The sequence below is a fragment of the Anomaloglossus baeobatrachus genome, chromosome 3, assembly GCF_048569485.1.
Source record: "Anomaloglossus baeobatrachus isolate aAnoBae1 chromosome 3, aAnoBae1.hap1, whole genome shotgun sequence".
Lineage (NCBI taxonomy): Eukaryota > Metazoa > Chordata > Amphibia > Anura > Aromobatidae > Anomaloglossus > Anomaloglossus baeobatrachus.
The window spans coordinates 672837604-673349212 of NC_134355.1; the positions used below are offsets into that span (position 1 = coordinate 672837604).

Below are 511609 nucleotides of genomic sequence, written 5' to 3' on the forward strand. Positions count from 1 at the left end.
GTAAAGCCAGGAGACCCCTTTAGAGTACAGATCGGGGAGCCATCGCTTCCATGTTTGGCCGAGATTCTCTGCAGAGTCTACATGTCCTACTACATGCAGATGGGTTTGGTATAGCGGCAGCGGTCCCATCCCACCCAAACAATGCCAGGCAGTCATACCCAGCATATTAGAGAACTTATTGGAGTATACCAGCCAAGGAGCCAAGTGCTCAGGCAAGGAGCCCTCAAGGAGCCCTCAAGGAGCCCTCAAGGAGCCCTCAAGGAGCCCTCAAGGAGCCCTCAAGGAGCCCTCAAGGAGCCCTCAAGGAGCCCTCAAGGAGCCCTCAAGGAGCCCTCAAGGAGCCCTCAAGGAGCCCTCAAGGAGCCCTCAAGGAGCCCTCAAGGAGCCCTCAAGGAGCCCTCAAGGAGCCCTCAAGGAGCCCTCAAGGAGCCCTCAAGGAGCCCTCAAGGAGCCCTCAAGGAGCCCTCAAGGAGCCCTCAAGGAGCCCTCAAGGAGCCCTCAAGGAGCCCTCAAGGAGCCCTCAAGGAGCCCTCAAGGAGCCCTCAAGGAGCCCTCAAGGAGCCCTCAAGGAGCCAAGTGCTCAGGCAAGGAGCCCCTGTGGAATGGGTACGTTTGGCTCCCATGCTGCACACTCCTTGGTCCCCAGTCCCAAGAGTTATACACGGATTGCACCAGAGAAAATTGTAGTGCATGCACAACAGATAGTGTAAACATGTAGCCCAGTCCGGGGCGGGGGAGAGGTGGACGATGCACAGTTGTGGGGGAGCGGGGTTGGTCAAGGGAATGTTCACATTAAGGGGTCTCCAGCATCCCATCTTCTGTCTCCAGCTCGGATAGCTGCCTCCTTAATGCATTGACCCGGACCTGTAGGTCCTTGTTGTATTCTATGATGTGGATCATCTCCTCGTAGGCGTCCTCCAGGAACTTAGATGATCTGTTCCAGCGCAGGAAAACCCCTGAGGATTAGAGCAAAGTGTCAAAACATATGATAGAGAGCAGACAGGAGATAGTGAGCAAAGGAAGGACAGAGAGCAAACCGTAGATGGTGAGCATATGAAGGACAGAGAGCAGACCGTAGATGGTGAGCATATGAAGGACAGAGAGCAGACCGTAGATGGTGAGCATATGAAGGACAGAGAGCAGACCGTAGATGGTGGGCATATGAAGGACAGAGAGCAGACAGTAGATGGTGGGCATATGAAGGACAGAGAGCAGACAGTAGATGGTGGGCATATGAAGGACAGAGAGCAGACAGTAGATGGTGGGCATATGAAGGACAGAGAGCAGACCGTAGATGGTGAGCATATGAAGGACAGAGAGCAGACAGTAGATGATGGGCATATGAAGGACAGAGAGCAGACAGTAGATGGTGGGCATATGAAGGACAGAGCAGACCGTAGATGGTGGGCATATAAAGGACAGAGCAGACCGTAGATGGTGGGCATATGAAGGACAGAGAGGGGACAGTAGATGGTGGACATATGAAGGACAGAGAGCAGACAGTAGATGGTGGGCATATGAAGGACAGAGAGGGAACAGTAGATGGTCGGCATATGAAGGACAGAGAGCAGACAGTAGATGGTCGGCATATGAAGGACAGAGAGCAGACAGTAGATGGTGGACATACGAGGGACAAAAAGCAGACAGTAGATGGTGGACATATGAAGGACGGAGAGCGGACAGTAGATGGTGGGCATATGAAGGACAGAGAAGACAGTAGATGGTGGGCATATGAAGGACAGAGAAGACAGTAGATGGTGGGCATATGAAGGACGGAGAGCGGACAGTAGATGGTGGACATATGAAGGACAGAGAAGACAGTAGATGGTGGGCATATGAAGGACGGAGAGCAGACCGTAGATGGTGGACATATGAAGGACAGAGCAGACAGTAGATGGTGGGCATATGAAGGACAGAGCAGACAGTAGATGGTGGGCATATGAAGGACAGAGCAGACAGTAGATGGTGGGCATATGAAGGACAGAGCAGACAGTAGATGGTGGGCATATGAAGGACAGAGAGGGGACAGTAGATGGTGGGCATACGAGGGACAAAAAGCAGACAGTAGATAGTGGGCATATGAAGGACAGACCGAACAGTAGATGGTAGACATATGAAGGTCGGAGAGCAGACAGTAGATGGTGGACATATGAAGGACAGAGCAGACAGTAGATGGTGGACATATGAAGGACGGAGAGCAGACCGTAGATGGTGGGCATATGAAGGACAGAGAAGACAGTAGATGGTGGGCATATGAAGGACGGAGAGCAGACCGTAGATGGTGGACATATGAAGGACAGAGCAGACAGTAGATGGTGGACATAGGAAGGACAGAGAGCGGACAGTAGATGGTGGGCATATGAAGGACGGAGAGCGGACAGTAGATGGTGGACATATGAAGGACGGAGAGCGGACAGTAGATGGTGGGCATATGAAGGACAGAGAGCGGACAGTAGATGGTGGGCATATGAAGGACAGAGAGCGGACAGTAGATGGTGGGCATATGAAGGACAGAGAGCAGACAGTAGATGGTAGACATATGAAGGTCGGAGAGCGGACAGTAGATGGTGGGCATATGAAGGACGGAGAGCAGACAGTAGATGGTGGGCATATGAAGGACGGAGAGCAGACAGTAGATGGTGGGCATATGAAGGACGGAGAGCAGACAGTAGATGGTGGGCATATGAAGGACGGAGAGCAGACAGTAGATGGTGGACATAGGAAGGACGGAGAGCAGAGAGTAGATGGTGGACATAGGAAGGACGGAGAGCAGACAGTAGATGGTGGGCATATGAAGGACGGAGAGCGGACAGTAGATGGTGGGCATATGAAGGACGGAGAGCGGACAGTAGATGGTGGGCATATGAAGGGCGGAGAGCAGACAGTAGATGGTGGGCATATGAAGGACGGAGAGCAGACAGTAGATGGTGGGCATATGAAGGACGGAGAGCAGACAGTAGATGGTGGGCATATGAAGGACGGAGAGCGGACAGTAGATGGTGGACATATGAAGGGCGGAGAGCAGACAGTAGATGGTGGACATATGAAGGACAGAGAAGACAGTAGATGGTGGGCATATGAAGGACGGAGAGCAGACAGTAGATGGTGGACATAGGAAGGACGGAGAGCAGACAGTAGATGGTGGACATAGGAAGGACGGAGAGCGGACAGTAGATGGTGGACATAGGAAGGACGGAGAGCGGACAGTAGATGGTGGGCATATGAAGGACGGAGAGCGGACAGTAGATGGTGGGCATATGAAGGACGGAGAGCGGACAGTAGATGGTGGGCATATGAAGGACGGAGAGCGGACAGTAGATGGTGGGCATATGAAGGACGGAGAGCGGACAGTAGGAGATGCACATACAACCACAGTAGAGAAGTAGTTGACAGATTCACCTTCCCACAGCAGCAGACTCTGGGGGGCCACGGAGGGCCAGATGACCAGACCATTGGCTTCATATAAGGGGTTGGTAAACCTGTGGAGCTCGTTGGGTTGGTTCACCCAGGACCAGAGGGACAGCGTCTTCTGCTTTAGCTTCAGCTTATTCCTACAGAGATGATAGGATTGATACATCCAGTGACACATTTACTTTGACAATCTTTTCTGCCTGGGGGCGGCCATATTGGAAGCTTTCACTTTCTTCCCGTATGGTCTTAGTTTTATTTTCAATACAAATAATGGAAGTTAGTGGCCAGAAAAGTGACCATAGACAAAATATTTCCAACCAAGGACCCCTCTAGTAATTTTAGCAGGGTGTTGCTCGCTGTACCCCACAGGATGGCATCGCACTAACCTCTCAAACTCGTTGTTGCCCAGAAAGGTACCGAACTGAGAGGCGTAGGCGTGCTCAAACAGCGTGACCAGGAACCGCTCATTAAACTCAAAGGAGCAGGGGAACTGGCGCAGGATCTGCCACACACAGTCCAGGAACAGCAGGAACGTCGGGGCCTCCCACCTCTGCTTGCTGTTGGAGTAGGCGGACTGAGCACAGCGGTGCTGAAATGGATGACCTGCCTGGGAACAGAATAGATTTCAGTCTGCAGCAGCCATGACACCAAACATTACAGCACGGAATCACAGGCGATTCATCCTGTGAGGTAAAACATTTCCATGCCTGTTTTTTTTTTTTTTTAAAAATGTTTTACCTCAAAGGAAGAATAAATTTGTGATTCTGTGCTGTAATATCTGTATACTCTCTTTTGCTTCCTCCTCGGCCCAGGAGCTGTGGTATGATTAGACCATGTCCCTATATAGTCAGACACAGCCATTACACAGTACACAGCAGGGACACATATATAAGATTATCTCAGCACAGGAACATTTTTTTTAATCACATTAAATTATGGAACTTACTATTATTCCAAGATCTATTGATCCTAATGAACTTTGTGAGAATCCCCTTTAAAATGGCCAAACCGGTTCAAGATCATAATATCAAACTGAGGGCTCGATTCACTGTGTGTGTGTGTGTGTGTGGTGTGTGTGGTGTGTGTGGTGTGTGTGGTGTGTGTGGTGTGTGTGGTGTGTGTGTGTGTGTGTGTGTGTGTGGTGTGTGTGGTGTGTGTGTGTGTGTGTGTGTGTGGTGTGTGTGGTGTGTGTGTGTGTGTGTGGTGTGTGTGTGTGGTGTGTGTGTGTGTGTGTGTTTGTGCGCGTGTGTGTGTGTGGTGTGTGTGGTGTGGTGTGTGTGGTGTGTGTGTGGTAAACATCACTTAAATATTACTTTAAATAAGAGCGCAGGCCGCTGCGAGAACATAAAAAACACTTTATAATACTTACCCAACGGTCGCACTGTGGCACATATGGGCTTCTCTGTTCTCCGGTGCCTCCTCTTTCGGCCATCTTTGTGCTCCTTCTCTAGCCGCGGTGCATGACGCATCCGACATCATACACACTCGCCGGCATTCAGGTCCTGCGCAGGCGCACTTTGATCAAAGTATTGTAGTGCGCCTGTGCAGGACCGGCGAGTGTGTATGACGTAGCAGCGTCATGCACCCACGCTTCAGAAAGAGGACAAAGATGGCCGAAAGAGGAGGCGCCGGCACCAAAGAACGGAGACGCGCATATGGCCAACCGCACGACCGTTAGGTGAGTATTATAAAGTGTTTTTTATGTTCTCACAGTGGCCTGGGCTCTTATATACAGCATGTTAGAATGCTGTATATAAGAGCCCACTGGTGGTGGCCACAGCTTATAGGCCAAAAAAGTGGTGACAGGTTCCCTTTAAGCAGTTTTGTTTTTTTTTTGCGGGATGAATTTCAGCTTTGAATGACACCATTATATGCTGAGAAACGGGGGGAATAAAAAATCTTGAATGTGAAAAGAAAAACATTTTTTGGTCCCAATTTGTTAAAGGGAACCTATCACCAGGTTTTTCCCTTATGAGCTGCGGCCACCACCAGTGGGCTCTTATATAGAGCACTCCAGAATACTGTATATAAGTGCCCAGGCCGCTCTGTAGAATGTAAAAATCACCTTAATTATTCTCACCTAGGGGGCGGTCCGGTCCAATGGGTGTTGCTGCTCTCAGTCTGGCGCCTCCTCCGTCTTGTGTGATCGCTGTCCTCCTGCCTAGCCCCATGTGCATGACGTGCCCTGCATCATTCAAGCAGAGGTCTCTATTGTGCTCCTGCGCATGCGCACTGTGATCTGCTCGGCTGTGGGCAGAGCAAAGTACTGTAATGCGCAGGAGCGAGGAAAGGTCAAAGAATGCCTGCGCATGCGCACTACAGTAGTTTGATCTGCCTTCAGCTGGGCAGATCGCAGTGCGCATGCGCAGGAGAGCAATGGAGGCCTCTCTGTGAATGAGGTCATGCACAGGGGCTGGGCAAGAGGACGGTGATCCCACAAGATGGAGGAAGTGCCGGACGAGACAAGCGACAACCATGAGACCGGCCGCCTCTAAGGGGAGTATAATAAAGGTGTTTTTTACATTCTACAGAGTGGCCTGGGCTCTTATATACAGTATTCTGGAACGCTGTATATAAGAGCTCACTGGTGGTGGCCACAGCTCATAAGGGAAAAACCTGGTGACAGGTTCCCTTTAAGACTGTTGTTTTGCACATAAGTCTTAAAGGGAACCTATCAGGTGCAATATCCACCGAGGACCACGAGCAGTTCTGGGTGCATATTAGTGATTCCTGCCTAACCATCCCTGTATCTAGTAGCATAGATAAAGAGATCTTTAGAAAAAGTATTTCTAAAGATCCTTCATTATATGCTAATGAGCACAGAGACTAGTCACAAGTGCGTTACTTCCCTTGGCTAGTCAGCCCCCTTCTCATGTAAGCACCTCCCTGTGGGTGTACTAACATGCTTATGAATGCATAGCATCACAGGATGATCTCACCTCTCCGCTACCATCGCGTCTGACGCTGGATTTCGGCTCAGTGTGTATGACCCCGAACTTTTGGTCATCGCACTACGTGAGTTTGAAGCCAGGACACGTGCACCCGGCTTCATAGTGCACATGACCAAAAGTCCGGGGTCATGCAAACTGAGCCAAAATCCAGGAGTTGGAAGCGATGGCAGCAGAGAGGTAAGCGTGACCATTCTCTGACGCTGCACATTCATTGCATGTTAACACACCCACAAGGGCGTACTGACACGTTAAGGGGGCTGACTAGCCAGGGGAAGTAACGCCCTTATGACTAGTCCCTGTGCTCATTAGCATATCATAAAGGCTCTTTAGAAATACTTTTTCTAAAAATCTCTTTATCTATGGTAGTGCATACATGGATGGTTAGGCAGGGATTAGCATTATGCACCCAGAACTGCTCGTGGTACTGAGTGCGTAGGGGACCTGACAGGATCCCTTTAATAAAGCCAGTGCTGGAGAGGGCTGCAGTGAATTCATTAGGAAAAATCATGTTTTCATCTTGCAAGGGAATTGGTGCATCTTATAAATGCCGTGCACCAACGCAAACGATGTTACTCCAGTCAGGGGCTGGCGTCCATTTCTGATATAATTTATACCCCTTTCGTGGTCTATATGATCAGAAATTTGTGGGACGGGCGTGATCACGTCCTATCCCAACCCTCTTCCAAAAACTTGATCAGGACTTATGTAAAGTCGCAAAATTACAGCGCAATTTCATAATTGTGATGTAAACTAACAAATGAAATAGGGGTCTTTTACCATATATTTTACCATATTATACGGAAAAATTAATGTTTTGGGGCTTTTTTTTTTTTTTTGCATTTTTCAGTAAAGATTTGGCAACCTATAACAATTGCAATTCTGACATTTTTTATTTTGCTTTACCGAATAGGTTACGTTTTATGTTGTGACAAAACGGAATTTTATGCGCTTGGCGATACAAAATAGGTTTCATTTTATTGGGGAAAAAAGCTGTAAATCTAATTCTCATTTTTTGATTTTTTTTTTTTAATTTTCACAAATATTTTTGAATTTTACCACTTTATATACTAAACTATACTATAATATAATAAGAATTCCTACTGGGGTGCAAGCAAAAAAAAAAAAATTTTCTTTACCATTGTTTATAAATAAAAAATTTAAAAAAAAAACCAATCAAACCCAGACAGTACAAAAATCTGTTAAACTTGACCCCTTTATACATATCTATTGGGGGGCTGACAGACTCCATATGCAGATACAATTCCAAGTAATTGTCTTTCCCCCCCCCCCTAGCATGTAAGGCTAGGTTCACATTTCCGTTGTTTTGCATCAGTCACAATCCGTCGCCTAGAGGAATTACGGTATCCTGCAAAATATTTTGCAGGAATCCTGTTTTTCCCCATAGACTTCTATTAGTGACGGATTGCCACTGATGATGCTGCGTTGCATCTGCTGCGTCGCGGTGAGTCGTTTTTTAATTGACCGCCGGGCGGGAGCAACACAGCCTGTAACGTTTTTTGAGCAGCGCGATCCGTAGGATTTTGCTGCGCATGCGCTCTCTAGCTCCCCGCCCCCGTAACCAGGATAAACATCGGGTAACCAAGCAATGCGCTGTGGTTAGTTACCCGATATTTACAGTGGTTACGGGTGCAGGGAGCTCGCGCTAAGCGGTGTATGCTGGTAACCAAGATAAATATCGGGTAACCAAGCAAAAAGTGCTTTGCTTTTAGTTACCCGATATTTACCCTGGATACGTGTGCAAGGAGGCCGACACTTCACTCGGCTCTGCCCCCTCCCGCACTCCGCATGTGTACACACACACACACACACACACACACACACACACACACACACACACACACACACTTGTCCCCAGCCCTGCAGTCCCCACGGCACTGATGTCCTCAGCTCCACGGCCCCGCCCCCTCCCGCACTCCACATGTACACACGCATGTAGAGACACACACACACGCGTCCCCAGCCATGCAGACCGCGGCACTGACATCCTCAGCTCCGCCCCCCGAACTCCGCCCCCCGCACACAACGGAGTCCGACAATGAAATTTTTTTCTTTGTCATCCATTGTACAACGCATCAGTCACATGCGTCAAGCAACGCATGTGACTGATGCAAAACAACGGAAATGTGAACCTAGCCTAAGTGTGTACATTTTAGAAATATTAAGAAAGAAGGTAAAGAAGAATGATGAGCACACCAACAGAGAAACTACCTCCCACAGCCCCCAAGAAGGGACCAAAGGGTGGGAGCAAAAATTAAAAAAAAAAAAAAAAAAAAAAAAAAAAAAATCTAAAAAATTTCTAAAAAAAAAAAAAAATAGAAAAATGTGGCTTTTTGGTGGCATTTTCAGAGAGCAGTTTGCCTGGCACGCTGTTTTTATTGGAACATAAGACATAAATCATCACTTTTTTTATTGCATTTTTTGGGGCAGAGTCGGTGACTCTAAAATGACAATTATGGCGTTATATTTTTTTTTTTTTTTGCTATTTACCATACAAGTTAAATAGTGTAATATTTTCATAGATTGGACTTTTACATTCATGACAATATCAAATTTATTTTTTTAATATATTTTATTAAACTTCTATATTTATGAAATGTTTGCAAAAACTTTTTTTATTATTATATTTTTAAGTTTAGGCCCCCTTAAACGATTACTAGCAGCCATTAAGTGGTTAATAAAGGTTTCCCAGTTTGAGGTGTATGGTCACGGTAAACGTCGTCAGGAAGGGTTATGGGAGGAGTGACCTGTGTCGATGGCGGGATATATACTCACTTGTAGCCACTCCTTCTCCACCAGCGCCTCAAACCCGCGGATGGTTCTGCTCTTGGGCTCCAGGATGATTTGCGCCAGCGAGGTCACTTGTAAGGTGGAATCCATGCCCTCCGATCCGTGCACCAAGACGGACGCCCCCTCCCTAGGTGAGAGGGATATGCATTAACCCTTCATTATTTTACATCACGAACACCCCTCAATGAAAAGCAGCACAGGCTGGACTCTCTACCGCCCCCTTCTTGCAAACCAGGAGAATTCCATCAACAGGCAAAAGAAGAGGGGTGTGGACAATAACCTATCCCAGTGCAGACTCCTCAGCACAAAGAAGAAACCTTAAAGGGGTTGTCCACTTTTAGGAAAAGAGGACTCCAAACAGTCTAAAATAGCAAACTTAGTAGGTAGTCCCTCCCCCCCGCCCCGGTCCAGCGCTGGCTCTGGTCTCAGTGTTTTGTTGGCAGAGGTGCCGTCATGTGAATAGCAGGAGTGACCATTTTAACCATTCGCTGATCTTAGCGTCGCACGTCGTCACCGTGGCGGAGCCCAGTGATTGGCCAAAGCACTGATGTGATGTCATCAAAGTTGTGGGGCGGAGCCAGAGAGGGTGGAGCATCTGCTGTTTTTATTATTTTAAGTATTTTACAAAGTTTTGGCCAACTTTGGTGAAAGTGGACAACCCCTTTAAGCCTCATGCACACAGTGAAAATACAATATTGAGGGGGGGTGTACATAAAACGCCCCATTATATAGACCCATTCTGAATACAACCATATTCTCAGCAGTGAGAATGATTCTCTCTATATGTTTCAAACAAAGAATGCTCCCATTCACTGACAGCAAGCAGAGACTCTCGAACCCGGCAGAGAACTGAGGTAGGAATGTTTTTATAGCGCAGTTCTCAAAAAGTCATAACATGGGCATAAGCGGGTACTAGAGAAATAGGTGACGCCGATCTCCTCGGATGATCAGTCGGGTCTACCCTACTCGGTGCTCACCGGTCGATGCACTGGGCGGCGAGGCAGGCGGTGGTCAGGATCTCCTTGATGTGGCTCAGCCAGTTGGAGGCCTCCAGTTTGCTGAGCCAGCGGTCCATGTTGTGGGACTGATCGTTACAGGCCTCCACCAGCTTTATCAGACTCTCCTGCAGAATGTTAAACCTGCAAAACCAGAACAACATTTGGGAGGGTTTTTTGGATTTGTTTTTACGGTGTTCATTGTGCGGTAACAACGACCCAGTAATAGGATTCTTCAGGTTCGTATGATTAAGAGGAGACAGTCATTTTTTTTTTCTGAACATGTTTACCCCCGGGCGATTTTTATTTTTACTTTATTTTTTTATTTATTTTTTTTTTTTTGTTTTTTCCTCCCCTTCTTCTGAGATCTGTAACTTTTTTTACTTTACCATCAATCTTGCTATATGAAGGCTTGTTTTTTTGCGGAACAAGTTATACTTTTAAATAAAACCATTAGTTTTACCATATAGTGTACTGGAAAATGATAAAAAAATCAAAGTGCAGAAAAATTGCCAAAAAAGTGTGATTGCATGATAGTTTTTGGGATATTTTTCTCACTGTGTTCACTATATGGTAAAACTGATGTGTGGGTGTGATGCCTCAGGTTGGTATAAGTTCGTAGACACCAAACATGTATAGGTTTACTTCTATCTAAGGCTAGTTTCACACTTGCATTGAACGGTATCCGTTGCGTTGCGTGACGGATGCAACGGATGTGTTACATATAGTGACACAACGGATGCTGCAAAACAATGGAATCTGTTTTTTTTTTGTTTTTTTTTACAGTTTTACCGACGGCAGACTATTGTGAACGATCAGCTGATCACTCACAGCAGCCGGCCGCCGGGTGGTCAGCTGATCGCTCACAGCAGCCGGCCGCCGGGTGATCAGCTGATCGCTCGGCCGCTGAGAATGTGTGCGGGGTGGGTGGAGCCGAGCGGGACCATGGCCCTGAGGACATCAGTGCCGTGGGGACTGCATGGCTGGGGACAGGTGTGTGTGTGTGTGTGTGTGTGTACATGCAGAGTGAGGGAGGGGGCGGAGCCGAGCAGGGAAGTGTCGGGCTCCCTGCACACGTAGCCATGGTAAATATCGGGTAACTAAGCAAAGCACTTTGCTTGGTTACCCGATATTTACCTTGGTTACCAGCTTACACCGCTTAGCGCTGGCTCCTTGCACACGTAGCCAGGGTAAATATTGGGTAACCAAGCAAAGTGCATTACTTAGTAACCCAATGTGTATCCTGGTTACGTGTGCAGGGAGCCAGAGAGAGCATGCACAGTGAAATCCTCAGGATTCTGCTGCGCAAAAAACGTTACATGCTGCGTTCCTCCCGCCCGGCGGAAGCAACGGAGCGTCGGTCAGCGGAAGCAACGCAGGTACTTTTGGCACAATCCGTCACCCATACAAGTCTATGGGAAACAACGGAATCCGTTAACGGATTCCGCTGTTTTCCAAAGGGGCGGATTGTGACAGAAGGAAAATAATGCAAGTGTGAAAGTACCCCAAGAGGTTAAAAAAAATTCACAAGTTTGTCCAAAAAGCGACTTTTTTTGCGCCATTTTCCACGACCCGTAGCATTCTCACTTTTCGGGATCTTTGGCTCGGTGACGGCTTATTTTTTGCGGCGTGAAGTAATGTTTTAAATGGTACCATTTTTGCGCAGATTCTACCTTTTGATCGCCTGTTATTGCATTTTGCGCAAAATTTGCGACAACCAAAAAACTTAATTTTTGGCATTTGGAATTTTCTTGCAGCTACGCCGTTTACCGATCAGATTAATTGGTTTTATATTTTGATAGCGCGGGCGTTTCTGAACGTGGCGATACCAAATGCGTGTATATTTTTTCTTTTTTTTAACAGCTTAATTGTAATGAGGGGTAATTTGAACTTTTAGGGGTTTTTTAAACTTTTTTTTTTTTTTTTAATTTTGCTAGTCCTTCAGGGAACTATAAGGATCAGCAGTCTGATCGCTGCTTCATTTCTGTTGATCAGAGCTGCACAGCTGTGTCCCCATGATAACTCCTCCATGTCACAGTATTACACATTTGTACCTCTATGTGCTCTCGCTGAGTGAGTACCTCAATAGTACAGCCTGTGGAGGGTGCTATGAGTGAATCTGGGTCACAAACCTATCTCTATAATATATTATCACTAGTGATGGGCGAGCACAGAGCACCCGAGCATAGTAGTGCCCGCTCATCACTAGTTACGAGTACTGAGCACCCGAGCATGGCAGTGCTCGCTCATCACTAGTTACGAGTACCGAGCACCCGAGCATGGTAGTGCCCGCTCATCACTAGTTACGAGTACTGAGCACCCGAGCATGGCAGTGCTCGCTCATCACTAGTTACGAGTACCGAGCACCCGAGCATGGTAGTGCTCACTCATCACTAGTTACGAGTACTGAGCACCCGAGCATGGTAGTGCCCGCTCATCACTAGTTACGAGTACTGAGCACCCGAGCATGGTAGTGCCCGCTCATCACTAGTTACGAGTACTGAGCACCCGAGCATGGTAGTGCCCGCTCATCACTAGTTACGAGTACTGAGCACCCGAGCATGGTAGTGCCCGCTCATCACTAGTTACGAGTACTGAGCACCTCAGCATGGTAGTTTCCGCTCATCACTAGTTACTAGTACAGAGCACCCGAGCATGGTAGTGCCCGCTCATCACTAGTTACGAGTACTGAGCACCCGAGCATGGCAGTGCCCGCTCATCACTAGTTATAAGTACAGAGCACCCGAGCATGGTAGTGTCCGCTCAACACTAATTACGAGTACTGAGCACCCGAGCATGGTAGTGCCCGCTCATCACTAGTTACGAGTACTGAGCACCCGAGCATGGTAGTTTCCGCTCATCACTAGTTACTAGTACTGAGCACCCGAGCATGGTAGTGCCCGCTCATCACTAGTTACAAGTACTGAGCACCCGAGCATGGTAGTGCCCGCTCATCACTAGTTACAAGTACTGAGCACCCGAGCATGGTAGTGCCCGCTCATCACTAGTTACAAGTACTGAGCACCCGAGCATGGTAGTGCCCGCTCATCACTAGTTACGAGTACCGAGCACCCGAGCATGTAGTGCCCGCTCATCACTAGTTACCAGTACAGAGCACCCGAGCATGGTAGTGCCCGCTCATCACTAGTTACCAGTACTGAGCACCCGAGCATGGTAGTGCCCGCTCATCACTAGTTACGAGTACAGAGCACCCGAGCATGGTAGTGCCCGCTCATCACTAGTTATGAGTACAGAGCACCCGAGCATGGTAGTGCCCGCTCATCACTAGTTATAAGTACAGAGCACCCGAGCATGGTAGTGCCCGCTCATCACTAGTTACAAGTACTGAGCACCTGAGCATGGTAGTGTCCGCTCATCACTAGTTACAAGTACAGAGCACCCGAGCATGGTAGTGTCCGCTCATCACTAGTTACGAGTACTGAGCACCCGAGCATGGTAGTGCCCGCTCATCACTAGTTACGAGTACAGAGCACCCGAGCATGGTAGTGTCCGCTCATCACCAGTTACCAGTACTGAGCACCTGAGCATGGTAGTGTCCGCTCATCACTAGTTACGAGTACTGAGCACCCGAGCATGGTAGTGTCCGCTCATCACTAGTTACGAGTACAGAGCACCCGAGCATGGTAGTGTCCGCTCATCACTAGTTACGAGTACTGAGCACTCGAGCATGGTAGTGCCCGCTCATCACTAGTTACGAGTACTGAGCACTCGAGCATGGTAGTGCCCACTCATCACTAGTTACGAGTACTGAGCACCCGAGCATGGTAGTGCCCGCTCATCACAATTGTCACCCCAGCACCGTCTTCTGTACGAGATCCCATCCAGTTACCGTTCGATGGTCTTGTGGATCCTCCTCCACTGGGGGTAGTACGCCTCCTGCTCAAAGCCGCCTCCCCTGGCCCTCGCCTGCTGGGCCACATTCAGCGAGCGGGTGTCTATGATGTATCCTCGTTTCCCGGGTCGTAACGTGGCGTTAATGAGCTTCTCGTCCTCCTTACAGCGCCGGCCATTAGTGCTGGTGAGCGGCTGACTGCTGCGCATCATCACCTGCAACACAAGACACACAATGCTGACCTGCGGAGCTGACGATCTAAGCAGGAGAAGCCTGTGACACAGTGCATGTACTGGGACACTGCTCCAATTACATCCAAAGCTGCATTTATCATAAAGTCGAGATCCGATAATGTACAGTGATAGTATATTAACCCCCTAGTGCCACTCATATGGCTGCAGTGTGCACAGTTAGTACAATTGGCACCAGAGAGTCACTGCTGCGACAGGCGAGAGTTGTGCGAGAAAACGCAGCTCTGGATGTGACTAGAGTAGAATCACATTTCTGCATGGGGTTTTTGTTTAGGGAGATCTGTTCCCAGGAAAGCTGGGTGACCACTAATATGCAGTCGAGAGAAAATCTGCAATAAATTAGTAAAAGTAATGTAAAATCTCAATCCACCGTGAAATGATTTGGCCGAGCGGCCGCCCACACAGGCATCGAGGGTCCGGCCATTATCTAGTGAGGGAGAACGCAGAAAATGGCCGCCGTGCAGCAGAGCTGACAGCGCGGCGCGGGCGGGGACAGTGATTGATGATCTGATTTGCGCTGCGGGGAGAGTTCACTCCACAATCAATGCATTTACAATGAGCCCGGCTGACAACCGCTGCGGGGGAGGGGATGGCTGCACTTGTGGGGAGGGGGGGGGGGTCACATTTATCTACATGGGCCATTATATAAATGCTCACATTACAATTACAGAGCAGGACGAGGATATCATTTGGGTGATGGAGAAGATTTTATATTACAAAGGGATAGAGGGTCCTGAAGAACTGTCATAGGGGCGTGAGGAGCTTCACATACAATCAGCAGAGGATCCCCCTCATTCCATGCCCCGTCCTCACATCATAAGAGGATTGACCTATAATATCAGCACACCTCTCCTGAAATACTCTGTGCTGCTGGAAAGCTCTAATTCTTCCACTTCTCATATCATGATGCACTCACAGCCCCATCCTCATCATCATCATCATTAGATGACAGGTCACTGCCTCCTTCTCCTGAAATACTCTGGGCTGCTGGGGGAATCTTTCCACTTATATCATACAGCCCTAGTCCTCATTAACATCATCCCATTGCAGGACACACCACTAATTCTGCTGAAATACTCTGTGCTGCTGTGACTGCCCACCAGACGGGCGCTCTCCTCTGCTGTAATACTCTTGTGCTGCTGTCACTGCCCAACAGACGGGCACTCTCCTCTGCTGTAATACTCTGTGCTGCTGTGACTGCCCACCAGACGGGTGCACTCCTCTGCTGTAATACTCTGTGCTGCTGTGACTGCCCACCAGACGGGTGCTCTCCTCTGCTGTAACACTCTGTGCTGCTGTGACTCTCAACCAGACAGGTGCACTCCTCTGCAGTAATACTCTGTGCTGCTGTGACTGCACACTAGTCCGCTGCACTCCTCTGCTGTAATACTCTGTGCTGCTGTGATTCCCCAACACACGAGTGCAGTCCTCTGCTGTAATACTCTGTGCTGCTGTGACTGCACACTAGACGGCGCTCTCCTCTGCTGTAATACTCTGTGCTGCTGTGTCTCCTCTGCTGTAATACTCTGTGCTGCTGTGACTGCCCACCAGGCGGGTGCTCTCCTCTGCTGTAATACTCTATGCTGCTGGGGACCGTGCTATTTACACTCTCTGTAGCCTGGGATTAGTTTCATCCCAGATAATCAGATGATGCGGAGCAGCAGATAATCTTGCAGTAGTTTCCCTTTTCTAATATTTTATGACCTGGGGGCCGGATGGGTCAGATTCCACCTTGTTTGGAGCGGACGGCCTGCGTTGTCTGCCTCACCTTCATCACGTTCTGTAATTCCCACTCATTAGACTGGGGACACATACAACTCAAGAAGATTGTCAGAAGAGATACATGTGCTGCACAGCACAAGAGATGTCTGCACGGCACAGCACTGCACAGCACTGCACAACACTGCACAACACTGCACAACACTGCACAACACTGCACTGCACAGCACGGCGTCATACTGACCGGGCGACATTCTCCAGACCTCTAATTACATGGTGCAAGTATAAAATGTCACTGATTGACAGGATCAGTAATGTAATGTATGTGCACAGTGACTGCACCAGCAGAATAGTGAGTGCAGCTCTGGAGTATAATACAGGAGGTGACTCAGGATCAGTAATGTAATGTATGTGCACAGTGACTGCACCAGCAGAATAGTGAGTGCAGCTCTGGAGTATAATACAGGAGGTGACTCAGGATCAGTAATGTAATGTATGTGCACAGTGACTGCACCAGCAGAATAGTGAGTGCAGCTCTGGAGTATAATACAGGAGGTAACTCAGGATCAGAAATGTAATGTATGTGCACAGTGACTGCACCAGCAGAATAGTGAGTGCAGCTCTGGAGTATAATACAGGAGGTAACTCAGGATCAGTAATGTAATGTATGTACACAGTGACTGCACCAGCAGAATAGTGAGTGCAGCTCTGGAGTATAATACAGGATGTAACTCAGGATCAGTAATGTAATGTATGTACACAGTGACTGCACCAGCAGAATAGTGAGTGCAGCTCTGGAGTATAATACAGGAGGTAACTCAGGATCAGTAATGTATTGTATGTGCACAGTGACTGCACCAGCAGAATAGTGAGTGCAGCTCTGGAGTATAATACAGGAGGTGACTCAGGATCAGTAATGTAATGTATGTGCACAGTGACTGCACCAGCAGAATAGTGAGTGCAGCTCTGGAGTATAATACAGGAGGTAACTCAGGATCAGAAATGTAATGTATGTGCACAGTGACTGCACCAGCAGAATAGTGAGTGCAGCTCTGGAGTATAATACAGGAGGTAACTCAGGATCAGTAATGTAATGTATGTACACAGTGACTGCACCAGCAGAATAGTGAGTGCAGCTCTGGAGTATAATACAGGATGTAACTCAGGATCAGTAATGTAATGTATGTACACAGTGACTGCACCAGCAGAATAGTGAGTGCAGCTCTGGAGTATAATACAGGAGGTGACTCAGGATCAGTAATGTAATGTATGTGCACAGTGACTGCACCAGCAGAATAGTGAGTGCAGCTCTGGAGTATAATACAGGAGGTAACTCAGGATCAGAAATGTAATGTATGTGCACAGTGACTGCACCAGCAGAATAGTGAGTGCAGCTCTGGAGTATAATACAGGAGGTAACTCAGGATCAGTAATGTAATGTATGTACACAGTGACTGCACCAGCAGAATAGTGAGTGCAGCTCTGGAGTATAATACAGGATGTAACTCAGGATCAGTAATGTAATGTATGTACACAGTGACTGCACCAGCAGAATAGTGAGTGCAGCTCTGGAGTATAATACAGGATGTAACTCAGGATCAGTAATGTAATGTATGTACACAGTGACTGCACCAGCAGAATAGTGAGTGCAGCTCTGGAGTATAATACAGGAGGTAACTCAGGATCAGTAATGTATGTACACAGTGACTGCACCAGCAGAATAGTGAGTGCAGCTCTGGAGTAACATTACAGGCAGGAATGATATGCTCTGCTGTACTCACCATCCCATTCTTCCGGTGATAGTAGCTCAGCACTGGGAATCTTCCCCCCTGACGGAACGTCGCCACCTTACGCAGAGACTCATCGTCAATGGACTTGGGTACAATGACGACAGGGGGGTAGGACTGACAGATGGAAAAGTCTTGGTTCACGTCGCTCAGTCTCCAATCTTCAGTCTGGTGGAAGAATGTGACATGAAAGAGAAGGGAAAGAAATACAGTGAAGAAACAGAAGACGCCCCCCCATGGTGCTACATACACAGAGCGCTCCCCCATCAATCACGCTCAACGAATTTCTCAGTTATAGCTTTTTTTATTTTTTTTTTGTGAAATATCAAATGGCTCATCTTTCCTAAAGATGTGAAATGTTCCTCATAATGTCACCGCAACATATAGACAGGGCTGTAATCTGTCCCCTTTATACCATATAGATTGTAAGCTCCTGTGGTCAGGACTGTCACGCATGCAGTGTCAGCCCGAATATCGCTGACGGCTGCAATATGTGTTTCCTTCCATCATTTCCTTTATAACTAATCGCCTGACTGCAGTACACACATACACTGTGTGTATATGTGTATGTATATATGTACATATATATATATATATATGTACGTACAGTATATTCGGCCCCTTGAATTTTTCAACCTTTTCCCACATTTCAGGCTTCAAACAAAGATAAAAATGTTAATGTTCTGGTGAAGAATCGACAACAAGTGGACACAATTGTGAAGATGAATGATATTTATTGCTTATTTTAAATTTTTTAAAAAAATAAAATAACTGAAAATTGGGGCGTGCAATATTATTCATCCCCTTTACTTTCAGTGCAGCAAACTCACTCCAGGAGTTCATTGAGGATCTCTGAATGATCCAATGTTGTCCTAAATGACTGATGATGATAAATATAAGCCCCCTGTGTGTAATCAAGTCTCCGTATAAATGCCCCTGCTCTGTGATAGTCTCAGGGGTCTGTATAAAGCGCAGAGACCATCATGAAGACCAAGGAACACAACAGGCAGGTCCGTGATACTGTTGTGGAGAAGTTTAAGCTGGATTTGGTTACAAAAAGATTTCCACAACCTTAAACATCCCAAGGAGCACTGTGCAAGCGATCATACTGAAATGGAAGGAGTATCATACCACTGCAAATCTACCAAGACCCGGCCGTCCATCCAAACTGTCATCTCACACAAGGAGAAGACTGATCAGAGATGCAGCCAAGAGGCCCATGATCACTCTGGATGATCTGCAGAGATCTACAGCTGAGGTGGGAGAGTCTGTCCATAGCACAACAATCAGTCATACACTGCACAAATCTGGCCTTTATAGAAGAGTGGCAAGAAGAAAGCCATTTCTCAAAGATATCCATAAAAAGTGTTTTTAAAGTTTGCCACAAGCCCATGGGAGACACCAAACATGTGGAAGAAGGTGCTCTGCTCACATGAAACCATGAAACCAAAATCAAACTTTTTGGGCACAATTCCAAATGATATGTTTGGCGTAAAAGCAACACAGCTCATCACCCTGACCACACCATCCCCACTGTCAAACATGGTGGTGGCAGCATCATGGTTTGGGCCTGCTTTTCTTCAGCAGGGACAGGGAAGATGGTTAAAATTGATGGGAAGATGGATGGAGCCAAATACAGGACCATTTTTGAAAAAAACCTGTTGGAGTCTGCAAAAGACCTGAGACTGGGACGGAGATTTGTCTTCCAACAAGACAATGATCCCAAACATAAAGCAAAATCTACAATGGAATGGTTCACAAATAAACATATCCAGGTGTTAGAATGGCCAAGTCACAGTCCAGACCTGAACCCAATCGAGAATCTGTGGAAAGAGCTGAAAACTGCTGTTCAAACGCCTCCATCCAACCTCACTCAGCTCCAGCTGTTTACAAAGGAAGAATGGGCAAGAATTCCAGTCTCTCAATGTGCAAAACTGATAGGCACATACCCCAAGAGACTGCAGCTGTAATCGCAGCAAAAGGGGGTGCTACAAAGTATTAACTTAAAGGGGATGAATAATATTGCACGCCACAATTTTCAGTTTATTATTTTTTTTTATAAAACCTTAAAATAAGCAATAAATATTTTTCACCTTCACAATTGTGTCCACTTGTTGTTGATTCTTCACCAGAACATTAAAATTTGTTATCTTTATATTTGAAGACTGAAATGTGGGAAAAGGTTGAAAAATTCAAGGGGGCTGAATACTTTTGCAAGGCACTGAAATATATACGAATATATATATTTTATAAACCACATTTTTTCCCCATAAAATTGTTCCTTTCGCTCCAAATTTTGCATTTTCACAAGCAATTTGTTGTGCAATTTCTCCTGAGTACGCTTATATCTCATACATGGTGGAAATCTACTGTTTGGGCGCACGGCAGGGCACGGAAGAGAAGGAGCGCCATTTGACTTTTTTACCAAAAAAATTACCTGGAAACGTTAGTGTATGCCTTGCTGCGTTTGGAGACCCCCTGATGTGCCTAAACAGTGGAAACCCCCCACGTGACCCCATTTTAGAAAATAGTCCCCTCAAAGAATATATCTAGATGTTTGGTGAGCACCTTCAACCCCCAGATGTTTCACAGAATTTTAGAATGCTGAACCATGGAAAAAAAAAAAAAATACATTTTTTTCCCAAAAATATATTGCTTTGCCCCAAATTTTTAATTTTCACAAGGTTAAAAATGGTTCAATTTGATGTGCAATTTCTCAAGCGTATGCAGATACCCCATATGTAGTAGAAACTACTGTTTGGGCACATGGCAGGGCTCAAAAGGAAAGGAGCGCCATACTGGAGTGTAGATTTAGTTGGAATAGCTTGCAAGTGGCGATGTCATATTGGCAGAGCCCCTGACTTGCCAGAACAGCAGAAATCCCCCACAAGTGACTCCATTCTACAAATTGCACCCCTCAATGAACTCATGTCAAGGTGCAGTGAGCATATTGACATCACAGATATGTCACCAGATCTTATACTATTGGGCGGTAAAGAAAAAAATAGTTACATTTTTAACAAAATGTTGTTTTAACCTCAGATTTGCAATTTGCAGAAGGAGAATTAGTAAAAATGGCCTCATAATGTGTTACACAATTTCTTCTGAAAGTGGCAATGTCCCAAATGTGACCGTAGAGTACTTTATTGCGGTACCACAGGGCTTGGAAGGGAAGGAGCGCCATTAGACTTTTGGAGCACACATTTTCCTAGAATAGTTTGTAGACTCAATTTGCAGAACCCCTAAGAGCTAGAACAACAGAAACCCCCTCAAGTGACCAACTTTTGGAAATTACACCCCTCAAGGAGTTCATCTACGGGTGTAGTTTGCAATTTAGTCTCTAGAAAATACCCATGGAGTCAAACGCAATGAATGTTGCATAATCAAAAATTGCAAATAATCTCTTGTAGTGCCCAGTACATTGTAGTGCCCGTACATTGTGCCCTGATTGTGAATCCTGAAGTCCGTAAATTAAGCAGGCTCTCTCCACTACAACAATGCCAAACATGTGGACGCTAATTGTGATTTAGGCAGATTGTGGGGGTCAGAAGGGAGGGAGGGCATTTGGATTTTGGAGGGCAGATTTTGCCGGATTTCTTTTTAGAGGGGGCCATGGTATTTTTTCACAGCCTTTGTGCTACTAGTAAAACGTTTCCGATGATGGACCTGAGTGGGGACTTGTGTTTTTGTGGATTGAGTTGAAAGCTATGTGGGTACAGAACAATTTCCCATTTATCCTGTGCTCTATGCTGAGCGCTTACATCTATATCTCCGAAATATGTGATTCGGATGAAACCCACAATGGATCCTTTCACTATAATGAGGCAGCAGAGTTACTTCGGACTCCATTTGGCCTCTGTTCAGTGGTGTCCTTTTCAATGGTGAACAAAAGTGTTGTTGACAGCACTTTTAGGCACGCCAAAAAAGAGGCATAAAAAGATGGACACCACCAGATCACAAGCCAGACATGAGGTCAAAGTGACTCCCCGTGCCTCATTGCAATGACTTTCCCATTGGGAACTTTGACGGAATCACATTTTTCACAGATTTACATGCAATCCCTGATGTAAGCGCTCAGCGAAGAGTGCAGGATAAATATGAGCCGCGCCGTACTGCGATCTTTGGGAGGAAAAAATTAACAAAATCAACAGCAGGTGAAGAATTGGCTTTATTTTTTACACCATTCATCCTGCGGTATAAGTCATTAGGCGGCTTTATTCCTTAAGTCAGTACGATTACAGCAATACCAGGTTTATATTTTTTTTGTTTTTTCTTTGTTTTTTTAAAGGTTTGGTTACTATCATTCTAAAATCCAGGGCTGTGGAGTCGGAGTCGTGGAGTCGGAGTCGGAGTCGGAGCTCATTTTGGTGGAGTCGGAGTCGGTATAAAATGCACTGACTCCGACTCCTAAAATATATAATAAATTGGGGACAGGAGTGCAATGCAGAATGTGCTGAATATTTTACTAAATAATAATATTTAGTATAATGCTTATATTTAAGTGAAAAATTTATTGTAGTACAATGTGAACATCAGACATTTAATTGTTTTTATGATACAATAATCAAGATATTTGGATAGAACATAAAATATTTATTGGAATACAACTTTAGAACACAAAAAACTAATAAATTGTAAATATGTAAAATATATATATATATATATATATATATATATATATATATATATATATATATATATATATATATACAGTGTATATACACACACAAGATATATATGTAATCTACTGTATATTACATAGTGTATTACATATTTACAATTTATTACAGTTTTTTGTGTTCTAAAGTTGTATTCCAATAAATATATTTTATGTTCTATCCAAATATCTTGATTATTGTATCATAAAAATTATTAAATGTCTGATGTTCACATACACATATTCATGTACTACAATAAATTTTTCACCTAACTATAAGCAATATATGTAGGAGTCGGAGTCGGAGCCGGAGTCGGAGTCGGAGCCGGAGCAAGAGAATTTGAGGAGTCGGAGTCGAAGGTTTGGCTTACCGACTCCACAGCCCTGCTAAAATCTTTTTTTTTTTTTTTTTTACCCAAAATAAAGTTTTTTTGCAAAGGCTACAGTTTTTTTATTATTCTGCCGATAATCAAGTGAGCGCTTATTTTTTACGGAATGACTTAGAGTTTTTATTGGTACCATTCTGGGCCACATAATATTTTTTGATCAATTTCTATTCCGCTTTTTGTGAGGCAGAATCAAGAAGAAACAGCAATAAGGAAATTTATTTTTTTAACGCCGTTCACTGTGTCATAAAAGTGATAAGAACACTTTATTCTTTGGGTCAGTGTGATTACAGCAATACCAAAGTTATATAGGGGTTTTTTTTATGTTTTGCCGCTTTTTTCCACCATAAAAACTCTTATATAAAAAAAAAAAAAAAAAAATGTTTTTGCATTGCTGTATTCTTAGAACTATAGCATTTTATTTTTTCGCTAATGGAGCTGTATGGCGGCTTGTTTTTTGCGAGACAAGATGATGTTTCCAGCTATACCATTTGTATTTCCATGTGACTTTTTGATCGCGTTTTATTCCACTTTTTTCAGGTGATATGAGAAAGCATAGTTTTTTGCACCTTCTTTGTGTTTGTTTGTTTTACGGTGTTCACTGAAGGGGTTAAACTAGTGTTCAAGTTTTATAGATCGGATCATTCCGGATGCGGGGATACCAAATACGTGAACTTTTTTTGGTTATTTTTACATAAATATACATATTTATTGCTTTAATTTTTTTTTGTTTTCATTTTTTTTTGCTTTTTATTTTGGGATTCATTATTTTTTTTTTTATATTTTTACAATTTATTTCTTTTACTTAGTTCCTATATGGTACATTAACTTTTAGTACTTTGAGCGTTGTTAAAATCCATTGCAATGGATTATCACTGTCAGTTTTCGGCGGTGTGTGTTTTTTGGTGCAGATTGGGGCCCAAATCTGCATGTCTACCTTTATGCCAGCAAAGTCAATGAGAATTCTGAAGTGCTGTGAGCAAGTTACTTATTTTTTCCTTGCAGATTTGGTGCAGAAAATACTGTATTTTTTGGTTTATAAGACGCACTGGATTATAAGACACACCCCAAATTTGGAGAGATAAAAAAAAAAAAAAAAAAGAAGGGGCCAGTCTTATAATTTGGGGTACTGGGGAGAGGGAGTGAGTGCAGCAGTGGAAGTGCAGCAGGGTCACAGGAGGCAGGGGCGGTGGTGGAGTAGGGCAACCTTCGGGTGGTGCGGCGGGTGTCCCAGATGCTCGCTGCGGGCGCTGTGAGGCAGGAACATCCAGAAACTGTTGGCGGAGAGGGCTTAAAAAAAAAAAAAAAAAAAAAAAAAAAAAAAAAAATGGCACTCGGAGTCGATTGAGCTATCAGCTTAATGACAAGCCAAGATCTCATCTGCGCACGCGCCACCTCCGGGCGCCATTTTCCTTAAGTCCACTGCTGAGAGATCAATGGGCTGGAAATGGTGCATGCACAGATGAGATCTTGAGCTAAATCTGCGCACGCACCGACTCCAGACGCCATTATTTGAAGTCCGCACCACCAATATTTTCAGGATGGCCCCATCCTTACCGCTTGCAGTGAGCCCCAGGACCCGCCCGCAGCATTGCCCCTGCCTCCTGTGATCATTCTTCACCCCCCCCCCCCGGTAAGCTACATTCGGATTATAAGACGCACTCCTCATTTTTTGCCCAAATTTTTGGGTGGAAACGTACGTTTTATAATCCAAAAATACGGTAATCTGTAGCATGTCAGAGGCTTTTTTTACTGCCATGAGAACAATTTTTCGCTGCAGAATGAAAATTGTGTATGAACAGAACCTAATACTTCTCACAGCTGATGGTGCCACGCTGCTGGTACAAGAAATTACCAAGCGAATGGCGAAAGGGACGGGAAACCTCTTGGAAAGGGAATATGGTGACCCCTGACCAAACCTACTGCAGGACCCTGGGGTCCGTCACCACCCTAGATAGGTGCGGAACCTATGTGCCGAGCCGAAAACCTGACCCTAAGTATCCCTAGTGCTGGATCCTAAATAGGGAACGGATGGGATGAGCTCTTAATCAACCCCACTAACACTATAGAAGACACAAGGAAAACACACATGCGGGAAAAGCATGAACTACACATCATTGGATGAATCAGGTAGATGTTCAGCAAAGTTTTCAGCAACAATACCACAGAGGAGTACAAGCCACCTGCTTGCAACCAAGGTTTGAATGAACTGAAAATATCACCAGCATTAGTCCAAGGAAGGAAGAAGTATATCAGCACCAAGAGAATACTGATGATCAGTAACAGGGTGGAAGGCGAGCTCCTGCTGGGTCCAGAAGGGGGAGATGAATCCAGCAAAAAAGATCCTATACCAATGAATACTGACAGCAGGAACAATGGAAAGGCAGGAAGCATTCTGTGCAGCCAGATGCTATGACCTTCTATTGTCAGAAACCACATGACTGTCACCGGGGATAGATGGTTGATCTAATTGTTTACAGCCTAAACATGAGCTAAAGAACCTAGACTTTAGACAAGATAGTCATTTTAGGGTCCTGGATACAAAGCCTCAGCTGGGAGAAATGTTACTCTTACAGTTTTCGGCTTTTGCAGGTTCTTATTCACAGACAACAAGCAGAGACCTTGAAAATAAGAACAGAAATAAAGGAGAGAGGAAACGTCACCTCTGAAGTGAGGAGCTCGAACTCCTGCTCCGGACGGAAAGAGCTCCATCCGTCCTCCGTCACCTCGAACATCGGACGGTAGAAGAAGGGGTACATCAGCGTGATGGAGTCCAGTGTGGATAAGGCCTGAGGAGAGAAGAGGCAACAAATAACATCCACCAGGAGCCGCGACATCAGAGGGACATATCTGTGTCCATAGAATGAGAAGATCCAGGACTTACAGGGGAACCCACCACCGAGATATAGTTACACCCCATCGTGATTTATTCCATTCCAAAATATAGTTTCATGCTTAGATTTGTCCTCCCTTCCCCCCTCCCGGGCGCAAGGAGCGGCCATAATGCTGAGCAACTTTCCGATTTCCCGACACTGACCAGAACCTACCCCCAAATGCACCGCCCCAGTCACAGCCTTCCCCCGCCGCAGCCTTCCCCCCCATCGCACTATGCCTCCTCCCCACCGCATCGTCCCGTCCGCAGCCTCTTCCCCACCGCACCGTCCGCAGCCTCCTCCCCACCGCACCGTCCACAGCCTCCTCCCCACCGCACCGTCCACAGCCTCCTCCCCACCGCACCGTCCACAGCCTCCTCCCCACCGCACCGTCCCGTCCCGTCCACAGCCTCCTCCCCACCGCACCGTCCCATCCCGTCCGCAGCCTTCCCCCCACCGCACCGTCCCGTCCGCAGCCTCCTCCCCACCGCACCGTCCCGTCCGCAGCCTTCTCCCCACCGCACCGTCCCGTCCGCAGCCTCCTCCCCACCGCACCGTCCCGTCCGCAGCCTCCTCCCCACCGCACCGTCCCGTCCGCAGCCTCCTCCCCACCGCACCGTCCCGTCCCGTCCGCAGCCTTCCCCCCACCGCACCGTCCCATCCCGTCCCGTCCGCAGCCTTCCCCCCCACCGCAGCGGTTGCAGCCTTCCTCTCACCACACTGCTCCAGCCACAGCCTTCTCCCCACCACACCCTCCTGTCTGCAGCCTTCCCTCCCACCGCACCGGCTGCAGCCTTGCCCCCGAAGCACACTGTGCCAGCCGCAGCTGCTAATGTTTGTGAACTGATGACTATGGACGGGTATCGCCCATTGATGAGTGTTACAATATTGTGGAAGGAGCGAGGACTCACCTCTATGGAGCTGGCAACATTCAGGCTCTCGTCCATGCCCGTGATCTCCAGCTGGATTATACGCAGGTCCTTACATTTTATAGTAATGGTGCCAGAAGACCCCAAAAACCTGAGAATGGGAAGAAAAAATAAAAATTAGCATTTTACTATACGGTATGGGGATGATAGGGGATAAGGTGATTAGCACCAGCCCCTGTCCTGTGCGTACAACCCTCAGTCTATAGGACCTCAGCATGGACGCACAAGTGCTGCGGAGTATTTACTAATAACATCATCATCTTTATGTCTATAGCGCCAACATATTCCGCAGCGCTCTACAATACAATACAATACAATACAATAATTCATAAGTAACAGTTATAGAAAATAAAACAATTAAAGCAAAAATAAAGCCACCCTGTAAGAGCTGACGATCTACAGTGGGTGGGGGGGGCAGAAGTCATCAGGGAACCGGAGTGTCCCAGAAAATCAAACATCTCAGGGAATGAATATTCTCCATTACACAGCGGTGACGAGCCGCCAACACATAATGTACATCATCATGTATAATGCTGCAGTGTCTCTAAACTTATAAGGATAGACAGACGGACAGACTGGAGGATGGGCAAACAGATAGGCAGATGGACAAGACGGATTGGTGGATAGTTGGACGGACGGGGGGCTAAGCTGGGTGGATGGACAGATGGACAAATAGGCAGATGGACGGGCGGATAGAGAGATGGGTAGGTGGACGGACGGGTAGTCGGGCAGACGGACGGGTAGGCGGGCGGGCGGACGGACGGGCAAGCGGGTGGACGGACGGGCAGGCGGACTGACGGGCAGACAGACGGATGGGTGGACGGGCGGACGGACGGACGGGTAGGCGGACGGAGGGGCGGGATGATGGGTAGGCAGGTGGGCGGACGGACAGGTAGGCAGGTGGAAAGACAGACGGGTAGGCGGGCGAGAGGACTGGTAGGCGGGCAGACGGATGGGTAGGCAGACAGGTAGGCGGGCGGATAGACAGGCGGATGGGTAGGCGGGCGAGCGGACTGGTAGGCGGGCAGACGGACGCATGGGTAGGCAGACAGGTAGGCGGATGGATGGACAGGCGGATGGGTAGGCGGGCGGATAGACAGGCGGATAGGTAGGCGGGCGGATAGACAGGCGGATGGGTAGGCGGGCGGACAGGACTGCACCTTTTCTCTATGGAGTCGATGTTGGAGTGCAGCAGCCACAGCTCCTCACTGTTGTCCTGCCTGGAGCTCAGGATCAGGTGGTGACCCGTCAGACACAGGGTACCGCCCACTGTCGGGTGGAAGGGTCTGTGAAGCAGCACCTTATCCACCCTGGGCGTCTTGATAAGCTCAGCGAACTCCATCCTGCAGGCAGAGCCGGTCTCCCCCTTATAACCCGGCCATTCTCTTCATTCCTGTGCGCAGGACCAGGCCACAGCCTCAGCTGTCAGCGTCTACTCGTCTTTCCTTCCCTGTCCCCTTACTGCGCATGCGCGCCCCATCTCCTCAGTAGTTACATTGTATCACGCTGCACTGCGCGTGCGCACGTCCATTACAGCGCTCGGACCTGGACCGCGCATGCGTTGTAGATATACGCTGTATGACGTTCTGTTTGTTTTCTCCAGGATCCGTCTCCTACCAGCAGGTGGCGCTACTTATTGGCCAATGTACGAGCAGAGCGGCGCTGTGTGTACGAAACGCTCCGTGTCCTGAATTATCAATATACTGTAATCTTATTTCATTTTAAAGTTAATAACGCTGACAATTTTACTTACATTTTGTTTCTTGTCTTCCTCCAGGAAATATATTATTATTATTATTATTATTATTATTATTATTATTATTAATAAATAATTACATTTTATCATATAATGTTTGGGGAAAATACGAGTAACACAATTCCATGAGAAGTGAAATACAAACAATCCCCCCTTCTTTTTTGGGAAGGTTTGACTTTGTTAAAAAGAAAAAAAAATGATATTATGATTTTTTTTTATTTTTTTTTTTCATTTTTTTAGTGGTTAAAATTTTTTAAAAAAAATTGTCAAAAAGCAAAAGACTATTTATTGTTCCGGAGATAGAGCTGCGTTAGGGCGTTTTTTTTTTGGCTCTAGCTGGGCTGTCATTTTATCGATACCATTTCTGGGTAGAAATGACATTTTTATCACTTTTCTTATATTTTTTTGGATGGGGTGGGGGGAGGGGGGGATGCAGTAACTAAAATTTTTTTAAGATAATTTACTGTTTGGATTTATTAATTTGACATTTTTATAGTATGGACTATAGTGTGTGTGTGTGTGCGTGTGTGTGTGTGCGTGTGTGTGCGTGCGTGTGTGCGTGCGTGTGCGTGTGTGTGTGTGTGTGTGTGTGTGTGTGTGTTTTCCCCATAGAATTGCATTACTTGTGTAAAAACTGCAGGTATAAAACGCAATCAATCTGCACATGACTGTATCAGTAAAGTTTTATCAAATACATGGAAATATCAAAAACCTGGCCCTTTCCTGTAATAACATTCCCTGTCCTGTGACCCTTCTTGTAGTAATAATGTCTGACATTCTTGACCCTTTTTGTAATAATGTCACCCAACCCTGGCCCCTTCCAAATAATAATGTCCCCATACTCGGCCCTTGTTGTAATAATGTCCCCCATCTTAGATCCATGCTGTGATAAAGTCTTCGATCCTGGGTCCCTTCCAGTAATAATGACCCCATTCTAGGCCCTTTCCAGTAATAATGTCACCCGTCCTGGGCCTTCGTTCTAATCATGTCTCCATACTGGACCTTTGCTGTACAAGGTCCTCCATCCTGGGTCCTTGCTGTAATAATGTCCCCATTCTAGGTCCTTGCTGTTATAATGTCCCTGTCCTGGGCCTTTGCTGTAATAAGGTCCTCTATCCTTGACCCTTGTTGTAATAATGACCCTCATCCTGGGTCCTTCTTGTAATAATGTATCCATCCTGGGCCCTTGCTTTTATAATTTCCCTGACCTGGGCCTTTGCTGTAATAAGGTCCTCTATCCTTGACCCTTGCTGTCATAATGTCCTTGGTCCTGGGAATTTGCTGTAATAATTTCCCTGTCCTTGACACTTGCTGTAATAATGTCCTCCATCCTGAGCCCTTGTTGTAAAAATGTCCCCCATCCTGGGCCTTTCTTGTAATAATGTCCCCCGTCCTTGGCCCTTGCGGTAATAATGTCCCCCATCCTGGGCCTTTGTTGTAATAATGCCCCCATCCTAGACCCTTGCTGTAATACGGTCTACCATCCTGGGCCCATGCTGTAATAATGTCCCCATAATAGGCCTCATCCAGTAGTAATGTCTCCATTCTGGACCTTCGCTGTAATAAGGTCCTCCATCCTTTGCCCTTGTTGTAATAATGTCCCAGATCTTGAGTCCATGCTGTGATAAAGTCTTCCATACCAGGTACCTTCCAGTATTAATGTCCTTAGCCTGGGCCCTTGCTGTAATAATGTCCCCATTCTAAGCCCTTTCCAGTAATAATATCTTCCATCCTGGGCCCCTTCCAGTAATGTCTCCATTCTGAACCTTTGCTGTAATAAGATCCGCCATCCTTGGCTCTTGGTGTAATAAGGTCCCCCATCTTGAGCCCTTGCTGTAATAAGGTCCTCAATCCTGAGCCTTTGCTTTAATAATGACCCATATCCTGGGCTCTTGCTGTAATAATGTCCCCATTCTAGGCCTTTTTCATTAATAATGCCCCCACCCTGAGTCCCTTCCAGTAATAATGTCTCTATCCGGAACCTTTGCTGTAATAAGGTCCTCCATCCTGGGCCCTTTTTGTATTAATGTCCCCCATCCTGAGCCCTTACTGTAGTATGTCCCCCATCCTGAGCCCTTGCTGTAATACTATCCTTGGTCCTGGGCCTTTGCTGTAATAATTTCCCCAGCTTTGGCCCTTGCTCTAATACTGTCTCCCATCCTGGACCTTTCTTGTAATAATGTCCTCTTCCTTGGCCCTTCTTTTAATAGTGTCACCCAGCCTGAGACCCTTCCAATAATAATATCCCCATCCTGGGCTCATGATGTAATAATGTCCCCCTTCTTGGGTCCTTGCTGAACTATCTGTCTGGCCTAATTAAGGACACTTCACCCCCCTCACACACACAAGTGGCCAGATGCTGAGTTCTCACAGGAGGTATTATACCTTTCTATAGATGCAAACAGGCTTTGAGCTTAGGCACAAAAATTAAAAAATATCCCAACACTTGCCTTCCTCCCTCTCTTCTCAATATAGACGCCAATGGATGTAGATAAATATGTATTGTGCTTCTATCAGCCCGCGCCCCAGTACAGGCCTCATAGCCCCATTTATCAGAGCGCACGTCTCACTGGTAAGTAGGAAGGTTCGTCCCCGGAGAAAAAAGTACAATTGCATGATCCTTTTTGAGATATTTTATTCACTGTGTTCACTATATGGTAAAATTGATGTGTGGGTATGATTCCTCAGGTGGGTACGAGTTCGTAGACACCAAACACGTATAGGTTTCATTTTATCTTAGGGATTAAAACAAATTCAGAAATGTGTCCAAAAAAAGTGGCGCATATTCTGCGCCATTTTCCATGACCCGTAGAGATCTCATTTTTTGGATCTATGGCTCAGTGATGGCTGACCAAAAAACGTAATTTTAGCGCTTGAAATTTTTTTGATGCTACACCGTTTACTGATCATATTAATTGATTTTATATTTTGATAGATCGGGCATTTCTGAAAGCAGCGATACCAAGTGTATGTATATTTTTTATTTTTTAACCCTTTAATTTTCAATGGAGCGAAAGGGGGGTGATTTGAACTTTTAAAGTTTTTTTATTTTTTTATAACTTTTTATTTACTTTTTTTTTTATTTTACTAGTCCCCCTAGGGAACTATAAGGATCAGCAGTCTGATCGCTTGTTCATTTCTGTTTATCACAGTTACATAGCTGAGATCACCAGAAATACTCACCTCTTGTTAGTGGCAGCACTCGGCCGGGTGAAACAGGAAGTGAGTCATGTGAGCTACAGGAGTCATCACATGAGCCTGTGCTACCATGTAACCACTGGCTCTCAGAGCCACTGATGGAGCCGAGTCAGTAAAGATTTATCTCGAGGGGCATTTAAATTGTGCTGTCACATTTTGACAGCACGGGGTTAACAGGTGTAAGTGGATCGACGATCAACCCGTGCCTGTGAGGCACCCATGTCAGATGTTGAAATCAGCTGATATATGTGTGGATCACCGCCAGCTGCCCACAGCAGCCGCAGGTGATTATACCTATATGCCTTAGGACGTAATGTTACGGGGTTAACTACTGTCTGGAACTTACAGGCAGCAGGTAGCAAACTCTCCTGCATCCATGACTTTTTTCTTTCAAATTTCCCTAACCTCCTGGCTTTTACTGAGACTTGGATCCAGCAGTTGGACACCACCGCCGATGCTCCACTTTTGTATGGTGGCCTAAAATTTTCACATACCAGCAGACCAGGTGGAGGTATTGGCCTGTTCCTTTAAAAAAAGCATGCTTTTCAGGTTACCCCTCCTGCACTCTTATTTATCTTCCCATCTTTTGAGGTCCACATTGCCAGCCTTTTCCAGACTTTTGGTTGTGTGTCACCCTTCAGGCCCCCCCATTAGTTCCTCAATCACTTTTCCACCTAGCTTCCACACTTTCTAGCCTGTGACATTCTCACTCAGATTATGGGGGATTATAACATCCCTATAGATGATCCCCTCTCCCTATCTGCCGCTTATCTTTTATCTCTAAGCCAGGGCCTAGGCACGTGTAGCACCCCTGAGCCACTCAGGGCACTACTAGGAACTGCATCCTCACAGGCATGCAGGGCCTACCCACAGGGACCTGGAACACCAGTTCCAGCAACACCTAGACACACCAAAATCCTAGTTACCACTCCACACCAGGGGTAATTGGCTAGTCGGACACAAGGGGATGGCCACCCAGAGGGCAGAGCCAGACCAGACCAGGGAACAACAAGCAGTCAGTAGTAGTGAGTGAAAGTGGAAAGACGTGCCTAGAGCTGGGTCGTGTAACGGTGGCCTTGAGGCACAGGAGAGTGCTCGCCAGAGCAGGTACACCCAAGTACCACTCGGACCAGAGCACCAACGGGGCACAGGGTCCTAGGTCAGGTAACAGTTCCAGACGGCCTGGCAAATACCTGCATGGTGAGGGGACCTTCAGGGACCTCACTGACCCACAGATCTAGGGGCATCAGCAGTAAAGCAAGGATCAGGGTTCAAGACCACGGACTGGCCCTACAAGTTCCACACTGCCCACCGTACGGAGATGGAGACTGCCACAAAAAGGGACAGTCGGGCCCCAAACCGCTCCACGCTACGGGGACCCAACTACACTGAGAGTGGCGGGAACAGAGCAACCGAGTCATCAACTGGCACTGGAACTACAGGGACCTGAACAAGCCGTCCGAGGGTCAATAGTGAGTAGAGACTGTTAACTACAACCCACGGTGTGGCCTCCCTCATCAACAGCGAACGTCTCCACCATACATCTCCCCGGGCTCAGCCCTACTTGCGAAGGGCCTACCACCACAGCTGCAATCACCACCAGCCCTAGGGGAAACCAATTCAGCAGCGGCGGTTTCACATATTAACTGCAACCCGCAGGTGGCGTCACACCAATGACTTTAATCTCCCCTGTAAATACTCCCCATTAAAAAGCACCCAGGGCACGGAACCGGGCAACGGCCACCAAAGTGACATTTCTCCAGTTATACACTGCCCGATCTCGAGTACTCCATTCCCTGGCCGACACACATGTGATTGGCAAGGAGGGGAAGGACTAGTATAGGGATGGTAGGGAGTGCAGGAACAGCTGTGGTGGAGGGCACGGGACAGGCAGTGGTAGTAGTCGTGGTTGCAGGGGTCAGCAGACCGCAGTGCAGCCATCTGTAACCCCTCGCCTCCCCATCGCTGAACCACACACAGGAGAACTCCACAACAGTCCAGGCGACACCATTGTCTCTCTCAGTAAATAAAGTACAGGCAGCTTTTCTTCTAAATACATAAACTTTATTGTTCTTCCACTTCTTCCTTACTCCGGCCCGGTATCAGTACACATCCCATAGGGGTTCCTTCTACTTCTACATGTCATATACAATTTAGCAGCTGTCCGTGTTCCAGGCACCTGGGTTGTGTCTGACGCCTCTCATTCCTCCACTCAACTTCACGCTGGTACCGACCGGGTCATTAAGTCCGTTGGGCCACTTCACCCAACCCACAGGGGACACTGATGCATACGAGGGACCACAATTGACAGGGCTCTCTCATCCATGCCCAGGCCAGGATCCAGCCATACCCTACTCCTTGAGGGCGCACTGACCTTCAGTTAGGTGAGGAAATCTTTGAGTTTTCCGAGCCAGTCAATACGGACACCAGATCTCCGACCGTCAGACTATACCCCTGTATGGAGTACATAGTTAGTCAGTCCAACGAGGATCCTACGTGTCACGGCCGCAGGGGTGACCCTTAGGGTCAGAGTCTTGATAGGGGTCATTATCACTAGTTCTCCACGGGGACTCTATATCACCCTTTTATATATCCTGCTCTCCTCCTCTTCCTTAACTCTTTCTCTGCTCACCCAGGTGCCAGGACAGCTATACTACTACACTGCCACCTGGTGGCCATTTACAAATTACACAATATACATATGTCGCGGGCGGGGAGGAGGATGGCAACGCTGCGCTCACCCCCTGCTCGGGTCCGGCCGCTGCTGCGGCTGCTGCTCGGCGGTGGCTCGAGCGGTGGGCCGGATCCCGGGGTCTCGAGCGGCGTTCCTCGCCCGTGAGTGAAAAGGGGGTGGTTTTGGTTTTGGGAATATTGTCCGTGATGCCACCCACGGTTGTGGTGATTTTTGGTGACACCACCGCTGCTCCGGATGGGGATCCCGGGGACGGTGATAGGGAGCAGCTTGGGTTGTTATTCTCCCCTCCGTGGGAAGGGGGTTTGTTGTCCCGGGGCCCCGGTGATGGGGTAGGGATGGATGGCAGGCGGGTTGCGGGGCCTGATGAGGTGCAGGGTCGCAGGGGCAGCGCTGTGCCGCACGGCACGGAGGTACTCACTCAGCCCAATGATGATGACACAGTTCACGGTAAAACAAGCGGCTGGTTGGACGGGTCCCTCGGACGGCTGCGGTGCTGTTGTTCCCTGCAAGTTAGCGGTGACTGTCTCTTCCCTGCACCTTGTGTAATGTTGGTATCGATGGGTTCCCACCGGTAACCCGCTCCCCGACTTGGATATGGGCCGGAGGAGCCCCTTTTTGCCCGCAGGCGCTGGCCCTGAGGAACTGGTGCCTTGGCGGTGTCCCTCTCACTCGGTCGGACTGTTGCCTTCAATCGGGACTTAGTTGTTTGGAAACCCAGGAGGTCCCCTTCACTGACGGATTTGGCAAATTCACGGCGACTCCAAGCCTTGCCGGGGTCCGAAAGGCCCCTGCCACTGGTGCTGGCTTCTCTTTGTGTACCGGTCCGGTACCGCCGGGCCACCACCCGTCCGCGGTCCTTACGGTAGACTCCAATCGGCCACTCCTGCAGATCGTCACCGCCGTCTGCCAACCTTGCTGTCTCGCTCGGGGCACACACCCGGACGCTCTTCAGGCTCTTTTGCTGTCACTTTTCTCCTTCTACTTCCACTACTCAAACTGCTCTCTTTCCCTTCCAAACTCTATCTGCTGGTTTTCCCGCCTCCAGGACTGTGAACTCCTCGGTGGGTGGAGACCAACCGCCTGGCTCCACCCCCTGGTGTGGACATCAGCCCCTGAAGGAAGGCAACAAGGGTTTTGTGTCTGACCTTAATGTGCCTGCAGGGAGCATGGTGTGTGTTGTGGTGTTGTTCTCTGTGGCCCCTGGCTTGTCCAGGGCGACACACATACATATTATAACATTACACAGCATTACACGTTATATGTGGCCCTACAGTTTACTACTTCAAGCAGGGTTGGGTGTAACCCTAACCCCCCTACACAGCCTCATGTGAGTGCAGGAGGTAACTCTGCTCCGCTCTCCTCAGCACCAGAACCCACCATTGTATCGTGTTCCCGATGTACCCTGTGTGTTGCGGCGCTCGTTTGTGGGCTCCGTTGTTCCAGGCGGAACCCAAGTAGTCACTGCATCACTGCATGAGATGTGGCTAATTATTAAAAGCTGACCATATCCAGCAACAAATTTTCTCAGCACGCATTCTCTTCCCTCCTGCACTTCTTCTACCTCATTTTTGTCGGTGGATTGGGCGCTGTACTGGTGTTGACTTGTTACTCTTCAGATGGCACCCCAGATCTCCTGATCTCACAGTATGATACATCTTCCTTTTGGGGTACAACGAAGGCATTGTTTACGTGCTGCCATTACCAGCATGGATGAGCGCCAGGACCACATTACCGCCACTCTAATGACCATCGACGGGGACATGCTGCAGCATGTTTGGATCCAACTGGATGCCTGCATAGATGTGTGTCAAATGATAAAAGGAGGACACATACAACATTTGTGAACAGTATGTGCTAAACTTGGAGAGTTTATGTTTGTTATCATATGCCATTCACTATTGTGCATTAAATATACCGCTTTGAAACCCCATGCATCTTTTAGAATCACTCTGTATAACTACTAAAATACTGCTCCTTATGTGCAGAGATTTGTTTGAGAACATTGGAGATCAAACATCATCATAAAAACCAAGGAACTCACCAACACAGGTCAGGGATAAAGTTGTGGTCAGGAGTAAAGTAGGGTTAGGTTATAAAATAAAGTAACCCAAGCCCTGAACATCTCATGGAGCACACTGCTCAATACATCATCCAAAAATGGAAGTAGTATGACAGAACTGCAAACCTATCAAGCCATGGTCGTCCACCGAAACTGACATCCCAGAAGGAGAGCACTAATTAGAGAAACAGCCGAGAGGCCCATGGTCACTGGAGGAGCAATAGAGATCACAGCACCCTGCACAACTCCCTGTTAAACACCACCCCCACTGTCACACATGGTGGTGGCAGCATCCTGCTGTGGGGAGACTTTTCTGCAGCAGAGGCGGGGAAGCTGGTTAGAGGTGATATGAAGATGGATGGAGCTAAATACAGGGCAATCCTGGAGGAAAACTAACACTACACATCACCCAGAAAACAGCATCCCCACCGTCACACATGGTGGAGGCAGCATTCTGCTGTGGGGACGTTTTTCTTCAGCAGGAGAAAAGGAGAAAATTTCAGCTCGCCTAATTAAGTGTATTCCAGGGCTTAAAGGGGTGCACGCGGTCCGCTGGGCAGGCCAGTCTGGGATGAAGACTGAAGGGGAAGAAGGGGGAGGGTGGATCCAGCACCAATTCCAAATGATAAAATCCCAAATTTTTATTAAATAATTTCTTTAAAAAATAGAAAAATGAACAGGCTTCATAACGCAAGCATGGAAAACTTGACGCGTTTCGGACCTTACATTAAAAACAGAGTCCTTAATCATAAGTGATTTTGGATTTTATCATTTGGAATTGGTGCTGGATCCACACTCCCCTTTCTTCCCCTGCTTTTATTCAGCAGGGGCAGAGAAGCTGGTTAGAGGTGATGGGAAGATGGATGGAGAGAAATATAGGACAATCCTGGAGGAAAACTAACACTGCACATCACCTAGAAAACACCATCCCCATTGTCGCATTTTATCAGATAGCACTCATCCGATTTATATGGTTGTTTGCATGAGCCTTTACGCGTATGCTCCCCAAATCGGGTCTTTATGGAAGACTGGCAAGAAGAAAGCCATTTTTGAAAGCAAGAAGCCATTGGAAGACTTGTTTGCAGTTTACATAAAAACATGTACTGGACACAGCGAGCATGTGGAAGAAGGTGTTCTGGTCAGATGAGACCAAAGTAAAACACTTAGGGCTAAATACAAAACGCTATGTGTGGAGGAAAACTAACACTGCTGATCACCCAGAAAACACCATCCCCACCGTTACACATGGTGGAGGCAGCATTCTGCTGTGGGGAGGCTTTTCTTCAGCAGAGGCAGGGAAGCTGGTCAGAGGTGATGAGAAGATGGATGGAGATAAATACAGTGCAATCCTGGAGGAAAACTAACACTGCACATCACCCAGAAAACACCATCCCCACCGTTACACATGGTGGAGGCAGCATTCTGCTGTGGGGAGGCTTTTCTTCAGCAGAGGCAGGGAAGCTGGTCAGAGGTGATGGGAAGATGGATGGAGATAAATACAGTGCAATCCTGGAGGAAAACTAACACTGCACATCACCCAGAACACACCATCCCCACCGTTACACATGGTGGAGGCAGCATTCTGCTGTGGGGAGGCTTTTCTTCAGCAGAGGCAGGGAAGCTGGTCAGAGGTGATGGGAAGATGGATGGAGATAAATACAGTGCAATCCTGGAGGAAAACTAACACTGCACATCACCCAGAAAACACCATCCCCACCGTTACACATGGTGGAGGCAGCATTCTGCTGTGGGGAGGTTTTCTTCAGCAGAGGCAGGGAAGCTGGTCAGAGGTGATGGGAAGATGGATAGAGATTAATACAGGGCAATCCTGGAGGAAAACTAACACTGCATATCACCCAGAAAACACCATCCCCACCGTCACACATGATGGAGGCAGGATCCTGAGGTGGGGAGGCTTTTCTTCAGCAGGGGCAGGGAAGCTGCTTAGAGGTAATGGGAAGATAGATGGAGCTAAAAGCCCAATAAGCTCACGTGCACATGTTGAGTATTTGTTAAGTTTTTTATTTCAGTATTTTTAAACCAAAACCAGAGGTGGAACATTCAGAGGAAAAGTATAATAGAAACACGGGCACCTCTCCTGCGCTTTTTACCCACTCCTGGTTTTAGCTTACAAATATTGAGAGAAAAAAAATCACAAAATGCTCAACTTATGCAAGTGACCTAACATGAAAAAATGTGGAAAAGATCACGGGGTATGAAAACTTTTACAAGGCAGTGTATTTATTCAGGTTAATTGTTTTGTGTCTTTTTGCATTGATAGTGAAATCTCCTTCTGTGAAGCAGTTCAGGGACTCGAGTGGGCATGTAATGAATCAGTCAGACGCTGGTGAGTCTGTCAGCTAGATTATCGCAGGCAGTTCGCCCAGAACGCAGGCAGGAGAGCCGCGGGGTCACATGAGCTGCAAGAGGCGCATCGCGTCTCATAAAACACAAGTGCTCATCTTCAGCTGAAGTCACGTAAATACAGAAGAGGCGGCAGAAGATTTGTACTTTATTATTATAACAAGCCTTTACCTATCCTCGGAGGAATAGAGACCCCCCAAGAAAGGCTCAAGAAAACATCAAGTAAATACGTTTACAAACCACTTCAGAAAACACCCGAAAAAGGCACAAAAGGAGGCTATAAGAAGAAAAAAAAATCAGCATTTCTTGAAGCAGTTGTCACTTGAGAACTTTTACAGTTTTGCTCACCTGAAAAAAAAAAGTTGTGTGTGTAGCGCCCCTGAGACCCCCAGGGCACTACAAGGAACTGCATCCTCTTGGGGATGCAGGACCTACCCCCCTGGGATCTGGAGTACCAGTGCCGATTCCACCTACACACAATCTAAATCTTAGTTCTCGTCTCCACACCGGGCATAGAAGGTTAACAATGTGAGGGGATGGTCGCCATGTGTACGAGCCCCTGGATATAGCCAACCTGGTGGGAGGGGTCAGCGGTCAGTCAGGAGAAGGGAGCACACAGGAGAGGTGTGCGGACGTGCCTGAGCTGGGTCCGTGTAAGGATGACCCCGGGGGCACAGGAGAGAGGTCGCCAGGACGGGTACCGAGATACTGCTGGGACCGGAGCACGAACGGGGCACAGGGCCCTTGGTCAAGCGCAAGTTTCAGACTGTTTGGCAAATACCTGCCCGGTGAGGACACCTTCACGGACTTCACCAAACCAAATAATCCGGGGGCATCAGCAGTAAACTAGGATCGGGGTTCGGACACTTACCTCCCCGCAAGGTACACACTACCCGCCATACGAAGAAGGAGACTGTACCCCAAAAGGGGTTCCCAAACGCTCCACGCAACGGGGACTCAATCTACAGAGAGTGCCGGGGACAGAGCAACCTGGGTCACTATATTGGCACTGGTCTTCCTGGGACCTGAACCAGCAACTCCTGGGTCCACAGTGAGTAGGGACTATTAAAGACAACCTGGTGTGGTCTCCATTATTACCCTGTAACATCTCCCAGGCACAGCCCTACCTGCGGAGGGCCTACCATCACAGCTGCCACTACCATCAGCTCTGGGAGTACCCACATTCAGCAGTGGCGGTTCTCCAACCCTAAGCACAACCCGCAGGTGGCGTCACATGACAAAAACTATTATCTCCCCTGTAAATACTCCCCATTAACAAAAAGGGGTCCAGGGCACGGGATCGGGCAACGGCCACCAGAGGGACATTCCTATTTGTTACCGCCCGGGACCGAGTGCCCCCTTCTCTGGGCGCTACATGTGCACATTTCCTGAAGAGCCCTAATGGGGTGATGTTATGTCAAGACTCGGAGAAAACCCCTTTGCAGACACTAAACAGAGGGAAATTTGGGAGAGTTCAGCTGAAAAGTATGAAATTTGTTAATTCTGCTCATGACTAATTCAGGGGAAGATATTCTGCAGAGATTCTTCACCTGTGAAACTGATGGGGCGATGCATCACCTACTGCTGGGGTTACTGACTTTGGGGTTATTTTGCAGAGAACCTTATTAAAAGTGGACTTTCTCTGTGCAGCAGGAGTAACGGATATGCTCTATACGACCAGAAGGGTAATCTTTTAAGAATAATGGGCATACTCAATATAGTAGGAGGGTGGAGTCTCTGAATAATGGGCATGCTCTGTACAGTATAAGGGTGGAGTCTCTGAATAATGGGCATGCTCTGCATAGTCAGAGGGTGGAGTTTCTGAATATTGGGCATGCTCTACATAGTAGGAGAGTGGAGTCTCTGAATAATGGGCATGCTCTGTATAGTGAGAGGGTGGAGTCTCTGAATAATGGGCATGCTCTACATAGGAGGGTGGAGTCTCTGAATAATGGGCATGCTCTGTATAGTGAGAGGGTGGAGTCTCTGAATAATGGGCATGCTCTACATAGTAGGAGGGTGGAGTCTCTGAATAATGGGCATGCTCAGTATAGTAGGAGGGTGGACGCTCTGAATAATGGGCATGCTCTGTATGGTAGGAGGGTGGAGTCTCTGAATAATGGCCATGCTCTGTATAGTAGGAGGGTGGACGCTCTGATTAATGGGCATGCTTTGTATAGTAGAAGGGTGGAGTCTGTGAATAATGGCCATGCTCTGTATAGTAGGAGGGTGGACTCTAAATTATGGGCATGCTCTGTATGATAGGAGGGTGGACGCTCTTATTATTGGGTATGCTCTGTATAGTAGGAGGGTGGAGTCTCTGATTAATGGACATGCTCAATATAGTAGGAGGGTGGAGTTTGTGAATAATGGGCATGATCTACATAGTAGGAGGATGGACTCTCTGAATAATTGGCATGCTCTGTATAGTAGGAGGGTGGAGTCTCTGAATAATGGGCATGCTCTATATAGTAGGAGGGTGGAGTCTATGAATAATGGGCATGCTCTACATAGTAGGAGGGTGGACGCTCTTAATAATGGGCATGCTCTGCATAGTGGGAGGGTGGAGTCTATGAATAATGGGCATGCTCTACATAGTAGGAGGGTGGAGTCTCTGAATAATGGGCATTTTCCTTGTTTAGTAGATGGGTGGAGTCTGTGAATAATGGGCATGCTCTGTATAGTAGGAAGGTGGACTCTAAATTATGGGCATGCTTTATATGGTAGGAGGGTGGAGTCTCTAAATAATGGGAATGCTCAGTATAGTAGGAGGGTGGACTGTTATGATTAAGTGACCGAGGAGGATCAGAAAAAAGGACAAAAACCTGGGAAACCCAGAATGTTACCAGAGTGGTTGGAATCTTAGCAGACTGCAGACCTCATGCTGACACTCAACTAGAAGTAGCCGTGGGACGTGCCTACGATGACCTGGTCACCTCGACACAGCCAGAGAACTAATTATTCCTACAGAGAGAAATACAAGAAAAGCTAATCTGCCTCGGAGCAGTCCCCCAAAGATATAGACAGCCCCCCACATATAAAGATTATGGTGATGTAGGAAAACACAATACACAGGAAGAAGACAGATTCAGCAAAGATGAGGCCCAAACTATCTAAATAGATAAGGATAGAAAAGAGCACTGTCTGCAGCCGTAAAAACCCTAGAAAATACCAACACGCCTAATATAGAAAAATACTGAGTCGAAACGGACTCTGCCCCCACTATATCAGTACTCTGGTGTTACTGGGATCCAAGCAAAACACTAATATAGAGGAGGGACTGAAAACAGTACCAGGCATGACAAAACAAAATATACTGCAGAAAATGAAGCAAGGTACACAGACATTCCCAGCAGGGAATGATCCAACTCCACCCAGACTCCACACAAGCAAAATCAGAAAATAAGCCTTTGTACCTAAACAGAAAACAACAAGTAAAATTGGAAGCAGCCAGCAGGGTACAAATACAAGACTTATCTGTAATGAGTCCAGGTAGATAAGTGTCAGAAATATACCAGAAATGAAATGTAATTCTATGGCCTAACTCTCCATGGTCCCCATTCATCTCTGATTCTGACAATCCATCTGTCTCATTCACAGGTATGACCGTCCAGTTGTTCTATGCATCTGAATTTCCTGACTTGACTTTAATCTCCTCACCTGCATACACATTTAAAGTCCCTTTGCTTTTGGTATGACCGTCCAGTTGTTCTATGCATCTGAATTTCCTGACTTGACTTTAATCTCCTCACCTGCATACACATTTAAAGTCCCTTTGCTTTTGGTATGACCGTCCAGTTGTTCTATGCATCTGAATTTCCTGACTTGACTTTAATCTCCTCACCTGCATACACATTTAAAGTCCCTTTGCTTTTGGTATGCTAACCTGCTGTTTTACTGTTGTATAATTAGTTAAATCCTGTCTGTTTGTTTTTTTTTTTTCTCTTCTTTGAGTGCTTCCTACCTGTTTGTAATTCTTTCATGTGCCTCACCCCTGCTGGTCAGCTGATGTTCATCTGGGTCAATGAGACATGTATATAAGTACTGCACTAGGTCTATGACCGTGGTCTGTGTGCGTGCCTCTGGATAAGTGCCTCATAAGTGTCAGAAATATACCAGAAATGAAATGTAATTCTATGGCCTAACTCTCTATGGTCCCCATTCATCTCTGATTCTGACAATCCATCTGTCTCATTCACAGGTATGACCGTCCAGTTGTTCTATGCATCTGAATTTCCTGACTTGACTTTAATCTCCTCACCTGCATACACATTTAAAGTCCCTTTGCTTTTGGTATGACCGTCCAGTTGTTCTATGCATCTGAATTTCCTGACTTGACTTTAATCTCCTCACCTGCATACACATTTAAAGTCCCTTTGTGTCAGGTTTCCAGGTTTTCCAGTTCTCTTTTGAATGAGCTTGCCCTCAGTTAACATGGAGTTTAAGGTTCTGTTGCCCTACTTCCTGTCCAGCTGCTTAAAAGGCCGCCTCTCAGCCCAGTCCAGTGCCTGAGTATACTGCTTGCTGTGTGCTCCTGCTTTGCTGTTTCTACTTCCTGATTGCCTTGGATTCTCCTGAAACTCTACCGACCGACTCTGGACCATACCCGGTTTTCTTCAAGCTGTGCCCGGACTCCGTCTGCCGTCTTGATCAGCACTCTGCCCGGTTCGTAACCACTCTGGACAATCATCCCGTACGGACACTCCTGGACTATACCACTTGCCCCTTGTGTACCGGCTGCCGCACATTTAGGCCTTCCGGGGTTGATTGCCGGACAGTCCCTGTACAGGGGTTCGCTCTGGTGGTCTCCCTGGGGGAGTCCGGTGCGTGGCCCCGGGAATCCCCTTCGCTCCGTTTTGTGTGTTGTTTTACTGTGTTTATTCCCGTTGTGTATCTACCGTGGTGACATATTATATAACATCTTGTACCAAGAACTCGTCTCTGTTGTCATTGCCCTAACGCAATCGAAATCCCCAGAACATACAGTAGTATTACATTATACTCAGGCCATAAGAGGATTTCGCTGGGGCAATGACTGAGACACGAGTAGATCAGCTCTTTTCCATGATCAACTCCTTGCAGCAGGAGATGGAGGTGGTGCAAACTAAACTCAGAGATGTGGAGGCACAGCTGGGCCATGATCACCAGGTACTGGGTCCGGCTATACAGGACTTGCAAGTCAGAGTGGAGGCTCAGGAAGCCGGCCCCACTACGTCCGTATCAGCTGCCGGTATGCCTAGGTTACCCCCATTCCGTTTCAATGGTGATCGTAGTCAGTTTCGTGGATTTGTGAACCAATGTATACTGTTTTTTGATGTACATGCTGATTATTACCGTTCTGACCGGTCCAAAGTGTTATGTATAATCATGTTATTAACCTCACGAGCACTGGCTTGGGCTAATCCTATGATAGAGAATCGGGACATCCGTTTAAATCACCTGGATGACTTTCTGAACGCAATGGCGCAAATGTTTGATGATCCGAATCGCCGTGCTACCGCTGAATCGGCTCTCCTTTCCTTACGTCAGGGAAAGCGTTCTGTCGTTGAATACGCCACTGAGTTCAAGAAGTTAGTGGTAGACACCGACTGGGGAAACAATGCATTATTGTCTGTATTCAGAAAAGGTTTGTCCGGTACCATCAAGGACGAGTTAGCTCGTTCCGAATCTCCAGGGGATTTTGAACTGTTTCTCCAGCACTGTGTGCGTATTGATACCCGCTTGACGGAGCGTAGACAGGAAAAATGGGCAGCTGTAAACCGTGTAAACAACTTTGCATTTCCTTCTAGAGAACCCGCTCTCAGGACACCACGGGAGGCCGAGGACGTTCCTATGCAAGTGGACTCTCTGCAAAAGCGAGAGACCAACGAACGTCGCGAACACCGGCTCCGTGAGCGTTTGTGTTTCTATTGCGGTCAATCGGATCATTTCTTGATCGACTGCCCGAAACGTCCGAATCGCCCAAATAAGGTATTGGCAGCCATGGCAGAGTGTGACAACACGGACGCAGAGTCCGATATCTCTGAGGCAAGTGGGCACTTGGATGCGGTATTTCCCTTGACTGTAATGTCAACCTCACCGAAGGACTCAGAAGGGAAATATACCCATTGCTCGCTCCCCATTCAGATCCGGTGGGAGGGGCATCTAATACCTACCTCTGCAATGATAGATTCTGGGGCAGGGGGAAATTTCATGGACTCCTCTTTTGCCAGGAAACACGGTATCCGTACTCAGCAAAGATCCTCACCGGTTACCATGGAGACGGTAGACGGATCTCCGTTAAGCTCTGGACCAGTGGATCGGGAAACAGTACCGCTAGAATGCGTGATGAAGCCAGGTCAGCAGGAGACCCTTGTTTTCATGATAATTTCTTCTCCTCATTTTCCGATTATTTTAGGTATTCCGTGGCTACGGTCTACGAATCCGGTCATCGATTGGGAAACTAAGGAAATAACCTTCCCACCGCAGAGTGGTCCGACCATTAGTCCAACTGTTCCGGTTCCAGTAACACCGAATGCGGAGGGCACTGTACAGGTACCTGTTCTACCCCCGGTTTATGATGACTTTGCTGACATATGCGACAAAAGAAAAGCCGATCGGCTTCCCCCGCATAGACCGTATGATTGCCCCATAGACTTACTTCCAGGGGCGGAGATTCCGTTTGGCCATGTCTACCCGTTGGCGGCACCTGAGCTAGAAGCACTAAAAGAATACATTGATGAGAGCCTAGCCAAGGGATTTATTCGCCCGTCTACCTCACCAGCAGGGGCACCCATCTTTTTCGTGAAAAAGAAAGAGGGGACTCTGAGACCCTGTATTGACTACCGGGAACTGAATAAAATAACCATCCGGAACCGGTATCCGTTACCGTTGATTTTTGAGCTATTGGAGAGGGTCCAACAGGCAAAAATATTCACCAAATTGGATCTCCGTGGGGCATATAATCTACTTCGCATACGTCCCGGAGACGAGTGGAAGACCGCGTTCCGATGTCGGTATGGACATTTTGAGTACCTAGTGATGCCTTTTGGACTTTGTAACGCTCCCGCGGCTTTCCAACATCTAGTTAACGATATTTTTAGGGATATCATGGACCAATTCATGGTGATTTATCTGGACGATATCCTAATCTTTTCTGATTCCTTACAGGAACACCAGGAGCACGTCAAGACCGTACTTACCCGGCTGAGGGAAAATCACCTGTACATTAAACTGGAGAAATGCGAATTCCATTGCTCACAGATACAATTCTTAGGGTATGTCATCTCTCCTCAGGGACTGAACATGGAGTCTGGCAAGATACAAGCAATTCTGGACTGGCCGGAACCGGGTAACGTCAAAGAGGTACAACGCTTTGTCGGTTTTGCCAACTTTTACCGACGTTTTATCCGTAATTTTTCAGAAATCGTTCGTCCCATCACTCTGTTAACCAAGAAAGGACAGAAGTTTGTGTGGTCCGCCCAGGCCCAGGAAGCCTTCCATCGTCTCAAGGTTTGTTTTACCTCAGCGCCTATATTGGTACATCCGAATCCCGCACTTCCCTTTATCGTGGAAGTCGACGCTTCCGACTACGCATTAGGGGCCATCCTTTCTCAAAGGACTGGGGACAAGAGTCTCTTACATCCGTGTGCTTTCTTTTCCCGCCGGTTGTCCCCTGCAGAAAGGAACTATGACATTGCGGACAAGGAATTGTTAGCGATTATTTCCGCTTTCAAGGAATGGAGACACCACTTACAGGGAGCCGCGCAGCAAGTGATAGTACTCACAGATCATCGTAATCTGGAATTTCTTAAGTCTGCCAGGTGCCTGTCTCCACGGCAAGCCCGTTGGAGCCTATTTCTTAACCAATTCAATTTTGTCGTTACATACCGTCCAGGTTCACGTAATGGGAAAGCCGATGCCTTGTCCCGAATCCACGCCGTGGACTCCGTGCCTGGAACCCCGTCTCAGACCGTGTTATCGGATGCCAATTTCGTTGGAGTAATCCAGGACCAGGACTTGTGGAAGGACATCAAGCTGGCCTATGATGGTGACGTATTTCTTGCTGCCCCCCCGAATGATGTAACTCTTGTTCTTCGGAATGGTGTGTGGTTGAGAGAGCGACGCATTTATGTCCCGGAGGCCGTAAGACTTCGGGTTCTCAAGTTGGTCCATGACTCCGTGTTGGCTGGTCATAGGGGGGTACAGAAGACGCAGGAATTTCTGAGCCGTTTTTTCTGGTGGCCTACCTGTCTAAAGGATGTAAAGGACTATGTCCACTCATGCGTGGTTTGTGCCCGGTGCAAGGTCCCTCGTGTGGCTCCTACGGGACTCCTCCAACCGTTACCCGTGCCATCTCGCCCTTGGGGGTCTATCTCCATGGATTTTATTGTGGAGTTACCAGTCTTAGGCGGGCACAATACCATCTTAGTGGTGGTGGATCGATTGACTAAAGCTGCTCACTTCATTCCGTGTACCGGTCTTCCCTCAGCCGCAGAGACAGTGGATTTGGTTATCCAGAACGTATTCCGATTGCATGGGGTACCAGACGAGATCATCTCTGACCGGGGCGTGCAGTTCACGTCTAGGTTCTGGAAGGGCTTTTGTACGGCACTCCAGATTGATGTCTGTTTGTCTTCTGCATACCATCCTCAGACAAATGGGCAAACCGAACGGACGAATCAAACCCTGGAACAATACCTTCGATGTTATGTCAGCCATCTCCAAGACGATTGGTTGAAGATGCTTCCGTTGGCGGAGTTCTCCTATAACAACACTCAGAGCAGCTCCACTAAGGTAACGCCCTTTTTTGCTAACTTGGGTTATCATCCGAATGTTTTGCCTAGGTCACCGGTTGCGGTTTCGGTGCCGGCGGTGGAGGACAGATTGACAGAGCTTCGACAGAATCTGGAGGTTCTAAAGGACACTGTGGCTACGGCCCAGGAGCGTTACAAGAGGTCGGCAGACACTCACCGGAAACCGGCACCCATGTACAAGGTAGGGGACTCTGTATGGTTATCCACCAAAAACCTGAGATTGGGTGTTCCTTCGCAGAAGCTGGGACAAAAATTCATCGGTCCGTTTAAGATCACCGGGATCGTGAGCCCTGTGGCCTGTCGGCTACGGTTGCCGCACCATCTAAAGGTACACCCGGTCTTTCATGTGTCTCTCCTCAAACCTGTCTCCCCTAATACGTTTCGTGGTCGTGTTGTGCCTCCTCCTCCGCCTGTGATGGTCGACGGCGAGGAGCAGTTCGTGGTTGAGGACATTATTGACTCCCGGCTCCATCGTCGTCGGCTTCAATATCTGGTACGTTGGCAGGGGTACGCCCCCGAGGACGATTCCTGGGAACCGGTGGGTAACATTCGGGCACCCCGGAAGATCGCTCAGTTTCATCGACGGTTCCCGGACAAGCCGGGCCCTGATCCGTCCTGAGGCCGTCTCTGGGGGGGGAGTAATGTCAGGTTTCCAGGTTTTCCAGTTCTCTTTTGAATGAGCTTGCCCTCAGTTAACATGGAGTTTAAGGTTCTGTTGCCCTACTTCCTGTCCAGCTGCTTAAAAGGCCGCCTCTCAGCCCAGTCCAGTGCCTGAGTATACTGCTTGCTGTGTGCTCCTGCTTTGCTGTTTCTACTTCCTGATTGCCTTGGATTCTCCTGAAACTCTACCGACCGACTCTGGACCATACCCGGTTTTCTTCAAGCTGTGCCCGGACTCCGTCTGCCGTCTTGATCAGCACTCTGCCCGGTTCGTAACCACTCTGGACAATCATCCCGTACGGACACTCCTGGACTATACCACTTGCCCCTTGTGTACCGGCTGCCGCACATTTAGGCCTTCCGGGGTTGATTGCCGGACAGTCCCTGTACAGGGGTTCGCTCTGGTGGTCTCCCTGGGGGAGTCCGGTGCGTGGCCCCGGGAATCCCCTTCGCTCCGTTTTGTGTGTTGTTTTACTGTGTTTATTCCCGTTGTGTATCTACCGTGGTGACATATTATATAACATCTTGTACCAAGAACTCGTCTCTGTTGTCATTGCCCTAACGCAATCGAAATCCCCAGAACATACAGTAGTATTACACTTTGCTTTTGGTATGACCGTCCAGTTGTTCTATGCATCTGAATTTCCTGACTTGACTTTAATCTCCTCACCTGCATACACATTTAAAGTCCCTTTGCTTTTGGTATGACCGTCCAGTTGTTCTATGCATCTGAATTTCCTGACTTGACTTTAATCTCCTCACCTGCATACACATTTAAAGTCCCTTTGCTTTTGGTATGACCGTCCAGTTGTTCTATGCATCTGAATTTCCTGACTTGACTTTAATCTCCTCACCTGCATACACATTTAAAGTCCCTTTGCTTTTGGTATGCTAACCTGCTGTTTTACTGTTGTATAATTAGTTAAATCCTGTCTGTTTGTTTTTTTTTTTTCTCTTCTTTGAGTGCTTCCTACCTGTTTGTAATTCTTTCATGTGCCTCACCCCTGCTGGTCAGCTGATGTTCATCTGGGTCAATGAGACATGTATATAAGTACTGCACTAGGTCTATGACCGTGGTCTGTGTGCGTGCCTCTGGATAAGTGCCTCATAAGTGTCAGAAATATACCAGAAATGAAATGTAATTCTATGGCCTAACTCTCCATGGTCCCCATTCATCTCTGATTCTGACAATCCATCTGTCTCATTCACAGGTATGACCGTCCAGTTGTTCTATGCATCTGAATTTCCTGACTTGACTTTAATCTCCTCACCTGCATACACATTTAAAGTCCCTTTGCTTTTGGTATGACCGTCCAGTTGTTCTATGCATCTGAATTTCCTGACTTGACTTTAATCTCCTCACCTGCATACACATTTAAAGTCCCTTTGCTTTTGGTATGCTAACCTGCTGTTTTACTGTTGTATAATTAGTTAAATCCTGTCTGTTTGGTTTTTTTTTTCTCTTCTTTGAGTGCTTCCTACCTGTTTGTAATTCTTTCATGTGCCTCACCCCTGCTGGTCAGCTGATGTTCATCTGGGTCAATGAGACATGTATATAAGTACTGCACTAGGTCTATGACCGTGGTCTGTGTGCGTGCCTCTGGATAAGTGCCTCATAAGTGTCAGAAATATACCAGAAATGAAATGTAATTCTATGGCCTAACTCTCCATGGTCCCCATTCATCTCTGATTCTGACAATCCATCTGTCTCATTCACAGGTATGACCGTCCAGTTGTTCTATGCATCTGAATTTCCTGACTTGACTTTAATCTCCTCACCTGCATACACATTTAAAGTCCCTTTGCTTTTGGTATGACCGTCCAGTTGTTCTATGCATCTGAATTTCCTGACTTGACTTTAATCTCCTCACCTGCATACACATTTAAAGTCCCTTTGCTTTTGGTATGCTAACCTGCTGTTTTACTGTTGTATAATTAGTTAAATCCTGTCTGTTTGTTTTTTTTTTTTCTCTTCTTTGAGTGCTTCCTACCTGTTTGTAATTCTTTCATGTGCCTCACCCCTGCTGGTCAGCTGATGTTCATCTGGGTCAATGAGACATGTATATAAGTACTGCACTAGGTCTATGACCGTGGTCTGTGTGCGTGCCTCTGGATAAGTGCCTCATAAGTGTCAGAAATATACCAGAAATGAAATGTAATTCTATGGCCTAACTCTCCATGGTCCCCATTCATCTCTGATTCTGACAATCCATCTGTCTCATTCACAGGTATGACCGTCCAGTTGTTCTATGCATCTGAATTTCCTGACTTGACTTTAATCTCCTCACCTGCATACACATTTAAAGTCCCTTTGCTTTTGGTATGACCGTCCAGTTGTTCTATGCATCTGAATTTCCTGACTTGACTTTAATCTCCTCACCTGCATACACATTTAAAGTCCCTTTGCTTTTGGTATGCTAACCTGCTGTTTTACTGTTGTATAATTAGTTAAATCCTGTCTGTTTGTTTTTTTTTTTCTCTTCTTTGAGTGCTTCCTACCTGTTTGTAATTCTTTCATGTGCCTCACCCCTGCTGGTCAGCTGATGTTCATCTGGGTCAATGAGACATGTATATAAGTACTGCACTAGGTCTATGACCGTGGTCTGTGTGCGTGCCTCTGGATAAGTGCCTCATAAGTGTCAGAAATATACCAGAAATGAAATGTAATTCTATGGCCTAACTCTCTATGGTCCCCATTCATCTCTGATTCTGACAATCCATCTGTCTCATTCACAGGTATGACCGTCCAGTTGTTCTATGCATCTGAATTTCCTGACTTGACTTTAATCTCCTCACCTGCATACACATTTAAAGTCCCTTTGCTTTTGGTATGACCGTCCAGTTGTTCTATGCATCTGAATTTCCTGACTTGACTTTAATCTCCTCACCTGCATACACATTTAAAGTCCCTTTGCTTTTGGTATGCTAACCTGCTGTTTTACTGTTGTATAATTAGTTAAATCCTGTCTGTTTGGTTTTTTTTTTCTCTTCTTTGAGTGCTTCCTACCTGTTTGTAATTCTTTCATGTGCCTCACCCCTGCTGGTCAGCTGATGTTCATCTGGGTCAATGAGACATGTATATAAGTACTGCACTAGGTCTATGACCGTGGTCTGTGTGCGTGCCTCTGGATAAGTGCCTCATAAGTGTCAGAAATATACCAGAAATGAAATGTAATTCTATGGCCTAACTCTCCATGGTCCCCATTCATCTCTGATTCTGACAATCCATCTGTCTCATTCACAGGTATGACCGTCCAGTTGTTCTATGCATCTGAATTTCCTGACTTGACTTTAATCTCCTCACCTGCATACACATTTAAAGTCCCTTTGCTTTTGGTATGACCGTCCAGTTGTTCTATGCATCTGAATTTCCTGACTTGACTTTAATCTCCTCACCTGCATACACATTTAAAGTCCCTTTGCTTTTGGTATGCTAACCTGCTGTTTTACTGTTGTATAATTAGTTAAATCCTGTCTGTTTGGTTTTTTTTTTTCTCTTCTTTGAGTGCTTCCTACCTGTTTGTAATTCTTTCATGTGCCTCACCCCTGCTGGTCAGCTGATGTTCATCTGGGTCAATGAGACATGTATATAAGTACTGCACTAGGTCTATGACCGTGGTCTGTGTGCGTGCCTCTGGATAAGTGCCTCATAAGTGTCAGAAATATACCAGAAATGAAATGTAATTCTATGGCCTAACTCTCCATGGTCCCCATTCATCTCTGATTCTGACAATCCATCTGTCTCATTCACAGGTATGACCGTCCAGTTGTTCTATGCATCTGAATTTCCTGACTTGACTTTAATCTCCTCACCTGCATACACATTTAAAGTCCCTTTGCTTTTGGTATGACCGTCCAGTTGTTCTATGCATCTGAATTTCCTGACTTGACTTTAATCTCCTCACCTGCATACACATTTAAAGTCCCTTTGTTTTTGGTATGCTAACCTGCTGTTTTACTGTTGTATAATTAGTTAAATCCTGTCTGTTTGTTTTTTTTTTTTCTCTTCTTTGAGTGCTTCCTACCTGTTTGTAATTCTTTCATGTGCCTCACCCCTGCTGGTCAGCTGATGTTCATCTGGGTCAATGAGACATGTATATAAGTACTGCACTAGGTCTATGACCGTGGTCTGTGTGCGTGCCTCTGGATAACTGCCTCATAAGTGTCAGAAATATACCAGAAATGAAATGTAATTCTATGGCCTAACTCTCCATGGTCCCCATTCATCTCTGATTCTGACAATCCATCTGTCTCATTCACAGGTATGACCGTCCAGTTGTTCTATGCATCTGAATTTCCTGACTTGACTTTAATCTCCTCACCTGCATACACATTTAAAGTCCCTTTGCTTTTGGTATGACCGTCCAGTTGTTCTATGCATCTGAATTTCCTGACTTGACTTTAATCTCCTCACCTGCATACACATTTAAAGTCCCTTTGCTTTTGGTATGCTAACCTGCTGTTTTACTGTTGTATAATTAGTTAAATCCTGTCTGTTTGGTTTTTTTTTTTCTCTTCTTTGAGTGCTTCCTACCTGTTTGTAATTCTTTCATGTGCCTCACCCCTGCTGGTCAGCTGATGTTCATCTGGGTCAATGAGACATGTATATAAGTACTGCACTAGGTCTATGACCGTGGTCTGTGTGCGTGCCTCTGGATAAGTGCCTCATAAGTGTCAGAAATATACCAGAAATGAAATGTAATTCTATGGCCTAACTCTCCATGGTCCCCATTCATCTCTGATTCTGACAATCCATCTGTCTCATTCACAGGTATGACCGTCCAGTTGTTCTATGCATCTGAATTTCCTGACTTGACTTTAATCTCCTCACCTGCATACACATTTAAAGTCCCTTTGCTTTTGGTATGACCGTCCAGTTGTTCTATGCATCTGAATTTCCTGACTTGACTTTAATCTCCTCACCTGCATACACATTTAAAGTCCCTTTGCTTTTGGTATGACCATCCAGTTGTTCTATGCATCTGAATTTCCTGACTTGACTTTAATCTCCTCACCTGCATACACATTTAAAGTCCCTTTGCTTTTGGTATGCTAACCTGCTGTTTTACTGTTGTATAATTAGTTAAATCCTGTCTGTTTGTTGTTTTTTTTTCTCTTCTTTGAGTGCTTCCTACCTGTTTGTAATTCTTTCATGTGCCTCACCCCTGCTGGTCAGCTGATGTTCATCTGGGTCAATGAGACATGTATATAAGTACTGCACTAGGTCTATGACCGTGGTCTGTGTGCGTGCCTCTGGATAAGTGCCTCATAAGTGTCAGAAATATACCAGAAATGAAATGTAATTCTATGGCCTAACTCTCCATGGTCCCCATTCATCTCTGATTCTGACAATCCATCTGTCTCATTCACAGGTATGACCGTCCAGTTGTTCTATGCATCTGAATTTCCTGACTTGACTTTAATCTCCTCACCTGCATACACATTTAAAGTCCCTTTGCTTTTGGTATGACCGTCCAGTTGTTCTATGCATCTGAATTTCCTGCTTTGACTTTAATCTCCTCACCTGCATACACATTTAAAGTCCCTTTGCTTTTGGTATGCTAACCTGCTGTTTTACTGTTGTATAATTAGTTAAATCCTGTCTGTTTGTTTTTTTTTTTTCTCTTCTTTGAGTGCTTCCTACCTGTTTGTAATTCTTTCATGTGCCTCACCCCTGCTGGTCAGCTGATGTTCATCTGGGTCAATGAGACATGTATATAAGTACTGCACTAGGTCTATGACCGTGGTCTGTGTGCGTGCCTCTGGATAAGTGCCTCATAAGTGTCAGAAATATACCAGAAATGAAATGTAATTCTATGGCCTAACTCTCCATGGTCCCCATTCATCTCTGATTCTGACAATCCATCTGTCTCATTCACAGGTATGACCGTCCAGTTGTTCTATGCATCTGAATTTCCTGACTTGACTTTAATCTCCTCACCTGCATACACATTTAAAGTCCCTTTGCTTTTGGTATGACCGTCCAGTTGTTGTATGCATCTGAATTTCCTGACTTGACTTTAATCTCCTCACCTGCATACACATTTAAAGTCCCTTTGCTTTTGGTATGACCGTCCAGTTGTTCTATGCATCTGAATTTCCTGACTTGACTTTAATCTCCTCACCTGCATACACATTTAAAGTCCCTTTGCTTTTGGTATGACCGTCCAGTTGTTCTATGCATCTGAATTTCCTGACTTGACTTTAATCTCCTCACCTGCATACACATTTAAAGTCCCTTTGCTTTTGGTATGACCGTCCAGTTGTTCTATGCATCTGAATTTCCTGACTTGACTTTAATCTCCTCACCTGCATACACATTTAAAGTCCCTTTGCTTTTGGTATGCTAACCTGCTGTTTTACTGTTGTATAATTAGTTAAATGCTGTCTGTTTGGTTTTTTTTTTTCTCTTCTTTGAGTGCTTCCTACCTGTTTGTAATTCTTTCATGTGCCTCACCCCTGCTGGTCAGCTGATGTTCATCTGGGTCAATGAGACATGTATATAAGTACTGCACTAGGTCTATGACCGTGGTCTGTGTGCGTGCCTCTGGATAAGTGCCTCATAAGTGTCAGAAATATACCAGAAATGAAATGTAATTCTATGGCCTAACTCTCCATGGTCCCCATTCATCTCTGATTCTGACAATCCATCTGTCTCATTCACAGGTATGACCGTCCAGTTGTTCTATGCATCTGAATTTCCTGACTTGACTTTAATCTCCTCATCTGCATACACATTTAAAGTCCCTTTGCTTTTGGTATGACCGTCCAGTTGTTCTATGCATCTGAATTTCCTGCTTTGAGTTTAATCTCCTCACCTGCATACACATTTAAAGTCCCTTTGCTTTTGGTATGACCGTCCAGTTGTTCTATGCATCTGAATTTCCTGACTTGACTTTAATCTCCTCACCTGCATACACATTTAAAGTCCCTTTGCTTTTGGTATGCTAACCTGCTGTTTTACTGTTGTATAATTAGTTAAATCCTGTCTGTTTGTTTTTTTTTTTTCTCTTCTTTGAGTGCTTCCTACCTGTTTGTAATTCTTTCATGTGCCTCACCCCTGCTGGTCAGCTGATGTTCATCTGGGTCAATGAGACATGTATATAAGTACTGCACTAGGTCTATGACCGTGGTCTGTGTGCGTGCCTCTGGATAAGTGCCTCATAAGTGTCAGAAATATACCAGAAATGAAATGTAATTCTATGGCCTAACTCTCCATGGTCCCCATTCATCTCTGATTCTGACAATCCATCTGTCTCATTCACAGGTATGACCGTCCAGTTGTTCTATGCATCTGAATTTCCTGACTTGACTTTAATCTCCCCACCTGCATACACATTTAAAGTCCCTTTGCTTTTGGTATGACCGTCCAGTTGTTCTATGCATCTGAATTTCCTGACTTGACTTTAATCTCCTCACCTGCATACACATTTAAAGTCCCTTTGCTTTTGGTATGCTAACCTGCTGTTTTACTGTTGTATAATTAGTTAAATCCTGTCTGTTTGGTTTTTTTTTTTCTCTTCTTTGAGTGCTTCCTACCTGTTTGTAATTCTTTCATGTGCCTCACCCCTGCTGGTCAGCTGATGTTCATCTGGGTCAATGAGACATGTATATAAGTACTGCACTAGGTCTATGACCGTGGTCTGTGTGCGTGCCTCTGGATAAGTGCCTCATAAGTGTCAGAAATATACCAGAAATGAAATGTAATTCTATGGCCTAACTCTCCATGGTCCCCATTCATCTCTGATTCTGACAATCCATCTGTCTCATTCACAGGTATGACCGTCCAGTTGTTCTATGCATCTGAATTTCCTGACTTGACTTTAATCTCCTCACCTGCATACACATTTAAAGTCCCTTTGCTTTTGGTATGACCGTCCAGTTGTTCTATGCATCTGAATTTCCTGACTTGACTTTAATCTCCTCACCTGCATACACATTTAAAGTCCCTTTGCTTTTGGTATGCTAACCTGCTGTTTTACTGTTGTATAATTAGTTAAATCCTGTCTGTTTGTTTTTTTTTTTTCTCTTCTTTGAGTGCTTCCTACCTGTTTGTAATTCTTTCATGTGCCTCACCCCTGCTGGTCAGCTGATGTTCATCTGGGTCAATGAGACATGTATATAAGTACTGCACTAGGTCTATGACCGTGGTCTGTGTGCGTGCCTCTGGATAAGTGCCTCATAAGTGTCAGAAATATACCAGAAATGAAATGTAATTCTATGGCCTAACTCTCCATGGTCCCCATTCATCTCTGATTCTGACAATCCATCTGTCTCATTCACAGGTATGACCGTCCAGTTGTTCTATGCATCTGAATTTCCTGACTTGACTTTAATCTCCTCACCTGCATACACATTTAAAGTCCCTTTGCTTTTGGTATGCTAACCTGCTGTTTTACTGTTGTATAATTAGTTAAATCCTGTCTGTTTGTTTTTTTTTTTTCTCTTCTTTGAGTGCTTCCTACCTGTTTGTAATTCTTTCATGTGCCTCACCCCTGCTGGTCAGCTGATGTTCATCTGGGTCAATGAGACATGTATATAAGTACTGCACTAGGTCTATGACCGTGGTCTGTGTGCGTGCCTCTGGATAAGTGCCTCATAAGTGTCAGAAATATACCAGAAATGAAATGTAATTCTATGGCCTAACTCTCCATGGTCCCCATTCATCTCTGATTCTGACAATCCATCTGTCTCATTCACAGGTATGACCGTCCAGTTGTTCTATGCATCTGAATTTCCTGACTTGACTTTAATCTCCTCACCTGCATACACATTTAAAGTCCCTTTGCTTTTGGTATGCTAACCTGCTGTTTTACTGTTGTATAATTAGTTAAATCCTGTCTGTTTGTTTTTTTTTTTTCTCTTCTTTGAGTGCTTCCTACCTGTTTGTAATTCTTTCATGTGCCTCACCCCTGCTGGTCAGCTGATGTTCATCTGGGTCAATGAGACATGTATATAAGTACTGCACTAGGTCTATGACCGTGGTCTGTGTGCGTGCCTCTGGATAAGTGCCTCATAAGTGTCAGAAATATACCAGAAATGAAATGTAATTCTATGGCCTAACTCTCCATGGTCCCCATTCATCTCTGATTCTGACAATCCATCTGTCTCATTCACAGGTATGACCGTCCAGTTGTTCTATGCATCTGAATTTCCTGACTTGACTTTAATCTCCTCACCTGCATACACATTTAAAGTCCCTTTGCTTTTGGTATGCTAACCTGCTGTTTTACTGTTGTATAATTAGTTAAATCCTGTCTGTTTGTTTTTTTTTTTCTCTTCTTTGAGTGCTTCCTACCTGTTTGTAATTCTTTCATGTGCCTCACCCCTGCTGGTCAGCTGATGTTCATCTGGGTCAATGAGACATGTATATAAGTACTGCACTAGGTCTATGACCGTGGTCTGTGTGCGTGCCTCTGGATAAGTGCCTCATAAGTGTCAGAAATATACCAGAAATGAAATGTAATTCTATGGCCTAACTCTCCATGGTCCCCATTCATCTCTGATTCTGACAATCCATCTGTCTCATTCACAGGTATGACCGTCCAGTTGTTCTATGCATCTGAATTTCCTGACTTGACTTTAATCTCCTCACCTGCATACACATTTAAAGTCCCTTTGCTTTTGGTATGACCGTCCAGTTGTTCTATGCATCTGAATTTCCTGACTTGACTTTAATCTCCTCACCTGCATACACATTTAAAGTCCCTTTGCTTTTGGTATGCTAACCTGCTGTTTTACTGTTGTATAATTAGTTAAATCCTGTCTGTTTGTTTTTTTTTTTTCTCTTCTTTGAGTGCTTCCTACCTGTTTGTAATTCTTTCATGTGCCTCACCCCTGCTGGTCAGCTGATGTTCATCTGGGTCAATGAGACATGTATATAAGTACTGCACTAGGTCTATGACCGTGGTCTGTGTGCGTGCCTCTGGATAAGTGCCTCATAAGTGTCAGAAATATACCAGAAATGAAATGTAATTCTATGGCCTAACTCTCCATGGTCCCCATTCATCTCTGATTCTGACAATCCATCTGTCTCATTCACAGGTATGACCGTCCAGTTGTTCTATGCATCTGAATTTCCTGACTTGACTTTAATCTCCTCACCTGCATACACATTTAAAGTCCCTTTGCTTTTGGTATGACCGTCCAGTTGTTCTATGCATCTGAATTTCCTGACTTGACTTTAATCTCCTCACCTGCATACACATTTAAAGTCCCTTTGCTTTTGGTATGCTAACCTGCTGTTTTACTGTTGTATAATTAGTTAAATCCTGTCTGTTTGTTTTTTTTTTTTCTCTTCTTTGAGTGCTTCCTACCTGTTTGTAATTCTTTCATGTGCCTCACCCCTGCTGGTCAGCTGATGTTCATCTGGGTCAATGAGACATGTATATAAGTACTGCACTAGGTCTATGACCGTGGTCTGTGTGCGTGCCTCTGGATAAGTGCCTCATAAGTGTCAGAAATATACCAGAAATGAAATGTAATTCTATGGCCTAACTCTCCATGGTCCCCATTCATCTCTGATTCTGACAATCCATCTGTCTCATTCACAGGTATGACCGTCCAGTTGTTCTATGCATCTGAATTTCCTGACTTGACTTTAATCTCCTCACCTGCATACACATTTAAAGTCCCTTTGCTTTTGGTATGCTAACCTGCTGTTTTACTGTTGTATAATTAGTTAAATCCTGTCTGTTTGTTTTTTTTTTTTCTCTTCTTTGAGTGCTTCCTACCTGTTTGTAATTCTTTCATGTGCCTCACCCCTGCTGGTCAGCTGATGTTCATCTGGGTCAATGAGACATGTATATAAGTACTGCACTAGGTCTATGACCGTGGTCTGTGTGCGTGCCTCTGGATAAGTGCCTCATAAGTGTCAGAAATATACCAGAAATGAAATGTAATTCTATGGCCTAACTCTCCATGGTCCCCATTCATCTCTGATTCTGACAATCCATCTGTCTCATTCACAGGTATGACCGTCCAGTTGTTCTATGCATCTGAATTTCCTGACTTGACTTTAATCTCCTCACCTGCATACACATTTAAAGTCCCTTTGCTTTTGGTATGCTAACCTGCTGTTTTACTGTTGTATAATTAGTTAAATCCTGTCTGTTTGTTTTTTTTTTTTCTCTTCTTTGAGTGCTTCCTACCTGTTTGTAATTCTTTCATGTGCCTCACCCCTGCTGGTCAGCTGATGTTCATCTGGGTCAATGAGACATGTATATAAGTACTGCACTAGGTCTATGACCGTGGTCTGTGTGCGTGCCTCTGGATAAGTGCCTCATAAGTGTCAGAAATATACCAGAAATGAAATGTAATTCTATGGCCTAACTCTCCATGGTCCCCATTCATCTCTGATTCTGACAATCCATCTGTCTCATTCACAGGTATGACCGTCCAGTTGTTCTATGCATCTGAATTTCCTGACTTGACTTTAATCTCCTCACCTGCATACACATTTAAAGTCCCTTTGCTTTTGGTATGACCGTCCAGTTGTTCTATGCATCTGAATTTCCTGACTTGACTTTAATCTCCTCACCTGCATACACATTTAAAGTCCCTTTGCTTTTGGTATGCTAACCTGCTGTTTTACTGTTGTATAATTAGTTAAATCCTGTCTGTTTGTTTTTTTTTTTTCTCTTCTTTGAGTGCTTCCTACCTGTTTGTAATTCTTTCATGTGCCTCACCCCTGCTGGTCAGCTGATGTTCATCTGGGTCAATGAGACATGTATATAAGTACTGCACTAGGTCTATGACCGTGGTCTGTGTGCGTGCCTCTGGATAAGTGCCTCATAAGTGTCAGAAATATACCAGAAATGAAATGTAATTCTATGGCCTAACTCTCCATGGTCCCCATTCATCTCTGATTCTGACAATCCATCTGTCTCATTCACAGGTATGACCGTCCAGTTGTTCTATGCATCTGAATTTCCTGACTTGACTTTAATCTCCTCACCTGCATACACATTTAAAGTCCCTTTGCTTTTGGTATGCTAACCTGCTGTTTTACTGTTGTATAATTAGTTAAATCCTGTCTGTTTGTTTTTTTTTTTTCTCTTCTTTGAGTGCTTCCTACCTGTTTGTAATTCTTTCATGTGCCTCACCCCTGCTGGTCAGCTGATGTTCATCTGGGTCAATGAGACATGTATATAAGTACTGCACTAGGTCTATGACCGTGGTCTGTGTGCGTGCCTCTGGATAAGTGCCTCATAAGTGTCAGAAATATACCAGAAATGAAATGTAATTCTATGGCCTAACTCTCCATGGTCCCCATTCATCTCTGATTCTGACAATCCATCTGTCTCATTCACAGGTATGACCGTCCAGTTGTTCTATGCATCTGAATTTCCTGACTTGACTTTAATCTCCTCACCTGCATACACATTTAAAGTCCCTTTGCTTTTGGTATGCTAACCTGCTGTTTTACTGTTGTATAATTAGTTAAATCCTGTCTGTTTGTTTTTTTTTTTTCTCTTCTTTGAGTGCTTCCTACCTGTTTGTAATTCTTTCATGTGCCTCACCCCTGCTGGTCAGCTGATGTTCATCTGGGTCAATGAGACATGTATATAAGTACTGCACTAGGTCTATGACCGTGGTCTGTGTGCGTGCCTCTGGATAAGTGCCTCATAAGTGTCAGAAATATACCAGAAATGAAATGTAATTCTATGGCCTAACTCTCCATGGTCCCCATTCATCTCTGATTCTGACAATCCATCTGTCTCATTCACAGGTATGACCGTCCAGTTGTTCTATGCATCTGAATTTCCTGACTTTACTTTAATCTCCTCACCTGCATACACATTTAAAGTCCCTTTGCTTTTGGTATGCTAACCTGCTGTTTTACTGTTGTATAATTAGTTAAATCCTGTCTGTTTGTTTTTTTTTTTCTCTTCTTTGAGTGCTTCCTACCTGTTTGTAATTCTTTCATGTGCCTCACCCCTGCTGGTCAGCTGATGTTCATCTGGGTCAATGAGACATGTATATAAGTACTGCACTAGGTCTATGACCGTGGTCTGTGTGCGTGCCTCTGGATAAGTGCCTCATAAGTGTCAGAAATATACCAGAAATGAAATGTAATTCTATGGCCTAACTCTCCATGGTCCCCATTCATCTCTGATTCTGACAATCCATCTGTCTCATTCACAGGTATGACCGTCCAGTTGTTCTATGCATCTGAATTTCCTGACTTGACTTTAATCTCCTCACCTGCATACACATTTAAAGTCCCTTTGCTTTTGGTATGACCGTCCAGTTGTTCTATGCATCTGAATTTCCTGACTTGACTTTAATCTCCTCACCTGCATACACATTTAAAGTCCCTTTGCTTTTGGTATGCTAACCTGCTGTTTTACTGTTGTATAATTAGTTAAATCCTGTCTGTTTGTTTTTTTTTTTTCTCTTCTTTGAGTGCTTCCTACCTGTTTGTAATTCTTTCATGTGCCTCACCCCTGCTGGTCAGCTGATGTTCATCTGGGTCAATGAGACATGTATATAAGTACTGCACTAGGTCTATGACCGTGGTCTGTGTGCGTGCCTCTGGATAAGTGCCTCATAAGTGTCAGAAATATACCAGAAATGAAATGTAATTCTATGGCCTAACTCTCCATGGTCCCCATTCATCTCTGATTCTGACAATCCATCTGTCTCATTCACAGGTATGACCGTCCAGTTGTTCTATGCATCTGAATTTCCTGACTTGACTTTAATCTCCTCACCTGCATACACATTTAAAGTCCCTTTGCTTTTGGTATGACCGTCCAGTTGTTCTATGCATCTGAATTTCCTGACTTGACTTTAATCTCCTCACCTGCATACACATTTAAAGTCCCTTTGCTTTTGGTATGACCGTCCAGTTGTTCTATGCATCTGAATTTCCTGACTTGACTTTATTCTCCTCACCTGCATACACATTTAAAGTCCCTTTGCTTTTGGTATGCTAACCTGCTGTTTTACTGTTGTATAATTAGTTAAATCCTGTCTGTTTGTTTTTTTTTTTTCTCTTCTTTGAGTGCTTCCTACCTGTTTGTAATTCTTTCATGTGCCTCACCCCTGCTGGTCAGCTGATGTTCATCTGGGTCAATGAGACATGTATATAAGTACTGCACTAGGTCTATGACCGTGGTCTGTGTGCGTGCCTCTGGATAAGTGCCTCATAAGTGTCAGAAATATACCAGAAATGAAATGTAATTCTATGGCCTAACTCTCCATGGTCCCCATTCATCTCTGATTCTGACAATCCATCTGTCTCATTCACAGGTATGACCGTCCAGTTGTTCTATGCATCTGAATTTCCTGACTTGACTTTAATCTCCTCACCTGCATACACATTTAAAGTCCCTTTGCTTTTGGTATGACCGTCCAGTTGTTCTATGCATCTGAATTTCCTGACTTGACTTTAATCTCCTCACCTGCATACACATTTAAAGTCCCTTTGCTTTTGGTATGCTAACCTGCTGTTTTACTGTTGTATAATTAGTTAAATCCTGTCTGTTTGGTTTTTTTTTTTCTCTTCTTTGAGTGCTTCCTACCTGTTTGTAATTCTTTCATGTGCCTCACCCCTGCTGGTCAGCTGATGTTCATCTGGGTCAATGAGACATGTATATAAGTACTGCACTAGGTCTATGACCGTGGTCTGTGTGCGTGCCTCTGGATAAGTGCCTCATAAGTGTCAGAAATATACCAGAAATGAAATGTAATTCTATGGCCTAACTCTCCATGGTCCCCATTCATCTCTGATTCTGACAATCCATCTGTCTCATTCACAGGTATGACCGTCCAGTTGTTCTATGCATCTGAATTTCCTGACTTGACTTTAATCTCCTCACCTGCATACACATTTAAAGTCCCTTTGCTTTTGGTATGCTAACCTGCTGTTTTACTGTTGTATAATTAGTTAAATCCTGTCTGTTTGTTTTTTTTTTTTCTCTTCTTTGAGTGCTTCCTACCTGTTTGTAATTCTTTCATGTGCCTCACCCCTGCTGGTCAGCTGATGTTCATCTGGGTCAATGAGACATGTATATAAGTACTGCACTAGGTCTATGACCGTGGTCTGTGTGCGTGCCTCTGGATAAGTGCCTCATAAGTGTCAGAAATATACCAGAAATGAAATGTAATTCTATGGCCTAACTCTCCATGGTCCCCATTCATCTCTGATTCTGACAATCCATCTGTCTCATTCACAGGTATGACCGTCCAGTTGTTCTATGCATCTGAATTTCCTGACTTGACTTTAATCTCCTCACCTGCATACACATTTAAAGTCCCTTTGCTTTTGGTATGACCGTCCAGTTGTTCTATGCATCTGAATTTCCTGACTTGACTTTAATCTCCTCACCTGCATACACATTTAAAGTCCCTTTGCTTTTGGTATGCTAACCTGCTGTTTTACTGTTGTATAATTAGTTAAATCCTGTCTGTTTGTTTTTTTTTTTTCTCTTCTTTGAGTGCTTCCTACCTGTTTGTAATTCTTTCATGTGCCTCACCCCTGCTGGTCAGCTGATGTTCATCTGGGTCAATGAGACATGTATATAAGTACTGCACTAGGTCTATGACCGTGGTCTGTGTGCGTGCCTCTGGATAAGTGCCTCATAAGTGTCAGAAATATACCAGAAATGAAATGTAATTCTATGGCCTAACTCTCCATGGTCCCCATTCATCTCTGATTCTGACAATCCATCTGTCTCATTCACAGGTATGACCGTCCAGTTGTTCTATGCATCTGAATTTCCTGACTTGACTTTAATCTCCTCACCTGCATACACATTTAAAGTCCCTTTGCTTTTGGTATGACCGTCCAGTTGTTCTATGCATCTGAATTTCCTGACTTGACTTTAATCTCCTCACCTGCATACACATTTAAAGTCCCTTTGCTTTTGGTATGCTAACCTGCTGTTTTACTGTTGTATAATTAGTTAAATCCTGTCTGTTTGTTTTTTTTTTTTCTCTTCTTTGAGTGCTTCCTACCTGTTTGTAATTCTTTCATGTGCCTCACCCCTGCTGGTCAGCTGATGTTCATCTGGGTCAATGAGACATGTATATAAGTACTGCACTAGGTCTATGACCGTGGTCTGTGTGCGTGCCTCTGGATAAGTGCCTCATAAGTGTCAGAAATATACCAGAAATGAAATGTAATTCTATGGCCTAACTCTCCATGGTCCCCATTCATCTCTGATTCTGACAATCCATCTGTCTCATTCACAGGTATGACCGTCCAGTTGTTCTATGCATCTGAATTTCCTGACTTGACTTTAATCTCCTCACCTGCATACACATTTAAAGTCCCTTTGCTTTTGGTATGACCGTCCAGTTGTTCTATGCATCTGAATTTCCTGACTTGACTTTAATCTCCTCACCTGCATACACATTTAAAGTCCCTTTGCTTTTGGTATGCTAACCTGCTGTTTTACTGTTGTATAATTAGTTAAATCCTGTCTGTTTGTTTTTTTTTTTTCTCTTCTTTGAGTGCTTCCTACCTGTTTGTAATTCTTTCATGTGCCTCACCCCTGCTGGTCAGCTGATGTTCATCTGGGTCAATGAGACATGTATATAAGTACTGCACTAGGTCTATGACCGTGGTCTGTGTGCGTGCCTCTGGATAAGTGCCTCATAAGTGTCAGAAATATACCAGAAATGAAATGTAATTCTATGGCCTAACTCTCCATGGTCCCCATTCATCTCTGATTCTGACAATCCATCTGTCTCATTCACAGGTATGACCGTCCAGTTGTTCTATGCATCTGAATTTCCTGACTTGACTTTAATCTCCTCACCTGCATACACATTTAAAGTCCCTTTGCTTTTGGTATGACCGTCCAGTTGTTCTATGCATCTGAATTTCCTGACTTGACTTTAATCTCCTCACCTGCATACACATTTAAAGTCCCTTTGCTTTTGGTATGCTAACCTGCTGTTTTACTGTTGTATAATTAGTTAAATCCTGTCTGTTTGTTTTTTTTTTTTCTCTTCTTTGAGTGCTTCCTACCTGTTTGTAATTCTTTCATGTGCCTCACCCCTGCTGGTCAGCTGATGTTCATCTGGGTCAATGAGACATGTATATAAGTACTGCACTAGGTCTATGACCGTGGTCTGTGTGCGTGCCTCTGGATAAGTGCCTCATAAGTGTCAGAAATATACCAGAAATGAAATGTAATTCTATGGCCTAACTCTCCATGGTCCCCATTCATCTCTGATTCTGACAATCCATCTGTCTCATTCACAGGTATGACCGTCCAGTTGTTCTATGCATCTGAATTTCCTGACTTGACTTTAATCTCCTCACCTGCATACACATTTAAAGTCCCTTTGCTTTTGGTATGACCGTCCAGTTGTTCTATGCATCTGAATTTCCTGACTTGACTTTAATCTCCTCACCTGCATACACATTTAAAGTCCCTTTGCTTTTGGTATGACCGTCCAGTTGTTCTATGCATCTGAATTTCCTGACTTGACTTTATTCTCCTCACCTGCATACACATTTAAAGTCCCTTTGCTTTTGGTATGCTAACCTGCTGTTTTACTGTTGTATAATTAGTTAAATCCTGTCTGTTTGTTTTTTTTTTTTCTCTTCTTTGAGTGCTTCCTACCTGTTTGTAATTCTTTCATGTGCCTCACCCCTGCTGGTCAGCTGATGTTCATCTGGGTCAATGAGACATGTATATAAGTACTGCACTAGGTCTATGACCGTGGTCTGTGTGCGTGCCTCTGGATAAGTGCCTCATAAGTGTCAGAAATATACCAGAAATGAAATGTAATTCTATGGCCTAACTCTCCATGGTCCCCATTCATCTCTGATTCTGACAATCCATCTGTCTCATTCACAGGTATGACCGTCCAGTTGTTCTATGCATCTGAATTTCCTGACTTGACTTTAATCTCCTCACCTGCATACACATTTAAAGTCCCTTTGCTTTTGGTATGACCGTCCAGTTGTTCTATGCATCTGAATTTCCTGACTTGACTTTAATCTCCTCACCTGCATACACATTTAAAGTCCCTTTGCTTTTGGTATGCTAACCTGCTGTTTTACTGTTGTATAATTAGTTAAATCCTGTCTGTTTGGTTTTTTTTTTTCTCTTCTTTGAGTGCTTCCTACCTGTTTGTAATTCTTTCATGTGCCTCACCCCTGCTGGTCAGCTGATGTTCATCTGGGTCAATGAGACATGTATATAAGTACTGCACTAGGTCTATGACCGTGGTCTGTGTGCGTGCCTCTGGATAAGTGCCTCATAAGTGTCAGAAATATACCAGAAATGAAATGTAATTCTATGGCCTAACTCTCCATGGTCCCCATTCATCTCTGATTCTGACAATCCATCTGTCTCATTCACAGGTATGACCGTCCAGTTGTTCTATGCATCTGAATTTCCTGACTTGACTTTAATCTCCTCACCTGCATACACATTTAAAGTCCCTTTGCTTTTGGTATGACCGTCCAGTTGTTCTATGCATCTGAATTTCCTGACTTGACTTTAATCTCCTCACCTGCATACACATTTAAAGTCCCTTTGTTTTTGGTATGCTAACCTGCTGTTTTACTGTTGTATAATTAGTTAAATCCTGTCTGTTTGTTTTTTTTTTTTCTCTTCTTTGAGTGCTTCCTACCTGTTTGTAATTCTTTCATGTGCCTCACCCCTGCTGGTCAGCTGATGTTCATCTGGGTCAATGAGACATGTATATAAGTACTGCACTAGGTCTATGACCGTGGTCTGTGTGCGTGCCTCTGGATAACTGCCTCATAAGTGTCAGAAATATACCAGAAATGAAATGTAATTCTATGGCCTAACTCTCCATGGTCCCCATTCATCTCTGATTCTGACAATCCATCTGTCTCATTCACAGGTATGACCGTCCAGTTGTTCTATGCATCTGAATTTCCTGACTTGACTTTAATCTCCTCACCTGCATACACATTTAAAGTCCCTTTGCTTTTGGTATGACCGTCCAGTTGTTCTATGCATCTGAATTTCCTGACTTGACTTTAATCTCCTCACCTGCATACACATTTAAAGTCCCTTTGCTTTTGGTATGCTAACCTGCTGTTTTACTGTTGTATAATTAGTTAAATCCTGTCTGTTTGGTTTTTTTTTTTCTCTTCTTTGAGTGCTTCCTACCTGTTTGTAATTCTTTCATGTGCCTCACCCCTGCTGGTCAGCTGATGTTCATCTGGGTCAATGAGACATGTATATAAGTACTGCACTAGGTCTATGACCGTGGTCTGTGTGCGTGCCTCTGGATAAGTGCCTCATAAGTGTCAGAAATATACCAGAAATGAAATGTAATTCTATGGCCTAACTCTCCATGGTCCCCATTCATCTCTGATTCTGACAATCCATCTGTCTCATTCACAGGTATGACCGTCCAGTTGTTCTATGCATCTGAATTTCCTGACTTGACTTTAATCTCCTCACCTGCATACACATTTAAAGTCCCTTTGCTTTTGGTATGACCGTCCAGTTGTTCTATGCATCTGAATTTCCTGACTTGACTTTAATCTCCCCACCTGCATACACATTTAAAGTCCCTTTGCTTTTGGTATGACCGTCCAGTTGTTCTATGCATCTGAATTTCCTGACTTGACTTTAATCTCCTCACCTGCATACACATTTAAAGTCCCTTTGCTTTTGGTATGCTAACCTGCTGTTTTACTGTTGTATAATTAGTTAAATCCTGTCTGTTTGTTTTTTTTTTTTCTCTTCTTTGAGTGCTTCCTACCTGTTTGTAATTCTTTCATGTGCCTCACCCCTGCTGGTCAGCTGATGTTCATCTGGGTCAATGAGACATGTATATAAGTACTGCACTAGGTCTATGACCGTGGTCTGTGTGCGTGCCTCTGGATAAGTGCCTCATAAGTGTCAGAAATATACCAGAAATGAAATGTAATTCTATGGCCTAACTCTCCATGGTCCCCATTCATCTCTGATTCTGACAATCCATCTGTCTCATTCACAGGTATGACCGTCCAGTTGTTCTATGCATCTGAATTTCCTGACTTGACTTTAATCTCCTCACCTGCATACACATTTAAAGTCCCTTTGCTTTTGGTATGACCGTCCAGTTGTTCTATGCATCTGAATTTCCTGACTTGACTTTAATCTCCTCACCTGCATACACATTTAAAGTCCCTTTGCTTTTGGTATGACCATCCAGTTGTTCTATGCATCTGAATTTCCTGACTTGACTTTAATCTCCTCACCTGCATACACATTTAAAGTCCCTTTGCTTTTGGTATGCTAACCTGCTGTTTTACTGTTGTATAATTAGTTAAATCCTGTCTGTTTGTTGTTTTTTTTTCTCTTCTTTGAGTGCTTCCTACCTGTTTGTAATTCTTTCATGTGCCTCACCCCTGCTGGTCAGCTGATGTTCATCTGGGTCAATGAGACATGTATATAAGTACTGCACTAGGTCTATGACCGTGGTCTGTGTGCGTGCCTCTGGATAAGTGCCTCATAAGTGTCAGAAATATACCAGAAATGAAATGTAATTCTATGGCCTAACTCTCCATGGTCCCCATTCATCTCTGATTCTGACAATCCATCTGTCTCATTCACAGGTATGACCGTCCAGTTGTTCTATGCATCTGAATTTCCTGACTTGACTTTAATCTCCTCACCTGCATACACATTTAAAGTCCCTTTGCTTTTGGTATGACCGTCCAGTTGTTCTATGCATCTGAATTTCCTGACTTGACTTTAATCTCCTCACCTGCATACACATTTAAAGTCCCTTTGCTTTTGGTATGCTAACCTGCTGTTTTACTGTTGTATAATTAGTTAAATCCTGTCTGTTTGGTTTTTTTTTTTCTCTTCTTTGAGTGCTTCCTACCTGTTTGTAATTCTTTCATGTGCCTCACCCCTGCTGGTCAGCTGATGTTCATCTGGGTCAATGAGACATGTATATAAGTACTGCACTAGGTCTATGACCGTGGTCTGTGTGCGTGCCTCTGGATAAGTGCCTCATAAGTGTCAGAAATATACCAGAAATGAAATGTAATTCTATGGCCTAACTCTCCATGGTCCCCATTCATCTCTGATTCTGACAATCCATCTGTCTCATTCACAGGTATGACCGTCCAGTTGTTCTATGCATCTGAATTTCCTGACTTGACTTTAATCTCCTCACCTGCATACACATTTAAAGTCCCTTTGCTTTTGGTATGACCGTCCAGTTGTTCTATGCATCTGAATTTCCTGACTTGACTTTAATCTCCTCACCTGCATACACATTTAAAGTCCCTTTGCTTTTGGTATGACCGTCCAGTTGTTCTATGCATCTGAATTTCCTGACTTGACTTTAATCTCCTCACCTGCATACACATTTAAAGTCCCTTTGCTTTTGGTATGACCGTCCAGTTGTTCTATGCATCTGAATTTCCTGACTTGACTTTAATCTCCTCACCTGCATACACATTTAAAGTCCCTTTGCTTTTGGTATGACCGTCCAGTTGTTCTATGCATCTGAATTTCCTGACTTGACTTTAATCTCCTCACCTGCATACACATTTAAAGTCCCTTTGCTTTTGGTATGACCGTCCAGTTGTTCTATGCATCTGAATTTCCTGCTTTGAGTTTAATCTCCTCACCTGCATATACATTTAAAGTCCCTTTGCTTTTGGTATGCTAACCTGCTGTTTTACTGTTGTATAATTAGTTAAATCCTGTCTGTTTGTTTTTTTTTTTTCTCTTCTTTGAGTGCTTCCTACCTGTTTGTAATTCTTTCATGTGCCTCACCCCTGCTGGTCAGCTGATGTTCATCTGGGTCAATGAGACATGTATATAAGTACTGCACTAGGTCTATGACCGTGGTCTGTGTGCGTGCCTCTGGATAAGTGCCTCATAAGTGTCAGAAATATACCAGAAATGAAATGTAATTCTATGGCCTAACTCTCCATGGTCCCCATTCATCTCTGATTCTGACAATCCATCTGTCTCATTCACAGGTATGACCGTCCAGTTGTTCTATGCATCTGAATTTCCTGACTTGACTTTAATCTCCCCACCTGCATACACATTTAAAGTCCCTTTGCTTTTGGTATGACCGTCCAGTTGTTGTATGCATCTGAATTTCCTGCTTTGAGTTTAATCTCCTCACCTGCATATACATTTAAAGTCCCTTTGCTTTTGGTATGCTAACCTGCTGTTTTACTGTTGTATAATTAGTTAAATGCTGTCTGTTTGGTTTTTTTTTTTCTCTTCTTTGAGTGCTTCCTACCTGTTTGTAATTCTTTCATGTGCCTCACCCCTGCTGGTCAGCTGATGTTCATCTGGGTCAATGAGACATGTATATAAGTACTGCACTAGGTCTATGACCGTGGTCTGTGTGCGTGCCTCTGGATAAGTGCCTCATAAGTGTCAGAAATATACCAGAAATGAAATGTAATTCTATGGCCTAACTCTCCATGGTCCCCATTCATCTCTGATTCTGACAATCCATCTGTCTCATTCACAGGTATGACCGTCCAGTTGTTCTATGCATCTGAATTTCCTGACTTGACTTTAATCTCCTCACCTGCATACACATTTAAAGTCCCTTTGCTTTTGGTATGACCGTCCAGTTGTTCTATGCATCTGAATTTCCTGCTTTGAGTTTAATCTCCTCACCTGCATACACATTTAAAGTCCCTTTGCTTTTGGTATGACCGTCCAGTTGTTCTATGCATCTGAATTTCCTGACTTGACTTTAATCTCCTCACCTGCATACACATTTAAAGTCCCTTTGCTTTTGGTATGCTAACCTGCTGTTTTACTGTTGTATAATTAGTTAAATCCTGTCTGTTTGTTTTTTTTTTTTCTCTTCTTTGAGTGCTTCCTACCTGTTTGTAATTCTTTCATGTGCCTCACCCCTGCTGGTCAGCTGATGTTCATCTGGGTCAATGAGACATGTATATAAGTACTGCACTAGGTCTATGACCGTGGTCTGTGTGCGTGCCTCTGGATAACTGCCTCATAAGTGTCAGAAATATACCAGAAATGAAATGTAATTCTATGGCCTAACTCTCCATGGTCCCCATTCATCTCTGATTCTGACAATCCATCTGTCTCATTCACAGGTATGACCGTCCAGTTGTTCTATGCATCTGAATTTCCTGACTTGACTTTAATCTCCTCACCTGCATACACATTTAAAGTCCCTTTGCTTTTGGTATGACCGTCCAGTTGTTCTATGCATCTGAATTTCCTGACTTGACTTTAATCTCCTCACCTGCATACACATTTAAAGTCCCTTTGCTTTTGGTATGCTAACCTGCTGTTTTACTGTTGTATAATTAGTTAAATCCTGTCTGTTTGGTTTTTTTTTTTCTCTTCTTTGAGTGCTTCCTACCTGTTTGTAATTCTTTCATGTGCCTCACCCCTGCTGGTCAGCTGATGTTCATCTGGGTCAATGAGACATGTATATAAGTACTGCACTAGGTCTATGACCGTGGTCTGTGTGCGTGCCTCTGGATAAGTGCCTCATAAGTGTCAGAAATATACCAGAAATGAAATGTAATTCTATGGCCTAACTCTCCATGGTCCCCATTCATCTCTGATTCTGACAATCCATCTGTCTCATTCACAGGTATGACCGTCCAGTTGTTCTATGCATCTGAATTTCCTGACTTGACTTTAATCTCCTCACCTGCATACACATTTAAAGTCCCTTTGCTTTTGGTATGACCGTCCAGTTGTTCTATGCATCTGAATTTCCTGACTTGACTTTAATCTCCCCACCTGCATACACATTTAAAGTCCCTTTGCTTTTGGTATGACCGTCCAGTTGTTCTATGCATCTGAATTTCCTGACTTGACTTTAATCTCCTCACCTGCATACACATTTAAAGTCCCTTTGCTTTTGGTATGCTAACCTGCTGTTTTACTGTTGTATAATTAGTTAAATCCTGTCTGTTTGTTTTTTTTTTTTCTCTTCTTTGAGTGCTTCCTACCTGTTTGTAATTCTTTCATGTGCCTCACCCCTGCTGGTCAGCTGATGTTCATCTGGGTCAATGAGACATGTATATAAGTACTGCACTAGGTCTATGACCGTGGTCTGTGTGCGTGCCTCTGGATAAGTGCCTCATAAGTGTCAGAAATATACCAGAAATGAAATGTAATTCTATGGCCTAACTCTCCATGGTCCCCATTCATCTCTGATTCTGACAATCCATCTGTCTCATTCACAGGTATGACCGTCCAGTTGTTCTATGCATCTGAATTTCCTGACTTGACTTTAATCTCCTCACCTGCATACACATTTAAAGTCCCTTTGCTTTTGGTATGACCGTCCAGTTGTTCTATGCATCTGAATTTCCTGACTTGACTTTAATCTCCTCACCTGCATACACATTTAAAGTCCCTTTGCTTTTGGTATGACCATCCAGTTGTTCTATGCATCTGAATTTCCTGACTTGACTTTAATCTCCTCACCTGCATACACATTTAAAGTCCCTTTGCTTTTGGTATGCTAACCTGCTGTTTTACTGTTGTATAATTAGTTAAATCCTGTCTGTTTGTTGTTTTTTTTTCTCTTCTTTGAGTGCTTCCTACCTGTTTGTAATTCTTTCATGTGCCTCACCCCTGCTGGTCAGCTGATGTTCATCTGGGTCAATGAGACATGTATATAAGTACTGCACTAGGTCTATGACCGTGGTCTGTGTGCGTGCCTCTGGATAAGTGCCTCATAAGTGTCAGAAATATACCAGAAATGAAATGTAATTCTATGGCCTAACTCTCCATGGTCCCCATTCATCTCTGATTCTGACAATCCATCTGTCTCATTCACAGGTATGACCGTCCAGTTGTTCTATGCATCTGAATTTCCTGACTTGACTTTAATCTCCTCACCTGCATACACATTTAAAGTCCCTTTGCTTTTGGTATGACCGTCCAGTTGTTCTATGCATCTGAATTTCCTGACTTGACTTTAATCTCCTCACCTGCATACACATTTAAAGTCCCTTTGCTTTTGGTATGCTAACCTGCTGTTTTACTGTTGTATAATTAGTTAAATCCTGTCTGTTTGGTTTTTTTTTTTCTCTTCTTTGAGTGCTTCCTACCTGTTTGTAATTCTTTCATGTGCCTCACCCCTGCTGGTCAGCTGATGTTCATCTGGGTCAATGAGACATGTATATAAGTACTGCACTAGGTCTATGACCGTGGTCTGTGTGCGTGCCTCTGGATAAGTGCCTCATAAGTGTCAGAAATATACCAGAAATGAAATGTAATTCTATGGCCTAACTCTCCATGGTCCCCATTCATCTCTGATTCTGACAATCCATCTGTCTCATTCACAGGTATGACCGTCCAGTTGTTCTATGCATCTGAATTTCCTGACTTGACTTTAATCTCCTCACCTGCATACACATTTAAAGTCCCTTTGCTTTTGGTATGACCGTCCAGTTGTTCTATGCATCTGAATTTCCTGACTTGACTTTAATCTCCTCACCTGCATACACATTTAAAGTCCCTTTGCTTTTGGTATGACCGTCCAGTTGTTCTATGCATCTGAATTTCCTGACTTGACTTTAATCTCCTCACCTGCATACACATTTAAAGTCCCTTTGCTTTTGGTATGACCGTCCAGTTGTTCTATGCATCTGAATTTCCTGACTTGACTTTAATCTCCTCACCTGCATACACATTTAAAGTCCCTTTGCTTTTGGTATGACCGTCCAGTTGTTCTATGCATCTGAATTTCCTGACTTGACTTTAATCTCCTCACCTGCATACACATTTAAAGTCCCTTTGCTTTTGGTATGACCGTCCAGTTGTTCTATGCATCTGAATTTCCTGCTTTGAGTTTAATCTCCTCACCTGCATATACATTTAAAGTCCCTTTGCTTTTGGTATGCTAACCTGCTGTTTTACTGTTGTATAATTAGTTAAATCCTGTCTGTTTGTTTTTTTTTTTTCTCTTCTTTGAGTGCTTCCTACCTGTTTGTAATTCTTTCATGTGCCTCACCCCTGCTGGTCAGCTGATGTTCATCTGGGTCAATGAGACATGTATATAAGTACTGCACTAGGTCTATGACCGTGGTCTGTGTGCGTGCCTCTGGATAAGTGCCTCATAAGTGTCAGAAATATACCAGAAATGAAATGTAATTCTATGGCCTAACTCTCCATGGTCCCCATTCATCTCTGATTCTGACAATCCATCTGTCTCATTCACAGGTATGACCGTCCAGTTGTTCTATGCATCTGAATTTCCTGACTTGACTTTAATCTCCCCACCTGCATACACATTTAAAGTCCCTTTGCTTTTGGTATGACCGTCCAGTTGTTGTATGCATCTGAATTTCCTGCTTTGAGTTTAATCTCCTCACCTGCATATACATTTAAAGTCCCTTTGCTTTTGGTATGCTAACCTGCTGTTTTACTGTTGTATAATTAGTTAAATGCTGTCTGTTTGGTTTTTTTTTTTCTCTTCTTTGAGTGCTTCCTACCTGTTTGTAATTCTTTCATGTGCCTCACCCCTGCTGGTCAGCTGATGTTCATCTGGGTCAATGAGACATGTATATAAGTACTGCACTAGGTCTATGACCGTGGTCTGTGTGCGTGCCTCTGGATAAGTGCCTCATAAGTGTCAGAAATATACCAGAAATGAAATGTAATTCTATGGCCTAACTCTCCATGGTCCCCATTCATCTCTGATTCTGACAATCCATCTGTCTCATTCACAGGTATGACCGTCCAGTTGTTCTATGCATCTGAATTTCCTGACTTGACTTTAATCTCCTCACCTGCATACACATTTAAAGTCCCTTTGCTTTTGGTATGACCGTCCAGTTGTTCTATGCATCTGAATTTCCTGCTTTGAGTTTAATCTCCTCACCTGCATACACATTTAAAGTCCCTTTGCTTTTGGTATGACCGTCCAGTTGTTCTATGCATCTGAATTTCCTGACTTGACTTTAATCTCCTCACCTGCATACACATTTAAAGTCCCTTTGCTTTTGGTATGCTAACCTGCTGTTTTACTGTTGTATAATTAGTTAAATCCTGTCTGTTTGTTTTTTTTTTTTCTCTTCTTTGAGTGCTTCCTACCTGTTTGTAATTCTTTCATGTGCCTCACCCCTGCTGGTCAGCTGATGTTCATCTGGGTCAATGAGACATGTATATAAGTACTGCACTAGGTCTGTGACCGTGGTCTGTGTGCGTGCCTCTGGATAAGTGCCTCATAAGTGTCAGAAATATACCAGAAATGAAATGTAATTCTATGGCCTAACTCTCCATGGTCCCCATTCATCTCTGATTCTGACAATCCATCTGTCTCATTCACAGGTATGACCGTCCAGTTGTTCTATGCATCTGAATTTCCTGACTTGACTTTAATCTCCCCACCTGCATACACATTTAAAGTCCCTTTGCTTTTGGTATGACCGTCCAGTTGTTCTATGCATCTGAATTTCCTGACTTGACTTTAATCTCCTCACCTGCATACACATTTAAAGTCCCTTTGCTTTTGGTATGCTAACCTGCTGTTTTACTGTTGTATAATTAGTTAAATCCTGTCTGTTTGGTTTTTTTTTTTCTCTTCTTTGAGTGCTTCCTACCTGTTTGTAATTCTTTCATGTGCCTCACCCCTGCTGGTCAGCTGATGTTCATCTGGGTCAATGAGACATGTATATAAGTACTGCACTAGGTCTATGACCGTGGTCTGTGTGCGTGCCTCTGGATAAGTGCCTCATAAGTGTCAGAAATATACCAGAAATGAAATGTAATTCTATGGCCTAACGCTCCATGGTCCCCATTCATCTCTGATTCTGACAATCCATCTGTCTCATTCACAGGTATGACCGTCCAGTTGTTCTATGCATCTGAATTTCCTGACTTGACTTTAATCTCCTCACCTGCATACACATTTAAAGTCCCTTTGCTTTTGGTATGACCGTCCAGTTGTTCTATGCATCTGAATTTCCTGACTTGACTTTAATCTCCTCACCTGCATACACATTTAAAGTCCCTTTGCTTTTGGTATGCTAACCTGCTGTTTTACTGTTGTATAATTAGTTAAATCCTGTCTGTTTGTTTTTTTTTTTCTCTTCTTTGAGTGCTTCCTACCTGTTTGTAATTCTTTCATGTGCCTCACCCCTGCTGGTCAGCTGATGTTCATCTGGGTCAATGAGACATGTATATAAGTACTGCACTAGGTCTATGACCGTGGTCTGTGTGCGTGCCTCTGGATAAGTGCCTCATAAGTGTCAGAAATATACCAGAAATGAAATGTAATTCTATGGCCTAACTCTCCATGGTCCCCATTCATCTCTGATTCTGACAATCCATCTGTCTCATTCACAGGTATGACCGTCCAGTTGTTCTATGCATCTGAATTTCCTGACTTGACTTTAATCTCCTCACCTGCATACACATTTAAAGTCCCTTTGCTTTTGGTATGCTAACCTGCTGTTTTACTGTTGTATAATTAGTTAAATCCTGTCTGTTTGTTTTTTTTTTTTCTCTTCTTTGAGTGCTTCCTACCTGTTTGTAATTCTTTCATGTGCCTCACCCCTGCTGGTCAGCTGATGTTCATCTGGGTCAATGAGACATGTATATAAGTACTGCACTAGGTCTATGACCGTGGTCTGTGTGCGTGCCTCTGGATAAGTGCCTCATAAGTGTCAGAAATATACCAGAAATGAAATGTAATTCTATGGCCTAACTCTCCATGGTCCCCATTCATCTCTGATTCTGACAATCCATCTGTCTCATTCACAGGTATGACCGTCCAGTTGTTCTATGCATCTGAATTTCCTGACTTGACTTTAATCTCCTCACCTGCATACACATTTAAAGTCCCTTTGCTTTTGGTATGACCGTCCAGTTGTTCTATGCATCTGAATTTCCTGACTTGACTTTAATCTCCTCACCTGCATACACATTTAAAGTCCCTTTGCTTTTGGTATGCTAACCTGCTGTTTTACTGTTGTATAATTAGTTAAATCCTGTCTGTTTGTTTTTTTTTTTTCTCTTCTTTGAGTGCTTCCTACCTGTTTGTAATTCTTTCATGTGCCTCACCCCTGCTGGTCAGCTGATGTTCATCTGGGTCAATGAGACATGTATATAAGTACTGCACTAGGTCTATGACCGTGGTCTGTGTGCGTGCCTCTGGATAAGTGCCTCATAAGTGTCAGAAATATACCAGAAATGAAATGTAATTCTATGGCCTAACTCTCCATGGTCCCCATTCATCTCTGATTCTGACAATCCATCTGTCTCATTCACAGGTATGACCGTCCAGTTGTTCTATGCATCTGAATTTCCTGACTTGACTTTAATCTCCTCACCTGCATACACATTTAAAGTCCCTTTGCTTTTGGTATGACCGTCCAGTTGTTCTATGCATCTGAATTTCCTGACTTGACTTTAATCTCCTCACCTGCATACACATTTAAAGTCCCTTTGCTTTTGGTATGCTAACCTGCTGTTTTACTGTTGTATAATTAGTTAAATCCTGTCTGTTTGTTTTTTTTTTTTCTCTTCTTTGAGTGCTTCCTACCTGTTTGTAATTCTTTCATGTGCCTCACCCCTGCTGGTCAGCTGATGTTCATCTGGGTCAATGAGACATGTATATAAGTACTGCACTAGGTCTATGACCGTGGTCTGTGTGCGTGCCTCTGGATAAGTGCCTCATAAGTGTCAGAAATATACCAGAAATGAAATGTAATTCTATGGCCTAACTCTCCATGGTCCCCATTCATCTCTGATTCTGACAATCCATCTGTCTCATTCACAGGTATGACCGTCCAGTTGTTCTATGCATCTGAATTTCCTGACTTGACTTTAATCTCCTCACCTGCATACACATTTAAAGTCCCTTTGCTTTTGGTATGCTAACCTGCTGTTTTACTGTTGTATAATTAGTTAAATCCTGTCTGTTTGTTTTTTTTTTTTCTCTTCTTTGAGTGCTTCCTACCTGTTTGTAATTCTTTCATGTGCCTCACCCCTGCTGGTCAGCTGATGTTCATCTGGGTCAATGAGACATGTATATAAGTACTGCACTAGGTCTATGACCGTGGTCTGTGTGCGTGCCTCTGGATAAGTGCCTCATAAGTGTCAGAAATATACCAGAAATGAAATGTAATTCTATGGCCTAACTCTCCATGGTCCCCATTCATCTCTGATTCTGACAATCCATCTGTCTCATTCACAGGTATGACCGTCCAGTTGTTCTATGCATCTGAATTTCCTGACTTGACTTTAATCTCCTCACCTGCATACACATTTAAAGTCCCTTTGCTTTTGGTATGCTAACCTGCTGTTTTACTGTTGTATAATTAGTTAAATCCTGTCTGTTTGTTTTTTTTTTTTCTCTTCTTTGAGTGCTTCCTACCTGTTTGTAATTCTTTCATGTGCCTCACCCCTGCTGGTCAGCTGATGTTCATCTGGGTCAATGAGACATGTATATAAGTACTGCACTAGGTCTATGACCGTGGTCTGTGTGCGTGCCTCTGGATAAGTGCCTCATAAGTGTCAGAAATATACCAGAAATGAAATGTAATTCTATGGCCTAACTCTCCATGGTCCCCATTCATCTCTGATTCTGACAATCCATCTGTCTCATTCACAGGTATGACCGTCCAGTTGTTCTATGCATCTGAATTTCCTGACTTGACTTTAATCTCCTCACCTGCATACACATTTAAAGTCCCTTTGCTTTTGGTATGCTAACCTGCTGTTTTACTGTTGTATAATTAGTTAAATCCTGTCTGTTTGTTTTTTTTTTTTCTCTTCTTTGAGTGCTTCCTACCTGTTTGTAATTCTTTCATGTGCCTCACCCCTGCTGGTCAGCTGATGTTCATCTGGGTCAATGAGACATGTATATAAGTACTGCACTAGGTCTATGACCGTGGTCTGTGTGCGTGCCTCTGGATAAGTGCCTCATAAGTGTCAGAAATATACCAGAAATGAAATGTAATTCTATGGCCTAACTCTCCATGGTCCCCATTCATCTCTGATTCTGACAATCCATCTGTCTCATTCACAGGTATGACCGTCCAGTTGTTCTATGCATCTGAATTTCCTGACTTGACTTTAATCTCCTCACCTGCATACACATTTAAAGTCCCTTTGCTTTTGGTATGACCGTCCAGTTGTTCTATGCATCTGAATTTCCTGACTTGACTTTAATCTCCTCACCTGCATACACATTTAAAGTCCCTTTGCTTTTGGTATGCTAACCTGCTGTTTTACTGTTGTATAATTAGTTAAATCCTGTCTGTTTGTTTTTTTTTTTTCTCTTCTTTGAGTGCTTCCTACCTGTTTGTAATTCTTTCATGTGCCTCACCCCTGCTGGTCAGCTGATGTTCATCTGGGTCAATGAGACATGTATATAAGTACTGCACTAGGTCTATGACCGTGGTCTGTGTGCGTGCCTCTGGATAAGTGCCTCATAAGTGTCAGAAATATACCAGAAATGAAATGTAATTCTATGGCCTAACTCTCCATGGTCCCCATTCATCTCTGATTCTGACAATCCATCTGTCTCATTCACAGGTATGACCGTCCAGTTGTTCTATGCATCTGAATTTCCTGACTTGACTTTAATCTCCTCACCTGCATACACATTTAAAGTCCCTTTGCTTTTGGTATGACCGTCCAGTTGTTCTATGCATCTGAATTTCCTGACTTGACTTTAATCTCCTCACCTGCATACACATTTAAAGTCCCTTTGCTTTTGGTATGCTAACCTGCTGTTTTACTGTTGTATAATTAGTTAAATCCTGTCTGTTTGTTTTTTTTTTTTCTCTTCTTTGAGTGCTTCCTACCTGTTTGTAATTCTTTCATGTGCCTCACCCCTGCTGGTCAGCTGATGTTCATCTGGGTCAATGAGACATGTATATAAGTACTGCACTAGGTCTATGACCGTGGTCTGTGTGCGTGCCTCTGGATAAGTGCCTCATAAGTGTCAGAAATATACCAGAAATGAAATGTAATTCTATGGCCTAACTCTCCATGGTCCCCATTCATCTCTGATTCTGACAATCCATCTGTCTCATTCACAGGTATGACCGTCCAGTTGTTCTATGCATCTGAATTTCCTGACTTGACTTTAATCTCCTCACCTGCATACACATTTAAAGTCCCTTTGCTTTTGGTATGACCGTCCAGTTGTTCTATGCATCTGAATTTCCTGACTTGACTTTAATCTCCTCACCTGCATACACATTTAAAGTCCCTTTGCTTTTGGTATGCTAACCTGCTGTTTTACTGTTGTATAATTAGTTAAATCCTGTCTGTTTGTTTTTTTTTTTTCTCTTCTTTGAGTGCTTCCTACCTGTTTGTAATTCTTTCATGTGCCTCACCCCTGCTGGTCAGCTGATGTTCATCTGGGTCAATGAGACATGTATATAAGTACTGCACTAGGTCTATGACCGTGGTCTGTGTGCGTGCCTCTGGATAAGTGCCTCATAAGTGTCAGAAATATACCAGAAATGAAATGTAATTCTATGGCCTAACTCTCCATGGTCCCCATTCATCTCTGATTCTGACAATCCATCTGTCTCATTCACAGGTATGACCGTCCAGTTGTTCTATGCATCTGAATTTCCTGACTTGACTTTAATCTCCTCACCTGCATACACATTTAAAGTCCCTTTGCTTTTGGTATGACCGTCCAGTTGTTCTATGCATCTGAATTTCCTGCTTTGAGTTTAATCTCCTCACCTGCATACACATTTAAAGTCCCTTTGCTTTTGGTATGCTAACCTGCTGTTTTACTGTTGTATAATTAGTTAAATCCTGTCTGTTTGTTTTTTTTTTTTCTCTTCTTTGAGTGCTTCCTACCTGTTTGTAATTCTTTCATGTGCCTCACCCCTGCTGGTCAGCTGATGTTCATCTGGGTCAATGAGACATGTATATAAGTACTGCACTAGGTCTATGACCGTGGTCTGTGTGCGTGCCTCTGGATAAGTGCCTCATAAGTGTCAGAAATATACCAGAAATGAAATGTAATTCTATGGCCTAACTCTCCATGGTCCCCATTCATCTCTGATTCTGACAATCCATCTGTCTCATTCACAGGTATGACCGTCCAGTTGTTCTATGCATCTGAATTTCCTGACTTGACTTTAATCTCCTCACCTGCATACACATTTAAAGTCCCTTTGCTTTTGGTATGACCGTCCAGTTGTTCTATGCATCTGAATTTCCTGACTTGACTTTAATCTCCTCACCTGCATACACATTTAAAGTCCCTTTGCTTTTGGTATGCTAACCTGCTGTTTTACTGTTGTATAATTAGTTAAATCCTGTCTGTTTGTTTTTTTTTTTTCTCTTCTTTGAGTGCTTCCTACCTGTTTGTAATTCTTTCATGTGCCTCACCCCTGCTGGTCAGCTGATGTTCATCTGGGTCAATGAGACATGTATATAAGTACTGCACTAGGTCTATGACCGTGGTCTGTGTGCGTGCCTCTGGATAAGTGCCTCATAAGTGTCAGAAATATACCAGAAATGAAATGTAATTCTATGGCCTAACTCTCCATGGTCCCCATTCATCTCTGATTCTGACAATCCATCTGTCTCATTCACAGGTATGACCGTCCAGTTGTTCTATGCATCTGAATTTCCTGACTTGACTTTAATCTCCTCACCTGCATACACATTTAAAGTCCCTTTGCTTTTGGTATGACCGTCCAGTTGTTCTATGCATCTGAATTTCCTGACTTGACTTTAATCTCCTCACCTGCATACACATTTAAAGTCCCTTTGCTTTTGGTATGCTAACCTGCTGTTTTACTGTTGTATAATTAGTTAAATCCTGTCTGTTTGTTTTTTTTTTTTCTCTTCTTTGAGTGCTTCCTACCTGTTTGTAATTCTTTCATGTGCCTCACCCCTGCTGGTCAGCTGATGTTCATCTGGGTCAATGAGACATGTATATAAGTACTGCACTAGGTCTATGACCGTGGTCTGTGTGCGTGCCTCTGGATAAGTGCCTCATAAGTGTCAGAAATATACCAGAAATGAACCAGACATGACCAGAAGGTAAACTTCATCTCTTTCTAACCAAGTTGTCCACTGACACAACTTACCTGTTAAATCATATACTTACCACACTACCCCCACCATGTTCACCTATGCCCTCACAGTCTTTGCCCCTCTCCTCCTCACTCTCCTTCACTATCCGCACACCCCAGCTCCCTCTAAACAAATATTCATCTCCCCCTCCCTCCTGCCTTCTCATCTGTCCTCATCTGCTGACCTACTCCTGAACCTCAGATCGCTCCTAATATCGCGCAGACCATGCCGTCCACTCTCCTTCTCCCACCTGCTCTCCCTTTCTCTACTCCTTCTCACTGCTGGTGACATAGCCCCCAATCCTGGCCCCCCGTGGATGGTACACCCCTCTTTATCACCCACCCACCACTCTCCACATAATAGTAACTACCGCAATCTATCCAACATAAAAACTATTCCCCTCTCACCCACTCTGCCGCCCCCTCTCTCAGGAGCGCTCTGGAATGCCCGTTCAGTGTGTAATAAACTGCACATCATTCATGATCTCTTTACCTCCAGCAATCTATCCTTTCTAGGCATCACCGAAACATGGCTGACACCATCCAACTCTGCCTCCCCAGCTGCACTATGCTACGGTGGCCTGCACTTCTCCCACACTCCTCGCCCTGGCAATAGACAGGGTGGAGGAGTGGGCCTCCTTCTTTCTAACAACTACAACTTCACCACAATCCCACCTCTACCCTCCCTCGACCTGCCTTCCTTTGAAGTGCACTCTGTCCGAATCTATTCTCCCTCCAACCTCCAAGTGGCTGTCATATACAGACCCCCGGGCGCAACCACTGCCTTCCTCGACCACTTCTCTGCCTGGCTTCTACACTTTCTCTCTGCTGACATTCCCACCATCATCATGGGTGACTTCAACATCCCCACTGACACTCGCCAACAAGCTGCTTCCAAACTCCTCTCCCTTGCTTCGTCTTTTGGCTTAACTCAGTGGTCCACCTCTGCCACCCACAAAGATGGAAACACACTAGACCTCATCTTCACCCGCCTCTGTCCCCTTTCTGACTTCACAACTTCCCCCCTCCCCCTATCTGACCACCATCTTCTGACCTTTTCAGCCCTGTCCTCCTCACCTACCCCCCCTGTCCAGCACCTAGCACATCCCCGCAGAAACCTTGCACACCTCAACATGCACACCCTCGCCGACTCTATCCTCCCACTGTCCTCCATATCGTCCCTCCACGACACAGACAGCGCCACCACTTTCTACAACACCACCCTCACATCAGCCATTGATTCAGTCGCTCCCCTTGTGCATGGCAGAGTGAGACGAATCAATAGACAGCCCTGGCACAACAGCCTCACTAAAAAACTTAGGCAAAGGTCTAGGGCTGCAGAGCGGCGGTGGAAGAAAACGCACTCCCAGGAAGACTTCACCACATTCAAAAATGCAATTCACACATTTCGTTCAGTCCTCACCTCCGCTAAACACGATTACTTCAGAAACCTCATATCCTCTCTAACACACAACCCCAAACAGTTATTCAACACTTTCAACTCCCTCCTTCGCCCACCACTGCCCCCTCCAACCTCCCTCATTTCTGCAGAAGACTTTGCCACCTATTTCCAAGAAAAAATCGACCTAATAAGGCAAGTCTTCTCTGCTCAGCCACCACAACCCCTTCATGTAGCTGACCACTGCCCCTCCCCCATAAACTTCCTCCCCACCATCACCGAAGGAGAGCTTGCACGTCTGCTCTCAAAAGCGCACCTCACCACCTGCGCACTTGACCCCATGCCATCCCACCTCCTTCCCAACCTCACCAACATCCTTATTCCAGCCTTAACCCATCTCTTCAACCTATCTTTAACGACTGGAACCTTCCCCTCTGCCTTTAAACATGCAACAGTCACACCTATCCTAAAGAAACCTTCCCTCGATCCAACCTCTACTACCAGCTACCGCCCCATATCACTACTCCCACTTGCCTCAAAACTCCTGGAACAGCATGTCCATGCTGAACTTTCCTCCCACCTCTCCTCTAACGCTCTCTTTGACAACCTACAGTCCGGCTTCCGTCCACATCACTCCACCGAAACTGTCCTGACTAAAATCACAAATGACTTGCTTACTGCCAAAGCGAACAAGCACTTCTCTATACTCCTACTCCTAGACCTGTCCTCAGCCTTCGATACCGTTGACCACTCCCTCCTATTACAGACCCTCTCTTCCCTTGGTGTCAGAGATCTTGCCCTCTCTTGGATCTCTTCATACCTCTCAAATCGCACTTTTAGTGTCTCCCACTCCCACACAACCTCTTCATCCCACCATCTCTCTGTTGGCGTCCCTCAAGGCTCTGTCCTAGGACCCCTACTTTTCTCTATCTACACATTTGGCCTGGGACAACTCATAAAGTCCCATGGCTTCCAATACCACCTATATGCCGACGACACCCAGATCTACCTCTCTGGCCCAGATGCCACATCTCTGCTGTCCAAAATCCCGAAATGTCTATCTGCTATATCCTCCTTCTTCTCCTCTCGCTTCCTAAAGCTCAATGTGGCCAAAACTGAACTAATCATCTTTCCTCCGTCTCACCTACACTCTCCACCTAATCTATCTATTACAATAAATAACACCACGCTCTCGCCAGTACCCAAAGTTCGCTGCCTCGGAGTGACCTTTGACTCTGCCTTATCCTTCATACCACACATCCAATCCCTCACCACCTCCTGCCGTCTTCAACTCAAAAATATTTCCAGAATCCGCCCTTTCCTCAATTTGCAATCAACTAAAATGCTAGTGCATGCCCTCATAATCTCCCGCCTCGACTACTGTAACATCCTCCTCTGTGGCCTCCCTGCCAACACGCTTGCCCCTCTCCAGTCCATCCTTAACTCTGCTGCCCGACTTATCCACCTCTCTCCTCAATACCACCCCGCTTCTCCTCTCTGCATGTCCCTCCACTGGCTTCCAATCTTCCACCGTATCCAATTCAAACTTCTAACACTGACCTACAAAGCTGTGCATAATCTTTCCCCTCCGTACATCTCCGAACTACTCTCCCACTACACTCCAACACGTCACCTCCGGTCCTCCCAAGATCTCCTCCTCTCCTCCTCTCTCATTCGCTCCTCACACAACCGACTCCAAGACTTCTCCCGAGCATCCCCAGTCTCCTGGAACTCGCTGCCTCAACACGTCAGACTATCCCCTACCCTTGCAAACTTCAAACGGAACCTGAAAACGCACCTGTTCCGAAATGCCTACAATCTACAATGAACTCGCTGCCGCCCGACCACCGTGCGGAGCTGCCGCCCGACCACCGTGCGGAGCTGCCGCCCGACCACCGTGCGGAGCTGCCGCCCGACCACCGTGCGGAGCTGCCGCCCGACCACCGTGCGGAGCTGCCGCCCGACCACCGTGCGGAGCTGCCGCCTGACCTACACCCCACCTATTGTCTCCTCCCCATAATCCTATAGAATGTAAGCCCGCAAGGGTAGGGCCCTCTTCCCTCTGTACTAGTCTGTCTACTGTAACTTGTATACGTATTTTGTATGTAACCCCCTTCTCATGTACAGCACCATGGAATTAATGGTGCTCTATAAATAAATAATAATAATAATAATAATAAAAGGTAGAAACAGAAGGTTAGGCTGGCTTCAGGATGTCCTAGAAGACAGGAGGAAACATTGAGCACCGGCCAGGAACAAGAAAACACTACACAGTTATATAGGCCAGTCAGAAAAACCTGATTTCCAATCCTCATCAGCTGTCTGGCTTCCATTAAGCAGACCATCTCCACTACCAGCATTGGCCACATGAGGGAGCCCAAAACTGGAACCCAGTCCAAATGTGTTCACAACAGTGGACGCTCTGAATAATGGGCATGCTCTGTATACTAGGAGGATGAAGTTTCTAAATAATGGACATGCTCTGCATAGTAGGAGAGTGGTCTCTGAATAATGGGCATGCTCTGTATAGTAGGAGGGTGGAGTCTCTGAATAATGGGCATGCTCTGCGTAGTAGGAGGGAGAAGTCTGAATAATGGACATGCGCTGCATAGTAGGAGGGAGGAGATTGAATAATGGGCATGCTCTGTATAGTAGGAAGGTGGACTCTGAATTATGGGCATGCTCTGCATAGTAGAAGGGTGGAGTTTCTGAATTATGAGCATGCTCTCTATGGTAGGAGGGTGGAGTTTTTGAATAATGGGCATGCTAAGTATAGTAGGAGGGAGGAGTCTGAACAATGGGTATGCTCTGTATAGTAGAAGGGAGGAGTCTGAATAATGGGCATGCTCTATATAGTAGGAGGGTGGAGTCTCTGAATAATGGGCATGCTCAGTATAGTGAGAGGGTGGAGTCTGTGAATAATGGGCATGCTCTACATAGTAGGAGGGTGGACTCTCTGAATAATGGGCATGCTCTGTATAGTAGGAGGGTGGAGTCTGAATAATGGGCATGCTCTGTATAGTAGGAGGGTGGAGTCTCTGAATAATGGGCATGCTCTGTATAGTAGGAGGGTGGGGTCTCTGAATAATGGGCATGCTCTGTATAGTAGGAGGGTGGACTCTCTGAATAATGGGCATGCTCTGTATAGTAGGAGGGTGGAGTCTCTGAATAATGTCTCTTGTCCCGGGTGGTTGGGGGTGAAGTGATGTTACCCTGCACCAGAAAGGGGTCCTAGCTCCTTATATTAACCCATAACAGGTGGGTGGACACTTCCTAATTATTACTTTTGGGTCCCGCAATCCCTCACTTTGCCCTATAGAACTTTGAAAATCCCTATTTTTGGTCCCTATTTTAACATCTTATCTCAGAAAACATCAATTTACTGCTTAGAATCTCTTTGTCTATATTTTTTTCTCGGCAGAGTCGTGTTTCTCACATCTCCGAAGCTCCGCTCCTTCCACTCGTTACTGGAAATCACCGCCAGGGCCCACCAGCTGTCGTTCTGCTAAATATAACTTATTAAACATGTCACTGTCCTCATTTCACTTTTGTCTCTTTGATATGAAAACTAGGAAGCCAATTAAAAGCCATCGCAGTGATTGTTCCAACTAATAATGAGGCTGTCATACCTGTGAATGACCACTAGATGGCGCCAGACAGCACACCAGATTAATTCCAAAGGTGTTTTATTGTTACTAGAAGGGAAATGGGATTTAATGGATTGGCAGAGAAAGGGTGTGTGAGGGGGGAAACATCTGCTTTGCGGCGTTTTTATGATATGTTGCCTACAGCAATACTGGATATATATTTATGCTTGACAGGTGGGAAGCCGGCTCACAATTTATGGATACAAGTAAGTGAACCTGGAGAAGCAGAGGATGTGTTCACCAAGCCTGACCCAAAAAATGGTGGAGACGATGTATTTCTCTATTATAGGACAAAGTGACTATGTCTAATAGTCTTATATATACAGTTGTTCTCAAAAGTTTACACACCCCGGCAGATTTTTGCTTTCTTGGCCTTGTCACAGAGAATATGATTGATAACACAATCTTTTTTTCCACTCATGGTTAGTGGTTGGGTGAAGCCATTTATTGGATTTTCTCTTTTTAAATCATAATGACAACCAAAAACATCCAAATGACCCGGATCAAAAGTTCACACACCCTGGTAATTTTGGCCACAAATGGGTTTGAATGGCTAATAAAGGTGACATCCTCACCTGTGACCTGTTTGCTTGTAATCAGTGTGTGCATAAAAGCTGAGTGACTTTCTGGGATCCAGACAGACTCCAGTATCTGTCATCCAGCCATTGACGGTTCTGGATTGCGAGTCATGGGGAAAGCAAAAGAATTGTCAACGGATCTACGGGAAAAGATAGTTGAACTGTATAAAACAGGAAAGGGATACCAAAAGATATCCAAGGAATTGATAATGCCAGTCAGCCGTGTTCAAACTGTGATTAACAAATGGAAAATCAGGGATTCTGTAAAAACCAAACCACGATCGGGTAGACCAACAAAAAATTTTGTCACAACTGCCAGGAAAATTGTTCGGGATGCAAAAAACCCCCACAAATAACATCAGCTGAAATACAGGAGTCACTGAAAACTCGTAGTGTGGCTGTTTCAAGATGCACAATAAGGAGGCACATGAAGAAAAATGGGCTGCATGGTTGAGTCACCAGAAGGAAGCCACAGTATCTCACCTACAATATACCACACAGCACAGAGACAAGCCTCTAAACTTCTGGAACAAGGTAATGTGGAGTGATGAGAACAAAATCCAACTTTTTGCCCACAACCATAAATGTTACATTTGGAGAGGTGTCAACAAGGCTAATGATGAAAAGTACACCTTTCCTACTGTAAAGCATGAAGGGGGATCACTGATGATGTGGGGATGTGTAAGGTACAAAAGCACAGGAAGCTTAGACAAAGTTGAAGGAAAGATGAATGCAGCACGTTATTAACAAATACTGGAGGCAAATTTGCACTCGTCAGCCCGGAAGCTGCACATGGGAAGTACTTGGATGTTCCAACATGACAACAATCCAAAACACAAGGCCAAGATGACCTGTCATTGGCTACACCAGAACAAAGTGAAGGTTCTGGAGTGGCTATCTCAGTCTCCTGACCTCAATATCATTGAACCGCTCTGGGGAAAACTCAAGCGGGCAGTTCATGCAAGAAAGCCCAGGAATTTACAGGAACTTCAAGCTCCAAGAAGAATGGGCGGCTTAACCATCTGACCAAGAAGAATGGGCAGCTTTACCATCTGACCAAAAAGAATGGGCAGCTTTACCATCTGACCAAGAAGATTGGGCAACTTTACCATCTGACCAAGAAGAATGGGCAGCTTTACCATCTGACCAAGAAGAATGGGCAGCTTTACCATCTAACCAAGAAGAATGGGCAGCTTTACCATCTGACCAAGAAGAATGGGCAGCTTTACCATCTGACCAAGAAGAATCGGCGGCTTTACCATGTGAGAAAATAAAGAGTCTCATCTACAACTACCACAAAAGACTTCAAGCTGTCATTCATGTTAGAGGGGGCAATACACGGTATTAAGAATTGGGGGATGGGAACTTTTCATCAGGGTCATTTGGATGTTTTTCATTGTCATTATGATTTAAAAAGAGAAAACTTAGTAGTTTGACAATAAATGGTTTCACCCAACCACTAACCATGAGTGGAAAAAAAATTTTGTATTGTCATTCATATTCCCTGAAAAATGGCCTAAAGCAACAAAACTGCCAGGGTATGTAAACTTTTGAGCACAAATGTATAAGAGGACAAAGTTAAACACACGTATATGAGGCAGAGGAAATAAATAAATTAAGGTCACCTATAGATCAAGGATCTTTAGCCAACATAGGACAGTATAAATGTAGACATACAGTTAGGTCCAGAAATATTTGGACAGTGACACAATTTTCGCGAGTTGGGCTCTGCATGCCACCACATTGGATTTGAAATGAAACCTCTACAACAGAATTCAAGTGCAGATTGTAACGTTTAATTTGAAGGTTTGAACAAAAATATCTGATAGAAATTGTAGGAATTGTCACATTTCTTTACAAACACTCCACATTTTAGGAGGTCAAAAGTAATTGGACAAATAAACCAAACCCAAACAAAATATTTTTATTTTCAATATTTTGTTGCGAGTCCTTTGGAGGCAATCACTGCCTTAAGTCTGGAACCCATGGACATCACCAAACGCTGGGTTTCCTCCTTCCTAATGCTTTGCCAGGCCTTTACAGCCGCAGCCTTCAGGTCTTGCTTGTTTGTGGGTCTTTCCGTCTTAAGTCTGGATTTGAGCAAGTGAAATGCATGCTAAATTGGGTTAAGATCTGGTGATTGACTTGCCCATTGCAGAATGTTCCACTTTTTTGCACTCATGAACTCCTGGGTAGCTTTGGCTGTATGCTTGGGGTCATTGTCCATCTGTACAATGAAGCGCCGTCCGATCAACTTTGCGGCATTTGGCTGAATCTGGGCTGAAAGTATATCCCGGTACACTTCAGAATTCATCCGGCTACTCTTGTCTGCTGTTATGTCATCAATAAACACAAGTGACCCAGTGCCATTGAAAGCCATGCATGCCCATGCCATCACGTTGCCTCCACCATGTTTTACAGAGGATGTGGTGTGCCTTGGATCATGTGCCGTTCCCTTTCTTCTCCAAACTTTTTTCTTCCCATCATTCTGGTACAGGTTGATCTTGGTCTCATCTGTCCATAGAATACTTTTCCAGAACTGAGCTGGCTTCATGAGGTGTTTTTCAGCAAATGTAACTCTGGCCTGTCTATTTTTGGAATTGATGAATGGTTTGCATCTAGATGTGAACATTTTGTATTTACTTTCATGGAGTCTTCTCTTTACTGTTGACTTAGAGACAGATACACCTACTTCACTGAGAGTGTTCTGGACTTCAGTTGATGTTGTGAACGGGTTCTTCTTCACCAAAGAAAGTATGCGGCGATCATCCACCACTGTTGTCATCCGTGGACGCTCAGGCCTTTTTGAGTTCCCAAGCTCACCAGTCAATTCCTTTTTTCTCAGAATGTACCCGACTGTTGATTTTGCTACTCCAAGCATGTCTGCTATCTCTCTGATGGATTTTTTCTTTTTTTTCAGCCTCAGGATGTTCTGCTTTACGTCAATTGAGAGTTCCATAGACCGCATGTTGTCTGGTCACAGCAACAGCTTCCAAATGCAAAACCACACACCTGTAATCAACCCCAGACCTTTTAACTACTTCATTGATTACAGGTTAATGAGGGAGACGCCTTCAGAGTTAATTGCAGCCCTTAGAGTCCCTTGTCCAATTACTTTTGGTCCCTTGAAAAAGAGGAGGCTATGCATTACAGAGCTATGATTCCTAAACCCTTTCTACGATTTGGATGTGAAAACTCTCATATTGCAGCTCGGAGTGTGCACTTTCAGCCCATATTATATATAGAATTGTATTTCTGAACATGTTTTTGTAAACAGCTAAAATAACAAAACTTGTGTCACTGTCCAAATATTTCTGGCCCTGACTGTATGTGACCACATCTATAAAAGCCAAAGTTTTGGCAATTTGCTGGTCTGAAGCATACAGGCGTGCTGATTTTAATCTTTTTTACACATACACTCCCCCAAAGAAGGCTTCATTTTATTTTCTCTGGCCATAAATTCCATTCCAAAATAAATCCAGAGCCCAGATCAGACCTCTAAAGAAATAGACTACAGACCGTTGACAAGACCCCCAAATATAGAGCCCCCTTAGTAAATCAGACCAGACCCCTTAAATAAATATAGACACAGATAAGGCTCCCTAAATGCACACTGACCCCCGCATCGGCCCACAAAACAAATGTTAAGCCTAGATGATACTCTTTAAGCACATATAGACCCCCAGACCAGAGCCCATAAATAGAGATCCAGACTAGACCTTAGAACTCTAAGTTGGACCACATTAGGATGCCCAAAATAAATTCCGACCCAGACAGGACAGCATAAAGTAAAACAGCAGTAATGTGGCAAGCGGGCGATGGGTGGGGCAGAGGGGGCGATAGCTGGGGCAGAGGGGGCGACTGACCAGGTTCACTCACATGGTGCCATGATGTGACTGTAGGATAGCAAAGGACCCAGGCTTCTAAACTATCCCTAACCTCTGGATTGCCCCTGATGGTGGAGATGCCGGAGTGCTGTGCCTGGCTACACTCCTGACTAGAGTTAATATGTTTTCCCCTCAGGGAAGGAAGGGGCAAGAGTGTGATGGCAACACAGATGAAGATTTACAGAGAAAAAAACAACTCAGACACACTGCAAACTCACAGGAAGAAACAGTGAGAAACTAAGGAGAAAAGCAAGAGAAGTAAGGCAGCAGCAAAAGAACTACAACTGCTGACGGCAATGAAGTTCTACAACTCCCAGTAAGTTTGGATCACAACACCTCACTAGACCAGTATAGATAAGCTATAGCTGGCATTAATGGAAGTCTCCAGCCAGCATATATAGGAGGGGAGCAAATGTGACTGGCTCACCCACAGCATGTGATCAAAGGAGAGTAACAAGCAGCCCAGCAGAGATTAACTTTTGCTACCCTGTGTGTGAACTACAAGTCTGTTGGTCAATGCCTGAGTCTACCTGAACTGATCACAGACATCAGAGAAGTTAGCAGGCAGAGTGAAAAATCTGTAGTTTCCAAAGATCCGGGTGCCACCATGACAGTTGGTGTTGTTTGTAAAAAATTCCATGAGACACATAGAGAGGCGAACTGCGCATTGCTATCTAGAGTTTAAGGAGCACAGTAGTCAGATCATCAGCGGCTGCTGCACTCTTCAAACACTGAACTCTTTACAGAGGCTTTAATGCCTCTTAACCTTCAACTGTACAAAGCACAGCAGCCAGTGACAAAGCTGAGCTGACTGTCATGGTTCGGCCGGGGCCACACGGGGATTACTGCAATCCCCTTGCATGACACTCGGATCACGCTTTCAGTACAGCAGAGCCGAGTGTCATGCGAGTGTCCTTGCAACTGAGGTCCGATCGTGTGAGTGGACCTCAGCGGCAGGGGGGAGGGCCGACACTGAGGAGGGGAGGGCCGGCGCTGTGGAGGGGTGGGCCAGCTCTGAGAAAGGGCGGGACAGTGCTGCGGAGGGGAGGGCCGGCGCTGTGGAGGGGTGGGCCGGCTCTGAGGAAGGGCGGGCCGGTGCTGCGGAGGGGAGGGCCGGCGCTGTGGAGGGGTGGGCCGGCTCGGAGGAAGGGCGGGCCGGTGCTGTGGAGGGGAGGGCCGGCGCTGTGGAGGGGTGGGCCGGCGGCTCTGAGGAAGGGCGGGCCGGTTCTGCGGAGGGGAGGGCCGGCGCTGTGGAGGGGTGGGCCGGCTCTGAGGAAGGGCGGGCCGGTGATGCGGAGGGGAGGGCTGGCGCTGTGGAGGGGTGGGCCGGCTCTGAGGAAGGGCGGGCCGGTGCTGCAGGGGGAGGGCCGGCGCTGTGGAGGGGTGGGCCGGCTCTGAGGAAGGGCGGGCCGGTGCTGCGGAGGGGAGGGCCGCTGCTGTGGAGGGGAGGGATTTCTCTCCCTCTCTCCTCTGTAGCCGGCTATTGCCATTCTCGCCCTGCACTCGCAGAACACCGGTGTACTGTGAGTGCAGTGCGATTTTCTCTCGCCCCATAGACTTAAATGGGTGCGAGAGAAACAATGATCGCATTACACCCGCAGCATGCTGCGACTGTTTTCTCGGTCCAATTAGGGCTGAGAAAATATTCGCTCATGTGCGCTGACACACAGGCTAATATTAGTCCGGGTGGAATGTGATTTTTTTTTTATCGCATTCCACTCGCACCGATTTTCATGCCGTGTGTCTTAGGCCTTACCCTGTTCGGAGCGTTTTGCATTTGAAAATGCTCTGTTATGTGTCTTGTGCATTTGCTCACAGGTTGTCTTTCAGTACTAGGGTCAAAGCTGGAAAAAAAAATAACCTATAGTGAAAATGAGTATAATAAGGACAGGGGAACATCAGAACAGATACCTATTAATGATATAAGCCTCAGGTAAGAATAGCAACCAAAAAAATCACCATGAAGACAAAACAGAATAAGTAAACAGGACAATGAGAGTCATGAGAATAAAGGATTCCCAGGCTTATAAACTGTGGTCTCCGCTGGGAGAAAAACAATGATGGCGGTAACTGAATGCCACACAAGCAGAATCTTTCCCAAATAGGGACACCAAGATGGCGTTAGATGACCGGTTACAAAATAGATAGGGAACACCAAAACAGAATACCTATGGGATATAGGATAGGTGTGAAGTCAGATAAAAATGACAACTAGGGCGTCAAAGAAGTACCCCTACGCGCGTTTCGCGTGATGCTTCTTCCAGGGGATTTACGCTTATCTCCCATAGGTATTCTGTTTTGATGTTCCCTATCTATTTTGTAACGCCATCTTGGTGTCCCAATTTAGGAAAGATTCTGCTTGTGTGGCACTAATACCCTGACCGCCGGACACAGAGTGAGAGAGCTTTGCAGGAAAACTAGTAGTCACGCGACACAGTTCCTCTCCAGCCCACTAAGCTGACAACGCTCTGATGGGCAAGCAGGACAGACAGCAGCTTCACTTGGCCTCTGCGCATAGACTGACCACCAATCATCGGTAACTACCACCCCCCAAGAAAAGGAAATGGAGGGGTAGGAAGGAAAGAGGGACTTTTGGTAGGGTCTGCCTTACCTGTCCTGAAGAGCCAGATTTGTCTATTGTATGCTCCATTCAGACGTGGGGCGGCGGAGAAGAGAAAATTGGCTTACAGACCTCCGCCGCTCTACTCTACCACCGATGGTGTAATGGTACAAATGGTCTGGCCACACCAACGCGAGAGGAAGTGGACTGAACAATTACAGCCTGTACCTACGTGGTTGAAACAGGGAGCACAATTACACTTTCTTACCCATAAGATATTCATCTGAAAGACACAAAGCAAAAGAAAGCTTAGCACCGATCCTAAGACAGGTCCAACTGACACTACTAGAAAGTGAGGAACCCTGACTCCAGCAGCCGGGGAAAAGTCCATTTTATTTAGATGCAATACTAGTGCCAGTCTTCAGGTGGCAGCAGAGTAGCCCATGGTTTTGTTTCCCATTGTTCTGTGACCCCCAATAAGACGGACAAGAAACTAATTTTAAATGGGTTCTGGTTTTGGAAAGCCCTGTCCCCAGGTTGCAGTTTGTTTTACAAAAAAACCTCCAAAAAATGATGTTCTACTCACCCTACACAGGTCCGGAACTGAGTCTCCGTCACTGCTCTCCACATCTGTTATTATCTGCAGCGCTGATGCTATGTTGTCAGCATTGCAGCCAATCAGTGAGCTCAGAGACTCTGCCCGAGTTGACAACACAATCGGCTCAATGATTGGCTGCAGCGCTGCAGACATGAAATTACCGCCGCAGACAATAACAGACACCAGGAGCAGTGGTGGAAACTCAGAACTGGATAAAGCTCAGTTTGTTTATAAAACAGGTGTGTGATGCTTGACACTAAGTGGCGAAGTGTGATGCTAGTCACTAGGTGGTGCTAGATACTACTGGCGTGCAATGTGAACGGAGGGGTTGTCAAACAAACGGGGATCAGGAACCAGGAGGACACAACAGGACACAGGGAGCAGGCAGAGACGATATCAAGATACAGGCCGAGGATCAGGATTCCAGGAAAGTACGTGTAGGATACAGGGAGCAGGAAGAGACGTGGTCAGGAGAAAGTCCGAAGTCAGAAGCCAGGAGGTAAAACGACAGGACACAGCAAGCAGGCAGAGACGATATCCAGATAAAGACCGAGGATCATGATCCCTTGAGAGTACGTACAAGATACAGGGAGCAGGAAGAGACGTGATCAGGAGCAGGTTCAAGGTCAGAAGCCAGGAGGTAAACGACAGGACACAGGGAGCAGGCAGAGACGATATCAAGATAAAGGCCGAGGATCAGGATTCCGGGAGAGTACGTACAAGATACAGGGAGCAGCAGGAGACTTGATCAGGAGCAGGTTCGAGGTCAGAAGCCAGGAGGTAAACGACAGGACACAGGGAGCAGGCAGAGACGATATCCAGATAAAGACCGAGGATCATGATCCCTTGAGAGTACATACAAGATACAGGGAGCAGGAAGAGACGTGATCAGGAGCAGGTTCAAGGTCAGAAGCCAGGAGGTAAACGACAGGACACAGGGAGCAGGCAGAGACGATATCAAGATAAAGGCCGAGGATCAGGATTCCAGGAGAGTACGTAGTAGTTACAGGGAGCAGCAGGAGACTTGATCAGGAGCAGGTTCGAGGTTAGAAGCCAGGAGGTAAACGACAGGACACAGGGAGCAGGCAGAGACGATATCAAGATAAAGACCGAGGATCATGATCCCTTGAGAGTACGTATAAGATACAAGGAGAAAGAGGAGACGTGGTCAGGAGCAGTTCTGAGGTCAGAAGCCAGGAGGTAAACGACAGGACACAGGGAGCAGGCAGAGACGATATCAAGATAACGACCGAAGATCATGATCCCTTGAGAGTACGTATAAGATACAGGGAGGAAGAGGAGATGTGGTCAGGAGCAGGTCCGAGGTCAGAAGCCAGGAGGCAAACGACAGGACACAGGGAGCAGGCAAAGACGATATCAAGATAAAGGTCGAGGATCAGGATTCCGGGAGAGTACATATAACATACAGGGAGCAGGAGGAGACGTGGTCAGGAGCAGGTCTGAGGTCAGAAGCCAGGGGGTAAACGACAAAGTCAGGGGGGCGGGCAGGCAGAGCAGAGTCAACTACAGTCCAGGATCGAGAAGCTGAGATCAGATAACTGTACACAAACAGGAACCAGGAAATACGATTGGAGACGTTCCGGGTGACCATGCTCCCTAATGAAGCAGAGCAATCAAGCAGAACGAGGAGCATTTGGGAAAGCCCCTTCCAGCACCAGCGTAGGACCCAGTGCTGAGAAACAACCTGTCCACCGGAGCTCAATACAAACAGCAGAGCATCTAAACCTGCAAAACACTCAAGTACCGGCTCTGCAGGAGAGCATGGCAGAACATAACAGAGCACAAGATGCTCCGCACATCGGAACCGTGACAAGGGGTTTACCGAAACTGGAAAATACCTTTAAGAGTCTTAGCGAATGAAAAAAAAAAATGGATGAGGTCTTAACAAAGTGCAAATTTGGGAACATAAATGGAAGATGCCCAGAGGCCCAAATCGAGTAGTTTCCCCCCTTTTACCGTATAATGATGTCATATCTAATTACAACTATAGTAATTGGTTAATTCCAGCTCAATTCATTCGCGGCTGAGTCTGAAAATGTGATAAGGACGGCGCAGGAGAACCTGGCATTTCAGCAGCGCCGCTCTCGAGTCTGTCCTGGACAATGTGCCAAGTCAGATTGGTTCGGCGCTAGATAATCAGTTGTATTCAGAGGAATTAAAATTCAGCGTATCGCCTGGTTGGCATCGCTGGAAACTCATCCACATAACAGCAAACAACACGAGACAGTCCTACAAACGGCTGCCTAATGAGCGAGCGGCTGCTGCTTCTCCTCCGCAGAAATATTTGAACAAATTAGTTGCGTGTGAAGACTAAACACATATGTCTACAAATATGTCTGCGACTGACGGCGAACGAGACACTCATGTGACTGCGGGGGTCGTCTGATAATTACTGTGAGCCGCACAGCATGGCTACAGAATACACTCAGCTCAGCACTGCTCCCTATAGATGTATACGAGACCCCCCGATGCCAGATGGTGGTGGTACAAATACTCCCTCAGCCGCACCATCCTCATTATCGGCTCCTCCTTCCTTTTACCTTCCTGCACCAAAGGGTGTAAAACAGACAAAAAAGGGGCCCTATAGCAAAATTTGAAATAGTGACCCATACAAGTGTCCTTGTTGTATTAGGGGCCCTATTGAAGATCTCCGGGTACTTGTCATGTTAGGTACGGGAAGTACCAAGCAAGCGGTGAAACGTAAGGGAAAGGGAAGATGGGGTCCCCTGACCAAACCTACTGCTGGTCCATGGGGTCCCTCACCACCCTAGATAGGTTCCGCACCTATGCGCCGAGCCGGTCTCCCTAGTGCTGGGCCCTAAATAGAGAACGGGTGGGATGAGCTCTTCATCAACCCCACTAAATACTAAAGGAAGACACAGGGGGAAAAGCATGAACTACTTATTCACACATGACTCAGGTAGAAGTTCATCAAAGCTTCAGCAACAATACCACAGATGAGTGCAAGCCACCTGCTTGCAACCAAAGCTAGAATGAAACCATGCATCTAGGGAAGGGGGAGATAGTGACCTCTGACCAAATTACCGCTGGTCCTTGGGGTTCCTCAACACCCTAGACAGGTTCTGCCCCTATGTGCCGAGTCAGATACCTGACCCTAGGTATCCCTAGTGCTGGGCTCTAAATAGGGGATGATTGGGATGAGCTCTTTGTCAACCGCACAAAACACTAAAGGAAGACACAGGATGAAAAGCATGAACTACTTATTCACACATGACTCAGGTAGAAGTTCATTAAAGCTTCAGCAACAATACCACAGATGAGTGCAAGCCACCTGCTTGCAACCAGAGCTAGAATTAACCCATGCATCTAGGGAAGGGGAAGATAGTGACCCCTGACCAAACCTACTGCTGGTCCTTGGGGTCCCTCAACACCCTAGACAGGTTCCACACCTATGTGCCGAGCCGGATACCTGACCCTAGGTATCCCTAGTGCTGGGATCTAAATAGGTAATGGATGGGATGAGCTCTCCATCAACCCCAATAAACGCTAAAGGAAGACACAAGGAGGACACACAGGGAAAAAGCATGAAGTACTTATCCACAGATGACACAGGCAGGAGTTCAGCAAAACTTGAGCAACGATACTACAGATGAGAGCAAGCCACCTGCTTGTAACCAGAGCTTGAATAAACTGAATAATATCACCAGCACCAGTCCAAGGAAGATGGGAGCACCAAGAGAACACTGGTAATCAGTGGATGCTGAGCTCCTGCTGGGTCTAAAAGGGGGAGAGTTGAAAATCCAGAAGGAAAGGCACCTATACCAATGAATACTGACAGCAGGAACATAGAAAGTCAAGGAGTATTTTGAGCAGCCAAAAGCTGTGACCTTCTATCGCCAGAAACCACATGACGGTCTATCACCCGTGACAGTACTATGGTGGGCTGATTTGATCGGGTGTTCCCCGAAGCAGGACTATCCATGTAGTAACTATATTGTATCTGTAAAGCCTCTAGTTATAATCTGCAGATAAAGATACCTTGAATATGTATTCATATTTCATGAACTTTTCCACAGTTTTTCACGTTACACCCACAAACTTGTATGTATTTTATTGGGATTTTATATAATATACCAACAGTTTTCTTTTCTTTTAACAGCCTTCAGCTCGATCTCTAGCCTTGGTAACTTGATGGATGAATGCTCTGTAGGAAGATCGATCCTGTGCAGTCTAGATGAGTCCTCCAGGATCTTCTCCACCTACATAGGTCCACCAGGGTTTTCTCCGCCTAGATAGGTCCACCAGGCTCTTCTCCACCTAGATAGATCCATCAGGGTCTTCTACACCTAGAAGAGTCCAGCAGGGTCTTCCCTGCCAAGATAGGTCCACCATGGTCTTCTTTGCCTAGATAGGTCCACCAGGATCCTTTCCGCGTAGATAGGTCCATCAAGGTCTTCTCCGCCGAGATAGGTTCACCAGGGTCTTCTCCGCCTAGATAGGTCCACCAGGGTCTTCTGCACCTAGATAGGCCCACCAGGGTCTTCTCCGCCTAGATAGGTCCACCAGGGTCTTCTCCACCTAGATACATCCACCAGGCTCTTCTCTTCCTAGATAGGTCCCCCAGGATCTTCTCCACCGTTATCTTGATTGTATTAATGTCACGGGTGTGTCACGGGTGACAGGCAGTCATGTGGTTTCTGGCAATAGAAGGTCACAGCATTTGGCTGCGCAATATGCTCCCTGATTTTCTATTGTTCGTGATTTTAGTATTGATTGGTATAGGTAACTTTCCTGCTGGATTCATCTCTCCCCTTTTGGACCCAGGAGGAGCTCACCTTCCACCCAGCTGCTGATCATCAGTATTCTCTTGGTGCTTCAATACCCCCATTTTCCCTGAACTAGTGCTGGTGATATTATTCAGTTCATTCTAGCTCTGGTTGCAACCAGGTGGCTTGCTCTCATATGTAATATCGTTGCTGAAGCTTTGCTGATGCTGAACTCCTGCATGTGTCATCTGTGGATAAGTAGTTCATGCATTTTCCCCTGTGTGTCCTCCTTGTGCCTACCTTTAGCGTTCAGTGGGGTTGACGAAGAGCTCATCCCACCCACTCAGTATTTATGGTCCAGCACTAGTGATATGTGGAGCCCAGCCCAGGTCTGCATTACCTTCAGGGTCTTCAGGGACTCCACGTGGAGGGACAGTCTGGTCACAGGTAAGTTGATTTGTATTGGGATTCGTGATGCCACTCTCGGTATTGCGGTCAGGGGGACCGCCACTGCATATTAGGGGACGCCTGGGGCTGATGTTGGATGCAGCTATATGTAGTAGCCTCCCGAGAGTGAGGCTAGCCCCAGGGCCCAGTTTGGATGTGTAGAACCACAGGTCGCAGAATGACTCACATGCACAACCAGAGTGTCTTTCAGGGTTTTTACTCACGTCAGGTGGCAGGGTGAGTAACCCGGGCGTAGCTGTGATGTACCAGTAGGGAACCAGGAATTCCTTCAGGCTCACTGGTGAGGGTGACTACCGACTCGCCTTCCTAGCCCTTGTGTTTTTGGGGTGACCCCGACTTGTAGTCCTGCTGGGGTCACCCAGGGAAGTTGCTGCTGCCTGTTCTCCCATTTTTCAGCCTGTCTGCTTGTAGCCTGGACTAGGTCACTCCGGCTGCTTGCCTCTTGTGAGCTATGGGCCCTCACTTTGCTACGTGGCTGCGGACTTTGTGGTGTTTGGTGGAGGGTATGAAGTACCCCCACCTGCAGGTTGAACAGGCCAACTGAATGGGCCCCTGCTCTGGGAACCTGTAACCTGTGCGGGCCTGGTACCTCCCTGGCAGTCCCCGTACTCAGCCACCCCTTTGCACTCTAGCCTTAGGTGGATTTCGTGCGGCACTCCCAGGTGACCGTTCTCTTCTGTCAGTAGCCACTGCACGTGCGTTGTCTGACTAGTGGGTCCTCCACGTCTGCACACTGCGCTCTCCACTTCAGACTGACTCACTACTCCCTCCCCTCTGTGCCTGTCTACGCAACTTAGCAACCAGGCTCTCTACCACACTCCTTGAGTGGAGATGGAGGCCTCGCACCCTCCTGGATTCCCCAGGGGTCCATTCAAAGGTCCATGTGGGAGACCTGATTACTATGCGCCTGTGTAACCACACCCCGGTCAGCCTTCTGGATTACCTGTATTGTACTGACCCCAGCATGGGTGCAGTACTCAGTGGTGCCTGACCAGGTCAGGGGCGCCACAGATACCTAGGGTCAGGTATCCGGCTAAGCACATAGGTGCAGAATAGGGATGTTCGAATATCATAAATATTCGGCAATATTCGGCTTCGCGAATTTTCGACAAATAGGTCACCGCTATGCAAATAGTCGATGCGCAATGTAAAGGGGGCTTTACACGGTAGCGATATCGCTAGCAATTTGTAGCGATAGTGAGTGTGTAAGTACCCGCCCCCGTCGCGTATGCGATTGTTTGTGATCGCTGCCGTAGCGAACATTATCGCTACGCAGCGTCACACATACTTACCTGGTCGGCGTCGTCGCTGTGACTGCTGAACAATCCCTCCTTCAAGGGGGAGGGACGTTCGGCATCACAGCGACGTCACCGCAACGTCACACAGCGGCCGGCCAATCAAAGCGGAGGGGCGGAGCTGAGCGTGATGTAAACATCCCGCCCACCTCTTCCTTCTGCATTGTGGCCGGCGGCAGGTAAGGAGACGTTCCTCGCTCCTGCGGTGTGACACATAGCGATGTGTGCTGCCGCATGAGCAATGAACCACAACGCTAAACAACCATTACCGATTTTTGACTTTGGGACGACCTCTCCATGGTGAACGATTTTCACCATTTTTGAGGTCGCCTAAGGTCGCTGGTCAGTGTCACACGCTGCGATATCGTTAATGACGCCGGATGTGCGTCACTAACAACTTGACCCCGGCGACCAAACATTAACGATATCGTAGCGTGTAAAGCCCCCTTAAGTCTATGGGGAGCCCGAATAGTTACTATTCGGCAACTATTCGGATTTCCCATAGACTTACATTGCGCATCGAATATTCGCAAATAGTGCAATAGCGACGACCTATTCGTCGAATATGGGCGTAGCCGAATATTTGAAGTATTCGATCATCCCTAGTCCAGAACCTATCTAATGTGATGAGGGACCCCAGGGGACCAGCAGTGGGGTTTGCTCATGGGTCACCAGCTCTCCCTTCCCTAGACGCATGGGTCCCCTTCACTTCAGTTTCGCAACTCGCGGAGTACTTCCCCATGCCTAGTGTGAAAATCAAGCCATCGAGTTGCTGGTCTTCCTCTTCGCCTTTGTCCTTCTATTTTTCTGACCATGATGTCCTTCGCCAGTGATTGCTCTTTTCATATAATATGTCCAAATTAGGCAAGTCGTAGGTTGATGATCCTTGCTTCCGTGACATGTCAGGCTTGATTTGGTCAAACACTAAGTACAAGTATTTATGAAGTGTAATGGAAATGATTCCTGGTTTTCTAAATATTTCAAAATATAAGTCTGAAAATCGTGACGTTCATTTGTATTCAGCCCCTGAGTCAGTACTATGTAGGACCACCTCTCTCTGTCTTATGGGGTCAGTCTAGAGGTGACATTTTCCCCTTCTTCTTTGCTCTCGGTCAGTGAGATTGGATGGAGACGTCTGTGATCAGTGATTTTCCCGTCTTGTCACAGATTCTCGGTGGATTTGGGTCTGGACTGTGACTCGGCCGCTCACACACAGGAATATGCTCTGATCTAAACCCTCCATTGTAACTCTGGCCGGATGTTTAGGGTCGTTGACCTGCTGGAAGCTGAACCTAGGCTCCAGGATTAATATCAAAGTTGTGTATGACCATTGTAATGGAGTAGTGATTGGTTTTGACTGTGGGTCACTAATCATGTACATGTATGTCACAAAAGTGAGTACACCCCCTCACATTTTTGTAAATATTTTATATCTTTTCCTAGGACAGGACTGAGAATCTGACCCTGTGTCACGCTCTCCGGGTCCCCTGCTCTGCTCCCCGGCTCACCTGCCACGCTCCCCGGCTTCCCTGCTTCTCTCCCTGGTCTCCAGCCTCCATTGCCTGCGGTCTCCAGGCGGCCCGGTCCCCGCTCCCGGCGCCCGTCGGCTACTCAGCCCCAGCCCGGCTCTCCTGCTTCCTGCTCACCGCTCCCTGCCCTGGCTTCTGGCACCCGGGCCTCGCGCATGCGTATTAGGGCGCGCGCGCGGTCATTGACCCTTTCTTAAAGGGCCAGCGTCCACTGACAGGAAATTGAACACACAGGTACAGGGTATAAAGGGGTTTAGTGTCCAAGTGGGCGGGGCCTGTTCTTCGTGTTTCCTAAGCTAGGAGTCAGGTCTCCTTGTGCCTCTGTGCCATACTTACCTATCTCTCTTCTAGAGCCGCTCCTGCCTCGCCATCCGGTCCTGCCGATTCCCGAACGCTGACTATCTGCCGTCCCGTCAGTCCGTTCCATCTCTGATCCCTGTGGTGACCCGTCCTCTCGCTCCATCGGTTCCGGACTCTGCCTGACAACATCTCGGCCTCCGAACCTGAGCTCTGTCACCCGGACTACCATCAGTGACTCCGTGGTCCCAGGGACTTCTCCATTCCACTCTTGTACACGGACTGTCCTGCTACCCGTAGTGCTCCGGCTACCGGACCCCTTGCCTTCATCAAGGAGTTCGGCCCAGTGGATCCACCTCCTGGGTCTGCCCGTCCACCTGGCCCTAACAGTAAGAACAGGCCATGGATCCCGCCCAAGCACTAGCGGCCTTGCAGGAGGAACTCACACGCCAGCGTGAGACCCAGACCCGCATGCTGAACTTCATGACTTCTGTGGACGCCCGCCTGAACACGCTGCAAGCGTCGGTCACATCTTCGGCATCTCGAGCTTCCACTGGACAATCCACGGCCACAGCTCCCGTGGCAGCCTCCTCGGATGCTTCCAGACTTCGTTTGGCCTCACCACCCCAGTACGTCGGAGATCCCAAGACCTGCAGGGGATTCATAAACCAATGCTCCCTCCATTTCAAGCAGCTGCCGCACTTGTTTGCCTCCGACCAAGCCAAGGTCGCGTTCATGATGTCCCATCTAGAGGGTGAGGCGCTGGCCTGGATGAACCCGTTGTGGGAGAAAGAGGATCCGGTGACCACCAACATCCAGGAGTTCCTGCAGGCATTTCGTGGCACCTTTGACGAGCCCGGACGCGCCTCCGCGTCTGCCTCATCTCTCCTCCGGCTACGTCAGGGGACTCTGACGGTGGGTCAATATGCCATCCGTTTTCGCACCTTAGCTTCTGAACTCGGGTGGAACAATGAGGCTCTAACCGCCGCCTTCTGGGAAGGTCTCTCGGGTCGAATTAAAGATGAGCTGGCTGGTCGTGACGTGCCGTCCACCCTGGATGCCCCGATTGCCCTAGCGACTCGAGTGGATCTTCGTTTTCAGGAACGATCCAAAGAGGTGTCCCGTGAGAGACGTCCGATACGGCATTCCTCTCCTCCGCAGAAGCCCGCCGTACTTCAGTCAACGTCATCTGGTGTCTCGGTCCACGAGCCCATGCAGATCAACCGTTTGCGGCAGTCTGAACAACGCCGAGCAGAACGGCTCGCCAAGGGCCTCTGCTTCTACTGCGGAGAGGGCACACACCTTCTACGCTCCTGTCCAGAGAGGCCGGGAAACTCCAAAGCCTAGGGTTGGTAGGAGAGGCCACCCTAGGTGCTGGGACTCTCTCAGACCCGGTTACGTGGACAGTTCAAGTGACAACGGGAGAGACGCGGTTCACGGCCGAGGCATACCTCGATTCCGGGGCAGCAGGCAATTTCATCCAGCAGGCCACGGTGGACAAGTACCAGGTGCCTGTTACTCCACTCGACAAACCCCTAGTGATTGCCTCTGTGGATGGGAGACCCCTCTCTGACACCATCTCGTGGATCACCAAGCCGGTGGAACTACGTATCGGTGCCCTGCACACCGAGAACATCGCTCTCTACGTCCTCCCACGCATGTCTCATCAAATCCTGCTGGGACTCCCCTGGTTACGGACACACGAACCCTCAGTCAGCTGGGATACTGGTGAAATCACCCGATGGGGCTCCTCTTGCCACGAGAACTGTCTGAAGACTATTCAACCCATCCGACGACCTCCAGTTCCAGAGTCCCTACCGGGACTGCACTTGGCCTATTGGTCCTTCGCGGACGTCTTTGATAAAAAGGAGTCAGAGGTACTGCCGCCATATCGTCCTTACGATTGTGCCATCGACCTGCTCCCGGGAACTACACCACCTCGAGGACGGATATATCCGCTGTCTCCTGCCGAAACAAGGGCCATGTCTACCTACATCACGGAGAACCTGGCAAGGGGATTCATTCGGAGATCCTCCTCTCCTGCTGGAGCAGGCTTCTTCTTCGTTAAGAAGAAAGAGGGCGACCTACGCCCATGCATTGACTACCGGGGATTGAACCAAATCACCGTGAAAAATAAATACCCCCTGCCGCTCATCCCGGAATTGTTTGATCGGCTTAGAGGAGCTCGTGTGTTTACCAAGTTGGATCTTCGGGGTGCCTACAACTTGGTCCGCATCCGCTCTGGGGACGAATGGAAGACCGCGTTCAATACCCGTGATGGGCACTATGAATACTGTGTGATGCCCTTCGGCCTGTGTAACGCACCAGCAGTCTTTCAGGAATTGGTGAACGACGTGTTCCGGGACCTTCTCTACATCTGTGTGGTGGTGTATCTTGATGACATCCTGGTCTTTTCTCCGGACCTCCAGACCCACAGAGAGAACGTGCAGCTGGTACTACAACGACTGAGGGACAATCGTCTGTACGCCAAGTACGAGAAGTGTGTCTTCGAGCAGTCTTCTCTTCCCTTCCTGGGTTACGTAATCTCCGATACCGGACTGCAGATGGATCCGAAGAAGGTCTCTTCCATTCTCAACTGGCCCCCTCCTTCTGGTCTGAAGGCAATCCAACGCTTTCTGGGATTCGCAAACTATTACCGCCAGTTCATCCCTCACTTCTCGGCTCTGACTGCTCCTCTCTCCGCCTTGACCAAGAAGGGGGCTAATCCAAAGGACTGGTCACCTGCGGCCGACGCCGCGTTTGGCTCTCTGAAGCGGGCGTTTGCCTCCTCCCCTGTGCTCCACCGTCCGGAGTTAAACCGACAGTTCACCTTGGAGGTGGATGCCTCCTCCTCGGGAGCCGGAGCAGTGCTCATGCAGAAGTCCTCCTCCGGGAAGATGGTGACTTGCGGTTTCTTCTCCAAGAGCTTCTCAGCGCCTGAACGCAACTACACCATCGGTGACCGAGAGCTATTGGCAGTCAAACTGGCTCTGGAGGAATGGCGCTACCTTCTAGAGGGAGCAGTGTACCCCGTGATCATTTACACGGACCACAAGAACCTGGAATACCTGCGGTCCGCTCAGCGACTGAACCCACGGCAAACCAGGTGGTCCTTGTTCTTTGCCAGGTTCGATTTCCAGCTCCATTTCCGACCTGCGGACAAGAATGTACGCGCAGATGCCTTGTCCAGGTCATTCCTGCCCATGGAACAGGAGGAGGAGACATCCCAGCCCATCATCTGCCCTAGTAAAATCATTCCGGTGGCTCCTGTCACCCTGGCCCAGATACCGCCTGGGAAGACCTATATCTCTGAGACTGACAGGCAAAAAGTGTTGCACTGGGGCCATGCCTCGAAAACAGCCGGCCATGCTGGTCAGAAGAGAACATGGAGTATGATTGTACGTCATTACTGGTGGCCATCCCTTCGCACGGACGTCGCTTCTTTTGTCTCAGCCTGCTCCTCTTGTGCCAGGAACAAGACGCCTAAACATCTGCCATATGGCCGTCTTCTGCCTCTGCCTATACCCTCAGTACCGTGGCAACACATTGCAATGGACTTTATTACGGACTTGCCCCTGTCTTCCGGACACACAGTCATATGGGTCGTGGTGGATCGGTTCTCCAAAATGGCTCATTTCGTCCCTATGGCTGGACTGCCCTCTGCCCAGGAACTCGCTGACGCCTACATACAGCACATCTTCCGGTTGCATGGCTTTCCATCACACATTGTGTCCGACAGAGGAACTCAGTTCACCTCCCGCTTCTGGAGGGCCCTCTGCAAACATCTGGGAGTGACTCTGGACTTTTCTTCAGCCTACCATCCTCAGTCGAATGGCCAAGTGGAACGAGTCAATCAGATCTTGACCTCCTTCTTACGTCACTACGTTAACGCCCATCACGACGACTGGTCCACGCTTCTTCCTTGGGCTGAATTCTCCCATAACCACCACGTCAGTGAGTCCTCCTCCAGCTCTCCCTTCCATGTCGTTTACGGACTTCAGCCTTCCGTCCCATTGCCTGTATCCTCTTCCTCGGAGGTCCCTGCTGCTGATGCTGTAGCCCGTGACTTTGCAACAATTTGGGACTCTGTCAAGGCGTCCCTTGGACGTGCTTCCCTGTGGATGAAGAGACACGCAGACAAGAGGCGTCTGGACCCTCCGTGTTTCTCTCCAGGAGATCTCGTCTGGCTTGCTTCCAAGTACGTCCGATTGAAGCTACCATCCTACAAGCTGGGTCCTCGCTACATCGGGCCGTTTAAAGTCCTCAGCAAGATCAATGAGGTCTCCTACAAACTGCAGCTCCCGGCCACGATGAGGATACCCAACTCCTTCCACGTCTCCCTGCTCAAGCCGGTTGTCCTTGGTACCTTCTCCGCTGCTGCCAGTTCGGCTCCTCCTCCTATTGCCGATGATGACATCTATGCGGTAAGGGATATCGTGGCCATGAAAACCGTACGGGGCCGACAGTTCTTCCTGGTAGACTGGGCAGGGTATGGCCCTGAGGATAGGTCCTGGGAGCCCCGGGAGAATGTGGGTACTCCTCTGATCCGTGCCTTCCTGTCCCGGTTGCGGGGAGGGGGGCGTGGGGGGGGGGGGGTACTGTCACGCTCTCCGGGTCCCCTGCTCTGCTCCCCGGCTCACCTGCCACGCTCCCCGGCTTCCCTGCTTCTCTCCCCGGTCTCCAGCCTCCATTGCCTGCGGTCTCCAGGCGGCCCGGTCCCCGCTCCCGGCGCCCGTCGGCTACTCAGCCCCAGCCCGGCTCTCCTGCTTCCTGCTCACCGCTCCCTGCCCTGGCTTCTGGCACCCGGGCCTCGCGCATGCGTATTAGGGCGCGCGCGCGGTCATTGACCCTTTCTTAAAGGGCCAGCGTCCACTGACAGGAAATTGAACACACAGGTACAGGGTATAAAGGGGTTTAGTGTCCAAGTGGGCGGGGCCTGTTCTTCGTGTTTCCTAAGCTAGGAGTCAGGTCTCCTTGTGCCTCTGTGCCATACTTACCTATCTCTCTTCTAGAGGAGCCGCTCCTGCCTCGCCATCCGGTCCTGCCGATTCCCGAACGCTGACTATCTGCCGTCCCGTCAGTCCGTTCCATCTCTGATCCCTGTGGTGACCCGTCCTCTCGCTCCATCGGTTCCGAACTCTGCCTGACAACATCTCGGCCTCCGAACCTGAGCTCCGTCACCCGGACTACCATCAGTGACTCTGTGGTCCCAGGGACTTCTCCATTCCACTCTTGTGCACGGACTGTCCTGCTACCCGTAGTGCTCCGGCTACCGGACCCCTTGCCTTCATCAAGGAGTTCGGCCCAGTGGATCCACCTCCTGGGTCTGCCCGTCCACCTGGCCCTAACACCCTGTGATACAATGCACAGTGTCAGTGTGCAGCTCGTATATTAACAGTGTAAATGTGGTGTCCTCTAAATAACTCAACACACAGCCATTAATGTCTAAACCACTGGTAACAAAATTGAATACATTATGAATTGAAAATAGACAGGTTGTACCCTTGGTGTGAATATTTTGTGTCGCCACCATTATTTTCCAGCACAGCCTTAACTTTCTTGGACATGGAGGTCACTAGAGCTTCACAGGAGCCGCTGGATCTTTTTCCCTCCTCCATGACGACATCACGGAGCTGGTAAATGTTAGAGTTCTTGCTCTCCTCCACCTTCCATTTGTGGAGGCCCCACAGATGCTCCATAGGGATTAGGTCTGGAGACGCTTGGCCGGTCCAGCACCTTTACCCTCAGTTCCTATAGCAAGGCAGTGGTGGTCTTGGAGGTGTAAACATGTTGGAATATGAAGGGAGGGGATAATGCTTTGCTTCGTTATGTCACAGTAAATGTTGGCATTCATGCCTCCCTGAAAGAACTGTAGCCCGTACACCTGGCAGCACTCCTGCAGCCTCAAACCATGAACCTTCACCACCATGCCTGACTGTAGGCAGGACACACTTGTCTTTGTCCTCCTCACCTGGCTGTCGCCACACACACTGACACCATCTGAAACAAATAAGTTTATCTTGGTCTCATCAGATGACAGGACAGTTCCAGTAATCCATGTCCTTAGTCTGCTTGTCTTCAGCAAAATGTTTGCCACTTCATCTTTAAAAGAGGCTTTGTTCTGGGGTGACAGCCATGCAGAGCACTGTGATGCAGTGTGCAGCTTATGGTCTGAGCACTGACAGACAGACTCCCCACCCCTGTAATCTCTGCAGTGTGCGATGCATAGTCTGAGCACTGACAGACGGGCCCCCCTACCCCTGTAACCCCTGCAGTGTGCGGTGTATGGTCTGAGCACTGACAAGCGGACCTCCCCACCCCTGTAACCTCTGCAGTGTGTGGCATATGGTCTGAGCACTGACAGGCGGACCCCCCACCCCTGTAACCTCTGCTGTGTGTGACGTATGGTCTGAGCACTGCCAGGCGCCCCCCCCCCCCAACCCCTCTAACTTCTGCATTGTGTGGTGTATGGTCTGAGCACTGACAGGTGGACCGCCAGCCCTGTAACCTCTGCAGTGAGTGGCGTATGGTCTGAGCACTGCCAGGCGGACCCCCCCAACCCCTGCATTGTGCGGTGTATGGTCAGAGCACTGACAGGAGGACCCCCCACCCCTTTAACCTCTGCAGTGAGTGGCGTATGGTCTGGGCACTGCCAGGCGGATCCCCCCCAACCCCTGTAACCTCTGCATTGTGCGGTGTATGGTTTGAGCACTGACAGGAGGACCCCCCACCCCTGTAACCTCTGCAGCAATGCTGGCAGCATTCATACGTCTATTTTGAAAAGTCATCCTCTGGATATGATGCTAAGCTCGTGCACTCAACTTCTGTGGTCGGCCATGGTGAGGCCTGTACTGAGTGGATCCTCTCTTGTTATCCACTGTATGGTCTTGGCCACTGTGCTGCAGCTCAGTCTCATTGTGCTGGCAATCCTCTTATAGCCTCGACCATCTTTATGTAGAGCAACAATTCTATTTTTCAGATCCTCAGACATTTTTTTTGCCTTGAGGAGCCATGCTGAACGTCCAGTGACCAGTATGAGAGAGTATGTTTGAGATATAACACCAAACGTAACACCCTTGCCCCCATTCACACCTGAGACTTTGTAACAATGACGCCGGGGAGGGCGTAATTTGGCCGTCTTCACTTAGGGGTGTTCTTACTTTTGTTACCAGTGGTTTAGACATTAATGGCTGTGTGATGAGTTATTTAGAAGACACCACATTTACACTGTTATACAAGCTGCACACTGACACTGCACATTGTATCACAGGGTCAGGTCCTCAGTGTTGTCCCATGAAAAGATATGATAAAATATTTACACAAATATGAGGGGCGTGCTCACTTTGGTGATTAGCGCATCTGCTGATCGTGACCCTGGTGGCAGAGATAGGTTGTTAGCCTGTGGCGCGGTTCTCCTGGTTCCGCCATGTTAGAAGTCTTTGGTTTGCACCCGGTTTGTTCCCTTTGGCAGCTGAGCAGACATCTGCTTCTCCTTTGTCACCATCGCGATACATCTACAATCTGCGAGCCTTCTCTTTACCTACAAAGCATTCCACATCAATCGGAGGATATCACAGAGCCGTAGCGGATCTGAGCTCCGGATCACATTCATACGGCGCGCCTCACTCTTTCACACTTCATCAAACAATCACCCGCTGCAAAACATTTCAGCATCTTGTTTCTTTCGGCAGATGATGTGATGATAAGTAAGTGAATTAGCATTGTTTCTCTACAATCTCCGCCTGTCTGAGCTCCGTGTACGATACAGTCAAGACATGTTAACCTTCTACGTCAAGGCCCGGGAAGCCTTCATGTATTATTCACTCTCCGGCTCAACCACAGTATGTGCTGGAGTTCACTCATTCATCAAGGTGGGACCGGAATAGGAGGGAGATCCAGACTCAGGACACCCCAATGATCTTACACCCCTTTCAGCCATGGGCTATGTTTTTTGTCTTTTCTTCTTCTTAAAGCAAAAACATATTTATTTCCTGGGCAGAATTTTTATGCAATTGGTATTTTTGATGGTAATATATAGTAATATGGCCGCCCTTCTCCTCAGTGTGATATAGTAATATATATAGTAATATGGCCGCCCTTCTCCTCAGTGTGATATAGTAATATATATAGTAATATGGCCGCCCTTCTCCTCAGTGTGATATAGTAATATATATAGTAATATGGCCGCCCTTCTCCTCAGTGTGATATAGTAATATATAGTAATATGGTCGCCCTTCTCCTCAGTGTGATATAATAATATATATATGACCTCACTGCCCCACCACCGTGCGGAGCTGCCGCCCCACCACCGTGCGGAGCTGCCGCCCCACCACCGTGCGGAGCTGCCGCCCCACCACCGTGCGGAGCTGCCGCCCCACCTACACCCCACCTACTGTGTCCTCCCCATAATCCTATAGAATGTAAGCCTGCAAGGGCAGGGCCCTCTTCCCTCTGTACTAGTCTGTCTACTGTAACTTGTATATGTATTTTGTATATAACCCCCTTCTCATGTAAAGCACCATGGAATCAATGGTGCTCTATAAATAAATAATAATAATAATAATAATAATAATATATAGTAATATGGTCGCCTTTCTCCTCAGTGTGATATAGTAATATATATAGTGATATGGCTGCCCTTCTCCTCAGTGTGATATAGTAATATATATAGTGATATGGCTGCCCTTCTCCTCAGTGTAATATAGTAATATATATATAGTAATATGGCCGCCCTTCTCCTCAGTGTGATGTAGAAATATATATAGTAATATGGCTGCCCTTCTCCTCAGTGTAATATAGTAATATATATATAGTAATATGGCCGCCCTTCTCCTCAGTGTGATGTAGAAATATATATAGTAATATGGCTGCCCTTCTCCTCAGTGTAATATAGTAATATATATATAGTAATATGGCCGCCCTTCTCCTCAGTGTAATATAGTAATATATATATAGTAATATGGCCGCCCTTCTCCTCAGTGTGATGTAGAAATATATATAGTAATATGGCTGCCCTTCTCCTCAGTGTAATATAGTAATATATATATAGTAATATGGCCGCCCTTCTCCTCAGTGTAATATAGTAATATATATATAGTAATATGGCCGCCCTTCTCCTCAGTGTAATATAGTAATATATATATATAGTAATATGGCCGCCCTTCTCCTCAGTGTGATGTAGAAATATATATAGTAATATGGCTGCCCTTCTCCTCAGTGTAATATAGTAATATATATATAGTAATATGGCCGCCCTTCTCCTCAGTGTGATGTAGAAATATATATAGTAATATGGCCGCCCTTCTCCTCAGTGTGATATAGTAATATATATAGTAATATGGCTGCCCTTCTCCTCAGTGTAATATAGTAATATATATATAGTAATATGGCCGCCCTTCTCCTCAGTGTGATGTAGAAATATATATAGTAATATGGCTGCCCTTCTCCTCAGTGTAATATAGTAATATATATATAGTAATATGGCCGCCCTTCTCCTCAGTGTGATGTAGAAATATATATAGTAATATGGCCGCCCTTCTCCTCAGTGTGATATAGTAATATATATAGTAATATGGCTGCCCTTCTCCTCAGTGTAATATAGTAATATATATATAGTAATATGGCCGCCCTTCTCCTCAGTGTGATATAGTAATATATATATAGTAATATGGCCGCCCTTCTCCTCAGTGTAATATAGTAATATATATAGTAATATGGCTGCCCTTCTCCTCACTGTGATATAGTAATATATATAGTAATATGGCTGCCCTTCTCCTCAGTGTGATATAGTAATATATAATAATATGGTCGCTCTTCTCCTCAGTGTGATATAGTAATATATATATAGTAATATGGCCGCCCTTCTCCTCAGTGTGATATAGTAATATATATAGTAATATGGCTGCCCTTCTCCTCAGTGTAATATAGTAATATATATATAGTAATATGGCCGCCCTTCTCCTCAGTGTGATATAGTAATATATATAGTGATATGGCCGCTCTTCTCCTCAGTGTGATATAGTAATATATATACAGTAATATGGCCACCCTTCTCCTCAGTGTGATATAGTAATATATATAGTAATATGGCCGCCCTTCTCCTCAGTGTGATGTAGAAATATATATAGTAATATGGCCGCCCTTCTCCTCAGTGTGATATAGTAATATATATAGTAATATGGCCGCCCTTCTCCTCAGTGTGATGTAGAAATATATACAGTTAGGTCCAGAAATATTTGGACAGTGACACAATTTTGGCGAGTTGGGCTCTGCATGCCACCACATTGGATTTGAAATGAAACCTCTACAACAGAATTCAAGTGCAGATTGTAACGTTTAATTTGAAGGTTTGAACAAAAATATCTGATAGAAATTGTAGGAATTGTCACATTTCTTTACAAACACTCCACATTTTAGGAGGTCAAAAGTAATTGGACAAATAAACGAAACCCAAAAAAAAAATTTTTATTTTCAATATTTTGTTGCGAATCCTTTGGAGGCAATCACTGCCTTAAGTCTGGAACCCATGGACATCACCAAACGCTGGGTTTCCTCCTTCTTAATGCTTTGCCAGGCCTTTACAGCCGCAGCCTTCAGGTCTTGCTTGTTTGTGGGTCTTTCCGTCTTAAGTCTGGATTTGAGCAAGTGAAATGCATGCTCAATTGGGTTAAGATCTGGTGATTGACTTGGCCATTGCAGAATGTTCCACTTTTTTGCACTCATGAACTCCTGGGTAGCTTTGGCTGTATGCTTGGGGTCATTGTCCATCTGTACTATGAAGCGCCGTCCGATCAACTTTGCGGCATTTGGCTGAATCTGGGCTGAAAGTATATCCCGGTACACTTCAGAATTCATCCGGCTACTCTTGTCTGCTGTTATGTCATCAATAAACACAAGTGACCCAGTGCCATTGAAAGCCATGCATGCCCATGCCATCACGTGTCCTCCACCATGTTTTACAGAGGATGTGGTGTGCCTTGGATCATGTGCCGTTCCCTTTCTTCTCCAAACTTTTTTCTTCCCATCATTCTGGTACAGGTTGATCTTTGTCTCATCTGTCCATAGAATACTTTTTCAGAACTGAGCTGGCTTCATGAGGTGTTTTTCAGCAAACTTAACTCTGGTCTGTCTATTTTTGGAATTGATGAATGGTTTGCATCTAGATGTGAACCCTTTGTATTTACTTTCATGGAGTCTTCTCTTTACTGTTGACTTAGAGACAGATACACCTACTTCACTGAGAGTGTTCTGGACTTCAGTTGATGTTGTGAACGGGTTCTTCTTCACCAAAGAAAGTATGCGGCGATCATCCACCACTGTTGTCATCCGTGGACGCCCAGGCCTTTTTGAGTTCCCAAGTTCACCAGTCAATTCCTTTTTTCTCAGAATGTACCCGACTGTTGATTTTGCTACTCCAAGCATGTCTGCTATCTCTCTGATGGATTTTTTCTTTTTTTTCAGCCTCAGGATGTTCTGCTTCACCTCAATTGAGAGTTCCTTAGACCGCATGTTGTCTGGTCACAGCAACAGCTTCCAAATGCAAAACCACACACCTGTAATCAACCCCAGACCTTTTAACTACTTCATTGATTACAGGTTAACGAGGGAGACGCCTTCAGAATTAATTGCAGCCCTTAGAGTCCCTTGTCCAATTACTTTTGGTCCCTTGAAAAAGAGGAGGCTATGCATTACGGAGCTATGATTCCTAAAGCCTTTCTCCTATTTGGATGTGAAAACTCTCATATTGCAGCTGGGAGTGTGCACTTTCAGCCCATATTATATATATAATTGTATTTCTGAACATGTTTTTGTAAACAGCTAAAATAACAAAACTTGTGTCACTGTCCAAATATTTCTGGACCTAACTGTATAGTAATATGGCCGCCCTTCTCCTCAGGGTGATATAGTAATATATACAGTGCCTACAAGTAGTATTCAACCCCCTGCAGATTTTGGAAGTTTGATATGATGCAAATAAGTTAGAGCCTGCAAACGTCAAACAAGAGCAGGATTTATTAACAGATGCATAAATCTTACAAACCAACAAGTTATGTTGCTCAGTTAAATTTTAATACATTTTCAACATAAAGTGTGGGTCAATTATTATTCAACCCCTAGGTTTAATATTTTGTGGAATAACCCTTGTTTGCAATTACAGCTAATAATCGTCTTTTATAAGACCTGATCAGGCCGGCACAGGTCTCTGGAGTTATCTTGGCCCACTCCTCCATGCAGATCTTCTCCAAGTTATCTAGGTTCTTTCGGTGTCTCATGTGGACTTTAATCTTGAGCTCCTTCCACAAGTTTTCAATTGGGTTAAGGTCAGGAGACTGACTAGGCCACTGCAACACCTTGATTTTTTCCCTCTTGAACCAGGCCTTGGTTTTCTTGGCTGTGTGCTTTGGGTCGTTGTCTTGTTGGAAGATGAAATGACGACCCATCTTAAGATCCTTGATGGAGGAGCGGAGGTTCTTGGCCAAAATCTTCAGGTAGGCCATGTTATCCATCTTCCCATGGATGCGGACCAGATGGCCAGGCCCCTTGGCTGAGAAACAGCCCCACAGCATGATGCTGCCACCACCATGCTTGACTGTAGGGATGGTATTCTTGGGGTCGTATGCAGTGCCATCCAGTCTCCAAACGTCACGTGTGTGGTTGGCACCAAAGATCTCGATCTTGGTCTCATCAGACCAGAGAACCTTGAACCAGTCTGTCTCAGAGTCCTCCAAGTGATCATGAGCAAACTGTAGACGAGCCTTGACATGACGCTTTGAAAGTAAAGGTACCTTACGGGCTCGTCTGGAACGGAGACCATTGCGGTGGAGTACGTTACTTATGGTATTGACTGAAACCAATGTCCCCACTGCCATGAGATCTTCCCGGAGCTCCTTCCTTGTTGTCCTTGGGTTAGCCTTGACTCTTCGGATAAGCCTGGCCTCGGCACGGGTGGAAACTTTCAAAGGCTGTCCAGGCCGTGGAAGGCTAGCAGTAGTTCCATAAGCCTTCCACTTCCGGATGATGCTCCCAACAGTGGAGACAGGTAGGCCCAACTCCTTGGATAGGGTTTTGTACCCCTTGCCAGCCTTGTGACCCTCCACGATCTTGTCTCTGATGGCCTTGGAATGCTCCTTTGTCTTTCCCATGATGACCAAGTATGAGTGCTGTTCACAAGTTTGGGGAGGGTCTTAATTAGTCAGAAAAGGCTGGAAAAAGAGATAAGTAATCCAAACATGTGAAGCTCATTGTTCTTTGTGCCTGAAATACTTCTTAATACTTTAGGGGAACCAAACAGAATTCTTGTGGTTTTAGGGGTTGAATAATAAATGACCCTCTGAATAAACTTTTCACAATTTAAAAAAAAAATAAAAAAGAAATAACATTCTTTTTTGCTGCAGAGCATTTCACACTTCCAGGCTGATCTACAGTCCAAATGTCAAAATGCCAAGTTAATTCCGAATGTGTAAACCTGCTAAATTTGCAGGGGGTTGAATACTACTTGTAGGCACTGTATAGCAATATGAACGCCCTTCTCCTCAGTGTGATGTAGTAATATCTATAGTAATATGGCCTCCCTTCTCCTCAGTATGATATAGTAATATATATAGTAATATGGCCGCCCTTCTCCTCAGTGTAATATAGTAATATATATATAGTAATATGGCCGCCCTTCTCCTCAGTGTGATATAGTAATATATATAGTAATATGGTTGCCCTTCTCCTTAGTGTGATATAGTAATATATATAGTAATATGGCCGCCCTTCTCCTCACTGTGATATAGTATTATATAGTAATATGGCCGCCCTTCTCCTCAGTGTGATATAGTAATTTATATAGTAATATGGCCGCCCTTCTCCTCAGTGTGATGTAGTAATATATATAGTAATATGGCCGACCTTCTCCTCAGTGTGATATAGTAATATATATATATATATATAGTGTTATGGCCGCCCTTCTCCTCAGTGTGATATAGTAATATATATAGTAATATGGCCGCCCTTCTCCTCAGTGTGATATAGTAATATATATAGTAATATGGCCGCCCTTCTCCTCAGTGTGATATAGTAATATATATAGTAATATGGCCGCCCTTCTCCTCAGTGTGATGTAGTAATATATATAGCAATATGGCCGCCCTTCTCCTCAGTGTGAAATAGTAATATATATAGTAATATGGCCGCCCTTCTCCTCAGTGTGATATAGTAATATATATAGTAATATGGCCGCCCTTCTCCTCAGTGTAATATAGTAATATATATAGTAATATGGCCGTCCTTCTCTTCAGTGTAATATAGTAATATATATAGTAATATGGCCGCTCTTCTCCTCAGTGTAATATAGTAATATATATAGCAATATGGCCGCCCTTCTCCTCAGTGTGATATAGCAATATATATAGTAATATGGCTGCCCTTCTCCTCAGTGTGATATAGTAATATATATAGTAATATGGCTGCCCTTCTCCTCAGTGTGATATAGTAATATATATAGTAATATGGCCGCCCTTCTCCTCAGTGTGATATAGTAATATATATAGTAATATGGCCGCCCTTCTCCTCAGTGTGATATAGTAATATATATAGTAATATGGCCGCCCTTCTCCTCAGTGTGATATAGTAATATATATAGTAATATGGCCGCTCTTCTCCTCAGTGTGATATAGCAATATATATAGTAATATGGCTGCCCTTCTCCTCAGTGTGATATAGTAATATATATAGTAATATGGCCGCCCTTCTCCTCAGTGTGATATAGTAATATATATAGTAATATGGCCGCCCTTCTCCTCAGTGTGAAATAGTAATATATATAGTAATATATATATAGTAATATGGCCGCCCTTCTCCTCAGTGTGATATAGTAATATATATAGTAATATGGCCGCCCTGCTCCTCAGTGTAATATAGTAATATATATAGTAATATGGCCATCCTTCTCCTCAGTGTAATATAGTAATATATATAGTAATATGGCCGCTCTTCTCCTCAGAGTGATATAGTAATATATATAGTAATATGTCCGCCCTTCTCCGCAGTGTGATGTAGTAATATATATATATAGTAATATGGTCGCCCTTCTCCTCAGTGTGATATAGTAATATATATAGTAATATGGCCGCTCTTCTCCTCAGTGTGAAATAGTAATATATATAGTAATATGGCCGCCCTTCTCCTCAGTGTAATATAGTAATATATATAGTAATATGGCTGCCCTTCTCCTCAGGGTGTAATAGTAATATATATAGTAATCTGGCCGCCCTTCTCCTCAGTGTGATATAGTAATATATATAGTAATATGGCCGCCCTGCTCCTCAGTGTAATATAGTAATATATATAGTAATATGGCCGCCCTGCTCCTCAGTGTAATATAGTAATATATATAGTAATATGGCCGCCCTGCTCCTCAGTGTAATATAGTAATATATATAGTAATATGGCCATCCTTCTCCTCAGTGTAATATAGTAATATATATAGTAATATGGCCGCTCTTCTCCTCAGGCTTGAAACACACATCCGTGAAACACGTGCGTGTTTGGTCCGTTTCCGTGTATACTGGAGACACGGCCAAACGTGCACCAATGTTACTATATCTCTGCGGTTACAATTACGTTTTTGGTTATGTCCGTGAGTCCGTCTCCGTGATGCGTTTTGTGGGCCGTGTCTCACGCCAGCATGTCCGTTTTATTCACGCAACACGCAGCACGGACCCAATGAAAGTCAATGGGTCTGTGCGCACGTCCGAGTGACACGGACGCATCTCTGTTTGTTCCCTGTATGTTTTGTGCTTTTTTCATGTGATGTCAGTCTTTTTTCTTTTTATGTTTCGTTCTCTCCCTCAGTCCGTCGGTCGGTCTCTATGTCTGTCTGTCCCTCTAGCTGTCTGTCGGTCAGTTCCCCCCTCTCTCATACTTACCATTCCCCGATCTCCGGCGCGGCGCTGCACGGCTGTTTTAAAAACTCCGGCGGCTTTTCCTCTTTTGAAAAAGCCGGCCGCCCATTAATCAATCTCGTATTCCCTGCTTTACCCGCCCACCGGCGGCTGTGATTGGTTGCAGTGAGACACGCCCACCACGCTGAGTGACAGCTGTCACACTGCACCCAATCACAGCAGCCGGTGGGCGTGTCTATACTGTGCAGTAAAATAAATAAATAAATAATTAAAAAAACCGGCGTGCGGTCCCCCCCAATTTTAATACCAGCCAGATAAAGCCATACGGCTGAAGGCTGGTATTCTCAGGATGGGGAGCCCCACGTTATGGGGGGCCCCCCACCCTAACAATATCAGTCAGCAGCCGCCCAGAATTGCCGCATACATTATATGCGACAGTTCTGGGGCTGTACCCGGCTCTTCCCGATTTACCCTGGTGCGTTGGCAAATCGGGGTAATAAGGAGTTATTGGCAGCCCATAGCTGCCAATAAGTCCTAGATTAATCATGTCAGGCGTCTATGAGACACCCTCCATGATTAATCTGTAAGTTACAGTAAAAAAACACACACACCCGAAAAAAATCCTTTATTAGAAATAAAAAACACAAACAAATTCCCTCATTACCAATTTATTAACCCCGACAAACCCTCCATGTCCGGCGTACTCCACGGTCCTCCAGCGTCGCGTCCAGCTCTGCTGCATGGAGGTGACAGGAGCTGCAGAAGACACCGCCGCTCCGGTCACCTCCACACAGCAACTGAAGACACCGCCGCTCCGGTCACCTCCACGCAGCTAATGAGATGAGTAGCGCGATCAGCTGCTGTCACTGAGGTTAATCGCGGCACCGCTGGATCCAGCGGTGGCCGCGAGTTACCTGACTGACAGCAGCTGATCGCGCTACTCATCTCATTAGCTGCGTGGAGGTGACCGGAGCGGCGGTGTCTTCAGTTGCTGTGTGGAGGTGACCGGAGCGGCGGTGTCTTCTGCAGCTCCTGTCACCTCCATGCAGCAGAGCTGGACGCGACGCTGGAGGACCGTGGAGTACGCCGGACATGGAGGGTTTGTCGGGGTTAATAAATTGGTAATGAGGGAATTTGTTTGTGTTTTTTATTTCTAATAAAGGATTTTTTTCGGGTGTGTGTGTGTTTTTTTACTGTAATTTACAGATTAATCATGGAAGGTGTCTCATAGACGCCTGACATGATTAATCTAGGACTTATTGGCAGCTATGGGCTGCCAATAACTCCTTATTACCCCGATTTGCCAACGCACCAGGGTAAATCGGGAAGAGCCGGGTACAGCCCCAGAACTGTCGCATATAATGTATGCGGCAATTCTGGGCGGCTGCTGACTGATATTGTTAGGGTGGGGGGCCCCCCATAACGTGGGGCTCCCCATCCTGAGAATACCAGCCTTCAGCCGTATGGCTTTATCTGGCTGGTATTAAAATTGGGGGGACCGCACGCCGGTTTTTTTAATTATTTATTTATTTATTTTACTGCACAGTATAGACACGCCCACCGGCTGCTGTGATTGGGTGCAGTGTGACAGCTGTCACTCAGCGTGGTGGGCGTGTCTCACTGCAACCAATCACAGCCGCCGGTGGGCGGGTAAAGCAGGGAATACGAGATTGATTAATGGGCGGCCGGCTTTTTCAAATTAGAAAAAGCCGCCGGAACAGTGTGAACGCCGTGCAGCGCCGGTGATCGGGGATCGGTGAGTATGAGAGAGGGGGGGACACTTCAGTCACTCTGGGGATTAGTGGTCACTGGTGAATCCTTCACAGGTGACCGCTAATCAGTACACGGCACAAAGACAGAGCCGCAGCATGACTATGAAGTCGGGTGAAGTTCACCCGAGTTCATTCTCATCCCGCTACTCTGTCTTCCGACATGTAGTAACGACATTTTGCATCACACACGTACATTTCACACGGACAACACATACACATGTCAGTTATTTCACTCACGCACACACGGACATTCCACACGCACATACGGCTAGCATACGGGATACACACGCAGGCCACACATACCATAAAAACGGACCTAAAAAACGGAAAACGGACCCGAAAAACGGCCCGTTTTACACGGACGTGGTTTTCACGGATGTGTGGCGGAGCCCTCAGTGTAATATAGTAATATATATAGTAATATGGCCGCCCTTCTCCTCAGGGTGATATAGTAATATATATAGTAATATGTCCGCCCTTCTCCGCAGTGTGATGTAGTAATATATATATAGTAATATGGTCGCCCTTCTCCTCAGTGTGATATAGTAATATATATAGTAATATGGCCGCCCTTCTCCGCAGTGTGATGTAGTAATATATATATAGTAATATGGTCGCCCTTCTCCTCAGTGTGATATAGTAATATATATAGTAATATGACCGCCCTTCTCCGCAGTGTGATGTAGTAATACAGTTAGGTCCAGAAATATTTGGACAGTGACACAAGTTTTGTTATTTTAGCTGTTTACAAAAACATGTTCAGAAATACAATTATATATATAATATGGGCTGAAAGTGCACACTCCCAGCTGCAATATGAGAGTTTTCACATCCAAATCGGAGAAAGGGTTTAGGAATCATAGCTCTGTAATGCATAGCCTCCTCTTTTTAAAGGGACCAAAAGTAATTGGACAAGGGACTCTAAGGGCTGCAATTAACTCTGAAGGCGTCTCCCTCGTTAACCTGTAATCAATGAAGTAGTTAAAAGGTCTGGGGTTGATTACAGGTGTGTGGTTTTGCATTTGGAAGCTGTTGCTGTGACCAGACAACATGCGGTCTAAGGAACTCTCAATTGAGGTGAAGCAGAACATCCTGAGGCTGAAAAAAAAGAAAAAATCCATCAGAGAGATAGCAGACATGCTTGGAGTAGCAAAATCAACAGTCGGGTACATTCTGAGAAAAAAGGAATTGACTGGTGAGCTTGGGAACTCAAAAAGGCCTGGGCGTCCACGGATGACAACAGTGGTGGATAATCGCCGCATACTTTCTTTGGTGAAGAAGAACCCGTTCACAACATCAACTGAAGTCCAGAACACTCTCAGTGAAGTAGGTGTATCTGTCTCTAAGTCAACAGTAAAGAGAAGACTCCATGAAAGTAAATACAAAGGGTTCACATCTAGATGCAAACCATTCATCAATTCCAAAAATAGACAGGCCAGAGTTAAATTTGCTGAAAAACACCTCATGAAGCCAGCTCAGTTCTGGAAAAGTATTCTATGGACAGATGAGACAAAGATCAACCTGTACCAGAATGATGGGAAGAAAAAAGTTTGGAGAAGAAAGGGAACGGCACATGATCCAAGGCACACCACATCCTCTGTAAAACATGGTGGAGGCAACGTGATGGCATGGGCATGCATGGCTTTCAATGGCACTGGGTCACTTGTGTTTATTGATGACATAACAGCAGACAAGAGTAGCCGGATGAATTCTGAAGTGTACCGGGATATACTTTCAGCCCAGATTCAGCCAAATGCCGCAAAGTTGATCGGACGGCGCTTCATAGTACAGATGGACAATGACCCCAAGCATACAGCCAAAGCTACCCAGGAGTTCATGAGTGAAAAAAAGTGGAACATTCTGCAATGGCCAAGTCAATCACCAGATCTTAACCCAATTGAGCATGCATTTCACTTGCTCAAATCCAGACTTAAGACGGAAAGACCCACAAACAAGCAAGACCTGAAGGCTGCGGCTGTAAAGGCCTGGCAAAGCATTAAGAAGGAGGAAACCCAGCGTTTGGTGATGTCCATGGGTTCCAGACTTAAGGCAGTGATTGCCTCCAAAGGATTCGCAACAAAATATTGAAAATAAAAATATTTTGTTTGGGTTTGGTTTATTTGTCCAATTACTTTTGACCTCCTAAAATGTGGAGTGTTTGTAAAGAAATGTGTACAATTCCTACAATTTCTATCAGATATTTTTGTTCAAACCTTCAAATTAAACGTTACAATCTGCACTTGAATTCTGTTGTAGAGGTTTCATTTCAAATCCAATGTGGTGGCATGCAGAGCCCAACTCGCGAAAATTGTGTCACTGTCCAAATATTTCTGGACCTAACTGTATAGTAATATGGCCGCCCTTCTCCTCAGTGTGATATAGTAATATATATAGTAATATGGCCGCCCTTCTCCTCAGTGTGATATAGTAATATATATAGTAATATGGCCGCCCTTCTCCTCAGTGTGATATAGTAATATATATAGTAATATGGCCGCCCTTCTCCTCAGTGTGATATAGTAATATATATAGTAATATGGCCGCCCTTCTCCTCAGTGTGATATAGTAATATATATAGTAATATGGCCGCCCTTCTCCTCAGTGTGATATAGTAATATATATATATATAGTAATATGGCCGCCCTTCTCCTCAGTGTGATATAGTAATATATATAGTAATATGGCCGCCGTTCTCCTCAGTGTGATATAGTATTATATAGTAATATGGCCGCCCTTCTCCTCAGTGTGATATAGTAATATATATATATAGTAATATGGCCGCCCTTCTCCTCAGTGTGATATAGTAATATATATAGTAATATGGCTGCCCTTCTCCTCAGTGTGATATAGTAATATATATATATAGTAATATGGCCGCCCTTCTCCTCAGTGTGATATAGTAATATATATAGTAATATGGCCGCCCTTCTCCTCAGTGTGATATAGTATTATATAGTAATATGGCCGCCCTTCTCCTCAGTGTGATATAGTATTATATAGTAATATATATATAGTAATATGGCCGCCCTTCTCCTCAGTGTAAATATAAAGTGTTGGTGTGCACTCAGTAGGTAACAAATGTCCTGTGGGGTGCTAGTGTGGGGGTTGAAGCACCAATACATATACTATAGAAAACACTGCACTCTCAGTGGAAAAAATGAAATGCAATAAAGGGGATTTTTCTTTGCAAAATCTGTGATATTTTATTTACAGGCAACAGAAGATTTGTAAGACGTTTCGGCCTAAATGGCCTTTGTCATGTACAGTCACTCCACATAAGGAATATGTCAGAAAGAAGGAAAATTGAAGCAAGATGGAGGAAGGGCCACCAAGGAGAACAACGAAAGTGATCCCTGAGGTCTTAGATAAGTTTGCATCATAATAAGGTCCAGTGCTTTTTTTGTAAAAAAATATATATTTGCTAGTACGCATGTCTGAGGCGAGGAGTGTGGGGGGGTGCTGTCGTGCTGTCGTGCTGTTGGGCGGCCGGGAGATCCTGTGCACAGTTTACCTGTTGAGGCTCTGGGCTCCCAGCCTGGACCCCATGCTGGTATATGGGCCCCCAGCCTTGGTATACATGTCCCCTGTTGTGCGTTTTACTAAAAAAAAAAAATATATATATATACTCACTTGCTCCATCAGGTTCCAAGTTTTCCTAAAGGTGTGCCGCCCCCGCAACAGCCGACGGGCTGCTCGGACCCGGATCCGCAGTGGCTCGAGGGGTCTCCGGATCCGAGGCGGCGTTGCGCGGCTTCCTCAGAAATAAAAAGGGGGAGTTGGTGGTTTTGGGACAATGTTCGTGATGCCACCCACGGTGTGTGGTAACGTGAGGGACCACCGCTACTGGTTTGGGGGGAGCCCGGGACGCTGGTGTGTGGCAGCTTGAGTTGTTAACCCCTCCGTGGGCAGGGGGAGTGGTGTCCCGGGGTCCGGTGATGGATGGAGTGGGGAACCCGTTGGGTGCAAGGGGATAACGTGTACTCACACAGTCCAAAGTCACTGACGCTGACACCAGGTAAACCACACTCTCGAGTATTCTGCTTTTCTTGGGCGAGCACGCTGTGTCCGTGCCCTTTTGGTGTTGTTTGTTGACCTGAAGCCCTGTCCCTTGGCACTGTGTGTCCTACGTGTGGATCCCTTACACTTGAAGCGTTTAGGGTCCCGCTCACCTGCGTGGCTAGCAGGGTGAGCTTGCTCTCAGGGTTCACGCTTGGAATTTTCTGGACTGTTGTGGGAAGTCCTATCCCCCTCGTTGCGCTAGTAACCCGATTCTGGAGCGGGTGGGGAACGGTTCCTGAAGATTCCGTTCCCGTCGGGGGAATTACTGGGCTGCGTGAAGCTACTTCCCAGCCTAGGGTCCATGTACCCCGTCGTGCCCTGGTCCCTGCCCGGTTGTAGCACAAGGCAGCCGGCCTGCTCTCTGTAGTAGCACCATGCCCCCTGTCACTACCCCCTGCGACCAGGGTTCCAGCTCCTTCTGGCCAGGCCTATTTCTGGCACCTGGGACAGGTACAGGAGCCCAGCTCCACAGCGTGACCTGTCTTGTCACCGCTGTCTTGCTCTTCAATACTCTCCACTACTACTACTGACTACTCACTGACTGAAACTTCTGCCCTCCTTCTACCAGCCCTCCATCTGGGTGGCCCTATTGCCCTCAGGCTGCCCAATGGGTGGTTGGTGGGTGTGGTGCAGAGTGTTCCTCAGGATTTGTGTACACCTGTTGGTAGCAACACCAAATTGACAGGACCCGTAACCAAGGAGGAGTGGCTACCATGCAGAAGGGCAGATTGCACGGCACCCTTGTGACGACCTGATAGGCCAGGGCATCACAGTACCGCCGCAAAAAAAGCACTGATATGGTCTCTGGGGAGACATCCTGATTGGCAAGGTGCAATGAAAGGATGAATCCTCTTAGGTGTACCTTTTGTGTATTCCCAAAAAACGTGTAAGTCTATAGATGGGAATGGGAGGATGTATAAATAGGCACCATCTGTTGGTAGCTCCTTCAGACCTCTATCTAAGGGATAAGGGGTTCCTATGCATAGGTGAAGTGGATTCTGTTCATCTGTGAGCCGCCTTCCCAGGGTGTGGCCCTCAGTGTGATATAGTAATATGACCACCCTTCTCCTCAGTGTAATATAGTAATATATAGTAATATGGCCGCCCTTCTCCTCAATGTGATATAGTAATATATATAGTAATATGGCCGCCCTTCTCCTCAGTGTGATATAGTAATATATATAGTAATATGGCTGCCTTTCTCCTCAGTGTGATATAGTAATATATATAGTAATATGGCCACCCTTCTCCTCAGTGTGATATAGTAATATATATAGTAATATGGCTGCCTTTCTCCTCAGTGTGATATAGTAATATATATAGTAATATAGCCGCCCTTCTCCTCAGTGTAATATAGTAATATATATAGTAATATGGCCGCCTTTCTCCTCAGTGTGATATAGTAATATATATATAGTAATATGGCCACCCTTCTCCTCAGTGTGATATAGTAATATATATAGTAATATGGCCGCCCTTCTCCTCAGTGTGATATAGTAATATATAATAATATGGTCGCTCTTCTCCTCAGTGTGATATAGTAATATATATATAGTAATATGGCCACCCTTCTCCTCAGTGTGATATAGTAATATATAGTAATAAGGCCGCCGGTCTCCTCAGTGTGATATAGTAATATATAGTAATAAGTCCGCCCTTCTCCTCAGTGTGAAATAGTAATATATATACCGTAGTAATAAGGCCGCCCTTCTCCTCAGTGTGATATAGTAATATATGTAGTAATATGGCCGCCCTTCTCCTCAGTGTGATATAGTAATATATATAGTAATATGGCCGCCCTTCTCCTCAGTGTGATATAGTAATAATTATAGTAATATGGCTGCCCTTCTCCTCAGTGTGATATAGTAATATATATAGTAATATAGCCGCCCTTCTCCTCAGTGTGATATAGTAATATATATAGTAATATGGCCGCCCTTCTCCTCAGTGTGATATAGTAATACATATATAGTAATATGGCCGCCCTTCTTCTCAGTGTGATATAGTAATAATTATAGTAATATGGTCGCCCTTCTTCTCAGTGTGATATAGTAATATATATAGTAATATGGCCGCCCTTCTCCTCAGTGTGATATAGTAATATATATAGTAATATGGCCGCCCTTCTCCTTAGTGTGATATAGTGATATATATATAGTAATATGGCCGCCCTTCTCCTCAGTGTGATATAGTAATATATATAGTAATATGGCCGCCCTTCTCCTCAGTGTGATATAGTAATATATATAGTAATATGGCCGCCCTTCTCCTCAGTGTGATATAGTAATATATATAGTAATATGGCCGCCCTTCTCCTCAGTGTGATATAGTAATATATATATAGTAATATGGCCGCCCTTCTTCTCAGTGTGATATAGTAATATATATAGTAATATGGCCGCCCTTCTCCTCAGTGTGATATAGTAATATATATAGTAATATGGCCGCCCTTCTCCTCAGTGTGATATAGTAATATATATAGTAATATGGCCGCCCTTCTCCTCAGTGTGATATAGTAATATATATATAGTAATATGGCCGCCCTTCTTCTCAGTGTGATATAGTAATATATATAGTAATATGGCCGCCCTTCTCCTTAGTGTGATATAGTGATATATACAGTTAGGTCCAGAAATATTTGGACAGTGACACAATTTTCGCGAGTTGGGATCTGCATGCCACCACATTGGATTTGAAATGAAACCTCTACAACAGAATTCAAGTGCAGATTGTAACGTTTAATTTGAAGGTTTGAATAAAAATATCTGATAGAAATTGTAGGAATTGTCACATTTCTTTACAAACACTCCACATTTTAGGAGGTCAAAAGTAATTGGACAAATAAACCAAACCCAAACAAAATATTTTTATTTTCAATATTTTGTTGCGAATCCTTTGGAGGCAATCACTGCCTTAAGTCTGGAACCCATGGACATCACCAAACGCTGGGTTTCCTCCTTCTTAATGCTTTGCCAGGCCTTTACAGCCGCAGCCTTCAGGTCTTGCTTGTTTGTGGGTCTTTCGGTCTTAAGTCTGGATTTGAGCAAGTGAAATGCATGCTCAATTGGGTTAAGATCTGGTGATTGACTTGGCCATTGCAGAATGTTCCACTTTTTTGCACTCATGAACTCCTGGGTAGCTTTGGCTGTATGCTTGGGGTCATTGTCCATCTGTACTATGAAGCGCCGTCCGATCAACTTTGCAGCATTTGGCTGAATCTGGGCTGAAAGTATATCCCGGTACACTTCAGAATTCATCCGGCTACTCTTGTCTGCTGTTATGTCATCAATAAACACAAGTGACCCAGTGCCATTGAAAGCCATGCATGCCCATGCCATCACGTTGCCTCCACCATGTTTTACAGAGGATGTGGTGTGCCTTGGATCATGTGCCGTTCCCTTTCTTCTCCAAACTTTTTTCTTCCCATCATTCTGGTACAGGTTGATCTTTGTCTCATCTGTCCATAGAATACTTTTCCAGAACTGAGCTGGCTTCATGAGGTGTTTTTCAGCAAATTTAACTCTGGCCTGTCTATTTTTGGAATTGATGAATGGTTTGCATCTAGATGTGAAGCCTTTGTATTTACTTTCATGGAGTCTTCTCTTTACTGTTGACTTAGAGACAGATACACCTACTTCACTGAGAGTGTTCTGGACTTCAGTTGATGTTGTGAACGGGTTCTTCTTCACCAAAGAAAGTATGCGGCGATCATCCACCACTGTTGTCATCCGTGGACGCCCAGGCCTTTTTGAGTTCCCAAGCTCACCAGTCAATTCCTTTTTTCTCAGAATGTACCCGACTGTTGATTTTGCTACTCCAAGCATGTCTGCTATCTCTCTGATGGATTTTTTCTTTTTTTTCAGCCTCAGGATGTTCTGCTTCACCTCAATTGAGAGTTCCTTAGACCACATGTTGTCTGGTCACAGCAACAGCTTCCAAATGCAAAACCACTCACCTGTAATCAACCCCAGACCTTTTAACTACTTCATTGATTACAGGTTAACGAGGGAGACGCCTTCAGAGTTAATTGCAGCCCTTAGAGTCCCTTGTCCAATTACTTTTGGTCCCTTGAAAAAGAGGAGGCTATGCATTACAGAGCTATGATTCCTAAACCCTTTCTCCGATTTGGATGTGAAAACTCTCATATTGCAGCTGGGAGTGTGCACTTTCAGCCCATATTATATATATAATTGTATTCCTGAACATGTTTTTGTAAACAGCTAAAAAAACAAAACTTGTGTCACTGTCCAAATATTTCTGGACCTAACTGTATATAGTAATATGGCCGCCCTTCTCCTCAGTGTGATATAGTAATATATATAGTAATATGGCTGCCCTTCTCCTCAGTGTGATATAGTAATAATTATAGTAATATGGCCGCCCTTCTCCTCAGTGTGATATAGTAATATATATAGTAATATGGCCGCCCTTCTCCTCAGTGTGATATAGTAATATATATATAGTAATATGGCCGCCCTTCTCCTCAGTGTGATATAGTAATATATATAGTAATATGGCCGCCCTTCTCCTCAGTGTGATATAGTAATATATATAGTAATAAGGCCGCCCTTCTCCTCAGTGTGATATAGTAATATATATAGTAATATGGCCGTCCTTCTCCTCAGTGTGATATAGTAATATATATAGTAATATGGCCGGCCTTCTCCTCAGTGTGATATAGTAATATATATAGTAATATGGCCGCCCTTCTCCTCAGTGTGATATAGTAATATATATAGTAATATGGCCGCCCTTCTCCTCAGTGTGATATAGTAATATATATAGTAATAAGGCCGCCCTTCTCCTCAGTGTGATATAGTAATATATATAGTAATATGGCCGTCCTTCTCCTCAGTGTGATATAGTAATATATATAGTAATATGGCCGCTCTTCTCCTCAGTGTGATATAGTAATATATATAGTAATATGGCCGCCCTTCTCCTCAGTGTGATATAGTAATATATATAGTAATATGGCCGCCCTTCTCCTCAGTGTGATATAGTAATATATATAGTAATATGGCCGCCCTTCTCCTCAGTGTGATATAGTAATATATATAGTAATATGGCCGCCCTTCTCCTCAGTGTGATATAGTAATATATATAGTAATATGGCCGCCCTTCTCCTCAGTGTGCTATAGTAATAATTATAGTAATATGGCCGCCCTTCTTAGTAACAGCCATATGCTCCATCCATGGAGTCTGTCAGTTTCTTTATCTTTTTGGCGCACCAACCACAGCCACAGCCACTGATCAGAGGGAACTGTTCTTCTTCACCGTAAAACTCCAGTGTAAGGAGGTCCACAATTTCTCAGTAGGGTTCAAATCCGGTGAGGACGGGGCCAGGACATCATTCTTCATCTTTAAGGCCTGTACTGGCTCTGAGCAGTGGAGATTTTGATGCTGTGATGGAGACTGGTCCGTGAGAACAATCAGGGCTTTCTAGAAAGCTGCAGACATTTTCAGGTATCACTGCTGGAAGAAAGTGTCTTTTAAAAACTGGCATGACCAGCTGAGGGAGGATTCTCCGGTCATGATGTCTGTGTAACCAAACCCCCTTATCCTCTAAAATTAAACACACGGACTGCATGCGACTTGGTTCAAATGGCCACAGCAGCCTTTTTATTGCCTATTGTTTTACAGACTAGTACCTTAGGGACGCCGTCCAACGGGCGACCCAAAACAACCACATAACGGTAACAATAGACAATAACATTTACAATACCCCCCGGGGTAGGCCCAGTCCACTACTACTACTCCCCCTGTCCCCGGCCGCAACACACCGACCCAGAGACGAGGTGCCAATCACCCACGGATTGACCCCCACACTTTGGCAGAACCCCGTGCCTGCCACATCCCGGAAACCGAGAGCCACCATACCAAGACAATGACTCCCGGTCCAGCCACCAATCACTTCCAAACCTCTGGACCAGACCTACCCCCACCGCTACTGTGACAAAAGGTATCCCAACTACCCAAAAACATCTCCCACATGACAACACAAAGGGAGGGTGGGCGGGGATCGTTCAGCGTCCGGAAACAGAAGAGGAGGTAACTCCTTCCTCTCCCAGCTAACCCTTTCCCTGCTCCTCCTCTTCCTCCCCGGCTAAAACCATCCCCCAAAGCCATATTAGGCATATACCACTGTCCCTATTAACCCATCACTCCCTACCTCCCCCTTGGTCATGTCGCCCCTCCCCCCAAGTGGGTCCGTGGCTTTCTTGACCAGCTGAGGGAGGATTCTCCGGTCATGATGTCTGTGTAACCAAACCCCCTTATCCTCTAAAATTAAACACACGGACTGCATGCGACTTGGTTCAAATGGCCACAGCAGCCTTTTTATTGCCTATTGTTTTACAGACTAGTACCTTAGGGACGCCGTCCAACGGGCGACCCAAAACAACCACATAACGGTAACAATAGACAATAACATTTACAATACCCCCCGGGGTAGGCCCAGTCCACTACTACTACTCCCCCTGTCCCCGGCCGCAACACACCGACCCAGAGACGAGGTGCCAATCACCCACGGATTGACCCCCACACTTTGGCAGAACCCCGTGCCTGCCACATCCCGGAAACCGAGAGCCACCATACCAAGACAATGACTCCCGGTCCAGCCACCAATCACTTCCAAACCTCTGGACCAGACCTACCCCCACCGCCACAGGACAGACCACGTGACACCTTACGTGGCCTGGACCCGCCACACACCAAAAGCACGCTCCACACCATCCTGCAGACCCAACGCCCATAAATCCAGACCGACCTCGTTGAGGTGCACACCATCACCCCTCCGAAATCGCCAATCAGCCGGCTCCAAATCCCTGTGCCGTACCACAATCCCACCATTCCTGGTCACAAACCTAGCCACTACCCTATTCACCTGGGCCCTGGCCTTATTAACCTTCTCCACCGACCGAGCCCCTCTCCATGCCAACCTGGTCACTATGTCAGACCATACGACCAGCAAACCAGGATACCGCTTCCACAACTGCAGTAAATCAATCTTTATGTCTCGGATCAAATCCCGCGACGCCCTGGCACCAAGATCATTACCCCCCACATGCAATACCAGCACATCCGGGGGGCGCTCAACTTTACAATGGAAACGAAATTCCGGGACCACCCTGCCCCACTCCATGCCCCGAACTCCGATCCATCGAACAGTCGCCTGCGCACGATCCAAACCCAGCTGTCGACCATTCGGGCGGACCTCCGCCCGACGGGCACCCCAAAATACGAAGGAGTGCCCCAAGATCCAGATCAGGCACTTCCCTATAACAAATAAAACAAAACGAAAATATCAAAACCAATAACAGCACAACCACCAACATATCAAAAAACACCCCTTTCCTCAAACCTTCCGCACGTAACCAAAGTCCCATGATGCTACAACAACTGCGGTCTCACATACCGCCGAAAACAAGAAGATTCCCATCTACCAATACGCTTTACCACCTCATCTCCAAGCCCCCAACGGGCTGCCTCCGTTGCTGCACCAATTCGGAATGAATGCGACCCGAATTCCTCCGGGCGCTCCCCCGCGTTACGTAGACTTAGCCGCAGCACCGCCACAAACTGAAACCTCGACAAAAACGACCCATTCAAATGCCGCAACAACGGGCCAGGTAAGCCTCCCCTCACGGCCATAAATCTCTCGACTAAACGCACAGGGCACAATTCCTCTCCTGGAACCGCATATAACACCACCAATCTACCACGGCCCAGCTGATCCATTTTTGACCGGCGAATCCGGCACTCCACCTGACTACTGCTCACTTGCACGTCCTCAAACATCAAACCACCACCCGTCACCCTGGACGGGCTCACCAGCTCGCCTATCCGGAACGCCCCATAAAAAGCGAGACCGAAAGCCGTTGTAAATAGAACCGTCTCGTACACAGACTCACAAATGCCGCTCAGGCCACCCACCATCCGTCTCAACAAACCAAACGATACAGGGCGCCTCTTGTCCCTCTCCCGTACGCCACGGCGAAAGCCCCGCAAAGCCTGACGAACCCGAAAATCCTGTGAAACATCACGCTCCCCTCTCATTTTTAACCAAAATGCCACTGCCGACACCCGAGGTGCCACAGCCGATGCCGATCGCCCGGCTGAAAAATCCGTACTCACCAATGACAACAAAGCCACCAAGTAATCCACGCTTTCCCCACCAAACATCAGACGCAACAACTCCTCCCATTCAGCCCACACCTTAGCATACCGGCACCAAGTCACCTCGGTCACCGAGTTCCGAATCAAGTCTGAGATCACCGCCTCACCAGATGCCACAAATCCTCGGGGCACTCCACTCCAACTTCGTCCGCCCACGGCAACAGCGCCCGAAACCTGCTGAACTGAAAACGAGACAAAGCATCAGCCACCTCGTTGTCAACACCCGGAACGTGCCTTGCCACTACCTGCACATTCAACTGCAGACATCTCAACACTAAATGCCGCAAATACACCACCACCGGCTCCGACTTAGCAGACAAGTTGTTAATCGCGTGCACCACCGCCTGGTTATCACAATGAAAACACACTTTCCTTCCGGCAAAGTGCGACCCCCATAGCTCCACTGCCACTACAATGGGGAATAGCTCTAACAGAGCCAAATTCCTAACCAACCCGCTCTCCCGCCACGCCTGTGGCCACTGCCCGACACACCAATGACCTCTGAAGACAGCCCCAAACCCGGCCGACCCCGCCGCATCCGTAAACAGCTGCAACGCCCCGTTAGACGCCACCCTCTCCATCACCAGCGTCCGGCCGTTGAAATGCTGCAAAAATTGATCCCATACTTCCAAATCGTCCCTGATCGCCTTTGTGATCCGCACAAAATGCGCCGGCAACCGTACCCCGGCCGTCGCCGTCGCCAAACGCCTCGCAAACACTCTCCCCATTGGCACAATTCTGCAAGCAAAATTCAATTTTCCAAGCAAAGACTGCACCGCCTTAAGCCGCACCTTCTTCGCCGCTTTTACCCCTGACACTGCGGACCTCAAATCACGGACCTTCTCCGCCGGCAACCTGCATTCCATAGCAATGGTGTCAATTTCAATTCCCAGAAAACACATCACCGGCGCCGGGCCTTCCGTCTTATCCGGCGCCAAAGGAATCCCGAAACTGGCCGCAACTTTTTGCAACGCAAATAGCAAACCCGCACAAACCATCGAACCCGCCGGCCCGACACACAGGAAATCATCCAAGTAATGAATGATGGACGTAAGCCCGGACACGTCCCGAACCACCCACTCAACAAACGAACTAAATGCCTCAAAGTACGAACACGAAATGGAACAGCCCATTGGCAAACAACGATCAACATAATAACTGCCATCCCACCAGCAACCCAACAAATGCTGACTATCTGGATGAACCGGTAACAACCGAAACGCTGCTTCCACATCCGCCTTTGCCATCAATGCACCCCGCCCCGCCGCCCTAACCAGGTCCAACGCCTTATCGAACGACACATAATATACCGCCGACAACTCCGGCGCAATGCCATCATTCACCGATAACCCTTCCGGGTAAGACAAATGATGAATCAGCCGAAATTTATTCCGCTCCTTCTTTGGTACCACCCCCAACGGTGACACCACCAAATTCCCGCACGGCGGGGCGACATAAGGGCCGCCCATCCTGCCCAAAGCCACCTCCCTTTCCAGCTTCTCATCCACCACTTCCGGGTGATCCCGAGCGGAACGCAAATTACGATACGGCGGAACCGATGCATTAACAACCGACGGAATATGAAAACCATCCGAAAAACCAGAACTTAACAACGCCGCCGCCTCCTTGTCCGGATACCTATTTAAAAACGGAACCATCACTTCTACCTTCACCGGCGTCGTCCCTCTTACCAGCCCCATCACCAGCCTTTCCTTTTCCTTTTTTAAAACATTTGGACAAGCTATGTCCCCCCCCACATCCGGAGCATTCATGCTTAAAACGGCACGCCGCTCCAAACCTGCACTGCCCTTCATTGTACTGCCAACACAAACCTTTCTTGAAACTTGCCGGGGACCCGGCCCCCCCCGAACCCCCGGCGCCCCCCCGAAAGGGCTGAGCCGGTGCCGACATCAATCGCATCCATAAGGAAATATCCTTATGGTCCCAACGCATATCTGGCCGCAATGCCTTCCGCTGCCTAAATTGCTCGTCGTAGCGCAGCCACGCCAGTCCGCCATAAACTCGATAAGCCTCCCCTATCGCATCCATGTAGCCGAACAAAGCCGAACAATGCTCCGGCTCCTTCTCCCCGACCACGCTCGCCAAAATCGCAAATGCCTGTAGCCAGTTGGCAAAAGTCCGAGGAATAAGCCTATAACGGCGCTTTTCCTCCTCGTCCTTCTCCTTTTTGGAATCACTCGGCTTAACCCTATCCAAATTAAATTTCTCCAGGGGAAGCAGAGAAAATATCTCCACATATTCCCCTTTCCAAATTTTTTCCCGCACCTCCTTCTTTAAATGGGCCCCCAGCGGGCCCTCAAAACAAACATAAACTTCGCTTTTAGCCCTATCATCTAAGCGCACCACCTCATCCTCCTTCTCCTTTTCCTTCTCCTTTTCCTTCTCCTTTTCCTTCTCCTTTCCCCCCCCCGTCTCACTCCCCCCTTCGCCCCCCCCTCTACTCGCACCCGCTCCGTCACCCCCCGTCGCCGCCGAGGCCCCTAAACCGGCTGCACCCACCCACGCCGCCACCGGCGCCTGGGCCCCCTCCCCCCCCCGCTCCCGAAGCCGCCGCCAGCCCCTGCAACAGCCCCAACAATTGACTCCACACTGCGAAACCAGCGGGCGCTGCCGTAGCCGCAGCCGCCCCCCCCCCGAAGCCCCCCGCCAGCGCAGCCCCTGCCGCCTCCGCGGCCGTCTCACCCGACCGCCGCTCGGCGTCTCCCGAGACCGCCGCCTCGCTGTCCTCCGTCTGTCGTCCATCCGACTCCTCCGAACCGAAAGCCTCTTCCCCCTCCTCGCCACTGGCCTCATCTTCCATCCGACATCCGGGGGGCGCCGCCGCAGCACCCCCCCCACCACGGCCGCCAGACAGGGCCGCCGCGTGGGCAGAGTCATCCCCGCTCCATCTCTTGCCCCGGGGTGACAACCCAGGAGACCGTCCTGTCCCCCGCGCCGGCACCCCGGGCCTCGACCTCTTGCGCCCGCCCCCCTGCCGACTGCAAGGGGCCTCTGGGCGCGGACGACCAGACGCCCGGCTCCGGATCTCAGCCGTCGTCGCCTCTGGCCCTCCTGGGCTATTGCAGGCCTCCATCCGCCGAGTCCTCCCGCTCCCACGGGAGACTGCCACATCCGGGGGCTGCACAGCGGTACTGAGTGACCCGGCGGTTGCCGCAGGGCTCCCGCCGTCACTCCTTCTCTCAGCCGCACCGGGGTCAGGCACCGCAGACCCCCCCCCGGCGCCGGACCTACCGCCACGTGCAGCCCCGCGGTCCCCCCGCCGACTGCAGGGGGATCTGCTGGCCTCTCTCCTGCGCCGAGCGCGCTCCCGGCCTGGAGCCGCTGCAGTCTCAGTAACTCCAGCCCGGAGGCCGGGACCGGAAGCAGGCCCCGTGCTGGCCACTCCCACCTCCCGACCGCCGCGGCTGGAACGAAGATTCCTCCCGCCGGCCTCTGCAGCAGCCAGACGCTGCTGCTGCGCTGCACTTTGCGGAGGGTCCCTGGAGGGGCTCTTACATCTCCTCCTCGCCCCCCCCGCGCCCGGGGAATACCTGCGGGGGGGCCGCGACTGGCGCCCGCCGCTGCTGGGGGGACGAGGGGCAAGCGCCGACGGGTTAACCCCGGCAGCCCTGATGTGGGTCTGCACTGCCAGGGGCCCGTGCGCTGCGACCGCTGCCTGAATCAGACGCTGGAGCTCCTGAAGATCTGCCATGGAGGTGCACGTGCAGATCGTTCAGCGTCCGGAAACAGAAGAGGAGGTAACTCCTTCCTCTCCCAGCTAACCCTTTCCCTGCTCCTCCTCTTCCTCCCCGGCTAAAACCATCCCCCAAAGCCATATTAGGCATATACCACTGTCCCTATTAACCCATCACTCCCTACCTCCCCCTTGGTCATGTCGCCCCTCCCCCCAAGTGGGTCCGTGGCTTTCTGGAGATGTTGGAGATGATTTTGATCCATTTTCAACCTGAAAAGGTCAAACTAGCTCCTCGGTAATAATCCCGGCCCATAGCCGGACCCTTCCTCCACCTCGCTGGGGTCTGAGAGGAAGTAGAGGTCTGTGCATGATACTGATTCAGCCATGGCCCAACCATCTGTTCTGTCAAGAATCGCCCTCATCTCATAAGTCCATAAAACCTGTGAACAATCTGTCTTTAGATACTTTTTGGCCCAGTCTTGACATTTTCACTCCTGTGTGTTGCTCAGTGGTGGTCGGGTTTAGCCTCCTACACTTGGACGTGTCTCAAACACTAATGACCTTGTACCTCTGTATTTTGCTCAGTGGTGGTCGGGTTCAGCCTCATCACCTCATCCCTTTGTTTCATCACTGAACACTTTGTACTTCTGTGTCTTGCTCAGTGGTGGTCGGGTTCAGCCTCATCACCTCATCCCTGTGTTTCATCACTGAACACTTTGTACTTCTGTGTCTTGCTCAGTGGTGGTCGGGTTCAGCCTCATCACCTCATCCCTGTGTTTCATCACTGAACACTTTGTACTTCTGTGTCTTGCTCAGTGGTGGTCGGGTTCAGCCTCATCATCTCATCCCTGTGTTTCATCACTGAACACTTTGTACTTCTGTGTCTTGCTCAGTGGTGGTCAGGTTCAGTCTCCTCCTTTCGGCCGTGTCTCTGAGCACTGAACACCTTGTACTTCTGTGTCTTGTTCTGTAGCAGGGAGGTGGTTGTACATATTGTATCTATTACATACTGTATACAGTGGAACCTTGGTTAACGAGAACAATCCGTTCTGGGACTGCGCTTGTTAACCAAGTTACTCATTCAGCAAAGCAAAATTTCCCATAGGAAATCATTGCAATGCAGACAATTCCTTCCACAACGTGTTAAATGTCCCATCCTGGTCCCCTATTCTGTCATTCCACAAACGCACAAACATGCACAAACACACAAAAACATGCACAAACATGCACAAACATGCACAAACACGCACAAACACGCACAAACACGCACAAACACACTCAAACACGCACAAACACGCACAAACACGCACAAACACGCACAAACACGCACAAACACACTCAAACACGCACAAACACGCACAAACACGCACAAACACGCTCAAACACGCTCAAACACGCACAAACACGCACAAACACGCACAAACACGCACAAACACACTCAAACACGCACAAACAGGCACAAACACGCACAAACACGCACAAACACGCACAAACACGCACAAACACGCACAAACACACACAAACATGCACAAACACACTCAAACACGCACAAACACGCACAAACACGCACAAACACGCACAAACACGCACAAACACGCACAAACACACACAAACACGCACAAACACGCACAAACACACTAAAACACGCACAAACACACTAAAACACGCACAAACACGCACAAACACACACAAACACGCACAAACACACACAAACACACACAAACACGCACAAACACGCACAAACACGCACAAACACGCACAAACACGCTCAAACACGCACAAACACACTCAAACACGCACAAACATGCACAAACACACTCAAACACACTCAAACACGCACAAACACGCACAAACACACTCAAACACGCACAAACACACACAAACACGCACAAACACGCACAAACACACTTAAACACGCACAAACACACTCAAACACGCACAAACACACTCAAACACACACAAACATGCACAAACACGCACAAACATGCACAAACACGCACAAACACACACAAACACACTCAAACATGCACAAACACACTCAAACACACTCAAACACACTCAAACACGCACAAACATGCACAAACACGCACAGACACGCACAAACACACACAAACACACTCAAACACGCACAAACACACTCAAACACGCACAAACACGCACAAACACACACAAACACGCACAAACACACTCAAACACGCACAAACACGCACAAACACACTCAAACACACTCAAACACACTCAAACACGCACAAACATGCACAAACACGCACAGACACGCACAAACACACACAAACACACTCAAACACGCTCAAACACACTCAAACACACTCAAACACGCACAAACACACTCAAACATGCACAAACACACACAAACACACTCAAACACGCACAAACACACTCAAACACACTCAAACACACTCAAACACGCACAAACATGCACAAACACGCACAGACACGCACAAACACACACAAACACACTCAAACACGCACAAACACGCACAAACACACACAAACACGCACAAACACACTCAAACACGCACAAACACGCTCAAACACGCACAAATACGCTCAAACACGCACAAACATGCACAAACAAGCACGCACAAACACACACAAACACACTCAAACACGCACAAACACGCACAAACACGCACAAACACGCACAAACACACTCAAACACGCACAAACACGCACAAACATGTACGCACACACACATATTATGCTCACCTTACCTTCCGTTGTATCGCCGGTCTCCTGGAACTTGCAGTTCGCCGCTACAGTATGTGGATGTGTATCGGGTAACCATCGTGATGAGGGAGGAACTTCCGCTGCCAGAGTGTTGACGTCAAAGGCAAGAGCCGCTTGCCTCTGATGGCCAGTGCGCTGCCTTTGAGTAGCGGCTGACAGCGGAGGAACCATCATCGCGATGGTTGCCGATACACATCCTGTAGCGGCGAATTAGAAGTAATGGAAGGTAAGGTGAGCATAATATGTGTGTGCGTGTTTTGTGCATGCTTGTGTGGACTGCAAGAGCGGGTCAGAGCGCGGTGAAAGTACGGAACCGGAAGTGTGTGCGGTGAGTATTTGCTCGTACAGCAAAGCTTGCTCGTAAACCGAGTTACAAATTTACAGCAAGTGTTGCTCGTTAGGCAAAATACTCGCTAACTGGGTTACTCGTTAAGCTAGGTTCCACTGTGCGTGTGTGTATATATCTAAAGCTGAATGTGTGTGTGTGTGTATGTCCGGGATTGGCATCTGCACCGTCGCAGCTACAGCCACAAAATTTTGCACACTCACACGTCTGGACCTCGAGAGAGCGTCATAGGCTATGTTGTGAGGCGAAATTTTAACTCCGCGCGTTCCAATTTACCAATCAATTTTTCCCCTATCTACATAATGGGGAAAAAGTGAAACGAAAAGTGTATCCGCACCGTTGCATTTACAATCACGAAATTTTGCACAGACGCCTCATGTGACCCAGGGAACATCATAGACTATGTTTTGACAGGAAAATGTAACCCCGCGCTTTACAGTTACTCTCCAAAAAACATGGCTCCATTAAAGTAAATAGTGCCTGGAACTACAGGTTATTAGTAGGAGCTGTGATTGATTGCTATAGGAACAAAAGACATTCATAGTATAAGAAGCTTATATGTGAGGTAATAAGATGTCGGTGGGGAGACGGATATAGAGAGACAGAGAGACAGACAGAGAGAAAGACAGGGAAAGAGACAGAGAGATAGAGACAGACAGGGAAAGAGACAGACAGAGACAGACGGTGAAAGAGACAGACGGTGAAAGAGACAGACCTGCAAAGAGACAGATGGGGAAAAAGACAGATGGGGAAAGAGACAAAAAGACATGCAGACAGGGACAGAGACAGACAGGAGGAGACAGCCAGAGAGACAGACAAAGATAGATGGGGAAAGACACAGACCTTGATAGAGACAGACGGGGAAAGAGACAGAGAAATAGAGACAGACAAGGAAAGAGACAGACAGAGAAAGGCAGACAGGGAAAGAGACAGACAGGAAAAGACAAAGACAAAGAGACGGGGAGACAGACGGGGAAAGAGGCAGACCTAGGAAGAGACAGATGGGGAAAGAAACAGAGAGATAGAGACAGACACAAAAAAAGAGACAGACAGAGACAGACAGACGGGGAAAGAGACAGACGGGGAAAGAGATAGACGGGGAAAGAGACAGACGGAGCACATTATTATCTATTTGTTTTGTGGTTTTTGTGTGCAGAATACATTTTTGTTAATACATTCTATTTTGTTAACAACAGTTATTAACCCGGGTGAGGCCGGGTAGTACAGCTAGTATATATATATATATACAGTTAGGTCCAGAAATATTTGGAGAGTGACACAAGTTTTGTTATTTTAGCTGTTTACAAAAACATATTCAGAAATACAATTATATATATAATATGGGCTGAAAGTGCACACTCCCAGCTGCAATATGAGACTTTTCACATCCAAATCGGAGAAAGGGTTTAGGAATCATAGCTCTGTAATGCATAGCCTCCTCTTTTTCAAGGGACCAAAAGTAATTGGACAAGGGACTCTAAGGGCTGCAATTAACTCTGAAGGCGTCTCCCTCGTTAACCTGTAATCAATGAAGTACTTAAAAGGTCTGGGGTTGATTACAGGTGTGTGGTTTTGCATTTGGAAGCTGTTGCTGTGACCAGACAACATGCAGTCTAAGGAACTCTCAATTGAGGTGAAGCAGAACATCCTGAGGCTGAAAAAAAAGAAAAAATCCATCAGAGAGATAGCAGACATGCTTGGAGTAGCAAAATCAACAGTCGGGTACATTCTGAGAAAAAAGGAAATGACTGGTGAGCTTGGGAACTCAAAAAGGCCTGGGCGTCCACGGATGACAACAGTGGTGGATGATCGCCGCATACTTTCTTTGGTGAAGAAGAACCCGTTCACAACATCAACTGAAGTCCAGAACACTCTCAGTGAAGTAGGTGTATCTGTCTCTAAGTCACCAGTAAAGAGAAGACTCCATGAAAGTAAATACAAAGGGTTCACATCTAGATGCAAACCATTCATCAATTCCAAAAATAGACAGGCCAGAGTTAAATTTGCTGAAAAACACCTCATGAAGCCAGCTCAGTTCTGGAAAAGTATTCTATGGACAGATGAGACCAAGATCAACCTGTACCAGAATGATGGGAAGAAAAAAGTTTGGAGAAGAAAGGGAACGGCACATGATCCAAGGCACACCACATCCTCTGTAAAACATGGTGGAGGCAACGTGATGGCATGGGCATGCATGGCTTTCAATGGCACTGGGTCACTTGTGTTTATTGATGACATAACAGCAGACAAGAGTAGCCGGATGAATTCTGAAGTGTACCGGGATATACTTTCAGCCCAGATTCAGCCAAATGCCGCAAAGTTGATCGGACGGTGCTTCATAGTACAGATGGACAATGACCCCAAGCATACAGCCAAAGCTACCCAAGAGTTCATGAGTGCAAAAAAGTGGAACATTCTGCAATGGCCAAGTCAATCACCAGATCTTAACCCAATTGAGCATGCATTTCACTTGCTCAAATCCAGACTTAAGACGGAAAGACCCACAAACAAACAAGACCTGAAGGCTGCGGCTGTAAAGGCCTGGCAAAGCATTAAGAAGGAGGAAACCCAGCGTTTGGTGATGTCTATGGGTTCCAGACTTAAGGCAGTGATTGCCTCCAAAGGATTCGCAACAAAATATTGAAAAAAAAAATATTTTTTTGGGGTTTGGTTTATTTGTCCAATTACTTTTGACCTCCTAAAATGTGGAGTGTTTGTAAAGAAATGTGACAATTCCTACAATTTCTATCAGATATTTTTGTTCAAACCTTCAAAGTAAACGTTACAATCTGCACTTGAATTCTGTTGTAGAGGTTTCATTTCAAATCCAATGCGGTGGCATGCAGAGCCCAACTCGCGAAAATTGTGTCACTGTCCAAATATTTCTGGACCTAACTGTATATATATATATATACATATATATATATATAATCTATATGTGCCGCCCCCACGCCAGCAGCCGGTGTTGCTCGGATCCGGATCTACGGCTCGAGAGGTGCTCCGGACCCGGGGGTCGTGCGGACACTTTGAATAAAAGGGGGGACGTAATTGTATGGGATTGGTTGTAAACTGTCTTTGACGCCACCCACGGTGAGTTTTAGCACCACCGCTGCTGTTATGGGATACCCGGGGGAGATGTGATGGCAGCTGGATGTTAACCCCTCCGTGGGTAGGGATGGATGCCCCGAGGCCTAGTGTTGTGCAGGGTTGCAGGGATCTGCACACTTACAGTTCGGTTGTCGTGGTGCTGGATGAGGTTGCACTCGTGTAGAGTCAATAGACACAACGTTCTTTTGGTAAACCAAAGTGATGGTGGCTGGCCTCCGCAGACGGGTGTATCTGGTCCCACACCCGGGCTGGTGATCAATGTCTCTTTCCTCTGCACTTTGTGTTTCTCAAATAGACTTCCCAGTGTGTAACACAGGAGTCCGCTCACAGTCCTTTTTCTTGGGAGCCGTGCCCGTCTGAAGCTGACCCGTGGGATCTACCGGGCCCCGGCAGATGCCCTATCCCTCTCGGTGGGTGGTTGTCTACTTTTCAGGACTTAGGTAGGGACAGGACCTATAATCCTGCCCTCAATTGGTTAATTAGCTATTCCGTTGGTGCTGGTCCTGGCTTCAGGATCCAAGTGCCCCCTTGTGCACGGTGTCCGGGTCGGTTGGTGGAGCCCACCAATAGCGGTCGCCCCAGGGATTTCACTCCACCCGCAGGGACGCCACCGGGTCTTCACTTGTGGGATCTTTTGGCAACAGGTATGTAGTTCTATGTGTAACGTGACGCCACTCACGGTTTGTGGTCAGGCTTATGGATGACCACCGCTGCTGGTTTAACGAGCTTCTGGAGCTGATGGGGTTAGCATCTGGATGTTGTGGCCTCCCGTGAGTGAGGCAGACCCAAGAGGCTCTGGTGCATGGAACAGGTCCCAGAATAACTCAGTCTCAGTCCAAATTGTCTTTCAATTGTTTTACTCACTTTTGGTGGTTTTGTGAGGTGCCCGGGCAATGTTGCGATGAACCAGGTGGAACCAGGTATCCTTTCAGGTTGGTGTAAGGGTAACTGTCAGCTTGCCATCCTAGCCCTTCTTGTTTCGGATAACCAATGACTTGAAGTACCGTGGGGTACATCCAGGGAAGTCGCAACTACCCTTTCTCCCCTTTCTGGCCCGTTTGCCGGCAGCGTGGACCAAGGTAAGATTGCTCCAGGCTCGATCCCCTTTATGGGCCCCCTCGTTGCTGCTGAGGCTCGGACTCTGTGTAGGTTGGTGAGGCACTTTCAGTACCCTCACCGGCAAGTTTAACAGCTCGAATAAATGAATTTCTGCTCTAGGGACCTGTTTTCCCCGTGCGGGCCTGGTCACCGGCAGCCCCCGTACTCGACCACCTCTTCTCTAGGCATCTTTCAGACTGACTACTGGGTAACTGTTCTCCCCCGCCAACAGCTACCTCACGTGCAGGGTCTGTCTAGTGTCTCCACACGACTGCTCTCTTGGCAACTCTGTGTTCCACTCCAGACTGGCTCACTACTCCCTCCCCTCTGTGCCTGCCTCTGCCACCTTAGCTTCCAAAACCTCCCCTACACCCCTTGAATGAGATGTGGAGGCACGCACCCTCTTGGGTCTGCCTAAGGGTCCCCTCTTAAGGTGTGGGAGACCTGGTCACTATGTGTCTGTGCGTACACATCCTATTCCAGCCTTTAGGATTACCTGAAAGCACTGACCCAGCATGGGTGCAGTACTCAGTGGTGCCTGACCAGGTCAGGGGCGCCACAGGTTCTCCGGTGTCGGTACCGGCGGGCTACAACCCTGTCCCGGTCCACCTCGGATCTCCGGCAGCCGTCTTCCCGTCTCCTACACACTGACCACCGTCTGCCACCTAGCCAAGGCACCAGGGCTCCAACCCTGGCGCGTGTCAGCTTGAGCTTCAGTCCTTGACTCTGACTGATCTCAACTTGAACTAAGACTTCACTCTACCTCCACTAAACGCCAACTGACTTGTCTCCCGCCCCGGGTTCTCCAGACTCCTAGGTGAGCGTTCTCCATCCGCCTGGTCCCGCCCACTGGTGTGTCTGTCCTACCCTGAGTGGGGTGGCTAGGATTTCAGGTCGGCTGCTTTAACCCCGTGTGGGAAGGTGTTGTGCGGGGGCCTAAACTGTGTGACTACCTGGTTTTGCCAGGGCGTCACATATATACAAGGTGGCCATAAAATAACCGAAGGTGTTTGGAGCCATGTACAGACTGACCCAATGGACAGAATTGGCGAAAAATTGGTATGTATACTATTCAAGGCATGGGGAAAGGGAAGGCATGTTTTAAAAAATGTTATTCCAAATCTCCCACCAGGTGAAAAGTGGCGCTGTACAGTGAGCGAGCGGCCTAAAAACCATGTGCCGATAATTGGAGATGTCACAATTGTTCCACAGACTAGCATAACTGTTCAATATGGCCGCCATCATGCATGGTGATCATGTTCATCCTATGCAGAACATGCTCGACACTTGTAACATGTCTGGTGGGATGCTGCGGTCTTTGAGGTCAGCCAGGGTGTCGACATTTCCTCAACAATAAACACGCTCTTTCACGTGTCCCCAAAACCAGAAATCACAAGTATTGAGATCGGGGGAACGCGGTGGCCATGCGTTAAGGAACGGCTCAACATCATGTCATCGGGAAAATGTGCACGCAGACCGTTCACACGATTTGCGATTTAAGGAGGTCTCCATCATGCATGAAGGTGGTCGTCTGGAGACGCTGCCGCTATTGGAGATGCGGAATGACCACTGTTTCCAGCATTGTCTGGGATCTCGCTGCTGACACGAAACAGGTAGCAACCCCAGTTGGCCTCATGTCTTCGTAAAAGAATGGTCTGAGGATGAATGAGATGAAACCACACCAAACAGTTACCTTTGGCGAAGGCAGCGGAACCCCCTCGACCGCATGCGGATTTTTGGTAGCCCATAAACGACAGTTATGTGTTCAGCGTTCCATGCGTCACCCCACAGAACATTCCATGGCCAATTGCCATCCACTTCCACTGTCACCAGAAACATGAATGCAAATGTCATGCGGGTATCATTGTCACGAGGAAGAAGTTGTTGACGATGGCTAATTTTGTACGGGTATGCCCGCAAGACCTTCCGGAGAACTTTCCACACTGTGCTGTGCGGGAGCCCCAATTGCCTGAATACTGCGTGCACTGCTGTTCCCGGAAGGGTTGTTCGTGCCCTGTTCCACGACAGCAGTGGCAATGTGTGCCGCCCCCGTGCCAGCAGCCGAGCTGCTCGCATCCGGGTTCTCAGTGGCTTGAGGGTCTCCGGACCCAGGGGTCGTGCAGCCACTCAAAATGAAGGGGGTTATTTACAAAGTATTTTATAGAGTTCGTGACGCCACCCGTGGTTTGTGGTAATTAGGAGTACCACCGCTGCAGTTGGGAGTACCCGGGGGGTGATGGAATGGGGTAGCCAGGTGTTAGACCCCACCATGGGTAGGGGGGATACCCCGGGACTCAGTGTTTGGAGGGGAAAGCCGTTGGGTGCAGGGGGTCACACTGGTACTCACTCAGTCCATTAAGCAGACACCGACAACTGGTAAACCAAGTCTCTGGACACCGCTGCCGCTGAGGGGAGCTAGTTCGGGTCCCGTCCCCAATGGTGCTGCCTGGTGATCCGTGACCTGCCTCCTGGCACTAAGTTTACTTCTTTGGTGGTCCCGGTAGTGTGATACTTGCCAGGTTCCACTCCCCACTATGGCTAAGTAAAACTGTAATGATTGATGATTTCTTTTCCTGAGGAAGGAGACGGATGTCTCTGAAACGCGTAGGAACTGTCCAATAAAAAGGAAATCTTTTAATTTACACGCATCAGTGGTTTTTAGCGCGGCATAAACCCGGTCTTCTCTTCTACCTGTGTGATACTATGGCTAAGTGTGGGAGCTTGCTCTCAGGGCTCACGCTTGGCATTTTCTGGAACGTTTTGGATTGGAAAGTCCTATCCCTCTCGTTGCGCTAATGCCCTAATTCTGGAGCGGGTAGGGAATGGATCTTGAAGTCTCCATTCTCCGCGGGTAAATTATTGGGTTGCCTGAAGCTACTCCCCGACCTAGGGTGCATGTACCCGGTCGTGCCTCGGTCCCGGACCGGTGATGGTGCAAGGCCGCCGGCTGTCCTCCTCGACAGATCCGTGCCACTTGCCTCGATCCCCTGCGACCGGGGGTCCGACTCCTCTAGGCCCAGACCACTGTCTGCCACCTAGATAGTTTTCCAGGAGCCCAGCTCCCGACCTCCTCTCACTTTCACTACTCAGTCTACTCTCTCTTCTTGACACTCCTGACCTCCCCTCCCTGACCCCCCAGGTGGGCGACTCTATTCCACTCAAGCCGTCCACTGGTGTGTCTGGTGGGTGTGGTACAGGGTGTATCTAGGGTTTGATTAGCTGATGTAGGCGATGTAGGCAACGCCATATGGTTAGGGACCCAAAACCAAGAAGGAGGTGGATATTGCACGGGAGCGCAATAGCCTGTGACGACCCGATAGTCCAGGGGCGTCACAAATATCCTCCACAACCTCTCTGCTTACCGATCGGCGCCTGCGCCCTGGATGAACACTCAGTAATCCCGTTGCCTCAAAACGTGTCATCACCTGTCTCAGCGAATTGACAGCCATTGGACCGCTACGTGTGTGAAAGTCTTTCAAACAATGAAAGGCTCTCAGTGCAGCTGTAGCATTCCTACTATTCTCATAAAATAACCGCACTAAGGCCCCTTTCACACATCAGTTTTTTGCCATCAGTCACAATCCGTCGAATTTTGAAAAAAACGGATTTGGCAACTGATACCGCTGGATCCGTTTTTTTTCTCATCTACTTGTATTAAAAATGTTCGTTTGTCGAAGGGAGACGACGGCCACAGAAACGTTTTTTGTGTACGTCGATCCATCGCCGTCCGTCGTTTGGGAAAATGGAAGCCTATGGGCGCAGGAACCGTCGTAATCCGTCCTTTTTTTAACTGAGTAAGCTCTAATTTATTATTTAGCCCCCAACTAGTCGGATTCGTCGAAAAACGGAGCCGTTGCATCAGTTTAGCCACAATCTGTGACGGATCCATCGAGAAAACGGATTGTGACTGATGGCAAAATACTGATGTGTGAAAGGGGCCTAACAGCGAACAATCCTGCAAAGAGAGGCATCTGGCAGACTGAGATGCAAGGCGCGCTCACTGTACAGCGCCACTTTTTCACCTGGAGGGGAGTTTTGGGATAAAAAAATGTCAAGATGTTCCCTATTTAGGGTCCAGCACTCGCGATACCTATGGTCAGGTATCCGTCTCGGTGCATAAGTGCAGAACCTATCTAGGGTGGTGAGGGACCCCAGGGAGCAGTAGTAGGTTCGTTCAGGAGTCACCATCTCCCCCTTCGCTAGACACAGGGGTCCTCTTCCCTTTCGCCGTTCGCTTGGTACTTCCCTGTACCTAGTGTGACACCTAGCGTGTTTACAGAAGTTTCTTTATCCTCACAGACAGGACTACACTGACAGATAAAACCACTATATGATACCTGATAACACAGGACCCACCACACCACTCACAATATGCAATGTCACAGCTGACACTCCTCCTCCTCCCTTCATAATAATTTTTGCACATGCTTAGCAGTGTCACAGGTCCGCTATGCAGAGCATTTGGAATGCTTTTGCCACAGCTCCGCTGTGCAGAGCATTTTGCATGTGAAAATGCTCTGCTATGTGTCTTCTGCACTTGCTGACAGGTTGTTTTTCAGCACTAGGGTCCACAATGGCTTTAAGAGTTGCCTTCACAGATGCACCCCATTCCTGGTGATTGCTCTGTTTCTTTACTGGGCTTGCTCTGTCTGAACTTCAACAGTCGTACTTCCTGTTTGCTCTTTATGTTCTTGGCTCCTGTTTGGTGTAAGTGTTCTGATCTTGGCTTCTGACCTTGGACCTCTTTCTGATCACGTCTCTCTCTGCTCCCTGAAACTTATACATTACCTCCTGGCTTCTGACCTCGGACCTTCTCCTGACCACATCTCTGTCTGGTCCCTGAAGCTTATACGTTACCTCCTGGCTTCTGACCTCAGACCTCTTCCTGATCATGTCTCTGTTTGCTCCTTCCCTATATGTTACCTCCGGGCTTCTGACCTCGGACCTCTTCCTGATCACATCTCTGTCTGGTCTCTGAACCTTATACGTTACCTTCCGGCTTCTGACCTCGGATCTCTTCCTGACCATTTCCATGTCTGCCCCCTGGACCTTATATGTTACCTCCCAGCTTGTGACCTCGGACCTCTTCCTGATCATGTCTCTGTTTGCTCCCTCAACCTTATATGTTACCTCCCGGCTTCTGACCTCGGACATCTTCCTGATGACATCTCTGTCTAAGGTTCAGAGAGCATACGTTAACTTCCGGCTTCTGACCTCGGATCTCTTCCTGACCATGTCCATGTCTGCCCCCTGAACCTTATATGTTACCTCCTGGCTTCTGACCTTGGACCTCTTCCTGATCACATGTCTGTCTGCTCCCTCAACCTTATATGTTACCTCCCGGCTTCTGAACTCGGACATCTTCCTGATGACATCTCTGTATGCTCTCTGAAACTTATACGTTAACTTCTGGCTTCTGACCTCAGATCTCTTCCTGACAATGTCCATGTCTGCCCCCTGAACCCTATGTGTTACCTCACGGCTTCTGACCTCAGACCCCTTCCTGATCACATCTCTGTCTGCTCCCTCAACCTTATATGTTACCTCCCAGCTTCTGACCTCGGACCTCTTCCTGACCATGTTTCTGTCTGCTCTCTGAACCTTATATGTTACCTCTCGGCTTCTGACCTCGGACCTCTTCCTGACAATGTCCATGTCTGCCCCCTGAACCCTATGTGTTACCTCCCAGCTTCTGACCTCGGACCTCTTCCTGACCATGTTTCTGTCTGCTCTCTGAACCTTATATGTTACCTCTCGGCTTCTGACCTCGGACCTCTTCCTGACTATTTCCATGTCTGCATCCTGAACCTTATACGTTACCTCCCAGCTTCTGACTTCAGACCTCTTCCTGATCACGTCTCTGTCTGCTCCCTCAACCTTATATATTACCTCCTGGCTTCTGACCTCGGACCTCTTCCTGACCATGTCTCTGCTCCCTAAAACTTATATGTTACCTCCCGGCTTCTGACCTCGGACCTCTTCCTGACCACATCTCTGTGTGCTCCTTGAATCCTTTACGTTACCTCCTGGCTTATGATCCCGGCTTGTCTGACTACCCTTTTATTCATACTGCTCGTAGTGTTTAGCATCACAAGTAGCTTTAATAAAGAGGATACTGTCAAGTGCTCCTAATGTTCATGTGCATTTCCTGAAACAGGACATTAGAGTCTAAAAATGCCCTAGTGGCCGATATGAAAATGACAAGATTTCTAATTTTTAATTTTTAAGACAATTTTTTTTTACAACCCTTTTAACCCAAATGTGTCACTTCCTTACGACTCCTTCCCTTTAAGGTAAGACCCCAAAACTCTCTAAATCTCTCAAAAATAGTGATATGGTATTGAGGTACCAAAATCCAAAAAGATGTGCACGTTCCTCAGCGCTGGCCGCGCCTCCTGTTCTCCCATTAAATACAAACCGTTTTTCAAAGACATTTACCGATAAGGAAAAAAAAAAATAAAAATCCCAGAAATATTAATTAGTTTCTTGTCAACTTCCTCTGAAGACTTCCACTTCTTTACTTCTTGTGATTTTCAAACCTCGGAGGTTAATTAGTTTTCGCATTGTCAATTGTGACTATTTGGTTTCCGCAGAATGTATCTCGGTTGGAAACGTTCCGGTAAGACAATGCGGAGCGCTATCTCTACCTTTCTGTTCCGAGCTTCAAAAATGATTCATATTGTGAGATTGTAACGTTAACTGTATCCGCGCAGAGCGCCGCTCTTCAGCAGTACCCGGCCTCATTATTTCCCGCGTTCTGCCGCCGCGTGATTGTGCGGTTCGCAGATGAAAAAAGCTTCGCGTGTTTCAATAGATACAGGATTCTTTTGGCATCAATACTAGAAGAAAATCCAAAAAAGTTCCGAAAAACATCAAGTCGGCTTCATCTTTCCGTCATGGGCTTTGGTGCCAATAGCGGTCTGAACTGTATTACAGTAAGGGGAGGTCGGTGCGTAATCCAGTCCTTCAGATTATATTCCCCGACACGGAGATGCTGCAGGGGCTCCCGAGGCAAAGCTTCAAAAAGATCGAGGGGAAACCCAACCAGAGACTTCTTCTCCAGGAAATCCCATGCAATCCGCAGTAATAAGTGGCAGCTCGGTGTCAGGCGGTGACAGTGCACGGCTTGTGGAGTGCGGCTGTATCTGCTCATTACACTCACTGCTGCTGGGCTGAATAATGTGCCAAGGCTGGGTATGCATACATCTACAGAGGCTGAGAGATATGCACCAGCAGCAGAATAGTGAGCGCAGCTCTGGAGTATAATACAGGATGTAACTAAGTAATGTAATGTATGTACACAGTGACTGCACCAGCAGAATAGTGAGTGCAGCTCTGGAGTATAATACAGGAGGTAACTCAGGATCAGTAATGTATGTACACATTGACTGCACCAGCAGAATAGTGAGTGCAGCTCTGGAGTATAATACAGGAGGTAACTCAGGATCAGTAATGTAATGTATGTACACAGGGACTGCACCAGCAGAATAGTGAGTGCAGCTCTGGGGTATAATACAGGAGGTAACTCAGGATCAGTAATGTAATGTATGTACACAGTGACTGCACCAGCAGAATAGTGAGTCCAGCTCTGAAGTATAATACAGGAGGTAACTCAGGATCAGTACAGGATCAGTAATGTATGTACACAGTGACTGCACCAGCAGAATAATGAGTGCAGCTCTGGAGAATTATACAGGAGATAACTCAGGATCAGTACAGGATAAGTAATGTATGTACACAGTGACTGCACCAGCAGAATAATGAGTGCAGCTCTGGAGTATAATACAGGAGGTAACTCAGGATCAGTAATTTATTGTACATACACAGTGACTGCACCAGCAGAATAATGAATGAAGCTCTGGAGTATAATACAGGAGGTAACTAAGGATCAGTACAGGATTAGTAATGTAATGTATGTACACAGCGACTGCACCAGCAGAATAGTGAGTGCAGCTCTGTGGTATAATACAGGAGGTAATTCAGGAACAGTACAGGATCAGTAATGTAATGTATGTACACAGTGACTGCACCAGCAGAATAGTGAGTGCAGCTCTGGAGTATAATACAGGAGGTAACTCAGGATTAGTAATGTATGTACACAGTGACTGCACCAGCAGAATAGTGAGTGCAGCTCTGGAGTATAATACAGGATGTAACTCAGGATCAGTAATGTAATGTATGTACACAGTGACTGCACCAGCAGAATAGTGAGTGCAGCTCTGGAGTATAATACAGGAGGTAACTCAGGATCAGTAATGTATGTACACAGTGACTGCACCAGCAGAATAATGAGTGCAGCTCTGGAGTATAATACAGGATGTAACTCAGGATCAGTAATGTAATGTATGTACACAGTGACTGCACCAGCAGAATAGTGAGTGCAGCTCTGGAGTATAATACAGAGGATATAACTCAGGATCAGTACAGGATCAGTAATGTAATGTATGTACACAGTGACTGCACCAGCAGAATAGTGAGTGCAGCTCTGGAGTATAATACAGGAGGTAACTCAGGATCAGTAATGTAATATATATACACAGTGACTGCACCAGCAGCAGAATAGTGAGTGCAGCTCTGGAGTATAATACAGGTGGTATCTCAGGATCAGTACAGGATCAGTAATGTATGTGCACAGTGACTGCACCAGCAGAATAGTGAGTGCAGCTCTGGAGTACAATACTGGATGTAACTCAGGATCAGTACAGGATAAGTAATGTAATGTATGTACACAGTGACTGCACCAGCAGAATAGTGAGTGCAGCTCTGGAGTACAATACTGGATGTAACTCAGGATCAGTACAGGATAAGTAATGTAATGTATGCACACAGTGACTGCACCAGCAGAATAGTGAGTGCAGCTCTGGAGTATAATACAGGATGTAACTCAGGATCAGTACAGGATCAGTAATGTATGTACACAGTGACTGCACCAGCAGAATAGTGAGTGCAGCTCTGGAGTACAATACTGGATGTAACTCAGGATCAGTACAGGATAAGTAATGTAATGTATGTACACAGTGACTGCACCAGCAGAATAGTGAGTGCAGCTCTGGAGTACAATACTGGATGTAACTCAGGATCAGTACAGGATAAGTAATGTAATGTATGCACACAGTGACTGCACCAGCAGAATAGTGAGTGCAGCTCTGGAGTATAATACAGGATGTAACTCAGGATCAGTAATGTAATGTATGTACACAGTGACTGCACCAGCAGAATAGTGAGTGCAGCTCTGGAGAGCCCCTCCAGTATTGTAGGGAGGTTGGTGTTGTGAGATTCCCCCCTACTCTCTGGCTGCAGTGTTTGGTGCTGGTAGTCATTTGCTGGTAGGGACTGAGCATTTTGTCTCCATTTACTTAGCCCTGTATATAGACTATCTAATATAAAACAGGCATAGAAATAGGCAGGCATGCACAAGCAGGCAGCGGACCCCAGTAGAGGCTCTAACCTTGTGTCTTTATTATGTGCACTTCATCCCATGCACAAAACAGTCCTAAATTCATTGCTTTTGGCTGGATCAGAAATTACCTAAAGTATATGGGGCCTCCAGCTCTCTAAACACCAGATGTCATGGAAGGGAAAGATCAGGCATAACAGCTTTCAACATGCACAATCAGAGGCATAATGATCACAGTCGCTTTTGGTGAAACCACAACAAGTAGTGCAAAGACATATTTTTCAGCCCTCACCTGTCATTATGCTGCAGGGAAAGGAAGGAGAATTTTGCTGATTTTTCGACTTTTGTTCAAAGGTGAATTGAGTTTTTAAATAACAATCTGATTATTTTGGAAAGGGTCAAAAAGGGGCACTATAATTGTATTGGGGCGCAAAGAGGGACATTACAAAACAGACAGTACTCCTACATGGAAGCAAAAAGGGGGCACTATAGCTGTATGGGGGCATAAAGGGGAACATTACAAAGTGGACAATAATCCTACATGGAGGCAAAAAGGGGGCACTATAGCTGTATGGGGGCGTAGAGGGAGACATTGCAAAGTAAACAATAATCCTATATGGAGGTAAAAAGGGGGCACTATAGCTGTATGGGGGCGTAAAGGGGGACATTGCAAAGGGACAATAATCCTATATGGAGGTAAAAAGGGGTACTATAAGTGTATGGGGGCGTAAAGGGAGACATTCCAAAGTTGACATTAATCCCACATGGAGGCAAAAAGGGGGCACTGTAATTGTATGGGGGCGTAAAGGGGGACATTGCAAAGGGACAATAATCCTATATGGAGGTAAAAAGGGGGCACTATAATTGTATGGAGCACAGAGAGGGACATTGAAAAGCGGACAAGACTCCCTCATGGAGGCAAAAATGGGGTAATATAATTGTATTGGGGCACAAAGAGGGATATTGAAAATCGGACAGTAATCTTACATGGAGGCAAAAGGAGGCCCTATAATTGTATGGGGATGCAAAGAGGGACATTGCAAAGCGGACAAGACTCCTACATGGAGCCAGGATGACCCCAAACACATAGGACCAACCCTGGCAATATCAGTGGCTTGTGCAGACCTTAGTCTACGGTGTAGGGGACCTTCGGGGTAAGTGCACTAATTTTGGGGGCTGAGCTGTACCTGAGCGTAACGCATTATGTCCACACTAATTACACTTTCCTTGAGAACCTCCCGCTCTTGAGGACGGATTTGGAGACTCCTGAAGAAGCCGCCAGTACGAGGCATCCTGCACACGAGCAGCTGGCGGCTTTTATCATTGTTTGCCTGAATTCTGAAGCATGATATAGGAGTGTGAATGATTTTAATGAGGACTCTCCAGGGACCCTCAGTGACGTCCTGCAGAAAAGCAGGCTTCAAAGGAAACGTGGATCTGTAGAAAATGCTGAATCATTAAGAGACCTGAGCTGGACCCCGGCAGATTCCCCTACCATACACACAATCCAGAGAACACGGCTGTACAGTCTACTTACTGACACATGTCAGCAAATAACAAAACTAAGGAAACATTGATTGTATACAGTTTACTGTATTCATGTATCTCATTATACTCCAGAGCTGCACTCACTATTCTGCTGGTGCAGTCACTGTGTACATACATTACATTGCTGATCCTGAGTTACATCCTGTATTATACTCCAGAGCTGCACTCACTATTCTGCTGGTGCAGTCACTGTGTACATACATTACATTACTGATCCTGTACTGATCCTGAGTTACATCCTGTATTATACTCCAGAGCTGCACTCACTATTGTGCTGGTGCAGTCACTGTGTACATACATTACATTACTGATCCTGAGTTACATCCTGTATTATACTCCATAGCTGCACTCACTATTCTGCTGGTGCAGTCACTGTGTACATACATTACATTACTGATTCTGAGTTACATCCTGTATTATACTCCAGAGCTGCACTCACTATTCTGCTGGTGCAGTCACTGTGTACATACATTACATTACTGATCCTGAGTTACATCCTGTATTATACCCCAGAGCTGCACTCATTATTCTGCTGGTGCTGTCACTGTATACAGTCATGGCCAAAAGTTTTGAGAATGACACCAAAATGCTATTTTCACATGATCTGTTGCCCTCTGGTGTTTAATTGTGTTTGTCTGATGTTTACATCACATACAGAAATATAATTGCAATCATATTATGAGACCAGAAGGTTCTATTCACAGAATGAGTTAATGCAGCAAGTCAATATTTGCAGTGTTGACCCTTCTTCTTCAGGACCTCTGCAATTCTCCCTGGCATGCTCTCAATCAACTTCTGGATCAAATCCTGACTGATAGCTGTCCATTCTTGTATAAGCAATGCTTGCATTTTGCCAGAATTTGTTGGTTTTTGTTTGTCCACCCGTCTTTTGATGATTGCCCACAAGTTCTCAATGGGATTAAGATCTGGGGAGTTTCCAGGCCATGGACCCAAAATCTCTATGTGTTGTTCCATGAGCCATTTAGTGATCACCTTTGCTTTATGGCAAGGTGCTCCATCATGCTGGAAAAGGCATTGTTGGGCGCCAAACTGCTCTTGGACAGTTGGGAGAAGTTGCTCTTGGAGGACATTCTGGTACCATTCTTTATTCATGGCTGTGTTTTTAGGCAAGACTGTGAGTGGTGCGATTCCCTTGGCTGAGAAGCAACCCCACACATGAATGGTTTCAGGATGCTTCACAGTTGGCATGAGACAAGACTGGTGGTAGCGCTCACCTCTTCTTCTCCTAATAAGCTGTTTTCCAGATGTCCCAAACAATCGAAAAGGGGATTCATCTGAGACAATGACTTTACCCCAGTCCTCAGCAGTCACTCCCTGTACCTTTTGCAGAATATCAGTCTGTCCCTGATGTTTTTTCTGGAGGGAAGTGGCTTCTTTGCCGCCCTCCTTGAAACCAGGCCTTGCTCAAGCAGTCTCCGCCTCACAGTGCGTGCAGAAGCACTCACACCAGCCTGCTGCCATTGCTGAGCTAGCTCGGCACTGCTGGTAGTCCCATCCCGCAGCTGAAACAGTTTTAAGATACGGTCCTGGCGTTTGCTGGTCCTTCTTGGGCGCCCTGGAGCCTTTTGGCAACAATGGAAGCTCTCTCCTTGAAGTTCTTGATGATGCGATAGATTGTTGACTGAGGTGCAATCTTTGTAGCTGCGATACTCTTCCCTGTTAGGCCATTTTTGTGCAGAGCAATGATGGCTGCACGTGTTTCTTTAGAGATAACCATGGTTAACTGAAGAGAAACAATGATACCAAGCACCAGCCTCCTTTTAAAGTGTCCAGTGGTGTCATTCTTACTTAATCATGACTGATTGATCGCCAGCCCTGTCCTCATCAACACCCACACCTGTGTTACTGGAACAATCACTAAAACAATGTTAGCTGCTCCTTTTAAGGCAGGAATGCAATGATGTTGAAATGTGTTTTGGGGGTTAAAGTTCATTTTCTTAGCCAATATTGACTTTGCAAGTAATTGCTGTTAAGCTGATCACTCTTTATGACATTCTGGAGAATATGCAAATTGCCATTAGAAAAACTGAAGCAGTAGACTTTGTAACAATTAATATTTGTAGCATTCTCAAAACTTTTGGCCATGACTGTACATACATTACATGACTGATCCTGAGTCACCTCCTGTATTATACTCCAGAGCTGCACTCACTATTCTGCTGGTGGAGACACTGTGTACATACATTACATTACTGATCCTGAGTTACATCCTGTCTTATACTCCAGAGCTGCACTCACTATTCTGCTGGTGCAGTCACTGTGTACATACATTACATTACTGATCCTGAGTTACCTCCTGTATTATACTCCAGAGCTGCACTCACTATTCTGCTGGTGCAGTCACTGTGTACATACATTACATGACTGATCCTGAGTCACCTCCTGTATTATACTCCAGAGCTGCACTCACTATTCTGCTGGTGCAGTCACTGTGTACATACATTACATTACTGATCCTGTACTGATCCTGAGTTACCTCCTGTATTATACTCCAGAGCTGCACTCACAATTCTGCTGGTGGAGACACTGTGTACATACATTACATTACTGATCCTGAGTTACATCCTGTCTTATACTCCAGAGCTGCACTCACTATTCTGCTGGTGCAGTCACTGTGTACATACATTACTGATCCTGAGTTACCTCCTGTATTATACTCCAGAGCTGCACTCACTATTCTGCTGGTGCAGTCACTGTGTACATACATTACATGACTGATCCTGAGTCACCTCCTGTATTATACTCCAGAGCTGCACTCACTATTCTGCTGGTGCAGTCACTGTGTACATACATTACATTACTGATCCTGAGTCACCTCCTGTATTATACTCCAGAGCTGCACTCACTATTCTGCTGGTGCAGTCACTGTGTACATACATTACATTACTGATCCTGAGTTACATCCTGTATTATACTCCAGAGCTGCACTCACTATTCTGCTGGTGCAGTCACTGTGTACATACATTACATTACTGATCCTGAGTTATATCCTGTATATACTCCAGAGCTGCACTCACTATTCTGCTGGTGCAGTCTCTGTGTATATACATTACATTATTGATCCTGAGTCACCTCCTGTATTATACTCCAGAGCTGCACTCACTATTCTGCTGGTGCAGTCACTGTGTACATACAATACATTACTGATCCTGAGTTACATTCTGCATTATACCTCAGAGCTGAACTCACTATTCTGCAGGTCTAAACCTAAAAGGCCTTGTCCCACTATGTAGTACCGCCCACTGGACTCTTAAAATGAACCCAGTTGGACCCCACATTGACTTTCAGTTTCCCATTTCTGGTTTCTCGATTTCCCCTTTAAATTTTAAGCAGATTTGGAAATTTTGAAGCAAATTTTCTTCCTTTGTTCGGTTTTATTCTGACTTAACCAAGACATTGAATAGGAAAGTAGTAATTACACTAACGATGTTTCCGATAATTAGAGGGGGATAATACAATCACTGCTCCGCTCTTGTGTGGATGCAGCGCGCCGCGCAGTCACAGGCAGAGCTATGCTAATCCTGCGTGATCGGAAATGTGTCATCTCCGTCCCAACACACGCGGCCTAAAAGTATGTGACCCCCCCCCCCCCACACACTCCTTGTGATTGGTGCGTTCCTTCATTTCTGCCAAGTGCATTGCTAATCTCGGGACATCTGGACCGGACAATGTTTCCATTTCTAGGGGCCACATCATCCCCCTGCCAAGGAGCACAACCACTCAGTGCCCCCATAAGAATATCAGCCACACAGTGTCCCCATAATAGTATCAGCCACACAGTGACCCCATAATTGTATCAGCCACACAGTGTCCCCATAATTGTATCAGCCACACAGTGTCCCCATAACAGTATCAGCCACACAGTGCCCCCATAAGAGTATCAACCACACAGTGCCCTCATAACAGTATCAGCCACACAGTGCCCCCATAAGAGTATCAACCACACAGTGCCCTCATAACAGTATCAGCCACACAGTGCCCCCATAAGAGTATCAACCACACAGTGCCCTCATAAGAGTATCAACCACACAGTGCCCCCATAAGAGTATCAACCACACAGTGCCCCCATAAGAGTATCAACCACACAGTGCCCCCATAAGAATATCAGCCACACAGTGTCCCCATAATAGTATCAGCACACAGTGTCCCCATAATTGTATCAGCCACACAGTGTCCCCATAACAGTATCAGCCACACAGTGCCCCCATAAGAGTATCAACCACACAGTGCCCTCATAACAGTATCAGCCACACAGTGCCCCCATAAGAGTATCAACCACACAGTGCCCTCATAACAGTATCAGCCACACAGTGCCCCCATAAGAGTATCAACCACACAGTGCCCTCATAACAGTATCAGCCACACAGTGCCCCCATAAGAGTATCAACCACACAGTGCCCTCATAATAGTATCAACCACACAGTGCCCCCATAATAGTATCAGCCACACAGTGCCCTCATAAGAGTATCAACCACACAGTGCCCCCATAATAGTATCAGCCACACAGTGCCCTCATAATAGTATCAACCACACAGTGCCCCATAACAGTATCAGCCACACAGTGTCCTCATAAGAGTATCAACCACAAAGTGATCCCATAAGAGTATCAGCCACACAGTGTCCTCATAATAATATCAGCCACACAGTGCCCCCATAATAGTATCAGCCACACAGTACTCCCATAATAGTATCAGCCACACAGTGCCCTCATAAGAGTATCAGCTACACAGTGTCCCCATAACAGTATCAGCCACACAGTGTCCCCATTGGAGTATCAACCACACAGTGCCCTCATAATAATATCAGCCACACAGTGCCCCCATAATAGTATCAGCCACACAGTACTCCCATAATAGTATCAGCCACACAGTGCCCTCATAAGAGTATCAGCTACACAGTGTCCCCATAACAGTATCAGCCACACAGTGTCCCCATAAGAGTATCAACCACGCAGTGTCCCTGTAATAGTATCAGCCACACAGTGCTCCCATAAGAGTATCAACCACACAGTGCCCTCATAACAGTATCAGCCACACAGTGCCCCATAAGAATATCAGCCACACAGTGCCCCCATTGGAGTATCAACCACACAGTGCCCTCATAATAATATCAGCCACACAGTGCCCCCATAATAGTATCAGCCACACAGTGTCCCCATAACAGTATCAGCCACACAGTGTCCCCATAAGAGTATCAACCACGCAGTGCCCCCATAATAGTATCAGCCACACAGTGTCCCCATAACAGTATCAACCACACAGTGTCCCTGTAATAGTATCAGCCACACAGTGCTCCCATAAGAGTATCAACCACACAGTGCCCTCATAACAGTATCAGCCACACAGTGCCCCATAAGAATATCAGCCACACAGTGCTCCCATAAGAGTATCAACCACACAGTGCCCTCATAACAGTATCAGCCACAGTGTCCCCGTAAGAGTATCAACCACACAGTGCCCCATAACAGTATCAGCCACACAGGGTCCCCATAATAGTATCAGCCACAAAGTGTCCCCATAACAGTATCAGCCACACAGTGTCCCCATAAGAGTATCAACCACAAAGTGATCCCATAAGAGTATCAGCCACACAGTGTCCCCATTAGAGTATCAACCACACAGTGCCCTCATAATAATATCAGCCACACAGTGCCCCCATAATAGTATCAGCCACACAGTACTCCTATAATAGTATCAGCCACACAGTGCCCCCATAAGAGTATCAGCTACACAGTGTCCCCATAACAGTATCAGCCACACAGTGTCCCCATAAGAGTATCAACCACGCAGTGCCCCCATAATAGTATCAGTCACACAGTGCCCCCATAATAGTATCAGCCACACAGTGTCCCCATAATAGAATCAGCCACAACGTGCCCCCATGAGTATTAGCCACACAGTGCCCCCATAATAGTATCAGCCACACAGTGCTCCCATAATAATATCAGCCACACAGTACTCCCATAATAGTATCAACCACGCAGTGCCCCCATAATAGTATCAGCCACACAGTGCCCTCATAAGAGTATCAGCTACACAGTGTCCCCATAACAGTATCAGCCACACAGTGTCCCCATTGGAGTATCAACCACACAGTGTCCTCATAATAATATCAGCCACACAGTGCCCCCATAATAGTATCAGCCACACAGTACTCCCATAATAGTATCAGCCACACAGTGCCCTCATAAGAGTATCAGCTACACAGTGTCCCCATAACAGTATCAGCCACACAGTGTCCCCATTGGAGTATCAACCACACAGTGCCCTCATAATAATATCAGCCACACAGTGCCCCCATAATAGTATCAGCCACACAGTACTCCCATAATAGTATCAGCCACACAGTGCCCTCATAAGAGTATCAGCTACACAGTGTCCCCATAACAGTATCAGCCACACAGTGTCCCCATAAGAGTATCAACCACGCAGTGTCCCTGTAATAGTATCAGCCACACAGTGCTCCCATAAGAGTATCAACCACACAGTGCCCTCATAACAGTATCAGCCACACAGTGCCCCATAAGAATATCAGCCACACAGTGCCCCCATTGGAGTATCAACCACACAGTGCCCTCATAATAATATCAGCCACACAGTGCCCCCATAATAGTATCAGCCACACAGTGTCCCCATAACAGTATCAGCCACACAGTGTCCCCATAAGAGTATCAACCACGCAGTGCCCCCATAATAGTATCAGCCACACAGTGTCCCCATAACAGTATCAACCACACAGTGTCCCTGTAATAGTATCAGCCACACAGTGCTCCCATAAGAGTATCAACCACACAGTGCCCTCATAACAGTATCAGCCACACAGTGCCCCATAAGAATATCAGCCACACAGTGCTCCCATAAGAGTATCAACCACACAGTGCCCTCATAACAGTATCAGCCACAGTGTCCCCGTAAGAGTATCAACCACACAGTGCCCCATAACAGTATCAGCCACACAGGGTCCCCATAATAGTATCAGCCACAAAGTGTCCCCATAACAGTATCAGCCACACAGTGTCCCCATAAGAGTATCAACCACAAAGTGATCCCATAAGAGTATCAGCCACACAGTGTCCCCATTAGAGTATCAACCACACAGTGCCCTCATAATAATATCAGCCACACAGTGCCCCCATAATAGTATCAGCCACACAGTACTCCTATAATAGTATCAGCCACACAGTGCCCCCATAAGAGTATCAGCTACACAGTGTCCCCATAACAGTATCAGCCACACAGTGTCCCCATAAGAGTATCAACCACGCAGTGCCCCCATAATAGTATCAGTCACACAGTGCCCCCATAATAGTATCAGCCACACAGTGTCCCCATAATAGAATCAGCCACAACGTGCCCCCATGAGTATTAGCCACACAGTGCCCCCATAATAGTATCAGCCACACAGTGCTCCCATAATAATATCAGCCACACAGTACTCCCATAATAGTATCAACCACGCAGTGCCCCCATAATAGTATCAGTCACACAGTGCCCCCATAATAGTATCAGCCACATAGTGTCCCCATAATAGAATCAGCCACAACGTGCCCCCATGAGTATTAGCCACACAGTGCCCCCATAATAGTATCAGCCACACAGTGCTCCCATAATAATATCAGCCACACAGTGCCCCCATAAGAGTATCAGCCACACAGTACCCTCATAATAGTATCAGCCACACAGTGCTCCCATAATAGTATCAGCCACACAGTGCCCCCATAACACTATCAGCCACACAGTGCCCCCATAAGAGTATCAGCCACACAGTGCCCCCATAATAGTATCAGCCACTCAGTGTCCCCATAAGAGTATCAGCCACACAGTGCCCCCATAATAGTATCAGCCACAACGTGCCCCCATAAGAGTATCAGCCACACAGTGCTCCCATAATAATATCAGCCACACAGTGCCCCCATAAGAGTATCAGCCACACAGTGCCCCCATAATAGTATCAGTCACACAGTGATCCCATAATAGTATCAGTCACACAGTGATCCCATAACAGTATCAGCCACACGGTGTCCCCATAAGAGTATCAGCCACACGGTGTCCCCATAAGAGTATCAGCCACACGGTGTCCCCATAAGAGTATCAGCCACACAGTGTCCCCATAAGAGTATCAGCCACACAGTGTCCCCATAACAGTATCAGTCACAAAGTGTCCCCATAATAGTATCAGCCACAAAGTGTCCCCATAAGACTATCAGCCACACAGTGTCCCCATAAGTGTATCAGCCACGCAGTGTCCCCATAATAGTATCAGCCACACAGTGTCCCCATAACAGTATCAGCCACACAGTGTCCCTGTAATAGTATCAGCCACACAGTGTCCCCATAATAGTATCAGCCACATAGTATCCCTGTAATAGTATCAGCCACACAGTGTCCCCATAATAGTATCAGCCACACAGTGTCCCCATAACAGTATCAGTCACAAAGTGTCCCCATAATAGTATCAGCCACAAAGTGTCCCCATAAGAGTATCAGCCACACAGTGTCCCCATAAGTGTATCAGCCACGCAGTGTCCCCATAATAGTATCAGCCACACAGTGTCCCCATAACAGTATCAGCCACACAGTGTCCCTGTAATAGTATCAGCCACACAGTGTCCCCATAATAGTATCAGGCACATAGTATCCCTGTAATAGTATCAGCCACACAGTGTCCCCATAATAGTATCAGCCACACAGTGTCCCCATAATAGTATCAACACAGTGTCTCCATAAAAGTATCAGATACGCAGTGTCCCCATAAGAGTATCAGCCCCAAAGTGTTTCCATAAGAGTATCAGCCACACAGTGTCCCCATAATAGTATCACCATCACAGTGTCCTTATAACAGTGTTCATGTGACAGTATCAGCCATACAGTGTCCCCATAACAGTATCAGCCATACAGTGTCCCCATAACAGTATCAGCCATACAGTGTCCCCATAACAGTATCAGCCATACAGTGTCCCCATAACAGTATCAGCCATACAGTGTCCCCATAACAGTATCAGCCATACAGTGTCCCTATAAACTGTCTTAAACATCAGGACAGGAAGCGCTGTGGATTGTGGTGCTGGAGAAGCTGCACAATGCCAGGTGTCAGGCACAGGGATGTAAAGCCAAAACCGCTGCACTATCATCACAGGATAATTGTGGTTTTCATTTTGATTTGTGAAAAAACAGTGACATGAAAATAAGCAACATAATAAATCTTATCAGATAATTCTTCTTCTTTGTCCCCTTGAGCTGATCCTTCATTCTCAATTCCAAGGTAAAATCTGTGTTCAGTCTTTCCCAGTCTTATCTAAATATTTTAGACAATTGTGAGGTGCATTTGTATTCAACCCCCTGTAGTCTGATGGCTCTAAGTATAATCCTGAGGGACCAATTGTCTCCAGATACCACCGAATTCCCCCTGGGTGTAATGTCTTTTCAGTATACCTACAGTGAAGGCCTCAGAGGATAAAATCATTAGGGATAAAAGAGCATCATGAAAACCAAGGAACACACCAGACAGGTCAGGGATAAAGAGGAGAACAGGAAAGTAGGGTTAGGTTATAAAAAATAGGCCAAGATGTGAACATCTCCGTGAGCACTGTTCAGTCCATCATCCAAAAATGGGAGAAGTAAGGCACCACTTCAATTCTACCACGGCCCTCCACGGAAACTGAAATCTCAAGAAGGATAGAACTCATGTAAGAAGAAGTCAAAAGGCCCATGGTCACTGGAGGAGCCACAGAGATCACAGCTTACTGCACATCACCCTGAAAACACCATACCCAGCATCACGCATGGTGGAGGCAGTATCCTGCTGTGGAGAGGCTTTTCTTCAGGAGTGGCAGGGAAGATGGTCAGAGGTGATGAGAAGATGGATGGAGCTAAATACAGGGCAATCCTGGAGGAAAACTAACACTACACATCACCCTGAAAACACCATCCCCACCATCACACATGGTGGTGACACTATCCTGCTGTGGAGAGGCTTTTCTTCAGCAGGGGCAGGGAAGATGGTCAGAGGTGATGAGAAGATGGATGGCGCTAAATAAAGGGGAATCCTGAAGGAAAACTAACACTACAGACCACCCTAAAAAACACCATCCCCACCGTCACACATGGCGGTGACAGTATCCTGTTGTAGGGGCGCTTTATATCAGTAGGGGCAGGGAAGACGGTCAGAGGTGATGGGAACATTGATGGAGCTAAATACAGGGCAATCCTGGAGGAAAACTAACACTACACATCATCCTGAAAACACCATTCCCACCATCACACAGGGTGGAGGCAGCATCCTTCTATGGGGAGGCTTTTCTTCAGCAGGGGCAGGGAAGCTCGTCAGAGGGGATGGGAAGATAGATGGAGCTAAATACAGTGCAATCTTGGAGGAAAACTAACACTGCACATCACCCAGAAAACACCATCCCCACCGTCACAAATGGTGGAGACAGCATTCTGCTGTGGGGAGGCTTTTCTTCAGCAGGGGCAGGGAAGCTGCTTAGAGGTAATGGGAAGATGGATGGAGCTATATACAGGGCAATCCTGGAGGAAAACTAACCCTGCACATCACCCTGAAAACACCATCCCCACCGTCACACACGGTGGTGGCAACATCCTGCTGTGGGCACGCCATTCTTCAGCAGGGGCAGGGAAGCTGGTCAGAGGTGCTGAGAAGATGGATGGAGATAAATACAGGGCAATCCTGGAGGAAAACTAACCCTGCACATCACCATGAAAACACCATTCCCACCGTCACATATGGTGGAGGCAGCATTCTGCTGTGGGGAGGCTTTTCTTCAGCAGGGACAGGGAAGCTGGTCAGAGGTGATGAGAAGATGGATTAAGATAAATACAGGGCAGTCCCGGAGGAAAAATAACACTGCACATCACTCACACATCTTATTAATCTGATTGTGTGAAACTCCAATTCCTCATGAGTTTATACATCTGTGTGCACACAACTCTGCTGGCTGTCAGTGAATGGCAGTAACATTTTATTTTGGGAGATTATATGTCAGCATCTGGAAACATTTGAAGGTACAGGAGTGCAATGATTGGGGTTAGAGCCAATGATGTATCCAGGTGCATGCAACTACAAGTCCCAGCAATAATCTTTATGTCAATTTACATCAGCATGCCAGCCTGTAACCAGGAGGAGCTACCAGAGGGTTCCAGCTCCAATGCAAAGCTTTAAATGGAGTTTCATATTTAAAGGGGGCTTCCAGTTTTATGGCTTGAAGTCTGACTAGTGATGATCTCTGCAGCTTTCTTCATTCATTATCACATCTCTGCTTGCTGTCAGTGAACGGTAATGCAAATCATCATGTAAAGACATTGTGGGGGGCTGTATGCGGGGGTACAGTAACGTGGGGGCATATGCAGACAGGGGAGTGCAATGATGGGGTTGTAGCACCTCCAATACAGCAGATATCTAGGTACAGAGTAACTACAAGTCCCAGCAAGACCTCTAATGTCAGGCGCCATCAACACAATTTATGTCCTTATGAACATTAATAAAGCCTGTAACCAGGAGGAACTGCCAGAGGGTTCCAGCTGTAGAGCAACTATAAATCCCAGCAATTCTCCTCACTGACAATAGACTATAACCAGGAGGAGCTACCAGAGGGTTCCAGCTCTAGAGCAACTATAAATCCCAGCAATTCTCACTGACAATAGCCTGTAACCAGGAGGAGCTACCAGAGGCTTCTAGCTGTAGAACAACTATAAATCCCAGCAATTCTCACTGACAATAGCCTGTAACCAGGAGGAGCTACCAGAGGGTTCTAGCTCTAGAGCAACTATAAATTCCAGCAATTCTCGTCACTGACAGTAGCCTGTAACCAAGAGGAACTACCAGAGGGTTCCAGCTGTAGAACAACTATAAATCCCAGCAATTCTCACTGACAATAGCTTGTAACCAGGAGGAGCTACCAGAGGGTTGCAGCTGTAGAACAACTATAAATCCCAGCAATTCTCACTGACAATAGCCTGTAACCAGGAGGAGCTACCAGAGGGTTCCAGCTGTAGAGCAACTATAAATCCCAGCAATTATCCTCACTGACAATAGACTATAACCAGGAGGAGCTACCAGAGGGTTCCAGCTGTAGAGCAACTAACTATAAATCCCCGCAATTCTCTTCACTGACAGTAGACTATAACCAGGAGGAGCTACCAGAGGGTTCCAGCTGTACAGCAACTATAAATCCCAGCAATTCTCCTCACTGACAATAGCCTGTAACCAGGAGGACCTACCAGAGGGATTCAGCTGTAGAGAAACTAAAAATCCCAGCAATTTGCCTCACTGACAATAGCCTATAACCAGGAGGAGCTTCCAGAGTGTTCCAGCTCTAGAACAACTATAAATCCCAGCAATTCTCACAGACAATAGCCATTAACCAGGAGGAGCTACCAGAGGCTTCCAGCTGTAGAACAACTATAAATCCCAGCAATTCTCACTGACAATAGCCTGTAACCAGGAGGAGCTACCAGAGGGATCCAGCTTTAGAGCAACTATAAATCCCAGTAATTCGCATCATGTCAGTCTCTCATAATAGACTGTAACCAGGAGGAGTTACCAGAGGGTTCCAGCTCTAGAGCAACTATAAATCCCAGCAATTCTCATCACTGACAATAGCCTGTAACCAGGAGGAGCTACCAGAGGGTTTCAGCTGTGGAGAAACTATAAATCCCAGCAATTTGCCTCGCTGACAGTAGCCTATAACCAGGAGGAGTTACCAGAGGGTTCCAGCTGTAGAGAACCTATAAATCCCAGCAATTTGTCTCACTGACAATAGACTATAACCAGGAGGAGCTACCAGAGGCTTCTAGCTGTAGAACAACTATAAATCCCAGCAATTCTCACTGACAATAGCCTGTAACCAGGAGGAGCTACCAGAGGGTTCTAGCTCTAGAGCAACTATAAATCCCAGCAATTCTCACTGACAATAGCCTGTAACCAGAAGGAGCTACTGGAGGGTTCCAGCTCTAGAGCAACTATAAATCCCAGTAATTTGCGTCATGTCAGTCTCTGACAATAGACTGTAACCAGGAGGAGCTATCAGAGGTCTCCACCTGTAGAGCAACTATAACTCCCAGCCATTTGCCTCATGTTAGCCTCTGACAATAGCCTGTAACCAGGAGGAGCTACCAGAGGCTTCTAGCTGTAGAACAACTATAAATCCCAGCAATTCTCACTGACAATAGCCTGTAACCAGAAGGAGCTACGGGAGGGTTCCAGCTCTAGAGCAAATATACATCCCAGTAATTCGCGTCATGTCAGCCTCTGACAATAGACTCTAACCAGGAGGAGCTATCAGAGGGCTCCAGTGCAACTACAAACCCTATAAAGCCGTGATTTAAATAATTTTCGGTACTTCAATCTAGAATTTGAATCTCTGAAAAGTTTAATCATGAACATCTCTGCTTGCTGTCAGTGAGCGGTAACACGAGATACCCTGCACTGTGGGGAATTATATGTAGGGTAGGGTGGTATTGGGAGCAATGCTGGGGGTTGTAGTGCCTCCCCTGAAGCAGATCATGTATCGAATGGTCTCCAGAGGCCGCACAACTACTCTATATCAATAGGAACAAAGCCCTTATTAACCTGCAACCAGGAGGAACTACCTGAGGGCTCCAGGTCTAATGCATGTCCCAGCTGTAATTGGACAAGAACCTATGCAAATTCCGAATGTCCTTTATACACCTCTCCGCTTGCTGTCAGTGAACGATAGCACAAGATATCCTTTGCTAATGGAGACTATATGGCGGTATCTGACATGCAGAGGAAGTACAGCCGTGCGGGGAGTAAAGAGCAATGCTGGGGGTTGTAGTGCTTCTAGTAAAGCAGATTGTGTATAAAACAAACTCAGCAACTACAAATCCCAGAAATCTACCTCATATTATTCTCTACCAGCAGCCTGTAACCAGGAGGCGCTACCTGAGGGTTCAAGGTGTAGAACAACTACAAATCCCAGCAATCTACCTCATATCAATCTCTATCAGTAGCCTGTAACCAGGAGGAGCTGCCTGAGGGTTTCAGCTGTGAAACAACTACAAATCCCAGCAATCTACCTCATATCAATCTCTATCAGTAGCCTGTAACCAGGAGGAGCTGCCTGAGGGTTCCAGCTGTGAAACAACTACAAATCCCAGCAATTTACCCCATATCAACCTCTATCAGTAGCCTGTAACCAGGAGGAGCTACCCGAGGGTTCCACCTCTAGAACTACGAATCCCAGCAATCTACAACATACCAGTCTCTAGCAGTAGCCTGTAACCAGGAGGAGCTACCTTAGGGTTCCGCCTCTAGAACAACTACAAATCCCAGTAATCTATCTCATATCAGTCTTTATCAGTAGCCAGTGACCAGGAGGAGCTACCTGAGGGTTCCGCCTCTAGAACTACAAATCCCAGCAATCTACCCCATATCAGTCTTTATCAGTAGCCAGTGACCAGGAGGAGCTACCCAAGAGTTCCACCTCTAGAACTACGAATCCCAGCAATCTACCACATATCGGTCTTTATCAGCAGCCTGTGACCAGGAGGAGCTACCTGTGGGTTCCAGCTCTGAAGCAACTACAAATCCCAGCAATTTGCCTAATGTCAGTCTCTACCAGTGGGCTGTAACCTGGAGGAGCTATCTGAGGATTCCAGCTCTAGAACTACAAATCCCAGCAATGTACCCTGTATCAGTCTTTATCAGTAGTTTGTGACCAGGAGGAGCTACCTGAGGGTTCCAGTTCTAGAACTACAAATCCCTGCAATCTACACCATACCAGTCTCTATCAGTAGCCTGTAACCAGGAAGAGCTACCTGAGGGTTCCACATCTAGAACTACAAATACCAGCAATCTACCCCATATCAGTCTTTATCAGTAGCCTGTGACCAGGAGGAGCTACCTGAGAGTTCCAGCTCTAAAGCAACTACAAATCCCAGCAATTTGCCTAATGTCAGTCTCTATCAGTAGCCTGTAACCTAGAGGAGCTACCTGAGGGTTCCAGCTCTAGAACTTCAAATCTCAGCAATCTACCCCATATTAGTCTCTACCAGTAGCCTGTAACCAGGAGGAGCTACCTGAGGGTTCCACCTCTAGAACTACAAATCCCAGCAATCTGCCCCATATCAGTCTTTATCAGTAGCCAGTGACCAGGAGGAGCTACCCAAGGGTTCCACCTCTAGAACTACAAATCCCAGCAATCTACCCCATATCAGTCTTTATCAGCAGCCTGTGACCAGGAGGAGCTACCTGAGGGTTCCAGCTCTGAAGCAACTACAAATCCCAGCAATTTGCCTGTCAGTCTCTACCAGTGGGCTGTAACCTGGGGGATCTACCTGAGGGTTCCACCTCTAGAACTACAAATCCCAGCAATCTACCCCTTATCAGTCTTTATCAGCAGCCTGTGACCAGGAGGAGCAACCTGAGGGTTCCACCTCTAGAACTTCAAATCCCAGTAATCCACCCAATATCAGTCTTTATCAGTAGCCTGTAACCAGGAGGAACTACCTGAGGGTTCCAACTCTAGAACTACAAATCCCAGCAATCTACCCCATATCAGTCTCTACCAGTAGCCTGTAACCAGGAGGAGCTACCTGAGGGTTCCACTTCTAGAACTACAAATCCCAGCAATCTACCTCATATCAATCGTTATCAGTAGTTTATAACCAAGAGGAGCTACCGGAGGGTTCCATCTCTAGAACAACTAGAAATCTCAGCAATCTACCGTGTATCAGTCTCTATCAGTAGTCTGTAACCAGCAGGAGCTACCTGATGGTTCCACCGCTAGAACTACAAATCCCAGCAATCCGTGTATCAGTCTCTATCAGTAGTCTGTGACCAGGAGGAGCTACCTGAGTTTTCCACCTCTAGAACTACAAATCCCAGCAATCCGTGTATCAGTCTCTATCAGTAGCCTGTAACCAGCAGGAGCTACCTGAGGGTTCCACCGCTAGAACTACAAATCCCACCAATCTACCATGTATCAGTCTGTCAGTTGCCTGTGACCAGGAGGAGCTACCTGAGGGTTCCAGCTCTAGAACTACAAATCCCATCAATCTACCCCATATCAGTCTCCACCAGTAGCCTGTAACCAGGAGGAGCTGCCTGAGGGTTCCAGCTGTGAAACAACTACAAATCCCAGCAATTTACCCCATATCAACCTCTATCAGTAGCCTGTAACCAGGAGGAGCTACCTGAGGGTTCCGCCTCTAGAACTACAAATCCCAGCAATCTACCCCATATCAGTCTTTATCAGTAGCCAGTGACCAGGAGGAGCTACCTGAGGATTCCACCTCTAGAACTACAAATCCCAGCAATCTACCCCATATCAGTCTTTATCAGTAGCCTGTGACCAGGAGGAGCTACCTGAGGGTTCCACCTCTAGAACTACAAATCCTAGCAATCAACCCCATATCAGTCTTTATCAGTAGCCAGTGACCAGGAGGAGCTACCCAAGAATTCCACCTCTAGAACTACGAATCCCAGCAATCAACCCCATATCAGTCTTTATCAGCAGCCTGTGACCAGGAGGAGCTACCTGTGGGTTCCAGCTCTGAAGCAACTACAAATCCCAGCAATTTGCCTAATGTCAGTCTCTACCAGTGGGCTGTAACCTGGAGGAGCTATCTGAGGATTCCAGCTCTAGAACTACAAATCCCAGCAATGTACCCTGTATCAGTCTTTATCAGTAGTTTGTGACCAGGAGGAGCTACCTGAGGGTTCCAGTTCTAGAACTACAAATCCCAGCAATCTACACCATACCAGTCTCTATCAGTAGCCTGTAACCAGGAAGAGCTACCTGAGGGTTCCACATCTAGAACTACAAATACCAGCAATCTACCCCATATCAGTCTTTATCAGTAGCCTGTGACCAGGAGGAGCTACCTGAGAGTTCCAGATCTAAAGCAACTACAAATCCCAGCAATTTGCCTAATGTCAGTCTCTATCAGTAGCCTGTAACCTAGAGGAGCTACCTGAGGGTTCCAGCTCTAGAACTTCAAATCACAGCAATCTACCCCATATCAGTCTCTACCAGTAGCCTGTAACCAGGAGGAGCTACCTGAGGGTTCCACCTCTAGAACTACAAATCCCAGCAATCTACCCCATATCAGTCTTTATCAGCAGCCTGTGACCAGGAGGAGCTACCTGAGGGTTCCAGCTCTGAAGCAACTACAAATCCCAGCAATTTGCCTGTCAGTCTCTACCAGTGGGCTGTAACCTGGGGGATCTACCTGAGGGTTCCACCTCTAGAACTACAAATCTCAGCAATCTACCCCTTATCAGTGTCTACCAGTAGCCTGTGACCAGGAGGAGCAACCTGAGAGTTCCACCTCTAGAACTTCAAATCCCAGTAACCCACCCATTATCAGTCTTTATCAGTAGCCTGTAACCAGGAGGAACTACCTGAGGGTTCCAACTCTAGAACTACAAATCCCAGCAATCTACCCCATATCAGTCTCTACCAGTAGCCTGTAACCAGGAGGAGCTACCTGAGGGTTCCACTTCTAGAACTACAAATCCAAGCAATCTACCTCATATCAATCGTTATCAGTAGTTTATAACCAAGAGGAGCTACCGGAGGGTTCCATCTTTAGAGCAACTAGAAATCTCAGCAATCTACCGTGTATCAGTCTCTATCAGTAGAATGTGACCAGCAGGAGCTACCTGATGGTTCCACCGCTAGAATTACAAATCCCAGCAATCCGTGTATCAGTCTCTATCAGTAGCCTGTGACCAGGAGGAGCTAACTGAGTTTTCCACCTCTAGAACTACAAATCCCAGCAATCCGTGTATCAGTCTCTATCAGTAGCCTGTAACCAGGAGGAGCTACTGGAGGGTTCCATTTCTAAAGCAACTAGAAATCCCAGCAATCTACCGTGTATCAGTCTCTATAAGTAGTCTGTAACCAGCAGGAGCTACCTGAGGGTTCCACCGCTAGAACTACAAATCCCACCAATCTACCATGTATCAGTCTGTCAGTTGCCTGTGACCAGGAGGAGCTACCTGAGGGTTCCAGCTCTAGAACTACAAATCCCAGCAATCTACCCCATATCAGTCTTTATCAGTAGCCAGTGACCAGGAGGAGCTACCCAAGGGTTCCACCTCTAGAACTACGAATCCCAGCAATCTACCACATATCAGTCTTGATCAGCAGCCTGTGACCAGGAGGAGCTACCTGAGGGTTTCAGCTCTGAAGCAACTACAAATCCCAGCAATTTGCCTGTCAGTCTCTACCAGTGGGCTGTAACCTGGGGATCTACCTGAGGGTTCCTCCTCTAGAACTACAAATCCCAGCAATCTACCCCTTATCAGTCTTTATCAGCAGCCAGTGACCAGGAGGAGCTACCTGAGGGTTCCAACTCTAGAACTACAAATCCCAGCAATCTACCTCATATCAATCGTTATCAGTAGTTTATAACCAAGAGGAGCTACCGGAGGGTTCCATCTCTAGAACAACTAGAAATCTCAGCAATCTACCGTGTATCAGTCTCTATCAGTAGTCTGTAACCAGCAGGAGCTACCTGATGGTTCCACCGCTAGAACTACAAATCCCAGCAATCCGTGTATCAGTCTCTATCAGTAGTCTGTGACCAGGAGGAGCTAACTGAGTTTTCCACCTCTAGAACTACAAATCCCAGCAATCCGTGTATCAGTCTCTATCAGTAGCCTGTAACCAGGAGGAGCTACTGGAGGGTTCCATTTCTAAAGCAACTAGAAATCCCAGCAATCTACCGTGTATCAGTCTCTATAAGTAGTCTGTAACCAGCAGGAGCTACCTGAGGGTTCCACCGCTAGAACTACAAAACCCACCAATCTACCATGTATCAGTCTGTCAGTTGCCTGTGACCAGGAGGAGCTACCTGAGGGTTCCAGCTCTAGAACTACAAATCCCATCAATCTACCCCATATCAGTCTCTACCAGTAGCCTGTAACCAGGAGGAGCTGCCTGAGGGTTCCAGCTGTGAAACAACTACAAATCCCAGCAATTTACCCCATATCAACCTCTATCAGTAGCAAGTAACCAGGAGGAGCTACCCGAGGGTTCCACCTCTAGAACTACGAATCCCAGCAATCTACCCCATATCAGTCTCTACCAGTAGCCTGTAACCAGGAGGAGCTACCTGAGGAGTCCACTTCTAGAACTACAAATCCCAGCAATCTACCTCATATCAATCGTTATCAGTAGTTTATAACCAAGAGGAGCTACCGGAGGGTTCCATCTCTAGAACAACTAGAAATCTCAGCAATCTACCGTGTATCAGTCTCTATCAGTAGTCTGTAACCAGGAGGAGCTACCTGAGGGTTCCACCGCTAGAACTACAAATCCCAGCAATCTACCGTGTATCAGTCTCTATCAGTAGTCTGTAACCAGGAGGAGCTACCTGATGGTTCCACCGCTAGAATTACAAATCCCAGCAACCCGTGTATCAGTCTCTATCAGTAGTCTGTGACCAGGAGGAGCTACCTGAGTTTTCCACCTCTAGAACTACAAATCCCAGCAATCCGTGTATCAGTCTCTATCAGTAGCCTGTAACCAGGAGGAGCTACTGGAGGGTTCCATTTCTAAAGCAACTAGAAATCCCAGCAATCTACTGTGTATCAGTCTCTATAAGTAGTCTGTAACCAGCAGGAGCTACCTGAGGGTTCCACCGCTAGAACTACAAATCCCACCAATCTACCATGTATCAGTCTGTCAGTTGCCTGTGACCAGGAGGAGCTACCTGAGGGTTCCAGCTCTAGAACTACAAATCCCATCAATCTACCCCATATCAGTCTCTACCAGTAGCCTGTAACCAGGAGGAGCTGCCTGAGGGTTCCAGCTGTGAAACAACTACAAATCCCAGCAATTTACCCCATATCAACCTCTATCAGTAGCCTGTAACCAGGAGGAGCTACCCGAGGGTTCCACCTCTAGAACTACGAATCCCAGCAATCTACACCATACCAGTCTCTAGCAGTAGCCTGTAACCAGGAGGAGCTACCTTAGGGTTCCAGCTCTAGAACAACTACATATCCCAGTAATCTATCTCATATCAGTCTTTATCAGTAGCCAGTGACCAGGAGGAGCTACCTGAGGGTTCCGCCTCTAGAACTACAAATCCCAGCAATCTACCCCATATCAGTCTTTATCAGTAGCCAGTGACCAGGAGGAGCTACCTGAGGGTTCCACCTCTAGAACTACAAATCCCAGCAATCAACCCCATATCAGTCTTTATCAGTAGCCAGTGACCAGGAGGAGCTACCCAAGGGTTTCACCTCTAGAACTACGAATCCCAGCAATCTACCACATATCAGCCTTTATCAGCAGCCTGTGACCAGGAGGAGCTACCTGTGGGTTCCAGCTCTGAAGCAACTACAAATCCCAGCAATTTGCCTAATGTCAGTCTCTACCAGTGGGCTGTAACCTGGAGGAGCTATCTGACGATTCCAGCTCTAGAACTACAAATCCCAGCAATGTACCCTGTATCAGTCTTTATCAGTAGTTTGTGACCAGGAGGAGCTACCTGAGGGTTCCAGTTCTAGAACTACAAATCCCAGCAATCTACACCATACCAGTCTCTATCAGTAGCCTCTAACCAGGAAGAGCTACCTGAGGGTTCCACATCTAGAACTACAAATACCAGCAATCTACCCCATATCAGTCTTTATCAGTAGCCTGTGACCAGGAGGAGCTACCTGAGAGTTCCAGCTCTAAAGCAACTACAAATCCCAGCAATTTGCCTAATGTCAGTCTCTATCAGTAGCCTGTAACCTAGAGGAGCTACCTGAGGGTTCCAGCTCTAGAACTTCAAATCTCAGCAATCTACCCCATATTAGTCTCTACCAGTAGCCTGTAACCAGGAGGAGCTACCTGAGGGTTCCACCTCTAGAACTACGAATCCCAGCAATCTACCACATATCAGTCTTTATCAGCAGCCTGTGACCAGGAGGAGCTACCTGAGGGTTTCAGCTCTGAAGCAACTACAAATCCCAGCAATTTGCCTGTCAGTCTCTACCAGTGGGCTGTAACCTGGGGGATCTACCTGAGGGTTCCACCTCTAGAACTACAAATCCCAGCAATCTACCCCTTATCAGTCTTTATCAGCAGCCTGTGACCAAGAGGAGCAACCTGAGGGTTCCACCTCTAGAACTTCAAATCCCAGTAATCCAACCAAAATCAGTTTTTATCAGTAGCCTGTAACCAGGAGGAACTACCTGAGGGTTCCAACTCTAGAACTACAAATCCCAGCAATCTACCCCATATCAGTCTCTACCAGTAGCCTGTAACCAGGAGGAGCTACCTGAGGGTTCCACTTCTAGAACTACAAATCCCAGCAATCTACCTCATATCAATCGTTATCAGTAGTTTATAACCAAGAGGAGCTACCGGAGGGTTCCATCTCTAGAACAACTAGAAATCTCAGCAATCTACCGTGTATCAGTCTCTATCAGTAGAATGTGACCAGCAGGAGCTACCTGATGGTTCCACCGCTAGAACTACAAATCCCAGCAATCCGTGTATCAGTCTCTATCAGTAGTCTGTGACCAGGAGGAGCTACCTGAGTTTTCCACCTCTAGAACTACAAATCCCAGCAATCCGTGTATCAGTCTCTATCAGTAGCCTGTAACCAGGAGGAGCTACTGGAGGGTTCCATTTCTAAAGCAACTAGAAATCACAGCAATCTACCGTGTATCAGTCTCTATTAGTAGTCTGTAACCAGCAGGAGCTACCTGAGGGTTCCACCGCTAGAACTACAAATCCCACCAATCTACCATGTATCAGTCTGTCAGTTGCCTGTGACCAGGAGGAGCTACCTGAAGGTTCCAGCTCTAGAACTACAAATCCCATCAATCTACCCCATATCAGTCTCTACCAGTAGCCTGTAACCAGGAGGAGCTGCCTGAGGGTTCCAGCTGTGAAACAACTACAAATCCCAGCAATTTACCCCATATCAACCTCTATCAGTAGCCTGTAACCAGGAGGAGCTACCCGAGGGTTCCACCTTTAGAACTACGAATCCCAGCAATCTACACCATACCAGTCTCTAGCAGTAGCCTGTAACCAGGAGGAGCTACCTTAGGGTTCCAGCTCTAGAACAACTACAAATCCCAGTAATCTATCTCATATCAGTCTTTATCAGTAGCCAGTGACCAGGAGGAGCTACCTGAGGGTTCCGCCTCTAGAACTACAAATCCCAGCAATCTACCCCATATCAGTCTTTATCAGTAGCCTGTGACCAGGAGGAGCTACCTGAGGGTTCCACCTCTAGAACTACAAATCCTAGCAATCAACCCCATATCAGTCTTTATCAGTAGCCAGTGACCAGGAGGAGCTACCCAAGAGTTCCACCTCTAGAACTACGAATCCCAGCAATCTACCACATATCAGTCTTTATCAGCAGCCTGTGACCAAGAGGAGCTACCTGTGGGTTCCAGCTCTGAAGCAACTACAAATCCCAGCAATTTGCCTAATGTCAGTCTCTACCAGTGGGCTGTAACCTGGAGGAGCTATCTGAGGATTCCAGCTCTAGAACTACAAATCCCAGCAATGTACCCTGTATCAGTCTTTATCAGTAGTTTGTGACCAGGAGGAGCTACCTGAGGGTTCCAGTTCTAGAACTACAAATACCAGCAATCTACCCCATATCAGTCTTTATCAGTAGCCTGTGACCAGGAGGAGCTACCTGAGAGTTCCAGCTCTAAAGCAACTACAAATCCCAGCAATTTGCCTAATGTCAGTCTCTATCAGAAGCCTGTAACCTAGAGGAGCTACCTGAGGGTTCCAGCTCTAGAACTTCAAATCCCAGCAATCTACCCCATATCAGTCTCTACCAGTAGCCTGTAACCAGGAGGAGCTACCTGAGGGTTCCACCTCTAGAACTACAAATCCCAGCAATCTACCCCATATCAGTCTTTATCAGTAGCCAGTGACCAGGAGGAGCTACCCAAGGGTTCCACCTCTAGAACTACGAATCCCAGCAATCTACCACATATCAGTCTTTATCAGCAGCCTGTGACCAGGAGGAGCAACCTGAGGGTTCCACCTCTAGAACTTCAAATCCCAGTAATCCACCCAATATCAGTCTTTATCAGTAGCCTGTAACCAGGAGGAACTACCTGAGGGTTCCAACTCTAGAACTACAAATCCCAGCAATCTACCCCATATCAGTCTCTACCAGTAGCCTGTAACCAGGAGGAGCTACCTGAGGGTTCCACTTCTAGAACTACAAATCCCAGCAATCTACCTCATATCAATCGTTATCAGTAGTTTATAACCAAGAGGAGCTACCGGAGGGTTCCATCTCTAGAGCAACTAGAAATCTCAGCAATCTACCGTGTATCAGTCTCTATCAGTAGTCTGTAACCAGCAGGAGCTACCTGATGGTTCCACCGCTAGAACTACAAATCCCAGCAATCCGTGTATCAGTCTCTATCAGTAGTCTGTGACCAGGAGGACCTACCTGAGTTTTCCACCTCTAGAACTACAAATCCCAGCAATCCGTGTATCAGTCTCTATCAGTAGCCTGTAACCAGGAGGAGCTACTGGAGGGTTCCATTTCTAAAGCAACTAGAAATCCCAGCAATCTACCGTGTATCAGTCTCTATAAGTAGTCTGTAACCAGCAGGAGCTACCTGAGGGTTCCACCGCTAGAACTACAAATCCCACCAATCTACCATGTATCAGTCTGTCAGTTGCCTGTGACCAGGAGGAGCTACCTGAGGGTTCCAGCTCTAGAGCTACAAATCCCATCAATCAGTAGCCTGTAACCAGGAGGAGCTACCCGAGGGTTCCAGCTCTAGAACTACAAATCACAGCAATCTACCCCATATCAGTCTCTACCAGTAGCCTGTAACCAGGAGGAGCTACCTGAGGGTTCCACCGCTAGAACTACAAACCCCAGCAATCTACCGTGTATCAGTATGTCAGTAGCCTGTGACCAGGAGGAGCTACCTGAGGGTTCCAACTCTAGAACTACAAATCCCAGCAATCTACCCCTTATCAGTGTCTACCAGTAGCCTGTGACCAGGAGGAGCAACCTGAGGGTTCCACCTCTAGAACTTCAAATCCCAGCAATCCACCCAATATCAGTCTTTATCAGAAGCCTGTAACCAGGAGGAACTACCTGAGGGTTCCAACTCTAGAACTATAAATCCCAGCAATCTACCCCATATCAGTCTCTACCAGTAGCCTGTAACCAGGAGGAGCTACGTGAGGGTTCCACCTCTAGAACTACAAATCCCAGCAATCTACCTCATATCAATCGTTATCAGTAGTTTATAACCAAGAGGAGCTACCGGAGGGTTCCATCTCTAGAGCAACTAGAAATCTCAGCAATCTACCGTGTATCAGTCTCTATCAGTAGAATGTGACCAGCAGGAGCTACCTGATGGTTCCACCTCTAGAACTACAAATCCCAGCAATCTACCCTGTATCATGCTCTACCAGTAGCCTGTGACCAGGAGGAGCTACCTGAGGGTTCCAGCTCTAGAACTACAAATCCCAGCAATCTACCCTGTATCATACTCTACCAGTAGCCTGTGACCAGGAGGAGCTACCTGAGGGTTCCACCACTAGAACTAGAAATCCCAGTAATCTACCGTGTATCAGTCTGTCATTTGCCTGTGACCAGGAGGAGCTACCTGAGGGTTCCACCACTAGAACTACAAATCCCAGAAATCTACCACATATCAGTCTCTACCAGCGGCCTGTGACCAGGAGGAGCTACCTGAGGGTTCCAGCTATAGAACTATAACTGCTAGCAATCAACCCTGTGTCAGTCTTTATCAGTAGCCTGTAACCAGGAGGAGCTACCTGAGGGTTCCAGCTCTAGAACTACAAATCCCAGCAATCTACCCAATATCAGTCTTTATCAGTAGCCTGTAACCAAGAGGAGCTACCGGAGGGTTCCATTTCTAAAGCAACTATAAATCCCAGCAATCTACCGTGTATCAGTCTCTACCAGTAGCCTGTGACCAGGAGGAGCTACCTGAGGGTTCCAGCTCTAGCATTACAAATCCCAGCAATCTACCACATATCAGTCTCTACTAGCAGCCTGTGACCAGGAGGAGCTACCTGAGAGTTCCAGCTCTAGAACTACAAATCCCAGCAATCTACCGTGTATCAGTCTCTATCAGTAGCCTGTGACCAGGAGGAGCTACCTGAGGGTTCCAGCTCTAGAACTACAAATCCCAGCAATCTACCCCATATCAATCTTTATCAGTAGTTTATAACCAAGAGGAGCTACTGGAGGGTTCCATCTTTAGAGCAACTAGAAATCCCAGCAATCTACCGTGTATCAATCTCTATTAGTAGTCTGTAACCAGGAGGAGCTACCTGAGGGTTCCAGCTCTAGAACTACAAATCCCAGCAATCTACCCCATATCAGTCTCTACCAGTAGCCTGTGACCAGGGAGAGCTACCTGAGGGTTTGAGCTATAGAACTACAAATCCCAGTAATCTACCCTGTATCAGTCTCTACCAGTAGCCTGTGACCAGGAGGTACTACCTGAGGGTTCCAGCTCTAGAACTACAAATCCCAGCAATCTACCGCATATCAGTCTCTATCAGTAACCTGTAACCAGGAGGAGCTACTTGAGGGTTCCAGGTCTAGAACAACTACAAATCCCAGTAATCTACCCTATATCAGTCTTTATCAGTAACCTGTGACCAGGAGGAGCTACCTGAGTGTTCCAGCTCTAAAACTACAAATCCCAGCAATCTACCCCATATCAGTCTCTACCAGCAGCCTGTGACCAGGAGGAGCTACCTGAGGGTTTCAGCTCTAGAACTATAACTGCCAGCAATCCACCCTGTGTCAGTCTTTATCAGTAGCCTGTAACCAGGAGGAGCTACCTGAGTGTTCCAGCTCTAGAACTATAAATCCCAGCAATCTACCTTGTATTAGTCTCTACCAGTAGCCTGTAACCAGGAGGAGCTACCTGAGGGTTCCAGCTCTAGAACTATAATTCCCAGCAATCTACCCTCTATCAGTCTCTACCAGCAGCCTGTGACCAGGAGGAGCTACCTGAGGGTTCCAGCTCTAGAGCTACAAATCCCAGCAATCCACCGTGTATTAGTCTGTCAGCAGGCTGTGACCAGGAGGAGCTACTTGAGGGTCCTATGAAGCTGTGATTGGATAGGGCCTGTCCCAGTGTCAGGCAGCTGTGCCCCCCAGTCCTCCCCGGCCTCTGCTTGCTGTCAGTGACTGTCTGGGACTCTTCACACCTTCCCTAAAGACTGTGCAAGGTAAAGTCTAAGTGACCCCCCCCAATCAAGGAGGGGTCACATGACCCCAGGTTGGAGGCCATTTTGAACCCCCACCAAAAAAGGTGTCCAGGAGTCAGGGAGGGGGCGGAAGTGACGTCACCAGGGGCGGAAGCAGAAGGATCCCCCCCCCCGGTTGGTTTTGGAGAGAAGGAAGATGGCGGCGAAGTCGGACGGCGTGTTGGGGGTCGGCTCCGGTTTCGCCCAGCTGCATAACCTGGACGAGGCGGCAGCGGCGGCGGTGGGGGACGGGCGGGCGGCGGACGGGGACCCCGGGGAGAGCAGCTCCATCCACATCTGCCACTGCTGTAACACGTCGTCCTGCTACTGGGGCTGCCGCTCGGCCTGCCTGCGCGCCCTGCTGCGGCGGGTGAGGGGGCCGCCCGGGGCCGCGCACGGGGACCGCGCCTGGCTGGACTGCCTGTGGATCGTGCTGGCCCTGCTCGTCTTCTTCTGGGACGTGGGCACCGACGTGTGGCTGGCGGCGGACTACTACTCCCAGCGGGACTACGTGTGCTTCTGGCTGACGCTGGGCTTCGTGCTGGTGCCCTCCGTGCTGGTGCAGATCCTCAGCTTCAGGTGGTTCGCCCAGGACTACACCGGCGGCGGGCTGGGGGCGGTGGAGGGGCTGAGCAGCCGGGGACCCCCCATGATGGGCAACACTCACCACCACTACTACCACCGCCATCACCCCTACAGCACCACCAGCCCCGGGGCCCACGGCCTCTGCCGCCTGTCTGTGTGGATCTGGCAGTCCGTCATCCATGTGCTGCAGATGGGGCAAGTCTGGAGGTAAGAGAGCGCCGCGGAAGGGGAAAGCATGGTGGACAGTGCGCTGCCACTGGGGGGAGTGATGTCAGGTGCCCGGGATGACTGCTGGGGCGCAGCTCTGGTGGCCTGGCAGTGTGAGGGGCGTTGGATTAATACTGGGGCGCTGGATTGATGCTCTGGGGGGGCTCTGGTTTGGCGCTCTTTTGGAAGGGTGCTGGATTGATGCTTTGGAGGGGGCTCTGGGTTTGGTGCCCCTCTTGGAGGGGGCTCTGGGTTTGGTGCCCCTCTTGGAGGGGGCTCTGGGTTTGGTGCCCCTCTTGGAGGGGGCTCTGGGTTTGGTGCCCCTCTTTGAGGGGGCTCTGGGTTTTTCTCCCCTTTTGGATGTGGGACCTGGCCTTGGCACCCTCTTGGAGGGGGTGTTGGGCTTTGCCCCCCCCCCCCTTGGAGGGGGCGCTGGGCTTTGGCGCCCTCTTGGAGGGGACAATGGGCTTTGGCGCCGTCTTGGAGGGGGCGCTGTGCTTTGACGCCCTCTTGGAGGGGTTGTTGGGCTTTGGCGCCCTCTTGGAGGGGGCGCTGGGCTTTGACGCCCTCTTGGAGGGGTTGTTGGGCTTTGGCGCCCTCTTGGAGGGGGCGCTGGGCTTTGACGCCCTCTTGGAGGGAGCGCTGGGCTTTGACGCCCTCTTGGAGAGGGGGAAGGCTTTGACGCCCTCTTGGAGGGGGCGCTGGGCTTTGGCGCCCTCTTGGAGGGGGTGCAGGCTTTGACGCCCTCTTGGAGGGGGCGCTGGGCTTTAGTGCCCTCTTGGAGGGGGTGCAGGCTTTGACGCCCTCTTGGAGGGGGCGCTGGGCTTTGGCGCCCTCTTGGAGGGGGCGTTGGGCTTTGGCGCCCTCTTGGAGGGGGCGCTGGGCTTTGGCGCCCTCTTGGAGGGGGCGCTGGGCTTTGGCGCCCTCTTGGAGGGGGCGCTGGGCTTTGGCGCCCTCTTGGAGGGGGGCGCTGGGCTTTGGCGCCCTCTTGGAAGGGTTCTGGCTTGGTGCTCTCTTGGAGTGGGCTCTGGGTTTTGCTCCCCTTTTGGATGGGGGACCTGGCCTTGGCACCCTCTTGGAGGGGGTGTTGGGCTTTGCCCCCCCCCTCGGAGGCGGCGCTGGGCTTTGGCGCCCTCTTAGGGGGTGCAGGTTTTGGCGCCCCTTTGCCACACTCTTATTGGGAGCTTCCAGGGATGAGGGCTGGTCCGGTGCCAGCTGTGCTGGTGATGTGAGGACACTGTACGAGGCGCAGGAGCTGCTGCACTTACAATAATGGGTTAATGCTCGGATTTGGAGGGAGACGCGCTATCGTACTCTCACAATCTGGGGGGGTTTATCCTCTTACCCGATGATGATACTGCCGGGAAGAAGGGGGTACGAGGAGACGGACACAGAGGGCTGTGCGGAGACGTGTGATCAGGGGACATAGTGGATACGGGGGGCCGCGGGGTGGGATTCCTTGTGTTGGGGGTATGCTCTTGCATATACAGTGATTCACAGTTCTGGCTGATGCTCATTTTGGGGGGCACAGGACGGTTTCTGGTGTTAGTGTGAATGGTGCCCTCTTCCGGGAGATGAAATGACGCTGGTGCTATGGGGGATGGAGCATAATCTCCGGAGTGATGGCTGCTTATACATCAATTATTGGGGGGCCCTACATGTGGGGGGCAGGGATCCTGTACAGTGCTGATGATTCAGGGCTCGGCGGATGTGTAATACAGATGATATTCCTCCAGCGCTGCTGCTGTCTGGAGAACGCTCCATTAACCTTCATCCAGGAGAGATACGGCCCTGGCCGGCGTGTAGGCTCCTGTGAATAACCTTCCTGCCATTCTGCATGGTGGAGATCACACGGCAGCCTCACACCCGGCAGCTACACCCAGGGGTGCCTCCGGTGTGTATACATCATCACAGACACTGGGGGGGCCGCTCCCCGACATCGCAGGGGGCACCGGAGCTGCTGGAACCATGTGAATGTGATGGAAATTGGTGCAATGTCAGCAGCGATGCTGGGAGTGTTTGTCAGGCAGGTCAGGTATTGTGTGGGCGCTGAGAGCCGGCCCCGGCCCCTGTGCGGAGCTGCAGACTCCAGACTGGGAGCGGGCGCTAAACCACAGACCCTTACTAGGAGCAATGCAGGGCTCAACCATAGACCTATACTGGGAGCTGTCCAGTGCTGTACCATAGGCCTATACTGGGAGCTGTCCAGTGCTGATCCATAGGCCTATACTGGGAGCTGTCCAGTGCTGATCCATAGACCTATACTGGGAGCTGTCCAGTGCTGATCCATAGGCCTATACTGGGAGCTGTCCAGTGCTGTACCATAGGCCTATACTGGGAGCTGTCCAGTGCTGTACCATAGACCTATACTGGGTGCTGTCCAGTGCTGATCCATAGACCTATACTGGGAGCTGTCCAGTGCTGATCCATAGGCCTATACTGGGAGCTGTCCAGTGCTGATCCATAGGCCTATACTGGGAGCTGTCCAGTGCTGATCCATAGACCTATACTGGGAGCTGTCCAGTGCTGATCCATAGACCTATACTGGGAGCTGTCCAGTGCTGAACCATAGACCTTTACTGGGAACAGGGGCAGAACCGACCACCTTTTCTGGGAGCGGGGGCAGAACCGACCACCTTTACTGGGAGCGGGGGCAGAACCGACCACCTTTACTGGGAGCGGGGGCAGAACCGACCACCTTTACTGGGAGCGGGGGCAGAACCGACCACCTTTACTGGGAGCGGGGGCAGAACCGACCACCTTTACTGGGAGCGGGGGCAGAACCGACCACCTTTACTGGGAGCGGGGGCAGAACCGACCACCTTTACTGGGAGCGGGGGCAGAACCGACCACCTTTACTGGGAGCGGGGGCAGAACCGACCACCTTTACTGGGAGCGGGGGCAGAACCGACCACCTTTACTGGGAAGTGTCCATAGTCCAGTGCTGAACCGCAGGTCTATACTGGAAGTAGGGGCAGAACCGCACACCTATACTGGGAGCTGTCCATACTCCATTGCTGAATCACAGACCTATACTGGGAACGTGTGCTGAATTGTACACCTCTACTGGGAGCTGAACCACAGATCTATACTGGGAGCGGGGGTAGAGCCACTCAGATATACTGGGAGCATGGGCAGAGCCGCCCACCTATACTGGGAGCAGGGGCAGAAGGGCACACCTATATTGGGAGTGGTCCATAGTCCAGTGCTGAACCTCGCCTCCCCTTGGGTTTCCTTGCCGGCCCCTCGCCTCCCCTTGGGTTTCCTTGCCGGCCCCTCGCCTCCCCTTGGGTTTCCTTGCCGGCCCCTCGCCTCCCCTTGGGTTTCCTTGCCGGCCCCTCGCCTCCCCTTGGGTTTCCTTGCCGGCCCCTCGCCTCCCCTTGGGTTTCCTTGCCGGCCCCTCGCCTCCCCTTGGGTTTCCTTGCCGGCCCCTCGCCTCCCCTTGGGTTTCCTTGCCGGCCCCTCGCCTCCCCTTGGGTTTCCTTGCCGGCCCCTCGCCTCCCCTTGGGTTTCCTTGCCGGCCCCTCGCCTCCCCTTGGGTTTCCTTGCCGGCCCCTCGCCTCCCCTTGGGTTTCCTTGCCGGCCCCTCGCCTCCCCTTGGGTTTCCTTGCCGGCCCCTCGCCTCCCCTTGGGTTTCCTTGCCGGCCCCTCGCCTCCCCTTGGGTTTCCTTGCCGGCCCCTCGCCTCCCCTTGGGTTTCCTTGCCGGCCCCTCGCCTCCCCTTGGGTTTCCTTGCCGGCCCCTCGCCTCCCCTTGGGTTTCCTTGCCGGCCCCTCGCCTCCCCTTGGGTTTCCTTGCCGGCCCCTCGCCTCCCCTTGGGTTTCCTTGCCGGCCCCTCGCCTCCCCTTGGGTTTCCTTGCCGGCCCCTCGCCTCCCCTTGGGTTTCCTTGCCGGCCCCTCGCCTCCCCTTGGGTTTCCTTGCCGGCCCCTCGCCTCCCCTTGGGTTTCCTTGCCGGCCCCTCGCCTCCACTTGGGTTTCCTTGCCGGCCCCTCGCCTCCCCTTGGGTTTCCTTGCCGGCCCCTCGCCTCCCCTTGGGTTTCCTTGCCGGCCCCTCGCCTCCCCTTGGGTTTCCTTGCCGGCCCCTCGCCTCCCCTTGGGTTTCCTTGCCGGCCCCTCGCCTCCCCTTGGGTTTCCTTGCCGGCCCCTCGCCTCCCCTTGGGTTTCCTTGCCGGCCCCTCGCCTCCCCTTGGGTTTCCTTGCCGGCCCCTCGCCTCCCCTTGGGTTTCCTTGCCGGCCCCTCGCCTCCCCTTGGGTTTCCTTGCCGGCCCCTCGCCTCCCCTTGGGTTTCCTTGCCGGCCCCTCGCCTCCCCTTGGGTTTCCTTGCCGGCCCCTCGCCTCCCCTTGGGTTTCCTTGCCGGCCCCTCGCCTCCCCTTGGGTTTCCTTGCCGGCCCCTCGCCTCCCCTTGGGTTTCCTTGCCGGCCCCTCGCCTCCCCTTGGGTTTCCTTGCCGGCCCCTCGCCTCCCCTTGGGTTTCCTTGCCGGCCCCTCGCCTCCCCTTGGGTTTCCTTGCCGGCCCCTCGCCTCCCCTTGGGTTTCCTTGCCGGCCCCTCGCCTCCCCTTGGGTTTCCTTGCCGGCCCCTCGCCTCCCCTTGGGTTTCCTTGCCGGCCCCTCGCCTCCCCTTGGGTTTCCTTGCCGGCCCCTCGCCTCCCCTTGGGTTTCCTTGCCGGCCCCTCGCCTCCCCTTGGGTTTCCTTGCCGGCCCCTCGCCTCCCCTTGGGTTTCCTTGCCGGCCCCTCGCCTCCCCTTGGGTTTCCTTGCCGGCCCCTCGCCTCCCCTTGGGTTTCCTTGCCGGCCCCTCGCCTCCCCTTGGGTTTCCTTGCCGGCCCCTCGCCTCCCCTTGGGTTTCCTTGCCGGCCCCTCGCCTCCCCTTGGGTTTCCTTGCCGGCCCCTCGCCTCCCCTTGGGTTTCCTTGCCGGCCCCTCGCCTCCCCTTGGGTTTCCTTGCCGGCCCCTCGCCTCCCCTTGGGTTTCCTTGCCGGCCCCTCGCCTCCCCTTGGGTTTCCTTGCCGGCCCCTCGCCTCCCCTTGGGTTTCCTTGCCGGCCCCTCGCCTCCCCTTGGGTTTCCTTGCCGGCCCCTCGCCTCCCCTTGGGTTTCCTTGCCGGCCCCTCGCCTCCCCTTGGGTTTCTTTGCCGGCCCCTCGCCTCCCCTTGGGTTTCCTTGCCGGCCCCTCGCCTCCCCTTGGGTTTCCTTGCCGGCCCCTCGCCTCCCCTTGGGTTTCCTTGCCGGCCCCTCGCCTCCCCTTGGGTTTCCTTGCCGGCCCCTCGCCTCCCCTTGGGTTTCCTTGCCGGCCCCTCGCCTCCCCTTGGGTTTCCTTGCCGGCCCCTCGCCTCCCCTTGGGTTTCCTTGCCGGCCCCTCGCCTCCCCTTGGGTTTCCTTGCCGGCCCCTCGCCTCCCCTTGGGTTTCCTTGCCGGCCCCTCGCCTCCCCTTGGGTTTCCTTGCCGGCCCCTCGCCTCCCCTTGGGTTTCCTTGCCGGCCCCTCGCCTCCCCTTGGGTTTCCTTGCCGGCCCCTCGCCTCCCCTTGGGTTTCCTTGCCGGCCCCTCGCCTCCCCTTGGGTTTCCTTGCCGGCCCCTCGCCTCCCCTTGGGTTTCCTTGCCGGCCCCTCGCCTCCCCTTGGGTTTCCTTGCCGGCCCCTCGCCTCCCCTTGGGTTTCCTTGCCGGCCCCTCGCCTCCCCTTGGGTTTCCTTGCCGGCCCCTCGCCTCCCCTTGGGTTTCCTTGCCGGCCCCTCGCCTCCCCTTGGGTTTCCTTGCCGGCCCCTCGCCTCCCCTTGGGTTTCCTTGCCGGCCCCTCGCCTCCCCTTGGGTTTCCTTGCCGGCCCCTCGCCTCCCCTTGGGTTTCCTTGCCGGCCCCTCGCCTCCCCTTGGGTTTCCTTGCCGGCCCCTCGCCTCCCCTTGGGTTTCCTTGCCGGCCCCTCGCCTCCCCTTGGGTTTCCTTGCCGGCCCCTCGCCTCCCCTTGGGTTTCCTTGCCGGCCCCTCGCCTCCCCTTGGGTTTCCTTGCCGGCCCCTCGCCCCCCCTTGGGTTTCCTTGCCGGCCCCTCGCCCCCCCTTGGGTTTCCTTGCCGGCCCCTCGCCCCCCCTTGGGTTTCCTTGCCGGCCCCTCGCCTCCCCTTGGGTTTCCTTGCCGGCCCCTCGCCCCCCCTTGGGTTTCCTTGCCGGCCCCTCGCCCCCCCTTGGGTTTCCTTGCCGGCCCCTCGCCCCCCCTTGGGTTTCCTTGCCGGCCCCTCGCCCCCCCTTGGGTTTCCTTGCCGGCCCTCGCCCCTCGGCAATAGATGTCAGGCCTGCCTGTGGGTTATTCCTATCCGATGGCCGGCGTTGTGAGTTATTCCTATCCGATGGCCGGCGTTGTGGGTTATTCCTACCCGATGGCCGGCGTTGTGGGTTATTCCTATCCGATGGCCGGCGTTGTGGGTTATTCCTATCCGATGGCCGGCGTTGTGGGTTATTCCTATCCGATGGCCGGCGTTGTGGGTTATTCCTATCTGATGGCCGGTGTTGTGGGTTATTCCTATCCGATGGCCGGTGTTGTGGGTCTGCTTCTGGGGGACGGTAATGGCCGGAATCTCTAGTGTAGGATTCTATGAGCAGCTACATTGTTGCGTTCCCCGGTTCTATCGTTGGCTCGTCTGTAGCAGGCTGCAGCTGAGGAGCGCGCGTGTGTGCAGATGAGGAGCGCGTGTGTGTGTTTGTGTGTGGGGGAGGTTAAAACCCGTGAAGGTGGGAGCTGCCGCGACTCATCACACCCCCCCCCCCCCCCCCCTCTCGTGCCTTTTACGTTCACAGATTTTTCTTTTTTCATTTGTGCTGGGAACATTGCAGGAATACCGATCTGCGGCAGCGGTCTCCTGCACGGGGGCACGTGCGGTCTTAGTTTCCACTCTTTGGGCACGGTTTCGTGTTTTATTTGCTACCTGAAAGCATTGCGATACCACGATGTTGAGTAATCGAGGAATAGCGGCTCGTTATGAGAAATTTCTAGTAAAGGTGCGACCTTCCGCCCTCTGGTTATTCATTCATGAGGTTGAGGACTTCGCTACCGATCCATATTCCCGATTGGAGAACTTCTCATACATTTGTACCCAATTTTTTTTTTCTAGATCTTTTCTATAGAAGATTTTTTTGACTCCCGCGGTGTACCTGGCTTTTACAATTACTCACCTCCCCCTTTTCCTGGCATACTCCATCGGGGGGGTGTTTGGTAGCTTTAAAAGTCGGGAGCTTCATCATGTTCATAGTGTAGCCATAAATCTCTCCCTGTAAATGGTGTAAGCACAGGCAGTACTACTCCCTTGCATCTTTAAGTGCTGTAGGTACAGATAGTGCTGTGTCCTTGTCACTTCCTTAACATGATGCTTATGAAGAGGGTACTGCCAGCCTGTCTCTCCTTGTAAATGCTGTCGGCATAGATAGTACTGTCTACCTGTGACTCCCTGTAAATGATTGGGATGTAAGATGTACTACCATCAAATTTTGCATTTAAAGGATGTGGGTAGTTACTCCCCCCCCCCCCCCCCTTTCCCCTTTAAAAGCTATTAGTAGTGATGATACTACCACCTTTCCATCTATGTAAAGGATTCAGGCACAGATAGTACTGCCTTCCTGTTTCTCCCTGTAAAGGAATCCGGCACGGATAGTACTGACACCTTTGACATTCTCTGTAAAGGGTATAGACACATAGTACTGCCTCCTTTCCCTATAAACCATGTAGGCATGGATAGGATTGATTCCCTGTTTCTCCTTATAAATGATTTAGACATGGATAGGACTGCCTCCCTGTCTCTCCCTATAAAGGATTTAGGCACGGATGAGACTACCTTCCTGTCTCTCCCTATAAAAGATTTAGGCATGGATAGGACTGCCTCCCTGTCTCTCCCTATAAAAGTTTTAGGCATGGATAGGACTGCCTCCCTGTCTCTCCCTATAAAAGATTTAGGCATGGATAGGACTGCCTCCCTGTCTCTCCCTATAAAAGATTTAGGCGTGGATAGGACTGCCTCCCTGTCTCTCCCTATAAAAGATTTAGGCATGGATAGGACTGCCTCCCTGTCTCTCCCTATAAAAGATTTAGGCATGGATAGGACTGCCTCCCTGTCTCTCCCTATAAAAGATTTAGGCATGGATAGGACTGCCTCCCTGTCTCTCCCTATAAAAGATTTAGGCATGGATAGGACTGCCTCCCTGTCTCTCCATATATAAGATTTAGGCATGGATAGGACTGCCTCCCTGTTTCTCCTTATAAATGATTTAGACATGGATAGGACTGCTTCCCTGTCTCTCCCTATAAAGGATTTAGGCACGGATGAGACTACCTTCCTGTCTCTCCCTATAAAAGATTTAGGCATGGATAGGACTGCCTCCCTGTCTCTCCCTATAAAAGTTTTAGGCATGGATAGGACTGCCTCCCTGTCTCTCCCTATAAAAGATTTAGGCATGGATAGGACTGCCTCCCTGTCTCTCCCTATAAAAGATTTAGGCGTGGATAGGACTGCCTCCCTGTCTCTCCCTATAAAAGATTTAGGCATGGATAGGACTGCCTCCCTGTCTCTCCCTATAAAAGATTTAGGCATGGATAGGACTGCCTCCCTGTCTCTCCCTATAAAAGATTTAGGCATGGATAGGACTGCCTCCCTGTCTCTCCCTATAAAAGATTTAGGCATGGATAGGACTGCCTCCCTGTCTCTCCCTATAAAAGATTTAGGCATGGATAGGACTGCCTTCCTGTTTCTCCCTATAAAAGATTTAGGCATGGATAGGACTGCCTCCCTGTCTCTCCCTATAAAAGATTTAGGCGTGGATAGGACTGCCTCCCTGTCTCTCCCTATAAAAGATTTAGGCATGGATAGGACTGCCTCCCTGTCTCTCCCTATAAAAGATTTAGGCATGGATAGGACTGCCTCCCTGTCTCTCCCTATAAAAGATTTAGGCATGGATAGGACTGCCTCCCTGTCTCTCCCTATAAAAGATTTAGGCATGGATAGGACTGCTTCCCTGTCTCTCCCTATAAAAGATTTAGGCATGGATAGGACTGCCTCCCTGTCTCTCCCTATAAAGGATGTAGTTCCAGATGTGCGTACATTCCTGACAGGGCGCCAGTCCTAAGTTGCACCGTCTTGAACATCCTTGGAATTGTTGCTTAGTACTTCTAATCTCTAATTGCTGTAGGCAAAAGTAGTACTACTTGTGTGTCTTTTCATTTGACCGATACAGACATAGCTAGTACTGCCTCCTTGTCTTCCTTAGCAGTACTGTCTCCCTCTATATGTAGTAGAGTCAGATAGTACCACATTCCTGTCTTTCCATGGAAGTGTTGTAGATCTTGTTTGAAGCCAAGAGAAATATGTTCTGGGTTCACAAACTGAAACCAGAATCTTTCAGAAAGCGAATGTTGCCACGTATAAGAACAGGTAGACTCATTGTGGTGGGGCCGAGCCGCGCACTGGAGGGGCCGAGCCGGGCGCTGGTGGGGCCAAGCTGCGCACTGGAGGGGCCGAGCCGGGCGCTGGTGGGGCCGAGCCGTGCACTGGAGGGGCTTCATATCCATTGTTATTGGTATTTGATGGGATACACAGTATAATTACTTTGCTGCCTTTGAATAAATTCTTTTGCTTTTTCATTGCATAGACGTCTTCCTCGAGAGCAGCAGCGCGTCATGTCCACCAGCAAAGGATAGAAATCCTGCCGGATCTAATGCCACGGATTACATTACAGCGGGCAGCCGGGGAGAGCAGGGCTTGTAAGGGAGCAGGGGCACGGACACCCGACCGTTCACTCCAGTGTCCTCAGGACCAGTGCAATCAGTTTTTGTTTGTTTTTACCAAATTTTAAAAACCATGTTTACCAGCCCCAAATGCTCCGATCCAGATTCCCTCAATGTCACCAGTCTTGCTCGCTGGCGTGCATTGGCTTTTTCTCATAAGGCTCTCATGCGCCTTGGTGTGCTGTTACTTGATCTTTCTTTTTCACATGCCTTCTCTCTTTTTATCTTTCTTTCTCTTCTTTTCCTTTCTTTTTTCCGCCCGCTCTCGCCCCGTGTGTGTGGCGCCCGCCCCGTGTGTGTGGCGCCCGCCCCGTGTGTGTGGCGCCCGCCCCGTGTGTGTGGCGCCCGCCCCGTGTGTGTGGCGCCCGCCCCGTGTGTGTGGCGCCCGCCCCGTGTGTGTGGCGCCCGCTCTGTGTGCCCCGCTCCCGACCCCCTCGCTCTGTGTGCCCCGCTCCCGACCCCCTCGCTCTGTGTGCCTCACCCCCCCTCGCTCTGTGTGCCCCGCTCCGCCCCCCCCCTCGCTCTGTGTGCCCCGCTCCGCCCCCCTCGCTCTGTGTGCCCCGCTCCGCCCCCCCCCCTCGCTCTGTGTGCCCCGCTCCGCCCCCCCTCGCTCTGTGTGCCCCGCTCCGCCCCCCCCCTCGCTCTGTGTGCCCCACTCCCGACCCCCTCGCTCTGTGTGCCTCACCCCCCCTCGCTCTGTGTGCCCCGCTCCGCCCCCCCCCTCGCTCTGTGTGCCCCGCTCCGCCCCCCCCCCCCTCGCTCTGTGTGCCCCGCTCCGCCCCCCCCCCTCGCTCTGTGTGCCCCGCTCCGCCCCTCCCCTCGCTCTGTGTGCCCCGCTCCGCCCCCCCCCTCGCTCTGTGTGCCCCGCTCCGCCCCCCCCCTCGCTCTGTGTGCCCCGCTCCGCCCCCCCCCTCGCTCTGTGTGCCCCGCTCCGCCCCCCCCCCTCGCTCTGTGTGCCCCGCTCCGCCCCCCCCCCTCGCTCTGTGTGCCCCGCTCCGCCCCCCCCCCTCGCTCTGTGTGCCCCGCTCCGCCCCCCCCCCTCGCTCTGTGTGCCCCGCTCCGCCCCCCCCCTCGCTCTGTGTGCCCCGCTCCGCCCCCCCCCCTCGCTCTGTGTGCCCCGCTCCCCCCCCCCCTCGCTCTGTGTGCCCCGCTCCGCCCCCCCCCCCTCGCTCTGTGTGCCCCGCTCCCCCCCCCTCGCTCTGTGTGCCCCGCTCCGCCCCCCCCCCCTCGCTCTGTGTGCCCTGCTCCGCCCCCCCCCTCGCTCTGTGTGCCCCGCTCCGCCCCCCCCCTCGCTCTGTGTGCCCCGCTCCGCCCCCCCCCCTCGCTCTGTGTGCCCCGCTCCCCCCCCTCGCTCTGTGTGCCCCGCTCCCCCCCCTCGCTCTGTGTGCCCCGCTCCCCCCCCCCTCGCTCTGTGTGCCCCGCTCCCCCCCCCTCGCTCTGTGTGCCCCGCTCCGCCCCCCCCCCCTCGCTCTGTGTGCCCCGCTCCGCCCCCCCCCTCGCTCTGTGTGCCCCGCTCCGCCCCCCCCCTCGCTCTGTGTGCCCCGCTCCGCCCCCCCCTCGCTCTGTGTGCCCCGCTCCGCCCCCCCCCCTCGCTCTGTGTGCCCCGCTCCGCCCCCCCCCTCGCTCTGTGTGCCCCGCTCCGCCCCCCCCCTCGCTCTGTGTGCCCCGCTCCGCCCCCCCCCCTCGCTCTGTGTGCCCCGCTCCGCCCCCCCCCTCGCTCTGTGTGCCCCGCTCCGCCCCCCCCCTCGCTCTGTGTGCCCCGCTCCGCCCCCCCCCTCGCTCTGTGTGCCCCGCTCCGCCCCCCCCTCGCTCTGTGTGCCCCGCTCCCCCCCCCCCTCGCTCTGTGTGCCCCGCTCCGCCCCCCCCCTCGCTCTGTGTGCCCCGCTCCGCCCCCCCCCTCGCTCTGTGTGCCCCGCTCCGCCCCCCCCCTCGCTCTGTGTGCCCCGCTCCGCCCCCCCCCTCGCTCTGTGTGCCCCGCTCCCCCCCCTCGCTCTGTGTGCCCCGCTCTGCCGCTCCCCCTCGCTCTGTGTGCCCCGCTCCCCCCCGCTCTGTGTGCCCCGCTCCCCCCCGCTCCCCCCCCCTCGCTCTGTGTGCCCCGCTCCCCCCCCCTCGCTCTGTGTGCCCCGCTCCCCCCCCCCTCGCTCTGTGTGCCCCGCACCCCCCCCCCTCGCTCTGTGTGCCCCGCACCCCCCCCCCCTCGCTCTGTGTGCCCCGCACCCCCCCCCCCTCGCTCTGTGTGCCCCGCTCCCCCCCCCCCTCGCTCTGTGTGCCCCGCTCCCCCCCCCCCTCGCTCTGTGTGCCCCGCTCCCCCCCCCTCGCTCTGTGTGCCCCGCTTCCCCCCCCTCAGATTTATGTATAGGATAATCCCTCTGAGCAGTTGTCACACTTGTGCCGCCGCTTATCTCCCAAGTAAACCAGGAATAAGCAACGTTTGTGCCCATTCCCGGTGTTGCGGTGGATGTGTGTAGCCGCCTGTGCACATTGGTGACTCCCGGTGTCACTCATTGTACTTATTTATTGTATTATGTGTTAGTTTTTTCTTTGCATTCACTTTTGTTCTTATTTATTTTGTACAATCCTGTTAATCATGTTTTTGTTTTGTTTTTAAAGTTTCCTTTCTTTTGATCTCATTGTGGTGTGTTTTTCTGTTATGGTTTATTAGTTTTGTATAATTTTGATTACTTTCATTAATAAAGTTTCATTTCATTCAGTCTCATACCTCTTCATTTTTTTCTGTTTGTTTTTTTTTCCGCCTTTTATATAATTTACACATAATTTTAAGTTCCCACATGAGCAGTGTGAACGGGACGGATGCTTTTATCGGTTTGGTTCCTGGTGACCCCCGGCCGGGCATCTTCCATCTCTTCTGCTAAATTCTCCTGATTCCACCCGCGTTGCTCCACCCCGCAGCCATTATGCCGGTGGCCCATTGACTGTTGCCAACCTTTTCGAAACGTCCTACCTGTGCCACCGGGTGGTTTGGGAAAGGCTTTGAGTTCCTCGCGGAGTCGCGGGAAGTCGTAGCGCGCATCAGAACGCCGGTGGCGAGTGATTTGCAGTCTGTAAGGATATAGCCGTCTCTTGTTTCCCAGGTCATTAAAAATGGATGAAGTACATGTGTTGTTTAATCCCTTCGATGGAGACGCAACGTGTTGACCTCTCCTCGTTTATTAAGAATTTCCGAAGACTCGAGTTCCCTACGGTTTAAGATGTCTGCGTCGTACGACCCACCCAGGTCCTCTCCATCCGTACGCTGTGTGCCAAAACGTCTCCACAATTAATAGTCTATTCCACATCTTGGGCTATCATGTAGATGGGGTTACGGAGTCTTCTAGATTTTGCTATGTCATACCTATTATAGGGGGAGACCCCACCGATTGCCAAAGGGAGCACCGGGCCGTTTTTTGGCTTTGCTTGATGAGCCAGGAGAATGGTGCACCAACCGAACGACTTTCCAGATTGCGAAAGAGGTGGGACAGGTTTGTAGAGGAGGCCCAATTCTGGGCTAGGTTTGTAGAGGAGGCCCAATTCTGGGCCAGGTTTATAGAGGAGGCCAAATTCTGAGCCAGGTTTGTAGAGGAGGCCCAATTCAGTTCCAGGTTTGTAGAGGAGGCCCAATTCTGAGCCAGGTTTGTAGAGGAGGCCCAATTTTGGGCCAGGTTTGTAGAGGAGGCCCAATTCAGTTCCAGGTTTGTTGAGGAGGCCCAATTCTGGGCCAGGTTTGTAGAGGAGGCCCAATTTGGTTCCAGGTTTGTAGAGGAGGCCCAATTCTGGGCCAGGTTTGTAGAAAAGGCCCAATTCTGGGCCAGGTTTGTAGAGGAGGCCCAATTCTGGGCCAGGTTTGTAGAGGAGGCCCAATTTGGTTCCAGGTTTGTAGAGGAGGCCCAATTCTGGGCCAGGTTTGTAGAAAAGGCCCAATTCTGGGCCAGGTTTGTAGAGGAGGCACAATTCTGGGCCAGGTTTGTAGAGGAGGCCCAATTAGGTTCCAGGTTTGTAGAGGAGGCCCAATTCTGGGCCAGGTTTGTAGAGGAGGCCCAATTCTGGGCCAGGTTTGTAGAGGAGGCCCAATTCTGGGCCAGGTTTCTCTATCAGATCGGGGGCATATCTTGACATACTGAAAATATTCCGAATGTTGACAAGTCTTAAATCTCATAGTATAAGGTTTTATTAAGTGATAAAACTCCAGATCAACACTTTTCTCCTCTGATATCTGACCCAAAAAAAGCAATCAAAGATGACCGATGACCTTCAGGATCAATATTCTCCAGTATCTAACCCTACAACTGCAGAAACACTACAACTTCCAGCATGCTGAAGATTGCAGCCATGTAATATCTGTCTTCGGCATACTGGAAGTTGTAGTGTTTCTGCAGTTGTAGGGTTAGATACTGGAGAATATTGATCCTGAAGGTCATCAGTCATCTTACAGCGCTGGCAAAAATTAAGAGACCACGTCCAAATTTTTTATATTTTTGAGTAAAATGTAAATTGTGCTTTTATTCTATAAACTACTGACAATGTCTCCGAATTTCCAAGCAAAAAATGAGAAATGGTCAAAATAACAATACAATGCACAGAGCTTTCACACCTCAAATAATGCAAAGAAAACAAGTTCATGATCGTTTAGAAACAACAATACTAATAACGATTTATCAGGAAGATTCAGAAATCAATATTTTGTGGAATAACCATGATTATTAATCACAGCTTTCATGCGTCTTGGCTGCTTTCCACCAGTCGGTCACACTGCTTTTGGGTGACCTTATGCCACTCCTGGTGCAAAAATGTAAGCAGTTCTTCTTTGTTTGATGGCTTGTGACTATCCATCTTCCTCTTGATTACATTCCAGAGGTTTTCAATGGGGTTCAGGTCTGGAGATTGGGCTGGCCATGACCGGCTTTGATGTGGTGGTCCTTCATCCACACATTGATTGACCTAGCTGTGTGGCATGGGGCATTGTCCTGCTGGAAAAACAGTCCTCAGAGTTGAGGAACATTGCCTGAACAGAAGGAAGCAACTGTTTTTCCAGGATAACCTTGTACACGGCTTGATTCATACATCCTTCACAAAGTTTAATCTGCCCAATTCCAGCCTTGCTGAAGCATCCGCTGATCATCACCGATCCTCCACCAAATTTCACAGTGGGTGCAGACACTGTGGCTTGTACGCCTCTCCAGGTCTCCGTCTAACCATTAGACGACCAGATGTTGGGCAAAGCTGAAAATTATACTCATCAGAGAAGATTACCTTACTCCAGAAATTGGGCAGATTAAACTTTGCAAAGGACGTGTGAATCAAGCCGCATACAGGGTTATCCTAGAAAAACAGTTGCTTCCTTCTGCTCAGGCAATGTTCCCCAACTCTGTGGACAGTTTTTTCCAGCAGGACAGTGCGCCATGCCACACAACTAGGTAACTCAATGTGTGGATGAAGGACCACCACATCAATACCCTGTCATGGCCAGCCCAATCTCCAGACCTGAACCCCATTGAAAACCTCTGGAATGTAATCAAGAGGAAGATGGATAGTCACAAGCCATCAAACAAAGAAGAACTGCTTACATTCCTGCGCCAGGAGTGGCATAAGGTCACCCAAAAGCCGTGTGACAGACTGGATGAAAGCAGCCAAGACGCAGGAAAGCTGTGATTAATAATCATGGTTATTCCACAAAATATTGATTTCTGAATCTTCCTGAGGTAAAACATTATTAGTATTGTCATTTCTAAATGATTATGAACTTGTTTTCTTTGCATTATTTGAGGTGTGAAACCTCTGTGCATTGTTCTGTTATTTTCACCATTTCTCATTTCCAGAAAATAAATACAAAATTTTTTGCTTGGAAATTCGGAGACGTCGTCAGTAGTTTATAGAATAAAAGAACAATTTACATTTTACTCAAAAATATAAAGAGAAAATCAGAAAAACTGACAATTTTGCAGCGGTCTCTCAATTTTTGCCAGAGCTGTATCCAAGAAATCTGTAAAAAGTGTCTTATTACATCACAATCCTGCAACAATAGTGTCAACCTGTAGATAAAATAGTACGGTGGAAGGATTTTGCTAAACTAGCAGAGAGGTCGTATGTTAAAGAGTCTTTTGAGCTCCTCTGTGTTGATTTATGACCACATCAAAGTGCGTCTCAACTGCGATGTGGTGTTAGGAGATCAGCAGAAGACATAAAAATAAGTAACAAGATTATGTCTACAGTTTTTGTTTTCCTTTTTTCTGAACTTATAAACCACATCAAAGTTGAGTTGCACTTTGATGTGGTCATGAATCAACACCGACGGGCTCAAATAAAAGACAGGAGTGACACATCTGTGAAGCACAGATCGTTCTCTTGTAACATCTGTGCTTGACCTCCGCTAACTGCCTCATATACAGTGTGTCCACCCATATCCTGTCCACCGCCATTAACTTGAGAACAGCGGCAGCTATAGTTATAGAAGTGGTGTCTAGGTATAGTAAAGTAGCCATGCGCTACACAATGAAACCACCTATAGCGCCACCTGGTGGAAAACAACGGAGTTAGCATTTTTATTTAAAAAACGGAACGAGATAAAAAAAAAAAGTGAATTACAAAGTTGCAGGGCATCATCAATTCGATACGAATCGACACCTTGCATACAGAAATACTATGATTAGAACGTGTAAAACTCACAAGGCTGCGGACGTGAAGCGATACCTCATGGAAACCTTCCTACAAGTCATTGGGTATGGTGGCTGTGTGGAGTGGCCTCTGCTCACCTGACCTGACCCCATTGGACTTCTTTCTGTGAGGTCGCATCAAACAGCAGGTGTATGCGACCCCTCCACCAACATTGCAGGACCTACGACCACGTATCACAGATGCTTGTGCAAACGTGTCACCTACCATATTGCACAACGTGCAGCAAGATGCAGTATGCGGTCCAGAGGCCAGATGTGCATTGCAGCTGACGGGGGACACTTTGACCATCAAAGTTAAATGAGCGCCATATGCGTGACCAGCATTCAATGTTTTGGGGGGGGTCATGGGTTTCATATCATAGCATTCCTGTATGCAAGGTGTCGATTCGTATTGAATTGATGATGCCCTACTACTTTGTAAATCACTTTTTTTCTCTATCTCATTCTGTTTGAGATAAAAATGCTAACTCCGTTGTTTTCCACCAGGTGGCGCTATAGGTGGTTTCATTGCGTTGTGCATGGCTACTTTACTATACCTAGACACCACTTCTATGCCTATAGCTGCCGCCGTTCTCAAGTTAATGGCGGTGGACAGGATATGGGTGGACTCACTGTATATGAGGCAGGTAGCGGAGGTCAAGCCCAGATGTTACGACAACAGAACGATCTGTGCTTCACAGATGTGTCACACCTGTGTTTTATTTGAGCACCTCGGTGTTGATTTATGACGACATCAAAGTGCAACTCAACTTTGATGTGCTTTATAAGTTCAGAAAAAAGGAAAACAAAAACTGTACAACTGGAGGCATCAGGGATCTTGTTACTTATTTTTATGTCTTCTGCTGAACTCCTAAAACCACATCGCAGTTGAGATGCACTTTGATGTGGTCATAAATAAGGATATGGGTAGACACACTGTATGCCAACGAATCCAATAAGGAGTTTCTGCGGTCAGGCTGGGTGTTGTGATGCGCGAGCCGGTGTGGAATCCGTCCTTTTTCTAAGTCCCTCTGTACTGATTTATGACAACATCAAAGATCATCTGACCTTTGATGTGGTTTATAAGTTAAGGAAAAAAATGGAAACAAAAAACTACAACTATGGGCATCAGGGATCTTGTTACTTTATTTTTAGCTGTCTGCTACTGAAGTCCTAAAACCACAGCAAAGTTGAGACGAACTTTGATGTGGTCATAAACCACCGAGGGGCTGAGAAAAAGACCGGTGTGACACCTCCAGTGAAACACCGATCATTCTCTTGCCGTAACACGGGCCTGTCCTCCGCTAACTGCCTCATATTTACCAAAAATCCAATAAGGAGACTCGGCGGTCAGGTCGGACGTTGCGATGCACCAGCATGTGGGGGAAATGTCCTTTTTTTTGAGCCCCGTCGTGCTGATTTATGACCACATCAAAGAGCATCTGAACTTTGATGTGGTTTATAAGTTCAAAAATAAAAAAAACAAAAAACCAAAAGGTGCGTATTTTTTTTTTATTTATTAAATCACATAACATGCAAACATTTTTAGCCAATAATACATACATGTAAGTAAAAATAATGGCGCCCATAATGTCCGTGTTCTTTAAAGTTATCGGTGGGTGTAAAGCAGTGTCCAGATTTATTCCCCACGCTTTTAGACATCACTGATTCGATGTTGCACTCGTCGTAATCCTGTTTTATCCATATTCTACAGTCACCTCCAGAGCTGCACTCATAATTCTGCCTTTGAGTTGGCCGATCTTACAATCTGTCCTGTGTGAGCATCGCCTGAACGGCTCGTTTTAGTGCATTAATGACTGTATTTCTATTCCTTTTGGCTTAATTGATGCCAGTCCTAATTCCATTTCCCAGAACACCACCCACATGGAGCAGAAAAAGAAATTCTTCGCGGCAGATCAGAGAGCCGCGTCCTCTTGTTAACATGAAAGCCGCGGCTGTGCGCCTTTCGAATCGCGCTGGAAATTTCTTAAGAACAAAAAAATAAATATATCAAATCGAAAGCCTCCGGTTATTTAACTTAAAATGAAATGTGAGGAATATCCACAAATTGTGACTCCGCTGCTTATTCCCCCGCAACCGGATTCTGCTCAAAACCGGCCAGGAGCGTCTACAAATGTATCATCACCGAGGCTACCACTAGTCTTAATGGTGGGCGTGCGGGTATAAGATGCGTCAAATTCTTTAAGAGGAGGACGACACTTAATCCGGCTCATCTATTCACTGATGTGCACCTTGCGAGAAGAGTTACTCAGGTCATAGACCGGAGTAATGTTTCTGGCACAAGGTGCGCCTTGACTGGTAATGAATTTGTTGGGCGTACATTGCGATGCCCCATCCTGCCACATCTGCGCTCATTTTGGCAGAACTTTCTGAAATTGAAATACTTAAAAAAAAAACAATGTGAATTGAGGCCAGAATTCTGCCATTAACACCTCGATGGATTGGTGCAAAATTGCAGAAATTATATTAAAAATTTGCGTCACTTTCAGTTACACAACGTCTAGGTAGCCGGTCAAGAGGATGGCACGACTATGCTCCACTAGACCCAGTTCTGTGCTCCACTGGTCCAACTGCCAAAGTTATCCCTCACTGGTCTGTGCCATAACTTTTCTGGTCCAACTGCCAAAGTTATCCCTCACTGGTCTGTGCCATAACTTTTCTGGTCCAACTGCCAAAGTTATCCCTCACTGGTCTGTGCCATAACTTTTCTGGTCCAACTGCCAAAGTTATCCCTCACTGGTCTGTGCCATAACTTTTCTGGTCCAACTGCCAAAGTTATCCCTCACTGGTCTGTGCCATAACTTTTCTCCAATGGTTTTAGTGCCACAGCTATCCTCCAGTAGTCCCAGTTTTACAGCTATCCTCCAATAGTCCCAGTGCCACAACTATCCCTCACTGGTCCTAGTGTCACAGCTATACAGCTATCCCTCACTGCTCCCACTGCCACAGCTATCCTCCATTAGTCTTAGCACCACAGCTTTCCTTCAATAGTCCCAGTGCCACAGCTATAACCCACTGGTCCTTGTACCACAATTGTTTTCTAATAATCCCATTGCCACAGCTATCCCTCAATAGTGCCAATGCTACAGCTATTCCTCATTGGTCCCAGAGCCACATCCATCCGTCACTTGACCCAGAGCCACACTATCCCTCAGTGGTCCCAAAGCCACAGCTATCCTCCAATAGCCCCAGTTCTACAGCTATCCTCCAATAGTCCCAGTTCTACAGCTATCCTCCAATAGTCCCAGAGCCACAGCTATCCTCCGTTATTTCCAGTGCCACAGCTATCCACCGATAGTCCCAGTGCCACAGCTATCCTCCGTTATTTCCAGTGGCACAGCTATCCTCCAATAGTCCCAGAGCCACAGCTATCCTCCGTTATTTCCAGTGCCACAGCTATCCTCCAATAGTCCCAGTGCCACAGCTATCCTCCGATAGTCCCAGTGCCACAGCTATCCCTCCCTGGTCCCAGTGCCACAGCTATCCTCCAATAGTCCCAGTGCCACAACTATGCTCCAATAGTCCCAGTGTCTTGGCAGTCCTCCAATATTCCCAATGCCACAGCTATCCCTCCCTGGTCCCAGTGCTACAGCTATCCTACAATAGTCCCAGTGCCACAGCTATCCTCCAATAGTCCCAGTGTCATGGCTATCCTCCAATAGTCCCAGTGCCACAGCTATCCTCCAATAGTCCCAGTGTCATGGCTATCCTCCAATAGTCCCAGTGCCACAGCTATCCTCCAATAGTCCCAGTGTCACGGCTATCCTCCATTAGTCCCAGTGTCACGGCTATCCTCCAATAGTCTCAGTGTCACGGCTATCCACCAATAGTCCCAGTGTCATGGCTATCCTCCAATAGTCCCAGTGCCACAGCTATCCTCCAATAGTCCCAGTGTCACGGCTATCCTCCATTAGTCCCAGTGTCACGGCTATCCTCCAATAGTCCCAGTGTCACGGCTATCCTCCAATAGTCCCAGTGTCACGGCTATCCTCCAATAGTCCCAGTGTCACGGCTATCCTCCAATAGTCCCAGTGTCACGGCTATCCTCCATTAGTCCCAGTGTCACGGCTATCCTCCAATAGTCCCAGTGTCACGGCTATCCTCCAATAGTCCCAGTGTCACGACTATCCTCCATTAGTCCCAGTGTCACGGCTATCCTCCGATAGTCCCAGTGTCACGGCTATCCTCCAATAGTCCCAGTGTCACAGCTATCCTCCAATAGTCCCAGTGTCACGGCTATCCTCCAATAGTCCCAGTGTCACGGCTATCCTCCAATAGTCCCAGTGTCACGGCTATCCTCCAATAGTCCCAGTGTCACGGCTATCCTCCAATAGTCCCAGTGTCACGGCTATCCTCCAATAGTCCCAGTGTCACGGCTATCCTCCATTAGTCCCAGTGTCACGGCTATCCTCCATTAGTCCCAGTGTCACGGCTATCCTCCAATAGTCCCAGTGTCACGGCTATCCTCCAATAGTCCCAGTGTCACGGCTATCCTCCAATAGTCCCAGTGTCACGGCTATCCTCCAATAGTCCCAGTGTCACGGCTATCCTCCATTAGTCCCAGTGTCACGGCTATCCTCCAATAGTCCCAGTGTCACGGCTATCCTCCAATAGTCCCAGTGTCACGACTATCCTCCATTAGTCCCAGTGTCACGGCTATCCTCCAATAGTCCCAGTGTCACGGCTATCCTCCATTAGTCCCAGTGTCACGGCTATCCTCCGATAGTCCCAGTGCCAGCCTCTATTCCCTGAGTCCAGCATAAAATGATTGTAATTGTGCAAGTGTCAGTATTTGGAGTACGCCGGTCGCCTGTCCTCGTCTGCGGCGCGGCTCAGAGATAATTCGCTTGTTTTCATCCTGTGATTGGAGGAAGGTTGCAAACGAAAATAGCAATTACTAAGGCCACTTATATTATTAAGCAAAGTCATTCTTCTTCTCTCCAGACACAACTGAAAAATGGCTGCTTCTGCCGCAGATAAAAGCGGTATTTGTGTCGGCAGCTGGCGGGGTTGGGTGGATCCAATCAGCGCTTGTATTGTGGTCACGTCTTAGGGGAAGCCACTGAACCCGCCATGTGCAGCTGCAAAACGCCGATGGCCAGCAATTGCCAGCACCACACTCTGTGTATGATGGATATATATGTGTAGCCTGATAAATGTATATACATGTACTGTGAACGCTCCAAAAGACCACCTCCATGAGAAGACTGCCCCATACTATTATGCAAAGTGCCCATCTATGTGAAGGCCACATCTATGCACACACAACAGTGCAATACTTATATAGCGTCATAGTATAATCCCATAATCACAGGGAAAATATTTTGCATTCATTTTCTAAAACATTCTTGTAGTGGTGAGAGCTCCACATTACTTATATGTAGAGGTAAATCATAAAACTCTGACTGCATCTGGCCACCACTAAGGGGAGCTATAGAGGAAAATCATAAAATTTAGCTGTATGCAGATACCACAAGAGGGAGCTGTAGAGGAAATTATAAAACTCTGACTGCATGCAGCCACCACTAGAGGGAGCTGTAGAGCCCTGACTGCATGCAGCCACCACTAAGGGGAGCTGTAGAGCCCTGACTGCATGCAGCCACCACTAAGGGGAGCTGTAGAGGTAAATGATAAAACTCTGACTGCATTCAACCACCACCAGGGGGAGTGGTAGAGGTAAATCATAAAATTCTGCCTGCATCCAGCCAACACTAGTGGGACTTGTAGAATTAAATCATAGAATATTAGCTGTATACAGCTACCACTAGAGGGAGCTGTAGAGATAAATCATAGAATGCTAGCTACATCCAGCCACCACTACGGGGAGCTGTAGAGATAATTCATGGAATTCTAGCTGTATACAGCCACCACTAGTGGGAGCTCTAGAGGTAAATAAAATGTTAAAATAAATATATTCTTGTACATAGAAGCAGTATTATAGTAGTTATATTCTTGTACATAGGGGCAGTATTATAGTAGTTATTTTCTTGTACACACGGACCAGTATTATAGTAGTTATACTCTTGTACATAGGGGGCAGTATTATAGTAGTTATATTCTTGTACATAGAAGCAGTATTATAGTAGTTATATTCTTGTACATAGGAGCAGTATTATAGTAGTTATATTCTTGTACATAGGGGCAGTATTATAGTAGTTATATTCTTGTACATAGGGGCAGTATTATAGTACTTATATTCTTGTACATAGAAGCAGTATTATAGTAGTTATATTCTTGTACATAGGGGCAGTATTATAGTAGTTATATTCTTGTACATAGGGGCAGTATTATAGTAGTTATATTCTTGTACATAGGGGCAGTATTATAGTAGTTATATTCTTGTACATAGGGGCAGTATTATAGTACTTATATTCTTGTACATAGAAGCAGTATTATAGTAGTTATATTCTTGTACATAGGGGCAGTATTATAGTAGTTATATTCCTGTACATAGAAGCAGTATTATAGTAGTTATATTCTTGCACATAGAGGGCAGTATTATAGTAGTTATATTCTTGTACATAGGAGCATTATTATAGTAGTTATATTCTTGTACATAGGGGCAGTATTAGGCTATGTGCCCACGCTAGAATGTCCCTGCGGATTTTTTTGCCTGAAAATCCGCGACTTTCGCGGCAAATCCGCACCCGCGGATTTGCCGCGGATTTACCGCGGATTTTGATGCGGATTTTTTTTTTTTTTTTTCCCCATTCAAAGCCAAAAATCTGCACCAAATCTGCACCAAACAATTGACATGCTGCAGATTTTTCCGGATCAAAATCCGCGGCAAATCCGCAGCGGAAAAATCCGCAGCATGGGCACAGCATTTCCAAAATGCCATTGAAATGGCTTGGAAGTGCTGCTGCTGCAGATTTTCGGTAAATCCGCGGCAAAATCCGCGGTAAATCCGCGGTAAATCCTGTAGCGTGGGCACATAGCCTTATAGTAGTTATATTCTTGTACATAGAAGCAGTATTATAGTAGTTATATTCTTGTACATAGAAGCAGTATTATAGTAGTTATATTCTTGTACGTAGAGGCAGTATTATAGTAGTTATATTCTTGTACATAGGGGCAGTATTATAGTAGTTATATTCTTGTACATAGGGGCAGTATTATAGTAGTTATATTCTTGTACATAGGGGGCAGTATTATAGTAGTTATATTCTTGTACATAGGGGGCAGTATTATAGTAGTTATATTCTTGTACATAGGGGCAGTATTATAGTAGTTATATTCTTGTACATAGGGGCAGTATTATAGTAGTTATATTCTTGTACATAGGGGGCAGTATTATAGTAGTTATATTCTTGTACATAGGGGCAGTATTATAGTAGTTATATTCTTGTACATAGGGGGCAGTATTATAGTAGTTATATTCTTGTACATAGGGGCAGTATTATAGTAGTTATATTCTTGTACATAGGGGCAGTATTATAGTAGTTATATTCTTGTACATAGGGGGCAGTATTATAGTAGTTATATTCTTGTACATAGGAGCAGTATTATAGTAGTTATATTCTTGTACATAGGGGCAGTATTATAGTAGTTATATTCTTGTACATAGGGGCAGTATTATAGTAGTTATATTCTTGTACATAGGGGCAGTATTATAGTAGTTATATTCTTGTACATAGGGGGCAGTATTATAGTAGTTATATTCTTGTACATAGGGGCAGTATTATAGTAGTTATATTCTTGTACATAGGGGGCAGTATTATAGTAGTTATATTCTTGTACATAGGGGCAGTATTATAGTAGTTATATTCTTGTACATAGGGGCAGTATTATAGTAGTTATATTCTTGTACATAGGGGGCAGTATTATAGTAGTTATATTCTTGTACATAGGAGCAGTATTATAGTAGTTATATTCTTGTACATAGGGGCAGTATTATAGTAGTTATATTCTTGTACATAGGGGCAGTATTATAGTAGTTATATTCTTGTACATAGGAGGCAGTATTATAGTAGTTATATTCTTGTACATAGGAGGCAGTATTATAGTAGTTATATTCTTGTACATAGGGGCAGTATTATAGTAGTTATATTCTTGTACATAGGGGCAGTATTATAGTAGTTATATTCTTGTACATAGGGGGCAGTATTATAGTAGTTATATTCTTGTACATAGGAGCAGTATTATAGTAGTTATATTCTTGTACATAGGGGCAGTATTATAGTAGTTATATTCTTGTACATAGGGGCAGTATTATAGTAGTTATATTCTTGTACATAGGGGCAGTATTATAGTAGTTATATTCTTGTACATAGGGGCAGTATTATAGTAGATATATTCTTGTACATAGGGGGCAGTATTATAGTAGTTATATTTTTGTACATAGGGGGCAGTATTATAGTAGTTATATTCTTGTACATAGGGGGCAGTATTATAGTAGTTATATTCTTGTACATAGAAGCAGTATTATAGTAGTTATATTCTTGTACATAGGAGCAGTATTATAGTAGTTATATTCTTGTACATAGGGGGCAGTATTATAGTAGTTATATTCTTGTACATAGGGGGCAGTATTATAGTAGTTATATTCTTGTATATAGGGGCAGTATTATAGTAGTTATATTCTTGTATATAGGGGCAGTATTATAGTAGTTATATTCTTGTACATAGGGGGCAGTATTATAGTAGTTATATTCTTGTACATAGGGGGCAGTATTATAGTAGTTATATTCTTGTACATAGGGGCAGTATTATAGTAGTTATATTCTTGTACATAGGGGGCAGTATTATAGTAGTTATATTCTTGTACATAGGGGGCAGTATTATAGTAGTTATATTCTTGTATATAGGGGCAGTATTATAGTAGTTATATTCTTGTATATAGGGGCAGTATTATAGTAGTTATATTCTTGTACATAGGGGGCAGTATTATAGTAGTTATATTCTTGTACATAGGGGGCAGTATTATAGTAGTTATATTCTTGTACATAGGGGCAGTATTATAGTAGTTATATTCTTGTACATAGGGGGCAGTATTATAGTAGTTATATTCTTGTACATAGGGGGCAGTATTATAGTAGTTATATTCTTGTATATAGGGGCAGTATTATAGTAGTTATATTCTTGTATATAGGGGCAGTATTATAGTAGTTATATTCTTGTACATAGGGGGCAGTATTATAGTAGTTATATTCTTGTACATAGGGGGCAGTATTATAGTAGTTATATTCTTGTACATAGGGGGCAGTATTATAGTAGTTATATTCTTGTACATAGGGGCAGTATTATAGTAGTTATATTCTTGTACATAGGGGGCAGTATTATAGTAGTTATATTCTTGTACATAGGGGGCAGTATTATAGTAGTTATATTCTTGTACATAGGGGCAGTATTATAGTAGTTATATTCTTGTACATAGGGGGCAGTATTATAGTAGTTATATTCTTGTACATAGGGGGCAGTATTATAGTAGTTATATTCTTGTATATAGGGGCAGTATTATAGTAGTTATATTCTTGTATATAGGGGCAGTATTATAGTAGTTATATTCTTGTACATAGGGGGCAGTATTATAGTAGTTATATTCTTGTACATAGGGGGCAGTATTATAGTAGTTATATTCTTGTACATAGGGGCAGTATTATAGTAGTTATATTCTTGTACATAGGGGGCAGTATTATAGTAGTTATATTCTTGTACATAGGGGGCAGTATTATAGTAGTTATATTCTTGTATATAGGGGCAGTATTATAGTAGTTATATTCTTGTATATAGGGGCAGTATTATAGTAGTTATATTCTTGTACATAGGGGGCAGTATTATAGTAGTTATATTCTTGTACATAGGGGGCAGTATTATAGTAGTTATATTCTTGTACATAGGAGCAGTATTATAGTAGTTATATTCTTGTACATAGGGGGCAATTTTTATTAGAAAAAACAAACATAAATACATGTATAATAAACAAAAACTCCCATTAATACAAGTCACACATCACTGAGGTTACACAGACACCAGCACAAAATAATCAGATCAAATACAGAAATAAATAACGAGTCCACACCTGTGGGGGAATAGAGTGTAATGAAACTCAGCAATCACCATACAATATATAGAAGGAGCAGAGTGACACTCATCATCCCGAGTCAGGGACATTCTGTCCACCGCCGGTGTCCATGGCAGACTCTACCTGAGGGTCTACAGAGAGGGGCTTCCGCTTTGGTGGGGGATGTTCCTCTATGTCCCTGTCACATTCAAGTGTCCTGAATTCCCTCTCAAAATCATCATCATCATGGGACAAAGCCCCATACTTGTTGGACACGAGCATCACCCACAGAGCTCTGGACCTTCTTACTCGCCCTGTCACATGCAGCCTCAGGTCTACGGGAGGACGCGTCCTTCTTCTTCCTTTTATTCTGACTAATGGTCCAGTCATCAGATACAAATGCTGAAGGGGGGGCCACCTGAGACTGCTGGACCTGAGGGACGACCTCCATGTGCCCCTCCGCACCAACCTGCTCTGGTATCACCTGAGCGGACACCTGGGGGACATCTGAGTTGGGCACCACCTCTCCTGATGTTAAAACCTCCTCCTGAGCCTCTGCCGCCACCTCCTGAGCCTCTGCCACCACCTCCTGAGCCTCTGCCACCACCTCCTGAGCCACTGCCACCACCTCCTGAGCCTCTGCCACCACCTCCTGAGCCTCTGCCACCTCCTCCTGGGCCTCTGCCACCACCTCCTGAGCCTCCGCCACCACCTCCTGAGCCACTGCCACCACCTCCTGAGCCTCTGCCACCACCTCCTGAGCCTCTGCCACCTCCTCCTGGGCCTCTGCCACCACCTCCTGAGCCTCTGCCTCCACCTCCTGAGCCTCTGCCCCTGCCATCACATCCTCATCACGGAAGGCTCTGCAGATGTTGTGCCAGGCGTCTGGACAGTCCCTGTGAGGGTGGCCCATCCTACCACAGAGGTTGCACCTGACGTCCCGGCAGTCTGCAGCGACATGACCGATGTCCCCACACAGGCTGCACTTCACCACGGTACAGGCATTGGCCAGATGACCAGTTTTACCGCATTTGAAGCACTTTCGGGGCTGCCCAGGATAGTAACATCTCCCCTTCTCCCTCCCAATGAAGAAGGAGTTGGGCAGGTGGGCAGTGATATTATTATATTGCCTCAGCTTCTCCAGGACCTTCCACCCCATAGTCCAGATACCGTCCTCATCTCTGACCTTGGTGAGATCAGAGACGAGGTCACAATGTCTCCGGAGCCACACCTCGATGTCCTGTGGGGGAACGGCCTCATTCCAGAAGGTGACATTCACAGTGACAGTATCTGGCCTGGAAATAGGGACCAACACAAACTCATTCCAGTCCTCAGTGTCCCTGAACTTGGAGTAATCGGCCCAGAACCTGTCCAGGTCAGACATGCGCTTAAAGCTGACGTCATAGTCCTGCCCGTCCTGCAGATTAGAGACCGCCAGGATCTCACGCGGCACAAACCCCATCTGGCGGCACAGCAGCTCTCTCACCACAAACCTGCGCTGCGGCAGAACCTCCTTGGGACCTATGTACTTAAATCGCACAACATTAATACGCTTGAAAGTCTGGCCGGTATACTGGGCGCCGGAGGTGAAGGATGGTGCGCCGCGGCTCCAGGCATTCCTGGGGGGCACCTGCCGGGTCACCCTGGGTCTGTAGCAGGGGGGGGTTGGCACACCTTACGGGTTATATAGCAAAGGGGGAAAGTCACATATGTCATGCACAACATCATGAGCAGCATCATCATCATCACAATGCGCAATGTCCATCACAGACTGTGAATCCCCTCCAGCCCCCGACCCCACAGGTCCAGCATCACTATCCCCAGTCCCACCGGCCTCAGCAGCACAGACAGTCACACATGGAAGGTCCTGCTCCTGTGCGGGGCACTCTGGGACTTGTAGTGCCTCCACTGTCTGAGGTGTAAGCTCCTGTAGCTGCAGTCGTGTCCCATCCTGAAAGCAGAATCTGGCCGCCTGTATCACCGGTCGCGTCTGCTGCTGGGGGGTCTCGTCCCGAGCGGCCTCTGACTGCACATCAGGGGTCCTGGTCTCCACAGCACAGTCCTGCGTATGGGAGGCCAAACATTCCTGGGTCATATAGGACTCCTTCAGGGGCCCCATACTCTCCAGCACAGAGTCAATGTCCTGCACCAGCAGGGGCCCCATACTCTCCAGCACAGAGTCAATGTCCTGCACCAGCAGGGGCCCCATACTCTCCAGCGCAGAGTCCATGTCCTGCACCAGCAGGGGCCCCATACTCTCCAGCGCAGAGTCCATGTCCTGCACCAGCAGGGGCCCCATACTCTCCAGCACAGAGTCCATGTCCTGCACCAGAGGCCCCACACTCTCCAGCACAGAGTCCATGTCCTGCACCAGGGGCCCCATACTCTCCAGCACAGAGTCCATGTCCTGCACCAGGGGCCCCATACTCTCCAGCACAGAGTCCATGTCCTGCACCAGAGGCCCCATACTCTCCAGCACAGAGTCCATGTCCTGCACCAGCAGGGGCCCCATACTCTCCAGCACAGAGTCCATGTCCTGCACCAGCAGGGGCCCCATACTCTCCAGCGCAGAGTCCATGTCCTGCACCAGCAGGGGCCCCATACTCTCCAGCACAGAGTCAATGTCCTGCACCAGGGGCCCCATACTCTCCAGCACAGAGTCCATGTCCTGCACCAGGGGCCCCATACTCTCCAGCACAGAGTCCATGTCCTGCACCAGCAGGGGCCCCATACTCTCCAGCGCAGAGTCCATGTCCTGCACCAGCAGGGGCCCCATACTCTCCAGCACAGAGTCCATGTCCTGCACCAGAGGCCCCACACTCTCCAGCACAGAGTCCATGTCCTGCACCAGGGGCCCCATACTCTCCAGCACAGAGTCCATGTCCTGCACCAGGGGCCCCATACTCTCCAGCACAGAGTCCATGTCCTGCACCAGAGGCCCCATACTCTCCAGCACAGAGTCCATGTCCTGCACCAGCAGGGGCCCCATACTCTCCAGCACAGAGTCCATGTCCTGCACCAGCAGGGGCCCCATACTCTCCAGCGCAGAGTCCATGTCCTGCACCAGCAGGGGCCCCATACTCTCCAGCACAGAGTCAATGTCCTGCACCAGGGGCCCCATACTCTCCAGCACAGAGTCCATGTCCTGCACCAGGGGCCCCATACTCTCCAGCACAGAGTCCATGTCCTGCACCAGCAGGGGCCCCATACTCTCCAGCACAGAGTCCATGTCCTGCACCAGAGGCCCCACACTCTCCAGCACAGAGTCCATGTCCTGCACCAGAGGCCCCATACTCTCCAGCACAGAGTCCATGTCCTGCACCAGAGGCCCCATACTCTCCAGCACAGAGTCCATGTCCTGCACCAGAGGCCCCATACTCTCCAGTACAGAGTCCATGTCCTGCACCAGAGGCCCCATACTCTCCAGTACAGAGTCCATGTCCTGCACCAGAGGCCCCATACTCTCCAGCACAGAGTCCATGTCCTGCACCACACTCGCCAGCTCCAAACCCTTTTTGTTTAGTCTCTGGTCACACACAGAGGTCAGGTCAGGATCAGTGGCCTTCAGATTCTAGAGACAGTTTATCTCCGCCTGCAGCATGCCTTTCATCACCTGTAACTCACCCATCTTTCTGACCAGTCCGGGTATGTCCTCCGCCAGCTGCAGCTCGGGTACACACACCGTCTCCACAGCTTCAGGCTTGGCCACAGGTGCAGGGACCTTGAACACAGGCTTGTTACAGGCCTCCACCACAGATGTCTGCATGGTGGCCTTGCTGGACCCAGGCACTGGGACTTGCTTACCGCTGGCACCGGACTGCGACCTGGTGCGGCCTGAGCTCGCCATGCCGGACACCACATGCTGCTGCTGGAGATTTTCTTGCAGGGTCTGTTTCTCCCAAGATGTCCGCTGTCTGCGGGCCGGAGAGCTGAGCTGCACACCTGATGGTGATGGAGGCTTAGCTGCGGCTGGAGCTGTGCACTGACCGGGGCTTCTCTGGAGGAATCACAACACTGCACACTGCTGCATGTCTTTACTCACTTCTGGCTTCTTCGCTGCACTTGGAGTTGGTTTTCCTCCCAAAACATTACACACAGATTCCTTACTTTCTCCTTTCCTGCTGGAGCTTTGTGCAACAGTCACAGGTCTCACAGCGACTCTGGGGGTGGTATTCCCAATAGAAGAGGCCTGGGAGCCGTGTCCCAGTGTAGGCCGGGAAGCCTGGGCCTTGCCTGGGGAGCTTCCCCACCCAGGGGGGCCCCGCCCTGGGCCTGCTCCAGACATCAGGAGAACTGCTCAACACAACCTCACAGCTTGGGGGCAGTATTATAGTAGTTATATTCTTGTACATAGGGGCAATATTATAGTAGTTATATTCTTGTACATAGGGGGCAGTATTATAGTAGTTATATTCTTGTACATAGGGGCAGTATTATAGTAGTTATATTCTTGTACATAGGGCAGTATTATAGTAGTTATATTCTTGTACATAGGGGGCAGTATTATAGTAGTTATATTCTTGTACATAGAGGCAGTATTATAGTAGTTATATTCTTGTACATAGGGGCAGTATTATAGTAGTTATATTCTTGTACATAGGGGCAGTATTATAGTAGTTATATTCTTGTACATAGGGGGCAGTATTATAGTAGTTATATTCTTGTACATAGGGGCAGTATTATAGTAGTTATATTCTTGTACATAGGGGCAGTATTATAGTAGTTATATTCTTGTACATTGGGGCAGTATTATAGTAGTTATATTCTTGTACATAGAGGCAGTATTATAGTAGTTATATTCTTGTACATAGAGGCAGTATTATAGTAGTTATATTCTTGTACATAGGGGCAGTGTTATAGTAGTTATATTCTTGTACATTGGGGCAGTATTATAGTAGTTATATTCTTGTCCATAGGAGCAGTATTATAGTAGTTATATTCTTGTACATTGGGGCAGTATTATAGTAGTAGTGAGTGGCGTCCGCACAGATTGACACTATACACTTGAGTCTTGTATCGGTGACTTGTGTTGCCCTTTTAGCCGGAGATGATTCCTCGGCTCAGACATATAACTACTATAATACTGCTCCTATGTACAAGAATATATCTACTATAATACTGCTCCTATGTACAAGAATATAACCACTATAATACTACCCCCTATGTACAAGAATATGAGACATAGTAGTTATATTCTTGTATATAGGGGCAGTATTATAGTAGTTATATTCTTGTACATAGGGGCAGTATTATAGTGGTTATATTCTTGTACATAGGAGCAGTATTATAGTAGATATATTCTTGTACATAGGGGCAGTATTATAGTAGTTATATTCTTGTACATAGGGCAGTATTATAGTAGTTATATTCTTGTACATAGGGGGCAGTATTATAGTAGTTATATTCTTGTACATAGAGGCAGTATTATAGTAGTTATATTCTTGTACATAGAGGCAGTATTATAGTAGTTATATTCTTGTACATAGGGGCAGTGTTATAGTAGTTATATTCTTGTACATTGGGGCAGTATTATAGTAGTTATATTCTTGTCCATAGGAGCAGTATTATAGTAGTTATATTCTTGTACATTGGGGCAGTATTATAGTAGTAGTGAGTGGCGTCCGCACAGATTGACACTATACACTTGAGTCTTGTATCGGTGACTTGTGTTGCCCTTTTAGCCGGAGATGATTCCTCGGCTCAGACATATAACTACTATAATACTGCTCCTATGTACAAGAATATATCTACTATAATACTGCTCCTATGTACAAGAATATAACCACTATAATACTACCCCCTATGTACAAGAATATGAGACATAGTAGTTATATTCTTGTATATAGGGGCAGTATTATAGTAGTTATATTCTTGTACATAGGGGCAGTATTATAGTGGTTATATTCTTGTACATAGGAGCAGTATTATAGTAGATATATTCTTGTACATTGGGGCAGTATTATAGTAGTTATATTCTTGTACATAGGAGCAGTATTATAGTAGTTATATTCTTGTATATAGGGGCAGTATTATAGTAGTTATATTCCTGTACATAGGGGCAGTATTATAGTAGTTATATTCCTGTACATAGGGGCAGTATTATAGTAGTTATATTCTTGTACAATGTACAATATATTATAGTAGTTATATTCTTGTACATAGGGGGCAGTATTATAGTAGTTATATTCTTGTACATTGGGGCAGTATTATAGTAGTTATATTCTTGTACATTGGGGCAGTATTATAGTAGTTATACTCTTGTACATAGGGGCAGTATTATAATAGTTATATTCTTGTACATAGGGAGCAGTATTATAGTAGTTATACTCTTGTACATTGGGGCAGTATTATAGTAGTTATATTCTTGTACATAGGGGCAGTATTATAGTAGTTATATTCTTGTACATAGGGAGCAGTATTATAGTAGTTATACTCTTGTACATAGGGGCAGTATTATAGTAGTTATATTCTTGTACATAAGGGGCAGTATTATAGTAGTTATACTCTTGTACATAGGGGCAGTATTATAGTAGTTATATTCTTGTACATAGGGAGCAGTATTATAGTAGTTATACTCTTGTACATTGGGGCAGTATTATAGTAGTTATATTCTTGTACATAGGGAGCAGTATTATAGTAGTTATACTCTTGTACATTGGGGCAGTATTATAGTAGTTATATTCTTGTACATAGGGAGCAGTATTATAGCAGTTATATTCTTGTACATAGGGGGCAGTATTATAGTAGTTATATTCTTGTACATAGGGGAAAGTATTATAGTAGTTATATTCTTGTACATAGGGAGCAGTATTATAGTAGTTATATTCTTGTATATAGGAGCAGTATTATAGTAGTTATATTCTTGTACATTGGGGCAGTATTATAGCAGTTATATTCTTGTACATAGGGGGCAGTATTATAGTAGTTATATTCTTGTACATAGGGGCAGTATTATAGTAGTGATATTCTTGTACATAGGAGCAGTATTATAGTAGTTATATTCTTGTACATAGGGGCAGTATAGTAGTTATATTCTTGTACATAGAGGCAGTATTATAGTAGTTATATTCTTGTACATAGAGGCAGTATTATAGTAGTTATATTCTTGTACATAGGGGCAGTGTTATAGTAGTTATATTCTTGTACATTGGGGCAGTATTATAGTAGTTATATTCTTGTCCATAGGAGCAGTATTATAGTAGTTATATTCTTGTACATTGGGGCAGTATTATAGTAGTTATATTCTTGTCCATAGGGAGCAGTATTATAGTAGTTATACTCTTGTACATTGGGGCAGTATTATAGTAGTTATATTCTTGTACATAGGGAGCAGTATTATAGCAGTTATATTCTTGTACATAGAGGGCAGTATTATAGTAGTTATATTCTTGTACATAGGGGAAAGTATTATAGTAGTTATATTCTTGTACATTGGGGCAGTATTATAGCAGTTATATTCTTGTACATAGGGGGCAGTATTATAGTAGTTATATTCTTGTACATAGGGGCAGTATTATAGTAGTGATATTCTTGTACATAGGAGCAGTATTATAGTAGTTATATTCTTGTACATAGGGGGCAGTATTATAGTAGTTATATTCTTGTACATAGGGGCAGTATTATAGTAGTTATATTCTTGTACATAGGGGGCAGTATTATAGTAATTTTATTCTTGTACATAGGGGCAGTATTATAGTAGTTATATTCTTGTATATAGGGGCAGTATTATAGTAGTTATATTCTTGTACATAGAGGCAGTATTATAGTAGTTATATTCTTGTACATAGGGGGCAGTATTATAGTAATTTTATTCTTGTACATAGGGGCAGTATTATAGTAGTTATATTCTTGTACATAGAGGCAGTATTATAGTAGTGATATTCTTGTACATAGGAGCAGTATTATAGTAGTTATATTCTTGTACATAGGGGCAGTATTATAGTAGTTATATTCTTGTACATAGGGAGCAGTATTATAGTAGTTATATTCTTGTATATAGGGGGCAGTATTATAGTAGTTATATTCTTGTACATAGGGTCAGTATAGTAGTTATATTCTTGTACATAGAGGCAGTATTATGTCACGGCCAGGTGTGCGGGCAGGCCCAGGAGGTGGATCCACTGGACCGAACTCCTAGATGGTAGGAAAGAGTCCGGCAGCTGGAACACTAGAAACAGCAGAACAGTCCTTGCACACGGGAATAGCGGAGAAGTCCCTGGGACCACGGAGTTACGGGTGGTAGTCCGGGTGACGCAGCTCAGGTTCGGAAGCCGAGATGATGTCAGGCGGGGTCCGGAACCTTGGGAGCAAGATGACGGGTCACCGCAGGGATCCGAGATGGTGCGGACTGTCAGGATGGCAGAAGGACAGCGTTCGGGGTTCAGGATACGGCAGACTGGATGGCGAAGCAAGCACGGCTCTACAAAGAGAGATAGGTGAGTACACGCACTGAAACACCAGGAGACCTGACTCCTAGCTTAGGGAACACGAAGATCAGGCCCCGCCCCCTTGGACAATACACCCCTTTATACCCTGTACCTGATTAGCCTCATTACCTGTTAATGGACGCTGGCCCTTTAAGAAAGGGTCAGTGACCGCGCGCGCGCCCTAATGCGCATGCGCGCAGCCCGGGTGCCAGAAGCCAGGGAAGGAGGCTGAGAAGAGGACGCAGGGGAGCCGGCCAGGGCCTGGGAAGCCGTCGGGCGCCGCGATCGGGGACCAGGGGGCCTGGGAAGGACGGGGACCGGAGGCTGGAGAGCGGGGAGCGTGGCAGGTGAGCCGGGGAGCGGGGCTGAGGACCCGGGGAGGGAAGCCAAGGACCCGGGGAGCGTGACAGTACCCCCCCCCCCCACGCCCCCCTCCCCGCAACCGGGACATGAAGGCACGGATCAGAGGAGTGCCCACGTTCTCCCTGGGCTCCCAGGACCTATCCTCAGGACCATACCCTTCCCAGTCCACCAGGAAGAACTGTCGACCTCGTACGGTCTTCATGGCCACGATATCCCTTACCGCATAGATGTCGTCATCGGCAATAGGTGGAGGAGCCGGACAGGCAGCAGCGGAGAAGGGACCAAGGACGACCGGCTTGAGCAGGGAGACGTGGAAGGAGTTGGGTATCCTCATCGTGGCCGGGAGCTGTAGCTTGTAGGAGACCTCATTGATCTTGCTGAGGACCTTAAACGGCCCGATGTAGCGAGGACCCAGCTTGTAGGAAGGTATCTTCAATCGGATGTACTGGGAAGCAAGCCAGACCAGGTCACCAGGAGAGAAACACGGAGGGTCCAGACGCCTCTTGTCAGCGTGTTTCTTCATCCGCTGGGAAGCGCGTCCAAGGGACGCCTTGACAGAGTCCCAAATGGTAGCGAAGTCACGGGCTACAGTATCAGCCGCAGGGACATCCGAAGAAGGGGATATAGGCAATGGAACGGAGGGCTGTAGTCCGTAAACGACATGGAAGGGAGATTTGGAGGACGACTCACTGATATGGTGGTTATGTGAGAATTCAGCCCAAGGCAGAAGCGTGGACCAGTCGTCGTGATGGGCGTTGACATAGTGACGTAAGAAGGATGTCAAGATTTGATTGACCCTCTCCACTTGGCCATTAGACTGAGGATGGTATGCGGAAGAAAAGTCCAGAGTTACTCCCAGATGCTTGCAGAGCGCCCTCCAGAAGCGGGAGGTGAACTGAGTTCCTCTGTCGGACACGATGTGGGATGGAAAGCCATGCAAGCGGAAGATGTGATGGATATAGGCTTCCGCGAGTTCCTGAGCAGAGGGCAGTCCAGCCATGGGGATGAAGTGAGCCATTTTGGAGAACCGGTCCACCACGACCCATATGACTGTGTGTCCGGAGGATAATGGCAAGTCCGTAATAAAATCCATCGCTATGTGTTGCCACGGAACTGAGGGTATAGGCAGAGGCAGTAGACGGCCATAGGGCAGGTGTTTGGGCGTCTTGTTCCTGGCACAAGAGGAGCAGGCAGAGACATAAGCAGCGACGTCCGTGCGAAGGGATGGCCACCAGTAATGGCGTACAATCGCACCCCATGTTCTCTTCTGGCCTGCATGACCGGCTGTTTTGGAGGCATGACCCCAGTGTAACACTTTTTGCCTGTCAGTTTCAGAGACGTAGGTCTTTCCGGGCGGTATCTGGGCCAGAGTGACAGGGGCCACCGGAATAATCTTGCTAGGAGGGATGATAGGTTGGGTAGTCTCTTCCTCCTGCTCCATGGGCACGAAAGACCTAGACAAGGCATCAGCGCGTACATTCTTGTCCGCGGGTCTGAAATGGAGCTGGAAGTCAAACCTGGCAAAGAATAAGGACCACCTGGCTTGCCGTGGGTTCAGTCGCTGAGCGGACCGCAGGTATTCCAGGTTCTTGTGGTCCGTGTAGATAATCACGGGGTACACTGCTCCTTCCAGGAGGTAGCGCCACTCCTCCAGAGCCAGTTTGACCGCCAATAGTTCTCGGTCACCGATGGTGTAATTACGTTCCGGCGCTGAGAAGCTCTTGGAGAAGAAACCGCAAGTCACCATCTTGCCGGAGGAGGATTTCTGCATGAGCACTGCTCCAGCTCCCGAGGAGGAGGCATCCACTTCCAAGGTGAACTGGCGGTTTAACTCCGGACGATGGAGTACAGGAGCGGAGGCAAATGCTCGCTTCAGGGAGCAAAACGCGGCGTCGGCTGCAGGTGACCAGTCCTTTGGATTAGCCTCCTTTTTGGTCAAAGCGGAGAGAGGAGCAGTCAGGGCAGAGAAGTGAGGGATAAACTGGCGGTAGTAGTTGGCGAATCCCAGGAACCGTTGGATTGCCTTCAGTCCAGAAGGAGGAGGCCAGTTGAGTATGGAGGAGACCTTCTTTGGATCCATCTGCAGTCCAGTGCCCGATATGATGTATCCCAGGAAAGGGAGAGAAGACTGCTCAAAGACGCATTTCTCATATTTGGCGTAAAGACGATTCTCCCTCAGTCTTTGCAGAACCAGCTGTACGTTCTCTCTATGGGTCTGGAGGTCCGGAGAGAAGATAAGGATGTCATCCAGATAAACTACGACACAGACGTAGAGGAGGTCCCGGAATATGTCGTTCACCAATTCTTGGAAGACAGCTGGTGCGTTACACAGGCCGAAGGGCATCACGCAGTATTCATAGTGCCCATCGCGAGTATTAAACGCGGTCTTCCATTCGTCCCCAGAGCGGATACGAACTAGGTTGTAGGCACCCCGAAGATCCAGCTTGGTGAACACACGGGCTCCCCTGAGCCGGTCGAACAATTCGGGGATGAGCGGCAGAGGGTACTTGTTTTTGACGGTGATCTGATTCAAACCCCGGTAGTCGATGCATGGGCGTAGGTCACCCTCTTTCTTCTTCACGAAGAAGAAGCCTGCTCCCGCAGGAGAGGAGGATCTCCGGATGAATCCTTTTGCCAGGCTCTCTGTGATGTAGGTAGACATGGCCCTGGTTTCGGCCGGAGACAACGGATATATCCGTCCTCGAGGTGGTGTTGTTCCTGGGAGCAGGTCGATGGCACAATCGTAGGGACGGTGTGGCGGAAGTACCTCAGACTCCTTCTTGTCAAAAACGTCTGCGAAGGACCAATAGGCCGAGGGCAGTTCCGGTAGGTTCTCTGGAACCGGAGGTCGTCGGATAGGTTGTATGGGCTTCAGACACTTCTCATGACAAGCAGAACCCCATCGGGTGATTTCGCCAGTACCCCAGCTGACTGATGGTTCGTGTGTCCGCAACCAGGGAAGTCCCAGCAGGATTTGATGGGACATGTGTGGAAGGACGTAGAAAGTGATGTTCTCGGTGTGCAGGGCACCGATACGCAGTTCGACCGGTCTGGTGACCCAGGAGATGGTATCAGAGAGGGGTCTCCCATCCACAGAGGCAATCACTAGGGGCTTCTCGAGTAGAGTAACAAGCAGCTGGTACTTGTCCACCGTGGCCTGCTGGATGAAATTGCCTGCTGCTCCAGAGTCGAGGTATGCCTCAGCCGTGAAGCGCGTCTCTCCCGTTGACACTTGCACAGTCCACATAACCGGGTCTGAGAGAGTCCCAGCACCTAGGGTGGCCTCTCCTACCAACCCTAGGCTTTGGAGTTTCCCGGCCTTTCCGGACAGGAGCGTAGGAGGTGAGTGTCCTCTCCGCAGTAAAAGCAGAGGCCCTTGGCGAGCCGCTCTGCTCGACGTTGTTCAGATTGCCGTACTCGGTCGATCTGCATGGGCTCTTGGACGGGAATCCCAGCTGTTGATGACTGCGATACGGAGGACTTCTGTGGAGGAGGGGAATGCCGTACCGGACGTCTCTCCCGAGACAGCTCTTTGGAGCGCTCCTGAAAACGAATGTCCACTCGAGTTGCTAGGGCAATCAGGGCATCTAGGGTGGAGGGCACGTCACGACCCGCCAACTCATCTTTGATGCGACTCGAGAGTCCTTCCCAGAAGGCGGCTGTTAGGGCCTCATTATTCCACCCGAGTTCAGAAGCCAACGTGCGGAAACGGATGGCGTATTGGCCCACCGTCAGTGTTCCTTGACGTAAGCGGAGGAGGGATGAAGCAGACGCAGAGGCGCGTCCCGGCTCGTCAAAGGTGCTGCGGAAGGCCTGCAGGAACTCTTGGAGATCCTTGGTCATAGGGTCCTCCTTCTCCCACAACGGGTTCATCCACGCCAGTGCCTCGCCCTCCAGGTGAGACATGATGAAGGCGACCTTGGCTTGGTCGGAGGCAAACAGATGTGGCAGCTGCGTGAAGTGGAGGGAGCATTGGTTTATAAACCCCCTGCAGGTCTTGGGATCTCCGGCGTACCGGGGTGGTGAGGCCAAACGCAGTCTGGAAGCATCCGAAGAAGCGGCCACGGGAGCGGGGGACGTGGCTTGACTAGTGGCGGCTTGGGATGTTGTAGACGTGACTGCCGCTTGTAGCGTGGTCAGGCGGGTGTCCACGGAAGTCATGAAGTTCAGCATGCGGGTCTGGACTTCACGCTGGCGTTGGAGTTCCTCTTGCAAGGCCGCTAGTGCTGCAGCGGGATCCATGGCCTGATCTTACTGTCACGGCCAGGTGTGCGGGCAGGCCCAGGAGGTGGATCCACTGGACCGAACTCCTAGATGGTAGGAAAGAGTCCGGCAGCTGGAACACTAGAAACAGCAGAACAGTCCTTGCACACGGGAATAGCGGAGAAGTCCCTGGGACCACGGAGTTACGGGTGGTAGTCCGGGTGACGCAGCTCAGGTTCGGAAGCCGAGATGATGTCAGGCGGGGTCCGGAACCTTGGGAGCAAGATGACGGGTCACCGCAGGGATCCGAGATGGTGCGGACTGTCAGGATGGCAGAAGGACAGCGTTCGGGGTTCAGGATACGGCAGACTGGATGGCGAAGCAAGCACGGCTCTACAAAGAGAGATAGGTGAGTACACGCACTGAAACACCAGGAGACCTGACTCCTAGCTTAGGGAACACGAAGATCAGGCCCCGCCCCCTTGGACAATACACCCCTTTATACCCTGTACCTGATTAGCCTCATTACCTGTTAATGGACGCTGGCCCTTTAAGAAAGGGTCAGTGACCGCGCGCGCGCCCTAATGCGCATGCGCGCAGCCCGGGTGCCAGAAGCCAGGGAAGGAGGCTGAGAAGAGGACGCAGGGGAGCCGGCCAGGGCCTGGGAAGCCGTCGGGCGCCGCGATCGGGGACCAGGGGGCCTGGGAAGGACGGGGACCGGAGGCTGGAGAGCGGGGAGCGTGGCAGGTGAGCCGGGGAGCGGGGCTGAGGACCCGGGGAGGGAAGCCAAGGACCCGGGGAGCGTGACATATTATAGTAGTTATACTCTTGTACATTGGGGCAGTATTATGGTAGTAGTGAGTGGCGTCCGCACAGATTGACACTATACACTTGAGTCTTGTATCGGTGACTTGTGTTGCACTTTTAGCCGGAGATGATGATTCCTCGGCTCAGACATGACATTATTCGGGATAATACGTGCACGTTGTGCGGCATTAATAGAATATTGTTGGTTATAGTGGCTTCTTTACTGTGTAGCAGTATATGGAGAGCGAGGAGCTGTGTAATCCATGAATATACCGCCGTCATTCGTCTCCTGTGTCCTTCCTCAAGGACGTCTTAATGCAGCGTCTATAGATGCACGCACAATGCGGAGGCTTCTCGCTTATTATCAGGCGGTATCGCACACAGAAGCCTATGTCCTCCCGTCAGGTCTCCGGCGATGGCCTTTTCTTCTCTGTGTAACTGATCCCGGTCTCTTCTTACCGCTCGTCAGTGGCCGGAGGGTCACCTGGAGGTGGGGGCCACGTGACGTCTGGACATTTTCCGTTCCGGCACGATCCCAAGATGACCTCAATGTAACTAGTGTCGCTACCAAAAAGTACAAACACATCACAAACATTCAGACGTAAAAAATGATAAAACTAACCCCAAAAAACCCCGAAAACAATCGTCCTGGCTTCCGGTGAAAATTTTCCATAGCAGATGTGATACGTGCGGAGCTGGCCTTCAAGGGGACGTTCACCAGTGGGCATGCTCAGATATGGGGACGTTCACCAGTGGGCATGCTCAGATATGGGGACGTTCACCAGTGGGCATGCCTAGACATGGGTACGTTCACCAGTGGGCATGCTCAGATATGGGGACGTTCACCAGTGGGCATGCCTAGACATGGGTACGTTCACCAGTGGGCATGCTCAGATATGAGTGTGTTCACCAGTGGGCATGGTGAAATATGGGTATGTTCACCAGTGGACATGCTCAGATATGGGTATGTTCACCAGTGGGCATGCCTAGACTTGGGTACGTTCACCAGTGCGCATGATCAGATATTGGGCGGCAGCTACATTTTTTTTGTAATTTATTGGTTTACAGGAGAACGATGATCGGAAAATTACCCACTGCCTAAATCACATTTTTTGTGTTCAATTTCTTGCTGAACAATTTTGCTAATGTTTTCTCTTTCCCTTATCACAATCTTTACTAAAAGAAAAAAAAATAATAATAATTTTATATATATATATATATATATATATATATATATATATATATATATATATATATATATATATATATAAATACTAGCTGTACTACCCGGCTTCGCCCGGGTTAATAACTGCTGTTAACAAAATAGAATGTATTAACAAAAATGTATTCTGCACACAAAAACCACAAAACAAATACATATAAATGTAATTATGTCTGTCTCCCTGTCTGTATATATCTCTGGCTCTCTCTTTGTCTGTCTGTCTCAATCTCTTTCCCTGTCTATCTATCTCTTTCCCTGTCTATCTATCTCTTTCCCTGTCTATCTATCTCTTTCCCTGTCTGTCACTTTCCCTGTGTGTCTCTTTCCCTCTGTCTCTTACCCTGTCTGTCTCTTTCCCTTTCTTTCCCTGTCTGTCTGTTTCCCTGTGTCTGTCTGTCTTTGTCTGTGTCTGTCTCTTTGTGTCTGTCTCTTTGTGTCTGTCTCTTACCTTGTCTATGTCTGTTTCTTACCCTGTGTCTGCCTCTTTCCCTGTCTGTGTCTGTCTCTTTGTGTCTGTCTCTTACCCTGTCTGTGTCTGCCTCTTTCCCTGTCTATGTCTGTCTCTTTCCCTGGCTGCATTGTGACACGCCAACATTCCATATAAGGGCATGGCTGCACATTCTTCTGAAGATCTGGCTGCACTGTGGAACCCAGCTCCATTCGCTTTAATGGAGGCAGGTTTTTTGGCGAATAACTGTAAAGAGTGGGGTTAAAATTTCCCCTCAAAACATAGCCTATGACGCTCTCGGGGTCCAGAAGTGTGAGTGTGCAAAATTTTGTGGCTGTAGCTGCGACGGTGCGGATGCCAATACCGGACATACACACACACACATACACACACATACACACACACACATTCAGCTTTATATATTAGACTAGCTGTACTACCCGGCTTCGCCCGGGTTAATAACTGCTGTTAACAAAATAGTCTATCTCTGTCACTTTCCCTGTCTGTCTCTTTCCCTGTCTGTCTCTTTCCCTGTCTGTCTCTTTCCCTGTCTGTCTCTTTCCCTGTCTGTCTCTTTCCCTGTGTCTGTCTCTTTGTCTGTCCCTTTACCTGTCTTTGTCTGTCTCTTTCCCTCTCCCTGTCTGACTGTTTCCCTCTGTCTGTCTCTGTCTGTGTCTGTCTCTTAACCTGTCTCTCTCTTTCCCTCTCTTTCCCTGTCTGTCTCTTTCCCTGTCAGTCTGACTCTTTGTCTGTGTCTGTCTCTCATCCTGTCTATGTCTGTTTCTTACCCTGTCTGTGTCTGCCTCTTTCCCTGTCTGCGTCTGTCTCTTTCCCTGGCTGCATTGTAACACGCCAACATTCCATATAAGGGCGTGGCTGCGCATTCTTCTGAAGTTCTGGCTGCACTGTGGCTCTCAGCTCCATTCGCTTTAATGGAGGCAGGTTTTTTGGCGAATAACTGTAAAGAGTGGGGTTAAAATTTCCCCTCAAAACATAGCCTATGACGCTCTAGGGGTCCAGAAGTGTGAGTGTGCAAAATTTTGTGGCTGTAGCTGCGACGGTGCGGATGCCAATACCGGACATACACACACACACATACACACACATACACACACATTCAGCTTTATATATTAGATAGCTGTACTACCCGGCTTCGCCCGGGTTAATAACTGCTGTTAACAAAATAGTCTATCTCTGTCACTTTCCCTGTCTGTCTCTTTCCCTGTCTGTCTCTTTCCCTCTCTTTCCCTGTCTGTCTCTTTCCCTCTTTCCCTTTCCCTGTGTCTGTCTCTTTGTCTGTCCCTTTACCTGTCTTTGTCTGTCTCTTTCCCTCTCCCTGTCTGACTGTTTCCCTCTGTCTGTCTCTGTCTGTGTCTGTCTCTTAACCTGTCTCTCTCTTTCCCTCTCTTTCCCTGTCTGTCTCTTTCCCTGTCAGTCTGTCTCTTTGTCTGTGTCTGTCTCTCATCCTGTCTATGTCTGTTTCCTACCCTGTCTGTGTCTGCCTCTTTCCCTGTCTGCGTCTGTCTCTTTCCCTGGCTGCATTGTAACACGCCAACATTCCATATAAGGGCGTGGCTGCGCATTCTTCTGAAGTTCTGGCTGCACTGTGGCTCTCAGCTCCATTTGCTTTAATGGAGGCAGATTTTTTTGGCGAATAACTGTAAAGAGCGGGGTTAAAATTTCCCCTCAAAACATAGCCTATGACGCTCTCGGGGTCCAGACGTGTGAGTGTGCAAAATTTTGTGGCTGTAGCTGCGACGGTGCAGATGCCAATCCCGGACATACACACACACACATACACACACACACATACACACACATTCAGCTTTATATATTAGATATATATTTTGTAATTTTTCACAGCAGCGACTAGAGCATTTTTGCGACTCTAACTTCTTGTTGTTTCATAAATTGCACATGCACATTAGCCACAATTAACAGACTCTGAAACTATATTTTGTATTGAAGCTTCTAATGAGTGTGTGCAAAGTAGGAGGAGGTGAGCTGTGACATCACCTATTGTGATTGGTGGATCCCATGTTATCAGCTGTGTATAGAGTAGTTACCTGTCTTTGTAAACTTGCCTCTGATGATAATAAGCCTAAATAAAAGCCCCAGTGACTAGAGGGAAAGGTACAAGAGATCTCATTTTGTTTTCTTTTTAAAGAAATGCTTGAAAGGATATAAATACAAAAACTGAGAGAAAAAGAGAGAACGAGAAACTGAGAGAGAAACAAAAACAGAGTGAAAGAGATAGAAAGGAGAAATAGAAGCAGAGAGAGAAAAAAAGAGAGAAAGAGAGAGAAACAAAAACAGTGAAAAAGAGAGAGAGAAATAGAGAAAGAAACAAAAACAAAAAGAGATAGAAAGGAGAAAGAAATAGAAGCAGAAAGAGAAAAAAAGAGAGAGAATGAGAGAAAGAACGAGAGAGTGACAGAAAGAGATAGAAAGAGAGAAATAGAAGCAGAGAAAGAAAAGTGGGAGAAAGAAAAGAGAGAGACAGAGGGAAAGAAAACAGAGAAAGACAAAGAAAGAAAAGAGAGAGGGGAAAAGAGAGAAAGAAAAGAGGGAAAGCAAGAGAGAAAAAGAAAGAGAAAATAGAGAGAGAGAAAAAGGAAAGAGAAAAAGAGAGAGAAAAAGAGAAAAATAAAGAAAAGATCGAAAGAAAGAAAAAAGCGAGAGAAAGAGACAGAGAAAAAAGAGAGATAAAGAAACAAGAGAGAGAAAAAGAGAGGGTGAGAGAAAAAAAAGAGAAAAGGAAGAGAGAGAGAAAGAATAGAGTGAGAGAAAGGGAAAGAAAAAGAAAAGAGCGAGAGAGAAAGAGAGAGAGAAAAAGAGAGAAACAAAAACAGCGCGAAAGAGATAGAAAGGAGAAAGAAATAGAAGCAGAGAGGGGAAAAAAAGAGAAAGAAAAAGAGAGAGAATGAGAGAGAGAAAGAGAGTGACAGAAAGTGATAGAAAGAGAGAAATAGAAGCAGAGAAAGAAAAGAGGGAGAAAGGAAAGAGAGAAAAAGAGGGAAAGAAAAAGAAAAGCGAGAAAGAAAAGAGAAAGACACAGAAAGAAAAGAGAGAAAGAGAGAAAAAGGAAAGAGAAAAAAAAGAGAGAAAAAAAAGAGAAAAATAAAGAAAAGAGCGAGAGAAAGATAAAGAAAAAAGCGAGAGAAAGAGACAGAGAAAGAGACAGAGAAAAAAGAGAGAAAGAAACGAGAGACAAAAAGAGAGAAGGGTGAGAGAAAAAGATAGAGAAAAAAAGAGAGAAAAGGAAGAGAGAGTTAAAAAGAGAGAGATAGAATAGTGTGAGAGAAAGGGAGAGAAAAAGAAAAGAGCGAGAGAGAAAGAGAGAAAAAGAGAGAGAGAAAAAAAGAGTGAGAGAGAAAAAGAGAAACAAAAACAGAGCGAGAGAGATAGAAAGGAGAAAGAAATAGAAGCAGAGAGGGAAAAAAAAGAAAGAAAAAGAGAGAGAACGAGAGAGAAAGAGAGAGTGAGTGACAGAAAGAGATAGAAAGAGAAATAGCAGCAGAGAAAGAAAAGAGAGAAAGAGAAAAAGAAAAGAGAAAGCGAAAGAAAAGAGAGAAAGAAGAGAGAAATAGGAAAAAGAGAGAGAGAGCAAAAGAGAGATAAAGATAAGAGCGAGAGAAAAAGAGAAAAAAAGAGAGGGTGACAGAAACAGATAGAGAGAGAAAAAAATAGAGAAAAGGAAGAGAGAGAGAAAAAGAGAGAGAGAAAGAGAGAGACAGAAAGAGAGAGAAAGAGAGAGAAAGAGAGAGAGAAGAGAGTGAGAGAGGAGAGAAAAAGAGAGAGAAAGAGAGAGAGAGAAGAGAGTGAGAGAGGAGAGAAAAAGAGAGAGAAAGAGAGAGAAAAAGAGTAAGAGAAAGAGAGAGAAAGAGAGAAGAGAGTGAGAGAGGAGAGAAAGAGAGAAGAGAGTGAGAGAGGAGAGAAAGAGAGAGATAGAGAAAGGGAGAGAGAGAGAGATAGAGAAAAGAGTGAGAGTTGCTTGTATTGAGCAGTGCTGCGGACCCTCCATGTCATGACTTGTACGAGTCCTAGGAGTCAGGGTGACGTTGACGTTAAAGGAAATCCCTTCTTCTAAGTGCCTGTGTTGTGTCGGTTCTCCGGTAACCGATAGCGACAGCCGCATTAGTGCGGGGTTGTAGTATGGCCTCGGGCGTCCTCATATGAGCGGTAATAGGACTGTGCACTACATGAAAGGGAAGAGTCTCTCCTGCCGAGAGGAACCCGCACACCCCTCTGTACAGCGCCGCTCATCACATCAGCCTTTCATTCATAACTGCGGGGTCAATGTTTGGTGTCAGCTCTTCAAAAGCCCCTCTAATGTACATCATTTATGTAACCAGATCCGCCTTACTCTGTATCAGGACCGCACGTTACATGATATAAAGTGCCGACTGCATCACAGCCATAGAAGTACTACACACGGCCTATGGAGCGAAGGGGGAATGATACTGGGGGGAGGGGATCCAACATGTATAGTAGTTATATTCTTGTACATAGGGGCAGTATTATAGTAGTTATATTCTTGTACATAGGAGCAGTATTATAGTAGTTATATTCTTGTATATAGGAGCAGTATTATAGTAGTTATATTCTTGTACATAGGGCAGTATTATAGTAGTTATATTCTTGTACATAGGAGCAGTATTATAGTAGTTATATTCTTGTATATAGGAGCAGTATTATAGTAGTTATATTCTTGTACATAGGAGCAGTATTATAGTAGTTATATTCTTGTACATAGGGGGCAGTATTATAGTACTTGTACATAGGGGGCAGTATTATAGTAGTTATATTCTTGTACATAGGAGCAGTATTATAGTACTTATATTCTTGTATATAGGAGCAGTATTATAGTAGTTATATTCTTGTACATAGGGGCAGTATTATAGTAGTTATATTCTTGTACATAGGAGCAGTATTATAGTAGTTATATTCTTGTACATAGGGCAGTATTATAGTAGTTATATTCTTGTACATAGGGGGCAGTATTATAGTAGTTATATTCTTGTACATAGGGAGCAGTATTATAGTAGTTATATTCTTGCATATAGGGGCAGTATTATAGTAATTATATTCTTGTACATAGGAGCAGTATTATAGTAGCTATATTCTTGTACATAGGGGCAGTATTATAGTAGTTATATTCTTGTACATAGGGGCAGTATTATAGTAGTTATATTCTTGTACATAGGGGCAGTATTATAGTAGTTATATTCTTGTACATAGGGGCAGTATTATAGTAGTTATATTCTTGTACATAGGGGCAGTATTATAGTAATTATATTCTTGTACATAGGGGCAGTATTATAGTAGTTATATTCTTGTACATAGGGGCAGTATTATAGTAGTTATATTCTTGTACATAGAAGCAGTATTATAGTAGTTATATTCTTGTACATAGGGGCAGTATTATAGTAGTTATATTCTTGTACATAGAAGCAGTATTATAGTAGTTATATTCTTGTACATAGGGGCAGTATTATAGTAGTTATATTCTTGTATATAGGAGCAGTATTATAGCAGTTATATTCTTGCACGTAGGGGCAGTATTATAGTAGTTATATTCTTGTACATAGGGGCAGTATTATAGTAGTTATATTCTTGCACATAGGGGCAGTATTATAGTAGTTATATTCTTGTATATAGGAGCAGTATTATAGCAGTTATATTCTTGCACATAGGGGCAGTATTATAGTAGTTATATTCTTGTACATAGGGGCAGTATTATAGTAGTTATATTCTTGCACATAGGGGCAGTATTATAGTAGTTATATTCTTGTACATAGGGGCAGTATTATAGTAGTTATATTCTTGTATATAGGAGCAGTATTATAGTAGTTATATTCCTGTACATAGGGGCAGTATTATAGTAGTTATATTCTTGTACATAGAGGCAGTATTATAATAGTTATATTCTTGTACATAGGGGCAGTATTATAGTAGTTATATTCTTGTACATAGAGGCAGTATTATAATAGTTATATTCTTGTACATAGGGGCAGTATTATAGTAGTTATATTCTTGCACATAGGGGCAGTATTATATTAGTTGAATTCTTGTATGGACAGTAGTCACTAGTTAGACATTTGTAGAACATTAGTCACCATTAAACCTCATAGAGTAAATTGTGTAAGAATTAATACTGAATTCACTTTTATGTTGGATTTTCCTCGGCTTTACCTTAAACACTAGACAGTTGCGTGGCCGGTGATAATGAGGAGGGAAGTGTGGTGTGACTGGACGTCACCCAGGGGGGATCAGTGAGGAATTCATAATATAGAAAGCAGCGTATAAAATATCAGACATAATTGCTCAGGCTTGCGTAACCTTTCCAAAGGCATTTTAATTAAAGTGCAACTTCCGCTGCGTTCCTCTATCAATTAGCTCCATAATCCAAGTGAAAGGCATAAGAGGGTGGCATGAGGCGGCCGGACTCAGGGCAAGGATCGTATAAGCCTAGACTTAAGGATATAATCGCATCGAATATGGTATATACGTTATTCTCAACATATAATTCCTTCCACTCTATAATGTTCCACCATAATCCACCTAAATACATAATCCGCTTATTATCATATCCCGGGATTATTTTATCCATGTCGCTCCTTTACATCTTTTATAGACGTTTTTGCCTTGAATTAAGGGTTTTCATAGCATTAGCAATATTCTCTAACATACACTGTATAGGGAAAGTATGTGCCCCCTCCATATCCGCCTACCTCCAGCAAAACTAAAACTGCCCATACATTCAAGATTGCTGCCGGCTATTGTTCTACTATGCTAGAATAATAGTAACTGTATGACTAGCGCTGTTCTGTGAAGGCCTCAGAGGTCTGTGTGAGAATATTAGGGATTAAACAGCATTGTGAAAACCAAGGAACACACCAGACAGGTCAGTGATAAAGTTGTGGAGAAGAATAAAGCAGGGTTAGGTTATAAAAAATAGCCTAATTCCTGAAAATCTCTTGGAATATTAATCAACCCATCATCCAAAAATGGAAGGTGTATGGTACAACTGGATACCTACCAAGATATGGCCGTCCACTGAAACTGATATCCCATGAAGGAGAGCAACCAAGAGGCCCATGAGAGATTAAACATCATCATGAAAACAAAGAAACACACCAGACAGGTCAGGGATAAAGTTGAGTAAAGCAGGTTTAGGGTATAAAAAAATATCTCAAGCTCTAAGCATCTCACAGAGCACTGTTCAATCCGTCATCCAAAAAATGGAAGGAGTACGGCACAACTGCAAACCTACCAAGACACGGCTGTCCACAAAAACTGACATCCCAAGAAGGAGAGCCCTGATTAGAGAAGTAACCAAGAAGCCCATGGTCACTGGAGGAGCAACAGAGAGCACAGCACACTGTACAACACCCTGAAAACACCATCCTCACAGTCACACATGGTGGAGGCAGCATTCTGGTGTGGGGAGGCTTTTCTTCAGCAGAGGCAGGGAAGATGGTCAGAGGTGATGAGAAGATGGATGAGCTAAATACAGGGTAATCCTGTAGGAAAACTAACAATACACATCACCCTGAAAACACCATCCCCACCATCACACATGGTGGAGACAGCATTCTGCTGTGGGGAAGCTTTTCTTCAGCAGTGACAGGGAAAATGGTCAGAGGTGATGAGAACATGGATGAAGCTAAATATAGGGGAATTCTGGAGGAAAAGTAACACTACAAATCACTCTGAAAACACCATTCTCACCGTCACATATGGTGGAGGCAGCATTCTACTGTGAGGATGTTTTTTTTCATCAGGGGCATGGAAGCTGGTCAGAGGTGATGAGTAGATGGATGGAGCTAAATACAGGGCAATTCTGGAGGAAAACTAAGACCACGCATCACCCTAAAAACACCATCCCCATCGTCACACAGGGTGGAGGCAGCATTCTACTGTGAGGAGGTTTTTTTTCATCAGGGGCAGGGAAGCTGGTCAGAGGTGATGAGTAGATGGATGGAGCTAAATACAGGGCAATTCTGGAGGAAAACTAACACCACACATCACCCTGAAAACACCATCCCCACCATCACACATGGTGGAGACAGCATTCTGCTGTGGGGAAGCTTTTCTTCAGCAGTGACAGGGAAAATGGTCAGAGGTGATGAGAAGATGGATGAAGCTAAATATAGGGAAATTCTGGAGGAAACGTAACACTACACATCACTCTGAAAACACCATTCCCATCGTCACATATGGTGGAGGCAGCATTCTACTGTGGGGAGGTTTTTCTTCATTAGGGGCAGGGAAGCTGGTCAGAGGTGATGAGTAGATGGATGGAGCTAAATACAGGGCAATCCTGGAGGAAAACTAACACCACACATCACCCTGAAAACACCATCCCTACCGTCACACATGGTGGAGGCAGCATCCTGCTGTGGGGAGGCTTTTCTTCAGCAAGTGCAGGGAAGCTCCAGAGATCAGAGGGGAAAATCTCTCCACAGAACAACTATTAGTTACATACAGTTGTGCTTGATAATTTATGTCGAATTTTCCACATTTCTGCACAATTTTGACATAAAACAACATCAGACTTTCGCGCAAGTCCTAATAAAGAAGAACCAAATGAGCAAAACTATTAGACTTTGTCATTTTGTAAAATAAGAAAATGATCCAGTATCACATCAGTGAGGGGCAGAAGTATGTGAACCTTTTGCAATCAGCATCTGGTGTGATACCTTGTGCAGCATTAACTACATCCAAACATTACCGTTCATTACTGATTAGTTCTGCACATCGGATGGAGGAATTTTAGCTGATTCCTCCCTATAAATCAGCTTCACCTCTGTAATGTAGGTGGCTTTTCTCATGAACTGCTCGCATCAGCTCCTTCCGCAACAATTCTATAGGATTTAGGTCAGGATTATGATTCAGACGTTCCAAAACGTTACATTTATTCTTCTGGAACTTTTATGTTATGGAAAGACATATGATCAGCAATCTTCTTTTTGGAGAGCAACCGCTTTCTCCTTGCAACTCTTCCATGCACATCATTGTATTTCACTGTCCTCCTCATGGTGAACTTTAGAACATTAATTTTGACTAATATAAGAGAGGCCTTTAGTTGCTTAGAGGTTACCTTGGGTTCCTTTGTATTCTCATGAGTGACCTTTGTTAGTCAACTGTTCCTAGATAGGGTAATCATGGTTTTGAATTTATTAGTCAACCACTATTAGATAAAGTAATCATGGTCTTGTATTTCCTCCATTTGGGCACAATATGTCTGATTGGATTGGTGACTTCTAAACTCTGTAGAGATGGTTTTGTGTCTTTTTCCAGCCTGATGAGCACGAACAACTCTTCTCCTGAGGTCCTTATGAACTTTCCTCTTTTTGGAGAACAGCCGCTTTCTCCTTGCAACTCTTCCATGAACATCATTGTTTTTCAGCGTCCTCCTCTTGGTGGACTTAAGAACATTAATATTGACTAATATGAGAAGCCTTTAGTTGCTTAGAGGTTACCTTGGGTTCCTTTGTAATCTCATGAGTGACCTTTGTTAATCGACCGTTCCTAGATAGGGTAATCATGGTATTGAATTTATTAGTCAACCACTCCTAGATAAGGTAATCATGGTCTTGCATTTCCACCATTTGGGCACAATTTTTTTGATTGGATTGGTGACTTTTAAACTCTGTAGAGATGGTTTTGTGTCATTTTTCAGCCTGATGAGCACCAAAAACTCTTCTCCTGAGGTCCTTAGAAACCTTCAATCTTCATTATTGAAGAATAGCAACTTTCTCCTTGCAAACCTTCCATCCACATAATTGTTTTACCTTGTCCTCCTGATGGTGGACTTAAGAACATTAATATTGACTAATGTAAGGGAGGCCTTTAGTTGCTTAGATGCTATCTTGGGTTCCATTGTGACCTCATGAGTGACCTTTCTTAGACAACCTCTCCTAGATAGGTTAATCATGGTCTTGAATTTCCTCCATTTGGGCACAATTTTGTAAAATCTGTAGAGATGGTTTTGTATCTTTTTCCAGCATGATGAGCACCAACAACTCTTCTCCTGAAGTCCTTATGAACCTTTTTTCTTCTTTTTCGAGAGCAGCTGCTTTCTCCTTGCAACTCTTCCATGCATTGCACATCATTGTTTTTTAGTATCCTCTTCATGGTGGACTTAAGAAGATTAATATTGACTAATATCATAGAGGCCTTTAGTTGCTTAGAGGTTACCTTGGGTTCCTTTGTGACCTCGTGAGTGACCTTTGTTAGTCAATAGTTCCTAGATAGAGTAACCATGGTCTTGAATTTCTTAGTCGACCACTTCTAGATAAGGTAATCATGGTCTTGGATTTCCTCCATTTGGGCACAATTTGTCTGATTGGATTGGTGAATTCTAAACCCTGAAGAGATGGCTCGTATCCTTTTCCAACCTGATGAGCACCAACAACGCTTCTCCCGAGGTCCTTAGTTACCTTTTTTCTTCTTTTTGCAGAGCAGCTGCTTTCTCTTTGCTACCCTTCCATGCACATCATAGTTTTTCATTGTCTTCCTGATTGTGGACTTAAGAACATTAATAATGACTAATGTACGAGAGGCCTTTAGTTTCTTAGCGGTTACCTTGGGTTCCTTTGTGACCTCATGATTGACCTTTGTAAGTTCACCTCTCCTAGAAAGGGTAATCATAGTCTTGAATTTCTTCCATTTGGGCACAATTTATCTGATTGAATTGGAGAATTTTAAAATCCTGTAGAGATGGTATTGTATCTTTTTCCAGCCTGATGAGCACCAACAACTTTTCTTAGGAACCTTCTTTCCTCATTATTGAAGAGCGTCCACTTTCTCCTTGCGAACCTTCCATGCACATAATTGTTTTTCCTTGTCCTCCTAATCGTGGACTTAAAAACATTAATATTGACTGATATGTAAGGGAGGCCTTTAGTTTCTTAGAGGCTAATATGTAAGGGAGGCCTTTAGTTTCTTAGAGGCTATCTTGGGTTCCTTTGTGACCTCGTGAGTGACCTTTCTTAGACAGCCTCTCCTAGATAGGGTAATCATGGTCCTCAAATTCCTCCATTTGGGCACAATGTTCTAAACTCTGTAGAGATGGTTTTGTATCCTTTTCCAGCCTGATGAGCACCAACAACTCTTATCCTGAGGTCCTTATGAACCTTATTTCTTCTTTTTGGAGAGCAGCCACTTTCTCCTTGCAACCCTTCCCTGCACATGATTGTTTTTCAGTGCCTTCCTGATGATGGACTTAAGAACATTAATATTGACTAATGTAAGAGAGACCTTTAGTTGGTTAGAAGTTAAGTTGGTTTTTTTTGTGATCTTCTCCTGAGGTCCTTAGGAACCTTTTTTATTTTTTTAGAGAGCAGTCACTTTCTCCTTGCAACCTTTTCATTCACATAATTGTTTTTCAGTGTCTTCCTCATGGTGGACTAAGGAACATTAATATTGACTAATGTAAGAGAGGCCTTTAGTTGCTTAGAAGTTACCTTGGGTTCCTTTGTGACCTTCTCCTGAGGTCCTTAGGAACCTACTTTCTTCGTGCCATAATACATGTTACACAAACCTCTTAAGAAGATAAGACTTTGAAAGATCCCTCCTCTTGAAATAACAACAGGGTTATTTACTTTTAGGACTTACGTAAAAATAATGCATGCAATAATATGGAAAATTCTAAAGGGTTCACAATTTTCAAGCACTACTGTGTGTATGAATATTATGAATATATATATATAATTATAAGACAAATGGATAGATAGATAGAGAGATAGATAGATAGATAGATAGATAGAGGGATAGATAGAGAGATAGATAGATAGATAGATAGATAGATAGATAGATGGCAGCTCCTTCGTACTTTGTGGTATAGAGCGGACTGACGCATTTTACGTGGTTTGGGGTCTTGTGACATAGATGCACCAGTGCTTCTTAATTTATATGTAAATGATGTGGTTGATGGAGCACCGATGTGTTCGGAGGGTGTTGGGCATTGACGGTGTCAGCAGCGACGTGTACAGATAATGTCATTTGTTGCAGCCATATAATGAACACCGGGCTGAGCAGCTGCACGTGACGATTATTGCTTCATACAATGTTATCCGTACAGTAAACTTCTCTCCAACATGACAGGACACGGAGTCAGAAGCCTGCGATTACATATAATTAATTAAAATGATGACCTGTTAATTTTAATGACAACGGTGTAATACTTTATCGTTCCTGCGGAGGCGCTGCAGGCAAATTAAATTCTTATTCCTAGGTTTTCCTATAAATTATTGCTGATTGCTGAAGTTTTTAGCAGAGGACACCCTGTGATTAGCTTATTGTGTGGTCACCGGGTGGTTATTATGTGTGGCCCCCAGTGGTTATTGTGTGTGGCCACCCAGTGATTATTATGTGTGATCACCCAGTGGTTATTATGTGTGGCCACCCAATGGTTATCATGTGTGGCCACCCAATGGTTATCATGTGTGGCCACCGGGTGGTTATTATGTGTGGCCACCCAATGGTTATTATGTGTGGCCACCCAATGGTTATTATATGTGGCCACCCAATGGTTATTATGTGTGGTCACCCAGAGGTTATTATGTGTGGCCACCCAATGGTTATTATATGTGGCCACCCGGTGGTTATTATGTGTGGTCACCCAGAGGTTATTATGTGTGGCCACCCAATGGTTATTATATGTGGCCACCCGGTGGTTATTATGTGTGGTCACCCAGTGGTTATTATGTGTGATCACCCAGTGGTTGTTATTATGTGTGGCCACCTAGTGGTTATTATGTGTGGTCACCCAGAGGTTATTATGTGTGGCCACATAGTGGTTATTATGTGTGGCCACATAGTGGTTATTATATGTGGCCATCCGGTGGTTATTATATGTGGCCACCCAGTGGTTATTATATGTGGCCACCCAGTGGTTATTATGTGTGGTCACCCAGTGGTTATTATGTGTGGCCACCCAGTGGTTATCATGTGTGGCCACCGGGTGGTTATTATGTGTGGCCACCCAATGGTTATTATGTGTGGCCACCCAATGGTTATTATATGTGGCCACCCAATGGTTATTATGTGTGGTCACCCAGAGGTTATTATGTGTGGCCACCCAATGGTTATTATATGTGGCCACCCGGTGGTTATTATGTGTGGTCACCCAGAGGTTATTATGTGTGGCCACCCAATGGTTATTATATGTGGCCACCCGGTGGTTATTATGTGTGGTCACCCAGTGGTTATTATGTGTGATCACCCAGTGGTTGTTATTATGTGTGGCCACCTAGTGGTTATTATGTGTGGTCACCCAGAGGTTATTATGTGTGGCCACATAGTGGTTATTATGTGTGGCCACATAGTGGTTATTATATGTGGCCATCCGGTGGTTATTATATGTGGCCACCCAGTGGTTATTATATGTGGCCACCCAGTGGTTATTATGTGTGGTCACCCAGTGGTTATCATGTGTGGCCACCGGGTGGTTATTATGTGTGGCCACCCAATGGTTATTATGTGTGGCCACCCAGTGGTTATTATGTGTGGCCACCCAGTGGTTATTATGTGTGGTCACCCAGAGGTTATTATGTGTGGTCACCCAGTGGTTATTATATGTGGCCACCCGGTGGTTATTATATGTGGCCACCCAGTGGTTATGTGTGGTCACCCAGAGGTTATTATGTGTGGCCACCCAGTGGTTATCATGTTGTAACGCCGGCCTGGATCAACAGACTCAGATGGGATGTAATGGACAGGCTAGAGGGAAGCCACTCACCAAGCAGGACCCTAGAACCCTGAAACCCTTTAACCCCTATACAGGATTTGGAATTACACAGGGCCCTGGAGATCACTACCTGTGGAAGGCTGCAGTCTGAGAGAGTAGTCGTCAGGCAGGGTCAAACCAGGAGATGCAGAACAGGGACAGAATCTGCAGGCAAGGACGTAATCAGAAAACGTAGCAGAGGTCAAATCCAGATCAGGCAGCGAGGTACAAAAACAGCAGCAGGAGGGTAGTCAGAAAACACGCAGAGGTCAGCACACAGGAATCACTAAACAGAAAAGGGCGGATCAGGAGCCAGGAAATCAGAACTATCTCTGGCATAGGTCAGCAGACAGGAGGGGAATAGGAAGGGTGTGGTGTCTTCCCATTGGCTGTAGCTGAACGCTGGCAACTTCAGCTGGGAGACACACGCCACCCACAGTCAGCCAGTGGTACTGCAGATCCCAAGATAACCCAGCCCAGTGGATGATCGGAGCCTGCGCCCACCGGTGCCGCTGGCATCGACTCCTCTCCCATCACCAGCAGCATCCACGGCAGGAACACGGCGTCGCCTGAGATTGGAACAGAAGTCGCTGGAGCGGACTCCGGTGGTGACGTAACACATGTGTGGCCACCTAGTGGTTATTATGTGAATTGCTGGTATATCATCTGATACTCCTGTAATGTGTATGGTAATTGCTTGCATGGGGCTGCCGTTCCCCAGCGCTGTCTAGATGCGGGAGCCATATTTCCCCTTTAATATATGGAGCAGCTCTTTTTGATTCTCCATCTCTTTATGATGCTTACGGGTTACTTGAGACTGGTGATGGCCATATCCACGTAAAGCAGCCGGCGGGGCGTACGCCACAGCTCAGACGCCTCCTGCATTTAATGGCGATTTATATCTTTTGACGCATAAATAATAGATCCTAATACGCTGATTATTTGTGCCGCTGCTGTTCATGGGTTCATTCGAGACCATGGACTTCACTGACCACGCTGAGGTCCGGACTGGCCCCATCCTCTGAGTACATTGATAGCAAGCAAAGAGTGGAATCATTTTATCACGAGGGGTATTTAATAAAATTGGGTTGAGGAAAAAGTCGAGTAGTTTTCCATTTCCCAAACCACAAAATGAAAGGTGGAGTCTGATTGCTTTATATGGACATTTTTATAAAGAGTCCTGGGGAACGTGCTCCAAAATTCTATTTCTAATTTCCAGTTGTCTCTGAGCTGGTGGGTGGAGACGAGCTGCTATCATGTATCACATACACGGCACACACAGACATGAGGGATTGTCTCCACCCACCAGCTCAGAGACAAGTGGAAAATAAGACATAGAATTTTGGAGGACATTCCTCTAAATCCATCTCTGGGTTGAGATAAATCACTAAATTAGTGCAGAATGGAGGACGTTACACAGCAGTATTGAGCAGTGTACCTGTGAATCCAGCTCTGGGGTGAGATAAATCACTAAATTAGTGCAGAATGGAGGACATTACACATCGGTATTGAGCAGTGTACCTGTAAATCCAGCTCTAGGGTGAGGTAAATCACTAAATTAGTGCAGAATGGAGGACATTACACAGCAGTATTGAGCAGTGTACCTGTGAATCCAGCTCTGGGGGGAGATAAATCACTAAATTAGTGCAGAATGGAGGACATTACACAGCAGTATTGAGCAGTGTATCTGTAAATCCAGCTCTGGGGTGAGGTAAATCACTAAATTAGTGCAGAATGGAGGACATTACACAGCAGTATTGAGCAGTGTACCTGTGAATCCAGCTCTGGGGTGAGATAAATCACTAAATTAGTGCAGAATGGAGGACATTACACATCGGTATTGAGCAGTGTACCTGTAAATCCAGCTCTAGGGTGAGGTAAATCACTAAATTAGTGCAGAATGGAGGACATTACACAGCAGTATTGAGCAGTGTACCTGTGAATCCAGCTCTGGGGTGGGATAAATCACTAAATTAGTGCAGAATGGAGAACATTACACAGCAGTATTGAGCAGTGTACCTGTGAATCCAGCTCCAGGGTGACATAAATCACTAAATTAGTGCAGAAAGGAGGACATTACACAGCAGTACTGAGCAGTGTATCTGTGAATTTTGCACTGGGGGGAGATAAGAGCAGCATGGAGGACATTACACAGCAGACCTGAGTGGTATATATCGGAATTCCACTCTGTCATGAGATAAAACACTGAAAAGCAGGATCATGGAGGTTGTTATATAGTAGTGGTGATCAGTGCATCTCTGAATCTTGCTTTAGATGAGATAAAATACTGGAAATAAGCAGCATGATGACATTGCACATCAGTACTGAGCAGTGTATCTGTGAATCATGCTCTGGGATGAAATTAAACATTTGATAGAAGGAAGCAAGACGTACATTACAGAGAAGAACTGAATAGTATATTTGTGTATCAAGCTCAGGGCATGAGATAACAAATATGCTAGATGGAGGCAGCATGACGGGCATTGCAAAGCAGTACTGAGCAGTGTATCTGTGAATCCAGCTTTGGAGTGAGATACAACACTTACTAGAAATCAGCAGTGCGGTGAACACTATACAACAAACCTGAGTGGTGTATCTGAATTTCACTCTATTGTGAAATAAATCACTCAAAAGAAGAAGCATGAAGGTTATTGTATAATAGCACTGATCCGTGTATGTCTGAATCTAGCTCTGGATGAGATAAAATACCAGAATGCAGCAGCATGAATGGCATTGCACAGCAGTACTGAGCAGCGTATCTGTGATCCAGCTTTGGAGTAAGATAAAACACTTACTAGAAATCAGCAGCATGGAGTAAATACATAGCAGTGTATCTGTGAATCCAGCTTTGGAGTAAGATATAACACTTACAAGATATCAGCCGCATGGAGTAAATTATACGACAGTGCTGAGCAGTGTATGTGTGAATCTAGCTCTAGGTGAGATGAAACACATGAAAGCAGCAATACAGCAAACCTGAGTAGTGAACGTCAATTCCAGTCTGTCATGAGATAAAACACTTACTAAAAAGCAGAAGCATGGAAGTTATTATATAGTATCACTTATCAGTGCGTCTTTGAATCTAGCTCTGGATGAGATAAAATACCAGAATGAAGCAGCATGAATGACATTGCACATCAGTACTGAGCATAGTAGATGTGAATCCCGCTTTGGAAAAAGATAAAACACTTACTTGAAAGCAGTAGCATAAATAGCATTGCACAGCAGAGTACTAAGCAGTGTATCTGTGAATCTAGCTTTGGAATAGGATAAAACACTTACTAGAAAGCAACAGCATCAATAACATTGCACAGCAGTACTGAGCAGTGTATCTGTGAATCCATCTTTGTAATAGGATAAAACACTTACTAGAAATCAGCAGCATGGACTAAATACATAGCAGTGTATCTGTGAATCCAGCTTTGGAGTAAGATATAACAATTACAAGAAATCAGCCGCATGGAGTAAATTATACGACAGTGCTGAGCATTGTATCTGTGAATCTAGCTCTAGGTGAGATGAAACACATGAAAGCAGCAATACAGCAAACCTGAGTAGTGAACATCAATTCCAGTCTGTCATGAGATAAAACACTTACTAAAAAGCAGAAGCATGGAAGTTATTATATAGTATCACTTATCAGTGCGTCTCTGAATCTAGCTCTGGATGAGATACCATGCCAGAATGCGGCAGCATGAATGACAATGCACATCAGAGTACTGAGCAGTGAATCTGTGAATCCAGCTTTGGAGTGAGATAAAACACTTACTAGAAATCAGCAGCATGGAGGACATTATGCAGAAGTACTGATCATGGTAGCTGTGAATCCAGCTCTTGGATGAGATAAAACACTTTGCTTCTCACAATTCACCCCGTCCCCCCCTTCCCCAGACTTTACCAGAAAGCTGTAATCTGACATGCCAGTGAGCTATCAGGCAGTCATATTTTGATCATGACTTATTTTAAGTGTTTTTTTATTCAATGATTAATTCAAGAGGAAGGGGGAGAAATGGGATGAAGAAGTGACTCATAAGTGGAGAAAGAAGATCTTGTCTCTGATAAGATATATCACACACCTTCTCACATTTACTTACAGTGCTTTGCAAAAGTATTCAGCCCCCTTGAATTTTTCATCCTTTTTCCACATTTCAGGCTTCAAACATAAAGATAAAAATGTTAATATTCTGGTGAAGAATCAACAAGTGGGCCACAATTGTGAAGTTGAACGAAATTTATTGCTTATTTTAAACTTTTATATAAAATAAATAACTGAAAATTGGGGCGTGCAATATTATTCATCCCCTTTTAGTTAACACTTTGTAGCGCCACCTTTTGCTGCGATTACAGCTGCAGTCGCTTGGGGTGTGTGTCTATCAGTTTTGCACATCGAGAGACTGAAATTCTCGCCCATTCTTCCTTTGTAAACAGCTGGAGCTGAGTGAGGTTGGATGGAGGCGTTTGTGAACAGCAGTTTTCAGCTCTTTCCACAGATTCTCGATTGGGTTCAGGTCTGGACTGTGACTTGGCCATTCAAACACCTGGATACGGTTATTTGTGAACCATTCCATTGTAGATTTTGCTTTATGTTTGGGATCATTGTCTTGTTGGAAGACAAATCTCCGTCCCAGTCTCAGGTCTTTTGCAGACTCCAACAGGTTTTCTCCAAGAATGGTCCTGCATTTGGCTCCATCCATCTTCCCATCAATTTTAACCATCTTCCCTGTCCCTGCTGAACAAAAGCAGGCCCAAACCATGATGCTGCCACCACCATGTTTGACAGTGGGGATGGTGTGTTCAGGGTGGTGAGCTGTGTTGCTTTTACACCAAACATATCGTTTGGCATTGTGCCCAAATAGTTTGATTTTGGCTTCATCTGAGCAGAGCACCTTCTTCCACATGTTTGGTGTCTCCCAGGTGGCTTGTGGCAAACTTTAAACACCACTTTTTATGGATATCTTTGAGAAATGGCTTTCTCCTTGCCACTCTTCCATAAAGGCCAGATTTGTGCAGTATACGACTGATTGTTGTGCTATGGACAGACTCTCCCACATCAGCTGTAGATCTCTGCAGATCATCCAGAGTGATCATGGGCCTCTTGGCTGCATCTCTGATCAGCCTTCTCCTTGTGTGAGATGAAAGTTTGGATGGACGGCCGGGTCTTGGTAGATTTGCAGTGGTATGATACCCCTTCCATTTCAATATGATCGCTTGTACAGTGTTTCTTGGAATGTTAAAGTTTTAGAAATCTTTTTGTAACCAAATCCGGCTTTAAACGTCTCCACAACAGTATCATGGACCTGCCTGTTGTGTTCCTTGGTCTTCATGATGCTCTCTGTGCTTTATACAGAACACTGAGACTATCACAGAGCAGGGGCATTTATACGGAGACTTGATTACACACAGATGGTTTATATGTATCATCATCAGTCATTTAGGACAACATTGGATCATTCAGAGATCCTCAATGAACTTCTGGAGTGAGTTTGCTGCACTGAAAGTAAAGGGGATGAATAATATTGCACGCCCCGATTTTCAGTTTATTCCTTTTTACAAAAGTTTAAAATAAGCAATAAATATCGTTCAACTTCACAATTGTGTCCACTTGTTGTTGATTCTTCACCAGAACATTAAATTTTTTATCTTTATGGTTGAAGCCTGAAATGTGGGAAAAGGTTGAAAAATTCAAGGGGGACAAATACTTTCGCAAGGCACTGTATATGATTGATTCAGCACTCGCTAACTTGTTGAGAAACTATCACACCCAGCATGTCTCCAATGATAGGAGTAGGTATTGGAGACCCGCAGGCTGCAGATCATTGATATAGATCGTTATTTATTTATTTATTTATTTTTTTGCTCCGAACAAACAGAAAACATTTAATGGCCGCGTGTCCCGGATTGATCTTTATTCCGTCCAGTCAGATAAATTGGATTCTCTTGCATTTTGCACAGAACCCGGAATGCTGAAGTCAGAACCTTCGGTGAGGACCTGACTTGGCTGTTTCTGGGGCCTGGCCCGTATTCAGCTGGCAGCAGGATCGCATTAAAGATTTTTTTTCTTTCCTTTTTTTGTGCAGCGAGTCTGGATCTCACAGACGGCACGAGCGTTCCTGACACATAGACTGTACCGCTGCCAAATACCACACACTTTATACTCCGGAGCCGCTCAGCGAGGGGTTAATTCACTTTCTACATTCTATGTGGGGCCATTATTCTGTATGGAGGGCTACGTGGGGCCATTATTCTGTATGGAGGGCTATGTGGGGCCCATTATTCTGTATGGAGGACTATGTGGGGCCCATTATTCTGTATGGAGGGCTATGTGAGGGCCATTATTCTGTATGGAGGGCTATGTGGGGCCATTATTCTGTATGGAGGACTATGTGGGGCCCATTATTCTGTATGGAGGGCTATGTGGTGCCCATTATTCTGTATGGAGGGCTATGTGGGGCCATTATTCTGTATGGAGGACTATGTGGGGCCATTATTCTGTATGGAGGGCTATGTGGGGCCATTATTCTGTATGGAGGACTATGTGGGGCCATTATTCTGTATGGAGGGCTATGTGGGGCCCATTATTCTGTATGGAGGACTATGTGGTGCCCATTATTCTGTATGGAGGGCTATGTGGGGCCATTATTCTGTATGGAGGACTATGTGTGGCCATTATTCTGTATGGAGGGCTATGTGGGGCCATTATTCTGTATGGAGGGCTATGTGGGGCCATTATTCTGTATGGAAGGCTATGTGGGGTCATTATACTGTATGGAGGGCTATGAGGGGCCCATTATTCTGTATGGAGGGCTATGTGGGGCCATTATTCTGTATGGAGGGCTATGTGGGGTCATTATACTGTATAGAGGACTATGTGGGGTCCATTATTCTGCATGGAGGGCTATGTGGGGCCATTATTCTGTATGGAGGGCTATGTGGGGCCATTATTCTGTATGGAGGACTATGTGGGGCCATTATTCTGTATGGAGGACTATGTGGTGCCCATTATTCTGTATGGAGGGCTATGTGGGGCCATTATTCTGTATGGAGGACTATGTGGTGCCCATTATTCTGTATGGAGGGCTACGTGGGGCCATTATTCTGTATGGAGGGCTATGTGGGGCCCATTATTCTGTATGGAGGACTATGTGGGGCCCATTATTCTGTATGGAGGGCTATGTGGGGCCATTATTCTGTATGGAGGGCTATGTGGGGCCATTATTCTGTATGGAGGACTATGTGGGGCCATTATTCTGTATGGAGGGCTATGTGGGGCCATTATTCTGTATGGAGGGCTATGTGGGGCCATTATTCTGTATGGAAGGCTATGTGGGGTCATTATACTGTATGGAGGGCTATGAGGGGCCCATTATTCTGTATGGAGGGCTATGTGGGGCCATTATTCTGTATGGAGGGCTATGTGGGGTCATTATACTGTATAGAGGACTATGTGGGGTCCATTATTCTGCATGGAGGGCTATGTGGGGCCATTATTCTGTATGGAGGGCTATGTGGGGCCATTATTCTGTATGGAGGACTATGTGGGGCCATTATTCTGTATGGAGGACTATGTGGTGCCCATTATTCTGTATGGAGGGCTATGTGGGGCCATTATTCTGTATGGAGGGCTATGTGGGGCCATTATTCTGTATGGAGGACTATGTGGTGCCCATTATTCTGTATGGAGGGCTATGTGGGGCCATTATTCTGTATGGAGGGCTATGTGGTGCCCATTATTCTGTATGGAGGACTATGTGGGGCCATTATTCTGTATAGAGGGCTATGTGGGGCCATTATTCTGTATGGAGGGCTATGTGGGGCCCATTATTCTGTATGGAGGACTATGTGGGGCCCATTATTCTGTATGGAGGGCTATGTGGGGCCCATTATTCTGCATGGAGGACTATGTGGGCCCATTATTCTGTATGGAGGGCTATGTGGGGCCCATTATTCAGTATGGAGGGCTATGTGGGGCACATTATTCTGTATGGAGGGCTATGTGGGTCCATTATTCTGTATGGAGGGCTATGTGGGGCCCATTATTCTGTATGGAGGACTATGTGGGGCCCATTATTCTGTATGGAAGGCTATGTGGGGCCCATTATTCTGTATGGAGGACTATGTGGGTCCATTATTCTGTATGGAGGGCTATGTGGGGCCCATTATTCTGTATGGAGGGCTATGTGGGTCCATTATTCTGTATGGAGGGCTATGTGGGGCCCATTATACTGTATGGAGGACTATGTGGGGCCCATTATTCTGTATGGAGGGCTATGTGGGGCCCATTATTCTGTATGGAGGGCTATGTGGGGCCCATTATTCTGTATGGAGGACTATGTGGGGCCCATTATTCTGTATGGAGGGCTATGTGGGGCCCAATATTCTGTATGGAGGACTATGTGGGGCCATTATTCTGTATGGAGGACTATGTGGGGCCCATTATTCTGTATGGAGGGCTATGTGGGGCCCATTATTCTGTATGGAGGGCTATGTGGGGCCCATTATTCTGTATGGAGGGCTATGTGGGGCCCATTATTCTGTATGGAGGACTATGTGGGACACATTATTCTGTATGGAGGGCTATGTGGGGCCCATTATTCTGTATGGAGGGCTATGTGGGGCTATTATTCTGTATGGAGGACTATGTGGGGCCCATTATTCTGTATGGAGGGCTATGTGGGGCACATTATTCTGTATGGAGGGCTATGTGGGGCCCATTATTCTGTATGGAGGGCTATGTGGGGCCATTATTCTGTATGGAGGGCTATGTGGGGCCCATTATTCTATATGGAGGGCTATGTGGGGCCCATTATTCTGTATGGAGGACTATGTAGGGCCCATTATTCTGTATGGAGGACTATGTGGAGCCCATTATTCTGTATGGAGGGCTATGTGGGGCCCATTATTCTGTATGGAGGACTATATGAGGGCCATTATTCTGTATGGAGGGCTATGTGGGGCCCGTTATTCTGTATGGAGGGCTATGTAGGGTCCATTATTCTGTATGGAGGGCTATGTGGGGCCCATTATTCTGTATGGAGGACTATGTGGGGCACATTATTCTGTATGGAGGGCTATGTGGAGCCCATTATTCTGTATGGAGGGCTATGTGGGGCCATTATTCTGTATGGAGGGCTATGTGGAGTCCATTATTCTGTATAGAGGGCTATGTGGGGCCCATTATTCTGTATGGAGGGCTATGTGGGGACCATTATTCTGTATGGAGGGCTATGTGGGTCCATTATTCTGTATGGAGGACTATGTGGGGCACATTATTCTGTATGGAGGGCTATGTGGAGCCCATTATTCTGTATGGAGGGCTATGTGGGGCACATTATTCTGTATGGAGGGCTATGTGGGGCTCATTATTCTGTATGGAGGGCTATGTGGGGCCCATTATTCTGTATGGAGGGCTATGTGGGGCCATTATTATGTATGGAGGGCTATGTGGGGCCCATTATTCTGTATGGAGGACTATGTGGGCCCATTATTCTGTATGGAGGACTATGTGGGCCCATTATTCTGTATGGAGGGCTAAGTGGGGCCCATTATTCTGTATGGAGGGCTATGTGGGGCCATTATTCTGTATGGAGGGCTATGTGGGGCCCATTATTCTCTATGGAGGACTATGTAGGCCAATTATTCTGTATGGAGGGCTATGTGGGGCCCATTATTCTGTATGGAGGGCTATGTGGGACCATTATTCTGTATGGAGGACTATGTGGGGCCATTATTCTGTATGGAGGACTATGTGGAGCCCATTATTCTGTATGGAGGGCTATGTGGGGCCATTATTCTGTATGGAGGACTATGTTGGGCCATTATTCTGTATGGAGGGCTATGTGGGGCCCATTATTTTGTATGGAGGGCTATGTGGGGCCATTATTCTGTATGGAGGACTACGTGGGGCCATTATTCTGTATTGAGGGCTATGTGGGGCCCATTATTCTGTATGGAGGACTATGTGGGCCAATTATTCTGTATGGAGGGCTATGTGGGGCCCATTATTCTGTATGGAGGACTATGTGGGCCCATTATTCTGTATGGAGGACTATGTGGGGCCATTATTCTGTATGGAGGGCTATGTGGGGCCATTATTCTGTATGGAGGGCTATGTGGGGCCATTATTCTGTATGGAGGGCTATGTGGGGCCATTATTCTGTATGGAGGGCTATGTGGGGCCATTATTCTGTATGGAGGACTATGTGGGGCCCATTATTCTATATCGAGGGCTATGTGGGGCCATTATTCTGTATGGAGGACTATGTGGAGCCCATTATTCTGTATGGAGGGCTATGTGGGGCCATTATTCTGTATGGAGGACTATGTGGGGCCATTATTCTGTATGGAGGGCTATGTGGGGCCATTATTCTGTATGGAGGACTACGTGGGGCCATTATTCTGTATGGAGGGCTATGTGGGGCCCATTATTCTGTATGGAGGGCTATGTGGGGCCCATTATTCTGTATGGAGGGCTATGTGGGGCCCATTATTCTGTATGGAGGGCTATGTGGGGCCCATTATTCTGTATGGAGGGCTATGTGGGGCCATTATTCTGTATGGAGGGCTATGTGGGGCCCATTATTCTGTATGGAGGACTATGTGGGGCCATTATTCTGTATAGAGGGCTATCTGGGGCCATTATTCCGTATGGAGGACTATGTGGGGCACATTATTCTGTATGGAGGACTATGTGGGGCAATTATTATGTATGGAGGGCTATGTGGGGCTTATTATTCTGTATGGAGGGCTATGTGGGGCTCATTATTCTGTATGGAGGACTATGTGGGGCAATTATTATGTATGGAGGGCTATGTGGGGCTTATTATTCTGTATGGAGGGCTATGTGGAGCCCATTATTCTGTATGGAGGGCTATGTGAGGCACATTATTCTGTATGGAGGGCTATGTGGGGCACATTATTATGTATGGAGGACTATGTGGGGCCCATTATTCTGTATGGAGGACTATGTGGGGCCCATTATTCTGTATGGAGGGCTATGTGGGGTACATTATTCTGTATGGAGGGCTATGTGGGGCCCATTATTCTGTATGGAGGACTATGTGGGGCCCATTATTCTGTATGGAGGGCTATGTGAGGCACATTATTCTGTATGGAGGGCTATGTGGGGCCATTATTCTGTATGGAGGACTATGTGGGGCCCATTATTCTGTATGGAGGGCTATGTGGGGCCCATTATTCTGTATGGAGGACTATGTGGGGCCCATTATTCTGTATGGAGGGCTATGTGGGGCCATTATTCTGTATGGAGGACTATGTGGGGCCCATTATTCTGTATGGAGGGCTATGTGGGGTACATTATTCTGTATGGAGGGCTATGTGGGGCCATTATTCTGTATGGAGGACTATGTGGAACTCATTATTCTGTATGGAGGACTATGTGGGGCCATTATTCTGTAAAGAGGGCTATGTGGGGCCATTATTCCGTATGGAGGACTATGTGGGGCCCATTATTCTGTATGAAGGGCTATGTGGGGCCATTATTCCGTATGGAGGACTATGTGGAACTCATTATTCTGTATGGAGGACTATGTGGGGCCATTATTCTGTATGGAGGGCTATGTGGGGCCCATTATTCTGTATGGAGGTCTATGTGGGGCCCATTATTCTGTATGGAGGACTATGTGGGGCCCATTATTCTGTATGGAGGGCTATGTGGGGCCATTATTCTGTATGGAGGGCTATGTGGGGCCATTATTCTGTATGGAGGGCTATGTGGGGCCCATTATTCTGTATGGAGGACTATGTGGGGGCCATTATTCTGTATAGAGGGCTATGTGGGGCCATTATTCCGTATGGAGGACTATGTGGGGCCCATTATTCTGTATGAAGGGCTATGTAGGGCCATTATTCTGTATGGAGGACTATGTGGAACTCATTATTCTGTATGGAGGACTATGTGGGGCCATTATTCTGTATGGAGGGCTATGTGGGGCCCATTATTCTGTATGGAGGACTATGTGGGGCCCATTATTCTGTATGGAAGTCTATGTGGGGCCCATTATTCTGTATGGAGGACTATGTGGGGCCCATTATTCTGTATGGAGGGCTATGTGGGGCCATTATTCTGTATGGAGGGCTATGTGGGGCCCATTATTCTGTATGAAGGACTATGTGGGGCCATTATTCTGTATAGAGGGCTATGTGGGGCCATTATTCCGTATGGAGGACTATGTGGGGCTCATTATTCTGTATAGAGGGCTATGTGGGCCCATTATTCTGTATAGAGGGCTATGTGGGGCCATTATTCCGTATGGAGGACTATGTGGGGCTCATTATTCTGTATGGAGGACTATGTGGGGCAATTATTATTCTGTATGGAGGGCTATGTGGGGCACATTATTATGTATGGAGGACTATGTGGGGCCCATTATTCTGTATGGAGGACTATGTGGGGCCCATTATTCTGTATGGAGGGCTATGTGGGGTACATTATTCTGTATGGAGGACTATGTGGGGCCCATTATTCTGTATGGAGGGCTATGTGGGGTACATTATTCTGTATGGAGGGCTATGTGGGGCCCATTATTCTGTATGGAGGGCTATGTGGGGCCCATTATTCTGTATGGAGGGCTATGTGGGGCCCATTTTTCTGTATGAAGGGCTATGTGGGGCCCATTATTCTGTATGAAGGGCTATGTGGGGCCATTATTCTGTATGGAGGACTATGTGGAACTCATTATTCTGTATGGAGGACTATGTGGGGCCATTATTCTGTATAGAGGGCTATGTGGGGCCATTATTCCGTATGGAGGACTATGTGGAACTCATTATTCTGTATGGAGGACTATGTGGGGCCATTATTCTGTATGGAGGGCTATGTGGGGCCCATTATTCTGTATGGAGGTCTATGTGGGGCCCATTATTCTGTTTGGAGGACTATGTGGGGCCCATTATTCTGTATGGAGGGCTATGTGGGGCCATTATTCTGTATGGAGGGCTATGTGGGGCCATTATTCTGTATGGAGGGCTATGTGGGGCCCATTATTCTGTATGGAGGACTATGTGGGGCCATTATTCTGTATAGAGGGCTATGTGGGGCCATTATTCCGTATGGAGGACTATGTGGGGCCCATTATTCTGTATGAAGGGCTATGTAGGGCCATTATTCTGTATGGAGGACTATGTGGAACTCATTATTCTGTATGGAGGACTATGTGGGGCCATTATTCTGTATGGAGGGCTATGTGGGGCCCATTATTCTCTATGGAGGACTATGTGGGGCCATTATTCTGTATGGAGGTCTATGTGGGGCCCATTATTCTGTATGGAGGGCTATGTGGGGCCCATTATTCTGTATGGAGGGCTATGTGGGGCCCATTATTCTGTATGGAGGGCTATGTGGGGCCCAATATTCTGTATGGAGGGCTATGTGGGGCCCATTATTCTGTATGGAGGGCTATGTGGGGCCATTATTCTGTATGGAGGACTATGTGGGGCCATTATTCTGTATAGAGGGCTATGTGGGGCCATTATTCCGTATGGAGGACTATGTGGGGCCCATTATTCTGTATAAAGGGCTATGTGGGGCCATTATTCCGTATGGAGGACTATGTGGAACTCATTATTCTGTATGGAGGACTATGTGGGGCCATTATTCTGTATGGAGGGCTATGTGGGGCCCATTATTCTGTATGGAGGTCTATGTGGGGCCCATTATTCTGTATGGAGGACTATGTGGGGCCCATTATTCTGTATGGAGGGCTATGTGGGGCCATTATTCTGTATGGAGGGCTATGTGGGGCCCATTATTCTGTATGAAGGACTATGTGGGGCCATTATTCTGTATAGAGGGCTATGTGGGGCCATTATTCCGTATGGAGGACTATGTGGGGCTCATTATTCTGTATAGAGGGCTATGTGGGGCCATTATTCCGTATGGAGGACTATGTGGGGCTCATTATTCTGTATGGAGGACTATGTGGGGCAATTATTATTCTGTATGGAGGGCTATGTGGGGCACATTATTATGTATGGAGGACTATGTGGGGCCCATTATTCTGTATGGAGGACTATGTGGGGCCCATTATTCTGTATGGAGGGCTATGTGGGGTACATTATTCTGTATGGAGGACTATGTGGGGCCCATTATTCTGTATGGAGGGCTATGTGGGGTACATTATTCTGTATGGAGGACTATGTGGGGCCCATTATTCTGTATGGAGGGTTATGTGGGGGACATTATTCTGTATGAAGGGATATGTGGGGCACATTATTCTATATGGAGGGCTATGTGGGGCTCATTATTCTGTATGGAGGGCTATGTGGGGCCATTATTCTGTATGGCGGACTATGTGGGGCCCATTATTCTGTATGGGGGGCTATGTGGGGTCCATTATTCTGTATGGAGGGCTATGTGGCGGACATTATTCTGTATGGAGGACTATGTGGGGCACATTATTCTGTATGGAGGGATATGTGGGGCACATTATTCTGTATGGTGGACTATGTGGGGCCCATTATTCTGTATGGAGGGCTATGTGGGGCCATTATTCTGTATGGAGGGCTATGTGGGGCCCATTATTCTGTATGGAGGGCTATGTGGTGCACATTATTATGTATGGAGGACTATGTGGGGCCATTATTCTGTATGGAGGGCTATGTGGGGCCCATTATTCTGTATGGAGGGCTATGTGGGGTCCATTATTCTGTATGGAGGGCTATGTGGGGTCCATTATTCTGTATGGAGGGCTATGTGGGGCCCATTATTCTGTATGGAGGACTATGTGGGGCCCATTATTCTGTAAAGAGGGCTATGTGGGGCCCATTATTCTGTATGGAGGGCTATGTGGGCCCATTATTCTGTATGGAGGGCTATGTGGGGCCCATTTTTCTGTATGGAGGGCTATGTGGGGTCCATTATTCTGTATGGAGGGCTATGTGGGGCCCATTATTCTGTATGGAGGGCTCTGTGGGGCCCATTTTTCTGTATGGAGGGCTATGTGTGCCCATTATTCTGTATGGAGGACTATGTGGGGCCATTATTCTGTATGTAGGGCTATGTGGGGCCCATTATTCTGTATGGAGGGCTATGTGGGGCCCATTATTCTGTATGGAGGGCTATGTGGGGCCCATTTTTCTGTATGGAGGGCTATGTGTGCCCATTATTCTGTATGGAGGACTATGTGGGGCCATTATTCTGTATGGAGGGCTATGTGGGGCCCATTATTCTGTATGGAGGGCTCTGTGGGGCCCATTTTTCTGTATGGAGGGCTATGTGTGCCCATTATTCTGTATGGAGGGCTATGTGGGCCCATTATTCTGTATGGAGAGCTATGTGGGACCCAGTATTCTGTATGGAGGACTATGTGGGGCAATTATTATGTATGGAGGGCTATGTGGGGCTTATTATTCTGTATGGAGGGCTATGTGGGGCTCATTATTCTGTATGGAGGACTATGTGGGGCAATTATTATGTATGGAGGGCTATGTGGGGCTTATTATTCTGTATGGAGGGCTATGTGGAGCCCATTATTCTGTATGGAGGGCTATGTGAGGCACATTATTCTGTATGGAGGGCTATGTGGGGCACATTATTATGTATGGAGGACTATGTGGGGCCCATTATTCTGTATGGAGGACTATGTGGGGCCCATTATTCTGTATGGAGGGCTATGTGAGGGCCATTATTCTGTGTGGAGGGCTATGTGGGGTACATTATTCTGTATGGAGGGCTATGTGGGGCCCATTATTCTGTATGGAGGACTATGTGGGGCCCATTATTCTGTATGGAGGGCTATGTGAGGCACATTATTCTGTATGGAGGGCTATGTGGGGCACATTATTATGTATGGAGGACTATGTGGGGCCCATTATTCTGTATGGAGGACTATGTGGGGCCCATTATTCTGTATGGAGGGCTATGTGGGGCCATTATTCTGTATGGAGGACTATGTGGGGCCCATTATTCTGTATGGAGGGCTATGTGGGGTACATTATTCTGTATGGAGGGCTATGTGGGGCCATTATTCTGTATGGAGGACTATGTGGAACTCATTATTCTGTATGGAGGACTATGTGGGGCCATTATTCTGTATAGAGGGCTATGTGGGGCCATTATTCCGTATGGAGGACTATGTGGGGCCCATTATTCTGTATGAAGGGCTATGTGGGGCCATTATTCCGTATGGAGGACTATGTGGAACTCATTATTCTGTATGGAGGACTATGTGGGGCCATTATTCTGTATGGAGGTCTATGTGGGGCCCATTATTCTGTATGGAGGACTATGTGGGTCCCATTATTCTGTATGGAGGGCTATGTGGGGCCATTATTCTGTATGGAGGGCTATGTGGGGCCATTATTCTGTATGGAGGGCTATGTGGGGCCCATTATTCTGTATGGAGGACTATGTGGGGGCCATTATTCTGTATAGAGGGCTATGTGGGGCCATTATTCCGTATGGAGGACTATGTGGGGCCCATTATTCTGTATGAAGGGCTATGTAGGGCCATTATTCTGTATGGAGGACTATGTGGAACTCATTATTCTGTATGGAGGACTATGTGGGGCCATTATTCTGTATGGAGGGCTATGTGGGGCCCATTATTCTGTATGGAGGACTATGTGGGGCCATTATTCTGTATGGAGGGCTATGTGGGGCCCATTATTCTGTATGGAAGTCTATGTGGGGCCCATTATTCTGTATGGAGGACTATGTGGGGCCCATTATTCTGTATGGAGGGCTATGTGGGGCCATTATTCTGTATGGAGGGCTATGTGGGGCCCATTATTCTGTATGAAGGACTATGTGGGGCCATTATTCTGTATAGAGGGCTATGTGGGGCCATTATTCCGTATGGAGGACTATGTGGGGCTCATTATTCTGTATAGAGGGCTATGTGGGGCCATTATTCCGTATGGAGGACTATGTGGGGCTCATTATTCTGTATGGAGGACTATGTGGGGCAATTATTATTCTGTATGGAGGGCTATGTGGGGCACATTATTATGTATGGAGGACTATGTGGGGCCCATTATTCTGTATGGAGGACTATGTGGGGCCCATTATTCTGTATGGAGGGCTATGTGGGGTACATTATTCTGTATGGAGGACTATGTGGGGCCCATTATTCTGTATGGAGGGCTATGTGGGGTACATTATTCTGTATGGAGGGCTATGTGGGGCCCGTTATTCTGTATGGAGGGCTATGTGGGGCCCATTATTCTGTATGGAGGGCTATGTGGGGCCCATTTTTCTGTATGAAGGGCTATGTGGGGCCCATTATTCTGTATGAAGGGCTATGTGGGGCCATTATTCTGTATGGAGGACTATGTGGAAGTCATTATTCTGTATGGAGGACTATGTGGGGCCATTATTCTGTATAGAGGGCTATGTGGGGCCATTATTCCGTATGGAGGACTATGTGGAACTCATTATTCTGTATGGAGGACTATGTGGGGCCATTATTCTGTATGGAGGGCTATGTGGGGCCCATTATTCTGTATGGAGGTCTATGTGGGGCCCATTATTCTGTTTGGAGGACTATGTGGGGCCCATTATTCTGTATGGAGGGCTATGTGGGGCCATTATTCTGTATGGAGGGCTATGTGGGGCCATTATTCTGTATGGAGGGCTATGTGGGGCCATTATTCTGTATGAAGGGCTATGTAGGGCCATTATTCTGTATGGAGGACTATGTGGAACTCATTATTCTGTATGGAGGACTATGTGGGGCCATTATTCTGTATGGAGGGCTATGTGGGGCCCATTATTCTCTATGGAGGACTATGTGGGGCCATTATTCTGTATGGAGGTCTATGTGGGGCCCATTATTCTGTATGGAGGGCTATGTGGGGCCCATTATTCTGTATGGAGGGCTATGTGGGGCCCATTATTCTGTATGGAGGGCTATGTGGGGCCCAATATTCTGTATGGAGGGCTATGTGGGGCCCATTATTCTGTATGGAGGGCTATGTGGGGCCATTATTCTGTATGGAGGACTATGTGGGGCCATTATTCTGTATAGAGGGCTATGTGGGGCCATTATTCCGTATGGAGGACTATGTGGAACTCATTATTCTGTATGGAGGACTATGTGGGGCCATTATTCTGTATGGAGGGCTATGTGGGGCCCATTATTCTGTATGGAGGTCTATGTGGGGCCCATTATTCTGTATGGAGGACTATGTGGGGCCCATTATTCTGTATGGAGGGCTATGTGGGGCCATTATTCTGTATGGAGGGCTATGTGGGGCCATTATTCTGTATGGAGGGCTATGTGGGGCCCATTATTCTGTATGAAGGACTATGTGGGGCCATTATTCTGTATAGAGGGCTATGTGGGGCCATTATTCCGTATGGAGGACTATGTGGGGCTCATTATTCTGTATAGAGGGCTATGTGGGGCCATTATTCCGTATGGAGGACTATGTGGGGCTCATTATTCTGTATGGAGGACTATGTGGGGCAATTATTATTCTGTATGGAGGGCTATGTGGGGCACATTATTATGTATGGAGGACTATGTGGGGCCCATTATTCTGTATGGAGGACTATGTGGGGCCCATTATTCTGTATGGAGGGCTATGTGGGGTACATTATTCTGTATGGAGGACTATGTGGGGCCCATTATTCTGTATGGAGGGCTATGTGGGGTACATTATTCTGTATGGAGGACTATGTGGGGCCCATTATTCTGTATGGAGGGTTATGTGGGGGACATTATTCTGTATGAAGGGATATGTGGGGCACATTATTCTATATGGAGGGCTATGTGGGGCTCATTATTCTGTATGGAGGGCTATGTGGGGCCATTATTCTGTATGGCGGACTATGTGGGGCCCATTATTCTGTATGGGGGGCTATGTGGGGTCCATTATTCTGTATGGAGGGCTATGTGGCGGACATTATTCTGTATGGAGGACTATGTGGGGCACATTATTCTGTATGGAGGGATATGTGGGGCACATTATTCTGTATGGAGGACTATGTGGGGCCCATTATTCTGTATGGAGGGCTATGTGGGGCCATTATTCTGTATGGAGGGCTATGTGGGGCCCATTATTCTGTATGGAGGGCTATGTGGTGCACATTATTATGTATGGAGGACTATGTGGGGCCATTATTCTGTATGGAGGGCTATGTGGGGCCCATTATTCTGTATGGAGGGCTATGTGGGGTCCATTATTCTGTATGGAGGGCTATGTGGAGTCCATTATTCTGTATGGAGGGCTATGTGGGGCCCATTATTCTGTATGGAGGACTATGTGGGGCCCATTATTCTGTAAAGAGGGCTATGTGGGGCCCATTATTCTGTATGGAGGGCTATGTGGGCCCATTATTCTGTATGGAGGGCTATGTGGGGCCCATTTTTCTGTATGGAGGGCTATGTGGGGTCCATTATTCTGTATGGAGGGCTATGTGGGGCCCATTATTCTGTATGGAGGGCTATGTGGGGCCCATTATTCTGTATGGAGGGCTCTGTGGGGCCCATTTTTCTGTATGGAGGGCTATGTGTGCCCATTATTCTGTATGGAGGACTATGTGGGGCCATTATTCTGTATGTAGGGCTATGTGGGGCCCATTATTCTGTATGGAGGGCTATGTGGGGCCCATTATTCTGTATGGAGGGCTATGTGGGGCCCATTTTTCTGTATGGAGGGCTATGTGTGCCCATTATTCTGTATGGAGGACTATGTGGGGCCATTATTCTGTATGGAGGGCTATGTGGGGCCCATTATTCTGTATGGAGGGCTCTGTGGGGCCCATTTTTCTGTATGGAGGGCTATGTGTGCCCATTATTCTGTATGGAGGACTATGTGGGGCAATTATTCTGTATGGAGGGCTATGTGGGCCCATTATTCTGTATGGAGAGCTATGTGGGACCCAGTATTCTGTATGGAGGGCTATGTGGGGCTCATTACTCTGTATGGAGGGTTATGTGGGGCCCATTATTCTGTATGGAGAGCTATGTGGGGCCCATTATTCTGTATGGAAGGCTATGTGGGGCCCATTATTCTGTATGGAGGGCTATGTGGGGCCCATTATTCTGTATGGAGAGCTATGTGGGACCCAATATTCAGTATGGAGGGCTATGTGGGGCTCATTACTCTGTATAAAGGGTTATGTGGGGCCCATTATTCTGTATGGAGGGCTATGTGGGGCCATTATTCTGTATGGAGGGCTATGTGGGGCCCATTATTCTGTATGGAGGGCTATGTGGGGCCCATTATTCTGTATGGAGGGCTATGTGGGGCCCATTATTCTGTATGGAGGACTATATGAGGGCCATTATTCTGTATGGAGGACTATGTGGGGCCCATTATTCTGTATGGAGGGCTATGTGGGGCCCATTATTCTGTATGGAGGACTATGTGGAGCCCATTATACTGTATGGAGGGCTATGTGGGGTCCATTATTCTGTATAGAGGGCTAAGTGGGGCCCATTATTCTGTATGGAGGACTATATGAGGGCCATTATTCTGTATGGAGGGCTATGTGGGGCCAATTATTCTGTATGGAGGACTATGTGGAGCCCATTATACTGTATGGAGGGCTATGTGGGGCCCATTATTCTGTATGGAGGACTATGTGGAGCCCATTATACTGTATGGAGGGCTATGTGGGGTCCATTATTCTGTATGGAGGACTATGTGGAGCCCATTATTCTGTATGGAGGACTATGTGGAGCCCATTATTCTGTATGGAGGACTATGTGGAGCCCATTATTCTGTATGGAAGGCTATGTGGGGCCCATTATTCTGTATGGAGGGCTATGTGGGGCCCATTATTCTGTATGGAGGACTATGTGGGGCCCATTATTCTGTATGGAGGACTATGTGGAGCCCATTATTCTGTATGGAAGGCTATGTGGGGCCCATTATTCTGTATGGAGGGCTATGTGGGGCCCATTATTCTGTATGGAGGACTATATGAGGGCCATTATTCTGTATGGAGGGCTATGTGGGGCCCATTATTCTGTATGGAGGGCTATGTGGGGCCCATTATTCTGTATGGAGGGCTATGTGGGGCCCATTATTCTGTATGGAGGACTATATGAGGGCCATTATTCTGTATGGAGGGCTATGTGGGGCCAATTATTCTGTATGGAGGACTATGTGGAGCCCATTATACTGTATGGAGGGCTATGTGGGGCCCATTATTCTGTATGGAGGACTATGTGGAGCCCATTATACTGTATGGAGGGCTATGTGGGGTCCATTATTCTGTATAGAGGGCTAAGTGGGGCCCATTATTCTGTATGGAGGGCTATGTGGGGTCCATTATTCTGTATGGAGGACTATGTGGGGCCCATTATTCTGTATGGAGGGCTATGTGGGGTCCATTATTCTGTATGGAGGGCTAAGTGGGGCCCATTATTCTGTATGGAGGGCTATGTGGGGTCCATTATTCTGTATGGAGGGCTATGTGGGGCCATTATTCTGTATGGAGGACTATGTGGGGCCATTATTCTGTATGGAGGACTATGTGGAGCCCATTATTCTGTATGGAGGGCTATGTGGGGTCCATTATTCTGTATGGAGGGCTAAGTGGGGCCCATAATTCTGTATGGAGGGATATGTGGGGTCAATTATTCTGTATGGAGGGCTATGTGGGGCCATTATTCTGTATGGAGGACTATGTGGGGCCATTATTCTGTATGGAGGACTATGTGGAGCCCATTATTCTGTATGGAGGACTATGTGGGGCACATTATTCTGTATGGAGGACTATGTGGGGCCATTATTCTGTATGGAAGACTATGTGGGGCACATTATTCTGTATGGAGGACTATGTGGGGCCCATTATTCTGTATGGAGGGCTATGTGGAGCCCATTATTCTATATGGAGGACTATGTGGGGCTCATTATTCTGTATGGAGGGCTATGTGGGGCCATTATTCTGTATGGAGGACTATGTGGGGCCCATTATTCTGTATGGAGGACTATGTGGGGCCATTATTCTGTATGGAGGGCTATGTGGGGTCCATTATTCTGTATGGAGGGCTATGTGGGGCCATTATTCTGTATGGAGGACTATGTGGGGCCCATTATTCTGTATGGAGGACTATGTGGGGTCCATTATTCTGTATGGAGGGCTATGTGGGGCCATTATTCTGTATGGAGGGCTATGTGGGGCCATTTTTCTGTATAGAGGGCTATGTGGGGCCATTATTCTGTATGGAGGGCTATGTGGGGCCATTATTCTGTATGGAGGACTATGTGGGGCCCATTATTCTGTATGGAGGGCTATGTGGGGTCCATTATTCTGTATGGAGGGCTATGTGGGGCCATTATTCTGTATGGAGGACTATGTGGGGCCCATTATTCTGTATGGAGGGCTATGTGGGGTCCATTATTCTGTATGGAGGGCTATGTGGGGCCATTATTCTGTATGGAGGACTATGTGGGGCCCATTATTCTGTATGGAGGACTATGTGGGGCCCATTATTCTGTATGGAGGACTATGTGGAGCCCATTATTCTGTATGGAGGGCTATGTGGGGTCCATTATTCTGTATGGAGGGCTATGTGGGGCCCATTATTCTGTATGGAGGACTATGTGGGGCCCATTATTCTGTAAAGAGGGCTATGTGGGGCCCATTATTCTGTATGGAGGGCTATGTGGGCCCATTATTCTGTATGGAGGGCTATGTGGGGCCCATTTTTCTGTATGGAGGGCTATGTGGGGTCCATTATTCTGTATGGAGGGCTATGTGGGGCCCATTATTTTGTATGGAGGGCTATGTGGGGCCCATTATTCTGTATGGAGGGCTCTGTGGGGCCCATTTTTCTGTATGGAGGGCTATGTGTGCCCATTATTCTGTATGGAGGACTATGTGGGGCCATTATTCTGTATGTAGGGCTATGTGGGGCCCATTATTCTGTATGGAGGGCTATGTGGGGCCCATTATTCTGTATGGAGGGCTATGTGGGGCCCATTTTTCTGTATGGAGGGCTATGTGTGCCCATTATTCTATATGGAGGACTATGTGGGGCCATTATTCTGTATGGAGGGCTATGTGGGACCCAATATTCTGTATGGAGGGCTCTATGGGGCCCATTATTCTGTATGGAGGGCTATGTGGGGCCCATTATTCTGTATGGAGGGCTATGTGGGGCCCATTTTTCTGTATGGAGGGCTATGTGTGCCCATTATTCTGTATGGAGGACTATGTGGGGCCATTATTCTGTATGGAGGGCTATGTGGGGCCCATTATTCTGTATGGAGGGCTCTGTGGGGCCCATTTTTCTGTATGGAGGGCTATGTGTGCCCATTATTCTGGATGGAGGACTATGTGGGGCAATTATTCTGTATGGAGGGCTATGTGGGGCCCATTATTCTGTATGGAGAGCTATGTGGGACCCAATATTCTGTATGGAGGGCTATGTGGGGCTCATTACTCTGTATGGAGGGTTATGTGGGGCCCATTATTCTGTATGGAGAGCTATGTGGGGCCCATTATTCTGTATGGAAGGCTATGTGGGGCCCATTATTCTGTATGGAGGGCTATGTGGGGCCCATTATTCTGTATGGAGAGCTATGTGGGGCCCATTATTCTGTATGGAAGGCTATGTGGGGCCCATTAGTCTGTATGGAGGGCTATGTGGGACCCAATATTCTGTATGGAGGGCTATGTGGGGCTCATTAATCTGTATAAAGGGTTATGTGGGGCCCATTATTCTGTATGGAGGGCTATGTGGGGCCATTATTCTGTATGGAGGGCTATGTGGGGCCCATTATTCTGTATGGAGGACTATGTGGAGCCCATTATACTGTATGGAGGGCTATGTGGGGTCCATTATTCTGTATGGAGGGCTAAGTGGGGCCCATTATTCTGTATGGAGGGCTATGTGGGGTCCATTATTCTGTATGGAGGACTATGTGGGGCCCATTATTCTGTATGGAGGGCTATGTGGGGTCCATTATTCTGTATGGAGGGCTAAGTGGGGCCCTTTATTCTGTATGGAGGGCTATGTGGGGTCCATTATTCTGTATGGAGGGCTATGTGGGGCCCATTATTCTGTATGGAGGGCTATGTGGGGCCCATTATTCTGTATGGAGAGCTCTGTGGGGCCCATTTTTCTGTATGGAGGGCTATGTGTGCCCATTATTCTGTATGGAGGACTATGTGGGGCCATTATTCTGTATGTAGGGCTATGTGGGGCCCATTATTCTGTATGGAGGGCTATGTGGGGCCCATTATTCTGTATGGAGGGCTATGCGGGGCCCATTTTTCTGTATGGAGGGCTATGTGTGCCCATTATTCTGTATGGAGGACTATGTGGGGCCATTATTCTGTATGGAGGGCTATGTGGGGCCCATTATTCTGTATGGAGGGCTCTGTGGGGCCCATTTTTCTGTATGGAGGGCTATGTGTGCCCATTATTCTGTATGGAGGACTATGTGGGGCAATTATTCTGTATGGAGGGCTATGTGGGGCCCATTATTCTGTATGGAGAGCTATGTGGGACCCAATATTCTGTATGGAGGGCTATGTGGGGCTCATTACTCTGTATGGAGGGTTATGTGGGGCCCATTATTCTGTATGGAGAGCTATGTGGGGCCCATTATTCTGTATGGAAGGCTATGTGGGGCCCATTATTCTGTATGGAGAGCTATGTGGGACCCAATATTCTGTATGGAGGACTATGTGGGGCCATTATTCTGTATGGAGGGCTATGTGGGGCCCATTATTCTGTATGGAGGGCTATGTGTGCCCATTATTCTGTATGGAGGACTATGTGGGGCAATTATTCTGTATGGAGGGCTATGTGGGGTCCATTATTCTGTATGGAGGGCTATGTGGGGCCCATTATTCTGTATGGAGGGCTATGTGGGGCCCATTATTCTGTATGGAGAGCTCTGTGGGGCCCATTTTTCTGTATGGAGGGCTATGTGTGCCCATTATTCTGTATGGAGTACTATGTGGGGCCATTATTCTGTATGTAGGGCTATGTGGGGCCCATTTTTCTGTATGGAGGGCTATGTGTGCCCATTATTCTGTATGGAGGACTATGTGGGGCCATTATTCTGTATGGAGGGCTATGTGGGGCCCATTATTCTGTATGGAGGGCTCTGTGGGGCCCATTTTTCTGTATGGAGGGCTATGTGTGCCCATTATTCTGTATGGAGGACTATGTGGGGCAATTATTCTGTATGGAGGGCTATGTGGGGTCCATTATTCTGTATGGAGGGCTATGTGGGGCCCATTATTCTGTATGGAGGGCTATGTGGGGCCCATTATTCTGTATGGAGAGCTCTGTGGGGCCCATTTTTCTGTATGGAGGGCTATGTGTGCCCATTATTCTGTATGGAGGACTATGTGGGGCCATTATTCTGTATGTAGGGCTATGTGGGGCCCATTTTTCTGTATGGAGGGCTATGTGTGCCCATTATTCTGTATGGAGGACTATGTGGGGCCATTATTCTGTATGGAGGGCTATGTGGGGCCCATTATTCTGTATGGAGGGCTCTGTGGGGCCCATTTTTCTGTATGGAGGGCTATGTGTGCCCATTATTCTGTATGGAGGACTATGTGGGGCAATTATTCTGTATGGAGGGCTATGTGGGGCCCATTATTCTGTATGGAGAGCTATGTGGGACCCAATATTCTGTATGGAGGGCTATGTGGGGCTCATTACTCTGTATGGAGGGTTATGTGGGGCCCATTATTCTGTATGGAGAGCTATGTGGGGCCCATTATTCTGTATGGAAGGCTATGTGGGGCCCATTATTCTGTATGGAGAGCTATGTGGGACCCAATATTCTGTATGGAGGGCTATGTGGGGCTCATTACTCTGTATAAAGGGTTATGTGGGGCCCATTATTCTGTATGGAGGGCTATGTGGGGCCATTATTCTGTATGGAGGGCTATGTGGGGCCCATTATTCTGTATGGAGGACTATGTGGAGCCCATTATACTGTATGGAGGGCTATGTGGGGTCCATTATTCTGTATGGAGGGCTAAGTGGGGCCCATTATTCTGTATGGAGGGCTATGTGGGGTCCATTATTCTGTATGGAGGACTATGTGGGGCCCATTATTCTGTATGGAGGACTATGTGGGGTCCCTTATTCTGTATGGAGGGCTATGTGGGGTCCATTATTCTGTATGGAGGACTATGTGGGGCCCATTATTCTGTATGGAGGACTATGTGGGGCCCATTATTCTGTATGTAGGGCTATGTGGGGTCATTATTCTGTATGGAGGGCTATGTGGGGCCCATTATTCTGTATGGAGGGCTAAGTGGGGCCCATTATTCTGTATGGAGGGCTATGTGGGGTCCATTATTCTGTATGGAGGACTATGTGGGGCCCATTATTCTGTATGGAGGACTATGTGGGGCCCATTATTATGTATGGAGGACTATGTGGGGTCCATTATTCTGTATGGAGGGCTAAGTGGGGCCCATTATTCTGTATGGAGGGATATGTGGGGTCCATTATTCTGTATGGAGGGCTATGTGGGGCCATTATTCTGTATGAAGGATTATGTGGGGCCATTATTCTGTATGGAGGACTATGTGGAGCCCATTATTCTGTATGGAGGGCTATGTGGGGTCCATTATTCTGTATGGAGGGCTAAGTGGGGCCCATTATTCTGTATGGAGGGATATGTGGGGTCCATTATTCTGTATAGAGGGCTATGTGGGGCCATTATTCTGTATGGAGGACTATGTGGAGCCCATTATTCTGTATGGAGGGCTATGTGGGGCCCATTATTCTGTATGGAGGACTATGTGGTGTCCATTATTCTATATGGAGGACTATGTGGGGCACATTATTCTGTATGGAGGACTATGTGGGGCCCATTATTCTGTATGGAGGGCTATGTGGAGCCCATTATTCTATATGGAGGACTATGTGGGGCTCATTATTCTGTATGGAGGGCTATGTGGGGCCATTATTCTGTATGGAGGGCTATGTGGGGCCCATTATTCTGTATGGAGGGCTAAGTGGGGCCCATTATTCTGTATGGAGGACTATGTGGGGCCCATTATTCTGTATGGAGAGCTATGTGGGGCCCATTATTCTGTATAGAGGACTATGTGAGGGCCATTATTCTGTATGGAGGACTATGTGGGGCCCATTATTCTGTATGGAGGACTATGTGGGGCACATTATTCTGTATGGAGGGCTATGTGGGGCCATTATTCTGTATAGAGGGCTATGTGGGGCCCATTATTCTGTATGGAGGGCTATGTTGGGCCCATTATTCTGTATGGAGGGCTATGTGGGGCCCATTATTCTGTATGGAGGGCTATGTGGGGTCCATTATACTGTATGGAAGGCTATGTGGGGCCCATTATTCTGTATGGAGGGCTATGTGGGGCCCATTATTCTGTATGGAGAGCTATGTGGGGCCTTTTATTCTGTATGGAGGGCTATGTGGGGTCCATTATTCTGTATGGAGGACTATGTGGGGCCCATTATTCTGTATGGAGGGCTATGTGGGGCCCATTATTCTGTATGGAGGGCTATATGGGGTCCATTATTCTGTATGGAGGACTATGTGGGGCCCATTATTCTGTATGGAGGGCTATGTGGGGACCATTATTCTGTATTGAGGGCTAAGTGGGGCCCATTATTCTGTATGGAGGGCTATGTGGGGTCCATTATTCTGTATGGAGGGCTATGTGGGGCCCATTATTCTGTATGGAGGGCTATGTGGGGACCATTATTCTGTATGGAGGGCTAAGTGGGGCCCATTATACTGTATGGAGGGCTATGTGGGGTCCATTATTCTGTATGGAGGGCTATGTGGGGCCCATTATTCTGTATGGAGGGCTATGTGGGGCCCATTATTCTGTATGGAGGGCTATGTGGGGTCCATTATTCTGTATGGAGGACTATGTGGGGCCCATTATTCTGTATGGAGGACTATGTGGGGACCATTATTCTGTATGGAGGGCTAAGTGGGGCCCATTATTCTGTATGGAGGGCTATGTGGGGTCCATTATTCTGTATGGAGGGCTATGTGGGGCCATTATTCTGTATGGAGGACTATGTTGAGCCCATTATTCTGTATGGAGGGCTATGTGGGGCACATTATTCTGGATGGAGGACTATGTGGGGCCATTATTCTGTATGGAGGGCTATGTGGGGCACATTATTCTGTATGGAGGGCTATGTGGAGCCCATTATTCTGTATGGAGGACTATGTGAGGGCCATTATTCTGTGTGGAGGGCTATGTGGGGCACATTATTCTGTATGGAGGACTATGTGGGGCACATTATTCTGTATGGAGGACTATGTGGGGCACATTATTCTGTATGGAGGACTATGTGGGGCCATTATTCTGTATGGAGGGCTATGTGGGGCACATTATTCTGTATGGAGGGCTATGTGGAGCCCATTATTCTGTATGGAGGACTATGTGAGGGCCATTATTCTGTGTGGAGGGCTATGTGGGGCACATTATTCTGTATGGAGGACTATGTGGGGCCATTATTCTGTATGGAGGACTATGTGGGGCACATTATTCTGGATGGAGGACTATGTGGGGCCATTATTCTGTATGGAGGGCTATGTGGGGCACATTATTCTGTATGGAGGGCTATGTGGAGCCCATTATTCTGTATGGAGGACTATGTGAGGGCCATTATTCTGTGTGGAGGGCTATGTGGGGCACATTATTCTGTATGGAGGACTATGTGGGGCCATTATTCTGTATGGAGGACTATGTGGGGCACATTATTCTGTATGGAGGGCTATGTGGAGCCCATTATTCTGTATGGAGGACTATGTGAGGGCCATTATTCTGTGTGGAGGGCTATGTGGGGCACATTTTTCTGTATGGAGGACTATGTGGGGCCATTATTCTGTATGGAGGGCTAAGTGGAGCCCATTATTCTGTATGGAGGGCTATGTGGGGCCCATTATTCTGTATGGAGGGCTAAGTGGGGCCCATTATTCTGTATGGAGGGCTATGTGGGGCCCATTATTCTGTATGGAGGACTATGTGGGGCCTTTATTCTGTATAGAGGACTATGTGGGGCCCATTATTCTGTATAGAGGACTATGTGAGGGCCATTATTCTGTATGGAGGGTTATGTGGGGTCATTATTCTGTATGGAGGACTATGTGGGGCCATTATTCTGTATAGAGGGCTATGTGGGGCCCATTATTCTGTATGGAGGGCTATGTTGGGCCCATTATTCTGTATGGAGGGCTATGTGGGGCCCATTATTCTGTATGGAGGGCTATGTGGGGCCCATTATTCTGTATGGAGGGCTATGTGGGGCCATTATTCTGTATGGAGGGCTATGTGGGGCCCATTATTCTGTATGGAGGGCTATGTGGGGCCCATTATTCTGTATGGAGAGCTATGTGGGGCCTTTTATTCTGTATGGAGGGCTATGTGGGGCCCATTATTCTGTATGGAAGGCTATGTGGGGCCCATTATTCTGTATGGAGGGATAAGTGGGGCCCATTATTCTGTATGGAGGGCTATGTGGAGCCCATTATTCTGTATGGAGGACTATGTGAGGGCCATTATTCTGTGTGGAGGGCTATGTGGGGCACATTATTCTGTATGGAGGGCTATGTGGGGCACATTATTCTGTATGGAGGACTATGTGGGGCCATTATTCTGTATGGAGGGCTAAGTGGGGCCCATTATTCTGTATGGAGGGCTATGTGGGGCCCATTATTCTTTATGGAGGGCTAAGTGGGGCCCATTATTCTGTATGGAGGGCTATGTGGGGCCCATTATTCTGTATGGAGGACTATGTGGGGCCTATATTCTGTATAGAGGACTATGTGAGGCACATTATTCTGTATAGAGGGCTATGTGGGGCCATTATTCTGTATGGAGGGCTAAGTGGGGCCCATTATTCTGTATGGAGGACTATGTGGGGCCCATTATTCTGTATGGAGAGCTATGTGGAGCCCATTATTCTGTATAGAGGACTATGTGAGGGCCATTATTCTGTATGGAGGACTATGTGGGGCCATTATTCTGTATAGAGGGCTATGTGGGGCCCATTATTCTGTATGGAGGCCTATGTTGGGCCCATTGTTCTGTATGGAGGGCTATGTGGGGCCCATTATTCTGTATGGAGGGCTATGTGGAGCCCATTATTCTGTATGGAGGGCTAAGTGGGGCCCAATTTTCTGTATGGAGGGCTATGTGGAGCCCATTATTCTGTATGGAGAGCTATGTGGAGCCCATTATTCTGTATAGAGGACTATGTGAGGGCCATTATTCTGTATGGAGGACTATGTGGGGCCATTATTCTGTATAGAGGGCTATGTGGGGCCCATTATTCTGTATGGAGGGCTATGTGGGGCCCATTATTCTGTATGGAGGGCTATGTGGGGCCCATTATTCTGTATGGAGGGCTATGTGGGGCCCATTATTCTGTATGGAGAGCTATGTGGGGCCTTTTATTCTGTATGGAGGGCTATGTGGGGTCCATTATTCTGTATGGAGGACTATGTGGGGCCATTATTCTGTATGAAGTGCTATGTGGGCCATTATTCTGTATGGAGGGCTATGTGGGGCCATTATTCTGTATGAAGTGCTATGTGGGCCATTATTCTGTATGGAGGGCTATGTGGGGCCATTATTCTGTATGGAGGGCTAAGTGGGGCCCATTATTCTGTATGGAGGGCTATGTGGGGTCCATTATACTGTATGGAAGGCTATGTGGGGCCCATTATTCTGTAAGGAGGGCTATGTGGGGCCTTTTATTCTGTATGGAGGGCTATGTGGGGTCCATTATTCTGTATGGAGGACTATGTGGGGCCATTATTCTGTATGGAGGGCTATGTGGGGCCCATTATTCTGTATGGAGGGCTATGTGGGGCCCAATATTCTGTATGGAGGACTATGTGGGGCTCATTGTTCAGTATGGAGGGTTATGTGGGGCCCATTATTCTGTATGGAGGACTATGTGGGGCCCATTATTCTGTATGGAGGGCTATGTGTGCCCATTTTTCTGTATGGAGGGCTATGTGGGGCCCATTAGTCTGTATGCAGGGCTATGTGGGGCCATTATTCTGTATGGAGGGCTATGTGGGGCCCATTATTCTGTATGGAAGGCTATGTGTGGCCCATTATTCTGTATGGAGGACTATGTGGGGCCCATTATTCTGTACGGAGGGCTATGTGGGTCCATTATTCTGTATGGAGGGCTATGTGGGGCCCATTATTCTGTATGGAGGACTATGTGGGACCATTATTCTGTATGGAGAGCTATGTGGAGCCCATTATTCTGTATGGAGGACTATGTGGAGCCCATTATTCTGTATGGAGGACTATGTGGGGCCATTATTCTGTACGGAGGGCTATGTGGGGCCATTATTCTGTATGGAGGGCTATGTGGGGCACATTATTCTGTATAGAGGGCTATGAGGGGCCCATTATTCTGTATGGAGGGCTATGTGGGGCACATTATTCTTTATGGAGGGCTATGTGGGGCACATTATTCTGTATGGAGGGCTATGTGGGGCCATTATTCTGTATGGAGGGCTATGTGGGGCCATTATTCTGTATGGAGGGCTATGTGGGGCCATTATTCTGTATGGAGGGCTATGTGGGGCCTTTATTCTGTATGTAGGGCTATGTGGGACCCATTATTCTGTATGGAGGACTATGTGGGGCCATTATTCTGTATGGAGGGCTATGAGGGGCCCATTATTCTGTATGGAGGGCTATGAGGGGCCCATTATTCTGTATGGAGGGCTATGAGGGGCCCATTATTCTGTATGGAGGACTATGTGGGGCCATTATTCTGTATGGAGGACTATGTGGGGCCTATTATTCTGTATGAAGTGCTATGTGGGCCATTATTCTGTATGGAGGGCTATGTGGGGCCATTATTCTGTATGGAGGACTATGTGGGGTCCATTATTCTGTATGAAGTGCTATGTGGGCCATTATTCTGTATGGAGGGCTATGTGGGGCCCATTATTCTGTATGGAGGGCTATGTGGGGCCATTATTCTGTATGGAGGGCTAAGTGGGGCCCATTATTCTGTATGGAGGGCTATGTGGGGTCCATTATACTGTATGGAAGGCTATGTGGGGCCCATTATTCTGTAAGGAGGGCTATGTGGGGCCTTTTATTCTGTATGGAGGGCTATGTGGGGTCCATTATTCTGTATGGAGGACTATGTGGGGCCATTATTCTGTATGGAGGGCTATGTGGGGCCCATTATTCTGTATGGAGGGCTATGTGGGGCCCAATATTCTGTATGGAGGACTATGTGGGGCTCATTGTTCAGTATGGAGGGTTATGTGGGGCCCATTATTCTGTATGGAGGACTATGTGGGGCCCATTATTCTGTATGGAGGGCTATGTGTGCCCATTTTTCTGTATGGAGGGCTATGTGGGGCCCATTAGTCTGTATGCAGGGCTATGTGGGGCCATTATTCTGTATGGAGGGCTATGTGGGGCCCATTATTCTGTATGGAAGGCTATGTGTGGCCCATTATTCTGTATGGAGGACTATGTGGGGCCCATTATTCTGTACGGAGGGCTATGTGGGTCCATTATTCTGTATGGAGGGCTATGTGGGGCCCATTATTCTGTATGGAGGACTATGTGGGACCATTATTCTGTATGGAGAGCTATGTGGAGCCCATTATTCTGTATGGAGGACTATGTGGAGCCCATTATTCTGTATGGAGGACTATGTGGGGCCATTATTCTGTACGGAGGGCTATGTGGGGCCATTATTCTGTATGGAGGGCTATGTGGGGCACATTATTCTGTATAGAGGGCTATGAGGGGCCCATTATTCTGTATGGAGGGCTATGTGGGGCACATTATTCTTTATGGAGGGCTATGTGGGGCACATTATTCTGTATGGAGGGCTATGTGGGGCCATTATTCTGTATGGAGGGCTATGTGGGGCCATTATTCTGTATGGAGGGCTATGTGGGGCCATTATTCTGTATGGAGGGCTATGTGGGGCCTTTATTCTGTATGTAGGGCTATGTGGGACCCATTATTCTGTATGGAGGACTATGTGGGGCCATTATTCTGTATGGAGGGCTATGAGGGGCCCATTATTCTGTATGGAGGGCTATGAGGGGCCCATTATTCTGTATGGAGGGCTATGAGGGGCCCATTATTCTGTATGGAGGACTATGTGGGGCCATTATTCTGTATGGAGGACTATGTGGGGCCTATTATTCTGTATGAAGTGCTATGTGGGCCATTATTCTGTATGGAGGGCTATGTGGGGCCATTATTCTGTATGGAGGACTATGTGGGGTCCATTATTCTGTATGAAGTGCTATGTGGGCCATTATTCTGTATGGAGGGCTATGTGGGGCCCATTATTCTGTATGGAGGACTATGTGGTGCCCATTATTCTGTATGGAGGGCTATGTGGGGCCCATTATTCTGTATGGAGGGCTATGTGGGGCCCATTATTCTGTATGAAGTGCTATGTGGGCCATTAGTCTGTATGGAGGGCTATGAGGGGCCCATTATTCTGTATGGAGGGCTATGTGGGGCCCATTATTCTGTATGGAGGGCTATGTGGGGCCCATTATTCTGTATGGAGGGCTATGTGGGGCCCATTATTCTGTATGGAGGACTATGTGGTGCCCAGTATTCTGTATGGAGGGCTATGTGGGGCCCATTATTCTGTATGGAGGGCTATGTGGGGCCCATTATTCTGTATGAAGTGCTATGTGGGCCATTATTCTGTATGGAAGACTATGTGGGGACCATTATTCTGTATGGAGGGCTATGTGGGGCCCATTATTCTGTATGAAGTGCTATGTGGGCCATTATTCTGTATGGAGGGCTATGAGGGGCCCATTATTCTGTATGGAGGGCTATGTGGGGCACATTATTCTGTATGGAGGGCTATGTGGGGCACATTATTCTGTATAGAGGGCTATGAGGGGCCCATTATTCTGTATGGAGGACTATGTGGGGCCATTATTCTGTATGGAGGACTATGTGGGGCTCATTATTCTGTATGGAGGGCTATGTGGGGCCCATTATTCTGTATGGAGGGCTATGTGGGGCCCATTATTCTGTATGGAGGGCTATGTGGGGTCCATTATTCTGTATGGAGGGCTATGTGGGGCCCATTATTCTGTGTGGAGGGCTATGTGGGGCCATTATTCTGTATGGAGGACTATGTGGGGCCCATTATTCTGTATGGAGGACTATGTGGGGCCCATTATTCTGTATGAAGTGCTATGTGGGCCATTATTCTGTATGGAGGGCTATGTGGGGCCATTATTCTGTATGGAGGACTATGTGGGGTCCATTATTCTGTATGAAGTGCTATGTGGGCCATTATTCTGTATGGAGGGCTATGTGGGGCCATTATTCTGTATGGAGGACTATGTGGGGCCCATTATTCTGTATGGAGGACTATGTGGTGCCCATTATTCTGTATGGAGGGCTATGTGGGGCCCATTATTCTGTATGGAGGGCTATGTGGGGCCCATTATTCTGTATGGAGGGCTATGTGGGGCCCATTATTCTGTATGGAGGGCTATGTGGGGCCCATTATTCTGTGTGGAGGACTATGTAGCGCCATTATTCTGTATGGAGGACTATGTGGGGCCATTATTCTGTATGGAGGGCTATGTGGGGTCCATTATTCTGTATGGAGGGCTATGTGGGGCCATTATTCTGTATGGAGGACTATGTGGGGCCATTATTCTGTATAGAGGGCTATGTGGGGCCCATTATTCTGTATGGAGGGCTATGTTGGGCCCTTTATTCTGTATGGAGGGCTATGTGGGGCCCATTATTCTGTATGGAGGGCTATGTGGGTCCATTATACTGTATGGAAGGCTATGTGGGGCCCATTATTCTGTATGGAGGGCTATGTGGGGCCCATTATTCTGTATGGAGAGCTATGTGGGGCCTTTTATTCTGTATGGAGGGCTATGTGGGGCCCATTATTCTGTATGGAAGGCTATGTGGGGCCCATTATTCTGTATGGAGGGCTAAGTGGGGCCCATTATTCTGTATGGAGGGCTATGTGGAGCCCATTATTCTGTATGGAGGACTATGTGAGGGCCATTATTCTGTGTGGAGGGCTATGTGGGGCACATTATTCTGTATGGAGGGCTATGTGGGGCACATTATTCTGTATGGAGGACTATGTGGGGCCATTATTCTGTATGGAGGGCTAAGTGGGGCCATTATTCTGTATGGAGGGCTATGTGGGGCCCATTATTCTGTATGGAGGGCTAAGTGGGGCCCATTATTCTGTATGGAGGGCTATGTGGGGCCCATTATTCTGTATGGAGGACTATGTGGGGCCTTTATTCTGTATAGAGGACTATGTGAGGCACATTATTCTGTATAGAGGGCTATGTGGGGCCATTATTCTGTATGGAGGGCTAAGTGGGGCCCATTATTCTGTATGGAGGACTATGTGGGGCCCATTATTCTGTATGGAGAGCTATGTGGAGCCCATTATTCTGTATAGAGGACTATGTGAGGGCCATTATTCTGTATGGAGGACTATGTGGGGCCATTATTCTGTATAGAGGGCTATGTGGGGCCCATTATTCTGTATGGAGGGCTATGTTGGGCCCATTATTCTGTATGGAGGGCTATGTGGGGCCCATTATTCTGTATGGAGGGCTATGTGGGGTCCATTATACTGTATGGAAGGCTATGTGGGGCCCATTATTCTGTATGGAGGGCTATGTGGGGCCCATTATTCTGTATGGAGAGCTATGTGGGGCCTTTTATTCTGTATGGAGGGCTATGTGGGGTCCATTATTCTGTATGGAGGACTATGTGGGGCCATTATTCTGTATGAAGTGCTATGTGGGCCATTATTCTGTATGGAGGGCTATGTGGGGCCATTATTCTGTATGAAGTGCTATGTGGGCCATTATTCTGTATGGAGGGCTATGTGGGGCCATTATTCTGTATGGAGGGCTAAGTGGGGCCCATTATTCTGTATGGAGGGCTATGTGGAGCCCATTATTCTGTATGGAGGACTATGTGAGGGCCATTATTCTGTATGGAGGACTATGTGGGGCCCATTATTCTGTATAGAGGGCTATGTGGGGCCCATTATTCTGTATGGAGGGCTATGTGGAGCCCATTATTCTGTATGGAGGACTATGTGGGGCCATTATTCTGTATGGAGGACTATGTGGGGCCCATTATTCTGTATAGAGGGCTATGTGGGGCCCATTATTCTGTATGGAGGGCTATGTGGGGCCCATTATTCTGTATGGAGGGCTATGTGGGGCCCATTATTCTGTATGGAGGGCTATGTGGGGCCCATTATTCTGTATGGAGGGCTATGTGGGGCCCATTATTCTGTATGGAGGGCTATGTGGTGCCCATTATTCTGTATGGAGGGCTATGTGGGGCCCATTATTCTGTATGGAGGACTATGTGGTGCCCATAATTCTGTATGGAGGGCTATGTGGGGCCCATTATTCTGTATGAAGTGCTATGTGGGCCATTATTCTGTATGGAGGGCTATGAGGGGCCCATTATTCTGTATGGAGGGCTATGTGGGGCCCATTATTCTGTATGGAGGGCTATGAGGGGCCCATTATTCTGTATGGAGGGCTATGTGGGGCACATTATTCTGTATGGAGGGCTATGTGGGGCACATTATTCTGTATAGAGGGCTTTTGGGGCCCCCTGGACAGTCCTACCGCATCTTATACCATGGGTGAGTTTTTATAACTTTATGTGGACTTTACTCTATTTGGCTGATGTGCAGATCCACCATACATCCGATGTAACTGATCCTTCTGTGAGTGCCTAGCTCTGGGTGTCAGCCTTATACCACATACCTGCGGCATACTTCCATGAGGCCATTGGGATCTCTGCCTCCACTACCATACTACAAATACTTATTATAATGTTACAGTTTCTGTCGCGATATTGACAGTAGCCTGTGATATATGGTGGGAGGAGGATCCCTATGGTTACTGGTGTGACTCCTGTGTGGTGAGGGAATAGGCTGACCCAGATATCAGCACTACGGTACTGATATTTATTGTACCGGATGTGGCTTGCACTACATGCCATTTGAATCTCTCTATACTCACCAACTACTGTTTTTGTGGTAGTATTGCTGTCCTTTGCACCTCATTCCCCCCAATTTTTACTGTGTGTTTATTGTATGAATTTTGTAATGAATAAACTTATACCTTTTTAATATAAAATTTTGGATTATGACTCCGCTTTCTCCGAGTGCTCATATTGTTGGGAGTTTCCATATGTAAGAAAAATGTTTAGGATACACCGGATGTATTTGATTATCTATGAGGGGCCCATTATTCTGTATGGAGGGCTATGTGGGGCCATTATTCTGTATGGAGGACTATGTGGGGCCCATTATTCTGTATGGAGGGCTATGTGGAGCCATTATTCTGTATGGAGGACTATGTGGGGCCCATTATTCTGTATGAAGTGCTATGTGGGCCATTATTCTGTATGGAGGGCTATGTGGGGCCATTATTCTGTATGGAGGGCTATGTGGGGCCCATTATTCTGTATGGAGGGCTATGTGGGGTCCATTATTCTGTATGGAGGGCTATGTGGGGCCCATTATTCTGTATGGAGGGCTATGTGGGGCCCATTATTCTGTATGGAGGGCTATGTGGGGCCATTATTCTGTATGGAGGACTATGTGGGGCCCATTATTCTGTATGGAGGACTATGTGGTGCCCATTATTCTGTATGGAGGGCTATGTGGGGCCCATTATTCTGTATGGAGGGCTATGTGGGGCCATTATTCTGTATGGAGGGCTATGTGGGGCCATTATTCTGTATGGAGGGCTATGTGGGGCCCATTATTCTGTATGGAGGACTATGTGGTGCCCATTATTCTGTATGGAGGGCTATGTGGGGCCCATTATTCTGTATGGAGGGCTATGTGGGGCCCATTATTCTGTATGGAGGGCTATGTGGGGCCCATTATTCTGTATGGAGGGCTATGTGGTGCCCATTATTCTGTATGGAGGGCTATGTGGGGGCCATTATTTTGTATGGAGGGCTATGTGGGGCCATTATTCTGTATGGAGGGCTATGTGGGGCACATTATTCTGTATGGAGGGCTATGTGGGGCCCATTATTCTGTGTAGAGGGCTTTATAAAACCAATTTTTTTAGGGACCGCATCACATTTGAAGTGACTTTGAGAGACCTAGGTGACAGAAAATACCTACAAATGACACCATTCTAAAAATTGCACCCCCTCAACGTACTCAAAATCACATCAAAGCAGTTTATTAACCCTTTAGGTGTTCCATAAGACCTAAAGCGATGTGGAATGGAAAAAAAATATCTTTTTTCCCTTAAAATTTTGCTTTAGCCCCAATTTATTCACTTATAAAAGAAATAACACAACAAATGGACCACACTATTTGTTACCCAGTTTCTTTTGAGTGCGGTGATGCCCCCATGTGGTCAGAAATCTGTTTGGACAAATGTCAGGGCCTGGGATAGAAAGAGCAATATTTGAATTTTGGTAAGCAAATTTAGATGTGGGCACCATAACACATTTGCAGTGTCCCTAAGATACCTAGACACCAGAAACCCCCACAAGTGACTCCATTTTTGAAACTAGACACTTCAAGGATTTTATCCAGAGGTATAGTGAGTATTTTGAATGCATAGGTACTTTTACAGAATTTGATAACATTAGACCGTTATATTGAAAATTTTAATTTTTTTCACAAAAATGTTGCTTTAGCAGCAAATTTCTCACTTTTTCAAGAGGTAACGCCAAAACGTGAACCCCACAGTTTGTTACCCACTTCATTATGAGCACGGTGATACCCTACATGAAGTCAGAAAGTTTTCTTTAGACAAATGGGAGGACTTGGAATGGAAGGAGTCCCTGTATGAGGGTTGAATTTGCCAAGCGACGTGGTCCACCATGGCAGGCTCCTGCCACCAAGATAGGAACCTCTGGTGCTTCTGGTTTGGGACCACTTTCTATTTACCCTCTGTGATGGTGGAATATGGGGGGTTGTGTAAAATTTTGTGTAGGTTCGTATTTTAGGTGTGGTGCTCTGTCCATTCTGTGTATTTCTTTTGTGTACATTGTCCTGTTTGCAGGTTAATCACCCCCTGCCGGGCTTTTGTCCCTAAGTCTGATGGAGGGGGACTGGGATCCACCTAAACTCTCTGCTTACCTGGGGGATTATTCATTCTGGCTGAGAAAGACAAGAGAGACACCCCAGAGATAATGTGAGAAACCCCGATTTCCCTGGAAAATGACTTCTGGAGGATTGTGACTAACCTCCTGAGACATTTATCACATTACTGGACTACTTTACCCTCTGTGTGGTGGATTATTTGATGGATGTTCTGACTTGCTTGAAAGAAATGTTCATTGGCTTGTTCAATCATCTCTTGCTCTGTTGATTGAGTGATATTGGAGAAGGATCCCGTGACACCCTCTACTCCCTCCAGGGGTGCCGGTTTGTTACGTCACCACCGGAGTCTGCTCCAGCGACTTCTGCTCCGATCGCCAGGCGACGCCGTGTTCCTGCCGTGGATAGTGCTGGTGATGGGAGAGGAGTCGATGCCAGCAGCACCGGTGGGTGCAGGCTCCGATCATCCACTGGGCTGGGTTAGCATGGGATCTGCAGTACCGCTGGCTGACTATAGGTGGCGTGTGTCTTCCAGCTGAAGTTGCCAGCGTTCAGCTACAGACAATGGGAAGACACCGCACCCTTCTTATTTCCCCTCCTGTCACATGATTACTGCCAGAGATAGTTCTGATTTTCCTGGCTCCTGGTCAGTCCTATTCTGTTGGTGATTCCTGTGTTGACTTCTGCGTGTTTTTGACTATCCTTCTGCCTACTGTTTTTGTACCTTGCTGCCCGACACGGATCTGACCTCTGCTACGTTTGCTGACTACGTCACTCGCTGCCGATTCTGTCCCTGTTCTGCAATTCTTGGTTTGACCCTGCCTGACTACTACTCTCATCGGACTGCAGCCTTCCACAGGTAGTGATCTCCAGGGTCCTGTGTAATTCCAAATCCTGTATAGGGGTTAAAGGGTTTCAGGGTTCTGGGGGTCCTACTTGGTGAGTGGCTTCCCTCTAGCCTCCCCTTTACAGCCCATCTGAGTCTGCGGATCCAGGCAGGCGTTACACGGTTATACTGAATCCTCAGTCTGAGACTTGGCCTGGAGGTGAAAGGAGCTGTTGGAACCCTGTTTTTTTTGGTGTCTGACTTCAGCCAAGAAGTTAGATTTTATCCTTTGTTGTTTCCCCTATTTGCAGTGGTGGGACTAGTGATTCTTATCTGTTAACTCACTAGCCACGACTGTTGTATGGTGACTCAGGGCTTCAGGTTCCTGCTCAGCAACAGGTGAGGAACCTGTATAGGGACTTGCTAGGAGTGCAGGGTACAATGGCCAGTAAGTGGTAGAGGTGTCACCTTCCTTCTCACTAGTGCTAGGGCCCACTATTTTTTAAAGTGCCCCCGATGTACCCCTTGTTTGTCGTGGTGAAATCCCTGTGTGTTCTGTGTTTTGCCCGTGACAGACCCATGCCCATAGTGTATGAATAATGCCCATAGTGTATGAATAATGCCCATAGTGTATGAATAATGCCTATAGTGTATGAATACGGAACAGCCTCTTGTTAGAGAACCTCCAATAAAATGATTGTGCCTGTGTCACGAGGGTAAAAAATATACAAGTAATATAAATGCAAAGTAAAGTTTTGTGCAGCAAGACATGGTCATAATAACAGTCAAACTAAGATAAATGGTCAAAAAATGTTTGTGCGTGATCAAGTCCTGGAGAGTTTCAAGTGATCAACCTTTTAAGGAACATTAGTGGGGTCCACATTCTGGAGTATACCTGGGGAAGATCCGGTGTGCAGGCAAAACACACAACAAACAGGGGTTTCACCACGACAAACAAGCAGTACACCGGGGACATGTTAACAGTTGAGGGACCTAGCTCTAGTGCAAGGGAAGATGGGCACCTCCTCACTTACCTGCTGCTGTACCTTGCACTCCTAGCCAGTTCCTATACAGGTTCCTCACCTGTCGTCGAGCCGGAACCTGAAGCCCTGAGATGACCCTACAGTAGTCCTGGCTAGTAAGTGGGTAGGTAAGGATCACTAGTCCAACTGCTGCACTAAAACAACACACCAGGGAAGGAAGACAGACAGTGAAGTCAACAAAGGATAAACAGCAACTTCATGGCTGCAATCAGGCACCAGGGCCCAAGCCTTCACCACAACAGACGGAAAGGGTTCCAACAGCTCCTTCCACCTCCTGGCCGAGTCTCAGTCTGAGGATTCAGTATAACCGGCACCCTCTACAGGGAGAAGAGGGTAGCTATAGGGACTGGGAGTGGTCCAAACCAGAAACACCTGAGAATGAAAAGGTGCTTGTACAGTCTCCCCTGACTCGAAGGCGCTTCCTTTGCTGTTGAGTCAAAAAGGATATTCTTGATCATTTTTTCCTGGAATTTGGTGGCCCTTGTGGCTTTTTATTAAGGACAAAGCTGTTATTGGTAGCAATATGGATGAGATACAGTGCTAACATTTTGTACCAGGCCCTGGTCTTCCACTTCACCAGGTACCTGGTCCGAGAGGTCAACACCACCCAAAAAAGTATTATAGTCCATTAAGCAGAGCGGTTTCTGCTTGTCCCTGGTGGCCCCTGGACTCTCATTGCCACAGTGGTGTCCGCACGTAGGGTGGTCGGCATGTAGACGTCCTTCTAGCCATTCCACGTCGCAAGTGAGAATAACGCTCCCTTCTCCAAACATCTGGATACCAACTGTGACGGTAAAATTACACATGGTACCCTCTCTCCAAGAAATGGGGTCATTAGCTCCCAGACCATTTTACCTGGGATCTCAGTTGTCGGGGGGCAGGTTAATTTGGTGGTCCCTACCTTCATAAATGAGAAAGGTGCACCTGTACCCTCTTGTGCTTTCACACCCTTTCCTCCATATTTGCCGCGCTTGAAGGGGATGACTTGGCGGAATGACAGATAGCCCTCATAACTCATCAAGGACTCATCTACGGAAACATTTTGGTCAGGGGTATAGGAATTTAGGAAGGAATCTTTTAGGAGGGGAATTAGGGGTCTCAATTTATGAAGGCGGTCATAGTTTGAGCCATTTCTTGAGGGGGCTGGGGAATTGGCGCTAAAATGGAGGAATCGTAAAAGGGTCTCATATTGGGACCGGGTCATGACGGTTTTTGTTGCCCCATATTTAAGGTAATGCCCCCCCAAATTTTCTTACTTTGGGGACATTTGCTGGAATCCAGGTACGGGAATGGATGGAAGTGAGATTTGGGGATATATGTTGACGGGCGTATTAATTGATTTGGTGGGCAATAAACCGAGGAGGGATGGAAGGGGACAGTTCTCTCACATCTGATATGTTTGAGAAACCATTGAAAACCGCCATTTCGTTTTTACTTAATGTGATCGCCGTTATTCGGTTAATAACGGCAATCATGTGACCAGGAAAGGAAAAAAAACCATCCCGGATCACAATCTCCAATGTCCCCCTTCTACTACCTTATCATTTATACGACCACCAAGCAGTGCTGATTACTCAATGAAAACATCTTTATAGTGGTTGGACTTGAGTGCTAACATTTTGTCAGCCAGCAGTCACCACTAGGGGGAGCTCAGGAGTTTAGTGCCCACAATACTCAGCTCTTTAGCTCCATCTAGTGGCGGTTTCAGAAAAAATATTTTATCATGTAACTATGAGCTTTTTATTGGGAAAAATCAGCTCCATTTGCTTGGGACACAGAATGTGGCACACGCAGAAAAAAAAAAAGGTCTCAGTCTAGAAAAAAAATCTGCTGATACAAATTATCAACGTGGCGTCGTTACCACCTTTAATCTGTTTCTTGGCAGCCTGTCAGGACTTTCTGGGAGTTGTAGTGCCTGACACCGCTGTGGAGCGTGTGCCCTGTCTCCTCTCCCATTACCAGGATGATGATCACATTTTATATTATAATTGTCTCCTGTTGTCATTACTTTATGTGTCAATTATAAATCTGCCTGGGGCACAATAAGCCGAGACGGGCGCAGAACTGGCACGTATAATCGTCAGGATGCCGAGAGGCGATGCCTATATATGTGGTTATTAGCAGCATAGTCATGGAAGCTGCGCAGTATATACACAGTATACATCAGATATACAGTAGTTTGCAGTACTGACGTCTCCATATGTCGCAGAAGTATCATTGTGCTCCCACAGGCACCAAGCTGCGGGTGCGACTGTTACCTCTGCACCACCTAATACTGCACCCCTATAACTACCCTCCTGACTGTTACCTCTGCACCCCCTATTACTACCCTCCTGACTGTTACCTCTGCATCACCTATTACTACTCTCCCGACTGTTACCTCTGCACCCCCTATTACTATTCTCCTGACTGTTACCTCTGCATCACCTATTACTACTCTCCCGACTGTTACCTCTGCATCCCTTATTACTACTCTCCTGACTGTTACCTCTGCACCCCCTATTACTACCCTCCTGACTGTTACCTCTGCACCCCCTATTACTACCCTCCTGACTGTTACCTCTGCACCCCCTATTACTGCACTCCTGACTTTCACCTCTGCACCCCCTATTACTACTCTCCTGACTGTCACCTCTGCACTCCCTATTACTACTCTCCTGTTACCTCTGCACCCCTTATTACTATACCCCCAACGGTTACCTCTGCACCCCTTATTACTACACCCCTGACTGTTACCTCTGCACCCCTTATTACTATACCCCCAACGGTTACCTCTGCACCCCTTATTACTACACCCCTGACTGTTACCTCTGCACCCCTTATTACTATACCCCTGACTGTTACCTCTGCACTCCCCATTACTACACCCCTGACTGTAACCTCTGCACCCCTCATTATTACACCCCTGACTGTTACCTCTACACCCCCTATTACTACCCTCCTGACTGTCACCTCTGCACCCCCTATCACTGCACTATTGACTGTCACCTCATCACCCTCTATTACTACACCCCTGTTAGCTCTGCACCCCCTATTACTACACCCCTGACTGTTAACTCTGCACCCCTTATTACTACACCCCTGACTGTTACCTCTTCACCCTCTATTACTACACCCCTGACTGTTAGCTCTGCACCCCCTATTACTACACCACTGACTGTTAACTCTGCCCCCCTCATTATTACACCCCTGACTGTTACCTCTACACCCCCTATTACAAACCTCCTGACTGTCACCTCTGCCCCCTTCATTATTACACCCCTGACTGTTACCTCTGCACGCCCTATTACTACTCTCCTGACTGTTACCTCTGCCCCCTTCATTATTACACCCCTGTCACCTCTGCATCCCCTATTACTAGTCTCCTGACTGTTACCTCTGCACCCCTATTACTGCACTACTGACTTTCACCTCTGCACCCCCTATTTCTACACTCCTGACTGTCACCTCTGCACCCCCTATTACTACTCTCCTGTTACCTCTGCACCCCTTATTACTATACCCCTAACTGTTACCTCTGCACCCCTTATTACTACACCCCTGACTGTAACCTATGCACCTGTCACGCTCCCCGGTGCCCGTGCCATGCTCCCCGGTGCCCATGCCACGCTCCCCGGTTCCTCTGCCTTGCTCACCGACTCCTCTGCCACGCTTCCCCGCTCTCAGGTTACGCTCCGCCGCTCCCGTGCCAGGCTTCCCGGTCCCCCGCTCCACAGCCTTCATGCCCCATCACCTGCGGTCCCCAGGCAGCTCGGTTCCCGCTCCCGGCGCCCATCGGTAACGCTGAGCCAGCCCGGCACTCCTGCCTCCTGTGCACCGCTCCCTGCTCTGGCTTCTGGCACCCGGGCCTCGTGCATGCGCATTAGGGCGCGCGCGCGGTCATTGACCCTCTCTTAAAGGGCCAGTGTCCTCCAACAGGATATTGAAGAATCAGGTACAGGGTATATAGAGGGTTCCTTTCCAAGTGGGCGGGGCCTCTTCTTCGTGTTTGCTAAGCTAGGAGTCAGGTCTCCTTGTGTCTTGTGCCATACTTACCTATCTGTCTTGTAGAGTCGCCCCTGTCTCGCCAACCAGTCCTGACGACTCCCGAACCCCGAATGGTGACTGCCTGCCATCCCGTCAGTCCCTACCATCTCCGATCCCTGGATCCGTGTGGTGACCCACCTCCTCGCTCCGTTGGTTCCGGATTCTGCCTGACGTCATCTCGGCCTCCGAACCTGAGCTCCGTCACCCGGACTACCTTCAGAGACTCCGTGGTCCCAGGGACTTCTTCACTCCACTCCTCTGAACGGACTGTCCTGCTACCTGTAGTGCTCCGGCTACTGGGCACCTTGCCCTCGGTGAGGTGTTCAGCCCAGTGGATCCACCTCCTGGGCCTACCCGTCCTCCTGGTCCTAACAGCACCCCTCATTATTACACCCCTAACTGTTACCTCTACACCCCCTATTACTACTCTCCTGACTGTCACCTCTACACCCCCTATTACTACCCTCCTGACTGTCACCTCTGCACTCCCTATTACTGCACTACTGACTGTTACCTCTGCACCCCCTATTACTACCCTCCTGACTGTTACCTCTGCACTCCCTATTACTACCCTCCTGACTGTTACTTCTGCACCCCCTATTACTACCCTCCTGACTGTCACCTCTGCACCCCCATTATTACACCCCTGACTGTTACCTCTGCACCCCCTATTACTACCCTCCTGACTGTTACCTCTGCACCCCCTATTACTACCCTCTTGACTGTTACCTCTGCACCCCCTATTACTACCCTCCTGACTGTTACCTCTGCACCCCCTATTACTACCCTCCTGACTGTTACCTCTGCACCCCCTATTACTACCCTCCTGACTGTTACCTCTGCACCCCCTATTACTACCTTCCTGACTGTTACCTCTGCACCCCCTATTAATACCCTCCTGACTGTTACCTCTGCACCCCCTATTACTACCCTCCTGACTGTTACCTCTGCACTCCCTATTACTACACCCCTGACTGTCACCTCTGCACCCTCTATCACTGCACTCCAGATAGAGAGCTTGTTTTTCGGAGCTCTGAGGCCCCTATCCTGCTGCTAGGATACTTGTATGTGTCTGTTGGTAGTAAAATCATAAAGTAGTGACTAGACGGGCAGTGGGGTTAGGGGGCTTCTTATCCTGCTGTAGATGGCTGATAACAGCAGGGAGAACAGATAACGGAGGGAGAACTGTGCGGAGATCTTCCCGGGATGATGAAGACGTTGCTCACCTCCAGCTGCGGATCTCGCTGTCACCTGCACGCTCCAACAAACCGATTCGTCCCCTGGGAATATCTATCATGCAGAGTGTTACATAAGCAAAAAAGGTGGCAATGCTTTAAAGGGAAAGAAAAACGAACCCGCTGTAAATCCTAATCCTAAGCATCCTCCTCTCCGCAGACCAGTCTCAGGCTGGGGGGCAGCTTGCTGCAGCAGGAACCTTCTCCACTGCTCTGTTTGCAATGGCACCCCAGACAAGAGAAAACACTTCTTCCCTCTTTTCCTTGGCCCTCTTCATACCTGTCCTACCACCGCCGGTCTCTGTATCGGCTCTTCTGTCTTCTTTCTCCGTCCTGAGCACTTGCAGCTGGGTGGTCTGTTCACTGGACCTTGCACTTTAACGTGGGGTACAACATCTGTCAATATTATGAATCATAGCCCACGTGACGGCAATAGGTACTAGCTCATCACATGCTGTGAGAGAGCCAGTCACATTCGCTTCCCTCCTATTTATGCTGGCTGGACTATTACATTAATGCCAGCTATAGCTTTTCTTTTCTGATCTGGTGAGGTGTTGTGAATCAGACCTAGGCTATGTGCGCACACAGCGTTTTTTTTGATGGTGCGTTTTTGTGCGGTTTTGGCCTCTAAAAACGCACAAAACACATAAAAACGCACCCGCGGCAAAAACATGCATGCGTTTTTACCGCATTTTGGTGCCATTTTGACTGTGTTTTGGTGCGTTTTTGGCTTCGTTTTTCTGTATTTTTCCAATGCACTGTGGTGGGAAAATGCAGAAAAACGCAGGAAAGAATTGACATGTCCATTTTTTTTTCAAGCTCAAAAACGCAGCTTAATTAAAAAGTTGTGTGCGGACAGCAAAAATGAAAACTCATAGACTTTGTTGGGGAAGCAAAATCATGAAGTTTTAAGCCCAAAAACGCACAAAAACACACTAGAAAAATGTGCAAAAACGCACTGTGCGCACATAGCCTTACTGGTGGTTGTAATACTTAATTGCTGTGGGGTAAACCCTTGTCATCCTTTTGCTGCTGCCTTACTTCTCTTGCTTTTCTCCTTAGTTTCTTACTGATTGATCCTTTGAATTTGCAGTGACAAAGTTTTGTTTTTTTCCCTGCCAGTCTTTATCTGGGTTCCCATCACATTCCTACCCCTTCCTTCCCTGGGGAGGAACAGATAAGCTCTGGTAAGGAAAATAGCCAGGAAAAGGACTCCAGCATCTCCACCATCAGGGGTAATCCGGAGGTTAGGGATAGCCTAGGGTTCAGTATAGGTATATTGTCCTTCAATATTCCACAGTAACATCATGACAATGGGCAGCCCCTTTAACCCTCTACTATCTGTAGTGCACCGACATGTTCTGGGTGTATATTTATATATATATATATATATATATATATATATATATATAATCTTATGTATAAACATGACAAACATATTATTCTCTCATCTAATACAATCCAGAAAGGATAAAGATGTCACATTCTGCAAAAATTCCCGCCTGTCCCAAATGCTCTCACGTTCTACAGCTATGATAGTATATGATTCGACCTAATTCCCGACAGTCACTCGCTGTCATTTGGACGCTACTAAAAGTGTAAAATAAGCCATTTTTAAATGTCTGGTTCCCGCGGGCTCGTCAGGACGCCGGCATCATAATCCGAGGAGCTCAGCAGCAACCGAAGATCCAATTGTATCACATGGCTCTGTACATAGATCATCTGTATCACCAGAATTACCGTATACTCTACTGACCAAAGGGGTCGATAGTGGATCGTTCTCCAGATTTTTAATAACTATTTAAAAATGTAAATATTCTTCTTTCCTTATCTGATATTTCAATTGAACGCTGTTGAAGGCAGATCTAGAGGCAAAAACATATTGGTATGTTTATAGTGATATTTAAATATACAAATATATTCATGATATACTGTATATCCTAATATAATACTGCCCCTATGTACAACAATATAACTACTATAATACTGCTCCTATGTACAAGACTATAACTACTATAATACTGCCCCTATATACAAGAATATAACTTCTATAATATTCCCCCTATGTACAAGAATATAACTACTATAATACTGCTCCTATGTACAAGAATATAACTACTATAATACTGCTCCTATGTACAAGAATATAACTACTATAATACTGCCCCTATATACAAGAATATATCTACTATAATACTGCCCCTATGTACAAGAATATATCTACTATAATACTGCCCCTATGTACAAGAATATATCTACTATAATACTGCCCCCTATGTACAAGAATATAACTACTATAATACTGCCCCTATGTACAAGAATATATCTACTATAATACTGCCCCCTATGTACAAGAATATAACTACTATAATACTGCCCTTATGTACAGGAATATAACTACTATAATACTGCTCCTATGTACAGGAATATAACTACTATAATACTGCCTCCTACGTACAAGAATATAACTACTATAATACTGCCCCCTATATACAAGAATATAACTACTATAATACTGCCCCCTATGTACAAGAATATAACTACTATAATACTGCCCCTATGTACAAGAATATAACTACTATAATACTTCCCCCTATGTACAAGAATATAACTACTATAATACTGCCCCTATGTACAAGAATATAACTACTATAATACTGCCCGCTATGTACAAGAATATAACTACTATAATACTGCCCCTATGTACAAGAATATAACTACTATAATACTTCCCCCTATGTACAAGAATATAACTACTATAATACTGCCCCTATGTACAAGAATATAACTACTATAATACTGCCCCTATGTACAAGAATATAACTACTATAATACTGCCCGCTATGTACAAGAATATAACTACTATAATACTGCCCCTATGTACAAGAATATAACTACTATAATACTTCCCCCTATGTACAAGAATATAACTACTATAATACTGCTCCTATGTACAAGAATATAACTACTATAATACTGCCCCCTATGTACAAGAATATAACTACTATAATACTGCTCCTATGTACAAGAATATAACTACTATAATACTGCTCCCTATATACAAGAATATAACTACTATAATACTGCTCCTATGTACAAGAATATAACTACTATAATACTGTTCCTATGTACAAGAATATAACTACTATAATGCTGTTGGCTGAGGCTGGTCTCGGCCTGTAGCCTCTGCGCGGTTTGTAGCACGCGGCTGGGTATATAGCGCTGGACTGAAGAGGTTACAGCAATAAGTGGCCCTTTTATTAATTCTAACAATGTGTGACACAAAACAAGAGAGAGAAACACAAGTGGGCCCTGAACACGAGCGAAGACCCCGGCTGCGAGATTAAAACAACACAGGTTTCCGTGGTAACCGTGACTGCGGGAAAATTACGTGCAGGTGAACGCTCGGCTAGAAATGTAAATTTCGCAAAAAAAAAAAAAAAATAGAAATATCTGCACGCCGCGAGAACTGTCAGATGATCGTGTGATTTCCTTGCCCCTGTGCTGTATACACTCATTTTCCGCCAGTTACTGTTATTTGCTGGATATTTGCACCCGCGTCCGATACGGGTATTGTTCAGAGCGATGCCGACCCGAGGCGTCAATATTCTGTCACCACAAAATACCGTTATATGGGACTGAGTCACAGAAAAATATACGCACCATGGCAGCTAAACATATGGATATACCACCCACTCACCTGTATAGACATAAAGTCAAAAAGTGCCATATATTAACATTTGAAATCTTGCAATTCTCACTTTGGCCACCGGGGGCATTTTTTTTAGACACTAACTTCCTGTTGTTTCAGGAAATGCACATCAACATGAGCAGCAATGAACTGATTCTGCCCTTATCTTTTATATTAAAGGATCTAAGGAGCGTGTGCAGTGGTTTGTTTGAGGGTGGCTTTGACATTGCCTTTTGTTATTGGAGGAGCCTGTTTTAATATTTATTTTTTATAAATTAATAATATTGCACTTCTCTCTTTGGCCACCGGGGCATATTTTAGACACTAACTTCCTGTTGTTTCAGGAAATGCACATGAACATGAGCAGCAATGAGTTGATTCTGACCTTATTTTCTGTATTAAAGGATCTAAGAAGTACGTGCAATAGTTTGTTTGAGGGTGGTTTTGACATCACCTTTCGTGATTGGAGGAACCTCTGTTTTTGTTTCTTTTTTTTTAATAAATAAAATAAATTAATAATATTGCAGTTTTCACTTTGGCCACCCGGGGCTTTTTTTAGATGCTAACTTCCTGTTGTTTCAGGAAATGCACATGAACATGAGCAGCAAGTAACTGATTCTGCCGTTATCTTCTGTATATAATTTTTATTTATTTATTTATTAAAAAAAAAAAATAATAATAATAATACTATTGCACTTTTCACTGTTGCCACCAGGGACTGTTTTTAGACGCTAACTTCCTGTTTCAGGTAATGCACATGAACATGAGCAACAATGAACTGATTCTGACCATATCTTCTGTATTAAAGGATCTAAGGAGCGTGTGCAATGGATGTTTTGAGGGGGTGATTTGACATTGCCTTTTGTGATTGGAAGATCTTGAATTAATTTTTATTTATTTATTAAAAATAATAATAATAATAATAATAATAATAATAATAATAATAATAATAATAATATTGCACTTTTCACTTTTGCCACTGGGGGCTTTTTTTAGACATTAACTTCCTGTTGTTTCAGGAAATGCACATGAACATGAGCAGCAATGAACTGATTCTGCCCTTATCTTCTGGATTAAAGGATCTAAGGCGCGTGTGCAATGGATATTTTGAGGGGGAGATTTGTCATTGCTTTTTGTGATTGGAAGAGCCTCAATTCATTTCCATTTATTTAATTATTTATTTATTAAAAATAAATAAATTAATTTAAATTAATTAGTAATATTGCACTTTTAACTTTGGCCACCAGGGGCATTTTTTAGATGCTAACTTCCTGTTGTTTCAGGAAATTCACATGAACATGAGCAGCAATGAAGTGATTCTATCCTTATCTTCTGTATTTAAGGATCTAAGTGAGGTGTGCACTGATTGTTTTGACCTTTGACATCACCGTTTGGGATTGGAAAAGCCTGTATTAATTTTAGTTTTTCACATTGCAGTTTTCACTTTACCCACTGGGGGCATTTTTTTAGACTCTAACTTCCTGTTGTTTCAGAAAATGCACATGAACATGAGCAGCAATGAACTGATTCAAACTTTATCTTCTGTATTAAAGAATCTAAGGAGGGTGTGCAATGGTTATTTTGACGGGGAGCTTTGACATTGCCTTTTGTGATTGGAGGAGCCTGTATTAATTTTATTTTTTTATTTTACAGTTTTCACTTTGGCCACCGGGGGCGTTTTCTTTTGTGATTGGAGTACCTTGTATTATTATTATTATTATTATTTTTTTTTTAATAAAAAAAATAGTTCAGTAATATTGCAGTTCTCACTTTGGCCACCGGGGGCGTTTTCTTTTGTGATTGGAGTACCTTGTATTAATAATAATAATAATAATAATAATAATAATACAAGCTACGCCAATCACAAAAGAAAACGCCCCCAGTGGCCAAAGTGAGAACTGCAATATTACTTAACTATTTTTTGTATTAATAATAATAATAATAATAATATTTGTAATTAAAAAATAGATTAGTAATATTGCAGTTCTCACTTTGGCCACTGGGGGCTTTTTTCAAACCCTAACTTCCTGTAGTTTTTGAAAGTGCACATGAACATGAGCAGCAATGAACTGATTCTAACCTTATCTTCTATATTAAAGGATTTGATTTAATGGATATTTTGAGTGGGAGCTGTTGTATTAAAGGATCTAAGGAGCGTCTGCAATAGTTATTTTGAGGAAGAGCTTTGACATCACCTTTTGTGATTGGAGGAGCCTGTATTCATTTCTTTTTAATAACAAAATAAATTAGTAATATTGCAGTTTTCACTTTGGCCACCGTTTTTTTTTTTTTTAGATGCTTACTTCCTGTTGTTTCAGGAAATGCACATGAACATGAGCAGCAATGAACTGATTCTGACCATATCTTCTGTATTAAAGGATCTAAGGACTGCGTGCAATGGTTATTTTGAATGGGATCTTTGACATTGCCTTTTGTGATTGGAGGAGCCCCTACAGGCTTTTTCCTTGTACCTGCACATTCAGCGTTGATGTATTCTATGGTCATAAATCAGAATAAAACAGATAAAAGAGCTATAAGCTATAGTCACAGCGAACTCACTGAAGGATTCTCAGTTAACTAATTCTGCAGCGAGCAGAGGCTATAGAAGGCAATATTCTTTATGAAACCTGATTTCAGAAATGGTTTTTTTAGACCAAAAAACATGATATAAAATAAAAAAAATTGATTTAATTTAACTTTTGAACTCATAAGTATAAAATAAAAATAAAAAATAAAAATTTCCCAAAGATAAACAACACCTTTAATTTAACTTTTCAAAAGAATTTCAGCAGGTTTTTTGCTCTTTTATGATCTGACAGCACCATGATGTAGGGGGCAGAGAGCCTGATTCCAGTGACGTGTCACTTATTAAGCTGTGTGCTGTAATTTGAATACTATCAGTGTTTTATCACCGTAGGAGTAGGCGTCATGTGCCAGACAGTCCAGCTAATGCGTGTAGCCCCGCCCCAACCACTGATTGGTTGTTTGCTGGCAATGCACACAGGGAGCTACCAATCAGGGGTTATACACAGCTCAGCACTCTAAATACTGCTACACCTACAGCAGGAAAAACAGGGATTTTATCAAAACTACAGCAAGCAGCTCAGTAAGGGACATATCGCTGGAATCAGTGTCTCTACCCCTACATCATTGTGCTTTCAGATTACATAGCAAAACTTTGCTGACAAATTCCATTTAATTAATATTTGGGGCACAGTTTAGTAATGATCGGAGTGCTTATCCTGGTATCTGTTTTAGTGTTTTTTCTTTATTTTTTTACATAATGGGTGATCTTTACATTTAATGCCGTCTATTATTTCTGTTCCTCTGAGCTCGCAGCGCTGAGCAAAGCATGAATGTCCCTGATTGACGTTAGATACTCCACACGCGTCACTCCGGATCAGTGTATGTGTCAGCGTTCCTCGCTACTCATTCATGTATGATAGAAAATTATTCTAAAAATTTCGCTTAAAAAAAGTTGACATTTGTGACTTTTTAAATCTTCCGGTAATAACCTAATATGATAAGGAAAAAAATGCAGCCACTTTACAGCTAATGATGATGTAAACTCCCTTTCCGTTGTGTGTACGCAGGCCATATGCACACTTATGTGTCTCCATGGATACAGACTACAAACAAACTCCATGTAGTCAGCACCCAGCAAAGTACACTATACAGTTTGTTGTGCAATTTCTCCTGAGTACATCGATACCCCATACGTGGTGGAAAACTACTGTTTGGGGGCACAGCAGGGCTCGGAAGGGAAGGCGCGCCATTTGACTTTTGGAACACAAAATTGGCTAGAATTGTTAGCAGACATGTTGCATTTGCAGAGCCCCTGATGTGCTTAAACAGTGGAGCTCCCCCACAAGTGACCCCGTTCTGAAAACTAGACCCCTCAAGGAATTCCAGCTATGTAGTGAGGGCTTTGAATCCCCAGGTGCTACACAGCATTTTATAATGTTGATCCAAAAAAATAAAAAATCATATTTTTCCCAGAAAAATGTTGTTTTATCCCCAAATTTTGTACTTTCTACAAGGGTAACATGAGAAAATTAACCGTAAAATTTGATGTGCATTTTCTCTTGACTATGCATATACCCCACACGTGGTGGGAAAACTACTGTTTGGGCGCACGCAGCAGGGCTCAGAAGGGAAGGAGCCCCATTTGACTTTTGGAACACAGAATTGGCTAAAATTGTTAAAAGACACCATGTCGAATTTGCAGAGTCCCTGATGTGCTTAAACAGTGGGGAAAACCCCCACAAACGACCCCAATTTAGAAACTAGACCCCTCAAGGAATTTATCCAGATGTGTAGGGAGCACTTTGAATCTCTAGGGACTACACAAAATTTTATAATATTGATCAAAGACAATAAAAAAATCATATTTTTCCCAGAAAAATGTTGATTTATCCCCAAATTTTACATTTAAATGAACTGTAAAATTTGATGTGCATTTTCTCCCGAGTACAGAGATACCCCATATGTGGTGGAAAACTACTGTGTGAGTGCACAGCAGAGCTCGCAAATGAAGGAGCACCATAAGACTTTTAAAATGCAAAATCGTCTGGAATCGATAACAGATGCCATGTCACATTTGCAGACCCACTGAAGTGCGTAAACAGTGGAAACACCCCACAAGTGAGCCCATTTTGGAAAGTAGATCCCTCAAGAAATTTATCTAGATGTTTGGTGAAGATTTTGAACCTCTAGGTGCTTCCCAGAATTTTATAACATTGAGCTGTGAAAATAAAAATCACATTTTTTCCACAAAAATGTTATAGCCCCAAAATGTGTATTTTTTACAAAGGTAACAGGAACAAAAATACACTATAAAATTTGTTGTGTGATTTCTCCTGAGTATGCTGATACCTCATATGTGGTGGAAATCTACTGTTTGGGTGCATGGCAGGGCTCAGAAGGGAGGGAGCACCATATTTATTTTGGAGCGCCATTTTGGCTGAAATGGACACCATGTCACATTTGAAGATCCCTTGACATTTAAAAATAGCAGAAACCCCCCCCCCAAAAGTGAACCCATTCTGGAAACTACACCTCTCAAGGAATTAATCTCGGGGTATAGTGAGCAATTTTAACTGTTAGGTGATTCACTGAATTGTATAACATAGGGATGTGAAAATGAAAAACTAAAAATGTCCACATTTTCCACCAAATTGTTGCTTTGGCCCCAAAGTTTTAATTTTGAAAAGGGGTAAAAGGAGAAAATGAACCATACAATTTGTTACACAATTTCTCAGGAGTTCACCAATACCCCATATGAGGTCGAAAACTCCTTTTGAGGCACAGCAAAAAGTGAAGAAGGGAAGTAGCGCCATATTAGAGTGCAGATTTACTTGGAATGGTTTGCGGGTGCTATGTCACATTGGCAAAGTCCCTGAGGTGCCAGAACAGCAGAAAACCCCCACAAGTGACCCCAATTTACAAACTGCACCCCTCAATGAATTAATCTAGGGGGGCAGTGAGAATATGTGTCACAGGTGTGTCACAAAATTTTATACTATTAGACGGTAAACAAAAAATATTCAATTTTTACCACTAAAATGTTATTTTAACTCCAGATTTCCATTTTTTACAAGGGGAATAGTAAAAGGCCCAAAAATGTGTTACACAATTTCTCTTGAACATGGCAAAACCACACATGTGACCGTACAGTACTGTTTGGCTGCACCACAGGGCTCGGGAGAGAAGGAGCGCCATTTAATTTTTTGAGCACAGATTTTCCTAGAATAGTTTGCAGAGTTCCGAGAACAACAGAAACCCCCTTAAGTGACCACATTTTGGAACGTATACCCCTCTGGGAATTAATCTATGGGTGTAGTGACCATTGTTTCTCTGGAAAACACCCATGAAGTCAAACGCAGTGAATGTCACAAAATTAAAAATTGCAAATAAGCCCTTGTACATTGTAGTGCCCGTACATTGTAGTGCCCATACATTGTGCCTAACATGGGCTTCCGGAAAGCTGCACCCTATAAATGAAGCGGTCTCTCCTCATTACAACAATGCCAAACGTGGACATCAACTGTGGTTTAGACACATTGTGGGGCTCAGAACGGAGAGGGGCATTTGGATTTGGGAGCGCAGATTTTGCAGGATTTTTTTTTTGGGGAGAGCCATAGCGCTTTTCCAGAGCTTTTGTGTTACCGCTACATCCAAGGTCGTGAAGGGATTAAGCCACTTCTTGAGGACGTCTTCATTGTGCTCCATCAGATAGCTAATGCCTTTGAAATGTTTGTATACACTGTTGACTGATAAATGAAAAATGAGATCCCTTTGCTGTGTTGTCGGCTGTTTACAGACCATGGATTTTACTGTAAAAGGCAACTGAGAAAATATCAGGAAAATCCTCATAGAACAAAGACATTTTCTATGGAGTTAATCGGAATCCCTGCAAATATTGGCAACTGTGTACTGACTACCGTGTGGCATGATTGGCTAATGCAGAGCATAACCACATCCCTCATTATAATAGGGTGTGCCCACTTATGCAACTGCATTATTTTAGTTTTGTTATTTTTGTTTCTCCATTGATTTGTACAGATTATAGGCAACATTAAAAGTATGAAATGTCCTGAAATTATTCTTCCTCATAAGATTTGTTTACATTACAAAAAATTTGGATGTTAACAGGGGTGTGTAGACTTTTTATATCCAATGTATGAGAATACTGTACAGAAAAATCTAGCCCGGATTGTTATAATGACTTCTTCCATCCACGTCCGGTCTCTGTAGAATGTAATGAGGAGGCATCTTTGGTTTATTGCTTTTTCCTCTACACAAACACCTTATTGCTATAACCTTCCATAGCGCCCTAAGCAGTAATAATCCTCCCATTTCCATATACTGTCATAAAACCCAACTTTTGTGCCCTTCCCCTCCCCCCCATGGTAATTGGTGCCTCATACCACTAATAGGGTCTGCTCTGTGTGTCCACACAATAAGTGGCCCCTTTATAAGCTCAAATGATAAGAATGCTCCCTATGAGCCCCTACATACTAATAATGCCCCCTTTAAGCCCCTACATAATAAGAATGCCCACTTTGAGCCTCTACATAAAAATAAAGCCCTCTTTGAGCACCCACATAATAACAATGCCCCCATTGAGCCCCTACAAAATAATGCCCCCTTTGAGCCTCTATAATGCCCCCTTTGAGCACCCACATAATAACAATGCCCCCTTTGAGCCCCCACATAAGAAAGACCCCTTTGAGCCCCTATATAATAAGAATGCCCCCTTTGAGCCTGTACATAACAAGAAAGCCCCCTTTGAGCCTCTACATAATAATAATGCCCCCTTTGAGCCTCTACATAATAAGAATGCCCCCTTTGAGCCTCTACATAATAAGAATGCCCCCTTTGAGCCTCTACATAATAAGAATGCCCCCTTTGAGCCCCTACATACTAATAATGCCCCCTTTGAGCCCCCATATAATAAAAATGCCCCCTTTGAGCCTCTACAAATAAGAATACCCCCTTTGAGCCCACATATAATAAGAATGCCCCCTTTGAGCCCCTATACACTAATAATGCCCCCTTTTAGCCCCTACATACTAATAATACCCACTTTGAGCCCCTACATACTAATAATACCCACTTTGAGCCCCCACATAATACGAAAGCCCCCTTTGAGCCACCACATAATAAGAATGCCCCCTTTGAGCCCCCACATAATAAGAATGCTCTCTATGAGCCCCTTCATACTAATAATGCCCCCTTTAAGCTCTCAGATATTAAAAATGCCCCTTCTGAGCCCCCAGATAATAAAAATGCCCCTTTTGAGCCCCCCACATAATAAGAATGCCCCCTTTGAGCCCACACATAATAACAATTCTCCCTTTGAGCCCCCACATAATAATAATGCCCCCTTTGGAGGAGCACTGATGAATCTGTTATTGTGAACAGTCTGTAATGAGCGGAATGTTTATGATGACGTTATCGGTTCGTGCTTCTGATCTCACTGATATTCATAGCAAAATGTTTATTTGGCAACCTGAAAATCTGTAACTCATCCAATTAAAAAATGTAACAAATTATTTTGTTGCGGAGCCTGTTACCATCAACCGGTAATTATATCATCTCCTGTAAGACATGTGCACTGTACAGAAAACTCAGGGATTCAACCAAGCAAAGAAAAACCACTGTATACACGATAATCACTGGTGTATTTTATGATCTGGTCTTATTGAAAGTGAGAAGGGTTAACGTAATCCAACATAATAAACATTACTGCCCTCTATATACAATAATTTAACTACTATAATACTGCCCCTATATACAAGAATATAACTACTATAATACTGCCCCTATGTACAAGAATATAACTACTATAATACTGCCCCTATGTACAAGAATATAACTACTATAATACTGCCCCTATGTACAAGAATATAACTACTATAATACTGCCCCTATGTACAAGAATATAACTACTATAATGCTGCCCCTATGTACAAGAATATAACTACTATAATACTGCCCCTATCTACAAGAATATAACTACTATAATACTGCTTCCTATGTACAAGAATATAACTACTATAATACTGCCCCTATGTACAAGAATATAACTATTATAATACTGCTCCTATGTACAAGAATATAACTACTATAATACTGCCCCTATGTACAAGAATATAACTACTATAATACTGCCCCTATATACAAGAATATAACTACTATAATACTGCCCCTATGTACAAGAATATAACTACTATAATGCTGCCCCTATGTACAAGAATATAACTACTATAATACTGCCCCTATCTACAAGAATATAACTACTATAATACTGCTTCCTATGTACAAGAATATAACTACTATAATGCTGCCCCTATGTACAAGAATATAACTACTATAATACTGCTCCTATGTACAAGAATATAACTACTATAATACTGCTCCTATGTATAAGAATATAACTACTATAATACTGCCCCTATGTACAAGAATATAACTACTATAATACTGCCCCCTATGTACAAGAATATAACTACTATAATACTGCCCCTATGTGCAAGAATATAACTACTATAATACTGCCCCCTATGTACAAGAATATAACTACTATAATACTGCCCCTATGTACAAGAATATAACTACTATAATACTGCCCCTATGTACAAGAATATAACTACTATAATACTGCCCCTATGTACAAGAATATAACTACTATAATGCTGCCCCTATGTACAAGAATATAACTACTATAATACTGCCCCTATCTACAAGAATATAACTACTATAATACTGCTTCCTATGTACAAGAATATAACTACTATAATACTGCCCCTATGTACAAGAATATAACTATTATAATACTGCTCCTATGTACAAGAATATAACTACTATAATACTGCCCCTATGTACAAGAATATAACTACTATAATACTGCCCCTATATACAAGAATATAACTACTATAATACTGCCCCTATGTACAAGAATATAACTACTATAATGCTGCCCCTATGTACAAGAATATAACTACTATAATACTGCCCCTATCTACAAGAATATAACTACTATAATACTGCTTCCTATGTACAAGAATATAACTACTATAATGCTGCCCCTATGTACAAGAATATAACTACTATAATACTGCTCCTATGTACAAGAATATAACTACTATAATACTGCTCCTATGTATAAGAATATAACTACTATAATACTGCCCCTATGTACAAGAATATAACTACTATAATACTGCCCCCTATGTACAAGAATATAACTACTATAATACTGCCCCTATGTGCAAGAATATAACTACTATAATACTGCCCCCTATGTACAAGAATATAACTACTATAATACTGCCCCTATGTACAAGAATATAACTACTATAATACTGCCCCTATGTACAAGAATATAACTACTATAATACTGCCCCTATGTACAAGAATATAACTACTATAATGCTGCCCCTATGTACAAGAATATAACTACTATAATACTGCCCCTATCTACAAGAATATAACTACTATAATACTGCTTCCTATGTACAAGAATATAACTACTATAATACTGCCCCTATGTACAAGAATATAACTATTATAATACTGCTCCTATGTACAAGAATATAACTACTATAATACTGCCCCTATGTACAAGAATATAACTACTATAATACTGCCCCTATATACAAGAATATAACTACTATAATACTGCCCCTATGTACAAGAATATAACTACTATAATGCTGCCCCTATGTACAAGAATATAACTACTATAATACTGCCCTCTTTGTAGAACTATATAACTTTTATATCGCTGTCTTTTTTAGTGGATTGTACCTTTTGTAGAGGATTGTTTTCTTAATAATAGTATAATGAGAACAAGAATCTCCTAGTAGAATGGTCTCTTGGCTCCGGCTTGCTCTTGATTTATTGCACCATTCATTGCCTGTCCTTGATTTATTCACTGATTAGTTAGAAATATTTTGGCAAATTGTGTATTTGGTTGTTTAGTAATTGGTTTAATTTGAAGATGAATGTAATCGTGAAGTCTACTGACCGGAAGCTTGTGAACGCTTTGTTCTTGGAGAGTCTGGAGGAGGAAAAGTTTTAGGTTTTTGTTGGTTTTTTTTTACAGTTTTTAGTATTACACAATTTGTGAGTTCTTCAGATTCCGAGTCCTTGAACCTTGAGGCGACTGCTACAGATAATGATTTTCTTAAAGTGAGCTCTCCATAAACTGCTCATATTATAGTCTTCATAGATCATTCTGCAGCCTGGACTGTCGATCAATATCTCAGCGAGGTTAACACTTGATGAAACATCACACCTTGCTTCCACTTCTCAGCACGAGCCCCATCATCATCTCCACCCGCATTCAATATTCACATTGATAGTATTTTCAGGTTTTTCTCAGTTGAATGGATAAAGACTGACTGTAACACCCTTCATACTGCTCCAACCATGGTTTCTTCATACTCCTCCATCCATGGTTTCTTCATACTCCTCCAACCATGGTTTCTTCATACTGCTCCATCCATGGTTTCTTCATACTCCTCCAACAATGGTTTCTTCATACTCCTCTATCCATGGTTTCTTCATACTCCTCCAACAATGGTTTCTTCATACTCCTCCATCCATGGTTTCTTCATACTTCTCCAACCATGCTTTCTTCATACTCCTCCATCCATGGTTTCTTCATACTCCTCCAACCATGGTTTCTTCATACTCCTCCAACCATGGTTTCTTCATACTCCTCCATCCATGGTTTCTTCATACTCGTCCAACCATGGTTTCTTCATACTCGTCCAACCATGGTTTCTTCATACTTCTCCAACCATGGTTTCTTCATACTCCTCCAACCATGCTTTCTTCATACTTCTCCAACCATGCTTTCTTCATACTTCTCCAACCATGGTTTCTTCATACTGCGCCAACCATGGTTTCTTCATACTCCTCTAACCATGGTTTCTTCATACTCCTCCAACAATGCTTTCTTCATACTCCTCCAACAAAGGTTTCTTCATACTCGTCCAACCATGGTTTCTTCATACTCGTCCAACCATGGTTTCTTCATACTCCTCCAACCATGCTTTCTTCATACTCCTCCAACAATGCTTTCTTCATCTCCTCCAACAATGCTTTCTTCATACTCCTCCAACAAAGGTTTCTTCATACTCGTCCAACCATGGTTTCTTCATACTCGTCCAACCATGGTTTCTTCATACTCATCCAACCATGGTTTCTTCATACTCGTCCAACCATGGTTTCTTTATACTACTCCAACCATGGTTTCTTCATACTCCCCCAACCATGGTTTATTCATACTCCTCCAACCATGGTTTCTTCATACTCCTCCAACCATGGTTTCTTCATACTCCTCCAACCATGGTTTCTTCATACTCCTCCAACCATGGTTTCTTCATACTCCTCCAACCATGGTTTCTTCATACTCCCCCAACCATGGTTTATTCATACTCCTCCAACCATGGTTTCTTCATACTCCTCCAACCATGGTTTCTTCATACTCCTCCAACCATGGTTTCTTCATACTCCTCCAACCATGGTTTCTTCATACTCCTCCAACCATGGTTTCTTCATACTTTTACAACCATGGTTTCTTCATACTCCTCCAACCATGGTTTCTTCATACTCCTCCAACCATGGTTTCTTCATACTCCTCCAACCATGGTTTCTTCATACTCCTCCAACCATGGTTTCTTCATACTCCTCCAACCATGGTTTCTTCATACTGCACCAACCATGGTATCGTCATACTTTTACAACCATGGTTTCTTAATACTCCTCCAACCATGGTTTCTTCATACTGCTCCAACCATGGTTTCTTCATACTCCTTCAACCATGGTTTCTTCATGCTGCTCCAACCATGATGTCTTTATACTGCTCCAACCATGGTTTCTTTATACTGCTCCAACCATGGTTTCTTACATTTCTTACCATACCGTCCCCCTTAAGGGAGGTGCATGGGCATCCGGTGTGATACGTTGCTAGTCCTAAGGTCCTTAGCACTGCTGCTGCTGTGCTGTAATATATGCTGCAGCTGATTTATGTTTTTGTGTTCTGCTAATCCAGTCCTGCTGTTACCCCAAGTCTGCTGCTGCTGCTACAAGCTGCAACGCCGGCTGCCTACCTTGATACCCGCTGCCGCAAAGTATCCTCACCAGCTGCTGCTGCCGCCTCCATCCATCCATCCATCCCGGCCAAATCCTCGACACCTGCTGCTGCAGTTACCCATCACCAGAGACTGTCTGTCCTGTGCCCCTGGGGCCAGCTGTCACAACGCCTGTCTTCCTGAATGGCACCCGGTCTCACATCGCCAGCAGAACACCCTGACCATCAGAGGCTCTAGTGAAAACCAGGTGTGGTGCCGTAGTCAAGCCCCTCTGGGTATTCTGTGTGCTGTGACCCACAGGGTCCACTAAATCTGACACGCCCCATTGGGCCTCAGGGCTACTCGTCACAGGACCAGTGGTATTTGGGGTTGCTGTGAATGGCCTGACGCAGCTCCATGGCCCTGTCGGTGTCAATAAAAAGGGATGATGGGGGTTTGCTTTGCAGTGCCACCCATAGTATGCAGCCAACGACCAGCCGCCGCTGCGAGATGTTTCTCTCCTCTGGGGAAGATGGTCATGCAGCTCAGATGGTCCAGCTCCCCACAGGGAGAGCTTGGCCCCAGGGAGGACGATGGTGGGGGTATCAGCCATTGGCACCAGAGCACTGGTCGATGGCGCCGGCAATGACAGGATGACACCAGGACTGCAGACAGAGTTCTTTTACTCACTGTATCAGGTCGTCACCCTTGGAGTGCCGGTTTCCGCCGTGATGGGCCCCAGCCGATCCCAGATGATTCAGAGGCCACCACCGGTGTTGTGGAGTGTGAGACCTTCCTTCCTTGCACTTGTAGTGTGGATCCCCGTGGCGTGGAGCTACTTGGGAACTCCAGTGTCCTTGGGTTTAGTTCTCGTCCTGTTCGCAAGCAGCGTGGATCCGCTGTGGGGCCTGACTGTAATCACGACTCCGGACCCTATATGCTGCTGCTGTCCCCCTTCCCTGCAGATTCTGATGGCGCAACGTGAAGTGTACGCTACCCTAGGGTTCTGCACCCTGACCTGACTGCGCCTGTCCTGAAGAGCCTGTTAGGCTCTCCCGTCGGCTACCATGTTTCTCCTCTGTCTCACCAGCTCCACCGGTGTCATCTCCGGTTTCTTCCAGTCTGCCTGGTCCTAACTGTGGAAGCTCTGAAGCACTCTCCACAGCGACTGTGGTCCTGTGAGTCCCTGATGTTCTGGCACTCTCTCTGTCGGTCCTGGGAGAGATCTGAAGCACTCCCCGCGGTCGGTCCCTTAGCACATCCCTCAGCTATCCTACTTCTTCTGTGTCTCTAACTATTCTGAAGTAAAAACTGTGTGTTCTCTCACTTCCCCTCTGCTGCCCCCACCTTCTTGAGGACTCACTGGTGGATGGGAAAAACCCATTATTATGGTGACCATCTTTAGCCCAGTTTCTGTGGGAAAGCACCTGAGCTGTGTGTGTTGTGTAAGTGAAAACCAGTGGTTAACCTCTTCCTCACCCGGTATGAGTACTGCACCTTAAATGAGATGCAATACCCTGTGGCGACTGAGCCTCAGGGGCGCCACAGATCCCCTGTTCTCCCCACGAACATAACACAGGTCCATATATAGTGGTCACTGGACAGGAGCTCTGCAAACCATCTCCTACCATCCAACCTCCGCAGCTCCTCTTTCGATTAGCCGGCCTGGTGTGGAGGTCGTCTGAGCTGTACCGTGTTTCCCCGAAAGTAGGACCCCCCCGAAAGTAAGGCAGGGTGGGGGTTTCGGGGGGGTCCGCCAATGTAGGGCACCCCCCGATTGTAAGGCAGGGTAGCGGGGGGCCCGGGAATGTAAGGCCGCCTATGGGTGGTGGTCGCGGCGTAATGTAATGTAAGGCCGCATATCTCACCGGCCTGCGGCGCGTCCCGGGTCACCGCTCTTCCTGCTCGCAGCTGATTGGCCGATCAGCCTGTAAGTCACAGGCTCCCTGCTGGCCATCAGCTCGAGCTGTGATTGGCCAGTCAGCCGGCTCGCAGCTGATTGGCCGAATCAGCCGCGAAGTCACCGCCTGCAGGCGCTCGCTCCGATTGGTCCAGCGTCCCCGGCATCAGATACGTCAGCCCGGCACCGCAGAGGAGATCGAAGTAAAGTAACGGTAAGTTCCGAAACTCTCTGTGTGTGTGTGTGTGTGTGTGTGTGTGTGTGTACGGTATGTGTACGGTATGTGTATGGGTGCCGTATGGGGCTGTATGTGTCAGTGTGTGTGTGTGTGTACGGTACCGGTACGATATGTGTGTGGGTGCCGTGTGGGGCTGTACCGGTACCGTATGTGTCAGTGTGTGTGGTGGCAGAGTGGGGGGCAGAACCACTGTATGGGGAGGCTGCAGGGGGGAGGATGGGGTGGATGCTGGATTATGAAACAATGGGGAGGCTGCAGGGGGGAGGATGGGGTGGATGCCGGATTATGAAACAATGGGGAGGCTGCAGGGGGGAGGATGGGGTGGATGCCGGATTATGAAACAATGGGGAGGCTGCAGGGGGGAGGATGGGGTGGATGCCGGATTATGAAACAATGGGGAGGCTGCAGGGGGGAGGATGGGGTGGATGCCGGATTATGAAACAATGGGGAGGCTGCAGGGGGGAGGATGGGGTGGATGCCGGATTATGAAACAATGGGGAGGCTGCAGGGGGGAGGATGGGGTGGTTGTCATTTTTTTCCAATGTAAGGCCTCCCCCGAAAGTAAGGCAGGGTGGGACTTTTGGGGGTAAAATTAATGTAAGACAGGGCCTTACTTTCGGGGAAACACGGTAGTTTGTTTGTTTAAACGTAATAAGAATATCTGTGTATGTAAATAATCAAAATATAGATGTAGTTGCATAATAATCTGTCTGTCTATGTAGCCATCGCATAGACCCATAATATAATTCAAAGCTGTATAGTCATGAAGGAGTTAACCAAAGATAATGAAGCCAGAATGTGAAGCTGCAAAGTCTTATCAGTAGAGTTCGCACAGAAAGAATGTACAAGAAACAAACAATGTGCTGGGAGAAAATAGGGAGTGAAATACTCCTTACTCTCGTTTTCTAGCTTCAAGGTTAGAGATGCAAACTGTCTACTTGGGTTTCTTCCAATACACAAAATCAGTTGATGACGCTGGCTGAAAGAGAGAACATGTCTGTGTTCATTGTCTTATACATTGATATATCGGCACTGATATACAGCTAATACGGCACCGTCTCTGAGTATCCCAAACGAAGACTCCATTAGCAGTCTTTACCTAAATTCCTCCCTTGACAGTGGCACGATATTGCGTGCGTCATCTTGGAATGATGATGTTACACCATGCTGACTAATCAAAATTAGAGCAGCGGATGTTGGAAGGCTGGAGGTGGTTCACGAAGCTCCTGTCCAGCAGCCACGGAATATGGACATTCAACGTGGTCAAGCGCTGGCATGGCAGCATGTGGGGCCATCCTTGGCTTTGATACATTGTTGCTCCTCGTTCTTTAAAAACTATAGTTGGCAGAGAAGGGATACGCGGCGCCCCGGCCACTGATCGGGAAAATGTATGAATCAGAAACTATTATGTGTACGAGGATTGCTAACTTCCTCTGCGCGATGTACGAGAAGGAAAAAATAGTAATGAAAGCTCCGGCGAGGTCACCGCTTCCAGAGCGGAGGGAGCAGCCTGCGGCAGGATGATGTCTGTGCGGCTGCTGAGGAGCGGGATGACATTTACCGGGGCTCTCGGGAATACGCCGCCTTCCATCCCCGTGCTTGTGGAATCCGGCTCCTTCCTCTCCTTCTCTGCTCATTATTAGTGTCACATTATTAGTAATCAGTGCCGGGCGGCAGAGGAGACGGATAATGCCGGTGCCCGGGACTCGGGAGACCCCAACAAGCCGTGGCCGCACGGTGCCCCCATTAATAGCAAGCGTAATATGGGAATCATAACCCTACATGAGTAACCGCAGGACACAGCGGATGTAGTGGATTATGCAGTGTGATGTATTAGATAGGTAGATAATAGCAAGATAATATCTGCCTCTATCATATATCTCCACGACTCGTCACTGCAGAAAGTAACATGCAGACATCTGTGCCTCAGAGATACTCCATCCCCCTCCTCACATTCCCCGAGTGCTACACAAACCATATAGTGCTATAACTATCCAAAATGCCTATCCACATGTATTATACTCCAGAGCTGCACTCACTATTCTGCTGGTGCAGTCACTGTGTACATACATTATATTACTGATCCTGTACTGATCCTGATACATCCAGTATTATACTCCAGAGCTGCACTCACTATTCTGCTGGTGCAGTCACTGTGTACATACATTACATTACTGATCCTGTATTATACTCCAGAGCTGCGCTCACTATTCTGCTGCTGCAGTCACTGTGTACATGTGCCGTTCCCATGGAAGCAGCTGGGCTGCTCAGATCCAGGTTTCCGGTGGCTCGAGGGTCTCTGGACCTGGGGGTCGTGCGGCCACTCAAATGAAGGGGGTATTTACAAGGGATTATAGAGTTTGTGACGCCACCCGTGGTGTGTGGTAATTAGGAGTACCGCCGCTGCCGTTGGGAGTTCCCGGGGTGATGATGACGTGGGGCAGCAAGGTGTTAGAACCCTCCACGGGTAGGGGGAATGCCCCGGGACTCGGTGTGGGGTATAGGCCGTGGGATGCAGGGATCACTCTTGTACTCACTCAGTCCATGAATTAGACACCGACAACCGGGTAAACCAAAGTTCTGGGTACCGCTGCCACTGAGGGGAGCTTAGTTCGGGTCCCGTCCCCAATGGTGTTGCCTGGTGATCCGTGACCTGCCTCCTGGCACTAAGTTTACTTCTCTGGTGGTCCCGGTAGTGTGAAACTTGCCGGGTCCCGCTCCCCACTGTGGCTAAGTGTGGGAGCTTGCTCTCAGGGTTCACGCTTGGGATTTTCTGGAACGTTTTGGTTGGAATGTCCTATCCCCCTCGTTGCACTAGTACCCAAATTCTGGAGCGGGTGGGAACGAATCTTGAAGGCTCTGTTCTCCATGGGTAAATTATTGGGTTGCCTGCAGCTACTCCCTGACCTAGGGTCTACGTACCCTGTCGTGCCTCGGTCCTAGACCGGTGATGGTGCGAGGCCGCCAGCTGTCCTGCTTGATAGATCCGAGCCCCTTGCCACGATCCCCTGCGACCGGGGGTCCGATTCCTCTAGGCCCAAACCACTGTCTGCAACCTAGACAGCTTTCTTATGGGAGTCCCCGCTCCCGACCTCCTCGGAGCTCCTCACAGCTCGAGAGCTACTCTCCACCACCACTCTCTAACCAACTGACTTACACTTCTCACCTCCCCTCCCTGACCCCCCAGGATGGCGACTCTATTCCACTCAAGCCGTCCACTGGTGTGCCTGGTGGGTGTGGTGCAGGGTGTATCTAGGATTTGATTTGCTGTTGGAGGCAACACCATTTGGTTACAGACCCAGAACCAAGAGGGAGGTGGATACTGCATGGGAGGGCAGATTGTGCAATACCCTGTTGAAGTGAGGTGCCAGGGAGGCCTCTGGCTGTGTAGTCGTGGCAGCAGTGAATTCAAGGCACACCCCTGGCTCCATCACTCCTTCAATGTTGGGGACTAGTTTGATAGGACAATGGGTGTCAGTATCTTCGTCGACAGGTACACAAACAGTCCTCAGGCAGAAGTTGATGCCAATAAAAGATAACATTTATTTTTCACAGATACAATCCGGTCAGCAGATTTCGGCAATTCCTGTGGAGCTGGGGACAACCTGCCCAAACGCGCCCTCTGGTGGGGATATGCCCTGGGTACTCCGCTTCTCCGGGCTCCCACTCCTAGGTCAAGCACACACCGGACCCACACCAGCGGAATCAGACCTTGAGGTTGCGTACTCCTCCGTTGCTCCGGCGTCCCCTGATGTTCCGCTCATACACACTGCCACCGATGGTCACACACTGCTGTCCCGGATCCGACTACCTTCCACACACACAGACCTTCCCTAGCCATCCAGCCGACTCCTCCTCCCCGGTGGCAACAGCCGTCCCACCCGGCCACTAGGGGGTGCCCTAACACTATAATACAATACAATATTAAAATACAACACTTTTATTAATAACATTTCCGGTCTTTCAGTAGGGGTTATGAGCACCCACTACATGCCTCCCCTCTTAAAATCTGAGCCTCCCGGCAAGGCTCTTAACTATAAACACACATTAAAACATAAAAACCTTTTAGGTTAGTCCACAACAACAGCGGCACCAGTTCAGCGGCGCTCCCGGTCTTTAGGGGCGCTCGGAGGCGCAGCAGCGCTCCCGGTCTCTAGGTAGCGCCCGGAGGCTCAACAGCGCTCCCGGTCTTTAGGTGGCGCCCGGAGGCTCAACAGCGCTCCCGATCTTTCGATGGCGCCCGGAGACGCAACAGGTATAAGAACTTGCAACAAAACTTCTGCCGGTTAAACAACAGCACCGGACTTCAAACAGGTTGACTGTAGGGATTTACTCTGGGGGCCAGGACCGCTTCCACTCCTCCGCCTGTGCCTGTATGTAGGCTCCCAGAGACTGTCCCGGCTGGCGGCGTATCCTCCGGAAGGACACGGGGGCAAAAGGTGGCTCCGCTGACGCAGCTGCTTCTGCTCCCGGCGGTGGTGATGGCGTCGCTGCCCGGGGTGGTTGTGGTGCAGGTGGCGGCACATCTAGGACGATGACCGGCTTGTTGGTTACGCTTTGGGTCACCGCTACCACTGGGGGAACCTTCTCCGGGTCAGCGGTCGGGCCAGATGATGCTTCCGGGGCAGCGGACAAGGTGCGCCGGGAATGAGAGGGCGCGGACGGGACCGGTCTTGGATGGCTCCGGCGCCGCTCCTGCTGCTCCTCCCACTCCAGCTCCTGCTGCCACTGGTCCGCTTCCCGGGCGGTCGGCATCCGGGAGACGCCAACGGCAAACAGGCCACGACTTCCTGCGTCCGGCAAGAATTGGACTTTCTCGCCCGGCCAAAGCGTATGGAGTCGTTTGGGCAGCCCCTCCACATCCAGATGGACTCTATTATAGAAATAGTCGTCTCCGGTCTCTACTTCTCAGATGAACCCGTATCCCTCCTGCTGGTTAAACTTTACTACCACTCCGGTGGTAAACTGCAGGGCCAGCTCCTCGCCGCCGGGACCGGACAACATTTCCCGGACAACGGTTTCAGCCATCAGGCGTTCTCTGACAGGGTCGGGTACCGGGGATGGAGCTCTGGGGTGCTGCACAGGGGAGGGGACGATGACCGGATCCCACACGAAGCCCCGGTGATCTTCCTCCAGCTGTTCAGCTAGCTCTTCGGCCGGCACTCCATATGAGGCAGTTGGGGTAGCAGCGAGGGCGGCCGGCTGTGGGGTCTCCCAAGGGGCACGTGTGGCATACGTGGCCCGGACCTCCGTGATCGTGCCTCCGGTCTTTGCATCCCACGTAGTCTTCCAGGACACCTTCTCGGGCCGCGTGGAACCTCCCGGTCCGATCGGCAGGTCCACAAGGGATGCCTCGCTGGCGGCAGCAAACTTAGGCCGTCCCCGGCCTAGGCTAACCAGAGCCATGGTGGTGGCCAGCTCTTCCGGTTGTCCCGACATATCCATCTCTGTCTCTGTCTCTACTTGCTGTACAACCAATGGCGGCGGCGTCAACGCTGAGACTGAGGAAAGAGGAGGCGGGCCTTTGTTTCCCGCTCTTAAACAGAATCCTCCCCCGGCCTCATGCGTCATCTTGACTCCTCCGCGGCGGTACTTCTTTTTCTTCCGAACACCGCCCACTTCGTATGTCTTCAATGCCCTGGAACTGGCGCCTCCCCTCTTTGGGCGGAGTACTCTGTGCCTCTTCCTCGGCACCGGCCAGCTCCAGGCTCTTCTTTCGGCGCCAACTTTTCGCGCCTTTTCTTCCTCAGCTTCACAGATAACGGCCCTCTCGCCGCCATCTTGTGCCCGGTCCAACGCCTTGGGCACTTCTTCCTCCCACCATGGGACTGGAAATCTTCTCTCATAGCCCGGATACGGTGCACTCGGCACTACTTGATCTCCGGCTTCTTGGGTTCCTGGCAGGGGAATCGCATCCTGCCGACTACGCCACATGAAGTGAGGTGCCAGGGAGGCCTCTGGCTGTGTAGTCGTGGCAGCAGTGAATTCAAGGCACACCCCTGGCTCCATCACTCCTTCAATGTTGGGGACTAGTTTGGTAGGACAATGGGTGTCAGTATCTTCGTCGACAGGTACACAAACAGTCCTCAGGCAGAAGTTGATGCCAATAAAAGATAACATTTATTTTTCACAGATACAATCCGGTCAGCAGATTTCGGCAATTCCTGTGGAGCTGGGGACAACCTGCCCAAACGCGCCCTCTGGTGGGGATATGCCCTGGGTACTCCGCTTCTCCGGGCTCCCACTCCTAGGTCAAGCACACACCGGACCCACACCAGCGGAATCAGACCTTGAGGTTGCGTACTCCTCCGTTGCTCCGGCGTCCCCTGATGTTCTGCTCATACACACTGCCACCGATGGTCACACACTGCTGTCCCGGATCCGACTACTTCCACACACACAGACCTTCCCTAGACATTCAGCCGACTCCTCCTCCCCGGTGGCAACAGCCGTCCCACCCGGCCACTAGGGGGTGCCCTAACACTATAATACAATACAATATTAAAATACAACACTTTTATTAATAACATTTCCGGTCTTTCAGTAGGGGTTATGAGCACCCACTACACTGTGACGACCTGATAGGCCAGGGGCATCACATACAGACATTACATTACTGATCCTGCACTGATCCTGAGTCACCTCCTGTATTATACTCCAGAGCTGCACTCACTATTCTGCTGGTGCAGTCACTGTGTACATACATTACATTACTGATCCTGTACTGATCCTGAGTTACCTCCTGTATTATACTCCAGAGCTGCACTCACTATTCTGCTGGTGCAGTCACTGTGTACATACATTACATTCCTGATCCTGAGTTACCTTCTGTATTATACTCCAGAGCAGCACTCACTATTCTGCTGGTGCAGTCACTGTGTATATTATGTAATGTAATCTCTTGTACAGTATATCTTGTAATATATATATATATATCCATTAACCATTCTGCAAGCTTCAGAGCTGAAATCTCCCAGTGTTCTTCTCCGGGTGATGTAGATGTTGATCTTCCTGCAGTCGCAGCGGATTCCTGCTTTTCGCAGTGTCAGTGGCAGTCTCCCGTGTCTCTCGGTTGTAGAATGTTTTGTTTTTCCCTTTTTAGCGGGTTCTGACAATGAATAGGCGATTGTGTGTAACATTTGGCTGTTATTATAAGGGCCATTAGCGGCCTGTAATGTTTCTGTGTCGCTGTATTTTTAGCGCCTCACCTTGCGATAGTGACGGAACAGATGTGCGGAGAATGTCACATGGAATAATAATGCAGTGTGACTCCGAGGGGCCGGCGCCTCCCCCCACACTGGGGAATAACCGGGGATTTATGAAGTCAGGAATCATTAGCAGATTTTCTCGGATGTGGAGTAGATAGAAGAAAAAAATACCCGTCCTCTCCATTATCCATCTTTTGTTTCTGAATATCGGACCGCACTCGGGTGTCATGGGTGCAGAGGGCACACACGGGTATCATGGGTGCAGAGGACACACTCGGGTGTCATGGGTGCACAAGGGCACACTCGGGTATCATGGGTGCACAGGGCACACTCGGGTGTCATGGGTGCAGAGGGCACACTCAGGTGTCATGGGTGCAGAGGGCACACTCAGGTGTCATGGGTGCAGAGGGCACACTCCGGTGTCATGGGTGCACAGGGCACACTCCGGTGTCATGGGTGCAGAGGGCACACTCGGGTGTCATGGGTGCAGAGGGCACACTCGGGTATCATGGGTGCAGAGGGCACACTCGGGTGTCATGGGTGCAGAGGGCACACTCGGGTGTCATGGGTGCAGAGGGCACACTCGGGTGTCATGGGTGCAGAGGGCACACTCGGGTGTCATGGGTGCAGAGGGCACACTCGGGTGTCATGGGTGCAGAGCGCACACTCGGGTGTCATGGGTGCAGAGGGCACACTCGGGTGTCATGGGTGCAGAGGGCACACTCGGGTGTCATGGGTGCAGAGGGCACACTCGGGTGTCATAGGTGCAGAGGGCACACTCGGGTGTCATGGGTGCAGAGGGCACACTCGGGTGTCATGGGTGCAGAGGGGACACTCGGGTGTCATGGGTGCAGAGGGCACACTCGGGTGTCATGGGTGCAGAGGGCACACTCGGGTGTCATGGGTGCAGAGGGCACACTCGGGTGTCATGGGTGCAGAGGGCACACTCGGGTGTCATGGGTGCAGAGGGCACACTCGGGTGTCATGGGTGCAGAGGGCACACTCGGGTGTCATGGGTGCAGAGGGCACACTCGGGTGTCACGGGTGCAGAGGGCACACTCGGGTTTCACGGGTGCAGAGGGCACACTCGGGTTTCACGGGTGCAGAGGGCACACTCGGGTGTCACGGGTGCAGAGGGCACACTCGGGTGTCACGGGTGCAGAGGGCACACTCGGGTGTCACGGGTGCAGAGGGCACATTCGGGTGTCTTGGGTGCAGAGGGCACACTCGGGTGTCATGGGTGCAGAGGGCACACTCCGGTGTCATGGGTGCAGAGGGCACACTCCGGTGTCATGGGTGCAGAGGGCACACTCGGGTGTCATGGGTGCAGAGGGCACACTCAAGTGTCATGGGTGCAGAGGGCACATTCGGGTATCATGGGTGCAGATTACTTACTCAGGTGTCATGGGTGCAGAGGGCACACTCAGGTGTCATTGATGCAGAGAGCACACTCGGGTGTCATGGGTGCAGAGGGCACATTCAGGTATCATGGGTGCAGATTACACACTTGGGTATCATGGATGTGTGGCGCCCTGGAACAGCCAGGACGTCACAGGTACTGCAACAACACACCCCACACCCCGGTTAGGCACATCAGCCGCACACACAAATCCTTGTTGCCTCCCTCCAGGGGGTGATGTCCACACCAGGTGGGGTGGAGCCAGGCGGTTGGCCCCACCCACTGAGGAGTTCACAGTCCTGGAGGTGGGAAAGGAAGGAGTGGAGGAGAGTTGAATTAGGGAGAGTGAAGGAGTAAGTGGCAAGCGAGGAGCAGTCTGACCGTGTCCGGGTACGTGGCCCGGAAACATACAGCAAGGTTGGCAGATGGTGGTGGCCGTCTGCAGGAGGGGCCGATCGACGCGGAACCGTAGGACCAGGGACGGGCGGTGGCCCGCCGGTACCGAACTGGGGAGCGAAGAGAAGCCAGCACCATCCGGCAGGGCTTACGGACCCCGACCAGGCTTGGAGTCGCCGTAAAACCGGTCAAATCCGTTAGCGACGGGAACCTCCGGGGTTTCCCAGCAGCAAAGACCCGATTTGAAGGCAACCGCTCAACTGTGAAGGGAAATACAGTCACCGCCAAGGCTACAATTCCCAGAGCCTGCGGGCAAAAGGGGCTCCCTCGGCATCTATCCACGCTGGGGAGCGGGTTACCGGTGGGAAGCCATCAGAGCCGAAAACACACTACAGGTGCAGGGAAAGGCAGTCACCGCCAACCTACCGGGAGTGACCACCGTAGCCGGCTGCGGGACCCGCCCATCCAGCCGTTTGTTTTACCAGAGACTCCGTATATGTTATTGGCTGAGTGAGTACCACCGTGCCATCTGGCACCGCGCTGCCCCCGCTACCCTGCACCTCACCAAACCCTGCCATCCACTCCTCAGTTACCCTCACCGGGCCCCGGGACCACCAAAACCCCCTACCCATGGAGGGGAGAGAAACATCTCGGCTGCTCCCTGTCATCGCTCCCGGGATCCCCGTCCAGAGCAGCGGTGGTGTCCCAACCTCTCCACAAACTGTGGGTGGCGTCACGGACTGTCTTCCCAAACCCCAAAAACTATCCCCTTTTCACTCACGTGCGAGGAGCGCCGCTCAAGTCCCTGGATCCGGCCCACCGCTCAAGCCACCGAGCAGCAGCAGCAGCGCCGGACCCGAGCGTTAGCGAGAGCGCAGCGGCGGCGGCCTCCTCCCCGCCCGCGACAGATGCAGAGGGCACACTCGGGTGTCATGGATGCAGAGGGCCCACTCGGGTATCATGGATGCAGAGGGCACACTCGGGTATCATGGATGCAGAGGGCACACTCAGGCGTAATAGGTGCAGAGGGCACATTCGGGTATCATGAGTGCAGATTACACACTTGGGTGTCATGGGTGCAGAGAGCACACTCGGGTGTCATGGATGCAGAGGGCACACTCGGGTATCATGGGTGCAGAGGGCACATTCAGGCATCATGGGTGCAGAGGGCACACTAGGGTGTCATGGGTGCAGAGGGCATCCTCAGGCATCATGGGTGCAGAGGGCACATTCAGGCATCATGGGTGCAGAGGGCACACTCGGGTGTCATGGGTGCAGGGCATCCTCAGGCATCATGGGTGCAGAGGGCACATTCAGGCATCATGGGTGTAGAGGGTACACTCGGGTGTCATGGGTGCAGAGGGCACACTCCGATGTCATAGGTGCAGAGGGCACACTCCGATGTCATGGGTGCAGAGGACACACTCGGGTGTCATGGGTGCAGAGGGAACAGTCAGGCGTCATGGGTGCAGAGGGAGCCGTCGAAAAGGGCACTGGAGCCCTGTTCTGAATCTGGCCCAGTTGCGTAGACTTGACCTGCAAAAGTCCAGCAGGAACAAATCCGGACTCTTCCTCCAAACTGCTCCGGAAAGCAGACGTCCTCGTAGGCTACATGGGAGCTGACTCCGGTGACTATACTTGGAGCCGCCCCGGATCAAGCATCAACTTTATGTTCACATCCTGAGCAGTGAAACATCTTGAGTATTCTGTGGTCCCCTTCTTTTTCCATTCATTATCTATGTGTCACGGGTGTGTCATGGGTGACTGACAGTCATGTGATTTCTGGCCATAGAAGGTCACAATGATTGGCTGTGCAGAATGCTCCCTGACTTTCCCATTGTTCCTGCTGTCAGTAGTCATTGGTATAGGTAGCTTTCCTGCTGGATTACTCTCTCTCCCTTTTGTACCCAGCAGGAGCTCGCCTTCCACCCAGCTGCTGATGATCAACTTTATCTTGGTGCATAAATTGTCCCTTCCTTCCTTGGACTGTTGCTGGTGATATTTTCAGTTCATTCTAGCTCTGGTTGCAAGCAGCTGGCTTGTTCTCCTCTGTGGAATCGTTGCTGAACTTCTACCTAAGTCATCTGTAGATAAGTAGTTCATGCTTTTCCCCCCTGTGTGTCCTCCTTGTGTCTTCTATAGTGGTTAGTGGGGTTGATGAAGAGCTCATCCCACCTGTTCCCTATTTAGGGTCCAGCACTAGGGATATCTAGGGTCAGGTATGCAGCTCGGCGCATAGGTGCGGAACCTATCTAGGACGGTGAGGGACCCAGGGACCAGCAGTAGGTTTGGTCAGGGGTCACCATCTTCCCTTTCCCTTCTTTTTCGCCATGCACTTGGAACTTTCCCATACCTAGCGTGACACTATGAGACAGGCTCACTGAGGATCCCAGACTTCAGAGGACCCAGCAATCTATAAGATTCCAAGAATATATCGGTGATCCTTAATTGTGAAGATGGAATGGATACGACTTTATTGAAGCTTTCCGTGTCTTGGTGTTAATCTTTTGCCGTTTAAGACACGACGGTTTCCTTTTTTTCGTTCATTTCTAGTAACTTTGTTTCTGTGCCCTCAATTCTCCGAGAGCGGCGGCTCATTGCTGAGACATCTGGCCCGGTTCAATTTCCCATTGCTCTGAATAAGTGTATACAAAACAATATATCACAATTAATTGGCACAAGAAGCGTACAGTGTATTCGCCAATCAGCCTGTGTGATTGCCAGATGGTTCATCAAATGCTAACGTAATGCCTGGTTGTAGAGGAAAGTCACGCTTCCACATTATCCTGGTAATATCGCATATACTATAGTGACGGCACCGGAGGATGAGAGGCTCTTATGTATCTACTCATGAGTCAATGACCCAACCTACAGGTTATATCTATAGAGGGACATATTCCACCACCTAAATGGCCCCTTCACCTCCTACCCTCTTCAAAAGTCACTCATTGCAGCTACAATATAATATTAGAAGTGCAAGTAAAAAACTTAGAATACATCTATTTCAGGATAAAAAATCATTTGATACCTAGCCATGATAAAGCTGACACCCGAGGGCTGGTATTCTCAGGCTGGGGAGACCCATAGTTATTGAATCCCCCCAGCCTAAAAATAACAGCCTGCAGCCGCCCAGGTTTGTCGCATCCATTAGACTCATGGACTCATCCTGATTGCCCTGGTGCATTGACAATCAGGGTAATAAGGGGTTAATAACAGCTCACAGAGGCCACTAAGCCCTACATAATTAATAGGAGGCGTCTATGAGACCCCCTATTACTAATCTGTAAGGGAAAAAATAACCACAAACACCGAAAAAAAAAAAGCTTTTATTTGAAATAAAATACAAAAAACAGCCTCTTTCAGCCATTTATTAACCTCCAAAAGACCCAGGTCCGACATAATCCACACGAGGTCCCACGACAATTCTAGCTCTGCTACATCTGAAGTGACAGCGCACGGCCATAGAACATGACTGCCTGCTGTGAACTTCAGGCAGAAACGAAGCCACTTGATGAACGGTGATGCCACTCAGGTTATTTGTGGATACAGCTGGAGATTCCCACGGTCCTTCACCATCACTCTTAGATGATCAAAAAGTCTCGGTCTCTTGAAGTTACGACAACACATTTGACAACTCTTAGATGGTCAAAAAGTTATGGTCTTTTAGAGTACCAGCAACACATCTGCCACCTCTCAGATGATGAAAAAAATATGGTCTCTTGGAGTATCGGAAACACATCTGCCAACTCTCAGAAGGTCAAAACGTTATGGTCTTTTGGAGTACCAGCAACACATCTGCCAACTCTCAGATGGTCAAAAAGTCAGTCTTTTGGAGTACCGGTGTCACATCTAGCAGCTCTAAGATAGTCAAAAAGTCACAGACTCTTGTAGTACTGGCAACACATCTGCCAACTCTCAGATGGTCAAAAAGTCACGGTCTCTTGGAGTATCAGCAACATATCAGCCTACTTTCATATGGTCAAAAAGTCATGTTCTCTTGGAGTATCGGCAACACATCTGCCAATTCTCAGATGGTCATAAAGTCATGATTTCTTGGAGTACTGCCAACACATTGCCAGCTCTCAGATGGTCAAAAATTCACAGTCTCTTGGAGTACCAGGAACACATACGCCAGATCTCAGATGGTCAGAAAGTCATGGTTTCTTGGATTAAGGACATCACATCTGCCAGTTCTCAGATGGTCAAAAAGTTATGGTGTCTTGGAGTATCGGCAACACATCTGCCAACTCTCAGATGGTCAAAAAGTCATAGCCTCTTAGAATACTGGAAACACATTTGCTACCTCTCAGATGATCAAAAGGTCATGGTCTTTTGGAGTAACGGCAACACATCTGTCAACTCTCAGATGGTCAAAAAGTTATGGTCATTTGGAGTACCGGAAACACATCTGTCAACTCTCAGATGGTCAAAAAGTTATGGTCTTTTGGAGTACCGGAAACACATCTGTCAACTCTCAGATGGTCAAAAAGTTATGGTCTTTTGGAGAACCGGAAACACATCTGTCAACTCTCAGATGGTCAAAAAGTTATGGTCTTTTGGAATACCGGAAACACATCTACCAACTCTCAGATGATCAAAAAGTCTTTGTACTTTGGAGTACCGGCAACACATCTGCCAACTTTCAGATGGTCAAAATGTCATAGTCTCTTGGAGTAACGGCAAAACATCTGCTAACTCTCGGATGGTGAAAAACTCATGGTCTCTTGGAGCACCACCTCTTCTGCCTGCCGAGCTTGGCCGTCAAATAGAAAAACAATGCTGATTTCTCCAGTATGTTGAGTGCATTAGTAGTCCTTTGTATGTTTATACAGCCAAGATGCAGCATCGGACACAACCCTTAGACAGGTGTTGTTTTTGAATGAAGGCAGCCATGTTTTTCTAATCCTCGACAACCCCTTTGATGGTGTCTTCAGTATGGTGTGCTGAATATCTGAATGTCTTGAGATCCTTGTCCTTCTCATAATGAGCAGATTTTCCATTTCATTAAGGTTATTATCTTCTGCTACACTTTTTTCTCCCATTTCTGGTTCCACATTCCCATCCCCCCCCCCAGTTCATCCTGTTACTGATGATCCATAAAATGGCATTTATTTTTTCCGCGGCTAACATATAATTTTACTTTCAGTCACCTGGTTATTTTTATATCTGTGTTGCTCTTCCTCTCCTGGAGATATTGTACCATGATGGGCACTTGGAGCATTGTCACATTGTTCTTCTCTGAGGCAGCGGTGGATTAGAGGATAAGAGTCAACATTTTTTTCAAAAAATGTCAAGTTTCTATCTCTTTTTAGTTTTTTTGTGTGTGTGCTTTTTTTTTGTTTTTGTTTTTTTTTTTAAAACGATGTCATCTCCTAACACTCACCTGAAGCTGATGAGCCTAGATGCGTCCTTCCCCCGTGCGCCGTCACGTGCCTAGGCCCTTGCTGGCCCTGAACTTACCCTGACTAGTGAAGGCCAGCAAAGCGCTAGTCTCGCCACTGCAATAAGACAAACAAATGGGGAAAGACACAACAAATAACACTCCACAACTTCTCCAGCAGAAACTTCTCAGTTGCAACAGAAGCGACACCTCAGCTTCTCCAGAGACTGGCTCCTGCAAAGTGGACAGCATAGGTATGAGCTATAGCCGGCATAGGGAGGAGTCAGGATTGCATAAAGTGAAGTGGAACAGTCCCTCCTGCAGCAAAACAACCCCACATCATGATGCTGCCACCCTCGTGTTTCACAGTTGGGATGGTGTTCTTAGGCTTCAAAGCTTCTCCCTTTTTCCTCCAAAGGTAACGATGGTCATTATGGTCAAAAGTTCAATTCTAGTTTCATCAGACCACAGGACATGTCTCCAAAAATTAAGATCTTTCTTCCTGTGTGCATTTGCAAGCTTGTACATAGCGGGCAGTATTATAGTAGTTATATTCTTGTGCATAGGGAGCAGTATTATAGTAGCTATATTCTTGTATATAGGGGCCATATTATAGTAGTTATATTCTTGTACATAGGGGGCAGTATTATAGAAGTTATATTCTTGTACATAGGGGCAGTATTACAGTAGCTATATTCTTGTACATAGGGAGCAGTATTATAGTAGCTATATTCTTGTATATAGGGGCCATATTATAGTAGTTATATTCTTGTACATAGAGGCAGTATTATAGTAGTTATATTCTTGTACATAGGGGCAGTATTATAGTAGTTATATTCTTGTATATAGGGGCCATATTATAGTAGTTATATTCTTGTACATAGGAGGCAGTATTATAGTAGTTATATTCTTGTACATAGGGGGCAGTATTATAGTAGCTATATTCTTGTATATAGGGGCCATATTATAGTAGTTATATTCTTGTACATAGGGGGCAGTATTATAGTAGTTATATTCTTGTACATAGGGGGCAGTATTATAGTAGTTATATTCTTGTACATAGGGGGCAGTATTATAGTAGTTATATTCTTGTACATAGGGGGCAGTATTATAGTAGTTATATTCTTGTACATAGGAGCAGTATTGGGGCAGTATTATAGTAGTTATATTCTTGTACATAGGGGCAGTATTATAGTAGTTATATTCTTGTACATAGGAGCAGTATTATAGTAGTTATATTCTTGTACATAGAGGGCAGTATTATAGTAGTTATATTCTTGTATATAGGGGCAGTATTATATGAAGAAAAAACAAAAAGCAGCACCAAATGTGCACTACAGCACTAAACATTCCAAACTACTTATTTTAAAAAATTTTGAGATTTTTGGCAAAAAATTGCAATTTCTTGAGCTGCTTCGCCACGTCACGGCAAATCTCATTTGAAGCAGTCCTACACTAAAATATTTTTATAAAATGTGCCATACGGCCTCACATATGAATAGTAGAACTGCTCTTAGCAGCACTCACCTGGTCTATTTCAATCCCGTACCCATGACTGAGTCATGGCTGTGGGCGGGACAGGTCCAACCAAATGCTGCATGAAGTAAATAGCCTGTGGACAAAGCCTGATGACTTAATGTGAACAGTCACCAACCGCCAAAATCTAGACAGATGGAATACATCCCAAATTGGGGTGCAAAGCAAGGTGGAGCAAGGGGGCAGTATTATAGTAGTTATATTCTTGTATATAGGGGCAGTATTATAGTAGTTATATTCTTGTACAAGAATATAACTACTATAATACTGCCCCTATGTACAAGAATATAACTACTATAATACTGCCCCTATGTACAAGAATATAGCTACTATAATACTGCTCCCTATGTACAAGACTATAACTACTATAATACTCCCCTCTATGTACAAGAATATAACTACTATAATACTGCTCCTATGTACAAGAATATAACTACTATAATACTGCTCCTATATACAAGAATATAACTACTATAATACTGCTCCTATGTACAAGAATATAACTACTATAATACTGCTCCTATGTACAAGAATATAACTACTATAATACTGCCCCTATGAATACAAGTAGTATAATATTTTTAACTACAGCTTCCCCAAGTCAGTGTCATTGTGTCCATAGATATATATATATATATATAAGTGCTCTGCATCTGGTATTTTAGTTCTCAGGCTGGAGTGAAGCATTAATGGCAATTCTTTGGAATATGTCAGATTCGGTGGATAATGACTGCCTGTAATGAATACATGTGGAGCACTCAGAGACAGAAGTGACAGCAGCGTGGTGCACGATATTCCATTCATTATCTGCTGTGATTTACAGGAATGTAGCATTAGATGACGACCTCTGCTCTTACGGGAGGCTGTGATGTTTTCTGAACTAATATTTTTAAAGTGCACCTAACATTATTTGTATATTAGAAAATATATTATATATTTTCCTGCCAATATTCCAAATTAGTTTTTATTTTCCAGCATATTTTCTCTTGTATCTGACATCCAGAGCTGCACTCACTATTCTGCTGGTGCAGTCACTGTGTACATAGATTACTGATTCTGAGTTACCTCCTGTATTATACTCCAGAGCTGCACTCACTATTCTGCTGGAGTCACTATGTACATACATTACATTACTGATCCTGAGTTACCTCGTGTATTATACTCCAGAGCTGCACTCACTATTCTGCTGGAGCAGTTACTGTGTACATACATTACATTACTGATCCTGTACTGATCCTGAGTTACATCCTGCATTATACTCCAGAGCTGCACTCACTATTCTGCTGGTGCAGTCACTGTGTACATACATTACATTACTGATCCTGAGTTACATCCTGTATTATACTCCAGAGCTGCACTCACTATTCTGCTGGTGCAGTCACTGTGTACATACATTACATTACTGATCCTGTACTGATCCTGAGTTACATCCTGCATTATACTCCAGAGCTGCACTCACTATTCTGCTGATGCAGTCACTGTATACATACATTACATTACTGATCCTGAGTTACATCCTGTATTATACTCCAGAGCTGCACTCACTATTCTGCTGGTGCAGTCACTGTATACATACATTACATTACTGATCCTGAGTTACCTCCTGTATTATACTCCAGAGCTGCACTCACTATTCTGCTGATGCAGTCACTGTATACATACATTACATTACTGATCCTGAGATACATCCTGTATTATACTCCAGAGCTGCACTCTCTATTCTGCTGGTGCAGTCACTGTGTACATACATTACATTACTGATCCTGAGTTACCTCCTGTATTATACTCCAGAGCTGCACTCACTATTCTGCTGGCATTAAACCTTGGTGTTAAACATATGTAAGCAAGATAAATATAGGTTTCTCTCGGTGTAACCGCAGTGCCCCCAGAGTAGCGCACGACCGGGGTGATTATATATTACAAGTTATATATAGAGACATCACATCCGGGAGGATCCGCTCTGCAGGTTCCGCACAGAAAAGTTCAGCTTTTGCAATAATTTTTCTATGAAGACACAACACGGACAGTCGGGGAGGAAATAATCTGCAACATTGTTTCATTATTGGACCAGTCTCTGTCGGCTTCAAACAACCACAGAAGCTTCGGGTTTGTTGCCTGATCAGTGGTGAGACCGTCCTCGCGGTTTAGGTTTTGGGCTTGTACTACTAGAAGATTGGGGCCAATGCTCGGTGCCATAAAACCGACCACAAGATCCCGATATTTTGGGGTCTGGTGGTAGAGCAACCTTAGGCAGCCTCTGCACACTACGACATCGCAGGTGCAATGTCGGTGGGGTCAAATTGAAAATAACGTACTTCCGGCATCGCATGCGACATCGCAGTGTGTAAAGGTTCGATTATACGATTAACGAGCGCAAAAGCGTCGTAATCGTATCATCGGTGCAGCGTCGGCGTAATCCATAATTACGCTGACGCAACGGTCCGATGTTGTTCCTCGCTCCTGCGGCAGCACATATCGCTGTGTGTGGAGCCGCAGGAGCGAGGAATATCTCCTACCGGCGTCACCGCGGCTTCCGTAGGATATGCGGAAGGAAGGAGGTGGGCGGGATGTTTACATCCCGCTCATCTCCGCCCCTCCGCTCCTATTGGCCGCCAGCCGTGTGACGGCGCAGTGACGCCATACGACCCGCCCCCTTAATAAGGAGACGGGTCGCCGGCCAGAGCGACGGTCGCAGGACAGGTGAGTCCATGTGAAGCTGTCGTAGCGATAATGTTCGCTACGGCAGCTATCACAAGGATATCGCAGTTGCGACGGGGGCGGGGACTATCGCGCTCGGCATCGCAGCATCGGCTTGCGATGTCGCAACGTGCAAAGCCCGCCTAAAGCTCCGTACCCCACCACACCCGTCCTGCTGTGGACCTGTGCTCTACAAGACGTGAATGCCACCGGCACAGGCGGCTCAATGACGTCACCACATTGCACCACTTGTGGCCACCTTCTTTGTGCGCGTCGGAAGAGGACTCATTGATCGAATTACTTTTAGTAAAGGCACTCGGAGGGGATTATTAGGAGGCAAAATGGGGGCATTTTTTAACGTGGTACCTATTGGGCATTATTTGTTTTAAGGGTTCACGTTCTTATTGGTCTGGGGGGCACAATACTTGTTTGCCCTGGGCGCTGCCAACCAACACTCAGCCACCGCTATGGCATCGATGGGCAGGTCCTGTGCCCTTGGGGTAGGGGGCACAATACTTGATTGCCTTGGGCGCTGGCAACCAACATTCAACCACCACCATGGCATCGATGGGTAGGTCCTGTGCCCTTGGGGTAAGGGGCACAATACTTGTTTGATCTGTGTACTGGCAACCAACACTCAACCACCGCTATGGCATCAATGGGCAGATCCTGTACCCTTGGGGTAGGTAGCACAATACTTGTTTGCCTTGGGTGCTGGCAACCAACACTCAACCACCGCTATGGCATCAATGGGCAGATCCTGTACCCTTGGGGTAGGTGGCACAATATTTGTTTGCCTTAGGCGCTGGCAACCAACATTCAACCACTGCCATAGCGGCATCGATAGACAGGTCCAGTGACCTTGGGGTACGGGGCTCAATACTTGTTTGTCCTGGCCGTTGGTAACCAACACCCAACCACCCCCATGGCATTGATGGGTAGTCTCTATGCCTCTGTAGAACTCTAGTGACGTCATATTGCTTCTTGTGGCACCATACAAGGTGTTATATGGTGGACGGAGTGCCAACAGCTTGAAGACGTGTGGCACAGAGACTCCATGTGCCACTCTTTACCGATACAGTTGGCCAAGACCTAATGATGATGGCCAAAATGTGTTTCCCTATAAGCAGGGACGGGACAAGTAGGAGGTGTAGGCAATACTATTGAGGATGGGGAGCCCACTGGGTATGGTTTATGCGTGGTGGACTACTTTATTCCAGGGTACGTTGCATGCTTTCTTTTTGATATATTTGAAAGGGAATGGATTTTTTGGCCAGTAAGTCAAACATCGAGACAGGTGTGAAGAGAAATTGTCACGCAGAGTTTTGCTCACAACTCACCAAACCTCATCAGATGCGGTTCACACTACAGATTTAGACACTCCCCATTATGGATTCCCTGGTGCTTCTGAGTTACACAGTCAGGCTCAGGCGTCAACCAGCTGTGTGCTCATTCGTGATCAGGCTAGCAAGAGTTAACCTCTGCTAGTCTGCTGGTTACCTCTGGAATAACATGTTGTTGGAAACCTATTACAATCACTCCCCACCCCTTTAAGATGGTGGAATCTGTCTCCCCACGCAAACTATAGCTTTGTTGTGTTGGTCTGTGTGCTGTTGTGTCCCAGTCCTGCTGGTGATTATATTGCATGGTGCTTGGAGTTGTTGTAGAATTCTTTTGTCGTCTTATTAGTTCCTCCTTACCTCTTATTGTCTTCCTTTCCCAGCCCTCCCCTGGGGTTGGTGGGAGGGGGTATAAGATCAGGGATGGTCAGGAAGGCAGCTCAGACATCCACACCTTCAGAGGTAAGTCTGAGATCAGGGATAGCTATGGATCCCTAGTCTGAGGGCCAGTCTAGGGGCTGGTCAGGAGCAGGGTCAGGAAGGTGGCTCAGACATCCTCACCTTCAGAGGTAAGTCTGAGATCAGGGATAGCTAGGGACCCCTAGTCTGAGGGCCAGTAGAGGGATCTGGTCAGGGGCAGGGTCTGGAAGGCGGCTCAGACTTCCTCACCTTCAGAGGTAAGTCTGAGATCAGGGATAGCCAATGTTCCCCTAGTCTGAGGGCCAGTCTAGGGGGCTGGTCAGGAGTAGGGTCATGAAGGCGGCTCAGACATCCTCACCTTCAGAGGTAAGTCTAAGATCAGGGATAGTTAACATTCCCCTAGTCTGAGGGCCAGTCTAGGGGGCTGGTCAGGAGCAGTGTTGGGAAGGCGTCTCAGACATCCTCACCTTCAGAGGTAAGTCTAAGATCAGGACTATCTAGGGCCCCTAGTCTGAGGGCCAGTCTAGGAGCCCCTTTTACCTGTTCTTTCTGATCATCATGACAGAAATATAGAGTTTGTGCCATAAAGTTGGAGGGAGAAGAATATTATGGAAATCAATGATTGCTCCTTCGACCAATATCATGGTGACTTTTTTTGTCAAGGGAATCTCCTTGCCTATGACATCTCTCTTGCCCGTCTGTAAATATTTTTTTGATAGCATTCAAAAGTTATTCCAATGGTATTGGGCATCAGACCTCACAAACAAAATCTCATAAAAGGGGACTCCAACCCTAGGTTCTTTTCAGAAGGGTCATATTGGAGGAATGGATGAGGTCCTTGAGATACGAGTACTTCACAATTTCCATAAAAAGTATTTCATGACGCTCCTTTGAGTACCCAACCCCTTTAGGGATGGTCAGGAACCTAAAAAACATCAGAAATGTCCCCAATGGAAGTATTTTGCAGATATCTAAGAAGGTTATGCCAAAACACTTCAGCTTTCTCCAGAGACTGGCTCCTTCCAAGTGGACAGCATAGGTATGAGCTATAGCCAGCATAGGAAGGAGAAGTGGATACTTATAGGAAAAGGAAGCCCTAGGTTCTCTTCAGAAGGGTCATATTGGAGGAATGGATAAGGTCCTTGAGATATGAGTACTTCACAATTTCCATAAAAAGTATTTCATGACGCTCCTTGGTGTACCCAACTCCTTTAGGGATGGTCAGGAACCTAAAAAACATCAGAAATGTCCCCAATGGAAGTATTTTGCAGATATCTAAGAAGGTTATGCCAAAACATTTCAGATTTCTCCAGAGACTGGCTCCTTCCAAGTGGACAGCATAGGTATGAGCTATAGCCAGCATAGGAAGGAGAAGCTTTTTCTTACAGATTTGGGTCTAGTTTTGTAAAGCTTATAGCAAATTGAGGTAATCTTACTTCTGAAACGTGTAGTGCGCAGTTTTAGCTGGTGATGGATAACACAAGTCAGGTTTCTGGCATTTCAAAGCCATTTTTTTTGTATTTGGAAAGAGCATAGAACAAATTACAGTGAAGATCAAGGACTTGTAGAGACGGAGGGAATTCCGGTCACAGCAGCTTTAACATTTATAGGATTGTACTTTTTCAGCTCCCTGTAGGTCTGGTGACATTTGTAGCTCAGATGTGGATTAGCTCTTTCCTTGCCCCCAAAATCCCCACCCCTGAGCTCCTGTATCCTCAACCGACAAATAGAGGAAAGATCGAAATGAGTGAGTGATAACCTGGGAAATCGACTGAACATTGATCTTCCATCATTCCTTCGAGACGTCAGAAGTCTGTAAAGACTGGCCCGGTAATGGAGAGCATAGAATGTGGAATTCCCAAATTTTGGAGAAGTTGTCAGAACTGTATATTAATGTAGATCAATGTGTGGTATAGTGACCTAGGTCCCGTGGCTGCTAGTCCGTGGCCGCCACCCAGAGCCCTACGATCCTCCTCCTAACTGCAATATCCCCGGCGACCCTCCTGAATATTATATTCGCAACTGCATCACACTGGGGATTACAACAGGTAGAAGAACGTAACGTTTTGCGTAGTTAAAGAAGGCGGCTGATGATCGACTGCATATTTTTGATCATCTCTAATTTTATCACGGGTGTGTCACAGGTGACAGTCATGTGGTTTCTGGCAATAGAAGGTCACAGCATTTGGCCACGCAGAATACTCCCTGACTTTCTATTGTTCCAGCTGTCAGTATTCAGTGGTATAGGCAACTTTCCTGCTGGATTTTCTGATTTTCTTCTCTTCCCCTTTAGGACCCAGCAGAGTTCTCCTTCCATCCAGCTGCTGATCATCAGTATTCTCTTGGTGCTTAAATACTCTCATCTTCCCTTAACTGGTGCTGGTGATATTTTTCAGTTCATTCAGTTCTGGTTGCAAGCAGGTGGCTTGTACTCATCTGTTCATTGTACTAGGCAGCTTTCCTGCTGGATTTTCATCTCTTCCCCTTTAGGACCCAGCAGTGTCCTCCTTCCATCCAGCTGCTGATCATCAGTATTCTCTTGGTGCTTAAATACTCTCATCTTCCCTTGACTGGTGCTGGTGATATTTTTCAGTTCATTCAGTTCTGGTTGCAAGCAGGTGGCTTGTACTCATCTGTTCATTGTACTAGGCAGCTTTCCTGCTGGATTTTCATCTCTTCCCCTTTAGAACCCTGCTGGAGCTCTCCTTCCATCCAGCTGCTGATTATCAGTATTCTCTTGGTGCTTAAATACTCCCATCTTCCCTTGACTGGTGCTGGTGATATTATTCAGTTCATTCAGTTCTGGTTAAAAGCAGGTGGCTTGTGCTCATCTGTTCATTGTACTAGGTAGCTTCCCTGCTGGATTTTCATCTATTCCCCTTTAGGACTCAGCGGAGCTCGCCTTTCACCCAGCTGCTGATTATTCCCTTTCTGCTTAAATACCCCTTTCCTTGGACTGGTGCTGGTGATATTTTTCAGTTCATTCAGTTCTGGTTGCAAGCAGGTGGCTTGTACTCATCTGTTCATTGTACTAGGTAGCTTTCCTGCTGGATTTTCATCTATTCCCCTTTAGGACCCAGCGGAGCTCGCCTTCCACCCAGCTGCTGATTATTCCCTTTCTGCTTAAATACCCCTTCCTTGGACTGGTGCTGGTGATATTTTTCAGTTCATTCAGTTCTGGTTGCAAGCAGGTGGCTTGTACTCATCTGTTCATTGTACTAGGTAGCTTTCCTGCTGGAATTTCATCTATTTCCCTTTAGGACCCTGCAGGAGCTTTCCTTCCATCCAGCTGCTGATTATCAGTATTCCCTTTGTGCTTAAATACGCCGATTTTCCCTGGACTTGTGCTGGTGATATTATTCAGTTCATTCAGTTCTGGTTGCAAGCAGGTGGCTTTTACTCATCTGTGTTATTGTTGCTGAAACTTTTATGAACGTCGACCTGAGTAATCTGTAAATAAGTATGGTTTCCCCCTGTGTGTCCTCCTTGTGTCTTCCTTTAGCGTTTAGTGGGGTTCACAAAGAGCTCATCCCATTCATTCCCTAATTAGGGTCCCGCACCAGGGATATCTAGGGTCAGGTATCCAGCTCGGCACATAGGTGCGGAACCCATCTATGGTGGTGAGGGACCCGAGGGACCAGCTGTAAGTTTGGTCAGGGGTCACCATCTCCCACTTCCTTAGACATGGGGTATCTCTTCCCTTTCGCCGTTCTCTTGGTACTTCCCCATACCTAGCGTGACATTTATGCGCTGTTAGGGTGCACTACGGTTTTGGAAATCAGTGGACTGAGGCTGAAGGAAAGAGGTGGAAGCCTTTATAGGAAGATGAGAGGTAACTGTTCTGGTTACATTCAAGAAGAAAGCGCAATGTACATTGGTTTTGGTTTTCTTCTTCCACTATATGGCAATATTATATTAGATGTACTGTGTGTTGCAGTATTGTTTTAGCACTACATTGCGGTATTGTGGTACTTTTAGAAAAGCTCCTAGCAAAGCATCCCATACCCATCAGACTAATGTATGCCGCTGACAGTGGGTTTAGCCACTAGTCTTATCTGTGTGGGAACTACGGACATTAGGTTTTTGGGGGTTAATGTCAGGATGCGACTGCACCTGTTGTGCCAGGTCTGAGAAGGCACCCGGCGAGCGGCGTAACACAGAGGGAGAAGTAGGGTAACAATACAATGGAAGAGAGGAGCGGGGTCATCTCCTAACACTCACCTGAGGCTGATCACTGCACTCCCTGATGTCTATAGACAGGTCCTTCCTTTCGTACACCAATCACATGCCTAGTCCCTTGCTGACCCTGAACTCACCCTGACTAGTGAAGGCCAATGAGACGCCAAACTCACCACTACAATAAGAAAACCGAAGTAGGAAAGACAAAGAGGTAGAGAAAAACACAACAAATAACATTCCAGCAGGAACTTCTCACATAGGAAACAACACCAGCTTTCTCCAGAGACTAGCTCCTTCCAAGTGGACAGCATAGGTATGAGCTATAGCCGGCATAGGAAGAAGTGAGGAGTGGATAAATATAGCGATACCTTTAGCCTTCTCCAAAGACTGTCTCCTTCCAAGTGGACAGCATAGGTATGAGCTATAGCCGACATAGGAAGAAGTGAGGAGCGGATAAATATAGCTATTCCTTTAGCCTTCTCCAGAGACTGTCTACTTCCAAGTGGACAGCATAGGTATGAGCTATAGGCGGCATAGGAAGAAGTGAGAATCAGATAAATATAGCGATACCTCAGCTTTCTCCAGAGACTGTCTCATTCCAAGTGGACAGCATAGGTATGAGCTACAGCCAGCATAGGAAGAAGTGAGGAGCGGATAAATATAGGGATACCTCAGCCTTCTTCAGAGACTGTCTCCTTCCAAGTGGACAGCATAGGTATGAGCTATAGCCGGCATAGGAAGAAGTGAGGAGCGGATAAATATAACAATACCTCAGCCTTCTCCAGAGACTGTCTCCTTCCATAGCCGTCATAGGAAGAAGTCAGGAGCGGATAAATATAGCGATACCTCAGCCTTCTCCAGAGACTGTCTCCTTCCAAGTGGACAGCATAGGTATGAGCCATAGCCAGCATAGGAAGAAGTGAGTAGCGGATAAAGATAGCGATACCTTTAGCCTTCTCCAGAGACTGTCTCCTTTCAAGTGGACAGCATAGGTATGAGCTATAGGTGGCATAGGAAGAAGTGAGCAGCGGATAAATATAGGGATACCTCAGCCTTCTGCAGAGACTGTCTCCTTCCAGGTGGAAATAAGAAAAAACACTTACCATAGGCGACTATGCTCCAGGACTTAAAGGTGCTCGTAGTCCTCCAGATAGGCCACGCTGGTGTATGACTGAGAAAAGGAAAAGGGTGGGCCCAGCACCAAAAAATCGGGAAAATTAAAACATTTACTTATAACCAAAGCTGATATATAGTAGGAGTAAAATTGTAAAAAACCGAAAGAAGAAAAAAACTCCTAAAAAATGACTTTATTAGAATTAAATATTAAAATCTATGAGTATAAAAACAAAATTGCTTTTACATGGTCGTTGTATAAACTAATTTGTTTAAGTGGGTGTAGAAGGGTGATAGATCTGATTTGTGAGGATAGTGCTAGTTGTGTACTACTCTCAAGGTAGGGACAACTATAATAGTTGCACTTCTTACTCCAGTAGCTTTTGTAGGGAGATTGGGGATGAAATATCTATCCCTCCCTTTCACCTACCTACCAGCGGAGGTGCACCATACGTTGTTGGGTACCCCCCGCTCCTCGTCGTCTCTCCCTATTTTCTCCCTGCAGCTCGTCAGTTGCAACCGGGAGACCCACCACCAAGGAAAATAGATAGTGCAATTAGTCACAAGTCACTGTTCAGCCGTACATAAGTATGTTCCAGCCATATTATAGATATGATATAGATCTCAGATCAATGAAAAAAATGTTATTTATATATATAGATATAAAATCCCAGCAGGGATAACTTATCTGCCGGGACCATCCAAAAGTCTATCCCGTAATCCCGACGCGTTTCCCCCCTATATTTTTCTTAGGGGTTCATCCGGGGGATAACTGATCCGAGGCTTGTTTCTAGAAAAGATATTACATATCTCTAATATAATGCATTGTAATGTCTTAAAGTCTAGATAGGTTCTCAAAAAAGTGGCACTTAGAATGTTAATACATAATGGGGGAGCATACCTTAAAGATCCAAGGGTACCGGTAAACAAAGTCTGACGTCAGTGGTCCATAATGGGGTCAGTCGTCCAATATGCAATAGCTGGCTGCATTCAAAGTCCTGCAGGTCCCATAGTGCCTGTTATGTAGTACAGCCTCCCTCATCTATCCCTGTCTTTTAAATGAGTAAACTTCTTGCCATTCCCGGCTCCCCAATCCCACGCCGGAAATGCTACATATGTCATTTCCATATCCGCTCCATGGGGCCGCATTGTTGCGCACCATGGCGACCAACCGGAAATAATCCGGAGGTCACTTCCGCACATGCGCAGTCTGGTGCGTTCCACGGTGCCGGGCCGGAAGTGACTAGTAACGTCACTTCCGGTATACGGCTTCTCCATTCCTCCCCGTGCTGCCTGCTCAACGCATGGTATCGTCGTCATTCCCAGACATGCGCAGTAGACATGTCACGGGACATTGTTGACATCGCCCACCCTGTGCATGTTTGTGCTGGGCCATGTAGATTACAACGTGCCGGCCTCTCTGTATAGCTATCGATGTTGGGACTATGGCTCCCTGCAATTTGCAACCTAGGTGCAGCGCAGCAATTTAATATAATATATATATATTTTATATTAGAGATATGTAATATCTTTTCTAGAAACAAGCGTTGGATCAGTTATTCCCCTGATGAACCCCTAAGAAAAATATAGGGGGGAAACGCGTCGGGATTACGGGATAGACCTTTGGATGGTCCAGGCAGATAAGTTATCCCTGCTGGGATTTTATATCTATATATATAAATAACATTTTTTTCATTGATCTGAGATCTATATCATATCTATAATATGGCTGGAACATACTTATGTACGGCTGAACAGTGACTTGTGACTAATTGCACTATCTATTTTCCTTGGTGGTGGGTCTCCCGGTTGCAACTGACGAGCTGCAGGGAGAAAATAGGGAGAGACGACGTGGAGCGGGGGGTACCCAACAACGTATGGTGCACCTCCGCTGGTAGGTAGGTGAAAGGGAGGGATAGATACTTCATCCCCCAACCTCCTTACAAAAGCTACTGGAGTAAGAAGTGCAACTACTATAGTTGTCCCTACCTTGAAAGTAGTAAACAACTAGCACTATCCTCACAAATCAGATCTATCACCCTTCTACACCCACTTAAACAAATTTTTTTATACAACGACCATGTAAAAGCAATTTTGTTTTTATACTCATAGATTTTAATATTTAATTCTAATAAAGTCATTTTTTTAGGAGTTTTTTTCTTCTTTCGGTTTTTCAGAATATTAAAACATCAAAATTTTATTGGACATCTAAAATTACAGGGGATCCAAAATTAAGAGAACACGCATAAGGGCACCTCACGCGTTTCGGACAATAAGTAAAAACAAGTCCTTAATCACCTATGATAAAGGACTTGTTTTTACTTATTGTCCGAAACGCGTAAGGTGCCCTTATGCGTGTTCTTTTAATTTTGGATCCCCTGTAATTTTAGATGTTCAATAAAATGTTGATGTTTTAATATTCCCGATGATTTTTTTGTTGCTGAGCCCACCCTTTTCCTTTTCTCCATGGTGACAGCATAGGTATGAGCTATAGCCAGCATAGGAAGGAGTGGAGAGTGGATACTTATAGCAGAATGGAGTGGTTGCAGCTGAGATTACAATTACCTGTTAGATCACTGCAGGATAGAAAGGAGCCTTAACCCCTTCAGTACCGGAAAGAATTAAACACGCTCCAACTCAAGATAAACGGCGAGCGGGCACTAAAGCGTGTCTGCGATCAACAACACGCTGTGACCTTCTGATCCCAGATCCCCTTGAGATCACATCAGGCCGTGACACACTTGTGATAATTAAGGATCCGGCATGTCCGATTTTGCATTGCAAATCCTTTTGTTCTCCCTCCGCCAGAGATGCCTGGCAAAGCTTTTCTCATATGGAACACAAAAGCGTTTAGGAGAAAGACGACTTCTGACCTAACGAATCGATCAAATGAACTATGATTCGGCCAATGGCCGTCTAATTACGGGCTTCAGTTCTGTTTGTTTTTGACAATGCCGGGTGAAAACTAAATTGGAGGCATTACAGGAAACTTAGACTAGACAGCGGCTCGTGCTGGATGATACATTTGCACGTCGTTAGCCACTTTTGTCTACCTTTACACCGCCTTTTGCAACATTTTTGGCCCCATTTGGGTAATGATGTCACATTTTAAGCCATATCCATCACCTACAAATCACGCCACTCCCTCTTGTCAAATGAGGTGCTAAAAATTTCCAAAATATGTAATAACTGGATATAAAACTTGGTGCACCATTATGCACAAACTGCGCCAATTTTGGTACATTTTTGGCAAGGTTTGTTCTCAATTTCTTTGATTAAAATTGCAATGCGGCCGGCGTAGTGGCAGCGAGTGGGATTAGTGGACCCACTGGACCACAGGGGGACCCGGGCTAACCCTTTAGTGGGAGGGGCTTAACTAAGCACCCATCACGAGGCGGGTGCCAGGTACCACTCCCAGGGCAATGACCGGAACAGGGCAGGTGACAGACTCAGAAATAGACGGTTGCAGGCAGGGTGACTGAGGCAGCCTGGACAGGTGGGTACAGACAGCAATGATGAGCGTGGCAGGGACAGACAGGTATGGGACAAACACAGGGATAACAGGGCTGGAGCACAGAACTTGACAACTAGCTAGATAGCAGACTGACTGACTAACTAAAGGCATTGCACAGGCACCTCCCTTAATGGGAGGGTGCCTTAAATACACAGTGCTTCTCAGCCATATGCTAAGAAGAAATGACGTGCCAGCCCTTTAAGAGAAGGGTCAGTATGCGCGTGTATGTCTTAGGTGAACTCCCAGGAACCCTGTGCAGCATGTACAGGGCTCGGGAGGTGAAGGAGGCAGCAGCACACATGAATGGCCTGGAGTAAGTCTGCGTCCCTGCAAGGACCCCAGCACTACAATCACTAACTGTATTACAAATCTTGTCCATTCTCAAAAATGGAGGGACTTTCATAGATTTTTGCTCGTTGGCTAGAATACTATCATAGGTGGCCGATTTCCAAGGCAAGAAGTGCAGTGCTTACTAGCTCTTTCCAGTAGAGCTTGTAAGTGCGGCTCCGAAGCTGGCTGAGATTGCTGGATCTGGACAGCTTTAATCCCCCTGTGCTCCTGCAAGGTCCGAACTGTCAATCAATCAGGATTGAACTGCCCCTCCCTGCCCGGCAAGCAGGAAGCCACAAGCCTGAAGAAGGGTCCACAACCCCTTTAATAAATCTGCTCCTATATGTTATTAAAGGGGATGAGTTTTCTTTTGTTAAATGTTTGCAGACATCAGTATATGTGTATGTAACGCAGCAGATGGGCACGGCAGCTGTCTACTTGTAGCGCGATGCTTCATGCCAGTAAATAGGACCCATGTATTTTGTTTCGTACTATGAATACATTCTTGGCAGACCGTGAATCCTACCTGACTTCTCTCACAAATGAGAAGTGACATTGAATTCAGTGGAGTGACGGACAGAGAAAATAAAGGGCAGAGCCGGGGCTATGCTCTCCTCTGAAGACCCGGTGACCTTGGGTGCATTTATCCTTGGATTTCATTACTGACCTACCTTTGTCTTCGGGAAAGACTTTGGTTTTGGTGGTTGTGGGTAGGTTCAGTAAGATGACGCATTTCATGGCGTTGCCGGTACTTCCGAATTCCAGGACTCTGGCTCAGATGTTCATCAACGAGATCGTGAAGCTTCATGAGGTTCCTTCAGACATGGTCTCAGATCGGGGAACCCAGTTTATTTCCAAGTTTAGGAGAGCATTCTTCTGCCTTCCATCCTCAGTCGAATGGTCAGACCGTGCGCACAAATCAATATGATGAAACTTACCTTAGGTCTTGTCTCCAAGATTCAGGAGGATTGGGCACCTTATTTACCGTTGGCCGAATTTCCTATAAACAATCATCATCAAGAGTCAACTGACAAGTCCCCTTTCTTTGGGGCATACGGTTTTCAGCCGCAATTCGGTACCTTTAGAGGTAGAGAGGCTTCAGGAGTTCCTGCCTCATCATTCTCTTCTGTATGGCAAGGGGGTCAGATCAATTTGAAACTGATGGAGACACATACAAACATATGGCTGTCAAAAAACCACTTGGCAGGTCCGGACCTAAATGTGAATGACTATGTTTGGTTGTCTACCAGGAACATGAAGTTGAAGGTTCCTTCCTGGAAGCTGAGACCTAAGTTTATTGCTCTCTGTAAGGTAATCACCATCATTAACCCAGTAGCATTTCGTCTGGAGTTACCTCAGGCTCTTAGGATTCACAACGTGTTCCACAGGGCACAGCTCAAGAACAATGTAGCACCCTTGGAGCTGTCTTCCTCGGCCCCAATCATGGTTAATGGCAGTTTAGAGTTTAAAAAAGCTAAGATCGTTGATTTTCGCTTTCTACGTCGTTCCCTTCAATACTTGGTGCACCAAGTTGGTTACGGATCGGAGGAGAGGATGTGGGTCCCAGCATCAGATGTGAATGCCACATGGTTAGTTTGTTCATTTCAGGCTGCCCATCTTGATAACCCTCTTCCTGAGTGTCCGGAGACCAATTGTAAAGCGGGTGTACTGTCATAGGTGTGTCATAGGTGACAGACAGTCCTGTGGTATCTGGCTATAGAAGGTCACAGCGTTCGGGTGCCAAACTGCTCCCTGACCTTCGATTATTCCTGCTTGGTGTATTTGATATCTAATGTATCTCCTCTGTTGGGTTTTCATTCCTTTCCTTTTAGGATCCTGCCGAGTTCCTCCCTCTTTCAGCTTTTTTCATCAGCACTTCCCTTTGTGTCCTTAAATACTCTCAATCCCTTTTTGTCTGTGATGGTGATAGGTCTAAAACCTTTAACAAGTCTTCAGTGCAAGCAGTTGGCTTGTATACATCTGGAGAAATGTTGTTCTTGTTGCAGTTCTTCTCCCTCAGTCATCTGGAGATAAGTTATTTGTTTGCTTTCCCCCTGTTTGTGCTCCCTGTGTCTTCTTTAGAGCTTACTGGGGTTGACTAAGCGCTCATCCCATCCACTCCCTACTAAGGCCTATTTCAGGGACAGCCAGGGTCAGGTATCCTGCTCGCCGCATAGGTGTGGAACTTGTCTAGGGCGGTGAAGGAACCCAGGGTCTGGCGTTAGATTTGGTCAGGGGTCACTGTAGCACCCAGGGTGCAGGGGGGGTTCCAGGTCGGGTCTCGTACTTGATTTTACTCATCACCAGGCCAGTGTGGAGGTCTGGGATGTCGCGGTGGCCTGCCCGGTTTCGTGCCCCGAGGTGTACACCAATAAAAGGGGATAGGAGGTGATGATTGTCGTGACGCCACCTGTGGTACGCGGCCAGGGATTAGATGCCGCTGTCCTCCGGGGTGAATGGTAATAGCAGCAGAGATGGTGTCGCTGCCCACAGATGGAGTGGGCCCCGGGGAGGATGATGAGGGGATTAGTAGTGGTGGCCATTGGCGCCGAAGCGCGAGTAATAAGAGTCCGAGTCAGTGGCTGCGGTTCCAGGTGTCTTTACTCACAGTTCATTAGAAGCCCGGTTGCTGCTGTCATGTGCCTCGTCGACTTCGGATAAGTTGGAAAAAGCCACCGTTGTTTGGAAATTGCTCTTTGTATGAGTTGCCCCTCCATTAGTGAGGAACCTGGGCTGAGCGTTCTGCTCCGAGCCTAGGCCCCGTGAAAGAAGAGGATGAAGAGAAGATGGTGGTGTCGTGTCGCCAGAACTGATGTCCAGGTGTCACGCCTGCCTGGATCCACAGACTCAGACGGGCTGTAATGGACAGGCTAGAGGGAAGCCACTCACCAAGCAGGACCCCCAGAACCCTGAAACCCTTTAACCCCTATACAGGGATTTGGAATTACACAGGGCCCTGGAGATCACTACCTGTGGAAGGCTGCAGTCCGGGAGAGTAGTCGTCAGGCAGGGTCAAACCAGGAATAGCGCAACAGGGACAGAATTGGCAGACAAGGACGTAATCAGAAAACGAAGCAAAGGTCAAATCCGGATCGTGCAGCGAGGTACAAAAACAGCAGGCAGGAGGGTAGTCAGGAAACACACAGAAGTCAGCACACAGGAATCACAAAACAGAAAAGGGCGGACCAGGAACCAGGAAATCAGAACTATCTCTGGCAGAGGTCAGCAGACAGGAGGGGAACTAAGAAGGGGGTGGTGTCTTCCCATTGGTTGTAGCTGATTGATAATAACTTCAGCTGGAAGAAACACGCCACCCACAGTCAGCCAGTGGTACTGCAGATCCCAAGATAACCCAGCCCAGTGGATGATCGGAGCCTGCGCCCAGCGGTGCCGCTGGCATTGACTCCTCTCCCATCACCAGCACCATCCACGGCAGGAACACTGCGTCGCCTGGCGATCGGAGTAGAAGTCGCTGCAGCGGACTCCGGTGGTGATGTAACACCCGGGTAGACTGACTGGTGATTGTGTGAGTTTGCTCCTACGTCTACGACAAATGGTGCCCGACCCCCAGATGGTTGTCCTAGTGACAGGGAAATTCCCATGCTTTGTGATGGCCAACCCCCTGCTTACCCTGGCACAGCTCCCCAGTGAGAAGCTTCCTTAGCGGTATGTCAAGTGTGAATGTGGAACACCGGTGATTACCTGAGGCAAATACTCTGTGGTGACTGGGGCCTCAGGGGTGCCACATCACCATCTCCCCTTCCCCAGACACAGGGTTTCCCTTTCGCCGCTCGCTTGGTACCTCCCCGTATCTAGCATGACACCTCCTTTTTGCTGCATCCATACTGCTCTGATGTTAGGATATAAGAGCTATGACTGGATGTGTTTGTAGAGCGGTGACTCTGTACAGATGTGACTCAGTCCTGAACGCCTCTTCTCTGTGGGACTCAGTCAATATCAGCTGGGTATGAATAATGGATGACTCTGCTGTGTCTGGCAGGCACTACTGTATGTGCGCCTCTCCCCGGGAGTGTGTTTATCTGCGGAGTAGTACATGCAGGGGAAGAAAGACACTATTGATCCCCTCCTGGGACTCTTTTTATTATGTCTGCACAGGTCAGGCTAAAGGAACAAAACACAGGAGCAGACTTCAGTCATCCGCATTGGGACGGCTATCATAGGGACTCAGCACAGCGCGTCTGTAGGTGATGACTCACGCAGAACCAGCACTACGAGCACTGGACATTATTTTTTTTGCTAATTAAAATCTGATAGTGATATATATAAACTAATCTGTTTTCATTTCCTGATGTTAGATTTTTTTTTTTTTTTAGTCTGGAGCGGTTCATTAATGTTTCTGGAAGATTGTTGTGGACATGCTTTATAACCTACACCAATGTCACTCACTGTTCAGGGAGGGGGATAAGGTGAGCTGTGACGTCACCTATTGTGAATGGTGGATCCTGTGTTATCTACTGTACATAGAGGTGTTATCAGTTATTGTTCAGGAGGGGGAGGAGGTGAGCTGTGATGTCACCTATTGTAAATGGTGGATCCTGTGTTATCTACTGTAAATAGAGGTGTTATCAGGCGTTATACAAGAGGGGGAGGAGGTGAGCTGTGACATCACCTATTGTGAATGGTTGATCCTGTGTTATATACTGTATAGAGGTGTTATCAGTCATTGTTCAGGAGGGGGAGGAGGTGACCTGTAATGTCACCTATTGTCAATGGTTGATCCTGTGTTATCTACTGTAAATAGAGGTGTTATCAGACATTATACAAGAGGGGGAGGAGGTGAGCTGTGACATCACCTATTGTGAATAGTGGATTCTGTGTTATCTACTGTACATAGAGGTATTATCAGTTATTGTTCAGGAGGGGGAGGAGGTGAGCTGTGATGTCACCTATTGTGAATGGTGGATCCTGTGTTATCTACTGTAATTAGAGGAGTTATCAGGCATTATACAGGAGGGGGAGAGGGCTAGCTGTGAGTGTGACATCACCTATTGTGAATGGTGGATCCTGTGTTATCTACTGTACATAGAGGTGTTATCAGTTATTGTTCAGGAGGGGGAGGAGGGGAGCTGTGATGTCACCTATTGTGAATGGTGGATCCTGTGTTATCTACTGTACATAGAGTTGTTATCAGTTATTGTTCAGGAGGGGGAAGAGGGGAGCTGTGATGTCACCTATTGTGAATGGTGGATCCTGTGTTATCTACTGTAAATAGAGGTGTTATCAGGCATTATACAGGAGGGGGAGGAGGTGAGCTGGGACATCACCTATTGTGAATGGTGGAGCCTGTGTTATCTACTGTAAATAGAGGTGTTATCAGTCATTGTTCAGGAGGGGGAGGAGGTGAGCTGTGACATTACCTATTCTGAATGGTAGTGTATCAGTAGTGTATCATGGCTAGTGTATAGTAGTGTATCATGGCTGGTGTAGAGGCAGCGAGTGGGTTTAGTGGACCCACTGAGCCACAGGAGGACCACAGGCTTACCTTTTAGTGGGAGGGGCCTAACTAAGTGCCCATCGCGAGGGAAATGATCGGGACTGTGGCAGCTGACCCCCAGGTCAGGTGACGGACTCAGGAATAGACGGGTACAGGTGGGGTGACTGAGGCAGGCTGGACAGGCAGGTACAGACAGGAATGGTGGGCACGGCAAGGGTACACAGGTATGGGAAGGCAGGTACTGGGGACGGACACAGGGTTTTAACAGAACATAACCTGACAACTAGCTAGGTAGCTGACAGCAGTCTGACTGACTAAGTAGAGGCTTTGCATCCTCCCCTAATGGGAGGGTGCCTTAAATACACAGTGCCTCTCAGGCTAATAGGCATTTCCTGGGAATGGCACGCTGGCCCTTTAAGAGGAGTGCCAGTGTGCACACGCGCATCTTTGCTGCACTTATGGGAACCCTGTGTGGCATGTACAGGGCCCGGGAGGGGCAAGAGGCATCACAGCACATGGATGGCCATGTGGCAGCAGAGCAGAATGCGACCTGGCCGGAACAGTGAGTAAGTCGGCGTCTCTGCAGAGATGCCGGCGCTACAGGTGGATCTTGTGTTGTCTACTATATATAGAGGTGTTATTAGTCATTGTACAGAAGGGGGAGAAGGTGAGCTGTGATATTGCCTATTGCGAATGGTGGATCCTGTATTATCTACTGTATATAGAGATATTATAAGTCATTGTGCAGGAGGAGAAGGTGAGCTATTACGAACTAAGGATCCTGTGTAATCTCCTGTATATAGAGGTGTTATCAGTCATTGTACAAGAGGAGGAGGTGAGCTGTGACATCATCTATTGCGAATGGTGGGTCCTGTGTTATGTACTGTATATAGAGGTTATGAATCATTGTACAAGAGGAGGAGGAGAGCTGTGATATCGCCTATTGCGAATGGTGGATCCTGTGTTATCTACTCCATATATAGAGATGTTATCAGTCAATGTACAGGAGGAGGAGGTGAGCTGTGATATCACCTATTGCAAATAGTGGATCCTGTGTTATCTATTGTATATAGATGTTATCAGTCATTGTTTAGGAGGAGGAGGTGAGCTGTGATATCGCCTATTGCAAATAGTGGATCCTGTGTTATCTATTGTATATAGATGTTATCAGTCATTGTTTAGGAGGAGGAGGAGGTGAGCTGTGATATTACCTATTGCGAATGGTGGATCTTGTGTCTATCTATTTATCTTTGTTACTATTCTTTGTAATCCTGTCTGTGAAGATAATGTATTTATGTATTTTTTCATTATAAATATTAAGTTTTAAATTCCAACATGTTTTAAGAATATATTTAAGATTTAAAAAAAAAAAAAAAATACAAAAAAAATTATATAAAAAGTAGATAATTTACTCGTTCCTTTAGCACACATCCTATATCTCCCATTGTGTCCCTGCCCCTCACAAGGTCAGCCGCTCCTCTCCTGAAATACTCTGTGCTGTTCCATTAAGCGAAACAGGAGATACGGCGATAATACAGAGGGGCCGGGCCTTCCCCTGCCACCTTTGTGCTACGGTAGGAGATATAAAGCAGACAGAATATATGAGTGTTATCTCTCCATGAGACCATTGTCTAAAATTATTACAAAATCCCCCCCGGGGGCTCCGCAGAACAGGAACTATTTAATTATGGATGGATATCTGATGATAGGCTGCGCCCGTGCCAGTAAATAGATGAATGGGAGACAGCTCAAAGGGGGATTGGCGTATCAACGGTTAACCCCTGTTGACTTTTAGGGGTCATTCTGCAAATGTCAGGAAATGTATAAAAAAAATCAAATAAAATTGGAAGATGATAATTCATCATTTGTATGGATTATCTAAGAAACTGTGCACTAATAAGATCCGCAAAAGAGAATAAAGTACCCCAGAATGTCAGCAAAATGCAAATATTCTCCGAGAGGTGACAGGCGGACCCCCCCACCCCTGTAACCTCTGCAGTGTGCGGCGTAATGTCTGAGCACTGACAGGCGGACCCCTCACCCCTGTAACCTCTGCAGTGTGCAGCATATGGTCTTAGCACTGACAGGCGGACCCCCCACCCCTGTAACCTCTGCAGTGTGCAGCATATGGTCTTAGCACTGACAGGCGGACCCCTCACCCCTGTAACCTCTGCAGTGTGCAGCATATGGTCTTAGCACTGACAGGCGGACCCCCCACCCCTGTAACCTCTGCAGTGTGCAGCATATGGTCTTAGCACTGACAGGTGGACCCCCCACCCCTGTAACCTCTGCAGTGTGCAGCGTATGGTCTGAGCACTGACAGGTGGACCCCCCCACCCCTGTAACCTCTGCAGTGTGCAGCATATGGTCTGAGCACTGACAGGTGGACCCCCCACCCCTGTAACCTCTGCAGTTTGCGGCGTAATGTCTGAGCACTGACAGGCGGACCTCTCACCCCTGTAACCTCTGCAGTGTGCAGCATATGGTCTTAGCACTGACAGGTGGACCCCCCCACCGCTGTAACCTCTGCAGTGTGCAGCATATGGTCTTAGCACTGACAGGTGGACCCCCCACCCCTGTAACCTCTGCAGTGTGCAGCATATGGTCTTAGCACTGACAGGTGGACCCCCCACCCCTGTAACCTCTGCAGTGTGCAGCATATGGTCTTAGCACTGACAGGTGGACCCCCCACCCCTGTAACCTCTGCAGTGTGCAGCATATGGTCTGAGCACTGACAGGTGGACCCCCCACCCCTGTAACCTCTGCAGTGTGCAGCATATGATCTGAGCACTGACAGGTGGACCCCCCCACCCCTGTAACCTCTGCAGTGTGCAGCATATGGTCTGAGCACTGACAGGCGGACCCCCCACCCCTGTAACCTCTGCAGTGTGCAGCATATGATCTGAGCACTGACAGGTGGACCCCCCCACCCCTGTAACCTCTGCAGTGTGCAGCATATGGTCTGAGCACTGACAGGCGGACCCCCCACCCCTGTAACCTCTGCAGTGTGCAGCATATGGTCTTAGCACTGACAGGTGGACCCCCCACCCCTGTAACCTCTGCAGTGTGCAGCATATGGTCTGAGCACTGACAGGTGGACCCCCCACCCCTGTAACCTCTGCAGTGTGCAGCATATGATCTGAGCACTGACAGGTGGACCCCCCCACCCCTGTAACCTCTGCAGTGTGCAGCATATGGTCTGAGCACTGACAGGCGGACCCCCCACCCCTGTAACCTCTGCAGTGTGCGGCGTAATGTCTGAGCACTGATAGGTGGACCCCACACCCCTGTAACCTCTGCAGTGTGTGGTGTATGGTCTGAGCACTGACAGGCGGACCCCCCACCCCTGTAACCTCTGCAGTGTGTGGTGTATGGTCTGAGCACTGACAGGCGGACCCCCCACCCCTGTAACCTCTGCAGTGTGCGGTGTATGGTCTGAGCACTGACAGCCGGACCCCCCACCCCTGTAACCTCTGCAGAAATGTTGGCCGCACTCATACATCTATTCTGTAAAGACAACCACTGGATATGACGCTGAGCACGTGCACTCAACTTCTGTGGTCGTCCATGGCTGGGCCTGTTTTGAGTGAATCCTCTCTGGTTATACCGCTGTATGGTCTTGGCCACCGTGCTGCAGCTCAGTGTCAGGGTGGTGACAATCTTCTTATAGCCTCGGCCATCTTTATGTAGAGCAACAATTCTTTTTTTCGGATCCTCAGAGAATTCTTTGCCATGAGGAGCCATGCTGAGCTTCCAGTGACCAGTATGAGAGAGTGTGTGAGAGATAACACCAAATGTAACACACTGATCCCCATTCACACCTGAGAACATGTAACACTAATGAGTCATACGACACCGGGGAGGGAACATGGAGAATTGGGCACAATGTAGCCATTATTACTTAAGGGTGTACTCACTGGGATACAGTAGGCAAAGGGCCATCATTATTGGGAGCTCCGCTGACTGACAGTTTGTGAAGGAACCCTAAGTACCCTTGTCTCATACTGTCGTGGCACCGAATGTTAATAATGGGTCAATTAATGGAAAAAAGTAATGTGCCTGAAATGGAGATCCCCTTTAAACAAAGATGTCCAAGTGTGAAATTTGCAAAAATATTCGTGTCAGCGTGAGTCATCCTTTTTGAGTTTTGCTTTTCCTTGATCATCGATATTTCTCTCCTCCATTATCGCCCTACCCCTGTCTCCGGGTCACGTGGATGGCTACGAGCTCATCCTATTGTTTCTCATGAATGAAGTCTGGCTCCCTGCCTTTTGCTGACCGTATCTCTCCACTTTTATCAATGGGCTTTGAGTGTTTTCCCCACCACTAATGACTCATGCTGATCTCCCATTACAGGTCATTAATAGCTGCAGATCTGGAGGTCACTGTCGTCAGCAGTTTCGGGGATGGACGACTCCGGCTAATTGTCTGCATTCCCCTAAATACAACTGAGCCTCTTATTTAGAAAATCTATTGATTTTTGCATCCTGTGTTTAGTCCACACACAATGATGTAACTGAGGTTTTCCGGCAGATGTTCCCATATGTAGCCAAGGTTACAGTCTAGTCGAGTTGAGTCGAGTCTAGTCGAGTCGAGTCGAGTCGAGTCTAGTCGAGTCAAGTCTAGTCGAGTCGAGTCTAGTCAAGTCGAGTCTAGTCGAGTCGAGTCTAGTCGAGTCAAGTCTAGTCGAGTCAAGTCTAGTCGAGTCAAGTCTAGTCGAGTCAAGTCTAGTCGAGTCTAGTCTAGTCTAGTCTAGTCGAGTCTAGTCTAGTCTGGTCGAGTCTAGTTGAGTCAAGTCAAGTCTAGTCGAGTCAAGTCTAGTCTAGTCTAGTTTGGTCCAGTCAAGTCTAGTCCAGTCCAGTCTAGTCAAGTCAATTCTAGTCAAGTCTAGTCAAGTCTAGTCGAGTCTAGTCTAGTTTGGTCTAGACAAGTCTAGTCGAGTCCAGTCCAGCCCAGTCTAGTCAAGTCTAGTCGAGTCGAGTCTAGTTTGGTCTAGACAAGTCTAGACGAGTCGAGTCCAGTTCAGTCCAGTATAGTCTAGTCTAGTCTAGTCTAGTCAAGTCTAGTCGAGTCAAGTCTAGTCGAGTCAAGTCCAGTCTAGGCAAGTCTACTCAAGTGTAGTCGAGTCTTGTCTAGTCTAGTCGAGTCTAGTTTAGTCGAGTCTAGTTTAGTCGAGTCCAGTCGAGTCCAGTAGAGTCCGGTCCGGAAACAATGAGACCTGTTCAAGGTCAAGAGGTCCATGAAAGGCTAGAATATGCTATCCGTGTATACAGAGATACAGGATAAGATCCTGTTTGCAGTCACCACTAGGGGGAGCTCCCTGTATACAGAGATGCATGATAAGATCTTGTCTGCAGCCACCACTAGAGGGAGCTCCCTGTATACAGAGATAAATAAGATTCTGTCTACAGCCACCACTAGGGGGAGCTCCCTGTATACAGAGATACATAAGATTCTGTATGCAGTCATCACTAGAGGGAGCTCCCTGTATACAGAGATACATGATAAGATACCATCTGCAGTCACCACTAGGGGGAGCTCCCTGTACACAGAGATACATAAGATTCTGTATGCAGTCACCACTAGAGGGAGCTCCCTGTATACAGAGATACATGATAAGATACCGTCTGCAGTCACCACTAGGGGGAGCTCCCTGTATACAGAGATACATGATAAGATCCTGTCTGCAGTCACCACTAGGGGGAGCTCCCTGTATACAGAGATACATGATAAGATTCTGTATGCAGTCTCCACTAGAGGGAGCTCCCTGTTTACAGAGATACATAAGATCCTGTCTGCAGTCACCACTAGGGGGAGCTCCCTGTATACAGAGATACATGATAAGATACCGTCTGCAGTCACCACTAGGGGGAGCTCCCTGTATACAGAGATACATGATAAGATCCTGTCTGCAGCCACCACTAGAGGGAGCTCCCTGTATACAGAGATACATGATAAGATACCGTCTGCAGTCACCACTAGGAGGAGCTCCCTGTATACAGAGATACATGATAAGATCCTGTCTGCAGTCACCACTAGGGGGAGCTCCCTGTATACAGAGATACATAAGATCTTGTCTGCAGCCACCACTAGAGGGAGCTCCCTGTATACAGAGATACATGATAAGATCCTGTCTGCAGTCACCACTAGGGGGAGCTCCCTGTATACAGAGATACATGATAAGATTCTGTCTGCAGTCACCACTAGGTGGAGCTCCCTGTATACAGAGATACATGATAAGATTCTGTCTACAGCCACCACTAGGGGGAGCTCCCTGTATACAGAGATACATGATAAGATGCTTCCTGCAGTCACCACTAGGGGGAGCTCCCTGTATACAGAGATACATGATGCCTGGAGGTGCCCTTTAAATCAGTGCATACTTTTCTACCTGGTGTGGCCTGCTGGAGCTATCTGCTGGAGACATCCCAGGAAATATTGCCAGTAAATAGGGGAATGTATTACAATGACCCCGAGGTTGTACATCTCAGAATATCTATCATCTGGGCAGTAAGTTGTCCCAGAGACGGCAGAGCGATTCTTTCAACCCTATTTCAACATTACCTAGAAATGGTATTTCAAATTTTAGTAAATCACTGTAGGTCAGAGCGCTGTGACTCATCCACGTTTTCTGTACTGTAACCTCACATAAGCCGAGCTCTCCTTGGCTGCGTCTGTCTGTATGTGTCTATATTAGTCAGGACCTTGAATTTTATCTTCTCTTCTTTTTTTTTTCCCTTTAATGCAGCTAAAAATAATTTTTGCAATTTTTGTTTTATTTTGCGTCAACTGACCCCAGAATGAGTTTACTGAGAATTTGTCAGTGAGCTCTTACTGATAAAAAAATTTAGTATTTTTTTTGTCATTTTCTCCTCTGTGTTTTTATATGATAAAGTATCACATCAAAGTTGAGCTGGTGTAGTCATAAATCAGCTGCGAGGAACTCATAAAAGGACAGACACATTCTGCAGCATAAAACTCGCTGACACATTCTAGTTAAAGAGGACCTGTCACGAGGTCAAAAGGGTCAATTTTTCCCCTGTTTTATTTCTTCTGCTTCCCTGAGTATTAGTTATGGTTTTTTTAAAATCCGTAGCCATAGGTTTCCATAGATATATGCCTCTTTAGTTAATGCTGATTTCACAGGATTCCTCCAGGGCGTTGCTCACAGGAATCCTCAGGGGCGTGTCTTTAGACTGCTCTGCCTTTTTACTCTGTGAGCCACGCCCTCTTGATAAAGACCATACAAATTGCACTGAATAAATTGGTATATATATCGGGATCCGAATGATGGATTTAAAAACTACAAAAAATGTAATACTCAGGAAAGCAGCTGGAAAAAATTAAGAGCAAATACTTAACACTTTTTACCCAGTGATAGTCCACTTTAACTCATTCTGGAGCCAACAATGTGCGGGGAAACAAAGAGCCTGAAAAAGTCCATTGTTAATTAAACCCAATTGCAAAAAATTATTTTTAGACAAATATACATGCAATCTTACCAGCTTCCGGCAGCATCTTCACAAGGTCTTTGCTCCTGTGTGCCTTTGCAAGCATTAATCTGGCTTTTTTATGTTTCTTTTGGAGTAATGGCTTCTTCCTGGCAGATTGTTCTTTCAGCCCATGTTAATACAGTACTCATTTTACAGTGGATAATGACACAATCTTACCATCTTCCGCCAGCATCTTCACAAGGTCTCTTGCTTTTGTTCTTGGGTGGATATGCACATGTCTGACCAAAGCACGTTCATCTATGGTACACAGAACCTGTCTCCTTCCTGAGCAGTATGATGACTGGACATTCCCATCTTGTTTGTACTTGCATATAATTGTTTGTACGGATGATCAAGGCACCTTCAGGTATCAGGAAATTGTACCCAAGGAGGGACCAGACTTGTGCAACTCCACAATTCTCTTCCTGAGATCTTGGCTGACTTTCCCATGATGCTACATAAAAAAACAGGGTGTTTCAGGTGTGCATTAAAATACATCCACAGGCGTGTCTCTAATTAACTCAGATGTTGCCAATAAACCTATCAGAAGCTTCCAAAGACATGACATCATCATATGGGCTGTCCCATATTGTTTAAAGGCATGAATTTGTTTTGTTTCAGTGAAATTGGAGCTCTTGATAATATTTGCAGAAAAATAAGGGTGGACACATATGTACAAATGTATCATGTCCAGAAGGACATCAAAGAACTCTAAACAGGATACACCAGAAGGACATCAGAGAACTCCCAAAGGGATACACTGAAAATTGTCAGATTATTTTTTTTTTAATGACAGATTATTGAGGTTTCTGGGCTGAAGATATAAATATATATAGACCCAAATAATAAAGTTATAGTAAGTTTCTTTTTTTATTATTATTTTAGTTTTAATCTGAATGTATTTGATTATAAATTGTACAATTCCTGGTGGCAGCGGGCAGCTGATGATCACATATTGTCCCGAATGACTTGCTGTTCCCAGAAGCTGATTATGGCAGCCGGCCACTTCCTCTTCCTTCAGATCTCTCAGGATAAACTTAGCAGCTAATGATCTTCTCTCTGGCAAAGCAAAAATATCTGTAGTAGTGATGTAATTGATCTCATGTACAAGGTTCTCATCACATAGTGTAGGTGAGGAGCCAGAAGCTTAACTCTTTCCAGGCACTCGAAGAGCCGCCCCCTATGTGGCTTGTAAAGGGACTTGTCTTTCCCAACAGTTTTTAATTGAAACATAACTGGATCTCAAAGCAGAATCTGGTTATGGATCTTATTACATTTGTATATTTAGTACTTTGAGTGCACAAGGGTGAAAGGTTCAGTCTTGTGTACTCAAAGTACTTAGCATAGATATAAATTGACAATGCACCTTAGATCAGGGGTGTTAATGTCAAGGTCCGCTGGCCAAATGTGGCCCACCACTTTATTTTATGTCTCTCGCGAGCTGGGTTGCCAGTAAAACCCAGCGTCTGGCAGAAAAAAAGCATCATCTGTAAGGAGCCGGGATACAAGCATGTCGGGGAAAGCTAGAACACCTGGTGCCTAGTGCTCATACGGTGGATCCCCTGCAGCCATGGTGCCACATTCCACCCGGCACCTTATGCATGGACGTTCTAGCTTTACCCACGCGCTTGTATCCCGGTTCCTCTGACACAGATATCATTGACAAAGACCTCAAAAAGGTCGAAACGTTGGATATTTTTTGGAAGAAAAACTTCACTTTTTGCAGCAAAACTGAACTTGTGTCATTTTGGAGCTGAGGTTTTTTCCTTCTGCAAATTGAGGACTAAAGGCCGCTTTACACGCAGTGACATCGCTAGCGATCGCACCCGCCCCCATCGTTCATGCATCACGGGAAAATCGCTGCCCGTAGCGCACAATATGGCTAGTATGCGTCACACCAACTTACCTTCTTAATGACGTCGCGGTGGCCGCCGAACAACCTCTTTGTTAAGGGGGAGGTTTGTGCGGCATCACAGCGACGTCACACAGCGGCCGACCAATAGAAGCGGAGGGGCGGAGAGCAGCCGCATCACCGACACGCCCACCTCATTGCCGGTGGATGGCGGTAAGGAGATGTTCCTCGTTCCTGCGGTGTCACACGTAGCGATGTGTGCTGCCTCAGATACGACGAACAACCTGCGTCCTGAATGAGCAACGATTTTTGGGAAATGAACGACGTGTCAACGATCAACGATTTTGGGCACTTTTTGGTTCGTTAGTGGTCGCTGGTGTCACACGCAACGACGTCGCTAACGAGGCCGGATGTGCGTCACAAATTCCGTGACCCCAGCGATATCTCGTTAGCGATGTCGCTGCGTGTAACGGGGCCTTAAGTCCTAGTGTGCCAGCTTCAATAATTTATTAGGATTAGATACACAGCTCAGCAGACAGTATCACACAGGAGAGGATTAGATACACAGCTCAGCAGACAATATCACACAGGAGAGGATTAGATACACAGCTCAGCAGACAGTATCACACAGGATAGGATTAGATACACAGCTCAGCAGACAGTATCACACAGGAGAGGATTAGATACACAGCTCAGCAGACAGTATCACACAGGATAGGATTAGATACACAGCTCAGCAGACTGTATCACACAGTAGAGGAATAGATACACAGCTCAGCAGACCGTATCAAACAGGATAGGATTAGATACACAGCTCAGCAGGCAGTATCACACAGAAGAGGATTAGATGCATAACTCATCAGACAGTATCACACAGGAGAGGATTAGATACACAGCTCAGTAGACAGTATCACTCATGATAGGATTAGATACACAGCTCAGCAGACAGTATCACACAGCATAGGATTAGATACACAGCTCAGCAGACTGTATCACACAGTAGAGGAATAGATACACAGCTCAGCAGACCGTATCACACAGGATAGGATTAGATACACAGCTCAGCAGACTGTATCACACAGGATAGAATTCGATACACAGCTCAGCAGACCGTATCACACAGAAGAGGATTAGATACACAGCTCAGCAGACCGTATCACACAGGATAGGATTAGATACACAGCTCAGCAGACTGTATCGCACAGGATAGGATTCGATACACAGCTCAGCAGACCGTATCACACAGAAGAGGATTAGATACACAGCTCAGCAGATGGTATCACACAGGATAGGATTAGATACACAGCTCAGCAGACTGTATCACACAGGATAGGATTAGATACACACCTCAGCAGATGGTATCACATATGACAGGATTAGATACACACCTCAGAAAACAGTATCACACAGGAGAGGATTAGCTACACAGCTCAACAGTATATATTGAGTAAATACACTAGCTCAGCAGACAGTATCACACATGATAGTTGTTAATACTTCCCCATTTCTTTGGATTCCTCATGTAAGGTGGGCTGAAAACCATGCTATAGGCACACTGTCACAATTCCCCTGTATCCGCAGCGTGAGTCACATGACCTGATGTATCTGCGGCCATGTGCTCTCAACGAATTTCTCAGCCACTTCTCTCAGTGTTCTGTCACATGACTACAAGCAGATGAATGGCAAACATGCAGTCACATGAACATCCACTTGCTCTGTTAATACAGGTGAATCATGACAGTCAGTGCAGTGCACGCTATCAGGATACGACAGTACACAGTCACATAAAGTGACTAGACTTTTCTTTTCTGCCCAGAAAACCCCTTAGGTGACGGGTAAGAGGCCTCTCACCTCTCTCCTCCGGCTGCTGATCTGTAATGACAATTCCTCATCGGTGGCATCATGGCTTCCATTATTGTAGAATCACAGATGCATGAGAGGAGCATGGAGCCGGCCCGTCCAGGACACGGCCAGAGAAATCCACACACAATTATAACAATTCCCGCGGTCCAGCAGTGAATAGTCCACATTGGAGCGCGGCGTCGCTTCTTTCTATAAAGAGCGCTAATTTGTCCTTTTCCTCTGATGATTCCTTTGGCTTAAGTCCTAATATACAAAGTCCTGGAAAGGAAAATGATCGACGGTCATCTAAATCGAATTGTAACATCATGTGATAGAGCAGGAGAAGCTGAGAAGATTGATATATCGCTTCATAGCAAAAGAGGGAGTATGGCTTTAATTGCAGGCCATTTATTCCTTAGGAGTCCAGTAGGCGGTTCTCATCTGTGATTGGCTTTCAGTCAGTGATAAGACCGCCCACTGGACTCCTAATTCTAGAAAATGCAAGAATGAAAATGAATGGATTACACATTATGCTTTATGTTTCTGTGCAGCCCACGTGGCCAGCAGCCGCCGCTGCTCAGGTCCGGACCTTCAGGGGTGGTGGTGCGAGGGTCTCCGGACCCGGGGGTCCTGCGGACACTCCGAATTAAAAGGTGGGGGGGGGTTGGACGTATATGTATGGCTGGGCCGTATTAGAGTTTGTGACGCCACCCACGGTGTGTGGTAAGGTTGGACACCACCGCTGCTGTGACGGGGCACCCGGGGGAGATGTTGCGCAGCAAGTTGTTAACCCCTCCGTGGGCAGGGATGGTGGCCCCGGGACCTGGTGGGCGTTGGTGCAGGGAGATGGGCGACCGCAGGGTGCTGTTGTACTCACTATTATTGAACACACGAGTCTCTGGTAAACCAAAATGATGGTGGTCGGTGCCCGCAGCCAGCTGCGTTCTGGTCCCCCACCCGGCTGGTGGTCTCTGTCTTTCTCCCGCACCTTTGTGAACGTTGGACTACCTGAGCCTGAAACTTCAGGAGTCCGCTCCCAATTTGTGACTGCCTAGGGAGCCCTTGCCCGCAGACGCTGGCCCGTGGGATCTCTGAGCCATGGCGGTGGTCTTTTATCCCTTCTTGGTGGGCTGTTGTCTTCTTTCGGGACTTTGGGTGGGACAGGACCTAGAGTCCTGGCCTCAATCAGTTAATTAACTAGTCCCCAGTAGTTTCTGAACCTAGCTTCAGGGTCTGAGTACCCCCCTTTGTGCTCCGGTTTCCAGGTCGGTTCCCCTGGTCGGTACCGGCGGGCTACAACATGTTTATTTGTTCCTCCATTTTTTCATTTTACACTGTGAGCTTAGCAAAATTACTACTCATTCTCCGTATTTAAAGGGATTGTGTCATGTATGGAAGTTATCCCACATTTTAAAGGATGGGCGATACCTTCCTGAGCCCTGTGGTGCCCTCCTATCCTGAGATCAGGGCTTCTCTGGCAGTCTCATAGGGAGATGGTTGGTATAGTTGACAAAATAGAAACAAAAGGGATCCAGCTCTTTGAATATGTAGCGCCTGCAGAGACGCCAACTTGCTTACCGCCGCGACCGGGTCTCGTCTTTTCCCGCTATCCACAAGGGCTCACATGCTCTCCTGCCTTCTTTTCCTCCTCGGGGGCGGTCTACGCCGCACAGGATCCCAATAAGTGCTCTTACGCACAGCAGCCCTTCTCTTAAACGGCTATTTCCAGGAAATGCCTATCAGCCACCATCTCTGAAGACAAGTTGCTGGAGAAGAAACCTACTTGAGGACTGGAGAAAAGAGGGCGTAAATGTGGGGAGTACTGTAGCGCTGGCATCCCTGCAAGGACGCCAACTTGCTTACTGCCATGGCCGGATCTCATCATTCCCTGTTGCCCTGCGGTAGCCCACGTGCTCTCCTGCCAAAGGGCTGGCATCCTATTTCCAGCCTATGGCTGAGAGGCACTATGTATTTAAGGCACCCTCCCATTAGGGGAGGTGCCTGTGCAACACTTTCAGTTAGTCAGTATCCTGTCTGTCTAGCTATTGTCAGGTTTCGTGCTCCTTCCTGCATCCAATACCTATACCTGTACCTGTCTCTGTCTTCCCTTTCCAGTTTGTCCCTACCATGCCCACCACTCCTGTCAGTACCCATTGTGCTTCCTGCCTCAGCCATCCCGGCTATATTCACCTCGCACTAGAGACTGTACCTGTCTATACTTGTGTCCTTAGCAACCCTGGGGGTCAGCTACCGCAGTCCTGGTCACTGCCCTGGGAGTGGCACATGGCGTCCACCTCGCAGTAGGGGCTTAGTTAAGCCCCTCCCACTAAGGGGTAACCCCTGTGGACCAGTAGGTCCATCACTTCCCCTCGCTGCCTCTACACAGGCCGTGGACATTACAGAACAGATTCTTCTATATTTAGATAAAATCCATACAAAAAGGACATCTGATGATAGAGAATGGAATAGCGGTAGGCATCGCAATGGCATCTACGCGTTTCACACCCTTTATCATGATGACATCCCCTCTCCATTCATCCATTCACCCCATTCTCAGGATCGGTGGAGTTCTTGGTGGTTGGACGGCCATCTCATTCCAATAACCTCCATACTTGGCACCAACCCCCCTTTAAGGATATTTCAATCACAGGTAAGGGTCCTATTTCTTCGGCCACTTTGTCATGGAGGATAGGGATCATGGGGTTTCAGTTTTCCCAGTATGTAGGTCTCGCCCCTTATCAGACATTGATTATATACCTTATGGCTATACTATATAGTCGGATAACTCATTTGACGTTAAAGGGTTTGTCCATATGTCTTATTAGGGGTGTGCGGACATAATAGGCATTGGACCAAAATGATGAAACCTCGTGTCACGGGTAACAGACAGTCTTGTGGTTTCTGGCCATAGAAGGTCATAGCATTTGGCTGTGCAGAATGCTCCCTGACTTTCCATGGTTCCTGCTGTCAGTATTAATTGGTATAGGTAGCTTTCCTGCTGGATTCACCTCTCTCGGTCTTGGACCCAGCAGGAGCTCGTCTTCTACCCAGCTGCTGATCATCAGTATTCCCTTGGTGTTTAAATACCCCTTCCTTCCTTTGGACTGGTGCTGGTGATATTCTCATTTCCTTTATGCCTTGGTTGCAAGCAGGTGGCTTGTACTCTGTGGTGTTGTTGCTGAACGTCTACCTGAGTCATCTGTGGATAAGTAGTTCATGCATTTTCCCCCTAGGTGTCCTCCTTGTGTCTTCTATAGTGTTTAGTGGGGTTGATGAAGAGCTCATCCCACCCATTCCCTATTTAGGCCTCAGCACTAGGGATACCTAGGGTCAGGTATCCGGCTCGGTGCATAGGTGCGGAACCTATCTAGGGTGGTGAGGGACCCCAGGGACCAGCAGTAGGTTTGGTAAAGGGGGTCACCATCTTCCCTTTCCCTGGACACAGGGTTTCCCTTTCGGTGTGCACTTGGTACTTCCCCGGTACTAGCCTCACAGCTATCTTCTGACTAAATACCCTATACTAGCACGACATGGGGGTTTTAGCCTTTTTTAGCCAACTGCCATCACATGAAGTCACCAAAGCTGTGAATTAAACCAGTACGATAAAGAAAAATTGAGAAATTTTTCACTTGTTACTAAGGACTTAAAAGAAGACGTTCATCATCCATCGCTGAATCATCCTTATATCACACATCTGCAAGTATTTTTAGCTATACAGATCCTGGAAATAAATTGTGGCACATATTATGCATCATACATTGCACTTAAAGGAAAAATCCATCCAACACCGATCTCTTAACATGTCAGAAAGATCACATGGGAGCCTTTGCTGGTGGAATCCGAGAGCTTAGACCTTCACTTACACGAGACTGGAGACAATTGAGAACTTTCTTGGACCTTTACTAACACGAGACTGGAGACAATGGGCACTTTCTTGGACCTTCACTTACACGAGACTGGAGACAATGGACAATTTCTTGGACCTTCACTTACACGAGATTGGAGACAATGGACACTTTCTTGGACCTTCACTTACACAAGACTGGAGACAATGGACACTTTCTTGGACCTTCACTTACACAAGACTGGAGACAATGGACACTTTCTTGGACCTTCACTTACACAAGACTGGAGACAATGGACACTTTCTTGGACCTTTACTAACACGAGACTGGAGACAATGGACACTTTCCTGGACCTTCACTTACACGAGATTGGAGACAATGAGCACTTTCTTGGACCTTCACTTACACAAGACTGGAGACAATGGACACTTTCTTGGACCTTCACTTACACAAGACTGGAGACAATGGACACTTTCTTGGACCTTCACTTACACGAGACTGGAGACAATGGACACTTTCTTGGACTCTCACTTACACGAGACTGGAGACAATGGACACTTTCTTGGACTCTCACTTACACAAGACTGGAGACAATGGACACTTTCTTGGACCTTCACTTACACAAGACTGGAGACAATGGACACTTTCTTGGACCTTCACTTACACGAGACTGGAGACAATGGACACTTTCTTGGACTCTCACTTACATGAGACTGGGGACAATGGACACTTCCTTGGACCTTCACTTACACGAGACTGGAGACAATGAACACTTTCTTGGACCTTCACTTACACAAGACTGGAGACAATGGACACTTTCTTGGTCTCTCACTTACAGGAGACTGGAGATAATGGACACTTTCTTGGACCTTCACTTAAACGAGACTGGAGACAATGAACACTTTCTTGGACCTTCACTTACACAAGACTGGAGACAATGGACAATTTCTTGGACCTTCACTTACACAAGACTGGAGACAATAGACCCTTTCTTGGCCCTTCACTTACATGAGATTGGAGACAATGGTCACTTTCTTGGACCTTCCCTTACACAAGACTGGAGACAATAGACCCTTTCTTGGACCTTCACTTACATGAGATTGGAGACAATGGACACTTTCTTGGACCTTCACTTACATGAGATTGGAGACAATGGTCACTTTCTTGGACCTTCACTTACACAAGACTGGAGACAATAGACCCTTTCTTGGCCCTTCACTTACATGAGATTGGAGACAATGGACACTTTCTTGGACCTTCACTTACATGAGATTGGAGGCAATGGTCACTTTCTTGGACCTTCCCTTACATGAGATTGGAGACAATGGACACTTTCTTGGACCTTCACTTACACAAGACTGGGGACAATGGACACTTTCTTGGACCTTCACTTACACGAGACTGGAGACAATGGACACTTTCTTGGACCTTTACTAACACGAGACTGGAGACAATGGACAATTTCTTGGACCTTCACTTACACAAGATTGGAGACAATGGACACTTTCTTGGACCTTCACTTACAAAAGATTGGAGACAATGGACACTTTCTTGGACTCTCACTTAAACGAGACTGGAGACAATGAACACTTTCTTGGACCTTCACTTACACAAGACTGGAGACAATGGACACTTTCTTGGACCTTGACTTACACGGGATTGAAGACAATGGACATTTTCTTGGACCTTCACTTACATGAGATTGGAGACAATGGACATATTCTTGGACCTTCACTTACACAAGACTGGAGACAATGGACAATTTCTTGGACCTTCACTTACACAAGACTGGAGACAATAGACCCTTTCTTGGCCCTTCACTTACATGAGATTGGAGACAATGGTCACTTTCTTGGACCTTCCCTTACACAAGACTGGAGACAATAGACCCTTTCTTGGACCTTCACTTACATGAGATTGGAGACAATGGACACTTTCTTGGACCTTCACTTACATGAGATTGGAGACAATGGTCACTTTCTTGGACCTTCACTTACACAAGACTGGAGACAATAGACCCTTTCTTGGCCCTTCACTTACATGAGATTGGAGACAATGGACACTTTCTTGGACCTTCACTTATATGAGATTGGAGGCAATGGTCACTTTCTTGGACCTTCCCTTACATGAGATTGGAGACAATGGACACTTTCTTGGACCTTCACTTACACAAGACTGGGGACAATGGACACTTTCTTGGACCTTCACTTACACGAGACTGGAGACAATGGACACTTTCTTGGACCTTTACTAACACGAGACTGGAGACAATGGACAATTTCTTGGACCTTCACTTACACAAGATTGGAGACAATGGACACTTTCTTGGACCTTCACTTACACAAGATTGGAGACAATGGACACTTTCTTGGACTCTCACTTAAACGAGACTGGAGACAATGAACACTTTCTTGGACCTTCACTTACAGAAGACTGGAGACAATGGACACTTTCTTGGAACTTGACTTACACGGGATTGAAGACAATGGACATTTTCTTGGACCTTCACTTACATGAGAATGGAGACCATGGACACTTTCTTGGACCTTCACTTACACGAGATTGGAGACAATGGACATATTCTTGGACCTTCACTTACACGAGATTGGAGACAATGGACAATTTCTTGGACCTTCACTTACACAAGACTGGAGACAATAGACCCTTTCTTGGCCCTTCACTTACATGAGATTGGAGACAATGGTCACTTTCTTGGACCTTCCCTTACACAAGACTGGAGACAATAGACCCTTTCTTGGACCTTCACTTACATGAGATTGGAGACAATGGACACTTTCTTGGACCTTCACTTACATGAGATTGGAGGCAATGGTCACTTTATTGGACCTTCCCTTACATGAGATTGGAGACAATGGTCACTTTCTTGGACCTTCACTTACACAAGACTGGAGACAATAGACCCTTTCTTGGCCCTTCACTTACATGAGATTGGAGACAATGGACACTTTCTTGGACCTTCACTTACATGAGATTGGAGGCAATGGTCACTTTCTTGGACCTTCCCTTACATGAGATTGGAGACAATGGACACTTTCTTGGACCTTCACTTACACAAGACTGGGGACAATGGACACTTTCTTGGACCTTCACTTACACGAGACTGGAGACAATGGACACTTTCTTGGACCTTTACTAACAGGAGATTGGAGACAATGGACAATTTCTTGGACCTTCACTTACACAAGATTGGAGACAATGGACACTTTCTTGGACCTTCACTTACACAAGATTGGAGACAATGGACACTTTCTTGGACTCTCACTTAAACGAGACTGGAGACAATGAACACTTTCTTGGACCTTCACTTACACAAGACTGGAGACAATGGACACTTTCTTGGACCTTGACTTACACGGGATTGAAGACAATGGACATTTTCTTGGACCTTCACTTACATGAGAATGGAGACCATGGACACTTTCTTGGACCTTCACTTACACGAGATTGGAGACAATGGACATATTCTTGGACCTTCACTTACACGAGATTGGAGACAATGGACATATTCTTGGACCTTCACTTACACCAGACTGGAGACAATGGACCCTTTCTTCACCATTTGTGCCCAGTTTTAATGGAGACCAACTGGATAATTGACCCAAGAAGGGGCATTTGACAACAGGATATTGGGAAAAATCCAATTTTATAATTAATTCTTTCCCTGTCCTGGTCTACCAAGGAGTTTAAAATTAACCCCTTCATCCCCTTTGACCATAATGGAAAATAGAGTTAACCCATTCACTTTCCTATATTTAGAAGTATCTAGAAATAATTGGGGACCTATTGTATATAAAACAGGCCCTCATTGTGGATAAGAACAAGTTTCTACAATGTTATCTGTAGCCACTAGATCTCTCTGTAATACCATAGATTACAGATAAGGACTACAAGCAGGAACTGAGTCCATGTGTGGCTGAGACCACATGGCAGGCAGAGGTAACCTGTGGGATTTACAAATAAAGGCCCTCAAAAAATACATATAAGTATCTGACTGAGGGAGGGGGCTCCTTCTGTTAGCACATTGCACCCAAAGAGTGATACCATAGGTTACAGATAGGGGCTACAAGCATGAAGTGAGTCCTTGTGTGGATCAGATCACATGACAGGCAGGGCCTGTGGGTTTTCGAAATAAAGGACCTGAACAAACACATCTAAAGGATCTGACTGAGGGAGGAGGCTCCTTCTGTCAGCACATTGCACCCAGTGTTTGTTTGGCATCTGCTTTTCAGTTTGCAAATAATATTTTGATATTATTCAGTATTTTTGTGTCTAAAGCTGAGAAGGGCACTGTGCTTGGGAGCCTAGCAATTCTCAATATGGCTTCGACAGACAGGCTTGGCACCAGTCAAACTGTTTATCTACCAGACCCCTGCCTTGGTCTTCACTGTTTAATTCTTAAAAAGGGATGTGGACTTACAGAAAGGTCCCTAAGTTTGGTCCAGAGACTAGATGCTGGCCGGTGCAGTGGGCTGGCAGAGGATGGTCAGGAAGACGAGTCATTACCAGGAGGTCAGCGACAAGAACAGAATTGCCATGCAGATATATGGGGCAAGGTCAGAAAATGAATCAAACAGACTGAACAAGAGCTGAAAAAAAACAGAAGTGAACCAGAGCAACAATAAACTATAACTGGCACCTTCTTGGAAATGCTGGGAGTTTCAGTAGGGTGTGGTGCTGTCCATTTGGCCACAGCATGGAGTTTGACAGAAGACTCACCAATACGGACAGATGAAGTAGCAATACAAATACCAGCCACACTAGTATCTCTGAATAAACAGAGCCTGCACCAGTCAGAGTTCCAAGTCCTCCTAATAACGGCTGTTGTAGGGGCAGAAAGTGGGAATAGTAGACCCACTGAACCACACGGGAGACCAGGGCTTTCCCTTTAGTGGGAGGGGCTTGACTGAACGCCAACCGCGAGGCAGATGCCAGGTACCACTCAAAGGGCAGTGACCGGGACTGTGGCAGCTGACGTATGGACATAGATGGAATCAGATACAGGTGAGATGGCAAGGGCAGACAGGCAGGCGGGTACGGACAGGTATGGTGGGCATGGCAGAAACAGATAGATATGTGAAGGAAGACCCAGGTACAGGTGACGGACACAGGGATAATGGGATCTGCCAACTAGCTAAACAGACAGGACACTGACTAACTGGGAACATTGTGCAGGCACCTCCCCATAATGGGAGGGTGCCTTAAGTATACAGTGTCTCTCAACCATAGGCTGAGAGGCATTTCCTGGAAATAGCGTGCTTGCTCTTTAAGAGGAGGGACGGGCAAGTGCATGCCCTAAGCACACCCCGGGAGACCTGGGCTGTGCACATAGGCCCTGGGAGGGGAAGGAGGCAGCAGCACATGTGGATGGTTGGGGGAGTGCGGAAAGGACGTGACCCAGCAAGTGCGGCCTGGAGGTACACCGGCACTACACCTCCATGACCTGCGCCACCTGTAGATGAATAAGGTGGCACCTTGTGACAGAAGCAGGTCCAGATGGAGAAATGACTATGAACCTCCATGGTAACAGACTACAAAACAACGCTTTTGTAGTCTGATCCTGCAGTCACATTCCCTTCTATCCGTCTTCCACGTCCGCCTAATAACAGCGCCATTCACTGTGTAGTGGCCGTTCCTGAGTACTACAGCTCCTATTGAAGTGAATGTGGTCTGAGCTTGAGAACAGCCGCTGAGTATACATCTGTGGTATTCTGGCTCATACACTGTTTACAGCCTGAGCCGATAACAGCTGACCGGCGGAGGTGTCGGACCCCCACCCATCTGATATTGATCACCTATGCAAAGGATAGGAGGTGATCAATATCCTGGTAAAGGACAGCCCCTGTAACGGTTCTGCATATTGAGAACTCATTGTGAAATCCTATTAATTTCCTGCACTTATAGCCAAGAGCAGTTACGGGTTATAAGCAGCAGAAAGCGATAGTCTCAGCGCCCGGCGAGGAAGAAAGCCCAGTATCTCCATTTTTCTTTCTAAGAACCTAAATCTTTGGCTGTGAAATTCCGTGTGACAAATGATCATTATATTGAACGTCTATAACCGCCGCTTAAGTGTTTGTGTCCTGAAACCGCATTATACGCCACGGCGAGAGAAATTCATGGCTGTAGGGAAGGAACAAAAATTACTATTGGCGAAAAGTAATAAAATATGCAATCACTATAAAAATATACTTTGCTGACATAAAGAAAGCAAAGCCTATCTAAAAGACATGTGAAATAAGCAACCCAAAAAAATCTATCAATAACCCCAAAATTAACCTACGGAAGGGAAATTCTTTGGGCTGGTAAGTGCAGAACTAAATATATAAAAATAGGGGAGAGGGGGGAGATGCAGCTGCAGTTTTTCTTCCTCAGTAATGTTGTGAGAGTGGAGAGGGAGCAGCAGTGGAAAACATCTGATTGGCTCTTATAAATCTTACACCTCCGCACTAAGAAACCGCCGACTAAGTGGGGAAGAAGGATAAAGGGCTTAAAGTTCATTATCAGTTCTCATTTTAGGATTAAAAATGGGGGAGAAGGGGGAGATGCAGCTGCAGTTTCTCTTCCTTAGCAGTGCTATGAGAGGGGAGAGGGAGCAGCAGTGAAAAATATCTGACTGGCTTGTCTAAGCCAACTAAGGCTACTTTCACACATCAGTTTTTTCCCATCAGGTACAATCCGGAAAAAACGGGTTAAACGGATCCGGTACCGCATCCGGTTTATCCCCATAGATTTGCATTGTTACCGGATTGTACCTGATGGCTTTGCGTTGCATCCGTTTTTTTCCGGATGCGGCAAAATTTATCAAAGCGGCGGCCGGAGGCAACGTGTCTTGCAACGTTTTTTTGTCCGGCAAAAAAACCGCATCGCGCCGGATCCGGCGCGATACGGCATGTTTTACAATGAAAGCCTATGGACGCCGGATCCGGCGCAATGCGGTAAAAAATGGATGCGGCTACCGGATCCGTTTTTGTAAACTGCGCATGCACCAAATTAATTTAAAAAGCTGATCCTTCAAAAAAAAGGACAAACCGGATGCAAAAACGGATGCAAACCGTATCCACCGGATCCGGTTTTGTACGCATCCGGCATAACGGATCCGTTAAAAACCGGATCCGGTGGATACGGTTTTACATTTTTTGGCCGGATCCTTTGGATCAGGAAAAAAAAGGATTGTGCCTGAATGCAGAAAACTGATGTGTGAAAGTAGCCTAAGCAGGGAAGAAAGAGAAAGTGCTTAAAGTTCCTTATCAGTTCAGAATTACAAATGGGGGAGAGGGGGGAGATGCAGCTGCAGTTTCCCTTTCTTAGCAATGCTGTGAGAGGGGAGAGGGAGCAGTGGAAAACATCTGATTGGCTCTTATAAATCTTACACCTCTGCACTAAGAAACCGCCGACTAAGTGGGGAAGAAGGAGAAAGTGCTTAAAGTTCATTATCAATTCTTCTTTCAGGATTACAAATGGGGGAGAGGGGGGAGATGCAGCTGCAGTTTCCCTTTCTTAGCAATACTGTGAGAGGGGAGAGGGAGCAGCAGTGGAAAACACCTGATTGGCTGGTATAACTCTTATACCTCTGCACTAAGAAACCTCCAACTAAGTGGGGAAGAAGGAGAAAGTGCTTAAAGTTCATTATCAGTTCTCATTTTAGAATTAAAAATGGGGGAGAGGGGGGAGATGCAGCTGCAGTTTCCCTTTCTTAGCAATGTTGTGAGAGGGGAGAGGGAGCAGCAGTGGAAAACACCTGATTGGCTCGTATAAAGCTTACACCTCTGCACTAAGAAACCGACGACTAAGTGGGGAAGAAGGAGAAAGGGCTTAAAGTTCATTATCAGTTCTCATTTTAGGATTAAAAATGGGGGAGAATGGGGAGATGCAGCTGCAGTTTCTCTTCCTTAGCAGTGCTATGAGAGGGGAGAGGGAGCAGCAGTGAAAAACATCTGACTGGCTTGTCTAAGCCAACTAAGCAGGGAAGAAAGAGAAAGTGCTTAAAGTTCCTTATCAGTTCAGAATTACAAATGGGGGAGAGGGGGAGATGCAGCTGCAGTTTCCCTTTCTTAGCAATACTGTGAGAGGGGAGAGGGAGCAGTGGAAAACACCTGATTGGCTGGTATAACTCTTATACCTCTGCGCTAAGAAACCTCCAACTAAGTGGGGAAGAAGGAGAAAGTGCTTAAAGTTCATTATCAGTTCTCATTTTAGGATTAAAAATGGGGGAGAGGGGGGAGATGCAGCTGCAGTTTCTCTTTCTCAGCAATGCTGTGAGAGGGGAGAGGGAGCAGCAGTGGAAAACACCTGATTGGTTCGTATAAAGCTTACACCTCTGTATTGGTTCGTATAAGGCTATGTGCGCACAGTGCATTTTTCGCGGCGTTTTTGCGCGTTTTTCGGGTGCGTTTTTGGCCTCAAAACTGCAGGACTTTGCTTCCCCAGCAAAGTCTATGAGTTTTCATTTTTGCTGTCCGCACACATCTGTTTTTTTTACCTGCGTTTTTGAGTTAAAAAAAAAAATGGACATGTCAGTTCTTTCCTGCGTTTTTCTGCGTTTTCCCCCCCATGCAATGCATTGGAAAAACGCAGCAAAACGCAGAGATCAAAAACGCAGCAAAACGCAGCCAAAAACGCACCAAATCGCGTCAAAAACGCATGCGTTTTTTGATGCGTTTTTTCGACGCAGGTGCGTTTTTGTGCCAAAAACGCACAAAAATGCAGCGTCAAGAAGACGCAGTGTGCGAACCTAGCCTAAAGCTTACACCTCTGCACTAAGAAACCGCCGACTAAGTGGGGAAGAAGGAGAAAGGGCTTAAAGTTCATTATCAGTTCAGTTTAAAAATGGGGGAGAAGGGGGAGATGCAGCTGCAGTTTCTCTTCCTCAGCAGTGATGTGAGAGGGGAGAGGGAGCAGCAGTGGAAAACATCTGATTGGCTCTTATAAATGTTACACCTCTGCACTAAGAAACCGCTGACTAAGTGGGGAAGAAGGAGAAAGTGCTTAAAGTTCCTTATCAGTTCAGAATTACAAATGGGGGAGAGGGGGGAGATGCAGCTGCAGTTTCCCTTTCTTAGCAATGCTGTGAGAGGGGAGAGGGAGCAGCAGTGGAAAACACCTGATTGGCTCGTATAAATCTTACACCTCTGCACTAAGAAACCGACGACTAAGCAAGGAAGAAGGAGAAAATGCTTAAAGTTCCTTCCTTATCAGTTCTCGTTTTAGGATTTGCATCTCTTTCATCTTGGAAACCAGGAGTAACAGGAAAGCTTTTCCTACCACAGGAAACATATCCTTCATTAATGAATGAGACTTCCTTTTACAATGAGCTTGAGAATGGGGACCACGTGCACCAGGTCATTGGGCTGGATTCTATTGGAGATCTTCTACTACAGCCTGAGGAGTATTTTTTAGGAGTTTTTGGAGCAGAAACTGGATGAAAACTCTTGAAATCCTCCTAAAAAATTAAAACGCCTCAAAAACTTGCAGTCTCTGCTCAGTGGGTGTGTGGAGATGGGGTCTTTTTGGAGCAGAAACTAAAAGAAAAGTCACAGAATCCTCATTAAAAATGGAAAAACGCCCCATAAGTTGATTGGAGGTTCTGATCAGTGAGCAGTGACAGGCGGACCCCCCACCCCTGTAACCTCTGCAGTGTCTGGTCTGAGCACTGACAGGTGGACTCCCCACCTCTGTAACCTCTGCAGTGTGGGGCGTATGGTCTGAGCACTGACAGGTGGACCCCCCACCCCTGTAACCTCTGCAGCAATGCTGGTAGCACTCGTACATCTATTCTGAACAGATGACCTCTGGATATGATGCTGAACACATGCACTCAACTTCTGTGGTCAGCCATGGTGAATCCTGTTCTCGGTGGATCCTGTCTGGTTATACCACTGTATGGTCTTGGCCGTGGTGCTGCAGCTCAGTTTCAGGGTGTTACTATCTTCTTATAGCCTCGGCCATCTTTATATAGAGCAACAATTCTTTTTTTCAGATCCTCAGAGAATTCTTTGCCATGAGGAGCCATGCTGAGCTACCAGTGACCAGTATGAGAGAGTGTGTGAGAGATAACACCAAATGTATTACGTAAAGTACCCTAGAATGTCAGCAAAATGCAAATATAGTCTGAGCACTGACAGGTGGACCCCCCCATCCCTGTAACCTTTGCAGTGTGCGGTGTATGGTCTGAGCACTGACAGGCGGACCCCCCCACCCCTGTAACCTCTGCAGTGTGCAGCGTATGGTCTGAGCAGTTACAGGCAGACCCCCCCCTCCACTCCTGTATTCTCTGCAGTAATGCTGGCCGCACTCATACATCTATTCTGAAAAGATGACCTCTGGATATGACGCTGACCACGTGCACTCAACTTCTATGGTTGGCTATGGCTGGGCCTGTTTTGAGTGAATCCTCTCTTGTTATACTGCTGTATGGTCTTGGCCACCGTGCTGCAGCTCAGTGTCACGGTGTTACATTCTTCTTATAGCCTCGGCCATCTTTATGTAGAGCAACAATTCTTTTTTCAGATCCACAGAGAATTCTTTGCCATGAGGAGCCATGCTGAGCTACCAGTGACCAGTATGAGAGAGTGTGTGAGAGATAACACCAAATGTAACACCCCTGCTCCCCATTCACACCTGACACCTTGTAACACAAATGAGTCACATGACACTGGGAAGGGAAAATGGCTTATTGGGCACAATTTGGCCATTGTCACTTAGGGGTGATAATAGCCCCCTTACCTCTTGGGCCCCTGTGCGGCCGTACTTGTTGCACCATTGATGTATTTGCCTCTGTGTCGAATGTTCTTTTGTCCTTCTTCAGGCGCTGAAAAACGCCTGATAGAAAAGTCAGAGTGCAGGAATCAGCTCAAAATAAGGCAATGTCCAATCTGAAAGCTGCAAAAAAAAAAAAAAAGTGTTCAGGAAAAAAAAAAACTAAAAAATTTAAAAAAAAACTTCCCAAAAGAACAATTGTTTTCTTGAGGATTCCATTTGAAAATACTCTTCAAAAATTGGATTCTGGCCCCATTGTGTGGAATGTGAAGCGTCGGAGATCATTGCGCTGGTGTGTTAACCGCAACATAATCTCTTGTGATTTGAGTGAGAGCCGGTGTCACTTCCCCTTAGCGTCCCGTGTCCAATCTGCGAGTGCACGCCGTCTGAAGGCTGGAGATGAAGATTTCATCCCCGGGCAGAGGAAAACGTTTAATATGCGCATTCATGACAGTCTTCATAGAAACAGAAAACAATTATCTCCAGCCCGTCATCTTTATAAGGAGGCGATGTGACTGGTGAAATATTGCGCATCGTCCCACAATGCACCGCAGGGCGGCATCAGTCCAACGATGATCCCGCTAATGATATTATAACCATGGCGTGCAAATAAACATTAATATATGAAACATTGTAATATATTATCAGAAAATTCTGCTTCTTTCTCCACTTAGGAGCCACATCTCTACCCCCTGAACTCATAATTTACGCTGATCTTGAGCCGGACATTTTAGCCGGACAGATTGCAAGTTCACTGATGTATCAGTGTCTAGTAAAGTCTATGAAAGGGCAGAGGTGGGATGAGCAGAGTGGAAAAGGTAGGGAGACAGATGGGGCTGCTGCTTTCTAGTAAGTGTTTTATCTCACTCACAGCTGGATTCACAGTTACGCTGCTCAGTCCTGCTGGATAATGTCCTCCATGCTGCTGCTTTCTAGTAAGTGTTTTATCTCACTCAGAGCTGGATTCACAGCTACACTGCTCAGTCCTGCTGGATAATGTCCTCCATGCTGTTGCTTACTAATAAGCTTGTTTTAATCTACCTCATAGAGCTGGATTCACAGCTACACTGCTCAGTCCTTCTGTATAATGACCTCCATGCTGCTGCTTTTTAATAAGCTTTTTTTAATCTCTGTCATAGTGCTGGATTCACAGCTACACTGCTCAGTCCTGTTGTATAATGACCTCCATGATGCTGCTTTTTAATAAGCTTTTTTTTTAATCTCCCTCATAGTGCTGGATTCACAGCTCCACTACTCAGTCCTGCTGTATAATGTCCTCCATGCTGCTGCTTTCTAATAAGTTTTTTAATCTCCCTCATAGTGCTGGATTCACAGTTACACTGCTCAGTCCTGCTGTATAATGTCCTCCATGCTGCTGCTTTCTAATAAGTTTTTTAATCTCCCTCATAGTGCTGGATTCACAGCTCCACTGCTCAGTCCTGCTGTATAATGTCCTCCATGCTGCTGCTTTCTAATAAGTTTTTTAATCTCCCTCATAGTGCTGGATTCACAGCTCCACTGCTCAGTCCTGCTGTATAATGTCCTCCATGCTGCTGCTTTCTAATAAGCTTTTTTTAATCTCCCTCATAGTGCTGGATTCACAGCTCCACTGCTCAGTCCTGCTGTATAATGTCCTCCATGCTGCTGCTTTCTAATAAGCTTTTTTTAATCTCCCTCATAGTGCTGGATTCACAGCTCCACTGCTCAGTCCTGTTGTATAATGTTCTCCATGCTGCTGCTTTCTAATAAGCTTTTTTTAATCTCCCTTATAGTGCTGGATTCACAGCTCCACTGCTCAGTCCTGCTGTATAATGTCCTCCATGCTGCTGCTTTCTGATAAGTGTTTAACCTCGCTCATTCCCCAGTGCTAGATTCACAGCTACTCTGCTCAGTATTGGTCACGGAGGTGTCACGGCCGTCTGACAATCCAGTGGCAGCGAGTGCTAGAGATCACAGAGATTTTTGGTACGTGTTCTTATCTGTCAGACTCTAGGACCCTGGGAGACTGTCAGTTTTTCCTCTCAGTTGCCAGCCTCTAACTTCCTTTATTAACCTCACTCTGGGGTGGTTTGGGTGCGGTTTATAGTTTGCTCCTTAGTGTGGTCTGTAGTGGTCATTACCTGTTGCTCCAGAGACTTCTGTGGTTGCTGCTCCTCAGAAAGGTGTTGACTTTTGCTATCTACCTGGGCTCAGGCAATAGCATTTGTGTTTCCCCTGTATTAGTTCCTTTTGCCTCCCTTTAGTATTAGTGGTGTTGACTAGCACTCATACCCTCCATCCTTACTTAGGGTCCTTTTACCAGGGGAAGACAGTGCCACAAGTATCCTGCTCGGCGACAAGTGCAGAACCTGTATAGGGTTGGTGAGGGTGAGCTGCAAGTCATTGTCCCCTTTCCCTAGCAATAAGGCATTTCTCATCCCTTCCTTTGTGTTGTCCTATACAGCTGGTATAGCCATTAACCTCTGCCGTGACAGTAGTGTTATATAATATCCTCCATGCTGTTGCTTTCTAATAGGTGTTTTATCTCACTTATTCCTCAGTGCCGGATTCACAGTTACACTGCTCAGTACTGCTGTATTATGTCCTCCATGCTGTTACTTTGTTATAAGTGTTTTATCCCCATTATCGTGCTGGATTCACAACTACCCTGCTCAGTATTGTTGAATAATCTACTCTATGTTGCCCTCTAATAAATGTTTTATCCTATTATTTCCTCCAGTACTGAATTCACAGCTACACTGCTCAGTACTGCTGTAAAATGTCCTCCATGCTGCTGCTTTCTAGTAAGTGTTTTATTTCACTCTCCAGTGTATTGGATTCACAACTACACTGCTTAGTACTGCTGAAAAGTGTTTTTTACCCTTTCATCCCCTTTCAGTACTGAATTCACAGCTACACTGCTGAGTATTGCTGTAAAATGTCCTCCATGCTGTTGCTTTCTAGTAAGTGTTTTATTTCACTCTCCAGTGTATTGGATTCACAACTACACTGCTTAGTACTGCTGAAAAGTGTTTTTTACCCTTTCATCCCCTTTCAGTACTGAATTCACAGCTACACTGCTGAGTATTGCTGTAAAATGTCCTCCATGCTGTTGCTTTCTAGTAAGTGTTTTATCTCACTCTCCAGTGCTGGATTCACAGCTACACTGCTTACTATTTCTGTAGAATGTCCTTCATGCTGCTGCTTTCTAATATTATATCATTTCATCCTCCTCCAGTACTGAATTCACAGATACACTGCTCAGTACTGCTGTAGAATGTCCTCCATACAGTTGCTTTCCAATAAGTGTAAATCTCCATCATAGTTCTGGATTCACAGATACACAGCTTAGTACTGCTGAAAAATGTTTTTTACCCTTTTATCCCCCTCCAGTACTGAATTCACAGATATACTGCTCAGTACTACTGTAGAATGTCCTCCATGCTGTTGCTTTCTAGTAAGTGTTTTATCTCACTCTCCAGTGCTGGTTTCACAGCTACACTGCTTAGTACTGCAGTACACTGTCCTCCATGCTGCTGTCGCTTGTGCCATATCCACACTGGAGAGCAGGAATCCCTCCTGTCCGGTTGTGCTGTGTATGTAAGTCATCATTGCAGCTAGTATCCACCCACCAGCTCAGAGAAAACTGACCCTTCCCCAACAACAGTTCCTTAGCCTAATAATCCAATATGACAATTTGGAATACTGCATTGCAAATTCCCTCCTTTCCGACCATCATCCACCATGCTGAATACTGCAACACACAACCCATCTGTGCAGCTCCCTCCCCCATCTGTGCAGCTCCCTCCCCCATCTGTGCAGCTCCCTCCCCATCTGTGCAGCTCCCTCCCCCATCTGTGCAGCTCTATCCCCCCTTCTGTGCAGCTCTCTCTCCCCATCTGTGCAGCTCTCTCTCCCCGCATCTGTGCAGCTCTCTCTCCCCCCATCTGTGCAGCTCCCTCCCCCATCTGTGCAGCTCCCTCCCCCATCTGTGCAGCTCTCTCTCCCCCCATCTGTGCAGCTCCCTCCCCCATCTGTGCAGCTCCCTCCCCCATCTGTGCAGCTCCCTCCCCCATCTGTGCAGCTCTATCCCCCCATCTGTGCAGCTCTATCCCCCCATCTGTGCAGCTCTCTCCCCCATCTGTGCAGCTCCCTCCCCCATCTGTGCAGCTCTATCCCCCATCTGTGCAGCTCTCTCTCCCCATCTGTGCAGCTCCCTCCCCCATCTGTGCAGCTCTCTCTCTCCCCCATCTGTGCAGCTCCCTCCCCCATCTGTGCAGCTCTCTCTCCCCCATCTGTGCAGCTCCCTCCCCCATCTGTGCAGCTCCCTCCCCCATCTGTGCAGCTCTCTCTCCCCCCATCTGTGCAGCTCCCTCCCCCATCTGTGCAGCTCCCTCCCCCATCTGTGCAGCTCTCTCCCCCATCTGTGCAGCTCTCTCCCCCATCTGTGCAGATCTCTCTCCCCCCATCTGTGCAGCTCCCTCCCCCATCTGTGCAGCTCCCTCCCCCATCTGTGCAGCTCCCTCCCCCATCTGTGCAGCTCCCTCCCCCATCTGTGCAGCTCCCTCCCCCATCTGTGCAGATCTCTCCCCCATCTGTGCAGCTCTCTCTCCCCCCATCTGTGCAGCTCTCTCTCCCCATCTGTGCAGATCTCTCCCCCATCTGTGCAGCTCTCTCCCCATCTGTGCAGCTCTCTCTCCCCATCTGTGCAGCTCTCTCTCCCCTATCTGTGCAGCTCTCTCCCCTATCTGTGCAGCTCCCTCCCCTATCTGTGCAGCTCTCTCTCCCCCATCTGTGCAGCTCTCTCCCCATCTATGCAGCTCCCTCCCCCATCTGTGCAGCTCTCTCCCCATCTGTGCAGCTCCCTCCCCCATCTATGCAGCTCTCTCTCCCCCATCTGTGCAGATCTCTCCCCCATCTGTGCAGCTCTCTCTCCCCCATCTGTGCAGATCTCTCCCCCATCTGTGCAGCTCTCTCCCCATCTGTGCAGCTCCCTCCCCATCTGTGCAGCTCTCTCTCCCCCATCTGTGCAGCTCTCTCTACCCATCTGTGCAGCTCTCTCCCCCATCTGTGCATCTCTCTCTCCCCCCATCTGTGCAGCTCTCTCCCCCATCTGTGCAGCTCTCTCCCTCATCTGTGCAGCTCCCTCCCCATCTGTGCAGCTCCCTCCCCCATCTGTGCAGCTCTCTCCCCATCTGTGCAGCTCTCTCCCCCATCTGTGCAGCTCTCTCTCCCCCATCTGTGCAGCTCTCTCTCCCCCATCTGTGCAGATCTCTCCCCCCATCTGTGCAGCTCTCTCTCCCCCCATCTGTGCAGCTCTCTCTCCCCCCATCTGTGCAGCTCTCTCCCCCATCTGTGCAGCTCTCTCCCCCATCTATGCAGCTCTCTCTCCCCCATCTGTGCAGCTCTCTCCCCCATCTGTGCAGCTCTCTCTCCCCCCATCTATGCAGCTCTCTCTCCCCCATCTGTGCAGCTCTCTCCCCTCATCTGTGCAGCTCTCTCTCCCCCATCTGTGCAGCTCTCTCCCCCATCTGTGCAGCTCTCTCTCCCCCCATCTGTGCAGCTCCCTCCCCCCATCTGTGCAGCTCTCTCCCCCATCTGTGCAGCTCTCTCCCCCATCTGTGCAGCTCTCTCCCCCATCTGTGCAGCTCTCTCCCCCCATCTGTGCAGCTCCCTCCCCCATCTGTGCAGCTCCCTCCCCCATCTATGCAGCTCTCTCCCCCCATCTGTGCAGCTCTCTCTCCCCATCTGTGCAGCTCTCTCCCCCATCTGTGCAGCTCTCTCCCCCATCTGTGCAGCTCTCTCTCCCCCATCTGTGCAGCTCTCTCTCCCCCATCTGTGCAGCTCTCTCCCCCCATCTGTGCAGCTCTCTCCCCCCATCTGTGCAGCTCTCTCTCCCCCCATCTGTGCAGCTCCCTCCCCCATCTGTGCAGCTCTCTCCCCCATCTGTGCAGCTCTCTCTCCCCCCATCTGTGCAGCTCTCTCCCCCCATCTGTGCAGCTCTCTCCCCCCATCTGTGCAGCTCGCTCCCCCCATCTGTGCAGCTCGCTCCCCCCATCTGTGCAGCTCTCTCCCCCCATCTGTGCAGCTCTCTCCCCCCATCTGTGCAGCTCTCCCCCATCTGTGCAGCTCTCTCCCCCCATCTGTGCAGCTCTCTCCCCCCATCTGTGCAGCTCTCTCCCCCCATCTGTGCAGCTCTCTCCCCCCATCTGTGCAGCTCTCTCCCATCTGTGCAGCTCTCTCACCGCATCTGTGCAGCTCTCTCCCCCCATCTGTGCAGCTCCACCCCCCATCTGAGCAGCTCTCTCCCCCCATCTGTGCAGCTCTCTCCCCCATCTGTGCAGCTCTCTCTCCCCATCTGTGAAAACATTTGTTTGGCACCATTGTGTAGTGCTCATAGAGGGGGTCGCAATGGGCCAGGGTGGTCCCCATTATTGTGTTAGAGAAGCATTTTCAATGATTTAGGCACAATCCAAAACTACAACTCCCAGCATGCCGGCGGTCAGGGATGCTGGGAGATGCTGATTACTATTTTTAAGAATAAATCGTTACACCTATAAATCCATAAGCAGATATTTGACTAAATCCAGAGAAGAAAGCGCCGGCCCAGCCTCCTGCTATTATAGGTCAGGCACGCCGGCGCAGGCACTGGGGTATAAACAATCTCCTCGCCTTTTACCGGCAGACCTCGGAAATTTATGCACGCGTTATAAATAAATGATATGTACAAAACTGCTCTTTGTAAAATGCTGTTTAACACTCAGAAGGAGAGCGCCCCGGCGGAGGGGAGCGCCGCAGAACGTGGCCGCACCTCACCAGGCGAAGGCAGTTGTCGGAAACGCGTGGCCGTGATTAAGATGGATAGATCGGTAAGAGGCTGCCAATGTGAGCGGAATAGAAAGTGCTGCCTGACGGCGAGCGGGGGGAGCACCCGAGAAATGCATCATGGGAGGACAGTCATCCTGCGGAGGATACAGGGCGACTAATACATGACTGCCCACATCTGTATAGCCCTATGTTATAGCATGCAGCGGTCCTAGATTATACCATGTACAGTGGTCCTAGGTTATACCATGTACAGCGGTCCTAGGTTATATCATGCGCAGCGGTCCTAGGTTATACCATGTACAGCGGTCCTAGGTTATACCATGTACAGCGGTCCTAGATTATACCATGTACAGTGGTCCTAGGTTATATCATGCGCAGCGGTCCTAGGTTATACCATGTGCAGCGGCCCTAGGTTATACCATGTACAGCGGTCCTAGGTTATACCATGTACAGCGGTCCTAGATTATACCATGTACAGCGGTCCTAGATTATACCATGTACAGCGGTCCTAGGTTATACCATGTGCAGCGGCCCTAGGTTATACCATGTACAGTGGTCCTAGGTTATACCATGTACAGTTGTCCTAGGTTATACCATGTGCAGTGGTCCTAGGTTATACCATGTGCAGTGGTCCTAGGTTATACCATGTACAGTGGTCCTAGGTTATACCATGTACAGTGGTCCTAGGTTATACCATGTACAGCGGTCCTAGGTTATACCATGTGCAGTGGTCCTAGGTTATACCATGTACAGTGGTCCTAGGATATACCATGTACAGCGGTCCTAGGTTATACTATGTACAGTGGTCCTAGGTTATACCATGTGCAGCGGCCCTAGGTTATACCATGTACAGTGGTCCTAGGTTATACCATGTACAGTGGTCCTAGGTTATACCATGTGCAGTGGTCCTAGGTTATACCATGTGCAGTGGTCCTAGGTTATACCATGTACAGTGGTCCTAGGTTATACCATGTACAGCGGTCCTAGGTTATACCATGTACAGCGGTCCTAGGTTACACCATGTACAGTGGTCCTAGGTTATATCATGCGCAGCGGTCCTAGGTTATACCATGTACAGCGGTCCTAGGTTATACCATGTGCAGCGGCCCTAGGTTATACCATGTACAGTGGTCCTAGGTTATACCATGTACAGTGGTCCTAGGTTATACCATGTACAGTGGTCCTAGGTTATACCATGTGCAGTGGTCCTAGGTTATACCATGTGCAGTGGTCCTAGGTTATACCATGTGCAGCGGTCCTAGGTTATACCATGTGCAGTGGTCCTAGGTTATACCATGTACAGCGGTCCTAGGTTATACCATGTGCAGCGGTCCTAGGTTATACCATGTGCAGTGGTCCTAGGTTATACCATGTACAGTGGTCCTAGGTTATACCATGTGCAGCGGTCCTAGGTTATACCATGTGCAGCGGTCCTAGGTTATACCATGTGCAGCGGTCCTAGGTTTTACCATGTGCAGCGGTCCTAGGTTATACCATGTACAGTGGTCCTAGGTTATACCATGTGCAGCGGTCCTAGGTTATACCATGTGCAGTGGTCCTAGGTTATACCATGTACAGTGGTCCTAGGTTATACGATGTACAGCGGCCCTAGGTTATACGATGTACAGTGGTCCTAGGTTATACCATGTACAGTGGTCCTAGGTTATACCATGTGCAGTGGTCCTAGGTTATACCATGTACAGTGGTCCTAGGTTATACCATGTGCAGTGGTCCTAGGTTATACCATGTGCAGTGGTCCTAGGTTATACCATGTACAGTGGTCCTAGGTTATACCATGTACAGCGGCCCTAGGTTATACCATGTACAGCGGTCCTTGGTTATATCATGCGCAGCGGTCCTAGGTTACACCATGTACAGCGGCCCTAGGTTATACCATGTACAGCGGCCCTAGGTTATACCATGTACAGCGGTCCTAGGTTATACCATGTACAGCGGCCCTAGGTTATACCATGTACAGCGGTCCTAGGTTATACCATGTACAGCGGCCCTAGGTTATGCCATATACAGCGGTCCTAGGTTATACCATGTGCAGCGGTCCTAGGTTATACCATGTGCAGCGGTCCTAGGTTATACCATGTACAGCGGCCCTAGGTTATACCATGTACAGCGGTCCTAGGTTATACCATGTGCAGCGGTCCTAGGTTATACCATGTACAGTGGTCCTAGGTTATACCATGTACAGTGGTCCTAGGTTATACCATGTGCAGCGGTCCTAGGTTATACCATGTACAGCGGTCCTAGGTTATACCATGTACAGTGGTCCTAGGTTATACCATGTACAGTGGTCCTAGGTTATACCATGTACAGCGGTCCTAGGTTATACCATGTGCAGCGGTCCTAGGTTATACCATGTACAGTGGTCCTAGGTTATACCATGTACAGTGGTCCTAGGTTATACCATGTGCAGCGGTCCTAGGTTATACCATGTACAGCGGTCCTAGGTTATACCATGTACAGTGGTCCTAGGTTATACCATGTGCAGCGGTCCTAGGTTATACCATGTACAGTGGTCCTAGGTTATACCATGTACAGTGGTCCTAGGTTATACCATGTGCAGCGGTCCTAGGTTATACCATGTGCAGCTGTGTCGCCCAGGCATAGGGGGTACTCAGATCCTGGCCAAGCGGTCACTTCTGCAGGTACCCCAGTGGTGTGACCCGGTCTGTGATCCCAGGCTCCAGAACAAAAAAGGGGATTAGGTAAGGGAGATTGTCCGTGACGCTACTCGTGGGTTGCGGTGATGAGGTGTTGGCACCGCCGCTGCCTCTGGGGATCGTGCCCGGGACTGGTGGTGTGGGGCAGCAAGGTGGAATCCCCTCCACGGGGAGGGGAGGTGTAGTCCTGGGGCCCAATTGGGAGTTGTGGTGGTGGCAGGGATTGCAGGGAGCAGGAAACTCACAGTGCGGTTGTCTTGGTGCTGGATGAAGCTAGGCTGATGTGTGTGGTCAGGAAACACAGAGTCCTTTGTAAACCAACTTGCCGGTGACCGGGAGCCTTTTGGAGGGGTGTGCTGGTCCCACACACAGTGCAATGAACAGGAGCCCTCTTTTGTTGCACTGCACCTTGTCGTCTGCTTAGCTCCTCTGATTGGAACGGGGGAAGTCCACTTCCCTGCACTATTCCGGGTTCCCGATGCCGGCGGGCCACTACCCTGTCCCGGTCCACTTTGGGTCCCCTCCTAGGGCCTGACCTGTTCCCGCAGTCCAGGGGCTCCAACCCCTAACCGCTCTGCAACTTTCTCTGCAGCCCAGGAGACACACTCCTGACTGCTCTGCTGCTCTCCTCTGACTGACTGAACTCCTCCCCTGCTGCTCCTTTCAGCTCCTAACTGGGGGGGGGGGGGGAGGCTGCTCATATGCACCATGTGTGGGTGTGTGTGTAATCCCAAGGAGGAAGCGATTCCTGTACCCTTGGTGGAGGGTACAGTCATCTGTGACTACCTGGTTTTGCCAGGGCGTCACATTCCCCCTTGGTTAAACACAGCCCGTCCGCGGGCTGTCCGGCCACTGACATTTATTTATTTATTTTACGGGAAAAAGAAAAGTTAAACATTACAATCATACATCTTCCCACATCGGGAGGTACGTTTGCTTAAACGTTTCAAAACATGGTATAACATTTTTATTAAACGGGAACGGGATGGGACCGGGTCCTTTCAGTTACCCACCCAAACAAACCTAAACCTTGATGCTGCCTCTAAAAACAGGTCAGCACCCTTTTCCCTAGTCCAGGATTCGGGTTCAGGTCCGGGTATTGCCCACAACGGGCCGGGTAAAAAGCTCCTTATCCGGCAGTCTCTCAGAGGCCCCACGTCCAGGAGACCCCTGGTCCGGAGGGTAGTCATCGGTTTCAATAGTGACGGGACCCCGGCCTCCTCTGCCGCAGGCACTTCCTCCAACCAGCCTCTCCGGAGACTGTAGGACCTGAAAGGTTGGTCCGGGACTATGTACAAACTGTGAACTCCACTGCCGATGCAGCCTCCCCCAGCCACTTTCCCTCAGTCCACCACAGGGCAGCAGGGGTCCCCAATGCCACTTCACTCACGGTGATACTGTCCAAAAAGACCCCGTGTTCCACTGCCTGCAGTGCGGGTACGGTAGACCGGACTCTACCAACGGGACTGTCCTCACTCCTTACAACCCCCTGCCGTCCTCTACCAGGGGCTCTGACCCCTGATGGCACCCTCCACGGCTCCGACCGCAGTGGCGTTCAACAAGTCGGGCAGGGTCCTCTTCCTTCCACCCAGTGTGCTGGATGGCGTCTCCCAGAGAACTTGGGGACGTTCAACAAAGATCGAGGTTTAACGGGAGCGAGTCCTTCATTTAAAACTGTCCAACTTTAAAACTTGCAACTTCGGGGGTTAACTTACAGATGCGGCTACCATTGTAGAGGACCGTACTGCGCCATCCTCGTTGCGGCCGGGCGGACTGCCGGGGCCGACATCCTTCTTGCGACAGGCGGGTCACCGCCAGCTGTCGCACGGGGAGTCACCACCGGAACTTCTGGATCCGCCGCTCCTGCGACCGGAGCGGGAGCTGTAGCTTCCTCGCCGGCTGCTTCCCCCGCAGGCGCCGCCGCTCCAGCAGTCGGCGCGGGGCCGGCATCGGGTTCAGGAGCAGACATCTCCTATCTGCTCCCCCTTGGTCTTTTCGCGGCACTCCCCTCTTTTGCTGGGTAGTTTTGTTTTTCCGGCCGCGCACTTTTCTGCACAGCCGAGTTCCCAGGGGGCGGGGCTTCAACTCTCGCGCTCTTTTCGCGGGGAAGAAGGCTTTGGCGGGAAACTTCGCGCCAAAAGATGGCGGCAAGATGGCAGATTCTGGAATTTTCCAACGGGTCACCGCTGACTTTAACTTCAAGGCGCATGTCACTAGGTAAGTATCCTGTTCGTGACGCCAATTTGTGTCACCCAGGGATAGTCGGTACTCAGATCAGGGCCAAGCGGTCACTTCTGCAGGTACCACAGTGGTGTGACCCGGTCTGTGATCCCAGGCTCCACAATAAAAAAGGGGATTAGGTAAGGGAGATTGTCTGTGACGCCACCCGTGGGTTGCGGTGATGAGGTGTTGGCACCGCCGCTGCCTCTGGGGACCGTGCCCGGGACTGGTGGTGTGGGGCAGCAAGGTGGGATCCCCTCCACGGGGAGGGGAGGTGTAGTCCCGGGGTCAAATTGGGAGTTGTGGTGGTGGCAGGGATTGCAGGGAGCAGGAAACTCACCGTCTGGTTGTCTTGGTGCTGGATGAAGCTAGGCTCATGTGGAGGATCAAGAATACACAGTCCTCTGTAAACCAACTTGCCGGTGACCGGGAGCCTTTTGGAGGGGTGTGCTGGTCCCACACACGGTGCAATGAGCAGGAGCCCTCTTTTGTTGCACTGCACCTTGTAGTCTGCTTAGCTCCTCTGGTTGGAACGGGGGAAGTCCACTTCCCTGCACTATTCCAGGTACCCGATGCCGGCGGGCCACTACCCTGCCCCGGTCCACTTTGGGTCCCCTCCTAGGGCCTGACCTGTTCCTGCAGTCCAGGAGCTCCAACCCCTGACCTTTCTGCAACTTTCTCTGCAGCCCAGGAGACACACTCCTGACTGCTCTGCTGCTCTCCTCCGACGGCCTGAACTCCTCCCCTGCTGCTCCTTACAGCTCCTAACTGGGGGGGAGGGGCGGCTGCTCATATGCACCATGTGGGGGTGTCCTAGGTTATACCATGTGCAGCGGTCCTAGGTTATACCATGTACAGTGGTCCTAGGTTATACCATGCGCAGCGGTCCTAGGTTATACCATGTACAGTGGTCCTAGGTTATACCATGTACAGCGGCCCTAGGTTATACCATGTGCAGTGGTCCTAGGTTATACCATGTACAGTGGTCCTAGGTTATACCATGTACAGCGGTCCTAGGTTATACCATGTGCAGCGGTCCTAGGTTATACCATGTACAGTGGTCCTAGGTTATACCATGTACAGTGGTCCTAGGTTATACCATGTACAGTGGTCCTAGGTTATACCATGTACAGTGGTCCTAGGTTATACCATGTGCAGTGGTCCTAGGTTATACCATGCGCAGCGGTCCTAGGTTATACCATGTACAGTGGTCCTAGGTTATACCATGTGCAGCGGTCCTAGGTTATACCATGTACAGCGGCCCTAGGTTATACCATGTACAGTGGTCCTAGGTTATACCATGTACAGTGGTCCTAGGTTATACCATGTACAGCGGTCCTAGGTTATACCATGTGCAGCGGTCCTAGGTTATACCATGTACAGTGGTCCTAGGTTATACCATGTACAGTGGTCCTAGGTTATACCATGTACAGTGGTCCTAGGTTATACCATGTGCAGCGGTCCTAGGTTATACCATGTACAGTGGTCCTAGGTTATACCATGTGCAGCGGTCCTAGGTTATACCATGTACAGTGGTCCTAGGTTATACCATGTACAGTGGTCCTAGGTTATACCATGTACAGTGGTCCTAGGTTATACCATGTACAGCGGTCCTAGGTTATACCATGTACAGTGGTCCTAGGTTATACCATGTACAGTGGTCCTAGGTTATACCATGTGCAGCGGTCCTAGGTTATACCATGTACAGTGGTCCTAGGTTATACCATGTGCAGCGGTCCTAGGTTATACCATGTACAGTGGTCCTAGGTTATACCATGTACAGTGGTCCTAGGTTATACCATGTACAGTGGTCCTAGGTTATACCATGTACAGCGGTCCTAGGTTATACCATGTACAGTGGTCCTAGGTTATACCATGTACAGTGGTCCTAGGTTATACCATGTACAGTGGTCCTAGGTTATCCCATGTACAGCGGTCCTAGGTTATACCATGTACAGTGGTCCTAGGTTATACCATGTGCAGCGGTCCTAGGTTATACCATGTACAGTGGTCCTAGGTTATACCATGTACAGCGGTCCTAGGTTATACCATGTACAGTGGTCCTAGGTTATACCATGTACAGTGGTCCTAGGTTATACCATGTGCAGCGGTCCTAGGTTATACCATGTACAGTGGTCCTAGGTTATACCATGTGCAGCGGTCCTAGGTTATACCATGTACAGTGGTCCTAGGTTATACCATGTACAGTGGTCCTAGGTTATACCATGTACAGCGGTCCTATGTTATACCATGTGCAGCGGTCCTAGGTTATACCATGTACACTGGTCCTAGGTTATACCATGTGCAGCGGTCCTAGGTTATACCATGTACACTGGTCCTAGGTTATACCATGTGCAGCTCACCCAGGGATATGGGGCACTCGGTCCCGGGCGGTAACAAATGGGATGTCACTCTGGTGGCCATTGCTCGGTCTCGTGCCCTGGGGCTTCTTTTGTTAATGGGGGGTATTTACAGGGGTAATAGAGTTAATATCATGTGACGCCACCTGCGGGTTGCGGTTAAAGATGGAGAACCGCCGCTACTGAATGTGGGTACTCCCAGAGCTGGTGGTGATTGCAGCAATGATGGTAGGCCCTCCGCAGGTAGGGCTGTGCCTGGCAGATGATGAGGGCTAATAATGGAGACCATACCAGGTTGACTTTAACAGTCTCTACTCACTTGGACCCAGGGGTGCTGGTTCTGGTCCCAGGAGTATCAGTGCCAAAGTAGTGACCCACATTGCGCAGTCCCCGGCATTCTCTGTTGATTGGGTCCCCGTAGCGTGGAGCGTTTGGGGGCCCCGACTGTCCCTTTTGGGGTACAGTCTCCTTCTCCGTACGGCGGGCAGTGCGGACCCTGCCGGGAGGTAAGTGTCTGAACCCCGATCCTAGTTTACTGCTGATGCCCCCGGATTATTTGGTTCGGTGAAGTCCGTGAAGGTGTCCTCACCGGGCAGGTGATTATCAAGCCGTGTAGAAGTGGCGGCTGATCTAGGGTCCTGTGCCCCGTGCGTGCTCCGGTCCCAGCGGTATCTCCGATACCTGACCTGGCTCTCCTATGTCCCCGGGTCACCGCTGCACAGACCCAGCTCAGGCACGTCCGCACAGCTCTCCTGTGTGCCACACCTCTCTAGACTCTCTACTGACTGACTGACCCCTCCCACCAGGCTGGCTATACCCAGGGACTCGTTCCCATGGCGACCATCCCCTTACATGGTTAACCCTCTATGCCCAGTGTGGAGAGGAGAACTAGGATTTTAGTTGTGCTTTGGTGGTATCGGCACTGGTACTCCAGGTCCCAGGGGGTAGGTCCTGCATCCCCAAGATGATGCAGTTCCTTGTAGTGCCCTGAGCGTCTCAGGGGCGCTACATCTCTACTGGGGCTGATGGTATTGGAAGCTAGTATGGTAGTCCCTCCGCAAGCAAGGATTGGCCCCAACGGGTGTATGGTGCAGTGGGAATTAAGAAGGTAGTCCACACAGGTGTTCAGTGCAACTGGTTTACTCACTTTCTGCAGATGTTAACTAGTTGCCCGAGGCCGTCTGGTTTTGCCTCCAGGTCCCTGTCGTTCCAGTGTCAGTCCTATTCTCTGGTACCTTCTTCCCCTGCACCTGTCTCTGGTAAGTTAGGTTCCCGTGGTATAGAACAACTGGGGGTCCCCGTTCTGTTGTTTGTCCACCTCTGCCCGCCTGACGGTAGAGTGAACCCTGTGGGGTTGGAGTCTCTGGTCCTGTCCCCGGTTCTCCCTTTGCTACTGAGTCTTCGGATTCTTTAGGGTCAGCAAGGTCCTTGATGGTCCCTTTTGCTGTGCAGGTGTTAACAGGTCGGCTTGAAGCTCTTTCCTGTCGTAGGGTCCTGTACCCCGTCGGTTCGTAGTTCCAGGAGTACTCCACCGTACTCCGCCGGCAATTACTTCTCCTGGGTACCAGGTCACCGTCAACCCGAGCCAGGACGTCACTTCGCTTCCACCTTCACACTCCTGCGGTCTGACACTTTCAACAGTCACACCCGTTCTGTGTCCTGTCTTCCCGACTACTCTCCACAGTCCGCCGCTCCCACCTGGTCAACTAGTGGACTAGACTGGCTCCACCTCTAGGTGGCCATCGATGGTCCCACCCTAGCTGGGTACCATTGTATGGGGGATTGTTGGGGATAACTGGGATTCCCTGGGTTTTTTGGTGTTACCGGCACTGGGGTTCTGGGTCTTTAAGTGGGTAGGCCCTGCATCCTTGAGGAGATGCAGAACCTTGTAACACCCTGATGGTCTCAGGGGCGCTACACAGAGGTTCTAAGTTAAACTGTAGCGCCCCACGGGGAAGGTGCTTTAACCTACTGGTTGCTGGGCCGGGGGTGCAGATCCTCCTTGTCGTCACAGGGTGGCCTGGCCCAGTTCCGTTGCCCCGAGGTGTACAGGAAGAAGGATTGGAGGGTGGCAGGGTGTCACGGATGTGTCTGGACCTTCAGGTGCTGCTCTTGGGACCAGGTGTAGAAGGGCCCGGCAATCATCCAGACGTTAATGGACGCTGTCCCTTTAAGGGCGTGATTGGGGGGGGGGTTCTGTTTCATTGCCAGGTTGGAGGAGCCTTTCCTCCAGCTGGTAATTAAGGGTCTTTATAACCTGGGGCCTCCCTCTCCTCTGGTGCGGGTTATACTCTTCACTTGGAGAAGTTGCTTGCTCAGGAGTGCATGTGGCTTCAGACTACTGTTGCTGTATGTTCTGAAGATTCCCTCTCAAGATAAGTTGTTGTTTTCCTTTTTCCCTTTTGTTGTTTATATTTGTGCTTGTCTTTCCTCCGTGGTGTGGTGGGTGGTGGGATTCTGGCTAGGAGACAGGGGCATGTTGGTGGACCACACCTCCTAACCCTTATAGGTTGAGGGCTAGCACAGGGCCCCCCAGTGTCAGGGTCAGCGCAGGAGCCCCCTGGTTACACCCCCTCTTTGTTTTTCAGCCTCCTTTATTCCCAGGAGTCCACTTACTGGGTGTTTCTCGCCACACCCAGCGTGACACGGAGGATGGAGGTAGTAGTTGGAGGTTAGGAAAGTCTATTAGGATCGTGATGCCACCGCTGCGGGTGCTGATGGTGAGGGTCGCAGCCGGGATGGTGTCGCTCCCCACAGGCGGAGCGGGATTACCCCAGGAAGATGGTGGGGGTGGTAGTAGTCCCCGTTGGCTCTGCAGCACTGGGCACCGGAGCCAGTAAAAGAGAGGCAGACAGTCTTTGAGACGCTGCCCGAGGTACCGTTCTCTGCCACGATGGGCTCCAGCCGATCCCGAATCCGTGGAAGGTCAAGTCTGGTGTGTGTCAGCCTGTGAGCCCTTTCCTCATATGATGCGCTAAGTATCGGACCCCCGTGACGTGAAGCACTTGAGGGTCCCGATGTCAGTATAGTGTCCTGTTCTGTATGCTGATAGTGCGGTTCTGTGATGGGGCCGGTCCTCAATCCCGGATCCTAGTATATGCTATTTGCTGCGGACTTGTTGGGACGGGTCTGGAGACTGTTCTAGCCATTCTCCGCGACCCTTGCAGAGTTGGTAGACAACGCGAAGTATATCTGCCCAGGGTTCTGTATCCCGTCAGCGCCGGTGCTGTTGAAGCAGCTTCCCTGCTTCTCCCCAGCGACTGTGTTGAACGCCTTGGCCCACAGAGCTGTGCGCGTTAATCCTGACATGTTATACTTTCTGCTTAGACACAGAATCTATGTTTATGATGCTGAGCTGTGTATCTCAGCCTATTCTGCAGCCAAACCAAGGTGTATTAAGCATGTTAGTGTCTGTTAAGATGGAGTACCTAAGCTGACCTTGTATGATACAGTTTGCAACACTGCTGTACCTAGGCCTATCTTGCGTGGTGCAGTCTCCAAAGGTACCGTAGTATATCTAAGCCTATCTTGTTTGGGACTGTACACTGAGCTGTGTATCTAAGCCTATTATATGTGATACTTTCTTCTGAGTTAGTGTATCAAAGCTTATCATGTGCGGCTGAGCTTTGTATCTAAGCCTATCATGAATGCTTTTGTCTGCAGAGAATGTACCTAAGCCTATCATATGTGATACTGTCTACTAAGCCATGTATCTAATCCTGTCCTGTGTGATACTGTCTGTGAGCTGTGTATCTAATCCTGTCTGTGAGCAGTGTATCTAATCCTGTCTTGTGTGATACTGTCTGCTCAGCTGTATCTAATCCTATGTGATACCGTCTGCTGAACTGTGTATCTAATCCTGTGTGATACTGTCTGCTAAGTGGTGTATCTAATCCTCTCCTGTGTGATACTGTCTGCTGAGCTGTGTATCTAATCCTCTCCTGTGTGATACTGTCTGCTGAGCTGTGTATCTAATCCTGTCCTGTGCGATCCTGTCTGAGCTGTGTATCTATTCCTCTCTTGTGTGATACTGTCTGCTGAGTTGTGTATCTAATCCTCTCCTGTGTGATACTGTCTGCTGAGCTGTGTATATAATCCTCTCCTGTGTGATAGTGTCTGCTGAGCTGTATCTACTCCTCTCCTGTGTGATACTGTCTGCTGAGCTGTATCTAATCCTCTCCTGTGTGATACTGTCTGCTGAGCTGTGTATCTAATCCTCTCCTGTGTGATACTGTCTGCTGAGCTGTGTATCTAATCCTCTCCTGTGTGATACTGTGTGCTGAGCTGTGTATCTAATCCTCTCCTGTGTGATACTGTCTGCTGAGCTGTGTATCTAATCCTCTCCTGTGTGATACTGTCTGCTGAGCTGTGTATCTAATCCTCTCCTGTGTGATACTGTCTGCTGAGCTGTGTATCTAATCCTCTCCTGTGTGATACTGTCTGCTGAGCTGTGTATCTAATCCTCTCCTGTGTGATACTGTCTGCTGAGCTGTGTATCTAATCCTCTCCTGTGTGATACTGTCAGCTGAGCTGTGTATCTAATCCTCTCCTGTGTGTTATACGGTCTGCTGAGCCTTGTATCTAATCCTCTCCTGTGTGATACTGTCTGCTGAGCTGTGTATCTAATCCTCTCCTGTGTGATACTGTCTGCTGAGCTGTGTATCTAATCCTCTCCTGTGTGATACTGTGTGCTGAGCTGTGTATCTAATCCTCTCCTGTGTGATACTGTGTGCTGAGCTGTGTATCTAATCCTCTCCTGTGTGATACTGTCTGCTGAGCTGTGTATCTAATCCTCTCCTGTGTGATACTGTCTGCTGAGCTGTGTATCTAATCCTCTCCTGTGTGATACTGTCTGCTGAGCTGTGTATCTAATCCTCTCCTGTGTGATACTGGCTGCTGAGCTGTGTATCTAATCCTCTCCTGTGTGATACTGGCTGCTGAGCTGTGTATCTAATCCTCTCCTGTGTGATACTGTGTGCTGAGCTGTGTATCTAATCCTCTCCTGTGTGATACTGTCTGCTGAGCTGTGTATCTAATCCTCTCCTGTGTGATACTGTGTGCTGAGCTGTGTATCTAATCCTCTCCTGTGTGATACTGTCTGCTGAGCTGTGTATCTAATCCTCTCCTGTGTGATACTGGCTGCTGAGCTGTGTATCTAATCCTCTCCTGTGTGATACTGTGTGCTGAGCTGTGTATCTAATCCTCTCCTGTGTGATACTGTCTGCTGAGCTGTGTATCTAATCCTCTCCTGTGTGATACTGTGTGCTGAGCTGTGTATCTAATCCTCTCCTGTGTGATACTGTCTGCTGAGCTGTGTATCTAATCCTCTCCTGTGTGATACTGGCTGCTGAGCTGTGTATCTAATCCTCTCCTGTGTGATACTGTCTGCTGAGCTGTGTATCTAATCCTCTCCTGTGTGATACCTGCCTGCGGTGGGGTCAGTCTCCGGCCGGTGGTGGAGATTTGATGCCTCAGAAATGAGAATTGCTGATTGTTACATTTATTATTTGTAATATTGAAATGATGAAATCTGCAGAGAGCGACAAATGATCGCCCCGAGGCAACACGGAGTATACCGCCCTGTACCTCCACCACAGATGTGCAGCGTAATGTGCAGACTGACGTGCGGCATCCAATGCAGCAGAGAGTGGCGATATTACACACAATCTCACTATACCCACAGTGAACGCCCCTGGGACCCAGTGGAAAGTGCCACCATGTGCCATTTATAATACCGCCTTTCCTCCTATAGGCTCCTGCCGGGCACCGGATCCCGGAGTATGAGGATAGCACCGACATATAGATATCACTGACGACACAGACTATGTATATATATATATTATACAGAAATATAGAATCACCCAACTACAAAAGAAAATGTGTTTGATACAATAAACTTCCATTGTATTGTTATTAGTTACATTGTTTCATTCCCCAACACTGACAAAAATACATCCCTAATTATACAAGAATATAACTGCTATAATACTGCTCCTATATACAAGAATATAACTACTATAATACTGCTCCTATGTACAAGAATATAACTACTATAATACTGCCCCTATGTACAAGAATATAACTACTATAATACTGCCCCTATGTACAAGAATATAACTACTATAATACTGCCCCTATGTACAAGAATATAACTACTATAATACTGCCCCTATGTACAAGAATATAACTACTATAATACTGCCCCTATGTACAAGAATATAACTACTATAATACTGCCCCTATGTACAAGAATATAACTACTATAATACTGCCCCCTATGTACAAGAATATAACTACTATAATACTGCCCCTATGTACAAGAATATAACTACTATAATACTGCCCCTATGTACAAGAATATAACTACTATAATACTGCCCCTATGTACAAGAATATAACTACTATAATATTGCTCCTATGTACAAGAATATAACTACTATAATACTGCCCCCTATGTACAAGAATATAACTACTATAATACTGCCCCTATGTACAAGAATATAACTACTATAATACTGCCCCCTATGTACAAGAATATAACTACTATAATACTGCCCCCTATGTACAAGAATATAACTACTATAATACTGCCCCCTATGTACAAGAATATAACTACTATAACACTGCCCCTATGTACAAGAATATAACTACTATAATACTGCCCCCTATGTACAAGAATATAACCACTATAATACTGCTGCCCCTATGTACAAGAATATGACTACTATAATACTGCCCCTATGTACAAGAATATAACTACTATAATACTGCCTCTATGTACAAGAATATAACTACTATAATACTGCCCCTATGTACAAGAATATAACTACTATAATACTGCTCCTATGTACAAGAATATAACTACTATAATATGGCCCCTATATACAAGAATATAGCTACTATAATACTGCCCCCTATGTACAAGAATATAACTACTATAACACTGCCCTCCGTATGCTTGTAGAGTGGTGCTGATCTCTTGTATTCGGGGACCGTCCTTGCGGTGTGGTTTCGGGGTTGTGTACACGGAGCCTCTTCTGTTCTCCCCTTCTCCTGAGTTATCGCTCCTCGTCGCACAATAGCAGCGTGTTGCTCTGAGCTGAGGAGTTGCGGAGTGCGCGGCTCAGATTCTTTCATGCTCTCGTTCGTTCTTCTTCTTCTCGGAGCTGCGGCTTTTCTCCGCGTCCTCAGACTCTGCGCTCCTGAGTTGTGTAATCCTCCGGAGATAATCAGATTTGGGGGACGGGGTCATTTACATGCAGAGCGGTGTCAGTGGGCACTAGACTCCCCCTGAGCCGGAGGATGAGCTGCACGAACCGCTGAGCAGGCAACCGGGACTAGGGAAAGACAGAACAAGTCCTGACCCACAGGGCTGCTGCATTCCTGGAGGACTAATACGGGACCACAGCTCCACACCAATATGGCTACAAGTACTGAGCACCCGAGCATGGTAGTGCCCGCTCATCACTAGTTACTAGTACAGAGCACCTGAGCATGGTAGTGCCCGCTCATCACTAGTTACCAGTACTGAGCACCCGAGCATGGTAGTGCCCACTCATCACTAGTTACCAGTACTGAGCACCTGAGCATGGTAGTGCCCGCTCATCACTAGTTACTAGTACTGAGCTCCTGAGCATGGTAGTGCCCGCTCATCACTAGTTACCAGTACTGAGCACCTGAGCATGGTAGTGTCCGCTCATCACTAGTTACCAGTACAGAGCACCCGAGCATGGTAGTGCCCGCTCATCACTAGTTACTAGTACAGAGCACCTGAGCATGGTAGTGCCCGCTCATCACTAGTTACCAGTACTGAGCACCTGAGCATGGTAGTGCCCGCTCATCACTAGTTACCAGTACAGAGCACCTGAGCATGGTAGTGTCCGCTCATCACTAGTTACCAGTACAGAGCACCTGAGCATGGTAGTGTCCGCTCATCACTAGTTACCAGTACAGAGCACCTGAGCATGGTAGTGTCCGCTCATCACTAGTTACCAGTACTGAGCACCTGAGCATGGTAGTGTCCGCTCATCACTAGTTACCAGTACAGAGCACCTGAGCATGGTAGTGCTCGCTCATCACTAGTTACCAGTACAGAGCACCTGAGCATGGTAGTGCCCGCTCATCACTACTTACTAGTACAGAGCACCTGAGCATGGTAGTGTCCGCTCATCACTAGTTACCAGTACTGAGCACCTGAGCATGGTAGTGTCCGCTCATCACTACTTACTAGTACAGAGCACCTGAGCATGGTAGTGCCCGCTCATCACTAGTTACCAGTACAGAGCACCTGAGCATGGTAGTGTCCGCTCATCACTAGTTACCAGTACAGAGCACCTGAGCATGGTAGTGTCCGCTCATCACTAGTTACCAGTACAGAGCACCTGAGCATGGTAGTGCCCGCTCATCACTAGTTACCAGTACAGAGCACCTGAGCATGGTAGTGCCCGCTCATCACTAGTTACTAGTACTGAGCACCCGAGCATGGTAGTGTCCGCTCATCACTAGTTACCAGTACAGAGCACCCGAGCATGGTAGTGCTTGCTCATCACTAGTTACTAGTACTGAGCACCCGAGCATGGTAGTGCCCGCTCATCACTAGTTACCAGTACAGAGCACCTGAGCATGGTAGTGCCCGCTCATCACTAGTTACCAGTACTGAGCACCCGAGCATGGTAGTGCCCGCTCATCACTAGTTACCAGTACAGAGCACCTGAGCATGGTAGTGTCCGCTCATCACTAGTTACCAGTACTGAGCCCCTGAGCATGGTAGTGCTCGCTCATCACTAGTTACGAGTACTGAGCACCTGAGCATGGTAGTGTCCGCTCATCACTAGTTACCAGTACAGAGCACCTGAGCATGGTAGTGCCTGCTCATCACTAGTTACCAGTACTGAGCACCTGAGCATGGTAGTGCCCACTCATCACTAGTTACCAGTACAGAGCACCTGAGCATGGTAGTGCTCGCTCATCACTAGTTACGAGTACTGAGCACCTGAGCATGGTAGTGCCCGCTCATCTCTAGTTACGAGTACTGAGCACCTGAGCATGGTAGTGCCCGCTCATCACTAGTTACCAGTACTGAGCACCCGAGCATTGTAGTGCCCGCTCATCTCTAGTTACCAGTACTGAGCACCTGAGCATGGTAGTGCCCGCTCATCACTAGTTACCAGTACTGAGCACCTGAGCATGGTAGTGCCCACTCATCACTAGTTACCAGTACAGAGCACCTGAGCATGGTAGTGCTCGCTCATCACTAGTTACGAGTACTGAGCACCTGAGCATGGTAGTGCCCGCTCATCTCTAGTTACGAGTACTGAGCACCTGAGCATGGTAGTGCCCGCTCATCACTAGTTACCAGTACTGAGCACCCGAGCATTGTAGTGCCCGCTCATCTCTAGTTACCAGTACTGAGCACCTGAGCATGGTAGTGCCCGCTCATCACTAGTTACGAGTACTGAGCACCTGAGCATGGTAGTGCCCGCTCATCACTAGTTACCAGTACTGAGCACCCGAGCATGGTAGTGCCCGCTCATCACTAGTTACCAGTACTGAGCACCTGAGCATGGTAGTGCCCGCTCATCACTAGTTACCAGTACTGAGCACCTGAGCATGGTAGTGCCCGCTCATCTCTAGTTACCAGTACTGAGCACCCGAGCATAGTAGTGCCCGCTCATCACTAGTTACCAGTACTGAGCACCTGAGCATGGTAGTGTCCGCTCATCACTAGTTACGAGTACTGAGCACCTGAGCATGGTAGTGCCCGCTCATCACTAGTTACCAGTACTGAGCACCCGAGCATTGTAGTGCCCGCTCATCTCTAGTTACCAGTACTGAGCACCCGAGCATGGTAGTGCCCGCTCATCACTAGTTACTAGTACTGAGCACCCGATCATGGTAGTGCCCGCTCATCACTAGTTACGAGTACAGAGCACCCGAGCATGGTAGTGCCCGCTCATCACTAGTTACCAGTACTGAGCACCCGATCATGGTAGTGCCCGCTCATCACTAGTTACTAGTACTGAGCACCCGAGCATGGTAGTGCCCGCTCATCACTAGTTACGAGTACAGAGCACCCGAGCATGGTAGTGCCCGCTCATCACTAGTTACTAGTACTGAGCACCCGAGCATGGTAGTGCCCGCTCATCACTAGTTACCAGTACAGAGCACCCAAGCATGGTAGTGCCCGCTAATCACTAGTTACCAGTACTGAGCCCCCGAGCATGGTAGTGCCCGCTCATCACTAGTTACCAGTACTGAGCACCCGAGCATGGTAGTGCCCGCTCATCACTAGTTACGAGTACCGAGCACCCGAGCATGGTAGTGCCCGCTCATCACTAGTTACCAGTACTGAGCACCTGAGCATGGTAGTGCCCGCTCATCACTAGTTACCAGTACTGAGCCCCCGAGCATGGTAGTGTCCGCTCATCACTAGTTACGAGTACAGAGCACCCGAGCATGGTAGTGCCCGCTCATCACTAGTTACTAGTACTGAGCACCCGAGCATGGTAGTGCCCGCTCATCACTAGTTACCAGTACTGAGCACCCGAGCATGGTAGTGCCCGCTCATCACTAGTTACCAGTACAGAGCACCCGAGCATGGTAGTGCCCGCTCATCACTTGTTACGAGTACAGAGCACCTGAGCATGGTAGTGCCCGCTCATCACTAGTTACCAGTACTGAGCACCCGAGCATGGTAGTGCCCGCTCATCACTTGTTACGAGTACAGAGCACCCGAGCATGGTAGTGCCCGCTCATCACTTGTTACGAGTACTGAGCACCCGAGCATGGTAGTGCCCGCTCATCACTAGTTACGAGTACAGAGCACCCGAGCATGGTAGTGCCCGCTCATCACTAGTTACCAGTACTCAGCATGGTAGTGCCCGCTCATCACTAGTTACCAGTACCGAGCACCCGAGCATGGTAGTGCCTGCTCATCACTAGTTACGAGTACAGAGCACCCGAGCATGGTAGTGCCCGCTCATCACTAGTTACTAGTACTGAGCACCCGCGCATGGTAGTGCCCGCTCATCACTAGTTACCAGTACTGAGCACCCGAGCATGGTAGTGCCCGCTCATCACTAGTTACCAGTACTGAGCCCCCGAGCATGGTAGTGCCCGCTCATCACTAGTTACCAGTACTGAGCACCCGAGCATGGTAGTGCCCGCTCATCACTAGTTACGAGTACCGAGCACCCGAGCATGGTAGTGCTCGCTCATCACTAGTTACCAGTACTGAGCACCTGAGCATGGTAGTGTCCGCTCATCACTAGTTACCAGTACTGAGCACCCGAGCATGGTAGTGCCCGCTCATCACTAGTTACCAGTACTGAGCACCTGAGCATGGTAGTGTCCGCTCATCACTAGTTACCAGTACTGAGCACCCGAGCATGGTAGTGTCCGCTCATCACTAGTTACCAGTACTGAGCACCTGAGCATGGTAGTGTCCGCTCATCACTAGTTACCAGTACTGACCACCTGAGCATGGTAGTGCCCGCTCATCACTAGTTACCAGTACTGAGCCCCCGAGCATGGTAGTGTTCGCTCATCACTTGTTACGAGTACAGAGCACCCGAGCATGGTAGTGCCCGCTCATCACTAGTTACTAGTACTGAGCACCCGAGCATGGTAGTGCCCGCTCATCACTTGTTACGAGTACAGAGCACCCGAGCATGGTAGTGCCCGCTCATCACTTGTTACGAGTACAGAGCACCCGAGCATGGTAGTGTCCGCTCATCACTAGTTACGAGTACTGAGCACCTGAGCATGGTAGTGCCCGCTCCTCACTAGTTACGAGTACTGAGCACCCGAGCATGGTAGTGCCCGCTCATCACTTGTTACGAGTACAGAGCACCCGAGCATGGTAGTGCCCGCTCATCACTTGTTACGAGTACAGAGCACCCGAGCATGGTAGTGTCCGCTCATCACTAGTTACGAGTACTGAGCACCCGAGCATGGTAGTGCCCGCTCCTCACTAGTTACGAGTACTGAGCACCTGAGCATGGTAGTGCCCGCTCATCACTAGTTACCAGTACAGAGCCCCCGAGCATGGTAGTGTTCGCTCATCACTTGTTACGAGTACAGAGCACCCGAGCATGGTAGTGCCCGCTCATCACTAGTTACTAGTACAGAGCCCCCGAGCATGGTAGTGTTCGCTCATCACTTGTTACGAGTACAGAGCACCCGAGCATGGTAGTGCCCGCTCATCACTAGTTACTAGTACTGAGCACCCGCGCATGGTAGTGCCCGCTCATCACTAGTTACCAGTACTGAGCACCTGAGCATGGTAGTGTCTGCTCATCACTAGTTACGAGTACTGAGCACCCGAGCATGGTAGTGCCCGCTCATCACTTGTTACGAGTACAGAGCACCCGAGCATGGTAGTGCCCGCTCATCACTAGTTACTAGTACTGAGCACCCGCGCATGGTAGTGCCCGCTCATCACTATTTACCAGTACTGAGCACCCGAGCATGGTAGTGCCCGCTCATCACTAGTTACCAGTACAGAGCACCCAAGCATGGTAGTGCCCGCTAATCACTAGTTACCAGTACTGAGCCCCCGAGCATGGTAGTGCCCGCTCATCACTAGTTACCAGTACTGAGCACCCGAGCATGGTAGTGCCCGCTCATCACTAGTTACGAGTACCGAGCACCCGAGCATGGTAGTGCCCGCTCATCACTAGTTACTAGTACTGAGCACCCGAGCATGGTAGTGCCCGCTCATCACTTGTTACGAGTACAGAGCACCCGAGCATGGTAGTGCCCGCTCATCACTAGTTACTAGTACTGAGCACCCGAGCATGGTAGTGCCCGCTAATCACTAGTTACCAGTACTGAGCCCCCGAGCATGGTAGTGTCCGCTCATCACTAGTTACGAGTACAGAGCACCCGAGCATGGTAGTGCCCGCTCATCACTAGTTACTAGTACTGAGCACCCGAGCATGGTAGTGCCCGCTAATCACTAGTTACCAGTACAGAGCACCCGAGCATGGTAGTGCCCGCTAATCACTAGTTACCAGTACTGAGCACCCGAGCATGGTAGTGCCCGCTCATCACTAGTTACCAGTACTGAGCACCTGAGCATGGTAGTGCCCGCTCATCACTAGTTACGAGTACAGAGCACCCGAGCATGGTAGTGCCCGCTCATCACTAGTTACCAGTACTGAGCATGGTAGTGCCCGCTCATCACTAGTTACCAGTACAGAGCACCCGAGCATGGTAGTGCCCGCTCATCACTAGTTACCAGTACTGAGCACCCGAGCATGGTAGTGCCCGCTCATCACTAGTTACCAGTACTGAGCACCTGAGCATGGTAGTGCCCGCTCATCACTAGTTACGAGTACAGAGCACCCGAGCATGGTAGTGCCCGCTCATCACTAGTTACCAGTACTGAGCATGGTAGTGCCCGCTCATCACTAGTTACCAGTACAGAGCACCCGAGCATGGTAGTGCCCGCTCATCACTAGTTACCAGTACTGAGCACCCGAGCATGGTAGTGCCCGCTCATCACTAGTTACCAGTACTGAGCACCCGAGCATGGTAGTGCCCGCTCATCACTAGTTACCAGTACTGAGCACCTGAGCATGGTAGTGCCCGCTCATCACTAGTTACGAGTACTGAGCACCTGAGCATGGTAGTGCCCGCTCATCACTAGTTACCAGTACTGAGCATCTGAGCATGGTAGTGCCCGCTCATCACTAGTTACGAGTACTGAGCACCTGAGCATGGTAGTGCCCGCTCATCACTAGTTACGAGTACTGAGCACCTGAGCATGGTAGTGTTCGCTCATCACTTGTTACGAGTACTGAGCACCCGAACATGGTAGTGCCCGCTCATCACTAGTTACTAGTACTGAGCACCCGCGCATGGTAGTGCCCGCTCATCACTAGTTACCAGTACTGAGCACCTGAGCATGGTAGTGCCTGCTCATCACTAGTTACGAGTACTGAGCACCCGAGCATGGTAGTGCCCGCTCATCACTTGTTACGAGTACAGAGCACCCGAGCATGGTAGTGCCCGCTCATCAATAGTTACTAGTACTGAGCACCCGCGCATGGTAGTGCCCGCTCATCACTAGTTACCAGTACTGAGCACCCGAGCATGGTAGTGCCCGCTCATCACTAGTTACCAGTACAGAGCACCCCAAGCATGGTAGTGCCCGCTAATCACTAGTTACCAGTACTGAGCCCCCGAGCATGGTAGTGCCCGCTCATCACTAGTTACCAGTACTGAGCACCCGAGCATGGTAGTGCCCGCTCATCACTAGTTACGAGTACCGAGCACCCGAGCATGGTAGTGCCCGCTCATCACTAGTTACTAGTACTGAGCACCCGAGCATGGTAGTGCCCGCTCATCACTTGTTACGAGTACAGAGCACCCGAGCATGGTAGTGCCCGCTCATCACTTGTTACGAGTACAGAGCACCCGAGCATGGTAGTGTCCGCTCATCACTAGTTACCAGTACTGAGCACCTGAGCATGGTAGTGCCCGCTCATCACTAGTTACCAGTACAGAGCCCCCGAGCATGGTAGTGTTCGCTCATCACTTGTTACGAGTACAGAGCACCCGAGCATGGTAGTGCCCGCTCATCACTAGTTACTAGTACTGAGCACCCGAGCATGGTACTGCCCGCTAATCACTAGTTACCAGTACAGAGCACCCGAGCATGGTAGTGCCCGCTAATCACTAGTTACCAGTACTGAGCACCCGAGCATGGTAGTGCCCGCTCATCACTTGTTACGAGTACAGAGCACCCGAGCATGGTAGTGCCCGCTCATCACTAGTTACTAGTACTGAGCACCCGAGCATGGTAGTGCCCGCTAATCACTAGTTACCAGTACTGAGCCCCCGAGCATGGTAGTGTTCGCTCATCACTTGTTACGAGTACTGAGCACCCAAGCATGGTAGTGCCCGCTCATCACTAGTTACCAGTACTGAGCACCTGAGCATGGTAGTGCCCGCTCATCACTAGTTACGAGTACAGAGCACCCGAGCATGGTAGTGCCCGCTCATCACTAGTTACCAGTACTGAGCATGGTAGTGCCCGCTCATCACTAGTTACCAGTACAGAGCACCCGAGCATGGTAGTGCCCGCTCATCACTAGTTACCAGTACTGAGCACCCGAGCATGGTAGTGCCCGCTCATCACTAGTTACCAGTACTGAGCACCCGAGCATGGTAGTGCCCGCTCATCACTAGTTACCAGTACAGAGCACCCAAGCATGGTAGTGCCCACTCATCACTAGTTACCAGTACTGAGCACCTGAGCATGGTAGTGCCCGCTCATCACTAGTTACGAGTACTGAGCACCTGAGCATGGTAGTGCCCGCTCATCACTAGTTACGAGTACTCAGCACTTGATCATGGTAGTGCCCGCTCATCACTAGTTACGAGTACTGAGCACCCGAGCATGGTAGTGCCCGCTCATCACTAGTTACCAGTACAGAGCACCCGAGCATGGTAGTGCCCGCTCATCATTAGTTACGAGTACTGAGCACCTGAGCATGGTAGTGCCCGCTCATCACTAGTTACCAGTACTGAGCACCCGTGCATGGTAGTGCCCGCTCATCACTAGTTACCAGTACAGAGCACCCGAGCATGGTAGTGCCCGCTCATCACTAGTTACGAGTACTGAGCACCTGAGCATGGTAGTGCCCGCTCATCACTAGTTACGAGTACTGAGCACCTGAGCATGGTAGTGCTCGCTCATCACTAGTTACGAGTACAGAGCACCCGAGCATGGTAGTGCCCGCTCATCACTAGTTACAGGTACAGAGCACCTGAGCATGGTAGTGCCCTCTCATCACTTCTCCTCTTTGCCCGGTGACCATGCAATCTCAAGTCAATGACATTTTTCTTGAGCAGGAATGTCACCAATCTTGATAGTTATTGATATTTTTATTGAAGACTCAGAATGAAGGATTCGCTGTTGAACAGGGGAATAACAGATGATGTTGAGTGTGGAGAGGTTTCTCGCCCCCAGCCCACCAGGGCATGTGAGATTACACAAAGGCCTGAGCTCAATGATGTCTTTAGATAAATCATTCTCCGCTCTTCTAGATTCTTCTGCTCTTGCGTTTCTATTGATTGCGACTTTCAGGGAGAAGTCTTCGCCGTCTTCACATCCTCGGGATCCGGCGTGCACAGTCAATAGCTCAATCTCTCCGCAGCCGAGCAGTCAACTGATGAGTGTTAACCTCTTGGCCTAAGCTTAAGCGTAAGCAGCGGAGGTAAAATAAGTGTGACTTTCCCAGAAACCTCTACTAGACGAGCTCAAAACCACTCCCATGGATAATTCTCGAAAAAAATGAGGAGTTATTGCAAAGTCCATAGACCTTCTGGACCCCTGACGCACCAGGGACATCCAACGAACTTAGACACTAGAGCCAAGCAGTGACGGGGGCACATTTCAAATGTTTGGGTGGGGTCTTATGTCACCCAAAAACACTTACAAAAATCTCCAAACCCTATTGAGGATAATAAAGTGGTCTCAAGGGTTAATGGTGAATATAATTGGAGTTAATCATAATATCCCTGGCGGTGTAGGGTAGCTTACATGAATACATTTTTATTTCTGATGACCTACAGAGGGTAAGTAATTTAATGGTAATAGTACTAAGAGCGGAAGGGATTTTATGGGATGTTGCCAACATCCCTGGTGGTCTAGGGGCAGGGCCGTATTTACCATTAGGCACCCGTGGTCCGGTGCCTAGGGCGGCAGATTGAGAGGGGCGGCACCTTCTGGCAGCAAAAAAAAAAAAAAAAAAATTTTTTTTTTTTTTTTTACATTTTTTTTTTTTGTGGCCGCCGAGCACAGGGAGCTGATTGACCCCGGAACTGCCGGCGCCTGCACTTCCGGGGTCACAGGCGCACGCCAATCAGCTCCTTCCTCTGTGCTGCGTCCACTGCTGTGTGGACGTCACATGCAGAGCTCACAGCAGGACGCCGCGGAGGACGCCGTGATGGAAGCTGGTGTCAGAAGAGGATACTCACGTGAGCCAGGAAGATGGCGGCGGGCACTGGAGCAGGTAAGTGGATTCATAAGGAGCGTGGGAGTGTCTCTAATGCAGACCAGAGATCTGCGCATGCGGGGGGGGGGGAGGCGGCAAAGGCAGATACTGGAGGGAGGCAGAGGCTGAGACTGGGGGGGGCTGGAGGGAGGCAGAGGCTGAGACTGGGGGGAGGCTGGAGGGAGGCAGAGGCTGAGACTGGGGGGAGGCTGGAGGGAGGCAGAGGCTGAGACTGGAGGGAGGCAGTGGCTGAGACTGGGGGGAGGCTGGAGGGAGGCAGAGGCTGAGACTGGAGAGAGGCAGAGGCTGAGACTGGGGGGAGGCTGGAGGGAGGCAGAGGCTGAGACTGGAGGGAGGCAGAGGCTGAGACTGTGGGGAGGCTGGAGGGAGGCAGAGGCTGAGACTGGGGGAGGCTGGAGGGAGGCAGAGGCAGAGACTGGGGAGGGGAGGGAGGCAGAGGCAGAGACTGGGGGGAGGCTGGAGGGAGGCAGAGGCTGAGACTGGGGGAGGCTGGAGAGGGGCAGAGGCTGAGACTGGGGGGAGGCTGGAGGGAGGCAGAGGCAGAGACTGGGGGGAGGCTGGAGGGAGGCAGAGTCAGAGACTGGGGGCAGGCTGGAGGGAGGCAGAGGCAGAGACTGGGGGGAGGCTGGAGGGAGGCAGAGTCAGAGACTGGGGGCAGGCTGGAGGGAGGCAGAGGCAGAGACTGGGGGGAGGCTGGAGGGAGGCTGAGGCTGAGACTGGAGGGAGGCTGAGACTGGGGGGAGGCTGGAGGGAGACTGAGGCTGAGACTGGGGGGAGGCTGGAGGGAGGCTGAGGCTGAGACTGGAGGGAGGCTGAGGCTGAGACTGGGGGGAGGCTGGAGGGAGGCAGAGACTGGGGGGAGGCTGGAGGGAGGCAGAGACTGGGGGGAGGCTGGAGGGAGGCTGAGGCTGAGACTGGAGGGAGGCAGAGGCTGAGACTGGAGAGAGGCAGAGGCTGAGACTGGGGGGAGGCTGGAGGGAGGCAGAGGCTGAGACTGGAGAGAGGCAGAGGCTGAGACTGGGGGGAGGTTGGAGGGAGGCAGAGGCTGAGACTGGAGGGAGGCAGAGGCTGAGACTGTGGGGAGGCTGGAGGGAGGCAGAGGCTGAGACTGGGGGAGGCTGGAGGGAGGCAGAGACTGGGGGGAAGCTGGAGGGAGGCAGAGGCAGAGACTGGGAAGAGGCTGGAGGGAGGCAGAGGCAGAGACTGGGGGGAGGCTGGAGAGAGGCAGAGGCTGAGACTGGGGGAGGCTGGAGAGAGGCAGAGGCTGAGACTGGGGGGAGGCTGGAGGGAGGCAGAGGCAGAGACTGGGGGGAGGCTGGAGGGAGGCAGAGTCAGAGACTGGGGGCAGGCTGGAGGGAGGCAGAGGCAGAGACTGGGGGGAGGCTGGAGGGAGGCTGAGGCTGAGACTGGAGGGAGGCTGAGACTGGGGGGAGGCTGGAGGGAGACTGAGGCTGAGACTGGGGGGAGGCTGGAGGGAGGCTGAGGCTGAGACTGGAGGGAGGCTGAGGCTGAGACTGGGGGGAGGCTGGAGGGAGGCAGAGACTGGGGGGAGGCTGGAGGGAGGCAGAGACTGGGGGGAGGCTGGAGGGAGGCTGAGGCTGAGACTGGAGGGAGGCAGAGGCTGAGACTGGAGAGAGGCAGAGGCTGAGACTGGGGGGAGGCTGGAGGGAGGCAGAGGCTGAGACTGGAGAGAGGCAGAGGCTGAGACTGGGGGGAGGTTGGAGGGAGGCAGAGGCTGAGACTGGAGGGAGGCAGAGGCTGAGACTGTGGGGAGGCTGGAGGGAGGCAGAGGCTGAGACTGGGGGAGGCTGGAGGGAGGCAGAGGCAGAGACTGGGGGGAAGCTGGAGGGAGGCAGAGGCAGAGACTGGGAAGAGGCTGGAGGGAGGCAGAGGCAGAGACTGGGGGGAGGCTGGAGAGAGGCAGAGGCTGAGACTGGGGGAGGCTGGAGAGAGGCAGAGGCTGAGACTGGGGGGAGGCTGGAGGGAGGCAGAGGCAGAGACTGGGGGGAGGCTGGAGGGAGGCAGAGGCAGAGACTGGGGGGAGGCTGGAGGGAGGCAGAGACTGGGGGGAGGCTGGAGGGAGGCAGAGGCAGAGACTGGGGGGAGGCTGGAGGGAGGCAGAGGCTGAGACTGTGGGGAGGCTGGAGGGAGGCAGAGGCAGAGACTGGGGGGAGGCTGGAGGGAGGCAGAGACTGGGGGGAGGCTGGAGGGAGGCAGAGGCTGAGACTGTGGGGAGGCTGGAGGGAGGCAGAGGCTGAGACTGGGGGAGGCTGGAGGGAGGCAGAGGCAGAGACTGGGGGGAGGCTGGAGGGAGGCAGAGGCAGAGACTGGGGGGAGGCTGGAGGGAGGCAGAGGCAGAGACTGGGGGGAGGCTGGAGAGAGGCAGAGGCTGAGACTGGGGGGAAGCTGGAGGGAGGCAGAGGCAGAGACTGGGGGGAGGCTGGAGGGAGGCAGAGGCAGAGACTGGGGGGGAGGCTGGAGGGAGGCAGAGGCAGAGACTGGGGGGAGGCTGGAGAGAGGCAGAGGCTGAGACTGGGGGGAAGCTGGAGGGAGGCAGAGGCAGAGACTGGGGGGAGGCTGGAGGGAGGCAGAGGCAGAGACTGGGGGGGAGGCTGGGGGAGGCAGAGGCTGAGACTGGGGGCAGGCTGGAGGGAGGCAGAGGCTGAGACTGGGGGGAGGCTGGAGGGAGGCAGAGGCTGAGACTGGAGGGAGGCAGAGGCTGAGACTGGAGGGAGGCTGGAGGGAGACTGAGGCTGAGACTGGGGGGAGGCTGGAGGGAGGCTGAGGCTGAGACTGGAGGGAGGCTGAGGCTGAGACTGGGGGGAGGCTGGAGGGAGGCAGAGACTGGGGGGAGGCTGGAGGGAGGCAGAGGCAGAGACTGGAGGGAGGCTGAGACTGGGGGGAGGCTGGAGGGAGGCTGAGGCTGAGACTGGAGGGAGGCTGAGGCTGAGACTGGAGGGAGGCTGAGGCGGAGACTGGGGCAGGCTGAGGCTGGGGGAGGCAAAGGCTGAGACTGGGGAAGAGAGGCTGATGCTGAGGGAAGATAGAGGCTGATGCTGGGGGAGAGAGGCTGATGCTGGGGGAGTGGGAGAGAGGGGCTAATGCTAGAGACAGAGGACAAGGGATGAGGGATAGTGCAATGACAAAATCGATTGGGTGGGGGGAGTGTAAGGACTCAGAATAAGAGGGGGCAGCATTGGGAGCTCATTGTGAAGAAGGGGCAGCATGTGTGGGATCAGTATGGAGTGGAGCAATGTAGGGGAGTCAATATCAAGAGTGGGGTAGTGTGTGTGGGGGGGGTCTCAGCATAAGCGTTAGTGTGGTGGTCTTAGCATGAGTGGGGCAACATGAAGGTCTCATTATGGAAAAGAGGAAGGCAGCATTAGGAGCTCATGGAGAGGGAGCAGCATGCATGGGACATTGTGAGGAGGGAGCAGCATGCATGGGACATTGTGAGGAAGGAGCAGCATGCATGGGACATTGTGAGGAGGGAGCAGCATGCATGGGACATTGTGAGGCGGGAGCAGCATACATGAGACATTGTGAGGAGGGGGCAGCATGCATGAGACATTGTGAGGAGGGAGCAGCATTCATGGGACATTGTGAGGAGGGAGCAGCATGCATGAGACATTGTGAGGAGGGAGCAGCATTCATGGGACATTGTGAGGAGGGAGCAGCATGCATGGGACATTGTGAGGAGGGGCAGCATGCATGGGACATTGTGAGGAGGGAGCAGCATGCATGGGACATTGTGAAGAGGGGGCAGCATGCATGGGACATTGTGAGGAGAGAGCAGCATGCATGGGACATTGTGAGGAGGGGGCAGCATGCATGGGACATTGTGAGGAGGGGGCAGCATGCATAAGACATTGGGAGGAGGGGGCAGCATGCAAGGGACATTGTGAGGAGGGGGCAGCATGCAAGGGACATTGTGAGGAGGGAGCAGCATGCATGGGACATTGTGAGGAGGGAGCAGCATGCATGGGACATTGTGAGGAGGGGGCAGCATGTATGGGACATTGTGAGGAGGGGGCAGCATGCAAGGGACATTGTGAGGAGGGGGCAGCATTCATGGGACATTGTGAGGAGGGGGCAGCATTCATGGGACATTGTGAGGAGGGGGCAGCATGCATGGGACATTGTGAGGAGGGGGCAGCAAGCATGGGACATTGTGAGGAGGGGGCAGCATGCATGGGACATTGTGAGGAGGGGGCAGCATGCATGGGACATTGTGACGAGGGAGCAGCATGCATGGGACATTGTGACGAGGGGGCAGCATGCATGGGACATTGTGAGGAGGGGGCAGCATGCATGGGACATTGTGAGGAGGGGGCAGCATGCATGGGACATTGTGAGGAGGGGGCAGCATGCATGGGACATTGTGAGGAGGGGGCAGCATGCATGGGACATTGTGAGGAGGGGGCAGCATGCATGGGACATTGTGACGAGGGAGCAGCATGCATGGGACATTGTGAGGAGGGGGCAGCATGCATGGGACATTGTGAGGAGGGGGCAGCATGCATGGGACATTGTGAGGAGGGGGCAGCATGCAAGGGACATTGTCCTCACATCATGCTGCTCCCTCCTCACAATGTACAGATCATATTTCATAATTGAGGAAGGTGTGGTGGGTATAATTTATAAGGGAGGGCAGTGTGTAGTTTATTAGGGGCAGTGTGACAGTCACAGTATATATAAGTGGGGATGGTGGGAATATTTTATACTCATGCTATGTTTTGATGTGCCTGTGGTGATTCCTATTGGGGGGGGGGGGGGTTCGTTTCTTATTGATACTTTTTCAAGTGTTTTACAGAGTAGATCTGCCTTAAACAGATGTCGTGTGCGAAAACTCAGTTTTACGTTGTCACTAAGGGGCGCGACCACTTAAAGTGCCTAGGGCAGCACGAAGGCAAAATACAGCCCTGTCTAGGGGAGCACTGAGTTTGGACTGAAAAGAAGTAGACCCCTGGTGGTCTGGGGTAGACAAGAGGTTAATGCTACCATACCTTAATGGTCTGTAGTAGTGAACATATTAATATTTGCATCTCTGGGAGGTTTGCTGTAAAAATAGATCAATACCAACATAACTAGTGGTCTGCAGTAGACAGGAGGTGAATGCTTTCATCCCAGTTCAATTAGGGTCAATGAAGGGGTTAATACCAGTACACATAGTGGTCTATAGCAATGAAATTAATAAGCTAATGACTGTATCCCTGGTGGTCAGGGGGTAGAGAAGGAATCAATCCCAACACATCTATCTATAGTACTGAGAAGAAAATGCTTGCATCCCTGGTGGTATGGGGTATACAAAAGCTCAAATCCAACACATATAGTGGTCTATAAAAGTGTACAAACTAATGACTATCCCTGGTGGTCTGGGGTATAGAAAAGATCAATCCAAACACATCTATACAAGCGACCAATGCCAACATACCTAGTGGTCTATAGTAATGTATAAGAACATGCTTCCATCCCTGGTGGTCTGGTGTAGAGAAGGAATCAATCCCAACACATCTATATAGTAATGACTAAGAAAATGCGGGCATCTGTGGTGGTCTGAGGTAGAGAGGAGATCAATCCCAACACATCTAGGGGGCTATAACAGTGTAGAAACTAGTGACTGCATCCCTGGTGGTCTGGGGAAGACGAGCGACAAATGCCAACATAGCTAGTGGTCTATAACAGTGTAGAAGGTAAGGACTGCATCCCTGGTGGTCTGGGGTAGACAAGGGACCAATGCCAACATACCTAGCGGTCTATAGTAATGTATAAGAAAATGCCTGCATCCCTGGTGGTCTGTGGGTAGAGAAAAGTTCATTTTCAAAATAACTAAAGGACTGTGAGTGGTTTATGGGGGTAATTTCTACCTGCCATACAATGTCTTTTATGTATTTAAACCCACTATTAGCAAATGTGTGTTATTAGGAGTCCAGCTCTACAAGGTAAATGGTAGTAATGTCCGTCTACCAGCAAGAGCAGAGAGGGATTACCAGGAGTAACCCACGCCTGCGAGGACCAATGATGCCACGTAATGCCCATCATGTATAGTGTGCCTGCCCCTGCCCTGCAGGACATAGAAGCATGTACTGAGGTATAGCAGCAATAGTGGCTGATTTCTTTGTGTCCCATAATCATATAAAACACTAGAAGATGAATCAAGCCTCCATCACACCCATCCTCAAAAAGCCCTCCCTTGACCCATCCCCTGTGTCAAACTATCGCCCCATATCCCTTCTCCCCTATGCCTCAAAACTACTGGAACAGCATGTCCATCTTGAATTGTCCTCACACCTCTCCTCCTGCTCCCTCTGTGACCGGCTTCAATCTGGCTTCCGACCTCATCACTCTACTGAAACTGCCTAACCAAAGTCACCAATGACCTACTAACCGCCAAAGCCAAGCGACACTACTCTGTCCTCCTCCTCCTGGACCTGTCCTCTGCCCTCTACACTACTCTGTCCTCCTCCTCCTGGACCTGTCCTCTGCCCTCTACACTACTCTGTCCTCCTCCTCCTGGACTTGTCCTCTGCCCTCTACACTACTCTATCCTCCTCCTCCTGGACCTGTCCTCTGCCCTCTACACTACTCTGTCCTCCTCCTCCTCCTGGACCTGTCCTCTGCCCTCTACACTACTCTGTCCTCCTCCTCGTGGACCTGTCCTCTGCCCTCTAGACTACTCTGTCCTCCTCCTCCTGGACCTGTCCTCTGCCCTCTACACTACTCTGTCCTCCTCCTCCTGGACCTGTCCTCTGCCCTCTACACTACTCTGTCCTCCTCCTCCTGGACCTGTCCTCTGCCCTCTACACTACTCTGTCCTCCTCCTCCTGGACCTGTCCTCTGCCCTCTACACTACTCTGTCCTCCTCCTCCTCGTGGACCTGTCCTCTGCCCTCTACACTACTCTGTCCTCCTCCTCCTCGTGGACCTGTCCTCTGCCCTCTACACTACTCTGTCCTCCTCCTCCTGGACCTGTCCTCTGCCCTCTACACTACTCTGTCCTCCTCCTCCTGGACCTGTCCTCTGCCCTCTACACTACTCTGTCCTCCTCCTCCTGGACCTGTCCTCTGCCTTCTACACTACTCTGTCCTCCTCCTCCTGGACCTGTCCTCTGCTCTCTACACTACTCTGTCCTCCTCCTCCTGGACCTGTCCTCTGCCCTCTACACTACTCTGTCCTCCTCCTCCTGGACCTGTCCTCTGCCCTCTACACTACTCTGTCCTCCTCCTCCTGGACCTGTCCTCTGCCCTCTACACTACTCTGTCCTCCTCCTCCTGGACCTGTCCTCTGCCTTCTACACTACTCTGTCCTCCTCCTCCTGGACCTGTCCTCTGCCCTCTACACTACTCTATCCTCCTCCTCCTGGACCTGTCCTCTGCCTTTGACACAGTAGACCATTCCCTCCTACTACAGATTCTCTCATCTCTGGGCATCACAGACTTGGCCCTATCTTGGATCTCCTCATACCTAACCGACCAAACTTTCAGCGTCTCCCATTCTCACACCACTTCCTCATCTCGCCCCCTATCTGTCGGTGTCCCCCAAGGCTCAGTTCTTGGACCCCTGCAGTTCTCCATCTACACCTTCGGCCTGGGACAGCTCATAGAGTCCCACGGCTTCCAGTATCATCTCTATGCTGATGACACACAGATCTACCTCTCTGGACCTGACATTACCTCTCTACTAACCAAAATACCACAATGCCTGTCCGCTATTTCATCCTTCTTCTCTGCACGATTCCTAAAACTTAACATGGACAAAACAGAGTTCATTGTCTTTCCCCCTCCTCACTCATCCCCTCTAAGAAGCCTTTCCATCAAACTTGATGGTTGCTCACTCTCCCCAGTCTCACAAGCTCGTTGCCTTGGAGTAACTCTCGACTCTGCTCTATCCTTCAAGCCACACATCCAAGCCCTCTTCACCTCATGCAGACTACAACTCAAAAATATCTCCCGGATCCGTGCTTTCCTTAACCAAGAATCAGCAAAAACATTAGTGCATGCCCTCATCATCTCCCGCCTCGACTACTGCAACCTCCTGCTCTGTGGCCTCCCTTCCAACACTCTTGCACCCCTCCAATCTATCCTAAACTCTGCGGACCGCTTAATCCACCTCTCCCCTCGCTACTCCCCAGCCTCGCCACTCTGCCAATCCCTTCACTGGCTTCCCATCCCCAACGACTCCAGTTCAAAACATTAGCCATGACCTACAAAGCCATGCACAACCTGTCTCCTCCCTACATCTCTGACCTAGTCTCCCGGGACCTACCTGCACGCAACCTCAGATCCTCACAAGATCTCCTTCTCTGCTCCTCTCTTATCTCCTCTTCCCACAATCGCGTACAAGATTTCTCCCGTGCATCCCCCATACTCTGGAACGCTCTACCTCAGCACATCAGACAGCACATCTCCCCTACCGTGGAAAGCTTCAAGAAGAACCTGAAGACCCACCTCTTCCAACAAGCCTACAACCTACAATAGCCCTCAGTCCAGTACACCACTGCGCAACCAGCTCTGTCCTCACCTATTGTACCATCACCCATTCTCTGTAGACTGTGAGCCCTCGCGGGCTGGGTCCTCTCTCCTCCTGTAGACTGTGAGCCCTCGCGGGCAGGGTCCTCTCTCCTCCTGTAGACTGTGAGCCCTCGCGGGCAGGGTCCTCTCTCCTCCTGTAGACTGTGAGCCCTCGCGGGCAGGGTCCTCTCTCCTCCTGTAGACTGTGAGCCCTCGCGGGCAGGGTCCTCTCTCCTCCTGTAGACTGTGAGCCCTCGTGGGCAGGGTCCTCTCTCCTCCTGTAGACTGTGAGCCCTCGCGGGCAGGGTCCTCTTTCCTCCTATACCAGTCTGTTTTGTACTGTTAATGATTGTTGTACGTATACCCTCTCTCACTTGTAAAGCGCCATGGAATAAATGGCGCTATAATAATAAATAATAATAATAATAATAATCATAAAAGTGGAGAAATCCTTAAATACTGAATATTGATGGATTGTATATGGTTGATACAATATATCTATCATTTCCAGCCTGTAATGATAACGTATTGATCCAGAAGATGGGACAGATGCTAAAAAAAAGTCCAAATATTATAATCAAAATTAATCCCGCAATCAACATCCAATTACCAGAATCTATCGTCCATGACCCCTAATATTATATCTTTATAGAAAGGCGTCCAGGCCTCCTCGAGCTTGTTTAGAGAATTGACCGTTACAGCACATTGTGGTAGAAAGTTCTAGAATCTTACTGGTCATAGTTTAAAGAATCCATAGTGTCACTGCTCATACAAAGGATCCCTAGTCTCACTGCTGATACAGTAAAGAATCCATAATCTCACTACTCTTACAGTAAATAATCCATAGTGTCACTGCTTGTACAGTAAAGAATCCATGGTCTCACTGCTCGTACAGTAAAGAATCCATGGTCTCACTACTCTTACAGTAAAGAATCCATGGTCTCACTGCTCGTACAGTAAAGAATCCATGGTCTCACTGCTTGTACAGTAAAGAATCCATAGTCTCACTGCTCATACAGTAAAGAATCCATGGTCTCACTGCTTGTACAGTAAAGAATCCATGGTCTCACTGCTTGTACAGTAAAGAATCCATAGTCTCACTGCTCATACAGTAAAGAATCCATAGTCTCACTGCTCATACAGTAAAGAATCCATGGTCTCACTGCTTGTACAGTAAAGAATCCATGGTCTCACTGCTTGTACAGTAAAGAATCCATAGTCTCACTGCTCATACAGTAAAGAATCCATGGTCTCACTGCTCATACAGTAAAGAATCCATGGTCTCACTGCTCATACAGTAAAGAATCCATGGTCTCACTGCTCATACAGTAAAGAATCCATGGTCTCACTGCTCATACAGTAAAGAATCCATGGTCTCACTGCTCGTACAGTAAAGAATCCATAGTCTCACTGCTTGTACAGTAAAGAATCCATAGTCTCACTACTCGTACAGTAAAGAATCCATGATCTCACTGCTTGTACGGTAAAGAATCCATAGTCTCACTGCTTGTACAGTAAAGAATCCATGGTCTCACTGCTCGTACAGTAAAGAATCCATAGTCTCACTGCTCATACAGTAAAGAATCCATAGTCTCACTGCTCATACAGTAAAGAATCCATGGTCTCACTGCTTGTACAGTAAAGAATCCATAGTCTCACTGCTTGTACAGTAAAGAATCCATAGTCTCACTGCTTGTACAGTAAAGAATCCATGGTCTCACTGCTTGTACAGTAAAGAATCCATGGTCTCGCTGCTTGTATAGTAAAGAATCCATAGTCTCACTGCTTGTACAGTAAAGAATCCATGGTCTCACTGCTCATACAGTAAAGAATCCATGGTCTCACTGCTTGTACAGTAAAGAATCCATGGTCTCACTGCTTGTACAGTAAAGAATCCATGGTCTCACTGCTTGTACAGTAAAGAATCCATAGTCTCACTGCTCATACAGTAAAGAATCCATGGTCTCACTGCTCGTACAGTAAAGAATCCATGGTCTCACTGCTTGTACAGTAAAGAATCCATGGTCTCACTGCTTGTACAGTAAAGAATCCATGGTCTCACTGCTTGTACAGTAAAGAATCCATGGTCTCACTGCTTGTACAGTAAAGAATCCATAGTCTCACTGCTTGTACAGTGAAGAATCGATAGTCTCACTGCTCTTACAGGAGAGAATGCATAGTCTCACTACTCTTACAGTAAAGAATCCAAAGTTTCAATACTTTTACAGTAAAGATTCCATGGTGTCATCGCTCATACAGTAAATAATCCATAGTCTCACTGGTCATACAGTAAATAATCCCTAATCTCACTGCTCATATAGAAAAGAATCCATAGTCTCACCACTTGTACAGTAAAGAATCCATAGTCTCACTTCTTACAGTAAAGAATCCATAGTCTCACTCGTCATACAGTAATGGATCCATAGTGTCACTGCTCTTCCCTTACCCACAGTCTCTTTGCTCGTGCAGTTATAAATCTTTAGCCTCTTGAGCTGTCTCACTGTCCATAGCCTCACTGCTTGTAGAGAAATAAATAAATAAAGCCTGATTCGCTAATGCATTTTTACCTTTTGTCGCGGTTTTGGTATTTTACACTTAATTTTTATTTGCACCTTTTATTATTTTTTTTTAATTTACACCTTTTTATAGTCACTTTTTTAGTTTTTTTTGCTTTATTTTTTGTTAGTTGGCCACTGTGGGTTACCAGATTTTTTTACCTTATTTCTGCACCTCCCACTCCCCCTGCCCCTCGCCCTCCGTGATTTTATGTATGTCAGAAATTTATGTGCAATTATTTGCAATATTTGCTAAATGTGTGACCTTTTTTTTTCACTAAAAAGTCACAAAAAAGGTTAAAGACAAAACAAAGATGAGAAAATACATAAATTGCATGTGCCATTGTGAAGAATTAGGTGCCACAAACCTGCATCCCATGATTTATTTGCCTGTGCAGCAGCTGGTGGAAAGGGCCTATTAATTTCATAGGTCAAGAGATAGAAAGGCTGTCCTACGCCATGACTTCTTTGATGTCTTATCAGCACAGGCAGACTCAGGTGTCGACCCACAGACCTGTAGTCTATAGTCAAGCTAGCAAGAGTTAATCCCTGCTGAGCTGCTTGTTAGTCTCCTTTGATCACATGCTGTGGGGGAGCCAGTCACATTCACACCCCTCCTATACAGTATATGCTGCGGGAACCTTCCTTTAATGCCAGCTATAGCTTCCCTATACTGGTCTGGTGAGGTGTTGCGATCCAGACTTACTGGTGGTTGTAGTACTTCATTGCTGTGAGCAATTGTGGTGTTAAAGCTTGTTGTCTTTTTGTTGCTGCCTTCCTGCTCTTGCTTTTCTCCTTAGTCTCTTACTGTTTGTTACTGTGAGTTTGCAGTTTATCTGAGTTTTGCTTTTTCCCTGTCTGTCTTTTTCTGTGCTGCCATCACACTTCTGCCTCTCTTCCTTGTCTGGAGGGAACAGTTTAGTCCTGGTCAGGAGAATAGTAAGGCATGGAACTCCGGCATCACCACCACCAGTGGTAATCCAGAGGCCAGGGATAGCCTAGGGTCCCCTGGGAGCCCCCTGTCCCTCACTATCCTGCAGTCACATTGTGACAAATGGACAACTGGATCAAATATAAAACTCCAACATGGCTGATATGATGTCCTCTTGGGAGGTAATGACTAGTGATGAGCGGGCACTACCATGCTCAGTACTTGTAACGAGCGGTTATTGCTTGGATAGGCGCAACTTGAGTGCCCGATTATGATGGAAGTCAATGGGGAACTTGAGCATTTTCTTAGATACTTCCTGTAAAAATCCTTGAGTTATCCAATGAGTTTCATTATACTCGAATCTCACCCATCTGAGCACCAACTACTTGTTATGAGTACCGAGCCCACGAGCATGGTAGTGCCCGCTCATCACTAGATACAAGTACCGAGTCCCCGATCATGGTAGTGCCCGCTCATCACTAGTTACCAATACTGAGCCCCTGACCATGGTAGTGCCCGCTCATCACTAGTTACAAGTACTGAGCACCCGAGCATGGTAGTGCCCGCTCATCACTAGTTACCAATACTGAGCCCCTGACCATGGTAGTGCCCGCTCATCACTAGTTACAAGTACTGAGCACCTGAGCATGGTAGTGCCCGCTCATCACTAGTTACCAGTACTGAGCACCCGAGCATGGTAGTGCCCGCTCATCACTAGTTACCAGTACTGAGCACCCGAGCATGGTAGTGCCCGCTCATCACTAGATACAAGTACCGAGTCCCCGATCATGGTAGTGCCCACTCATCACTAGTTACCAATACTGAGCCCCTGACCATGGTAGTGCCCGCTCATCACTAGTTACAAGTACTGAGCACCCGAGCATGGTAGTGCCCGCTCATCACTAGTTACCAATACTGAGCCCCTGACCATGGTAGTGCCCGCTCATCACTAGTTACAAGTACTGAGCACCCGAGCATAGTAGTGCCCGCTCATCACTAGTTACGAGTACTGAGCACCCGAGCATGGTAGTGCCCGCTCATCACTAGTTACGGGTACTGAGCACCTGAGCATGGTAGTGCCCGCTCATCACTAGTTACCAGTACTGAGCACCCGAGCATGGTAGTGCCCGCTCATCACTAGTTACAAGTACTGAGCACCCGACCATGGTAGTGCCCGCTCATCACTAGTTACAAGTACTGAGCACCCGAGCATGGTAGTGTCCGCTCATCACTACTTACCAGTACTGAGCACCCGAGCATGGTAGTACCCGCTCATCACTAGTTACGAGTACCGAGCACCTGAGCATGGTAGTGCCCGCTCATCACTAGTTACGAGTACTGAGCCCCCGAGCATGGTAGTGCCCGCTCATCTCTAGTTACCAGTACTGAGCACCCGAGCATGGTAGTGCCCGCTCATCACTAGTTACGAGTACCGAGCACCTGAGCATGGTAGTGCCCGCTCATCACTAGTTACGAGTACTGAGCCCCCGAGCATGGTAGTGCCCGCTCATCTCTAGTTACCAGTACTGAGCACCCGAGCATGGTAGTGCCTGCTCATCACTAGTTACCAGTACTGAGCACCTGAGCATGGTAGTGCCCGCTCATCACTAGTTACGAGTACCGAGCACCTGAGCATGGTAGTGCCCGCTCATCACTAGTTACGAGTACTGAGCCCCCGAGCATGGTAGTGCCCGCTCATCACTAGTTACTAGTACTGAGCCCCCGAGCATGGTAGTGCCCACTCATCACTAGTTACCAGTACCGAGCACCCGAGCATGGTAGTGCCCGCTCATCACTAGTTACGAGTACTGAGCACCCGAGCATGGTAGTGCCCGCTCATCTCTAATTATGACCAATGTTTCCAGTAGCCAGGGCCTCGGCGATGACTGTTTGTGGTTCAGGTGTCACCAACAAGCCACGCTGACTTGGCCAAGGACAACAGCAGGAATGGGTTTCTGTGACTCTGTGGCCAAGGCTTCACCTAAGCGGCAGATCACAAATGGTATATAGCAATAAAATATGGAAATCTCAAAAAATACATGACCGTGACTTCACTATTTTATCCAAAATTGGAAGCGGTGAGCACTTCATTCACGGTCGCCTCATCCCTAAAGCCCAGAGGAGAAGATACTGCGAATGATTTCTTCCCGTCAGGCCGGCTGTATGGATATGATGGGATATTGAGCGGCGCCTCTGATCACACGGCCCCGTCTACCGAGAAGGTCAGCTAAGTAGATAGAAGTGTTAATCAGAATGTAATTATCTGCTTAGTGTTTTCATTCACGGACAATAATGAGCCGCTCTAATCTTTACCAAAGAAGCAAGGAAAAGGTTGAGTGAAGCATAGACGGCGGCCGTCTCCGAGGGCTCCATTGTAAAATGCTACATAAAGAATATGATAGAAGTGTCTCTGTATAACCATTGTAGGACAGGAGCGAACAATGATATTAATGAGGTGAGAGCGCGCTGAACATCTCATGCTTAATCCATGGAAATTAATATGGAGGTGGTCCTCCATTAATCTCCACTCTTCCCGGAAGGTTTTCCACCGGATTCTGCATCCAGGCAAAAGGGCGTTCACAAGATCGGGTACCTCTGTTGACATCATGGTCGGGGTTGGGTGCAGACAATTTTTTTCCAAAAATGTTTCATGATCCCGTAGAAATCTGGAAAATATTTACAGCTGCTTGGTGAACCACGAGGACGACCGTCTTATGTGTAAGGGAGTGTAACGCCAGCAGACGTTCCTCAGCTCGCCTGTCACGCTAGGTACAGGGAAGTACCAAGCGCATGGTCTTAATGTTATGGGCATTAATGTGCACATGTGGTATATAACGTAAAATAAGGTCTTACTTAAAACTAGTACAGATGACCCTCCCAGTTCTTGTACAGACTAGAAGTCCCAGCTGGGTTGTCCCTAATAGTCCCTGCACAGACTAAAAGTGTCACACTATGTACAGGAAAATACTACAGGCATGGTAAAAGGGAAGGGAAACCCTGTGTCTAAGGAAAGGGAAGATGGTAACCCCTGACCGAACCTACTGCTGGTCCCTGGGGTCTCTCACCACCCTAGATATGCACGGAGTTGGATACGTGACCCTAGGTTTCTCTAGTGCTGGACCCTAAATAGGGAACGTATAGAAAAAGCTCTTTGTCAACCTCTCTAAACACTATAGAAGACACAAGGAGGACACACAGGGGGAAAATGCATGAGCTACTTATTAGATGACTCAGGTATAGGTTCAGCAGAGCTTTCAGCAACAATGCCACAGAGGAGTACAAGCCACCTGCTTGCAACCTTGGCTTAAAGGAACTGAAAATATCACCAGCACAGTCCACAAGGCAGGGGTATTTAAACATCAAGGGAATACTGATCATCAACAGCTGGGTGGGAGTCAAGTTGGTTGACAGTCATGTGGTTTCTGGCCATAGAAGGTCACAGCGTTTGGCTGTGCAGAATACTCCCTAACTTTCCATTGTTCCTGCTGTAAGTATTTATTGGTATAGGTAGGTTTCCTGCTGGATTCATCACTTTTCCTTTTGGACCTAGTAGGAGCTCACCTTCCACCGAGCTGTTCATTGTCAGTATTCCCTTGGTGTTTAAATACTCCTTCTTTTGGACTGGTGCCGGTGATATTTGCAGTTCCTTCAAGCCTTGGTTTCAAGCAGGTGGCTTGTACTCCTCTGTGTTATGATTACTGAAAGGTCTGCTGAATGTGGGTCCCAGAATCGGATGTGAATGCCACAAGATCAGTTCATTCATTTTATGCTGCCCATCCAGATAGGCCTGGTCCTGAGTGTTCGGAGACCACTCGTAGAATGGGGAGTACTGTGATGGGTGTGTCATGGGTGACAGACAGTCATTTGGTTTCTGGCCATAGAAGGTCACAGCGTCTAACTGCGCAGAATTCTCCTTGACTTTCTATTGTTCCTGCTGTCAGTAATCATTGGTTTAGGTAGCTTTTCTGCTGGATTCCTCACTTTCCCTTTTGGATCCAGCAGGAGCTCTCCTTCCACCCAGCTGCTGATGGTGCTTAAATACCCCTTCCTTGCTTGAACTGGTGCTGGTGATATTTTCAGTTCTTGTCTGTGGAATCATTGCTGAAAACTTTGCTGAATTTCTACCTTAGTCATCTCTGATAAGTAGTTCATGCATTTCCCCCCCCCCCGTGTGTCCTCTTTGTGTCTTCTATAGTGTTTAGTGGGGGTTGATGAAGAGCTCATCCCACCCATTCCCTATTTAGGTCCCAGCGCTCGGGATATCTAGGGTCAGATATCCGGCTTAGCGCATAGGTGTGGAACCTATCTAGTGTGGTGAGGGACCCCAGGGACCAGCAGGTGGTTCAGTTAGGGGGTCACCATCTTCCCTTTCCCTAGACACAGGGTTTCCCTTCCCTTTTGCCGTGCGCTTGGTACATCCCCGACGATGGACGTCTCCTGGCATTATGACACTCCCTTACACATTAGACCCTCGTCCTCATGGTTCACCGTGCAACTCTAAAGATGTGTGTCCTCCTTGTGTCTTCTATATTTGTTTAGTGAAGTTGACGAAGAGCTCACCCATCCGTTTTGTATTTAGGGATACCTAGGGTCAGGTATCTGTGAGGTGAGGAACCTATCTAGGGTGGTGAGGAACCGGCACTAGGCTTGGTCAGGGGTCACCATCCTTCCTCTCCCTAGACACAGGGTTTGCCTTCCCTTTCGCCATGTGCTTTGTACTTCCCCGTACCTAGCGTGACAGGCGCATGCCATCATCTTGGGGTTATACACTCGTCACCTTCACATTGACCTCAGCTGAAGATAGAAGTAGTAGGTCTTGTCCTACAAAACCAACCCACCGGCGCTCCGTCCCCGATACCTGCAAAGTTCATGCCTCCGATATCAGCACCGTTTCTCAGATACTTGAAGCCGTGAATAATTACAAAGCGCAGCACCCTCCCCCCCCCAATTTGTCCACCTTCACCCAGGTAATTGAAGAACGATGATAATATGAGGAGTGGGGAAAAGCCGGCGTCTGGCAGAGGAGCAGGTGCTTCCATCTTTGCTCGGATAACCTTGTAGCATCCACCAGCTGCTTCTCAACGCAAGAACGACTCCTAAAGACCATGTCACCTGCATCTCTCCGTTTCCTTCCACACGTTCACCGTTTTCTGGAGACCCATTCTCGATGCCTCCGACAAGTGTGGAGCTCGCGAAAATCATAAGAACGCGTCTGTTTAAAAAAACAAACGTCGCGGGAATAAAAGCGCTTTTACGTTTGTCTACCGCCACACCACTGATCCTCAACAATGGATCATCCCACGAGTTCGTTTGCCCATTCATCTACGTCGATTGAGCCATAAAAGAGTTAATGAGTAATCTAAATTCATTAATGGGCTGTGAGGCTCGTTATAGCTGGACATGCTCCATTTAATCCACACTATGGGGGAGTGTTATCTTCGGGTAAATGTTTACACGGCAGTGTAAGAAATATCGGTTAAGACCGTACAGTGGATTCCTACACAGGTGACAACGTCCAATGGAATCCACAGAAACAGGTCACTGGTGTATCTAGTCTCTTCAAGAACCATAAACCCTATACAATCAGTCTGAATTTTGGGGGAACATCCCAGTGGATTGCACTTTTTATCCATAGGACCCTCTTTTGGCTGAGACATCCTTTAGGTATCTGAGACTTTTGGATGCTACGTCTTCTACTATCGTTAGATAGCACCTAACCTTCCCAGTTCTTGTACAGACTAGAAGTCCCAGCTGTGCAGTCCCTAAAAGCCCCTGCGCAGACTGAAAGAACCCTAACTGTAACGGTGTGTATGTTGGATCAGGCTGGACACGGCTGCATTTTTCACATATACAGTACAGACCAAAAGTTTGGACACACCTTGTCATCTCTAGAATAACTGTTAAGAGGAGCCTTTTTGCAGAAGCCTTCATAGTAAAATAGCTGCTAGGAAATCACTGCTAAGGACAGGCGACAAGCAAAAGAGACTTGTTTGGGCTAAAGAACACAAGGAATGGACATTAGACCAGTGGAAATCTGTGCTTTGGTCTGAGGAGTCCAAATTTGAGATCTTATCTTTGGATGCAACCACCGTGTCTATGTAGAAAAGGTGAATGGATGGACTCTACATGGCTGGTTCTCACCATGAAGCATGGAGGAGGAGGTGTGATGGTGTGGGGGGGCTTTGCTGGTGACACTGTTGGGGATTTATTCAAAATTGAAGGCATACAGAACCAGCATGGCTACGACAGCATCTTGCAGCGGCGTGCTATTCCATACGGTTTGCGTTTAGTTGGACCATCATTTCTTTTTCAACAGGACAATGACCCCAAACACACCTCCAGGCTGTGTAAGGGCTATTCAACTAAGAAGGAGAGTGATGGGGTGCTACGCCAGATGACCTGGCCTCCACAGTCACCAGACCTGAACCCAATCGAGATGGTTTGGGGTGAGCTGGACCGCAGAGTGAAGGCAAAAGGGCCAACAAGTGCTAAGCATCTCTGGGAACTCCTTCAAGACTGTTGGAAGACCATTTCCGGTGACTGCCTCTTGAAGCTCATCAAGAGAATGCCAAGAGTGTGCAAAGCAGTAATCAAAGCAAAAGGTGGCTACTTTGAAGAACCTAGAATATAAGACATATTTTCAGTTGTTTCACACTTTTTTTTAAGTAATTCATTCCACATGTGTTAATTTATAGTTTTGTTGCCTTTAATGTGACTCTACAATTTTCAGAGTCCTGAAAATAAAGAAAACTCTTTGAATGAGAAGATGTGTCCAAACTTTTGGTCTGTACTGTAGATACACACTTGGTAAATAAAGTAAAATGAGGTCTTGTCTGAAACTGTTACACCTGACCCACCCAATCCTTGTACAGACTGTGCAGTCCCTAAAGGCTCCTGCACAGACTAAAAGAACCCCAATTGTCTTAGATGACCACTTGGAACTTTCACGTATACCACGGGGTCCTTCTCCGATATCACATAATCAACAGAGCGAGAGATGAGTGAACAATCCAAAGTTCCTTTATTCCATGCAATCCAGAAGGTTCATAAAAATAATCCACCATACAGAGGGTAAAATAGTCCAGAAATACGAATATAGTCCAGTAAGCGATACATTTCCAGGTCTCTCTGAGAAGCCGCATCTTACTCCTTCTCTCTTGAAGTTCTCAAACAGACTGACTAATCTCCAGGTAAAACAGAGTTTAGGTGGATCCAAGGCCCCCTCCCTCAGACTTAGTGACAAAAGCCCGGCAGGGGGGGTGATTAACAAACAGGACAATGTACACACAAGGAATACAGAATGGACAGAGCAGCACACCTAAAATACGAACCTACACAAAATGATACACAACCCCCCATATTCCACCATCACAATGTACCTCCTTGAGAATCCGGGGGAAGGTGCGGAATACAATAAGGTAAACCAAAAGTAATAATCTGCCAGGAGAAACACAAGACAAACAGGCTGTAGTTCCAAGAAGGGCCCACTTCAGAAATATCCCCATTGGGAAATGGAAGCTTTAAATAGGGTGATAGGACAGACTAAATTACAGCATAGAAAACACTTGTTGGCAGAAAGGCAATGAACACACAAAGTGTCTACACAGAGACAAAGAGTTCAGAACCCGGACAAAGACTATATCTGACTATGGCTCAGCGGAGAGGGAAACGGACGAGCACAGGAGGCCGCCTGTCATGATTACTGTCATGATTTTAGCTTGACGTTGAGTCTGAAGAGCCAGCATGTGTATGTTGTCATAGAGGTAAGGTCCGAGTGGAGGGGCCTGTTTGGCCGTGCCTCATTCTGGAGGTCACGCTGCCATATCTTGGTGGTGTTACCTCCAGGACGCCACCAGTTATAGTTCCTGCTCAGCAGCGTGAAACTGGTTCCTGTGACTGTACTCTGATCAAGTCCTGTTTCCTAGTACCATTCTCCCTGACCTCCGTCCCTCCTGCCTGGCCTGACCTCCCTGCCTTCCTGACACTGGTCCTGTTCTGTGTCCTGACCTCCGTTCCTCTGTGCGTACGTGTTCTCCCTGACCTCCATCCTTCCTGCCCAGTCTGTCATCCTTGTCCCCCTGACCCTGGTCCTGTTATGTGTCCCGACCTCCTCACCCTCCCCTGCGCTTACTTGTTCCCCCGGTCTCCAACCTTGGTTTTGTTCTTTGACTTTCTTGTTTACCACTCGGTACAGACGTGACTGTTGTGAACACATTTGGACTGGGTTCTGGTTTGGGACTCCCTCTTGTGGCCAGTGCTGGTAGTGGAGTTGGTCTGCTTAACAGAAGCCAGACAGCTGATGATGATTGGAAATCTGGTTGTTCAGATTAGACCTATATAACTGAGTAGTTTTCTCTTGGTCTGGGCCGGTGATCAATGTTGCTTCCTGTGGTGCTGTGGACATTCTGAAGCCTGCCCTTTTTGTTTCTACTCGAACTCCTAACAGATAAGTTTGGTCTTTGTACCTCTGCTGGTTTTGTTTCCACTTTTTTGTTGTTAATTTTGGAGGTATTAAGACTGGTCTCCTGATTTTGCTTGTGGAGTTGGATAATTCCCTGCTGGGATGTCTTTGTACCTTGCTCAATATTCTGCAATGTATTTTTGTTTTGTCATGCTTGGTATTCATTTTAGTCCTTCCTCTATTTTAGTGTTTTGCTTGGATCCCAGTAACACCAGAGTACTGATATAGTGGGGGAGAGGCCGTGTGCTCTAAGCTTTTTTCCTATCAGGTGTGTTAGTTTTTTCTAGGATATTACGCGGCTGCAGACAGTGCTTTTTTTTTTTTTTGTCCTTTCCTATATTGAAAGTTTGGGCCTCATCTTTGCTGAATCTGTTTTCTGCCTGTTTACTGTGTTTCATCTTGTCTCACTGGCTTTATATGTTTGGGGGCTATCTATATCTTTGGGGAACTGCTCCGAGGCAGATTAGCTTCCCGAGTTTTCTCTCTGTAGGAAGAATTAGTTCTCCAGCTGTGTCGAGTCGACTAGGTCACCGTAGGCTCGTCCCACGGCTACTTCTAGTTGTGTCGTCAGTGTGAGGTCTGCAGTCAGCTGAGTTTCCGACCACTCTGGTGATAGTCTGGATTTCCTAGTTTTTGCCTTTTTTTTGATCCTCCTCCTGGTAGCTTTACACTGCCGGATCAAATCCGAGGCATGACAAGTCCATAGATAAGGGTGGCTTGGAGGCTCAGTGGTTAGCACTGCAGTCTTGCAGCGCTGGGGTCCTGTCTTCAAATCCCACCAAGGACACCATCTGCAAGGAGCTTGTAAGTGCTCCCCATGTTTGCGTGGGTTTCCTCCAACAATCCAAAGACATACTGATATGTGAGCTAAATAAATACACACTCTGTATCGCAATCAAGCAAGATAAGCATGCAAGGACAAGATGGTTTTCATCACTTGGTTGTTGATCAGATGATGAAAAGTGAGTAAAAACCAGCTAAGTTAAAACTGTAAATATATATGGAGGAGTTTTTGCTATGAACAATACATTGACGACGTTTCATCCTAATTTTTTTTCTTCACTCCAGTAATCCTTAGAGGATTAGTTCCCTTTATATAAATTGGTTTTGTTGGATAGAGCTTGAAAAAACAAGCACTTTTGCAATTTACTGTTTGTTAAAATTTTCATCCATTCTTGAGATATTAACATTTATCTTTAAACCTTGTTACCTAGGAGACCGACCACCACTGCTTTCTAGGAACGGTGGCCAAACATGTGCAATGCTTAGATGCGCTTTTCTGTTGAGCTAATAATCGCTGCTCTGAAGTTGTCCCGGATCACTGAAAAGCACCGTTGGCTCCAAATTCCGGCCACTTTTAGTGCGTTTCTTTCAATCTAATCAGCAGTGGTGGTCGGTCTCCTAGGCAACCAGCTGTAAACAAAAGAAAAGTGTTCATATCTCAAGAACGGCTGAAAATTTTAATATACAGTAAATTGCAAAAGTGCTTGTTTTTACAAGTACTACCTGACAATGATCATTTTTAAAGGGGTCATTTCCATCTTTATAAGGGTCAGTTATTTTACAACTTGCTAAACTAGATGGTTGGGGTTATGACTCCTCGAATGTACACCAATTCCAAAAATTGGTTTTAAAAGCCAGATTAAAATTGGCTGCACATGTGTGTCCCCACTCAATTCATTGTCTATTGGATTGCCAAAAATATGCAAGCACTGTACTTCGCTCCAGCAGTCCCGTAGACAATGAATGTATGAAGCAGTGGAGTGCACGGTCACAGCTCTATTCTAGCAAGGTATGTAAGAGATCGATGCTCGGGATTTTCAGGGGGTCCCAGCTGCTGGACCCCAGGGATTAGAATGGTGTCATCTATATATAGGTGGAAATTAATATTTAAGGCCAAAATGAAAACTCTTACAGGAAAGAAATGTCATGCTAGGTACAGGGAAGTACCAAGCGAACAGCGAAAGGGAAGGGAAACCCTGTTTCTAGGGAAGGGGGAGATGTGACCCCTGACCAAACCTACTGCTGTTCCCTGGGGTCCCTCACCACCCTAGATAGGTTACGCACCTATGCATCGAGCTGGATACCTGAGCCTAGGTATCCCTAGTGCTGGACCCTAAATAGGGAATGGTGGTTTGAGCTCTTCATCAACCCCACTAAACGCTATAGAAGACACAAGAAGGATACACAGGGGGAAAATGCATGAACTACTTATCTACAGATGACCTAGCTAGATGTTCAGCAATGATACCATAGAGGAGTACAAGCCACCTGCTTGCAACCAGAGCTTGAATGAACTGAATAATTGTAACGCCTGCCTGGATCCACAGACTCAGATGAGCTGTAATGGACAAGCTAGAGGGAAACCACTTCACCAAGCAGGACCCCAGAACCCTGAAACCCTTTAACCCCTATACAGGGATTTGGAATTACACAGGGCCCTGGAGATCACTACCTGTGGAAGGCTGCAGTCCGGGAGAGTAGTCGTCAGGCAGGGTCAAACCAGAAATTGCAGAACAGGGACAGAATCGGCAGGCAAGGAAGTAATCAGAAAACGTAGCAGAGGTCAAATCCGGATTGGGCAGCGAGGTACATAAACAGCAGGCAGGAGGGCAGTCAGAAAACACGCAGAGGTCAAAACACCAGAATAACGAAACAGAACAGGACAGAACAGGAGCCAGAATATCTGAACTATCTCGGGAAGTGGTTAGCAGACAAGAGGGGAATTAAGAAGGGTGTGGTGTCTTCCCATTGGCTGTAGCTGAATGATGGTAACTTCAGCTGCAAGACACACACCACCTATAGTCAGTCAGTGGTACTGCAGGTCCCAAGGAAACCCAGCCCAGTGGATGAGTGGAGCCTGCGCCCACCGATGCCGCTGGCATCAACTCCTCTCCAATCACCAGCACCATCCACGGCAGGAATATGGCATTGCCTGGTGATCAGAGTAGAAGTCGCTAGAGCGGACTCTGGTGGTGACGTAACAATAATATCACCAGCACGAGTCAAGGGAAGAAGGGAGTATTTAAGCACTAAGGTAATGCTGATGATCAGCAGCTGGGTGGAAGGGTCCAAAAGGAGGAGTGATGAAAACCCAGCAGGAAAGCTCCCTCGTACAATGAACAAATGACAGCAAGCCTCCAGCTTGTAACCAGCGCTAGAATTAACTGAATAATATCACCAGCACTAGTCCATGGAAGATAGGAGTATTTAAGCACAAGTGGAATACTGATAGAGGACATCGCTGGGTCCTAAAGAGGGAGAGATGAATCCAGCAGGAAAGCTACCTATATCAATGACTACTGACAGCAGGAAGAATGGAAAGTCAGGGAGCATTTTGTCCAGCCAAACACTGTGACCTTCTATGGCCAGAAACCACATGTTACCCGTGACACACCCGTGACAAGAACAGTGGTGGATTAGGGTAACAAGGGTGCACAAATTTCAGAGGGGAATATAATATTATATATTTTTGCCTTGGATCAAAAGAAAATGTAGCCTTTGGAGATATATTTTTTTTTTCTCCTGTAACTGTCTAAATAATTTTTGCAAATGAGTTTTAGTTCTTAATGATTTAGGGCAAGTTTTATTGCCAGCAGCTCAGTGCAGAGCATGTCAGCTGCAGCTGCTTTGTAGCCATGCCCCTTTAGGTTTAAGTTGTGGTGTTTCCCAGCAATCCTTGCTGATGACACAATCCATTTGTATTCTGGCCGCCTTGGTGGAAGTTTCTGCTGAGGAATTGACCAAAAGTTGGACTTCATCCTTTTTGTTGCTGTCTCCCTTTGTGTCTTACCTATCTTTGTGTTTTATTAGTGCAGTGGTGGGACTAGCGATCCTTCCCCCATCAGCTCACTAACCAGGGTGTCTTCAGGGTCCCTTAGGGCCACAGGTATCCTGCTCGGCAGGTGTAGGACTGAAGCCTCTCATTTCCATCTGAGACTCTACATTTAAACAAATTTTCCTTTCTTTTGGTGCTTAATGATTTAGAGCACGTTTTGTTGCCAGCAGCTCAGTGCAGAGCATGTCAGCTGCAGCTGCTTTGTAGCCATGTCCCTTTAGGTTTAAGTCGTGGTGTTTCCCAGCAATCCTTGCTGATGACACAATCCATTTGTATTCTGGCCGCCTTGGTGGAAGGGTCTGCTGAGGAATTGACCAAAAGTTGGACTTTTTCCTTTTTGTTGCTGTCTCCCCTGTTTGTTTTACCTACCCTTGTGTTGTATTAGTGCAGCGGTGGGACTAGCGATCCCACCATCAGCTCACTAGCCAGGGTGTCTTCAGGGTCCCTTAGGGCCACAGGTGTCCTGCTCGGCAACAAGTTGAGAGTACCTGAATAGGGACTGGTTAGGAGAGTAGGGACAGCTGTGGTGCTTTTTGTTGTGTGTCAGACGCTAAAAAATAGGGAGACAACCGTGACATACGTGACTGTTTTGGACTTGCTAAAATTCCCTTTTTATTTTAGGATTTTTTTTTTTTGCACAATCATCTTGATGATAGGGGAGGAGACGTCTTTGGTAGTTTATACCGCAGAGACGTTGTGCCGCCTCCTCCACAATTCTCACTGGAGTGTACGGATAATTTAGGGAACTCTTGGGTTATCTGGTCCTGAGAGCCGCCATGGGTTTCTCTCTTAACTACGCATCCATCACACAACTGAAGGCTCCCCCCCCCCCCCCAACACCGGGGCGCTGCTCGCCGATGGTCCGTGCTGGAGAATTAATAGGTCTAGTAGGACTAATGCCTGGCTTCTAGGATTGCTCCTCGCCTCCTATCCTTCATATTTACATAAATAATACCGCTCTTCGGAGAGACCACGATGGGCAGAGAAACCTAATCAGCCTCAGTCCCCGGAGAGGACAATAAATGGAGGAGAGCAGCGGATTAATACTTGAGGCCAATGCTCATGTCTGCTCCTTATTTATGAAAGGGCCAATCCTTAAGAAAACCATGGTCAAGATGAAATAACTGGAAGATTACACATAATGGGTGCAAATAGGGTGGTGTGCTGTAAGCAATTAATGTAGCACAGTGTGCATATTAAAACCACCGCCATACTATGCGATAAGGATATGTGAGCTGTTATTTTACTGGGACATTATAGTGTTAAAACTTTACTATTGTTTCAGTAGCATCGTAGATGGATGTGGAGCAGATACAAATTCTGTCTAAACCCTGCAGACTTTATTGCTTCCGGAGTGGGCGGACCCAACTCGTAGCGGTGTCAGCTCTGCTGTGTGCTCTGAGCCAATCAGATGCCTCTTCCTAATTCTCCGCCTCCTCTCTTCCTGTCACGGGTGACAGACAGTCATGTGGTTTCTGGCCATAGAAGGTCACAGTGTTTGGCTGCGCAATATGTTCCTTGATTTTACTGCTGGATTTTCAGCTTTTCTCCTTTAGGACCCAGCAGAACCCTCCTTCCATCTAGCTGCTGTATTGTCTGTATTCCCCTTGTGCTTAAATACTACCTTCTTCCGTGGACTGGTGCTGGTGATATTATTCAGTTCATTCTAGCTCTGGTTGCAAGCAGGTGGCTTGCACTCATCTGTTCTTTGTACTAGGTAGTTTCTGGCTGGATTTTCATCTCTTCCTTTAGTACCTAGCGGAGCTCTCCTTTCACCCAGCTGCTGATTATCAGTATTCCCTTTGTGCTTAAATACTCCCTTCTTTCCTGGACTTGTATTGGTTATATTATTCAGTTCATTCTAGGTCTGGTTGCAAGCAGATGGCTTGCACTCATCTGTTATTTGAACTAAACAGCTTTCCTGCTGGATGCTCACCTTTAGGACCCAGCAGAAGCCTCCTTCCATCCAGCTGCTGATTATCCGTATTATCTTGGTGCTTAAATTCTCTCATCTCCCCTGGACTGGTGCTGGTGATATTTTTCAGTTTATTCTAGCCTTGGTTGCAAGCAGGTGGCTTGTACTCCTTTGTGGTATCATTGCTGAACTTCTAATGACAAGTAGTTCATGCATTTCCCCCTCAGTGTCCTCCTTGTGTCTTCTATAGTGTTTAGTGGGGTTGATGAAGAGCTCATCCCACCCGTTCCCTATTTAGGGCCCAGCACTAGGGATACCTAGGGTCATGCGGACCCTATCTAGGGTGGTGAGCGACCTCAGGGACCAGCAGTAGGTTTGACCAGGGGTCCCCCATCTTCCCTTTCCCTAGACACAGGGTTTAACCCCTTAACGACCGCAGGCGGTAAAATTACGTCCTAGCGGTCAGTGTTAATCTTCCGCTGCTGGCAGCAGAGGAAGATCGACGCACATCTCAGCTGAGATGTGTGCCTGCCATGCACGAGTGGAATCAATACCGCCCGTGCAATTTAACCCCTTAAATGGTGCTGTCAATATGTGACAGCGCCATTATAATCGCGATCGCAATAAACGTATGCTCACCCCCCCAAAACCGGAAGTCACGTGACATGATGGGATGACTCCTGTAGCTCACATGACTAACTTACTGTTTCACCCGGCCGAGAGCTGGGTGAGACATGAAATTAGTATATCTGCTATGGAAGAGCGATCAGACTGCTGAGCCATATAGACCCCCAGGGGACCTAGTAAAATAAATTTAAAAAAGTTTAAAAAAAGTTTTAAAAAATTTAAAAAAATCAAAAAAACCCCCTAAAAGTTCAAATCATCCTCCTTTGGTAAAAAAGGTGAACCCCATTACAAATTAAAAGGTTAAAAAAATGAAAAATATAGCCGCATTCAGAAATGCCCAATCTATCAAATTACAAAATCAATTAAACTGATCGGTAAACGGCGTAGTGGCAAAAAAAATTCCAAACGCCAAAATTATGTTTTTTGGTCACCACAAATTTTGCGCTCAATACAATAACAGGCAATCAAAACATAGCATCTGTGCAAAAATGGTAGCGTTAAAAAATGTCAGCCTGAGAAGCAAAAAATAAGCCTTCACTGAGCCATAGGTCCCAAAAAATGAGAAGGCTACAGGGTCATGGAATATGGCGTAAAACGTGCGCCACTTTTTTCGGACAAATGTTTGATTTTCTTATAACCCCTTATATAAAAGAAAACCTATACATGTTTGGTGTCTACGAACTCGCACCGACCTCAGGCATCATACCCACACATCAGTTTTACCATATAGTGAACACAGTGAATAAAATATCTCAAAAACAATAGTGTTATCACACTTTTTTTGCAATTTTTCCACATTTGGATTTTTTTTGCCAATTCCCAGTACACTATATGGTAAAACTCATGGCTTAATTTACATGTACAGCTCGTTCCACAAAAAATGAGCCCTTACATGACCATATCGACTGAAAAATAAAAAAGTTACATCTCTCGGAAGAAGAATGGCGAAAAAAACTAAAAGTGCAAAATCGTACTGTCGTGAAGGGGTTAAAGGAGTTGAGTTGTCCAGAGAATATAACTATTTTTTAAAAGGATCATAATAGTATAAAAGAAAACAATCGATTGTCGACTTCAATTTTTTGGCACTTTGTGATCCCAATTAATCTCTGCCTTCTGGTTCCATCAGGTTAGGAAATTGTCACTTGCCTAGGAGAGTCACTGCTGTGGACAGTGATTGGCTGAGCAGTGACTCTCCTATGTCTTCAGACAGGAAGCAGAGAGCAGTGGAAGCCGGGGGGTAACTGTCGAAGAAGGAAATCATGAAGGTGCGCATTGATTCTTTTCTTATTTTTCTTTTTTTTTTTACCAGCTGGATATCCCCTTTAGAAATTAAAAATAAATTAATATTAATATATAATAAATAAAATATTAATGTATAAGATATATATACACAGAAACCAGTCGTGACCCTTGAAAATTAATGCTTGTTCATATTTAATCTTTGCATCTTATAACATTGGGGTTTGGACCAATGGCAATGTGCCAAAATTTTGACTTAAATACTGCCCCCTTTAGGGGGGCAAGTCAGGTGTCACACTAGGTATGGGAAGTGTCAAGCAAAAGGGAAGGGAAACCCTGGGTATAGGGAAGGCTGAGATGGTGACCCCTGACCAAACCTACTACTGGTCCCTGGGGTCTTCACCACCTTAGATAGGTTCTGCACTATGCGCCGAGCAGGATACCTGACCCTAAGAAACCCTAGTGCTGGACCCTAAATAGGGAGCGGATGGGATGAGCTCTTCGTCAACCCCCCTAAACACTATAGAAAACACAAGGAGGACACACAGGGGGAAAAGCATGAACTACTTAACCACAGATGACACAGGCAGGAGTTCAGCAACGTTTTCAGCCACAATACCACAGTGGAGTACAAGCCACCTGCTTGCAACCAGAGCTTTAATGAACTGAGAATATCACCAGTCCAGGGAAGATGGGAGTATTTAATCACAAGGGTAGTAATAGTTATAATAATAATAAAAATAATAATCAGCTGGATGGAAGGAGAGCTCCGCTGGGTCCTAAAGGGGAAGATGAAAATCCAGCAAGAAAGCTACCTATTACAATGAATACCGAAAGGAGGAACAATAGAAAGTCAGGGAGTATTCTGTGCGCAGCCAAATGCTGTGACCTTCTATGGCCAGAAACCACACGACGCAGGTCCCTCTCTCATATTCATAGGGACCCCGTATAAATATTTATTTTATTTTTATATTTCTTTTTTTTTTTCCTCTTCTCTTTGTCTGTCTAACTTAATTTTCCTTTTATTCTAATGTGAAGACTGGATCTTTGCTAGAAAATACAGATTTTCTATATCAGTGGAAGTCATACAGGATTAGAAAAACATGGCTGCTGTCTTCCAGAATCATCACCGCTCCTGCCATTCAGTCTCCGGTATTGCGAATCAATGTGTTGAGCCGCAAAACCAGACTCCTGGGCGAGAGATCTAATCTTGGTCCTCGAAGGGTTAAGCTGTTTGCAATTATTGATAAGGTGCCATTAATTGACAAACAGATTCCCCCCGCAGCCCAAGCAGACGTGTTATTTTTTCCATGTGTTCGTACACCTCGGCTTTGGTCTTGTCACAATGAGGCATCATGTTGGCAGGCAGCGCTGCAGACGGCAGATTTATTTTATGTCTTGCCTCCGTAGAAGCTGAAGGTGTGTAGAGTCGTTTCTCCGGCTTGAATTGCTAATCAGGATGGAGATGGCTTCAGTGCTGAAGCAGAATGGTGTGCAGGAGTCTGCGTGTAGCCATCGTCAATCTTAATATGCCTCCGTGCAAACCCTACTGGCAAGGATTCAGGAGAGATCGCTCGGAATGCAACGGAACACTGCGGAGAACTCACAGAAATACATAGTAGCCAATCGTGGTGCCCATAGATGGGAGGATAAAAGTAATTCGGTCCATGATTTAACAAAGAATCATTCAATAAACTAAGAAGGTACCAAAAGATGGGTCTGATGACACCACAGATAGACCTGAGCTCAATTTAATTAGAAAAATGGCGGTCATCCGGAAAGGGGTTAAATATAATGAAGAGGTCCTAGGTTCAAGGGCTGTTTTTTGCCTCTAGCCGTCATGTGGGTTCCCACCACTTGAGGGTAATCACCTAAAGATTTGAAGGACAATTGAGCTGAAGCGTTGTAAGAACAGCTGAGGGTCAAGTCTAAGATGGGTGGGCATATAAGGTTTATTATTTTTTTTTTTTTATCCCCTTCCCTCTTTTTATTATGCTTTGAGAACTGGAGATCTTCGGAGCATAATAAATGTTTTTTCGAGACCTAAGTCTTGAAGGTTTGAAGAACAGGGGAGCTGAAGTGGTGTAAGAACATGTGAGGGGCGAGTCTAGGACGGGTAGGCATGTAATGTTTATTATTTTTTTTATCTATTTTTTTTTTAATCCCCTCCTCTGTTTATTATGCTTTGATGTCTGGAGATTTTTGGAGCATAGTAATTTTTTTTCGAGACCTCAGCACCAGAAGGTTTGAAGAACGGCGGAGCTGAAGCAATGTAAGAACAGCTGAGGGTCGAGTCTAGCATGAGTGGGCATATAAGGTTTATTATTTTTTTTTTTCATCCCCTTCCCTCTTTTTATTATGCTTTGAGATCTGGAGATCTTCGGAGCATAATAAATGTTTTTTTGAGACCTCAGTCCAGAAAGTTTGAAGGATGGGGCAGCTGAAGTAGTCTAAGAACAGGTGAGGGGCGAGTCTAGGACGGGTAGGCATGTAATGTTTATTTTTTTTTTATTAACTTCCCTCCCCTCTTTTTATTATGCTTTGAGATCTGGAGATCTTCGGAGCATAATAAATGTTTTTTCGAGACCTCAGTCTCGAAGGTTTGAAGGACGGGGAAGCTGAAGCGGTGTAAGAACAGGTGAGGGGCGAGTCTAGGACAGGTGGGTATATGGGTATACAGTGCCTACAAGTAGTATTCAACCCCCTGCAGATTTAGCAGGTTTACACATTCGGAATTACCTTGGCATTGTGACATTTGGACTGTAGATCAGCCTGGAAGTGTGAAATGCAGCAAAAAAGAATGTTATTTCTTTTTTTTTTTTTTTTTTAAATTGTGAAAAGTTTATTCAGAGGGTCATTTATTATTCAACCCCTCAAACCACCAGAATTCTGTTTGGTTCCCCTAAAGTATTAAGAAGTATTTCAGGCACAAAGAACAATGAGCTTCACATGTTTGGATTAATTATCTCTTTTTCCAGCCTTTTCTGACTAATTAAGACCCTCCCCAAACTTGTGAACAGCACTCATACTTGGTCAACATGGGAAAGACAAAAGGAGCATTCCAAGGCCATCAGAGACAAGATCGTGGAGGGTCACAAGGCTGGCAACGGGTACAAAACCCTTTCCAAGGAGTTGGGCCTACCTGTCTCCACTGTTGGGAGCATCATCCGGAAGTGGAAGGCTTATGGAACTACTGTTAGCCTTCCACGGCCTGGACAGCCTTTGAAAGTTTCCACCCGTGCCGAGGCCAGGCTTTTCCGAAGAGTCAAGGCTAACCCAAGGACAACAAGGAAGGAGCTCCGGGAAGATCTCATGGCAGTGGGGAAATTGGTTTCAGTCAATACCATAAGTAACGTACTCCACCGCAATGGTCTCTGTTCAAGACGAGCCCGTAAGGTACCTTTACTTTCAAAGCGTCATGTCAAGGTTCGTCAACAGTTTGCTCATGATCACTTGGAGGACTCTGAGACAGACTGGTTCAAGGTTCTCTGGTCTGATGAGACCAAGATCGAGATCTTTGGTGCCAACCACACACGTGACGTTTGGAGACTGGATAGCACTGCATACGACCCCAAGAATACCATCCCTACAGTCAAGCATGGTGGTGGCAGCATCATGCTGTGGGGCTGTTTCTCAGCCAAGGGGCCTGGCCATCTGGTCCGCATCCATGGGAAGATGGATAGCACGGCCTACCTGGAGATTTTGGCCAAGAACCTGCGCTCCTCCATCAAGGATCTTAAGATGGGTCATCATTTCATCTTCCAACAAGACAACGACCCAAAGCACACAGCCAAGAAAACCAAGGCCTGATTCAAGAGGGAAAAAATCAAGGTGTTGCAGTGGCCTAGTCAGTCTCCTGACCTTAACCCAATTGAAAACTTGTGGAAGGAGCTCAAGATTAAAGTCCACATGAGACACCCAAAGAACCTAGATAACTTGGAGAAGATCTGCATGGAGGAGTGGGCCAAGATAACTCCAGAGACCTGTGCCGGCCTGATCAGGTCTTATAAAAGACGATTATTAGCTGTAATTGCAAACAAGGGTTATTCCACAAAATATTAAACCTAGGGGTTGAATAATAATTGACCCACACTTTTATGTTGAAAATTTATTAAAATGTAACGGAGCAACATAACTTGTTGGTTTGTAAGATTTATGCATCTGTTAATAAATCCTGCTCTTGTTTGAAGTTTGCAGGCTCTAACTTATTTGCATCTTATCAAACCTGCTAAATCTGCAGGGGGTTGAATACTACTTGAGGGCACTGTATAATGTTTATTATTTTTTTTATTCACTTCCCTCCCCTCTTTTTATCATGCTTTGAGGTCTGGAGATCTTTGGACCATGTATTTTCGAGACCTCAGCAACCGAAGGTTTGAAGGATGGTGGAGCTGAAGCGGTGTAAGAACAGGAGCAAGTTTAGAAAACGTGGGCATATAATGTTTGTTATTTTTTTATCCCCTCCCCTCTTTTTATTATGCTTTGAGGTCTGGAGATCTTTGGACCATAATAAATGTCTCTTTGGCACCTCAGCAACTGAAGGTTTGAAGGGGACCTGAAGCGGTGTAAGAACGGGTGCAAGTCTAGGACATGTGGGCACATAATGTTTGTAATTTTTTTTTTATCCCCTCCCCTCTTCTTATTATGCTTTGAGGCCTGGAGATCTTCAGAGCCTAATAAATGACTTGTTGAGTCCTCAGTCCATGAATGTTTGAAGGACGAAGAAGCTGAAGCGATATAAGAACAGTTGAGTGGCAAGTCTAGGACATGTGGGCATATAATCTTTATTGTTTTTTTTTATCTATTTTATTTATTTTTTTATCCCCTCCCCTATGTTTATTATGCTTTGAGGTCTGGAGATTTTTGGAGCATAGTAAAAATTTTTTCGAGACCTCAGCACCAGAACGTTTGATGGACGGGGAAGCTGAATGGGTGTAACAGGTGAGAGGCGAGCCTAGGACAGGTGGGTATATAATGTTTTTATTATTTTTTTATCCCCTTCCCTCCCCTCTTTTTATTATGCTTTGAGGTCTGGGGATCTTCGGAGCATAATAAATGCCTTTTTGAGACATTTCCGAATTGGACCAAATCAAATCTTTTGGCCTAATCAAGCAAATCTGCTCAAAGCAAAGTTTGGGACATTCATTCACCCTCAATCTCAATACAAAACCCCATGAGGGTGCCTTAAAGGGGTTGTCCGCTTGAAAAAAATAAATATTTACCAGTTTTTGAAAATGTAAATATATATAGACCTTTCTAATATATTTGTTATCAAAAGCATCTCTATCTCTATATATCACTGTCGGTCCTGAGAACCGGCATCTCCACTTTCCATTTGTGGGGAAGGGGAAGGGGGCTGGCTGCTCATTTTTAACAATTGTCTGATGAAGACCCAAAATTAGGTGGCGAAACGTTATGATTTGTTTGAACTGACTGTATATTAAATCCAATATATTCATTTTGGATTGCAAGTTCATCATTAATTTCAACAGCTAAGCCAGCCCCCTTCTTATGACAGATTACATAGCCTGTGGGTTATGTTTCCACTGAATCTCGGTGTCAGCACCAAAGAACTTTGGGGCTGAACTGCAATCCCACATGTGACCTGTACACAAATGTGGCGCTGTTTTATTTTATTTATTAAGAAAGCAGCCATGTTTTTCTAACCCTTTAATGCCCTTCCTGAGGCACCGGGAATATTATTTACACGAGGTTTGTAAAACAGGTCCCCTGACGAAAAAAGCAATTTATAGTCTTCTAGAAGCTATAGAACTGTAAGATCCGTCGAGCAGACTGGTTCCTTTATTTTTCCAGTGCCATAGGTTTCCTATTCAAGGAGTAAGTACTGGTTCTTGATCAAATATTCCTTTAGATTCCTTTATTCCCAGAGCAAATAACACCTTGTGGGCACAGATTTATCATGTACGAGACAAAGCAGTTATTAGATTTTCAGAAGTGGCCGGGTTCTGTGAGCTGCATCTAATCGGTATCCGCAGCAGAAGACTTTATCTTGTTCAGATGTGGATTTTTTTGCCCCAAAGCCGAAAAGAAAATAAAACTAAAAGAATAAAAGTAACTTACAGAATACAAACAGAACACTGGAGTTATGCCCTCAAGATGGCAAAACTGTGCCAGATACGTAGACGACTACCTTTTTGCAGGCACATCTCAGATATTGTGCACATGTAATATATTATTCCGTATGTCACTTCTAGTTGTGGCTTGACAAGAATCACTCAATGGCATGTTGTTTTCTTTTCTTTTTACTGGGAAAACTGGGTGACAACCACTATGGCCACCATTCTAATTACAATAAGGGTTGTCAACCAGTTTTATCTGACACATAAAAGTGCAAAATGGTGTAAATTAATTATTAGAGCGAGTGTTCTTCACATATAGGAAAGAGAGTTGAGATTGTTACGAGCGTCCGGTAGTGGACCCACTGGGCCATACACTGGACTCCCCTGGAGGAGCTAACCTTGAGCTAACCCCTATACAGGGATTGTCAGGCGCAGCCCCAGAGGGCCTAAATGCACGACTGCCAGGGTCAGTGGTGTCAGCTCTGACAGACTGGAGAGTCTCTGAAGTCAGCTACGGATGTGCTCAGACGTGGCAGCATGGAGGTGGTAACTCAGATGTGGCAGTGTGGAGGTAGTGTCAGCATGCAGGCTCTACGAAGAGACACAGGTTAGCGGAACACGTGACTGCTACTAGGGCACAAAACACAGAACTAGACACAGTAGCGGCTATGGGACCTGAGAACTAGCAATGCTCTAAGGATAGGTGTACCGCCCCGTGCTCGGCTGCAGCCGAGCCGCTCGAATCCGGGTTCGTTGGTGGGTGGCTCGAGCGCCTCCGGACCCGGGGTCACTTCACTCTGAAAGGGGATGCTGGCGCTTTTGGTCGGGGTTAGGTAGGTGCACAGCCGGAGCCGCGCTTGAGTTTGTGACGCCACCCACGGGATGTGGTGAAGGTAGACACCACCGCTGCAGTTACGGGGCACCCGGGGGAGATGGTAGTGCAGCAAGATGTTAACCCCTCCGTAGGCAAGGATGATGGCCCCAGGGCCTGTTGGGGATAGCTGGGCGGTGCAGGGCGGTGCGCGGCCGGATGGCACTTTTGTACTCACTGTTATTGACACACACAAGTCTCTGGTAAACCAAGTTGATGGTGGTCGGTGCCCGCAGCCGCCTGCGTCTGACCCCCACCCGGTTCGGTGGTCTTCGCCTTTCTCCTGCACCGTGTTGTGTATTTGGGCTGCCTGCGCTTCAGCGACGGGAGACCGCTCCCTGGCTTTGGGAATGTCGGAAGAGCCCTTTTGCCCGCAGACGCTGGCCCGTGGGATCTCTGTGCCTGTGCGCTGGCTTTCTATCCCCCTCGGTGGGCTGTTGTCTTCAGTCGGGACTTGGATGGGAAAGGACCTATAGTCCAGACCGCAATCAGTTAATTAACTCAGTCCAGTGGATTCTGGACCTCGTTTCAGGGTCTGAGTATCCCCATGTGTGCTCTGGTTTCTGAGTCGGTTCCCTGGGTCGGTACCGGCGGGCCTCTACCCTGTCCTGGTCCACCACGGTTCCACCGAGCTGTCTTCCTGGCTCCTGCAGGCTAAGGCCACCGTTTGCATCCTAGCCAAAGGTGCCCGGGCTCCAACCCTGGAACCTGTCAGACTCCCCTCCTCAACTACTCCTCCTCCACTAACAGACTGCGTGTTTCCTGCCTCAGGCCCTCTGAACTCCTCGGTGGCCGTGGCCAACTGCCTGGCTCCGCCCCCTGGTGTGTTCATCAAGCACTGAGGGAGGTGACTAGGGTTTAATGGTTGGCTGATGACACCTTTTTGGGGAACAGGTGTAGTGCGGGGGTCTATCTGTGACTACCTGGCTAGTCCAGGGCATGACATAGGCAATGTTGCTTAGGCACTTCCCCTAAGGGGAGGCAGTCTTAAATACCTTCAGGCTGATAGCTGACCTCAAGAATCATTTGCGGGTAATGGGATGCAGGCCCTTTAAGAAAGCGGGCATGGCCATGCGCACCCTATGGGCACTTCCAGAAGACCTGCGTGTGGCCTGAAAGGAGGAGGAGGCCGCGGCAGACCCCAGGGCAGGAGCAGGGCACATGGGACCGATGGGCAGGTGAGGAGAATGGCACCCCTATCGCGGCTTGAGAGCAGGAGCGTGCAGGGGTGCTCTGCCGGGACTGGGCACTACAGAGATGTTACGGCAGCCATAGACTTTGTAAATTCAATGAACTGTTTGGGTGGAACTGCACCTACTAAATTGACTCTAGGTTGTTTCCAACAGTCATGTTACTCCTTTCATTCATGGCCAAATCATGCCACCGTGACCTGCAGTGTCAGGGACGTCACTGGTTGGGACTTGCAAAGGGAGCTGCCAGCGGAGGATCTTGATGATTTGGTGCAGAACGTTCCTCAGACAACCATTAAGAGCCTCACTGAGAGCAGCCGAGGTTGTAAAATGTTGCTTCTATTTTTTCAACATTAGCAGATCATTAACATGTCTACATATCCTGAAATTTCCAGAACTCTACGACTTTTACTTTTTTTTTTTTACTCTGGGAGCAGTGGCTAAAACTGGGAACATGCAGAATATTGCCCTGAAAAAAAAAAAACAGTATAGAAGGTATCATCCAACTGGGATGCATAAAAGAGGCATGGTGTGACATTGAAAAGTCAAGGTAGGGGTATGGAAAAATGTAGAGAGGTAGTGAAGGGGACGTGACTAAAAGTGTGGCTAATCTCATGCCCGTCGACAGCTTTAAAGTGCAGGTTCCAATTGAATAGGGGTAGTAGCAGAGGTGTATTTAGAAATCATGGGGCCCCATAGCAAAAGTCCAAATGGACCCCCCTGCCCCTCCACCCCCCCAAAAAAAGTTAATCAACAGGTGTTCTTAAATCCATGCATACATGTAATAGTTAGAGGCAGTGGCGTAGCTAGGGTTTCAGCTCAGGGGGGGCAAAACATCTGAGTGGGCCCCTTACCAGGTAACCATGATAACTACGGTGGCGCAGACTAATCGTTGGTATAGTGCACGGGTCTCAAACTCGGCTGGGTGTATGGGCCGCACAGAGGAAAAAAATAATTTGGGGGGCCGCATTCTTTGCAGGACAAAGTGACATTTTTATTGGTATCATATATATTATATTTTATTTTTTCTTACACACCTTGGGATCACTGATTATGAACATTTTCACTTGTTCATTATAGCAAACGTGCACATTCTTTGTTTAAATATAAACTTTTTTTTTTTTTATTTTATTCCTTTCTTGTAACTAATAGTCTTACAATTAGCACTATATAGAAATTTTGACCAACATCTTTTAGTAATGTTCCCCATATTGTTGTAACGTGCCCATCCTTGTCCCCTTGTAGTATTGTGCCCCATCCTAGTCCCCATCCCACAGTAATGTGCTCATCCTTATCCCCATCCTATAGTAATGTCCCCCATCTTATAGTAATGTTCCCCATCCTTGTCCCCTTGTAGCAATGTCCCCATCCTATAGTACTGTCCCCAGCATTATCCCTATTCTATAATAATGTTTCCCATCCTTGTCCCCTTGTAGTAATGTCCCTATCCTATAGTAATGTGCCCACCTTGTCCCCGTCCTGTAGTAATGTCCCCATCCTATAGTACTGTGCCCATCCTAGTCCCTATACTATAGTAATGTGCCCATCCTAGTCCCCAGCCTTGTCCCCATTCTATAGTCATGTGCCCAGCCTTGTCCCCATTCTATAGTAATGTCCCCATACTATAGTAATAATGTCCCCATCCTATAGCATTGTGCCCATCCTTGTAATGTCCCAATCCTATAGTAATGTCCCCAGCCTTACCCCATCCCATAGTAATGTGCGCACTTTGTCCCCATCCTGTAGTAATGGGTCAGCAGCTCCCCTCACCTTCCACAGACGCTGGAGTGAAGCTGAGGGGAGTGGTCTGCGGCCCCAGATCCCCAGTGATTGGAGAGATCGATCACAAGGCTGGTCTCTCCAATCAGAGCTGGGGGCGGGTGAAACACAGGTCACCCAGCTCCAGCCAATGATCAGGGCTTCAGCTGCACTTATCTTGGCTGGATTTCAATGTTTCAGCGATTTTCAATGGCTGAAACATTAGTGGCTGTGATTGGCTGAGCGGCGTTCGTCAGCCAATCACAGCCTCCGCAGGTCCAGGGAGGAGACACCACCCCTCCTGAGGTCCCCTCCTCCCCGAATCTAAGGTATTGGTAGCGATCGTAGCTACCGGGGCTGCGATTTCGCCATGACGTACTGGGTACGTCATGGGTCCTTAAGTACCAGGGAGCTATAACGTACCCAGTACGTCATAGGTCGCTAAGGGGTTAACGTCCAACACACACACACACCATTCTTCTCACCTGTCCCGCGCTCCCTCCGCTGCCTCATCTCTGCTTCGTGCTGCCCCCAGGCCCGTGCCCCCGGTCACTATCGCGGCAGGTGCAGTGTCACTGTCAGTGATTTATGTGAGATGATTGTATTGCCGGCGCGAGAGCGCAGCACCAGCAATACATTAATCTGACATAAAGTGCAGACAGTGGCTGCAGCCCCTGTACCGGCCGCGATAGCGAACAGGGGCACGGGCCTGGGGGCCGCACGAACTACCCTGAGGGGCCGCATGCGCCCGCGGGCCGCGTGTTTGAGATCCCTGGCATAGGGCATGTATAGGGCGCTGGTCACACACATGTAGTGCACAGTACCCGCCTTACAGCCGATTAGTAAAGCCCCCACTATTAGATCAGGTGGGCTGCCCACCGGGAAAGACACCCTAGATTACAAAGCCAATATACATGGGATTGGCTGCATAAAAATATATATAACGTACAATAATATACAGTATTCATGCTTAATATATGAGGTATTGGTCGATATTTTGGCCAAAAAATCACAACCTTGCAACCCACGTCAAGAGTCCTCATTGTTTTGTGAGTCCCTTTGCTAAAATTAAAAACAAAAGCCACAGAATTGGGAATTAAAATTCCCCAAAATTTCATAAGTGCAATATAACAAAAAATAGGGGCAGCAGAATTTACCAGAAAATACTGCACTAAAGATGGGGGCAAAATACTGATGAGACCACCACTCACAACCTCCCGATTCATGGAGGGGGCGACTGCTCAGTATTAGATAAGGCTTGTTTAGGGCGCTGGTCACACACATGAAGTACCCAGCGCCTGTATACAAATAAATATAACCTTGAAAAAAATATATAATACATTTATGTGGCATTGGAGATATTTTGGCCAAAATACACAAAGCTCGCAACCCACGTCAAGGGTCCTCATGTCTTGCGAGTCCCTACCCTAAAATTAACAGCAAAGCTACGGAAAAAAACTAAAATTCCCCAAAATTTCCTATTTAATATAGAAGAGCAACAGCATTAATCTGCCCAGATCACAGACTAATGCCCTGACATGGGACCGGACAGGAAAATAATTTTGCTCTATATTATATTATTTGGAACTTATACATTTTTGGGGATTTTAGTTTGTTTCTGAAACTTTACTTTTAATTTCTCCCTCTTTAACTAAATCTTTTTTTCCCCTGAATGTTGGGATCTGTCTGAGGCCGTCGGCCCCAGGAACAGGTTCATAGCCTTAAGGTTGAAAGACACAAAAAGCTAATGTGTTGATCCAGAGGAAGGCGAAAACCCCATGAGGCAAAAGACAATTGCTCCATATTAGGGGAAAAATTCCTTCCCGACTCCACATCCGGCAATCAGACTAGTTCCCTGGATCAACGTCCCATAATCTAGTGCCAATAACCTGCAAATAGTCAAGAAAAGCGCACAGTCCTCCATGACCGTAACATAATGTGGCGGAGAGATCCATCATCTCATTGCTCACACTGTAATAATGTCCTTTACACAAAGGGAATTAGGAGCTTGATACTAGAGCGCTTGAATTAACCCTAATAGAAATAAGCTACTAAAGCTTTTTTCCTAACTGTTGGGATCTGTCTAAGGCCATCAGCTCATAAGGCTTCCTCAGACAGACTTGGCGCAAGCCACTCCATTTTGCATGTCCTTTAAGGACCCTGGCCTTCACCATTACACCCTCCTGAACAAGGGATAAAGACTTACCACAGGCCAAGGGTTGCAGCTACAGAGTAGCTGCTGGCCGGAGGAGCGAGTTTAGGGCTAGAGTGGTTGAATCAACCCTAAATGAAAAAAACTATCTAATGCTACTCTCTCTTGATAGCACCTGTCTGAGGCCGTTGGCTGAAAAAAGCTTCCTCAGACAGACATGGCACTAGCCTCTATATCTTTCAGGTTCCAAAGGAACCCTAGATTTCAATCTTACACCCCTATACAGTGATAAAGACTTATCACAGAGCCAGGATTGCATCCACAGAGTAGCTGCTGACCGGAGGAGCGAGCTTAAGGCTACAGTGGGTACACAACAGCTAATTCTCACTAAAATAAATTCTAACTAATGCTACTTTCCTAAATGAAGCTTTCAGAGGCAAATGGCTCAAATAAGCTTCCAGCACAGACGTGGAACAAAACACTCCAAAGGAACCCTGGCATAGACCTTTGAACCTCAATAGAGGGACAGTTTCATAGCCTTAAGGTTGAAAGACACAAGTTCAGCCTAAAAGCTAATGTGTTGATCCAGGGGAAGGCAAAAACCCCATGAGGCAAAAGACAATTGCCCCATATTAGGGGAAAAATTCCTTCCCGACTCCACATACGGCAATCAGACTAGTTCCCTGGATCAACGTCCCATAACAGCATCTACTACCAATAACCTACAAATAGTCATGAAAGGTGCACAGGCCTCCATGACCGTAAGATAATGGGGTGGAGAGATCCATCATCTCATTGCTCACACTGTAAAAATGTCCTTTACACAAAAGGAATTAGGAGCTTAATACTAGAGCGGCTGAATTATCCCTAATGGAAATGAGCTACTAAAGCTTTTTTCCAAAATGTTAGAATCTGTCTAAGGCCATCAACTCAAAAAGGCTTCCTCACAGACTTCACACAAGCCATTTCATTCTGTAGGTTCCATAGGAACCCTGACCGTCACCATTATACCCCTTAACAGGGTTAAAGCCTTACCACAGGCCCAGGGTTGCATCTACAGAGTAGCTGCTGGCCGGAGGAGCGAGCTTGAGGCTAGTGAGGCCAAAACAACCCTAACTGCAATAAACCCCAACTATCAATACTAACACAAATCTGTGCAAATTAACAAACAACTTATAACATTAATTATAATTAGTTTCTTCTTTCGTGGTCTCTTGGACACAACCCTGACCAGAACTCGACATCTCCATATACGATACACTTTATGAGGCTGCCGATTTTAGGTCAGGGGGACCAGCACCAGAAAAGTGTTGTAAAACTTTCTGAAATCCTGAAAACGTCCCGCACACCTTACATGTGATCACTTTTCACCTTTTTACACCGGCTCTTTCATCTTTTTAAAAAGTGAGCAGAGCTTAGTATAATATAGGGAGCAAAAGTGGGGTAAAATATCCCTGACAGATCTTACTCCAGGGGGCGCATCATGAAGGTCGGCGCAGAAAAGCCCCAGCCTTGATAAATTGCCCAGCAAAGGTTTACATGACATTAGCGGATAACGAGCAGTGATACGGTCACCAGGTTCTCACGATGCTCACGGTCCTGCGTTGTGAGGCGTTCCAATCCTGGTTACTATCCAAAAAGGCAGTAAAGGCGCAGGGCTCCACGGTGTATAATCCAGGGACTCCATCCAGGGGCTCCACGGTGTATAATCCAGGGACTCCATCCAGGGGCTCCACGGTGTATAATCCAGGGACTCCATCCAGGGGCTCCACGGTGTATAATCCAGGGGCTCCACGGTGTATAATCCAGGGGCTCCACGGTGTAAAATCCAGGGGCTCCACGGTGTATAATCCAGGGGCTCCACGGTGTATAATCCAGGGGCTCCACGGTGTATAATCCAGGGGCTCCACGGTGTATAATCCAAGGGCTCCACGGTTTCTTTTCCAAGGGCTCCTCTTTCTTCTCTCTTGCTTGCGTAGCTCGGTCCATCGTCCTGTTGCTTTATGAAGTATAATGGCTGTTAGGCTCTCAGGAGCGGATTTTTAGACCCTTTGATCACTGTGACATCACAAAGTAATGACATAGGCAAGTGAGTGTCGCCCCTTTATGTAGTCATCGGTGTGGTCGGCTATAATTTGCATATTCCATGATGTCATAAACCTATGATGTCACCACAGTGAGAACAGACATGAACGTTCCATTCTGATCCCGGCCGTCATCATCATCATCTGAAAACAGCGGCGCACAGATGTGTCAGTTTTCACGTTTAGTTACAAAGCAGAGGACTTAGTTCTATAAAAGGCAAATGTGTGATCGATGGCCGCCCCCAATTCACAGCTCTGGAGCCGCAGATCGGCCACCGAGGATTCTGGGGAAACTGAGTGACAGATATTAAACTAAATAAAAATTCTGAATTTTTAGAAATCCAAGAGAGCCCTAGAGATGTGATGGCGAAAACTATGTATAATAAATATATAAGAGACTCCAATAAACCTTATTATAGGGATTGCAGGTGACAGGGTGCAGGGGCTCACAACAACCTTCCATTTGATGATTTTGGTTCTGCTCCACTTACTGCAGTACATCACTCCTCAGCCCGTCCTGCAGTACATCACTCCTCAGCCCGTCCTGCAGTACATCACTCCTCAGCCCTATAATGCCTTACATCACTCCTCAGCCCATCCTGCAGTACATCTTTCCTCAGCCCATCCTGCAGTACATCACTCCTCAGCCCATCCTGCAGTACATCACTCCTCAGCCCCATCCTGCAGTACATCACTTCTCAGCCCATCCTGCAGTACATCACTCCTCAGCCCATCCTGCAGAACATCACTCCTCAGCCCATCCTGCAGAACATCACTCCTCAGCCCATCCTGCAGTACATCACTCCTCAGCCCCATCCTGCAGTACATCACTCCTCAGCCCATCCTGCAGCACATCACTCCTCAGCCCATCCTGCAGTACATCACTCCTCAGCCCCATCCTGCAGTACATCACTCCTCAGCCCATCCTGCAGAACATCACTCCTCAGCCCATCCTGCAGTACATCACTCCTCAGCCCCATCCTGCAGTACATCACTCCTCAGCCCATCCTGCAGTACATCACTCCTCAGCCCATCCTGCAGAACATCACTCCTCAGCCCCATCCTGCAGAACATCACTCCTCAGCCCATCCTGCAGCACATCACTCCTCAGCCCATCCTGCAGCACATCACTCCTCAGCCCATCCTGCAGCACATCACTCCTCAGCCCATCCTGCAGCACATCACTCCTCAGCCCCATCCTGCAGCACATCACTCCTCAGCCCCATCCTGCAGCACATCACTCCTCAGCCCCATCCTGCAGCACATCACTCCTCAGCCCCATCCTGCAGAACATCACTCCTCAGCCCACCCTGCAGAACATCACTCCTCAGCCCCATCCTGCAGTTCATCACTTCTGCCCTGCTACCCCTACAACTGGCGAAGGGTACCCTTTTGATCTGGTCCCTGGCATAGGGCACCCCTCTGCTACTGCGCGTGGTATAAAGCCCCCTATGCTGGAGCACCTGACAATGGTCCCCTCTCCTTTTTGCTGCAGCACCTGGTAATGTGTCCTTGGCCCCTCTGCTGTGGCGGCTGGTCATGTGCCTCTTGTCTCTCTACTGTGGTGCTTGGTCGTGTGCCTCTTGTCTCTGCTGCTGCGCCTGGTTTAGTGCCTCTTGTCTCTCTGCTGCGGTGCCTGGTCCTGTGCCTCTTGTCTCTCTGCTGCGGCGCCTGGTTGACAATAAAAATAAATATATATGTGTGTGTGTATGTTTATACAGTATGTATATATGTATGTGTACATACAGTTAGGTCCAGAAATCTTTGGACAGTGACACAATTTTGGCGAGTTGGGCTCTGCATGCCACCACATTGGATTTGAAATGAAACCTCTACAACAGAATTCAAGTGCAGATTGTAACGTTTAATTTGAAGGTTTGAACAAAAATATCTGATAGAAATTGTAGGAATTGTCACATTTCTTTACAAACACTCCACATTTTAGGAGGTCAAAAGTAATTGGACAAATAAACCAAACCCAAACAAAATATTTTTATTTTCAATATTTTGTTGCGAATCCTTTGGAAGCAATCACTGCCTTAAGTCTGGAACCCATGGACATCACCAAACGCTGGGTTTCCTCCTTCTTAATGCTTTGCCAGGCCTTTACAGCCGCAGCCTTCAGGTCTTGCTTGTTTGTGGGTCTTTCATTCTTAAGTCTGGATTTGAGCAAGTGAAATGCATGCTCAATTGGGTTAAGATCTGGTGATTGACTTGGCCATTGCAGAATGTTCCACTTTTTTGCACTCATGAACTCCTGGGTAGCTTTGGCTGTATGCTTGGGGTCATTGTCCATCTGTACTATGAAGCGCCGTCCGATCAACTTTGCGGCATTTGGCTGAATCTGGGCTGAAAGTATATCCCGGTACACTTCAGAATCATCCGGCTACTCTTGTCTGCTGTTATGTCATCAATAAACACAAGTGACCCAGTGCCATTGAAAGCCATGCATGCCCATGCCATCACGTTGCCTCCACCATGTTTTACAGAGGATGTGGTGTGCCTTGGATCATGTGCCGTTCCCTTTCTTCTCCAAACTTTTTTCTTCCCATCATTCTGGTACAGGTTGATCTTTGTCTCATCTGTCCATAGAATACTTTTCCAGAACTGAGCTGGCTTCATGAGGTGTTTTTCAGCAAATGTAACTCTGGCCTGTCTATTTTTGGAATTGATGAATGGTTTGCATCTAGATGTGAACCCTTTGTATTTACTTTCATGGAGTCTTCTCTTTACTGTTGACTTAGAGACAGATACACCTACTTCACTGAGAGTGTTCTGGACTTCAGTTGATGTTGTGAACGGGTTCTTCTTCACCAAAGAAAGTATGCGGCGATCATCCACCACTGTTGTCATCCGTGGACGCCCAGGCCTTTTTGAGTTCCCAAGCTCACCAGTCAATTCCTTTTTTCTCAGAATGTACCCGACTGTTGATTTTGCTACTCCAAGCATGTCTGCTATCTCTCTGATGGATTTTTTTCTTTTTTTTCAGCCTCAGGATGTTCTGCTTCACCTCAATTGTGAGTTCCTTAGACCGCATGTTGTCTGGTCACAGCAACAGCTTCCAAATGCAAAACCACACACCTGTAATCAACCCCAGACCTTTTAACTACTTCATTGATTACAGGTTAACGAGGGAGACGCCTTCAGAGTTAATTGCAGCCCTTAGAGTCCCTTGTCCAATTACTTTTGGTCCCTTGAAAAAGAGGAGGCTATGCATTACAGAGCTATGATTCCTAAACCCTTTCTCCGATTTGGATGTGAAAACTCTCATATTGCAGCTGGGAGTGTGCACTTTCAGCCCATATTATATATATAATTGTATTTCTGAACATGTTTTTGTAAACAGCTAAAATAACAAAACTTGTGTCACTGTCCAAATATTTCTGGCCCTGACTGTGTGTGTGTGTGTGTATATATATATATATATATACAAACAAATGGGAGAAAAATCACACATTGAGCGCTGTTAATGGAAAATAAGAGAACTGGTGTTGGTCATCTCATAATAGTAAGGGAAAATAAACACTACCAAAAAATGAAGTGTCTCCAGTAAGGCACATGTGAGTATAAATAGTATAACTACAAAGTGTATTATATAAGAAACAGTTAACTTTGCCCATGATAAGACTAGTGATGTCAGTGGGGACACAAGAAGAGGGGGGAAGGGGTGCACTGAGCAATTACCACTGTTCGATGTGGGATTTTCTCCCATTTATTGATTGCCTTATTTAATAAGATGTCAATAAAATTATAATTTTATTATACTGGTCCTGTTTTTTGGTTTTCCTGAACATTACTGATAGTCCTTACACTTGGGATCTTTTAGGGAAATCTCTTTTGGTTTTTCAGATATACACAAGGGACCGTTACATGATCTATATTGTCCATATAGAAATGTATTTTTGTAGGTTTTATACTATCTGCCAATATTAATACTGAGCGATCAATCCCTCTGTGTTTCATCCATCTTTAGATCACCTAGAGAAACTATGGATGGGATCTTTGGGTCACCTTTATATTTGCTTTGCAGTTTGGGATCTTTTCTTGCTAATGACTGAGTGGTATTTTTTGCTAGTACATTTGCCCTTTAGTAAGATGGCGTTTGCACTAAAGAGTGCAAGCTTAAATATGCAGGGTGGGTGGGACATTAAAAAGTCATCGCCAAAAGTTTTGAGAATGCTACAAATATTAATTTTTACAAAGTCTACTGCTTCAGTGTTTCTAATGGCAATTTGCATACACTCCAGAATGTCATAAAGAGTGATCAGCTTAACAGCAATTACTTGCAAAGTCAATATTGGCTAAGAAAATGAACTTTAAGCCCCAAAACACATTTCAACAGCATTGAATTCCTGCCTTAAAAGGAGCAGCTAACATTGTTTTAGTGATTGTTCCATTAACACAGGTGTGGGTGTTGATGAGGACAGGGCTGGCGATCAATCAGTCATGATTAAGTAAGAATTACACCACTGGACACTTTAAAAGGAGGCTGGTGCTTGGTATCATTGTTTCTCTTCAGTTATGGTTATCTCTAAAGAAACACGTGCAGCCATCATTGCTCTGCACAAAAATGGTCTGACAGGGAAGAATATCGCAGCTACAAAGATTGCACCTCAGTCAACAATCTATCGCATCATCAAGAACTTCAAGGAGAGAACTTCCATTGTTGCCAAAAAGGCTCCTGGGCGCCCAAGAAGGACCAGCAAACGCCAGGACCGTATCTTAAAACTGTTTCAGCTGCGGGATGGGACTACCAGCAGTGCCGAGCTAGCTCAGCAATGGCAGCCGGCTGGTGTGAGTGCTTCTGCACGCACTGTGAGGCGGAGACTGCTTGAGCAAGGCCTGGTTTCAAGGAGGGCAGCAAAGAAGCCACTTCTCTGCAGAAAAAACATCAGGGACCGACTGATATTCTGCAGAAGGTACAGGGAGTGGACTGCTGAGGACTGGGGTAAAGTCATTTTCTCAGATGAATCCCCTTTTCGATTGTTTGGGACTTCTGGAAAACAGCTTATTAGGAGAAGAAGAGGTGAGCGCTACCACCAGTCTTGTCTCATGCCAACTGTGAAGCATCCGGAAACCATTCATGTGTGGGGTTGCTTCTCAGCCAAGGGAATCGCACCACTCACAGTCTTGCCTAAAAACACAGCCATGAATAAAGAATGGAACCAGAATGTCCTCCAAGAGCAACTTCTCCCAACTGTCCAAGAGCAGTTTGGCGCCCAACAATGCCTTTTCCAGCATGATGGCGCACCTTGCCATAAAGAAAAGGGAGGGGCCCAGACTGTCAGCGTGTCCAGGCCCTCCTCCTGCTCACTGCACGATCAGCCCGCCCTGCGAAGTGTACTGTTAACGCCCCCTGCGCTGGGGCCCGGGGAGCAGAGGAATGAAAGGGGAGGGGCCTGTCAGCGTGTCCGGGCCCCCTCTCCTGCCTGCTGCTCACCGGGCCCGCTAGTGCTACAGGAGTTCCACTAGTTATGCCCTGATGGCGGCCCTGCCGCAGAGGTTAACTATATCGGCGCACGCTGATATAGTTAGTGGTATCGCAGCTCCAGGTTGGCCCCCTCTCTTCACGGGGCCCGGGGCGGCCGCACCCTCTGCCCCCCCTGCTAGCTACGCTACTGCTTTCATCCCACACACACATCACCTCATTACATGCATGGTGTCAGGCACCCACACTGCAGCACAGTAATGAACACTCTGCCTCCACAGTAACTCCCTTCCCTCCTCACTGCACACAATCTTACATGCTGTTATCTGCATCTTACCACCAGCCCGGAGCGTGTGCAGCAGGAGGGAATCACTGAGACTAGAGAGGGAGGCGGAGCCGGCACTGAGAGGGAGGCGGAGCCGGCACTGAGCACCGCACATCCTGGAGGAACAGTCGGGATTCCTCTGCAGACAGGTGTGCGGTGTGATAGGACCTGGCGACGCACACTGTGCTGCTCGGACGCATCATGTACATCGTGATGCAACCCAGACGCTTTTTTTAAAGGTGCAGTGTCACTTATATAATTAACTGTATTGTGGCTGTGGGTGGGCCCCCTCTGAGCACGGGGCCCAGGGCGATAGCACCCCCTGCCCCCCCGCTAGCTACGCTACTGGTTAGAGGTCAAACATTGTCCAAGAAAGAGATTGCCCTGAAATAGAAGTGCCATAATACATTGTGTCATGTGCCAATATATATCATGCCATGATACTTTGTGTCATGTGCCATTATGCATCAAGCCATAAAACATTGTGCTCTGTGCCATAATACATGGTGCCATTTGCCATAATACATGTGATCACATAACAGCTGATGTAAGCCATCGGCTGGGTGATCACGTGTGCTTCTATTAAAGAGAATGAATATTCACTACTCCCCACTCCCATAATCCTGCCCACCATTCAGCGCCAGTTTTAGTGCAGACCTCTCTGCACTAAAGCTGGCGCCGAAAGGTGGGCAGGATTATGGGCGTGTGAAGCAGTGAATATTCATTCTCTTTAATGGCAGCACACGTGATCACAGGACAGGATTATGGGCGTGTGGAGCAGTGAATATTCATTCTCTTTAATGGCAGCACACGTGATCACAGGACAGGATTATGGACGTGTGGAGCAGTGAATATTCATTCTCTTTAATGGCAGCACACATGATCACAGGACAGGATTATGGGCGTGTGGAGCAGTGAATATTCATTCTCTTTAATGGCAGCACACGTGATCACAGGACAGGATTATGGACGTGTGGAGCAGTGAATATTCATTCTCTTTAATGGCAGCACACGTGATCACAGGACAGGATTATGGGCGTGTGGAGCAGTGAATATTCATTCTGTTTAATGGCAGCACACGGGATCACAGGACAGGATTATGGGCGTGTGGAGCAGTGAATATTCATTCTCTTTAATGGCAGCACACATGATCACAGGACAGGATTATGGGCTGTGGAGCAGTGAATATTCATTCTCTTTAATGGCAGCACACGTGATCACAGGACAGGATTATGGGCGTGTGGAGCAGTGAATATTCATTCTGTTTAATGGCAGCACACGTGATCACAGGACAGGATTATGGACGTGTGGAGCAGTGAATATTCATTCTCTTTAATGGCAGCACACGTGATCACAGGACAGGATTATGGGTGTGTGGAGCAGTGAATATTCATTCTCTTTAATGGCAGCACACGTGGTCACAGGTCAGGATTATGGGCGTGTGAAGCAGTGAATATTCATTCTCTTTAATGGCAGCACACGTGATCACAGGACAGGATTATGGGCGTGTGGAGCAGTGAATATTCATTCTCTTTAATGGCAGCACACGTGATCACAGGACAGGATTATGGGTGTGTGGAGCAGTGAATATTCATTCTCTTTAATGGCAGCACACGTGATCATAGGACAGGATTATGGGTGTGTGGAGCAGTGAATATTCATTCTCTTTAATGGCAGCACACGTGATCACAGGACAGGATTATGGGTGTGTGGAGCAGTGAATATTCATTCTCTTTAATGGCAGCACACGTGGTCACAGGTCAGGATTATGGGCGTGTGAAGCAGTGAATATTCATTCTCTTTAATGGCAGCACACGTGATCACAGGACAGGATTATGGACGTGTGGAGCAGTGAATATTCATTCTCTTTAATGGCAGCACACGTGGTCACAGGTCAGGATTATGGGCGTGTGAAGCAGTGAATATTCATTCTCTTTAATGGCAGCACACGTGATCACAGGACAGGATTATGGGCGTGTGGAACAGTGAATATTCATTCTCTTTAATGGCAGCACACGTGATCACAGGACAGGATTATGGACGTGTGGAGCAGTGAATATTCATTCTCTTTAATGGCAGCACACATGATCACAGGACAGGATTATAGGCGTGCGGAGCAGTGAATATTCATTTCCTTAAACAGTGGACACATTTGCAGCACAAGGACCCAACAGGTCTCTGCGCTGCAATGCATTTCAGCTGTATGTGCGCCCTCAGATGCACATCCAGCTGAAGCAGATGCAGGGATCAGTGGACCCCATAGAAGTTGCATTGCCTGCAACCATTGGTGGTACACCACTGGGTAGGAATGAACATGAAAATTTAGCAGTGGAGACTACTCCAAAACTGCATAACCAGCAAAAAGTCCAGTAATAGTGTGCATCTCTCACCTTAGCCCCATGACTTTGTTGAAACAGGCGTGAAGAGACTAAGTTTGCAGAGAAACATGTCACCCAAGCCCCAGCCTGGCACATTACCTGAGTGGTTTATTGGTGGCACAGCTCTGCCCACTACTTCTATGTTTAGTTAACTAAAGGGAATAACACCTGATGAGAGGTTATCGCTAAACGCCCGTGAAATGCAGCAGAACAATACCTCATTTACTTCTATTGTGCTAATTATAGCAATATGTAACCACCTTCCAATGAACTTAGCATTGTCACCTCACATAGCGCCAGGGAGGGCTGTGTGCATTCGCAGGGTCTACAGTCCGTTGCTCCTTCATGAGAGAGAGCGTATCTGTCACATCCGGCCCTGGCACCACGCCTGGTTTCAGCAGAATGGATGAGATTTTCCAAACAGGATATTTGCACATTGCCTCCTTTCTGCAGATATAGCACAATGTTCTAGCAGGTCCTCAACGCATTCACTGAGCTTGCTTTAATATCCTTAGTAAAAAAAAAAAAAAGCTCGCTTTCCAATCTGTTAACAATTTTCCTCTTTTATTAAAAGCCCATACAGGAATGCTGACGCATTTCAGACCTTACAAGTGCTGCGTCGTAGCTGCTCCAAAATTCAGTCTTGTTTGTATTATAAATTCAGTGAATTAACCTGGAAATACTTAAAAAAAGAAATAAAGGGAAGTTATATACTTAAACTCCAGTCTCCTAGCTTGCTGAGAGGAGTGAACTCCTTATGATCTATGGTTCAGCCAGACTGAGACAACCAGTAATGGGTTTTTTTCTGCAGCTTGCATATACTACCATAATCTGCAAGCTGCTTGATTCTTTTCTGTTCTGCATCAGACGGTTTTCTATCAGCTCAGTCTCTTCTAAACAGTGATCCAAAATCAAATTTGATTATTCAGTTCAGCCAGACTAAGATGACTAGTAGTAACCTTTTTTTTTCTGCAGCTTGCACATATTACCATAAACTGCAAGCTGCTTGATTCTTTTCTGTTCTGCATCAGACGGTTTTCTATCAGCTCAGTCTCTTCTAAACAGTGATCCAAAATCAAATTTGATTATTCAGTTCAGCCAGACTAAGATGACTAGTAACCTTTTTTTTTTCTGCAGCTTGCACATATTACCATAAACTGCAAGCTGCTTGATGCTTTTCTGTTCTGCATCAGACGGTTTTCTATCAGCTCAGTCTCTTCTAAACACTGATCCGAAATCAAACTTGATTATTCAGTTCAGCCAGACTTAAGGGTGCTTTACACGCTGCGACATCGCTAACGATATATCGTCGGGGTCACGTCATTAGTGACGCACATCCGGCGGCGTTAGCGACATCGCAGCGTGTGACACCAAGGAGCGACGATCGCAAAAACATCAAAAACTGTTGATCGTTGACACGTCGCTCCATTTCATAATGTCGTTGGTGGTGCATGCCGCTGGTTGTTCGTCGTTCCTGCGGCGTCACACATCGGTATGAACGACGAACGATGAACATCTCCTTACCTGCGTCCACCGGCAATGCGGAAGGAAGGAGGTGGGCAGGATGTTACGGCCGCTCATCTCCGCCCCTCCTCTGCTATTGAGCGGCTGCTTAGTAACGCCGCTGTGACGCCGAACGAACCGCACCCTTAGAAAGGAGGAGGTTCGCCGGTCACAGCGACGTCGCTAGGCAGGTAAGTACGTGTGACGGGTGTTAGCGATGTTGTGCGTCACAGGCAGCGATTTGCCCGTGATGCACAACCGACGGGGGCGGGTACGCTTGCTAGCGATATCGATAATGATATTGCAGCGTGTAAAGTACCCTTAAGACGACTAGTAACATTTTTTTCTGAAGCTTGCATATATTACCATAAACTGCAAGCTGCTTGTTGCTTTTCTGTTCTGCATCAGACGATTTTCTATCAGCTCAGTCTCTTGTAAACACTGATCCAGAATCAAATTTTATTAGCTATTTATATTTTTTTTTCTGCTTAGATTTGTCATTAGGATAGTGGAGACGGACGAAGACTGTTGTCATTGAGACTATCATGTGATGTTCGGCTCTGCACGCACTTGGTGGCATGGCAGCGTTAGACCCTGTTCACACTATAGATTCTGACAAGCAATCGGAGGCTTCAGTATTGTTCAGCCAGAGCTGGGTGTCGGCTGATTCAGGTTCACTGGTCTTCAGTCCTGCAGGAGTTAATGCCTCCAGACTGGTGAGCAGGAACTAGAAGCTCAGGTTGCTAATTACCACATGCAGCTGTCTCTTTCCTATTTAAGCCACGGTTTTCTTCCAGTATGCGCCGATTATAGCTTCAGCATAAGCTCCAGCGATCCCGGGCTTTGTGATGAACCTGGTTATGGTGATCTGTATTGTTATTTTTGAGTGGTGTGGACGTTCCCCTTTTATGCGTTTGCTTCCATCCTGTCATGATTCCGTTGTGCAGAACATTCTGTATTGTTCTGCCATGCTCTCCTGCAGAACCGGTATATGTTGCTTATGGTGCACAGTGTTTTGCAGGATGAATGCTCTGCTGTCTGTTTCACAGCACTGGGTTTGACGCTGGTCCTGGGAGGTGCTCTCGTAGATGCTTCTCGTTCCTGGTGATTGCTCTCCTTCATTAAGGAGCATGTTACCTCAGGAAACCGCCAGTCATACTTCCTGTTTACAGTTGTGCTGTTGGCTCCTGTGGTGCTCAGTGTTCAGATCTTGGTCTCTCGACTCCGGACTGTTGTTTACCCGTCTTTGCCTGTCCTCCCCTGTTTCTGTTGTGACTTCCCGACTCCTGACCTTGGACATTCTCCTGATAACATCCTCACCTGCTCCCTGTATCTTGTATGTACTCTCCCGGAACCCTGACCTTCGGCTTGTGTCTCAACCTCGTCTCTGTCTGCCCCCCATGTACTGTCGTGTCCTCCTGGTTTATGATCTCGGCCTATCTGACTATCTCTCCATTTACTGCATACTAGTAGTATCTAGCGCCACCTTGTGACAGTTATCACACATCCCTTTTCTTTATTCCCCTGTACACATATAGTCTCTCCTTTGTGTTTGAGTACAGTGTGTACATGTTTTCGTTCTCCCTTGTCTGTGTCATTTTTGTGGGGTTTTGTTATTTTGTTTACAGTCCCGCTCCGAGGTTGGGGGAGAGAGGGAGTAAGATCAGGGCTCATGTGGGAGGGGATCTTGTTGGTAGTTACAGGACATGGGGTACCTCATGTGGGAGGGGATCTTGCTGGTAGTTACAGGACGTGGGGGACCTCATGTGGGAGGGGATCTAGCTGGTAGTCACAGGACGTTGGAGGCCTCATGTGGGAGGGGATCTAGCTGGTAGTTACATGTCGTGGGGGACCTCATCTGGGAGGGGATCTTGCTGGTAGTTACAGGACGTGGGGGACCTCATTTGGAAGGAGATCTTGCTGGTAGTCACAGGACATGGGTTCCCCTCATGTGGGAGGGGATCTTGCTTTTAGTTACAGGACATGGGGTCCTCTCATGTGGGAGGGGATCTTACTGGTAGTTACAGAACATGGGTTCCTCTCATGTGGTAGGGGATCTTACTGGTAGTTACAGGACATGGGGGACCTCATTTGGAAGGAGATCTTGCTGGTAGTCACAGGACATGGGTTCCTCTCATGTGGGAGGGGATCTTACTGGTAGTCACAGGACATGGGTTCCCCTCATGTGGGAGGGGATCTTACTGGTAGTTACAGAACATGGGTTCCTCTCATGTGGTAGGGGATCTTACTGGTAGTTACAGGACATGGGGGACCTCATTTGGAAGGAGATCTTGCTGGTAGTCACAGGACATGGGTTCCTCTCATGTGGGAGGGGATCTTACTGGTAGTTACAGGACATGGGGGTCCTCTCATGTGGGAGGGGATCTTACTGGTAGTTACAGGATGTGGGGGTCCCCTCATGTGGGAGGGGATCTTACTGGTAGTTACAGGACATGGGGGTCCTCTCATGTGGGAGGGGATCTTGCTGGTAGTTACAGTAGGAGGAGAAGAGAGTAAGATCTGGGCTCAGACAGGAGTCAGGGTCACGCTGGGGATTCGGACCTGGCTACCATAAAGCCTACCTCTGAGATAAAAAAAAACACTGCAGGGTCTCGAGTCTGAGTGCCACTATTCTGCTATGACATACCCTGTGACAGAAACAGCATCAAGCAGCCTGCAGTTTATTGTAATAAGTGCAAGCTGCAAAGGACACATGCTACAACATGTGTAATTAAAAGCTACTGTAAATACTGTATGTTTCATAACCTAAATTAGGGTACAATGTAATTATAATTTTTGTTACGCAATATGGTAATAACGGATTCTGTAGCACAATTCATTTTTAGATGACAAAGGATTCACTTAAAAATAAGTCAGAATTGGGGGGGGGGACACATAAAATTATGGGGCCCTATAGAAAAAGTTTGCATTGCACCCACTCCTAAAGAAAAAATTATCGGAGCTCAGATTATCGTGATGTGATGGAGATGAAGGCATGTGGGATTATAATCCCCGGCGCACACCACAGTCTACACTGGAAACGAGATCGAATATTAACAGCCCTGAAAAGCAGAATATCCCTCTAAGTAATAACTCCGACTGTAGCAAAATTGCAGCCTGCCACAGCCACACTTAACAAACCCAGCTCTTTACAGAGCGCGGGTCAGCCGGATCACACGTAATCTCACCACCATCTGAGCACGGAGAATAGCGCTGATTTCCTGGGCCGACGTCTCCGTGCATCGGCCTCACACTTCAAAGTTAAGGAAACTGAATTGTGTCAAGTGTTTTGATATGTTCATAAGAGTGAAGTGCGGAGAATGAATCTTCTCTGCCGAGACACCTACAGGGACTCGGAGGCTCCTTCTCTGTTTGAAGTAGTTTTCTCTCATTACGTCTAAAACTGCTTAGAACTCGGTCACCGCGAGAAAACGGATCAGTTCTATTCACTACAGACTATGCGACTGCAGGATATTAACAAAAGAAAATGTAAAGTCATATTTCAAGACTGCGTCTACACAGAAATACCATTCACATACAGAAATAGTGTACATGACACTGTCACTGTCTAAATATATCACATCACTTATTCTGTACTGATCCTGAGTTACCTCCTGTATTATACTGCAGAGCTGCACTCACTATTCTGCTGGTGCAGTCACTGTGTACATACATTACATTATTGATCCTGAGTTACCTCCAGTATTATACTGCAGAGCTGCACTCACTATTCTGCTGGTGTAGTCACTGTGTACATACATTACATTACTGATCCTGAGTTACCTCCAGTATTATACTCCAGAGCTGCACTCACTATTCTGCTGGTGTAGTCACTGTGTACATACATTACATTACTGATCCTGAGTTACCTCCAGTATTATACTCCAGAGCTGCACTCACTATTCTGCTGGTGTAGTCACTGTGTACATACATTACATTACTGATCCTGAGTTACCTCCAGTATTATACTCCAGAGCTGCACTCACTATTCTGCTGGTGCAGTCACTGTGTACATACATTACATTACTGATCCTGAGTTACCTCCTGTATTATACTCCAGAGCTGCACTCACTATTCTGCTGGTGAAAACACTATGTACATACATTACATTACTGATCCTGAGTTACATCCTGTATTATACTCCAGAGCTGCACTCACTATTCTGCTGGTGCAAACACTATGTGTACATACATTACATTACTGATCCTGCGTTATATCCTGTATTATACTCCAGAGCTGCACTCACTATTCTGCTGGTGCAGTCACTGTGTACATACATTACTAATCCTGAGTTACCTCCTGTATTATACTCCAGAGCTGCACTCACTATTCTGCTGGTGCAGTCACTGTGTACATACTGAACATTACATTATTTATCCTGTACTAATCCTGAATTACATCCAGAGCTGCACTCATTGTACTGCATGGTTTTTGAAATTTTCATAGGAATATGACTAATAAAATAAAAGGCAATGGTATAATAAATGGCAAAGGGACTTTACAATTTGCAGGAAGATTATGTTTAAGTTTCTTCCCTGTAGACCTTGTGTTAATTTGTGTTCATTTAGAAAATTAAGACATTTGATTTTACGTGGGGTGCAAACACTTTTGCATTATACTGTAACAAAAAAGAGAAAGTATATCCAGCTCACCCAATTAACGTGGAGTTCAGTGTTTGAGGACGGTGCATGGATAAAAAAGCCGGCCAAGCTGTGTTATCCAAAAAGGGAAAAGAGGTTCTCCAGCATGCAAGTCCAAAAATTATAATAAAATTCCTATTTTATTGGATATGGATTAAAACCGCAAGTTCAATATATTAAAACTGGAGTGGATCATGTCAGATGGTACGCATTTTAGGACAAGATGTCCGAAACGCATACCATCTGACATGATCCACTCCGGTTTTAATATATTAAACTTGCGGTTTTAATGCATATCCAATAAAATAGGAATTTTATTATAATTTTTGGACTTGGATGCTGGAGAACCTCTTTTCCCTTTTTGCATTATACTGTATATGTGCATAAAAAGATTTTATACAGTTTGATTTTTCTCCTACTATCACTTATAAAGCTAGAAAAGCAAAGACCACTGTAGGACCAGGTCCCTAGAGCAAATGTATATATAGTTTACCCCTATTAGTCAGATGCATGCTCTTCCTAGTAATTGCATCAGTGTCTTTCCTCTATTCTTATAGTAAACCTGCTATACCGGTAGAGCTGTCACATGGAACCTATGATATTACAGCAATAAATACTACTTGTTTCCCCAGTAGTCACAGCAGCCCTGACTAGTCCCCAAGTGTCGCAGTAGTCCACCCATACAGCCCTAATAGTCACATACAGCTTCTTCTAATTTGCTGGTCATTACAGGGTGTGGGGTCCTCTCATGTGGGAGGGGATCGCGCTGGTAATTACAGGACATAGGGGTCCTCTCATGTGGGAGGGGATCTTGCTGGTAGTTACAGAACCTGGGGGACCTCATGTGGGAGGGAATCTTGCTGGTAATGTCAGGATGTGGGGGATCTCTCATGTGGGGGGGGGGAATCTTGCTGGTAATGTCAGGATGTGGGGGATCTCTCGTGGGAGGGGATGTTGCTGGTAGTTTCAGGATGTGGGGGCCTCATGTGGGAATGGATCTTGCTGGTAGTTACAGAACGTGAGGAACCTCATGTGGGAGTGGATCTTACTGGTAGTTTCAGGATGTGGGGGACCTCATGTGGGAGTGGATCTTGCTGGTAGTTACAGAACATGGGGACCTCATGTGGGAGGGGGTATTGTGAAGGTAGCCTGGGCTATAGGCCGTTTGTCCAGATGTAATAAGATTATCTGTGTGTGTAAATAATCAAAGTATAGATGTCATTGTATAATTATCTGTGTGTCTGTATGACAATCGCATAGACGCCATTATATCTTTAAGATGTATTATCAGGAATGTGTTAACTAGCAAATCAAGCCAAAATGAACAATGAACAAAGAGGTATTTAGAATATACGAAGAGAATCTGTAATCCGTTAGTTCTCACCATGTGAGATATGGGATGTGAGATGTGGGAGGTTGACTCCTCGTTCTTGCTCAACAACATGTTAACAAAGTGTTCAGTAGCTGGTTTAAGCTGGTATTAGGAAGCCAGAAACAGGCTGATAACGTATTATGAACATCGCTGGTTGTCTTTGACCAATCAGGGACAATGTTGAACTGAATAACTGTGTGTATTTTATAATATACGGATCAGAGGACCATTGAGCTTCTCCCGAATAGAGACATGTCTGTGTGGTTATTGTTCCTCATACATACATCTGCACAGATCGATTTGAACTCCGTCTCTGTGACCCTGAAAAACCCAATTTGCGGTTTTCCCTAAATTCCTAACCTTGACAGGATCTTGCTGGTAGTTTCATAATGTTGGGGACCTTATGCGGAGGTGATCTTGCTGGTAGTTACAGGACGTGGGGGACCTCATGTGGGAGGGGATCTTGCTGGTAGTTACAGGACATGGGGAATCTCTTGTGGGAGGGGATCTTTCTGGTAGTTACAGGACGTGGGGGACCTTATGTGTGAGTGGATCTTGCTGGTAGTTACAGGACGTGGGGGACCTCATGTGGGAGGGGATCTTGCTGGTAGTTACAGGACGTGGGAGACCTCATGTGGGAGTGGATCTTGTTGGCAGTTACAGAACGTGGGATACCTCATGTGGGAGGGGATCTTGCTGGTTGTTTCAGGATCTGGGGAACCTCTCGTGTGTGAGTGGATCTTGTTGGCAGTTACAGGACGTGGGGAATCTCATGTGGGAGTGGATCTTGCTGGTAGTTTTAGAATGTGGGGGACCTCATGTGGGAGGGATCTTGCTGGTAGTTACAGGACGTGGGGGACCTCATGTGTGAGTGGATCTTGCTGGTAGTTACAGGACGTGGGGAATCTCATGTGGGAGGGGATCTTGCTGGTAGTTACAGGACGTGGGGAATCTCATGTGGGAGGGGATCTTGCTGGTAGTTACAGGACGTGGGGAATCTCATGTGGGAGGAGATCTTGCTGGTAGTTACAGGACGTGGGGAATCTCATGTGGGAGGGGATCTTGCTGGTAGTTACAGGACGTGGGGAATCTCGTGGGAGGGGATCTTGCTAGTAGTTACAGGACATGGGGAATCTCATGTGGGAGGGGATCTTGCTGGTAGTTACAGGACGTGGGGAATCTCGTGGGAGGGGATCTTGCTAGTAGTTACAGGACATGAGGAATCTCATGTGGGAGGGATCTTGCTGGTAGTTTTAGAATGTGGGGGACCTCATGTCGGAGGGATCTTGCTGGTAGTTACAGGACGTGGGGGACCTCATGTGGGAGGGGATCTTGCTGGTAGTTACAGGACGTGGGGAATCTCATGTGGGAGGGGATCTTGCTGGTAGTTACAGGACGTGGGCAATCTCATGTGGCAGGGGATCTTGCTAGTAGTTACAGGATGTGGGAGACCTCATGTGGGAGGGGATCTTGCTGGTAGTTACAGGACGTGGGGAATCTCATGTGGGAGGGGATCTTGCTGGTAGTTACAGGACGTGGGGAATCTCATGTGGGAGGGGATCTTGCTGGTAGTTACAGGACGTGGGGAATCTCATGTGGGAGGGGATCTTGCTGGTAGTTACAGGACGTGGGGAATCTCATGTGGGAGGGGATCTTGCTGGTAGTTACAGGACGTGGTCAATCTCATGTGGGAGGGGATCTTGCTGGTAGTTACAGGACGTGGGGAATCTCATGTGGGAGGGGATCTTGCTGGTAATTACAGGACGTGGGGAATCTCATGTGGGAGGGGATCTTGCTGGTAGTTACAGGACGGGGGGCCCTCTCATGTGAAAGGAGATAGTGTAGGATAGAAAAAAATGTCCCACTGTTCGGGAATTGAATTCCCCGTGTAATCAATTCAGTCCTGTTTAAGCCTCTATTATCAGATCTCCCTGTTATGCCGGGCTGGTTACACCAGATGGAATCTGATTGTTTCTCATCACCTTGAAAACCTTTTTTACTTTGTGAATGACATGAAAAGATTTTGTTAAAATTCCTAGTAGTGATCGATTGTCTTTTATAGCATAAGAGAAGAGAACGTGTGGGAGGCCGGATCGTGCTACGTCCCTTTATAATGATATATATTCATAATTAGGAAGCGCAGATCTGAGATTTCCCAGAACGTAAAACCCGGCTGTAATTTATTACGCAGATGAGATTCAATTACGAGTTCTGCAGAGTTTACTATAATAAAATGATGTTTAAAATCCGGGGAACCTTGAATTACGCATCACAGTAAACCACATGGCGGGCTGCTCTGCTATCCCATGGATTAATGGGAGCTCGGCCACTCAAATGACTCACCATCCAATAAATGCATGGTCATTGTGATGGTGGAATATGGGGGGTTGTGTATCCTGTTCTGTTGGTTCGTATTTTAGGCGTGGTTCACTGTCCAGTCTGTGTATTGCTTGTGTGTACATTGTATTGTCTGTAGGTAATCACCCCCTGTAGTGTTTCTGTCCCTAAGTCTAGGGGAGGGGGGCCTGGGATCCACCTAAACTCTCAGCTTACCTGAAGAATTGGGCAGTCTGGCTGAGCAGGAGAAGAAAGAAGGAGTAAGATTGATCCTCTGAGGAGAGGCTGACACCCCAGAGAGACTGAGACACCCCGATTTCCCTGGAAAAGGACTGCCGAAGGATTATGATTAACCTCCTGGGACATTTATCGCTTACTGGACTATATTTGTGTTTCTGGATTATTTTGCCATTCGTGTGGTGGATTATTTTATGGACTCTCTGATTTGCTTGGAATCAATGTTCTTTTGGATTGTCACTGATCTCTCGCTCTGTGTGATATGGGAGAAGGACCCCGTCACAACTGGTGGCAGCGGTGGGATCAACAGAGCGCAGCCCAATGGAGATCCACCCAAAGAGTGCAGAAACTGGACCGCATCCAGGCTACAGGAGAGAGACAGAAATCTGGGCCTGAGCTACCAGGGACTGAGTAAAGAGGCCTTAATTGACCTACTGGTGGGTGTGAGCCAATCCACCTTCTCCCAGATGTCTGACAGAGAAGCACCGAGGACGGGGATCCCTGCCCCAAAAAGCCAGTGCGTGGTGTGGTTCAAAGAAGAGATGTCAGCTCTTGACCCTGGTGTATCTCAGGAATATAAGGAGCAGGCTGCTCGCCGAGTACAGCAGAGACAAGAAGCAATGGAGTCCGGCCGAGGGAGTAAGGTGAGTTGGAGTGTAAACCCAGCAATCCAGGAGCCTGTGCGGATCATCCGGGCGGACTTCAAGCCATTTGATGAGGCTTTTGGAGATGTGGAAGGGTTCTTCAAGGACTTTGAGTAGCAGTGTGCGGTGATGGAGGTGCCCCACTCTGGCTGGATGCGTTTGTTAGTGGGACTCCTGAACGGAAGCCTGGCAGAGGCTTATCGCACCATTGACTCACCGCAGAACCGGGATTAAAATATTGTAAAGTGGACTATCCTGGATTACCATGCCATCACCCCAGACTCACATAGGGCACAGTTCCAAGACCTCCCATGCACCACGGGGGGATTGTTTAGGATGTATGCCCATAAGATGTCCTAGGCATGTCGGAGATGGCTGGAAGTGGAAAATGCCTTCACTGTGGAAGACCTTTATACAGGTATTTCTTATAGAACAATTTCTTTACAAGTGTCCCGCAGAAATACGGGAATGGGTCAGAGAGCGCACGCCGTGCACCTTGGACAGAGCTGCAGCGCTGGCTGATGAGGCCCTTACTATCCGACCGCAATGGAGGAGGCTTCTGGACAATAAGCCATAATCTGATCCTCCTGCGCCTCAGCTCTCTCTGTTTATATCTGCCCCTCCACACAGCTGCAGGCCGATGACAACCACGGCTCACAATCCTGGGCCCCAACAGTTCCGACCATGCCCTGTGGGAATCACAGTGAGGAGATTTTTCGGGTGCGGGCAACCTGGGCACCTGTAATCCAGTTATCCCGCAAGGACTCGGAGGGACCCCCACGCACCTCCATCTCGTCCGGTGCATTTTGTGCATTCCATCCCGCCTGAGGAAGAGGTACCACCACCTCCACCGGATTGTACCACTGACCCCTGCACCATAGATGCCCCTGTTGGAGTGTATGGCCTCCGGCCTCTGTCACCAGGTTCTCTACTGCCTTCTCCAGAATGCACATTGGAAGGAGTACGACGCAGAGGAGATATTTTCGATGTGGGCAGCCTGGACATTTGCAAAACACTTGCCCTGCTGGTCTATTGAGGAATGACCTTGCACCATATCGACGTGTTCATTCTCTACAGCCAAATACAATGGGGGAAGAGTTCTCACCCCTTCAAGTTGACTTGCCTAATGGCTCAGACACTCATGGTCGACCACTAGAGGTTTATGGGGTGCGAGCCACAGACCCGAGTTCCTCTTACCATCAAAGTAAGCACTTACAGGAGGTTGTGCTGGGTGGACAGAGAGTTATTGGATTTTGTGACTCCGGGGCATTTCTCACAATAGCTGAACCCTTGAGTGGTTCGGCCAGAGGTGATACTTCATGGACAAGGGATTGTTATTGAATTGGCTGGAGGACAAAGGAGGAATATCCCAAAGGCGACTGTACATCTGGTCTTTGGCTTTGGGGTCAAGCAATGTGTGGTTGGGGTGATGAGCGACCTGCCTGCAGATATTCTAATAGGAAATGATGTGGGAGATCTACAATGCCAATTTGTGGGTGCAGGAAACACAGTTTGAGTGAAGGAGGACACAAAGGGAAGCTTGTCCTTCCAACCCTACCGCTGTACAAAAGACTATCCACATCTAAGCAACATGGACTTAAATGAAGCGGCCAGAGGCCTGTGTAGACCTCATGGCATACTCACTTATTGAGAAGGAAGGAGAGGTTGTGATAGTGGAATATGGGGAGTTGTGTATTATGTTCTGTAGGTTTGTATTTTAGGCGTGGTTCACTGTCCATTCTCTGTATTGCTTGGGTGTACATTGTATTGTCTGTAGGTAATCACCCCCTGTAGTGTTTCTGTCCCTAAGTCTGGGGGAGGGGGGCCTGGGATTGACCTTAACTCTCAGCTTACCTGAAGAATTGAGCAGTCTGGCTGAGCAGGAGAAGAGAGAAGGAGTAAGATTGATCCTCTGAGGAGAGGCTGACACCCCAGAGAGACTGAAAAAGGACTGCTGGAGAATTATGATTAACCTCCTAGGACATTTCTTGTTTACTGGACTATATTCGTGTTTCTGGACTATTTTACCCTTTTTATGGTAGATTATTTTATGGACTCTCTGATTTGCTTGGAATAAATGTTCTTTGGATTGTCACTGATCTCTCGTTCTATTGATTGTGTGATACTGGAGAAGGACCCCGTCACAGTCATAAATGGAAGATCAGGTCCAAATTGTTGCCCCTATACCTGTCAAGGGTCTGCGGTGGTGATCACCAGCAAAGCTCTGTGCAAGAACTGCCAAGCAGGGTCCGTTTCAGAAAAATCACAAGTAGGAAATGGAAGCCCAGGGAAGCTTTAAATAGTTACACCCGCCGGGTGATTGGGCAGATTTAATTACAGCATAGGAAACACTTTTTGGCAAAAAGGCAAAGAATACAGAAAGTGTCCACACAGACAAAGAGTTCAGAACTTGGAAAGCAAGCGAACCTGACTATGGGTCAAAGGAGAGGGAAACAGACAACAACACCAGGCTGTCGGATCAAATCTGAGTATATAATACCCCTCAAATAAGTATTGGGCAATTTTCGGATAATCTATAAAAGTTAAGATGCAGTATAAAGCATGGAGAAAAATTAGGACTAAGCCTAATCCTCTAATAAATTTTAGACGCTTCTAAACTTCAGTCTCTGATCATAGCTGCATTTAACGGAGGAGAGACAAGAAGCGCTTTTAATATATTTTGCGTTTCAGATCCTAATGATTTTTAAAAATTCTGTTTGCTGTCAGGGAATGGAAGCAATTTATGTACATCCACCTGACCTAATATTGCTCACACAAGAGATAAGAGCTATCAATCTGATGTCCATGACTAGGGAGTGACGTTTATTGCTGCTTTCCCACCTTATATTGATACAGTGCCTTGAAAAAGTATTCATACCCTGTAAACTTTTACACATTTTCATGTTACACGGACAAACTTAAATGTCTTTTATTGAGATTTAATGGGAAATATCAACACTAGCTACCAAATATCTGTGAAGTGTAAAGGAAAGGATTCCTGTTTACTAATTATTTAAAAAATATAAATTTGGAAATTGGGATGTGCATTTGTATTCAGCCCCTGAGTCGTCAGTACTTTGTAGGACCCCCTTTCTCTGTGTTTTGGGGTCGGTCTCTCCGGCTTTGCCCATCTAGAGGTGATATTTTTCCTCTTCTTTGCATACAAGCTCTCGCTCAGTGAGATTGGATCAGTAATTTTCACGTCTTGTCACAGATTCTCTGTGGATTTTGGGCTAGATTGTGACTGGACCGTTCACACGCATGAATATGCTCCGATCTAAACCCTCCATTGTAGCTCTGGCCCGATGTTTAGGGTCGTTGGAGAGAAGTTTTCCTCCAGTATTGCCCTGTAGTTAACTACATTCATCTTCCCATCACCTCTGACCAGCTTCCCTGCCCCTGCTGAAGAAAAGCCTCCCTACAGCAGCATGCTGCCTCCACCATGTGTGACGGTGGGGATGGTGTTTTCAGGGTGATGTGCAGTGTTAGTTTTTCTCCAGGGTTGCCCTGTATTTAGCTCCATCCATCTTCCTATCCCCTCTGACCAGCTTCCCTGCCCATGCTGAAGAAACGCCTCCCCACAGCAGGATGTTGCCTCCACCATGTGTGACGGTGGGGATAGTGTTTTCAGGGTGATGTGCAGTGTTAGTTTTCTACCATACATAGTATTTTGCATTTAGTCCAAAATGTTCTCCCTTAAGGCCACTTTACACACACAGATAAATCTGCGGCAGATCTGTGGTTGCAGTGAAATTGTGGACAATCAGTGCCAGGTTTGCGTCTGTGTACAAATGTAACAGTATGTCTATGATTTCACTGCAACCACAGATCTGCCAAAGATTTATCTGTGTGTAAAGCACCCTTTAGTCTTATCTGACCAGAGCACTTTCTTCCACATACTTGCTGTGTCCCCTACATGGATTTTTTCAAATTGCAAATAGGACTTCTTATGGCTCGCTGTCAAAACTGCATAACCTAACCATACTTTACTCCTCTCCACAACTTTATCCCTGACCTGTCCGGTGTGTTCCTTGGTTTTCATGATGCTGTTTGATCTCAAATGTTCTCATACAAACCTCTGAGCCCTTCACAGAACAACTGTAGTTATACTGAGAAGAATTTACACACAGGAAGACTCAATTTACTAATTAGGAAACTTCTGGAATCAATTGGTTACTCAGGATTTTTTTTAGGCGTATCAGACTACAGGGGACTGAATACAAATGCACGTCACAATTTTCAGATTTATATTTTCTAAATGTTTAGAAAACCAGGTATCATTTCCTTTACACTTCACATATTCCTGCTACTTAGTGTTGGTATCACCTAAAATCCCAATAAAATACATTTGTGGGTGTAATGTGAAAAAATCTGAAAAGGTTCACAGGGTATGAATACTTTTTATAATGCATTGTACATTGTAACAAGCCATCAGATGTGGCTGGACCTGTTTTATAAGAGCATTCGTTTGTAAAGTGCATTTAATCTTTCTTAACGAGAGGATTCATTTTTTGGATATTAACAAGAATGTTTTCATTTCCTGACAAGTGTTCATTTTAAAATATTGGAATCAGGTGAGAACAGGAACATTTACTACAATGTCCTGCCCTGTACAGCTTCCAGTGACCCCCAGAACATGTCTTCATGTTATCACCCCTCTCACCAATCGCCGCCTGTTATACTGTAATAATGCCCCATGTACATTCTCTCGTTCTTATGAGAAAGAATACAGGAGCTTTTCTCCATGTTATCACCTCTTACCAATTGCAACCTGCTGCTGTAATCACACCCTATGTACAGCTTATATTAGCCTTATTACAAGGGACACAGGAGCTTTTCTCCATGTTATCACCCCTCTTACCAATCACACCCTGCGCACAGCGTCTAGTAGCCCTATAAAAAGAACTGAAAGAACTTTTCTCTGTGTTATCATCCCTCTTACCAATTATATCCTGGTACTGTAATCACTCCCTGTGTACAGCGTATATTATGAGATGGGATTCAGGAGCTTTTCTCTGTGTTATCACCCCTCTTACCAATCACAGCCTGTTACTGTAATCATTCCGTATGTACAGTCCCTATTGGCCCTATGACTAAAAAATAAAGGGACTTTTCTCCATGTTATCACCCTTTCTTACCAATCACAATCTGCTTCTGTAATCACTCCCTATGTACAGCCTGTATTAGGCTTATGGGAAGGGATTCAGGAACTTTTCTCCATGTTATCACCCCCTTTTACCAACCACAACCTGTCACTGTCATTTTTACCTTTAGACAGCCTTCCTAGGAGGATATACAGGAGCTTTTCCTAATGTTATCATCTCATTTTTCTTTATTAGATGGATACGAAAATTGTTATTATATGCCGTGGTTTGCCCAGTACAGCGCCGGATGAGGTGACATTAATGAAAGACAGATTCCCAGCCAGTATCAGGCCTCAACGATCCGACTCTACACTTGTGTATGTGTCTTATCTGGAATGTCCCCCAGAAATTTCGAGCTCCATAGGGTTCCAATGGTGGAAATGTTAAATGACCCCTCTCTGGGACTTCTAGTGTTAAATGGGACATACCATTTTGTCAGTCATCATGTAGTGAATGATTGTTCTACCGAGGGAGAAGAAAGTTCTGCCTGAGCTGCCATTTCCATGTCAAGAAAGCCTCCCAGGGTTCTCTGGCATGAAATGAGGTCAGGAGATTTGGAGAGGAGGCGAGGAGTGCTTCGTATTCCCCACGTGCCGCGCCGTTCACTTCACATTCCTGCTCAAACGCAGAGGAAAAGACGAAATACTGATCCCCAACCTGCGAGGTCTAATCCCAATCACTGAATAGGGCCGGGATCTTAATTAACTCCCATAATCCCGTACACTGTTTGCACCACTGATAACGCCATTCCTTGGATTGTGGAAATTGCACAGACGGAGAAGAAATTGAGTCTTACACTGAGCTGTGCGGCTTAAGGAGCCAATGAAAGAAACAGATATAAATCTCAGAAAGGAAAAGAAAAGCTTTATCTGTCCCCAGACAGCCGAGCCAAGAAGCCATACATCTCATGTAACAGTCTGACTCCCCGAGAGGACACCAACTGCACCCACTCCATGGAATACACCAACCCTGGCAAACATCACGTATACTATCAGTGGGAATCAAGAGTTATCACATATACCATCATAAAGGGCATTATAGATTACAGTACATATCGAAATAATCTATATAAACAGCAATTTGTCATGTATACTAGATAAAAATAATAATACTGAGTTACATTCTGTATTATACTCCAGAGCTGCACTCACTATTCTGCTGGTGCAGTCACTGTGTACATTACATTACTGATCCTGTACTGATCCTGAGTTACCTCCTGTATTATACTCCAGAGCTGCACTCACTATTCTGCTGGTGTCGCAGGCGGAGGAGGGGACGCTGCGCTCTCCCACTGCTCGGGTCCGGCTGCTGCAGCTGCCGCTGCTCTGTGGTGGCTCGAGCGGTGGGCCGGATCCCGGGGACTCGAGCGGCGTTCCTCGCCCGTGAGTGAAAGGGGGTTTGATTGGATGGTGGGGGATTTGGTGATTGTCCGTGACGCCACCCACGGTTGTGGTGATAATGGTGACACCACCGCTGCTCTGGACGGGGATCCCGGAAGCGGTGACAGGGAGCAGCTTTGATGTTAGTTCTCCCCTCCGTGGGTAGGGGGTTGGTTGTCCCGGGGCCCGGTGATGGGGTAGGGATGGATGGCAGGCGGGTTACGGGGCCTGCTGAGGTGCGGGGTCGCGGGGGCAGCGCTGTGCCGTACGGCACGGTGGTACTCACTCAGCCAATGATGAGGACACAGTTCTCGGTAAAACACACGGCTGGATGGACGGGTCCCACAGACGGCTGCGGTGTTGTTTCTCCCGGCAGGTTGATGGTGACTGCCTTTCCCTGCACCTATGTACGGTAAATGGTTCCAATGGGTTCCCACCGGTAACCCGCTCCCCAGCTTGGATATGGGCCGGAGGAGCCCCTTTTGCCCGCAGGCTCTGGCCCTGGGAACAGTAGCCTTGGCGGTGGCTGTGTTTCCCTCTCTCGGTTGGACTGTTGCCTTCTGTCGGGTCTTGGCTGCTGGGAAACCCAGGAGGTCCCCTTCGCTAACGAATTTGGCAAATTCACGGCGACTCCTAGCCTTGCCGGGGTCCGTAAGCCCCTGCCAGATGGTGCTGACTTCTCTTTGTGTACCGGTCCGGTACCACCGGGCCACCGCCCGTCCACGGTCCTTACGGTAGACTCCGATAGGCCTCTCCTGCAGACGGTCACCACCGTCTGCCAACCTTGCTGTACCACCCGGGCCACACACCCGGACGCTGTCAGTTAGTTGCTCCACTACCACTTTCCTTCCTCTCTCTTTCACCTCAAAACTGATCTTTTTACTTTTCCCGCCTCCAGGACTGTGAACTCCTCGGTGGGCAGGGCCAACCACCTGGCCCAACCCCTGGTGTGAACATCAGCCCCTGGAGGAAGGCAACAAGGGTTTTGTGTCTGACTTCGGTGTGCCTGACCGGGAGTGTGGGATGCGTGGGTGTTGTTCTCTGTGGCCCCTGGCTTGTCCAGGGCGCCACATTCCCCCTTAGTTAAATGCAGACCGTCCGCGGGCTGCCCGTCCATCACCGGTTTTATTTTCACAAACTGGAAAGATAGAAAAACGGTAACACATTACAATTAAAATAACATCTTCCCACATCGGGAGGTCTTACTTAAACGTTGCGTAACAGTTACGGCTTCCGCTCTCTCCCACCCAACCTGGCCCTGATGCTGCCTCTAAGCAAACAGGCAGCACCCCTTGACCCCAGTCCAGCACAAGTTGCCCGAGCGGGTTCTGTCCTTTTCAGGGGACCCACGTCCATGGGGAACCCCTGAAACCCCCAGAGGATCACCACCGGTTCCGGTGGTGGCTGGACCCCAGCCAGCTCCACTGCGGGCCCTTCCTCCAATCTACCTCTCCGGAGGCGGTAACGGTGAAAGCCACAACAACATTTTTATTTACATGCCACAAGTTTGTGGTTGCCCTGCTAGTTCTCGGGCCTGTTCGTAGTAGTTTCTACGCATAATTTGAAAAGGGGGTCCCAACGGGGACCAGTTGCCAGCAACGACCGGTTCAAATCAAGCTGACAATCAAGGCTTCAATCAGGTGACTGTCAGTTGATTATTCTTATCATTCTCTTAAATGGTACTCTGGTGGTCCCAACGGGGACAACTGCAACGGGACTCCGCTGCCATTATTCCGATTCTTCGGTGTCGGCTGGGGTAGGGGATGCGGTGGACACCCGGGCCTCCTGGCTGCCCCCCATCTTGGCATGCAGCGCAAACCACCCCCTCTCCCCACAGTGCCGGGTGTACTGAACTAGGTCACCCGGCATCAGGTTGCGGCCTGGGTGCTCCTCCGGCAGGTGGGCATTAACATCCCGCCGAGCTATGAAGACTTCGGCCTCCAGGCCCGGCTCATATATAAAGCTATAGCCCCGGCGGACATCAAACCGCCTCACCTGCCCTTCATACAGGGGGCCCCGGACACGGAAGGTCGCCTGGCGGAGGCTCTTTCTCCCGGATCGTACGGGCCACCAACTCCGCCTTCTTCCTTTCCCTTTCCGCGATCTCCGGGCCCAGCGGTGTCAGCTCCCTGTCCCAATACGGGGCTGCTGCGAGCTCCGGCGCACGGGTCGGGCCCCGCGAGACCTTCTGGACACTGCCCACCACTGGCAATCTGGGTGGAAGGTCCCGCGGTGACTTGGCCTGGGGTGCTGCTTTGCAGCGGCAACCCGGCGCAACCTCAGCCGAGGTGTGGGGGATGGGCACAAGGGCTTTCCTCCGCTGGGCCTTCTGCACGGAGAGGCCTGTCGGCTCCGGCTCGGGGGAAGTCTCTGTATATGCCTCCAGCTCGGTCTTCTGCACTTTCCAGGGCAGCACTTCCGGTCGGTCACGGGCTCCGGCTACAGGTCGATCCGCTTGGGCGGACATGCAGGGTACCGCTACCGATTGCGGGGATAGCGGGCCTAGTGGCGGGGTCACGGCAGCCGATACGGGTAGCGAGGGAGGTAGCAGGGCGAGCGGTTCAGACCGGGTCCCGCAGCCGTGATGACCGACCCACTAGGGGTACCGGGGCGTGGGTCACTTACCCTCCCTTCCAAGACTCCCTCCACCTCGCGTCTCCGTATGGCCGCCACCACTTCCGCCATGTCGGCCTCCCACTCCTCCAGGAGGAGCTGCATGCGGACCTGCAGACGGCTGCTTAGCTGGACGGTCCGGACTTCCACCCACGCTGCGGTGCCAGGCGCTGGGACCACGGTGTTGTTGGTCGGACTCAGCATCCTTAGCAGCGGCCTCTTCCAGGAACCAGTAAATGGCCGCAGGGTCCTGGCATCCCTGCTTCCATAGCCGCGGGCTACATGCGGCCAGACGCCATCAGTCCCCCTTAGTCTCTTTCCGGCTCCTCCTCTACAGGGGCGGGGTTTTGGCCTTCGCGCCTCTACTACTCGAGGAGACGCTCGAGCGGGAATTCTTCGCGCCCAAGATGGCGGCTTCACAAATTTTTCGGCCGGACACCTCCGGCGGTCACACAAGGCGCACTTTCACCAGTTGGTAGAACGGTAGGATCCTGTTCGTGACACCAATTTGTCGCGGGCGGAGGAGGGGACGCTGCGCTCTCCCACTGCTCGGGTCCGGCCGCTGCTGCGGCTGCCGCTGCTCTGTAGTAGCTCGAGCGGTGGGCCGGATCCCGGGGACTTGAGCGGCGTTCCTCGCCCGTGAGTGAAAGGGGGTTTGATTGAATGGTGGGGGATTTGGTGATTGTCTGTGACGCCACCCACGGTTGTGGTGAAGTTGGTGACACCACCGCTGCTCTGGACGGGGATCCCGGGAGCGGTGACAGGGAGCAGCTTAGTTGTTATTTCTCCCCTCCGTGGGTAGGGGGTTGGTTGTCCCGGGGCCCGGTGATGGGGTAGGGATGGATGGCAGGCAGGGTACGGGGCCTGGCGAGGTGCAGGGTCGCGGGGGCAGCGCTGTGCTGCACGGCACGGTGGTACTCACTCAGCCAATGATGAGGACACAGTTCTCGGTAAAACACACGGCTGGATGGACGGGTCCCACAGACGGCTGCGGTGTTGTTTCTCCCGGCAGGTTGATGGTGACTGCCTTTCCCTGCACCTATGTACGGTAAATGGTTCCAATGGGTTCCCACCGGTAACCCGCTCCCCAGCTTGGATATGGGCTGGAGCAGCCCCTTTTGCCCGCAGGCACTGGCCCTGGGAACGGTAGCCTTGGCGGTGGCGGTGTCTCCCTCTCTCGGTTGGACTGTTGCCTTCTGTCGGGTCTTGGCTGCTGGGAAACCCAGGAGGTTCCCTTCGCTAACGGATTTGGCAAACTCACGGCGACTCCTAGCCTTGCCGGGGTCCGTAAGCCCCTGCCAGATGGTGCTGACTTCTCTTTGTGTACCGGTCCGGTACCGCCGGGCCACCGCCCGTCCACGGTCCTTACGGTAGACTCCGATAGGCCTCTCCTGCAGACGATCACCACCGTCTGCCAACCTTGCTGTACCGCCCGGGCCCCACACCCGGACACGGTCAGTTAGTTGCTCCACTACCACTTTCCTTCCTCTCTCTTTCACCTCAAAACTGATCTTTTTACTTTTCCCGCCTCCAGGACTGTGAACTCCTCGGTGGGTGGGGCCAACCACCTGGCCCACCCCCTGGTGTGAACATCAGCCCCTGGAGGAAGGCAACAAGGGTTTTGTGTCTGACTTCGGTGTGCCTGACCGGGAGTGTGGGGTGTGTGGGTGTTGTTCTCTGTGGCCCCTGGCTTGTCCAGGGCGCCACACTGGTGCAGTCACTGTGTACATACATTACATTACTGATCCTGTACTGATCCTGAGTTACCTCCTGTATTATACTCCAGAACTACACTCACTATTCTGCTGGTGCAGTCACTGTGTACATACATTTCATTACTGATCCTGTACTGATCCTGAGTTACCTCCTGTATTATACTCCAGAGCTGCACTCACTATTCTGCTGGGGCAGTCACTGTGTACATACATCACATTACTGATCCTGAGTTACCTCCTGTATTATACTCCAGAGCTGCAGTCACTATTCTGCTGGTGCAGTCACTGTGTACATACATTTCATTACTGATCCTGAACTGATCCTGAGTTACCTCCTGTATTACACTCCAGAGATGCACTCACTATTCTGCTGGTGCAGTCACTGTGTACATACATTTCATTACTGATCCTGTACTGATCCTGAGTTACCTCCTGTATTATACTCCAGAGCTGCACTCACTATTCTGCTGGGGCAGTCACTGTGTACATACATCACATTACTGATCCTGAGTTACCTCCTGTATTATACTCCAGAGCTGCAGTCACTATTCTGCTGGTGCAGTCACTGTGTACATACATTTCATTACTGATCCTGAACTGATCCTGAGTTACCTCCTGTATTACACTCCAGAGATGCACTCACTATTCTGCTGGTGCAGTCACTGTGTACATACATTACATTACTGATCCTGTACTGATCCTGAGTTACCTCCTGTATTTTACTCCAGAGCTGCACTCACTATTCTGCTGGTGGAGGATAGTGATTCAGATTCTGATATTATAATGGATTGAGGCGTTCCCATACTTACCCATGAATGCAATCTTTAGGCCCCCTCTCCCTTTTTATCTGTATGTTATCCTCACTTTTTATGCACATTTTCCCAGGGACTGATGATGACCTTTCCTCGCATTATTATCAGTTGAGTATATGGACACGTGATATTTTCCGGTCGGGGGGGGGGGGGGGGAACGGTTTATGTTGTAATTGATGCGTTTTATACTTTTAAAAAACATGTAAATTTCCCTGGAGAATTCTATTTGCAGTTCATGATAAATTCAGTGAAAATTGTCCGTCCCCGGAGGAGAATGTTACCTTTCACTTAGAGCCTGTAATAAGCTTTCCCTAAGGATCTCCGCTGCTTAATCTATTTGCAAAATGTTTAACCTCAGCAGAAGCCTAGCAAGTGTCTAATCAGGGGGATGAATATGGAATATAGAACTCCAGCATCTGTACAATATGGAGACTGCACAGTCCGAGGGCAATGCACGGATCACTTTTCCAGGAGCTCCATTTAGACGGGGGGGATGGAAAGAGCCAGGTGTTGGCCAATCTGAAAGCGCCACTGTGCACCAATGAGGACGAGTCAACACAAAGATCCAATATCGATCAATCCGTAGAAGTAAATAAGAAGGCGCCGGCTTGTACTGATTAGTAGGAGTAAATCAGAAAAAGGTACATGCCCCAACCAATCATAAGGATGTCATGGGTGACAGTCATATGGTTTCTGGCCATAGAAGGTCAGAGTTTGGCTGTGCAGAATGCTCCCTGACTTTCCATTGTGAATGTGACAAGATCAGTTCATTCATTTCATGCTACCCATCCAGATAGGCTTGGTCCTGAGTGTTCACAGACCACTCGTAGAAGGGGGAGTACTGTCATGTGGTTTCTGGCCATAGAAGGTCACAGCGTTTGGCTGCACAGAATGCTCCCTGACTTTCCATTGTTCCGCTGCCAATATTCATTGGTTCCTGTTGGACTCAACTCTTCCCTTTTGGACCCAGTAAGTGCTCATCTTCCACCCAGCTGCTGATCATCAGCATTATCTTGGTGCTTATTTACCCCTTTCTTCCTTGGACTGGTGCTGGTGATATTTTCAGTTCATTCAAACCTTGGTTGCAAGCAGGTGGCTTGTACTCCTCTGTGGTATCATTGCTGAACTCCTGCCTGAGTCATCTGTAGATAAGTAGTTCATGCATTTTCCCCCCTGTGTGTCCTCCTAGTGTCTATAGTGGTTAGTGGGGTTGAGGAAGAGCTCATCCCACCCGTTCCCTATTTAGGGTCCAGCACTAGGGATAACTAGGGTCAGGTATCCGGCTCGGTGCATAGGTGCGGAACCTATCTAGGGTGGTGAAGGACCCCTAGGACCAGCGGTAGGTTTGGTCAGGGCTCACCATCTTCCCTTTCCCTAGACACAGGGTTTACCTTGACTTTCGCCGTTCGCTTTGTACTTCCCCGTACCTACTGTGACAAAATAGCTGCCAAGCACTGATTAGGAGGAATCAATCAGAAAAAGCCTATCTGCAACTATCAGCACTAGTCAATTAGAAAAAGTCGATGTGCACCATTCAAAATGAGTCAATCAGAAAGAGCCAATGTGCACCGATCAGATGACATAGAAAAGAAAAAGTGGACTAGCACTGATCAACACAGAGGAGTCAAACAAAAAAAGCCAAAGTACACAAATCGGGAGTCAGTCAAAAAGATCCAATGTGAACAGATCAGAAAGAGTCAATTAGAAAGAGCTGATGTGCTCTGATACGGATCAGTCAATCAATAAGAGTCACCATGCATTGATCGGGCAGAGTAAATCAGGAAGAGCTTCCTGTTATGATTCAGGGACCGAGGAGGATCAAAAAATACGGAATCCCAAATGGTAACAGAGTGGCTGGAACCTTAACGGATTGCAGACCTAATACTGACACACAACTAACAGTAGCCGTGGGGCGTGCCTACGATGACCTGGACGCTTCAACACAGCCGGAGAACTAAATATTCTCACAGATAGAGATATAAGAACACTAATCTGCCTCAGAGCAGTCCCCAAAGATATAGAGAGCCCCCCACATATAAAGACTACGGTGATATAGAAAAACACAATACAATGCCAGGTTCAGAAAAAGTGAGGCCCAAACTATCTTTATAGGAAAAGATAGGAAAGAGCACTGTCTGCAGTCATAAAAAGCCCTAATATATACCAGCACTTCTGATAAGGAAAAATTCTGAGGTCACACAACTTCTCCCTCACTATATCAGCACTTAGATGTTTCTGGGATCCAAAAACACTAATACAGATGAGGGGCTGCATTAATACCAAGCATGACAAACACAAACATTGCATAATCATGAAGCTAAGTATACAGACACTCCCAGCAGGGAATGATCTCATTCCACCAAGAACTCCACACAGACAAAAGAGGAATCAAGCATTAGTATCAAAGCAGAAAAAACCAACAAGAAAGTGGAAAACAAACAGCAGAGGTACAAAGACCACTTATCTGAGAGGAGTTCTGGTAGTGAGCAGAGCTGGTTACAGAAAGTCCTTAACACACAGTTGACCATTGAGCACCAGCAAGTAACAAGGGAAAACTACTCAGTTATATAGTCCCATTCTGACCCTGATTGCCAGTCCTCCACAGGTGTGTGGCTTTCATTCCACAAATCAACTGCACCACCAGCACTGACCACAAGAGGGAGCCACAAACTGGAAAACTTATTCACAACAGCTTCCATGCACTGATCAGGAGGATTTACTATGCACATAAGTGAAAGAGCTAACAGTACCAATCCTGCACCCAACAAAATCACACAATCAGCACCATTAAGAAGGCGCCAAACCAATCTACAAGAATTATAGGAGACGCTGACCTCCATCTTTCAGAAAAGCCATACAGGAAAAGCTGTTATGCCAAAAACCTCAATGGGTTTTCTATACAATGCATGTGTCAGATCCTCCAGCACTAGAAACACCTTTTGTTGCTACTCTCCGCTTTTGATTTTTCTGATCGAGACTTTCCCTTTAAAGGAAAACTCCAGGCAGAATTGATATTGCAGGAATTCAAAGAACATCAAAGAGATAATCCTTACGTCATGCTCCGTGACTCAGGGATCAGTTACATGTTGACAATACATAATTCATTGCAGCTTTTGGCAATGGAAATGATCTCCTCTATCTCTGTCTGAATTTCTGTGAAGGTGGAGTTCCCCTTTAAAAAATTACAATCTGTTTTCGATGTAAAGCTCTTTTTAGTCTTGGTTAACTGCCAATTAGTTAAATTAATCTTCCGATATTTGGATTTGTCTAAAATATTTTCCTTTTGCTCTCCTGGCAGCAGTCTCCAGATAACTCATTATTTTGCTAAGCGTGTTCATTACACTTGATATATTACAATCTCCTAGCATTATATGGCATCATGTATTCAGGCAAATTGTAATAGATTAATGGAAGCCTAGGCCTGGCCAAGATATTACTTGTACAGTAAATTGGAAGAAGGGTTTAATAGTCCATGATAAGATTTAGAATGATTGTTTTACAACTGTGAAACGCGTTGGCGCGTGGTATTTGTTGTCAGCCAGTAGGGGATTCCACAACTCCGTGTTGTCATCATCATCATCCATAGTCGGTTGTAATAGAAGTAGCTTTTGGTTATAGGAGATTGGGGGGGGATCAACTCCAATTTTTTTATGCTGATTTAATTCCTAATATGTCACACTGCCTGTCTGGAGAAGAGTCACAACAACAGACATTAGTGTGACAGGCAGTGTGAAGAAGGGGCAGTATAGCAGAAGTAACTGCGCTTCCCCCCACAGGGACCTTAGTTAGTCATTTGTGCTCTAATCTCCCATCACTAATCATGCAGGAGGTTAGACCAGGAGTTCAGAGCTGTATCCTTAAATCCTACACACTGAGAAACCTATTCTAAGCTATGGTGGGGGCGTGTTCTTTTTCTTCTGTACTTCTGGTCTAACATCCTTTATGAGTTGCCCAATCATAAGCAAGCAGAAGCACAGAAGAAAAAGAACACACCCCCACCATAGCTTAGAGCAGGTTTCTCAGTGTGTAAGATGTAAGGATACAGCTCTGAACTCCTGGTCTAACCTCCTTTATGAGTTGCCCAATCATAAGCAAGCAGAAGCACAGAATACCTCTTCTAATAGGTGGCATTAAAGTTCAAGTCTTTTTCGTCTCTGAAGAGGAAATTTGCAGATTTAATTTCCCAGAGGTGCATTGCATGGTTTATAAGTCTCCTTACACTAACATGTCAGGCACTTCACTTTCCATGAGGACAGACCTTTACACCCTAGTCAGAAGCTTCTCATACAGCCAAATCAGTTCTCTTGATTTGCATTGAGGTGGGGCAAACACCCCGAAACACGTGTCTGCAAATAGAGATTCTGGTTTGGCTTTTATCCTAAGTCATGTGGAAAAGCTTTTTAAAGGGTACACTACAGTTCAAAAGTTTAGGGTCACTTAGATATTTCCTTATTTTTTAAAGAAAAGCACATTTTTTCCAATGAAGCCAACATTAAATTAAACAGAAATCCCCTCTATACATGTGGTAAATGACTATTCTATCTGCAAATGTCTGGTTTTGAATGCAATATTTACATAGGTGTATAGAGGACCATTTCCAACAACCACCACTCCAGTGTTCTAATGGTACGTTGTGTTTGCTAACTGTGTTAGAAGGCTAATGGATGTTTAAAAATCCCATGAAAACCCTTGTGCAAGTATGTTAGCACAGCTGAAAACAGTTTTGCTGATTAGAGAAGTTATAAAACTGACCTTCCTTTGAGCTAGTTGAATCTGGAGCATTATATTTGTTAGTTCCATTAAACTCTCAAAATAGCCAGAAAAAGAGAACTTTCATGTGAAACTCGACAGTCTATTCTTGTTCTTAGAAATGAAGGATATTCCATGCGAGAAACTGCCAAGAAACTGAAGATTTCCTACAACGGTGTGTACTTCTCCCTTCAGAGGAGAGTACAAACAGGCTCTAACCAGAGTAGAAAGAGAAGTGGGAGGCCGTACTGCACAACTGAGCAACAAGACAAGTGCATTAGAGTCTCTAATGTGAGAAATCGACGCCTCACAGGTCCTCAACTGGCAGCTTCATTAATTAGCACCCGCAAAACACCAGTGTCAACGTCTACAGTGAAGAGGCGACTCCGGGATGCTGGCCTTCAGGGCAGAGTGGCAAAGAAAAAGTCATATCTGAGACTGGCTAATAAAAGGAAAAGATTAATATGGGCAAAAGAACACAAACACTGGACAGAGGAAGATTGGAAAAAAGTGTGATGGACAGACGAATCAAAGTTTGAGGTGTTTGGATCAAAGAGAAGAACATTTGTGAGATGCAGAACAACTGAAAAGATGCTGGAAGAGTGCCTGACGCCTTCTGTCAAGCATGGTGGAGGTAATGTGATGGTCTGGGGTTGCTTTGGTGCTGGTAAAGTGGGACCCTGTGGACAGCCCTTGATTGGAGCCAATTTCATCCTACAACAGGACAATGACCCAAAGCAACCTCCAAATTATGCCTGAACTATTTAGGGAAGAAGCCGGCAGCTGGTATTCTATCTGTAATGGAGTGGCCAGCCCAGTCACCAGATCTCAACCCTATAGAGCTGTTGTGGGAGCAGCTTGACCGTATGGTACCAGAAAGTGCCCATCAAGCCAATCCAACTTGGGGGGGGGGGGGAATATCTCCAGAATACTTCCGCAAATTAACAGCTACAATGGCAAAGGTCTGCAAAGCTGGAATTGCTGCAGAGGAGCATTCTGTGCCGAAAGCAAAGTGTGAAGAGAAAATTATTATTTCAAGTAAAATCATTATTTCTAACCTCATCAATGTCTGGACGATATTCTCTATTCATTATGCAACTCATTTATAAATAAAAGTTGGATTTTTCATGGAAAAAACAAAATTGTCTGGGTGACCCCAAACTTTTGAACTGTAGTGTATGTAAAGTAACGGGGCGCGTATTGGAGCATGATAATAATATTCATCATCATTTCTGTCTCTTGCATCTTTTTCTGGATACACGTGGTATGAATGAATTTCTCATCCTTACTATGCATCTGTCATCGTTGTCTTGCATCGCCACCTAGTGGGCAAACAAAAAAACACTACATATTAGTGATGAGTGAGCACTACCATGCTCAGCTGATCATTTCTCGAAATGAGCAGGTCAAACCCTCGGACGGGCTCCACTTGAGTACTGAGTATAATTGAAGTCATTGGGAAACTCTTCTGGAAAAATGCTCGAGGTTCCCATTGACTTCCATTATACTCAATACTTAAGTGGAGCCCTTTCGAGCGTCTGACGTGCTCAATTCGAGTACCGAGCACCCGAGCATGGTAGTGCCTGCTCAGTCATCACTAATCTATATCCTTTTGTATTGGACAGCTCTTTTTTATATAATATATATATATATATATATATATATATATATACACACTGTCTTCAATAAAATGGCGCTGTGGTTGGCGGTATATGCACACGCTGACTACAACACCTTGTTACTGAAGAATTCAACTAAGGGCTGCGTGTTTGTGTATTGGCAGATAACATAGAGCAGCAGAATGCGGTGGTCAACATAGGTGATGTCAGGTCAGTGAGATGGCCAGTGTGTGTGTATTGGCAGATAACAGAGAGCAGCAGAATGCGGTGGTCAGCACAGGTGATGTCAGTGAGATGGCCAGTGTGTGTGTATTGGCAGATAACAGAGAGCAGCAGAATGCGGTGGTCAGCACACGTGACATCAGTGAGATGGCCAGTGTGTGTGTATTGGCAGATAACAGAGAGCAGCAGAATATAGTGGTCAGCACAGGTGACGTCAGTGAGATGGCTATGTGTGACTGTGTATTGGCAGATAACAGAGAGCAGCAGAATGCGGTGGTTAGCACAGGTGATGTCAGTGAGATGGCCAGTGTATGTGCATTGGCAGATAACAGAGAGCAGCAGAATGTAGTGGTCAGCACAGGTGACATCAGTGTGTATTGGCAGATAACAGAGAGCAGTATGTGTGTGTGTATTTATATACTGTATACTGACACACTTTGTGCTGTATACTGAGGGTAATGAGATTATATATATATATATATAGTTACACATGATTTGGAAGTTCGCACTTTATTAGTAAAGTCAGTTGATCATATGTGATCGTCTGTAATCCATGGAGGAACCTTGCAGAAAGTGATTGATTTCTCTGCAGTGCCTCCGCAGGACAAATGAAGTACTACACCAATGGGAAATTCCCAGGATGCATTGGTTCCATGGATTTATTGTAATTCCTGCTTTTCCCCATGTTAGGAAAGTGTCTTTGTCTTTCTGTTCTTATTCTGCATTAGCTATATGGAGATTTATCATGAGGATGTGATGGTAATGATTGTTTTACGTTCTCTCTAGATACATTCGAACCATGTACCTGGGCATTCAGAGCCAGAGGCAAAAAGAACATCAACGTCGCTTTTATTGGGCTATGATGTATGAATATGCAGATGTCAACATGTTACGCCTCCTGGAAACCTTCCTCGAGAGCGCCCCCCAACTGGTGCTACAAGTCTGCATAATGATACAGAAGAACCGCGCGGACACACTTCCATGTAAGTAGATGTCACTACAGCAGTTATCTCAAGAATACGATTTGGGGGTTGGGGAATTTTGCAACAATGAAAAAAAGCAATAATAAAAATTGTATCATAGAATATAAATATTATATAATCGATCACTAAACCAAGTCTAGCTTTGGATGCTGCCAACTCTTTAGAGGGTATGTTGACTTTTGCAAAAAGTTTTATTACACAAGTACAATGAATGATGACGGGAAACTTTAGCTATTTCCCTTTAGAGAAACTATACACTCCTATGTCAACACCAAGAAGGAAAAGTCATGGAGTTATGGAAAGGGATGGAGACATTACTGACCTACAAATGATGATGAAAAAAGGTTTCAAAACCTGTGTATTTCTTGAGTCTGGAGTATGAGCCATGTGCAGAAATCCCGGCACTTCCAGCCTCGTCTGCTATCACTGAGGTTATTAATGGTCATCTGAGGAAGGTTCTGCCGCTTAATGCTCTTCCGCAAATCATCAAGATCCTCTGCTGGCAGCTCCTGTGTAATGACCGGCCAATGACGACCAGATGTGCCCGATGGAGACAAGTCTGGAGATGCTGCAGCCATCGAAGACAAGTCTGGAGATGCTGCAGCCATGGGAGAACATTTAGGCCACACAGGATGCTCACAGTAGATCAAGCAACATGCTCCTGGGGTTGTCATATTGAAAAATGGTTCCTGGGACACTTGCTGCACCACTGGTTCCATGATTGATCCATTCTGTACTGCAAGTGAAAGCACAAATTGTCTATACACATTATCATTTGAATGACATTGGGCTACGAGCAAGATGTGCCGCCCCATGGAAGCAGCCGAGCTGCTCGGATCCGGGTTCTCAGTGGCTCGAGGGTCCCCGGACCCGGGGGTCGTGCGGCCACTCGAATGAAGGGGGTATTTACAAGGGATTATAGAGTTTGTGACGCCACCCGTGGTGTGTGGTAATTTGGAGTACCACCGCTGCGGTTGGGAGTACCCCGGGGTGATGGAATGGGGCTGCAAGGTGTTAGAACCCTCCACGGGTAGGGGAATGCCCCGGGACTCGGTGTGGGGATAAGGCTGTGGGATACAGGGATCACTGTGGTACTCACTCAGTCCATTAAGCTGACACCGACAACTGGTCAAACAAGTCTCTGGACACTGCTGCCGCTGAGGGGAGCTAGTTCAGGTCCCGTCCCCAATGGTGCTGCCTGGTGATCCGTGACCTGCCTCCTGGCACTAAGTTTACTTCTTTGGTGGTCCCGGTAGTGTGAAACTTGCTGGGTCCCGCTCCCCACTGTGGCTAAGTGTGGAAGCTTGCGCTCAGGGTTGGGATATACTGGACCATTTTGAATGGAAAGTCCTATCCCCCTCGTTGCACTAGTACCCCGATTTTGGAGCAGTTGGGAACGAATCTTGAAGCTCCGTTCTCCACGGGTAAATTATCGGGATGCATGCAGCTACTCCCCGACCTAGGGTCCACGTGCCCCATCGTGCTTCGGTCCCAGCCCGGTGACAGTGCAAGGCCGCTGGCTGTCCTGCTCGACAGATCCAAGCCCCTTGCCATGATCTCCTACGACCGGAGTCCGACTTCTCTAGGCCCAGACCAGTCTGCAACCTAGACAGTTTTCTTATGGGAGTCACTGCTCCCGACCTCCTCAGAGCTCCTCACAGCTCGAGAGCTACTCTCCACCACCACTCAAACTTCCTCCACTTCAGACTAACAACTACTACTCACTACACTCTTCACTTCCCCTCCCTGAACCCCCAGGTGGGCGACTCTATTCCACTCAGGCCGTCCACTGGTGTGTTTGGTGGGTGTGGTGCAGGGTGTATCTAGGACTTGATTAGCTGATGTAGGCAACACCATTTGGGTGGGGACCCATAACCAAGAGGGAGGTGGAGACTGCACGGGAGGGCAGATTGTGCAATACCCTGTGACGACCTGATAGGCCAGGGCTGTCACAGAGACATCCAGCTACACTGACCTCACACCACTGCTCTCAAAGGGTATCATGGAGGAAATTAAAATGGCAAATGTACTTGAATGGAGGTCTTTCCTGTTAAGCGATGAGTTCCATTTTTGTCTTAGACATAATCAGAGATGGTAAAGTAGCGAGCTGAAGTGGACCTACTGGACCACAGGTGTACCCCGGCTTACCGTTTAGTGGAAGGGGCTTGACTAAGTGCCCACTGCGAGGCAGACACCAGGTGCCACTCCCAGGGCAGAGGCCGGGACTGTGGCAGCTGACCCCCAGGGTAGGAACCAACACAGGTGGAAACTAGTGCAAACCTCAACTATCCTAGTATAGACCGGAACCACTAGGGTAGCTGAGGCAGATAGCATGGGCAGGACAAGCAAGCAGAGTCACTAGAGCCAACAGGGCAGGACAGACAGGGAGAGTCACTGGAGCCAACAGGGCAGGACAGACAGGGAGAGTCACTAGAGCCAACAGGATAGGACAGACAGGCAGAGTCACTAGAAAAAACAGGGCAGGACGGACAGGTAGCAGGTTCCGGCAGGACGGACAGGAATCAGGTACAGGTAGGACATTACATACTGGAACGAGATGCCAACAGGGCTAGAGCCAGGTACATGTAGGATGGACAGGATCCAGGTGCCAACAGGGTAACAGGGCAGGACAGACTTAAGCCAGGTGCCAACAGGACAGGACGGACTTGAGCCAGGTGCCAACAGGGCAGGATGGGCTGAAACCAGGTACAGGCAGGACAGGCTGGAATTAGGTGCCAACAGGGTAGGACGGGTTAGGACCAGGTACAAGCAGGACAGGACAGATGGACATGGGGACATGACAACTAGCTGACTAGGGCAAAAACCACTAACTAACTAAACAGATGCATTGATCAGGCACCTCCCCTTGTGGGAGAGTGCCTTAAATACCCAGTGTCTCTCAACGATAGGCTTTGAGGCACTTCCTGGGAATGACAAGCTGGCTCCAGAAGAGGGAAGCAGGAAGCACCCACATGGAGCACTGCAATAGCGTACAATAGCCGGAATCTTACCACCATAATCACAAAGACTTACAGAATAAGTATCAAGCCAAGAAAAACTAAAAATGCTTTTTTTGCAATTTCACCCCACGAAGAATTATTATTTTATTACCTTTTTCAGTAATAATCCTCAAGATGGTGAAGGCCCAGGGCACATGTCCTATATACCCTGCTTTGAGACTGGCAACCCTTACATCCCCACTCACTATCCACCACCCAACGTCCCCTAGAGTCAAGTCCGGAGTTGAGAGTCAGAGGATTCTTTTGTATTATTCCACTTTTTTATGACTTAGATTTACTTATAGTCGATATTGTGATTCCTTTTTTATCCAGTTTTTTCAGTTCATTTGAAAAATATCAGAAATGTTGAAGAAAAAAAAACAGCCCCTGAAATTTCTGTGAAAGCCGAAAGTCAAAATTCAATCATGCAGCCCCCGCTCCCTGTAGACAGAAGGTAGAGAACGGCAAGTGACAATGTGATAGTCTGGCGAGAAACAGAATGGCAGGCAATAATAAATGAGGTGTGAATACTTCCTCACATCTCGGTGGTGCGATGTGTAGTCATAAAAGGTACATCGAAACACAAAGCGGAGGAAAGTACTGTCCATTTACGGTATCAAAAATATTTGGTGCTCTCCTCCTGATTGTATAAGCAAGAGCAATATAAAATACCAAGGACAACTCAGCCTTCCAGTAATGATGACTTGGTTAAGTCACTCTGTGATTGTGGCTTTGGGGGAGTGTGTGCATTCGGGGTTAGTGGCAAAAAAAACCAAACATTGAATGTGGCTTAGGTTACTTAGCAGCAGTTTTCTCTCCACTAGGGTCAGTTGCAGAGGGATTGTGTACTGCCGGTGTCTCTGCAGAGTTGCCGACTTTTGCCCTGGTCAGGTTGCGTCATACCTCGCTCTTCCCTGGCCACTCACGTGTGCTGCTGCCTCCTTCTATGCCGCAGTGGGTTCCCGGGAGTGCACCTAAGATGCGCACGCACACACGGCCCTCCTCTTAAAGATCAAGCATGTAATTTCCCTGAAAGTGTATTTAAGGCATCTTCCCATTAGGTGAGGTGCCTGCACAACGCCTCTAGTTAATCAGTGAGTCTGCTACCTAGCTAGCTGTCAGGTCCTGAGCTCCTGTCCTGTTATCCCTGTCTTCATTTCCAGCACCTGCCTTCCCATACCTGTTTATTCCTGCTATGCCCACCATTCCTGTCCGTACCTGCCTGGCCTGCCTGCCTCAGTCACCCTGCCTGTACCCGTCTATACCTGATTCCATCACCTGTCCTGCCACAGTCTCAGTCACTGCTCTGGGAATGGTACCTGGTGCCCGCCTCGTGGTAGGCACTTATTTAAGCCCCTTGTACTAAAAGGTAAGCCCGAGTCCACCCTGTGGTCCAGTGGGTCCACTAATCCCACTCGCTGCTTCTACACTAGCCGTGAGGATTGCGAGGGGCTGCTGATAAGTCTTTGGCTTTGTGATTTTTTTTTGTTCCTAGGTAACGAATGTTGCATCACATGAAAGCCTTACGTGTCTAATATTTGTTTTCCAAATGGTGTGTTTGTTGCTTATGGCAACAGTGTTCGACGCACGCGGGAAAACCAAACGGCGGAGTCTAATGCGATATTCACAGCAACTGAGAGCAGAGAAGTGATAAAATTTTTGTTTCTGCAAAGGAACGTCTGCAAAGGATATTGATAGTGATATGTCACAGACATTGGGGGATCAATGCCCTTCATATTCCACAGTTAAGAACTGGGTTGTGAAATTTAAAACAGGCCACATCAGCACCAATGATGAGGAACCGAGAGTGGTTGTTGGTCTGGAGGTCGTCGATGCTGCGCACAACCTCATACTGGAGAATCCACGACTTTCAGCTAAAGCAATAGCAGACATCATGGGGATTTCTCATGAACGTGTTTGTGTCGTTATCCATGAACATTTGGACATGAGGAAGCGATCTGCAAAGTGGGTCACCAAATGTGTGACAACAGATCAGAGAAGCTGCGAGAGAAAACTACCCGGTCCATTTGTCAGTGTTTCCAGACTGATAAGAACTTCCTGGATCGACCGGTCACTATGGATGAGACCTGGATTTATTTGTATGACCCTGAAAACAAGGAGCAGTCAAAGAGTGGAGGCACAGTGGTTCTCCTAATCCAAAGAAGTTCAGGGTGCAAAAATCAGCCACTAAGGTGATGGTGTGTGTGTTCTGGGATAAGGAGGGCGTGCTTCTAGTGGACTACCTTGAAAAGGGTTCCACTATCAATGCAATGTATTACATTGAACTTTTGAACCAATTGAAGGCAGCTCTGAAGGCCAAAAGGCGTGGCAAGCTGTCCAAAGGAAACTTGTTCCTGCAAGGCAACACCTCCACTCACACTACACAAGGGACCACAGCAAAACTGGCAGAGCTGGGCTTCCAGCTGGTGACCACCCACCTTATTCACCAGATCTAGCTCCCTCCGACTATCATCTGTTTCCAAACCTGAAGAAACGCCTCAAGGGTACCAAATTTCACACCATTTCTGATGCCATGGCTGCTATGGATGCCTGTTTTGAGGCACAACCGAAATCCTTCTTTTTGCTAGGCTTACAGAACTTGGAATACCAATGTAAGAAGTGTGTTGTCATCAGTGGAGAGTATGTGGAATAAATGTAAGGTTTCATCATCCTATCTCGTTTCTTTCTGGGTAAAGCCAAAGACTTATCAGCAACCCCTTGTACAGATTGTCAATCGGCAGGAGCTTTACTACCAAAGCCCATGACTAGTAAGTGGGGGGGCTTATACATGTAATAGATGAGTCCCCTGCACCCCTCTGTTGTCAAAAGTTTGCAGCACGGTTACAGCAATACAGAAAAATTCAGGAGCCAAGGCACCAGACATCCTCCTTTTGGTAACTTTATTGGTCCAGAAAATCACAACGTTTTGGCTGTGCAAGGCCTTTATCAAGCCAAACAAACCATATCTCTCTTTTCCTATGGCTTGCTAAAAGAACTAAGCAGCCAAAACATTGTGATTTTTCTGCAATAATAAAGTTATCAAAAGGAGGTTGTGTGGTGCCCTGATTCCTGGATTTCTCAGTAAGTGGAGGGTTGGTACACAGCTGCAACATTACAAACCCACAACTTGGACATGTCTGCCTAAAAGGCTGTCAAATTGTTTCTTGTACCTCCTGAGGAATGAGAGGGGAGGTTGCAATGCCTGTCTGCCTAAAAGGCCGTCAAGTTGTTTCTCATACCTCCTGAGGAATGAGAATGTAGGTTGCAATGCACTATTAACCAAGATAGGAAAATCATGCATAGATAGGCAGGGACCCAAGGGGGGGAAACATAAAACATGTGTATAAGTGGAAAAACTGAAATGGGTGAACTAACAAGTGCAAGCTAGGATAACCTCCTACAACCTAACAACAAACAGAAGAAAGGCCCTAGGTTAGATAAAAGAGGAAGCCCAGCGTAAATATCACACAGGTATCTGTGTTACAGGCAAAATTCTATCGCAGCTGTACTGGAACTTCTTAGCAGAATACACATATGAATAGAGTCAGCAGAGAAGGCTAGTATTAGGAAAGTGTAAATAGCCCCACCCGGGATGTGATAGGACCGAGAAAATGAGCAAATGAAAACAACTGATAACTAGTGATAGGTGGCCTCATAGATACCCGGGTACCCGTCTATGAGACCCCCCTTACTAATCTGTAAGTGAAAAAAAAAAACACAAACACCGAAAAAAATCTTTATTTCAAATAAAATACAAAAAAATACACTCTTTCACCCCTTTATTAAACCTCAAAACATCCTGGTCCAACGTAATCCACATGAGGTTCCACGACGATTCCAGCTCTGCTACATCTGAAGTGACAGCGCGTGGGAATAGAATGTGACTGTCCGCTGTGAGCTTCAGGCAGAGAACGACTTACCCACAGCGATGAGCGGGGATGTCACTCAGCTTATTTGCGGTCACAGGTTGAAGACTGTGGGCACCTCCAGCTGTGACTGCAAATAACCTGAGTGATGTCACCGCTCATCGCTGAGGCTCATTCTCTGCCTAAAGCTCAAAGCGGGCATAGTAACTGTCTCCCAGTCTCTGTCTGTGTGTCGCTGTCTGTCTTTCTCTCTGTCTGTGTCTTTTTGTCTGGTTGTGTCTATGTCTCTGTCTGTTTCTAACTCTCTGTCTGTATTTGTATCAGTCTATCTGTCTCCATCTCTATGTCTGTCTGTCTCTCTCTATCTCTGTGTCTGTCTCTATATGTGTGTCTCTCCGTCTCTCTTTCCCTGTCTCTCTCTTTCCCCGTCTGTCTCTTTCCCAGTCTGTCTTTTTGCCCGTCTGTCTTTTTGCCCGTCTGTCTTTTTACCCGTCTGTCTTTTTGCCTGTCTGTCTTTTTGCCCGCTCTGTCTCTTTCCCGGTCTGTCTCTTTCCCGGTCTGTCTCTTTCCCGGTCTGTCTCTTTCCCGGTCTGTCTCTTTCCCGGTCTGTCTCTTTCCCGGTCTGTCTCTTTCCCGGTCTGTCTCTTTCCCGGTCTGTCTCTTTCCCGGTCTGTCTCTTTCCCGGTCTGTCTCTTTCCTGGTCTGTCTCTTTGCCCGGTCTGTCTCTTTGCCTGTCTGTCTCTTTGCCCGTCTGTCTCTTTGTCCATCTGTCTCTTTCCAGGGCTGTCTCTTTCCCCATCTGTCTCTTTCCCCGTCTGTCTCTTTCCCCGTCTGTCTCTTTCCCCGTCTGTCTCTTTCCCCATCTGTCTCTTTCCAGGTCTGTCTCTTTCCAAGGCTTTTTCTGTCTAAGGCTGTCTCTTTGCCCGTCTGTCTCTTTCCCAGTCTGTCTTTTTGCCCGTCTGTCTTTTTGCCCGTCTGTCTTTTTACCCGTCTGTCTTTTTGACGGTCTGTCTTTTTGCCCGCTCTGTCTCTTTCCCGGTCTGTCTCTTTCCCGGTCTGTCTCTTTCCCGGTCTGTCTCTTTCCCGGTCTGTCTCTTTCCCGGTCTGTCTCTTTCCCGGTCTGTCTCTTTCCCGGTCTGTCTCTTTCCCGGTCTGTCTCTTTCCAGGGCTGTCTCTTTCCAGGGCTGTCTCTTTCCCCGTCTGTCTCTTTCCCCGTCTGTCTCTTTCCCCGTCTGTCTCTTTCCCCGTCTGTCTCTTTCCCCGTCTGTCTCTTTCCAGGGCTGTCTCTTTCCAGGGCTGTCTCTTTCCCCGTCTGTCTCTTTCCCCGTCTGTCTCTTTCCCCGTCTGTCTCTTTCCCCGTCTGTCTCTTTGTCCATCTGTCTCTTTCCAGGTCTGTCTCTTTCCCCGTCTGTCTCTTTCCCCGTCTGTCTCTTTCCCCGTCTGTCTCTTTGCCCGGCTGTCTCTTTCCCCGTCTGTCTCTTTCCCCGTCTGTCTCTTTCCAGGGCTGTCTCTTTCCAGGGCTGTCTCTTTCCCCGTCTGTCTCTTTCCCCGTCTGTCTCTTTCCCCGTCTGTCTCTTTCCCCGTCTGTCTCTTTGTCCATCTGTCTCTTTCCATGTCTGTCTCTTTCCATGTCTGTCTCTTTCCAAGGCTTTTTCTGTCTCAGGCTGTCTCTTTGCCCGGCTGTCTCTTTGCCCGGCTGTCTCTTTGCCCGGCTGTCTCTTTGCCCGTCTGTCTCTTTGCCCTTCTGTCTCTTTGCCCTTCTGTCTCTTTCCTGGGCTGTCTCTTTCCTGGGCTGTCTCTTTCCTGGGCTGTTTTTTTCCTGGGCTTTCTCTTTGCCCAGCTGTCTCTTTGCCCGTCTGTCTCTTTGCCCATCTGTCTCTTTGCCCGTCTGTCTCTTTGTCCATCTGTCTCTTTCCCCATCTGTCTCTTTCCAGGTCTGTCTCTTTGCCCGTCTGTCTCTTTGCCCGTCTGTCTCTTTGCCCGTCTGTCTCTTTGCCCGGCTGTCTCTTTGCCCGGCTGTCTATTTCCATGTCTGTCTCTTTCCAGGTCTGTCTCTTTCCAAGGCTTTTTCTGTCTAAGGCTGTCTCTTTGCCCGTCTGTCTTTTTGCCCGTCTGTCTTTTTGCCCGGTCTGTCTCTTTCCCGGTCTGTCTCTTTCCAGGTCTGTCTCTTTCCAAGGCTTTTTCTGTCTAAGGCTGTCTCTTTGCCCGTCTGTCTTTTTGCCCGTCTGTCTTTTTGCCCGGTCTGTCTCTTTCCCGGTCTGTCTCTTTCCCGGTCTGTCTCTTTCCTGGTCTGTCTCTTTCCCGGTCTGTCTCTTTCCCGGTCTGTCTCTTTGCCCAGCTGTCTCTTTGCCCGTCTGTCTCTTTGTCCATCTGTCTCTTTCCAGGGCTGTCTCTTTCCCCGTCTATCTCTTTCCACGTCTGTCTCTTTCCCCGTCTGTCTCTTTCCCCGGCTGTCTATTTCCATGTCTGTCTCTTTCCATGTCTGTCTCTTTCCAAGGCTTTTTCTGTCTCAGGCTGTCTCTTTGCCCGTCTGTCTCTTTGCCCGTCTGTCTCTTTGCCCGTCTGTCTCTTTGCCCTTCTGTCTCTTTGCCCTTCTATCTCTTTCCTGGGCTGTCTCTTTCCTGGGCTGTCTCTTTCCTGGGCTGTCTCTTTCCTGGGCTGTCTCTTTCCTGGGCTTTCTCTTTGCCCAGCTGTGTCTTTGCCCGTCTGTCTCTTTGCCCGTCTGTCTCTTTGCCCGTCTGTCTCTTTCCAGGTCTGTCTTTGCCCGTCTGTCTCTTTGTCCATCTGTCTCTTTCCAGGGCTGTCTATTTCCAAGGCTTTTTCTGTCTAAGGCTGTCTCTTTGCCCGGCTGTCTCTTTGCCCGGCTGTCTCTTTGCCCGGCTGTCTCTTTGCCCGGCTGTCTCTTTGCCCGGCTGTCTCTTTCCAGGGCTGTCTATTTCCATGTCTGTCTCTTTCCAGGTCTGTCTCTTTCCAAGGCTTTTTCTGTCTAAGGCTGTCTCTTTGCCCGTCTGTCTCTTTGCCCGTCTGTCTCTTTGCCCGTCTGTCTCTTTGCCCGTCTGTCTCTTTTCCAGGGCTGTCTCTTTCCCCGGGCTGTCTCTTTCCCCGGGCTGTCTCTTTCCCCGGGCTGTCTCTTTCCCCGGGCTGTCTCTTTCCCCGGGCTGTCTCTTTCCAGGGCTGTCACTTTCCAGGGCTGTCTCTTTGCCCGTCTGTCTCTTTGCCCGTCTGTCTCTTTGCCCGGCTGTCTATTTCCATGTCTGTCTCTTTCCAGGTCTGTCTCTATCCAAGGCTTTTTCTGTCTAAGGCTGTCTCTTTGCCCGTCTGTCTCTTTGCCCTTCTGTCTCTTTCCTGGGCTGTCTCTTTCCAGGTCTGCCTTTGTCCATCTGTCTCTTTGTCCGTCTGTCTCTTTGTCCATCTGTCTCTTTGTCCGTCTGTCTCTTTCCAGGGTTGTCTCTTTCCCTGTCTGTCTCTTTCCCTGTCTGTCTCTTTCCCGGTCTGTCTCTTTCCCGGTCTGTCTCTTTCCCGGTCTGTCTCTTTCCCGGTCTGTCTCTTTCCCGGTCTGTCTCTTTCCCGGTCTGTCTCTTTCCCGGTCTGTCTCTTTCCCGGTCTGTCTCTTTGCCCGTCTGTCTCTTTGCCCGTCTGTCTCTTTGCCCGTCTGTCTCTTTGCCCGTCTGTCTCTTTCCAGGTCTGTCTCTTTCCAAGGCTTTTTCTGTCTAAGGCTGTCTCTTTGCCCGGCTGTCTCTTTGCCCGTCTGTCTCTTTGCCCTTCTGTCTCTTTCCTGGGCTGTCTCTTTCCTGGGCTGTCTCTTTCCTGGGCTGTCTCTTTCCCTGTCTGTCTCTTTGCCCGTCTGTCTCTTTGCCCGTCTGTCTCTTTGCCAGTCTGTCTCTTTGCCCGTCTGTCTCTTTGCCCGTCTGTCTCTTTTTAGGTCTGTCTTTTTCCAGGTCTGTCTTTGCCCGTCTGTCTCTTTGTCCGTCTGTCTCTTTGTCCGTCTGTCTCTTTCCAGGGCTGTCTTTGTCCAGGGCTGTCACTTTCCAGGGCTGTCTCTTTCCATGGCTGTCTCTTTCCACGTTTACAGGGCTGTCTCTTTCCAGGGCTGTCTCTTTGCCCGTCTGTCTCTTTCCATGTCTGTCTCTGTCTGTCTGTCTCTTTCTGTCTTTCTCTATCCGTCTCTCCACCAACATCATATTCCCTCACACATAAGCTTGTTATACTAACAGTCTATCTTGTTCTTATAGCAACCACTGACAGTTTCTATTAATATCCTATAGCTCCCACCTCAATTCAGTTTAATGGAAGCAGAATTTTGGAGATTAACTGTAAAGCGCGGGGTTAAATTTTCCCGTCAAAACATAGTCTATGACGTTCCCTGGGTCATATGAGGCATCTGTGCAAAATTTCGTGATTGTAAATGCAACGGTGCGGATTCCTTTAGTGGACATACACACACACACACACACACTGAGCTTTATAAATTAAAGTATTTTTTTCAGTGTTTGTGTTTATTTCTTTTTACTTGCAGATTAGTAATGTGGGGGTCTCACAGTCTCTAGGGTTTAGTGGCAGCTGTGAACTGTTATTACCCCTTTTTATCCCAAATACCACCATACCAGGGCAATCGGGAAGAGCTAGGTAAAGTCCGGGATTGTCACATCTAATGGATGTGACAATCCTGGGCGGCTGCAGGCTGCTATTTTTAGGCTGGGGGGGCCCATTAAGCATGGGTCTCCCCAGCCTGAGAATACCAGCCCCCAGCTGTTGGCTGATTATAATGTTTCTTCCTGTTGAGACCTCCCGTGATCATCTCTAACCTGTGTACAAACCTAGCATTAAGTGTTTAATTTGCCCCTTCAATTGGTTGTCTGTATAGGGTAGAACTAGATGAGCCCTCCAAAGACAGAGGCGATCTTTGTAGCCACTCTCAAATCACCCCAACTCAAGTTTCACTAAGAGGGCATCAGTTGTTAATGTTTTCTAAGTTTCACAACTTTTTAAATGTCTTTTCTTGCAGGAACTGAAAGTGAATTTATACATTACATAAATTGATTTAATTAACCTTTGTCTCATGTTTGACTACTCTTTGGCAGGTGTTTCCTCTGTGGCTTCCCTGATGTCCCTAGCTTGGGTGCTAGCCTCCTATCACAAGCTCCTACGGGACTCCCGAGATGATAAGAAGAGCATGAGCTACAGAGGGGCACTTATTCATCTCTTCTGGCGACTTTTCACCATATCATCTCGTGTTATATCTTTTGCCCTCTTTGCTTCCATCTTCCAGCTCTACTTTGGGATCTTTGTAGTAGTCCACTGGTGTGTCATGGCCTTCTGGATCATTCATGGTGGGACAGACTTCTGTATGTCCAAATGGGAGGAGGTCCTCTTCAACATGGTGGTAGGAATTGTGTACATTTTTTGCTGGTTTAACGTCAAGGAAGGCCGGACTCGATATAGAATGTTTGCTTATTACACTGTTATTCTGACAGAGAATGCTGCCTTGACGTTCCTATGGTATCTCTACAGAGACCCTGACACAACTGACTCCTATGCCGTGCCAGCACTGTGTTGTGTTTTTCTTAGTTTCGCAGCCGGGATCGCATTCATGCTTCTCTACTATGGTGTGTTGCATCCCATGGGGCCACGAGCTAAGATATTTGCCAGTTCCTGTTGCGCCGAGCTGCTCTGGGGCATTCCTTTGCCCCCTGATGTTGAGCCCATGGCACCCCAAACCCCTGGGCACCGAGGGGGCCAGGCATCGCCCACCAGAGCGGTGGCGGAGCAACAGGACGATCTAGCAGCTGACACATGCTTGCCCGTTTTCCAGGTGAGACCAATGGTGCCATCTACTCCATCTGGGCGCCCTTATTACCCAGAGGGGCCCCTCATAAAGATCGACATGCCAAGAAAACGATACCCCGCTTGGGACGCTCATTTCGTTGACAGACGATTGAGAAGGACTATCAACATTCTTCAATACGTCACCCCAACAGCTGTAGGTATAAGATACAGAGATGGTCCTCTCTTGTACGAGCTTCTCCAGTACGAGTCTTCTCTTTAGTGCTCCGAACCCAGAGGAACCTTATTTTTGTTTACGAGAAACACAGTTCATTGAGAAAAAAACAAAAACAAAAAAAAACGAAACACAAAGAGAGAGCTTGTCCCAAGCTTCATTTATGGTCGCTATATGTATACAAAGATATTCTCTATGTTTTGTAAGTAAAAAACAAAAAAATAACGAAGACTAACCTTTGGTGTTTTACACACGAGAAACAGTATTGGAACATCCACGCTACTATCCAGGGTGGAGAAATGAAGTCTCCGCTCGATATTTTATACATTGTACACCAAGTGTAGAGAATTCATGGGACTGGTGCTGATAGAACAAACTAACCTTCAACTGCCTTATGCCCTTTGGTGCTGAGTTTCATTAACTACTGTCACCTCTCTAATGCAAAACCGGTGGTTATTCAGTCAAGAAAGCGATGAAGCCTTTTTTTTTTTTAATTTATTTATTTTTTCTTAATTCGTCCGACTAACTACTTTTACAAAGGCCGAGGTTCGGAGGCGGAACGCGGAACGCGGGGATGTCTAGGACCTGCGCTCTTTGCTTAACCCTCCCGCAACAGCCAAAGGGTTAACGGGAAGAACGGGATCAAGGCGCTATGTGATGGTCAGTTGTATTCTGTTTGCACTGAATTCACATAGTAATACCATTTTTACTTCCAAAAAAAAACATAAAAAAAAGAAGAAAACAAACAACGGTTGACCTTTAATCACAAAACACCAAAAAAATAAACTGATAAAAGGAAAGAAGAAAAATCAGTAATAATTAAACTCAGCATGGTAGCAAAAAGAATGAAGACAATTTAAAGGCACAATACTTGGTTGGTGACTGTAAAATTCAATTTCTTCTAATTTCCCGTTGTTTTTTAATTTTTATTTTTTTTTTTTAAGGTCGTGCCGTTGAGCACAAATACCCACTAAAGTCCGATTCTGTGTCTCATGTCCAATCTGAGCCTTAAGGTGATCTTTAGTGTTATTCTATATATATATCTAAGGTTATATTCCTCTAACAGAGATACAATTACTGGTGCTTGTTACTTCTTTCAGTTGTAATTGGCTAAAACCGTTCACATGGTGCATTCTAGAACTGCGGTGAAATCACGGAAATTAATGAGACAGCTGCTAGAATTTTTATTTCTTTTTTATTTTATTTTATCCGCAGTTCTATAAGATTATATCTCTTTCCGTAAAAGCTTGACGAACAGTACTGTGTTTTAGTTTATCAAAAAATATATATATTTTTTTTTATTTTTACTCTTGTTCATTATTAGTTTATCAAAATGATACCTGAATTTTTTTTTATTTCTTTAACAATTTTTTTTTAATTTATTTTTACTCTAGTTCATTATTTGTTTATCAAAACGATATCTGAACCTTTTTTTATTTCTTTGACAATTTTTTATTTTTTATTTTATTAGTTTATCAAAATGATACCTGAATTTTTTTTATTTCTTGAACAATTTTTTTTAATTTATTTTTACACTAGTTCATTATTTTTTTATCAAAACGATATCTGAACATTTTTTTATTTCGTTAACAATATTTTATTTTATTAGTTTATCAAAATGATATCTGATTTTTTTTTTTTCATTTTTTTTACTGTTGTTCATTATTAGTTTATCAAAATGATATCTGAATTTTTTTTCTTCGCAATTTTTTTTATTTATTTTTTTCTTTTTACTGCACTTGTTCATTATTAGTTTATCAAAATAATATCTAATTTTTTTTATTTTTCTTTACTTTTTTTTATTTATTTTAGTTTTACTTTTGTTCATTATTAGTTTTTCAAAATGATATCTGATTTTTTTTATTTTGTTTATTTTTACTCTTGTTCATTATTAGTTTATCAAAGTGAAATCTGAAATTTTTATTGTTATTTTTACTCTTGTTTATTATTAGTTTATCAAAATAATATCTGATTTTTTTTATTTTTCTTTACTATTTTTTTATTTTATTTTTACTCTTGTTCATTATTAGTTTATCAAAATGATATCTGATTTTTTTTTATTTTTACTTTTATTCATTATCAGTTTATCAAAATGATATCTGGATTTTTTTAAAAAAAATTACAAGTGTTTTTATTTTATTTTTTTATTTTTACTCTTGTTCATTTATAGTTTATCAAAATGATATCTGATTTTTTTATTTTTACTCTTATTCATTATTAGTTTATGAAAATGATATCTGGATTTTTTAAAATTTAGTTTACAATTTTTTTTATTTTTTTTTATTTTTACTCTTGTTCATTATTAGTTTATCAAAATGATATCTGATTTTTTTTAAAAAAAATGTACACTATTTTTGATTTTTTTTAGTTTTACTCTTGTTCATTATGTTTTTGTTTTCTCAAAAACGTGCACAAAACATTAATTTCTGGTGTATTACGGAAAAAATAATTATAGTGTTTATTTTATTTTTTTATTCCACAAAAACACCTCAATAGACTGTATTAGAGTATTGCTCCTTTAAACGGCCATCTTGTTTCAAAGGCATTGTTTCCCACGTTCGCTCTACTTGGCAAAAAAAAAAAGTTATAAAGGATATATAAATATATATATATATACATATATAGAGAGAGTATATTTAACTAAATACTGTTAGTCTTTTCTGTGTGTGCAGTCGAAAGGAGTTTGTTTCCAAAAAAAAACAAAAAAACGTTCCGTTGCTCAATCCGATGTTGAGCCGATCTAGGGAGATGTTCAACATTGTGCGTTGCGGTGATTTTTTTTTTTTATCCTATTTGTTTTATTTTTTAATCTTTTTTTTTTTACCTTTTATCGTCCTAGATTTTTTACTTTGTTTTATCTTATTTGGGGGGGGGTGTTAGTTAACTTTTTATTATCTTACATTTTTATTTATTTATTTTTTTCCTTATTTTTTATCTTTTATATTCCTAGATTTTTATTTTGTTATCCTATTTTTGTTTCTGTCTTTTTTTTATCTTTTATCATCCTAGATTTTTTATTTTGTTTTTTTTTTATCCTATTTTTGTTTTATGTTTTACTATTTATCGTCCCATATTGTCTATTTTCTTTTTTTATCCTATTTTTGTTTTTGTTTTTTTGTCTTTTTTTTTACCATCCTAGATTTTTTTTTATTTTGTTCTTATCCTAGTTTTGTTTGATTTCTTTTTTACCTTTTATCATCCTAGATTTTTTTTTTTTTTAATCATTTGTTTAATTTTCTTTTAGTTTTTTTTTTTTTTTTTACCTTTTATCATCCTAGAATCTTTATTTGTTTTTTTTATCCTATTTTTGTTTCATTTTTTTATTGTTTTTTTTTTTTTACCTTTTATCGACCCAGAGTTTTTATTTTGTTTTTTTATCTTATTTTTGTTTTATTTTTTTACTGTTTTATTTTTTATCGTCCTAGATTTTTAATTCTATTTTTGGGGTTTTTTTGTCTTTTTTTTTTTTACCTTTTATTGTCCTAGTTATTCAACAAAGGTGTTGCGAGATGAGATTAAAAAAGTGGATAGCTAAATTGTTTTTAAAAATATACATTTTTTGGATATTGTAAGGGATCATGGCAATTTATTCACCTTTTTTTCAAAGGGCTGCTTAAAATAAATAAATAATAATGTGGCCTGTGTACCAAAAACAAAAATCGGATGTTTTTGCTTTTTGCCAACAATTTTGATAAAATTGCCCATGATTCCAAAAAGAAACGTTTAACTTCTACTATTTCAACTTTTTGCTTATGGAGTTACTTTTATGTGTGTATGTGTATGTCTGTTGTTGTCTTTGCGTGCATGCTATTTTTATAATATATTTTTTATTTATTTTTGCCGATCCGCCAGAGGCTGTTTTTGAATAATCTAGTGCAATACAGTTAGAATAAAAAATTCTAAAAAATAATATCGAAAGATTGAAATACTAATTAAAGGGGGTTTTCCAGGACATGAAAATTGATAGTCATTAATTACCAATTTAATTAAAATTCATAGCCTAGTGTAAAAAAAAATAAAATAAAGAATTTAGTTCATTTTTTATAGCCCTGGAAAACCCCTTTAACAAAAAAAAAAACAAAAACTTCAAGGGCATGTTCACACGTGATGTTCCACTCTGGTTTTTCTTCTCTTAATTTTTTTTTTTTTATTTAAGAATGGAAAAATATTTTCCTGTAATTTTTAACAAAAAAAAAATCATTAAGAAAAGCAAAAATCATATGTAAACAGAAAAAAGACAAATCAAATCAACTTATATTTAATAATTATATTTGATTGGAAAAATAAAAAAATGACTAATAGATATTAACTTTTTCATATACTTTTTGAATTCCAGTGCGTTAAGGTTTTGGTGAATGCCGCGTGGTTTTTGATTTGATGTCACAATATCGTCGTCATATACGCAGCCGATGGCATCTGTGTAGTGGAAAAGGGGTGAGACTTTGATAAGTGGTTATTTGTGATGAGCGAGCACTACCATGCTCAGTACCCGTAACTAGTAATGAGCGGGCACTACCATGCTCGGGTGCTCAGTACTCGTAACTAGTGATGAGTGGGCACTACCCTGCTCGGGTGCTCTGTACTCGTAACTAGTGATGAGCGGGCACTACCATGCTCGGGTGCTCTGTACTCGTAACTAGTGATGAGCGGGCACTACCATGCTCGGGTGCTCAGTACTCGTAACTAGTGATGAGCGGGCACTACCATGCTCGGGTGCTCAGTACTTGTAACTAGTGATGAGCGGACACTACCATGCTCGGGTGCTCAGTACTGGTAACTAGTGATGAGCGGGCACTACCATGCTCGGGTGCTCAGTACTCGTAACTAGTGATGAGCGGGCACTACCATGCTCGGGTGCTCAGTACTCGTAACTAGTGATGAGCGGGCACTACCATGCTCGGGTGCTCAGTACTCGTAACTAGTGATGAGCGGGCACTACCATGCTCGGGTGCTCAGTACTCGTAACTAGTGATGAGCGGGCACTACCATGCTCGGGTGCTCAGTACTCGTAACTAGTGATGAGCGGGCACTACCATGCTCGGGTGCTCAGTACTTGTAACTAGTGATGAGCAGGCACTACCATGCTCAGGTGCTCAGTACTGGTAACTAGTGATGAGCGAGCACTACCATGCACGGAGGCTCACTACTCATAACTAGTAATCACAGGGCACTACCATGCTTAGGTGCTCGGTATTCACAACTAGTAATGAGCGAGCACTACCATGCTCGGGTGCTCAGTACTCGAAACTAGTGTATCACTAGTTACGAGTACTGAGCACCCGAGCATGGTAGTGCCCGCTCATCTCTAGTTACGAGTACTGAGCACCCGAGCATGGTTACGAGTACTAAGCACCCAAGCATGGTAGTGCCCGCTCATCACTAGTTACGAGTACTGAGCACCTGAGCATGGTAGTGCTCGCTCATCACTAGTTACGAGTACTGAGCACCCGAGCATGGTAGTGCCCGCTCATCACTAATTACCAGTACTGAGCACCCGAGCATGGTAGTGCCCGCTCATTACTAATGGTTGTTATAACCAGCGCATGGCCTGAAGGGGAGGGTTCCATTCTCAAGATACATGTTGGTCTCAGTGGTGGTGACCCGCATCTACAATACATTTATTGTGTATCCGGTGGATAAGCCATAAATGTACAAAAAGGGACAACCCCTTTAAGGCTAGGTAAATAAGCTAAAATCAATCCTATTGGTAGCCAGTGATTTAGAATGGGGTCTATCCAGTTTTTATCAAGCCCTTTTGGTGGTTTTGAAGGCAAGAGGTGCTCTTAAGATTACACTACTTTTGTCATCAAAAAGTAACACAACACCAATGGGTGGGATCCTGGGGGGCTTATGCTTTCAATAATATATATAGTAATAATATTATTCGGCTGAATGGGGCTTTAATGATTAATTACAATCAATGAAGGAACATAAATGAGACCGAAAATATTATATTCAAAAATTAGAACTTTGGCTGGTGACTATGTTATCATAAAGCTGGGTCAGCCACAACACACGACGCAACATTTCTTCCGGAAGCAAATGTCAATCACTCTCCCCAAAAAATCACTATCTCTGGTGTGGTGCTAGTGCTGTATATGGGACATTCTTCCAAAGAGGTTCTGCATCAGCTGCTATTAAACCAGTTTCTTCAACAAAATAGTGACGGTCTACCTTGTTGTGACCTTAACCCTATGTACAAACTTATTAGGGATGATCGAATACCTCAAATATTCGGCTTCGCGAATATTTGCCAAATAAGTCGCCGGTATTCGACTATTCGCGAATATTCGATGCGCAATGTAAGTCTATGGGAAACCCAAATAACAACTATTCGGAACTATTCGGGCTTCCCATAGACTTACATTGCGCATCGAATATTCACATAGCGGCGACCTATTCGTCGGATATTCGCGAAGCCGAATATTTGAGGTATTCGATCATCCCTAGCAATAACTAGTTATGATGGTTACGAAATTTGGTCCTTAGACCTCAGTACATACGGAGGGGGGTGTTACAGAATACCCCGGCCATGCTGGGAAATTTTTGTCTATAGCGACAATTGGAATATGCCAAAAATTTCCCATACCTGTCTATTAATTCTTGATTATTCGAGAGGTTGGGCAATACTTTTGTATTGATGGTCTACCGGCCAGTCCGACACCCAACACCCCCGCCGATCAGTTCCGGCAACGGCAGGTGGTGCTAAATGCTCAGTTCCAGAGCTCCTCCATCTTCTGATAGTGGCCGAGGCAGGTACTGCACATCCGCATCCTATTGATTTCAATGGGAGATAGATGTGCAGTACCGGTACCGCCGATATCCGAAGACAGAGCAGCTCCGGAACTGAGCATCTCCGGCGGCAGGACCTAGATCAGATGATCAACAGGGGTGCCAGGTGTTGGACCCCGGCCGATCAAACATTGATGACCTATCCGAAGGATAGGCCATCAGTGTAAAAGTAGTGGACAACCCCTTAATTTGGTATAAGGAGCCAAAATTCTGCACCCTCTGTAACCTTCCTAGAAACATCTCTCAGCTGTAGACCTCAACGTTTGGTGCTTTTCCGAACAATTTCTTGTAAAATTGTTTTCTATCTAATTGTGAGGCAATTCAGTTAGCAAATTAATTATTAATTATTAAAAGTGGTCGTCCAAGGTCCAAAATTCTCAGTTGATTCTATGCTTAACATAGCGGTCGTCAGAATAGAGCTCCAAATGCCCTGCGTAATCACAGAGCCAAGCGCTGCGCGAACAACAACTCTGGTGCCTAAATGTCAACATGAAAATTTAATCGTTTCGAAATAACACATTCTATGGATTTTTTTTTTTTTTTTTTGCTGCAGAAATTAGGTTTTAACGTGGTGTCAAGATAAAAGTGGTATTTTATTATTTATTTATTTATTTATTTTTAAGGGATTATGCAGCCAGGCAAAATTATTATAAAACTATTATGGGGTATCAAAATAACATTAGTATTATATTTTTATTTTTTTTATTTTTTTTAAGGGATTTGAAGCCAGTCAAAATGATTATAAAAAAATTGTTCACATTGGCCTAAAAAGAAGAAATAAATAAATAAATACTCACTTTACTGATGTTCCTTCCGCAGCCCCTGTTTCAGCTGGATGTACGTCCGAAGCCGCACATCCAGTTGACATGCATTGCGGTGCAGAGACCCATCGGGTCTCTGAACTGTGATACATACCGCCAGCCAAATAGAAGTCGGCAGCTTTCATCGGCGTCCCCGGCACATGACAATGACTTCATACATTGCCATAGCACAAACGCCACTGTGGGCCAGCTATAGAGGAGGACGCCATGTGGCGTGGGAGCTGGGACAGTGGTGAGTACAGTATATACCAGGAGGTAGACATTATATACCAGGAGGAGCCCAGGAGAGGAACATGTATAGCAGGTGGAGGGCAGTATATACCAGGAGGGGGACATTATATATCAGAAAGGGGTTACTGTATTCCAGGAGGGGTCCAGGAGAGGAACATGTATAGCAGGTGGAGGGCAGTATATACCAGGAGGGGGACATTATATACCAGAAAGGGGTTATTGTATTCCAGGAGGGGTCCAGGAGAGGAACATGTATAGCAGGTGGAGGGCAGTATATACCACGAGGGGGACATTATATACCAGAAAGGGGTTACTGTATTCCAGGAGGGGTCCAGGAGAGGAACATGTACACCAGGAGGGGGACAGTATATACCAGAAGGGGGACAGCACATACCAGGAGGGTATATACCAATTTGGGGGACATTCCAGGATGGTGGCCATATACAGTATGCCACGATGGGGAACATACTGTAAATACCAGGATGGGGGACATATATACCATGATGGGGCACAGATTTTCCAGGAAGGACCCCTGTATGGGTTACATTAGAACAGGATGTACATCAGGAGGGGGACAGTATATACCAGAAGGGGGACAGCATATACCAGGAGGGGGACAGCATATATCAGGATGGGGGACATATATATATACCAGTTTGGGGGACATTCCAGGATGGTGGCCATATACAGTATGCCACGATGGGGGAACATACTGTAAATACCAGGATGGGGGACAGATTTTCCAGGAAGGACCACTGGATGGGTTACATTAGAACAGGATGGGGACATTATTACTACATAATGGGGGAGGGTCAACTCATATGTCTTTATAGCATTTAGAACACTAAATGTACACATACATATAGTATACATGCATCTGACCAACATGCAGGGATTGGGGGGGCCCAGGTCCAAGTTTTGCACAGGGACCCCTTAAACTGTAGTGGCGCCACTGATAGCCGGTCACCTCTGCAGGTAGTGTTTGGCTTCAGTAGTCACTTGTCTGGGTCTGAAACCACTGGAGAAAGAAGTGAAATTGTTGACGGGCACAGGAAGCATCAGCAGGGAATCAGTAACGGTAGTATGATTACTTTTGGTATTTTAGACAATTTTGAGCTGTTTTCAGAATCATTTGACTTGGCTGGAGTTCCCCTTTAAGGCAAATATAGGCAAAAAAAATAAGTAAAAATAGTCTAATATTATTTTTTTTTTACATTTTTTAATGTGATAGAGCAACATTTACCATTAAAATGGTGCTTATATAATGAATGGTGCATATAAAAAATGGTGCTTATAAAATGGTGCATATATAATGAGCTTGAAGGGGTTATCCAAATTTTAAAAAATGGGAAAAAAAGGCTTAAAAATGTGATAAAATGAAAAAAGGAAATAAAAAAACACCCAAACAAACAGTAATTACCTGTTCTATTTTCCGATAATCCAGAGAGGATATTCTTGTTTTCCTCCCAGCATTTGTTTACCAGCAACTAGCATGTGACCACAGCAGCCAATCGGGGCCCATAGCAGCCAATCGGGGCCCATAGCAGCCAATCGGGGCCCACAGCAGCCAATCGGGGCCCACAGCAGCCAATCGGGGCCCACAGCAGCCAATCGGGGCCCACAGCAGCCAATCGGGGCCCACAGCAGCCAATCAGGGCCCACAGCAGTCACAAGCCACACCTTATTGTGCCATGATGCCAAAAGTATGGGCTGCACAGTCAGAGCATCAGTGTTGCATCGCTGGGTGGAAGAAGAGGCGAATACTGTTTGTTTCTCACATTGGAGGCTGATTTTTCATTTTTTTAGAGGTTGTATATCCCCTTTAACAATAATACGATATACCTCTAGTGTAACTAAAAATATATGGTTTAACTCCATGGTTATGCAGGAGATTTGGAGCTCTGTGTCAGGAAAAGACTGCTGTGTTAACGATAAAGATACAATAGAAAATTAATATACATAGAATTTCAGACCTTAAAATGACATGGTGCTTAAGGTAAGATATATAATTTAAAGAGATTTCCCAAAAAATTATAAACTGATTAAAAAGTATCAGATGAATGTTTCTTATTGAAAAACATGATGTAGAATTAAAAAAACATAAATTGTAGAACACATTATTGGGATAAAAATAATCGATTTTTATCGCCTGCAGTACCGCTTATCACCACACTTTGTGGCAGGTATTTTCCATAGGCGGCAAGTAAACAGCGCCCCCCAACATTAATCTACCTGAGGTCTAAAAATCCTTATCTTGAAAAAAAATCATAGATTGATGCTTATTCTACAACACATCTTTTGGTGCTATGAGCATACACACTTCAGGCCAGTTCTGTAATAATAATTGTATATTCTTGAGATACATAAAGCGTGATACCAGACTTTGTATTTTGAGATATGTGTTCCCATAAGATACATTTCAGGAAGTCTCGTCTTTATAAAACTGCATATTTGGGTATTACGCATTGGATGGATTTGAGGAGCGATGGTAATTCTGAGGTTTTGATTTTAGGTTTATTGTGTTATTATTTGGAGTTGGTATTTCCCCTAATGGAAGCCAATTAGGGACATTTTTTTTCAGCATGCAATCTATAATCCCACCTTATTAGATTGCTTCTAAAGTCACCTCATTTGTGTTTATATAGTTCTCTTTAGGCAGGACAAAACGCAATTGATGGATGAGGCGATGGCGGCTCTCGTTAGTAGGCCGATCATTGGGCACTTTCAACACCAATTCCAATGCATGGAATACAGATATATTAGTATGGTCACTGCCAGCTTCACAATAACCCAAGAAAAACTAGTTGCCACCAATCACTTTATGCAGGCTCTTTGGACACCCGTTACTGCTAACATTTGGTATCATGAGGCTTCAGGGATGCAGTTTATAGAGCAAGTGGAACAAAGCGATTGATGGATGAGGCGATGGTGGCTTTCGTTAGTAGGCCGATCATTGGGCACTTTCACACCCAATTCCAATGCATGGAATATAGATATATTGGTATGGTCACTGCCAGCTCCACAATAAGCCAAGAAAAACTAGTTGCCACCAATCACTTTATGCAGGCTCTTTGAACACCCGTTACTGCTAACATTTGGTCTCACAAGGCTTCAGGGATGCAGTTTATAGAGCAAGTGGAACAAAGCTTTTAACTTTAACTTATTTAACCTAAAAAAATAGGCAGTATTTTAAAAGTGCACAAAAGATATTACAAAAGAGGCAAAACAATACAGTATATACAGTTACGTAAAATAAAAGGGATCAAGAAAAGAAAAATACTTGACCTGTGGTTGCAGAAATGGCACAATTCTTTTGGAGGGAAGCTCTCTGATTGAAATATGGAACAATCCTACAGTGAACTGTATCTTCCAGACTGAACAAGAGCAAAAACTCAGAATCTGTATTTATTAGATATCAGTCATTTCCATGTACCTCACCTTAGTGACCTCAGATGGAGGCTGGTAATTGGGATCACAAAAATTAAGGGATCACTGATTTGCAGGATATCTGACCCCTGAAGGTCCCAGGCAGAAGATATTAATGCCATATTTCCTATCATGATTTTAGCTTTCAGTAGATAGGAAACATGGCATAAACAACTCCATCCAACTGTCCGTAATTTAATTTGGGGCTGATCTGCAGATCACACCACCATGGAAGCACATGCATGTAATTTCCCTTGGTATCACAATGCCAAAAATGTGTCTCCCATAACTGCAGAATCTAGAGCTGCCAGATAAAAAGAAACATTCATAATTGAGGCAGGGTGCCCTCCTGTCTGCGGTGTCCCTTTGAACAGAGAATGGGCTATTAACACAAGTGAGAAGCATAACCTAATGGTCTCTTATATACACTGAATTTGAACTTTGTGGTTTCCATGAGATAAACCAATTCAATTACCTGTTCACACTAAGGGGTCATAGCTGAACAGGGGTGGAAGTAGAGTATGAGCTCTTGTTTCATTTCCAAATTATGATCAATGTTTCTAATTGATTGGTCCTATTTTACCATTACATTTATCACGTATGGTCATATGTTATTTTATTCCCTCTATTTCTTCCTTATATGGGGAGAAAATGGATGAGGATAAACCCATTCAGGCTATTCGATTTTTATTTTTTAATAGAAATTAGAATCAGACTATCTGCAAATTTTTTAATCATTTCAATGCAAATAGTTGCAAAACTGTAAATACCCTTTAAAAATCATCAAAAAGTGGGTTTTTTTAAGATTTAGGAGAGTAAAGAATGGGAATTATTAGTATCCGAATTCCGTCATGTTGATGATTTGCATGTTCTTAAAAAAGACCAGAAATATAGGCCAGCCACGGTCAGTGAAGGATAAACTGATGTCTCGAATAGAACCTGTCATTGAGTCGAAATCCCAAAAGTCATAACCAACCGTTGGCCTATTGTGCCATAAATAGTCATAAAAAGTAGAAAGTGCATGCAGGATTATTATTATGAATGGGCATTACTTGTCATTGTCCATGAAGATCAGGAACAGTCAAGAACCAAAGGACCAAGAATTGTCAACCCTGCCAGATATCTACTGGAAGGCAACCTGACTGATGTAAAAATTTAGGTAGATTTTGCCAAATTGTATGTGTCAATAGACTTTCTTGATGAAGACTTAAGTCACTTATCTTTCAAAACTCTGCATTTCCTTGATTTGTAGAGTTATTTTTCGATACCTACAGATGTATTCTTGAAGCATTATGAAATGTTATGGGTGGTCTTGTATCAATAGTGAATGTGTAAAATCTATTACTTGCATATATGGCACAAGTGTTTCCAATGTGGTTATGGGAACTATGTATTGATATCTTAATATGAGCTGATATATTTTGGAGTTTTGAACTTACTAATCACAAGGTTTTAAATGTACAAGATTCCAAGACGTGTGAACGAGAACACCGTATTAATTTGGTTCTGTTCACTGTATCATCATGGCTTCCGTTCCTAATGGTCCTTTAGTTTTCCATCTTGGTTCTGCTGATTAGTGTGGCAGACTGCGCTATTACTGCCATCGAAAAGTTGGCTGTTACTTGACTTTGCCAGAATATTGAATGGGTACCTTTCAGAAGTTTTGATCATTGGGATCAAAGTTGAGACAGAAGCGCTGATCCAAGATCTTCTTGCCTCAAAGACTAAAGACAAGCTATTGTCTTTCAAGCCTATTTTCATTTTTTCAGTAGAGTTCTTGGCTAAACATTTCTTCGAAGCGATCATCCAAGATCTTCTTGACTCGGAGGCTAAAGACAAGCTTTTAGATTGTTGTTCGAGCCTACCTTCATTTTTTCAGTAGAGTTCTTGGCTAAACATTTCTTCGAAGCGCTCATCCAATATCTTCTTGACTCGGAGACTAAAGACAAGCTTTTAGATTGTCTTTCGAGCCTACCTTCATTTTCTCAGTAGAGTTCTTGGCTAAACATTTCTTCGAAGAGCTCATACAACATCTTCTTGACTCGGAGACTAAAGACAAGCTTTTAGATTGTCTTTTGAGCCTACTTTCATTTTCTCAGTAGAGTTCTTGGCTAAACATTTCTTCGAAGCGCTCATCCAACATCTTCTTGACTCGGAGACTAAAGACAAGCTTTCAGATTGTCTTTCGAGCCTACCTTCATTTTTTCAGTGGAGTTCTCGGCTAAACATTTCTTCGAAGCGCTCATCCAAGATCTTCTTGCCTAGGAGCCTAAAGACAAGCTTTTAGATTGTCTTTACGACCTATCCTCATTTTTAAGTAGAGAGTTCTTGGCTTAACATTTCTTCCCCTTTTTTTAGGCAATCATGGGGGTCTCAGCATTTGGAACCCCAACGATCAAAACTTCTTTTTTATCCCAGTTACTCTTTAACTTTGGCAAACTTGTCTTGAGAGCAACTACATTCTTGACCAAAGCATTTGTTTCAACATTCTAAATTTAGAATTAGAATTTAGAATTGTTCTTACACTAAGTCTTAAGATGGAAAAGGACAATACAATGTTGTCCGGACCTTTTGATTTCTATGGAATTGAGCAACATGAAAATGTGTGTGGAGTAGCCACTAGCCTAGAGCAAGATCGGGAAAGGTTTTTGTCCTTGGGAAGTAGAACTATGGTTTTGACAAAGTGTCTCCCTATATAAATCAACAAACACTATTGGTTGACCCAAGAGTGTTTTTATGGGGGACTTAATAGCTGTGGGTCAAATAAGCATTTAGCCATCAACTATTTCATATGTCTGGTCCTAGTTTTATTATCAGAGAAGACGTTATATAGCTTGATTTTTGATTTTTTTAAGCTTTTCATACCTTTTTTTTCCTAAGAAAATAACAGGAAATCATACTGTTGGCTTGAATTCTGTTTTCCATTTTCTTGTAAAACAACGCAATAACTTGGCGTGATCTGTTATCAACTAGGAAAGGGTTTAAGACAGTTTATACATGTTTATCGCGACCACAGGTCATTTCTTTACTTGTGCATTCTGGCATGAGATAATGAGTAACCTGATTTATCCTTTTACTCATCAAGCTGGTAGGACAGACATAAAAGAAACTACAAGTTGGGTAAAAATATTCATAAATCTAACATATAGAAATTAGTTCACAGCAAACTGATGTTCTAACCGAGACTGCTCAGATACAGCTATGTAGGTTTTAAAAAGCTTAACTTGGGGAAAGAATATGATCAGCTCAAAACGTCCAACCCATGTAATCTAACAGTGTTGCCCAACCGAAGGTCTAACCCATTTAATCTAATTGTGTTGCCCAACCGAAGGTCCAACCCATCTAATCTAACAATGTTGCCCAACCAAAGATCCAATCCATCTACTCTAACAGTGTTGCCCAACCAAAGGTCCAACCCTTCTAGTCTAACAGGGTTGCCCAACCGAAGGTCCAATCCATCTAATCTAACAGTGTTGCCCAACTGAAGGTTCAACCCATCTAATTTAACAGTGTTGCCCAACCAAAGGTTCAACCCATCTTATCTAACAGTGTTGCCCAACCGAAGGTCCAACCCATCTAATCTAACAGTGTTGCCCAACCAAAGGTTCAACCCATCTTATCTAACAGTGTTGCCTAACCGAAGAACCAACTCATCTAATCTAAAAGTGTTGCCCAACCGAAGGGCCAACCCATCTAATCTAACAGTGTTGTCTAACCAATGACCCGGGCATCACATATGGCTTTCAGGGCTCTTTATGCTGCGCCCCAGTTGGTAGAAACACTATAAATTTTTGTACCCACATAGAACCAGGGATTTTATAAAATTATTGAAAATTAAAATCTACCTACAGGAGACTTGAGACTCCCACCGATCAATCAAAAGACTTCCCAGAAGTGTGCCAGCTGAGCATATGCTTAGAGCGGTACATGAGCTCATGGAAAAGACTGCATGCCCAAAAACAACTCTGTGCACATGCTCTTGTGCAAGAGCAGAGTTCTTCTATTCTTCTGCCACCCGAACAGACCACTTTTGACAAGACTCTTGTGTGATCTGTGGTGGTCTCAGAATCCAGACCCTCACCATTCTGAATGGCCTTTCAGTACCTATTCAATTTTAGAAAAAAAAGTTAAAATTTAGAAATCTTTTTAAAGTGGCTCTAATCAGTAGACAAACGAGGGACTGGCCGAGCATCCAATATGTATTGATGGTTACTCAAAGTTCGTTTGGCAGATATGAGGGCAAAATAGGATTGGTCATGTTGAGTATCAACATGCCCAGTCTTTTGTTTCCAAAATAGGTAAATCATAGCCAAAGGTGACTGGTAGTGAGTCACATCAATCAGTAATACACATTAGAAAAAAAAACAAAGACATTCCATTTAAACATCCACTGGTTTTGACCATGTTATATTTTGAGAGGTTCACAATCTAAAAAAAATAATTTGGGAACCTCATCTTTACAACATTGAAAAATAAGACCATGTCACTGGCAACTAAATCCAAGCACGATCTTTCCACTTTCCATGAAAGTCTACTTACTTGGCTTTGTCAAAACTAGAAACGAAAGAAAAAGTATCATAGAACGTATAAATTTCCTTCGAAGAAGGTGGATCTCGGGACTAAAACCTTTTTAAAGTCTATCTCTTTAGCACGTGGGCAAATATCTAATTTATTGGGTGGTGTAGAAAATTACTCAGTTCAAGGAGAAAGTGGTGCTAAATTTCCAAATAGTCAAAAATCTATGATCCACAAATGAGGTATTTCAAATGCCGGTTATTGATTTTTTTCCGTTGCTTTTTGTCTGAAATACTCTACTAAGATGAAACGACCACTCGGCAGCGTTTAGGAAGTGGAATCGCTTTTTTTCTTACCATATTGGAGCAGAGATTTTACTATAAATGGAGTTTCAAGTCTTATGATTTTATGGCAATATATGAGTCAGTTCTCTAATCTGGAAGCTAATGGGTAGTTTAATACTTCTGTACCACCTTAAGTCTACTGCACCGGTAGACTATGGGGCACAACTGTACTCCCTAAAACCATCTACCGTATTTTCCGGACTGTAAGACACTTTTTTTTGCCCCAAAACTGGGGGTAAAATGGGGGTGCATTTTACAATGCGGATATGGTGGAGCAGGGTCGGCAATACTGAAGGTGTCACCGCAGTGTTGTGGCAGCAGCAAGCGCCTGATTTGACTGCAGGCTGTATTGAATTGCCCGTGCTTGACACAATGAACTCCAAGAAAATGGCTGCGGAGGCGGCGCATGAGCATATTGACGCAATGGACTTCAAGAAAATGGCCGTGGAGACCTTTCTGCGCACGCATCACCTTCGTGGCTATTTTCTTGAAGTCCATTGTGTCAACTGCGAGCGCCTGATTTGACTGCGGGCTGTATGGAATCACCAGCGGTTGACATAATGAACTTCAAGAAAATGGCTGCGAAGGCGGCGCGTGAGCAGATTGATGTAATGGACTTCAAGAAAATGGCTGTGGAGACCATTCTGCATATGCGCCGTCTTCGTGGCCATTTTCTTGAAGTCCATGGCGTCAACTGCGGACAATTCAATGGAGTCCGCAGTCAGATCAAACGCCCACCACCGCAGCGACATCCCGTCATGACCCTCCTGGGTCCTTCATTGCAGTGACACCCACACAGCATGCCAACAGATTAATACCCACCGCCGCGACACCCGAGGCCGCAGTATCACTGACGCTCCTGAGACGTAACACTGCCGCCTGTGACCTTCCTAAGCCGCTCCACCATTGCCGCTCCCCCTAGTAGCATTAGGATGAAGACACACTAGGATTATAAGATGGACCCTCATCTCAACATTAAAATTTTTTTCCTATTTTCCGCCTCTAAATTTGGGGTGCGTCTTATAATCCGGGGCGTCTTATAAACCGAAAATTACGATAATTCCTATTTCAGTACAATAATTCTAAATATACCAGAAAAACAAATGTGCCAGAAAGAGTAAAAAATACTTCCGTGACACATTACTGTAGAAAGAAACCACAGAGCAGCACATGGTGGTCTTATGGCTCTGTATTATGGAGACCTAGATGTGGCGGGTGTCTCATAGACCCTACGAATGGGAATACAGGAGGCTTACTCAATGGATATATTTTTGGAAAGCTTTGCTTTTCCATGCATTGACACCACAATTCCACTGGTGTCCAGTGTAGCCAAGGACGCCATATTTCATGTTCGTGAGGGTTATAATAATGCATTTTGGTTGTTTGGGGCCACAAAAATGCAATATTGAACCAACTGTGGGGACCGATCTTGCGAGACATATTTACTGTGTGCCTATATTTAGCGTTAGACTGAAAATGAAAGGTATTGATTGAAAAAAATTACCACTTTTTTTGTCGAAAGCACAAACTTATTGCAGTTGATATCTTCGTATCGGTCAGGGTTAATTTCATGGATGTGCTAAGTCTTATAGGTCAAGAGTAGTGTTGAGCGGATCCGAACTGTAAAAATCCGGATCCGCGCGGTTTAAGCGTCCGATCCGGGTCCGAGACCTGGTCGCGGGAATCTGGCTGCACGATCCGGATCCGGGATTTTTTTTTTCTTCTCTCTCTCTCTCCCCTCTCTCTCTCCTCTCTCCTCTCTCTCTCTCCTCTCTCCTCCCTCTCTCTCTCTTCTCTTCTCTCTCTCCTCTCTCTCTCCTCTCTCTCTCTCCTCTCTCCTCCCTCTCTCCTCTCTCTCTTCTCTTCTCTCTCTCCTCTCTCTCTCTCCTCTCTCTCTCCCCTCTCTCTCTCTCCTCTCTCTCTCCTCTCTCTCTCCTCTCTCTCTCCTCTCTCTCTCCTCTCTCTCTCTCTCTCTCTCTCCTCTCTCTCTCCTCTCTCTCTCCTCTCTCTCTCCTCTCTCTCTCCTCTCTCTCTCCTCTCTTCTCTCTCTCCTCTCTCCTCTCTCCTCTCTTCTCTCTCTCTCTCTCTCCTCTCTCTCTCTCCTCTCTCTCTCTCCTCTCTCTCTCTCCTCTCTCTCTCTCCTCTCTCTCTCTCCTCTCTCTCTCTCCTCTCTCTCTCTCCTCTCTCTCTCCTCCCTCTCTCTCCTCTCTCTCTCTCCTTCCTCTCTCTCGTCCCGGATCCGCTCCCCATTCACATACATGGGTCCGGATTCCGGATCGGATCCGGACTTTTTTCTCAACCCGCGACGGATCCGCCGGACCCGGATTACCAATGAGAGAGAATAGAATCCATTTGGTTTGTATACTGTCCATCTTGTCTTATAGCTAATGTTGTCATGGGGTTCAGGGCTGGGAAGTTTCCCATTTCCGTTCACGATCCTATTGCTCTTATTGGTTCATAGTTTAGAAGGGACTTTTCCTTTGTCTGTGATCCTATATAAACTGGTCACATGGCTAATAAAGGAGAACTCTTTGAGTACACCATATTACGCGTGCGTGCTGTATTGATTTCCCAAGCGCTCCTAAAACAAATATTATTAATTTGGAGTTCAAAAGGCATAAAAGGAGTGTATTTCACTCACACCTGCTACTATGATTTCAGAGTGTCACCTACAAGTATATGAAACTGGTTAGTATGACCATAAGTTCAATTCTCAATACTTAAGTTATGTGCCACCTCTACTGGAACCAAGTGGCCAACAACGTTTTTTATACTAATCCCCTACACCTGACTGGAAGAAGTACAGTTAACATTACTAGACGTCTTATATCTCCAGCACAAAACTTTTTTTTTATATCACTCATCAACCATCTGATCTGTTATGGTGCCTTTCAAACTGGTGCTTCATGTTACGTTAACCAATGTGGCCCTTACCAAAATCATGGTCTAGGTAGTTCCAAGCATTTCCAGCTGTACATTAGTGGCCATGAAGACCTTGAAGAGATTTGTTGGTGCTCAATGTTTGCCAAAATATGTAAAGGAAAAATCCAACTTTGGTTGTCATTGGAACTTTAAGTAAGACCCTTAAAGGGGTTTTCCTACTTTTTAGCAAGCCCAAGGAATTGGAAGCTTTCAAAATATCAAAAATACGACTTCTAACCCTCCATTGCCCACTCTTTACCAAAATACCAAAATATGATGTTCCTCTTTTCCTACGGTGCCCTCTTTATCTTAAAGGGTTTGTCCAGTACTTTTGTATTGATAACTTATCCTTAGGATACATCATCAATATCAGATTGTGAGGGATGCGATACAAGGCACCACCATCAATCAGCTGCTCTTGGTGACAGCAGTGCCCGGATGTGCTTAGTTTCAGAGCTGCGTAGCCCAGTTTTGTCAACTACATAGTGGCGCGGCCGGGTACTGGACATCTGTCCCTGAAGAGGTGGGGATCTGCAGTACCCTGGTTCAACCATTAAGTAATTGGCGGAGTTGTGCTTTTCCGCTCTACTACTAAGCCTATCTGACCGCTGCCGGTATCAGGAATAGCCGATCGGTGGGGGTTGATTGTAGATCATTGTGCAACACTTGAGCGAATTTTCCCCTTATTTCTTTCGGAAGAGTGCTTGGCTCAAATAGCTGCGTTGACTTTGAGTCACGCAAGTCATCTCCGGCCGGTAAGATTATGGTATGTCCAAGGGTCCCCCTTCTCTGTTCTCTATATGTCTCCCTGATTTGACTGACATTACATCATTTGAGACTGCAACCTGTGATGACTTCTGCCCATGTGAAGATAAGACAGCGGCCAACATGCCCTCTATATGAGGCTATCCTATGAATGCCATCAGCTATTGTGCAGTGGCCAACATTGCATTGAAGGGATACAGTGTGATGGTTTGGTAATAAAACTCAGACCAAGGCAGTAATACTCTCAGGTACACCGCCCTCCCGGCAAACATCAGCTTTGTCCATTTGCCAATTGAAGCTAGTTCCTTTAAAAGTTACGAGTATCAAAGAAAAAAAAGCTCAGCGGGTGCTATCCTCTAGCCTTATGCTTTACCAGAACATCCAGGAATCCTCTACTTCAGGACTTCTATATCTCCGTACTTAGGAGACTATAGCTTGCCTCCATGATGACTAATGGGTCATGATTTAGCCTACTCTGAACAGCACTAGTGATTTGAATACATAATTATCCTGCATTATACTCAAGAACTGCACTCACTATTCTGCTGGTACAGTCACCTCCTGTATTATACTCCAGAGCTGCACTCACTATTCTGCTGGTGCAGTCACTGTGTACATACATTATATTACCGATCCTGGGTTACCTCCTGTATTATACTCCAGAGCTGCACTCACTATTCTGCTGGTGCAGTCACTATGAACATACATTACATTACTTATCCTGTACTGATCCTGAGTTACCTCCTGTATTATACTCCAGAGCTGCACTCACTATTCTGCTGGTGCAGTCACTGTGTGCATACATTACATTACTGATCCTGTACTGATCCTGAGTTACATCCTGTATTACACTCCGGAGCTGCACTCACTATTCTGCAGGTAGAACCACTGTAAACATTACACTATTTATCCTTTATTGATTTTTACAGCTGAATCTACAATACTGAAGACCTCAGAGTTGAAATCTGCCAGTAGTCTTTCCTTGGTTATTGTTTGCACACACCATGCTCTCGTGGTTTGCTGTCTGAGAAGTATTGACTTTGCACCAGAACTGTACATTTATCTGATATAGGAAAAACTCACAGTTTCGAAGTTCGGTAAACTGTTATTGGTGTTCCTGACTGTTTTCAATAATCTGCAGAATAGTGAATGCAGCTCTGAAGTGTAATAAAAGACCAATCTAAATATAATATAACAAGAAAACACTATCCACCCTTGAACCAACCTTAACTGAATATAGTACGCAGCACAGCCCCTGTTCCTGAGAGCACGCACTGAGGTCCTGTTCTTGGGATCATTGTGAATCCCACTGGTGGGCCTGCATTGGACACATATAGTGTAAATAGGACGTAAATGTCCCAGATGGAACAACGCCTTTAAAGGGGTTTAAAAACGTTTTCCGTTTCCAAAAAGTTGCCAAAACCTTTAAGCACTTTTCTTTTACTGCTCAAAGTGAAGAAATTTTCAAAACAATATTGACAATTTTTCAATCATTTTGGTGTACAGTTCCAGTGCTGTTCTATGCGTCTCCATGGTAACAGACTACAAAACAACCCCTTTGTAGTCGGATTTTGTAGTCACTTTTTCTTCCATTTGTCCTCCGTTTGTCCTTCCATTTGTCCTCTACTTCTGGCTAACATTGATATTCCAATTCTTATTGATATTCCAGTAATAGAAAGGATATCCTCTTTAAAAAGGGTAGCCTCTTACTTTACAGTTTGTCCTCTAACATCATGTACATACCTATCTTAGCTCTGTGTTTTTCAGGATCAAAGGAAATCGAACAATGTTCTTTTCGCACTGTATGCCAAGCTTTACACTTTTCTCTGAAATACCCGTAGTCTCTGTTTTTATAAAACTTCATCAAGGAAATATAGATAGTATTAAAGATGTCTAGAATCGGCACTTAGGACCCCATACATCATTGATGGAACTGTTGTTGTGTCGGTGCTATGTCATGCTCAGGGCTGGATTTACTTGTTGAAGTAACAGTATAAAAAGAAAAAAAAAACAGAGCAAATTTTCCTAAAGTTAAAAAAAAAGTGTTCTACTGTTCTATTCATCCCGCAACCTTAAAGGGAACCTTTCGACATGTTTTTAGTTATGAAAATAGTGGTACGGCTGTACAGACCCTTGTCCCCCAATAAAAATGATACCTTTCTTGTAGAGATCCGATGTACCAGTCATGAGAAATCTAGAATAGAAGCATTATGCAAATCAGGTTGGAAGTGCACCAAGCTGATTTGCATATAATTTCAACTCTAGATTTCTCACAACTGGCAGATCCGATCTCTAGAAAAAAGATGTCATTTTTACAAGGAGACAAACCCGTATGCAGCTACACCACTTATTGTCATATGTAAATTCGGCTGACTGGTGCCCTTTAAGTCATATGAATATTCATGAGATTGGTAAAATGGTTTCTCTGTTACAGCACTTTTTTTTTTTTTTTTAAATCCACTTTCAAAACTATGCAATAGAAAACTAATCCTCAGTTGACTAGCTGGATTCCTAAAATGTCACTCCACCTAAAAAAAATAATAAAATATTCTACTAAACTGAACATATTCATACTGCAAAATAGAAAAATATAAACTGCAGTCTTAAGGCATAAATGTGCTAAAAAAAAAAAAAGTACCCCTTCTCACGAGCCAGTGGCGGAAAGAAGAAAAGACTCCAGAGATTCCATAATACAAAATAGTTGTACAAAAAAGACTAAAAGCATATAGGTATAAATGTTTTAATGGGTGGAGTGGCCCTTTAAAGGAAATCCACCATACTGACTTATACAGTATATACAAATGCTGCTAACACATAGATAGCAAATAGATATATGTTCATATTCTCTATACATCTCCAGACCTCAAGGAAAATATTTCTACATGGATTGTCATAGATTTAAACACTTCACAACTGATTACATATGCGTACGTCAGTGGCCGTGTCCCTGCCTTTAATGCGTGTCTACACGCTGACATTCATCAACTATGAAAGAAAGGAGTTAAAATCTGCTCTGCTGTACAAATGAAGGCATGAAGAATGTAATTTTATTTCTATGCGTTTCACAGTCACAGCTCCTTCTTCAGGAGTATAACAGATGTACCACATGGATTGTCCTGATGAAGGAGCTGTGAAACCGAAACGCATGGAAATAAAATCACTTTCTCCATCTTCAAGCCTTCATTTGTACGGCAGCGCAGATTTTAACCCCTTTCTTTCCTCTCCATGGTTAATACATATCGACAGGGACTGCAGCAGCCATCTACTTTGATTATATGCCCTCTACAGGGGTTGTGACTTTTCACAACCACCCCAGATAAAGTTTCTTATCTGTTTCTTATCCAGTCCCACCTGGATAAGACCCAATTTGACCCTTTTTGTCTTTTCAGCTTTTTCACATAAATCTACTCTGGCACTCCTAGAATATCATGATTTTTTTTCTATACATAGCAGTTCTGATGCATTGCCATGTATAGCACATGCGATTGGAGGATTGCAGCTCCAAGTCCCCTAAAAAGACTATTAAATACTGTAAAAGGTAAAAAAAGTTTTAAAAAAATAAGTTACAAGATTATGTATGTGTGTCTGTGCATGCGTGTGTGTGTGTATATATATATATATACAGTTAGGTCCAGAAATATTTGGACAGTGACACAATTTTCGCGAGTTGGGCTCTGCATGCCACCACATTGGATTTGAAATGAAACCTCTACAACAGAATTCAAGTGCAGATTGTAACGTTTAATTTGAAGGTTTGAACAAAAATATCTGATAGAAATTGTAGGAATTGTCACATTTCTTTACAAACACTCCACATTTTAGGAGGTCAAAAGTAATTGGACAAATAAACCAAACCCAAAAAAAATATTTTTATTTTCAATATTTTGTTGCGAATCCTTTGGAGGCAATCACTGCCTTAAGTCTGGAACCCATGGACATCACCAAACGCTGGGTTTCCTCCTTCTTAATGCTTTGCCAGGCCTTTACAGCCGCAGCCTTCAGGTCTTGCTTGTTTGTGGGTCTTTCCGTCTTAAGTCTGGATTTGAGCAAGTGAAATGCATGCTCAATTGGGTTAAGATCTGGTGATTGACTTGGCCATTGCAGAATGTTCCACTTTTTAGCACTTATGAACTCCTGGGTAGCTTTGGCTGTATGCTTGGGGTCATTGTGCATCTGTACTATGAAGCGCCGTCCGATCAACTTTGCGGCATTTGGCTGAATCTGGGCTGAAAGTATATCCCGGTACACTTCAGAATTCATCCGGCTACTCTTGTCTGCTGTTATGTCATCAATAAACACAAGTGACCCAGTGCCATTGAAAGCCATGCATGCCCATGCCATCACGTTGCCTCCACCATGTTTTACAGAGGATGTGGTGTGCCTTGGATCATGTGCCGTTCCCTTTCTTCTCCAAACTTTTTTCTTCCCATCATTCTGGTACAGGTTGATCTTGGTCTCATCTGTCCATAGAATACTTTTCCAGAACTGAGCTGGCTTCATGAGGTGTTTTTCAGCAAATGTAACTCTGGCCTGTCTATTTTTGGA

The 511609-nt window shown here is 46.8% G+C and overlaps 2 protein-coding genes across 2 annotated transcripts; one reads left to right on the forward strand and one right to left on the reverse strand.

Moving 5' to 3' along the window:
* Positions 1-541: 541 nt before the first annotated feature.
* On the reverse strand, positions 542-28102 carry MTMR9 (myotubularin related protein 9). The gene is made up of 10 exons (XM_075341253.1): positions 27781-28102; positions 26603-26711; positions 25482-25607; positions 17770-17943; positions 14016-14233; positions 10148-10309; positions 9156-9297; positions 3798-4018; positions 3400-3551; positions 542-956 (listed from the first exon to the last, which is right to left on the reverse strand). The coding sequence occupies exons 1-10, from the start codon at positions 27960-27962 to the stop codon at positions 793-795; spliced, it is 1650 nt and encodes a 549-aa protein (XP_075197368.1). The 5' UTR covers positions 27963-28102; the 3' UTR covers positions 542-792.
* Positions 28103-181372: 153270 nt separating this feature from the next.
* On the forward strand, positions 181373-487296 carry XKR6 (XK related 6). The gene is made up of 3 exons (XM_075341254.1): positions 181373-182007; positions 474189-474385; positions 486332-487296. The coding sequence occupies exons 1-3, from the start codon at positions 181373-181375 to the stop codon at positions 487294-487296; spliced, it is 1797 nt and encodes a 598-aa protein (XP_075197369.1).
* Positions 487297-511609: the final 24313 nt, after the last annotated feature.

What these genes read in the sequence shown, in the direction of transcription:
- MTMR9 (XM_075341253.1), bottom strand. Translation starts at nt 27,962, where the DNA reads ATGGAGTTCGCTGAGCTTATCAAGACGCCCAGGGTGGATAAGGTGCTG. An exon ending in ATCACCGGAAGAATGGGATG is followed by an intron (nt 14,234 to 17,769) that starts GTGAGTACAGCA and finishes CTTGTGTTGCAG; the next exon opens with GTGATGATGCGCAGCAGTCA. An exon ending in GAGTCTGCTGCTGTGGGAAG is followed by an intron (nt 957 to 3,399) that starts GTGAATCTGTCA and finishes TCTAATCCTCAG; the next exon opens with GGGTTTTCCTGCGCTGGAAC.
- XKR6 (XM_075341254.1), top strand. Translation starts at nt 181,373, where the DNA reads ATGGCGGCGAAGTCGGACGGCGTGTTGGGGGTCGGCTCCGGTTTCGCC. An exon ending in CAGATGGGGCAAGTCTGGAG is followed by an intron (nt 182,008 to 474,188) that starts GTAAGAGAGCGC and finishes CGTTCTCTCTAG; the next exon opens with ATACATTCGAACCATGTACC. An exon ending in CCGCGCGGACACACTTCCAT is followed by an intron (nt 474,386 to 486,331) that starts GTAAGTAGATGT and finishes ACTCTTTGGCAG; the next exon opens with GTGTTTCCTCTGTGGCTTCC.